The sequence below is a fragment of the Phodopus roborovskii genome, unplaced genomic scaffold (assembly GCF_943737965.1).
Source record: "Phodopus roborovskii unplaced genomic scaffold, PHOROB, whole genome shotgun sequence".
Taxonomy (NCBI): Eukaryota; Metazoa; Chordata; class Mammalia; order Rodentia; family Cricetidae; genus Phodopus; species Phodopus roborovskii.
The window spans coordinates 27,978,395-28,555,110 of record NW_026126511.1 but is presented as its reverse complement, the minus strand read 5'-3'; the positions used below and the strand labels follow the sequence as shown (position 1 = coordinate 28,555,110).

Below are 576,716 nucleotides of genomic sequence, written 5' to 3'. Positions count from 1 at the left end.
CTTCTGTGATATCCCATAAGCCTTAGAGGTGGTAGTATGAATGACGGATGATACAATGAGAAAATAGGCTTCTACATATCAACACTCCAGTTTCCAGACTCTGAAAAAAGAAATATCGTTTTTATGTAAGTACCCCTTCCCAGGTATTCTGGTATAGCGCTGCAAAACAATATCTGAATAAAATAATGTAGGGTTTAAAGGAGGTAGTGGTTGTTTTCCACTTAGAAAACCCTAGTAATACATAATAGAAGTGACATGTGTTACTTAAGGTACAAAAGATGAGTAGGCATCTTCACAGCTAGGAAAAAAGGTGATAGCCATGTATGAACACAGAATAATAAGTGGGAAAGTGCAAAGTCACAAAAAGAATAGTTCATCTTGTAACATGCAGAAATAAAGCTTTCAGTTTGAGGCCTCTGTGAGTTAAATCCCTATGACCTGAATTTGTCTCTGGAACTCACAAAGTAGAAGAGAAGTACATATTTCTACAAGTTGTCCTTGTGTGTGTGTGTGTGTGTGTGTGTGTGTGTGTGTTCACATGCACAGACATACAGACATACACAGAGTAAATAATAAATGTAAAAAAATTGACATGGACTAGGTAATTTTTTCTTTTTCTTTTCTTTTTTCATTTTCTTTTTTTTTTAAAGACAGACTTGACTAAGAAAATAAGACATTGAGAATGCATTAGGTAGGACATAAAAACACCCCTGAAAAGCTCTGTGGTGGTTATTCTCTGTAGGTCAGGAAAGAAAGAAGAAGTACTGAGCTAGAAATAAACTCTCTGAATTCAATAGGAAGTACTAGGTGTTGCTGGTGGTTCTTTCCAGGCAGCTCCTGCCCTCCCTCTGCCCCAAATAAACACACAGAAACACTATATTAATTATGAAACAGCTGGTGGCTGGGGCTTCTTATTGGCTAGCTCTGTTGTGATTATTAACTCATTTCTATAAATCTATGTATTTCCACATGGTCTTGGCTTACCAGGGAATGTCTAGATCTGCTACTCCTTTGTGGTCTAAATGGTGACTTTCTTTGGCAGGCTCTCTCTGCCTACTTTTCCCAGAATTCTCCTTGTCTCCTAGTCCCACCTATCTTTCTGCCTCATTGGCCAAACAGTATTTTATTCATCAACCAATAAGAGAAACATATATACAGAAGGACATCCCCCATCAACTAGGAATTCGGGAACCCTGATCATAACTCAATGGAGATAACAGGAGTTTAATAAGGACAATGGTCAAGTGGGCAGATAGGACAAAGTGGCCATGATAATTATTATAAACTATAGTGATAAAGTAGTGATCCAAATAGTTTAATGAACTGATATTTTTGGCTTGGCTAATTGGTCATGGCATCTTGAGAATTAAATAAATGGGAAGTCTATTGGAATTCTACATCATCTGAATGAAGGAAGAGTTCCCTGTGTTTTTAACAGTAGTCTCTTTTTAGTCTGATACAATTTTGAGTTCATCCTCCAAGAGCTTGTGTTGGGAGTCTGGTCAACAGTGAGGTGATCCCAAGAGGTGGTGGGACTTCAAGAGGTTAAACTTAGTGGGAAGTTGGAAGTCACAAGTTTGCTCCTCTTCAAGCTGTTTGGCTTCCTATCTGACGCTGAAATTAAGATGGAATCAGTTCGCAGGAATAGAAGGGAGACAGACTTTCTTTCTGCTACCAAGCCACTCTTTCCTTAAGAAATAGTTACTCACATGGGTTCCTGCCATGGGGATGGAAAGCTATCAAGCTAGTTAACTTTTTGGCTATTAACAGACATGAATTAATGATGAGTTATACTATCTCATGGTTAAAGAAATGAGTAAGTAAAAGAATTTTGTCTCAAGTCCATCTCAAAATGGCCCAAGCCCATCTAATGGCTATGTCCTCATCTGGCATTTACAGTTGCTGGAGTCATATTTAGGCAATAGAGAATTCCTCACATTGTTAAAGCAGGAAAGGCTGTCTGGAAGCCAATAGAATGACTATACATGTAAAGATCATAGTCTAAAATCTACACTGGATTCCTAGAGAGGTTTCAGGGAATTTGAATGAGTGCTATGATTGATACTACATCTTGGTTCTACTTACTTGTGCGGCCCTTGTAGTAGATCTATAGATTTCCAATTAGCCCAGTCACAACTCCTTTTCCAGGTGTGGTTCCTATACCAGAGAAAATGAATTGCTGCTGGCCACCAGTATGCGGTTTGGACAGGATATAGTTATTTACCCAAGCACAAATCTGTTTTCCTGTGAAGTGTAGAGTGTATTGAAGTCCACATCCAGAAACAGGGAATATGATATACACTTATAAGTGCAGGAACATGAGGGGCCATGGCACAGGAAGCATAAATTTAAGATCGCATTAGGCAGTATAGTAAGCTTCTGTGTCATAAAATAAACAATTCAAACTTAAGCAAAGGTGATTATTTTAGTTAATGTGGATATACCCAAATCCTGGAAATATTGGAAGAGTAGAAATGAAGCTTCCCTGGTGAAGAAGTTCTTGTTGGAGACTGCATGAACAGATGCATGGCCATGTAAGCCTGCCCTTCCCTACAGCCCACCCCATGAATTTTCTTATTCTTTAGCCAGCCCCTACAATTCTATAAGCCAATTTCTTAATTTGTATCTCCCACTGGCTCTCTTTCTCTAGTTAAATCTCAAGGGACACAGTGATTGATGTGAAGGGTTTTCTTCTGTCCTTGTTAATAAACATCATCAGAGGAAGTTTGCTTTCAATGAGAAAAACCAGCATATCTCTTGAGTGTCTTTCTCAGAGTTAAGATTACTCTCCAATTCTCTGTTACAATCTTGTCCATGGGGGCCTTGATATCTTCTTGATTCCATGCTGCTCCACTAATTAATGATATTATACTAATTTGACTAGTGTAGGAACTTGGCAAAACATGTTCAAGAGAGAAGGTTAGAAAGAGCCTTTCTCTAAAATGTGCAGGCCTTCTACTATCTAATATTTTTTGTAAAACTCCTATTGTTATGCTGTATTTCTTACAAACTAAGGATAAATTATGAATCTACCTACAACAATAAAATTGATATTGAATTTGAGAAGTAAATTATTCATTTTGACATGATACTCAGGCTCATTGGTCAACACATTTGAAGAGCTATTAGTTTTGGAGCATTTCAGAACAAAAAAAAAACACTCAAAAGATAATTGTGGATTCATACTGTAAAACTTAAAAATCCATCTGCTGATGACTGATGGTACAGTCATCCCGATGGGGCTGCTATGGGTGAATTGTACCATTAACATTTAGAATTTTGAAATAAGAGGTGCTACTTTCTGAAAATTACTAATGTCCTTTTAAGAAACAACTTCTGTGTGTTATTGAAATCTATACTAAATTATGAATCACCAAGAAAACTATTATGATTTCTTTGTTCTCTGACTTAGTGAAAACATTGGGTATGTTTTAGCAACATTCTAATACCAAGTGTAGGTGATGTATCTGAGATCAGGCTTGAAAAGACCTTGAAGTCTCAAATAAATTGTGTGAGGATGCCTGTGGTCAGCACTCTTATTATGCTGTCTTCTTCTTATCTAAACTTGTGGTCTCATGGGAATTTCTTCCATTATTTTAATGTATTGGGAAGGAAAATATTAAGGCTTTCTTTACCGATGTTTCTAAATGATATGTTGGTGTAATTTGACACTAACCAGATAGCATTAAAATCCTAATCAAATAATGATGAATAATGGTGAAGAACAATTCCTCCAGCAGATGTAACTTTTAATGTTATTTTTATGTTTTTTACAGTTTTCTTAGAGGGAGAGGTAGTCAGAAGTAGATACATCTATATTAATTCACTGTAAACAGGTAACAGTTCTGCTTGGTAGATGAAAGTCTGAGAGAAGCATGATTACAAAGTTGGTAACTATGAGATCCTGGAAGAGGTATGTGGAGAAGGCTAAATGGTACAGAATCTCATAGATGTGTGCTCCATGTGATTGACCAAGAAAAATCTCTATACAGATTTCCATGACTAGATGAATGAAATAACTCACTCTTTAGACTTTAGTCAGTCATTATTCCAGATACTCTTGCCCTTTCCATTAAAAAAAAAAAAAAAAAAGTGTCTATGGAAAGGACCAGCAAGACTATAAGTTCTGCATTGATTCAGTCACTTTCACTTATACTCATCTAGGCTGATTTGCCTATAATCACTGCTAAGTACCAAATAGTCATACAAGAGGTTGTCCCTGAGCTCTTGATGTATCACCACTTACAGGGGAATCAGTCACTTGGTGGATAACACTGTATCCACCTCTATCTTGGAAGACGTAGATCTTTGTTCTTACTAGATTAGATACTTTGTATGTGAACTTGTCTTACATTTCTTGTGAGAACTCACCACCCATATGATTTATAGAATTCTAATTTACTGTCATGGCTTCCACATAGCATTGTTTTTGTCAAGGAAACTGATGTTGTACAAAAACTGGGCTCATGTTCGTTATCTTGCTAACTTATTCCTCACTTACACTAGGTAGTCTTCTAGGAGCCTGGAAGAAATACCTTTTAAGACTCAACTACAATACCATCTTGGTGGCAATATGTTTGGGGGCAGGAACAGTGTCTCCTAGGATGGAATTAGCTTTGCTTTGAAGATGTGCATATAATACTGTTTCTGTCGTTAACCTTTTGACTTTATTTCCAGTCACCTGGCAACTTAGCATTTCTCATGCAGGTCAACCTGCATGTTAAAACAAAACAAAAACAAAACAAAACAACAACAACAACAACAACAAAAAACCAAAAAAACTGTGGTTCCTTTTCTGGAGTGACTAATCTTATCAGGAGATTAAAAGTTATATAATTTAACCAGAGAACATTTGGGGCAGGGGTTCATGTTTTGTGATGAAAGAAATAGAAAACCACTGTCAGTCATCATGACTGCCAGGAAGGAAGATTTTTGTTCCTTGGTAGGCAAAGAACAGTGATTAGCTGAAGTGTTTTAATTGTGTAAAATACGGAGTGGGAGATAGATGTTTTAAATAGCAGACTGTGGATAATTTGTAGAATCACTGGTACTGTTTTTCTTTAGTGTCAGTGTATTTGTGTATACACCACCTATTTTTTAAATTTCCATTTTCCTTCTCCTATTATTTGATAATATGAGATGGGCCATTGTAAATTTTCTATCTTATTATTGTTTGTCATAAGATAGCAAAGTCAGAATGTCTGAGTGCAAGAGGAATGAGCATCATCAAAGATGGGTTAAGTGTCTCTGTGTGTTTGGGAGACAGTGAACGGTTTCTGTTTGTGTGACTGTTTCATATTAGCTAGATGCATAATTTTACAAATATCTTTATTTGGAAGTTAAGGTTGGTTAAAAGATGCCCGTGGATGCTAAATGGAAAGGAAAGAAGTTTTGAATTGTGCTATTGTCAACTAAGAACTACATTTTCTGTAACCTCTGGCATGGTTAGGCGATAACAGAAAGAACTTGCACAAAATTTAGGAGGTAGAGTGACTCAGTGGCCAACCTCCTCTTGGAAGGAGGTATCTGGCAGGTCTCACTTATCATACTCTGTGTCTAGTTTGGCTTACAAACTGCTGGCCTTGCTGACCAATGGTGGTTCCAGGCCTATGGCAGGATGTTTGACTGTAAGCCTACACAGGTGGTAACTACATAACAGCAATAATGCCATTTAGATCTTGCCATGGCTCCCTTGTTATGGTCCAACTCTGTTGGCTAGACATTCTTGGCTTCCTGAGATTTCTGCAAGATGAAAATTAACCACCTAGACCTGCTAGGCAAGCTGATGGAAAGTCTCACTCTTATTATATCCATGTAAGTCATTTTGATGACTCCTACTTCTGCAGGGTTCATAGGTAAGTTCTAACATCTCCAATAAACTCCATATTTCCATAGTAGTCATCATGTCTCTGCTTTACTGACAGAATCTCAAACTGTAGTCTTACTTCAAGGCATTGTTATTATAATTATTTTGTTTTTCTTTTGCAAAAAAGTATAATTGGAAATCTTGGGGAGTTCCAGTGGAACCACAATGTGATATTTTGGAAATGGGCATCTCCTTTTAGAGTTCTTAGTCTCATTTAATAAAATGTTAAGATTTTAATAACAGAATAAAATGGAATGTCAGGGGTAACTTATTAGAAAAAAAACCTCATGAGTCTCACAGCTGTTCAGAGAAGGAGAGAAGGAAAGAGAGACAGGAAAAAAGAGAGATAAAACCCACATAAAACCAACCCACCAACCAAACAAACTCAAGCCCAACCCATGAGTTAATCTGGCACAGATGCTAGCCACATTGTGGTAGGCAGCCACATGAAGGGAAGGAAATCTTCAGAGGAGTATGGAAGCCCAAAGTACCAGGGAGTTTAAAAGCATCCTCAGGCTCTAGCCAGCATCTGAAAGAAAAAAGATAGAAAAGAAGAAAAATGAAGGTTATAGCATTTTGAAGATGCAGAAAGGCTAGACATTTCAGTTGAACTTAATGGTGGTTCAGAAGGACTGAGCTAGGGGAGAGATCTGGGAAGGAAAAGGACCTTCATAGGGGAGGGCCCTCCTCCCTGAGGAATGATTACTTAGCTAAGTTCTGACCTGTCCAACTAGGTTAATTCTTAGGTGAGGAGACATGCCATGTCTCTATGTGGAAGTAGATTCCATTTTTTATTATATCAATTCTACTGTGCAAACAAAATGTAATTCTCTTAAATTCAAATATACAATTTTAGTCTCATATCACTTTTGAGCTACAGCCATATATTTGTGCTTCCAGTTGTAGTAGAACTCCTTAAGGCTTCTCATTTCTCATTATTTTTAAGGGGTCTTATTTCACCCCTCCATCTTTTCTTCCTGTTACCATTCACTGCATACTTCCCAATGACTTACTTGTTATTAATTTGAACAAGAAACTCTAATTCTATATTTAAATTTTTTTTCATACAGAATGTTGTTATTAGCCTAAGCTGGCCTTAAATCATCTTTCTACCTTAGCTTGCCAAGTGCTGGGGTTAATAGAGATGTACCACCACAGCTGGCTTAGTTATCCACTTTTCACTCTACTCATTAGTTGGTCATTCCTTCTTGCAACCTTTTATTCAGTTATTCAGTCTCTACCTTCATGTTTCTGTCTATTTCTTATTGGTTCTTCTCTGTCTTTCTAATTTGTCATTGGCAGGGTGCTTCAGGCCTGAGATGTTGGTTTTATCTTATTTTATTTTCATCTCTCCTTCTAAGGTACACTCGTCTTGTTATAGCCTTATTTATTTATTTTTTTGATGTTGCTAATGATTTCCAGTTTTAATCACTCAACTTGGACCTCAATCCCAACCTCTAGAATCTTTTCTTTTTGAAGACTCCCTTGACATCTTTATCTGGATATCTATCAAAAACATAAATATGTCCAAATCCAAATTTGTAATCTTCCCCCTACTCTCAGACCTCTTTCTTCTAAATCCATTTCCTAATAAGTGAATGCATACTTGAGACTTCCAGATATGTGAACAAAATTTTGAATTTGTCCTTGTTGTCTCTCTTTGATGCCCCATCTCCAAGGTAGCAGAATGTTCTTTAATCTCTACTTTCGAAATATATACATAATTGAATTTTTCTCACCATTGATACATATTGTTTCAACTACTGTCATAGTTTTCCTGGATAATTGCCTATGATGTGACACTGTTTCTGGGGAACGTATGACCATTTGTCCATTCATTCCAGATATAGAACCAATGACAGACCCAAAGTAAGATTCCATCAAAGACCAACTTATTGAGTTTATTAGAAGTTTTAAAAACTTTTTCTTACAGGATTAGGATGTTTATTGCCAAGAAGAGACACCATAACTACAACAACTCTTGTAAAGTAAACATTTAATTGGGGTGGCTTTCATACAAGCTTGCTTACATTATTGTCCTGGTTGGAGCAAGGCAGACATGGTGATGGAGAAGGAGCTGAGGGTTCTTACATTTTGATCTTCAGGCAACAGGAAATGACCTGAGACATTGGGTATGGCTTGAGTATAAATGAGACCTTAAAGCATGCCCTGCAGTGACATATTTCCTCCAGCAAGGCTATATCTACTCCAATAAAACTATACCTCCTATGAGCTTATGAGGACCAATTTCATTCAAATTACTACATATGGGTGAGGGTTTTATTCTAGGACCATGAATGGCTCAAAGGTAGCTACACTACCAGAGCCCACCCCAGTATGGATCATGACTCATGAAGTTGGAGCTCTGGAGCTCTCTGCACAATTACAGGCCTCTTGACATATCAGGGTCTCTTCTCATCAGTTCTTACTGATTATAACACTGGGGAGAAATAGGCCTTGAGCATCTGGCAAATCCCAAGACTTCATAAGACTTATGAGTTGTTTACTTGCTGAATCTTCCCAAGCTTCCCTCTGGAAGAGTGATTCTTAACATTCCTAATGCTGCAATCCTTTAATATAGTTCCTCATGCTGTCTTGACTCCAACCATAATGACTTTCATTGCTCCTTCACACTTGTAATTTTGCTGCTCTTACAAATTGTAATGTAAATATCTGTGTTTTCTGATGGTCTCAGCTGACCCCTGTGGCAGTATTGTTTAACACCAAAGAGTTATAACTCATAGACTGAGAACCACTACTTTAGAAGTTCCTGTGTCTTAATGAGTTTCTTCCTGGAATGAATGTTTCAGTTTGTAGGAAATTGATGTACAATTTTGCCAGAAATAATTTTTCCTGCTTCTACCTGGTTTTATATCCTGCCCTATACTGGTGTCCTTTTTCTGTTATCTTAACAGACAGAGAGAAAAATAAAATCTCTTAAAACTGAAATTTGATCATGCCAGTTGACTGCTCTGAATTTTTCTGTGCTTCCTTATCTCATTCAGAATCAGAGCTCAAACACTGTAGAGTTCTATAATCACCAGAGTGGTCTGCTTATGCTGATCCTATGAGTCCAACTAGGATTTTTAGCACACACACATTGTTTCCATTTGCATAATAGTTACTTTATTGATAGTCAAGGCCAAACACTTACTTATTATAGTAAACACTTCTTTAATCTTTTGCTAGAACATTGTCAACCAGATTATTTGATTTTGTGTAGTTTGTCTTTCTCTTTTAAAATGTGACTTTATCTTCCATGAATATATGTAGCTCTTCTCCTTTCCTAGAAAACACTGTTCATAGAAGTGTCAGGTTTTTCAAAATTAAGCATAAAGCATAGAGTTCTTCTGCAGATACTGTTCTCTCCATACTCTGTCTCCCTCACTATTGGACCTAACATGAGAATGATAAGTTAGTTACAAGTAATGAGCTCATACATCATAATCACACAGTTTGTAGGGTCCCTTCTTCATGTTGTCTAACTATGGCTTTAGACAAGTGTATAATGATACATATCCAGCATCATAGTAACATGGAAGATTTGTCTCAATATCTAAAATCTTCTGTGCTCCAATTGTTGATCATTTTAACTTATACTTTAAAGTGGGGATTATATTTTAAATAGTGTTGGCTTCTTAGAACAGCTTTAGGTCCAAAATTTGAGCAAATGGTGTAAAGAATTCTCAAATACTTCCCTCCACTTATTTTGTTAGTGTCTCTTTCACAGAATTAAGTATAGTTAGAATGCTGTAGCCTTTTTATTGGCTTTTGTTGTGTGATATTCTCTACAGAAACATGAAATATCTGTTCACTCCAAAACAGGACACTCATATCAGCCATATAACTCCATTCAAGGCTAACTCAGTAAACTAGTGAATTCATTGGGGTTATAGGAACTTGGGTTTCTCAAAGGCAGATGCATCACTAAAAAGTCCACTGAAGCATTGTGACCCCCACCCCAACCCACCATGACAGCTGCAACCCTAGATGATGTGCCTGGATAGCTTGGAAGCAGCTTTGTTGTTGGGAGAGTCTCTCTCCTCGATGTTATGGTTTATATAATCCCGAAAGAAGTCTTTTGAACCTCGTAGGTTTCCGGAGCTTCCTGAGTCCTGCAGTTTTGTCTTCTGAGTCTCATAAGGTTCCTTTTGCTCCTAGGAAGGAATGTCTCAATTTATAGACTATAGTTACACAACAACCTTTCCCCTTAAAAATACATGCATTTCAATTTCTCTGTATCTTTTTTTAATCTCTTAATGGTTTGAATGCTTGTTATCTCTCTCTCTCTCTCTCTCTCTCTCATAATTCTATGTCTGGATGTAATGCAATTTGTTTATCCATTCACCTATTGAGGATGCAGTTCTATTCAATGTTGTATTAGCTTCTAAAACACCGCTTGACACATAGTAGATGTTCAGGATGTATTCCTTCTCCTTATCTGAGTAGCATTTCTCTGTAGTAAGCCATCCAGTGTGATAAACCACAATGAAATCCCATGTGTTAGAGATTTCTCATCTGCTTTCTCACTCTCATCTTCTCGAAAGTGGCTCCTGACGGTTGAATGTATCCTCTTTTTCCCCATCATCATTGTCTTTGGTCTGTCCTAGCTTCATTAACATCTTCCAGATTAAACAGTAGCATTTTGATTCATATTTCTGACTGTAAGGCATAATATCATTTCCTAAAACACATACCTTATTATGTTGAACTCTGGCTTGAAATATTCAGCTGATTAAAGTTTAAACTCATTTGCATGTGTTTGCATTTTTTAAAGACTGACTCTTACAAGGTGCATGGCTTTCTGTTCAGTCTTTCATTGTACAAACTTCTACCTCCTACTCTGTTTGCTTTAATAATTTGAATTATTTAGGGAAACCAAGCTAAGGTGTGGCTACTTGTCAAATCAAGCATATTTATGTGGATCTCAAATTGTTCTTCACTCTCTTGTCAGCTGTATTCTGGTATGTTTGAAATAATGTATTAATTTTATTATCAGTCCTATATTTAGGTGATGGATTTGACATGAATTACAGAGAAAAATACAGAGCTGGCACCTATGGCTGGTGGTGTTGCCGTCTTCATTTTTTTCCAGCTAGTACTTGGGCGCTCTTTTATTGGCTCACAGACTAGAAGATAAAATTCATGTAGACTCTCAGAAGTGATGTGGTTCTTACACACAAAAGCACTATATAGGGCTTCTAGATTCTGCTGTAGAAAGCAAAAAACACCCCAAATTGGCTTGATCATCACTTCAAGTGAAGGAGTCTACTTTAAAATGTAATATATTTCACTGTTCCCTGTAATACCCATTATTCTGCCATCACACTTTAGTTTTGTTTAAATAAAGCAAAAACAGTTTGAAAAATGTCTTGAAAAAGGACCAATGGAATAGAAGCCAAGTGCTATGAAAAGAATGGATTTTCACATTCTGTGAACTTCCATCTCACTTTGAACATTGAGTATACAAGTGAATGCTCTCTCTCTCTCTCTCTCTCTCTCTCTCTCTCTCTCTCTCTCTCACACACACACACACACACACACACAATTTAACCTTAGAAGGCTTGTGCTGTTAGGAACCAAGTGTGGGAGATAATGTAGAATGAAAGGATGTCAGCATACTTTCTAACAGATAGTGTAATCTTTTCTCATGGTTGCATACCCTAGGAGCTAAAGGATTTGGTGTAATGAGATACTGCTGTGCTTGGGAAACTTCATCAGCTGTTCCATTTCAAGTGATTTTATTCTTTCCTTAGCTCATAGCTGCACCGGGATCTAATAATGAAATATAAATATACCATCATATCATACTTTTTATTTTTAAATCTGGCTTTTGACATACTAGAGAACTTATAGTAAGTATTGCATCCCCAAGAAGCATGTAGGACCACTATCCTTACAAACTGCTTTGGTTTTCTTTTTTAGAATATGAAGAATCCTAAAATGATAAGTGACTTGAAGGCTAACATTGGGAAAATCAGAGCTAAATTCATGCTTAAAATTTTGATATATTAATTTCCAGGATTATGACCACTCAACGAGTCTATTTTATCCTTCACTTTTTCAGTGTATTACATTTTGTAATAATATTTGTCATATGGTTAAAGGTAAAGTCCAGTTAGGATGTTTTTACATCTATCTATCTATCTATCTATCTATCTATCTATCTATCTATCTATCTTATATCTTTGTTTTCCCTTTATCATGTGTGTGTGTGTGTGTGTGTGTGTGTGTGTGTGTAGGTGTGTTTAAGTGCATGTTTGAATCTGTGAAGATGTGTATGCCTATGTGTACGTGTGCACATTGAGGAATGAGGCTGATGTGGAAAATCATACTCTATTGCTTTTTCTTTTTCTTTTTTCTCATTTTGGTTTTTTGACGCAGGGTTTCTCTGTATTGCTTTGGAGCCTGTCCTGGAACTCACTCTATAGACCAGGCTGTCCTTGAACTCACAAAGATCCATCTGCCTCTGTTTCCTGAGTGCTGGGACTAAAGGTATGAGCCACCAACACCTGGCTTTTTCATCTTATTCATTTTAGAATCTCAGTCACTAGACAGCTTGCTCTGGGATTCCCTCCATCTACTCTTTGAAGCAGTAATTATAGGCAGGATGCCACACCCACCTGGGTTTTTATGGGTTCTGAATATCTATCCGAACTGTGGTCCTCATGTTTGTGGGTTCAGTGCTTTAACCACTATGCAAATTTACCAGGTCCAGTTGATATAAATCTCCAAGAATTTGGAATTTTGAGTTCTAATTTCTGTTTATGTGTATGGTTATGTATATGTTTATGCATGTATGTGTGCATGTATGTGAAAGTCAGAGGTGCTAGGTGACTTAATTCGTCTTTGAAACAGGTTTTCTCTCTGAACCTGGAGCTCTCCAGCTCAGCATGATTAGCTGGTTAGCTTAGTTCCAGGCAGCCTCTTGTCTCCACCGGCCCAGTGCTGGGATTACAGTGTGCCTGTTTTGTACATGTGTAGTGGGCATCTGAACTCAGATCTTTGTGCTTCTGTAGCAAACATTTTCCTGATCCAGCCATATTCCCAACTCTTGTTACTACTCTTAAAGTTGGTTAATGTTAACATTTTGGGGATTCAGTTAATTTACTTCTAAAATCAACCTATTAAAATTAATTACATTAAAGTTAGTAGGTAGTCCCAGTTGACTTCCTGACCATGGGTTTTAGATTCAGTTTTTCCTGTTTAGGTAAAAAGAATGTGTTCCCTCCTGGAAGACATCACCCTTCCTGTGCAGTGGGGGGTGGGGTGGGATGGGAGGGGGTCAGGGGGCATAGGAGAGAGAGAGGGAACTGGGATAGGTAAGTAAAATATGAAAAAAAATAATAAAATTAGAAAAAACGCAAAAAAAAAAAAAAAAAAAAAAAAGAGAATATGTTCCAGAAAAGGTACCTGTGCTGGATAGTTTTATGTCAATGTGGTACTAGCTAAAATCATCTGAAAGTAGGGAACCTCAATTAAGCAAATGTCTCCATAAGATCAGGCTGCAGGCAAACCTGTAGGGCATTTTCTTAATTAGTGTTAGATGGTGGAGGGCAAAGCCCATTGTGGGCGGTGCCACCCCTGGGCTGCTGGTCCAGTGTTATATAAGAAAGCAGGCTGAGCAAGCAGTACATATCAATCCTCCATGGCCCCTGCATCAGCTCCTGCCTCCAGGTTCCTGCCCTGTTTGAGTTCCTGTCCTGATTTCTTTCAGTGATGGACTATGATGTGGAAGTGCAAGCCAAATAAACTCTTCTCTCCTCAGCTGCTCTGGTTGTGGTGTTTCATCCCACTCAGAAACACACGTTCGATAGGCCGTTGATGTCTGCATCTACCACAGGCATTTTAAACAAGAAAGAAGGACTTTTTTTTTTTATTTTAATGAAAGAGGCACAGGAACAGTAAACTTTTTTTTTTGTTGTTGTTCATTTGTTTTGAATTTCTTTTCCCTCCCTCTCTCCCCCTCCCCCTTTTTTGAGAGAGAGAGAGCAAATGAGGGAGAGAACCCCAAAGCTGGCTGGGTAGGGATGTGGGGAGGATCTGAGAAGAGATGGGGGAGAAGAAAGAATATGATCAAAATGCATTGTATGAAAAAAATTTAGAATAAAGAAAAACCACTACTGACATTCTTGGACATGGGCATGCTCTATAACATAGAAATGACTGTAAATTCAGGATACAGGAGTAGGAGTTGATCAGCTTTTAATCTTTTCTTTCTCACCTAAAGCAAAGTGAAATTCTGAGACCCAGAAAGCCTGCATTTTGTGTCCTTTTTCATGAGAGCCAACCACTTAAAAAAAAATGGACAATTTTAGCTGAGTAAGAGCAAAGTGAATATTTGAAGACCATCCTTCTCTCTATGCAGCAAAGACCTGGCCTCAGCCTTACTCTTGTTCTATAGACATCATGTCCCTGAGGTGCTTTCCATGAGCGCTCACAAGAGAGAGCTCTCTCTGTGTTCCCACAGCAACTCAGACATAATTCTGTCCAGCCACCCACACATTTTGTAATTGCCTGTGAGCATGTCTATCTTCACTGTCCTGACACGCGTCCCAGGGCCTGGGCTTTGTCTTATTTGTCTGTAACTTTCTATCTAGCAGGTGCTTTGTACATAATAGGTACCTGTCAGGTGCTTATCAGAGTAGGGTAATGGCACTGGGCATAGAAGTGCAGGGCTTTAATCCAGACACACTTGGTAGATAGAGGCAGAGGGTTAAGGAGTTCAAGGCCATCTTGGAAAAGTTTGTGAAACTTTCCCACAAAGAAAAAAAAAAAAAAAAAGGGCTATGGATATGGCACAGTGGTAGAGAACTTGCCTAATGTGAATGAGACCCCAAGTCTAATCTACAGTGAAAGAGAAGAAAGGAAAATAATTTTCAAACCAGTTTGGAAATATTTAGGAAGATAATGCTTTATTTCCTCACTCCATCTGTGTCTGACTTTAATACTTCTATTTGCATAACCATTGTGTACAGTACACACTGCTATTATATAGAACAGATATAACACAAGTAGATAACTGAACTATACTAAAGCTGGCCTTTTAGATTTTTTTAAATAAATGAATACTTTTAATTATTTTTTAAATTTTAAAGCAATCTTTTCTCATTTTACATACCAATCCCAGTTCCCATTCCTCCCCTCCTCCTGCTCTCCCCATCTTCCCTGTACCCTACCCTCATCCACTCCTCAGAGAAGGTAAGGCTTCCTAAAGGGAGTCAGCCATGTCTGTCATATCGCTTTGAGGCAGGACTGAAGCCCTCCCCTCTATATCTAGGCTGAGCAAGGTATCCCCCCAAAGGAGAGCGGGCCTCACAAAGCCTATTCAAGCCCTAGGGATAAATCCTGGTTCCAATGCCAGAGGCCCCACAGACTGCAAGCCACACAACTGTCACCTACATTCAGAGGCATAGTTTGGTCTTATGCAGGTTTCCCAGCTGTCAGTCTGGAGTCAGTGAGCTCCCACTAGGTCAGGTCAGCTGTTTCTGTGGGTATCCCCAAAATGGTCTTGCCCCCTTTGCTCATATTATCACTCTTCCCTTTCTTTAAATGGACTCTGCTAGCTCAGCCCAGCACATAGCTGTGGATCGCTGCATCTGCTTCCATCAGTTGCTAGTTGAAGGTTCTATGTTGATAATTAAGGTGGTCATCAATCTGATTAGAGGGGAAAGGACAGTTCAGGCACCCTCTCCACTGATGCTTAGGGTCTTGGCTGGGGTCATTTTTGTGGATTCCTGTGAATTTCCCTAGTGCTACCTTTTAGACTCATTCTGAAGCTGGTTGCAGTTTTCAGCAGTGGAGGTGAGTCTGTGCAGTGGTGACAGACAGGCCCAGGGATAGTGTTTTGGCCAACACAGGATAACTTTTCTGACTTATGTCAAGTGCAGGGCTCATCTGTTCAATCGCCACAGCCGCTTTCCTGCAAATTCTGATTCAGACTTTCCAGCTTCCAGCAGCTTATAAGTCTGCTACGTCAAACAATAGGCTTCTCAGCTACCATTGCACAAACGTGCTTTCTAATTGCTTTAGTCTTGATGCAATACACTTCGGCTCATAGCCCTTTGGCAAGGACAGCTCTGCTAAGTTCAAGGGAAACACAGAGGATAAGAGCTCATGCCTTAGCCTTGTAGGCAGATCAAGCAAAAAAGGATCCAATGGCTGATGTTTGTGTTTAGTTTCAATATTGTATGTCTAGTTTAAAAAATAGAAGTAAGCAGGTTTTAATTAATTTTCTATTGCTTTTTAAGTACTGAGGATTTCACCCAGGTATCCAGGTAAGCAAGTACTCTATGACCAAGATATCCTTAGCCACTTAATAATGGGGGGAAAGTTAATATAAATAGTTTTTCACCTAAAGATCAGAAAATGTTTCCTACCCCTAGGGATGGTGTCCAAATGAATAAACGGAGATAGAAATTGCAGAACTAAAGTTATTAATTTTTTTTTCATCATGTATGATGTTCCTGGAATGGCCCAAGCCATTCTCAGGAGTCAGATTTCTCCCCTGCATCTTTGCTGACAATGGCAGCATCATTTCCTGGTACAGGCCAGCCTGGTTTCCTTAGCCTGCTCCTCAGGACTGTGTTGGGGAAGCAGAAGTCCTCAGTCTTCCAGCTATTTGCTCTCCTAAAATAATATAAACACACATGGCTGAGCTATGTTTTAGAGGTCTCAGTATCTCAGGGATTCACATCACTGAAATGACCAGTGATGGCTGATAAGAGAGGATGCTGTTTTGCTACCTATGTAGTATGGGTAGTGGCAAATAAGGACATTCACAGGACCTCTGGGTACCATGGAGGAACAACTGTCTCATTGATAGACACTTATGTCAATGAGAAACTCCTTTGTGTTAAGACATTGCTGCTGCAGAGTTATTGACCACAGCATAGTACCTCCTAACTTGTCCTGTACAGTCTTGGATCTGTAAGACCTTTGGCTTGGGTCCACTGTGCAGATCCATTGTCCTTACTGAAACTGTTCTATGGGGGACAACTGTTATAAGCGGCTGGAGCTTGCTTAGACTCCTGATTCTACGATTGTATTAAGCAACTAAAAGCATGATTTGCACGTTCATTTTTTTTTATCATTTTAATGCTTATTCTGCCACAGGGCTTCTCAGTTAGCAATGTTAATATCTCTGCATAGATTTAATCACATAAATTCTATTTTAGTCTCTTTTGATGTTTCATGTGTTTGTTGACTTATGTTAGTAAGTCCATTTCTTTCTGAGTTAGAAAAGATCTTTATATGTTAAAGAATTGCTTACTTATTTGTTACATCCTTGGTCAACTTTTTATTTGTGTTTTGATATAAATTATGGTAAATGTTTCTATGTATTAAATGTAAACCATAGCTTAATCTACCTTCTTTCTGAACCGTCACTGGTTTTATTTTCTTGCCTGGGTCAGATTTAGAAGAAATGAGATTATGAAAAATTGCCTCTATGTTTCTTTTTGATTTGCCTTTTACAGCTAAATCCTTTTGTTATTTTGGATTTGTTATGCTGTAAAGGATAGGATAATTCATTTGCAATTTTCCTTACTGGTACTTAAATTCCCAGACAATTTGTGACTAATTTATTTCTCTGTCCTATAAATGCCATTTTTCTTATGTACTAAATTCTATGTGAACTTACTTCTTGGTAGTTCATGGATCTGTTTGCATTGTATCATATTATACATTTTCACTTGTTACACCTTTAAATAAATGTTTGAGTAACTCATTATACACTTCACTTACCTAGAATGTTCCTCTGTTCTGAGCTTTTAAAATTTTTTTCATGAGTTCTTTATGAATTGACAAATTAGTAGTGAAAATTGATTTCTTTTTGTCACAAATAGATTACTACTTCTAATTTAATCTGTTTTCATGTTTTCTTGCTGTGGTAGTTTGAATGTAATTGCCCCCCCCCCCCATAGTCTCATAGGGAATGGCACTATTAGGAGGTATGGCTTTGCTGGAGTGGGATGGCCTTGTTAGAGGAAGTATGCCACTGTTAGAGTAGGCTTTGAGGTTTCCCATGCTCAGGATACTGACCAGTGTCTCCATCAATTTTCTGTTGTGTACAAGATGTAGGACTCTGAGTTACTTCGCCAGCACCATGTCTGCCTGCACACCTCCATACTCCCTGCCATGTTGATAATGCCCTGAACCTCTAAACTATAAGGGAGCCATCTCCAATTAAACATTTTCATCTATAAAAGTTGCCATGGTCATGGTTTCTCTTCATAGTAACAAAAACCCTAATTGAAACAGTTGCATTAAAATTGTTTAAATTTTGTGAGGCCTTTTATTTCCTTTGTTTTCCTTCTTACTTTCTTTATGACCTCCCACTACTTACTGCTAATAAATAAAAGTTTACTTATCTATATAAACATTTGCCCAAATAACATCACAACATCACAATGATTATTAATGAGAGTCTGTAACTAGGATGATTCAGATCTGATAGACTGACACACTAGACAAGCTGGCTTGAAGGCCCAGACCTGCTGCATAAATAGCTACTATTGTGAAGATTAGAAATAACCCATGGGAGATGCTTAAAATCAGACTCTATCAAGGTAACCATGACTGTTAACCATATGGTTGTGTGTAGAAGGAATTTGTCTTAGTTAGGGTTTATGCTGCTTTGATTAAGTACAATGGCCCAAAGTAAGGTGGAGTGGAAAAGGCTTGTTTTGGTTAGGGTTTCTGTTGCTACAATGAAACAATGAAACACTGTGCTCCAAAGCAACTTGGGAGGAAGGCAGTTATTTCACCTTAAAGTTTCTAAGCAGGCAAAGCCAGAATAGGAACTCACAGCAGGGACCTGGAGGGGGGAGCTGATGCACAGTCCATGGAGGATTGTTGCTTTCCAGATTTCCCTGCCATGGCTTGTTCATTCTATTCTACTCCTCTGTCTCTGTCTCTGTCTCTGTCTCTGTCTCTGTCTCTGTCTCTGTCTCTCTCTCTCTCTCTCTCTCTCTCTCTCTCTCTGTGTGTGTGTGTGTGTGTGATAGGGTTTCTCTGTGAAACAGTCATGGCTTTACTTAAACTTGCTGGCCTCAAATTCACTGATATCCACCTGCCTCTGCCTCCCAAGTGCTGGGATTAAAGGTGTACACCACCACCACCTGGACTCGCTCTACTTTCTTATAGTATTCAGGACAACTAGCCCAGCCACAGAGAGCTGGGTACTCTTATACAAATCCTTATTCAAAAGATATGAACCACAGCCTTATCCTCAGGCCTGTCATTTTTCTCAATTGAGATTCTTTTCCCAAATGACTCTAGATTGTGTCAAGCTGACATAAGACTAGTTAACACAGATGTTTCATTTCAGAAAAAGAATTTTGGTGCTTTCCTGTTTTTCTATCTTTGGAAAAGGAAAAATGGGGTCTTCTTTTTTGTTATTAGAAAGATGAATATAAGTGCCATAAATCTGGCATATGTTGTATGATCTCACATGTGACTATAAGAGGCTGGGTAGGACCTGGGGATGATGGTTAGAAGTTGGTCAGTTGGTATAAAGTTACAGCTGGATTTAAGGGTTACATTGTGATACTTTGTAGCACAGGAAGGGGACTAAGTCCATACATTTGGATTACGTGTTTTAACCTTAGTGGGACAAATACCACTGAATGCTTACTCCACAAGGAAATGACAAACACAGAGGGATGGGCATGCTATGTTCTATGATCTGATCAAGAAGCTGTATGTACATGGATCTACATGTCACACGGCACTCCATAAATACACACAGTTATATGTTAATTAAAAACAAAAATTAAAAAATAAAAATAGATGGACAGCATTTTGTTTCATGGAGGGACACATTTCTTAGGAAACAACTCATTTGACTTCCAAATCCCTTTTGACAAAAGAATAATTAGTAGGATTTCACAAATGTAGAATCTATTACGAGTAGATGTTTAAAAGATGTCTAATTCAACCTTTAAACCAAGACTCTCCTACGCTATAGCAGGCAGTAAGATATAAATGGAAAAGCTTTGCAGACTCTTTTAAAAATATATGCTATTACCAGGTGGTGGTGGTAAAAGCCTTTAATCCCAACACTTGGGAGGCAGAGGCAGGCAACTCTGTGAGTTTGAGGCCAGCCTGGTGTACAACTCCAGTTCCAGGGCAGGCTCCAAAGCTACACAGAGAAACCCTCAAACACACACACACACACACACACACACACACACACACACACACACACTTCAACAACAAAAAATAAATATGCCCTTTTAACTTCAACTTACTTTTCAGTCTTTGTTATTAACTGATAAACCAAAAGTTTATGTGCAGCTCACATATGAGATATGTTATTTACTTTTCATATTAGGAGAACATCTTAATTATAGTTTCAACAACAACAAAAAATGGGACAAAATTGTGCTGGCTGACTTTAATTCTTTCTTTTGTATTTTTTTTTTCCTTTCCTTTCTCTGACACATCCATGTTACTGCTTTCATCTTTTTACCTCTAGAATAACCAACATGGGCACTCTGGCATCCTGGAAAATGGTCTTGGGAATCTAGCCTTTCTCTTCTTAACCATCCTTTATGCTACCACCAGAACAATACACTACAAATATGACTATCTCTTCCTTTCTTCAGAAATGAGCATGCAAGGGGGCTTCTCAGGGCTCTACTTGATGAAGTCTCTGTGTTCCCCCAGCCTGAAATATTGCTTGAGTACTCAAATGCCAATGCTCCAAGCTTTTCTAAGTACACATAATGCCATTCTGTCCTTCTATAGTCTGCCCTTTGCTACCAAATACTAGTGTTTGTACGGGGGTCAAAATTCCTTTCCTTTAGCAAGCTACCTGTCTTTTTCTCAGAACCTAACTGCTCATATTATTTCTTGTGGTACTCCCATTAAAGCCTGTCTTATGGTACTTAGAAGTCTTGTCTTGGGGCTATGGATGCATTGAAGACTACACCCACACCTTACTTATATTCCTATACAGTGGCTAATCTTGGTGTTATTTTGACACTCCTGAGAAGAAAGACCCTCAACTAAAGGACTGCCTCCATCAGATTAGCCTGTGGGTATATCTAGTACATGTTTGGGGGGCATTTTATTGATTGCTAATTGCTGTAGTAAGGCTCGGTCTATCTTGGGTAGTACTACTCCCAGGCATGTTGACTGGACTATGTAAGATAGGTGAGTGTAAGCCCAGGAGTAGGTCAATGAGCAGAGTTTCTTTTTGGTTTCTGCCTTAAAGTCCTGCCTTAGCATCCTTTGATGATGGACTCTAACCTGTATCATGAAATAAATTGCTTTCTCCCCATTTTGTTTTTGATCATGATGTCTGTAATAGCAAGGGGAAAGCAAACTAGAATATCCTAGTACTTACCAGTATGCCTCCTAGGAAATAGGATACTACAAACACACCAGTCCTGTGACAATGTAAAGAAACCCCTCTCCGTTCTTCCAACAAATACTTTAAAAAAATATTTGTCTTAGAAAAATTTCAGGAAGATTAAATGGAGCTTCAGAAAGATTGGATTTAATCCTGGTTGTGTCTTCATTCTCTGTGGATTATAGGACTGTCTCTGCAGGTGTGTGGGCACATGATTCTCTGTGGAGAGTTTGGGATCTACAGCAGCTAAGAATTTTTGTAAAACTATGCTTATTAAAATCAGCCTTGCTACACCCCAGAATAGACCCCTCTTCCCCCTGTGTAGTTAGTTAGTTGCCTTCTTTTTAATGTTGTTTTCCTCAGGGATTTCTTAAGGTATGGTAATGTATTTAAAAATACACATGCCTCAGTGTGCATATCATGTACACAAAGGGCTCTAGGCATTAGTTATGTGGATACCCCACACCTCTTCCCAGATCTCAAGGCTAAATCACTAAGTTCTGATTTAATGTAACTTCAAGTTGGAGATGAATGAGCTACTCCTTTAACAAAGTAACATTGAGAGTGTGTCCGGGTGGGGTTTTCTTTTTCATCACAAAATTACTTGGTTGTTTTCTGGACATTTCCTGTAAAGGCTGGATCACCATGGGCGGGGGAAAGTTTATTTTCTGTCTATGACCCAAAGTACCATGGAAGGAAATGAATGGTTGAAAACCTCCACAGGACAGCTCATAGGGGAACAAGTAACAACAGGTGGAGTGAGTGAGGGGGAGCAGGAGGCAGGGGAAAGGGCACAGAAGTCTCTGAAGAAAGGTCTCTCACACCAAGGCAGACCTTGTGAGCTGTCTATCCTCTGTGAGCCGGGACTGAGCCCTCACAACCTAACCTAAGCAAAAGCTGAACTTCTTTATGGCAAAGCTCTTAGGTTTCCACTCAACAGATCTTTTTTCACTTCTGCCCAGAGTAAATGAATACCCAAACTTACTGAAGTTTGTATTTCTTCTTTATGACCTAGATAGGGGGCAGATTCTCTTTCCCTCCTCTTCTCCATCTAGAGTTTGAAAGGCAGGATGATGAAAAGACCTTGTAGGGTCCCATGATGCCATAGAAGACATACCATCGTGATTGTTGAAGACAGAATAGCTTCCTTCTGTAATAGGAGATTTAGTATTCAAGAAAAGCAGCAGGGGCCAGCAAAAAGGAATATATATATATATATATATATATATATATGAATATATTCATATATATACATATTCAAAGGAATATATATATATATTCCACTCAAATAATTTAGTCTCCTCCCCTTTCATCTTTTTCTGTCTTGAGTTAAGCATTTGCATTTGTATTTGCTTCAGGCTTTGAAATAGTCATTTCATCAAACCATATTTTCATATTTTGTAATAGAATACATAACACTATGCTATAATGCAAAGCCTGTTATTGTTGTATAAGTTAGGAATGCATAAAGAAAAAAGCCCAATAGAAAGAATAAAGTGTGTTGAAACATTTCAGTTCCAGCTTCTTGTTTTTGTTTTTGTTTTTTTTCAGGACATGATGGAGCATTGAGGCTAATGTTTTTCTTCATGTCAATTTAAAGTATAATTTCCCTAGGACACATTTCCTTTTCCTTGATACTGGCATCTACAGTAACCCAATCCTTCAAAATGTGCTGTGACAAAAATTGAAACCAACAGAGATCGGGCAGAGAGGTCACTCTCTGCTTGAGGCTGGCCACTGGGCTGCACCTCAGTATTAATTAGGGCTTCACTGGAGGTGGAAGGTGAGCTTTGAGCCTCAGTTGCATCCCTTCCGGTGTCAGAATCTACACACAGCACCTAATGTCTTCTGACAGCTGTGGGTCTACTGCTACTTTTATATACTTCCAGTTACAGTCTTCTGATACCCAGAGCTATAAGTGCTTTTAAAACAGAGTAGTTGTATAATTATCACCTAGGACAAGAGACAGTGATATGTCAGTCACCTCTGACATACCTCAGGGTTGCAAACATGTCTATCAAAGTAAACAGGCCTCTGAATTTTATACAAATAACACCCTTGCATTTTATGTTATAAATTTGCTGCCTAAGGATCTGTCCTTGCACATTGTGCCTTAGCCTTTTCTGTAAGAATACTGATGTGCTTAGATTCTCAGTCACATGTGGTACCTCATCCTTTTCTTTTCCTTACGGTTTTCTCAATCGAGAGCTCAGGAAATCTAAGCTTTGGTTTCCTATTGTCCGGGTTTTGTTAACTGAGTTCTCATGTATAAGTTCTTCTCATGTTCTTTGTTTTGTTTCCTGAAAAAACAGCAGCTGAATCTAGAGAGCTGATGTTTTGACAGGAGTATAGGAAATACAGAATGTCTGATTGTCTCTGCTTTTGCTAACAGATATTATCTCTCAAAATACAGATCTGCTAATTTGTTGGAGAGGAAGCAGTGGCAAATAGAAAGTAAATAAAAGAATCACTATCAGTGATATTTTAATATAGTATTCATCTGTTCATTCTTTGAGAATTTCATGTGATGTATTTTGACCATATTCACTTCTCACTACACCCAACTTCTACCACATCCATCCCCAGATCACCTCTTCCTTATCTTCATGCACTCTTTTAAATATTTAAAAATAATGTGTGTAGTTCAATATATGTTGTCCATATACTCACAAGGGTGAGATAATCCACTGGGATGTCGTCAACCTGCCAGGGGCCACACCCTTAAAAAAACTGACTCCCCTTCTCCAAGAAGCCATCTACTGTCAAGAGCTCCTTAGTAGTCCAGATTATGAGTCTCTACCCACTCCATGTTGGAATATTGACTGGCTTAATCTTGTGCAGGCAACAACAGCTGCTGGGAGTTATGCGTGTAGCAATTCTGCCATGTTTAGAAGTCAAAGTCTTGCCCTGGTCCTTCTCAGCCTCTGGCTTTTACAACCTTTCTTCTCCCTCTTCTGTGATGGTTCACGAGTCTTTTAAGTAATAGATGATTGAGAAGTCTCAATGGTGTCAGAGGATTCTAGTGTTTTTCTGAATAATAGTAAGTTGTGAGTTTCTGTGATAACACTACTACAAAAATAAACTTCTCGGATGAGGTTTATCAAGCTGTACCAATCCATAGGTACTGAGGTCTGAATTTGGAGGATAGCTTGTTGGATGTCCACTTAACAGAATAGTGACTAGTATTTAGATCCATTCTTGGGACCTGAGAGCATCCTAACCATGAGTTGTTGGCCACATTTACAGTATAAAGCATGCATTTCCTCTTGTGGAGTAGGGCCTGAAGTCTAATCAGAAAGAAGGTGGTATTTATGCCACCATTATATAGCATTTATGCCACTATTATATCCAGGGGCACTCCATACCCATTCCCCACATCTATTGTTTACTTATTCAGGGTTATGTTTACAGAGCAAAGGCAGAGTACGTACTTGATTTTTTTTTTAAATTTACAGTTTTATAAAATAGTTTAACAAATTAAATATGAGGAATTAGTAGATATAGAAATACCAGTTAGTTTTTTATGCATAGAAATTGTCTTCACTGTGTCATATTTCCTTATTTTTCATCAGTAGAACCCTCATAGGGTTGGCCAGTCTTATTAGCATTTTTATTGTTGTCTTAGAATATTACTTGACAAACTGTTAATCCCATCTTGTATACTTTTTTTCCCAAGGTGGGCCAGTCAATCCACCAAGGGGACCTATTTCTTTTAATAGGAAAAGGCAAACAAATATCTTAGTCTCAACACACCCTGCTTTAAAAAAAAAGTATTTTCTTTTTTATTTATGTATTTAGTTGTTAATTTTATTAATTTTATACATGTTTTGATCATATTTTTCCATCCTTTAATTTCTCCAAGTTCTTCCCTTCATTTCTACCTACCCAACTTCATGACTTCATAATCTTTCTCAAAATAAACCCTGACAAAACAAAAATTAAAAAAAAATACACCAAATCAAAATAAGATGTACACATTAAAAAACATGGAGTTCACTTTGTGGTGCTCAACTCCTCCTGGATGTGGGGTCAGCTTTACAGTGTGGTTTCTATTCCATCGGAGAAAATGGATTTTTACTTCCCAGCAGGTATCAATTGCAATTAACTTTTGGTTGTGGGTGGGGCTTTTTATCCACTTCCTCCTCATGGTGCTGTGATTTTTGCCTGGTTTGAACCTTTACAGGTCTTGTGCATGCTGCTATATTCTCTGTGAGTTCATAGTGTATCAGTCATGTCATGTCTGGAAGATGCTGTTTCCTTGAAATTATCCACCACTTCTGACTCTTAGAGTCCTTCCAACTCCTCTTCTAGATAGCTGAGTCTTAAGGGCATGGGTCTGATGAAGACTTCCCATTTAGAAATGAGTGCTCCAAAGTCTCTCACTATCTGGGATTCTTCAATTGTGGGTCTCTGTGTTAATTACTGTCTACTGTAAGAAGAAGCTTCTCTGATGAGAGTTGATCAAGGCATTTGTCTACAAACAGCATGCCATTAGGGATAATTTTACTGCTATATTCCTTTGTTAGAATAATAGAAGTAGGTTTCCCCTTAGGCCCAATACTTAACTACTTTTAGGTTCTTGGGAACTTTAGCAGCACCACACATGGCTTCCATTTCATGGAATGGGTCTAAAATATAATGAAAAAGTAACATGAGAATAACATTGTGCCATTATTGCATAAATATATAATGCAGGCATGTTGCATGAGGTTGTGGAGAATAACCCATAATCTTGGAAATAACATGTGAATTTTCTTTTGGGTTGTATATAAGGTCTTTTGGCTAATGACTGAACAAGATGTAATTCAACCCTGGCACTGATGGTTTTGTTTGGTAGCAGATGGTTTCTAAGAAGGATTGTTTTCCCATTATATGATAACTCCATTTAAATTTATTTCACATATAAATATATTTTAGGAAGGTTCTTCCGAACTATGTTTTCATATAGGTTTTTAAAGGACTTTTAGCATTAGTTTGTAGATGGAGTTTTTGTCCTGCTGCTGTCCCAAATAAACACACAGAGACTTATATTAATTAGAAACCGTTTGGCATCTTATTGGCTAGCTTTCTCTTAATTATTAACCCATTTCTATTACTCTAAGTATTTCCACATGGTCTTATCTTACCGGAAAATGTCCAGATGTATTACTACTTCACCTGCTAAATGGTGTCTCCCTGCCTCCTCTCTGCATGCTCTCCCTAGAATTCTTCTTGTTTGGTAGTCTCACCTCTACTTTCTGTCCTCAGTAGCACTCACATATTGGTAGTAACCAACAACTGTCTGGTTGGACTTAAGGCCACCTCAGCAGGAGGGAAATAATGATCTGCATGAGAAGCCTAGCCCAAATTCCCAGGGACTGCATAGTTATGGAACTTAGAAGAGAATCTACTACCATTACTTTGCTAGGTCAGCATAATTCCTATCTATATTCTATCTTTGTGCTGACAGGTTAATGTAGCTGTCACCAAAGAAATCTTCTTTACAGCATATGGAGGCCATTACAGAAAACCACAACGAGACATAATTCAGAGACCCATGGATAATGGGGGCCCACCCTCAACCTGTACATTTATATCACAGCTCCTGCCTATATGGCTCAGAGAACATCTCAGAAACGCAGGTGGGAAGATTGTGAGATCCACAATGCCAGAATGCTTTCTGTGAGACCATCTGTTACGGAAATGGCTGCATAAACAAGTCCTGAATAACAGCAATATTAGTAGATTTGTTGACACAGAAGGGGAGCAGTCAGCCCATTAGTCCCACTGCTGCATAAAGAATGTAGGTCATGAATGACTGCCGAGAGAGGGAGAGTTAGATTTTCCCAGGGAGGAATCTACTCCATAGCTCATTTTCACGTACAAAATAGTCAGTCCTAAAACCATGTATACATGCACTCTAAATGGAGCTTGGAGTGTGTGTGTGTGTGTGTGTGTGTGTGTGTGTGTGTGTGTGTGTGTATGACAATAACAGTCAAGAAAAAGCAACTATCAGTATGAAAGGAGAGGCATGAAAGGAGTAGAACTAGTAGATTTCAAAGGGGCCAGAGAGAGAAAAGAGGAGAAAGTGATGCAATTATATTTTAATTAATGATGTACACACATGAAGCCATGTGGTTGCCCTATTCTCAGATTTCCCTCCACACTACATAGATAAGAGTAGGAACATGAATCACTCTATTGAATTTGTTTCTTTTTATAATTTTTATTTTATATATCGATCCCAGGTCCCTCCCTCCCTCACTCCCACCCTCCCATGCCCCCTGATCACCTCCCCTCCCATTCGCCTCCCACTCCACATGTTGGATGATGCCTTACAGGAGGGGTCATCTAAATATATCAAGTCATTTGGAGTAGGGACTAGGCCTTCTCTCCTGCCTCTAGGATAAGGGAGTATCCCTCCATGGGGAATGTGCTTCCAAAGTCCTTTTGTGTACCCGATTCCACTGTCCGAAGTCCCTTAGATTACCCAGGCCTTGTTCCTTTATGCATGATAGTTTACATGATTTTATTATCTCAGTTATTCTATGACTAATATAATTCATGCATTGTTTGAGGCAGAATGGACAGGCATTAATTAAAATTAAAATTAAAGGGACACAGGAAGGTAAAAGAGCATGTCACACCAAATTTTATCTTCTGAAAACTGACAATTATGAATTTAAGCACAATTAATATAAGCTGTGAAGCTACATATAGACAAATTCATTTCATATAGAGATATGTCACATAAGAATGTTAAAATATCAATAAACCATGCTTGAGACACAAGCAATACAGTCTTTCTTCTTTCCCAACTTTAATCATGCTAGCAATCTCATAAGAAAACTCATTTATGGTAAAAAGGCATGCCTTAATCCTTTTCTATAACCATGGTAGACCATGGTTATTGTAACATGAAAAATAAGAGACCCAGATACAGATAATTAGGTTTCAAGCTTCAAGCTAAAGATCAGAGATGCAAGCAGCCAAATCAGTAGATCTTATCTCTACCAAGCTAAAATGGCAATCCTATCTCTATGAATCCCAGAGGCAAAATAAATAAATAAATAAATAAATAAATAAATAAATAAATAAAAAATAAAATAAAATAAAAACAAATTCTGAATTCCTATCTCCTCCTCCTAATATTCCCTTATATTCCTTTCTCCACTCAGCCATATCCTCCTGCTTCTACCTCCCTAGTGCTGGGATTAAAGACATGTAATTCCCATGCTCAAAGGCATGAGCTCTGTTACTCTTCACTCTTGTGTAGTACAGGTTGGCCTTGAACTCAGAGAGATTCATTTGCCTGTCTCCTGAGTCCTGGGATTAAAAGTGAGTGCCATCACTGCTTAGCATCTATAGTTAAGTAGTGGAGCTGGCTTTGCTTTCTGATACTTCAGTTAGTCTTTACTAAATCATAAATAATATGTCATCACAATTTATCTTATCATATTGCAATCCTAACTAAGGTGTCTCTGAAGATACTCCATAATCTGATGAACCAAAATAGAAGATAAAGAAAAATAGTCTCATAACAATATTTTGAGACGTAATTTGAGAGCCAGTATAAATGCCTATTGCTAAGAGATATAAGCATGACTCAAGAACATTGGCTTCATTTGAGTAGAGATCTCTGTGAAAAAAAATCCTCAAGCTGCTGCCAGTTGTATCTTGGGGCTGTCTCTAAGCCTTGTCCCAACACCACTGATATCATTGACATGCAATTGTAACACAAGTGATGAAACTGTCATTTAAACAAGTTTTTTTTTTTTTTTAAATCACAGAACCACCATCAGTCATATAGTTATTGTATGCTATCCTTTATTTTCCTGTATTTATTTTATAGCCTCTCTTTTCTAGATAGAGCCCTCCTTACATAGTGTTATATAACTTCCAATACCTTGCAGTGTCCTTGTAAACAGCTACCACTCTATTTCTTCTGCTTTTCTTCCACTTAACCCAAGCCTGTTTCTGTATAGATGGAAAAGCTATCTCATGACATAAAACAGTGACTTTATTTGATTAGCCTTGTGGAAGATAATTAAACAAAATTAGTTTGGTCTGTAAACGCAGACATCAGTTTATTCTGTTTTGCCCCCTGCCTCCAGTTTAAAATGAAAGTTTGGTTTAAACATTTGTATCTGGGTAGGATCATTAAGGCCAAAAGAAATACTTGAGAGAGGTTGATTTTTTTTTTGGCTTCAGTAAATAACCGGACAAAGAGACTTCTTGTTTCCCCCAGTGCCCAGTGTGTTTATTTGGAGTGCTTTGATGTTCACTTTTATTAGACATTTATAAAACAAATCTTGTTTTCACTCAGTATTATAATTACTGTAATTAGAGTTTATGTGTGAAGTATCATATATCTATGGTGTACAAGTTTTTCAAAGTAACAAGCATACTGAATTGCCTAATTTTGTTGATTTCAATAATTAGTTCATAAAGTACATTTAATAATGTCTCACTGCAAAATTTAAGTCCCTCTAATTAAAATAACTCTGAGATTTAGAGCAAGAATATTCTCTTGCTTGTATTCCCCATGCTGCTCAGGGCTCACTGGGCATAATGCTTGTATAGGAAATGAAAAGCAGAGAAGGGCAGGGTTAAGGGATGATGGTTTATTTCCCCAAGAGACTAACTAGAATGAGTGTCATGCCATGCTTTCCCGGGAAACAAAACTGTAAATACGGAGAAGAGAAACAGGCCCCCAGCTTTATAGTGCTGCTATCTTACGGGGATTTGCTTTTCTTGACACCATAATGTGTTATGCCAAAGGGGACAGGCAGCATTATTGAGGGGCTGGTGCAGAGTCCCAAGAGTGTACCCAGGAAATCTAGTGGCAGCAGATGCTGCCTCACATGTGAAAATAAATCCACAGCATGTGCTTGTCTGTCTGGAAACACTTGTCATTCACTGCATGGTTCATCTGAATGGTGATATATCATATCATTCTTTAACATTACAAAATACCACATGTAATTCAGGTCAGCACTGAATCTTCAGTCTTCTTTCACACAAGAGTAGGGTCTACTCATGGTACTCAGAAGTTATGGGGTTTTGTAGGGAGTCAAATTTTTCAATGGAGTTAAGGTTCATCTACAGTTGCTCTTGTTATTTTAGATGGATTTAGTTAATCTCCCAAACACTGTTATAAATCATTAGTCAAATTGGACCAAGATTTTCTAGACAAGACATTGTTATTTCTGTTAACATGCTCTTCTCCCACATCTCCAATATTTTTGCTTTTAATTGTACTCAATCAATTCAGCAATGTGTTAAGTTCATATGATGTTAGAATTAGGTATAGATTTCTTGCTGTTATGAATTTCAGAAGAGAAGTTCTTTGAAAGATCATGCGTGTAATTCAAGTGAGTGAGTAGGGGGTACATTGAGGGTAGTCAGTGATGAATGTTGCACAAAGAGGTGAGGCTTTTCCTGGGTTCCATCAATTTGTCTGAAATGGAAGAGATTGTGGGGTTATTTAAAAGAAGTCTCAACGATTGCAAATTTTACTTTGTTTCTAGAGTGAAATATTAATTTCTCACCATTTATTATTACAAAAAATTACTTCAAATTTTATCTGTGGTAACTGCTTTGTCATCTTTGTTTAGTGGTTGAATCTGAAGAGTATATGTGTCCTCTTGATGACTGACCATTTAGAAGTTCAAATCATCCCATTGAATACATTCAGCTCTCTTTGATCAAGAAAAGAGAAGGCCCAGAGACAGAGATTCATGTCACGAAAACTTAAAAACTGCCTTTGTGTAATGCATTGAATTTAATTTTAGAATTAAGTTTCTGCTATGATCTTAATTATAATTTTGGTAGGGTTTGGAGAAGTTTATTGCTAAGGTCATGTTTATGGTATATCAAAGCTTTTGCTTAATAACATTAAAGACAGTTTTGTACGTAATTCTTTATGAATGGATGATAGAATTGATATACAAATCATCTATCCTACTCCAGGAGAGAAACAATTAAATTTTATTAGGTTCCTATGTGTTAATGGGAAATTTGTGTTCTCAGTTGAATTGCAACACTTAAATAGCTCCTATATGATGTTTTAGATAATATTTACTTTCAAAATTATTTACCAAATACAAAAAGTTAATAATCTTTAGTCATCTCAAGTCTCTGTTTCCTGATCTGCATATATCTTGAAGGTAAATTTTATATAACTTAAGCTTGACAGTGTCAAGAACAGCCTATGTATGGGTCCATGTTTTCTTGGCTCCCATGTTTCTGATGAAGAAGCATATACCACAGACAATGCCAATCTTTATATCCATATCTCTACATATTATAGACCATTAAGGGTACATGTTTGTTCATCTCTAGACTAAGTTTTCAAGGTGCTTCCTGTAGTTGAATGCAGCCCTGGGTTGGATATCAGAAAAGGGGATGTGATTGGAATTGGTGTACCCTGTTCTCAGTCATAATTCACAAAAGCCTTTTCTCACTATGGTAGTTGCTTTCAATCTAACACAGTCTAAAATTATTGGGAAGAGAGTTTCTATGAGGATTGTCTAGATCCAGTTTGCTTGTAGATGTGTTTGTGAAGGATGGTCTTAATTATATGGGCTGAGATGAGAAGATCTGCTCATTGTGGGAAGTACCATTCACTGGGATTATTTCCTGAGAACATGTGAGCATCCATGCAGTTACCCTCTGTTTGCTCTTGACTGTGGGTTGTGCTGTGACTAGGCAGGTTAAGTTCCTGTCTTGATTTCCCTGCAGCGATGGGCTGTAACAGAATTGTATACTGAATAAACTCTTGTCATGATATGCTGTCTCTTGAACAAAACTGAAATTTTCATGCTCATCCCCAGTCTGCTTCTCTCTGGCTAGATGGTCTGGAGATAACCTTGTGATAAAGATAATAGGACTTATGAAACCTGGCTTTTTGTGTCTCCATCAAAGAAATATGCTATTCCTGTCCAGGGTTATTACTAAGCAAGAAAGAAATTAACTCTATTGGGTCTCAAAACCTTTGATTTTATTAATTACAATGGAGATAACTCCCCTTATTAATAAGGGATATAATTATATATTGGTTAAACCTAAAAATTGAATTAAAGGAATAGAGAAGGTTGGCAAAGACTATTTTAAGTGTTATATTGCTCACATGTGGAATGGAAAGAGAAGGGCATTGATTCATTTTTTTTTTCAAGCAAAATTGAGACCAGTAGGATTCAGGTATGCTTACTCATTCACTAACTTGTTCTTAAATTAAAAAAAATTCCTACTTCGTAAGAACACTGTAAGAAAAACAAACAAACAAAACCAATCACCCACGGATTTTAGGTGATTGAGGTAGGAATGCTCACTTAGAAACTCAGGACCCTGCTGGTTTGAGCTATGAGTTCGCTTCTCTACAATGTCATCAGGTCACTCTGACTTAGAACTCCTTGGCAACCCTCAGTAATTCCCCTTTTGTGAACAAGCACATTCCTAAGAATATCCTGATCTTAGGGATAGCACACTGATCCAGTCTTCTAGTTTTAGCTACATACACGGTAAGGCAAACTGTGTCCAAAGAAGGGATATTTAGGAGAAATCTCCTATTATTTTATATGTATCATTCATATCAATCAAAATAAGAAACTACCCATGTCTCACCTCTTAGCAACCAACACTTCCTCTTCTTGTACTGTGAGGTTACAGAAACCTCACAGTAACACAGGCTTCTTGATCCAAGTGTATGCTCAGATCAAGCTACTCTTTTGCCACATACCTAACAAGAACATTCACTTTGTTTAGAAATCAAATCCTTTGGTACTTTGCTATTTGTATGTGCTTCTTCAAGTCTTGGAACAAGACACCAAGCACTGGGAAACACCCAGTCTAGATAGAGACCACCAGTAACACTATCACTAACCCTTACTCTTCCTAATTACATTTTGGTTAATGAGAGAAATCATGATCACAGCTTTGGTTTCAATATTCAGATGAGTCATTAAGATCCCATTACACTTTGCACTTCTAATTTTAGGTCTCTGTGAAGACTAAGAGGTTTTAGATAGGAGGCATTCAGAATGCTAGGATTTTTTTGGGTCCATTTTCCTACCTCAAGCTTGCTTCTGACAACAGAATAAATGAAAATATGCATGAGTCTGTGAAATAACTTCAGTTAAAATGTGCAGGATGCAACAGTTAAAAGAAATTCCATTTCAATACATGATAAAATTTCCAAATTATCTTGAGAATTGGGGCAGTTACTTTCAGTTACAGTGAAAGAATCCCTACATGGTAAATTACCTGACAAGTTTGTGATATTTTAGGTGCTGTATTGAAACTGGAGTATTTGTTTTGCTTCAGTGAGCACTTAATTATTTGTTTCTTCTCGACAATGTGCTAGAATTAATTCATAGCATTATGAAGCTGCTTTTTAACATCCTCTGGAGAGCACAGATACTGTGCTCCCATATACTGATACACTATTGGAATGCTTTGCCCTCATTTCATGAATGACTTCTATAAAGAGAGAAATTATAGCTTTTCTCTCCTAAAGGATGTATCAGGGATGCAAGCTGAAATGAGCTAAACAGAACTGAGTGAAGTGGAGCTTGCTGTCCTGTGTGCTGTGCTCATACAGACTTGGCTCTTGAAGAGCACACTGTGCAAGTCAAGGCACACTCTCCCTCACCAGCAGTCATACAAAGCCAAGTTCTGACCACAGTCCCTGCTACAGCATAACTGTGATTTGTCCTACCTAAAACTCATGTTGGAATATAGTTCTCATTAGAAAGTGTAAGAAGGAAGGAATGGCAGGCAGCTCATGACACTGTATCCAGTTTCTTTGGGCTGAGTCTGGAGTGTTTGAATGAGGAGTTCAACAATATAGCATGTTCTTTCTGTCTTTCTTTCTTTTTCTTTTTTCTTTTTTTGAAGAAAAATGATGCATAGGGAGACCATTAATGGTCATTATGTCTTTGCTTTCAGGAGCAGTTTAATCCATTCAAGTGACTAATCCACAATGTGATTAACGGATTAATAGTTAATGATTATTTTGAGAGTAAGTCTGCTACAAACGCAAGTTTACTGGGTCTCTCTGGTGTTTTGTCCTGGGCTGCCTGAAGCCTTGAGTTTGGCTACCAAGAAGGCCACTTCCAGGTGCAACTGATTTCTTGGCCAGGACTGTGAGCCAAGAATAAGTGTTTTTGTAATTCATGAAGAATGTGGCATTGTGTTATCAGTAGTGGAAGATGGACAAAGATCATTCTTGGTGGAAAAACAAATGGTGTAGAATGAATTGGTTCAAAAGGTTTCATAAATTGGTGAGATCTCTTAAGATCATATTTATATATTATATTCATCCGGCATTTGCAAATTCTTTAGTATTTAAAACAGTCCAGAATGCTAAATGGCAATGTTCTTTATTTAATGCTAAAATTTCAGTTTTTTTTTAAAATGTGGAAAGAAAGTGAGTATATCAGAATGCTAAACTAATATCCTTTAGGGATTCAGGAGAGTACATTGTCCTTGAGAAAAGGAAATTCTAAGGCTAGTGAAAATCTATTTATACAAAAATGAAATCTTTTATCTCATAAACAATAATTTCCAATCAAAATGAAATAGATGTGTCAGATTTTGTGTTCAGCAAGCAACTAATTTGACCTAAACAAAGTCCCATTCTTTTATAAAATTGTGATAGACTTTTTAAAAGTTAATTGTGATCTTGCTAATTCATTTTTCATGAATCCTTATGGTGTATTTAAAAGTGATTAAGATACTGATGCTCTCACTCACTAGGAGTTTTAGTAGAATTTTTTTTTCAAGAAAACACCTGCATAAACAAGTCATTCTGTGGTCTTTCTAAAGTGGGCATTCAGGAGCCTCTTAGGAAGCAAAAGAAAGAATACTATTATATCCTCCTGGGCTGTAAGTGGTTTTTCCTGTTGTAATCACAGAAGAAACACACGCATGATGGGTCAAGAATAATCAGAAAATGTTACAAACTGAAACACAAGTAAGGCCCTACCTTTGTGTTCCTTAGTGCCACTAGCATTCTGTGCAGGTTAGGATGGTTACAGTCATCATAGCAACAACTTAATAAAGAACCAAACCAAGATTACACATTTATGTTTCATTTGTATTGGGTTCTTTTTGTGAGTTGGGTTTGGAGAAAATATGGACTGTATCAAAACCTAGCCCCTTATATCTTTAGAGAAAGTGGTTTGATATTGGTTCTAGGGTTTTATGAGTGGTTGAAGATGTCTGTCTTATATTTTCAGATAGTTTCTTATTGGGCCCAGGGGATCACTGAGTAGTCCAGTCTAGCTGCCCAGTGAGTCTCAGGGATCCACATGCCACTGCCTTTCAGCACTTGGATTACAATTGCACACCAGTGCAGACCTAGTTAGTTTTGATAGGTGTTGGCTGTTGAAAATGAACCAACTGACAGATATTTTCCAAGTTCAATAGTGCTTACTGTAAGGAAAAAGCAAAACAAAACCATTGCTAAACACTTAAACCTAGTGTTAGGGTTTCTTTCTGTGTCTGTGAAGAATCACCCTGGGATTTTGATGGGGATTGCATTGCATCTGTAGATTACTTTTGGTAGGATGGCCATTTTTCACAAGAATAGTTCTTCTGACCCCATGACTGGAAGCTCTTTCCATCTTTTAGCATTTTCCTTGATTTTTTTTTCCTCTTTAGGGCCTTAAAGATTTTACTTAGAGGCCTTTCTTTTCCTGTCTTAGGTTTACTCAAGAGTTTGGAAGTAGAAATGTTTGCCCTGTTTTTACTTATATATGCTTGACTATATTTGCTTGACATGGATCTAATAGGGCACAGAAATATGTGTGTTCATCCTAGAGGAGTGTGAATGAAACAAAAGTCAGATGGGTTCTCCACTCCTAATCACATTTTTCAGATCATTCAAGCCATTAGTTATAATATTTGATTTGTGGAGAACTGCAATAAAAATCTGCTACAATTTTACCTGAAAAATAATGAATGATTGCTTACTATAGATTATTTGTTAGTAATACATAACATTAAATTATGAAACTTATTTTGTTGTTCATAAGTCAACATGTCTAATATAAGAACAAAAGTTCTTTCTAATGAGCAAGGCAGTTTATTATAAGAATAGTTCTTTGTTAAAAGGAAGTAAAATCCAGTAATAGGCACATTATGGTAGAATCTTAAATTTTGATAGCTTTTCTTAACACTTAACAATGAAATTTCTCCTGTGATATAATCTGTGTTAGACAAATAATAATCTCATCATTTGCCTTTAAGTGACGTCTATATGTCTCTTCTGATCCTTTGTCCCTTTTGCTCTTCCTCACCTTGTTATTGAGATCAGTATGGTGGCAGCAAACAAACAGAAAAAGAATAATCATTTCCTGTCTGGGTAATCTTCCCAAATTCAAACCAGATCCTGTTACACTAGCATAGAGTCACTTGGAAGTTTTCTTGTCTTAAATTTTGACACCCATGGCTCAGTAGGTTTCTCTCTCTCTCTCTCTCTCTCTCTCTCTATTCCTTATTTTATATATTGATCCTAGTTCCCTCTCCCTCCCTCTCTTCCACTCAGCCACTCCACATGTAGGGTGATGCCTTCTAGGATGGGTCATCTAAATCTGTCAAGTCATTTGGAGTAGGGACTAGGCCCTCCCTCCTGCCTCCAGGTTAAGGGAGTATCCCTCCATGGGGGATGTGCTCCCAAAGTCCTTTTGTGCATCAGGGATACATCCTGGTTCCATTGTCAGAGGTCCCTTAGACAGCCCAGGCCATCTAACTGAGACCCAAGTTCAGGGGTCTAAGTCAGTCCCATGTTGGATTCCCAGCTATCAGTCTGGGGGCCCATTAGCTCCTCCTTGTTCAGGTCAGCTGTCTCTATGGGTTTCTGTAGCCTGGTCTTGTCCTCCCTCTCTGTATCTGGATTCCAGTTTGGCTCAGTGTTTATCTGTGGGTGTTTGGTTCTGTTTCCATCAGCTACTAGATGAGGGCTCTATGATGGTGGATAAGTTAGTCATCAATCTCATTATCAGGGAAGGGAATTTATGTTGCTCTCTTCAAACCTATAATGGCTCTCTCTTTTATAGTGTCTCTCTCTTTTAGCCTGTTTCTCCCCTGACTCAATCTTCCTAGTCCCACATGCTTTCCTCTCCTCCCCTTCTCTTTCTCCTAGCTCCCTCTCCACTCACTGTCTCCCGCCACCCAGCGCTCCCAATATGCTCAGGAGATCTTGTCCCCTTCTCCTTCTGTGAGGAGTTTGTATGAATCTCTTAGAATCCTCCTTGTATCCTAGTTTCTCTGGTGGTATGAATTATAGACCGGTGTTTCTTTGCTCTAAAATCCATATATGAGCGAGTACATACCATGTTCTTCTTTTTGTGACTGGGTTACCTTCTTCAGGATGGGTTTTTCAAGTTCCATCCATTTGCTTGTGAATTTCAAGAATCCATTTGTTTTGTTTTGTTTTCTATTTCCCACAGAGTAGTATTCCGTTGTGTAAATGTGTCACATCTTCTTTATCTACTCCAGTTGATGGGCCTCTAGGTTGCTTCCAGGTTCTTGCTATTACAAATGCTGCTACGAACATAGTTGGGATCACTTGAATGAAGCCAATCTGTACATATTCAAATCCATTAGATTTGCTAGGTTGCTCGTGGAGTGATTCTATTAGTTTTAATTCCAGTAACAGAATGAGATTCTATTACTCTGTTTCCTTCTCAACATTCACAAGATCAGATGGATGCAAAAGGCTAACTGGTTTTACTACAAATTTCCTGGGGCTGGGGAAATGGGTCAATTTGTAATAGTACTAGCTGCTTGGGATATGGCTCTTCAAGAATCCACATGCAACTCCAGTTCCAGGGACTTCCAAGTGCTCTTCTGTCCTTTGCAGATACCCATCTTTTATAGAGATACATTTAGATGAAACATTCATAGGAAATACAAAAAGAAAAACAAAAACTTTTATTTCTAGAGATCTTGAATATCTTCCCTTCTGTTTATTGATAATTGAGCTTTCTCTTCCATAGACTCTGTTTGATTTCTTATGAGCTAAGTGAGTTTAAGCTAAGAAAGGATTTTTGTTTTACTACTGTCACTCAAAAACTAGAGATTCCTAACTTTATTACTGTCTAAATTATTAATTTTATCCTTTTTGTTTTGTTTTTGGTCTTTTAAGAAACATCATGCTTTTATTTCTTTCCTGTAACTGTTGTAATACTTTAAAGTTTGATCCTGAAGCTATCTGGGATTTATATCAGTTCATAGGATGAGACAGGGAATCTGATATTTTCCTTCATGTGCCTAGTCAATTATCTGTGCCTACTTGTTGAAATATTTTCTTGTGTGATGCACACTTCTCTTACACATCAAGATAACCAATACACGCAGGCTGATTTCTGAGGTCTTACTCTGTAATACCATCTTAATGTCTTCAGTAATATAGTTGAAAATAAAACTTGCTGTTTTGAAGGCAGGGTCCCCTTTGCTCCCTAATAAAAGCTTGTCAAGATTCCAAATAAGACAAGCTGATTGGGGTTGCATTTGAAATTGCATTGAGTTACATTTTTCTTTTCAAGTGTTGAAAAAATTAAGTCTGATTTTATTTCATTTCCTAAGCACCCTATGAAGAAAATTTTGCACCATGTATTCTAAGAGCTGTACATTGCTCTCCTGAAGACAGCTGCCTTTGGAGAATTATGAGGAGCTATTCTTTAAGAACACTTTTGGAGAGAGGGAGGGAGGGAGGAAAGGAAAGAGAGAGAGAAAGAGAGAGAGAGAGAGAATGTCTAAATGGGTGGGGTCTATCAACTTTTCCCCCCAGAGCTCACAGAATCCCATGGGAGAGGAGCAAGAAAGAGCCAGAGGGGATGGAGGACAGTAGAAGAACAAGGCTCTCTGAATCAACTAAAGAGGGCACAAATGAGGTCACAGAGACTGAAATAGCAAGCATAGGTCCTACATGGACCTGCACCAGGTCCTCCGCTTATTTCTTATAGTTATTAGCTTACCATTTTTAAAGAACTCTTCGCTATGAGAATAAGTGGGTCTCTGACTCTTAAGCCTACTCCTGAGACTCTTTTCCTCCTGTTGAGTTGTTATGTCCAAATTTGATATGATAGTTTTTGCTTCATGTTTTATTTTGTTTTGTGGTGCTTGGTTGTTTGATCTTGGAAGCTTTTTCTTTTCTAATGAGAGAGTGGATCTTTTCTAAAAAGAGAGTGGATCCAGAGGGTATGTGGGGAAGGAACTGGAAAGAGTGGAGGGAGGGAAAACTATATATATATATATGTATATATCATGATTATATGGAGTATGACCTCCCTTGGGGAATCAGCCAAGTCTGGTATACCACATTTAGGCAGGACAAAGCCAGTTCCCCTTTATCAATGCACACCATAGGGAATGGGCTCCAAAAAGTTTGTGTACCTGGGTTAAGTCCTTGTTCCACTGCCAGCCCCTTTCTTGTCCCCCCCTCCCCCGCACAGTAGATTAAGCTACATAACTGTCATCCACATTCAGAGGGCCATGCAGATTCCATATCTGTCAGTCCAGAGTCAGTGAGCTCCCACTTGCTCAGGTCAGCTGTTTCTGTGGGTATCCCCATCATGGTCTTGACCCCTTTGCTCATATTGTTGCTTCTTCCTCTCCTCAACTGGACTCTGGGACCTTGTCATAGCGCTTAGCTCTGGATCACTACATCTGCTTCCATCAGTTGCTGGATGTAGGAAGAATCTGTTTTCAATAAAAAGAAAAAAAGAAAAAGAATACTGCTGGAGATGTCACACCTCTTCTTTAACTCAAAGATGAAAATAAAGCAAGTATATCTTCCTGGAGAAGCCTCTGTGGTAGTCAGTTTCTTGTTACTTTGAAAAAATACGCAAGAAAACAGTATGAAGGAGGAAATTGGCTCCCAAGTCAGAGATTATAATTTAGAGTCACCAGGATCTATTGTTTGAGCTTGAGTTGAGACAGAATATTGTGGAAGGGGGAGGGTTGTGGGTAGTACAAGAAGCATACCTCATGGTGGCCACAGAGGACAGAGAAAAGAAGAGAGAGGGAGGGGAAGAGGAAAGGGAGTAAGATGGGGAAGAAGGGAAACAGGAACAGGAGGAAAGGTAGAGATGGAGAAAAGCAGGGGGAGGGGGTCATGGACAAGTGATTGACTTCCTACAACTAGACTCCATCTAAGAACAGTTCCATCAACTCCTGGTATTGTTATCAAATAAGAATCCAGCACTAGATTAACCCACTTATCAGAGCAGAGCCCTCAGTGACTGAATTTACCAGCTGAGGTCTGGATCTTAAACATTTGTATCTGATTCAGACATTTCATATTCAAAATGTAACAGCTCATAGGATGTGCAAATTAAAACTTGGGAAAAAGAAAAACTGTTATAAGTCAGTATCATTAGGAGTGAGATGATATTGAAATTCCACTTATATATTTTCCAAATCTATTACCTTTCTTACTCCAGTAAGGGAGTGTTAAAAGAAATGGTAAATAACTTTAAGGTGGTAAGAGGGTAGGGAATAATGCATAAAATCCATACATAGTACATTATATTCAGATATAACTTTAAAGATTATCTAATCTACCTATTTAATTGATGGGTAAAATGATGACTCAGATAAAGAAGCTTGTCCAAGGTATTTTAATTTGCAACAATAGAATCAGGATTATCAGATTGCCTGGATTATTATTCAATAGTATACAATTAAAAATATCCAAAGAACAAAAAATAAATGTTTATATTTTCACTGCAACTTGATGTTTCCAACTTTCACCACTTCCACTTTTATCATTATTTCAAATGTCTTTGTTTCAAAATTTTGAATTTGTCACAGCATGAAAAGATGCCACAATAGCTCCCTCTCATCTACAAAACATCTAATAGACACCCATCTTTACTTCTATACTTTATTCTGATGTTGTATGAATAATTCAAGAGTAGTTAGTAGTTACTGATTTATGTAGAAATATAGTAACATTCCCTGTTTTGAGTTTGAATTTGTTGAAAGAGTTCATAATACTTTTATTAAATATAATATATAATGTATTTACAAGCATTTTAGTAGAAATTTTGACACTTCTTTTTTCACTTAAAAATGGGAAAATCGTTTTCAGTGCCAGTTTTAGTCATTCAGACATAATTAATAGTACATTGTAAAGTCATTTTATATTAGTGTTTCAAAGTAGTGTTATATTTACTTACCTATGATCTAAAATTATTTTATATTAGTGCATGTCAAAATTATAAGGAAATCATTTCATCTAGAAAGGTTAAAAAAGTAATTTTAGGGACACGCTAAATAGAAAAAAAACACAGGAAGATATTCCTCTTTTACAGAGTATATTTATGCAAAGAGTTTCATTATACCATTTTCTTACATTTGTGTCATGTAATCTAATTGCTTTTGTCTCATCTATTACCTGAATTTCCCCTCACAGTTGTGGTTCCTTCCTTATTCTCTAGTACTTCCCCTTCTAGATTCATATTCATGACTTATTTTTTTTAAGATTCTAATGGAAGCTTCTTAGGCCTTCTAGTTTTTTTTTTTTTTGGACAGTCTCTGGCTCATGTAGGAAGCATTATCAGCTCAAGTGGTATAATTTCATTTAATATATAGGTATAAATATATATGCATAAGCCTATATATGCAATTGTTTATATTTTAATCAAATAAAATAATATGATTCATTTAGGATTTATCAAACATCTGTAGAGTTATTTGTTCCTCTTCCCTCCCTGTGTCTACTCCTGTGTTTACTGCTTTCTTTTCTCTCCAATTAGTGCTACCTTCCTATGTTTTTCAGTTTTCCCACCTCATATCACCTCCGTCCTGTTTTTACCCAATGTCATGCCCTTCTCCATTGTCCCTTTCCTGGTTTCTGTAGTTATTCTAGGTTATGTATCTTCATTTTAATCTTAGGCGCTGGAAACCACAGATGAGAGAGAACATACAATTGCCTCTGGGTCTGGGTCACCTCACTTGGTATGATATTTTCTAGTTCCACCCATTTACTTGTAAATTTATTGATTTCATGTTTTTCTTTATTGCTGAATTGTAGTGGGATATTCACTTTGTCTCCTTCTGTGGCACTGACCATGCCCATTGGGGTGGAGCCAGGGGCGGAAGTGACCTGTGGAAGGAGGTCTGAGGAGGAGCCGGGGAATGCTCACTTGCTGTTGGGATGCGGAGAGGAGAGCATCCGGTGGAACTTGGTGGTGTTCATCTGTCTAGGTCGTAAGTTATTTCTCCCTGAATAAACATCTATTCAGCCTATTTGTTTATGCTGATCCTTATTTAACCGCAATACTAAATAGTATTTCATGGTATATATGTACCATATTTTCATTGTCCATTCATAAGTTGAAGGACATTTAGTTTGTTTCCATTTCTAGCTATTGTGAATTATGAGGCTTAATAAACATAGGTGAGCAAGTATCTGTGAGTAGGATGTGGACTGCTGTGGAGATATGGCAGTGAGTGATATAGCTGGGCCATATTGTAGATTTATTTTTATCTTTTTGAGAATCCTCCACACTTATTTCCAGAGTGGCTGTACCAGTTTGCATTGCCACTGGCAGAGAATGAGGGTTTTTCTTTATAGACACATCTTTAGTTGTTTTCCTAAAGTAAGTTTGCATGATGTTTCCAGTGAAGAATAACCCTCACGGCACTCTCTGTGAGAAGATATCCCAAAGCTTGTTCTTTATATTCTATGTCACTCTCCTAATTTTGGAGGAACTGTAATGGTACGTACGCTACAAGTCTTTACTACCAACTTCCTGATGTAAGCCCTGTACCATAGCAGTTAGAGTTTGTTGAAATCACGTAACCCAAACCTGATCCTTCTCTACATCATGAATTCAACCTATGTGGTAAATTTGGTCTTCCTGGCTTGTAATATTCTGGAAGTATAGGCACCCTTTACAGCATCTCCTATCTTCAATTTACTCTGGTTTCTTCTCTCATCTTTGGGCTTATCATACACTAGGCTCTGTATCTTTCAACAAGGATTTTATGTGAACCCTTGTGAAGGGTCCCCCTGGAAGCCCTTTCATTTGGCTTGAGATACAATGAAAATGAGAGAAAGTACCCAACTGCATTACCTCTATGACTTTCTATAAAGTATTCTCAACTCAGCAGGCTTAGCACATCGATCTTCTGATGGAGGTGTAGGGGGTGAGTGGTGAGGATGTATTTGCATAACTAACTGTGGATCAACTCTCACAAATCACACACAGGTGCTTTAGCATATATCCTTGGCATACTTTACAACCTTTCTCTTCAGGTTTAGGGCTTCAGCTAAATCTGTGTGACAACAGGAAATTTTGTACCTAGCACATACTCTTCTGTATGCCAAGATGCTTTCTGGGGTTGCTCAGTTCCAGGGCTGTAAGAACCAGAATTCATTCTTGATCCATGGTAGAGTCACCACAGCATATGCTGCATTTTCAAATTTCAGCTGTCTTTAGTTTTAGACAACGATGCTTCCTTCTTTCTCTTTTCCTCTCTTCTTCCCCCGCTGTGTGTGGAGGTAGACACATGGACACTTGGGAAAACAGAGGAATATTAAGGGTTATCTAGAGGAACAGAAATCTGTTCAGTAATTGGTTCATGTAATTGTGGAAGCTTCAAAATATTCAAAGCAAGCTGCAAATTCAGCTTAGAGTTGATGAGTGGTCTTGAGTCCTAGCAGTCATAAGCTGAGTCAGATGACTGTAAAGTCAGGTAGGACTTCTATAATGCAGAGTGTCAGATATGCTTCCCTTTGCAAAAATCCTATTTTTCTCATAAGTCCTTCAAGTAATAGGCTGAGACTTGTCCCTATCATGAATGATTTACTTAAATTTATTGACTGTAAATGCTGGTCACTCTTAAAAATGCCTTCATAGCTAGAATGCCAGGAGGAAAATCCACAGCTAGGTAGAACTGTGGACTTCCATTTATCCTTAATTTATTTCTCCACAATGTAAAAGGCCAAGGCCTGTTATATCATCCCAACTTCTCGTTGTTTATGGACAAAGTGACATCAGACTACTAATCATTTGGTCATGTAGTGCTCAGGTTAGCATCTGTCTCCTTGACTAAATTGTGAGCCATTGGAGGCAGGTCTCAACATCTGCCTTTCTTGTTCTTGCCTGACCATTGATAACAACTATAATTTTGGGATGACAGCTGAGGGAATGTCCCTCCCATTTAGTCAGGCTCGCAAAGAAGGCTTAGGGACAGAACTAGAAAGAAACAATCAATAGGTGTATGACACAGAATGCCTATTTTCACTCTCAAAATCAGGCAAGGTGGCTGAAGTAAGATGGGGTGACGATCAATGTAACAGGAAAGGTCATCAACAAACATCCATTCTAGGGTAACTTATTTCCTTGCCTTATCACTGTATGAAAAAAGAAGCAGGGAGAAGTTATGATGAACAAACAAGGGACTGTGTCTTGATATTTTGACAAGCCGAGGATTAAAATTCATGTGTTAAACTGAAGTGCAAAACTGTTTCAAAGGGCTTTTGAAACCAAGCTGCTTTGGGATTGTGAAACCAAGGACACTGGAAATGGAGAAAGCATTCTATTCAAGGCCAAAGGGGTTGATGGGAGGGCCTGAGGGCTGTTCCGTCTTCTGTGTTGTGACCATGAAATTCTGGGAAAGAAATGACAAGCTTTCCTGCCCCTGTGTATCCTTAAAATATTTGGAGTTTCCATCCTTTTTTTTTTCTTTCTTTCTTTCTTTCTTTAATCACTCAATTAGGATATCCAATGCTTGGAACTGGGGAAAAGTCACTGAAAAGATGGTAGGGTGTTTTCTGCAGTTTATTTTCTTGGGGCCTTGGATTTAACTCTAGGCTACTCTCATTCTTCCTGGCTTCAACAGGGGATTGTTTTCATGGAGAAGGAGCTCCGTGTGACTAGACCATGACGTGGCTACTATGAAGCTGATAGTTGAGTGCAAAGATGGAGGAGAGGTGAAAAGAGCAAATCTACCCATTGCAGGTCAAGTGGGAATATCACAGTGGGCACTCTCTATGCCACTCACTTGGTCAATGGATGTAGAGTGATGTACTATTTTGTTTTTCCTTTTATTTTTGTAAATCAGAGGAATGTAGATTTATCCAGGAAAAAGAAAAGAGTTCAAGTGACTGTCTGTCTGTCTCCATTTCTGTCTCTGTCTCTCTGTCCCCCCTCTCTTTCACTCTGTGTGTGTGTGTAGTGTGTGTGTGTGTGTGTGTGTGTGTGTGTGTATTGTTGAGGAAACTAAAGTTCAAAATGTTTAGTGATTTGTCTAGATTATCAACTAGAATTAATGAATTTGGGATTTAAAGCCATTCAATCCCAAATATTTGTTGCTCTTCTCCACTCTTTCCTGTCCTGATTGCAAGTAAATATCATGTAGAAAATGACAATACGTTCGGCAATATGGCAAGAGCGTCAGTTCTCAAAATAGCATGTTTCTCCCTTGATTTATCGATTGAATCTGAAATTATATTTATGTGCATACATAGCCACAATTACATGCACCTTAGGGCACCCTGTGAGCTATATGCATACATACATAAGTTGTATACATTGTTACCTATAGTACTACGTACAGTTCTGAAGCCTAGGTGATGTAATTTGCACCACTAACAAAGATACTGAGACTTAAGACAGATATATATTTTCCTTAAGACATGTATCAAGTAATACAGTTTAGATGGGAAACTATGCACTTGTACAGTCAAAGCTGTGTTGTTAGTCACGAGTGCTATAGTACCACACATGAAACAAATAATTATAATAGGGTTTTTTATATCTGCACTATAATTTATAACATCTATGATAATAATGACAATAAAATTTATATGTCTTCTACATAAGGGAGTTCTATCAGATGCTGGAACTCAACCCACAGAGCAGGCAGGTATATTAATGCAGGGCCACCACAAGCAGCAAGTTTAAGACTTGTTCACATCCCCATCACAGCGGTTCAGTGGACAAACTCCTACTTTTCTCCCATCACAGGGCTTGTAATTATTGAGGATTATGTTAGGGAAGTATGCTTTCGGGGAAAGAGAATAATATTCACAGCAATATTAGTGAGGAAAAGTCTTCTAGGTGGACATAGCTGAAAAGGAGAGGATACCACATAGAAAGGGAAGTGTGTGTTTAGACACACGGAGGAGACACACAGGTGTCACAAGGAGGAAAAAGACCATAGATGTTCAGTGATGCTGTGATCTGAGAGTAAGGAAAGGCATATACATGGTTTTGTCAGAGAGGGTTCTTTTTCTTTTTTAAAAGTGAAAATGTTGTTGTCTTGATCAATGGTTATGGGCCTATGAGAACTGGAAGAAATATATAAACTTTTTTTTTTTTTGTAAACAGAAATAATGTGTACTGGAACTGTGTTCAGAGCATCCCCCCCCATGCACTTATATACTTTCATATATAACTGATATGGCTCTCCTGAGTTCACAGGACATAGACTAGGGAGCAATTCTGATTTTGAGAATGCTACAGCACAATGTACTTAGAAATGGAGGAAGTTTCGATACTTGATGGTTAATTGTTTTCCTGAGTAAAAAGTTGTTCCTTTTGCTTGAGGTCCTTTGCCCATTTCTGATTTTCCTCCATCTATTTTGAAAGTTGTTCTGAAAAAATTAAGTCACATATGACATAAGAGAGAAGAAAGAATTAGGCAGACAGAAACACATCACCACTTCTACCACTTCTTGGGTATCTACTGAGTCCCAGGTGCTTGACATACTTCATCTCAGTGAGTTTTCACAAGGCATCTTCCAAATTCATTCTTATGTTAAAGAAAAGAGAATGGAAACACACCTCAGAACAAACAAAACAGAAACAAAACTCCATTCATCTTCACTCAGGTAAGGAAGACCCAGCTATGAACCTAGAAGTACTTTTGTCTTAAGCCCATGTTATGTATGTAACACTACTCAACATCTCTGGAACAAGAAAATTTCCCACCTTTCTTTCCCATCTAACAAACTCAACAAAGAAAAACCTCAGAATCTCTTTCAGTAAATATGTAGGTAATAAAACAGTTTTGCATTTTATTTGCGTGTCTTCTGAAGTTGTTTTATTTATTATGAGTTTTATGTTTGTTCATAAATGTCAATAAACTCAATATTCCAGAAATCATTTGCAATTTAACATCTAGATAATTAGGCTAACAGACGGAAGTTAATTTAATGCTGGTTTATGAAGGTGAGCAACTCAGTCCCATTTGGCTCCCCAAAGAGAAGAGCTTAGCTAGAAAAAAATGTGCATCTTCTCTATCTAAGGAGATAGATGCAAGAACAAAAGATATGCTATGAACTCTTAAAAACCACCATGCCCTTTAGCTAAGTATGGCAGCTAAATTAAAGTTATTTTAAGTAATAGTTAATTATGCTTAATTAAAGTAATTATGGAATTAGCCATGGGAATTTGAATGAACCACAATGCGGACATGTTTGGCCTCTATAGATCAAGTATACTAGTTTTCTTAGATCCCATAATACCTCTGTGTGTGTGAATAAGAGACAATATGATATAAAGCCTAGAATATAGCTTTGATTATGCAAAGCTAATACTAACAATAAGTAAATGAATGATGGATATAAATTTTTGTGTGTGTATGAATGATAGCACAGAGTATACTGTGTCTTCCCCCAAAGTACAGTGTATGAGAGTATATTAAATTTGATTTATTTTAATGTAGGATTACTTTGGGGGAAGCAAATGAAGATTAAAGGTCTAACAAGCAATGTTGTTTATGTTTTCAAGGGCTAAATTGTCCTTTTTTTTTTTGCCCATGCATTATTCATATTTGCCAGATGCTTTAGGGATTCTGGCTGACTTTAGGAAAGATCTAGCAAGTTTTTACTTGGAGATATAATTTAAACTGAAACATCTAGGTCTGCCATTTTTACCACTGTGGTCTTGATTTAATAAGAGCCATTGGATACGCAGGCAAATGGATAGTCTTCCCTGTATCTTGGTAGTGCTTGCTAATAACATCCCTTAATGGCTTCTTGGCTTTCTTGATGTTAAAAATCTGTCAGAATGTTTACTTGGAGAATCTCTAGTGAATTATAATAAGAATTATTCTTAAAGTATAGTATCCCAGTATCTTTCAAGTGGTATTCTTCAAATCTAATTTCATTTCAGATTTCTAAAGTATTTTCCACCTAACTGACACTCCCAGAAATAAAGTAGTTTCTCATGACTGACCTACCTTTCTGTCTAGGTGTTTGAACTTTTTTGGAATCTCATTAGTTTTTCTGGTTGGTAAATCTCTATTAAAATGTGTGTTGTCTGTTATATGCTTCTATTGAATATAAGGCACACTGGAATGGAGCCTCAGAGATTGAGCCATATTGGAAGACAAAATCAGGAAACTTAGGTCTTAAGCTGAGCCTTAGTAGAAGTGATGACTTTCGTGCTGGTGAGATGTGTGAGTGGGTGAAATGATTATTTTACAGGTATGAGGACCTGAATTCAGATGTGAAGAACCCACATAAAGGCCAGGTTCAGTCATATATGTCTAATCTCAGTGCTCCTATGTGAGAGAGAAAACAGAGAAGAGAATCCATGCAAAGTTGCATACTCTGACAAACAGGCAGTGTCAAACTCGAAGAGACCTTTCCTCAGATGATATGGAAAGTGACTGGCACTCAAGATTGTCATCTGACCTGCACATATGGACTGTGGAACGCCCCCCCCCCACACACACAGAGTACACAAAATAAGAAGGGTTGGTTAGTGGGGGCCACACAAGTCATTTCTGGGAGTAGAAGATCACAGAGAAAAGGACTCTTGGTAGAGTAACTTCTCGGAGTTTATCAAACAGCTCATAAATGTCCCTAACTAGGAGATAAACTTAAAGCATCGACAATAAACTTTTACAATGAGTATGTATTTCATTTTAAGTAGAAATGTAGTTGCCACTTAAAAAATTATAGTAATGCATGTTTATTATATAAAGGTCAAAAAACACCAGCGAAGGAAAGTTAACTAATAAGTATACCCCATTGGCCAGAGTTAAATGCTGCAGAGGTGCCACAGAGGTCAACTACAGCAATTTGTTGTATTTCTGGGTAGTTATCTAAAAATGGAAATTGTTGGTGTGCTAGGTTGAAAGTAGGAAGCATGTAAATCTCAAGTTGTTAGTTGTTGCCTTCCTCCCAATGTGGAGATTGATTGGTTTTTATTACTCTTGTTGAAAATAGATATATGATTTTCCCTTTCTCTATTTCTCCCGGATCCTCCCCACCTAGTCCCATCTACATCTACTTCTCTCTCTCATTAGAAAACAAACATCTGAGGGATAATGATACAATAAAATAAATGAGAGAAAACTAAAGCAAACAAATCAGAATAGGATGAAACAATGAACTAGAAGTAAAAGAGCTCAAGAAAAGGCAGAAGAAACAGATATAAATGCAGAGTGTGCACTTACTGGCATACTTAGGAATCCCCTTCCAACAAAACCGGAAGCTATCATTTATAAACAATGGGCCTGTAGTATAAAAAACTGAACAAATTAAAGGAAACTGTATATATAAAAGCCCTGATAAAATATTATAGCATAAGGATATGCAAACGATGTTGAGTTTATTTTCTATTTGCCATCTAATGCTAGATATCAAAAAAGAAACTACTTACAACACGATCCTTCTGTCCATGTCTCTTTATTATTCTCTATATCTCAACAAAATGTTCCCAGTTTTATATACCACTACAATCCAGCAATTTTCAAGCCCTAGTGGGGTTCCAGAGCTGGAATTCTTTTGCATCATAAAAGACAGGTAAGAATCTTCACATAGGGCGAGTCCTGGTTGTCAGTTCAGTGTGGCTAGTGAATGTCCTCTGAATTTCTTAAGGGAGAAAGCAATTAAGAGATTAAATCATCAGAGAATTCAAGAAAGGGAGACTAGTGTGCTACTCTACATTTTTAAGTGGTTAGATAAAAAGTTAAAAGTTTATACTTAGTAAAAATCAAGAGTAAGGCAAAGGTTGTCATATTACTCAGTGGCTGCTTTTCTCCCAGCATGCACATGGAGTATCGGGTAACCAGGCAACCTAGTAAACAACAGAGAAAAGCAGGCAAGCAGCTTTTGGTCTGCCATTTGCACTTTCCCTATGGTTTCCTGCTAAAAGAAGCTTTTAATATCAATTGCTTAGGGCTGTAAGTCAATGAAAGGATCTACATTTACAAGAAATGGAACCCGGAGCCTTCTAGTGCTCTGGCCTCAGTGGTGGCTCAGGCTTCAGGAAAGTTTACTTTTTCCAAAGGATGAGCAAATGGGCTGGTTACCTTTGTCATCATCTTCTCAGGGGAAACACAAGCAGTGTATCTCTGAACTAAGATCTTGGGTTAGTAAATTGGGATGAAGGTAAATGAAAGAAATTTGAGAATCCTTTAGTGCGGGGTTAGTTTAGGTTATTCTTCTCTATCTGCTAGTAAGGTAAAGCTAGGGCATGCTTATTATTTTACTTTTTTCTATCCGTCTGGGCAACTATGAATCAACAACTTTGGGCATGAAATGATTCTATGTCCTTGGATATCTGGGAATGTCTTAGATGGAATGCTTTTGCCTGTGCCCCAAACACTGGCCAAATGCCTGTCAATAAGGATAGTTGCAGAAGGCAGATCTCTATGATTACATAGGCAGGTGAGGGGAAAAAGACCCGATAGTGGGAAACAGGTATCACACGCAGCTAGGGAGTGTAATCAGTAAACTCAAATGCATGGGACAAATTGTGCCCAGTAAATGATCAGATAGTACTAAACTATAGGAAGTAAATTTCAAGTTTGCTACAGAAAGGAATAAGCTACTGGAACAATCTACAGCAAGAAATAGCCACTTTTATTCGTAAGACTATAATGCCAAATATGACTTTCGTATTGGCTTAAATTTGTCGTGAAGAGCCCCTGGCTCTGATGGGTCATCTCAAGAAATGAGAGCTGTATAATTACCATGTGATCTTGCAGTTTGTAGCAGCTAGACATGGAAACATGGTTTCTGTGTTAGAGATAGGGACATATGTCCACTTTTCCTTTCAGCTCTAGGACCCCTGGTGCAGACCCTTATAGACCCTGTGTTTCCTGCTTTAGTCTCTGTGAAATCCTATGTGTATCAGTCCTGTTGTGTTTAGATGGACTTGTTTCCCCGGTGTCCTCCATACCCTCTGGCTTTAAGCTTCTGCCTCGTCTTCTGCAGGATTTCCTAAGCCTTGAGTAGGAGGGATTTGATGAAGACATCCCTTTGAGGACAGAGAGTTCTCAGGTCTCCTACTTTCTGCATATTGTGTGGCTACGGGTTTCTCGCTGTATTTGTTCTCATCAGCTGCAGGAGGAAGCTTCTCTGATGATGGCCTAATACGTTACTGATGTATGAGTATAGCATAATGCCATTAAGAATCATTGTGTTGTTACATTCTTTTTATTAGAATCATAGTATTTTTAGTAGAACAGCAGTATTCTCCTAGGTCCCTAAATAGTCCCTGGGCTATCAGGCTTTTATTTTTGTTTTGTTTTTGTTTTTGTTTTGTCATTCAAGCAGTGTTGGGTATGTGTTCCATCTCAAGGAGTGGGTTTTAAGTCAAATCAAATATCAGTTGGTTACTCCCACAAGCTTTGTGTCACAATTTACTAGAATATCTTTTGGGCAGGACACCATTGTAGATGGAAAGGTTTGTAGCTGGGTTGTTATTTACTTTTCTCCTTTGGTAGTGTGCAGAGAACCTTAGCCCATTCTACTGCTGTTCTTGGCGGTAGTCCCATGGTACAAATTGCTTTAGTCTTCTGTAGCCACTGTTCTGCATTTTCACCATTAGCCTGTCATAGATTGTCTCCATGGTGCCAAGCCTTAACCTCTCTGCATGACCCCTTCAGTACTGGGCCTTCAACTGCACTAAGACTGTACCTTCACCGATGGTCTCATGGCCTCTCATAGTGCTGAGCCTCACTATGACCTCTCCATGACCTCTCCATGACCCCTCCATAACCCCTCCAGTACCACCTGCATGATTTACACTACCAAGCTTGGCTGCCAGCAGGAGATAAAACCTCAGCCAGTTCTGGAACACAGATTCGGTGTGCTGACTCTGAGGAAATACTTTCCACAAGATTTCCCCTCAGTGATGCTGGTCTCTCCTTAATCATTGCTATCTTCTTAGCTTCATCTAACCTGCATAAATTGCCCCAGTAACATAAAGGTTTTACTTCATAAGTGGTCGTCTCTTATTAGTCCTGGCTGACTCTTTAGCCCCAGCTGACCAGAATGACAGAATCTTAATTCAATAAAGCAAATGACCCTGATAGTCTTTGAACTTCCCTTTGAAACTTCAAAAGCCCAGGCCTCCATCCTCTTCATAGCTCTCAGCATTTTTACCTTCCAAGCTCCCCTAGAACATCCCACGTTGATCTCCATACTCAATAGTATTTCTAGCCCAAAGTTCCAAAATGCCTCCCCAGTCCTCTCCATTAAAAGATCAGGTTTGTCACAGCAATACCCCACTATGCTGATACCAACATGTCTTCTGTGGCTTTCTCAGTCTGCCGGCCTGGGGAAGATTATTCTCCTGCTCTCAGCATTCCTTAGTTGCCTGGAGTTCTTTGTTCAGGACTGAGTCTTCCTGAGCCTTACCCTTCCTATCAGCACGTCTATCGGTGCTGTCCTTGTTTAGGTCTTGTCTAGGCAGCCATGCTGGTGAGACTTCATGGATGTAGCTTCTCTGACATTTTTAAGAGACATAATCTCACAGTATGCTTCCTGTCCCTTCTGCTCTTACAATCTCTTGGTCCTCTCCTCTGCATTGTTTCCTGAGCCTTAGGTGAAGGGGTTGTTTTGTAGATGAATAAATTTGGATGGACCTCCTCAACCCCACATTTTGATCAACTGTGGTTTTTCCATAATGGTGTTCATCTGTTGCAAAGAGAAGTTTCCCTGGTGAGGGGTGAGAACTACACTTATTTAGTTAGATTCTAGAGAAGGATCTGCCCACAATAATTTCATTACCATATCTCTGTTTCATGAATTTGGCATCAGTTCTTTCTGCTCTGATATTTTTATTTGGCCTGAATATTTGATTTTAACAATTGCTTTTTATTTTGGTAAGTTCCAATTGCTTCTTTTTTTGTACCTGTCTGGGCATTCTTGATAGAGCCTTGTGTCATCCTTGGATGCAGCAGAAAGATGGGTCTGTTTTCTATTCCAATCTTTTAGACTGTGTCTTTTTATTGGGGAGTTGAGATCATTAATATTTAGAGCTGTTATTGAGCAGTGTTTATTAATTTTTTATTATTTGCTGTAGTGGTATGTTTTCCCTTCTCTTTATTAACTTTTCTGGGATTATTTATTCATTCTGTGCTCTTGGGTGTAGTTAACCTTCTCTTCAGCTTGAAGTTTTCCTTCTACTTCCTTCCATAGATTTATGTCTATCAAATTACTTAAGTTTGTCTTTTGCCTGAAGTGGTTTTCTTTCCTCTATCACTGTGATCAATAGTTTTGCTAGGTATAGTAGTCTTGATAGCATGTGTGATCTTTCAGCTCTTATCTGTCCAGGCCTTTCCAGATTTCAGAGTCTCCATTGAAAAGTCAGGTGCATCATGGTGTAGGCATATGTCCTTTACTTTATTAGGTGGATGTTCCATCTGTTTGCTTACTTTTGCCCACTGTGAGTACTAGAATGGTGTGGCAACTGTGGGGTCCCTGAATGCTAGCCAACTGTAGTGGCTAAAAGGTCTTTTGTTGAGAGCAGTTGTGTGAGTCAGTGGAGGACCACAGAGTAATGGGGATGGGCTAGGAGGAATGGCTGAACAGGTTGTGAGGGAGGAACTGGAGCAACTCTGAGTCTAAATGAAGGGAATGGAAGTCAGTTAGAAGGATCAGCTCAGTTTGGTAGGCAGAGGCTTGTCTAACAGTAGTTTAGAGACTAGAAGTGAGAAAAGAGGGCACAGACAGCTTCCTTGAGACCCAGCTAATTATGATGGCTTTGGATTCCTGGTAGTGCACATATCTATGGGTGAGTGAGGAGTCATAAAGGAATGGGGGTGGTCTAAGATAAGCTGAAATGGACAGCAGAGAACAACTAGTAGAAAACTAGGTCTATACCAGAAGTCCCCAGGGTTTGGAGTTTCTCTTTTGGAAATATATGTTCCTTGCCATTTAATGTTGGAAGAATGTAATTTGATTTTTTTTCAATTTCACTATTTTCTATGTAGTTTTCTTTATTTTATTTTATTTTTTTTATAACCAAGTCCATTTAAATGAAAACAAACATTTATAGACAATATTTAGGAATTTGGGCGTCGTTCTTTCCAAACTACTTCCTGCTGGTAAGGGGTGCTGTCATGGGGGACTCTAAGAAGATGCAGAAATCCTGGCTGTAGTCTGTAAGGCTGCTTTGTCCAGCTGTTTTGTATGTAGGATCACCTGGTACTCTGTTTCAGGCAGTCTGGCTTGATCAAACCACATTAGTCTGGAAGGAATCCACAGCTTTTCATTTTCTGTGGAAACAAAAATAGAAATCCTTTTTCCCCAGTAACTTGTCCTTGAACTTAAAATTTGGAGTCAATTTTTTTATTTTTTATTTTTTATTTATTTTTAAAGCAACCTAGATGCCCCTCAATTGAAGAATGGATAATGAAGATGTGGCACATCTATACAATGGAATACTACTCTGGAGAAAAAAAAATAATGGTATGTTGAAATTCACAGGCAAGTGGATGGCACTTGAAGAAACCATCCTGAATGAGGTAACCCAGTCACAAAAAGAGGAACATAGTATGTACTCACTCATATATGGATTTTAGACCTAGAGCAAAGGATCACCAACCTATAATTCACACCACCAGAGGAACGAGGATACAAGGTGTATTCTAAGAGATTCATATAAAGTCCCTCATAGAACTGGGAAGGGACAAGTCCCCCAGAGCTCAGGTATAGTGGGGGAGGACAGCTAATGGAGAGAGAAGTAGGAGAAAATGAGGGGGAGGAAAGGAAAACATGTGCGACCAGGAAGATTGAGCCCAGTTAGGAATAGAAGACAGGAGAGAGAGAGACAGAGAGAGAGACAGACAGACACACACACACACACACACACACACACACACACACACACACACAGAGCACATAAAAGAGGGAGCCAATATTGGTTTGAAGATAAAATTGAACACAAAGAAAGGTCTAGAGAACTACAATACTGCTGCCAACTAACAATTTGAGCATCCATGAAAAGGCTACCGTAAATGCCCGTCCCGGATAGTGAGATCAACAACTAACTTATCCAAGGAACCCTCATCTAATACCTGTTGGAAACAGAAGCAAACACCCATACATAAACACTGAGTCGAACTAGAACCCAGATGCAGATGGAGAGGACAAGATCAGGTTGCAGAAACATATAGAGACAGCTTACCTGAACAAGGAGGAGCTAACAGCCCCCTCCCCCAGACTGATAGCTGGGAATCCAGCATGGGACTGACTCAGGCCCCCCTGAATATGGGTCTCAGCCAGAAGGACCTCAGACAGTGGAGCCAGGATGTATTCCTGGTGCACAAAATGACCTTGCGAACACATCCCCCATGCGTTAACCTAGAGGTAGGAGAGAAGCCCTAGTCCCTACTTTGCATGACCTGTCAGATCTACATGACCCCAACTGGATGGCATTCCCCTACATATGGAATTGGGGTTGGGAGATGGGAGGGGAGGGTGGTTAGGGTGCATGTGAGAGGGCAGAGAGGGTAAAAGTGAGGGAGGGAGGGAGAGGGAACTGGGATCACCATGTAATTTGATTTTTTTTAAAGGGGTTGTCATCTGCTTTGGATCTCAGAAGAGACTTCACTTTTGAACAATGTTGAGATTGTTATAGATTATGGGAACATTTGAAATTGTACCAAAAATATTTTGTATCATGAGATGGACATGAGGTTGTGGGTGCCAAGTGAGCGAATGTGATAAAGTGAGTGAGAAATATCTACTATAGACTCATGTATTTGAAGACTTGATCCCTAGTTAGTCCTGCTGTTTGGGGAGACAAAGAAACGTTTAAGAGGTAGAGTCTCGCCAGAGGAAGTGCATGGCTGAGGTATGATGTAGGGTTTATAATCTCACCTATTTCTGGTTGATACATGAAAATGTATTCTCCCTACTTACTATTCCTGTTGCCAAGGCTTTCTCATCATTGTGGACTATATCCTTATGAATCCATAAGCTAAAAATAAATGCTTTCTTCTTTAGTCATGCTTGGTCATGGCATTTTATCACAGCAACAGAAAAGTAACTAATATGCATGCCTATGTTTGTGTGTTTCCCACTGAATGATTTTTTTCCCACTCAGTTACCAACTGATTTTTTTTGGAGGGGAGGCAGGGGGGGGGGCTTGCTGTAGTTCTTACCTGAGGATCTGTCTATTCATTGATGAGATTGTACTCGGTTCAGCCTACTTTCTATGTTCACATGTTTTTTGCTTAACTAGACGGTGTTGGGGGTGTTACCTTCTGCATATTCTTTGGCTAGTCAGTCTTAGGTGCTGGCAAGTAGCACAGCTTCAGTCATTTTGTACTGTACTTCCATGTTAGTCCACAAATATTTCTGCTTCAACATTCTATGTATCAGAAAGTGGACCCAGCCTTTGTATGTCTCTCTGCAGTTCATTCATTATTTCTCTAGCTTACTATTCCTAGGTACCTGTGCCCAAAAATCCTCCCTCTATAATTTTTTTCCTTTCTTTCTTTCATTCAGATTTCTGATGTTCTTACTATATTTCTTTCTTAGGATCAGTCTGGTTTTTTTTTATATTTGAGATTAAAATTCCATCATTCTTCCCCTTTCTTTTCTTTCTTTCAATCCCTCTCATGTATTCTTCCTTGCTCTCATTCAAGTTCATGGTATCATTTTCTTAAATTGTTCTCTCTCTCACACACATACTGGAAGGATTTTTTTCACCTAATTTGTGTGTGTGTGTGTGTGTTTGTAGGATTTAAACCTCATGAGCTTTCCCCATTTTAGGTTAGCATGCCTATTATTGACAATTAGATTTTGTTGATCACAGATAAACGTACTTCACTCCCAATAGAAGAAACTTCTCTTTGCAGCAGGGAGAGAACATTACAGAAAAATTATAACTAACCAAAATGCAGTGTTGTGGGTCCCAGTCCCAACTGATACATCTATTACACAATTGCTAGGCTTAAACCTCAGGGATAATTGCAGAAGAAAGGTGAGGGGTACTGTAAGAGACAGAAGAATAAGAAGTTTTGCTGTGAAACTGTGTCTTTTGGAAATGTCAGAGAAGCTACACACATGAAGTCCCACCAACATAGGTGCCTAAAAAAGACCTGAACAGTGAGTTTATTCTTTTATTCATCCAGCCTCCACTGCTTACACAGAGGCAGCTTCTCACCCAAGATCTTACAAGGACCTTGAGATAAACTATCCATGCATATTTTAGTATAAATTTTTGAGAGGAGAAAAACCCCAGGCATACATGCCTTTGTCATTTTCTGTATTTTTTTAGGAGTATATTAAATTCGATCTAAGATCTTTATATAGATATGTGAGCTTATTGGGAGGAAGCTGTGGGCATTGTTATTTATAGCACACAAAGTTAGATAGTGCTTAAAACAGAGTAGATGCTCAACAATGTTCATAAATGTCACCAGAATTATTTTTTGATGCCAGCTACATATTTGGAATCTTACAATGTAATTCTAAATAAGTAGTGAACTTTGTAAATTATATTTCATTGCTGAGGATGGAATATGAGCCAGACGGTATGCTAACTTGGTTATATACATTCTCTTTCTCAGTACTCACACTACCTATGAAACATATATTGTTCTTAAATTTTTGAAAAGGAGAAAAATTGGGCCTAACAAAGTTAAATAGCTTGTTTCAGCTCACAAATTATTAATAATAAAACTAATTTTGATCCTTCTGTCTGATTCTTAACCTCATAAATGCATTACAGTCTCAAGTATCTGGAAAATTTATATTCTAAAAATGGATAATTATATTGTTTTAAAGTATAAATGGGGACTACTGTATTTTGAAATTAGAGGCAATATATCAATTTATCATGCAGATGCTTTGCTATTTTTATATTTTCTTCAAAGTTACTTATATTCAACATGATATATCTAACATTGTCAAATGAAAATAAAGAGAGACAATAATTTTGTGACTGTTTTATCTTGTGTATGGTGCCAGGATTTCTACGTCTGTGGAGCCAGTCCCACTAGAGTCAAGCTGATCTCACGTACACAGCATAAAGAAGCACATGAGTATATATAAATAGAGACAAAAATGTTGTGGGATATTTGTACACTGCGAAGAGGTATTGCTGTGATTGGTGTACTAAAAATCTGACTGGCCAATAGCTAGGTAGGAGAGAGAGGCAGGACTTATAGGTTAAGAGAGGAAGAGAATATTCAAGTCATGGGAGATATCTAGAGACACAGAGGAGAAAGAGGAAGTACATGTTACAAGTAGGTTTTTCCACCAGTCTGGTTCCACTGCTGTGCCAGCCACAAATAACACACAGAGATGCTATATTAGATATAAAGCTGTTGGCCTGGTACTAGCATTTCTTATTGGCTAGCTCTGTCTTAAATATTAACCCATTTCTATTAATCTAAATGTTTCCACCAGAGAGAGCATCCAGAGTTGTTCTCCATCAAGTCTCTACATAGTGAATTTCCTCCTACATCTCCCCAAATCCTTTATGTCTCCTACTCCCACCTAACTTACTTTCCTATTGGCCAGCAGCGCTTTATTTATTAACAAATATAAGAAACATATTTACAGAATGACATCCCCCATCAGGTACAAGATGGAACAGAGGTAGTGCCATGTTATAGAAAACAGATCAATATAAATGGGTAAATTTAAGTTGTAAGAGTTAGTTAGGAACAAGCCTACACTACAGGCCAAGCTTTCATAATTAAAATTCTCCATGTCATTATTTGGAAGATGGCTAGCAGGACAGAAAAATACTTGTTCATACGGTGTGTGTCCTGTTGTTATTGGGTTTTATTTACTCTTTTGCTCTTGCTTCTTTTGAGAGGCCTGTCACCCAGCTCCAAAGTAAATCACATACAGAGTCTTATTATTACTTCCAAATGCTAGACCTTATCTTGGCTTTTTTCTTGCTGGTTTTTCTTAACTTAAATTATCCCATCTGCCTTTTGCCCCTGGGCTTTTTGTTACTTCTGTATGTCTTACTTTCACTCTTACTCTGTGTGTGGCTGGGTATCTGGCCTCTAATGTCCTCCTCTCTTTGTTCTATCTTGTTCCTTCTTCCTTTCCCAGATTTCTCCTTCTATTTAGCTCTCTCTGTCTGTCACCCACACCTATCCTGCCTAGCTATTGGCTATTCAGCTCTTTATTAGACCATAAGGTGTTTTAGGAAGGCAAAGCATCACAACTTCCCAGAGTTAAATAAATGCAACACAGCATAAACAAATACAACACATTTTTGCGTCATTAAAACAAATGTTTCATAGCATAAGCAAATATAACACCCCTTAAAATAATATTCCACAGCACTGTCCATTGTGGAGCCTTGAATATCCACATAGGGCTTGGGAAAGCAATCCCTTGGGTAGGCTCTATATATAGAGCTACAGCTTTTTAAAGAGGCCCTTCTGTACAGCAGAGCACTTGCACAGCCAGCCCTGGGCACAAACTCCTGCTTCATGCAGGCAGAAAAAATTCCCAGGGCTAGGGTAGGTAAATGCATTTCCAGGGCCTGTAATGACTGAGTGGCGTGCAGAGCCAGAGATGCCAGCATGGATATGCTAAGCAGAGCTGTGCAGCAGTAGCCTAGCAATTTAAGATGTGGTTTATGTGGTCAGAGGAGGCTGAAGATCCTCAAAAACTAAACCAAACCATTCCCAAACAAAAACCAGGTCTAGGCTGACTAAACCTCTGACCAGGTAACAGTGTGTTTTAAATTGTGGTCAGGTACCAAATAAAGACAAAGAAAATGGGTATGGACAGTCATAGAAAAATAAATATTTAAAAAGTAATGAAAAGTTTAAAGAAAGAGTGTTTGGATCCTGTATGGTGCTTTTCTGTTTTGAATTTTTTAAAAGCTAATGTCTGAAAAAATAATAGCTGCTGAGAGACATTGTATTATGAAAACTACTAAGTTAAATCAACCTATATATTTTAAGAATGTTTTCACTTCAGATTGGAAGTCAAAAAATATGTTGCTTTGGGGAAGAAGTTATGCCTTTGTTTCCATAGGAAACAAAAAGTTATGGTTCTCTTTGAAAATGAATGAAGATCAGTTTTGAATGGGGAATATATCCTGAAATTTTTGTCTACTGTCATATAAAAGAAACCAAGAAAGAAACAGGGCAGATGACATATATGCTGATCCCTCTACATTTAAACGGCTCTGAGACTAGATAAAGCATATTAAACATTTTCGGCTATAGAGTTCTTACGACTTAATATTACATGCCATATTTTCAGATGGCATGGATAAAGACTTTTTTTTTGTAGTTTGGTTATGCAGTTCAAACAAACTCATAAAGTTGACAGATGCCCTTTACCTGTTAAAACATAGAACAAAAAAAAAAAAAAAAAGTCATCTTTAGCTGATTTGTGCACACTTCACATACCATACTTGTGTTAATACCGATATACACGTTAACTTTAAAAGTTTATGTTTTCAGAAAGAAAAAAAAAACACCCCCCAAAGAAGACAAGTAGCCCAGGTGATCCAGCCACTCAGAATACCTCTTTTGCCATTTTCTTAAAAATTATGCATCCTTAATAACTTCAAAGCTGATATGGTCCAACCTCACAGATTATCCAGCCAAGGTGTCAGATAAGCTTTACACTTTTCTATCCCACAGAGACTAAACAAATAAACAAAGAAATACTGCTAGTTTTCCCAGGATTTGACCATTGCCTCAACTTTCTCAGGGTCCCCTAAAGATTCTGTCACCCCCAGACAACAAGAAGTGGTCTAAAGAATGTGACTTCCATATTTCCAAGAGGTGGGATAGATGGTTTTTGATCAGGCAATGGAGGGGGGTTGGCTACAAGTTGTTACTGGTCACTGTCATGAAAAAAGCTAGAGAAAGATTAGAATCAACTGAAGAGAAAAGGGGGGATATAGTACAGAAATGATGGGATAAAAGAATAATTGTTGAGTCTATTTTTGAACACCCACACTAGTCTCAAATATTTTACATTGATTTTAGTTTTTGTATATTGATACATATGAAGGTTAATTTTGTTTTTATATGTGTATTCATATATTATATATACATATCCATATGCTCATGTTTCTCCTTTTTTAAGGCATTGTTCCTATGCAGCTCATTTAGCAGTGTAATGTATAGTTCTAGTCCTTGAAAGCTATTATGGTTAATAAAGATTAATAGTCATTTGTAACAATCAAACTTATAGTCATGTCAGGCATGTTTTCACAGTCAAATAAAGATATATTTTAAATAGGTGATCTACATATACTTCAAAGACCTATAGAATATGTCATTTAAAATGTTTTAATAGCATAAAGCTTTTCATGATAGTGAGACATGTATCCTTCTGAAAATACCAATCTACTTCAAAAAAAAAAAAAAAAAAAAAAAAAAAAAAAAAAGAAGATGATGGGCATTAAGTAACCTCCATATGGAGTTTGCTTTAGTTGTGGCAATGTTAGCTGCTGGACACAGAAACTGCCCTTGCCTCGACTGTTGACAGTATGCTGGACACAAACAGGACACAAAAGAAAGTGACTGCTGAACAGTCCTTCAACATTCTTGCTTCATAGAAAATTCTTTCATATATTCATGGTCTGTATGACAAAGATGGATGCCTCAATGATGCAGAGGAACCTTGGATGACTGTCCAGGCAGCCAGCTCTCTGTGTCTCTTGTATATTTTGACAGTTGCCTGCTCTATACTTCCTGTTTAATCAGGTAATAAATCCTTCTCAGGTCTCTGATAGGGTTGAAGATTAGATTACTCAGTAATTCTCCTTTTTATCACATTTTTTTTCCAGATTATAAAGTCCTCATGTCATAGCTCAGATTTCATTTGGTGTGTTGATTGGATCCACTGTCAATTTTGACTAGGGGTATAACTGAAATTCCAGAAAAACCAGAGATGAATTAGAATCTCAGGTCAGGTGACAGACTGTAGAATCTCAGGTCATTTGGAAAGGGAGAGACAGTTTTGGTGATGTCATGTTGAAGCTATTAGAGCAGTTGCTGAGCCAGGGAATTGAGTGAGAACCTCAAAGAACACCATGCTAGGGGCTGAGAGATTGCTCAGTGCTTAACAGTACTTGATGTTCTTGCAGAAAACCTGGGTTTGGTTCCTGGTATCCACATGATGGAGCATGACTATCTGTTACTCCAGTTCCAGAGCATCCAACACCCTCTTCTGATTTCTCTGGGGACCAAACATGCACATTTGCACATGCATACATGAGGGGAAAAACCCTTATTGATGTAAAAAATAAATAAATATGTATTTTAAAAAGAGAAACACCACTCAAGAATGAATTGTGTGACAAAGGACATATTGGAATGGTGGTCCTCTGTATCTCACCTCATGGCTGGACTATATTGCCCAGTGTTAATCAAGTCAAAAATTACACCCATATGATGAGTGTATAAAAGAGGGAAAATGTAACAGCCTACTTATATTGTCATCTTCAATTCTGGTAACATTTTCTTTATTGAGGTAGGATATTCTCATGACCACTGACATATTTGTCCTGAGTATAGATGAGACTTACAGAAATTATTGTGGTTTGAAAATCTCCAGTAGACCAATCTAGGCCCCTAACTAACTAGTGTTATTTTGTGAGATATTATTTTGAGAGGCTGACTAGCTGAAATAATAGGTCCTGGTGGAGTATTGTCTCTGCTGGTTTTCTGGTATGCTTTCAGCCTCCTGACCACCATGAAGTGAAGGTTACTCCACATTCTCTACTAAACATGCCTAGTAGCCATGGGATGAAATCTCAGAATCAGTGAGAAGAAATAATTTCTCACCACAAGCTAGTTATTTCAGGTATTTTGGTCACAGTGCTAAAAATGTAATAATATAGGTCATGTGGTTTTGATTATACCTACTAAAGCACAGCTTGGCTGGCTTTTTTTTTTATAGCAATGAACTTCTGGAGACTGTGTATGTGTTTAAACCATCTGTCTATCTATCATCTATGTATAGAGAGATAGTATATAAAATATGTCTACTTCTTTTCATCAAACTAGAACAGCTTCTTGCATCTCCTCTTCCCTGATGCTATTCTGTCAGACCTCAGGGAGCTTATTCAGTCTGAAAACCATGGTAGTAGAAGTAGGAACAATTTCATCTTATGTAGAGAAGTAACCTTAATCCATGTTATTTGGGCCCATATCTGGCTGGGGTGGTTTCATTCACAGGCTAAAAAATATTATTTTTGATTTATGGCATATTTTGACTCAAAACGAACCCAACTATACTTTCATCCATCTCAAAGGAACAAAATAAACTTGTTAAAGAAAATTCCCATCATTAGTTTTATATTTTCCATCCCAAGAGCAAATTCAGATAGTAACAAATACAGCTTTAAGAAATATTCTAGCATTCACAAAGCCTTTCTGGATACTCTTCCACCTCAGTATGGCTCAAACCTGACACTATGTTGCAAGGCTGTAGTTCTAGTACCTACTAGGTAGAGGTAGGAGGATCAGAAACTCCAGGACATCCTTGACTGCATAGTGAATTTGAGCTTGGACTGGGCTATGAGATCATATCTCAAAAAGAAAACCAAAAGTGATAATTACAAAAAGAAAATTGTTTTTTTTTTGTTTGTTTGCTTGTTTTTACATTTTGGTATAAGACCTAATGAAGAAATGCTCTCTAAGATTGTTATGCAAACATGTGAATTAAGGTCTATGAACAAATGCTTTCAGTCTTAGCTGGGGGCATCCTTGTGGATTCCTGGGAACTTTCTTAGTGCCTAGTTTCTCACTAGCCCCATAATGACTCCTCAATCAGCATATATCTTTCCTTGATCTCCTTTGTCTGTCCCCCATCTGGACCATCCTATTCCCTCATGTTCTCCTCCCCTTCCCCTTCTCTCTTCTTCTTCCCTTCCATCTTTCCCCTTGCCCCCAACTTACTCAGGAGTTCTTGTTTATGTCCCTTTCCCAGGGGGTTCTTTTAGGGTTCTCCTTGTTACCTAGCTTTTCTGAGGTCATGAACTATATGCTAGTCATCTTTTGCTTTATATCTCATATCTACTTATGAGTGATCTACTTATTTCTGTCCAAGGTCATGTGCTCTGTGTCATAAGTCCTATTGTTGAGAAATAATGTACTTAACGATCCCATATTTTCTTCTCATGGAAATTTTACATGTTAGTAAACTGTTAGTAATGAACTTGGTCTTGGAGAGTGGTTGCCTGGTACTGGGAGGCACATGTAAGTGTTTGTGTCTTTGAGTATGCATATATGTCTACACTCTACCTATAGGTCAGAATGAGGATCTGAAAGCTTGCTATAATCCCACCAGTAATTTCTTTTCTACTTTATTGGAGGTTGAATATTAGGTTAAAATTAAGTAGGAAGGGAGTGGGTAAGAAGCAGACCATAGCATTAACCACTGCTGATGGTTTATGGGAGCTATAAGTTCAAGATGATGCTGTAATGAAGAGAAATATTGAACAAGGAGAGACAAAATAATTAAAAGAAATGAAGCTCTAACAAAGAGTTTATCAATTTTTAATGAGCAGTAAGAATTGATGAGGTGAAAAATGTTGGCCTGCTCAAAAATATGTGTCTCTGGCCTTAAAAATAATCAGAGGGATAGCAAATCCATCCCACATTTTCATTACAATTAGCATATTAGAATTTTCTTAAATTTTTTAAAAATGATGTTTCCTTATATTTTTAACCTTATGCAAGGATAGACTGAAGGGAGGTTATTTCTCCAAGGAAATACACATTATTTTTTACCTTTAAAAATTGAAATAGAATTATAGCATTTTACTCCATCTCTTTCCTCCCCTAGTCCCTCTCAATTGTCCTCCCTCAAGCTCCTATATTTTGCATTACTCTCAAGTAGATATCTTCTTTTTCATTAATTATTATTGTTACATAATATATATATGTATGTGTATGCACAAATATATAGATCTTGCTGAATTTGTCCAATTTTGATGCTTGTGTATGGACATCCCTGGAAGAGGCTAATTTTCTCTCTTCCAGTAGCTATTGGTTCTTTGCAATTCTTTGTCTAGTTTGGATTCTGTGGAATCCCCTAATCCATTATGTTAATATGTCCCTTTGATATTGCCATTGTTCCTATCTTTTTTATGCAGACATTCTGAAGAAAAACTGTTTAATGGAGAATTTCCTGGTTTTCTGGTTCTTACAATCTTTCTGCCCCCTCTTGTAAGATATGCCATGAGTCGCAGGTGCAGTTTTGATGTAGATGAATCTGTTGGGGCTGGGCTTCTCATTTTCTGTTGATTTCAGCATTGTGTACTGCTGTAGTTATCTGTGGAGGTCTCCATTTTTTTGTAAATTAAAGCTTCATTGAGGAAGGGTGGCATTGCCACTTATCTAAAAATAATACACTTTTAATTAATCGTCTCCTCTTTCTTTCTTTCTTTCTTCCTTCCTTTCTTTTCTTTTTTGTTTGGGTCTTGCTATATAACACAGGTTGGTATCTAGGTATCTAACTCATGATATCCCTGCTTCAGGATTGGGATAACAGAAATTCATCACTATGCCATGGGAAAACAAAATCAAAAACAAAAAACCAAAATAAATAAATAAATAAATAAATAAATAAATAAACCAAAACAAAAACCCAAACCCAAAACCAAACCAAACCAACCAACCAACCAACCAACCAACAAACAAACAAACAAAAAACCAAACCAAACCAACCAACCAAACAAACCAAAAAAACTGGTTCCTCACCAAGGTTTTAGTTCATGCTTTTCCAGGTAGCAAAGCTAGAACTCCAATTGGGGAGGTTATTTATACCATTCTTTAGTAAGAAGAGATGCAGTAATAGAAATCTTGGATCTTTTTCTGGATTACATGTTCTAAAGCAAACACAAGGTTCTTTTACTTTTTGATTTATGCTCATTTTGATGAACTACTTGTCTGCTAACTTACATATTGATTCCGGGAGGGAAAGCCAAGTAAGATAGGTCATTTCTTCTGTGAACTCTGTCTTCTACACAATGCTTGCTTTCCATGGGTAGGATGTTCAGGATGTTCAAACTGAGCTCTTGGATGGTTTCATCCTTGTCAACTACAGATGGTCCCTGGTGTCTTCATTTTAAACTTCACTGATAAAAGTACACTGAAAGGAGCCTTTCTCAGAGCCTCCTGAGGCCTGGGGACTGCCCATGCATGGGGGAGCCTGTCCCTGTGGACCAGCTCATCCAGAGTCTGCCAGAGTCCTGGTCTTACCTCCACCCATGTGAGGAGCCTGCCTTTTGGTGCCCTTCTGGGAGCCTCCTGGGGACTGGTGACTGAGCACAGGGTAACCCATCTCTGAGGACAAGCCCATCCAGAGTATGCCAGCATCCTAGTCCTGTCTCCACCCACTGGAAGAGGAAAGCCATTGGAGTACTAGACTATTATGAGTAGTTTTTCCCTGCCGCTAGTCTCACCATGGTGCCAGTCCCAATTAACACACAGATACGCTGTATTTGATATAATTATGTTGGCCAGTTACTTGTTTCTTATCGGCTAGCTCTGTCTTAAGTATTAACCCATTTCTATTAATCTAAGTATTTCCACATGGTCTTATCTTACCAGGGAGTGGGGCCAGTGTCTGGTCTCCTCAGTCTCTCCATCTTGACTCCTCCCTACTACTTCCTCAAATCCTCCATGTCTCCTAGCCCTGCCTATCTGCTTTCCTATTGGCCAACAGTGCTTTATTCATTAACCAGTATGAGAAACATATTTACAGAATGACATCTCCCATCATCTCCTCTTTTCTGTCTAAAACAAAATGAAGGGTTTTAACCTTAGTATAGAAAAATATATCATATAACAGTTATCAAATAAGAATCACAGTTAACCATGTTTAGTCCATTAATATTTAGTAAGACTTAAAGAAAATATTCTATCATTTGCCCTATCTTTGTGAGTCTAAAATCTTATATGTACCTTATCTTTAATCCTAACTAAGGAAAACTATAATAGTAACTATCTGCCTTCAACTCCTTCAAAGAAGGATAACATATAAACTCAAGAAATGACAGAGACAACTCATTGCTTGGTCAGTTACCCAAAGTTTTTCTGTAATCTTCCATCTTTAGCCCATAGGCCATAGTGTGTCTGGCAGACTCTTCAGCAAAGCAGGAAACTTTAAACTGTCTTCTTGTATTGGTAGTTTGTCAGTCACTTTTTTCTGTGTCCTGCAGACTGTCTGGCAGACTCTTCCATGAAGCAGCAACTCTGTAGCAATGTCCATCTTGAATCAGCAGTCACTTTTCTGTGGGTCCTGCATGTCCAGTTTATACAGCATAAAGTCACACAGTCCAGACAAGAGCAGTATCTTGTCCAAATGGCTAGTCAAGACCAGGACACAGAACCCCACAGAGACAGCTGACCTGAACAAAGGGGAGCTCATGGACCACAGTTTGACAGCTGGAAAACCAGCATAATACCAACCCAGACCCCCTGAATGTGGGTATTAGTTAGGAGGATTGGGCAGTCTATAGGACCTCTGCTAGTGGATCTGTATTTATCCCTAGTATACAAATGGACTTTGGGAGCCCATTCCTCATAGAGGGATACTATGTCATCCTAGAAACATGGGGAGGGCCTTGGTTCAGCTCCAAATGATATGACAGACTTTGAAGACTCAGCATTGAAGGCCTCAAATTTCCTGGGGAGCAAAAATGGGATGGGATGGGGGTTGTAGGGTGGGGGTGTTTGAGGAGGGGTGGGTGAGGGACCTGGGGTTTACAAGTAAAGCAAGGTCATTTCAAATTTTAATAAAAAAATATTTTCACACCCATGAAAAAGTACCCAACAAATACTCACCGGATTTCCAGGATACTTCTGAATGTCTTTATTTGTGAAGTGAGATTAATGTGCTTGTCTGGGGATTTCGTTTGCAACAGTGGTCATGATTTCATCCTTTGAGCATCCTGCTACAAAAGGTGAAATACACAAGTTTTATGATCAATTAATGTCACCTGCTCCAAAACATCTCTTTGAATTCTTCCATGTTTGAAATCAGAGAACCTGCACAAGGACCTTGGTAGATCTCTAGCATGTGTTGTTTAACTTTCAAAATGGCCAGCCACCATTTTAACGTGATCATGAATTAAAATGTTGTTTAAAAGCTATGGAGAGTATACTGCATGACCTTCTGATTTGTTTGTCAAGCTTGTCTGAGATGATGTGCAATTCTGTTTGCTGGAATTCAGATGAGCTCAAATGAAATCTTTTTTTGATTTGTTTTTCTTCCTTGTGCTTTGAAATGAACAAAGCCATTTCTTTCTAGTGTTGTCAGGATTTGAGAGCTCAAAAATGTAAGATGCAGGGGGTATTGGGGAAATGCCCATGTATTAAACTATCTATTGAGCACATCCAAGTCTTCTGTAGAACTTCTTATAGGAAATTTGACAGTCCTGAATTTCTCTCTTTCAGAATCAGGGTTTATCTTCAAAGTAAAAAATTTAATTCCAAATCCATGGCAAATTATGGGATTATACAAATCTAGGTTGCATGAAGCTAATCCCAGAGCTGTGGAAAAATAAATCAAATCAATCACATGTAAAAACACACAAAAGTTTGCAGTCTATCAATGAACACTGATTAATTTTGTATCAGTCCTAACCTCAGGAGATCATAGCATCGATATTCTATAGTGTGTGCAGCAGGACTTGGCATGACTACTGAAAACCACTTCTTCCCAACTTCCTGTGATCTGTACAATTAACCAAATGACATGTGTGATTGCCTGAGTGCTAGCCTGAAACACTGATTCTCACAGTTCGTTAGCACAAATTGTTAATGTTCCAACTCCCAGGCATGATGTTGTTTGAAACAAACAACCTCAGGAGGGTAGTAGATTAAGTAAGCAATGGAATTTTAAATGTTTTCTAATTAAAAGTATCAAGGGATATATAACATACCTTGATTTGCTTAAGAACCTTGTTAATAAAATTTGTAATATGCTTTGATGTATTGGACAGTTATTCACTAGCACTTATTCTACCTATTCTTTATCTGTGATTATAATTATTCATTTCCTAGTAATTTAAAAATCCCATGTTACAGTTAGGTATGTGAAAAAAAAATAAACCCGTATATCTTATTCGAGGAAAGAATGTGTCATAAGCACCTTCATTATGATAAAAGCCTTGACAAAAGCAACTTAAGTAAGGAAGAGACCATTTTCAGTTACCTGTCCATTCTGGCAGGAAAGTCATGTCAGGAGGTGCTCAAGGCAGCTTGTCATCTTGAACATACATTCAAGAGAATGAATGATACATGGTAGTGTTCAGCTTACTCTGTCCCCTTTATTTTTTATTCAGTCCAAGACCTTGGCCCACAGAGTGGTGCTGCCTATCATGGAAGTGGGTCTTGCCACCTCCACCTAATATAGATAATTTTTCACTGGCACACGAAGAGGCTAATCTAATTCAAAAAATTCCTCACAGGCACATGCAAAGGCTGACTAAATCTAGGAAATTCTTTGAAGATACACCATAGTGCTTGTTGACTTAGGTGATTATAGATTCTGTCAGCTTAACAATATTAATCACCAAAGAGTGAGATCAAAAGTTAGTTGTCAAGTTCTATTTAATAGGAGAATTGGGTATATTTATCATGGTGTGGAGTTTATCTTCATCCTTTGTTTTGATCACAAAGCTTTAAAATCAGCAAAATGAGGCTAAAACCAGGCATGACTAAAGAACAGCTGTAAAAAGAAAGAAATATCTTAGAGTTATATTTTGAATTGCTTGTTCATTGAAACAGTGTCTTCGTCACAATGAAGGCTGATAGCAGCTATCCTTAAATTCATATTGTCAGAGAACAACTAATTTGTATTTGTTTTGTTTCGTTGACAACAGTAACAGTGCTTTCTGTAGTGTTGACTCTGTGTCACACACTATGTAAGTACTTCATAAAATTATTCTACCATCTGGAAATCTGAAAATCTACATGTACATTGTGCTATTCATTTCAATAAGGAGAAAAAGGAGTGGTTGAATGAACAGGGTCACTACTAATAGGTCATGGGGAATTTTTGTCCCTTCTCTACCTCATTCTACAGTCTGTGCTAACAAGCTCAGGAATCACTGAAATGTGTAGGTGTGTACAGTATGATTCCATCTTGGTGCATGTATATGACATTTCTGTGAATGACAAAAATACTTCCCTATTTAAAATTCAATATCATGTATTATTTGTTTTTTTCAATACATGCTTTACTTATTTTAAAAGTAACAAAGGATGCAAATGGTGAGGCAAATGGTTGTTGCTCACGTAGTTATTCTGAGTGATTTAAAACAGTTTTTACTACCTTGGCTGTATTTATGGATATAAGAAAAAATAAGACTAAGTATGATAGGTCTGAAATATGCTGATTATTTATCCCGTGAATATGCATCTACACTATACATAGTAACAGCAAAGGAACCTTCACCATACTATCAATATGCAGTTGTCAGTCTGTGAGTTGATTACAGTTAATGCAGTTGGCATGATGGAGCTCAAATGCTTATTAACAATAGTTTGCATTCTCTTGTCATGGCATTTAAGCTATCATAGAATGTGTGAAGAGTACACATTAAAAGTAATGAATCTCTTTTCAGATAGATAATATTGGCATAATGATGACATCTTTCTCTTTCTCCTTTTCCTAAAGTGCTTGTATTCTCTTTTATTTTAAAACTAATTAAGACAAAACAAAGGAAATAGTTTTCAAGGACTAAGAAGACTACTGACTCAGTGTCCAAAATTCTGCATTGTATGGCCTTGTCAAAACATCCTGGGAAAAAAAACCTGTCCTATATTCATTAGTACAAGGATTTTGCTTTTGTCAGCAACAGGCTGAAGTTCGTAAAAGAAAACAATTTTTTGGTAGAATGTTAACAGAGACGTGATCAGAGACAATTGGCACACCTTGACAAATGCTTGGCTCAGGAGCTGGGTTTCTTTTAGTGAAGATTCATTGGATATTTATGTGCTATCCTAAATATAGTGCATTTCTGCCAACTGGCACAGAGGTGGGCAATTATTATTTCAAGTAAACACACTTAGTTGAAAACATCCTAGAAATCCCCAAATCTATCTCAGATCAGTTTACTTTGGTGATACAAACTCCTTTATCATTAAATTTGTTTCTATTCTGTACAAAAAAAAAAAAAATGACCAAGCCAGGTTCTGCAGTGTTTTAGTTCTTTATGGTGCCTCACAATAAGAAATTGCTCTATTCCTAAGAAGTCCCTTTCTGTAGCTTCCAAATATTATCTGCTTGAGAAGCTCCAGAGAACAGATATTCAAGCTACTAGTTCTCTCTACACTGTCCTCTGTGATATTGCTTGTTTCTGATTTGAACTACCAAGGAGTAATTTCTCAGAAGAAAGTTAAAGATTAAATTAATGGGTGATATGTTTACTCTCTGAGAATTGCCCATTGTATAGGTTACTTATATCCTCGTTTGCAACTGCATGCTCTCCTGATCCTGCCTTGGCAAAGAGCAGCTGATTGCCATTGACATGAAGATGTTTACATGGAAGTGTAGGGTGACTTCTCTGCCATCTTTTAGCTACTGAGTTTTGTGTCATGACAACCTGTCACTGCAATGTGTCCCCTTTGCAGTGAACTGTCACATTTTCCCCATGTTGCTTACCACCCCCAACCATGACAGAACACTCTAAGTACCTTCCAACTCTTTTCTTTGACACATGACAGAATGGATCTGACAGTAGCACTCTCTCTTGAAGAAGAAGAACACTCAATTCATGTTCTTATTTTTCTCTCACTATTACATTTTGGTAATAGGCTGAATATAAAAAAAATATACAGAAATCTAAGGCTAATGATTAAAACACTTTAAGCCTCTACTCATGGAAAGAAGGAAATTGCATGCTTGATCTGTTTTTTAGTCCTATGATTAAATCTTTTTATTTGAATTATTGTAACAATGTACTCATAAGAATCATTCCCTCTTTTCACTCTGAAGTACACTTTACAATTAAATCTATTGCATTATATCAAGATTTCCCATAAAGGGACACACTTTATTCTTCTATTCATGACATATTTAAACATCATTCTTGAAACTAAATTAATTGCATTTTTGTGTAGTCAAAAGTTTTTTTTTAAAGGATCTATGAATGGCAAAGTAGATAAGTTTGATTCCTAACAACTGTGAAAAAGATAATGGGAGAATATTTTGTTTGGTGAATAGGTTTGTGAAAGTAAGGTTGCTTTTGTGTCTGTGGAGGTTAGGGGACAGCCTTGGATAGAAATACAGGATTTCTGTGTATAGTCCTGGCTGTTCTGGAACTCTGTAGAACAAGCTGGCCTCGAAGTCAGAGATCTGTCTGCCTTTGCCTCCCAAGTGCTGTGACTAAAATAATATGCCTCCAATACCCTGCCTGGATATCATTCTTGAAGCATTCTACTTTGTTTCACTCACCAATTAGGCTAGTCTCAATTGCCAGAAATCCCAAGCTTTCTCAGATAACAATATTACTAGATACTATTTGGATTTCTCAAAAGGATACCCAGTTTTTCTTCAAATAAAAACCTTCTGGAACTTTACTCTCTTTCTTCCAATGTCCATGGAAATTATTCCCTTTGTGAGTTCTAAATTTTGTTGATTGGAAACCATAATATACTGTGACCAAGATCTTTGCAAATGACATTTGTGCTTGACTCTGAAATTCTTCCACCACAGTGGAAGGATCTGTGCTGCATAGTCTAGAATGAATTATGATTTGTATTTCTCTTCCTTCCCTCCTTCCTTTTTGTTGTTGTTGTTATTATTATTATTATTATTATTATTATTATTATTGACACAGAGTTTCTCTGTGTAGCTTTGGAGCCTATCCTGGCACTCAGTATGTAGACCAGGCTGGCCTTGAGTTCACATAGATCTGCCTGCCTCTTCCTCCTGAGTGCTGGGAATTAAAGTCATGTGCCACCACTGCCTGTTGAATTATGGTGTGTGTGTGTGTGTGTGTGTGAGTGCTTTGTTCAGGTTACATCTAATAGAACACAATATCACACAAGGCAATTTTCCATGGTTTCTGTCTTCATCTGTTTATTAACCTTTGGGATTTGTGCACATGCATAGGCAATGTTCCAATATTTGGAGCTAAATCTCCAATATGCCCCCCCTTTTTCGTGTGAGAATAAAACCAAAAGTGGTAGCTGCAGGCCTGAATATTTAATCTCACACTAAGATGTATTCAGACTGTTATATCACTAGTCTTAGAGACTTCATGAATTTCCTCTATTTCAGTCAGCAAGAGTGAGAGATCCAGTTTAGTCATAGCTAATTTGACATTTCCAAATCAGGTAGCAAAAATAAAAGCACCTGCTTCTGGGCTAATGATCTGTATATATCCTGCATTTTTTTATATGTTTTGTGGTGATATTTTATATCATAGAAAAATGATGATTTCTTATGATGATTGTCATGTTTTGAGAATGTAAAATTTTAGCTTACTGTATATTTGCATAGTAATAGATAAATTAGACAATGTAGCATAAATATGAGGGATACTGGAGCCTTTGAGAGTTTAGAGCAGCCCAGATCCACTGTGCCTTGATTTTTTTTATTTAATTTATTATTTTACATGTCGACCCCAGTTCTCCCTCCCTCCCTCACTCTTACCCTCTCTGCCCCTCACAAGCACCCTGACCACTCTTGCCTCCCATCCCCCACCCTAATTCCACATGTAGGGCAATGCCATACAGGTGGGTTCATGTAGCTCTGACAGGTCATTTGAAGTAGGGACTAGGATTTCTCTCCTCTCTCTAGGTTAAGGCAGTATCTCTCCATGGGGAATGTGTTTGCAAGGTCCATTTGTGCACCAGGAATACATCCTGGCTCCACTGTCTGAGGTCCCTTAGACTGCTCAGTTCTTCTGGCTGAGACCCATATTCAGGGGGGGCCTGAGTCAGTCCCATGCTGGATTCCCAGCTATCAGTCTGGGGGCCTGTTAGCTCCTCCTTGTTCAGGTCATCTCTCTCTATGTGTTTCTGCAACCTGGTCTTGTCCTCACCATCTGCATGTGGGTTCTAGTTCAACTCAGTGTTTATGTATGGGTGTTTGCTTCTGTTTCCAACAGGTATTAGATGAGGGCTCCATGGATAAATTAGTTGTTGATCTCACTGTCCCGGAAGGGCATTTATGGTAGCCTTTCCACGGATGTTCAAATTGTTAGTTGGCGGCAGTCTTGTTGTTCTCTAGACCTTTCTTTTGGTTCAGTTTTCTCTTCAAACTAATATTGCCTCCCTCTTTTATGTTCTCTCTCTCTCTCTCTCTCTCTCTCTCTCTCTCTCTCTCTCTCTCTCTCTGTCCCTCTCCCTCTACCCCCTCTCTCTCCTGTCTTCTATTCCTACCCTGACTCAATCTTCCTAATCACATGTGTTATCCTCTCCTCACCCTCTCTTTCTCCTACTTCTATCTCCATTCGCTGCCCCCCCACTTCCCCTGTGTTCTGGGGAACTTGTTCCTACCTGCTTCTGTGAGAGACTTTATATGAATCTCTGAATCTCTTAGACTACACCTTGTATCCTAGTTCCTCTGGTGGTCTGAATTATAGGCTGGTTATCCTTTGCTCTAGGTCTAAAATCCATATATGAGTGAGTAAATACTATGTTCCTCTTTTTTTGTGACTGGGTTACCTCATTCAGGATGGTTTCTTCAAATGCCATACATTTGCCTGCAAATTTCAGGGTTCCATTATTTTTTTTCTGCAGAGTAGTATTCCATTGTATAGATGCCTTGGTTTTTATTTAAGGCATTGTGGCAGGTGGTTCTCTATTCACTTCAATAGAGCTTTAGCAAACACTAAACCTAGGTGGGTGGTGAAGGCTGGTGGTGGGTACATGGTGACCATTTGAATAATCTTCAAGATGATCTTAGTGTGGAAAGTGATATTCCTGTTACTATTCTTTTTGTTTGCATGGACTACACTGAAGGGATAGGGATTGGATAAGAAGAAGAGAAAAGACAGAGAAAAAGAAAAAACAGACAAGTTTTCTGTGAGAGGTTTTGTTCACATAGAAGCTGAAGATGGGACAAAGGAAGAGCTAGTTGATTGATTTTAGGCATTGTATCATTTCGAATGACTGTCACTGATTTGTCCACTTCATAGCACAGGGAAGTCAGGTATCAATTAAATGGTAGTGGGCAGAAAGATTATACTGTAATCTAACATTGCATAGGCACATACAATAAAAGTTCACTGCCATTATTACTACAGTGTGAATGACGATTAGGATCTACTCAAAAATCTGCAACTCAAGACAGTTTTCACTTAGAGCTTTAGAAAACAGCCCTGGCATATAGAATATTATTTATGCTCAGGAGGAACAGTTTTATTTTGGATTTAATTATTTTATATACGTTTTTACTTAATTTTATTGTTATTTTTATTTAGAAACAATCTTATTTTACTTATCAGTCCAATTCTCTGTCCCTCCCATGCTCACCAATGACACCCCTCCCCATCCTATACCCCATCCACTCCCCAGGGAGCATGAGGCTTTCCATGGAGGATCATGTACAATAAAGGAACCTCTGGAAGCATCACCATCCCTGACTTCAAAGCTATAGTAATGAAAACAGCTGTGTATTGGCAAAAAAACAGACAGGTGGACAAATGGAATTGAATTGAAAACCCTGATAATAGCCCGCAAACCTATGAACACCTGATTTTTGACAAAGAAGATAAACTTACACAATGGAAAAAAGAAAGCATCTTCAACAAATCGTGCCGGCATAACTGGATGCTGACATGTAGAAGACTGCAGATAGATCCATATCTATCACCTTGCAGAAAACTTAAGTCCAAATGGATTAAAGACCTCAACATAAATCTAGCCACACTGAACCTCTTAGAAGAGAAAGTGGGAGGTAACCTAGAACAAATTGGTACAGGAGACTGCTTCCTGAACATACCACCAGTAGCACAGACACTAAGATTGACAATTAATAAATGGGTCTCCCAAAACTGAGAAGCTTCTGGAAGGCAAAGGATACAGTTAACAAAACAAAATGGTAGCCAAACTAATGGGAAAAAATGATATGACTGACTTTTGAACTTAATTTTATTTATTTTTTGCTTATTGCAATGCTTTTCTTCCCCCAAAATCTAGTGCAGGTTCATTCTACAAGGCTTGCCTTTGTCATTCCCTTTGTTGTCTGTTCTAAGAGAGTTAAACATGACTTTAGTCCTTAGAAAAGTGATCGTACCTATAAATTAGTGCTGTGACATTAAAAAAAGAACCACAGAAAGAAGGCCCGTGCAATTATCTTGTAGGCATATAGGAAGAGAGGCAGCCACCAAGTGAGTGTAATGTCTGACTGAGCTATAAATCAGCAGAGCATGACAGGCCAATTCCCATTATCAAGAACCTCATGGGGCATCACAGTTTCATTGTACTGGAATTTTGTTATTTTCAGAACCCTGTTAAAATGATCTAGTCTTCAGGAATACAGATGACACATGGCATCTGGTTCCTCTGGAGGGCATAAGAAAGTAGAAAAAAACCTGCCTTCTTAGAAGTAATGAAAATGTACAGCAAGAGTTTTAGATAGCAGATCAGTATAGCAAAGTCAACCACTTTCTTATGCAATGACAATAACCCAAATATAAAATGAAATAGAAAAAGAATTCCACTTCAAATTGCAACAAAATCTATGCTTAGTAATGTTCTTCACAAGCAGTGCACATGCTTGAAGAAGAATTTTCCAAATACAAAGCAAGCTGTAAATTAATGTACTGATACAATACATTTACATTCAGAATCACCTGCAAAATCATACAATTTCATTTCAATACATTTATGTAAAATCATAAAAGCAGACTAAAAGAGTATATGCCATAACCATCCTATTCCAGAAACTGGGATTGAGATTGGTATTGAAATGGCAGTTAATGAATATTTTAGTTTTATTTTTATACTGAAATAAGAATGTAGTCTTGTTTTTGATATTCATTTTCTAGAAAATATTTTTTACATATTTCATATTTATTGCAGTTTTCACCTGGAGAAAGTAACAGAATACAAGAAAGTAGGTCAGAACATCAATTTTTGTGCTGAAAGTACTGGTGGTTCTTACATTTTTTTATTAAAATAATTCCAAATATTATATCTTATTACCTCAGGAATAAAAAGAATATTGTCAGAGAAATTTAGGTATACAGTATAAGAGATTATAGCTATGATGCTAGGCAGAGATCAAAAGGGGCAGACAGGACATGAATGATAGGGTAGACAAGCATTGCAAAACAATACTGAACAGCAACCAGAGACATCAAGCCAGCATCTGGCTGGGAAATATATTTCAAAGTCGTTAGTAAGGAGTAAGATTGCTTTCTCTTTGGCTGCCTTTCTTCACTCCTACAACTTCCAGATTTAAAAATGTTGCCCAGCATGGTGGATGTGAGTATAGTTGCCTTTGCAAGTTGACTAATCAGTATTAAAAACCCTTAGTTCTGTTTATTCAAGATTATGTAATACCACACCAGGCTGTATCTTATAATAGTTCTACATTGCTGTGTGCCTGATGGAGGGCACCATTGTTATCCAGGAAATGTTGAGACCATGAAGGACCCTGTAAGCAGAAGCCGAGGGAGGGAAAGAGGTACCAAAACACTATTTTACTTGAGAAGTAGCAATAAGGGAACATAACTGTAACTGGGCAACCTTGAAAAAGACAATACCTTAAAGGAAGTTAGTAGTAATTCTTTTTGTTTTATTGGACAGCTTTATATAGGCATCAAAGCAATTGGATTCTTGGGAAGACAGAGATGAAGCTGAAATGCCCAGAGTTTTTAGACCTCCTATCTGGTTAGTCAAAATATTAATGGAATTGTTTATGGCTGTGCAGTGAAAATGGGTTTTATTACTCTAATGCTGTCCCTTAATTTGTCCTAGCACTGCAATAGCCTTCTTCCCAACTGCTCTCCCTTTTCCTCCCTCTCTTTTCTCCTCCCTCACCCACAGGTGCCCAGCATGGGTAACTCTCTAGGTGCATTTAGAATCCAGTAGACTCTTTTCAGTTCCCAGCTAGTTTGGAGTGAGAGACTGAATATATTTAAAGAGAGTTATTAGAATGCCCAGTTCATTCATACAGAATCAAAACCCTTAGATATCCTATTTTCATGTCTTCAGTTAGGAAGAAAGTGTGGTCATACTAAGTGAGTGTTACAGTAATTCCCACACCCCTTCTGTTCAGATACATTTTAAATATGAATTTTGCCTGTAGAGCATAGACATTAGAAATCAGTAATCAGTTTGCTTTTACCTGTGCTACATAAGCAAGTATAAGTAAGCCAGAAGTTTTCATTTTTCATTAAAAGAGCTTTTCTTTTCTCTAGACACAAATGGTCTGTCTGAAGATGTAGTGAAAGGGGGGCTTTGCACTCTAAAAACACCATCATTTTTCCCTATTTCCAATTTTCTAGCTAAGAGTCCTTGAAGTGGACTGTTTGTAATTGCTAATGATGAGCCAGGGGCCAGGTCCTTGGGTGTCCTGGGTAGGTTGTGAAGGCTGCAGCACTGGCCATGTATTGGTGGAGAAATTTCAGAGTAGCAGGTCAGGACTCTCCAGATCTGGAGGGCTTCATGCCCATCAATATTTATGAACTCATTTATATACTGGGTGCTAGTACTTTAAAGAAATACAGGCAAATAGTTTGTTGATAGCCATGTGTGCATAGCCTTTTCTGAATAGAAATGGAAGAGGGATGGATTCAGGGGGAGGAGAGAGATAAAAAGGGGAGGTGGGAGGGAGGGGTTGGAAGGACAGAGGGGAAACTGTTATCAGGATGTAAATTAAATAAATAAATATTTAAAGAACAAACAAATAAAGGCAAACCCCTGGAACTATATTCTACACATTCCATATAGATACAGTTTTCTTTTTTTTTTTTAAATTTAATTTATTATTTTACATGTCGATCCCAGTTCCCTCTCCCTCCTTCCCTCCCTCCCTTTGATACAGTTTTCTTAATAGCAATTAAAAGTAGAAGTCCTCTGGAGAATAAAGGTATTATTTGGAGGCAAGATTTAGCTGAATATTTAGTCATGAGTAAAATAACAAGCAGAAGATAAGGAAATAAATCATCTCAAAATTATTCAGTGATGGTTTGGTCTTTGAAAGTGCTGTGTTGAGTAGAATCTCATTTGCTCATTGGATAATCATGTATGCACAGATTTATTCTCAGTCATTATTTTGAAACACTGTCTTGGTGAGGCAAAGAGACATCCAAGAAAGAAATACTGCCTGGCAAGAAATAGATCATGCTCAAGGATCTCTGGGTCTAGTACTGGGGGCAGGAATGACTACAGGAACACATAGAATGGAAGAAGCTGTGAGTTTGGGAGAAGGTGGTTTGTCCAAGGACTAAAATGATGAGGGAGGAAGAGTAATGTGAATAAACTCCTAAGCTAGAGCTGGACTCCCCTGGCAAGGTTACGAGGAAAGGGGAAAGACAGGGGTGGGTGGAACACTCAGCAGTGGGGAAATAAGATGCTAGGCGTACACTCACTCTTCCTTCATGTCTATCTCTGGAGGCTGTTTACTAACCTATAGTTGTAACAGCAACTCACCTATTCATCTTTAAGCATTAGGTGAAGGGATAAGCACAGGATCCAGGTAGCACCCTAGCCCTGCTACCCTGCCTCCCTCTCAGTGACTTTGGGTGCAGGTTACCTGTCCACTTAGTAAAGAGACTGAGGAAAGGCAAGTGTACACTAGTAACTTTTTCTAGAAAAAAATGCTACAAAATGGGCACTTTTGATTTCCAGACACTTGTAACTTTCAAATGATTCCCATCCCAGAGAGCCCTATTTGATATCACTGTTTTATGAATGTTTTGGCACCTACATTATAGTATGCAATAACTGACCTCCTTCACCCTTTAAAGTTATTGAGTAGCACCACAGTCCATAAAGATACAAACCACAGAAAGGAAGGGATCATCCCAGAGTCCTTTTTTGTAACACACACACACACACACACACAGAGAGAGAGAGAGAGAGAGAGAGAGAGAGAGAGAGAGAGAGAGAGAGAGACAAATGAAAGGCCCAGAGACTGATATTAGGGTTCATACTTCAAGCTGAATATCAGAAATTAAAGTAGCTGTCCACTAGCTCTTACCTCTAGTTTAGGCTGAAAGGTCTGATACATGCATGAGCTCTTTACCAAGTCTCAAACTGTTGCCTCTCCTCAGTGTGGCTGGAGACCAAATGCCTTACTTCTGTTTTATATACTTCCCTAATATTGGGATTAAAGATGTGAGCTATGATTCTCTTTTAGATTGGTTAACTCTTGTATAGATCTGGGTGGTCTTAGACTCACAGAGATCTGTCTATCTCTTAATCCTGAGTCCTAAGAATAAAATTCTGACTGCAGGGATTAAAGGTGTTTCACTACTGCCTGATCTCTGTATCTTGAGGCTGATTTTGCTTTTCTGAATCCTCAGTCAAGATTTAATAAATCATAAACAATATATCACTACAATTTTTCCTTCATTTCAAAGGATCATATAGACTGGCAAGTCAACTCATAAGTAGTATTAGTTTTCTCTTATATTATCCAACTTCTGTTAAGTTATATAAGATTTGCATAACTTTTCCTCTGTGTATTTATGTTAACTTTTAAAACTCGCTTACCTCCACTTTTTTTATAATGACCTTGAAGTTTACTGTTTTTGCACCATATCCGCTCATACTAGTATATTATTTTCTCACAAGCCTAGAATAATGATGTTGAGATTAATAAAAGGCATAATTCTGAAGTTATTGAGAATGTAGATAATGTATCTATTAGCTGTCAAATGATAGAATTTTTCTCCTGTGATATACATGTGTTTGGTGAAGCAATGAGCATTGTTAAATAAATGTTACCAGGTGATATGAATATGTAACCTCACATGAGGGTATTGTGAATATTAGAACTAACAGTAATAAAATAGTAAAGATATCCAAGGACTAATTGATATTTGAATGTATGTAACTCTTCCAATCATGTGAAATAATATATGGCTTTCTATAATATTGTCACAGTCAGTCAATCAGACAGAAAATGCATTGATTAAACAAAGCCCTGTGATTCAATAATTATTAATATAAGGACTTTTGGAATTGATGATCAAAAATTGTGTTCACAAGGCTTTAGTTTTTGTAGAAGGAACTAGTAATTACTATTCTTCCTTATAATGACATTCTCTTTTTTTTATTTCATCAAACTTATCTTTGCTTCAAACACTGACCTAGGTTTATTATTGTTGTTGCTTCAATATTTATTGAGTTTTTTTTTTTTTTGTACGGACCAGGCCTGAGACTAGGCACATTGTGGATATTATGATAAAATATGGTTCCTGTTCTCTAGTATAGACTTAGAAACATAAAACTTTCCAAAAAGAAACAAGAGCATGATCTTGCCTCTTACAGTGAAACTGTTCTTCACATGTGTGAAAATATTTCTGCAAAAGAAAATAGTAAAATACTATAAGTTATTGGGCTGTCTCATAGTGATGTCTGTCCATTCTTCAACTTTGGTCCCAGTCCTATTTTGATATATACAACATTTGGGTGAAAATTATAAACTTGCATAAAAGATGCATGTACAACTCCTCTTCCTAATGTTTGTACAAAATGTTAGAAAGAGAGGATTTCAGAAAATTCGAACTTATATAAATGCAATTATTTTAATCTATTAAGAAGAAAGGGTAATGTGTGTTTTACAGTCACTTTGGGGGAACTGGTCATAAATATATAAATGAGTCTCTATATTTTCTGTGACATGTCATGCTTGCTTTCTTCAAAGTCAGCATGAAGGTTGCTTGCTTTGTTTTGTTTTAACTGGCTTAGTTGAATGAGGCCTGCTTTCCATCCTGAGAATGGACATAATCCTGCTTGTACTGGGTAATGAGAACTCTTTGTCATTGGCTGTGACAATATCAGAAAGTGGCACTTCCCTTTGTGTGTGTGTGTGTGTGTGTGTGTGTGTGAGAGAGAGAGAGAGAGAGAGAGAGAGAGAGAGAGAGAGAGAGAGAGAGAGAGAGATAAGGTATTGCTCCTTTGTAATTGAGTAATTGGTGTATATGGCCCCACAACCCATACGCTTTCCCCAAATAGTTTATGAATTCAAATTCTGTAGTTGTTCATGTGATTGTCTCAGTTTCAAGTACTGTGTGATTAATGGTTTGGTCTCTTCTCTAAGAGAGAGAGAAGAGACTTCATTTGGTAGTAAGACAGTAAAATCAGTACAACCCAAAGTTTTGCCTGGTGAAAGACATATGTATTTTAATTGCCTGCAACAATAAATGTTGCTTTCTACAGACATATAATTTCTAAAAACAATCTACACCATATGGTGATTTCTGATTCAGAACATGTAACCCAGGCTGTTCTCTACTAGGAGGAGACTATCCTGACTTTAAAAATTGTCCCTTAAAACCTGATGCTATAACTGAATCTTCTAGAAGTCAGTAGACATGATGTTCTGTGATATCATCCATTTTCTACGATGATATATGAACATAATCGGGAATATTGGAATCTGGATCTATACTTCTTTAGGTTTAGACTAAAATGTAGTCCTTCATTAGAAGCAAAGCTGGTTAGAACAGCATAGAATAAAAATAATAGCAAAGCAATAAAGGCATTTAGTAAGCATGCTCATGGTGGGGTTGACAGAGTAGCCACAGTAACGCAAAGTGCTCTTCCTTATGAAAGGTATTTAATATAGTCACCTGCAATCATTCAGCTGGGGAGTTGTACAAATATTATTGTTTCTTATGGTTGCTGGACAGGACACTCAACAGTCATGGTGACAGTGATGACTAGAAAACTACTTTGGTTAATCCCATTCATTGACTTTCCTCACATCACTTATGGTCACTCAAATATGCTTCCCTGATTCAGTACTGAAGTAGGAAAGAGACTGACATCTTTAGGGCATCTCACCTGTCCATTTGCTTGATAGTCTACTGGGTGTTTATATGATTTACACACATACAAAACCAATACCCATTTATAATATATTTATTTTCTCTTGGCGGTCCATTTGCAGGACTCTTTAATCTTAATGTCACTAAACCACTGTTACTTTCCAAGACATTTGCTACTTACCCAGCTTGTGCCATAAGTCTGTGATCCACATTTAAAAGCATCTCTTCTTTCAGAAGTGGGCAGTAGTATGCACCATTCATTTTTCTTTGTATTGTGATAGTATCTTTTACAGTGTCTGCAGATTTGGAGCTACGTTTTTTTTTTTTTTGTTTGTTTGTTTGTTTTTTTTGTTTTCACATTGCCACATTGCTACTGTTTTAGAAGTGTTTTCATTAGGTGATTATAGCAATTTGTTCTTTGGTTTAATTACTGATATGTTGGTGGCTAGAAAAGTACGTGTTTTTAAATTGTTTCCTAAAGTTTTTGAGTATATTTCTTTGAAAGGTAGCCACTCCAAGTTTGTCGATGCTCTGGTGGGTGAACACATATACATGTGTATGTGGACAGCAGTAATTGATCTCAGTGAGGTAAATAAGTAAATGAACAAATAAATAAATAGAATATAAAATAAACCTCATTTGTGACTGAGTGCTCAAAAGTCTCTCACTCTGCAAATTGTCCAGTCGTGGCTGTTTGTATTTATCCCTGTCTAGTATAAGAGGAAACTTTTCTTCTTGGAGTAAGTAATGCACTAAAGCCCTCCCCTCAAAACTCAAGTATACAGGATGAAGAGGAGGTAGTAGATTGTAAGAGCCAGAGGTGATGGATGACTCTAATGGTCTGGGACAAGGAAACTCTCCATCTCTGGAGTAGTTGACCAACACAAAACAGACGTCATGGTGTGTGTTTGTGTTTGTAGGGGTAGGCTTTTTGTTTTCTTTCGGTATTTTTGTCTTATTGTTTCCTTTTTATAATTTTTTGCTTGTTTTGTTTTTTGGAAGAAAGAGTGATAAAGTGTATTCATGCAAGCGCAAGAGAGCATATGAAGAAGTTGGATAGGTAGGAAGTAGGTAGGATCTGAGAGGAGTTGGGGGAAGGGAAAACACAATCAAATTACATTGTATGAAAAAACTTTTCATAAAAAATTAAAACAATGTGAAGTTGCAAGATGTGTTGAGCTTCTGGGGAAAACTGAAGCTGAGGGAGTGGTGCTTGGTCTAATTCAGTACATATATTTATGATTTTTTCAAGGAATAGATTATATATTTTAAAAGAATAAAATGGATTTACTTGACTTAAAAATCCATTGAACTCTGCCTTATTTTAAAAAGATTTGAGAAAACTGACTTTTCTTTTGGACATTTTACAAAATTGGATTTAACTTTAGCATATCTTAGAAAACTTTTCCATAATAAGCCCAGCAAAATGCTGTCCATTTTCTTCAAGGATATGCCATATGTCAAGTAAAATGTCTGGACATATGATATCTTGCGGAGAAATTTTGACCTGTAGTATGTATTGTGCTGTGGTCATGGGGATATGCTCTACTTGGTATGAGTTTTCTTATTTCTTAAGAACATGACAACTCCCATGTGTAAAACTTACCAGTTAGACTTGTAGTCTAAAAAAATGGAATTAGTTTGAAGGCATTGCCTCATTAACTCAAATATGAATTCCAGCAAGATAAAAATGGAGACTTTTAATCTGGTCTACATCATCTTATCCTAGCGGTGTCTGTTTTCTATTTATCAAGTTATGTAGCTGTTTGAGAATACCAGTGAACTTATAGAGAGAAGGGTTACCATTGAAAATACAGTCTCTTCATTTAATTATTTTTTTAACATCTTGATAAGCTGGGTGGGATCATTGTTGTTAGAGTATGAGTTTCTTTAATTTTACAAATAGTGGGCTCAAAAGATACATTTTCAAAAATGAAATAAAATTACACTAATGAAACCAGCTTGGCAATTTTTATTCAACTTAGATATGTAGAAAATGAGATAAATAGCATACAATTTGTTCTTCTGAAATGAATACATGTCTTTAAATGCAGATTAGTTCATAACCAATTGGTAAATGGAGGGAAGGACAGGTCACCAAAATATGGGAGGTGTTATATCTCCACAAGTTATATTATGCATCTAAACTTCATAACCAAGAAGAAAATCTCAGAGATTAGAAAGAACTTAATGATATAACTAAATATTCTCTTTCTTGTCAGAAAATACTTTTGTGCACAGTAGCTCTGAGAAATATGATGCTTTCCACAGTATGTATGATCTATACAAGGATATTTGGGAGCTAATACCATAGAATCAGCAGCCAGAGTATTGTCCTTACACAGCAAAACAGCAATAGAAGATTTCTACAGGTTGACTTTCTTATGATTGGCCTCTCTTAGAACTGAATGCAGTTATGATCTGCATCACCAAATAGACCTACTCAAACCAAAAGACATATGATTGCAAAGGAAATACTGAAGATAATTTTCAAGAACAAAGCCACTGGAGGTTTAATTTTGCTAGTGGACTTATTAGGAATGCGGTTGGATGGTTTTGTCTCCTTTTTATAAAGTTCTCTAGGTTATGGTTGGTATGTAATTATCCTGTTGACCTTTAAAGCTTGTTGATGTGGGATGCCCTTCTGTATGCTGTGAATATGCCTTGCTTTTATTGTTTGACGAATAAAGCTTTTCCAGCCAATGGCCAAAAAAAACATATAGCTAGGCAGGAAATCCAAACAAAGATGCAGAAAGAAGGAAGGTAGATTCAGGGAGACACCATGCAGCCATAAAAGGAGTAACAGGTCAGGGCATCACCAGTAAGCCACAGCCTGGTGGTAATACATAAATAAAAAAATGAGTTAATTATAAGAGGGGGCTATCAAGTGATAAGTCTGAGCCATTGCCAAACAACTAGATTTAATGTTAGCCTTTGAGTGTTATTTCATAAGCGGTTATGGGGAACCGGGCGGCAGGAGAGAAACCAGTTCAGTGGGACTGGGTGAGATTGAGAAAAACTTCCAAATGCAGCTTATGAAGTATTTCAGGAAGGTGTATGCAATAGTTAACTTTATGTAGTTCACCACTCTAAGGAATGCCTACTTAACCAATAAAGCATTGTCTTTATGGGCCTTTAGGGATGTGTATCTGAAGTGGTAAAATGAGTAAAACATGATTCTTCCTAGAAGATTGAGAACCCATATAGAACAAAAAGGCTGAGGAAGAGGAAAAGTTTCTTTCTGTTCTGGAAGAGACATCTATTTTCTGTGTCTTGTCATGAGATATTAGCACTAGCACTTATCAGTCATTTAGACTGGGTCTGAATTTCCAAAAATGGCATGTGATAGAACTTCCCAGTCTTTTTACCAACATGAGACTACATACATACACACACACACACACACACACACACATCGTACATACATACATACATATATGAGATTTGTAGCATGGAGACAAATTTGCAGAGATTTATAGTAAGGATACATTGATATTGATAGGGCTTATCTTACAGATTATTGTGTATGTGAAAACACCTTATAAAGTTCTTATTAAACTACAGGAGCAACCTTCTTTACAATCCCACTTTTTTGGTCACTTTTTAGGGCTATTTTTTTTTTTCAGTACTTAGGATTCTGTGCTTGTGGCATGGACTTTCGAAACCTCAAGTCCAACTCCCAGTGACACATCTCCTCCAACAAGGCCATATCTCTTAACCCTTCTCAAACAGTTCTGCCACTGGTGACCAAGCATTTAAATATATGTGCCCCTGGTGGCCATTGTCATTCAAACTAGCACAGATAGCATCATGACCCTGCCCTTGGGGAGCTCACAGCCCTGTGATGGAAGTAGAAGTAAGAAAATCATAATAACAGTGGTCTAAAATCTATGAAGGATATAAACAGCTAAAGCAAGAACACATAGTAAAGCTTCTTCATCTTTTTAAAGCACTGAGGGAAGTTCATCTGAGGAAGGGCCATTTGAAGAAGATTAGTGCAAAAGTATTAATTAGTGTGTGTGTGTGTGTGTGTGTGTGTGTGTGTGTGTGTGTGTGAGACAAAGAATCATGCCATTCAGGGAGAGAATATGTACTGAAATACTACAGCATAAAAGAGGACAAATAATTGAAGATTTCAAAGGTCAATATGTTTTAGGTCCCAGCACGGGAAGAGCATGTCAGGCAGGTCTATCCTATTGAGCAATCTTAAATAAAAGAGAGTGATTTCATGTGTTAGAAACCAATAACAAATACTAGTTACTATGCTTGATATTGAGTTATCGAGTTAGTTTATACAACCAACAACATCAGCAGTCTCTGAAAAGAAATTTACATGATTCATGGTAATTCTGTTGTGTTTAAACATAAGAACAATGAAACTCACTAAACAATTTTAAGTGACATTGATAAATTTGCAACTTGAAAAGCCATTTGTTGGCAGAAGAGCATATTATATAGAGGGAAGAAATATTGCAGCCCAGTCAGGAGGCACTGTGGTTGTCTCTCAGAGGACCATATTATTCCCATCATTTGGAAAAGGACTATGGCAATGAAAACATACAGATACGGGACTGTAAGATCTGGAATAAAATAGACAAGCTATCTTGAAATAAAGGTTGAATGGAAGCCAATAAGATCATATAGGTTCTTCCTTAAGAAAGAAACTGTTAATAGTGCTATTCATGGGGTTCGTTGTTACATTTTGGTGAAAGAGTAAGTTTGATCTTAGATGTGTATCTGATTTCCAGGTGAAGACAATGAGTAGCAAGTTGGACACATAGCTCGGCACTTGGGCTGATGGAGATATGCAGTTATGAAACCCAAATGTGCTTATTGAGTCCTATACACAGACAAGCATGCTAATGGAAAGAACACACAGAAATGGAAAAACTAATGCTGACTTGCAGTTAGCCTTCAAGGAAATTCTAAGAATTCAGTATAGGAAGGTCAGGGAGTCAGTGGAGAGAAGTTGGAGAAGTACTAAAATTAGAGCATCTTCAACATGGAAACAGGTGATTCAAGTAGAGGCGCATCATGAATATTGTGAGAAAGTGATATTTTTACAGCTGTATAAACACAGTATTGGCCTTATAGATCATTTGCCATTAATTCTGACACATGTAAGCATTCTCTACCTTAGTGAATCTGTAAGAATTGTGCTCAGGAGGCTGCCTTCTATTAAATAAGATTTCTCTTTCATGAGTTTTAGATAAAACAAGGCTATCTGTCACTTTAGACAATGCTTATTTTCTCAGGTTATTTATTATCCACTGGGTTATATTTTATAATTTAAATGATGAATTACAAGCTTCATTACTATTAACATACTGAATCTTATAGAAGCAGGAAATAAATAGATATATCCTGAAACACATAAGAAAATACATATAACTCCTGTCTTCGTGTGTTGAACTGATCTTATGGGATACTACATATTTATAGCTTCCTTCTCCCAGGGTCCACTACATGTTTCTCTCCCTGTGTCAGTGCCTCAACTGCTCAGAACTTTTGTTGGAGCATTACAGTCTTCATTTCTGAAGGAATCCTTTGCTGGGTCAAAGGATAACATTAGTAACAGGTTTATTGGAGTGATTTTTAACCCAGAAGAGTCTACATATATTCCTGACTCTCTCCCCTATATAATAATAGTACAATTTCCCTTTGATTATAAAGATCAATTATCTCAAAAATAAGGTAATATCCTAGCTTACATTCTTTTCTTTGTCAACTCATGCATAAAGACTCAAACTGTCCAGGAAGTGACTTTAGCCCCTAGCTATTGCTAACACGGGATTTTTTTTTATTATTAGTTTATTTTATTTTATATAACAAAGTCCAATTAAATGAAAACAAACATTTATACACAATATTTGGGAATTAGGGCGTCGTTCTTTCCAAACTACTTCCTGCTGGTAAGGGGCGCTGCCATGGGGGATTCGAAGAAGATTCAGAAATCCTGGCTGTGGTCTGTAGGGCTGCTTTGTCCAGCTGTTTTGAATGAAGGATCACTCTGTTTCAGGCGGTCTGTCATGATCAAACCACATTAGTCTGGAAGGAATCCACATCTTTTCATTTTCTGTGGATACAAAAATAGAAATCCTTTTCCCCAGTAACTTGTCCTTCAACTTAAATTTTGGAGTCAAAGCATTTTTTTTTTTTAAAAATTTAATTTATTTTACATGTCGATCCCAGTTCCCTCTCCCTCCCTCCTTTCCTTCCTCCCTCCTTCCCTCCCTCTCTCCTTCCCTCCCTTTTACCCTCTCTGCCCTCTCACATGCACTCCAACCACCCTCCCCTCCCATCCCCCCACCCCAATTCCATATGTAGGGGAATGCTATCCAGTTGGGGTCATGTAGATCTAACAGGTCATGGCTAACATGGGATTTTATTATTTTCTGGAAGAAGTATTCTTATGAAATAAGATAACTAAAGTATCAGGCTGTGGAGATGTTGGACATGGAAAGTCATTATTTTTATTATTATAAATAATAGTAAAGTGGTTAATTTCCATTTTCAGCATCTAATTTATAGAAACTATGTATTGTTTATCGGCTTAAATCCCCTATTGAAAAATATACTCACATTTGAGGCTGCTGGCAGAGCTATTAGCAAAGAACCTTTAGCTTTCAGCCCATTTCTAGGTTTGCTTCAGCTCTATGACACTTCCTTTCCTGCAGTGCCAACCTTGCTTCAGGTACTACTATGTTTAGTTACTGGATAAAGTTAGATTACAAAGCCCCAGATATCATATCATCGACATATCCCCAGGCCAGCCTTCATTCATTCCTTCTTTCCTTCCTTCCTTCCTTCCTTCCTTCCTTCCTTCCTTCCTTCCCCTTCCTCTTCCTCTTCTCTTGCAAAGTTAGCTGAGGCTGCCTTGGACTTGCATGGTAGCTGTACTTCTGTGTTTGTTCTGTCTTACTTCTGCCTCTTTTGCAGAACTTGAGTGACAGACATCCTACATGCTAATCTTATCATAAGTTTTCTGATAGCCCCTGTCTTGTAAAATAAGCCAGCTGGCCACAGAACACAGTCCTTATTCAGTCAATCTTTTCTCCCGTCAGATGAGCTTTTTGCATTGACAGAGTAAAACTGAGGAATTCAGTAGATGTGGTCTTTCTTCTTCTCCTGAATGAATGTTCCCATGTCTAAAGCAACTGTGGTAAGACAAAGGACATAAAGGATTTCCTAAGTCCATGTTTGCTATGAATGGCAAATCCTTTGTAGGCAGGAGAGGCGTGTTTGCATCCCTAGTACACAATCATGGGTATAGCAACATTTTGGTCAATGACAAGCTACTATATGATGGCACCCTCATAAAACTATAGTAGGGCTAAGTTCTGTTTCTTAGTAGCAGCAAAACCTCACACTTCATCATTTATGGGTGTTTTGTTAGTGTTTGTGTAAGCTAGCTATTCCCCAAAGTATTAGAAAATTGCCTTTGCCATTCACCTTCAGCAAACTTTGATAGCTACCAGTCATTTTTTAAACTTAATTTGGATGGATTTCCCTCTGATCATAATGATGAAAACAAACCAGGCCATGAAACTATATGCTGCCCTCACTCCTTCCCCTCAAAAAAGAAAGAAAGAAAGAAAAAGAGCAAGGAAATATGCTGATTGGTGGGTTGGTGAAGCAAACCACACTTTCCATTTTAAAATTTTTGCTGTGTGTAGGATTACTATCATTGAAAGAAGACTGACTTACAAAAGGGAAGTTGTTTTTTTTTTGTTTTTTGTTTTTTGTTTTTTTTTTTTTTTTTTTTTTTTTTTTGTTTAGTTGTCTGGATAGGGATATGCTCCAATTTAAAATACTTGAACATACACATTACAAAAAGATGCTTTCCATTCTCCTGATTCCTTTCCAAGCCAAGCCTCAGGTGGCAATTTACCATCTGTGTGCACAGGTGTAGCTGAGTGTGGCACTCAGACAGTTCCTCCCAGAATGAACTACAGAGACACTTGGCTATGTCTTTCAGTTTCTCTTAGGTTACTGGTTATTCCCATCCATTTCTAGAAGGCAAAATTGTCTTGTTATATTTATTAATTGCCTAGGCAGTGATTTAAGAATATATTCATGCCCTTTTCATTATTTTTATGAAATGATACATGATTTTTAATATTGCTTCATTGTAAGGCAATTACCTTGTTACTTTGTTAACACAATTACTGAAATTAATATTCATTTCCTTTGTATTTTAATCAGTCACGAAAATGGACTCTGCTAGATCTAGTATTATAATTTCCTTCAGGGCTATGTAATTTCAGTATGACATTCTCTTTTTTCTTTACAATGGTTTTGTGTCAATCAGTCATAAATGAATCTTCATCAAGAGTCCTTCCCAGGCAAGTGAAAAATTTGAACTTTTCATAAATTTTAGTTTTATGTGATAAAAGCACAAGCTAAAAGAGTGTGTCATCTTAGGCTTGGGATGAGAGTGTAAAAACAATCTAGTACTCATGTTTTAAAGCTGAGTTTGGGTTCCTTTGCAAATTTAATAAGAGTCCATCAATTAATCAAAACTAAAGATCTTTCCCCCCAATTTTATTTATGTTTTATTTTATATATCGATCCCAGTTCCCTTTCCCTTACTTCCTCTCTTCCTCCCATGCCCTATGACCACCCTCCCATCCCATTCACCAACCCCTCCCCCACTCCACAAGGAGGGTAATGCTTTCCTGGAGGGATCAACAAAATCTGTCAAGTCATTTGGAGTAGGGAATAGGCCCTCCCTCCTGCCTCTAGGTTAAAGGAGTATCCCTCCATGGTGAATGTGCTCCCAAAGATCTTTTTACTTGCTCTTATAGAGTGGTCTTAACAACAGGTAATTCATTAGCTATAACTTACATTCTTGCCTTGTTTTTTTAAATGCAGCATTCTGACACTAAGTATATCCAACTAAACCAGATTATAGACATTCTTCCTGCCCATCTATTGCCATGACTAGATAAGTTTTGATAGGCAGTACATCCTTGCAATGGACAAGGGTTTACCCCAAGACATAAAGGAGATGCTCTTTTTGATCCATTTTATTCATTCCTGTGTACTCGATCTCTTTAAATATGTGGAATGTGTCTCTCCCATTATATTTTAAAGACACGGTTAGCAAGTCCTTACTGGGACAATTTCATTTTCTATTTGAAGACACTGAAGCTTCTGGAACTCAACAAACTTTTGTAAATAAAAAAGTAAATGGTTCATAGAACCTGAGGTCCCTCTTATAAAAAATGGAATTTCATCAACTCTGTTGATTTCTGCCAACACAAAGGCAGCTGAATCCCATCATCCAGCTGAATGAAAAGAAAGAGAGAGAGGGAGAGGGAGAGGGAGAGAGAGAGAGAGAGAGAATGAAAGAAACAACTGAAATCAAGTTTCATCCTTGGCTGTGTAATAAGGTTAATGAACAAGTTGTTTTGTTTCTAGAAAGCACCACTTGATGACCAGAGGAACACACTATACCATTTTTTTTTTAAACCTGATCTTAAAAAGGAATGTGTCAGTTGTTAACCTAGGGTTTTTTTTTTCAAGGATTTCAATCAAAATATAGCATGTCTATTGCAGAAGTCGTAATCAGTTTGCTTTTGAATGGGTACAAAGGCTGTTAAATGTCTCATCAAGTGAGAGCTGTAATAAGATAGAGGGTATTCCTGGGTTTTAGCCAATCAGGACTCCAAGAACCATCTTTCTTGGCTTGCATCAGGCTTTAGTTGTTGGAAAAGAGAAACAAATGAGAGGCCACCAAAGAAGAGTTTGAATATACCAGGTCTTTGTAGCTCTGCTCTAGCAACCTGGGAGTCTGAAGAAATTACAAATTGAAGGAGAGAAAATGTAATTACATCTCTGTGGGACTGTGGGGCTGTTAGGTTAGTTGAGATTTTGTATTTTAAATTTAAGCCTTCTATGAGGCAAGCATTTAGACATTCTCACAATAACAAATTGCAGCAGAACTCTGTTCTTGTGAAAATTGTATCATTATTTATTTTTTCTTCTTCAAGGAAAGGTTTTCCTTCAGTTGACTAGCATCCATTAATGTCCATTTTCATGATGTCTCTAAAATTTTGAACAGTGTCTTTTATCACCAAGTTATTAATTGTGGAAAGGCACTTAAATTTAAACTGTCAGTGATGCACTGACAATGTGTTAATAAATGTTGATATCATAGAAAAGTAAGATAATGCAGAGGCTTATTTTGGGAGGTAGGCGTGAAAGGGAGCATGCTGCATAGTATGTGCTAATTATAGTGGTCAATCCAACCAGACAACCGCAGAGTCTCCAGCACTGGCTCTCAATAGGAAAGTACAGCGTCTGACTTTGGGTACTGCCTCAAATGTGTGCCACCACAGCGATGTGGGGGTGGGGCACTGGGAGCTTTCTTTGAGGAACGTTCAGAGTCATAAAGAAACTCAACAAGAGCGATTAACCTTCAAAATGACATTAACAATGGCACATAATTCAACCTTGCTTTGTACTGCTTACACAAAAAAACAACACCTTAAAACAATTTACATGTTCATGAAAGAGGGAAGGAAGATTATAAAGGGAAAGAAAAATGAGATGTGGGCAGAAAAATTTTAAAGTGAGATTTAGAAATACATGTGAAAGCTGGTAAGAAGAATGTATTATTCACAGCCAAGCCCTGAGCTGAGTCCTTACTCAGGGGCATGGAGCCACTTTGAGGGTTGAAGCCCACAGGCTAACAAATATAAAGCCACCTAGAAGGGCATGATGGCAGAGTTAATCACACCACCCTGACTCAGTCCTCATCAAGGAACTCTTAGCAGGTTTTATAAATGCAGCTAAAACTCAGTATGAACATTATGCAAGGATTTCAGAGCCTGCACTGAGGAAATGAATATAGTTGAATAGATGTAGGTGAAGATTATTTTCAAAGTCATTTACAATGTCACATATGCAAACAAAAAAGACAGCAGCAAAGAAATGCTGCCTAGCAAATCAGATAATATGTGTGTATGTATATATTTATATATATATGTACTTATTTCCTTTAATAATTCACAATGGTTTCAGTTCTAGCAGTCACTATATTGATAGAGGCTTTGAAAATAGAATTAGGCAAGCCTGGCCCAGGTGATAATGAAATAGGTAGAGACCTTTGCTTTCTTGTCTCCTTATTCTGATCACATACTGCCTGTGTGGATGTTGTTTTCAAGTGTTCAGTGTCCATATTTGCCCAAGACTTCCCTGGTTAACAGTTGTAGGGCTTGCCTTCCTGCCCTCCTTATGTTTGTGTCTGTCTGATTCATTCACTCACTCTATTCTTTCACGCATGAAAAGAAAAATACTTCTATGTATCCTTCCCGTTTTCCTTTATGCTCACATGCACCAGCTCATATGTCCTCCCTCATCTCTTTTATTTTAAAAATGCTATGCAATTGTTAAGCTGGATGCTTTGATATATTAATCCAGTAATGATATTTTTACATATTAATGGTATTCATTTTTTCTAAGGAATTCCAGAAGATTGCCTTATTCTCTAATTATGATAAATTGTGGATTCTTGATTCAGGAAAGTAGATGGTTTTGAGCAGAGAAAGATGCACACATAACTGCCAGTCACACACAGTAGTTAATCTTGTCCATAGGATTAGACCAGTGAGGATACCTATTGGAATACAGATCTTGCTCTTTGACTTTTCCCACACTTGGTGTAGTCAACATTTATCAAGTGTTCTTCAGTATTAGCGGGGTATTCCTCATTCTGAGTTCTGATAACTTTAAGCTGCATAGGTTGTTTGATCATGTTTATTAGGTTGAAAACTCAAGAGGACCTGATTTTTATATATATATATATATATAGTCATATAACTATAGTCATAACTATAGTCATACAGGATATCAGGAATAAGGCAGAATGGGTTAAACAGTTTATGATCACTGACTTCAATGACCTCTAATGTTTTTCCTAGCTTATCCAAATCCATTTATTGGGTTTGTGTATCAGCATGTGTGTCTGGGTGTGGAGGACATCCTGGGTGCCATACTCAGGCAATGTTTACCTTGCTTTTGAGGTAGGGTCTCTTGCTTGCCTGGAGTTCACCAAGTAGGCTAGGATACTGACCAGCAAGCAGGGTTTAGGAACTCACTCGCCTGTCTCAGTCCTCAACTCTGACAAATGCATGCTACCTCCACCCCCCTCCAGATTATTGTGTGTATTCTGAGCCTTATTTAGAAATAAACCTGGGATATGTGTGTGTGTGTGTGTGTATTTTCTTATTTTAAACCTGGGTTTCAATAGGTCAACTGCATTATCAATGCAAGCTACTCTAGGATCATACCGACTATATCTTCTGACATATACCCATATCCCCTCAATTCCATGGCTTGAATTTGTGCCAATATCTCTAGAATTTAAGATCCTCCAAGCTATTTAGTGGATATTTTGTATTTTTAAGGGACAAAACACCTTGTAAGAAGATGTCAACATTCCCGAGGAGAGATCCTTACACAGTAGAATGTGAATGAATATGAATCCTGGTTTTAGGAGCTTAGGGGGTTGTTTGGCAGAAGGTTTGCCTCATGTTTCCCTATGTGCTGGTGGGGCTGAGTGCTCATCCTCTTGAAGTTTCTTTAATCCTAGCTGGGGGGTGGTGTCTGATGTCTTGGATTTGTCTTAAAGTCTACTTCTTTTTTTCAGTTCTTTCCTGGACTTCCTGTGAGTCTCTTAGCCCTTAAAGCCATATCTCATTCTGTGATGAGCCCAGAGGAGGCTTTGTAGCAGAGTCTCTCTAAGACTCTAAGACAACCTGATTTTCCTCCCATTCACAGCCTGTGCTTTGAAACAATAGCTCTTGTAAGGACACTGGCAAGTCCTCAGGATTAGCTCTGGGAAACCCAATTTCTAATAGTACACCCCCCACCATCATAATCTTAACTGCCCTCTGAGCAACTTTCTCTTTTTCTTTAAGGCAGAGAAATAGTCTGTTGATTTTTCCTGTGGCACAGAGTGTATTGCCAGATACCCAAGTGACTCCAGGATGCTCCAATTCTCACTTTGTGGGGGATAATTCCTGGATCCAGGGAGCTTGGCAAACCCCTCCGGTTTATATTTACTTGCTTGAAATCAGCAGCACATAACAAATCAAGACTCGGCAACAGCTCTGGGCTTCTCAGAGTTCCCTGAGGTAATTATGCAAAGTAAACTCTAATAAAGATCATGGGTTATACACATAAGAGAAGCTTAAATCCATGCTTCATTTAAGCTCATTGTGATGAGCGGATATTTGGCTGTTTGTTTCCTTTTCTCTGTGGGCTAAGAGACTGGCGTTTATTTCAGGAGAGCATAATTTGTTCAAGGGAAGACAGTTAAATGCTGAACAAAATTGCATTCTAAGGGATGACAAGGGAATTATGCCTTGGATTCATTCCCTTTCCCATCCACCCCCAGCCTCTGCCATTTGTGTTTCTCAATGTCTAATTCTTCAGAGCTGAGAGGTGAGAAGGTTCTTACAAGGGACATGCCTGTGGTAAGAAACCATGCACCCTCTACCTGTGATGTATGACTAGTATTTCTCCGAGGATATGACATAGCATTCTTTAAAGAAGCACAATTCAAACTTATCACACTGATGAAAAGATTAGGAAATAACATAATTTGATATAATTTGGCAATTTGATGGTCAGATCAACTCTATTGTTAAAGGACTTCAAAGGCTTATCCTTGAATGGCCATTGATAGCAGGCATTGTCTTCCCTGGTTCCTTGCATTGTTAGGCAGTAATAACTATGCATAAGGTTCAGTTCTGCCTGTGCTCAGGGTTCCTGTTATGGAAGACAGGAACAGAGTATCAGTAGCCATTCTTATCTGTACCAGCAGATGGAGTTTGTGACCCCGCCACACAAACAAAGGGAGTGAAAATTAGACTCAACTTCTGACATGCCACAGAAACAGCTTCAAGCTATGACATCTGATTGGCACCCTATGTCCTAATCTCTCCCAGGTGTCAGGCAATGCCAGTTAAGCTCTAGCTTTATTTATTTTCATACTCCAGAGGCAAGCTATGAATCAGAGCTCATTATCTATCATTTCTGATAACCAAACTCAGGTGCCTATTTTTCTAAAAATAGGGAACAGTGACTGTGAAATGCCATCTTTTGGATACCATACATAATGATTTCAAAGAGCCACGGTTGCTCTCCTTGGGCCTGCATAAGACAGTCAGCCGTGGGTGGGGGAGAGCCCATGGAACTTCACCTGCTAAACTCTTGGCTAAGGACAGATTACGGGAGAAGGAGAGTCATGAGCTTTCGTTATGTATGCACAGGTGCACACATGAGCTTCCAGTAGATAGCCCCAAACCTATGGTCATGCAAACAGTCCTGTTTATATTCAGGGGTTAACAATAAATAAATATGAATGTGGGGAAGAGAATTTTAGGGAGGAAGCTGACAGAGATTGGAGGGAGATGCGAGATGATGATGTGTGGGGGATGGTAACCAGAACACATTTTATACATGTAAGAAATTGTCAAAGGACAAGAAAATTCGTATTAATGATAATTCAGAACTCTTAGCACTCTGATTTAGTGCCACATGGGACTCACTTTTAATGCATTTTTGTGGGAGAATCACCTCATTTTATTTTTTAGTCCTTCCACATATCAGCAAGCACATAGGATAGAAGACAGAGAAAGATACTTGATTTTTAATTAAGTTGCCCAGAAGGAAGTGATCATTTTTCTTGGCAAGTATTGTGTATACATTACTTAATTTATAAGTCAAGACAACTAAGACATGTTGGCTTGGCATCTGCTTCTTGGAAGCAATGTAAATGGAGCCAGGATCTTCAGTGGACAGCCAGCCTTCCCTGGCATGGTAGGTGGCATGTAGAAGTGTATGTTTACAAGAAGAGTTGGTATAAAACATGGCAAAGGGTCCAGAAATAGTTTCACAGCTGCAAACTTGGAAACAGCATATGAACCTGAGTTCTGGAAAGCTTTGTGTTCATTGGACCCAAGTTTCAGATGCATTTGGGCAGTTAATATGACTGGGCTTGATTTGATATTAAGTTTAAACTTCTAAGCATGGTCCTTCCAAAAAACCTGCTTGTCATTTGATACCTTGTATCTGGAGTGCCAGATTACAGAGTGGACTTTATACATGCTGGCTGAGATCTTCTCCAAAGATGCTAGAGCCCCTGGAACCATGACACTGAGAGGAATCATGAATACAGCCAGTTCCTTAAGACTTGATGCCAGGAATTTCTATTGATTACCAATACAAGAATGCTTTTTGATACTCCTCCATTTACTGTAAGCTCCTATATTCTGATACACCTAGCTGATTTATTTTCTGGGTGGCTCTCATACATGGTGAGAACAATCTTCTTCTTCTTATCTCCAACCAGTTACCAGACTACTGCCTGCATCACGTGTGTCAGATGGTCACCACTGAGACAGAGCTTCATTTTGTAGATTCTCTTTTTCGGGATGCTCTAAACTAGCATCAGCCTCATTAAGTGTCTAATCCTAGAAATTGCATGTGAAACTGACTCAGTCATTTCCCACTTTATATCCTCCCTTTCTTTATTATTGATGCTTTCCCAGTTCTTTGTTACCAGTTCTCAGTACCCATAGCTGACCATAAACCCACAGTCCTACTGATTCAGAGCTCAATGGTACCTTGCAAGCATTTATGTTCACAACTTTTGTGAACATTAAGTCCAGACAGATCCTTACAGTGATGGCCTAGGGACACACTTCTTAAGTCATATTACTCAGCACCGAGAAAGTGGCCCAGGCTTATCTGAGAAATGTAGCATGTCATAGGAACTCAATGTCTTAGTATTCCCAATGTGACGATCATAGAACGTAGATGAATCAAGTTCATTTAACCTTTTCACATACCTGAACTCCCAAGTTAGGTGGCATTAACAAGTGTACATGGCTGGATGAATAATTTTTATTTGTCTTATCTTGTGGAAAAGAAGGCAAAAATGAATGAAACAATATAAATGCTCACAGTCACATTGCTATTAGACAGTTAATTTGTAAACAAACAAAAATCAGAAGCTCTGATGAAAGTATAAGCAAATTAAAGCGTTATTTCTTCTTTTGATGGCTATGTAGCCAGGAAGGACTATTAGTATTCAGTCATCTGTTCTGGCCTGTCCTTGGGGTTGTGACAGGATACTCCTCAGCGGCAGCCACTAAGAGCACTCACTACCTGTGCCCATTCACTATGTTCCCTTTTAAAAGGGCCCTGCCCACCTTGCAACTCTCTACCTCCCTCCTTCTCTCTTTCTTTCTCTTTCTCTCTCTGCTTCTCTGCCCATCTCTCTGTCTCTCCTTCTCTCTCCCTCCCCCCTCTCCCTCTCTGCCTCTCTCTTCTCTGCTGCCCTTGTCCCCAGACTCTGGTCTCCCTTCTCCCCTCCCTCTTTTCCCATTCACTTTCCCACAAGAGAAAAATGCCTCCATCTAAACTCTGTCACATGGAGTCTTTCTCATGAGTGCCACTTTTAAAAATTACAACAAGGACACTACCTGAGAGCCATTCACCCTTTGCCTAGGGGCTCTATTTTGTTTTTCTCAAGAAAAACAGTATCACAGAAGAAAGTGGTTACTTACTAGGAAGCAAGACTTTGCTGTAGGCTTTAATACACTAGGCACCTGGGTAAATTCTTTGGCATCTGGCTCTGAGGTGATTCAGTACTATGTAAATAAGCAAATGCTAAAAGTAGCAATGATAACAGAAGAGTAGCACTAGATGACAAGGTTACCTCACAGCCTTTAGGAGTCTTCTGTATCAATGAGGAGGCCTTTCTGGCTAAGACACAGAGTACCCTTAAGTGATACATAACAGTTGTACACTGAAGCACAGTGCATGCTGACTTCTCATGCTTTATGTCCTGCTATTGAATATTCAGACTTTGTATGGATTGACCTAGAGTCATGCTCTCCTTTCTATCACAGTGTTTACTAGTCCACAGACTGTTTCATGCTTTTCAAGGGACTGGGGAGTAATTTTTAGTTTGTAATTTCCCTTTAAAAGTATCTTGTGGGTGTATGTGTGTATGCATACATGTGCATATGTATTTGTGTATGTGAGTATGGGCATGTGTGTATAGTATAGCGCATGTGTGCAGATGAAAGGCAGCTTCCAGTGTTATTACTTGCCTCCCACCATGATTTAGACAAGGTCTCTTCCTGTATGTCACTACTGTCTGCACCAGCTTAGCTGGCTTATGACCTTCCAGAGATTCTCCTGTCCCTACTTTGTATCTTGCCAATGAGTTATGGAATTACAGACATATGCTACAATATCCATATTTCTGTGGGTTTTGGAAAATTGAACTCAGGTCTTCCTGTGCAGCAAGGGCTTTGTTCACTAAGCCACCTTCCTCCTTGTCCCTAATTTCTGTTTGTTTTTGACTAAAGTGGATGCTTCATTGAACTCTGCTTTATATTGTCTAGTGATGTCATCAAACACGAAGGAAGTGAGAGAGCTAATTTTTATTGAGCAGCTACTTTCTACCAGGTACTATACTTGTGTATTATTTCAATTAATATTGACCACTTGAGGAAACTGGCACCTTAACTATACGCAGGAATGAACCAATAGCCTATAAATTGACATTACCTACTTGATGAAGCCATAGGTAGAAGACAATCTCTCATGTTCATTTCTGGAACTTTTCTCTTATCAGACTTGTCCCCAAAATTTTATAAGAACTCAAGGCACTATCATGCCTTAACTTGTAAAAGTAATTGAGCAATCAATACTATCAATGAAGTCACTAAAAATTTGTTTTGAAACTAGGGCACATGACTGTGTGCCTTTCTTTGTTTCCTTAAAAAACAAAACAAAAAAAAAAAAACAAAACAAACAAAAAAAAAAACACTGATTTCAAGGACACCTTTGTGCCTATAAAATTTGTTAAGTAACCTGCTAACTCCTTGATACCAAGTTACCTCCCTCTTCCCAGCAGAAATCAAGCCTTTCTACTTTTTACATTTTCTCAGTATAATAAAGATAGGTATTGATTTTGCTATTTAAGATGGCCATGTTGCAGCAGTACATAGGAATGCATGCTGGGATTTACATTTGAAAGCAACTAAAGACTAGAAACATGGATATTTTACCTGTGAGTGATATTTCTGATATTTCCATGTCACAAAAAGGTATATGCATACTTAGAATAATGCAAATTCTTTTTTTTTTATTTTGTGATGTTTTTGCTTTTATATGTGTATTTATTATTTTTTCTTATTTTACATACTGATCCCAGTTCCCTCTCCCTCCCTCCCTCCCTCCCTCCCTCCCTCCCATGCCCCCGGCCCCCTCCCATCCCATTCCCTGTAGCATCTGTGCTACAATCTGTTCCACTAATCGGGCAAAGGCTTAGAGATTGAAATAAAAGACAAGACAGCGGGTCATTCATGCAGCTGGAATGCTGAATGCCAAACGTTTATTGAAGAGATGGAGTGGGCTTATATATTGACTCACAGCACAGTGGAAATCAAAAGGGTCAAGCCTGCAAGTTCTCAGGCTCAGCTCCTCCCCAGCAGATATGTGTTAGTTAGCAAATCAAGAAGAGTACCAAGAACTACTCTGGTGCAAGATGTTCCAGCCAACAGCTTCAGGCTTGCTCAAGGTGCCCCGGGGGTCTATGCAGGGCCCTATGACATCCCCTCCCCCACTCCACAGGGAGGGTGATGCCTTCCAGGAGGGATCAACAAAATCTGTCAAGTCATTTGGAGTAGGGTCTAGGCCCTCCCTCCTGCCTCTAGGCTAAGGGAGTATCCCTTCATGGGGAATGTTCTCCCAAAGTCCTTGGGCTACATCCTGGTTTCATTGTCAGAGGTCCCTTAGACTGCTCAGGCCTTCTAACTGAATAATGTAAATTCTAAATACATAGCTCTGTAATATGTACAGATACAAAATATGTATGCCACATATAAAAATGTATGGGTATTTATAACTATACAAATTCTAAAGATTAAACACAATATAAATAAACAGTATACATGTGCTATACATTAAACTAGAGTCCCACCTTTTAAAAAATCTCATACATATTCCTTGTGTCACTTACACTTCCTCTCTATGATGACAGAGAGCCAGGGAGTAGTAGCATTACACAGCAGCACCACTGTCATCATAATATATAAAACGCAGCAGGAGATAAGTGCTCTTATTATTGACTGAAGTAAAGCAGAGTGACCCTGTGCTTCAGATTTTATTGACTTAACTACTTCATTGCATATGGACAGTGTCAGGAGGCCCTCATGGAACAATCATTTGCCTTGAGAATGTTGTTTCCTTCTAAGACATGCCTCCAACCTTATCAGAGTGTCAGAGCAGGAGTCCTGGCAGTCACATTTGTTGTCTGGCAGGAAACCCATCTGTAAGGCAGTGATAGGGGGATCTGGCATCTGTGGAATGTGATTTTATTTTATGGAGAACAAAGAAGCTGTATCCTTGGAAATGACAAGTGCTGAATTTGTCTGATAGGGAACCGGGACTGTTGTGCCTTTCCTCTTAATCAGCGTCTACCAGAACCAAGAAAGGGCCTGTAATTGAGCTCAAGAGAACTGGGGGGGGGGGGGGCATGAGCTGGGATCACAGGCACATTTGAAGCAGGGAATCTTAACCTTTTGCTTCTTTATGCTGTCTGTAAGCAGTTGGAGCTGTGGATGCTTTCTCAGCATGTTTCAAATGCATGCAAATGGAACATCCAAGTGTATAGGGAAACCACTATATTGAAATACAATTATAATATGCATAAAATAAGTTTATACCAAGTAAATCTAAGTATTCATTGAATAATTGGGCACTGGTGAGTGTGAAATAACACTTTGAGGTCTGCATGAATATTAGTACTTAAAATAAGTGATTTCTCCTAGCCAAACTCCCACATAATGAATAAGAGTTCTGCCATTTATTGCCTAAATTTATAATTGAAAGGACTTCTAATTTGTACCTGAAAGGTATGGAAAAAGTTCCTTTTTGCATTCTTAAACTCAAACTCCAAATTCCCATCTACAGATTCTTTGGGGACATTTGTTATGGCAATCTGCTTCCAAATTGCCCTCTTGACTGGGACAGTCAATCCATTTGGGAACACTTGAAGATACAGAAAAGAACACAATTGTACACACTAGCAGAATCCATAAGAAAAAGGTAGAGCCTTCACTTACTAACTTCCTTGAGAGGTTCTTTACACTCTAATATTGACTACACAAAGAAATGTCTAATTGCACTTCAGTATTCTGTTTGCTGCACTTCGGTTTCTTTATAATTTGAAGTATAAAAATTGCATCCCAATTCCAATTAAAATGTTCTTGCTGTTTCCCCACTCCTAGAGCTGCACTCTTGCTGGTAGAAGTGTCAGGATCATTTTATCAATAGTTGGCAATCATAGTCTCAGAGTGAAGATTTGAGAGACGGTATTTCTTGAGTGAGAGTTAGAGTCTGTTGTTCAGACACTTGGCACCGAAAGGGAAGAGCTGCATGACTATAGCTTTGGAATTTAAGGGGGAGATGGATGCACATTCGTGGACAGGGAGAGAAGTAATGGAGGGAGAAATACTAAAGTTCCAAGTTCAGAAATGATGAATGTTGGAACATATGCTGAGAGCAGGCAGAGCAGTCATTTGTAGTAGTCCATCTTGCCTGTGAGAGTTACACAGTACCTGGCCATATAGCTACATACAAAAGACATGCAAATGCTTACTGGAAACGAATCATAAATAAATTTCTCTTTAAACAGTTCTTTGGCATCCATGTAATTTTACAATTTATTTAAAAAAAAAAAAACTGGTAAGATTTGCTGGAGGAGGCGGAGGCAGGAGGATCATGCGTTTGAGGCCAGGCTGTTCTATACATTTTCAAAAAATGGAAGAAATAGAGGAGATAAGCCATAAAAAATGCAAGAAGAAATAGAAGAAAAGACAAAAAGAAATGAAAGAAATGGAGGGGAAAATACAGGTAATGTTGAAGACCAATGAGGTGAATGTTCATGTTTGCACGAAGGATTAAACTTTGTCTCATCATTTGGTACTGTGAGCGGCTTCCACATTCATGAGAGTTGGTGCATATTTTGTTCATGCAGTTGTTATTAGTAAGAAGAATGTTGGTTAGTCTAAATAGACAGTGCAAAGTAGGAAAAGTACCCTGAGGGCCCATTTCAGAAATTATTGGAAATTGTATCTCAACCCCAAGCCAAAGTTTACCTAATGGTTTAAAAAGAGGTCCAAGGCAATAATTCAAATTGCAATTTTAAAAATCAAACATTCAAATGTATACGAATTCAGAAGGAATCGTGGCAGGAAAATATTAAAAACCTTTGTTTGCTATCATAAAAATATTAAGAAGCTTTCTTCGATATAATTAAGCCATTGTTTTATAGGAGCAGACATTATTGCATGTACAGTAAAAGCACTGCAATTTATAGTCTGTCATAGCTTTGGTCTGAGCCAAAGCATTTTGTCTTTGTCAGCATCCAGTTCAGAATCAAGACTTTTGTGTAACTGCATGATGCAGTAAAGGGAACGCCTCCAACACCTTGGACTCATTCTGTATTTGATTTTGAATGTCATATGCTCAGTAAACATTTACTGTTACCATGTTTGTTTGTTTTTCCAAGCCATACATTCACTTATACAACCCACAGTTTAAGAAGCTGAGATCTACAGATGTATGTGTGTGTGTGTATGTGTGTGTGTGTGTGTGTGTATGGGGAGAGAGAGAGAGAGAGAGAGAGAGAGAGAGAGAGAGAGAGAGCTCTAATGTACTGTTGCTCAGTCACTAATGCCTGGGTGATTAACCTGTGCCTGAGGGTCCTGGTTTGGATTCTTTTGGGCTATACTTTTTTCTCAGGGCCATGAGATGATTGGCCAGTCTAACAGTCATCAGACCACATAGCATTTGCTCAGGACCCAGGCGAGCTCTTGGTCAAGCCCTGGGCTTGTAATGCTTCTTTTATATCACCATCTCACTGTTGTGTGTACATGTGTGAACCTGAGGTTTAGCCAAAGGAGTGTGCTTTGGAAGAGTATGGTTGTGACTCATAGGTTGGGTGTCGAGAAGTGTGAAAATAAGGGGCTCAGGCTGGAGTTGGATTGAGACACACATTGGAAAAAGGTAAGAGCTGGCCCCTTGGGTCTTTAGATAGTCTTTTTTTTTTTCCTGCTATATTATGCAACTTGGAGGATTCCAAGTTCCCTCAGTTTGAGTTATAAAGAATGTGTCATTATTAAGGTAGGAGGGTAGAGTATATTTAGTATTTTGTTAGCTGTCTTGATAACTGCAAATCATACAAAATGTGAAAATGAATCTTGATTTTTCTCTCTTGCCCTAGGGCCCCACAAATGGAGGCTTGACTTTTGCACTCTGTGAAAGATAAAACAGTTGAAGAGAGAATTTGTGCTTGATTGCTACGTTGCTCTCAGCATTTCAGGAATGACCCATTTTTTGAGAAAGGTCCAGGTTGGAGAAGGGCGAGAGAAGAGATCAGCCATGGCGGGGACTTCTGTGGGGTACTGGCATGGAAAGCAGCAGAGGGACAGGAAGAAACAGTGAAGGTATCAGACAGGCGGTAAGATAGACTGTCTTGGTGTCATCCCCAAGCAGGGACTGGTGGTACAATGCAGTTAACATGACTCATTCATTTACCCATCTATACTGAGAACCTATGCATGGTGAGACAGCTATCGTAGTGCAGGGGTAGAGCAGTGCATGCGACTGACCAAGCTTTGTTCTCGTCTTTCTCAGAATCATTAGAAGTAATACAGTTTTTCTCATGGGATACAGAACATGTCTAGAAGTCAAGACATATGAACCTTTTACTAAGTAAATACTCTTTTTCTAAATGTTACATTCTGATAAGTGTCATAATTGACTAAACCATGTTTTGCAATGTATGGGTGTACTCATTATTTATGGTCTGTTTTGAAAATCTTTCACCCCAAGTTATCTTTAAGCATCTTGTTTGGATTGCCTCAGAAGCAAATTAGAGAAAATCCTCCTACAAAGTTTCCACTATTGGCTTCATGGCTAACACTCACCTCTAATTGTAGCTAAAAGCTTGAAAGTAGCTGCACCATTGGGTGTTTGTTTTTATATAAAAAGGCATGACTATAACTGGCCTGTTTTTCTTTTGGTACAAAAGCTCACATTCTAAACACAAACATGGGTGATGCCAGAAGCCATAGCATTCCCTGGTGTTTTGGCATACCCTTCAATTATGTAATAGATGTTTTGTCCTGATGTTTAATGCTGTGGTTTCCTGATGATGGAGTTGAGACAAAACAAACTAGGTGACTCCTAGTTGGTGACTTTCATAGTATATCATCAGTACCAATGAGCCAGAGAATGACCAGAAATTAAAGGCCATTTCTTAAAACTTAATTCAAAATTGTAAGGTGATCTAGAGTGATGTTGGGCTTCAACAGTTTCTATGTGCCCTTAGTGTTTTAATTTCTTCATGTGTAACATAAGAGTAGTAATATCTGCCATAGGGATTTGTAAAATTTGCAGTGTTGAAGGGTTTATCTTCTATGCTACTATGCAGTTACTTGACTGAATGTTGTAGCACATAGCCAATATTGAGTCAATAGGTGATGGGAGATGCCATTATGTATATATGTTTCTCATACTGGTTAATAATAAAGCACTGTTGGCCAATAGGAAAGGAAGATAGGAGGGACTAGGAGACAAGGAGGAAATAGGAAGTAGTAAGGAGGAGTCAAGATGGAGAGTCTGGAGAGAGCAGTATGCGGCCGCAGGCTCCCGGTAAGAAGAACGCGTGGACATACATAGATTAACACAAATGGGTTAATAACTAAGGCAGAGCTAGCCAATAAGAAACTAGTACCTGGCCAATAGCATTGTAGCAAATACAGAGTCTCTGTGTGTTATTTGGGGCTTGCGCAGTGGCAGGACAAGACCGGGCAGCAGGCAGAAAAACCGTACTTGTTACAAATAGGTTTTTTTTTTTTTTGAGAATACAGTCTGGCGATTCTGCTTTTTATATGTATATAATGGTTTTAGGACTAAGACCTTGATATTGATTAGCCAATTAGGGGGGCTCATGCCCCACTGAGGCTAATTTTTCCTCACCTTGCAGTTATTGATTGTGTGTAGTTCCTTGTCTAGGGGAGTGAGATTTTTTCCCCTTCTGAATTAGCATGTCTCTTGATAATTGTCATTGTTCAAGTCTTGTTTATGTAGCCATTTCTGTGAGAGAATGTTTCATAGCAGACATGCTCGTATTCTGGCTCTTAAAATCTTTCCAGGCTAACGTCCATGAAGTTCCCTAAGTCAAAGATGTAGGAGCTATGGTAAAAATGTTCAAATTGGAGTCAAGCTCCCACAGTCTGCTATTCTCTGAATTGTGTATAGCTGTGATTTTTTGTGAAGGTTTCCCTTCTCTGCGACTAGAAATTTCTTTATGAGGAATAGTACCTACACTTATGTGTTGGTGTAATGATAAGATTTAGTTCAATGACCATCCTACTAAAAGAAATATATGGATTTAAAGCAACCACACTCAAAATAACCACAACATTCTTCACAGAAATATAAAAAACAAACAAGAACCCTAAAATTCTCATGGAAACAGAATATACCAAAACAATCAGAGAAATTAAACAAAAAGAATAATTGAAGTGGTTGCCATTCCAGACTTCAAGATACAAGATAGAGCTGTTGTACTAAAAACAGTATAGTGCTGGCACAAAACTGACATGTAGAACAATGAAATGAAATGGAAGACCCAAACTTGAGTAATTGAGTAAAAAATGGTAATTGAGTGTACAACCATCTGCTATTTGACAAAGAGGTCAGAAACATATACTGAGAAAAGAACATTTCCAAAAAATGGTGCTACAAAAACTGGATGCCCTCATGCAGAAGAATGAAACTAGATGGGTAGCTGTCACCCTGCACAAAAATTAGTTCAACTTCATGAAATGCTAAATGAAATGCTAAAACTATTTTGTGTAAACATGACCATACCCTATAAGATATGGGTATAGGAAGAGTCTCTAAATAGGGTTCCATCTACCCTGAAATTAAGGACAATAATCAACAACTGGGACTGCATAAAGCTAAAAAGCTCTGTACAGTATGGAAACAATTAATTGAGTGAAGAAGAAAGCCACAGAATTGCAAGAATATTTGCTAGCTACACATGTGACAAAGAACTGCCATCCAGAATATGCAAAGAACGGAGAAAAAGTAGAGTCAGGGAAACAAAGGACCCATTTAAAAAATGTCTTAGGGAAGTAAACAGAGACTTCTCAAGAGAAGAAATAAAACGGGCAAGAAATACCTCAAGTAGTGTTCATTGTTCTTATCAGTTAGGGAAATTTTCTAAAGTTGGAGATTATAAGATCAACAAAACCGACAGTAAGTGCTGGAGAGAATATGGGAGAGGGGAGACCTTGTTCATCATTGGGGAAGATGTAAAACGGTGCAGCCACTCCTGAAATCAGTGTGGAGAATCCTCAAAACCCTAGAAATAAATCTACCATTTGACACATCTATACTACTTCCTGGCATATGCCCAAAGAATGTGACATCCTGCTCCAGAGAAGTGTTCACTGATGTTCATAGCTTCCCTATGCACAATAACCATGACATGGAAACAACTTAAATGTTCTTCAACGGTAAATGGATAATAGAAATTTGGCACATTACATATACATTATGGAAAACTATTCAGCTAAAAAGAATAGTGAAATTATGAAATTTTCAGGTAAGTGGATAGCTCTAGAAAAGATTATTTTGAGTCAGAAATACAATTGCCTTCTTTTCTCAAATATCTACAGTTCTTAGCCTTTAGATCTTAACAGGTCAATGTACAGCATGGAGTAAAGGCAAAAAACTGGGAAATTATAAAGGGAGCACATAGTAGGTCTTGAGAATAGGTGATATGAATTACTAAATAGATAAAAGGAGAGGGAGATCAAACTGAAGAGGGAGGGATTTTATCACAGGAGTGACACAAGCTACCAAATGTATGTGATAAAACCTCAAGAAATCGTATTATTTTACCTTTAACTAAGATTATACACAATGTATATAAGTTTATGTGCACGAACATGCGCGCACGTGCGCGCGCGCACACACACACACACACACACACACACACACACACTAAAGTCAGTTATCTCACAAGGAAGACAATGTTTCCTTTAAGAATGACAGGCTAGCATAACTCTGATACCAAGTATAACTAATCTTCTTTCAATTGCTTGGTGAAAGTAGTCTAAGTGACTCTCAGAGAAACGTAGACCATGGCTATTGCCCTAATTGCCTCTCAGAGAGTGAAGTTAAGCCCCTGTTACTGAAAACACCACACACTTAGGACACAAGACTCTGATGATGCTGTCTGCATGCAATCTGAAAGCCTCCCTCCTGAGGTTTAGCTTCCATGGTACCAGAAAACAATATGCAAGTTGCCCAGCAAGAGAAGCAAGTAACAGTCCTAGGTACCAGTGATACCTATGAATTCCAGTAATGAGCAGCATGGTAAATACCCATAAAGGTTCAATCAGTGATATACACATGTTGGTGGCAACCAACAGCTGTGTAATTGGACTTAAGGTCCACTCAACAGAAGGCTAATCAGCAAAACCTAGCTAAATTCAAGCTGCTAGCAAGGTTGTAGAACTTAGGATAAAATCTACTACTGCCACTTAAAAGTTTAAAAAAACTGTACTTGAACATACTTCACTACTAGTTTAAAAGTTTTCAATGAGATTGCTTTGCCTAAGAATTCTTTATTGCGTCTTTACTGAATGCCAAGCACTGGGGGAAATGCTTTTCAAAGTGATAAAAGTATAATTTTTTTCCTTAAAGACTTCACTCTTTGGTTCGTCTGGGGAAGCAGAACAATAGCTGGAACAAGTACAGAAAAACTTAAGGCAGAAAACGATTAGTGACCGTTGTCTCTTAAAGAAGACTTGGGATGTGGAACACTGGGAAGAAGAGATTAGCGTATTCATTGCAGCATAGCTTGTGAAATATTGCACAAAAAAGCACATGACTTGACACAGGTCTTGAAGGTTGACTATAAAGTATATATATACATAACCTTAGTCTGCAAAAAGTATTATTTTTGGAACATTTGAGTCATCTGAGTTTAATAACCAGTATAATAGCAGTGTAGTGATGAATACATAGAATTGGAAGGCATGAACCTTCATTTTTATTAAGCATAGCTAACTGTATGAAAAAAAAAATTAGGCCTTCTGTTTCTGTAAAATCCACTGCACTGAAGAAGCCACATGGTATTTCTTTAGATTGGTAGCAAAATTCACAGGACACTCCTTTTACTGGCTACCCTTCTTGCTCAGCTTTACATGTGGATGTAGCTTAGCAAATATGGCATGTATGGCATTTGCACAGTAGAGGTTTTATATCTTCAAAATGCAACTTGTAAATGCCCCAGGACTCTTCCCCTTTGGAGTTCTGGTGAACATGGTTACAAAAAGCAAAACAAAACAAAAACAAACAAATAAACAAAAAACAAAAGGTATTTCTGGGTGAGCTCAGACTATCTCAGTTCAGAAAATTCCTGTCTTAAAATATAAATAAATAAAACAATCTTATTTTACATACCAATCCCTGTTCCCATTCACTCCACCTTCTCCTCCCCACCTCCACCCCTATCCACTCCTCAGAGAGAGTGAGGCATCCCATGGGGGATCCTCAAAGTCTGCCACATCATTTGTGGCAAGACCAAGGCCCTTCCCCCCCCCGCCCCCCCGTATCGAGGCTGAGCAAGGTAACCCTCCATAGGTGATGGGCTCCAAAAAGCCAGGTCATGCACTAGGGATAAATGCTGGTTCCACTGCTACTGGCCCCATAAACTACCCAAGGCCCCCAACTGTCACCCACATTCTGAGGACCTAGTTCAGACTTATTCAGGTTCCCCAGATATCAATTCAGAGTCAGTGAGCTCCCACTTGCTTGGGTCAACTGTTTCTGTGGGTTTCTCCATCATGGTTTTGACCCCTTTGTTCATAATTACAGCTCCTCCCTCTCTACAGCTGGCCTTCAGGAGTTTGGACCAGTGCTTAGTGTGGATCTCTGCATCTGCTTCCATCAGTTATTGGATAAAGGCTCTATGATGACATTTAAGGTAGTCACCAATCTGATTACAGGGGAAGGGCTGTTAAGGGTACCCTCTCCACTATTGCTTATACTCTTAGCTGGGGTTACCTTCAATTGATTCTTGGGAATTTCCTTAGTACCAGGTTTAATGACTCCCTGTAATATTTCTTTTCTTGTTCTCCCTCTCTGCTCGTACCCCAACCAGATCTTCTGATAGATACCTCATCATGTTCTCCTCTCCACTCCCTTCTCCCCTCCCTACTCTCCTATCACCCTCCCTCCACACTCCATATTTACTCAGGAGATCTTGTCTTTTTCCCCTTCTCAGGAGGGAGGCATTCCATGTAAGTCTCTCTTGGGTCCTCATTGTTTCCTGGATACTCTAGAGTTGTAGACTTCTGGCTGGTTATCCTTTGATTTATGTCTAATATCCACTTGTGAGTAAGTGCACATCATATTTATCTTTCTGTGTTTGAGTTATCTCATGCAGGATGGTTTCTTCTAGTTCCATCCATTTGCCTGTAAATTTCAAGGTGTTGTTTTTTGTTTGTTTGTTTGTTTTTGTTTTTACTGCTGAGTAGGACTTCATTGTATAAATATACCATTTATCCATTCTTCAGATGATGGGTATTTAGGTTGCTTCCAGGTTCTGGTTATTACAAATAATGCTGCAATGAACATAGTTGAACAAAAGTCCTTGGGGTATGAGTGCACATCATTTGGGTTTATGCCCAAGAGTGATACTGCTGGGTATTGAGAAAGATTGATTCTCAATTTTCTGAGAAACCACTTGTCTTTTAACAAGAGACAATAAAGTAAAGAGAAAGTCTTTCTATGTTCTAGGGACAAATAAAAGGGGCATAGCTCAACCTCATTTTTGCTACACACAGCATTGTGTAAATAATGGTTGGCTCAAATTTCAGCATCACCACTTCCTATAAATTTCAGCAAGTTATTATTTCTTCTGAATATCTCACCTTCTTTTAAATGGAAGAGCATACATGATGTTTTCTACCTCATGTATTTGTTATATGATCCAAGTGTCCTAAAACACCTTAGGTGGGATATGGGAAATCAGACTGCCTTCATTTAGAAATTAAAATGATTTTCCCCTTTGCCACACGGACAGAGTTATTCTTGGATGCATTTTGACACTGGATTTGATAGACCATTAAAAACTATTGTGAATTAAAAGGGAAAGAGATTTTAAGATAAGCTAAAGGGAAAGAGTGTCTTTGGGGACTATGAAGATATTGTTAGGATTATAAAGTACCAGAGTAAGAGAAGAATGAGAAACAATATTTTTTAAATATTATTTTGTATTTAAATTTGCAAGAAGATTGTTTTACATGTCAATGCCAGTTCCCTTACCCTACCCTGTCCCCCTCCCAATCCCCATTCCATCCCCTTTCTGCTCCCCAGGGAGGGTGAGGCCTTCCATGGTGGATCTTTAAAGTCTGTCATATCATTTGCAGCAGGGCCTAGGCCCTCCCCCATGTGACTAGAGAGTATCCTTCTATGTGGAATGAGCTTCCAAAGTCCCTTCGTATACTAAGGATAAATACTGATCAACTACCAAATATTTTTAGATTATTGTAGCCATTAGACTAGACTCCAAGAGCCAGAAAGCTGGTTCTAGGAAAGTGGTCTGAATAAGTAGTGTATAATGATCTGGGAGAAGTTTATTAGTCTAACACGGATTTTGATCTTGTTTATTTACATACAAGAGACTTCACATGCAGCATCCTACTAAAGGGGCCCAGATCCTTCAGAAAAATTCTGAAGACTTACAGACCAAAGAGTTCTGCTACTTAATTTTCTTTCTGGTTTTTAGAAGTTAACATAGATCTATTATCTGGACATTCTTATCGCTTTAATATTTAATATTTTTTTTTTACCACTGCATTTATCTTGGCAGATACCTCATTGATTACTTAATTGTCTAAAATGATTAAGGCTATTTCAGATGTGTCAACTTCATAATTTATTGGATTTTCTTAAGATTAAAAATGGTTTGATAAGTTATTAGAAATAAAGACTATCTTTTATTTTTATTATTCTATTAAAGCAAATACAGTAAAATCGACTACAGAAACATTTAAAATTCATATTCTAATTAAGCTGTTACATTTTAATCAACTAATTTTGGTAAAATACCTTCATTTTTAATAAGAAATGTAAGGACAGATTAGAATCTAATCTAATGTTTTCAGCTAACATTTATTGTAGTTTGATTGTAGAACCTAGATACATTTCCAGCCTTTAGATTTCTTTTTACATATTAACCCATTTCTATTAAAGCTAGTGTATGTAAGATTATAAGACTCAATGTACTGGATTATTTTCACTCTTAGGTAGACAAGCTAGGTAAATTTGAGAATCATTGCTATATGTTCTAATTAGTTGTGTGGAAATTAAATATTTTGAACTGTTATTTCAAATGTGCTTTATCAGTGTTGTTAATTTAAACTGAAACATTTTGTACATTAGTCATCTATTGCAAGAGCAGGGTAGGAAAGCAAATAACTTTAAGATAACTTGTAAACTGTAGCCAGTCTGCAACAATAGATATCTACTTGTGTGGCACATGAGTCTGTGGGCTGCCGAGTCTCCTACTGGGCTTGCCTCTAAATTATGGGTTTGTTTCCGATTTACTCTACATGTGTCTCTTGATATCACTGAGTACTAAGGGTATGGTTTTCTCATTATGATGGCAGGCTCGATAGGAGCCAACTGGAGTTATGTAAGCGTGTTTAAAAGCACATGCTTATGTTTCACCCAGTAATATTTCTCTGGCTGAAGCCAACAGCACAGTCAAGCTATGTTGGTTTATTTGAATTAAAGATTCAGCAGAGTCACATGGCAAAGGGAAGGCTAAGTATTATTCTCTAGCAGAAAGGAGAGATTTAGAACCAAATTTCCTCTCCCACTGTTTGGATAGGGAAGACAAGGGATGCAGTTACTCCCCAAGAGCTGCTTATTAAACATAATAATAGGGTTTTCACAGAATTGGACTGAACTGAAAGTTGCCTGGGTTGAACTTAGAAAGAAATGAGAAGCCTTTTGCAGTTATCCCAAAGTCTTGTTTCTAAAGCTAGTGTGTACAAATGAGACACACTCATTACACTTAAACTCTGATATAAACACCCACAGATCTGATTCTCAAGTGAAGTGACATAACTAGAAAATACCTCAGCAAAATACAAAGAACAAAGACACTCTGTTTTCCAAAATTCTTCTGCTTTCAGGCTATCTTCTGAGTTACTTTAACTTCCCTTTCCTTCCTCATTGTGATTCTGTATAATATTGCAAAAAGTAACAGCCTGCCCCAAAGCGAATCTCAGCTTGTAGCTAATTTGGTACTTATCCGACAGCTACTGCATGTTTAGCCACATTAGTAATTATGTCACCTGTAGACCAATCAAAAGTAAATAGCTTGGAGTCATTTTGAGTGCCTTCATTTCATTTCTCTGAAAACTATATAGTTGGACAAAGAAACTTTTGGAGTTGTTGAGTTCTGGTTTCATAGATGCCTTTATTATATCACTGTTACCGCACCAATTTCTGAAATTTTTTTTGGGGGGGTGGGGAAGTCTGCAGACATGGGGTAGCCATCCAGGAGAATCTCAGGACGGAATGCTGAATCCAGTAATGACTGTGAGCAAAAGGTTCACCCCCCCTCCCCCCCATTAAAACCTTGTATGACTATTTCAAGTCTAAAGCCAGCAGAAGTCAGGGCTCAGTGTTTATAATGTCCTTAGTATTCTGCTATAATAAATACTCCTTTGGATAAAGATAATAAATCTCTCCTTGCTTATATGACAGGTGTTGGGTTTATGTTAGATTCTGCTATCCCCTTAAGAGGAAACTCAAATGGTATGGGCTACAGGAGAGGAAGAAGATAAAACCCTTAGATTTGCATCTACTCCTTTGTGATCCAGGCCTAAGGCAGCCTTTGCAGCTGTGGTGCTCAACAGGAGACTGGAGAGGAGCTGGGATTTGAGTGAAAGAGGTGTGTGTTTATAAATTGTAAGCTTTAAGTACTGTGTAGCCCTTGAATTTACTGGCTTTGTTTGTAGTACCATTTCCAGCATGCTCACACTATTCTCAGGGCAACTGCTTTCCAAACACTCTCTGTTAGAGGTTGTGTCCATTTTAGAAAGACCTCAGAGAACCTGAGGCTACAGTGAGGCAGGGGTTACCACTGGTTCCTTGTCTGTTCTCTTGAGTTTGGGGCACTTAACTAACCTTTTGACTTTTATTTGTAGACAATATTAGAGAACTGGCTAATTTCAATTCCAGATGTGCTTCTAAAGTGATTATGAATTAGTTGAGTTCATTTGCCAACCCACCCTTAAACTCTGTATTTTTTTTGTTTTTTGTTTTTGTTTTTCATTTGAGACAGTGTGTCTCAGTGTCACAGTGTATTGCTGATTGACCTTGGGCTTGCATGTCTTATCCTCCCAAGTGCTGGACTTAAACACCTTCACCCTCATGCCTTGCCCAAGTTCTTTTTATTTACTGGGAAGATAGCCAAGTGTTTCCTGAAGCTTCAGATGGAAGATTTCTTCACAAGACACATGTGAGGCATCTTGGAAAGAAACTTCAGGCCACTGAGTAGAAATTGCAGACAGGAGGATTTCAGCCAAGTACAAGTCTCTCCCCCCCCCTTACCATTAGGGCAGCCTAGCAATCAAATTATTTAGAGCATTGGCTATCATGAGACTATTTCCATATTGAACCAAATGGCATTGTTCACTGAGTATGAATCTTAAACCAGTTTTTTACTGAGATTCCCTTGACAGGAGAGGTGGATAAACTACAAAATTTATGAGAGACATATCTAAAATATTTTCTCATTTCTTGCTTCTCTAAAAACAGTTTCCCAGGGCTCGAATCCTCACTCTCTAACACTTGCTATATCTCTGTCTTCACTTCAGAAGGATTCTACAAAAGAGTGAAGGGGAAGGCTGTGATTGGCAGGTCAAACTTGTGTAGACACATTTCTTGGATTCCACATGCAATCTGGGATCACTTGGGACAAGAGTTTAAATGAGGAGCTGTGTAGATCAAATTGACTTGAGGCTGCCTTGATTATATTGATTTCTGTGAGAAGGCCAGTCCATTATGGGTGGCATCATTTCTTGGTTACGTGCCCTAATCTGTCTAAGTATAGAGAAAGCAGTGAGCAGTAATATGCATGCATGTGTTCAGTTCTCTCTGCTCTTGACAGCAGATGTGGTGTGACAAGTTGTCTTAAATCTCAGTTACTTTGACTTCTCTATGATGATGGATTTTAGGCTGGAATTTTTTTGTGATAATTTTTTTAATTTAAATTTGAAGCAAGCATGTTTTACATGTCAATCCTAGTTTCTGTATCCTCTTGTCCTCCCCTGTTCCCCTAACCAACTCTCATCCTGTCCCCTTTCTGCCCTATTCCATGTTTCTAGGCTGAGGGTGTATCCTTCTATGTGGGATGGGCTCCCAAAATCCATTCATATACTAGGGATAAATACTGATCCATCCTGAGTGAGGTAACTCAGTCACAAAAAAGACAAACATGAGCCTTCATCTAGTAACTGATGGAAACAGAAGCAGACACTCATAGCTAAACACTGAGCCTAACTCCTGGAATCCAGTTGCAGAGAGGGAGGAATGATGAGCAAAGGGGTCAAGACCAGGCTGGAAAAACTCACAGAAACAGCTGACCTGAACAAGGGGGAGCTCATGGTCTGACAGCTTGGAAATCAGCAAAGGGTGGACCTAGAACCCCTGAATGTGGGTGTTAGTTAGGAGGACTAGGCAGTCTATGGGGCCTCTGATAATAGATCAGCCTGTTGGGTCTACTTCTACCTTCTCTGGGGGTTTATGTAGCTCCCAGAGGGAATGAGGAGCCTCCCTGAGCTTGATTTAGGAAGCACAACACAAGTTCATCTGGCTTCCAGCCTAACATTAAGAAAACCTCAATTGCCTTCCCTCATGAGTGACTTTATTGAAAACTGTAAATTTCTTGGCCTTTGTATCTCTCAAGGTCACTCCCCTTCTTTCTAACATCTCTTCCTCTTCTATTGAATAGGACCATGAGAGGAGTAGTTCATGAGAACGTATTTGACCCAATGATAAGTTTATCTTAATATTTTTGCTTAGGATTGTCACTGGGAATTTTGAACTTGAAACTGAGATGATGATGATATCCTGCAGACCAAGATTGAGTCCCTGTACTTATGTAGGATAAAGTAGACTTTTTATTTATTACCTTTACCATTGGAAATCAGGATTGAAGAGTAAGCTGGTGGATTTCTGAACCCTCGACTATGTTACACCTGTGCTTTCAAAGTCAATCTTAGTATCCAGTGCAATGGATTGTTTTCCATATTGTTAAGCTACCGATGTCAGTCAAAAAGCACTTTTGAGCATGCAATATGGATACTTTTTATATGTCAGAACTATACCAGTGTTATAAAACCAACTGTAATCACTATGGTTTGTGTCTGAAATGAAGTGTTCAGGCACATGTGTTTGAACACCTGTTTTTTGTCTATTGGTGCTGTTTTGGAGGGTTGTAGAACCTTATGATGTTATGATGTGGACCCTGGCCAGCAGTAGTGGGCCACTAGAGGTTTTTTTTGGGGGGGTGGGGTGGGTGGAGGGGGGCGGGGTATTGCATGCCTCTCTTCTGTCCTCTGCTTTGTGGTTTTATAGGAGGTGAAGAACCCTGGCCTCATGCTTTCACTACCTTGGATTCTACCTTGGCATCAATACCACAGTGGGCTCTATCCTTTAAACTACAATCCAAAATAAACCTCTGACCAGGCCAACATGAGAACCAGAGTTTGTTCATGCCCACTATGAGCAATGACGTGAGATCCTGTCTCAAAAAGAGAAGAAAAAGGCTGGAGATATAACTCAGTAAAATAGTGCTTGCCTAGTGTGGAGGAGCTCCTGGGTTCAACCTCCAGTACCAGAATAGATAAATGGTTAATGAAGTGGATAAGTAATCAGTACATCCACCCTTCCTGTTGCTTCTTTCAGGTATTTTATTATAGAGAAGAAAAAATGAGCACACACAATGATGCCTGAGTATACTGCCAAATCTGTACAATATTTAAAGTGGAACTATTATGCATTTTAAACATAAAAGTAGACTTTGATGAAACAATATTTCATATACAGAGAGGCCTGAGGCTAAAATGAACAAAACATCTGATCTCTGTAATCATATAATCTGATGGGTTTGGAAATGACTGCTGTTCATGAAAGATGGAATTGTGAAAACAAATGAGAAAACCAGTTACAAATCAATATGCAAAACAGTAAGTGCATCCATCAGAAGTCCTCAAAACTTGGTGCTCCAGGAAAAACCCACACACACTGGAGATAAGAAATTTGAATGAAAAATAAAGCCATGCATATTTACCTAATGTGCTGATCTAAAGACAAGAAAATTGAAGTTCAAGGTTATAGAAAGATACTCAGCCTTTAGAGCACACAGTCTACCTAAAAGAAAATTATATTTATGTGTGAATATTTACATGCATATAACTTGTGTGTGATTCTGTGTTCAAAGATCAAGTATTTTTTTTTCTATCAAAAAAAGTGTCAAACAGTAATAACTTTGTTTATGAAGCATTAAGGCCAAGTGATTTGCATTCATCCATTGTAAAATGAAAATAGAACTTGTCAACTCTTCATGACTAGGGCATAAATCTTTATGCCACCTACATGGCAATGATGTACAATGCTATGTCAAATTAGAACGTCTAGTGGTGGGCAGATATAAATAGAAAACTTGACAATACAGAAGAAAAGCCCTTATGGACTTCCAGGTATAAAGTGTGTAAATTGGAATATGTGTTATAAGATTTACAGTTATCTTGCCAATACTCTGTTTTATATAGAATGAAATAAAACTTGAAGTGATGGTTTGTCACCAGGCAGAATCAAGAATTCTAGTTTGTGTCTGAAGGGATGCAAAAGTTTTCTGAAGAAACCAGAAGAAACGGCTTTATTCAAACTCACTTTTAAGAAGCCTGAAGTAATAGTAGAGGTATCCAAGTAAGAATGTGTTTCATTTCCTAATAAATATTTGGAGATGACTAGAAGCTTATGTAACTGTTGAAATACTTGTGGGCCTGTAAAGTCAAAGTATGAATCCTCAATCTTAGATCATCCTGTGTACTTTCCTAAACCACCCCTTGTAACTATGACAAAGGAAAATAAAAATGTATATTCCCTAGCATAAAGTGCTGCTACACATCCTGTACCCAATATATGTGAGACAGAGCACACTATTGTTGAATTCCAGCTGAGGTTCACTTGCTAGTACGGAGGAAACGGACTTGAACAAATTAAATAGACCAAGAGTGTTAGGGTCAGACTTATCTCATCATGCTCACATTTATCTCCCATTCTGCATGGGAAGCAAACATGGACAAATTGTCTTAATGGTAGAAAGGGCAACCTGTGTTTTGTTCAGGTCACAGACACCTGAGAATCACACAATCACTTTGCCACCCAAGGAGCTGCCTCCTGCCACTGAGTTAGAGTCCTGCTAGGTGCTTTTGTTGCAGACACATGACTGCAGTCCTAGTTTGCAGTAGAGTCTTCAAAACCACAGGATGAGGATATGTGAATAAGGCTGGACTTGCTGTTTGTTCTTAGTCACTTAGTATAATAACATAACTAAAATTATGTCATTAGATTTTTCTGTGACTCAAGTACTCTATTAAGTGAGAAAATATTAATCACTGTGGCTGTCTTGAAAGCTTTTGAATGACCTTGATTTTCACTTAGCTCTCATTATTTCCATCTTGTGCTTCTTTGGGCTTGAACGACCTTTTTCTCAACTTGATCTTGAAAGCTGAGTTCCCTGCTATCTGAATTCAATGCAGTACTGTTAAGACACATTTTCCTTTCCTAGCTTTGGTTAAGTAGCAATGGGTTAGGATCATACAATTTTACTAAATCTGAACCCTGTGGTCTTTCTCATATTTTATGGCATTGTTAAAGATTATATTCATGGCCTCTGATAAGCTGGACTTTAAAAAACTTTTATGGACACATCAAGGCCTGACATTTATTGTGCTCTTGCCTCTTTTAGTTTTCTATGGAATAATTTAGAAACCAATTCATGAAAAACAAATCCATTATATTGTACTCTCGATTGGAAAAAGGAAATAAAAAGATATATTTAAATATATATATATATTTCCATATATATATATGGAAAAATATTGTGTGCATTCTGATGCTGTTAGGGCAGCTCAGCAGACTAAACAGGAGCTCTTTAGAATATCTTTTCCTGCAGGGTAGTTATCTATCTATGGTTTCCTTTTGTATCCCTAAGTCTCTGGCTTTTTTTCAATCTCTTTCATATAAAGTATAGTGTCAAAAGCTATAAATGGAAAAATTTGGAAATGAAAGTTACACTCTCCTTGAATGCAATCATTATGGAAACTCTATTTAGAGTAGGTCTTAAGTATGGGCTTTCTGAAGCTTAGTATTGCAACATAAAATTTAGTTAAGTGGATGTTTGTGGGAGTGTATCTATGCAGGCCTGTTGTAATGAATTCATTTATTTATTCTATTCTGAAAATTTATTGAATGTCTCTCATATGCCAAATATTCTTCTAGACACTAAAATCAGAGCAGTGAATAGGCAGAGTTCCTTCTGTGATTTGCATTCTGGCCAAGGGCATGGTTTCTGTCAGTATTGAGGGTGGTTGACTTGCTCTCACACAAGGTAAATACTGTTTATAGCTTTATGCTATCATGTCCATCTGAAGATACTTAGAAACTGGTGAAGAATACTTTATTAGAAAAAGTTCTTTGTGAAAGTTATTTTTGAAGCTTGTTATTTTAAGCTGAAAAGATATAGTTCAGAATCTAAGGCAACCTAATGCATGTTTTCATCTGTATAGTAGGTCAAATACAGGTCAAAAAGGTGGTTCAGAAGATAAAGGTGCTTGTTGCTAAGATTGGTTATCTGACTTTGATCTTTGGGACCCACATAGTGTAGGACAGAACCAACTCCTGCCCAAGTTGTCCTATGACTTCCACTTATGTGACATGATTCCCCTACAATAAGTAAATAAATGCAATCAAATATAGCAAATGAATTACAAATTCAACAATTTTGAAATTACATTTAAGCCATTCATTCTATTCTATTAGAGTTGTACAGAAGAGCAGAAGGGATCTATATACATTTTATTAATTCATTGGAAACAATTCATCTGTGTAGAGGATGACGAGTTCTTTTTTTGTTTTATAACCCAAGATTTTCTGTTAAGAAGAGTTAAAAGCTGATCTTCCTATTGGTAGGTGATGAGGCAAGAGATTTCTGAGGCTAGCATTTTGTTCTGTTCAAGTATCAGTTGACTGGGTGGCATCCAGCCATATTTAGAAAGTCAATGTACTCTGGCTAGTGACATAATTACTAGTCACATACAAAAAAGAGAAATACTAAGAATATATATATATATATATATATATATGTACATATATATATATATATATATATATATTTGTCAAATACCCGAGGACCCTGAGATCCCATCAGTTTCTCAAATAACCTTAATCTATACCATGCCTACGAACCTGTCCTTTAAGGGTATATTCAAGTTTTGTAAATATTAATCATTAGACAAACTTTGGGAACATATTTAATAAGTTTATAGAATTCAATATTAGTGAATACATGCTTATTTGTATACGTATCTATTGTGTTATTTCTCATAAAATTCTCTAAATAACTACTGTATGATAAAGATTATTATTACTGTTATTACTGTTATTATTAATGGATTTATTGTCTGGGAGGCAGTCTGGCAAAACAGTGTTTATATTAGAAGAACAAAAACTGAAACATAGGTACATTAGACAATACCACCACACCATTTTGCTATGACACAAAATTGTTAAGTAGAAATGTTATATGTAAGCTTCACGAAATTGAGGCTGTTGTTAATTTTTATATACGTTTGTCTTCCCTTACTCATGACTTCATGATTCCAGTTTCCTCAAGTATGGTCTAGAAATACTGAATGAAAAATTTCAGAAGACAATTAGGGAAGAAGTTTTTATTTTATTTTATTTTTCATTATTATTGTTTTATTTTTATTTTACATATCGATCCAAATTCCCTCTCCCTCCTCTCCCTCCCTCCCTTCCTTTCTCTCTCGCTCTTTCCCTCTCTCCCACCCTCACATGTGCCCTGACAACCCTCCCCTCCCACCCACCCCCACTCTACATGTAGGCTGGGAGGGCTCATCTAAATCTGTCAAGTCATTTGGAGTAAGGACTAGGCCCTCCCTCCTGTCTCTAGGTTAAGGCAGTATCCCCCCATGGGGGATGTGCCCGCAAAGTCCTTTTGTGCACCAGGAATACATCCTGGTTCCATGTATGAGGACCCTTAGACTGCTCAGGCCTTCTAGCTGAGACCCATGTTCAGGGGGTCTGAGTCAGTCCCATGCTGGATTCCCAGCTATCAGTCTGGGTGCCCATTAGCTCCTCCTTGTTGAGGTAAGCTGTCTTTATGTGTTTCTGCAGTCTAGTCTTGTCCTCCTTTTCTGCATCTGGATCCCATTTTGGCTCAGTGTTTAGTTGTGGATGTTTGCTTGTTTCCATCAGCTACTAGATGATGGTTCCATGATCATGATGGTGGATAAGTTAGTCATTGATCTCATTATCAGTGAAGGGCATTTATGGTAGCCTTTCCACTGTTCAAATTGTTAGTTGGGATCAGTTTTGTAGATCTCTGTACATTTCTTTAGGGTCAGTTTTCTCTTCAAACCTATAATGGCTGCCTCTTTTATGGTCTCTCTCTCTCTATCCTCTCTTCTATTCTTCCCCTAACTCAGCCTTCCTAGTTCCCACGTGCTGTCCTCTCCTTCCCTTTTCTTTCTCCTAGTACCCTCTCCACCCACTGCTCCCCCAAAAGAAATTTTTATAATGTCTTGTGAAGAAATTTCTGCCTAGGATTTAAATTTGGAATAAATTAATTTGATGGCCATCTTTGGTAATCATTTTTAAAAATATTGTTAGTATTTCTAGCACATCCAGAGTTAAAATTTTAAGGGGTTATTATAATAATTATAATATGATTGTTTTTTAAGAATATTGTAATTTTGGAATTTTCTTTCTTAAACATCTGAAGGGAGAAACTGTTTTGACTTGTTTTTTTTTAATTTCTTATTTAATTAAAATACTGCATCATTTGTTTCCTCTATCCAACTCCTTTCAAATTCATGGCTCATTTTATTTAATTACTATTGTTATATATGCATATATGCTGTGGTAGTTTGATGTAATTGCCCCATAATCTCATAGAGAGTGGCACTATCAGGAGGTGTGGCTTTGTTGGAGTGGATAGGGCCTTATTAGAGGAATTGCATCACTGTGGGGGTCACTTTGAGGTTTCCTATGCTCAGGATACTGCCAGTGTCTCAGTAAACTTCCTGCTGCCTTCTGGTCAAGATAGAACACTCTCAGTTTCAGCATCACATCTGCCTGCATGCCACCATGCTTCCTGTCATGATGTTAACAGAGCAAACCTGTGAAATTGCAAGCTAGCCAGCCCCAATTAAATGTTTTCTTTATAAAAGTTTCAGTGGTCATGATGTCTAGTCACCCTAACTAAGACATAAGCAAGTGAATGTAAAAATGCCACCCATGAGTGCTTTCGTTGTTGGTTTTATGTATATGATTTCAGGACTGACCACTTGGTATGTAACCAATTAGGAGCTCATCTCCAGGGAATACTAATTCTACCCCTCTCAGCAATCATTAAGTGTTTTTAACTTCCTCTGGGAATCTTCTAACCATGTTGGCATATCAACTGGTGTTGTCACTCTTCAGGTCTTTTTGAGGCAGTCATTGTGTAGATATTTCATGTGTGTAACGTTCCTGTCATATTTAGAAGGAACAATATTGTAGATCCTGGTCCCCTGGATCTTAAATCTTTCCATTTGCTCTTTCCTGATGTTTCTTTAGCTTTGTGTACAGGAATTGTTTATCTACGTAGGCCAGGTAGTTATCCTCTGCATTCTGGCTGGTTGTAGCTTTCAGTAATGATCTCTATCTGTTAAGAAGTTTCTCTTAAGAGAGGTGACAGCTACACTTTTCTACAGGTTTAGAATGTATTTAGAAGTTGTATTAATTTAGGAAAGTTGCAGTAGTAAGTCTTCCCATAAGATTTAAACCTTACTAGCCCAGAGTGATTGGCTAAGTTTATAGTACCAGGCATGATTTTCTTCATGTCAACTGATTGAGAATATTAGAACACTGGAAAATCATAAGTTTTCTATGGTTAGTTTATACTGTTCTCTGATGTCTATTTTTAGCCACATGAATACTGAAAAAATATAACCATTCCTTCTATTATTTTTCATAATTCATTTAATGGACTGGACAGTTTATTATAACTAAGCCAACGTATAGTAGTATTAAAAATTCTGTTGATTTTTTTGCACATTTAAATGACCAGGTTATATTTTTGTAGATACTGTTATAACCTTTGGAACCTTTTGAATTATCAGAGTTGGATCTTTATGAAAGGCAAACTCTATAGGCTATTTTGATCTTCAACTAAATTCCTGTTACCTTATTTACAAAGGATTATATTATAATTGTATTAATCGTTACCTCACAGTTGTGCTATTCAGTTCTGTATTAGTAATGCTTCATTAATGCCAGTTGGACCATGAATGATAAATGGACAAAGTAAAATTCATCACTGATATCTAAAGGTAGGTGTGCTTTCTCTTGAGTAGTAGGAACAACAATCAGTATGAGGTAGATGTGCAGGGCATTTTTCTTCTTTGCTAAGCAAAAAGGACACTCAAGTATTTAAAAGGGATCTTGTTACCAAAGTCACTTATTTCCTTGATGATAGATAGCCATGGTGATTGCAGTAAGACAGACTCTCAAAGCAGTTTTATTTGCTCTTCTCTGATGGCTATAGATATTGAGCACTTCAAATATTTATTTCTCATTTATATTTCTTCTGAAAGCTATTAGTTCATTTGCCAGTTTATTGGATGGTGTGGTGGTTTGAATGTAATTGGTCTCCATAAGATCACAGAGAATGGTATTATTAGGAGGCGTGGCTTTGTTGGAATAGGCATGATGATTTCGGAGGAAGTGTGTCAGCTTTGAGGTCTCATACATGCTAAAGCCACACCCAGTGTCTCAGATGACTTCCTGCTGCCTGAGTAGAGTCAAGATGTGAGAATTCTCAGATCCTTCTCCAGCACTATCTCCACCTGCAGGCTGCCTTGCTTTCTGCCGTGACAATAACAGACTAAACCTCTGAAGCTATAAAACACCCAATTAAGTGTTTTCCTTTAAAAGAGTTGCATTGTCATGGTGTCTCTTCATAGCAATAGAAACCCTAACTAAGACAAAATTGTGTGTGTGTGTGTGTGTGTGTGTGTGTGTGTGTGTGTGTATGCCAGTTCTTTTCATTTCATTTCTTTCTTTCTACCTATCTTTCTTCCTTCCTTCCTTTCTTTTTTTATTTGTTTTAATTTCTTTATATGTTTTATATAGTAGTCCCATGCCTGATTTATAGATAATTTTCTATTTAGCTGCCTCTTAATTTTGATGACTTTTTCTTTTGCTGTGCAGAAGCTATTTGATTTCATGAAATCCTGTCTGGATTCTTGGGATTGTTTCCAATGCTAGTAGAGTCTTATTCAGAGAATCTTTGCTTATGCCTCTATCTTGAAATGTGATGCCTCTTTCCTTTTAGCAGTTTTCAGGTTTAAGAAGAACCCTGATGCAAAAGCCATTTATACTCATGGATTGGCAGAATTAATATTGTAAAAATGCTATATTATGAAAATAAATCCTTATACTCATTGCAATCCTATTAAACTTTTAAATTCTTCAGATAACTGAAAAGAAACAATTTTGAAATTTATGTGGAAGCACATAAGACCACAAATAGCCAATGCAACCTAAAGCATAACAATCAATGCAGAAGTATATCAGTATTAGACTTCAATTCATACTATGGAGACATAATAGTAAAAACTATATGGTACTGGTAGAAAAAAAATATATGTTTAGACCAATGGAATACAATCAAACACCAATAGATAAATCCAAGCTACAGAGTCCCAATTTCTAACAAAAATTTTAAAAAACAAAACAAGCAAACAAATGACAAACCCAACCACATACCTGAAAAAAGACATTTTAAATTAGATGTACTTGAAATGCTGTATATCCATTTATAGGCAAATGAAGCTATACCCGTGTGTGCTGTACAAAAAGCAAATCAAATGTAGCCAAGACATTAATGTACCACTTATTTATATCATTATTGTTAAAAACAACTTAGACAAGATAAGATAATGAGACAAGGAATATTTTAGTCACAGCTATGGCCATAAGAGAGACTGAAGGTAGTTCTTTAAGTAAAAGGTGGGAGAGTTTGCTAGTGCTTGTAAGTTTATGCAGGAGAAAAGTCCAGGAAGAATGCATTCTGGTGGAATTCTGTCCATGAGATTGCTAATTGGTGCTTACTGAAGTTAGGTTCCTATGCTCCCAAAAGGTGAGGACAGAGATACTGTCATAATTAGTTTTCATGTATTTCAGTGGGATGACTCCCAGGTCCTTGAGAAAGACATTTCTACTTGATGACTTGATGTCATGTCAAGTGGCAGTGAAATAATTTTACACTTTTACTTTTCTTTCTTTCTTTCTTTCTTTCTTTCTTTCTTTCTTTCTTTCTTTTTTTATAAAAAGTGTTTTCAGAAAAGGGATGGAATGTAAAACATCCGAATGCTATGGGCCTTCTGCACGTTGTGGTGACCTTCCCAAACAAAATTATTTTCATTGCTACTGTTAAGAATCTTCAAGTAAATATCTGCATTTTCTGATGGCCTTAGGTGACCATTGTAAAGGGGCCACTCTTTCAGCCCCCAAAAGGTGACAACCCACAAGTTGAGAACCAGTGATCTAAATAAATCAAGGAGAAAGCTCTCTAATATTTATTCAAGGTGAAGGGAATGTTAAAGTCCCATTAGTCCCACTGGCATCACAGTCACTTTATGATGGACTTCTGTTTCTTTTTGGGGTCAACTCTTGTCTTCATGCTGTCATACTAACCCAGGAATATTCTCATTTCTGTATCTATGCTTGTGTGGTCTTCTTCTACTTAGAATAATCTTTTTTTTTCTTTTTTCTTTTTGCTCCCTTTCTTCTGGCTAGATTAGATTTGTTGTATAAAAATTAAACAGTTATTATATCTGTTAGGATTTATTAGTTATGCAGTAGCAATGAAGAGTGCAGAATCTCTCCTGTTGAAATTGATTTTCATCTTTTTATAATCTAGAATTTTCTGGGAGACAAATCTCAGTGTTTATGAGGTAGTTTACAGATTTGGATTAGTCAAAGTAGGACTACTCATCCTAAATGAATGCCAGCAGTTGGTGGTCTAGAGTCCCAGGCTGAATAAAAAGGAGAGAGCTTACTGAATTCTACTGTTCATCTATATCTGCTTCCTGACTGTGGATGCAATTTGGCCAGACACTTCCACATTCTGCCTGCTTTGCTTTCTCATGCAATAATTACCCATGGTGTCAAATTGAGAGCTAAAATAAACTTTACTTTCCTGAAGATTTTTTTGTCATGCATTCTGCCACAGTGACAAAAAAGTAATTAATATATTTCCAGCCAGACTGCATATAGAGCGAAGGGATATGTCAGAGTTCCATGTCAATCCTAGGTCTTTACAGGCTTCTACCGCTTCATCTTCTCGTATTTCACAAGCTAGAGTTAATTATTGCAGTTAGTTAAGTTCTCCTCAAAAGAAGCAGAATATGCAATCCTATCATGCTCTTGGAATATGAAAAACCATGCCATTAAACAAGCAGTATAAAAGACTATCAGAAAACCTTGAGCCATCAAGCTGCTGAGAATACGTGACTGTGCAGGGATGGATTTGGGAAGAATACAAGACCTGTAGAATAGTGTGTGTGGGGGTATCATAAAACAGTTCTGAACACAACATGAATGTTCCAAGTAGGAATTCATTGTAGTTGTGGTTATCTGTACAAAACTGGGCTTATAAATATTTCATCATGGAAGAGAGAGGGTCTTATGAGGTCTATCCCTGAGGGATGATTGACATTGGCTGTGATGTAACCACCGATAAGTTGTCCACACTCTAGTACAATCTCTCCTCTATGCTTAGGCAAGCAACCATAATTAAATTCAGTAAACATACGCACATACATACACAGGAATGAGCCTATGATGAGGGATTTCTTTAAGAATGGAAAAAAGATTACAGTAGAAAGTAGAGGGGATATGAGAGATTATTCAAAGTATAAAATGACTAATATCCATTATTCAGTTGTGTAAGAGATTTTTTTATATTTATTATTCTTTGAGAATTTTACACGTGAGTTTAGTAGTTACAATCTTCCTATACCCTGTTATCCCTTTATCCCCTCTCCTGTCTCAGATTTATTATCCCTTCTTTTTAATTATTATTGTTACATAAATACAACATATATTGAATTTAAGTATATACATATGCAAATATATGTAAATATATCCTACTTAGTCCATTCAATGTTGTTCATATATGTATGTGTTTAAGAATGATCATTTGGGGACCTGGAAAAATGGCTCAGAGGTTAAGAGTATTGGTTGCTCTTTCAGAGGACCTGGGTTCAATTCCCAGAACCTACATGGCAACATGGGATCCAATGTACTCTTATGGTGTGTAGACATAGAAGCACCCAAATCACCCATACACATAAAATAAATAAATAAAATAATAAAAAAGAATGATCATTTGGATTGGAAGTCTATGGGGGTGGGGCTTGTCCCTAGAGAAGACTGATTCTCCCTCTTTTAGCATCTATTAATTGCCTGGTATTTCTTCATGGGGGTCACTGTGAGAATTCCCCTATCCATGTTAGGTATCAAATGGTATTGCTATTGTGCAGGTCTTGCTTAGTGACCATATTGTGAAGATCTCATGGGTGTAACTGTCTATCATATAGAAGTTACTGTGTTGTAGCAGACATACTGGTCTTCTTACACTCTTCACAACCCCTATTACATGGTGCCTCCTAAACTTTATGTGTAACAGTTATATTGTAGATTGTATCAGTTGGGAGTGAGAACACCAAAGTCAGTTGCTGTCTGCATTTTGATCAGTTGTGTATTTCTATGATGTTCTCCACCTTCTATAAAAGGGAGTTTCTTTGATGAAGGGTGAGAGCTATGCTTATCTGTGGCTCTGTGGTAGGTATTTAGAATGCAATATGGGTATTTATACTGTTTTAGGGATGTGCTAGTAATAGGCTCACCCTTAGGGTTAATTTACAGAACAAAGCATCAATTCTCACCTATTGAGTGGCCCTTAAGTCCAGTTAGGTACCTGCTGGTTACCTAGTAAATATGTGCCTCTAATGAATTATTATGATTTATAGACATCACCATGCACTCACCTTCCAAGAATGGTCCTTTTTCCACAAGGCTGTTGCTTCTTCTTATGCATCATAATTGTCATGTTAGTCACAAAACAATGAAGTATTTTTATATCAAATATGAAATAGAATAATTACCATGACATTAGCCTGCCTTTCTGCTTCCAAGCCATCATTGTCATTGTTTACACTCCTTGCATTTCCTCATAATGATACCTTTGCCAGGCTCATAGAGGGTCATGCACATCCACATTTTGCTTCTACCTCAAGTATCTGTTTTTATAGACTGTTTCCTAGCTTACCAACTGAGAGTATTATCCACGTTATTATATAATGTCTCCACGTCTATTCAACTCACTAAATTTCAAATGCTTTCAAAGTTGGTGTTACAAATTTCAGTTTAGTAAGCACACTGGTGCTTGTTTCAACTCTTCAATAGAAAAGTTATTCAATAATTGATTACCTAGTAAAGTTATAATAAGCATCTATACAGTCTATCTTTCATTGTTAAACAGGTTTAATTAGAATGTGAGAGTATATGGGCGATAACTTGTTTGTCATTGGTAAACACTGTCAGAATTTGGAGTGGCAGAGGAAGATTGTCATATCACACTTTTGTAGATCTTTATAAGCAGGTGTGACCGTTATTTCCCAGGGATAGTTTTACTGTGGTTTCTGTTTGTAGTCAGGAAATTGCCTGTTATGGACTCTTGAGGTTTCTTCCAAACCTTTACATAAGTATAGGACAATTCTGTTGTATTGAAATAATTTTGACTTCTTTCAAAAGCATATTTTGTGAGGTAATTGGAAGTGTAGAAACAAAAATGGATTCATTATAATCCATTCTGAATTGCTGTTGAGGTGAAGAACAAAACCCAGAAAATAACATTAAACCATATTGGGATTGCTTACAAGGATTGAGAGCTCTAAAGCCCTTACAGGTTTATTGATGAAAGACAGTACAATCTCTCACTCAAAAGCAAAAACTTGAGAGAAACCAGAGGATTTGAGGTTTTACCTGAAGTAGTCATGGAAATAAATGTCCCCTTTCTTTTGGTCCATTTGAACTGAGAAAAAAGTGAAATACATTTTAATGCTTTTTTAGATCCTCTCAGCATTTCAGCTACTCCAACTTCTCCAGGAAGCTCCAGGAAGCAAGGATATCTCCGCATTCTATCTCTGTCATTGTGGCCTTCCTTAAGGGGAACAATTTGTTTTGATGTAGCCTGGAGGGAAACAAGCCTCTTGTTTGCTATGGGGACAACAATTCTGCCAGGAGCTTGTTGTCATTATTTGACAACAATGTAAGAAAAACACATGCTGACAATAGCCAGCTCTCCAAATCCAAGGATCTGTCTCATAAAGTGACTCTGAGAAGAGGCTGTGCTGTGGGATCAAAAGCATATAGCAATGAATGATCAAACTAGCAGCCTCAGAAGGTAACTCCAGGATGAAGTTCAATGACCAAAGTTTGGGAAGTGTTCATTGAATACACACACACACACATGCTGGGTTTTGAGGTAACTGACACAGGTCTCAATTGTGGAGTTCCTTCAAATACCACAGCTGGCAGGGTAATGATCCATGTGAGGCAACAGGCAAATCTGGTTCAATATAACTTATTTAGCTGGTATTGTTCAAACTTCTGGAGTCTGCCCTTGCATAGTTTATCTTCGACATATTTAAGCCTGGTACAACTTTGGTAAAAAAGATTCCTTGTGAAAATTATCACACAAAGCTTAAGGCATGACTGCATTGAATCTCCTTTGCAAAGTACATGTCTTTTGCATAGTAGCTGGTACTTCTTCCATAAGAAGAGGTTCCATTGACTGGGAAGCAATGTGCAGGATAAAGGTCTAGGGAAGAAAGGTCTGGAATAAGCATAATAGTAAATTATTTTGCAAAGTACATGGGACTTTTTTCTTAAGAATGAGTTCCATTGACTGAGAATCAATGCTCAGGTATCTTGGAAGAGACTGGTATGTGCATAATAGTCTGGGTGGGGGTGGTTGGGTGAGGCTTGGCTCTATAGATAGCAAGGATCACCAGGGTATTAACTATATCCAACCTCAGTTCTCCAGGTAGAAACAGGTGTAAACCCCTTCTGTTGAAGAGAAAACCCTGTGAGTGTTTAAGAGCTCTTGTTTCCCTAGTGACATCTGTATGCATGAAGACCTTGTGCCCTCTATACTCAGTGATGAGGAGGAGAGAGGTAGAATACAGCTCAAGAACTCTGGTGAATTCTACCTAAATTTCTGGAGGCTTTGTATTATGTATCCTCATGATAATGTCTTTTATTGTGGTCTCTCAAAAATATCCTCTGTATAACCACTTATAAGAATTCTTCTAGAATTTGATTTGCCTTTTAATTTTAATATATTCATATTTACTTTTGAGATTATAAGATAATTGCATCATCTTTCCCCTTCCTTCCTCCAAACCCTTGTGTATATCTCTCTTTGCTCTCTTTCAAATTCATGGCCTCTGTTTTCATTAACAGTTGCTGGTATGCTTTTGAAGCTGCCTTACTGTGTTCTGTTCTTTCCTGTTCTTCTTTTACTCTCAATGAGAAGATGGTTGGAAAACTCTGCCTTATTCCCCATCAAATACAAATATCGCTAAGACAAGAACAAATACGTGGTATGTTGAATAACAGGTAAAATAACATTTTTCTCTTTCATCTTGATCATCTCTGGTGTGTTTGACATTGGTTTGTCTCCTCCCACTTCCCTACTTCCTATCTGTCTCAGTCTATTCAGAACAAGGTCTGGTATAGTCTGGGTTCTCAAGCAACCTAAGAAGGCTGCTATATCAGGATGGGCATTATACCGGACAATAGAATAGACCTGGCACAAGGGGTACTTGAAGCAGAGATGAAAGGCAGCAGAAGCTATCCTGGACAAAATTGACTGAAAGTACAATGTTAAGGTAAGCATTATTGATAATTCTGAAAGAAGCAGACTGTTCCCACACTGATTTCATGTAAGTGACCCTGCTTTTTGTTCTGCCTGCCAGGCTCAGATTATGTGGCTCAACCGTTTCTAAAATAAAACTGCCTTGATTTTGAAAGGCTCTGCTTATCCTGAGTAGTTTAGTTTTCTATCACTGGGCCCAAGGTCATAGCACACAGCTAAGTGGAGTGCATGCTGTCCACCCAAGTGTTGCCATTTTCAGTGATGGCAATGGGACTGCCACACTTTGGGACAGCATACTTCTGCTAGGGTGTGATTTTCCTATATAGGGTCCCCTTGCTGGCTGTGCAGCCTTTTTCTGGCAAGGATTCTTACCAGCCCTTCATGCGTAAACATGGGCTTACTCTGAATAGTACCCCAAATTTACATTTTGTCTATAGACTAGCACATTATACACTTGCTTATGATTTTATTGACACCTCTGCTACTTTGCATTTCTTTGGGGAGGGGACAAGTTAGGGCAGAGGGAAGTGCTACACCATGGTGCCTAGTGGCTTATATTCTGTGCTTATCTTTTCCCAACTCTTTTCCCCTAGAGCAAGAAGGAAATCCTTCAAGACTAAGCTTTTCCTTTGAAAAGCGAAGTGGCCTGTCAGCATTGACAATAATCTTCTAGTAAGATTTAGGCAAAATATATAGAACCCCATCTAGCTTTTAATTTAAAAAGCCTGTTTGCTCTTTAGAAGTTTAAAGATACATACTATTTTTTTTCATCACAATGAACATTTATTAGATTCTTATAATTCATTACTAAGACAAAGCATCATGTGTGGTTAACATCTTAGTAGGGTTATTTTATAAATAGAAGTTTCAGGCTGATAAAAATCCAAAGGCCTCATTGTCTAGTTTTTCCATTGTAGGGTATCTGACTGTTTTTATTTTAATAATTAACACATCAACTCATCTAAATCCTGACATGAGTTAAACTCTCAAACAAAATTGAGTGGTTTGACACCAATTGCTACTGTTATTCTTAGTGTTTTTGACAAAAACACTTTCAGAATAGTTCCCTTTGTCTCTGTAGGGATGTAATCTCTAAGAATGTTTCACACTTCTGAAGCACCCCCTTAAGGCTGCAGACTGAAGGGTGGACTTAGGTGAGTTATTGACCTCATTTGCCTAGGCTCGCTCGCTGGAGCTCATTTGGCTTTCAGTGAGCAGCAATATTGTTGTGTCTGCACACATATGAGATACATAGAAGGAAACAACAAGCTTGTGACCATCACTTATTCTCACGTTCTACTATTCAGTCTTCTTGCCCTGTCTGCTGAGGTGGGCTCCTGACCCTCAGAGGCCTTTGACACTCTTGTATCTGGATGATTGCTTTAGGTCTCTGACTGAAATGGGGAAAGGGTAAGTGTTTATAACTGTCCCAAGTTCTATGCAGGTTCTTAGTTTGTTTCCCTGTGTGCTTTGAAATAGGATTGACCCCTGGCTGTAGGAACATGTACGACCTGTCAATTACTGAACTCCAGAAAAGGAGGAGAAAGGATGCTTTAAAGAGGAAAACATGGAATCAGTACATTTCAGCCTAGAAGCTTTGAAACTTCTGTTATGAGGTCTCTCACCATCTTTTTGCTTTATGGGGCAAGAATTAAGGCTGCATGTTTTGAATTCAGATACTCATGGGCTCCAGATACATCCACCCACTAACTACATAGCCATGGAAAAAGGGCTTAACTTTAAACATCTTCATGTGTGCAATTGAGAGTTATTGATTAGCAGTATGTTTAATTGCAAAAAAAATGTTATTAATGGTGATTATAGTAAAATTCCTACCCTAAGTCCCCACATTGTGGCCTTACTCATTTAGTGATGGTCTTTACCACAGAATCTGCCCCTGAGGGTAGGAGTCCCACCTAGCTGAAGTACTCTTGGTATCTTCACAGACATTTACACCAATATCTTTGACTCCCTTTCCTCAATGCCCCCCTCCCATATTGACACGTGAGTATATACACTTGTGTGGAGTCCAAAGGTTCACATCTGGTGTCCTTCTCGATAGCTTTGGTTTTTAAGACAGTTTTTCTCTTAACCAGAAGTTCATGGGTTCAGCTAGACTTGCTGGCTCCTGTCTCCACCTTCCTAGTGTTGCAGTATAGGCCCTTGCCACTGTACCCAGCTTTTACATAGCTGCTGGGGATGGAACAAGCTTGTGTGGCAAGCCTTTTACTTGCTGAGCCAATTCTCTAGCCTCTTTTTCTTTTTTCCTTTATTAAAAGCAGATATTTTTTTCATAAAATATATCTTGATTATGGTTTTCCTCCCCATCTCCCTTCCCATTCAGATCCTCACCCAGCCTGTCTCTCTTAGAAAACAAGCAGGAATCCAAGGGATACTAATAAAATAAGATTTGGAATAGGAAAAACCAAACAGAAGAAAAAGCCTCCAGCCTCCTTTTCTCATTTCTTTATATTGACAACTGTCACCCCTTCTCCTCCCCCATTTGCTAGGTGAGGCAGGGCACTCTTCAAAGGCACAAACCTCAGGAGCAAACAGGATGATCTTAGCATTCAAAGGAGACAAGTGTCAAAAATGTATGGTAAAAAATAAAAAATTAGACACAGAGGTATATGCTGATTAAAATTACCAAATTTCAAATAAAGAGTGCATCATCTCTGTTACCTCAGTCCTGTCCCTGAGAGCCAGTCCTGCCTTTCTTAAATAGGTCCATGTGTCATTTTATGCTCCCACCAATTTCTTATCAGCCTTCAAACAGCTGGACCTGTGGCCCTTCTCTGTGATAAGATGGTTGACTGCCCCTGAGATATGTAGGAATAGCTCTCAGGTCTGTATGCTGTTTATTATTGGTATCTACCTTACTGAAACTCTACCACCTCCACAAGAAGAGGCCTGTGCTGTCATCTGAACTTGTATTCTGCTGGAGTTGAATGGTGGGCAATAGATGGGATATAAATAGCAGACATTAGCTACAAAGAGATAGTCCATTTTTGGGAAGCATTTTCAGCCTGGGATGTATGCACACATTTTCTATACATCCAGCTGTTTTATTCTCCTCATATACTTCCAGATGCTTTGACCATGCTCCTAGGAAATAGTTTGCTAAATCTATGTGGATTGAGCTTGATCTGCCTTCTTTCTTTTTCAGTCTATGCTGTCGATACTCTGGATTCTGGCTGCTCAGTGCAGCCATCACACTGAGTTGATAGCTCTGTCTTGTTTAGTTTTCTCTGTATCTAACCTACTCCAAGAACTGTGACATCATGGATTTGTGTGGTTCCTGCCACCTCTTACTCTACCATTCTTTAGGACAGTAGCTGCTTTTTCATCTCTTCAGTTGTTTTTACATATTTAGAGAACTGGTTTTGGTATACATAATAGGAGACATTTTTTTAGAAGGGAAGGTTCTCTCTATATAGCAGAACTTTACGCAGACAAAAATAAAATTGCATATTTAAAGTTATTCATCTAACTGCTACTAGAAATTACTCTTTAATACCATATTAATATTTTAAATTTTCTTGATAGTTATTGTGAAATTACTCTCAACTAAGCTCTCCATAGCTGTTTATTTTATTTAAGACATATTTGTGTTGGTTACTTTCCTAACAGAGAGCAGCAACACAAAGCTGATTTGTCAGGTGAAAATTAGAATCTTTAGGGAAGCAGGTAGACCAACTTCCTTCACCCCTTTCCCCTCTCTATCCAATTCCCTAATCTCACTCCCAACTCTGTGGTTGCTGCCACTGCCTCCTTTTTTCACTCTGCTCTCACCTCCAAGGGTCAGGTATACCTTCTCCTCCAACAGCCACCCCATATCACTTTATCCAAGTTCCCAACTCCAGCAGGTACTCCCTGGGAGCTTGCCAGCCAATCTGAGCAGGGAAGCAGGTAGACTAGCTACAGATCTTCACCTGCCCTCCTTTCCCCCAGTTCATCAAATTTCCCTCCCCTATCTTAGTAGTAGACCACTTGCTGTGGCCTCCCCTTCATCTTTACCCCTATCTCCAAGGGATCTATCAGACTTTCTCCTCCAATCTTCCTTCCCCTGACTCATCTGATTATCTGAGCTCTCAATAAGAGCCCGTATTGCTAGGGAATCCCCAACCACTCTGACCAGCAAAGCAGGCAGGCTAACAAGAGATCTTTGCCTCTCCCACTGCTTCTCCAAATTCAGTTCCCTAGTCTCCTTCCCAGCTCTGTAGCATATCACCAGCTGCAGCCTATCTTCCCTCCCTTTGCCCCATCTCTAACAGATTACATATCTCCCCTCCAACCTTAGTTCGCCCTGCTGCTCCTCCCTTTATCCAGGTCCTAACTTCACCAGACAATCCCTAGAAAACCACAGGTGTGGTGGTTTGAATAAGAATGGACTGCGTAGGCTCATATATTTGAATGCTTAGTCAGCAAAGAAAGATTTACAGGATTAAGAGTGTGGCTTTCATGGAGGATGTATGCAACTAGGAGTGGGATTTAGGGTTTCAAAAGCCTGTGTAAAGCCCAAAATCTTTCTCTCTGAAGATCAGGATGTAGTTCTTAGCTACTGTTCCTGTGCCATGCTCCCTGCCATGATGATAATGGACTAAAGCCTTTGAAACTGTAAGCAACTCAAGAATTAATTGCTTTCCTTTATAAGGTTCTATATGTGTGTGTCTTCACAACAATAGAACAGTGACTAAGAAAACAGCCCCTCCAGCCAGGGAAGAAAGGAGCCTAACTTTGGGTCTTCACTTCTTTCTCGCTTCTATTCAATTACCCAGTCTCATCCCCAAGTCCACAGCAGACCACCTATTGCAGCTCCCCAGCTTCTCTTTGGCTTCAATTCCAGCAGATCAAGCAGATCTTCTCCTCCAACTTTCTTACCTACTCATCCTGTTATCCCTGCCCCCAAACTCTCACAGGCATTCCATAGGAACCTAACTACCAAACCTACCAGAGAAGCAACTAGTCCAACAAAGCAAGCAGGTGAGCTTTGTATTTTCACTCTCCTTCCTCTCTTCCACAAATCTTATCCCCAGCATTGTAGCAGACTACCTGTTGCTGCCTGTTCTCACTCTCCGTCCCCATTTCCAGAGGAATAAGCAGATCCTGGGGGAACACCCTGCTTTCCACCCTCTTCTGGACCTACTCAGCCCCACTTCTAGCCCACCCCCACTTATAAGTCTCAGATCTCAGAATCTTGAAATACATTTAACCCAGAATCCCCAGTCATCACACCTATGAAAACCCCTCAAGAATAACTCCCTTCTAGGCAACATATATCCACCACACCCTCCTAAGAACTGGAGAGGCTAACAGAAACAAGAAACCGTATGCTCACCCTACAAAGACAACATCAGGTAGCAGCACCTAGAAATACAATCATACCCAACTGAGAGGCATGGATATCAGCACAAAATCACAGTCAACAGCAATGGCACAATATGTCCATTTGCATTTAACAAATTCTAAGAAAATACCCCATTATCTATTCTATCTTGGTGAGTTCAATATTTTGTAACTAATTTATTTTCTATTCTAATTCTCATTATCAAATTAGCTTTTATGTCTCTTAATCTTATTTACTTTACATCTCTTTAGTGAGTTTCTTGTCTGAGTCTGGTAAACAAGGAAAACTAGTCTTCAGCTTCCTCAAAAATCAGAGAAGGAATTAATATTAACTGAGTCAACAAGAAGTGTGAGCAAGTGACTTTCAAAAAAAAAAATCTGAGAAATGAAAAAAACAGCTGACTGCCTGGACAGTTATCCAATGTTCCTCTACAGTGTTGAGGATTCCATCTTTGGCCTACAGGCCTGACAGGCATTTCTGTGAAACAGGATATTCTGTAGGACCATCCCACCTTGTCTTGGTAAGGTTTGCATTCACATTCTTTTGTGTCCTGTTTGTATAATTTGAACATCATACTGTTGCGACAAGAGCACTTTCTTGCCCAGCAGCTTACATTTGCCACAAAGAAAGTAAATGCCATGTGGTGTTTCTTCAATGCCCATCATCTTCTCTGTAGTCAATTGGTGCTGCTGAGAGTAGACATGTCTCATTGTCATTAAAAAAAAAAAAAAAAAACCAATGTTATTGAAACCTCTTAAATCCCATAGTCTCAATATCTCTGAAGTGTTTGATGATATCTTTCTAAAATATATCTCTATTTGACATTGAAAACATACCTAATGTGACTACAATTTCAATTGTAATAAGTGACTGATTACTATCCCGTATTTCCTTAACATCCTAAATAGTTGTTAATAATAACTTTCAAGGACTAGAAATTTGCATTAAGTTGTTAAATGGGCTGTATATATACAATACCTTGAAAAATTATAAAATGTATGTAAGTATATTTTAAAAGGCTATTCTAAGCAAAAGAACCCAATAAGCAAGCTTATGTAGCTATTTCAGTATCTGACAAAATAGAGTTCAAACCAAAACCAACCAGAAGCAATAAGGAAGGATATTACATACGCATCAAATAAAATAGTCCACCAGGAGGATACTGCCGTTTTTAACAAAAGATATGGGCACCCAAGTTTACAAAAGAAACACCACTACAGCTTAAATCAATTAATAGATATGAAAGGATGAAGGGGGATTGACTGGGATATGAAGATCAAGTGGGGTAGGAGAGGGAAGAGGGGCACAATGCAGGGAAAATAGAACAGCTAAAATTAGGGCCATTAATATATTAGAAGCTTCCTTGAATATAAACATACATGTAAGTAATCTAGGGGAAACTGCCAAATAATGAAGAGAAAGAGCTCCAGATATACTGGAGACAGTATATCTCTTGTTTCCAAATGAAGCTTCTAGTACTGGGATTGAGTTATATTTAAATGAGTTATTGGCCAAAGGGTTCCCAGGTGAACCCTCAGAAAATCCATGCAGTTCCCAAGACTGCAGATTGCTCTCCACAACCTGAAAGCAATGCCCCATTGCTTGTCAGGGTCCACAGAAAGGCCTCTACTTCATCTTGGCTTCAGGTAAGAGTTCAAAACTATTCTTACTATTCCAAGATTAAAGTCATAAGACCTAAAAGTTTAAGGCATGGCTACTGTAGGATGTTTGACCTTGGTCATGGATATCTTATCTAAATAACAAGAGACTTGCTCTGAGGTGGGATTACTCTTGACCCTCAAGGCAAGATAATGAGAAATTTAGTTTAAGGTGTGGTTGAAAAATGATTTGAGAATTAAGGGAGAAGGTCTGTTTCTTCCTTGTGTCTTGATAAAGAAGTCTTATGCCATGTTTCTCTTATAGTTGGAGTATTTAAGAATGCTGAAGAGTAAACTTGTGGTGTTCAGCATTCACTGGATTATCATCTCAACTCTATTTTGTGTCTCTGTCTTTTTCTTATTTTCTTTATGTGCCACACTTCCCCTCTCAGGTATGAACTCTGCAAGTCAGCTGGATCCACCTGAAGCCACACAAAATGGGTTACAACAATTGCTAAAGACCAACACCTATAATAACTCAATGAAGATGGAGAAGTCAAGCTACTTCCTATATTGAGCCTTCACTCTTACTTGCTACTGTCTTTGGCACAAGAAAGTGCTCTGAATGCTACCACAGGAAAAATGAAAACACCAACCTAGGCACAAATCCTTTGATCTACAATGAGGTCCTATCTGCAATATATACTAGATCAATGGTGCCATAAAACTTGAGGGAGTAATCAAGCAAAATCCAATTTGATTTTATGCCTATTCCATCAGATGGAAACCATACCTGACACTACTTAGGGATCAAAGAACTTGAGACTAGATAGTCCAGGGGCCTATGGTAAAAATAAATACTAAAATAGTACACTTTACTAAAGAATTTAGATAAAAATGTTTCCTAAAGATATTCTGCTATATTCATAGATCAGCACCTTGTTCACCCATCACATGCAGCAATTGGGAACAAACAGATCTTCAGCTAGATAGTGTACAGAGAGTAAGAGAACTTGAAACACTCAGCCCTAAACTGAGTATCTTCATTGAATCCCTCCTGTCAGGGCTCAGGGAACCCTGTGGAAGAGGAGATGGAAAGAATGTAAATGCCAGAGGGGATGGACTATACCAAACAAGGCATCTAAATCAACGTGATTGATACATGTATGAACTCACAGAAACTGAGCCACCATGCATAGAGTCTGCACAGGTCTGAACCACATTGTGTCCCAGAACTGAAAGGAGATAAAGACACATGCCTCCATCCCTAACCAAGAAGCTATCTTTATTTGATAACCACTTACAAAGAAAACTTATGTTTCTCAAGGGAGTCTCACCGGAAAAAATACTGCTCCTAAGGGTAGGCTGCATACCCAGTAGTAGATGTCCAACAGAACACAAACTCAATGGCAAATTTAGAAATTCCTTATCTCATAATGTCTTGTCAAAGATTAAAAAATTATTTTATTATGTTGATTTATATATGTTGATATCTATTATCTATCTATCTATCATCTATCTATCTATCTATCTATCTATCTATCTATCTATCTATCATCTATCTATCTATCATTTATGTATCTATTATCCCCCCCTGCACTTTACCCTATAGGTCCTTTGCATATATATATTAGGGCTTCTAGTTTAGTATTTTTATAGGATTCCTAAGTAGGTCTCTGCATCTACCTTTATTTTTTGTGCCTTTTCTTTTGAACTCTTTTTTTTTTCTGTTTGTCTTATAATGACGTGTTTATTTTTATTTTATTACATTTTATTATTAACCCATAGAAGATTGTTTTCTAAGAAGAAATAAAAAGGGATGGGAGGTAGGGAGAAATGTGGAAATATAGAGGGGTGGGAAACATATATTATGTGACCTAAAATATCTGTTTTCAATAAAAATTAGAATCTTGAGAGATTTAAATAAAGTTAGTTTTTTTTTGTATTATTTTGATTTTCCCACGTTTGTTTACTAACTTCATTTATTTTCTGACTCCTTCCCCATTTTATTATTTTGCTTTACTGCTGGGCCTTTCTTCTTTCCCTTTCCAATTTTCACAAAGCATTTTATTATATTGATATTAAATCTGCTATATATGCTGAATGTGTTTGAGTTTTTAAATTGAGTTTTGCTGAAGTGATTGCTAACATTCTATGCAACATAATTTGACACTTAAACATTTCTTCTCTTTTTTTTTATAACACCTTATAATACCTCTACTCTGGAGAAGTTTGGTGGAGATTTAACCCAGTTTCATTCCAGGTGTAAGGAGAATGCTGTTATCTAAATTATTTAATTAAATGGTGGCACACACTATTGAATAATCTTGGACTTCTTCAATGAGTATTTTACTTGTACTTTTATTTTGAAATGATAGTGTCATGTGAAATTGTAAGATAAATAATGTCAAGAGATGCTGTGCATTCCTCAGTCAGTTTCTTTCAGTGGCTACAACTAGTAAAACTGTGGTAGAACATCCAAGGCAGAATGCTGCTGTTGATCTAGGCAAGATAGAAAACATTTGGTCAACTCGAGGATCTTTCACATTTTATTTTTATAGCTCCTTTTTCCTCTGACAAACAGTATGCCTCCATTTCCATAATGTCATTATTTATGAATCGAAAATAAATAGACTCATATAATACATAAACTTTAGGTGCTAGCTCTTTATCACCGCACATTGCCCCTGAGATCCATCTGAGCTGTATTAATAAACGTTATACCTTTATATTGCTGAGTAGTATTTTTTACTTCCTTTGCTTTTGATATTGTAAGACTATTTCACCATTTTTCCTTTCCCTTTCCTCCTCCCAACCCCTTCTATTTACCACTCATTGCTGTTTTTCAAATTGATGTTCTCTTTTATTGTTGTTGTTACATATGTACATGTGTATACCTACATAAATAATTGCAGCCCTCTGTCTGTATATTATTGCTTGTATGTATGTTTTCAGGGCTGACCATTTGATATTGGCTAACTAATTGGTTTGCTTTTCTTTGAGGGAAGATTGTTCCTTCCACATTCAACATTCCTTAGTTGCTTGTAGCTCTTTGGAAACAAAGCTGTTGCACACCAAGTACAATATCAATAGACATGATAACCTGGATGGGAGAAAGCCCAGAAGGCCTCAGCCTTGCCTAAAGAACTACAGCAGTTTTATAAACACACATGGGCACACACACACACACACACACACACACACACACACACACACACACACACAGAGAGAGAGAGAGAGAGAGGCATACATCCTGAAATTGTATACATTGTTTCAATAATAAATGGTAGAGAAATCATAAATAAACTGCATAGTAATACGCTCAAATGATCTTTCTACAAAGATACAAAACAATCCAACAGAGAAACTGCAGCTTTTCCAACAAATGTGCTGAAAGAATTTAGACACCCAAAAGGGAGGGAGAAGAGTTCTTACCCAATTCCCACCCCTGCTGCAAAACATTGTCAGAAAAGGTACAATCCTAAATCTTAATTTGAAATGTAAAACTGTTATGAAAAATATCTAGATCTTGATCGAGGCAGAAATTTCTGTAGGACTATTATAGATACTCATGAACAAATCTAGAGCCCTATTGTTACTTCTCTCATAGCTTTTGTGATGTTTGTAATAAAAAATTTAATACAAAAATTGATACAATCATGACATTTTTCTTTAGTCTCCTGATGTAGGTGGTTTCATTTTCAATCAGAGGGACTTATGATTTTCTTTTTACATATTTCTAGATTCTATTTGCTAACTTGATTAAAGTCTTACTGTTTATGTTAAAGAGTACTGATGCCCTATGGTTTTCTTATTTGTACAGTATTCTTCTGATTTTCATATTAGCCTAATACTTATTTCAGGCAATGAATGAGAAAATGCTCTTCTTTTACTTTGTAAAGGAGATTGTTTAAATTTGGCATTAAATCTTCATTAAATGTTAATTTATATTCTTTAGTGGAATCATCTGACCAGAGAGAATCTTGAGAGGGAATTTAATTATATATTCAATTTAATTGTTACTAGCTATACAAATTACCTGCTTCATATAGTGTGAGTTGTAGTTTATATTCTTTAAGGAATTGATTCATTTCATTTGACATAGTAGGTTGTGTGTAGTTGTTCATGGTATCTTATTACCTTCAAATTTGTTTTAACAAGCAGTAGTTAAATATTTTTAGGGAGTCCAATATGTTGGGCAAGTCTCAGAAAAGATAGTCTACATGGTTGTACAGTGAAGTCCAAATTCATTTTATAAAACTTTTATAAAAATTTAAATGAGTTATATAAATGGAAATCTTTGAAACTTTAGTGATAATAAACTAGGACTCTTTTTCACAGCTGATACCATAAATCGAGCTCAGATATCCCAATACAACGGTATTCTTGCACCTGGACAAATTGGGATCAGTATACAAAACAATTTTTCTCAGGAAAGTCATGCTAAGTGCACCCTTCTAGGACTGGTCTTTCCCATCTCTTTAAGATATTGTCTAGTACTTTAAGGCAGTGTGAGTCTGGTGATTTGGGTTTATTGATTTTCATTAACACTATTACTGTAGAATTTCTTGCTCCAAAATAATTTAAGCTACTTTTATCTTCTAAACTACTCCTCCCAACCAACAACTTCCTTGTAAGTTAGATATTTCTGTGAAGAAACTGACAAATTCTTTTCAACTTCTCATTTTGCCTGCCTTAGCATTCAATTCGCCTTTGACTCCTTTAACATTTTTCTGGTTATTCACTTGGCAAGCCATTCAGCATTTTTCTCTTTAACTGCTCTGGCAATATTGGGTTCAAAGGTATAACTAACTACAAATGAGAATCTAACTACACCAGAGACTGCATGTCTGTTTCACTTACATGTTTTATAAAGGACTGGAGTTGAACTTGGCTTTTATGTGAAATGTTGAAATTCAGCACACCCCCTTTTGGTGAGCAATTCTGGACACAAATGCTGAATCAGAGATGTATGCTAATGCATGCTGTTGTAGTCACTGTAATTATAAAATGAAAGTATTCAGAGAGTCATGCTATTAAGTTTTTAACATAGGGATGTGTAACTGTGCTAATGTGGAATGAGTTAGTGTTAAGTCATCAGTATATAAAACCTAAATTAATGAAATACTTTCAATGATTTATTGGAAATTAGTCAATTAAGGTACATTAAAAGTTATATTGTTACTTGGCTTATTTCATGAAACCTTATATTGTATTTCAATAACTGAGCCAAAACAGATTTTACTTGAAGTTGATTAAAATCTTCAAGTCTGTAGCTTTCTTTTCCCTTTAATAAAATATGAGAATTATGAATTTTATAATATTATGAAATTAAAGCCAACAGCTGCTATTTGCTATTTTCATGTTTAGAAGAGGATCTAGATGTATAAAATGCATGGTAAATTTTGTAATACTCGATAGAAGTTATGCTTATTTACTAAAGTCTTTTATAGTTACATGGTGTGTGTATGTGTGTGTGTGTGTGTTGTGTGCACGTGTGTGTGTGTATGTGTGTGGGGGGGTATGTTGTGTGTTTAGTTATTAGTTTTTGCTTGGGAATATCCACATATATTGAACCATTTAATCTTCATTTTCATTTATATTATAATATTCTTCTCTACTAAGTATTAGGCAACTTATGTCAATTTATTGAGTACTATATTTATTCATGCAAATAAATAATCTATTAGCCCCAATTACATTTTCTTTTAATTTAAAATTGATGTTAAAATTTTTTCTTTGACAATTTGGCCACAGCTCAATGTAATTTCCTTAGGCAATAAAGGCTCCAGGAACATGATGAAAATACTGAGAATCCTTCTACTAGACTTCATATCTTTGGTAAGTATATTTTTCTGTCTTATTCTAGGTATGTGTATGGAAAGGCACAGTGTAAGTGGAATTTTGGTTGGATGAATCTTTGCTGTAAATTTTATCTAGTCATATTTAAATACTTGCCTCTTAGACTACAACCATGATATTTATTGGAGAACTTAACACTTTTCTCAAGTATTCTTTAGCTTACTCCTAAGCATTCTCTGGGATCTGATAGACATATACATACTTGTATGTTCTAGAGGTGATACATTAGGAGGAAACAGGATCTGCTCCTTCTGCTTCTATCTACTCTTTCCCCAACACTAGAAACCATTAAAAAAAAGAGTTGTGATTAGTGAGAAGAAAGTGTGGAAGCCTAGGAAACATTAAGTGAAGGCAGTATTGGTAAAGATGGAGAGGGACATGTATATTTTGGAGGAGTCACTTCTAGGTCATCACAAATTGTCTGGGAACATGAGAATAGATGGATGAAGGCCACAAACCAATTAAGTGTCTGAATAACATTTGTTTCTTCCCAGTACTACATGTTTTTTTTGGCTAGAAATTGTCCTAGTTGTATTAAGAAAATGTGATTTTATCTTGAAGGTGGTAGCTCTGGTGGTAACTTTTCTGTTATTTACAATTCACATTATTTATCTTTGCCTTTGATATTATTACTGAATATTTATATAGTGTCTTGATTGAGAGGTCTATAATTGATTTTGGGATTATTAAAATGCATTTTGGAAATTTATTTTTTTTACGTCATTCCCTTATACTTAGGACTTTACATAACTTTGATCTACAGGGTTTCAGGTTATCTATTTAATAAATGACTTTTACTTTCTTTTCTACTTCTATTCTTTCTCTCCTCCTTTAGGTTTCCCCTTTTGCCCTTTCCTTACTCGTCCCCTTTCCTTTCTCCTTCCCTTTCATTTCTTTTTTATATACTCTTTTACCTTGTGGCCATATGTGTGTCTTATAATGAGCACATACTCTATTTCTTGGGCAGTAATCCCAAACTTGGGCATTTGTCTTAAGGACTATGGATCCTCAGAGATGTTGCATCTTAGTGCTAATTTTGTATCTCGGTCCTCTGAAGAAAGAATTTTTCTTAACTCTTTATCAGATCAACAGAACCACTCAGGTTCCCAAAAATGACTAAGATGCTCTCTACTAGCATGTTTTGTGGACTTTTAGCAATGTTTATCTGTACATGTGGATAGCAATAGGCTATGCTGATTAAATACAAAAATTCATAAGCCAAAGCCCTCTGCTGACTTGGTGTGCCTAGGGACTAATTAGAGGAAGGCCTTGAAGAGATGTGGGAATACAAGTTCACACTGACATTGTTTTTTTCTCTGTACTTTTTTTTTTAATTTAAAGTGCATTTTCTTAGCTTTTATTAATGATAATTCTTGATTCATGAAATTATTTTTGCTTGACTTGAGATGTTTTATGTCAAAATATTTCTAAGACAATTATATTTTCTCATGTAGTTCATGAACTCATAATAATTAACATTTGTTTGATTCATTTTTTTTTTTTTTACCTTTTATCCTTTTAGGTGTTGCTTTGTATAATTTGTATGAGCTACTAAGTCTGAATAAATAAATCTAAGGATACATTTGATAAAATATTCTGAAAGCCACACAACTGTCACCCACATTCTGTTTGTGGGACCGCGGCAGTGGGGCCAGGATTCATCCTGGGTGTGTGAACTGGGATTTTGAGCCCATTTCCTATGTTGGGATACCTTGCTCAGTCTTGATGCAGGGAGGTGGGGCTTGGTCCTGCCTCAACTTGGTTGGTATGCCAGTCTTTGTTGCCTCCCCAAGGGAGGCCTCACCTCCTCTGAGGAGTGGAGTGGGGGGTGGGATGGGGAGCAGGTGGGGGGTGAGATGGGGAGCAGGTGGGGGGGTGAGAGAAGGAGAGGGAGTATTGTGGTTGGTATGTAAAATGAAAAAAAATTAAATAAAAAAAAAAATCTGTAAACCTTTCTCCTCTTCAGACTAAAGGGACACTTTCAAATTGCTTCATACTACTGCATCTTTAGGCCACGCATGTAAGTGTCCCTCGAGTCCACTGTTCATTTTTCATGTTTGCCATTATCGTGCTTTAGGTTTGACTTATTCAGTGGCTATCTAATTGATTTTCTTATTTCTGTTCTAGCTCCCAGGGATCCATCTATCATGTATTGAAATAATTCTTTGAAAATATACATCTGTTCTTGTAGCATTCCCACTTTTAATCCTTAAACAGAATTTCACAGTTCTCAGATAATTTGGAAGCCATTTAGCTCCATATACATGATGGAAGTCTCTCTCTCTCTCTCGTCCTCTCTCCTCTTTCTCCCTCTCTCTCTCTTCCTCTCTCCTCTCTGTTCTTTCCTTTCACTTCTTCAAACCTCCTCTTCCCTTTACTTATAGGCTATTCATAAAGCAGCTGGCATGGGTCACCTATGAGATGATTTTATGAAGACAATAATGCCACAATCATCAGTCATATTTGTCAATGTATGTTAATTACCCACCTGAACCTGGCACTGTGCTCTGCACATTAGTATGTGCTATTTGAAATAATTTAACTGCAGGTCAGTTTGGTAAAGGTGCTATTACTAGACTCAATTTACTGAGAACTAGAGGCTCAATGAAGGATGTAGCTATTAATAGAATAAACACACAAAGCAGCGAGTCCAGGTCCCTCTTAGCTCTTTGCACATACTGCTTTCCATTCATTCATACAATGTTTTCTTGTCTCCTGTATAAATACATCTTTCATTGAAGTTAGAACCAGGAATTTCCTTCCATTAACAATGTTTTCTGGTATCCCTTCCCTCTCTGATTTGACCATTTTTTATGTCTTTCGGAGGAACCTTGGCTATACTTTAATTACAACATTTTCTTAATTTTTTTTATTTATTCATTAATTTCATATTAACTTAACAATTTTGTTAATTAAAAACTCCCTGTTTGGCCAGTTACAAGCTCTGGAGACTCTATTGGTAAATTTGTTAACAGCATCCTATAATTGGGTTGCTTGGGTGCATCTGATCTCAATGTGTGGCTTGCATGCAAGAAGCATCAGCCTCAGCCTGAACATAGTAGAAATTCAAATCCACAGGCTTCACTCTCAATCCACTCAATCAGAAAGTCTGGAGATGTGGAGCCCAACAATTTGTGTTCTGGTTAGCACTCAGGTATTTCCAATTCACACCCAAACCTGAGAAGCATTGATTTAGCATTGATTGGACCGACTCAGGGGTTCTGAGTCAGTCCAATGCTGGTTTCCCAGCTATCAGTCTGGGTCCCCCTTGTTCAGGTCAGCTGTCTCTATGGGTTTCTGTAGCCTGATCTTGTCAGGGAAGAACATTTAAGGTAGCCTTTCCACTGTTGCCCAGATTGTTAGTGGGGTTATCCTCTTAAATAAGTATTTGTTAAGTCACAAAATGAGGAAATCTATTATGCTAGCAGAAATAGTTTAATCTTAAACCTCTATGGATTATTTACCCAAAGGTTCAAAAAATGCTGTCCAAAACAATTTGGAATGCAATTTCCTGACCTGGAAGCCTCCTCCCTGAGGACTAGCTCTCATGGTATCTGAAGATGCTGTGCAGGCTTCCTCGGGAAAAAAAGCAATCAGTAGTCCTGCCTAGACATAAAGAAGATGAATCACAACAATGACAGAATGGAAAGATATTCCCAGAGATGTAATAGTAGTACCTTTATCTTGGGGGTAGGCAACAGCTATCTAATTGGAATTAAAGCCCACTCAATAGGGGGGAATATTCATGACTAATCCTGTAGACAAAGCAAATTGCCAGTGTCTGGGGAAATGCAGGCCCTAAAAGAGAACCTACTTCTGTGAATTTCCTGTACCAGTATATTTTCTAACTGCTGTAAATACTTATCCTTATGCCCACAGTTGGGCACAGTACTCACCCCTCATCAATGGAGCTTCTTTTTACAACTATGGTGAGTGGTACAGAGGTCGACAATCAATCGGTTAAGCTGTTGAAAGTATGTGACCATGGGGTGCTCAGGCTCAGCTGGTAAATCCTGCAGCAAAACCTTTACATGTAAGGCTGAGGAAAACACAGGAAGGAGAGTGATAAAGGATTATAAGAGCCAGAGAACCAGGGCTAGATAGCATCTTCTAGTATGACAGGGGAACTGTTCCCTTGAAATTGTTGAGACAGTACAGCGGCTTTCAAATGGTCTGCATAATGTCACTGACAGTCAGCAGTGGGGGATGGGGTGGATTTCCCAAGACTCTACCCCTAGATGAACAGATATGGGAGAGAGGGAGGGAGAAGAAGAAAGGGAGAGAGACGAAGAGAGAAGAATGAGGGAGGGAGACAGATGCTGGGGGAGGGGGGAGAATGTAAGAATTAGTTATCTACAGACACAAAATCCCTGACATGTTATTCAGTCCCTCAATGGTAAATCCTAAGCATATCGTAGGAGCAACACTGAATGCGCCAGTGGATCTCTGTGTATATCTATAACACTAATGAAGAAGCCATGAGTTTGAGAGGGGTGATAGGTTTAGATTTAGAATTGTGGAAATCATGTAAAATAGTTCACATATGTGAAATTCTCAAAAACTAAATTAGAAAAAATATTTTATACTAATTGTGTAAGACCTTCTTGTCATTATTGCTAAGGAAATTTAACAATGACTTATATAACATTTACTTCCAAAAGAAATTGAAATTAAAGTACTCCCTGGGTGTTGATATCTGCAGGGTATCCTCAATTGCATTACCTTATATATTGAGAGGCAACAATATTAATTGCTGTCTCAATATTGCTTATAAATTAATTCATTTAAGTGATAGCATTATAATTTGTTAATGACAATCTAAGTTTAGATGGAGTAAAGGAAATGATAGGCAAATGCTTTTGGACTTTCCTGATAGTCACTAGAATAGCATGGATATTTCTGACCACTCTTATTAGCTTCACTGTAAAATCAAATGATTATGTTTGCAAAGCATTGATTTTAGCCAGTGTAGCATTAAGCTTATCAATATTTTTGCCAATACTGTAATTTTAAACTGATAGGAGATACATGTTTCCTCATTTAAAGATAGATTAGCAAGCATTCTTTTTAGGGAAAAAGAGTGAGGCATTTATATTTTCATTTTCATTAATATATGTGGGTTTATTTTCATGCTTCTTTAATGGGCTGGCAAGACACCATACGTAGAAGATAGGCCAGGCAATGCTCTAATTACATCTGTCCTGCAGCTTCCCTTGACAGTGTCACTTTTTAAGAGAAATGGTGACATGTGTAACTTAATAACTTGCTTCAATTCAATTAATCTCAACGGGGCACCTGCATTGTAGAAAGTATGAACTCACAGATGATCAAATCATGTTACTTACTCAGATCTTAATGGAGTAGAGAAACACAGGAGCAATGATTTGAGTTGCTTTGTTTGAATTAATCTATTTATTCTTTCCACTTGTTTTACTCCTCTTATGGTGTTATTTCTCTGGTTGTTATTTACTATTTTCTTTTCTATTTTGCCCCCTCTTCTTTTGTTTTGTTAGATGTCCTTTCAATTTCCTTAAATTATAGCTTTGTTTGTGTTCTTTTTTATTTAATTTCCCAGCAGCAGTTTCCCTTCCCTCCTCTCCACCCCCAGTCCCTTCCTTCCACCCTCACCCATCTGCTTCCCCCTCCCCTCCATAATCAGCTGCAAAACATGGTATATCAAGTCACCCTAAGACTAATCACCTCCCCATGTATTAAGGCTGGGCAAGGTGATTCAATCAGAGGAGTAGAATTCCAAAAGGCAGTAAAACAGAGGCAGAGACAGTCATTGCTTCCACTGCTAGGAGTCTCACAAGAGGACCAAGCTACAAAACTGTAATGCATATGTAGACTGCCTAGGTTGGTTCCATAGTTATTTATTGGTTCAGTCTCTATGAGACCCTACTAGCCCAGAGTAGTTGAGTCTGTGAGTTTTCTTGTGGTGTCCTTGACCCTTCTAGCTCCTGTAATTCTCTCCCTCTTCTTAGGGTTTCCAAGCTTTGTCTAATGTTAGACTGTGGGTCTGTGTCTGTTTCCATTGCTAGGTAGAGCCTTTCTGATGATAATTGGGATAGGCCCCCATCTATGAATATAGCAGAATATCGTTAGGCATCATTACATTGACATTTTCCCCCTTCATCAGACAAATGGGTAGAACTACAAAAAGTCTTCCTGAGTGAGGTAATCCAGACCCAGAGAGACAAACATGGTATGGACTTACTCATCAGTGGATATTAGCTGTAAAATAAAGGGTAACCATGCTACAATCTATAGACTCAAAGAAACTAGGTAACAAGGAAGGTTCATGAGGGATTCCCAGATCTCTCTGGGAAGGGGAAATAGAGGAGATTTCTGTTTGCTTAAAATTCTGACTTGGTTTCTACACTGTTCTGTCTATTGCTTTGTTTTTAGAATCCTCTATACTTAAGCCCCATGTTTATTTTTTGTATGAGAGAATGTGATATTGATCTGAAAATTATATTTCTCCTTCCCTCCCTTCCCTATCCCATGCCAATCCCTCCTGGCCATTTCCCTTCCTCTCCTGTCCTTTCCTCTCTTCATCATCCATTCATGGGAGAATAGGGAGTGGTCCCTGTCCAGCTCTGTCACTTGATGGACTGCATGTTTACTCAGTTCAGGATGATTCACAGTTTATTGCTTCCCCAACACAGCCATGAACTGACTAAGAAGTGGCTTAACCTGGCTTTGACTTTGAGTTTTTGAGAAATCATTAAAGAATCTAACAAGTTTTAAAAACAAGATTACAGAAATGTCAATGGAGAAACTCTGGATTTTTTTTTGTTTTTGTTTTTGTTTTTTAATAAACTTTACCTATTGCATTGAAGACAGCAGGCACATAGCACATTGTGTAACCAACATGGGGGATCTTATTAATGTTTTCAAAGGTGCCAAGTAGCAGGGAGAGAAAAAAGTAATTGAAGTGTGTGTATGTGTTTTAAAGAAGTATGAAATGTGTGACATAAAGGAGAAATTTTGAGTGTTGTCTTTTTTATCCTCAAACACAACCAATTAAAGAATGACAGCAATTTTCAAAATATGAAAAGAATGATTGACAAGTGACCAATGGAAGTTTACATAGTTTAACCACCACTGGAGGAAGAGAGAGGGAGAGAATGAAGGAGTGAGAGGGAGAGAAATAGAATGAGAATTTGATGTTAGAAGTGGACCAAGGAGTATTATGAAACATTGTTTTAATGAGTAACAGGACTTTGTTACTGAAGATATATCAAGAAATCTAAAGTCTAAAATTGTCACAAAATTATAGCACATCTCTTTAACCAAGGTATGCAAGCAGAGAATCTGAGGTATGGTGAGAACTCAAAAGATGGTCTAATTTATCTACTTGTCTGATGTGTGAATATATTATTCACCAAAAAAAAATTTTGAGTATGAAAGATATTTGATGGCTTTCGTTCCGTGCTTTAATCTGATGTGTGACTTCTTCAGCTCAGTGGTTCATAGGTTATCAAATCTCCTCTTTATTTTTGGTGGTTATGGCCTACAAAGTAGTCCATGAGACTAAACTGGTGAACACTGGATCATTACATTTAGGAGAAATATATGGTATGAAACTTTCAAACTCTGGATGTGCTTTGATCAACCAATGAAGACATTGTGTAAGGAGTAAGGTTTTTCCTCCTGCCGCCGGTCTTGTCCCGCCGCACGCCAGCCCCAATTAACACACAGAGACTCTGTACTTGATATAATGCTGTTGGCCCATTACTACTTTCTTATCGGCTAGCTCTGTTTTAAGTATTAAACCATTTCTATGTATTTCCACGTGGTCTTATCAGGGAGCCGGCCGGCATTCTGCTTTCTCCAGACTCTCCATCTTGACTCCTCCTTACTACTTCCTCTTTCCTCCTATCTTCCTTTCCTATTGGGCAACAGTGCTTTATCCATTAGCCAGTATGAGAAACATATATACATAACGGCATCTCCCATCATCTCCTCTTTTCTGTCTAAAATAAAAAGAGGGTTTTAACCTTAACATAGCAAAATATATAACACAACAGTTATCAAGTAAAAATCACAGTTAACAATATTCAGTCCTTTAACATTTAGCAAGATTTAAGAAAACATTCCATCATCTATTCTATCTTTGTGAGTCTAAAGACCTATATGTAACTTATTGTTAAGCCTAACTAAGGAAAACTACAACCATAACTGTCTGTCTTCAACTCCATCAAAGACCACAGAAGGATAGTAATATGTTATTTATTTTTAAATGTATTTTATTTATGGCATTTTATTGTTTTATTTCTACAAGAGTCCTGTAATCTTGCTTCAATGACATGATCTTGTTTTCCATTGTACAGTATGACATAGTCTTCTTACGCTTAGAAATAATAAACAGCACTTGAGCACTGTGGTTTATAAAGTCACCAACAAAAAAGCAAAAAGATTTAAAAAAGAAGAAAGAAAGCAGCACAGTACAGGGAGCTTAAGGTGGGACTAAGATACATATGTAGGGCATGGGAGATGGAGTCAGCACATCACTTTGTTTAGCCTCAGCTGGGAATGTGCAGAGCAGGAGGCTCATGTGTTTTCAGCTTAATGTATGTCCTGTGCTCACAGATGACACACAAGCAGCATGAAAACATTCACTGTATTGATCTGCACGTCATATAAAAAATATTACCAAGAAGGTCATTTACAAATAGAAAGCCTCACAATATGGGGAACAACTGTAGTATGCGTGGCAGAAAATGAACACCCGCCTTTGTGTGAAGCCGTTCTTAGCTTCTATGTTTCTAGGGGCTAGATGAGAAGATTTGAAATCTGACTTTCCTATGCGTTTTCAAGTATTTTCAGAGTACCATTGAATCCTGTTCCCAAGGTGTTTCTACCAGTCACTCATCTGTATCTTAAGCACAGGATTTCCTGTGATTTCCTGAGGGGTTGATGAGACACTGATGGATCTGCATCCACTCTTTGCCCGGCAACCTATGCTCTGGCTATTGTGCAACAAATTGCCAAGCAGCCACTATCCAGCAAATACAGAAAAGCCTTGTAAATGGAATGCACACTTTTGGTTATTCTTGATGGTCTTTACCAATTGTTTTGCTTCCTCAATTCTGTGATTCTCTCTAACTTATTTATAGAGTTATATTTGCTTCTAACTGCTGCTTTAAAAAATAAAAAGACATTTATTTCACATCATAACTGTTTAAAGTAATTTTCTGTCTACACAAAATACTGAAAATGTATAATTGGGTATGGTATTTGGGAACCTCTTGGCATATTTTAGGTTAAGCTTAGTGTGCTTAGTAAGGAAAACTGTAATTAAATTTATTCATCACTTATACAAAGCTGTCCTCTTGTGTTTTGCCTTCTTGGCAGCATCTGTGTTCTTTATTGTCTGTTTCTTCCCTGTAGGTGAGCATTTGGATCAGAAGACAAGCTACAACACCTACATGCTCCTCGGGTGTGTTACATGAGAAATACTCCAGTTATTTTGCATATTCAAAGGCATGTCTTCTAGCCACCAAGAGCAGCTCTCGAGGCACAGTACTTAGGTTAGTTGTGGATTTTTATTTACTGTCTTCCATGCATACTCATCATCCAATCATTGCAAACTCGTTCCAGTTGCAACAGCACAGTGACTGGAACAAAAGGATTTGATCCATAGCAACACATTCTGCCTGAAACAACATAACCCAGCCTCTGACGCATATTGGCCCCTTTCCCTTCAATACTAACAGCGATGAAGAGATATTTGACTGAACTCCATAACTGTATAAGGAACTTCAGTAATATGCATTTTCTCTTCAATAGGAATGATGCTTATGTAATTATTTTGTCATCATATATTCTGATACTTTTAACCATAGTAGTTACTTCTCTGTGACAGATATTCATTCAAGGTTTTTATTTTTTGACTTACACATGTATGGATCTTGTTTACTATAACTTCAAACTTCTGCTTTGGATGAGTTATGAGGGTTAATTTTTTGGTTGTGATTTAGGAATATGTGGTGATACACACATAGTGTATTTGTGTGTGAACCATAAATTTGTAAGACAGGTGTTGCAGGTAAATCGTATCAGGTCATAGATACAAGTTCTTTAAACAATATGTTAATTAAATGCATTACCATGTTGTCAAAAGCTCATTTTGTTTCTCTTATTTGTCATATTGAAACTTTACAATTTATGATGAAAGAACAGTAACTCTAAGATTTCACCAGATTGGAGCACAGATTATCTTTCACACTTTTGTTATGAAGTGATTTTAATTCATTTCAAGTGAATAATTGCCCTCTTTCTGGGCTCATCTAGTATCATGTGGAATTCCTTTTCTTGCAGCTGTTCCCAAGTATAAAATTCAGCATTCATCACATCTATCTTAAACTACAACCAAACATAGAATAAATTTTGCATTATTCTATGATTCAGGCTTTTTATTGAAGTAAATCAATCAAAATAGGTCTACTGCATCTGTCTCTGGGGTCATATCATCAGTAGGAGGAGTACTTGCTATTCCTGATTACACCTGCATTAGAAGATTTTGGTTGTACTATATATAGTCATAGTCAACCTCATGGTTACAGTCATAGTGTTTTCTGAACCATCAAGGCTCTATTGCTCACTCACATTATATGCCAACCATAGGTCATTGCTTATGGCTCATCTCCATGATGCTTTCATGGGGGTTACTAACCTGATATAGAGCTCCTATTTGACTTAAGTCAGGGGTAAAAAAAGACATGTTATATGATCAGTGCCCCTTAAAGCTTCTCAGGTGTTACATGTTTTTTAATTTACATTTTATTTTTAAATCTGGTCACATAACTAAGAGTGATCCTAGAAGGGCAGATACTATAGTAATTATGCCAAAAGGAATCCTATTTTTTTTTTTTGGTAATAACAATACATTCAACAGCAATATCTTGCTTGAACACAAAAATTCACTTGCTTTATGCATTCCCAATATGCTTTGTGATTTCCAAAAGAAACATCGAAGAGCATCATCCAGTCAGGCTTAAAAGCCAAGACTGCATGGCAGAACATGCAAATATCTGCCTGATGCCTCTTGAGGTAAAAGTTGCATAAGGAATGCCAAACCATTCCTATTTCCTCATATTCCTCTACATAATAGTATTTGAATAGTGATTGCACTCTAAGATTCTTGGGAAGAGGGGACAGGTGGCTGTAGAGGAACTGATATTAACAGTTCTGTGCTTCCACAGGTTATGCCTGTGAGGACTTCTGACATAAAGCTGAGGTGCTTGTTCCAGTAGCTCTCCAGCTTATGCCCTCTGTGACTCCCAAGACTTTGGACTTCACTCTCTGGGAGCTTCTTCTGCTTTCATCTTCTTTTGCCACATCTAAAGAAGAAATTGGAGGATGTACTCTAGCTAAGAACCCAAAACTCTATATATCGTACATGTTTATTTTCCACAATGGCTGCATCAAGTTTTGTGTTAAACCAAAAAATGTTCAAGAGTTCCCCTTTCCCCACATGGGGGTACAAAATGACATAATTTAAGAAAAGGTGTCAAAAAGAGTAATCAACACATTTGCCCTTCAATACTTGCTTTTTGTGGTGAGAACATTTGAAAATTAGTCTTAGAAATTTTCAAATGTACTAAATACCACGGCTAACTATATTCATCATATTGTATATTAGATCTAAATAAGAACCCTTGAATTTATTTCTTTCTCCTAACTGCACTTGAGTCACCTCAAGTTATTTTTGTAATTAGCATACAAATTGATGACTTTCATCATTACATGTGAAGAAACGGTTTGTGTTGATTCTCTTTCCTATTTCCTCTTCACCCATCGCTGCTTCCTTCCCTTGTCCTCCCTTGTACTTACAGTCACACATACTCTATTGCCCTCTTTTTACCCATTTTCTCTTTTTTAAGATGACTTCTGCCCTCTCATGGTTCCTTTTCAAGTGTCAGTACCAGAGCACATACTCCTAGGCACATATATTAAAATTAAAGTTAAAATGTTTGGTATTGACATAAGAGAGAAAATATGCAGTGTTTACCTGTGTGCTGTACTTAATGTAATAATTCAAGTTCTATCAATATGTCTGTAAACATTGTGATTTCATTTTTCTTTATAACTGGACAAAATGTCATATGTATATACCACCTTTTCCAACTCCAGCTGTTGGTGGACATCTGGGCTGATTCAGTTTCCTAGGTATGATGAATATTCAACACGGTGCTATCTCTGAGGTAGGTTATAGAGTGTTTGGAAGATATGAACAAGTATGGTGTTGTTGAATCCCATTGCAGACCTCTCATTAGCCTCTTAAAGATATCTGCACTAATTTCTATCATGGTAGCACTAGTTTATGCTCCTTCCAGCCACAAATAAAACTTCATTCCCCACATCTGCCTCAGCATTTGTTGTCATTTCTTTTCTTGATGATCTTGATGATCAACACAAACATTCTGACTGGGGTGGGCTGGAATCTCAACGTACTTTTAATTTGCATTTACCTGACAGCTGAGAACACAGAGTACTTAAAAAGATATTTATTGGCCATTTCTGCTTCTTCTTTTGAGAGCTGTCTCTTTAGTTCATTAGCCCTTTTATTGACTGGAATATTTTTGAATGTTTTATTTTATAGTTCTGTGTACATTCTAGATATTAACTCCATGTCTGAATTATAGTTGGCAATAACTTTCTCCCTTTGTGTGGGGTGCCTTTTCACTCTGCTGATTATTTCCTTTGCCCTGCGGAAGCCTCTCTCTTTCCACATAGTTCTGTTTGTCAGTTCTTGGGTTTATTTTCTGTGCCAATGGACTCCTTTTCAGAATGCTTTTGCTTTAGATTAAGTTCCTTGTAACACTTTGAATAGATGTTTGTGGAGGGTGAGCGATGCAGAGATATGAGGGCTATCTTTTTTTTTCCAGTGTATGTTTTTGAAGCAAGTGTGAAATAAAATTAGTTGATTGTAACCATGTGGTTTATTTCTGGATCCTCTATTCTGTTCCATTAGTTTCCATAGCTAATTTTGTTTTGATTCTATGCGGTCTTTCTTACTCTAGTTCTATGGTATAATGTGAAGCCAGATATTGTGACACTACCAGAAATATTTATGTTTACATTGGCTATTTGGAGACTTTTGTATTTTTTGAGAAATTTAGGAACTTTCTCAGTTCTCTGAAGAATGAAATGGAGTTATGGTGATAATTGTGTTGAATCTGCAGATTACTTGTGATAATGTACTCATTTTTACAATACTAACTCTGTTGATTTTGTCTAGTATCTGCCTTTTTATTTTATTCATTTAGCATCTTAAAGTTTATGTGCTAGAAGCCCTTCATTTTCTTAGAGCTATAGACCTGAAAACAGCTTTGTATTGGCACAAGAATAGACAGGTAGACCAATGGAATCAAATCGAAAATCCTGGTATTAACCCACACATCTACGAACACCTGATTTTTGACAAAACAGCTAAAAGTATACAATGGAAGGAGGAAAGCATCTTCAACAAATGGTGCTGGCACAACTGGATGGTGGTGTGTAGAAGACTACAGATAGACCCATGTTTATCGCCACAAACTCAAGTCCAAATGGATCAAAGACCTCAACATAAATCCAGCCACACTGAACATCTTAGAAGAGAAAGTGGGAGGTACCCTTGAAGAAAGTACAGGAGACTGCTTCCTGAACATAACTCCAGTCACACAAACATTGAGATCCACAATTAATGGGACCTCTTCAAACTGAGAAGCTTCTGTAAGGCAAAGGACACAGCTGACAAGACCAAATGGCAGCCAACAGACTGTTATATTTATTCCTAGGAATTTTGTTTTAAATTTTGAAGCTATTGTGAATACTTTGAATATGTTATAGTCTTTGATTTCTTTGGCAAATTTACTCTCTCTCTCTCTCTCTCTCTCTCTCTCTCTCTCTCTCTCTCTCTCTCTCTGGGTTTTCTATGTTGATTTTGTATCCTGCTACATTGATGGAAATATTTATCAGGTCTAAGAATTTTCTGGATTCTGTAGGTTTCTTCTGTTCCTACCTTCATCAAGACTTTTATTATGAAGTCTGTTGAATTTCATCAAAATACTTTGCTGCATTTATTAATACAGTCATGTCATTTATGTCTTTAAGTGCATATAACAGTTAAAGACATATTTGCATATTTTAAATTATCCTATAATCCCTATTAGGAAACGTAATTTTAAATGTGATCTCAATGTGTTCTTGAGCAAGTGTGCTGGCTAAGTTTCTGTCACTTTTACATAAGCTAGAGTCATCAAAGAGGAGGAAGCCTCAATTCAGAAAATGCCTCTGGAAGACTGGGCTGTAGGCAAACCTATAAGGCATTTTCTTAATTAGTGATTGATGTGAGAGGGCCCAGCCCATTGTGGGTGGGGCCACGCATAGGCCAGTGATTCTGGGTGCTATAAGAAATCAAGTTGAGCAAGCCATGGGAAACAAAAAGTAAGCAGCTTTTCTTCAGCCTCCCCATCAGCTCCTGTCTCCAGGTTCGTGCTCTCACTGGTTTTGATATGGAACTGTGAGTTGAAGTAAACCTTATTTTTCCAAGTTGTTTTTGGTTATGGTGTTTTATCATGCCATCAATAACTCTTACCGAGTGCAGGGCCCTGCAGATACCCCCAACGCATCTTGAGCACCTTGAGCTGTTGGCTGGAACTTTCTGTAGTTTTAGCTGGAACATCTTGCACCAGAGTACTTCTTGGTACTCTTCTTCTTTTTTTTAATCAATTATTTAATTTATTTAGTTTTTTTATTTTACATATCGATCCCAGTTCCCTTTCCCTCCCTCCCTTTCTCCCACCCTCTTATGCCCTCCCCAGCCACCCTCCCATTCCATCCACCCCCCCCCCCCACTCCATAGGTAGGGTGATGCCCTCCAAGAGGGGGTCATCTAAACCTGTCAAGTCATTTGGAGTAGGGACTGGGCCTTCTCTCCTGTGTCCAGGTTAAGGGAGTATCCTTCCATGGGGAATGTGCTCCCAAAGTCCTTTTGTGCACCAGGGATACATCCTTAGATGTATCCCTTAGACTGCCCAAGCCTTCCATCTGAGACCTATGTTCAGGGGGTCTGAGTTGGTTCAATGATGGATTCCCAGCTATCAGTCTGGGGGCCTTTAGCTCCTCCTTGTTCCGTTCAGCTGCTTCTGTGGGTTTCCTGTAGGTTAAGAGCACTGGCTGCTCTTCTGGAGGTCCTGAGTTCAATTCCCAGCAATCACATGGGATCTATAATGAAATCTGATGCCCTCTTCTGGCTTGGTATTCTTCTTGATTTGGTAACACACATCTGCTGGGGAGGAACTAAGCCTGAGAACTTGCAGGATAGACCCTTGATTGTTTTCCACTGGGCTGTGAGTCAGTATATAATCCCGCTCCTTCCCCTCAATAAATGGCATTCGGCATTCCAGCATTCCTGTTGCACGAATGACCCACTGTCTTGTCTTTTATTTAAATCTCTAGGCCTTTGCCTGATTAGTGGAACAGATTGTTGTGTGGGCGCTACAACTAAGACATTATGGTTTCAAGTATTTTGCCAAGAATTTTTGCATCTATTTTCATAAGAGGAATTGTCCTGTAATTTTTATTGTTTTGTCCTTACACAATTTTGGTGTCAGGTTAGTATTGGTTTTGTTGGATGAGTTTTGTAGTGTTCCTGCCTTTTCTATATTGTGTATCAGTGTAAGATATAGTGTTATTAGTTCTTCCTTAAAAGTTTGCTGGAAATAAAATGTGTATCTGTCCTATCCTTTCATTATGACAAAAGTTTTCATTACTGCCTCAACCTCCTTGCTTTTGCAGCTTTTAAACTTAATTCTATCTTCCTGATTTAATTTTGGGATGTCATGTGTTTAGGAATGTATGCTTCATTCTAGATTCCCCACTGTCTTGGAATAAGGTTTGTGTGTGTGCATGTGTAGGTATCAGGTATATGTGTGTTGGGGTGGTGATGCATATATGCATATGAACATGTGGATATTAGAGGAAAATCTCTGCTGTCATTTCTCAGTCGCTATTTACCTTGTTTTGGAGACAGAATATCTCAATATTCTGGACTTTGTCCCAGGTAAGAAAATACAAAGGATCTAACTGTTCCTGCCTCACCAGCAATGACTACAAGCATGTGGCACCATGCTTAGCTTTTTGTACATGGCTTCTAGGGGACTGAATTCAGGTTTTTTTTTTTTTGCTAGTAAGACAAACTGTTTGCTAACCCAGCTATCACTCCTGCCTGGAAGATGAAATTTTAATGTATTCCGTAATTATCTTCTATAACAATTCCCTTTTATGTCTAATTTTATTGATTTATGTATTTTTGGCTGCCTGGAAGCTTATTAATCTACTTTATATTTTAGAGAAACATATCTTGGACTAGTTTGGTAAATTGTTATTTAAGTCTTTGTCATTATTTCTGAACTAAATTATATTACTTGTCTAGCACATTTAGATTTGACTTCTTACTTTTCTAGAAAGTTAGTCTTCTTAGTTTTCTAGGAACTGTGTGTTCTTAGTTTATTTATCTGAAAAATAGCTGATTTTGAATGTGAACACTTGCAGCTGTGCACCAACTGTATCCCAGAAGTTGTCATTATCCAGCTTTTACTTTTGTTTGATTTCAGATATGTTAAAATGTCTTTCCTGATTTTTTTCAGCGTCCCACTGTTGTTGAATAGAATATTGTTTTAGTCTTTAAGTACTTTAAGTTGTTTCTGTGGTTTCTCTCCCTATTAATGTCTGTATTTTTATTATTTATTAATTTATTTTACTATGGTCTGGTAAGGTACAAAGAATCGTTTCAATATTTTTATATTTGTTACATTTACTTTTGGCCATGCTGTGATATATTTTGGAGAAGTTTCCATAAGTAGCTCAGAAGAATCAATTTTCACTGTCTGCTGTGTGTCATATTCTGTAGATATGTGCTAAATATTGTTGATAGATGAAGTCTGAAGTCTCTTTGCTGATGTGGTTATAAGGATCCCACTACTGTAGCTTTGGGACCTCTCGACTTTCATACCTTTTAGTGTTTATGAAGTCAAGATTCCCCAAGATTTGATAAGATTATTATATCTGCTTTATTATTATATCCCTTCATTTATTTATTATATTCCTTTATTAATGTAATCTATAATATATTTGTATGTAATGACTCTCTTTACCTCTTCTCATTGGTTTGAGTCTACTTCATCAGATATAAGAATTGCTACACAAGGGTATGTATGGAAGCCACTTGGTTTCCATTCTTTGACCCTAAGATTTTGTATAGTTTTTTAGTTTTTATCAGTGAGGTATTTTTTTTTTTTTTTTTGATAAAAGAAGGTTAGTCTGAGTGTGTTTTGTTTTATCAAACATTATTTCAATATTTGTTTTTTATATTAAAGACAATGTTCTTTACATATCAATCCCAGTTCCCTCTCTCTCCCCTTCTCCCCCCCCCATGACTCCCTATCTCATCCCCTTTCTGCTCCCCAGGGAGGATGAGGCCTTCCATGAGGGATCATCAAAGTCTGTCACATCATTTGAAGCAGGACCTAGGCCCTCCCCTGTGTGTTTAGTTTGATAGAGTATCTCTGTACGTGGAATGGGCTCTGAAAAACCATTTGTATACTCAGGGTAAATACTGATCCACTACCAGAGGCCCCATAAAGTGCCCAGTCCTCCTAACTAACACCCACATTCAGGGGGGTCTGGGTGGGTCCTGTGCTCATTTCCCAGCTTTCAGACTGGGATCGATGAGCTCCCCTTTGTTCATGTCAGCCGTTTCTGTGAGTTTCTCCAGCTTGGTCTTGACCCCTTTGCTTATCACTCCTCCTGCTCTGCAACAGGATTCCAAAAGTTCAGCTCAGTATTTAGCTGTGAGTGTCTGCTTCTGCTTCCTTCAGTAAAGGGATGGAGGCTCTAGGATAACATATAAGGTAGTTATCAATCTCATTATCGGGAAGGACATTTAAGGTAGCCTCTTGACTATTGCATAGATTCTTAGTTGGGGGCATCCTTGTAGGTCTCTGGATATTTCTCTAGTGCCAGATTTCTCTTTAGCCTCTAATGACTCGCTCTATTATGGTGTCTCTTTTCTCGCTCTCCTGTATTCCCCCCTGCCTCCCAACTCAATATTCTTGCTCCCTCATATTCTCCTCTCTCCTCATTCTCTCTTCTTCTCTTTCTCTTAATTCCCTTTCCACCCTAACAATACTCCCAATTTTCTCAAGAGATCTTTAACCATTCACTGAATTTATATTTTTCAGTTGGTTAGTGGAGGGTATTTCTTTTGAAATTTCTTTCTTCCTGGTTATTTAAAGTTATTATTTATTATTTGAAATCATTTTGGAAGGGATTTTCTATTTCTTACAGTTTTATTGGTTATTGTAATTGGTTGGATTACTGATATTGCTTTTCCTCTGGTTTTTTTTTTTTTTTTTTTTTTTTTTACGATTGTGGATTTGCTTGATTTCTGTATTAGAGACAGTAGATTCTTCCCTGGCTCTCTTTTGTTCATCTCTTCCTGTCATAAATGTATTCCTTCACATGTTCTTGTGTCGTTCTCTTTGTGTAGTGTTCATTTTCTGCAGTTCTAGGTTCATTGTCACTAAGTGTCTTAATTTGTGTGTTTCTTGATTGGTTCTTGTTTTCTCCACCAAATTTAAGAGATAATTTTGCTGGGTATGGTAATCTTATTTACTGTCCTGGTTTTTAAAGAGGTTGATCATTGACAGACTGGCAAATATCTGATTTTCTGGTGTTTTTTTTTTTTTTTTTTTTTTTTTTTTCCTTTTGTGCATGAGTTGAGTTGCTGCTTCTTCCCTTACATTGTCTAGTATTTTTTGCTCCAAATCTTTCATGGCCTGACTATGGTATGTCAAGGACAGGTTCTTTTCTGTTCAAGTGTATTTGGACTCCTAAATGCCTCTTATATTTTGCTCTCTATCTTTTCCTTTATGTATTCCTGCCCATGATTATATGAGACTCAATTTCTTTTAATTCTTTAGCATGTGCCTTTAGTGTGTAGGTAGCCTGATTTGGGGCACATGTATATTTTAATAGTTGTATTTCTTGATGAATCAACTCATTTGTTAATATAGCTTAATATTTGGCCTTGTTTTCCATTTTAAAACTGTTTTTCAAAAATAATTGTAAAAGACACATTTTATTTATTTATTTATTTTTAAAGCAATTTTATTTTACATACCTTTCCCAGTTTCCTTTCCCTCCTCTCCTCCTGCTTCCCCTTCTGTCCCCCCCACCCACAACTCCCATCTACTAAGATGGTGATCCCTCCCATGGGGAGTCAATAAAGAAGTTTGTCACTTTCCTGGAGGGAGGACCAAGGCCCTCTCCACTGTATCTGGGCTGAGCAAGGTATCCCCTTTCATGGGGGGACATGAGGAAGGAGGAGAACATGAGAGAAAGGACGGTAAAGCTGCTTTTGATGCAAAAGTCTATTTTGTCTGGAATGAGCAGCTATCTCTCTTCTTTGATTTTTAGTTTTTATGGAGTCTCTTTGCTATCACTTTATTTCCAGTATGTTTGTCCTTAGTAGTACAATATATCTCTTTAAAATATTTTTTATTAATTCTTTGAACATTTTATATATGTATATAGTGTATTTTGACCTAATTTAGGAATGCATTTTCCTCCCAGCTTCATGTCCTCATTTTTATTATTATTAATAGCTCCCCGAGTCCAGTTAATAGTGATCTTGTGCAAACAGGCATAGGACCATATATGGAGAAATGTGTAAACTACCAGTGTTTTTTAAGACTTCTAATTAGCAGTACCTATGAAGCAGGTGTTTGGGAATGCTGTGACTTAAATTTGTTTTTCTTAACTCTCCCTCATTTCTAAAAGACAACTTTGCTGAGTAATACTCTTTGGTTGGCATTTTTTTTTTCTTTGAGTGCTTTCTATTTCCTTTGGACTTGTAAATCCACTGCAAAGAAATCCACTGGGAGTCTTATTGGCAATACGCTATACTAATGCATTTCACATGTCTTTCTGCTTTCAGATTATGATTTTTGCTTTTTATAACTGTGTGTCTTGATGAATTTCTTGGATTGATTTTGACAGGACATTTCTGTGCCTCCTTTACCTAGATGTTGGTTCATATCTCCAGATGAATATTTTTTTCAGCCATTATTTATTTAAAGTACTTTCCTCTTTTCCTCTTTCCTTCTACTTCAATAGTTTTTGTTATTTGAAAATATTATCTCTTGAGATTCTCTCATAATTCCCATAGGGTTCCTTTTTCATTATTTCATTCTTTTGCTTTTTTTGTCACAGTGACTAGATAATATTAAGTGCTCTGTCATCCGGATCACTGAATCTTCTGCTTGGTTGAGAATGCTCCTGAATCTTTTGTTTGAGTATTGCACCCTTGTTATGAGATGGGCTTTTATCTGAGTTGAATTGAATGGCCACATAACCTTGTAGATTAAGAAAGCATAGCCCCCAAACCTTCTTGAAAAGCACAGAAGGTGATTTGTTGTTGTCTGGATTCTTCATATGGCTGTTGTGTGGGTTTCTTATTAGCATGGCTACTTCCTATATTTCTCCGAAAATGGGGAACATCAGAAGTCTCTGCTAGTGAGGAGAGGTCATTATCAGGGTTTCTGAGGATGGCCAATGGAGAGTAGCCAGGAAGTGACATCAGTTTCTTTTGAGTTTATATTGTTCTCTATAGACAATCATCTCAGCTTTGAGGAGGCATGTGTGGTTGGCCAATGTATACTATTTGTCTACAGCTGGCAGTAACTAAGAGGTAGCACCCAAATCCATGCAGTAGGCACTGTGACCTCAGCTTCCCTTCTTTATCCCTCCATGATCCTGGGTGATCCAGTTGTGTGAAGTGCAACAAGAATGGGTTTACTGAGAAGCTGGGTGGCTCCTCAGTTTTTTTGCATTATTAAACTACATTCTTAATAATAGTATGTATCAAAATAAATAAATAATGAGAATGAGAAAAAATCTTTCTCTTTTCCATCCTTCTTTTTCCTTTTTTCCTCCCTCCCTCTCCCCTCCCTTCTTCCCTCGCTCCCTCCCTCCCTTCTTAATTTCCTTTTTTCTTTCCTTGTTTTCTTTCCAGGGTGTTTAGGGTCTTGAGTTGCATGCAGTCTAGGTGAGTAAGGAACTTGATTTCCCTACCTCAGCTGTTCAAGTGCTGGCATTACAGTTATACATCATCATACCAAGCAAAGAAACAATATTCTCAAAACCACAGAGCTCTCCCAATTATTTGTTAGTTCAGTACAATTTAAGCTAAGCCAATCATATATAGAGATTATTAGGAGGAACAGATTATAATCTTAACAATACCTTAAATATGTAATGTAGAATTCTGCCCACTGCCTTGGTCTGTACTTGCAGTTCACCTTGTCTTCATGAGATGTTAAAAGCTAGGCTCACAACCAAAAATATAAGAATACTCATGTGAGGTGGGAGAGAGGATAAGAGGGAGGGAGGGGGAACTGGGATCCACATGTAAAAAAATAAATACTACTGGTAAAACCCCATATGAGACAATGTTGCAGCATGCGAGATGGAATTACTCAAAATCCCTTCACATTTACATGAAAAGACAGCATGTGCCAATTCTAAGAACATTTTTTTGACCCATCCCCACCCCCACCCCCAATCTCCAGCAAAGTCTTACCTAGCAAAACTAGGTCTAAGTCATAGCCACTCTTCTTTTAAGTCTTCGACTCCGGGAAATTTTCCAACTTCATTGGGATTCTGAATCCTTTAAATTTAGTTAGTGAAATGTTGCATAATTTATAGTAACAGTGTTGTGAGACTTAGAAGCATATAGCTCCATAAATTGAGTTGTATCCTTGATTTTACTTAGTGCATATTTTAAAACCTGGATTTTCAAAGATTTGAAAAGAGGAATTTGAATTGGCTTTAGAAAGGAAAAGAGGGCATCCATATTAAGAAAAAGCATTTTCCTCCATACAATACAAACGCATTGTATTAAAATGAGGTCTTTTGAAGGTCATTTAAAAATGGTATATCTATTTTGTGTGTGTGTGTGTGTGTGTGTGTGTGTGTGTATCAAAGTGTTTGCCTGCAGGTATGTATGTCCACCACATCCTTGAATAGATTTCTTGTGCCCAGAAGAGGGCATTCGATTCCCTAGAAATCTTACAAGTGGTAGTGCATTGCCTTTGTTTGCCAGAAACCTAAATCTAGTCCTCCACAGGAGTAGCAAGTATTCTTAACTCCTGAGTCATTTCTCCATCTATTTAAGAAGCATTATAAGAGGATAAAGATGCCAGGGAGGTGCAAGGAATGAATCTGACTCTTCTTATCTGTAATTATTTGTATCATTTTAAGTTTATATATGATATTTTGGGGCAAGAACCATATTGAGTATTACTAAATTAGACACATTATCTATACCTTAATACTTCTTTTCTGAGGATAATAAAAACCTGAGGTAATCTTATAGATATTGAGATCTGCATTCTAAGTGAGGAAACATGACATTAAGAATATGAGGATTTCATTGAATTATTTGGTTTGTTTATGTCATTTCATATATATATATATATATATATATATATATATATATATATATATATTTCAACCCTTTGTTACGTATGGGTTGGTGAAGATGTTTTTCCATTCTGTAGGCTTCCATTTTGTCCTTTTGATGGTGTCCTTTGCCTTAGAAAAGATTTTCAGTTTCATGAAGTCCCTTATTAATTGTTGATCTTAGTAGCTGCATAGTTGGTGTTCTGTTCAGGAAGTTGTCTCCTGTGCCAATGTCCTCAAGGCTATTCCCCACTTTCTTCTCTGTAAGTTTAGTTATCTTGTTTTAGGTTGAGGTCTTTGATCATTTGGACTTGAGTTTTATACAGGGTGATAGATATGGATATATTTGTATTCTGCATGTTGACATTCATTGCATTAGCACCATTTGTTGAAGATGTTTTATTTTTTTCCATTGTATTTCTGGCTTCTTTTTCAAAAATTAGGTATCCATAGGTGTGTAGATTTATGTCTAGGTCTTTGATTTGGTAGCATTGATCAACCTGTTGACCTGTTGGCTTTTATGTTAATAACATGTTTTTGTTTTTGTTTGTATTTTGTTACTAAATACTAAAGCTCTGTAGTATAATCTGAAATTAGTGATGGTGATACCTTATGAAGTTTTTTTTTTTTTTTCAGGATTGTTTTAGCTATCCTGGATTTTTTTTTTGTATGTTTGTTTGTTTGTTTGTCCATATGAAGTTGAGTAATTTTCTTTCAAGGTGTGAAGAATTGTGTTGGAATTTTGATGTGAAGTGTTGAATGTGTAGGCTGCTTTTGATAAGGTGACCATTTCTATGTTAACTCTACCAATCCTTCAGCATGAAAGGTATTTCCATCTTCTGATATCTTCTTCAATTTCTTTCTTCAAAGACTTGAAGTTTTTGCCATTCAGATCTTTAACTTGCTTGGAGTTATATTTATTTATTTACAAAAAAGTAAAATATTACTTGTGAAGGTTGTTGTGTCCCTAATTTCTTAGTCCATTTATCACTTGTATATAGGAGGGGTACTGACTTTTTTAAGTTAATTTTGTATCCAGCCCCTTCATTAAAAGTTTTTTCCTCTTAGTTGTAGGAGTTCCTTGATAAAAAGTTCGGGAATTATGTATGCTATCATAGCATCTGCAAATAGGAATACTTCAAGTTCTTCCTTTCCAATTTTTATCCCCTCTAGTTGTCTTATTAACTCTAGGTAAAACTTCAAGTACTATATTAAGTAGATATGGAGAGAGTGGACAGACTTGTCTTTTCTCTAATTTTGTTGGAATTGCATTAGGTTTCTCTCAATTTAATTTTATGTTGGCTATTGGCTTGCTTTTATTACATTTAAATATATACAAAGTATTCATTATATTATATGTTCCTTATATCTTTGATCTCTCTAGGACCTTTATCATGAAGGGGTGTAGTGAGATATTTACTTTGTCTCCTTCTGTGGCACGGACCATGCCCATTGTGGGGTGGAGCCATGGGCGGAAGTGACCTGTGGAAGGAGGTTTGAGTAAGAGCCAAGAACACTCTCTTGCTGGTGGGACTGGGACAGGAGAGCATCTGGTGGAACTTGCTGGCATTCATCTGTCTAGGTTGTAAGTTATTTCTCCCTGAATAAACATCTATTCAGCCTATTTGTTTATCCTGATCCTTATTTAACCACAATATCTGGTGTCAGAAGATTAGGATTTTCATGGGACCTGGGCTTCACCCAGGCGGCAGATGCCACTCCCGTCCCACACCATCCCCAATGGACAGGGTCCCTAACCAGGTGGACTCACCACAGCTTTGGGACATTTGCCTCTGCCCTACATCTCCTTTGCCTCCACAGTGGGCCTGAGAAGGCACTCACTGCTTCTCATTTTTTGCCCATTTCCTCACTTTGCATTTGCACAGAGCCGCTTGGCACCCGCCCTGTTTGTTCATTTCCTGTGGTTAGACCTGTGGTCCCAGCAATTCCACAAGACTCCTTTTATTCATTTGTCTAACAAAATTTAGCTTTCCATAGTTTGTTAAGAGCTATTCTATAGGGACAGGGATCAGAAGGATCGTCTGCTGCTGGACGATATTTGGAGGTACACTACCAGGCAGAACTGGGATCAGACAGGTCCTCTGGGGCTGGATACTAGTTGGTGGTACACCTCCAGGTGAAACTACCACAAGTTGAGATCTACAACTAAAAGCATCAAAGTTCCAGGACAGCAGAATTACACCCAAGGTAATTGTAACATCCTTTGCAATTTAAGCATATAATATAATATCTGAGATCAATTGTTCCGTACTTATGGCAGGTAATTTTACAATGCAGGACTTTAGAAATTATTTTACTTCATATAGAGAAGGAATTTTAGCAGAAAGAAAGTATGACTGGACCAATATGTACTTTTATTTTGTAATAGCAATGGGTTTCATCATTAACATGATATTCTTAAAAAAATGGTTTGAGATTACAGCAAACAATAAGGAACTTGTACAAACCATAGGAGACTTAGTAACAAGGATTCGAAACATTAAAAACGATAGAATTCAAAACATAGAATGCTTAGAAAAAAGTTTCAAAATATTGAAGATGATATTGGAGAGCTGACAGGTAGAATACAAACCATGGAACATAAAAATGACCAAGTAGAAAACAAAATTTGTTCCATGTCTGATACCTCAATAACCAGAACAGAAACAATGCAATACATTAACACACTAACAGAAACAGCTCATTCCTGGTTGGAGGAAGCTACTAATAAGTTTAAAAAACTGGAACATCAGATAGAAAGACTAGATGATAGAATATCTTCCATGTCTGAGGATAATAACTTGCTGGTGTTCATCTGTCTAGGTTGTAAGTTATTTCTCCCTGAATAAACATCTATTTGGCCTATTTGTTTATCCTGATCCTTATTTAACTGCAATAAAGGGGTGTTGTATTTTGTCAAAGGCTTTTTCAGCATCTATTGAGATGATCATTTTTTTTTTTAAATTTGTTTGTTTATATAGTGGATTAAATTGACAGATTTTTCATGTTGAAACATCCCTGCATTGTTTGGTAGAAACACACTTGATCATAGTGAATGAGCTTTTGATGTGTTCTTGGATTCATTTGCAAGTATTTTAATGAGTATTTTTGCATCAATGTTCAAGAAGGAAATTGGTCTGTAATTCTATTTTTTTTGTTGAGTCTTCTAAACAAAGAATTCTCATTAGAGGAATCTTAAATGGCTTAAAATATGTTTATTTTACATATTTACACTTACTTATTTACACTTAAAGATATGTTTAACATCCTTAGCCATCAGGGAAATGCAAATCAAAATGACTCTGAGATTCTACCTTATACTGGTCAGAATGGCTAAGATAAAAACACAAGTGACAGCACATGTTGACAAGGATGTAGAACAAGAGGATCACTCTTCCATTACTGATGGGAGTTTAAACTTGTACAGCCACCTAGGAAATCAATATGGTGGCATCTCAGAAAATCAGGAATTAACCTACTTGAAGACCCAGCTATACCATTCCTGGGCATAGCCCCAAAGGACACTGTACTATACCACAGGAACACTTGATCAACTGTTCATAGTAGCTTTATTTTTAATAGCCAGAAATTGGAAACAAACTAGATGTTCTTCAACCAAAGAACGGATAATCAAAATGTAGTACAATTACATAATGAAGTATTACTCATCTGTTAAAAAGAATGACATCAAGAATTTTGCCAGAAAATAGATGGAACTAGAAAAGACCATCTTGAGTGAGGTAACTCAAAGCCAGGTAGACAAACATGGCATATACTCACTTATAGATAGATATTAGCTATAAATGATAGCCATGCTACAATCCACAGACCCAAAGAAGCCAAGTTAACAAGGGCATCTCAAGGGGGATACATAAATCACATTGTGAAGGGTTTCAAAACAGAATAGACATCACAGGTAGATGTGGTAGAGGTCAGTGAAATGATTCCTAATGATATTCTGCTATACTCATAGATTGTTGTCTAGCCCAATTGTCATCACAGAGACTTCATCCAACAACTGATGGAAACAGATGAAGACTCACAGCCAAACCTTAGGCAGACCTCTGGGAATCCTGTGGAAGAGGGGGCCATTATGGAAACCAGAGGGGCCAAAGTCACCACAAAAAAAACCCAAACAAAAAACAACCCTGGGTTCATAAGGGCTCACTGGGACTGAACTGCCAACCAGAGAATATACATAGGACTGACTTAGGCCCTCCACATATGTTACAGGTATGTAGCATGTTCTTCTCATGGGACTCTCAACAGAGGGAGCAGGGGCTGTCTCTGACTTAGTTACCTGCTGGGTTGCCTTCAGTCTTAATATAAGATATACTGTGGCTGGCTGATATACAAGGAGGGTGGCACTTTGCTGAAGAATAATGATGAGTGGATAGTGGGGAAGAGAAAAGAGGCTGGGGAAAGGGACAGGAAGGAGAAGGAGGGTAGGGAAACTACTATAGGGCTTGGAACAAAAAATAATTAATAAAAAAGAGTATGAGGATTTTCTAAAGAAATGAGACCTTTCTGAGAGACTGGGAAAAGCTCCATATTTTTTCTGTGTGTAAACCAGTTCTTCTTGAAGGATACTAGTTTTTTGTACTGCTAGGGGCAAATTGGAGCTCCAGTATCTCTGAGTTCACAACACAGTGTATGCTTAGGATTTTGTTCCTCATTGAAATATCAATATGTAACTCTTTGTGACATCTTTGCTATAACTTACTATTAACTTACCTTTTTGTCCAGGTAAGTTTCAGTAAAACGTGCTTATAAAATACTAACCACATGGAAGCCTTAACATAGTCTCTTCAGATCCCCATCATATGACACAAAGTGCTGCTGGGGTTGAAATCAAGTGGAGCTGCTGGGGTTGAAATCAAGTGGAGCTGTAATTGCTATGGTAATTGAAACAAAATGCAAATTGACATGTAAGAGTAAGGTCATGATCAAGTAGAGCACTACTGTTTTCGTGTTAGTGAAAGAAGGAAGATTAGAGACGGGAGATGTTATATCACGTCTGTACAATGACAGATACATAGGAAAGCATTGCTAATTCAAGAATACAATTATGTAACATTTCATATTTTTCTTCAGCATTGTTTTGGATGTTACTTGTCTGAATTTGTGAAGATAGCCGTTTTTTTCCCCCTTAGTTGGATGGAGTGTGAGAATTGCAGCTGCATTCTGCTTTCCCTTCTGTAGCACTGAAGCTGGATCCGAGGAGCCCAGACCTCGGGTGTTAGGTACTAGTGTTTGTCTCATCACTCATGTCTGTTAAAATGTTCCCACAGAAAGGTCAGGACAATGCTAGCACTCTTCCCTTTCATCGGAAGATCTTTAACATTTATGAATAATTTTTCTATAGACATTATTACTTATGTTTCCATGACTATCTTTGGAGATAGATACTATTATTATTCAAATTTTACAAATGAGAAACTAAGAAGTTCAGAAAAGTTGAATAAGTTTTCTAAAAATGAACAAGTCATAACTAGTCGACACAAAACTGAAGTCTGCATTTACTTTCTTAATATTCCATTCTTGTCTTATTCCCCCAAAAACTGAAAATGAAGGGTTCTTATTAAAATAGTCTGAATTACATCTGAAGAACCCAAAGATCAAAAGAATTGCAAATGTCAAGGACTCAGTGACTTACACATTAATAGACAATTAAAGCAGCTGATAGAAATGGCCAGAAAAACAACAATTAAGGAGCCAAATTTGGTCAAGTTTCTATATGGCACATTATGATGATAATTACCTGATATTCTCATAATTTGACTATGAAACTATGACATTGGCAGCAGACAATATCCCAGGGCTTCACCTTGCTCTGGGTGTCTTCATTCTTCACAGTCATGGAACTAAACACATTAAATGCAGTTGTCTGAAGAAATACAGCAGTTAATACCATGGGCAACTCTGGACCTGGCAGGTGATATCTTGATTTTATGCATGGGCATCACAGAAAGATTAAGCTTAGCATCATAAAGCCAAAGGAAATGCTAATGAGAAGTTATTACCTCATCATATCTGCAAAGCCTTGCCAGGCATTGAGGGGAGCCTGGAGGTGGATATGATCCCTCTCCAGGTTATAATGGCTTTAAGAGGGCTACTAAAACACACTCTTGGGAGAAAATTGCTTCTCTGTACAAGGTTAATTGCCACATTGAGGACACTGACAGCAATGACACTGACTAGAAAAGAGAAGCAGATGGCCTTGGAAACCCTGCTCTTTACTTGAATGAGGGAAGAAATAAAAGGTAATATAGCATGCAATACTTCCATGGCTCTGTACACATTTTCTTCTGGTTCAGAATAAGTAGAGTTTTTTAAAGACAGGATCTTAATATATGTAACTGGCTTGGAACTTTCTGTATAGACCAGGCTTACCTTGATTTCAAGGAGATCCACTTGCCTCTTCTCCCTGAGTACTGGGAGTAAAGGCATATTTTTACTATGTCTGTCCTAATAAGGAGAATTCTTAACTGGGCAGAGATCAAACATACTGCATATTTTCAATGTTCATTCTGAACTTTGAAGTAATGGGATCCATAGAATTATTGTATCATACTCAAAGTGAAGTACTACTTAATCTTTTTAGATTGATATGGTTAGCATGTGGGCATTTGTTACTTTGTATCATGGCTGCTGTCTGTGAGGACCACCTTGACAAAAGTAGGTCCCCTGTTCTCTTTAAATAGAATGTCAGATAGAATTGGCAATGCTTCATTGAATATGAATTTAAAGTGTGCATAACTACTGCAAGGGCTACATTTACATTGCACATTCATTTTAAAATAGCACTAGCATATGTAATAGTATTGCAGTAATAAAAAAGTACCTGTGTTTAGCATAAAAGCACACAATTATGGACTACTACTTTGGGCCAAGAACTGCTTTTAGTCTTAATAAATATTGACTCATTTTATTCACACAACAACCCTTCTAGGTAGATTCTATTATTATTTTACTTCTTTTATAAATGATAAAATTAAGATACACAAAAGTTAAGGTTGGCCACATTACAGAGTAATAATATAATAGAGGTCAGGTTTGAACACAGAGAATCTGTTTATAAATTCTAAAATTTTGATTACTGCATCTCTGGACAGCATTATTTTTTTTAAATTACTATTATTGTACTAGGTAACCTAACAGTCAATAATTTTATTTGCAACACTGTTAAACTTTTTTTCCTGCCAGGAGAAAGAATCCCAGAGTGCATGGAGTGTACATAGAGTAAATATGGCAGAGACATACATGGAAGGAAGAAATTTTGAATTATATTTTTTTAATGCTTCTCATGAAATACACATAATTTCTGTGTAACTGGCTCTCAGAGACTTTATGTTAACAGTCTTACCACAAAGAAAAGATTATCTTTCTAATGCTCACACACTTCAAATCTGCTTTTAGTGAAATCTCATAAATGTGTGTGGGAGGATGTGTATTGGCATAGTTCTGAAGGCTTTGCTAGACAATTAGCTATGTGAGATGTTCAACAGAACAAGGAAATCTTAGATTTAGGATTCAGTTTTCTTCCCCCAGACAGCAACTACCAGTCACCTTATCTTTGGTGATTACTTATTTATGTTTTATTTGATTAAATTTTGGCTATGTGTAAAATATGGTTAAACCTGACTCCACAGGGTTTCTGAAAAATGAATTATTTAACATAATGAGTGCCTGTTACTCAGTAGCTTGCTTACTTTAAAGGCAGTAATAACAACAATAATATGAGTACATATATTTCAAGTAACAAAGTTGTTCTCATTGCTAATTTCTATTTATGGAAACCAATCAAATGATTATAAGTAACTGGAACTTTGCTTTGTAACTAAAACAAAACAAAACAAAACAAAACACAAGTGACTAAATGAACTTATGAACTTGATTTGAGTTCTAAATCCTCTTGTCTCTACTTTCTGAGTGCCAGGATTATAGGTGTTTATGGTCATATCAAACTATAAATTTTATTTTCCTATAGCCCTATATATGATGGAGACATTTTAGTAAATGTGTCACTCAGTGCTGCTTTTAATTTCTTCACATCTAGACCTAAAAGGTGACTGAAACTCAGTGATAAATGATAAAGCCCAACCATCATAGCCTAAGCAAGTATTACACTGAGTACCATGGTGTAGCTGCTTGTTAAATGACTGTATAATAAGTTGAGAAATGAATTTGAGATACTCATCATAGTCATCAGAAGAAATATAGCATTACACTGAAAAACTATGAATAGCACTTTAGTGCTAAGACGTTCAGAGACTCACACTTGGCTGAAATGAGAAATACTTGGGGTATTGATTTCCTTCAGATTTTTGCAAAGCAGTTAATTTAGTAAATTTAATGCAAATGTTTAAGCACAGAGTTATTTCCCAAGAAATAAAGATCTCCCTTCCCCTGAACCGTGTGTGCATGTGTGCATGCTCGTGTGTGTATGTGTGCGCGTGCATTGAGGCATGATCTTACAGGCTGGCCTTGAACTGGCTATGTAGCAGAGGATGACCTTGAACATCTGATTGTCCTGCTTTTTCCTCTAAAGTGCTGGGTTGCAGGTGTGTGCCATCTCATGCAGTTGTACATGGTACTGATGATCAGACTGAGTGCAAGCCCTGTATCAGCTGAGCTACATCCCCAAACTCGTCTGAATGCTTTATCTGCTTAAAAACAGAAAGAAAAGAAAGGAGAAAGAAAAAGAGTATTGAATGAGAAAATAATATCTCTATAATTCCAGTCTAGTCCAGCCATGAAGACTATGAAGTGTGTAATTGCTTATGTATATTTTGCTGTCCCAAATTAGGGGTATTGAAGGAAAAAGTCTCCAGTGTCATTATCTAGTTTGAGCACCATCTCTCAATTAGTGAGACGAGGATCTCTGATTTTCCTGATAGATTTCTCCTGTGGTCCATTACCTTTGCTCTACTTGCACCGAAGAGAACACTCAGAGATTTGTGGCCATCTACTGAAATTTTTATAACCTGAATTGACTTTTCAGGTTCAGGCAGCAACACCTAAGATATTAAACTGACACTTCTGAATCTCCCAGAGCTGCTGGTACACATCTGCTATTCATTTCTACAGTTTATAAAATGGATATTTTTTTTTAAGTCACAGGAGTCAACAAAAAGATGTCACCGACAGGATCCCTGAAAAGATGAGTAGAGGTATAACACATGCTTCAGGATTGCCCCAATCTTTGATGATGCCTGCAATCTAACTATGAAGAGACTTCTCCATCACTGCCAGGCTGCTTTTCAATCTGTCTTCAATGATGTTGTACAATTCTAATAGAAGAGACATGAATCACCAAAGAAACAACAGACAGAATTGGAGGAGGTGTGCCTTAGACATGATCTAGAAGTATTTGGAAAAAGCAGGACAAAGTGGGGCCATCAATGGTCTAAATGTTTGTTTACATTTTACATGCATTTTTCACTGGCAAAATTTAGAATACAAGGTCACTTTCTCAGACAAGACTTCAGAAGACATTTGAGGCTATCATCAAAGACTGCAGTTAAGAGGAAAAATGTAGAAAATATGACTATCATCAGACTCATGAATAAGTGAATGAATGATAGTTAAACCATTTGATATTTTTCCTCACTGGTTATATGACCTTGAGTATATTACTTATCTGTCTTGATTTCTGTCTTCTTATCTGTAACAATGAGAAGAATACAGCAGAGATTTTTTTTTCAGGATTCAATAAAAATAATTTGATAATGGATTATTCCTGGAGAACTCAAGATATTTTGATTATTATTTTATAGCTGACAATGAATTGTTGTGTCTACAATGAAGAAAGCTGCTTGCAGAAAATTTTCTAGTTATTAGAAGAGTTGGAGGGAGGAAATATACCATCAAGTTATAGATACATCTGCACAAATAATGGAAAGACATCTATGTTGGAGTCCATTAACAAAGTCCAGTTTTATTTGGACAAGTAATGAACTTTCTAACAGAATTTTCAGAGTGGAATTTTGCTTGTTGCTCAGAAATCCTATCTGTTTAGTTTGTTTTCTACTGTTTAGACACTACAATATAGCTGAATGACATTGAAGATGCTACTGATTTGAGGAAATGATTTCTGAACAGATTCACTGACAAACTGATCAGACAATGTCTGAGATCTTCCCAGAGGATTCATAAAGTCAAACTTTTTACAGGATGCTAAAATAGTATTTGTTCCCATTTCTTCTTTCATAATGGTACAAGGTCATACACCAGAGGCTATATCATATATGATGGTGAAATAAAACAAGTGCAGATTATCAAGTATCTTGTTCTTCTATATTAAGCCAGATATTAAAGACATTTCAAAAATCTTATACCCTATGAAGGGATACTATTTAAGCCCAGATACCCAGAGGAGGGCCTAGGCCCTCTCCCAAACGATAGGACAGACTTTGATGATCCCCCACGGATGGCCTCAGTATCCTTGGGGAGTGGGTGGGGGGTAGTTTGGGGGGTTTGTAGGAGGCATGGGAGGCTGAGAGGGAGAGGGAATTGGGGTATGATATGTAAAATGATTGTTTCTACATTAAAAAACAAACAAACAAAAAACCAAAATACCTTACACCATGCCATTATTCTCATTAACTTTCTGCTTTATTTTGGATTTTTAATTTTTTTAAAATATGAACTCACTATGTTTCATATGATATTATTGTTATTTTTAAAGGATCAAACATGTTTAAAGCTCTCTGTTGCAACTGTGAGAAATGTTGAGCTAAACTGTTCATCCAAGTAATACTCTGGTTCCTTAGTTATTTTAAAACATGTAATGTGAACCTAGACTGAAGTTTTTACAACTTATAATCAGATACCCACAGCTATAAAATACACTATTATGGTTGCTTCTAAACAGGGGAGAAAGCAAAACTTACCTAGAATAAAAATGCTATCCATGACAGAGTATTATCCAGAATTTATCATATTCATATTGGTGGAGCTTGGCATTCTTCTGTGTGTGAGGGGTAAACAGATAACCTCATTTGCTCCTGATATCAACCTATATTGATTGCCTTTCTGGTAATTCCATGTCTTTGTCCTTAATCTTACATTTCTTACTCCATGTTTTGAAAAATGAGGGATAGGTTCTCTGCCACTAGGTAAAAAAGGTAGGAGGGAGAGATGAGATAGAGACATCATCTGTCTGTCTGTCTGTCTGTCTGTCTGTCTGTCTATCAATCATCTATCTACCACCATCTATCTATATCATATTATGTATAATTATATATAATATAACATATGTTTATATACCTATACATAGGTTTTGCTTACATGGAGCTTAAGATCAAGGGAGGGAGAAACACTGAAGGTTCAGAGCATGAATAAGTGCATACTTGAAAATAAAGATAAATGACATGGATCATTTATGAAAGGCAAAGAAACCTTGTAAATATATATTCCCTACTATCCTCCTTTAAAGCACTTCCTATATCTCTGTAATTTTTGGGTGTTCAGTAAGTTGTACAGGTGTTGTCTTAATTAATTGGGCCTGACAGTTTGTGTTGAGCAACCAATAGTCTTGACAATAATCTGGGTTGTTTTGAGGTTCCCATGGGACCATGTTCGCCAACAAGTCTCCTAAATGTAACCCATTTCTGGTACTGGAGACTTCATTTAGTGATGAGAAATGTCTAGTTGGGTTTATCTCTCCGCCAGTATTAGATTTTTTTCATATGTATAAAATTTTAAGATGCTTCTACTACATTAGGTTTTAATACAAAACCTCAAATGGATCTTAGATTATTTTTAGCTTTCCCTTTTTGTATTCCCTCCGTTACCAACTTCTACCTTCCCTCTCCATGTTTAATCCTCTTATTCTAGTCTTCCCAGTCCAATCCATTCATAACTATTATATTTCACCTTTCTAGGGAGATCTGTTTTCCCCCACCCATAGTTCCTTATTCTATACCTAATGTCTGTGGTTATGTGAATTATAGACTGTATATTGAAAACTTAATAGCTAACATCAACATATGACTGAATACACACCATATTTGTGTGTGTAAAAGAGTCTGTGTCACCTCACTCAGGATGATTTGTCTTTGTTCTATTTATGTGAATTTAATGATTTTGTATTTTTAACAGATGAATACAACTCCATTGTTTAAATGTACCACATAATCTTTATCCCTTCTTCTGTTGTGGGGTGTCTAGGTTGTTTCTATATTCTGGCTAATATGAATAGAGCAGCAATAAACATGGTTGAACAATTGTGGTTTGTAGTTAGATGAAGTGTCCTTTAGGCATATACCCAAAAGTATTATACCTGTATGTTGAAGTAGATCTATTCCCTGCATCCCCAAGAACTACCACACCAATTTTCATGGTGGCTCTAAAAGTTTGTAGTCCCAACAGCAACATATGAATGTTCTTCTTACTCCATATCCTTACTAGCCTGAGCTGTTATTGGTTTTATTGATGTTGGCCATTATTACTGGAGTAAGATGAAATCTCAAAGTGGTTTTGATTTATAGTTCCTTGATGACTAAATATATTGAGCATTTCTTTAAGTGTCTAGCCATTTATGTTTCCACAATCCATTTGGAGTTCAGCTGTGTATGGAGTGATAAGTATGGATCTACTTGCATTCTTCTACCTGTCACATTTTGAACAGCACCATTTGTTGAAAATGCTGTCTTTTATCCAGTGTCTATTTCTGGGTTCTTTATAATAAAGAAAGTGCTGTTTTGAAATTTTCAGGGTCATTGCATTGAAACTGTAGGTGGTTTTTGGTAGGATGGCTATTTTTACTGTGTTAATCTTATGGATCCATGAGCTTGATAGAGCTCATCATCTTTTGATATCATCTTCAATAACGAAGTTTTTTTTTTTTTTTCTAACCCTAAAAGTCTTTCACTTGTTTGGTTTTATTTGGAGGGTGGTTGTTTTCCTGAGTCATTTCTCAGTCCATTTGTCATTTGTCTATAGGAGGGCTACTGATTTTGTGAGTTAGTTTTAAATTCAACTACTGTGCTGAAAGTATTTCTCAGCTGTAGGAGTTTCCTGTTGGAATTTTTAGGGTTACTTATTTTTTATACAGTCATGTCAACTGCAAATAGAGATATTTTGACTTTGTCCCTTCATATTTATAACCACATAATCTCTGATCTTTATCAATTGTCTTATTTCTCTAGCTAAGACTTCAAGTACTATACTAAACAGTTATCAAGTGGGTGGACAGCACTGTCTTGTTCCCAATTTTATTGGAATTGATTTGATTTTCTTTCCATTGAAGATTATGGTGGTTATTCTCTTGCTGCAAACTGCCTTTATTATGTTGAGGTATATCTTTTGTATCCCCAGTCTATCCATTCCCTTTTTCGTAAATGCCCAAGACATTTTCTGCATCTAATGATGTGATCATGTGGTTTTGTCTTTGAAGTTGATTTTTTAAACTTACTGTTTTTGTTTGTTTGTTTGTTTTTGTTTTTGTTTTCAAGACACAGTTTCTCTGTGTTGCCCTGGTTGTCATGAAACTTGCTCTGTTAACCAGACTGATTTCAAACTCTGCCTCCTGAGTGGTGGTATTAAAGGATTGAGACACCACTGCCTCACTGATTTCAGTCTATTTATATGGTAGATTACATTTATTGAATTATGTATGTTAAATTTTCCTGCATCTCTGAGGTCAAGCCCTTTTGACCATGATGGAAAATATATAAATATATTTGATATGTTCTCTTTTTTGATATTTTTTTATTTATATTTGCAACAAGCTTGTTTTACATGTCAATCCCAGTTCCCTTACCCTCACTTCCTCCCCTGTTGCCCTTCCAACTCTCATCCCATCCCCTCTTTGCTCCCCAGGGAGGGTAAGGCCTTCCATGGGGATCTTCAAAGTCTGTCATATCATTTGGAGCAGGGCATAGGCCTTCCCCTATTTGTCTAGGCTGAGAGAGTATCTCTGTATGTGGAATGGACTCCCAAAGTCCATTCTTACACTAGGAATAAATACTGATCCACTACCAGAGGCCCCTTAGATTGCCTAGTCCTCCTAACTAAAGCCCACAGTCAGGGGGTGTAGGTGGGTCCTGTGCTGGTTTCCCAGCTGTCAGACTAGGGTTCATGAGCTCCCCCTTGTTCATGTCAGCTGTTTCTGTGGGTTACTCCAGCCTGGTCTTGACCCCTTTGTTCATCAATCCTCTGTCTCTGCAACTGGATTCCAGGAATTTGGCTCAGTGTTTAGCTATGGGTGTCTGATTCTGCTTTCATCAGCTAGTAGATGATGGCTCTAGAATGGCATATAAGGTAGTCATCAAATTCATTATAGGAAAAGGGCATTTAATGTAGCCTCTCCACTATTCCTTAGATTGGTAGTGTGGTCATCCTTGCAGATCTCTGTAAATTTCCCTAGTGCCATATTTGTCTTTATACCTATAATGGCTCCCTCTATTATGGTATCTTTTTTCCCTCTCTCTCTCCTTTATTCTTTCCCTGACTCAATCTTCCTGGTTCCTCATGCCCTCATCTCTCCTCCTCTCCCCTCCTCTTCCCCACTTCTCTTTGTCCTAACTCCCTCTCTCCTCCTCCTATACTCCCAAATTGTCCCTTTTCCCCTTCTCTGCGGTGCCATATATGTCGCTCTTAGGGTTCTTCACGTTTCCTACCTTTTCTGGCAGTGTGGATTGTAGGCTGGAAATCCTTTGCTCTATGTTGATTATTATTCTTTCTATGTCTGTGAAGCATTGTGCTGAGATTTTGATGGGGATTGCATTGAATCTGTTGATTGTTCGTCAGTACGGCCATTTTTACTATGTTGATCCTACCTATCCAAGATCATGGTATCTTCTTTCATTTCTTTCTTTAAAGACTAAAAGTTCTTATTATATAGGTCTTTCTCCTGTTTGGTTATGATCACCCCAAGACATTTTATGTTCTTTGTGGCTACTATAAAAGGTGATGTTTTCTGATTTCTTTCTTAACCCCTTTAACACCTGTATATAGTAGGGCTACTGATTTTTTGAGTTATTCTTTTTTCCTGCCACTTTGCTGAAGGTGTTTATCAGCTGTAGGAGTTCCCTGGTAAAGTTTTTTGAGTCACTTGTGTAAACTATCATATTACCTGCAAATAGTAAAAGTTTGATCCTTTCCAATTTGTATACTCTTGATCTCCTTTTGTTTCTTATTGCTCTTGCTAGAACTTCAAGGACAATATTGAAGAGATATGGACAGAGTGGGCAGCCTTGTCTTGGTCCTGATTTTAGAGTAATCACATTGAGTTTCTCTCCATTTTGTTTGATGTTGGTTGTTGGTTTTCTGTATATTGTTTTTATATTTATAAGTATTTTATTGAGAATTTTTGAATCTAGGTTCAAAGGGGAAATTGGACTGTAATTCTCTTTCTTTGTTGATTATTTGTATGACTTAGGTGTCATGGTACCTGTAGTATCATCAAAGAATGGGCAATATTCTTTCTGTTTCTATTTGTGCAATCATTTGAAGAATATTGACATTAATTCTGAATAATCTAATAGAATTTTGTGTTTAAGTCACTTAGGCCTGGGGTTTTATTTTCATTTGTAGAGTTTTAATTACTGCTTCTATTTTACTAGGGGTTATAGGTCTATTTAAATTCCTTATCTGATCTTTATTTCACTTTGGTTGGTAGAAAATTAGCCCTTTTAATTTTTTTTTTATTTTTATGGAGTATAGGTTATAACTCTCTGGACTTTAGTTGCACTGTTATATCCCCCATTTATGTCTAATTTTATTAATTTGGATATTCTCCCTCTGCTGTTTAGTTAATTTGATCAAAGTTTGTTACTCTTGCTGATTTTCTTAAGGAACCAACTCTTTGTTTCATTGATTCTTTTTATTTTCGTTTGTTTCTATTTTATTAATATCAGCCCTTAGTTTTATTATTTCTTGCCATTTACTCTTTTGGGCTTTATTTCTTCTAAATCCTTCAGGTGTGCCTTAAGTTACAAATATGAGAGCCCTCCATTTTTAAAAAAGTAGACACAGTGATATGAATTTTCCCCACAGAATTACCTGTGTCCTGTTGTTTTGGGTATGTTTTGTTTTCATTTATATTCAATTCCAAAAATATTTTTCTCACTTAATTTCTATCTTGACCCATTTTTCTGTCAGTAGGGAGTTGTTCAGTTTCAATGAGTTTGTAAATTTTCTGTGTTTTGTTTCCCTCATTAACTACCCTTATCATATTCCTAAAACTTTTTTGAGGTCTGTGAGTTATACCTTAGCTGTGTTGCTTTCTCAAGTCCCATTGTGGTAGGGTTGCTGGATTCTAGTTGGAACTTTGTCCTGGTTGTTATTGATTGTGTTTTTACGCTAGCATCTGGGCATCTGAATTTTGGATGTTTATAATTCTGGGTTCTGATATCTGGTTTTGTTTGTTGAGTGGGATTTCTGTTCTTTGGCTTTTGTTGCTGTGGTATATTGTCGCTATGGGTTACTTGGGAGTACCTCTGAGTCCTTACCAGGTATGGCCTCTGGGTTTTCCTATTAGAACTTGTCTCTAGGTATTAGTAGCTGACATTAAGGAATAGGTCTAGACTTGAATGGCTGGGTTTGCCAGGAGGGTGTGTGGAGTTTATAGGGAATGGAGGAAGGGAGGAGAGAAAGTCTCCTATAGGTAGTCTGCTACAGTGCAAGGTATGAAGATGGGTAATTGGAATTAGAGGATGGGAAGAAAATTAATATTGCCAACTAGATTCTCTGACTGATGTGGCTGGTGGTTTTCTAGGGAGAGAATGATTCATGTTTTGGCTAGTGAGACAAAGGGATGGGGTGAGGAAGGAAGGTTGTAGAACATCAGTTGAGTCCCATTGGAAAGGGGGAAGAGAAGGAGAGACTGGGGATGGTGGTCTGATAATATGCTGTGGATAAGACTGGGAATTTAGTATTGGAGGATGGGAAGGCAAGTGTAAATCATGTACTTGATTGCCTGCTCTGCATCACCTGTGGGTTTCCAGATAAGTGAGACACAGGGATTGAGTGTAGAAGGAATGCAGTAGGAGAAAATGTTCTTAGTTCCCTGGGAGTAGGACAGCTGGGTGTTTCAACCATCTGCTAGTACATAGCCAGTCACTTGAAAAACAGTAGTCTCAAAGAACCATCTCCTTAATTGTGTATATAACCACATATTCTCAAGCCTAATGCTTTTCAATAACTGTGGTCTTGTTATTATCATTTCCTCTTTTAGAAATAGATTCTGTATATTCTGCTGTTTGGATTCCCCAATCAGTCTTCATTCTCATATCTCAGAAACATTTACTTTATTCTTTTGTCTATCTTATATTCTGATATATCTTTATTTTGAGGGTTTTATCATTTTAAATTGTTCTGATAGGTCTTTTATAGACTTCTGCTTTTATTTTTTGTCACAATGTCTGATACATTATTACATTTTCTGATAATGTTAATTGTAGCATACTGGTTATTTTTTCATTATTGTTTTATTTGATATATTTCTTAATTTTTTGCTTACTGGTCCTTAGGTTTCTATTGAAAGTTTCCTTTAAGTTTGATGTCTAGAGCCCTTATAGGTTGAATACTGACTGGATGCAGGGGGTTCTAAGTATTAGAGTTAAAGTTTTTTGAAAGGTTAGCAGAATAGGAAATACCTGGCAGCAGTCTTTCTAAAATTCCTCCAGATGTTGCTTTCCACTTATCTATGCTGATCATCTTCTCCTTGTCGTTTGGTTATCTAGGTATGTTCAGTGGCATGTGTGTTTTATAGATGTAGTAAAGGGGGCATAAACTGTCCTATCAGTCATATTTTCATGAACCCATGGTAATCTTTACTTGCTTCTTGTTTTCCTGTATTTGTAGTGCCCAAGAGTAGAGAATATCTTCAATTCACACCCTCCTTCAATTCTACACCTCCTTCTTATTACTGATGAATGGTAGATATGTTTATCACTTCTTATGCTCTTGAAAATACCTAAGAATACTACTTAATGGTGTGTGATTCAGTTTAGTTCAGGACTTCAGAACATTTCACCTATGCTAACTTGGCTGTGTTTTTTTCTGAGCTTGTACTTGGTGATACAGATAATTATAGTGGAACAAAGTCCTATCCTCATGGTATACCAGAGTCAGAGAGGAATTGTACCAGGACAGGATATAACCTTCAGTGGCCTCCCTCTGTTGTGTGACAGACTTTTTCTAGGAAGACACAACAAATATATACATATACTAACTCCAGAAATGGAATTTATAAGACACCAAAGTAATGATTCACCAAAGTCAAACTTGGTGAACCAATGAGATTTTACTGGAGTTCACTAGCAGTAGCATGGGTGAGAATATACTTTTAGGAGCAGGGATGGCTATAAAGGAACTGCACTAATGAAAAGCCAGCACCGGTATGGATGATGACGCAGAAATGCTTCATCCCTGGTTTTCCCTCACTGAAGGAATTTCAGGAAGTTTCTCAGGTCAGAGAATTCTCTCAGCAGCTCAAATGGTCACATTCCCCAGCAGTTGGTTACTGCTACTTTAATTTTTGGAGTGGAGCTTGGTGACAAGTTTTAGCTTTCTCAGAAGTTTGAAGTTGGTTCATCTCCTGCATCTCATGAGCCCTCTAATCCCTACTGGTGGGAATGTTTCACTTTGGAGGAAGTTGCTATATAATAGCTTCCCTCACTAGATCTCCAATTCCCAAGAGCCCAGTTGTTTGTGGACCCATTCATAGATTAATCAATTGATACAATTAAGGCACACATGATTCGGTCACCTCTGGATTGTTATGTTGGCTGGGAACCAAGATATAAGCCCTTTGGTGTATCACTTCATATCCAACCTCCTAGAAATTTGGTTAGGGACCAAGATACAAGCCTGTTTGTGTATCACTTCATATCCAACATCCTAGAAATTTGGAATTTCATTACTTATTTGAATGTATACTTTAACCAACTGTGTCCAACTCTGAACCTTTTCTCCTGCTTCTTGAAGAGCCTGGTTTTCTCTATTCCTTTATACCTCTAGGGTTCCAAAGTGGTTCTTGTCAATAGCTTCACCTGCTGACATATTTTACCCTCTTCTACTATACAATTGTATTCATAATTCCTATGTGAGTTCAGTCTATATTCTATAGTTAGGAACCACAAATCTTACTAATATAATTAAAGATCGAATTTTGTGGAATATTTGTATATACTGAAAAGATGTGTCTCCACCTAAAGGAAGCTTCTGATTGGTTTAATAAAGAGCCAAATGGCTAATAGCCAGGCAGAATAGTATCAGTGGTGGTGTTTCCAGGTAGACAGAGAGAGAGAACTCTGGGAAGAAGAAAGGAGACACCAGTGAGGTACGGGTGAAGTCAAACATACTGTACAGAGGGGAGATGACTGAGTAATGTGGCGGAGCATAGATGAATGGAAACAGGTTAATTTGAGTTTTGAGGTAATTGGGGGAACAGTCTAGCTGAGGCCAAGATTTCCTAATTAATAATAAGTCTCCTTGTCAATATTTGTGGGCTGGTGGTCAAAAGTGTCCAATTAGAAAGCTTACTGCATCTGAGTAGTATTTTCCTTGGTTCTTATCATTTGAGATGGCTTTTGGGAAGAAGAGCATAACAACTTAATAATATTAGAGCCAAGTTTGTTAATTATATTTTATTGACTATAAAATTAGTTCCAGAGCACAGTTATGGGCCTTTCTGATCTGATACTCTCCCACCTGCCTAGCTCATAGAGATTATGTGCTTTTATAGGCACTTTAATCACATACTTTGAGTTCCAGATTTACTCTTTGCATTTCTCTGAATGAGTTACATTCATTCCTGGCTTCTTATTCTTCTCTGCCTTTATTAGTCCATCTGGCTAAGGATACCCATAAACTAAATCTTATGTAATGTCCTTGATGACCAGGAGTACACAGTCAATTTTCTCTATACTCGCAGAATCAATTTGCCAATGAACAAGTTTGAAATATACCATTTCCCTGTATGTATCCAAGTAGATGGTAATCTTTGTGTTACAAACTAATTGTTTTTTGTTTCCTGTACTGTAACATGTTTTTAATGCTTACCAAGTAAATGGAGGCACAAGCTGAAAATACTGAAAGCTTATCCTCATTATCCTCCTGTGAAAGGTGATTTTCTTTTCTTTAGACAGGATCTCACTGTATCCACCTGGATGATCTAGAGCTAGCTATGTAAACTAGGTGACTTCAGACTTACAGAGATATGCCCACCTCTGCCTCTGGAGTTCTAGGATCAAAGGTATGCACTACCATACCCACCAGGAACACGTATTTCCCTTGTGTATGCAGATAAATGCTTATGAATCAAATTAAAAAGTATTCTCAGCATTTGGTTTTAGAATTATTAAATTTCAGAACTGGATCAACAGGAAACACCCTATTACTGGCATAGACAGCTCTGTGGTGTATGTAGGCCTCTAAGCAGTTTGTATAATCTTTTTCCTCTACTGTTTAACATAAATGTGATGGTAGCACATTCAACTATCATCTTGGCATTTTATTTTATGACTGTAATTTTATTAAGGCAGCTTAATTATGTTGCATTTTAACATGGATCTTACAATAACATTCAATTATTATCTAATAGAAGTGTAGATTCTTATTTGCTAATGATTTATAAACATTGCCTTCTTTGGCCAGTTACACTGTAAAATCTCCATTGCCTATTACAGTACTTTAGTACCTACCACAGTGCCTAGCACAGATTAGAGGTTCAGGGCATATTTTCTGTTCTGAATAAGTAACTTTCTAGCAACCCTGAATGCAAGTTTTAGTACTCTGATGTATCAGGATAAAGTGGCTGAGGAAAGTCCATGGTTGATTTTAAAACATTTTGAAGATTATACAGGGTAAAGGAAAAGGGTAGAGATTTAGCCTCTGGGCTGTGAGAGAGTATCAAATTCAAATACTGGGAGATTTATTCACCAGCATCAAATATCTCACATGTAGAAGAAGCTTTAAGTTTCCTACTCTGAACAATTCCTTCACTTAAGAAGTTGTCTTTTTAAATTCCAAATAAACTCATTGGGAGTGTGACAGATTTGCACATTTAAAGTTATTGTCTCATTAGCACATATGGTGTATTCTAACCTAAGCAGGCTGCTTTTTACTAGTTTGTAGGACTCTTGCTTGCCTTAGGGAAGATAAAAACTCCCATACAGAACCAGAGCTGGGGACGGAGGTCTGATTGGAGTTTCCTGAGATGCCTCCCTGATCTTGGATGTAGTGGGATGGCAGAGAAGGTCAAGGTCTATGAGGAGGGAGCAGGTGTGACTTTTCCTACAGAGTACTACAGTTTCTCTTAAAACTTCTTTTAAAAATATACTAGCCATGACTGCTTTCAGAAAATTGGGAATCAATTTATCTCAAGACCTAATAATACCACTCCTGGGCATATACCCAAAGATGCTCAGTCATAGCACATAGACAGTTGCTCAACTATGTTCACAGCAGCATTAATTGTAATAGCCAAAACCTGGAAACAACCTAGATGCCCCGTAACTGAAGAATGAGTAAAAAAGTGGTTCATTTACACAATGAGGTATTACTCAGCTGTAAAAAAAAAACATTACATCAAGAAATCTGCACGCAAAGGGATGGAACTAGAAAAAAATCATCCTGAATGAGGTAACTCAAACCTAGAAGGACAAACATGGTATGTACTCACTCCTAAGTGGATATTAGATGTAAAGCAAAGGATAAACAGACCACAATCCACAGCCCTAGATAAAAAACTAGCTAATGAAGTCCTTTTGTGCACCAAGGATACATTCTGGTTCCACTGTCAGAAGTCCCTTAGACTGCTCAGGCCTTCTAACTGAGACCCTGTGGATTGTGTGGGGGTGTGGTGGGATGGGAGGGGGTCAGGGGAATAGGAGGGAGAGGGAACTTGGATCATTATGTAAAAATAAGATCTATCTATCTATCTATCTATCTATCTATATGCATACATACATAAATATATAAAGAAGCTAGCTAACAATGAGGACTCTAAGAGAGACACAAGGATCTCCCTAGGAAGGGGAAATAGATAATATCTCCTAGTAAACTATGGGATGGGGAGGCAGAGTGGAGGATATGGGGGATGAGAACAGGAGGGAACAGGATGGTTGAGTTGGGAGAGGGAAAGAGAGGAAAGCAAATGAAAGAGATATCTTGATAGAGGAAGCCATTGTGGGGTTAGGAAGAAAACTGGTGCTAGAGAAATTCCCAGGAATCTGCAAAGAAGACCCCAACTAAGACTCCTAGCAATAGTGGAGAGGGTGCCTGAACTGGCCATCTCCTGTAATCAGAATGATAACTACTATAATTGTCATTATGGAACCTTCATCTGGTAACTGATGAAACCAGATGCAAAGATCCATAACTCAACACCAGGCTGAGCTCCAGGAGACCTGGTAAAGAGAGGAAGGAGATATTATAACGGAAATCATGATGGGAAACCCACAGAGACAGTTGACACAGAATTTTGAGAGCTCATTGACTCGGAATCAATAGCTGGGGATCCTGCATGGAACTGAACTAGGTAGGCCCTCTGCATTTGGGTGACGGTGCATGAACTGGCTTTTGGGGCCTATTCCTTATGGTGGGATGCCTTGTTCAGTCTTGATACAGAGGGGAGGGTCTTGGTCCTGCCTTAATTTGATGTGCCATGCTAGCCTTTGTTTATTTCCCATGGGTGGGCTTATACTTTCTGAGGAGTGGGGGAGAGGACAGGTTGTGGGGAGGGAGGGGGAGCATGATAAGGAGAAGGAAGGGAAACAGTGGTTGGTATGTAAAATGAATATAAAAATACAGTAAAAATAAAGTATAATGATTTAACAAAAATATACTATCTATTCTTTTAATGAAAGTGCAAATGATTGAAGTTTGAGGTTTATTTGGAAAAATGAGAAATTTTGAAAAGTCATTCATTTCTGATGAGAGATAGCCACTATTTTTTGAAATATATTTTCCTCAGGAAAAATATGTATTCCTAGACAATAAACCATGCCTTAAGTTAATTATTATGCGATCGTGTTAAATGTGACTTTTCCTTTGAAATGTAGCTTGTGGAACAAATGCTGTGATTAATTTATTTTTGCCCTCCCATGTGTTTGGTTCACTGCATAGTAAGTTACAAGCCCAGAAAAATATTTACAAATGAGTGAAAAAGAATGTATCCATGGTGAGTTTCCAGAATAATGAATATCTCATTTTGTGAATCTGAATAATTTATTGTGGTTGTGAAAGATAAGGCATTCTAAAGTACCTTTGAGTCTGTGCTCTTCATGCGGGAGCATACAGAAGAGCGTACAGAACCATTTGGCACAAATGAGAGCAACTAGGCACTTGAAAGCAGGAAATGTATTTAGCAGAAAATGGATTAATTCCAATAAGCAACACAAATTGTTTTCTTTTTAGGGGGTAATATTTTTATCTTTCTTTTTTAATACAACCTTATGAAATTCATCTTTAATTTTTCTTTTTCTTCTCCTCCTCCTCTTCCTTTTTCTCCTCCTTTTGGAAGCCATAATATAAAAAGCAAAAAACCAGCAAGGAAAAAATATGCCTAGACAAACATGAAGACAAAAAAAGAATCCCCTCTATAAATACCATTAAGTTTATTTTGAGTTGGCCTGCCCTTAAATGTGGGTTGTGTATTTAGTGAGACATCATTGAAGAAAATATTTTTTCTTCATGAGGGTTTGCCAATTAGAAGTACTTCTTGGTTAGGGATGGGAGCTCATATTAACTTTCCCTTCTGGTGTCCCATCTGGCTTGGACCTGTGCAGACTCTGTGCTTGCTGTCTCCATCTCTCTGAGTTAATATGGGATTTCTGATGAAGCTGGAAGGCACAGTTTCCATGGTGCCTTCCTCCCCGACTGGTTCTTTTCAATCCTTCTGCCTCCTTTTTTTTTTTTTTACAAAATTCCCAAGCCCAAAAGGAGGGTAGCATATTTTTTTTGTAAGGCTAATCTGGTGTACTTTCAGTCTAAATACTTTTTGTCTTGGTGATGTTTCTTTCCATAGTACCAGCAACTTTGTGTGGCTATGGAGGTTTGTATATTCGTGTGTGTGTGTGTGTGTGTGTGTGTGTGTGTGTGTGTGTGTGTGTGTGTTTAGACGAGAGCTCCTTGTCATTTGTCTTCTTTGTATGCACTATACCTAATGTTTTGAGACAGTATCTCTCAGCGAACCTTAAGCTTACTCAGGTTGACTGGCTAGCAAGAAGCTCCAGGTATCCCTCTGCCTCTGCTTCCCCAGCTCCACCATTACAGGCACCTGCTGCTACTGTTCTTGGCTTTTATATGGGAGTCAGGGATTTAACATTGATTCTCATGTTTGTGTGGCAGACATTTTACTGACTGTACTCATCTCTTCAGCTCTTATTAGCAACTTTTCATACATTAAATATTACCAGTACCACATTATGTGGATAACACACTGAGTACGGTCACAAAGGCTGCCACTATTAGTTCTTAAACTGTGGAGAAGTATAGTCACAGACTGCTGTTCCTGTAATAAATTACTATGCTTTGGTAATATATACCTGAATGACCATCAGCTTAGGCAGCAGTTACTGAACTTAATGTCCATCTGAGCTGTGTAAGGATGCAGGAGCTGCTGGGTGACTGTCTAGCAGCAGGCAGCCTTTTTCCTATATTATTTTTTCAGTGTGATATTTTGTATAATTTAATTTGTAGAAGGTATATTGTATCTATCCATGGAGACAGAAAGATCACATGCCCCTGCAAATCTGAGAATAAATGGGCTTGAGGAAATAAAGCAAAGAAAGGATCATTAAGAAATCAGAAAGCTGTTGAGAAAATTGAGTTCAAGATGCTGTCAAAGATTTGAAATGCTGTGACAGAAGGTTGTTCTATTTTTTTTTTTTTTAATTTTATAGCTCTTTTCATCTCGAAAGGTCATGGCAATAAGAGAGATGAAGCATTATCCTTATGGTCTCTAATATTTTAAGATACTGTAAACAAATAAATCCTGTGGATAAGGAAATGTTTATTAGGCTTGGGAGACTTAACGATAGTTTAGTTAATGCATTGATATTCTAGGTGGCAAAGTTGGATGATGAAGATCAGTGCAGAGGAAACAGTGTCTTCTTAGAACATCAATCACCCACTCTTTTGGAGCATGGAGGGTCTTTAGGAGAGATGCTGCCTTTCAAATGTAGATGACCAATGTAGAAAATAACCTAAGAGAATGAACATGCCATAATTATAGACAGGAATTTAAAGATCTGTGAAAGAGCTGACAGTTTTGGAATAAGGAACTATGATAAAGAGCTTCTTATTCCTCCCTGCATGGCATTTGATCTGCACTACACTTTCTAATTCCAAAGAGACATCTTCCTTGAAGGAGTAGAAAATTCTGTTCCTTCGATTTTTGATAAAAAAAAAATATGATGTATGTCAAATTGTCCTTTTTTGAGATTTATACTGACAATGTGCTTCTCAGCTTGGATCCTAAATGTTCTCCCAAAATGTGTATTTTGAAGGTGTGTTCTCTAAGTGCTACAGTGTCCAGAGGTGGGTCTTTTCAGGAGCAATTGGATCATAAAGGTTCTGACCTCATGACTGGGTTGGTGGGTTAAGGGGAGGCATCTGTTATAAAAGTGATCAGTTGGTTTTTCCCAGCCACAGCCACAGCCACCTGAGCAGTCTTAGCCACCTCACCTCACCATCACACTTTGCATCACCTGAGGCAAAGCCTCAACAGGCCTGAGAGACCATGAAGAGAAATCTTTGATCCTGTAAGCCTTTCTAGGCCACTTGTGTCTTTTGGTGTAGCAATAGGAGGCTGACTGACACAGTCTTAGGGAATCCTTAAGTATTGGATAAGCTCTTGGTATGGGGATGGGGGATGCTTAATACAGAAGCCTTACCTCCTCTTGCCTCTGTAAAGAGTACAAATAGTTTAAGCTTACGGGAGTACTGAGAGAGAGTGAGAGACCGAGACAGACAGACACGAGAGAGAGAGAGAGAGGAGAAAGGAGAGAGAGAGAGAGAGAGAGAGAGAGAGAGAGAGAGAGAGAGAGAGAGGAGAGATGCTTGAAAACATACTGAAACTAGGATCTAAAACAGGGTAAAGGTTTAATGTAGATCACTCAAAGATACAGACCAGTTTCAAGACCCTGTTGTACTTTCATTATGAGAACACAGCAAGCAGAAGTGTCCAAATTTTAGGACATTTTTTTTTTTAAGTAGGAGAGAACATCTCTTATTTATTCTAGTGGAAAGTTAAACCTATTTAAATAAGTTCCTAGCAGATGACATCAAGGAAATTATGGTGGATTGTAGATTTTTCTTTAAAAATATTTTATTAATTGCTTGGGAGTTTCATACAATGTATTTTGATAATATTCACCCTTACCTCCTGCTCCTTGCACACCTGTCTCTCCTTCCAGGCCTATCCAACATTGTGTCTATTCTCATTTTAAAAACATTGTGTTCAACTTGTGCTTCCCATATACTCCTCTTTACTTAAATTTGTTTTATTGAGAATTTCATACTTGAGTACTGTATGCCATTTCCATCTCCCCAACTCCTATTTCCTTCTCACACAGCCACTTTCAAATTTGTAACCTCTTACTTACACACACACACACACACACACACACACACACACACACACACAAACACACACTTCCAAAATCTACTGAGTACATTTAGTAATGCAGTAAAACTTTTTGTAATTTGAACATATGTATTTAGGAATGCCAGATGCCTACTTGGATTTGAGCAACCTATCAGTGAGCTTGTTTCTGGAGAAAATTGACCCTTCATTTGTCAGCAGCCATTGATTGCCTGCAGCTTTTCACCTAGGAGTGGAGGCCTGTGAAATTCCCCTGTTGGCATGTCCATGTTGGCATGTCAATTAGTGTTGTCATTATACAGTCTTGTTTGGGCAACCATACTGTTGAGATTTCATGGATTTCTTTTAATGTCTTGAAGACATGATTTAGTAGAAGATTTCCTGATTTTATTATTTTATAATTGTTCTAAACATGAGCACATATAGTGCACATAATACACATAAAAGAACATATTCATATAACTTCTTATAGCATATTATGATTATACCAATTTGTTATCAGAATTATTGTTGATTATTTACTGGTCTTAATTTATAAATAATCATAGCTATAGATTTGTAGGAAAGAAGTCTGATTCATAGTGGGACTGCAGAGTACTGTTTATGGTTTTAGGCTTCCATTGGGTTTCTCCTGAAGATAAGTGGGGTGTACTATAATATTTTATCTTGAAAAAGACAATATTTGCTACTTTAACAGGATCCTAAATCCCAAAGATTACTTCACAGCATTTCCATTCAGATGAACATTTCTTTTAAATGACTCGCACATAGTCAAACGTTCTAAAGTTCAACTCAAATTTATGCGTCTCTGACATATATAAACAGACACAATAGCTGTCATCAGATGACAACCTTAAACATCACTCAGAAATTTCTGCACAAAAATATTCTCTAGGCAGATAAATGGCTTTGGTAGAATTACTCTTCCAGTAAGGAAACTACAAAGTATATTTTGCCTCTCATTATGCTCAGAGTATGTAAATGTGAGGAAAATCATAAATATCATCTGCCACAATTCTCTAAGTAGATGCTGTAATATATTAACAGCATTAGCATGTCACCAGAACTTCTTAAAACAGGCATTCCTTTGCTTCCCAAAACCTATTACAGAACAAAGACAAAGCATACATCAACTATAATTTAACAAAGATTCTGGGTGATTCTTAGAGATACTAACATCAAACGCCATTGACTTCAAGGCTGGAAGCCTGGTCCCCAACATTATGGTGAAACTTTTAAATATGTAAGGTCAAATGGAAGGCAGTTATATCATGTGGAATCCACCTCCACAAATGTATTAATGCTGTCATGTGGGGAAAAGTCAGGTCTCCTATGCTGGGAATACTGATTTTGAGAGTAAGTTGCTACCGTTGTTATGCAGTGAGGCTCCCTTTTGCATACAAGTGACTCCCTTTCTAGATCTCCAAATGTTACAGTTCAGTCATCTCAAAGTTGCCAGTGTTATAATCTTTGAACACCTTGGCCATCAGAATCTTGTGATAAATATTCATTTTTTTCTTTCACTTATAAGTTTACTTCCTCTCTTAGTTGCCTGTGGTTGTCTAGGATTGAGGCTCAGTGAGATTTCCCTGTTCCATGTTGGCATGTCTATTTGTGTTACCCCCCTCCTTTGCATATATTGTTTATGCAGAAACTTCTCTGCAACAGACAGGATACCCCCCCCTCTCTCTTTCTCTCTCTCACACACACACCTAATCAAATTGCAAAGAATAAGAGATTATGTGGTACCCATGTCCAACTGATTCACTTAGAACACAACCTCTGCACCCAAAGCTTGGGGAACATTGCAAATGACAGAACATAATGAATGTAAGAGCAGTAGGAACAGTATGTCTGCTCTCATATTATATAAGAAACATGAGATCCTGAAAAAAAATGCCTTGTATACAAGTCAGTAGTTTACCATGTTCCTTCTCTATCCTCAGCGAAACACATCAGTCAAGGCTCTAGGGCCCCTGTACCAAGATGGCATCACTGGTTTCCTGATTCTGGTGCATTTTAACCTATAGTCAGTACATGCTCATGGTAAAGCCATCACTGTTATTCTCCAGTAAGGCTAGAGAGCATTTTCACTAAAAAAGGTGGTACAGATACACAATGGAACTCTAGTCAACTGTGTAGAAAAACTCAAAGTAAATCAAAGCTATAAAAAAATGAAATGAATTTTCCAGTCAAATGGATATAACTTGAAAATATATTGAGTGAGGTAACCTGGACCCAGAAACACTGAAAGTTTTCCTCTTATTTGTTGATCCTAGTTCTGAATATTTAGAGTTTAGTATATAACCTGATGTAACAACAGAAGCCGGAGGTGTATAAAGGGTTCATGGTGGGTGAATGTGACAGGTGAAAGAGGGGGGTGGGTGAAAGGAAAACCAATGAGGTTGTATTTGGAAGTAAAAATGCAAGATGAGCAGCTCAAGGTGTTAGGTAGCTTCTCTACTATTAATAGAACTTATTTTTTCAAGAATATTTTCAATTACTGTGTGAAACATTGATAGATACATTTTATAAATACACTAGATTTTACCTATGCTTTCTGTTTTGTTAACAAACATGGGTGACAGTTTTTTTTTCCTCTTGATTTTATTGATACTTAGGTTCTCTGCTCTGTATTTTAAGGTTGGATTTATAGTATGACCTGGTGGCACCTGCATGGAATTAATCATGCATGGAACTATATTGCATGTTCCGGGTCTTTTTCTAAGGTTTATTGGGTATCTTCTTTCAGAAAACATCCATTTTGTTGTAATTGGAAGGTTTATTTTTTATTTTTTGGATGATATACTTAATAAGCTCTATAGCACCACCTCTCCACTGTGACAGCTTATTTTGTAATTCAAACCTACTTCAAAATTTGAGCAAACTTACTTAATTTGGAACAATTGGTATGTATCATTCATTTCAAGGGATCTCTTTCTCTAATCCTCCCAAAGGCTTATGCTTTTCATAACAATGTATTGCTGTCAGAATGTGCCTCTACCTATATTTTCACCTATGATTTAATATATTTAAAATCTTTATTAAGCACTTAGCAGGTTTTTTTTTTTTTTTTTTTTTTGGATTTTACCCTTTCCAGTTTGTTTGGGATTTAATTTTACATTTTTACAATTTAACAGAAGGATGACTTGTTCTAATGTTAGGTACTAGCAACTTCAGCATTAGATTTTTATTTCCCTATTTTTGTATTTGTATGAAATGAAAGCACCTGATAACTGCTCTTTCCTGCATCAGAATCCCTAGTGTCACTGCCCTCACACTTCAGGCTTTCATTCAGTACAATTGGGGTTACTTGAACATGTGCACTTCAGTGTTGCAGCTATCATTCCAGTAACACAAATAGCTGCCAAGTGACTAATACCTGGGTGACAGATCCAGATTGAACAGGATGGCCAAAGGGAAGATTCCCATTGTAGGTGAGATGGGGGAAGATAGAGGGATACTTTTAAGCTTATTTAAAATAGCATGAACTTAAAATCTTTCAAAGTGTTTATTCCAAAAAAAAAAAAAAGGAATTTTTACTTAACTATTTATGGTATAGGTTTTGACCATGAGTCTTTGTAGAAAGGAAAACTATGGATTAGGAGCTCTACTACATTACAAATAATTATGGTATGCAGCAAATGCTGTTAAGAAATAATCAAAGGCCAAATAGATTCATGGAGACTTAAAAACTGGCTAAAGTGCTCCGTTAGCCAAGGGGAAAAAACAAGAAAGTTGTGTTTAGAAGAAAAAAAATACAAGATCTATACTTTCATTTATACTAAGTATAAAAATTTAAGCAATTATTCTAAAACTACATCAGTAAAGTAAACCCATCTTGTTATTATTGGCCATGAATAATACGTGCATGTTTCTAATGGAAATACTGGTGTAGATAAACCCTGTACTCAAATAAGGTCATAGTTTCTGGCCCGCTATCTCCTATGAGTCTTCCTGGTTCAGCAAACTTGCTTTTTAAAAATGTTATGTTTGGAAAATGTAGTTTTCTTGCTTTTGGAAAGTAACGTTTATGAAACCATTTTAAAAAAATATGAAATAGTTGATATTCCTTTTTTCTGACTCCTATGGGAATTTCTATTATAGCTCCATGGAAGACAGACAAACCTAGGATATTGCTATGTCTTCTATCATTACTATCTGTGGCTCTCTTTCCAAGTATTAATTTTATTACCCAAGAAATAAAATGTGTGGTCATCTACTTGATGAAAAAATTCTTTAACAATTAAACTAGGTAATGTTGATAATATCTGGTACATTAATGGGTTCTTTGGATATCAGCTTTGATAATGTTTTCCATTATCTGAAACATTTAAATAGCATTTTATTTATGAAATATGTTGTCATTTTATCCTTTTATAAATAAATCTGAAAAATCATAAACTGTCATTTATTCCTAACCATTGTATTATAGTTAGGCTCACAAGTTGGACTTCCATTTAAAAAAAAATTATCATTTGAATTAATGTTAATTGTGTATAATTTTATGAGGTATGCCAGCAAGCTAGAGTCATCTGAGAGAAGGGAACCTCAGTTGAGAAATTGCCTTCCTAAGATCAGGCCATAGTACACCTGTAAGACATTTTCTTTTTAATTATTATTACTTTTTTCATATTTTACATATTGATCCCAGTTCCCCCTCCATTCCTCCTTCTCTCTCTTACCCTCCTCCCTCCCTCCTTCTTTCTCTCTCTCCCTCCCATGCCCTCCAGCCATCCTCCTATACCATCTCCCCCCTCCACAGGGAGGGTGATGTGTAAGGCATCTTAACTAGTTGCTGATGCAGGAGGATCTAGCCCATTGTAGGTAGTGCACCCCTGGATTGGTGGGCCTGAGTTCTATAGGAAAGCAGGCTGAGAAATCTGTGTGAAGCAAACCAACAAGCAGCACCCGTCCATAGCTTCTGCTTCAGCTCCTACCTCCATGTTCTTGTCCTGCTTGAGTTCCTGCCCTCACTTCTTAGAGATGGAGCATTATCTGGAAGGATAAGCAAAATAAATCCTTTCCTCTCCAAGGTGCTTTTGGTCATGGCATTTCATCATAGTAGTAGAGAGTATAACTATGGCACAAAGTGACATTTTAAAGCATATCACATGTAACTATCAAATCAGAGGAACTAGCATTTAATTGTCACCTTTAGTATTTACTGTTTCCTCCTATTATAAATATTTTAAACCTTCCATACTAGTTGTTTGGATGTATTAAAATATCTGTCACCAATGATAGTTATGCCACCAGGCTGAAGAATATATTACTGTCCTCACTGCCACATTCCCACGGTCATTAATCTTGCTTTCAGTCATCCCTCTTTCCACCACTCACTTCTCAGGCTCTGCTGACCACTATCCATTTCTCTGTTTCAGATAAGTGAGTGTGTGCAGCATTTTACCCTTCGTGCCTGACTTCTTTCTCTTTTCAGGTGTCCTTCAAGTTCTATCTATATTGCTTAGAATGATAGAATAATAATCTTTCTATGGCCAAGTAACACTCTAAGGCACATAGTAACCATGTTTTGTTTAACCATTCATTTGCCAGTTGACACTATAGTTAATTCCACAGTGTGACTATTGTGAGTAGTGCTGTATTAAACCCAAGAATATCTCTTTAACATAACTTTCATTTCATGGTCAAGAGAATGTATAAGCAATTAAATGCTATAATGGCTGTTTACTCAGCAGTGGGATTGCTGGGTCATATAGTAGATCACTTCCTAGATATTTGAAGATGACTATCATCAATGAGGTCTCTATTAGCCTATATTCTTACTATATGGGTGTGGAAAATTTGCTAAATCCTGGTAAATACTTTGTTTTTTGTTTTTTTTTGTTTGTTTGTTTCATTTGTTTGTTTTGGTAGTGGCAATTCAACTTGGATGTTATGACATTGCATTACAGTTATGAGTTGCAGCATCCCGTGAGGGTCAGTGAAATTGAACACCTTTTCCTAAACTTCTTGGCCATTTTTTTCTTTCTTTTTTAATTTTTTTTATTTTAAAACAGTCTTTCCTCATTTTATATACCAACACTAGTTCTCACTCCCCACCAACTGCTCTGCCCACTTTTCCCCAATGCTCCCTCCACTCCTCAGAGATGGTAAGTATTCCCATGGGGAATCAATAAAGTCTGTCATATCACTTTGAGGCAAGACCAAGACCCTCCCTGCTATATCTAGGCTGAGCAAGTTAATCCATTTTTTTTTTTTAGAAATCTCAATTTAAACAAATTTTAACTTAAATATTATTTTTCAGTATTGAGTCATTTGAATAACTTATATATTCTGGTAGGTAGTCTCATATAGGATGACTCCCTTACAAATATTTTCTTATATTCTGGAAACTGTCTTTCACTCTTGATAATTTACTTTGTTGTTTGGAAGCTTTTTTTAAATGTATTCCTTTATCATATATTATATCCCTACTGATGTTTCCCCTCCTTCTTCTGCTTTGATCCCCCTCCATCTCCTGTCTCCGTCAGATCCACTCTTCCTCCTTTTCCCTCAGAAAGGAGCAGGACTCCTGGAGACATCAACCTAACATAATTTGATAATTTAAAATAAGACTTCTCATAAAACCACACGTCAAGGCTGGACAAGGCAACTGAATAGGAGGAAAAGGGTCCTAAGAGCAGGGAAAAGAGTCACAGATTCCTCTCACCTTTAGTGGTCCAACAAGAGCACCAAGATACATAATTATAACATACATGTAGAGGACCTAATGCAATTCCATTTATGCTTGGTGAATGTCCATGAGCCATGCTTAACTGATTTTGTAGGCCCTGTGACCTCAACCCCTCTGTCTACTACAGTCCTTCCTCCCCTCTTCCTCCAAAAACTCTGTTTAATTGTGTGTCTCTGCATCTGTTTCTATCAGTTTCTGGATGAATCCTCCCTGATGACAATTGAGTTGAACAAAATAATATCATTAGGAATCATTTATTTTAATTTTTTAGATGTGAGTATTTTCATTTTTAAACTGTCTAAACCGTCTTTTCTCATTTTATATACCAATCCCAGTTCCTACTCCCTCCCCTCCTCCAGCTCTCCCTACCTTTCCCCACACCACCCCATCCACCCCTCAGCTAGGGTAAGGCTTCCCATGAGGAGTCAACAAAATCTGGCACATCTCTTTGAGGCAGGGCCAATGCCCTCCCCTCTATATCTAGACTGAACAAAGTATCCCTCCAGAGAGAATGGACTCCAGAAAGTCAGTTCAAGCACTTGGGACAAATTATGATCCCACTGCCAGTGGCCTCACAGACTGCCCAAGCCATACAACTGTCACACATTCAGGGGGCAGCTCTAGCTGTCAATCTAGAGTCAGTGAGCTCCTACTAGCTCAGGTCACCTGTTCTGTGGATATCTCCAAAATGGTCTTGACTCTTTTGCTCATATTATAGCTCCTCCCTTTCTTTGACTGAACTTAGAAAGCTGGGCCCAATGCTTAGCTGTGGATCTCTGCATCTGCCTCCATCAATTGCTAGATGAAGGTTCTATGATAATTACAAGGGAAGGTCAGTAATGCTTAGGCCTTATTTGGACATATCTTTGTATATCCTTAGTGCCAGGTTTCTCTGGCCTCATAATGACTCCTTAATCACGATATGTTGTAAGGAGTAGGGTTTTCCCACCGGTCTGGACCCACTGCGGCGCCAGACCCAAATAACACACAGAGACTCTGTATTAGATATAATGCTGTTGGCCAGTTACTTGTTTCTTATCAGCTAACTGTCGTAAGTATTAACCCATTTCTATTAATCTAAGTAATTCCACGTGGCCTCATCTTACCGGGGAATGGGGCCGGCATCTGCTCTCCCCAGTCTCTCCATGTTGATTCCTCCCTACTACTTCCTCAAATCCTCCTTGTCTCCTAGTCCCACCTATCTTGCTTTTCTATTGGCCAACAGTGCTTTATTCATTAACCAGTATGAGAAACATATTTACAGAATGACATCTCCCATCAATATCTCTTTCCTTGAACTCCTTCTTTGTCCTTACCCCATCTCCACCATCCAGTTCCCTCATACTCTCCTCCCCTTCTCCTTCTACCTTTCTTCCCCCTCACTATGCTCCCAATTTTCTCAGGAGATCTTGTCTATTTCCCTTCACCAACTCCATATCTGATAGAGGACTGATATCCAAAAGAAATAAAGAATTCAAGAAACCGAATATCAAAATACCAAATAATTCAATTAAAGAGTGGGGTACCTATCTAAACAGAGAATTCTCAACAGAAGATCTCAAAGGCAGAAAGACACTTAAGGAATTGCTCAACATCCTTAGCCATCAGGAAAATGCAAAGCAAAACAACTCTGAGATATCATCTTACTCTTGTCAGAATCAAAAATCCTATGACAGCTTATGCTGGAGGGGGTGCTGAATAAGGGTAGGAGTGCAAACTTGTAAGCCACTGTGGAAATCAGTATGGGGGGTTTCACAGAAAACTGGGAATGAATGTACCTCAAGATCCTGCAATACCACTTTTGTGTATATATCTAAAAGATGCACTCTTACACCACAAGGACATTAGCTTAACTGTGCTCGTAATTATTCACAATAGCCAGATCCTGGAAACAACCTAGATCCTCCTCAGTCAAATAAATGATAAAGAAAATGTGGTGCATTTATACAATGGAGAAATAATAAGTGGCAAAAAAAAAATAATGGTGTTATGAAACTTGCAGGCAAAAGGGTGGGTGGAACTGTAAAAAACTCTCCTGAGTGAAGTAACCCATACCCAGAAAAACAAACACAGTGTGTGCTCCGTCATAAGTAGATAACTGATGTAAAGCAAATGATAACCAGCCTATAGTCTATGACCCCAGGGAAGCTAGGTAACAAAGAGAACTCTAAGAGACATAAATGGATTCCCCTAGAAATCATTTTACTGACCTTTTCCCCAATCATGTTTGGCTCTACCCTAGGGCTCTGAGCCATCCAGTTTCTCATTCCTGGCCATCCAGGTAGTGTTTAGTATGGGTTCCCTCTCCTGGCATGAGCCTTAACTTGGAGTAGTTATTGCTTGTCCACTCCCATAAGTTCCGAGCCACCCCTACCCAGTACATATTGCAGGTAGGACAAATTGTAGGTCCAAGGTTTGTAGCTGGATTGGTATCCCACTCCCACCACTGGAATTCTTACCTAGTTACTGAGGATAGCAGAGTCAGGCTCCATATTCCACATTACTAGGAATCTTCACTGGGTCACCATCGTATATTCCAAGGAGTTTCCACAGCTCTAGGTTTCCACATTGCCTCCCAAATGCCACTTACTTCTTCAGTTTTTATTTGGTTGCCTGCGCTGTGTTGGTCATGTCTAGATCAACTTTACCCAAACCAATGTCCCAATCATTCCTTGTATGTTTTCCCTAGCAATTTCTGGTCTTATTTGTAAGCATATTCTACATTTTCAGTATATGTTTGTTCATGTAAGGAGTTATAAAATCTCAGTTTTTATGAATATTTAGTTCACTTTAAATCCTTTGATTGAGGAGATTTGAATTTTTCCAGTGTACATTCTTGCTTCCTCTGATGAAAATGATCTGGCAATAAGTGTGCAGACTAATACCTGAGGCTTCATCTCTGCTTCACTGGTGGATATATCTGCTGTTTAGGTTGCTGTAGGTGTAGTTTGGGAGGGAATTGGGTATATTATTCCTCTTGCTTGCTGCACAAGTTTGACATCTTCTTAAATATAATTAGACAGTTTTAATTACAATCTAATACATTCACTCTATTTTGATTATGGCCTTCCTCCATCTGTTATATTAGTGTCTATGTTCACTTTCTGTATCCTAATGCATATGCTTTGTGGAGTTTACTTTTTGTAGGGAGATTCAAGTAGAGAAACAAATCAGTTAAGTTCTGCTTAGTTTTGAAAGTTCAGAAGAGATTCATGTATACTGTCAGAGAATGAAGAAATACCTAAGGGAAAAGGTGACATTCACACTCTGTTTTAGAAGATATTTGCCAAATGTCTGTGCAAAGAGCAAATCATCTAGTAACAAAAGCGTTCAGTGCTACTGGTCATATGAGGACGTTTGCATTGTCAGAATCTCTATGTGTATGTGGACAGGGAAATTAGAAGAGGCAGGAAGAATATGGACAAGAAATGGTGTAAAATGCTAAGGGACCAAAGAGTAAAGCCATATTTATATTATAGAGGAGTAAGACTTTGAGCATGATGGTGGGACATTGGAATTTTAAGAAAGGTGTTGGTATGATTTGATGTGTATTTTAAAATAATGTGTAAGAGAATAAATACAATTTCTATGGTTACAACTACAATAAAATGAGTGTAAAATCATTTAAAGTTTCTGAAGACCTGTGCAATAAAACATGTTTAATGTTTGAAGAATTTCCTCTTTAGCCACATGAGGGAAGAATAATTTTGAGGAATATCAAGAAATACATTTCTTACTTGAAGATATTAAAAGGGTGTTAGCCATTAAATTAGACAGTGCATGTTGTCTTTAGGAGTGTTAAATATGTTGGGCATCTGTTGAGAAAAGACTAGTTTAGAGTTTACTATTATGTCAAATGTTGTGAAGTCCATTTGTAAACAAAGCTGTTTTATAATAAGAGAAGCTATTCACTGCCTGTGCTAATTGCTCACTCGGAAGCATAATGGACATTTCTGACATTAGATTTTGTCCTTCTGGAGAGGATTATGTTGTTGTAAAGAAAATGTTATGATTTCAGAGGAAAAGGAATGGGAAACAGATCTCTCAAAATGCAAATGATATTTTTATGCAAATATCCCTATTTGTAAAAATATTCAAAGAAAAATGTATGAATTTGCCCATTAAAAATTGCAATATAAACAAAATCTCCTAACTATGAAATTTTAGATTTTTCACTGGGCATCTAAAGTCTCATAAACGTAAACTTCCTTAACTTTAAAGATGTGAAGAAAGTCTTTATAAGACTTGAAATGCCAGGTTTTGTTTATAAAAATCACTTTGGTTTATCTTAAAAAAAAAATCACACAGCTACATTTAGAGTTTCACAAAACCACTACTAAGAAATTAGCATAAAGCAGATCTTTACTGCATAGAAAACATAAATTAAGTATACATTATGATTTTTTTTTCTGTTTTCTGAAACTACAGATTCTAAAAGTTGTTTTTTAAAAATTCTTTTTCATCTCCATTTTTGTCCTTCCTGATTTTTGTTACATCCTCCCTTCACAAACCACAGAGTATCTGATGCCTATCTTAACTTGTGAATGCAATGTTACTTTTTGTTGGTATATGTGATGAAGATAATCATTTACATCCTCTTTCTTTTCTTTTTTTTCTCCCCTCCCATGCACCCTGACCACGCTCTCCTCCCATCCCCCCACCCTCATTCTTCATGTAGGGCTATGACATTCAGGTGGGGTCATGTAATCCTGTCAAGTCATTTGAAGTAGGGACTAGGACTTCTCTCCTGTTTCTAGGTTAAGGCAGTATCCCTCCATGGGGGATGTGTCTGCAAGGCCCTTTTGTGCACCAGGAATACATCCTGTTTCCACTATCTGAGATCCTTTAGACTCCTCAGGCCTTCTAGCTGAGACCCATGTTCAGGGGGTCTGAGTCAGTTCCATGCTGGATTCCCAGCTATCAGTCTCGGGGCCCATTAGCTCCTCTTCATTCAGGTCAGCTGTCTCTGTGTTTCTGTAACCTGGTCATGTCCTCTCTCTCTGCATCTGGATTCTAGATGGACTCATCCACTTTCTTTACAGGAAATTGTTTTCAATGCCTTTTGCAAGTTGATGCAAATTTGAGCCTGAGTATTTTAGAAAAAAAAAAAAAAACAGGAGCAATACATAATAAAGAAATAAAGACTGATGATAGGATTCGGCTTCATATCTTGATATCCCTCAAATTTTATATCAGAGGCAAAGCATCATGGCTCTGGTGTGACGTGCCAGTGAATGCTTGTCTAAAACTGTTTTTGTTTAATAAAATCTATTCATTTTGTTTTCATGCAGTAGAGCCATGTCACTGTCAGCCTCTAAACACAGTAAGCTAGTATAATTTCAAAGACGTTTTAAATTTGTAAGAGAATACATAATAAATATCGTCTGATAATCATTCTTCCAGATCTAAAACCACAGACTGTCACAACCTGGGACCAAAAATGAAAACCTTAAGAATGATGGTTAAGGTGGAGTCAGGAGACAAATGTTCAAGTACCATTGTGCTGATTCTTAAAAGACACATGTGGTTATGTTTACCTTTTCTGCCATAAATGTTACTCATCTTTAAAACTCAAATTATATATGATCCAAATTTACAGAGTTACTTTTCCAGAATAAAAATGTCGTTTATGTGAAATTGCTGTCAACTCTAAAACCTATATAAACATAAGCTTCAATTTTCACTCTATTATTGCTGCTACAGTCTGTTTTCTTTAAGCACTTACCTTTGAAGGTATATATTTTTGTGGCATGGAGATATTTAGCCCTGGTTATTCTGAAACTCTGAAATTATGCTCATAGAATTATGAGCTTTAAATCCATCCAGACTGAGAAACTATGTAAGTAAATATGTCATTGTCTAGAGATCTTAGCTAAGTATAATTTTATATTGCCTTTAATAAAATCTGAATCCATTGCTTCTTCCCACCTTAGAATTAATCCAAATTGTAGCAGCTAAACTTAGCAGACATTATCTTTGGCTCAGAAATATGGGGTTAACTTTAGCTAAATACATATGGCTTGAGTTCTTTTATGAGGTAACATTCAGATTGATGGCGGTAAGTTCTCTGATCTTACACTGGCTAGGAGTGATCTGTTTTCAAGTTTACTTCCATAGTTGCTGTCTCCAACCCATGATCCTTTCCACAGAAAATTTTTCTTTCCACAGGGGCAGAGATAAGTGTGGGAAGGTAAAGAAAGCTGAAGTAGAAAGTCACTATCGCTTTAGAACCCAGTCTCTACAGTAACATCTATTATGTCTACATATATTAATAATAAGAGAGCCCTCAATGTAGTTCATACACAAGAAGATATGAATATCAAATAGCAGGAATCAATAAAGATACCTTAGCACCTGCCTACCACTGGATGTCCTTTGGCTTCCAGGACATGCACAAATTTATTAACCCTCTCCAGACTTGCCTTTTCATCCTATTATATTATCATCCTAAAGTTTAGGGTTTTCTGATCTAAACCTGGAGTAAATAAAGCCCCAAGACTGAGGTCCTTACGTCATCTCCTCAAATAATGTACCTTTCTGATCTTACAGATCTTACAGATATGGGAGAGAAGCCTGAGGAGTTATCTTCTCATTTCCTTGACATGTAGTGGACCACTCATAAAATAGTTACTACAAGACATTTTTAATCCAAAATGGATGCACTGAAATTCTGAAATGCAGCTTGGAAAGTACTACAAGTCGCTCTGATAGATCATTACAGACTGAAAACTTTCAGTGGCTCTCAGCTGTACTCTCTGCACTCTTGTTTCTATGAGCCTAGCTTTAGTTTATTTTCTCATAAAAAGTGGTGGATATATGTAACTGAGACTGCTTTCAAACTGCTCCCTGATGGTGGAATTCTGGGGGTACAGTGCTCTTCACCTTTCTACATGTCACTATTTTCCTTAAGCTAAGGTAGTAGTGGTGCTGCATATATGCTCTGAAAAATAATTGTTTGTGATCATTTGAATGAGAATGGCCCCCATAAGCTCATATGTTTGATTGCCTAGTCCTGACTTGTTGGCGCTGTTTGAGAAGGATTAGTAACTATGGCCTTATTGGAGGAGGCCTATCGTCGGAGGTGAACTTTGAGGTTTTGAAAAGCCAGTTAGTGCCCTTTCTACCTCATAGCTATCTCAAACTATGAACTCTCAGCAATGTTACAGCACCATGCCTGCCTGCTTCCATACTGTCTGTCATGATGGTCATAGACGCTCATCTTGTCAAACTGTAAGCCTCCAATAAACTTTCTTCTCCAAATAGGCACCTTCTAATCAATACCTTCAAATTTTATATAAACCTTATTATATGATATCAAAGAGCTGTGTGGCAAACAATCTATTTCTATCCACTTATACAAAGTTTAAATAGAGCAAGTTTAGATATATTATTGTCAAATTTCCATGTAACTATTATTACTGCACAGACTGAAAAGGAGTCATTAACAAAAATATTAGCCTAGTACTACTCCTGGAACTAAGGAGAAGGATGTGAGGCAAGTCAAGGAAAAGGTTCCAAAATTGCTTTAATTCTTCATTATTCTAATGACAGATACCCTATTTTTATTAAGACTCAAGTCACTTTGTTTTCATGTTTCATAAAAAGTACAAGAAAATAAATATAGTTACTAAAATGTACAAGGTTGTCTCTAAAATGGTCAGAAGGGTTAGTGTATTGTTCTAAAGCTGAGGGGAGAAAGAATGTCAGAGAGTGAAGTTATGCTTGGATGTTTGCATTGTACATAGATCGATGTTAAGTGATCAAACTGAGTTCACTTACTAGGTTTTGCCTTTTGGCATTTTTTTTTCTATTTAAAATTTTCTTTCTGAAAAGAAAAATGTTCTTAGAGAACAACATTAACATTCCATTTATCATATTCAAAGTAGTATTTTCCCTCTTCTCCTCATTTTCATATTGTGCTTGTGCTTTATGAAATTAAAGGGGAAAACTTGAAGAAAGGGATTTGAAGTTTAGACTCAAATTTAATACACTGAAACATTTTGAGAAAATATCCTAACCATGGGCTGTTTTCCTGAGCTTTTCAGGAGCATGTTATGTGCTCTCTCTGCTCATCACTCTGACTCAAAGACTTGATTTTCTAAATTCTGGTTACCAGTAAGGAATGGGGAGATGAAAACAGAGAATAACTGTTCTTGTTTCCCTCAAATTTGTGCATAGGTTGGTACTGTCTGTGGTGTAATCTAAGATATACAATAATACACACAAACTTTCAATACACTGCCATTATATCCTAGAGAAAGAAATGAGAATGTCTCCATGTGTCTTCTCTTTCTTGTACCCACACTTCCTTGCTCCTCATGAGTTTTCATTGAATCTAGTTCCCTGTTAACAGTTGACATTACATTCAGGTTAACATCCTCACTATGTTGACTTGACTCTACATTCTCTGGTGGGTAGGAGCAGTGTCTTTATATTTTCATATTTTATCATTGTTTCAGTCCCTTGTTCCAAAAATGTTCTCCATGCACATTTGTTGGCTAAACAAAAGGATATATGTGTGGATCATTAGACTATGTTGAGGATATCCTAATTATAAAGAGATAGAGAACATGGACAAGTTAATGAAATAGTTGAGTTCATGGCCTCTGAATTTGGATTGTCCATGATATTTCTCCCATTTAATAACTGTAGGATCTTGGACAAGTACTGTAAGCTTTCTTGCCTCAGCTGTCTCATTCATTAAAGAGTCAAATAGTATTTTAATACCAGTTTCACTGGGCTGTTGGAATTTAAGTGGTGTTCTATGTTAAGTCTGCAGATAAGCCAGTAAACCATTAAAAAACACAGTATTTGCAGACAAATGGATGGAACTAGAAGAAACCATCCTGAGTGAAGTTAACCAGTAACAAAAAAGACAAACACGGTATGTACTCACTCATATATTGCTTTTAGACAAAAGGCAAATGATTGCCAGCCACAATCCATGCCCCCAGAAAAGCTAGGAATCCTAAGAGAGACATACATGGTCCCCTGGAGAAGGGGAAAGGGACAAGATCTCCCAAGCAAATTGGGAGCATGGGAGGAGGAGAGAGGGAGTTAGGCGATAGAGAAGGGGAGAAGAGGAGGGGAGAGGAGGGCACGAGGAAGCAGGATGATTAAGTCAGAGAAAGAATAGAGGAAAACAAGAAAAGAGACACCATGATACAGAGAGCCATTATAGGTTTTAAGTGAAATCTAAAAAACTAGTACCTGGCCAACAGCATTATATCTAATACAGGGTCTCTGTATGTTATTTGGGGCTGGCGTGGTGGTGGGACTAGGCCGGGGGTGGGGTGGGGTGAGAAACCTACTCATAACATCTGGCACTCAGGAAATGTCCACAGATCTACAAGGATGACCCCAACTAACAATCTAAGCAATAGTGGAGAGGCTACCTTAAATGCCCTTCCCCGATAATGAGATTGAGGACTCTCTTATATGCCATCCTAGAGTCTTCAACTAGTAGCTGATGGAAGCAGAAGCAGATACCCACAGCTAAACACTGAGCTGAACTCTTGGAATCCAGTTGCAGAGAGGAAAGAGTTATGAGCAAAGGGGTTAAAACCAGGCTGGAGAAACCCATAGAAAATGCTGACCTGGACAAGGGGGAGCTCATGAACCCCAGTCTGATAGCTGGGACTAGAATAGGACCCACCCAGGTTCCTTGAATGTGGTGTTAGCTGAGAGGACTGGGCAGTCCTCTGGTAGTGGATCAGTGTTTACCCCTAGTATACAAATGGACTTTGGGAGCCCATTCCACAAAGAGTGATACTCCCTCACCCTAGACACATGGGGGAGGGCCTAAGCTTTGCTCCAAATGATATGGAAGGCCCCGTCCTCCCTGGGGAGCAGAAACGGAATGGGATGTCGGTTGGTGGGGAGAACAGGGCAGGATGGGAGGGCACGGGAACTGTGTGTGATATGTAAAAAAAGCTTGTTTCAAATTTAAATAAAAAATTACATGCAAAAAATACAATATACTTAACCTGTGATTATCCTTGTCCCATATGACAGGCCATTGGGGTCAATTAACACTCATGAGGACTAACAAAAGTTAGGCCCAAGAAAAAGAAAGTACATCCCATCCTCATTTGTGTCACCTCGGGCATTCTCCATTCTGTCACTAAGGTATGAAGACGACATAGTGAAATTTTGTGTTCATTATTTTCAAGATTTGAGAGAGGAAGCCCACTCCCCTACCCCAACCAGAGGTGCAGGTGCAATGCTGCACGGAACTGCCCTCGTAGTTACCTGATGAGTGAGCAGAAGGTACAACTGGTAAAGTCCTTTGTTTCATCTGTGGCCTTGCTCTGACTTAACAAATTATTATGAAGAGTCTGGCAACAAACACATCCCTTAACAGCAACTGATGGTGCTTTAAAATTCTCTCACCTTGAAGTACATTGTAAATATGACCTTCATGTGTGTGATGAAGGGTGGCATGAGACAGAAATGCAATCTAAAGATTTGAAGTCTATGGGAATAGGGCCAAGGAACTGTGCCCGGAGGAAGGCCCCAGTATACCAGGGAGTGATGGTGATGTGAGCTGAGTGAGATTCTCCATGGACCCGAAACTGCACTTTGAAGCATTGGCTACTGCATTGTACATGTAACCCCACAGTCTCATAATTCATTACATGACTCCGTAGAAAGTGAAATATGAGCAACAAGATTAGTGGGTTTACAAAGATAAGGTAGTGAATTAACTGCTCACTGAAGAGTGCCCTATATAACCACTCAGGACACACATCTTTTGATAAATGTTATCTTTGGGGTATTTTCAGATAAAATAAAAGTTTTCCAATTAGTTTCTTTCAGATAATGTCACTTTCCCTCATGAATATATTGTGGTTTATTTCATTTTTCATGTGTAGGTTTGTGGCAGATCTAGACAAAGGTGAGCGAACCTAGGTTTACTCTCAGGATACATATTTCACAATGGTGCACTGGTTCTTAGACAGGGAGCTTCTGCTAGCCAGCCCTCAAGGTGAATAAAAAACACCTTGGTGCCTTTTTTTGGAACACTAACTCATTCAGAACATTGCGTTTCATGTGCAGTATACTAATTGGCAATTTGGAAGCCCGAGGCCCTAAGGTATCAGTAGAAGAATTGTAACCTAACACTTCAGGGCAGTTTAATTTCCTGGAGGGATCATAGATGCTAGAGTTTGAAGGAAACTTGAACATTCAAATAAATATATAGGTTATAGGAGTGCAGAAAAGACAGGTTTAATACATGCATGTCAATTCCATAATCACTCCCTGCAAAGGTTTGGGGTCAACTTAACACTCACCGCTTTTCTTTTTGTTCATTAAAGAAATCCAAGACCAATTATGGATGGATGTTAGCAGGTTATGATAAGATATTGTCTTCTCTGGTGAGTTGGCTCTGTAATATCATTGATCATATCAACAAACAGGTGGTGTGATAGTTGCCTTGTTTATTTAGGAATGATTTGTTCAGCCCACTTATAAAATGTGTCAAGTTCTTCTATTAAGTCTTCCAGGAATGGTTGTACATATACATGATGTATTGTGCTACAAGGTCAAGTATTCTTCCTAATATAATAATGCTATTCCTTAAATTTAGTATGCCTTTGTTATTCAGAAATCACGTAGTGTGACAGTTAGGAAATAGTTTCTGAAACCAAATGGCCAGAGGTTTGAAGGCAGTTCTTCATGTGACTTGGAAAGACAGCATGTTCAGGGCTCACTGTCTTATTCTGTAACATGGAATAATAATAGCTACTTACCTGGGGAGTTGGCAGTGAGGCTTAAATAAGATATGCTTTGTAAAGCTCTCATTGTGGTGCATGGCATGTAGTAAATCCTAGAAAAATGTTAGTGAATGATCATCACTGTTACTGCTGCTGCACAGAAACAGTCAAGGTTGAAGTGTGTTCTTTATGATACAAAACTTTCTTTAAAATTAGTGACATAAAATTCGCAGGGAAGAGTTCTTTATTCTTTATAAACTTGGAACACTGCATAAAATAGTATTTTTATTGTAAGTTATTCTAAGGTAATCATGAAAATATAATTTCAAAAGTTTACTTGCTTGTGCTTCTGTATATGTTCATAAAACAGAAGAAAAAAAAACTTTCTTAGAAGAGTTCTGTTGGTTTTGATTTCTCTTGGATTTAATTTCTCTTTTGACTCAATAGAACTGAGTAAGCTTTCCCTAGAATTTTCATTTATTTGTCTCTCTTTCAAGATAACAATTCTAAAACCCAGAATTTTAAAACAGAATTCTAGTAGTAGTCTGATTTCTACATGGCATAATTTAAACCCTTAGTTCTGTCAGTTCATTTGTTCCCCCTGCAAATGTTTGGCTTCTCTGGGCCATTTTCTTCTTTGTAAATAGAATAACAACTTCATAATGCTAAAATGAAAATAATTGGGTTCAATTGGCTTGGCAAAACTGTTAAGGTTATTTAATATAAAGCAAGCTCCTCATCTGAATTCAAATTACTCCTTGGAGTGAGCATAAAGCAAGACCCTGAAGCTCTGTCCAAAGTCACAGATGTCCTAGATCTGCTAAATGACAGCTAATCAAATTATGTTCTGACCAGAATTTTCTTGATGAGGTGTTGCATGAAAAAGGATTGCATGGGCAAATTAGTCCAGGAACAATTGCTCATTAATCCTCTCATACCCCTTTTGCAGATAATGATACTCAAACACCAAGAAGCATTTCAGTAGGAAACTTTTTTATTTTTGTATGATACAGTTTTTCTTTGATGTATGTTACCCTGGCACCTAACAGCCCTCTTCTGTTATATGGGCAGGATTGGCAGTAGCCTTGCTGAGGTTGTAGATGGTCACTATGGTATCAGCTCATGCCATGTCTGCACTAGACCTCACATCCCCACTTACAGATGCATAGAAAGAGCTCAGTTATATACCTGCTGTATTAAGAGACTAATTTTCCCCTCAGGCTCATATAATCTTTCCTCCCTTTCTTCAGTATAATTGCTTGAGCTCAGCCTAATTTCTGGCAGTGGGTCTCTGTATCAGTTTCTGTCACTAACTGAAGGCTCACTGATGACAATTGGAGCACTCACAAAAGTTTGTGTGTCTGAGTTGGTGTCCCAATCCATTCACTGGAAATCTTTTTTTTTTTAATTTAATTTATTATTTTACATGTTGATCCCAGTCCCTTCTCCCTCCCTCACTTTTACCCTCTCTGCCCCCTCATATGCACCCTAACCACCCTCCCCTCCCCAATTCCCCATGTAGGGCAATGCCATCCAGGTGGGGTCATGTAGATCTGACAGGTCATGTGAAGTAGGAACTAGGGCTTATCTCCCCTCTCTAGGTTAAGGCAGTTATCCCTCCATGGGGGATTTGTTCGCAAGGTCCTTTTGTGCACCAGGGATACATCCTGGCTCCACTGTCTGAGGTCCCTTAGACCGCTCAGTCCTTCTGGCTGAGACCCATATTCAGGGGGGCCTGAGTCAGTCCCATGCTGAATTCCCAGCTATCAGTTAGCTCCTCCTTGTTCAGGTCAGCTGTCTCTATGTGTTTCTGCAACCTGGTCTTGTCCTCTCTGTCTACATCTGGGTTCTAGTTCAACTCAGTGTTTAGGTATGGGTGTGTAACGAGTACTGTTTTTCCGCCTCCCGCCACCCGGTCTTGTCCCGACGCCGCGCCGCCAGCCCCAAATAATACACAGACTCTGTATTTGATACAATGCTGTTGGCCCGGTTACTTGTTTCTTATCGGCTAGCTCTGTCTTAATTATTAGCCCATTTCTGCTGATCTATGTATTTCTCTTACCGGGGAGCCGGAGGCATACTGCTTTCTCCAGACTCTCCATCTTGACTCGTCCTTACTACTTCCTATTTCCTCCTTGTCTCCTAGTCCCTCCTATCTTCCTTTACTATTGGCCAACAGTGCTTTATTATTAACCAGTATGAGAAACATACAGAATGACCTCTCCCATCATCTCCTCTTTTCTGTCTAAATAAAAAGAAGGGTTTTAACCTTAACATAGCAAAATATATTATACAACAGTTATCAAGTAAGACTCACAGTTAACAATATTTAGTCCATTAATTAGCAAGATTTGAAGAAAATATTTTATCTTCTATTCTATCTTTGTGTGTCTAAAGTCTAAGTAACAAATCTTTAATCCTAATTAATGAAAACTATAACCATAACTACCTGTCTTCAACTCCTTCAAAGACCACAGAAGGATAATATATAAGCTCTAGAAATGACAGAGACAACTCACTGCCTGGTCACCCGAAGTTCTTTTGTAATCTTCCATCTTTAGCCCATAGGCCATAGAGTCTAGTAGACTCTTCAGCAACGCAGGAAACTTTAAACTGTCTTCTTGTATTGGCAGTTTGTCAGTCACTTTTCTCCGTGTCCTGCATACTGTCTCGAAGACTCTTCCATGAAGCATGATCTCTGTAGCAATGTCCATCTTGAATCAGAAGTCACTTTTCTGTGGGTCCTGCATGTCCAGTTTATACAGCATAAAGTCAAACAGTCCAGACAAGAGCAGTATCTTGTCCAAATGGCTAGTCTTGCCATATTGAAAGCAAACTCCAAAACGAGTTTCTTCAATGTCCATCTTCTTTTCTGGTGCAGGTGGTATTGCCAAGAGCAATTATGTCTCACTGTCACGAAAACCCTAAACCACTTTAAATGCTTCTGTTTCCAACAGGTATTAGATGAGGGCTCCATAGAAAAGTTAGTTGTTGATCTCACTATCCAGGAAGGGTATTTTTGGTAGCCTTTCCACTGTTTCTCAAATTGGTAGTTGGTGGCAGTCTCTAGACCTTTCTTTAGGTTCAGTTTTCTCTTCAAACCAATATTCCAATATTGGCTCCCTCTTTTATATTCTCTCTCTCTCTCTCTCTCTCTCTCTCTCTCTCTCTCTCTCTCTCTCTCTCTCTCTCTCTCCTCTCTCTCCTAGCTTCTATCTTCTATTCCTCCCCTGATTCAATCTTCCTAGTTGCACATGTTTTCTTCTCCTCCCCCTCTCTTTCTCCTACTTCTCTCTCCATTCACTGCCCCCCCCCACTTCCCCAGTGCTCTGGGGGACTTATCCATTCCCCCTTCTGTGAGTGACTTTATATGAATCTTTTAGAATACACCTTGTATCCTAGTCCTCTGCTGGTGTGAATTATAGACTGGCGATCCTTTGCTCTAGGTCTAAAATCCATATAGGAGTGAGTACATGCTATGTTCCTCTTTTTGTGACTAGGCTACCTCATTCAGGATGGTTTCTTCAAGTGCCATCCACTTGCCTGCAAATTTCAAGATGCCATTGTTTTTTTCTGCAGAGTAATATTCCATTGTGTAGATGTGCCACATCTTCATTATCCATTCTTCAATTGAGGGACATCTAGGTTGCTTCCAGGTTCTTGCTATTACAAATAATGCTTCTATGAACATAGTTGAACAGATGTCTTTGTTGCTTGGATGTGGATCATTTGGGTATATGCCCAAGAGGGGGATTGCTGGGTCCTATGGTAAACTAATTCCCATTTTCCTGAGGAACCGCCATACTGATCTCCAAAATGGCTGTAGGAGTTTGCACTCCCACCAGCAGTGGAGTGTTCCCCTTTCTCCACATCCTCTCCAGCATGAGTTGTCATTGGTGTTTCTAATTTTAGCCATTCTGGCAGGAGTAAGACGGTATCTCAAATTTGTTTTGATTTTCATTTCCCTGGTAGCTAAGGATGTTGAGCACTTTCTCAAGTGTCTTTCAGCCTTTTTGATTTCCTCTATTGAGAATTCTTTCTTCAGTTCTGTACCTCATTTTTAAAATATGGTTGTTTGGTGTTTTGTTGACTTGTTCCTTGAGTTCTTTGTATATTTTGGAGATCAGCCCTTTGTCGGATATAGGGTTGGTGAAAATCTTTTCCCAGTCTATCGGCTGCTGTTTGGTCTTGTCCACTGTGTCCTTTGCCTTACAGAAGCTTCTAAGTTTTAAGAGGTCCCATTTATTAATTGTTGATCTCAGTGTCTGTGCTAGTGAAGTTACATTCAGGAAGCAGTCTCCTATACCAGTTTGTTCAAGGGTAACTTCTACTTTCTCTTCTAAGAGGTTCAGTGTGGCTGGATTGATGTTGAGGTCTTTGATCCACTTGGACTTGAGTTTTGTGCATGGCTACAGACATGGGTATATCTGCAGTCTTTTACACACCATCCAATTGTGTGAGCACCATTTCTTGAAGATGCTTTCCTCACCCCATTGTATCTTTTAGCTGTTTTGTCAAAAATCAGGTGTTCATAGGTGTGTGGGTTAATATCAGGATTTTTAATTCGCTTCCATTCACTGGAAATCTTTCCTTGATCATAAGAGATGGCCAGTTCAGCCTATGTATGCACCATTGCTAAGAGTATTATCTGGGGTTAATTTGCTGATACCTGGGAGGTTCCCATGTACCATGTTTCTACCTGAACTCAAAAAGCCCCCCTTTCTAATAATCTCTTTTAGTATTCTCCCCTTACATCCAAATTCCAACCCAATTCCACATGATCCCGTCCCCACTCTTACCCAGTCCACCCAGAAGATCTCATATATTTCCCCTTCCCAGGGAGATTCATGCATCCTTCCTTGGCCCCCCTTGTTAGCTAGCCTCTCTGGATCTGAAGCATGGATTTCCTTTATTTTACAGCTAATATTCACTTATAAGTGAGTACATGTCATGTTTGTCTTTCTCAGTCTGTATTACCTCACTCAGTAATTTTTAACAGCTGAGTAATACTCCATTATGTAAATATACAATATTTTACTTATCCATTCCTTGGTTGAGGGTCAACTAGGTTGGTTGTTCCCAGTTTCTGGCTATGATAAATAAAGTTTCTATGAACATAGTTGAGCACATGTCCTTGTGGTATGATTGAGCATCCTTTATGTATGTGCCCAAAAGTTGTATAGCTGGGTCTTGAGGTAGATGGAGTCCCAGTTTTCGGGACCCATATTGATTTCCAAAGTGACTGTACAAGTTTGAACTCCTACCAGCAATGGAGAAATGTTCCTCTTGTTCTACATCCTTGTCAACACATGCTATCACTTGTGGTTTTTGTCTTAGCCATTCTAACAGCTATAAAGTGGAATCTTATTTCAATTTTCATTTCTCTGAAAAAAGAAAACCCACAGAAACAATTTACCTGGGCTCATAGGAGATCATAGAGTCTGAATTGATAATCAGGGAGCCTACATGAAACCAACCTTGGCCCTCTGCATATATATATGATAGTTGTGTAGCTTGGTCTGACTATGGAACTTCTAACAGCTTACGCAGATGCTGTCTCTAACGCTTTGGCTGGCTTTTGGTAACCTGTTCTTCATACTAGGTTGCCTTTCTCAGATTACTACAAAGGAGGTGCTTAGTCCTATAGCAACTTGTTATTCAATGCTTTGTTGAGACCCATGAGAGGCCTAACCCTTTCTGAATAGAAATAGAGGAGGAATGCATGGAGTTGCTGAGGACAGGTACTGGGAGGGGATAGGAGAAGAAACTGAGGTCACTATGTAAAATAAATAAGTAAATAAAATTAGAAAAGAGAGACCCATTTTCTAGAGGGTGATGTACATAAAGACAGAGTACAGGAGAGAAGCATGAATGGAGGGAAGGTGTCTCTGTGATCTATATTTTGGTTATTGATGAGCTCACTGAGTGAGCGAGTGAGGTGTGGAGTTGGCATACACGTGTGATTCCCCAAAGCAGTGTATGAAATGCAAATAGCCTGTTTCATTAACTGATACATTTAACCAAATGAACTTCAGTATCAAATTTCAGAAGAGATGATGGAAACTGGCAACTGATGCTTTTTTGCAGGAAGAAATAGGGATGAAAAGAGAGTAGGGCTACACCAGTGACCAAAACTTAAAGCGTTGTGCAAACGGAGGGAAAAAATAGTACATGATAACTCTTTAATGGTTGGATTTACTTTACCTTTCTCATACCACTGCCAGTGATTTCTTTTACATTCTATCTTAATGATCAGCAGAAACTGGGAGAGCTTTTCATATACCTGAAACCAAGGAGCTACAGATTTGGAACTTCGACCCAGAGTTCCTGATGGAAACCTTTTAGGCCTTTTCCCAGTACACACTGTTGACCTTCTCTCAAGCATACAAGCCTATTAGGTTCTTGTTATCCAAGAACTCTACAGCCACAACACAGGCACAGTAAATAGCAGTGCTAGACCTTGGGTGTGAGCTATAAATCCAATAAGTACAGGGCAGAGGTGACCACTGGTTTTTCACTGCTGTTTTACAGCCGATGAATTCAACAGAGGTCTAATTCTCAGCTGAAAATAAAGAGCCTGCTACTCTGTCATTGTATAAGTTACAAGTGCTTTAGTATAACACATATAAACAGAGTACTGACCAATTTTTAAACTTGTCCTTATGACATATTTCCCCTAAAATATTGAATTTTAACATTGAAATTTGAAAAGAAAAAAACATATATACACATCTATATCACAACAACTAACAAAACAATATTCAAGTTAAGGACCATACCATTGCTAAATTTCAGCATTATCACTTACATATATATTTGCAAGTGCTCAGAATTTTCTTGTAAGTTTTTGTTATTGCTTCCAAAGCAGGTATTTTCTATCTGCAATGAATGGAAATGTTCATAATTCCAAAAAAAAGTTTAAAATGTGTTTGCTTAATAAAGCATGTGCATACAATGTAAGGTATCAGATCACTACTAATTGTTTTGTTGTTCTGAACTATCCTACAGAAAGTGCATGCTAGTCTAATAGTGTAAGGTAATTTTTAAAGAAGAAAGATGACTGGCTAAGTTGTTGTATAATGTTACTGACTTAGGGTTTCGATTGTTGCAATGAAACACCATGACCAAAACCAACTTGGAAAGGAAAGGGCTTATTTATCTTCCACATTGCTGTTCCTCATGGAAAGAAGTCAGGATAGGAACTAAACATGTCAGGAACTTGGATATAGGAGCTAATGCAGAAGCCAGGGAGGAGTGCCACTTATTGGCTTTCTCCTCATGGCTTGCTCAGCCTGCTTTCTTATAGACTCCAGGACCACCACCCTAGGGACAGCACTATCCAAAAAGGACTAAAATCTCCCTCATGGATCACTAATTAAGAAAATGCCTTACAGATCATCCTACATTTAATCTTATAGAGGCATTTTCATAATCGAGGTTCCCCTCTGTCAAATGACTTTAGCTTTTGTGAAGTTGACAAACAAAACAAAACAAAACCCTATACAGCAGTTATATATTGGTAATACCTAGAGAGATAATTTTGAAGAAAAGAAAATGAATTAAAACTAAATACTGGCAAAGAAATCTCACCTACCTGGAGATCCCTGTCCTTCACACTATTTTGAGTGTCTTGTAGCTGTCTCCTTTTCACTGCTACACTTCTGCAATCCCATCCCATCATCAACTGTATTATATTTTGTGAAATATCTTCTACTCTTTTGTATTTTGGAAGGGGCTGCTAACCAGCTCCCAAATAAATGGAGGCTTATTCTTAGTTATGAATGCCTGGCCTTAGCTTGGCTTGTTCCTTGCCAGATTTGCTTAAACTAACACATCTACCTTTCCCCTCTGTACTTCATCTTTATTGTCTATATATCTCATTTTCCTTCTTATTCTGCAGCTGGGGCTGGGTGGCCTCGTGGCTCAGTCCTGTTGCTGTCCTCCCTTTGTTCTCTTGCTGCTCCTCTTCTTTCTCTTTCTCCTTCTATGTATTCTCTCTGCCCGCCAGCCCCACCTCTCCTTGCTCCTGCCTAGCTGTTGGCCTTTCAGCTCTTTATTGGGACCACCAGGTGTTTTAGACAAGTACAGTCACACAGCTTCACAGAGTTAAACAAATGAAGCATAAACAGAAGCCACACACCTGAAAATAATATTTTACCACAGCATTAATTTTTTGAGATATTGCAAATAAAAGACTAAGTTTTGGGTATACTAAAACAACAGAAATTCACTGTCTCATTGGTATGGATGCTTGAAGCCTGAAATGAAGGTATTGGTAACACCATGTTCTCTTTGATTTTCTTGTGCTTTCTGGCTACAATTTGCATTGCTTGGCTTGTAGGGACATCATCCATCTACATGACCATCTTCCCTCTGTGTTGTTTCATGTTGTTTTCTTCTTATGTATATCCATCTTTTTGTGAAAATATCTTCCTTCTAAAAGGGTATTATTACCTGCAATGGGTTAGGGGCCACTCTCATTACTTCATTTTAACTTAGTCATTTCTACAGCCACTGTGTTCAAAGTAGGTCACATCATGAGGTACTCAAAGTCACAACTTGACTCTATCTTTCTGGGGAGACAAAATTCAACCTGTAAAACCTAATCCCCAGACTCTGAGATACTTCTGCATCAACCATTTCCCAGAAAGTGAGCAAAGGCCAGTTTACCCCTGCTTTTCTCATTCAGCACCTCTCTTATTTCAGCAAACACCAAACTCCCGTATTTCCATAAGAATTGTTACGTCCTTGCTTGGTTAATGAAATAATAATCAAGTACACATTTGAATCATACAGTGAGTCTGCCTACTATTTAATGTGATCTGGGCATGTGTTTAAAAAATTAACAGTTCACTGCACTGTGTGACTAAAGCTAAGACCTCTAAATTAGATATAATATTGAATTTATGATTTATAGCTTGCATACTCTTTCAAAAATTTTCTCTGGCCTAAGATTAGTATCACCTCTTTCTTTCTTCCATTCAAACATCTTATAAAATGCTGTACATTCTGTGCTTTATAAAATACTTTAAGAAACAAAAATGAGCAGCAATGGAAAAAAAGACAGTTTCACATACAAAAAGAATTGTGCTGCTTATGGGAAAATTGTTGAGCTGTGGTTATAAGGATATGAACACCATTCATTTGTATGTCTGCTGGCTTTGTAGGTGGACTTCATCAAGACAAGGAGAAAGATGTAGTGGGTTATTCACTTTGTCTCCTTCTGTGGTACTGAACACACCCCTTGGGGGGGTGGAGCCAGGGTCAGAAGTGACCTGGGGAACTAGGTCAGAGGAGGCTGGGACAGGAGAAGATCCAGAGGAATTCTTGGAAGCAGGAACCTGTTGGTGTTCACCTGTCTATGTTGTGAGTTATTTCTCCCTGAATAAACATCTGTTTGGCCTAATTGTTTATCTTGATCCTTATTAAACCACGATAGAAAGATAACTCAGGGATTCGGACTCTGAAGACTGTGTGGGATGTCAGAGACATCCCGGCTGTGCAGCAGTTCTGCAGTGAGGTGGGAAGAGTCAAGGAAACTTCCTGTCCCTTTACAGTGAACTGTGACTATGGATAGGAAGGAATCTCTTTTTGAAAATAATTATGTTGTGAGTTTATTGTGGCCCAGAAAATAAAAATATTGCACACATTTGAAGACCCAGTTAGCATGTATGAGTGATATTACTAGAATAATACTATCTATTTCTCTTGGTTTGAATATTTATTCCTCCTTTTTTATTTTTTTATTATTTTATATAACAAAGTCTAATTAAATGAAAACAAACATTTATACACAATATTTGGGAATTTGGGCGTCGTTCTTTCCAAACTACTTCCTGCTGGTAAGGGGCGCTGTCATGGGGGATTCGAAGAAGATGCAGAAATCCTGGCTGTAGTCTGTAGGGCTGCTTTGTCCAGCTGTTTTGAATGTAGGATCACCTTGTACTCTGTTTCAGGCAGTCTGTCGTGATCAAACCACATTAGTCTGGAAGGAATCCACATCTTTTCATTTTCTGTGGAAACAAAAATAGAAATCCTTTTCCCCAGTAACTTATCCTTCAACTTAAATTTTGGAGTCGAAGCATTTTTTTGTTAATTTAATTTATTATTTTACATGTCTATCCCAGTTTCCTCTCCCACCTCCCACCCTCCTTCCCTTCCTTTTACCCTCTCTGCCCTCTCACATGCACTCCAACCACCCTCCCCTCCCATCCCCCCACCCCAATTCCACATGTAGAGTGCAAACTCATACAGCCATTTTGGAGATCAGTATGGCGGTTCCTCAGGAAAATGGGAATTAGTTTACCACAGGACCCGGCAATCCCCCTCTTAGGCAAATACCCAAAGGATTCACATCCATGCAACAAAGACATCTGTTCAACTATGTTCATAGCAGCACTATTTGTAATAGCAAGAACCTGGAAGCAACCTAGATGCCCCTCAATTGAAGAATGGTTAATGAAGATGTGGCACATCTACACAATGGAATACTACTCTGCAGAAAAAAATAATGGTATCTTGAAATTCGCAGGCAAGTGGATGGCACTTGAAGAAACCATCCTGAATAAGGTAACCCAGTCACAAAAAGAGGAACACAGTATGTACTCACTCCTATATGGATTTTAGACCTAGATCAAATGATCACCAGCCTATAATTCACATCACCAGACAAACTAGGATACAAGGTGTATTCTAAGAGATTCCTATAAAGTTCCTCACAGAACTGGGAATGGGATGGACAAGTCCCCCAGAGATCAGGTGAAGTAGGGGGGGCAGCGAATGGAGAGAGAAGTAGGAGAAAATGAGGGGGAGGAAAGGAAAACATGTGCGACCAGGAAGATTGAGCCTGGTTAGGAATAGAAGATAGGAAATAGAGAGAGAGAGAGAGAGAGACAGAGACAGAGAGAGAGAACATAAAAGAGGGAGCCAATATTGGTTTGAAGATAAAACTGAACACAAAGAAAGGTCTAGAGAACTACAAGACTGCTCCCAACTAACAATTTGAGTGTCAGTGGAAAGGCTATCATAAATGCCCTTCCCGGAGAGTGAGATCAACAACTAACTTCTCCATGGAGCCCTCAACTAATGCCTGTTGAAAACAGAAGCAAACACCCATACATAAACACTGAGTCGAACTAGAACCCAGATGCAGATGGAGAGGACAAGACCATGAGGCAGAAACACATAGAGACAGCTTACCTGAACAAGGAGGAGCTAATGGCCACTAGTCTGATAGCTGGGAATCCAGCATGGGACTGACTCAGGACCCCCTGAATATGGGTCTCAGCCAGAAGGACTGAGCAGTCTAAGAGACCTCAAACAGTGGAACCAGGATGTATCCCTGGTGCACAAAAGGACTTTGTGAACATATCCCCCATGGAGGGATACTCCCTTAACCTAGAGACAGGAGAGAAGCCCTAGTCCCTACTTTTTTCCTCCTTTTTTAATTATTTTGTTGAGAATTTCATACAGTGAATTCCTTCCACTCCTTTCATATCCACCACTTCCTTTCTTACCCAATCTTGTTTCTCTCTTGTGTTTTTTTTTTCTTCACCCAATAAGACCTGTGTGTACTGCCCACATATTCATGGATGCGAGGCTTTCCACTGGAGCTTGTGGCAACACTCTTTTAAAAAACAACCTAAAACAAAAAATCCAACTCTACCTCTTCCAGAAACTATAAGTTGCCTATAGCTCTTATTCTAGATGTGGAATTTCCTATCCACTCCACTTCTCTGCTCCTCACCGGGATTTGATCTACCTTGAAGATGCATGGGGTTTCTGCATGCTGTCATAACCCCTGTCAGATCATATGTGCAGTCATTCTCTTGTGTTCAAGGATGCAGTTTCCTTATTCATTGACCCTTGTCCTACCAGTATTTTGAACTCATCTCCTGCAATGATCCCGAGCCTTGGGATATTCCATTTAGGTCTAAGTATTCTGTATTCTTCTCTGGATCTTTGCCAGTTGTAGATCTTTTTGATTACCTTCTACTGCCAAAGAAGCTTCTCTGATGAGGGTTAAGAGAAACATTAATCTATTGGCACAACAATAAGTCATTAGTTGTCTGTTTGATAGTATATTTTAACAGGGTAATGATAGTAACTTCTCCTTTATGGCCTATAACCTCCTTTGCTAAAGGTTCTTGGACAGAAGTATTTATTTTAATTTTAACCTTAAATTTTAATTATTGTTTGAGAGTTTCATACAGAAGTATTATATTTACACTGTTCTCTTCCGTCCTTGCTCCCCTCTAACTCCCCTTGTGTCCCTTCTACTTCTTAAAATTAATTTCCTTTAGTTATTGCTACAAACATAAATCTAATCTAATGGATCCATGTAGTGTTGCTACTATGCATATACATTTATGACTGACCACTTGGATTTGTGCTCTCTGTTAGGTAAGAACATATATAGGCATGTGTTTGTGACTCTGTGTGTGTGTGTGTGTGTGTTGTGTGTGTGTGTGTTTCAGTGTCCTAAAAGCATCATTGTCCTTATTACATTACTTCCTTAACTATCTTGACTTTCACCTACAGATGACATGATGTTAGGATATTGGTCCAAATGTTACTTTGAATATTTGCCAAAGGCCATGAGCAACATGTTCTTTAACAAAAAGTTAAGGTTTGGAGAAGGAAGGCTGTTTTGAAAATGCAGGGTCTAAGCAAGGACAATACTTGAAGTTGATTTTTATTTGGTCGATAAACCTCATTATTGGTTGAGATTACTTAAGCTGTGGATATACCATTTTATGTCAATTACCATCAGAGGTTTTCATACTGTTCAGTTACTTAACAGTAACATCACAGACATTCCAGTTATAGTTGTTTAAAAATCTCCTTTGGATAAAGTTTGTTTGGTTATCTGTATTATATAAATTATATGTATGTATATGTATATATTTACACACACACACACATACACACACATACACACACATATATATATACATATATATATATATATTGTATTATTGTAAAGATAATTTTACTGCAAAGGATAAAGTATTGGAAAGGGTTTTGTTGAGACTATAGAAAGAAAATAAAGGGGAAACAAAAGATTGGAAGAAACTTCCCAGAAGCAGCTTTGTTAATAAAAGGTTGAGCAACCTTTAAGGCCCCTATTCCCTAGTGAGATATCCATCCATTGGATGCATTAGCCTTTAAAGTCATCTTATTTTTAAGTTTAAATAAAGATCTATGAGAAATGCTGTTTTGAATTCTAGAATCAAATGCTACCTTTTATATTGTTAATCTTTCTTGAAGTATAAAGACAGGGGACAAAAGAGAAAATCATTTCATCTTAAATTTAGTTTCATGCACACTTTTATCCCTTTTAACTCACCTGTCTTTTATGAGTACTGCCTATGGACTAGGTCATATAGAACTAATACAAAATAAATGGCATGATCTGTAAACACGGAGATCAATAATTTGTATGAAATAAGTATATATAGATAATGATATGTTCAGGGAAACATACTGCAGTGATGGCAATATGTTCAGTCACTAAATTGTTAACAGTGGTTTAGGCACGAGAGAAGTGCTTTATGAAAGCAGTAGCCATTTTACCTAGTTTGCTTTTGAATCAGCAGCACCTAAGATACTACCTTTTGTATTCTTATCAGTTAGTAAATATATTTTAAATGAATAAATAAGAAGCAAAATTTGGATAATGAGGTTACAGGTGTTTTGAGATAGAAAATTGAACTGATATTTAAAATGGAAAATAAAATCAGCCTTGAAAAATTTTGAATGATGATAATCCTTGAAGAATAGTTAGGGTTCTTACAAAATAAAGGAAAATGGAATGTGTAGCGGAGTGTGTGTTAGCAGGTTTTGTAGACACTGACAAATGTTTCTGAGTGATCTTAAAAGTCAACAACAAATGTGGATGTTCATTCCCTTATCAGTGTCTTCTCTCATTCTTCTCTGCCTGGCTGTTTTGTCTAGTCTTCTTTGCCTGGGTCCCACTAGTGATTTCTGATCTCAGTTAATGTGTCTTTCTGCCTTTTAATGTGGGTTTGGTTCCCTTCTATGTATGCGTCTATGTATAGTGTCTTCATAATCCTTGTGCTGCCTTGTACTTATTTGTTTACACTCTTTTCCTTTGCATTGGATTCCTTGAGTAGAAGAGCTGGAAAACATCTGATTCTAAGAGCTTGACATGAGGACATCATTTCAATTGCAGGTGTGTTTCCTCGTGTGAGAGTGTGAGATGGACTTTGTTTTTGAGAAAGTGCCTGTCCTTGGTCTGGAGTTCATCAGTGAGGCCAGGTGTCTGGCCATCATGCCCAGCTTTCTCACATGTATTCTGGGGATCAAACTCAGGTTCTCATGCTTTTGCAACAAGTGCTTCACTGACTGCCATATCTCTCTAGCCCTATGTTTGCAGCAATACCTAGGCTACAACTTGAGAGCATGCACTACCTAAGAGAGCGGAATGAAAGGGCTATTGCAGTGAAAGACTTGCCTGGCCTCTTCCTTTTTTTTTTTTTTTTTTTTTTTTTTTTCTTTTTCATTTTATGAACACTGTAAGACCATTTAAGCATTCAATGAAATACTAGATTTATGTACATATAGGAATTTTATTTAAGTTTTGTTTTTATTTTACATACGAACCACAGTTCCTTCACCCCCCCTCCACTACCTGCATCTTTCCCCCACACAATGCTTCATTTACTCCTTAACAAGGGTAAGGCCTCCCATGCTAGTCCACAAAGTCTGGCATTTCATGTTGAGATAGGACTGACCCCTCCGTGTTGTATGTAGACTGAGCAAGGTATTTCTCCTTAGGGAATGGGCTTCAAAATGGGATAGTCACCAGAGTGACTTCCAGTGACCAAACAAACTACACCAGCCACATAACTGTCACCCACAATCAGAGGGTCTAGTTCAGTTCTATACAGGTTCTGCAGCTGTCAGTCCAGAGTCAGTGAGCTCCTACTAGCTCAAGTCAGATGCCTCTGTGGGCTTCCCCATCATGATCTTGACCCTTTTGCTCATATAATCCCTCCTCCCTTTCTTGGACTGGACTCAGGGAGCTCAGCCTAGTGTTCAACTGTGGATCTTTGCGTATCCTTCCATCAATACTGCATGAAGGTACTCCAATGACAACTGATTACAGGGGAAGTCCAGTTCAGACACCCTCTCCAATGTTGCTTAGAGTTTTAGCTTGGGTCATCCTTGTGGATCCTTGGGAATTTACATAGCACCAGGTTTCTCCCTAATCCCATAATGGCTCCCTCTATCAAGACATCTCTTTCCTTATTCTTCTATTTGCCCTTCCTTAATTTTTAAGGTTCTTTTTATATTGTTCTTGTAAGGGTTCTTCTGTGAAATTTCAGAATTGAGAAATGATGAAGGCAGTAGGTACTATCACATTTCTACAATTTCAAAGGCCATTTCAATAATTTATTCCTGAGCTATCTGGAAAAATTGGTAGTGGCCCCAGTGTACTGAATGCTTGTACTGGGAATATGATGAGAATTAGATACAGTGTCATTAACGTCCAAGCAAGTCAAGTGACACCACATTTAAGTATTGAATATGTAAGTTTTCATATCCCTTAACCTATGTTCTTACATATCAAGTATTTAATTTGGATGTGACTTAGCTGAAAAAGAAGACAACAGCTATTATACTCCAGTAATTAAGTTGCTGTATATTAAATCCCTATGTTAATGGTATTTGTTTTACAAAACTAATTTGGGATCTCTATTCTATAAAGTAAATTACTCAAATAAGGAGTAATACTCTTAGTAAGGAGTATCTGAGGTGCTGGAGAAATTGCTCATCCATTAAGAACAGTTCTGCTCTTCCTCAGTTCAATTCTTAGCACTCTCACAATGTCCTGTAACTTCAGCTCCAGGGTATCAGACATACAGACATGCACACATGTATACACGCAATGCTATAGTTGTCATTCTCTTGTACATAACTTCCAATAAATAGAAAAATGATTTTTTCCTTTCTTAATACGTTATACATTTTATGTCAATTTCCCATTTATTCTATTACACTAGTAAGTCCCCCCCTTTTAAATTCTGCTATGAGATTGAATGTTCTGCAGATGAGTTTTTTGTTGTTGCTGCTGCTGATGTTAACCTTCTTCATTTATGTTGTTCAAATCTTTATCAGTCCGGATAGATTATTTTCTCTTAGAAAGTACTTATTGTGGCCTATTGATAACATCTCCAGGCTCAAAAATGTCATAGATTACACAAATTTTAGTAATAAGTTCAATAATGGAGGATGCTACTGAAATTTTAGTGTGGCCACAGAACACATTATTGAAAATGTAAACAGTGGTAAGGGACACATATTCTGATACGGTAGGCAACATATTCAAAATGTAAGCCTCCATAGTAACTCTTGGTCATCAGGGAAAAGCATGCCTGCATGCTCCAGGAATAACAAGACAAATCCATCAGGGAAACCAATAAGAAACAATTTTGAAAATTGTGGGAGAGTGAATCATGTGAGAATGCTTAAGCACTGTGAAGAATCTGGCTTTAATTTGAAGAGAAATTGGAAGCTATTAGATAGTTTTGAGCAGAGTAATGACATAATCTCCCTTGTATTTTACCAAGGTTATTGTGGAGTCTTTGTTGAGAAAATCTGCAGTGATAAGGGAAGAAAGAAGGATAATGGAGAGGACAGGTGCTTGGGCAAGACTATTAACAGTATAGGGGAAAGGAAGTAGGGGGCTTCTGGATAAATTTGAAAGAGCAGGCTATTGTACTTGACCACAGTAAGTACAGCAGAAAAAAAATAAAAAAGACAAATATCACTCTCATGACTTCCCCCTCCAAACAACTAGACAATGACAGATCTAGTAATAATGTGAAGAGATTGAAAGTGGGGTAGTTTCTGAGGAAGCACCAAGATCTTATTTAAGGTATATTAGCTTTGAGATGTCTGTTAGACTAATTCAGATGGAGTGACTTAGATGACATTTGGAAAGCACAGGTTTGCAGTATGTCTAGCTTATTGGTGGCATTTGAAACAAAGGGATTGTATATGAACATTTAGTGAATGGCTGTATTAGTAAAGAAAAACAGAGACACAAAGCCCGGCATGTGAGGTCTTCCAACCCTGGGAATCGGAGAAAATGAAAGAACTCAAAAGAGAAAAATGAAGATGAGGGGCCAGGGTTATGAGGTGTCATAGAACCTAATAGGAACCCCAAGCAAAACATAGAATGGGGACTTCTTTGTGATGGCATGGTAAGAGACAGAGGACTGGGATAGATTCAAGATGAAAGGAAGAATTCTAATTGGAGACAGAACAACTAAGTAATTACTTCTAAGAAATTACTGGCTCATTTGTGAATATATATATGAATATTCATATATATTACAAACCCCAAGCATAAAATATTAATTAAAACATCTGCTACTAATATTATAACATACAGAATTACTCATCTTCAAATGAATACTTCAGTCTGAGCAGACGTCATCTTGGAAAACTTTCATCTCTTTCCAGGAATGCTTTCATGGACCAAAATTAATTTGAAAAAACAAAACAAAACAAAACAAAATTGTATTCCTACAACAACAGAATATTTGATGTAGAAGTAAGAGATCACTTAGGAAATTTTTTCTTTCAGGAAAGCATAAGTAAGTAGAGATAATCAGGTGAATTAAGTCAGTGTTGGAAGGAAAATAATGCTCATTTTCCTTCATTTGTGATTCCTAAATTTTCCATAGATATGTAAAATAATATATGTATATATGCTAGAGCCAGAAAAGTACAACTACCAATGGAACAAAGGTGCTAAGGAAGGGAAGAATGAGAAAAGGAGAATCAGAGATGTGGGCAAAAATATGCTAATATACAATATATACTTGCATGAGAATTTTAAAGCATTAAAGTAAAATAGTTTCCAAAACCAAGTTATCTCGAAGCTTCTGATTCTAATTTACATGACATTCATAATTACTGTAGAGGTATTCAGGACCTTGGCTCATTTTGAAACATTATTATCTCCATGCAGTTGGGTAAAAAGGGTTCTTGAGAATGCTAAATCAACATTATATGTTTATTCATCCCAATGTATATAAACTGTGGTTATTAGCACCCTAGAATGTGCACAGAATCTCTAATATGACACTTATATGCTAAAAGATAAATATATCATCAAGGAAATATAGTAATACAGTGGTAATCTCTCTTCAAACAATGGTCTCTATTTTCAAGAAATCTAAAGCAATGACTATAAGAAGAAATTCAAAATATGCAAAGCAATTTAATGTTATATAGGTACAATTTATGACAAAAGGTGGGTAAATGTACACAAATGCATTGATTTATTCTGTAATATGTGTAACCAAGATTTAGAAAATTTGCCATAAGATTCTCTAGTTTTCATATATAAATGTTTAATACACTTAGAGAATATCTCTACATTAAAAGCATACTCCAAATAACATTTGTATTCTTCATGTTATGGTTGTCTTTCCTATAATACTTTAGAATAGGATATATTACTTATCTTTGGTTTTAGTATTATATATTTATATTCTGGACTACAATATAATTTTAGGAACTAAATTGGGCTTTGCTAAAAATAGCATTTTAATACTTTTTGCAGTTCCTCAAACATTTGTCAGATGTCTTTTAATACACTGATTTTTGTCAGATCCATATATAACATTGCTTTTGACTGACATATAAGATTTTTGTACCTGATTTGAGATTATTTTATCACTGTATTCATGCATTTTTAAAGTCTGTGGATAATTGCATAGTTTTGTGTCTTGTTTTAACATTCTTCAGAGTATTTTTTATGAATTATCTGGAGTACAGTTTGCATATAATTTTAAAATGAAGCTAATAAACTTTGCAATTTTACTTGGTGTTTTACACTGGAGCTTAAACTTTGGAGACAAATTCCAGCAAACAACTCTTTTAGGAGGCTTTCAAAACCATGAGAAGACATAGAAATTCTTCCTATATACAGGAAACTTCAAGAGGGCAATAGGATAGGATAGGCAGCAGTCAGACTGCATTTTTGACACATTTCTAGGATTAAATGTAAGTAAAGTCTCCCATTTTGTTTACTGCAGCAACTTGTATTAGACTTACCTTTCAGTTTGTAAATAATAATGAACCTAAGGAGGATATATGAGCCAGCTGTTTACTAGACCTATAAAATAAATGGAAAATGCCACATGGAGCTATTTTCAAAGGTGTTATTGAATCACAGAGGGATATACTCAAGTTTAGGGCTGCTGAATTGTATAATTTTTGCAAGCAGGTCCTGGAAAGAAGGAATGTGAACACAGAGAATTAACAGAAGCCCATGAGAGCCCATGCTACAAGTTCTTGGCCAAAGTGTAGGTCCTAGATGTGTAGGTTAGGGGTTATTTATCTTGAAAAGTACCTCCCAATAAAACTAAAGCAGCAAATTATTATTTTGGCTCTTGGTTTTAGTACAAAGGCAGATGATTTGAGCAAGGTGGAATATCCTGAAGGTGATAATTTTTGGTCAAAAAGGAACTTATCTCCTGGAAGCCAATGAGAAGAGAATAGAGAAGAGGAGAAGGGGACAGAGGGATGCTTGGCAAAATAAACCTTTAAAATCACACCTCTATATAGAGGTACAATAATAAAAACAGCTTGGTATTGGCATAAAAACAGACAGGTGGACCAATGAAATTGAATCAAATACTCTGATATCAATCTACACACCTATAAACACTTGATTTTTAACAAAGAAGCAAAATTATAAAATCAGAAAATGACCACAGCCCCACAGAACCTAGATAACAAAGAAGATCATAAGAGAGACATACATGAATCTGTCTAGGAAGGGGGAAAAGACAAGATCTCCCTAGTAAATAGGGAGTATGGGGGGTGGCAGGGGAGAGGGTGGAGGAGGGGAAGACAAGTGGAGAGTGGGGAAAATACAATTTAAAAGAGAAAAATACAAAAATCACACCTAGATGTCCCACTTCTTTCAATTAATCATTGTAGTGAGATATTCACTTTGTCCATACCTTTCAATAGCTCATTAAGCTCTACAAGGGATTAATCCAGGAAGCTCTTGTGATACAATCACCTCTAAGTGGCCATGACAGTGAGTACTTCTCTCCTAAGAACCAAACATTTATTGTATAAGTTTCATGTGAACTAACTTTCATATGTAAGGGCTAAAGGAAGAATCCACGAGTTTTAATCCAAGAATAGATGCTGGTGGTCTCAGTTGTCTAACACAGTTGTTATGACCCATGTTGCCTATAATGGTTTTGGTTTACTTATATTATTCAACTAAAGAGGCGTGCATAGATGCTTTTAAAAAGTATAGCCTTGAATGGCTACTTATGACTTAAAGTATTAAAGTCATGTGGAAAATGAAGGAAACATATCACACTGAAATACCATTTAAAATGGGCTAGAATGGCTAAAATTGAAAAGCACTGAAAATATCATACACTGATGAAGAGCTAGAGGAAATTGTGCTCATGCACTGTTGGTCGGCATGCAAAATAGTATAACTGTATTGGAAAGCCACTAGGTAGTGTCTTAAAAGGTTATGAACACATGTATTTTTCTAAATGTAGCAATTCCACTGAGAGTTATATATTAAGGAAAATAACAATGTACCTGAATACAAATATTTCCATGAAAATAGTTTAACAATCTTTAGCCTAACAGGCAAAATCCAAGTAGCCAGCCAACATTTATCAACTGGAAAGTTGATGAACAAATTTGGTGTACAGTTTGAAATATGAGACTACTCCTTAGCAATTCAAAATATCCGCATAGAAATTTGGATGAATCTTGAGAGACAGGAGGGAAGTTTGTAGTGAGATAGTTCTTCTGTGGCACTGACCATGCCCATTGTGGGGGTAGAGCCATGGGCGGAAGTGACCTGTGGAAGGAGGTCGGAGAGAGAGCCGGGGAAAAGCTCTTTTGCTGGCGTGACTTGGACAGGAGAGCATTGGGTTGAATTTCCTGGTGTTCATCTGTCTAGGTTGTAAGTTATTTCTCCCTGAATAAACACCTATTCGGCCTATTTGCTTATCCTGATCCTTATTTAACCACAATATCTGGTGTCAGAAGCGGGATTAGGATTTTCACAGGACCTGGGTTTCACCCAGGCGGCAGACACCGCTCCCTTCCCCCACTTCCCCAATGGACAGGGTCCCTTGCCTAACCAGGTGGACTCACCACAGCTTTGGGACATTTGCCTCTTGCTTACAGCAAAGGAAATTTCCCATTTCCACACTGCACTTTGCATTCGCGCAGAGTCGCTAGGCACCTGCCCTGCTTACACCCTTAGTCTTGTGTTCCAGCAATTCTACAAGTCTTGTTTTAACAAAATTTCGCTTGCCATAGTTTGTTAAGAGCTATTCTACAGGGACCGGAATCAGAAGGATCGTCTGCTGCCGGACGATATTTGGCGGTACACTTCCGGGCAGAACCGGGATCAGACGGCCTCGGCGGCTAGGCACTATTTGGTGGCACACCTCCAGGCGTAACTACCACAAGCTGAGATCTACAACTAAAAGCATCAAAGTCCCAGGACAGCAGAATTACACCTAAGGTAATTGTAACATCCTTTGTAATTTAAGCTGATATAAAATCTGAGATCAATTGTTCCATAACTATGGCAGATAATTTTACAATGCAAAACATTAGGAATTATTTTACTTCATATATAGAAGGGATTTTAGCAGAAGAAACTTATGACTGGACCAATATGTACTTTTATTTTGTAATAGCAATGGGTTTCATCATTAACATGATATTCTTAAAGAAATGGTTTGAGACTACAGCAAACAATAAGGAACTTGTACAAACCATAGGAGACTTAGTAACATGGATTCAAAACATTGAAAATGATAGAATTCAAAGCATAGAAAGAAAGGTTCAGAATATTGAAGATGGCGTTGGAGAGCTTACAGGTAGAATTTGTTTCATGTCAGATACGTCAATAACCAGAACAGAAACAATGCAATGCATTAACACGCTAGCAGAAACAGCTCGTTCCTGGTCTGAGGAAGCTACTAATAAGTTTAAAAAACTAGAACATCAGATAGAAAGACTAGATGATAGAATCTCTTCCATGTCTGAGGATAATGGCAAGCTAGCAGATAGAACATTGTTTCTGGAAGGCAGTTTACATGCCATTCAGATAATATCTAAGGATGAGAAGATTAAAAACATGGAATCATTTGTAGTTGGAGAAAGTAAGAAACTGACTGATGCAATGAAGTCTCTAGAAAGTTATTTGATTCAAGAAGTTCAGACACTCAAAGAAACAATGGTGAATAGATTTCAGGCTTTAGAAGACCTTCAGTCTGATACATCAGAAGAAGAACTACAGGTAACAGGGCATGAAAAAGATTTAAAATTTTCCACACCATTTAGGGTCAGGGGAGCTATCCCTGTATCTATTAATGAAAAACCAGCAACGAAGAAACATCCAAAAGGTGGTGTTGCATATCAGTGGGAACCAATAAGTATGAAAGATTTAAAAGGTATAAAGGAAGCAGTAGTCTCTTATGGCATGCACTCACCTTATGTGAAGCAATTAGTAGAATCATGGGCAAGGAATAACAAGGTAACTCCTAAGGATTGGGATCAATTAATATCAGCTGTCCTTGAAAACTCCTCTCAATTAGAATGGAGGGCTTTATGGAGAGAGAAAGCAAAAGCTCTTGAACTTCAGGGCTTAAAGAAAGGTTATAAAGCTCACCAAGATAAAATTCTTGGTGAGGGTCTTTATGTTGACCCAGAAACCCAAGCTGCCCATGATGAACATATCTTGTCTCTATGCAGTACAGCAGCTTTGAATGCTTGGGATAAGGTTCATGAATTAGGAGAGAGGATAGAACCCTATATCAAGATAAGGCAAGGACCTAGAGAATGCTTTAGTGTCTTTCTAGAAAGATTATCTAGTGCAGTACAATTAGAGGTAGCAGACATAGATGCTAGAATCTTTAGCTTATGAGAATGTGAATACTCAATGCAAACAGGTGCTTTGGCCTTTAAAAATGTAATCAGCACCCTTGGAAGAATGGGTCCTATATACAGGCAACATTGAGTATAATGACAATAAGACTGAAGCATGGGTAGGAGAAGCCATCTCCAAAGTTTTGAAGAGATATCAACATGTCAGATGTTATAACTGTGGTAAGATAGGACATCTAAAAAGAAATTGTAGGCAAAGCTTCCCTAGAAATAACACTCCCAGGAATGAATCAAACAGAAGGCCTCAGCCTCCTGGGTTATGTAGAAGGTGTGGCAAAGGCAGACACTGGACAAATGAGTGTAGATCAACCAGAGACAAACAAGGAAACCCTTTACCATCAGGAAACTCCTGGGGGGGCCTCTTGAAGGCCCCCACGTCACAGGTGGTCCGAACATTCCCAGTCACAGTGGAAGACAATCTCCCACAGGACAATTAGAAAATTCTGTGCCTATTATAAAAACTCATACCGCTCTGGATGACAAACTAGTGACTGAAGTTGAATCAAACATGACAGAAGGAAATAAAAAACATATATTTTGGCAAACCGCTATAAATAGTCATAGGCCTAGATTGATAGTTAAGATGAATAATAGACTGACAGTCTCCTGGACACAGGGGCGGTTGTAACTACCATATCTAATAAATCTTGGCCTCGAAGATGGCTCCTGCATGAGGTAAATGTTCAATTCTTAGGGATTGGAACCCTGTCTAAGGTAAAACAAAGCACGAGATGGATTGAATGTATAGGACCAGAAGGACAGAGAGGAAGGTTGAGACCATATGTGGCTGATGTAGTGATAAATTTGTGGGGTCGTGATCTATTACAGCAATGGAATACACAGATTAACATTCCTCCAGTATTAGATAGGAACCATAAACGACCTCATGATTGTGGAAAAAATATTATTAAGTACTATACAAGACAGATACCAAATATCCAGGTGGTACAAAAACAGAATACAAGTGCTGAACAAACAGAGGAACCAAAAGCCCTACCTTTAAAATGGCTAACAGTGGAACCTTTCTGGGTAGGAAGTTAGAAGCTTTAGAAAGCCTGGTTCAGGAACAGCTAAATGCTGGACATATTGAGGAATCAACCAGCCCTTGGAATTCTCCTGTATTTGTGATCAAAAAGAAATCTGGTAAATGGAGAATTCTTACAGACCTGAGAGCCATCAATAAAGTTATCCAGCCAATGGGCTCTCTACAGCCTTGAATGCCCTTGCCTTCTTTGATACCCAAAGAATGGCCTATTATAGTTATTGATTTAAAGGATTGCTTCTTCACTATACCTTTACAAGAAAAAGATAAAGAGAAATTTGCCTTCACTGTACCTAATTACAATAATTCTCAACTGGTGAAGAGATATCAATGGAAGGTTTTGCCACAGGGAATGCTAAATAGCCCCACCCTGTGCCAATATTTCATACAAAAACCATTAGAAATAAACAGTTTCCACAATCCATAATCTATCATTACATGGATGATATATTGTTAGCTGACTCTAAAGGAGAAATATTAGAAAAAATGTTTGAGAAAGTAAAGGAAGTTTTACCTCGCTGGGGATTACAAATTGCACATGAAAAAATACAAAAAAAGGAGAGTCTATCAACTACTTAGGATATAAAATAGGTCTACAGAAAATTAGACCACAAAAAGTACAGATCAGAAGAGATTGCTACCAGACTCTTAATGATCTTCAAAAATTACTAGGAGAGATTTCTCAACTGCAAACCATTATTGGAGTAGAAGGGCATGATTTGAAAAACCTGAAAATGGCCCTAAAAGGAGATAAGGACTTGAATAGTCCACGAATACTATCAGCTGAAGCTGAGAAGGAATTAGAATGGGTAGAAAAGAGGATACTAGAAGCACATGTGGACTGTGTGGATCCAAACCTAGACTGTATTCTGGTTATATTACCATCTAGAGAATATCCTTCAGGGATTTTGATGCAGAGAGAAGATATCATATTAGAATGGATATTCCTACCACATAAACAGAATAAAAAACTAAAAACATATATAGAAAAAAATCTCTGACTTGATTATAAAAGGTAAATTAAGACTTCGTCAGCTAATAGGAAGGGACTCAGCAGTAATTATAGTATCTTTAACTAATGAGGAAATTTCCTCCTTATGGAAAGGTAACGAATATTGGCAGAGAGCTTGTAGTAACTTTTTGGGAACAATTAGCAACAACTATCCCAAAAGTGAGAGAATCAAATTCATAAAGAAAACGATTTGGATCCTTCCACGCATTGTAAGAAAAACACCTATTTCTGGAGTTCATACATTCTACACTGATGCAAACAAATCAGGTAAGGCAGGATATAAATCAGGAAAAATTAGCAAAGTGGTTCAAAGCCCTTACAATTCTGTACAAAAGGCAGAATTGTATGCCATTCTCATGGAACTTATGGATTTTAAAGAACCCCTCAATATAGTTACTGACTCTCAATACGCAGAGAGAGTTGTTTTACACATTGAGACTGCAGAATTTATTTCTAACAATACAGAATTAACTTCATTGTTTATACATAGACACTATCAGAAAGAGGATTCACCCTATATATATAACACACATCAGATCCCATACGGGTCTGTCAGGTCCTCTAGCACAAGGCAATGATGAAATTGATCGTTTATTGATAGGAAGTGTGCTAGAAGCCTCAGAGTTTCATAAGAAACACCATGTGAACAGCAAAGGTTTAAAAAAGGATTTTTCTATCACTTGGGAACTCCAATTTATGGTAAAAATATTTAATTCTAGTAAACTACTTTTATACAGAAATCTATTTCTCTTTACTATCTTGTATTCCTGAAGTCCCACTTCATGTAAACCAATGCTAACTTTGGAGTTGTATTTGGCTTTCCTTCTCTAAATTCAAGCATGTTGTTAAGATTATATTCATGGTTTCTGCCTTAAATCAAGAAGCCAATTGGTGTAAGGCAGAAGAAAACAAAATCTGGGGACTCATTTCTTCTTTGCAATTTTCTCTCTGAAATCCTAATTTTCTCACATACTTTTTAATGCTTATTGTTGTCTTTCCCTAATGCATACCTTAAAACTTGAAAATTTTACTTTAATATTGATGTGTAACTTTTCCACAAGGAATAATATTGATTCCTAACAGCAGATTTTGAACTCTCCGGAAAGAAGATGGGGCCCCACATCATTGTTTCCACTTGACTCAACCTGATGCATCTGAACTACAAAAATCACCCTAAAACTGGTTTGAGCCTGTTTTGCTCGAGACAACTCATGACTAGCTAGCTGTAATGGTACACCTTCTTATTACACCCTGGCCAGAGTTTCAAATAGAACTATAGTCAAGCATTTTCTGCCACACAGTGACTAGCTACATATGTCACAGCCAGTTCTGTTGAGAAATTTGGTTGCTAAAAATTTTCTTCCTACAGGATCCATTGGAGCAATCATCGTCCCATTTCAGCAGGAAGTAACCTTAAGACAATGACGCCCCCTTTCCATACCCTTGGAATTTTGGGATAATGGTGATCTTCTTTGGGTTGGTTTTAGTTATTTAGGGTTGGGTATGGAAGGTGATGCTTACACGACAGCTCCCAACTCTGGGAATCCTTTCTGATTCAATAGAGATATCAGAAAACAACACTTGTAACATTAACCATGTCTCACAGTTTTAGAAAGGAGAGTTAGGTGTGCATGCACAAGAGTATGAAAGAAGCCCCAGTAATATACATAGTATCAACTGTTGATATATAGAATCAATGTAGGATATGGAAAGCTCCAGTGGGGGAAAATACAATGTACAATCTGGTATGGAAAGATTCATTTTTTCACCATACAAAGGAGCTTATATTGGTGAAAAACTTTAAGATAGAAAGAGTGTCTTATCAAAGTCTGCCTTTTACAGAGAGATTGAGACATAGGACCCACTTATAGAAAATGGAACTGTATAAAAACATATCTTGAAGACATGAAAGAATTGTCTGGGTTTGAATATTGTTGTCCTTAAGGCATTGTGCCCATGTCCATTATTTTTTAACTTTGTAACCACAAGTAGCTTCCAGCTGACATAAGTACTAAAAGAGTACACTGTGTCTGGCTGAATATTTAGCCAAGTCTGTAAAAATGCTGAATCTTGTGTCTAGAATAAGGCTTATAGGGAGTGGGAATGTGAATTTTGGAAAGCATAAAGGGGAGCAATGGTGGCTTTCATAATGATTATGAAGCATTCCTTAAAATATGATGCATTTTTTGTAAGTCAAAATAGGAACCAACAATAGAGCCGTTCATATAACCCTGGTAAGAAGAATTATGTTTAAGTATAAATAAAGATGGCTCAAGCTATTTGAGGCCACTTGAGTGCAATTCAGTTGCTGAATGAAAGTTTTCCTTGTGCTGACATCTGTTCCCCACCTCAGGACCTGAGCCTGAGCAGAGGCTAGACCCTGGCATCTGTTTCCAGCCAGTGAGGGAGTAAAGGCATCTAGAATTTCCCTCTCACTGCAAACAATCAGAAACAGCTGCTTTCTGCTATTACAGCATGGGGCTGAAGGAAGGAATATGAAAGAGTTTTTTCTTTCCAGAGGCACGGTGGCACAGAGGTAAAAAAAAAAAAAAAGAAAAGAAAAGAAACCTAACAACAGAGTTTGGGAGTTTTGTAGAGTTGAGAAGATTTAGTAAGAACAAAATGGCTAAAATTCTGTGGGTAAAATGCCAGAGATAAAGAAGCATAGAGAATCTAGAGATCTTCTGAGTTGTGTCATTAAATATTTAACCAAATGTACTTCTACTTGGGCTAAAACCCAATAGAAAAAGAAAGACTGTTCAGGAAAAAAATATTTTTGAGGGTAGGATGAGCATAAATTGAATGGTTTCATTGAACAGGATTAAGTGTTTTTGACTGTTCAGATGAAAAATTTTGTGACAAAAACATGTCAACTTAGAGTTCTAAAAACAGAAATTACTTTTCAAAAGTATAAAACATTTTTCAGACTACAATTTTCCACAAAACATAAAACTAAGAGAGACACTGGCAGTATATTTATGAAAAAGCAAAGCAAAGCTGTGAGCAGAGAAATAGTGTCAGTTAGCTGGGGGAGTCTACAGGAAACCATGAAAAGAGGCAAGCAGCAATTATGTGGAAAAATAGAAGTGTTTTTGCATTATTTTGAAAATAACTTTAAAATATTAAGTTAATAGACTAGCTATAGCATATAATGGGTGTTCTATATATATGTATTGTTTTTAATATTTATCATTATCTGTTCTCTCAATATAGGCATTCTGGATGAATATTACACCCTGGTTGTATTTTTTCATGGCTATGACTGCTCTGTCTTAAATAGCAACTGTGCCCTTGGGATGACACAGTGAAAGACAGGTTCAAAGCTCTGTGAGACTAGATCTGTGAATGAGAGAAGAGAAATGACTATTCACTGCTTATAAGGAGAACAAAGATTAGCATATTTTAATAATGCCCTTCTACTCTTTTGCTGATTATTTTTGTGGTTCATGGGATCAAGTCCAGAGTCTTGATCATGCTACCACCAATCCACAAACCCACTCCTAATAATTTTTCCAGAAATGAAATTTTAAAATATACACATCTCTTGCACAGTAATCTTGTGTGGATATGTACATTTTAGGTCATGCATTTCATTATATGAATTTTTTTTCCAATGACAAGAAGCTGTCTCACCTGAATCTGGAAGTGTGTGGATTGATAATTGCACAAGGTCACAGATGCAATGAGGATCACCTTTACACAAAGCTTTTCCAAGTCCGGAACCAGGTGGCTTTCCTGGCCTTATTACCATGATACTTTCCCCAGACTGAATGACTGATGTTGATATACTGCAGCCTACATCCTTTAGAATAATTCTTCTCCAGCCCAAGTGACTGATAATGATGTGTTGGGGGCCACATGCTTTTTTACAGTCTGAGTGGTTGGTGGCAAAGTGCAGGGCCCCACATCATTTTGAAAGCTACTTCCCTAGCCCCAAGTCACATCTTCACAGGTATCTTCTGTTAACTTATTGGGTATGATTTATATATAAAGGGCTTCATCCTTAGTGGTTGATCAGGATGTGATGGAACTCTTCATCAGCAACCGTTGGCCCAGTTAGACCAGAGTCCATCTTGATGAAGTCTCTAGACAATTGCTTAATTATTCAGTTCATGCCAGAGGACATTATGGCTTTTCTCCTCTTAGTTCTTCTTCCATGTTGGGGGTCAGAGAAGAGGTTAGAAAGAGGAGAGGAGAAGAGAGGGAGAGAGGAGAAGAAGAGTGATTTAGGTTTAGGGTTCATATCTCAAAAGGAAAAGACTTCTTAGTATGGAGATATTCAAAGTATAATTCTGTTCTGGTCTGATTTTTGAGCACAGATCAGCACTCTCCTAGATACCGCAAGAGACAAGGAGAAAGTCACCACACTCTGATGGGAGATGTCATACTGTAAATATGTTTCTCTTATTGGCTAATGAATAAAGCACTGTTGGCCAATAGCAAAACAAGATAGGTGGGACTAGGAGACTGGGAGAAGAGAGGAAGTAGGAGGGAGGAGATCCAAGATGGTGGACTGACAGAGAGAATGCCAGCCCCTCTTTTCAGTAAAATGAGACCACATGGAAGTACTTAGATTAATAGAGATGGGTTAATATTTAAGACAGAGGTAGCCCATAAGAAACTAGTAACTGGCCAACAGAATTATAACTAATACAGAGTCTCTGTGTGCTATTTGGGGCTGGCCAGTAGTGGGGTCAGACCAGAGGGGAAAATCCTACTCATAACAACACCCCAACACCCTTACTGAATTGTTATATAGCTGTCTTTAGGAACAATGAAGTCTCAACCTTTCCAATGCCTCACTTATTTTTCTGTGTTTGTGTGTGTTGGCATATATAGGTCTCTCCCTCCCCTCCTCTCTCTCTCTCTCTCTCTCTCTCTCTCTCTCTCTCTCTCTCTGTGGTGTGTGTGTGTGTGTGTGACTTAGCCATCAACTGATCTTTAGTTGTAGTCTATTTTTTCCCCTGGGAGTCTTTCATTGGTGTTCAAACTCTTTCATTTAGTGGGGCTCACTGCCTGCCAAACATAAGAGAGATCAGCTGTCTCTGCCTTTTCAGTGCAGAGAATAGAAGTATATAGCACGTAGCCTGATTTATGGTCATCTTTATTATTTTTAATAATATTTGGGTTCTGGGGCAAAGTTTCAGGTCCTCATGCTTTCATAAGTACTACTGATCTCTCAGGGCTTTACTGTATTCTTTGGTGAAATCATGATACACTCTAAGTGTCTGTATCTTATGATCTGTCATTGATAGTCCCATTCTGTGACTGTGTCAATATGTATATTCCATATCCAAAGCAAGGCTAAAAAGTAAAAGTTTCACCCACAAAAAAAGCCACAGATGTAAAATACTTTGCTTCACTTTCAAGTAAATAATAGGAAACTTTCTTATGACTCAAAAGGAAACTTTTGTTTTGAAGATACAACCAGGAAGCATTTTTGAAGTACTTGCATATAAAAGACTATATATATATACATATATTAATTCTTATATATATATATATATATTTCATATCTTAATTCTTTCCATATATCAATCATTAATGCTAACTCCTTGAAGAATTATGATATATCTACAAATGTGGAAAATCATGAATTTTGAAATTTATCCAGACAGAACTGACCAATTATCAAGTATATTCAAAACCACAATAGTGTATCTGGTGGCACATGACTTTATTGCCAGTACTTTGGAGGCAGAGGCAGGTGGAATCTTTGAGTTTGAGGCCAGCCCACTCTACAGAGCAAGTTCCAGGACAGGATCCAATGATACACAGAGAAACCCTGTCTTGAAAATCCATACAACCAACCAACCAAACAAACAAACAAAAAGGCACCAGAATAGTCAGCATTTTAGTCACTTATGCTTTTCCACTAAAGGCACTGTGGGTCAGTGAGGAGAATGGGATTGGAAGCTGGAGTCAATTTTTGCTTTCATTATTTAGCTACAGTGTGTCAGTGAGTGGGTCATTGCTGCAGACATTTTTACCAGCAAATTTGCAGTAATACTAATTCATAAATATGCATATAAAATGTTAAGGCAGAATATATTAATATAATGCAAAATTAAGATGGGGTGACTGGAAAGCCTTACTGGAATTTTCTGGAATGTTTCAATGAATGCTGTAGATACCCAGTTTCTCAGTTGCTAGTTCCTCCCTCCCTCCCTTCCTTCTTTCTTTCTTTTCTCTCTTTAAATTGAGACTTTTATCATGCCTTACTATTTAATTAAGCAACTGCTTTGTTCTTTTTCCAATTTTGTACTCTCATGTTCTATGCCCCATTCTATGTCTAGAAAGATATTGTTTCTTAAACTTGTATTTAAAATATACAAATATACATTTGTAAATGTATCATACCATTAATAAATATTTATTTTCCATGCCCTCTCAATATCCTGTAGATAAATGCCTATGCTTTACATGGTGTAGATGAGCTTGGTTCCCTGACCTCCGTGAAAAGCTTTTCCTTCTACTGTCCAACTTATCATTGAACTGTTTCATGCCATGCTGAGTTTTCCTTCAAGTATTTTGATATGCTAATGTATGAAGAGATTTAATGCATCTCTTACATACTTGATAAATCTTTTTAAAACTCAGCACTGAGTTAATTTTTCCATTTAAGACTTACCTGACTTAATGTAAATAGTTAAATGAGCTTTCACCTATGCCTACTGTAATGTTGAGCATCCACCTCTAATGTTCAGTGACCATTTTACATGAGCATTTTGGTTACTTGTCTGTTCCTTAGCTGAGTTCTAGATACTTAAGCCTGTCTTTGTTATATGCTGTCTTTTGGCAGCACATAACATTGGTTTCATGTGTATGCTTACATATTCTCAGAAAGCAGTTGAGGAATGAACAGATAAATGGATGCATGACCAGAGAGAATGTGCACATGAGTTATTCTCATTTAAGTCACTGGCTTCTACTTAGGAAACTATTTCTTTTGAAGACATATTTTTTTCTCTTTTTAAAAAAAATAAATTTTATTTAAATTAGGAATGATCTTATTTTATATATCAATACCAGTTCCCTCTCCCTCACACCTCCCATACCCCCCATCGACCCCTCCATCCCCCATCCAGTCCTCAATCAAGGTGAGGCATTTGAGGAGGGATCATCTAAATCTGTCAAGTCATTTGGGGCAAGGTCTAGGACCTCCCCCTGTGTCTCTAGGCTAAGAGAGTATCCCTCCATGGGGAAAGGGCTCCCAAAGTCTGCTCGTGCATTTCTTTGTTTTCCCTTTAGAAGTAATTAGAAATTCATTTTGTGGCATCTCTGATGAGAGAGACTCACTGGAAACACTGCTATGAAAGCAGAATATATTTGCTGAGAGTTATGAGACTTTGTAAAGATCAGGATTTTAATTTAAAATATCTTTTTTTTTAAAGATAATTTTGACCAAAATTAACCATCTATTTGTGTCTGGATATCAGTTAAGTCAAAGTCACAGCCACACCCCCATTAGGGCAGTGTATTTTTGGAGAGTGCCGTAAAAATACCCAGTTACCTAGGAACAGTCTTTGTTGTTGGGTAAACTCAAAACGCCAATGAAATTTCATGGTCTTCAGGTATGTAAAATTACTTGTTCAGTTCAGTAACTATATCAAAGGACTTTTGTTTCTTAACAAGCTCATCCAACACTCTGGGCAGGGAAACAGATCAATGCTTGCACAACCATCATCAGAGAAGCTTCCTCTTGCAGAGGATGGGAACACATACAGAGACCCTTAGCCAGACATTATCCAGAGACATTATCCTTGAAACACTCAGCCCTAACCAGGATGTCTCCACCAAATCCCTCCCATATGGGCTCGGGTAACCCAGTAGAAAGAGGCAGAAAGAACGTAAGAATCAGAAGAGATGCAGACTCCAAGGAAAGAAGGCTCTGTATCACACACATATAAATTCACACATGCAGATGTATCATGCACAGGGCACACATGGCACTTCACCATGTGGACTTCTGGAGTTGAAAGGAGAAGTGAACACATGTCCCATCTCCAACACAGAAGCTGTTTCTAATTGTTAATTGCTTGCAAATGAAAATTTAGTTTTTCTCCAATGAAGCCTTACTCCCTCTGAGGAGTGGATGGTGTTGGGAAGAGGGGGGAGGGGTGGGAGGGAAAAGGGGAACTGGAGTTGGCATGTAAAATGAAAAATAAATTTTTTAAATAAATAAATGGGGGAGGGGTGGGAGGGAAAAGGGGAACTGGAGTTGGCATGCAAAATGAAAAATAAATTTTTTTAAATAAATAAATTTTAAAAAAGATTCCATGTCAATTACCCACTGCATACTGGGAGGTCAGAAGGGCACACTGGAATGTGGCATGACTACCATACTTGTGAAGGGGAAAAAGAAAGCAAGGCTTTTCCCAGAGAACATAAAAATTGTGTGCATTTCTAACTCACCTTAATAAAGTGGGAATAACTAAGATTTGGTGATCAATTATTATAAAGCAGATATTTGAGTATGTTTAATCCTTTTTTAGTCTCAAAATAAATATAAATATGCCTACTATAAAGATGAACATGTGAGGCTTGGGTATGTGAAATAATGATGTCGGGAACATGAAATTATTAATGAATGATGAGTTAAGTGGATGTTTTAACATTCAAAGTTTCTATCCTTTGTTAAAAATTACCCAGATACCCTCTGAAGTGATGATGAGGTATATCTAGGTTGAATGACACATCAGAAATAATAGACATGACCTATCTACGGAAACACTGGGAAAAACCAAACAGTATTAATGTTCTCTTGTCTACTTAATCCTGTCCTGTTTGGATACTTCCTCCTCTGACCTCTTTTTTTTTTTTTTTTTTTTTTTTTTTTTTTTGTAATACCTTTCTGAGAATAGGTTTCTGGAAATACGGGCCGCTTGCTGCTAAGATTTCTTGCACTAGATTTTTGCTAGCTATTGTGACAAGGCTAATGTACACCATATTTTCTGTCAAAAAGTCCTTTTATGTCTGGGTGGCTTTTGTACATGGGCAGGGACAAATACAATTATTAATGTTTGTTCTTTGTTTGAAGCTCAGTGTTCTAACTATGTAAATATAATAAAGCAGTTGAAACCATTTTAGCTTTTTAAAGTAGATTACATATTTCTAATTTTATTAAACTTAAGCTATAATTATGATTGATTTGTGTGCCTCAAGCATAAGGCAAAGGGCACAGAAACAGTTTATCATAAAACTAATTACTTCATTTGCACTCAAACCATTTCTGGGATTTAGTTAATTCTCTATAAAGTCTATTTGTTTATCATTCAAGTATAACAAATAGTTATTTTTTGATAGGTTTTCAAGGTTTTAGTAATATTACTTTGATATATTTCTAGAGTTATTATCCTCTTACATTACTTAGAAGAATAAATGATTCCTTTGAACAGTTAGGTTGAAAGGGCCCCATTTATTAGCCAGTGGGTTACTGTTTACATGTAGACATGTCTTGCTTCTTTCAAAGTGCTTCAAAGTCAACTCACTAAAAATAAATACAATGGGATGGATAATAATGGAAAGTAAATACAATGGACAATAGTAGAAAATAAATACTATTCCTGTTTAAATGAGAAGTCAATTCTGTGAAAATATGGATAAAATGGGAGACAATATGCTGAATGAAATCAGACAGAAAAATTCCATATTCTGATTCATATAGAACCCAAAAACAGAGGAACTTATATGTAGAATTTGGAGCTCACTGTTTTAGCTAGACTGTGTGAGCCTGTGAGAATGTATCTCCACCCCTTATAGAGTAACTACAGATACTGGCTACCATGCCTAGTTTGTTGATTTGGTGTCAGGGTTCCAAACTCAGGTAGGTCCTCACTTGTACAGTAAGCACTTTATCCCTGGATACAATTTCTGTCTTAGTTAGGGTTTCTATTGCTGTGGTGAAACACCATGGCCAAAACACCTTGGGGAGGAAAGGGTTTTTTGGCCTTACACTTCCATATCACTGTTTATCATTCAAGGAAGTCAGAACAGAAACTCAAACAGGGCAGGAACCTGAAGGTAGGAGCTGATGCAGAGACCATGGAAGGGTGAGGCTTATTGGCTTTCTCTTCATGACCTGCTCAGTCTGCTTTCCTATAGAACACAAGACAACCAGCCCAGGGATGGCACATGTGCTGGGCCCCTCTTCCTTTGCTACTAGTTTAGAAAAAAGCTCTGATCTTAATGGAGGCATCTTATCAATGGAGACTCCCTCTTTTCTAATGACCTTAACATGTGACAAGTTGACCTAAAACTAGCCAGTAAAATCTTATCAGTTCCTGGAGCTTCTTGTTATTGTTGATACATTTATTTGTTTTTAAAATCCACCCCATTGATAGAGCTTAATCCTTTGCTTCATCAGTATGATCTATTGATAATAGTCAGATCATATGCCTGTTTTAATGTAAATTTAGAGAATGTTTTATACTTCATCAAATCTTAAAAACAGAATCAATTGGTTTAATCCTTGTGACTGGCACGCTTGTCTTCACTGTGCAGGACCATGGATGAAGCTATACTTGACCATGGACTGATTATGTGGACTGCTTTCTCATTTTTTCACCAACATGTTCTAAATGATTGACAAAACTAAGCAGTCTTTTCAGTTCTTGGTAAATTCTTACCCTTTCAAATGCTTTTTGATTTATTCATGCTTACTTTATCTTTTCTATTTATGCAAAGAGAAGCATCACTCGACATTTTTTCAAGTAGATGATTAATGGAAGAAATGTAAATGTGTCCAACATGTACATATGTGACTTTTCTCTATTTATTACAATAATTTTCATCCAAACTTATCTTTCTACAACTGTGTGCCTGTGCATTTTATATTACCCTCTCTTGTTTGAGCATATCCATCTACTAATGCCATTTTCTTTATTCATTTTGTACCAGAATATGTTAGATTTAAAAATGCCCATGACTGAATTTGCTGGAAGAATCAGTTTTAAATTGATTCATTTCCATTTTAGATGTGACACACACTTATTTGCTAACGTTACTAGGATATTAGTAACAATCCTGAGATCAGTTACTCTTCACAGAATTCTGATTTGGTAGATAGTGTTGTCAGAGGACAGCACTGAAAAATAAGAATGCTTATATGTATAAGGGTTCGTGAGAACTAAAAATTAGAGAACTTGTATTGCTGAATCACTTTTTTCACTGACATAGCCTGGATGTGGATGTTTATCCTTTCACTTGTTAGCATATGCTATTTTCATAATATTTTCACTTCATTTTCCTACTATGTTGCTTCCTGTTCTCTTGTATATGGCACTTATATTTTATTATGCTATTGTGCTTTATAGCAGAAGAGGAAGTCTACACTTAGTTACTCCAGCATCATTGCATCGCATACTCTTCAAGAGTTACTATCATGGATATTAAACACAGATGATAATTTGTTACATAGGAGTTGTATGTTCAGGAGGGAACACATACCATTCATTTCCCCAAATTAGGCCATTTTAGTGAATTACTCCTGTGATAGTATTCTCTATTGTAAAGACAGTTATGTAGACATTGTAAACAATCAGAAAAGCTTTTGGGAATATTAGAAATCACTTCTAATCCTTCACTAGCTGCTCTTTTCCTTGTGATTATTTCCCTCTGGTGAATAGGACAGATAGAAACAGAAGGGGGGTGTGTGTCATGGAGAGAAACACCTGTGTAGAACCTGTGGGATGCCCCTAGAGTGATGAGAGAGGTGACAGAGCTTTGCCACAAATGGTTAATGATGAAGGGTTGGAAAAGTTGGGAAAGTGTTAGGAAGATAAATTCCATAATAACAGAAAAAGCACAGCATGTGTATGTGAGCTCTCAGGGCCCAATCACAAAGTTGTAATGAATACATAGCTGAGATGACTAGGAATGGCCTAAAAACTAAACTGTTTTATAGTTTTTCAGTAGTAAAGCTAAGGCCCTCCCCAATTAATTTTCATCTATTTCCTCTGAGATACAGTTCTAGTACAAGAAGTCCCCTACTTTTAGGGATTTGACTTTGATAAAACCACATGTTTACAAAGCAGACATAAAAAGCTATTCTGTATCCTCATTCTAGAAAATTGTCCTCTTTGGGGGAAGTCCTCAAAAACCATCCATTCCTGCTATTTTGTTTATTTGTTTCTTAATTGAAAATGCTTATGAATCGGATCAGCCTTGTTCAAAGTTGGCACCAGTATGTGAACATGAGATTATGTAAAATTTATAGGTTTTTAACAATGACATAAAATCGTGTAGTATTTGTTATATGCAAATTCATAGAAAGGGGTTAATTTAATGGAATTATGCAGGTATTTGTATCAAGTTAATTTTGCCTTTCTAGTTCTTTCCCCGACTTTAGTTTTTTGTTTTTGATTTGTTTTGTATATCCTCCTATGAATTATTCTATATATATGAACAAGTCATATATTAGGCAGTATTATAAGCCTAGTATTAGAAATAGATTACTTCCTGTTGATAACTAGAGGAGGAATAAATCATTTGGTACAGCAAAAAGTAGCAATAATTGAACCATTTGGTTACTACAACTCTGACAAGTTGACTAACTTTGACAACTCTCACCAAATTCCTAGGTTTATTTTATTTGCATTCTTATGATAGAAATGATTTTTAATTTTTTAGAGTAGAATTACATCGTTCCCCTCTTTCCTTTTTCTAGCCCGCCCCTTGTTCTTCTTCAAATGTATGACATTCTTTTTCATTAATTGTTTCTTTATATATGTAGATAAATATATTGTATATATGTATATATATACATACATAGATAAATATGTAATAGTAACCTACTCGGTCTTTATAATATTACTTCCACAAGGCCTCAAACATACACAAAGAAATAAATGCTGCTAAGAATTTTTGTGGGTGGTATAAATAGTCTTCCACATGGAAGAGCACACTGATTGATTATCAGTTCTCAAACATGGAAATGATTTTTAACCATGTTTTATTAGTAATTTATCTGCTTAGTCAATTTATAGACTTTCAAAACTAGGTTATTTGCTTCTAGCATCACAGTTTCCATATAACAAATAAAGGAACAGAACTAGACTCAGACAGGTAAAATGGCTTATTCAAGGACTCAGTTGAATATTACAGTTTTATATTACTTTCAGTTTGATTGCTAACAGAATATCACACCACAGAGGGCACTATCACAGTAAGTACAGAAGTGGCCAAGGAAGAATAACAATTTCTGCATTATATCTTAGATTCATAGAGAATGTCTCAAGCAAAAGTGATCAGCCATGAAGAGCAAGGGCTCTGGAGATTAAAAGAACATGGCTCAATGCTGTGTGAGCCAAATTTTCAGTCTTTGAATGCTATCATCCATTTTGCAACCTGGGGGAAAAAATCTCATCTATAAATTGTTTGTAGAACTTTGCCAGAATATCTGTGCAATTATTTAACAAGTCTATAGTAGGAATGTCCTTTGCGTATGGCATTGTGCCAACAATTGCAAGTTGATTGTTCTAACTTCAAATGACACACAATCTTTGTACCTATTGAACACAATTTTTGCACTATTTTATCCTTGATTTTAGAATCCATACTCTGTGGTTGAGTATAAAGACACCAAAAGGAAATACAGGATTTTTTTTTTTTTAGGATTGGCAAAAGTATAAGATATTAGTAGAAACTTTATGAACTTTTATTTTAGGTTTAATGTTACACAAAACATATTAATTCTGTCCTAAATGCTTTTATATGTGATCATGCAAAAATTGACATGTCTAAGCTAAAATATCATACTTTATCAGCAATCAGATTATGATGATTAGGAAGAGTCTTAGTAGGCAAGTAAAGTATCTGAAAGTGAATTCATGAAATGTTTGAGATAATGTGATGTTTTTATTAAAACCAAGATCATCTTCCTTTGAAGTATAAGGTTTCAATAGATGTAAAGATTGCAAAAATTATTTGGGGGTTTCAGTTCAGCATACCATGCTATTAGAGGATTACAAGAGAAAGTCACTTGCTTATTTTAGAACAGCTTACCGCATTATTATGTGTCATTACTAAAGTCACCCAGTACGTGTTCAAATATTAAAAACATCTGCAGCACACCTGTTAGTATATAATTGTCCCCGATTCTATTAGCAAAATTATCAGGAATGCTCTTTATGATGTTCATGTTATTATCACTATCTTCTTGTTATTTATAATGGCCTGCTCCTGCTTAAAGTATAGATATTTATAATTTGCATATTTTAATTTTGTAAAATAGGGGAAACTTAGAAGCTTGATTCAACCATTCTACCTCAAGTCTTGGATGAAGTACAGTCATTACATGCAAGCAAAGCCCTTTTCTTCTGAATGGCAATGCTAGGGCAATATGGTTTTGCTTGGATCAAAGTAAATGATTATGATGATAGTTATGATTCTCATTTTATAACCTCTCTGTAAGAAATTGTTTATTGTAGCCAAGATGGTACTTGCATGTATTTCCCACTAACTACATGTGCATGGTACCTCTTTGTTAAATGATCATAGTGTGAAGTAAAGGTGGGGAGGAACCAGATACCAGGTAGATGTAAAATAGGGACCAGTGACTACTGTTCTTTGCAGTGGTTTGAATGAAAAGACCCTCTATCAGTATCTAAGGAATGGCACTATTGGCAGGTATGACTTGTTGGAGGAGGTATGCTCTTGTTGGAGGAGGTATGCTCTTGTTGGAGGAGGTATGCTCTTGTTGGAGGAAGTATGCTCTTGTTGGAGGAAGTGTGTTACTGGGGGGTGACCTTTGAGGTTTCAGATACCAAATGAGGCCCAGTGTCTCACTCTCTTCCTGCTGCTTGCTGATCTTGATGTAGAACTCTCAGCTACCTCTCCATTACCATGTCTGCCTGTGTGCCCCCATGATTCCTCCCATGGTGATAATGGAATAAACTTTTGAACTATAAGCTAGCTCCAATTAGATGTTTTCCTTTATAAGACTTTCTTTGACCATGCTGACCCTTCACAGTAGAAATCACAAATAAGACATGTACCCAATAAGCAGGCATTGTCCAGTGTCACCACTGAGTTCATCCACAGGACCAGGAGAGCAGTATTGTTTCCTCAGGAATATGCTATGAGAAGAAAAATTTGCAACACTTTCATCTTTCAAAAACTACACCATTTAATTTGAGTAGCTTCCATGAAATTGTTGCACTGTCCTGTTCAGACTTGAGAGCCATTTTATATGCAATGAACTCTGATATTAAGAAAAGGCAACCCCTCATGGAGTTTCTACAGATGTTTCCTTAATATGTGTACTATTACCTTAACAAGTGTACACATATACTGTGCACATTCAGTTTATCAAGTTGACTTGACTTCCAATTATATACCTTGTCATTAAGTAGATTTATTAATATGAGAAATCCATTTGTCTCCCTTTCATATTTTTTTCATGACACTGTATAATCATTTAATATATATATATATATATACATATATATATATATATATATTAATTCCTACTTATTTATTTACTTGGGATACATTACATTTTTACTTTTCCTATCTTTTTATTTTTATGTTTTTAATTAGTTTAAAATAAAATTTTCAATTTATTATCAATCTCAGTGTCTGAGCTATTGGAGTTATGTTCAGAATTTTGTTCAAGGGTACCTCCTACTTTCTCTTCTAAGAGTTTCAGTGTGGCTGGATTTATGTTGAGATCTTTGATCCATTTGGACTTGAGTTTTATGCATGTTGGAAGGCCTGAACAGTCTAAGGGACCTCTGATAGTGGAACTAGGATAGATCCCGGGTGCACAAAAGGACTTGGGGAACACTTTCCCTATGGAAGGATACTCTCTTAACCTAGAGGCAGGAGGGAGGGCCTAGTCGTCCCTACTCCAAATGACTTGACAGATTTTGTTGATACCTCCTGGAAGGCATCACTCTCCCTGAGGAGTGTGTGTGGGGGAATGGGATTGGAGGGTGGTCAGGTTGGGTGGGGGGGAGAGAGAGAAAAAAGGAGGGAGAGAAAGGGAACTGGGATAGATATGTAAAATAAGAAAAGTAAATAAATAATAAAATTTTCTATTGAAAATAGATTCTTCTCCCTCTGTCCACATTTTCCCCTCTGTCCACAAATCCTAGCTCCAATTTACCTCCCCCACTCTCCCAGATCCACTCCCTCCATTTACTCTTCAGAAAAGAATAAGCCTCTAAGGGATAATAGTCAAACATTACAAAACAAGATATAGCAAAGCAAGGTAAAAAGCTCTGATATCAATGCTGGACAAAGTAACCCAACAGAAGAAAAGAGTCCCAAGATTAAGTAAAAGAGTCAGAGATATATCTGCTTCCACTTGGAGTACCACTAAAGAACCCCAAGCTAACAACCATAATATATATGCAGAGGACCTGGTGTAGGCCCATGCAGACCCTGTGGTGGATGCTTCAGTTAGCACCTATGTGAGCTCACCTATGTGAGCCCTGCATAGTTGATTCAGTGGGCCATGTTCTTTTGGTGTCTTTCATACCCTCTAACTCCTACAATTTTTCAGGCCCCTCTTGCTCTGTCTTGAGTTTCAGTCTCCAAGGGGAGGGACACGGTGGAAACATTCAATTTAGATTCTGTCTCTATATAATGTCTGGCTGTGGGTCTCTGCACCCACTGTCATCTATTGATGAAGAAGCCTCCCTGATGACAACTGGACAAGGCACCAATCTATGAGTAGAGCAGAATATGATTAGGAATCATTTCATTGACTCTCCTCCTCCTTTTTTCATCTTTTTACTGTCTGTTGTCTTTGATTCTACCCTGGGTCCCTGGGTTATCTACTCTCTGATTCCTGGCCATGCAGGCAGTACAGGCATGGGCTCCCTCTAATGTCTTGATCTTCAAGTCAACACAAACATTGGTTGGCCACTCCCATGAGTCCTTCATCACCATTGCCCAAGCACATCTTACTGGCAGAACATTTTTGTGGTTAGGAAGGTGTCCAGGTATCTCTTTATATAACCTGCACAGTACCTTTCTCTCTAGAATGCAGTGGTGAAGGCTCCAAGCTCTATAGTGAGCTGTGTAGATGTTGTTCTCCGTAGTAGAGCCCTACTGTCAGTCTTCAGAGAGGAACCTTCTGTCTTAGCATCAGCACAGTTTAGGCATCTCCATGGGACTCCCTCAGCCAACAACCCAATTGAATGAAACCCAATCCTATGACTAGAAGCCTACAAAAGATGGCCAGTTCAGACTTTGTATCCTCCATTTCTAGGAGTCCTCACTAGATCACCCTCATAGATCCATGAAATTTCCACTGTACTAGGTAGGTTTCCACACCACCATCCAGATGTCCCCCAGTTTCAGCTGTCTCTCCTCACACTCTCTTGATTCATCTTCTTTCTCACCTGATCCCTTCTGTTCTAGGTCCACTCTGGCCACTTTAGTCCTCCTGGAGATGATTTTTTTTCTAGTTGCACTCATTTGTCTCAAATCTTCATGTCATTTTTGAACAGCTGAGCAGCTGAGTAATACTCCAGTATTACAGAAGATAAAAACTAAAGTAATGCCCCAACTGAAGACTAACTTTGACTTTTATCTTCTCTAAGTTTTATATTTTAGTTCAAAGATTTTTTTTATCATGTTTTCCATTAGATGGGTACTTCCTGCAGACTGGTAAGAGTCATTTCCCATTAATTCACAGAAATTTGTGTCTTTTGCTAGGTAAATGATGGTGGAAATATAATGGGCTTCCTTTTAAAGTAAATAATCATGGAACTTCTTAAAAGCCAACATTTTATTCCAAGCAAGTAGGAAACACTTGTATTTGGGAAACAAGTGCATTTCAAAGTGGGTACCATCTCTTAATCAGATATGAGTGGTCCCAGCATCTTTTATCCCTGTCCTGTTATGGAGGAAACTCTGGAAGATTAGTTGGCATCTCTGGAACCAGTCCTCAAGCTCAAACTATTCTACTAGTAAAGTCACACTATTTCATTTTTATAAATGGAATATCTATTCCCTGTACCCCTGCATTAGCTTAAATATCAATTCAGGCTTGAAAGGGGAATCAGTTATATGACCTGAGCTTTAAGGACAGAGAAATAGAGCAATGGCTGGTAATTGAACATCTGAGGAGACTGAATGGTTCAGAGATGATTTAAAGTCAGTAAAGGGAGTGGAGACAGATGGCTTCAGCTTCACATTTTATGTTTTTAAAGAGAAAAGGTATTCTGTGTCTTCATGAGACTTTTTATTCTCTTCTCAAAATGCCGAACTACTTCTAGCAATAATGTCACATATTCCAGAGAAGCAGTGCCTGTTAATCCCTTAGAGATGAAATTAGTTACTTATCTGTGGGACAGATACATGTCTGGTAACCTCAAATCAGACCTCCCCCAAGGCTTCATTAATCTCCTTCACACAGATCTGAATCAGACAGAGAACATTCTATTTTTGTGACAGTTGAACTCAAAACTTATTCCAGGAAAGTAAGCAAAAAGCAACATGAAATGCCTCCCTGTCTTTTAGGGAGTATAATGGTAGTATCTGCACAAGATTTATAGGCATATCGCCCCCAGGGGTCATTGGCCTCTGTGATCATAAACTGGAATCTTCGGAGCTGCTCTAGAAAGTAATTGCTCTCTTACAGGTTTTCCCAAATAACAAGTCTTTCTTCTCCATGTACAATTTATGTTATCTTTTATCGTGTCACCTTATTTTCAAAGATTGAAGCCCTACGCGTTTAGCCGTGTTAAAAATGAGGGCTCTTTATTACCTTACAGTTTGTGTTTTAAGAGGATTCATTCCGCAGCATTCAGCTCTTAAACTAAATTAGTGCAATTTGTTTCAATGCTGCAATTTCATGGTTTGTGAATTTGCCGTTATTTTTAACTTTCATACCAAGTTTTCCTTGAAAATAAAGAGTAAGTAATAACTAAGAAAAACTGAGTGGAGCCTAAAGCCTCACTGAATGGGCATAGAAATATATATACTAAGACAAAATGGGCAAACAATGAATTTGTAAAGCAAAGGTTTTAATGAGAATGAAATGAAGCAGTGTAAATAAAAAGGCAATTCAAATTAGTTGGCAGCACAAATATACCAGGTCCTGGTGGTTGAAAATTAGCTAATTTCTCTATGGGAATTTCAACATGGAGACAACAAATTTTAAATTCCTTGCAGTATATTTGTAATAATGATATATCCCTAAATGAGTTATTTTAACTTAAATATTTAATGATGTAAACTTTTTAAAGATTGTTTTTTAGTATGTATGGATGTTTGCTTATATGTATGTCTGTGTACTACATGCATACCTGGCATCTTTGAAGTCAAGAAGAGAGCAATAGATCCCCTGTAACTAGCTACAGAAAGTTTTGAATTGCAGAGTGGGTGCTGGGAACCAAACACCCTGATCTCTGGAAGAGCATTTGGTGTTCTGTACTACTGAGTTGTCGATTCAAGTAGTTACCTTCAACAAAAATGGTAATATAGACTTTAATACTTTAATTACCATTACATATTATTCTGTGCTTGGTATTCATCAGTTAGAGTCTTTCTCTCTCTCTCTCTCTCTCTCTCTCTCTCTCTCTCTCTCGTGTGTGTGTGTGTGTGTGTGTGTGTGTGTGTGTGTGTGTAGAATGATGGAGAGACTTTTATCCTTTCAATACTTGGCATCTGTGATTGTGAAACAAGCTTTCTGAGTTAGATAAGTTTCTTGATCTTAAAGCATCTTATGGCAAATTAACAAAGACAAATCATATAAAAATCTTGAGCATAGGTTTTTTTTCTCAAAATGAATAATTAACTCATAAAACATTATTATTTAAGGAATAGAAATGGACAAATCTTACAGAATTCTGTTTCAAATTTAATTTTTTTCACATTTATTTATTTTTGGTTTCTCAAGGCAGGGTTTTTCCTGTGTACCTTTGGAGACTGTCCTGAACTAGCTCTGTAGACAAGGCTGATCTCGAACACAGAGATCCTCCTGTCTCTGCTTCCCAAGTGCTGGGATTACAGTCATGCAGCCCCATCACTCAGCTCAAATGTAATTTTGTAAAAATGCTATTTTTGGTAGTGCTATGGAGACCTTCATTTTAAACGGTCCCATCTATCCCTTCCTTTTGCTGCTAGAACCCAGCTCGGTCACCTGTACTTTGCCATCATTCACTCTCCTCAGCTCCTGTCTCTACTGTAGACAAGGTAACAAGTGCCTCTTTAATTGACAGTTCAGACTGATGCCTTGGGCTTCCCGCTATACTTCCTGCTGAACATGCACAGGTGCTACTCATTCTTGTCTTTTCCTTGAGCATTTTCTGCTCTTCCTTTCAATTATGATTCTTCAGTGACTGCTTTGGTCCATTTGCACAAACTATTTCAGTGTCAAGCCTTTGGAAAAATTCTCCTTTTGTATCATATCTGCTATGATTGTATCAAATATAGCCTATAAGGAGATTAACTCCCATGATGGTATAAGTGTCTTCTGGCTAGCTTTGGTTTTCCTGATTGTATACTGAAAATTTCTATATAAAAATCCAATTGTGCTTCATCTTTAGCATTCCTGGATATAAAAATTGTTTCTTTGTCCCAAATGTGTTTCTCCTTTTCCTTCTCCTTGCAAAGTGCTATCCACACCCTCTTCTTTGTCCTAATTGTTTCCACTCCACCTCTGCTGGAGCAGAAACTAAACACCATGCTTGCTCGATTTTCAAGTCAGTTCATTAGAAAGAGACACCTCAACAAGACAAAATATTTCTACTTCTCTACAGTTTTACAAATACAGCTGTGAATTTAAGAGTTTAGAATTAAGATAAATTTAGTGATAAGATGTAGAAAATAGAGGTCAAAATATTTTTGCTCCTGCTAATGGTAATTGAAAGTCTTGGCTTAAGTGTTGAGTGAAAATTAATGTCTTGAGAGTCTTGCCAAGTTTAGAACGTGGCACACAACAGCTTTATTTAGGCCTGGTCCTTGCTATCTCTGTTAAATATCTCATGCCTTACTACAGCCTCTGGTTATAGATTATGTGTGTGTGTGTGTGTGTGTGTGTGTGTGTGTGTGTGTGTGTGTATGTGTGTGATTGGGAGAGAGAGAGGGAGAGAGAGAAATAAAGAGAAAGCCTTTTCTACAAGCATAGAAAAGAATATTTCTCATATTGCATGGCATTTATAGCATCTTAAAAAATGCCTGAATCTATTCATACCTGCTGTGTACGTGTGTACCGAATGTTTCCAAATATGTGCGTGTGTGTGTGTGTGTATGTGCATATATATATATATATATATATATATATATATATATATTCCAAAAATAATACATAAAATACACACTAATACCTAAAAGCTTCTCAGGATCTATTTGATTATTTTTTGTGCTCATATTTTTATATTTCTACTAAAATATACCTTTTACAATATAAATTATAATTTCCTTTTTACATTTGCATCCTTTTATCTAAACTGTGAACTAACTCTAAGGGACAAATTCATTCTATTCCTATGGTTAAAGCAAACTAACTCTGTTCTCTGCAATCAAATACATCTTTATTTATCCTCCCCCCTTTTTTTAATCTAAAAAGCATTTGTTAAGTCTTGGTTGAGTACCTATAGGTTCTATTTGGGGGCTGGATTATGAAAATAGAAGATGACCTGTTCTTTTGTAAGATGGTGAATTACTTGAGAAATTAGTCTATAAATAAATGCATTTAATAAATTGTTTTGTTGTGAGAAAAGACTATATGTAACAAGCACAGAAGGAAATATTTTGAACTTGGGTTCTTTAAATAAAAAGTGACTAATAGTATTTGCTAACTATTTGAACTTTGAATTTCAATATCAGCTCATCTCAATAATATCCTATTATATTTAATATAATATCATATTTATTTATTTATTATTCTGTTATATTTATTTTACATATGAGATTATACTGAATAACTATATTAATCTTTAGAATTATAAATGTTGCTCAAGTTACATACTCTATTTTTTTGTTTATAGTGCTTTTCTTTTTTCTTTTTCTTTAGTATGTACACATTTATACATTTTCATATATATGTTCATGTTCATATATGTATGTGCTCATATACCTGTGGAAGCTAGAAGTTAACATCAGGTCTACTAAAATATTTGATAATCCATCACTTCTTCCAAGGACCTGTTTTTTGTTAACACACTAGGTCCAGCCTGAGCCTCTGCCTTGTTGCTTTTTATCTCAAGTAAGATAGCTACAAAATTCTCTAGTTCAGGAAATTCATTAAATCATCCAAGTTTGAATGAGGGTTACTTCTAAACCACAGGGACCATCAGTCATCTTCCTTTTTATTTTTTTTTTTAAACCGTGTCTAGCCATCATTTTATATTTGCTCCTGGTAACTGGCCTTATAAATCTTAATTAAAGGTTTTCTCAGACACTGAATTTAAGCTCCCTCCCATTATAACTTTGTTATGATGTCCGTGTCCATTAAAACATTATCAAAATACAGCATCTATTGCCTGTGCAGCTCATGTGGCATTCATCTCTGCAACTGTCATTAATGCAGGAGAGGTGGGTCTGTGCTGGCAACATGACACTCTCTGACAGTTACTGTTTAGCTGGCTTTCATTTCTTCGCAGCTTTAGTTGTGTTTTCTAAAATTTTAAGACTGTGGTTGGCTAGCTCATCCTAAAGCATGAAGCAATAAATAACCTTGCCGTTGTTTTCCTCAGACTACTGTTGATTTTAGAAAGAGCCTAAAATAATGTCAACCTGTTGGCATGACTTCAAATTCTAGAAACAATTCACAAAATTTATAACCAAAAGTTGGTGTTGATTCTAAATTGCATTTCTAGTATTTCCTTGTGGAAACATATGCAACTTAATAATAGTATATCTACCTTGATGTTGTTTAGCAGTTCTTTTAGCATTTATTTCTCCAACTTAATTGGTTAGGAAGATAACTAGAGATAGTGAGGGCTTTAGATTTAGATCTTAACATGTGAATAAAGGAGAGGTTTAAAATTAGGAATTAAACCTCATACAAAATATAACATTTCGAACCTTGCAGCATCAAATAGTAATACTGCAGCAACACCAGTAAAAACCCTTGTGGATTTCTGCAGTCACTGGGAAAGAAAAGAATCAAAGGGTACTCAGATGTAAATCAATGTCAAGCTATAGCACTCAAAAATTTAGCACATTTAAAGGTTCACAGTTGCTGCCTTCCAGGTCACAATAAGGCTTAAAACACTTGCAGGTTGTGACACACTGTCTTGATAATCCTGTTGGTTTTCAGGGCATTGGAGGAAATAGTTCACAATCTGACAACAAGTTATAAATAACGTGAATGAGTTTTATCCAATTCTAATCCCTTAATTATTCACGAGGATTTTTTTTTTCAACTAAAACCTTTTAGATCCTCTTATATACTATCCACTTCTAAAACACTGCCAGCATTCCTGCAGATTCCATGGGGTGGTGTCATCAATGCCAGTCTTTACAGTTTTTTCTCTTGTTCTAATCTGAAGCCCTTCCTGGATAGGACTTTTGGGGTTTTCTTGCTTTACCTCCATCCTTGGCTCCTGGCACAGGGATGAAGTTAGTTGGGGAATTTTGAAATGCAATTAATTATCTTGGTAGAAATATTTCTGAAGACACATTTTGAAAAGAAACTGGTAACTGAGATGACTGTTTTGCCTACATACTCTGTGAAAAGACTGTACTCCTAAGGCTAAGATATGTATGACCTACTCTAATACTCTCTTGGCAGTGTTTGTAAGAGAAAGAAAAACCAAAAAATCAGTCTGCAATTTCTGTAGCAAAGTTCTAATCTACATTATTTCTTTTAAAATTTAGAGAAATTATCACAATAGAATAGGAATTTCTTAGAGGCATCTTCATGTTGATTTTTATGGAGAATTGTATGTAGGATTTATATGGAGAAATGTAAACCTGTGGATGTTTTTATATTATTTTTATGTTATGTACCTCTCTCAGGTATTGGGGAGGTAGCTCCGCATTTAAGAACACTGTTGTTACACCCTATAAGCCAATTTTCATTCATTCATTTTTAATCCCGGAATAGAATACTAAAAACAAAACAAAAAATATATACACTGTGAATTTTGGTAATTTATTTTATAGGAAAAGTATAATGCAGCTTTCTAGGAGACAACCTAAGCAGTGTGAGAGTGTATGATAAAGCAGTTGTTTAAAAAAAGAAGTCTTGAGGCCATTGAGGTCGGAGCTCAGTGGCAGAAAGTGAGAGCAGACCAAGTTGATAAACACAGTAAGAAGAGACCTTGCATAGGACTGTGGAAGACACTTGAATAATATTTTATTTTTCTACTCCAAACAAGAGTTGGAGGGACTAAAAGAATTTGAAATGCTGAATCAATTTAAAACAACTTAAAAGGGATAAATGTTGTTGCTTATTGACCAAATTATAAAGGATATTAATGAGAGGAATGTTTACATTCATATATTGGTTCTTTGGCATTCCTTGAAGTGATGTTTATTGAAGTTTATTATAAAGTTGTTTTGGCATTACTGTCTAAAACTGATTACATAAAAATTTCATGCAGAGCTTCAATGCAATAGAGAATGAAAGACTTCTCTACAAGACATGCTTGTATGATTGCTTTGATTTTTTAATAAGCATGGTGTAGATTAAAATACAGAGGCTGCTAAGTGGTGCAATGCTAGTTATGGGTCTGAAGTAGGTGAACATTACAATTTCAGCATGAAACGTTTTCTTTCCTTGTGGTTGCACAGAATTGGCTCAGACAGTTCCCCTTAGGACCAATTTCTAATTGTTTGACAGACAAAGCTGAAAAGACTTGGCAATCAGACACCTTTTTCCTTTTGGAACACGGAAATGTAGAATAACAGGAGTCTATATTCTGGAATGTGTAACTATAAATGAATTTATTTACTTATTCTTCCTGAGGTGAAAATAATAGCTGATCTCAGGATGATTTAATAAGCCAATGTAAAATAGGAATTACTGATACCAGTAAGTATGCCATATAATTCAGATTGATTCCATCATCTTGATTATCTTTTTCCTCATCTTTTATATTTCTGTGATCCCCAGGATGTTTATAGCTCAAAGAGTCTTCTGCCCCAACATAGATCAGAATCTTAATTCCAAGCTAAAGATTACTGATGGCTTTATTAGTTTTGAGTAATCCCAGTGATTAAACTGTAAATAATGTTGCCTGTCTCACTTTTAGAAAACCAAGGTACTACACAAAAATGTTTTCATTCACCAGAGGAAAGCTCATCTTCTGTAGTCAGTTGGAAAATATTAATAGCAATTTAGCCATTACAGCCTTACCAGCTTCAAAATCTTTATGAGGCTCTACCAAACATCTACTTCTTCTTCCCAAACTAATCTCCATATAACATGGTTTTAGTTCTCTTCATGTTCTTCCTAATTCACCTTTGAAAGAGCTCCAGTTTACTTCATCCATGAAGTGTGTGGCTTAGATATGCTTTGATTCAGAGGAATCCTAGAATGTAATTGTAATTTTTTTCCTGGACCTGGACAAAATATTCTGTTAATGCAGCCAAGAATTACATTAGAATTTTTTGGCAATAATAGTTCAGTACTGATTTATATCAAGCTCCCTGTCAATTAATCCTTTGGGACATTTTTATTTATGCTCTTTCTAGGCGATGCTCCTGACATTTGTATTAGTTTAGTTGTTGCTTGAATGAAGGAAAGGACTATGTGTTTCTCCTAATGAAATTCATGTTGCAAGTCCATCTTTGCATCTTTTGGGATTTTGCTAGATGCTGATTGCATCATCTTTTAGAAATTAATAGTTCCAAAGTGGAGCTCAAGCAAACTAGTAAAGTGTTTTTGCAAAAACTATTTCTAGATTTCTATTGCTGTGATAAAGGTCCTGGCCAAAAATAACTAGGGTAGGAAAGGGTTTATTTTTATCTCACACTTCCAGGTAACTGTCCATCACTAAAGGAAGTCAGGGAATAAACTCAAGCAAGGAAAGAGGTTGAAAGGAGGAATTGAAACAGAAGTAATGTAGAAACACTATTTATTGACTTGCTCCCCATGGCTTTCTCAAGCTACTTTCTTAAACAATTTAGAGCATTCTCTTTAGATGGCTGGGTCATGATCTTTTTTGTAGCATCAGAAACCTAAGTAATATAAACAGAATTTCAAAAACATTCTAACTTGCTTGATATCCACTTTAGAGCTATCAGTTTCTGAAAGAAAGCTGAGATCCACTTCAGAGCTACTAATTTTGACAGGATAATGCAGTTGGTATCCAAGACAAATCTATCAGATGGAATGGTGGACTAGCAAGATGTATCGTTAATGAAGAAAATGCCCCACAGACATGTCTACTAACAATGTAATTATAAGTGTTTCTTAATTGATATTCCTCTTCCTTAGCTTGTGTCAAGCTGATAAAAATGAACAACAACATGGGTCTCAGCTAGAAGGCCTGGGTAGCCAAAGGGACCTCTGACAGTGAAACCAGGATGTATCCCTGGTGCACAAAAGGACATTGAGGGCACATTCCCCATGGAGGGATACTCACTTAACCTAGAAGCAGGAGGGAGGGCCTAATCCCTACTCCAAATGACTTGACAGATTTTGTTGATCCCTCTTGGAAAACATCACCCTCCTTGTGGAGTAGAGGTGGGTGGGATGGGAGGGAGGAAGAAAAGGGAGGGAGGGAAAGAGAACTGGGATGATATGTAAAATCATTAAAAAATAAATAAAATAAAGAAGAGGAATTCTCTGTTACTCTGTGGAATCTGTGATGGTTAATTCTGATTGTTAGCTTAATGACTGAGAAATGACTACGAATATAAAACAAACCTCTTGGTGTGTGAAGGTGTCTTTGAGGATTAATCTAGGGAAGATCAACCATATTCCACTGGCTAGATCTGGTTGAATGAAAGTAAAAAATAAGAGAAAGCCAGCAAATATGACCACAGGCATTTTACTTCATTGCCATTAAGTACTCTGATACATGGTTAAAACAAATTTTGTAAGAGTTTAAGGGAGACATTAGTATTCTAGAGGATAGATTGCAAAAATCATATTGCTCTCTCTCTTAAATGTTAGCCTTATCTGATCTGTTAAAGAACTTGCATAGAATCAAAAGAATTGCCATTACATAGGAATGGTAATAGCATGGCATGCTGCCACATGCCTTTATTACCAGCACTTGTGTGGCAGGCAGATCTCTGTGAGTTCAAGGCCAGTCTGGTATACATAGTAAGTTCCAGGACAGTCAGGGCTATGCAGAAAGAAACTGCCTCAAAACAAACAAACAAACAAACCAACAACAACAACAACAAAAACATGATAGTGATAGTTTTCAGGAAGTATCTTTTTCAAAATGCTTCTTCAGTATGAAGAAAGAATAGCATCCATCGTAATGCTGACATGGCATTGAGACTTGGGCACACTTGGAAGATAGAGTCGATTTGCGCTTTAGTTTTGGGAAACATCTGAATTCATGTAGTGCCTGATAGGATGACAGTGATTTCTCTGCTACAGCCTATTTCAAGGCTCTGTGAAAATTTGTTCTCTACCTCACATACAAGAGAATCAGCAGTAGACACCTTGCTGCCATCTGGATAAGCCTATCTTGATGAAATACTTATAAAGGTTCATTCAATATTTTTGGCAGTGTTTCCTCTTAAAACGTCCTGCATGATTTGGGAGGGTTTAAGAAAGACTGAAAATAGATCATAAAAAAAAAAAAAAACCCCTCTACTTTAAACTCACAGCAGGTGTCAATCGCTTTACTTATAGTGAACTTAATAATTAACTATCTTTTCAGGGTAAGACTGACTCATTATACTGTCAAATAATTCCTACCTGTTAAAATGGTATTTGTCTCCTCTACTTGTTACGGCAACTCTTGTCAACCCTGGCATCAGCTTTCAGCTGTGTTAAATGTTTAAATGGGAAAGATCTAAAATGAAATTGAAGCACGCTACTTTAGATAATAAATCAAATGTGAATTTAGTACTTGATTCAGAGGCAGCATATCAGTAAGGCTTAAAAGTAAAAATGACAGACCATATGTTTTTGACAGTGGTGAGGGGTTTGTTGGGATTCTGGTTATCTCTAAAGGTTGATATTCAATGATTTCTTGCAGAATTACATTAGAGAGAGATTTTGAAAAAAATGATATAGAATTACCCTAATGAATGATGAAAATTTTGAAATAAAATTACATTCTGTATAGGGAAAACATATTATCTCATCCTGGATTGCATATTTTATTTTCCTTTTTACAAGAAGAAAAATTTAGATATACTAAGTATAAAAATACACATCTCCAACATTTATATTAAAGTATATTAATATTGTGTAGTGTTTACCATTTATGCTTTTTGAAGTATAGTATTAAACTTATCTTGACTATTATGATCATATATTATTTAAATTACATAGAAGGAAATCTAATTTTTCTGAATCCAGTACTAGAAATGCAGAACATTTAGAGGCAGAAAATGTGTCTTTTTTCTAGAAAGAGAAAAATATTTCTATAATTTGAGCACTATAAAGAAATTGCTGAGATTGGTTCTACGCATTTTGCTTTTGTTTATTTTCTGGATGTTCTTCATGATCATTGGCCTATACATTTATATCCTTCCCAAATGGGTAAATTTTATCAGGGCTCCAAAGAGCAGATGCCGGCTGTGCTTCTGTGGTATTTTGGAAGAGAATGGCCACTATGGGCTGACATGTTTGAATACCTGGTCCTCAGCTGGTGGAACTGTTTGGAAAGGATTAGAAAGGGTGGCTTTGGAGGAGGTGTGTCACTGGTGCTTGGGTTTTGCGGTATCTCTCTCTTTGCCTTTGTTTTTGTGGATCAAGATGTGAGTTCTAAATTACTACTCCAGCAAGCCATCCCTGAGTACCTGATGCCATTGACTCCAACCCTATGGAATCATGAATGCCAAATTCAATGCATTTTTTTTTTTACAAGTAACTTTGGTAATGGTGTCTTGTTATAGGAATAAAAACCCCAGGGCAGCTTCCATTTTAGGGAAGCATTTGGCAAAGGTACTGTAGGTCATCTTTGTGCAGGAAAAGGAAGTGGAGACTGGCTCTGGAGAGACTTGATTTGATTTCTTCTTGTGGTATGTATTGCAGTGTCATTAGAGGTATATAAACAACGTAAACATTTGAGGTATGACGTTCAGTAGTAACATGTCTATGGCTCAGCTGCAATTTTCTTAAATGTCAGATGTTCCATATCTTTAATATCAGTGTGGAACAGTGACTGCATGCAGAATTGTAAGGTCTAACTCTGTGACTAAATGTGTTATACTGTAACAGAATCTGATTGTCATTCATTTTAACTGTAGTGTGGAAAGATAGTCATAGTATTTAGAGTCATTTGTAATGGTTTAAAACTGTTCTGCTCACAGCTATTCTTGATATGTCTATGCTTTATGTCTTTCTCCAAATACTGCCAAAAATATAAAGAAGACCCTTAAATTACAAAAGTACTTAGAGTGTTAGAAATTGACCAATTAAACAACATTCTTAAAGATAGATATTCAACAATGAGCAGCTTGCTACAGGCCAACTATATCATCATAAGTTGCCCTCTCAAACATTATGCAAGTGTCAGTTGTCCACCGAAACAGAAAGGAAGATAATACATATACATATATATAAAATTACTGATACATATTTATACATAGAGATTAGTTATGCTTCTATACATTATGGGGTAATAGCTAATATTGGGTCACAGGAAAGAAAGAAGCTGAGTTTACATTTAAAATTCTCAGTAGGCTAGCTAAAATTAAAGTATATAAGAAAATTTGGTAGTTAAGGCTCACTTTGTTATGTGGCAATAGCACAAAAAGTGATGGAAATGTTTATTATATTTTAGGCTAATTCTGAGGTGGTCTTGATAAAGGAACATAAAAGTTATTATGCACTCAAAAGAGTCAGACAATACCTGAAATTTTATTTATTTTTGTCTTATCGAACATTTTATAAAGACTGTTAACATGCTTTTAGGAGACATTCCATTTGGATCATAAACTGTTTTGTGGGGGTATTCTGTGTGTTAGTGTGGGCTCAGCATCAGCTCTGGCACCAAACTACTAGATGCCAACAGAATTTTCACCTCCTGACCCAGAAGAAGAAAGTAGAATTGCCTCCAGAGGATGCCAAATATTCTCAGGAAGACAGTATTGTTCCTGATAGAGAGCCGCTGTGCTAAAGGAAGGAAGGATACTGAAGGAAAGTGAAGGCTTGAGAACAATAACAATGAATGAACAGAAGGATGCTCTGTGTCCTTCATTTCTAAGGTTTTTACCAACTCAGTTTTATTTCCTATTGCTCAGCCTTTTAAGACCTTTCAGTTGTATCTTCTTGTACTCAGAGATTTCCTTTTTGTTTTTTGCTTTGACTACGCAAAATAACTTAGTACATTAAAGATTCTTAATCCTCAACTAAGGTAACCTAAATTTAAAAAAAATGACTTGATATGGGTAGTGCCTAAAAATAGCATTTTCAGATACTTGTCAGGGAGCCAGGAAAAATCCAAAAAATCATTTTGTATTTTTCTATGGAAGCAAAGCAGCAGAATGCATCGCCAAGGGTCGGAACTAATGGAAGAGCATAAAAATTATGGAAGCATAGATTTCTCATTTTTAAGGTCAGTATTTTATATGATATCATACTCAGCATCAAGTGTTTTTAAGTCACCTTGATTGCTACCACTAACATGAATATTGCATAACAGATGTTTAATAATACTGTTAGAGTTTTGAGATTCGTCATACAAATTTATCAGATATAAAAAAATCGACCTACTACTGGTTTTCTCATTTTAAAAAATCTACACTCATACCAACATCTATTAAATAACTAAGCATAAAACATTGAAATAGAAGCATAAGAAAGAAAAAAGACAAAAGATTGTTTGTATGATATTCAATAACTTTCCAAATGAGTAATAATAATGGTAGGAATGCATAGTGATTGTGATTTGTTCTCTATGTACTGCCATTTCATATGATTGAAAATACTTTTATGTTTAACACTTAAATATGAAGCTTCAATACAAAGGTAAAAGTCTCATTTTATTTTGAGGGTCTCACATGGCTCACGATTGCACTGAACTTACTTTGTGGCTAATAATTAACTTGACCTTCTGGTGCTTCTGTATCTTGCTTTCAGAATGTTTGCACTTCAGGCATTAGACATTACACCCAGTTTATTCAGTGCTTGGGATCCAGTCCAGGGTCGTGTACACCTTAGGCAAGGATTCTTACAGCTGAGCCACACCCCTAGCCCCTATGCTTTGTTTTTTTTTTTAAACCAAAGAAACCTAAATAACCACTGTCTCTCTTCCAAACTTAATTTGTATATGCTTTGACTATTTCTGAATTTAGAATACATATGTATATAATATTTTCAGTCATATTGTTTTTGGAAATTACATTAATTTTATTCATGGTTAAATATTCTTGCTATATATCTTATACATTTTCAAACTTTCAAAACAACATTTAGGCATGAAACTCCTATGTGGGGAATTCCACTGAACGATTTCTCTGTAGTTCACAGACCAACACTTCACACTTTCTACTTCCTTTATCTGACAAAGGTTTCCATTTCCTGGGCAGTCTAAGCACAAAATTAAAAACAACATCTACAACTACAAACTATTTTCCAAAATATCCTCAGAAGTAGCACCATAAACAGGATTTATAAAACTATTTGTCATCTGTATTCAGTAATTCAATATTGGTTTTCAAATTCATTAGCCTGCTCCTCTATCCCAGGTCAGAGCTCAGCACTAAGATTGTTGAGATGTCAGCAAGGAGTTGTATATTAAGCTGAGAGAGAGAGAGAGAGAGAGAGAGAGAGAGAGAGAGAGAGAGAGAGGGAAGAAGAAGAAGAGAGGAAGCGAGGGAAGGAATGAGGGAGGCAGAGAGAGAGAAGAAGGGAGGAAGGAAAGAAGAGTGAGTTTTAATGTGTGTGTGTGTGTGTGTGTGTGTGTGTGTGTGTGCGCGCGCGCGCATTCTCTGGAACAAACACTAAGGAACCCATGCTTATTCTACCTCCAGAATGAAGTCTGAGCAGGGTTAGCATGCATGATCTATGAAGCTGTGTGTTAATGAGTGGTATTTTCTTATTCATTTAGATCTAGAACAAAGGGATTCAACTCTAACCGGAAGGACAGGGTTACATATGATGAAGAGGCTGCAAAGGCTCTGAGAGGCTAGACTATACTACTGATGGAATCTGATTGCGAACAAATTACCTTAATACGACAATCAGTTGTCATTTATTTCAAATCATCACAGCCTCTTTATTCCTAATGTTACATCTGAATAAAGCATATTCATTCATGTCATATTCTTTCCATATGGAACTCTTATGTCAAAGGATTGGATTAGAATCTCTTGTGTTTACCCAAAGATGAATAACAATAAAAATTTAAATATTAATATAAGGATCTTGTGCCTAATTATCTTGGAAATTTAGAAAAGGCCTGAGGTTACCTGTCTGGGAATTGGTGAATTTATTAGTTGTATTTAAAAGAATACCTTTCCTATATGGGTCTCAATATATTTACCAGATTTACTAAATAAAAAAAAATAGTGTACCTAGGCAAATTTCTAACATATATATGATTAGTTTAGCATAAATATATTTAAAATTTCATATACATATGAATTATTATTGGACGTTAGTGGATAAATCCTTAAGCTAATAAAGATGAAGTTTTCATGGTCAGGCTTTAGACAACAGCCTAATATTATATTTATAATTTCAAAGTTGTTTCTTTAAAGAGACATCTTCCTATTTATAAAAAGCTTAGACTCCACCAAACCTGGATGTTTCCCTGCAGGGCAAGTGATTTGAGAAGATAGAGGGGATAACGTGAAGGAAGAAGTAAAATTTAACAGGCTGGAAGAGATTGTTGATGCCCTTGTCACATGTGGAAATTATTTTCCAGGAGGTAATTAAATAATCACTGGGCCTTGAGGCATTTTTTTCATAGCTGAAACTTCAGTGTCATTATAGGCAAGGAACAGAGAAATAAGTTTTCCACTGTGTTGACATAGCCCCAGAGTGATTCATACAAACAGTCAGAAAGAGTCAATAAAACATCTTTTCCTTTGGATATAATCAGCAAATTAAGAGTCAACAAGTCCTTTTCTACTCATCAAACAAGTTTAAGTTTTCAGATGCTGTATACCTTAGAGCCTAAAGGAAGGTATAAAATAAGAACAAGGCTGGCAAAGAAGAGTGCCCAGTGCAAGGCATATCTGGCTGATTTCTAAGCTTCATCTCTGGGAAGGAAAAGTAAATAAATGTCTTTCTCCTTGATAGAATTGCTGAGCCTATTGTAATAAACCACAGAAATGACTGACTTCCCATGCATTTGTCCAAGACTACCACGGTAGAGCTAATCCTCTATTCAGTGTCCCCAAGCCTTTCCTGGTTCTTGGAATCACAGTTTGGTGATTGAAGTGCTATTGATTGTGTTCTCAGTTCCAATCTGTTTTGCCTTTATTGAGCACTTTGTAGTGATGCCCCTCTCAGATGTCTGATGAGCATTAAGTGTTCCCTATAAGGATGTACTGGACTCTTCTTTCAAGAAATTAATCCCGCAGGTATCTGGTGTGTGCCTACTGAATGGGATCACTTCAGATTTCTATTAACTATGGATTAATCTCTTGAGAAAATATATGCTAATTATTCAGTTTATAAATGCACAGCACATATTCAGCAAGCTAGAACTTGCCCTGCAGTGTACAAAATTGGATAATGGTTCTCAAGTTTTAACTTCTTTTATTCTGTTGACCTGTTTTTCTCTAAGGTAATGTGAAATGTCTACTATGGTTCCATTAATTTTGGACTTGACCATGAACTTGGCACTAGAATGACACTATGACAGAGAAGTCAAGTACAGTAGTGTGTTTCAGCTAGTCTTCCAGTAATAGTGTAGTTCACCATGAAAAAGATACACCTGAAAGACATTTCTCAGAGAGGAAGGGGGGGGTAACAGAGAAGAAAGTTATGCATCCTTTATTTATAAATTCCTGGTATTTAATTTTGCATTTCTCATGTCATTATGACAATAATAAGAGGAATAAACGGCAAGACAGATGTGCAAATATAAAGAAAGCATGATAATATAATGTAACATTATTTTTAGTAGCAAAATACCATACCTTTTATATGGAGAAATAGTTAGGAGAAGCAAAATTTCAGTAAGTCCTTGAACAATTCTAAAAAGCTAAAATGTCAGAGGGATTAATGCATGTTCTGAGTACCTTGGCTTGTTACAGGAACTTTCGAACTTTCAAAAGCTTTTGTTACAGTTAGAATCTGGGTAAGGTGTGGCTTTTTTAGGGAACCTTGAATTACATTTCCTTATACACCCAATGCCCTGTCAGCTTCTCTAAACTTTTCCATTCACTAATGGGGATTGGTGAGAAGTTCTGCCATCTGTGAGGATTGCTTACATTTGGACAATTGGCAGCCAGCAAACAGGGCAGCTAAAAGCTTTGAGGACTAGTTTCTACTCCATTTGAAGAATTATTTGGGCTTCTTTTAAATTTATTCATCATAATGCTCATTAATATTACATCATATGCATATTCTTTTTCATCTTCAGAGGAGCCTGTTGACACAGTCCCTGACGGTGCTCTTTGTGTACTGGAACCTGGGAACATAGGATTCCTGGTGTATATGGTAGAATGCTGAAATCCAGAAACAGAATGAGAGGTTAAAGGACATGCACGCAGCACAAGCACATGGCTACTTTGTGAGTGGGATAAGATTTTGACTTCTATCATTAAACTGCTATGTATTAGATCTTTAATAAGAACAAAAATTTTTGTAACATGCTTATGAAACATAGAAACAACTCTAAGGTGTGTAGGATATATTTAGTATATTCATGTATACATAATAAAACTTTTAGAATTTAAGTTTATTAAATAAAATTTGATTTTGTAGGAGAAGGTACAGAAAGTTATGGAATAACTTGAGCTTTTGTAGTTTTGCTTCTAAAATACTATTCTACATAAACCTCTATTTATGAAATAATTGAAACTTGCCTAGAGTTTGATAAATTTCGATATATTTTTACCATCAAACAGGAAAAGAAATTACTCAACAGTTGATATGAAGAATCACTTTGTTCCTGTGGTTTTCAGTCTGCTTTCATTATTAGCTTGTAGGTGCAATATAGGAGTTTCATTCATTTCATTCAATAAGGTTCAAACCTTCTTTGATTCACAGATAATATCTCTCCCTATGCAGGCTACTGTGTGCATTATCTGTTAAAGGGTGCCTGGTAGGGACCTTAAAATTGGAATTTGGAGTCTGGGAGCAGGGGTCCTTTGTAGATAGTATAGGATTTTGAAATTAGCTTTTCCTTATGATTTAAAAGGCCTTGAATTGTAGAACTTGATTTAGTATATATTGATCCCTCTCAAGGAATTATGCATTCAAGAGGCAAGACAAATTCCATTTTAGGGGTTACATTTTTACTTGATTTAATTTTTCTTCTTCATATTTGCTGACATACTAGTGATCTTTCAGGTGTGTTCACAAACACATTTCACATGCAGGATGGTCAAGTAACAAAAGGAGAAAAATAAACCAGCACACTCTCATGCACAGAAACTGAATGCTTTGCAGATGCAATAGTTCTACATCAACTCCATATTTGCAATAGCTCACCCATTTCCTTGTATTGGGAAAACTATAGAGGCAAATGACGTTTGTTTCTATTTTTGTTTTAGAAGGCTGGCAACAATAACTGAGACTACATAGTCTTTCTTCTTAAACCTTGACAGTACTTCTCTTTTTGTAAACATTATTTACTTTTGTTTCAAGTGTGTGAATATATATTTTTTTTTCATGTGCGCGTGTGTGTGTGTGTGTGTGTGTGTGTGTGTGTGTATTATATTACATGAATGCCTGATGCCCGGGAAGACCAGAAGAGAGTACCAGACACCTGGAATTGGAGTTATAGGTTGTTGTAAGCTACCACATGGGTGTTGGGAACCAAAGCCTGGTTTTATGCAAGAGCATTAAGTGATCTTAACTTATGAGACATCTCTCCAGCCCTCCTGTTCTCATTACTATCATTGACTACCAGACAAGAAGCAATTTAAGAGAGAAGGGTTTATTCAAGTTTGTGGTTCCAGATTACAGACTATCATGGCAGAAAACACATGGCTGTGGCCCTTTTGGCAGGGATATGCTGCTGCTGATTACTCACAGTAGATCAGAAAGCAGACAAACGAGGAAGCGTAGGCAAAATCAGGCTCTAAACTCCTAGTTCTGCCCAGTGAGCAACTGATTTCTTTTAGATGCACTTAACATCCTAAAAATTACAATCTCTCTAAAAAGGTGCTACCAGCTGAGGGCCAAGTACTCAATCACACGATTTTTGGGAGGTATTTTACAATTAGTCAAGAATACTCTTAGCCTTCATAGACTAACAGCCATTCCTTTCTTTCTTTCTTTCTTTCTTTCTTTCTTTCTTTCTTTCTTTCTTTCTTCCTTTCTTTCTTTCTTTCTTTTTTTATTTTAATTTTTTTGCTCTTATTCCAGTTCCCTCTCTCTCCCTCCCTCCCTTCCTTTCTCCCTCCCCACCACCCTCCCATCCCATCCCCCACCCCACTCTACAGAGAAGGTGATGCCTTCCAGGAGGGGTAAACAAAATCTGTCAACTCATTTGGAGTAGGGACTAGGCCCTCTTTCCTGCCTCTAGGTTAAGGGAGTATCTCTTCATGGGGAATATGCTCCCAAAGTCCTTTTATGCACCAGGGATACATCCTGGTTCCACTGTCAGAGGTGCCTTAGACTGCCCAGGCCTTCTAACTGAGACCCATGTTCAGAGGGTTTGAGTACTTTAATAATGCAAAATATATTTTGATGTCAAAGTTCCCCTTATTTTTAAAGAGCTTTAGTGTGTTCCAAAAGTGTACTATTTTTTGAGACTCAAGATAAACTCTTAGCTATAAAACCAAAAATATACTATATACTATAGTGTCCAATGGTCGAGAGTAAATGTTTCCATTTCCGTACTATTCCATGGCATATGAGGGAAATCAAAGACCAAATCAAAACCAAATCCCAGACATGTGTGTCACCAAACCCTGGAATGCCATGTTTGGCATCAATGACTTCTGATTGATCTTCTTTGAATCAGCTTGAAGAGCCCCCCTCCTCTAGCTTGTGTAGTGTCCTGCATGAACCCCCAAGGCACCATTAGCAAGACTGAGCTGTTGGCTGGAACATTCTGCCATTTTAGCTGGAACATCTTGCACCAAAGTAGTTCTTGGTACTCTTCCTGATTTACTTACACACATCTGCTGGGGAGGAAATAAGCTCGAGAACTTGCATGCTTGACTCTTGATTGTTTTCCACTGTGCTGTGAGTTAGTATATAAGCCCACACTTTCCCCGCAGTAAACAGCATCTGGCATTCAGCATTAGGTAGTTGGCATTCTTGTTGAATGAATGACCCACTGTCTTGCCTTTTATTTAAATTCCTAGGCCTTTGCCTGATTAGTGGAACAGATTGTAGTGTGGGTGCTACAAAATTGGAGCTCATGTGAAATCTTGTGTGTATGTCTGTGTCTGTGTGTGTGTGTGTGTGTGTGTGTGTGTGTGTGTGTGTGTGTGTTCAATCCTTGGTGCCTTTAGCTTTCCTTCTGGGAATGCCCCATGTGTTTGGCATATCCAGGATTCACAACCCAAGAAGCTCCACAGAGGAGATATGAACATGTACATTTACTGACTCAGCTACTTTCTACAACCTTTATACAAGCCTCCAAGACACTTAAAATACTTGTACTACTGTTTCACTACAAAATTCCAAGTTTCTCCTTAAGTGTGCTAATCTCAAAATTACCGATACTTTGTCCATAGCTTTAAACTCATTAACACTTTCTTAACATACTATACATTTTTTTTTCACATTTCTAGTTTTTCTCACTATAAAACTAGGAGCAGTGATGACTACTCATGCCACAGCTTGGATGTTATGCTGCCTTAAAATTCCCTCTGCCTAATAACTTAGCTCATAACTTTTGAGTTTAGCCTCACTAAAATTTCCATGACATGGTACAAGATGCCAAATTTCTTCTCAGAATATAGTACAAATAGTTTCTTCCTCGTTCCTATGGAATCACTTTTACTTTTGTAACCTTTGAGCTTGATCTACACTGTTCAACTTTCCATCAGCTTTCTAGTCTTCAGAATGACTATGATAATGGCCCATTTAATCCTGTATGTTATGGTTTAGAACTTATCTTATTCATAGCTACTGATTTTTCTGCATTCCTACAACAAACCAGCTCCACAAGCCTATGGACTTTATAGTCATGTTCCCAGTGGGCCAAGAAGCAGAGATAAGACAGGAACTACGGTTACGCTATAATCTCAAAGTCTGCCCTATAGCTACCCATGTCCTTGAAATATTCCCCATGTCCTAAAGAGATTCAACAATCTCCCTAAGCAGTGCTACCAGATAGGAAACAAGTATTGAAATATATGAGCCTTTGTGGAACACTTTTAGCTATTCTATAACATACTATTTGATAAAACTGATACAAATCTATTTGGAAAATGAAGATTTTCCCTGTCCAAAACTGATAATAAATTTAATTTTTCATATTCAAAATGTATTATTTTAACGCTGAACTTAATTTATCTGTGAACAATTCATGAAGGGATTAATAGTATTGTTTTTAATATTTTTTATCTGCATAGACAATTATAACCCTTTATAAATAGGAGCTCTTCTTTGAAGGTGTTTTTTTTGGGGGGGTCTTGTCCTGTGCTTAATGTCAGAGGAAGAACACACAAGTATGTAGTTAACAGAAGAGACCATCTCCTGTTCAGGAATGTGAAACTGAAAATCATCAACAGATTGAAAAACTGCAAAATGAAGTTTCTAATGATATTTGGAATACTGGGCATTCTGCATAATAATCCATAATATGACTAGTGGTCAGTGTTCCATAGAATGTCTGCTTTTAAATTAACTGGTGGTACTTTGGTTTTAGAACTTGAACCTTTGTTCTTGGTGTTTTGGGACAGTCCAGATGTTAGTCCAATTTCCAGTTCTTCATCATTAAGCCTGTAGATGCAATTAAAGGACAATTCTTCAGCATGAAGAAAATGAACTTGTTAAAATGACTCTGGTTATGCACATTACAAAACAAAGAAAAGAAATGTTAATAAGGAAAGAGAGAATCTGGGGTTTTTCTCTTCAAGAGTAAGATTTATTTCCTTATGTCAATCATTTTGAAAATCCCTATGATGAATGCACTCCATTTAAAGGCTACTGCTTTATAGTAATCAGTTCAACTTAGTGGTTATTTTATATGACCTAGACGGTTGAATAGGATAAAGGACTTCTAAAATTATCTCACTGTTCTACAAAATATTAGAAGCCCGTTATCCACCGAGCTCCACTCCTAAAACTAGTGTCTATATTCAGTATTTCTCCACATTCTTCCTAGACTCTCTTTTAATATAATGTCTTCCATTTTCATCCATGTTGCTGATGACCAAGTTTCATTCCATTATTGCTGAAAACATTCTGCTGAACATATATAAAATATGTTGTTATTCATTCATCCATTAATAAATACTTGGGTTGATCTTATGCCTCAGAAGATCTGAACACTGTCATAATACAGTACAGCTGTCTCACTGTCTCATTAACTTTAATTTCTTTGAATGTATAACTAATGGCTGGATTGTTGGATTTTGTGGCATTTTTCTTTTTGGAGAGATTTTTAAGAAACACTCCATACCATGTTCCCCAGTGGCTTTACTAGTCTATAGTCATATCAACAGTTGATAATTCTGCCTTCTGTGTTGTCTTTCTAAAATTTGGATTATGATTGTCTTTTTTTGTCACTATTCTATCCTGAATAAGATCATATGTTATGGTGTTTGTGAGCTGCATTTCCCTTGTTACTAGTGATAGTGATTATTTTTCATATACATGTTAGTCATTTGTATATTCTCTTTCCAGAAATCTCTAGCAAGATAAAATTCTTACTTAGATTTGTTATTGTTCTTCTTTCCCTGAGTGTGACTCCTTATGTATTCTGGAAACTGTCATCAAATACTTTGCAAATGTTTACGTGCTTTGTTTGGTTACTACTAAATTTTTCCTTTGCTATAAAGAAGCCTTTCAGTTTGATGTAATCCTATTTATCAACTTTTAGGGTCATATCATGAAAAGAAAATCTTTTCCAAAACCAATGTTCTGAATAATTTTTCTTATTCTCACTTTAGCAAGTTTTGTATTTTTCTGCATCTTTATTTATTGTTGATATAGTTTAAGTTGAATTTTATATATGAAGAACTAGAGGATAAGTGATTTTCTTTTGCACATCTAAATTTCCATACTTTGAATGTTCTACTTTTTTGTATTTTGATCATATTCATCCAAATCTCAACTCTTTCCAAAGCCACCCTCTTTCTTGATCACCCAGCTTTGTGTCTTTTTTTCCTGTTAATCAATCAAATAAACTCTTTGATTTTTGACCTTCCACTAAAGCACTGCCACCACACCAGGGGTTGTACTCTTAAATAAAACCTACTCTTTATCACCTAGATGTTATCATGTGCCAATAGTTCTGTACCTGGTGATAGAATTGTATGCCCATATCTGTTGTGAATTATTTTACACTGTGTCACAATATATTGTTATGATTGGTTTAATAAGGAGCTGAATGGTCAAGAGCTAGACAGGAGGTTTGGTGGGATATTTGGGCAGAGAGAGGAGTAAGTGGGGATAATCAAGGTGCACAAGAGATGCCATAGAGATGAGGGAATGGGGCATACAAAATGAAAGAAAGGTAAAAAGCCACAAGGTAAAATATTGACTAATATAAGGAGGTTAAATTAAGCGATAATAGCTAGTGGGTGAAGCCTAAGCTAAGGCCAAGTTTTTATTATTAATAAGTCTCTAGCAGCTTTTAGGAAAGTCTAATTACACATGACACCTAATGTGAGGCTTAAATATTTAAACATAGAGCCCAAGAAAGCTGAGAAAAGTTCTGGATAAGGAGAATATATATATTTAAGCTATGTAAAGGAAATACATAGGGTGTCTGGATCCTGTATGGTACTTTGTAGACATTGAAATTTTAAATGCCAATGTACAAAAAGCAATAGCTGTTAGAGACATTGGATTATGGAAACTTCATACATATATATATATATATATATATATATATATATATATATATATTTCTTATTTTACATATCGATCCCAGTTCGCTTTCCCTCCCTTTCCCTCTCCTTCCCTGGCTCTCTTCCTCACTTCCTTTCTCCCTCCTTCCCTCCCTCCCATGCCCCCTGACCACTCTCCCATGCCACCCACCCCCACTCCACAGGGAGGGTGATGCAGTCCAGGAGGAATCAACAAAATTTGTCATGTCATTTGGAGTAGGGACTAGGCCATCCTCCTGCCTCTAGAAACTTCTAAATTAAGCCAACTTGTGTATTTTAAGAATGTCTTAACTTCAAAATGGAAGGTTATCTTTTCTTTCCACAAGAAACAAAAAGTTATCGTTCTTTTCCGAATTAATGAAGATTGATTTGATTGGGGGAGACCTCCCGAAAACACAGGCTACAGACATTAAAAAACAAACAAAAAGACTATAGAAGAGGTGACATATATGCTGATCCCTCTTACTATGGGATCAGCTCTGAGACTGAATAAGACTTGTTAAATCTTGTTGGCTATAGAGTCCTCATGACTTACTTTCACATGCCACAGTTTCATATGGCATGGGCAGAGGTTTGGTTATATAGTCCAAACAGACTTATAAAGTTAACAGATACTTTTTACCTGCTCAAACATAAAACAATATCATCTTCAACTGACTTGTGCACACTGCACATTCTATACTTGCATTAATGCAGATATAGATGTTACTTACCATGAAAAGTTTATGTGTTTTCAGAAAAAAAGGATCAGACAACAATAAAGACAGACAGTTCAGGTGATACAGCTTCTCCGAATGCCTCTGTTGCTGTTTCTTCAAAATTCTGCATCAAGAATGTTTTCAATGTTGCTAACTAGAATGGTCCAGCCTCACAGTCTATCCACAAGACTTCAGATAAGCTCTGCATTTTCTTACCACACAGAGACTAAACAAAAAATAATACAGCTAGAGCATTCCCAGCACTTGACCATTATCTTAATTTTCTCAGGGTCCCTAAAAGATGCTGTTACTCCAGACAACAGGAAACAGTCTAGAAAATATGATACATTCTCAAGATATGAGGTGAGTGGTTTTTGGTCTCTCAATTGATTGTGGATGTTTGTCATTGTTTAGGGGAATTTGTTGCAAATTATTTCTATTCATGGTAAGGAAGAAAACTGAAAAAGGGTGGTTAGATTTAAGGATCTCTTTCTGAAAAGAAAAATAGGTAATATAGCAATTATATGGTAACAGGACAAATTGTTGAATCTACTTTCAACTAAAAAATAAATATTAATCTCCTCTCCCCTCCTCTTTTTCCCCCTCTCTTTCTCCTAACACCCTCCCTCTGCCCCCCCACTCCCAATTTGCTCAGGAGGTCTTGTCCCTTTCCCCTTCTGTGAGGGCTCATGCATGTCTTTCTTAGGGTCCTTCTTGTTTCCTTTCTTCTCTAGTGGTATGGATTGTAGGCTGATGATCCTCTGCTCTATGTCTAAAATCCATTTTTGAGTGAGTCCATACCATGTACATCTTATTTTTGTGACTGGGTTACCTCACTCAGGAGGGTTTCTTCTAGTTCTATCCATTTGCCTATGAATTTCAAGATTCCATTGTTTTTTTCTGCTGAGTAGACATTTAAGGTTATTTTTATTAGAAAATACTCTCTATATATTTCCACTCTTGTTTTTTTAAGATATATTTATATATTCTTGCAAATTTAAGGTTAATTTTGTTATTTTTTAAGCTTTTGTGCTTATGCAGCCTTAGTCATTGAAATTATTACTACAAGCCATTGAGGATAATTAAGAAATATAGGTTCATCTAACAATCAAAATTATGGTCATATTTCAAGGCCAAACAGAGATATATTTTAGAGAGACAGATCTTCAAAAACTTAAGGAACCTACAGAAATTGACATTTAAGTTGTTTTAATAACCTTAGACTTTTCATTACAGTAAGACATGTCTGCTCTGGGCAGTACCAATTTGTTTCAAAAAAGTATGGTGAAATCAAGGACCCTCCATATGTAGTTTACTTTTATCATGACAAAGTTAGCCCAACCCCAAACTATAGCACTGAACCCTAACACAACTCAAAGCAGATGCTTGACCAAGATGACATTTTTTGGGAGACCAACATTTCCACTCATGTTTACTCATTAAGTGTATGGTCATCAATATACAGTGGGTTTCTGCAAAGATGCCGTGAGGCTAGTTTTAATTGACAACTTGACTTCGTCTATTGTAGCCTTGGAGAAGAGTCTCAAGAAGGAAATTTTTAAAATCAGGTTGAACTGTGGAAATGCCTGTGGGTAGTTATTTTGCTGTGATGACTCACAGACCAATGTGAGTAAAGGCATCCCTTGAGTTTGGGATCTGGCCTATATGAGTAGAGAAAGTAAACTGGATAATAGGCACTCATTCATTTCTCTGTGTTCTTGAGTGTGTATATAATTTGACTAGCTGCTTAGAATTCTGTGTGCCTTAACTTTCCTGCAATGATGAATTATAATCTGGAATTGTGAGAAACATATGTCCTTTGTCTCCTAAGCTGCTTTTGTAAGAATATATTATCATAGTTATAGAAATGAGAGAAGGGGACTGTGTTTTCCTATGGAGAAGGTGTAAATACAGCATATGTTGGGAAGAAACTGTGGTTCTTAGGGGTAAGGCAAGGGGAAGACAAGGATGGCTTAGGCTAACAAAGAGCAATGTCTCCTTCAGGACTATTCATGGCTCTAAGGAACTTATATTGGAAAGACACATCACAGGCCTCATCTGGGGTCCATCCTTTCTTTTGAGTTTCTTATCCTAGGAAATGATAGCTTTCATAAAACTAATGATGGCTGTCTACAGGCTATACTGCGCCAAGGCATGAAGCCTATAGATTGTAGTTCCTATATGCATAAGCATACCCATCTGCAGATGGTCAGGTAATATATTTTCTAATGCATAGCATCTTGAATGTCTCCAGTAGGGTCTGGATAGTAACACAGTGAGGTCAGTCAAGTATGTATGCCCATCATGATTATGCCTTTAGCTGCAACCTCAGATTGTGCAAAGGCCACACCATACCACTGAAGCCAGTGTTGATGTCCACAGAAACTTCATGTCGCTCCATGCCTCCCTTTGGTCCTCTAGCAGGTTCTTCAGTTTAATCTGGTCATTTTGGACAAGGTATCTCATTGCTGTCTCCATGACCCCTTTTAAGACTATGCAGTGCAAGTTAAGAAAGAACCCAAATACTTGTGTGGTCAGAGAAATCAATTCTACCAGATTATTCAGAGAGAATTTGCATACTTGGGGAACCAAAAGGTACTTAGCAGTTATCACAAGAGTCATTTCTCCCAATGACTTGGCCAGATGTAGAGCTTGGTGACCAAATGATGAGCAAGCAGTTCTGGAGCATCATGGGTTAGATTAGGTTGTTTGGCAACCTGGGGCTCAGAGCAGCTAAAGATCGGGGAAATTGACTAGTACCTGCTTAGCATAAAGTTTGCAGGACTTATCATATGATAAGTCCCTGTCCAATCACCTCAGACACATATACCATGCCCATAGTATACATGTGCCCTGGGCTTGGCCCTGATATTGACATTAAGATCAAGTCTGACCTCTCCTTGTATCTGTGATAGTGGTCCCACCCACTCACTTTTCATTGGACAAGGAGCCATACCCTTCGTTACTGCACATTCTCCAAAGTATGTTTGTTATTACAGTCTGAAGTCATGGGTATTTAACTTACTAAGGTGGGACTTCCTAGATGGGATTCCCTCCCATGGCCAAGGGTAATTGAATTGGGCCATCTGCAAACTTCCTTTGGTGTTCCTTAACAGTTGGTGATTGAATGGTATTGTTTAATGCTTGCTTTCCAGGGGAGCAAGAGTGTGTGTGTCTGCCTAAAATTTTCTAAAACGTCTTTATGAGTCAAAAAGTATTGACGATCAGTTAGCCAGATGTCCACTAGCTTGTGCGGAACCTACTAGCTGGTTTGACAGTTTGAGCCATTAGAACCTGGTGGCTGAAATATCAAGGTAGAACCCTTAAGCAAGATTCTAGGTCAAATAAAGGCATAATATAGCTTAGGCTTTTTCTATGAACAATGAAAAACTATAATGTGGCTGTCTTAACTAGGCTTAGGGCCTAGGAAGGTTGCAGATTCTTTGGGTGTCTTTGGTGTCTGTGGGAACTTCTGAGACCTTTTTTATCTGTCCCCGCTTTATTAAAGTCATTCTTAGTTCTGATTGATCCTCACAGATGCAATGGTATATGCTTCATCCTAGTTCTTTTCTCTGTGGAGTCATCCTGTATCCATCTATCATCTGCCTGTCTGTCTATCTTTCTATCGTGTGTGTGTGTGTGTGTGTGTGTGAGAGAGAGAGAGAGAGATCTCTATGCATCCCTACTGTATTCCACTAAGCCAATAAAGTAAGTTTTCTTTGTTTTGCTACTTTGTTACAAAAGGAATGGCATTGGGCATGTGTTAGTCAACCTTGTTGAGGTAACTCAAGATCAGAAACATTTAATACTAAGTGAAAAACATAAAAAATACCCTGGGACACAGAAAATGGTGGGGAAAGCATGCACTAGTTTATCTTTATATCATTTACTTTCAAATTTTACCATCTGAAAAATTTAAACAGGCATCATATGAAGCCAGTGGCATAACAATATGGAGAGTTTAAATTATAGGCAATTAATTATTTTCTTGTCTGAGTCATTCATCTCATGGCATAAAGTGAAAAAATACTTATGCTCTTCCATGTGTTTGGAAAGAAATCTGTTAATCTGTTAATTGTGATTTAATTGCCCTAAATAAGCTATTGTACACCACTGCTTTCAGACAGCAAAGTGGCAAATATTTCTTACAACATCAACTTTTAGTGGGTTGCAAAGCTGTTATCTGCTAGACATTTTATCAGATAATGTTCCATGGGTCACACTTGAAAAAAAATAATTTCCCTTAGGGGTCATGTTTCCAAGACAGCCCTCAGGAAGATGAAGCTTAGTAGAACTGTTCTTGGTTTTGCTCTTTAGGTTTGCTCACTTAAAAATCAGACATGTTCCACTTATTTATTTCCCCAAAATTGAACTAGTGTGTTTAATTTCAATGAGAACAGAATTAAAATATTTTCCACAGCTAAACACTGAAAATCAGGAGAAAGTGAGAAAGAGCTTTCTATCTCTTTTCAAACAGACCACAACAAGTTCTTAATGTTTTTGACCTTAAAAGGGAAGTAGAGCTTCTACATAACCTCTAGGAGTTGCAGATTTGGAAAGCAAATGCTGTAGGACTCAGAATATTCTGCAGTGTTTTGGCAAGACCCTATGCCACCTCAGATGACTCCTTTGGTCAGAGATATTAGCTCATGGGATGGGAGTAAACAACTATCAAAGACCTGCATGGGAGCTGATACAAAGCACCCTCCAAGTCTTAAGGACAAGTTAGATCAGAGCTGGTGACAAGATTTAATTAGTAAACCATGAGTTATTCACATTAATATCCATATCTTGGTGAGATTGAGGCAATCCAAATCTTTCATAGATGACCCATGCCAGAATAATAGTCTGGTTTTGAGACAGAATATCATTGTATAGTCCAGGCTGTCTAGAACTCATGAACCTCCTGGGCACTAGGATTGTGTATATGTGCTATTTTAATCAGCAAGATAGGCATTTTTGTATTTTAAAGTATTTAGAAGGTTGCCATAATTTTTAGAAGAAGAATTTTAGAAGATGAATTAACTGGAGAGTTTCTGAATTACAGGGAGATTTGGCTTTGAATTTTGGCCATGACACATCCTGGCTGTGATAGCTGATATGCTGTACTAGTTCCCTATGAGTCTATTTTCCTCACAAGAAGATTTTGTTTGTTTGGAAATCAAGAAAGATACTGTTGCTAAAATTATCAAGCACACCATAGACATTCAGTAATCATTGGCTCTCTTCCCTCCTTCAGAGGATGGTGGTAGTGATCTACAGATGACCATTTGCATAAGTAAAATGGTATATGCCTTTCTTGCTCATCGTGAAAGATGGAGGACTTTGGAAAGGTCAGCCAGTGTGCAGAATGGAATTGTACTATATTTGAGAGAGAATTGCACATGTAAGGCAGAGTTGGATGAACTGGTGAATTATACCCACACACCAAAGATCAAAGCACATTTATTACTTAGAAAATTATAATCAAATCTAGGAAATATTATTCGTTGACATGTTAGCAGAAAAATATTATACAAACCTAAACCTAGATGAGATAAAAGAGAGAGAGAGGAGAGAGAGATAAAAATAGGTTTGAAGATAAAACTGACTCTAGAGAAATGTCCAGAGACCTACAAGACTGACCCCAACTGACAATTTGAGCAACAGTGAAAAGGCCACCATAAATGCACTCCCTTGATAATGAGATTGATGACTAACTTATCCACCATCATAGAGCCCTCATCTAATAGCTGATGGAAACAGAAGCAGACACCTACCGCTAAACACTGAGCCAAACTGGAATCCAAATGTAGAGACGGAGAATAAGACCAGGCTACAGAACCCCATAGGGAAAGCTGACCTGAACAAGGAGCTAATGGGCCCCCAGACTGATAGCTGGGAAACCAGCATTGGATGGACTCAGACTCCCTGAACATGAGTCTCAGTTGGAAAGCCTGGGCAGTCTAAGGGACCTCTGACAGTGGAACCGGGATGTATCCCTGGTGCACAAAAGGACTTTGGGAGCACATTCCCTATGGAGGGATACTCCCTTAATCTAGAGGCAGGAAGGAGGGCCTATTCCCTACTCCAAATGACTTGACAGAGTTTTGTTGACCCCTCCTAGAAGGCACCATCCTTCCTGTAGAGTGGGGGGGATGGTATGGGAGGAAGGGAGGGAGAGAGAAAAATAGGAAGGGAGGGAGTGAGAGGGAACTGGGATGGATATGTAAAAGAAAAAGAAGAGGAAGAGGAAGAAGAAGAAGGAGAAGGAGAAGGAGAAGGAGAAGAAGATGAAGACAACCTAAACCTGGAATTGAGCTCTGGGTAAATGAGAATCAGAGGAAGCCAATATACCTAGAGAGAAAGGGAATAATTAGACAAAGAAGACTACCAAAATAGAGCAGCTGATATGGAGACAACCCTGAGATTCTATCTGTTGCTGAACATCATCTGTATTCTAGTCAATTCACATAAGCAAAACATATACCATCACAAAATTAATTGCAATTTTGGGAGGGGACAGGAGAGAGGAGAGGGGTATGTGTGTATGTGAGAATGGATTTATGCATATGAATATGTAGGTACATGTGGAGGGGTAGAATGACTGGGGAAGGAGCTCCAGGGATCCTTCTATCCCCGTCTTCAAGTGCTGAGGTTACAGACACATGTCAACATATCCAGTCTTAATAAGGGTTATTACTGCTGTGACAAAACACCACAACCAAAGGCAAATTGTAGAGGAAAAGGTTTACATTTCTTCATCACTGTTCATTATTGAGAGAAGTCAGGACAGGAACTCAAACTGGATAACAAACTGGTGGTTGGAGCTGTTGCAGAGGCTGTGGAGGACTGCTATTAGCTGGCTTGCTTTCATGGCTTTCCAAGCCTGATTTCTTATAGGACCCAGGACCACAAGATATACCAGTGATGGTATGATCCATATTGAACTTGGCTCTCCCACATAAGTCAGTAACTAAGGAAGTGCTCTACAGCTTATTCTACAGCTCAATATTATAGAAGCATTTTCTCAGTTGTGGTTCCCATCTCTCAAATGACTCTAGCGTGTACCAAGTTGGCATAAAACTATCCAGCACACATGGGTACAGGGGATTTTTATTTGAAATATCATGCTTACTCTGGAGACACTTCACCATTTAAACCATCTTCTCAGCCTTCCATATTTCTACATTCAGGCTTAGTATAAGTAGGTTTCTATTATTCCTAATAGAAGATGTACAGAGGGAGAATTAAGCAGTTACAGGAAGCTATAGTATGTAGAATATTGCAATTATTTACTTACTCTGAGTCTGTGTAAAAATGAGAATTTTATTTATTTATTTATTTTTCTTATTTTACATATCGATTCCAGTTCCCTCTACCTCCCTCCCTCTCTCCCACCCTCCCATTCCCCCTTGACCACCCTCCCATTCCATCCATCCCCCACTCCACATGTAGGGTGATGCCTTCCTGGAGGGGTCATCTAAATCTGTCAAGTCATTTGTAATAGGAACTAGGCCCTCCCTCTTGCCTCTAGATTAAGAGAGTATTTCTCCATGGGGAATGTGCTCCCAGAGTCCTTTTATGCACCAGGGATACATCCTGGTTCTACTGTCAGAGGTTCCTTAGACGGCCCAGGCCTTCTAACCAGAGACCCATGTTCAGGGGGTCTGTGTCGGTCCAATGCTGGATTCCCAGCTATTAGTCTGGGGGCCCATTAGCTCCTCCTTGTTTAGGAGGAGCTAATGTCTCTGTGGGTTTCTGTAGCTTGGTCTTATTCCCCGTCTCTGCATCTGGATTCCAGTTCAGCTCAGTGTTTAGTTGTGGATGTCTGCTTCTGTTTCCATCAGCTATTAGATGAGGGCTCTATGATGGTGGATAAGTTAGTCATCAATCTCATTATCAGGGAAGGATATTTATGGTAGCCTTTTCACTGTTACTCAAACTGTTAGTTGGGGTCAGTGTTGTAGGTCTCTGGATGAGAGAACAAGTGATAGAGATAGAGAGATATAGAGTGAGATAGAAACAGAGACAGAGAGATAGAGAAAGAAAGAGAGAGAAGGACGAGAGGGGGCAGGATGCTTTTAAAATGGAACACAGTGAATATGCACAGGTGGTGCTCTTAGTGACTGCAGCTGAGGGGGCATCCTGTCAGAACCCCAAGGACAGGCCAGTACAGATGCCTGAATGCTAACAATGACCATTTTCACACAAGTCTATAATGGATTTTGAAAATATCCAACACATTGCCACTCCACTTTCTTGTTCTTCACTTCAGTTAGTTCAGTTTGTTAGCTAGTTTTCCCTTCCATTTTCCATAATATTTGTACATATATGATTTATGTATCACACAGAGATGAGAGAAAAGTTTCTAAAAAAGGAAACTTACTCAAATATTTTCCAGAAGCAAAATCATTGGAACATAATATCATTATAGCTATAATTCTTCATTTCAAAATTCATGAGGTTTATAAGGTAGTTATCAATCTCATTATCAGGGAGGGACATTTAAGGAAACCCCTCCCTTATTGCTTAGGTTGTTAGCTGGGGTCATCTTTGTAGGTCTCTGGACATTACCCTACTACCAGATTTCTCTTTGAACCCAATTTGCTCTGGAGATGTCCCTTTCCCATTCTCTGGGGGACCATGTATGTCTCTTTTGTTTCCTAGCTTTCCTTGCAGTGTGAATTGTAGGGTGGTAATCCTTTGCTCCATGTCTAAAACCCATATTTCAGTGAGTACATACCATGTGTGTCTTTTTGTGGCTGGGATACTTCACTCACAATGGTTTCTGGACAGTCTATGGAGCCTCTAGTAGTGGGTCACTATTTATTCCTAGTATACAAATGAACTTTGGGAGCCCACTCCACATAGAGGGATGCTCTCTCAGCCTAGACACATGTGTATGGGGGGGGCTTTGAAGACTCCCAATTTAAGTCGACCCCTAGTCCTTGTTCATTTCTAGCATATAGGGATTTCCCAAGCTTCCCTTACAAGAAGGAACAGTAGATTCTTCTTTTCTGAAGGTGCTGGGCTTTTGGCTCCCACTGCCAGCTCTCTAGGAAGTCAGCTCCTGTAGGGTATTCCATGTCACAGCCAACTAAGAGGCTCCTCTAAGCCTTATAGCTATTCTGTGCAAGCAGATAAATAGAGTGGCAAGAATTGCCCTTGCCTTGCAGACTTGGGACAAAAGTCATGCAGTAACTATTCTACATGCTGTCTATTGTGCTACTGATGGCTATCTCCCAACGTATTTCCCCATCTCACCATGAGCATAGAAACTTAAACATTTCAAGGGATTGAGATCTGACAAGAACTGATTTATTAGAGGATGAGAGAAAAATGTCAAATCAGAGCAAAACCAAAAGGATTTTTTTTTTTAAAGAGTAAGATTCAAAAAAAAAAAAAAAAGTCCCCTAGCTAAGCTATCTTCAAATGTCCCCAGTAAGAGAGCTTAAATGGCTTTACTTTTATGCTTTATTAAAATTCAAATAAGGAGTGAGGGATAGCTTGATAATTCTGGTAAGGACAGAACCTACCCCAGAATGTTTGAAATTGCCTACAGCCACAAAGATGGTTACTACAAGATGATTTTTGTCAGAGACCAAGTTTTGATTTTCTGATTCCCCCCCCCCCTTGCCAAGTCTTCAGATCATTCTAGTATTTACATTAAAATAATACATTGTTGTTTTAATGATGAGATTATGTTTTCTGTTGGGGATTCATTTATTTCCCTCATTTCTTCACCATTGTTATGCACAGGCATTATTATCTATATATAGATGACAAAACAAGTGGACAAATGCACAATATCTGTGTTCTTCAGTGCTTACATTGAAGAAGACAAATGATGTTTAAAAAGGACAACCATTGAGTGATTTTTGCACAATTGCAGTTGATCAATACAGTACATTGGCTCTATGACTAGCTCTGGTGATATTTCTTCTCTGAATGGGTGACATAAATCAAGCACTAAGTCAAGAAAAGGAACCAGCTGTGTAAAGAGGATGGGTAATTTTCTATGCTTAGGGTAGAAAGGCATTAAAACTGAGTCTGATTGTGTTAAAAGTAAAACTTAGGAACATGGAGGGTGGATGAGGCAAGCATCACCATGAGCCACAAACATTGGCAGGGAACAAAGAGACAAATAATTCTGTGTTTTATTCTGGTGCAATTGGAATTAGTTGATGGGTTACATACACAATAATGAAGCGATCTTAGTGCTATTACTATATTTTTGAGATCACCCTCTCTCTTTTTGGTGGGTGGCTTACAGAGCAAGGAAACAGAAATCAGTTTTGAAGTCCTTTAGTATTCCAACTAGTAGATAATGAGGGCAAGAACTATTGAGTTGGGGGGAAGTAGAGTATGTGCTTGGGTTCTCGACACACCTTTGAAATGGAATTGATTTTTTAAATACAGGAGATTCTAGTATGTGCCCTTCAGATATAGTGTAAAACTATGCTGAGGCAGGTATTTTTTTAATTTAATTAATTAATTAATTTATTTTATATAACCAAGTCCATTTAAATGAAAACAAACATTTATAGACAATATTTGGGAATTTGGGCAAACTACTTCCTGCTGGTAAGGGGCACTGTCATGGGGGATCCTAAGAAGATGCAGAAATCCTGGCTGTTGTCTGTAAGGCTGCTTTATCCAGCTGTTTTGAATGTAGGATCACCTGGTACTCTGTTTCAGGAGGTCTGGCGTGATCAAACCACATTAGTCTGGAAGGAATTCACATCTTTTCATTTTCTGTGGAAACAAAAATAGAAATCCTTTTCCCCAGTAACTTGTCCTTCAACTTAAATTTTTGGAGTCAAAGCATTTTTTTTTAATTTAATTTATTATTTTACATGTCGATCCCAGTTCCCTCTCCCTCTCTCCCTCCTTCTCTCCCTCCCTCTCTCCATCCCTCCCTCCTTCTTTCCCTTCCTTTTACCCTCTCTGCCCTCTCACATGTACCCTAACCATCCTCCCCTCCCATCCCCCACCCCAATTCCATATGTAGGGGAATGCCATCCAGTTGTGGTCATGTAGATCTGACAGGTCATGTGAAGTAGGGACTATGGCTTCTCGCCTGTCTCTAGGTTAAGTGAGGCAGGTATTTTTAAGACATAAATATATTTCTTAGACTTTCAGTGTGAATAAATAGAGAGTTATGGCTGCATTTACTGAAAGTTGGGAAGATAAGAATAATAATCTTGGAAACGGAGTGAGAAATGAAACTTTTTAATCTACTTTAGAAAAAGTTATGAAAATGGGATTTTACAAAAAAAACTAGTATGGGACATAGGATAAATTGGTCAAAATCATTAAAGTATGTTATGTATAACCTTATAATTAGGGACATACTTATACACAGACACTGGAAACAAAACAATATAAAAGTAAAGTTCTTTGGAAAGAACAGTGGGCACTCTGTCACATGTGGAGGCAACAGTAAAATAGTACCAGGGAAGGACAGGGAGGGCATGGTACCCAGGGAAGGACAGACACAGCATAGTGACATAGGTAGAGACCAGAGTTGCAGTGTCTTACAGGAAGTGTATGGAGGGGTGAGATTAGCCATCTATTTCAGAACTGCAGTAATTAGGAAAATATAATGGTGTGTTAATATGAGGTCAGTGAAGAATTTAAGATGGTGGAGATAAGCAACCCTACCCGTGATTTCCTATTTACCTTGTAGCATACTGATAAAAACTATGCTTCCAATCATGTATTAGGAAAAAATATATATAAAGGCTAACATAAATTACACCAATTTAAGGAATTTACAGAAAAAAAATCCATGAAAAGCAGTTGGAAATAAATAAGTTAAATCAAAGGAAACTTTAACTATAAAGTAAAACTAAAGCAAATGTATTCGTTGAGACTATTAAAGAGATGAGAGAGGAAAATGGGTGAAAAAAATGGCCAATACTGGGAAAGAAAAAACTAAAATCACTGCAGACATTGTGGCCAGTAAGCAGATAACAAGACCTTCTAAACAGCTTTTTGTCATAAAATTTCAAATTCAGGTGAAATAAAGTAATAGATGTAAGGAAATATATGAGAGTGTTTGTAACTGTTGAAGATGCCAGATAATCCTCCATTTTCTTTATATGGGCACTTAGTGCAATGAACTTCCCTCATAACACTGCTTTCAAGGTGTCCCATAAGTTCGGGGATATTGTGTCCTCATTCTCATTGAATTCTAGGAAGTCTTTAATTTCTTTCTTTATTTCCTCTTTGGCCAAGGTATGGTGCAATTGTGCATTCTTCAGTTTCCATGAGTTCGTAGGGTTTCTGCAATTTGTGTTGTCGTTGAATTCCAACTTTAAAGCATGGTGGTCTGATAAAATATGGGGAACTATTCAATTTTTTTTTGCATTTGTTGAGGTTTGTTATGTCGCCTAGTATGTGGTCGATTTTTACAGAAGGATGGTGCTGGCACAAGTGGATGATGGTGTGTGGTGTGTAGAAGACTGCAGATAGACCCATGTCTATCACCATGCACAAAACTCAAGTACAAATGGATCAAAGATCTCAACATAAATCCAGCCACACTGAACCTCTTAGAAAAGAAAGAGGGAGGTACCCTTGAATAAATTGGTACAGGAGACTGATCCTGAACATAACTCCAGTAGCACAGACACTGAGATCAACAATTAATAAATGGGACCTCCTCAAACTGAGAAGCTTTTGTAAGGCAAAGGACACAGATAACAAGACCAAATGGCAGCCCACAGACTGGGCAAAGATCTTCACCAATCCTATATCTGATAGAGGGCTAATCTCCAAAATATACAAAGAACTCAAGAAACTAGTCATCAAAACACCAAATAACTCTATTAAAAAATGGGGTACAGAACTGAAGAGAGAATTATCAATAGAGGAAATCAAAAAGGCTGAAAGACACTTAAGAAAATGATCCACATCCTTAGCTATAAGGGAAATGAAAATCAAAACAACTCTGAGATACCATCTTACTCCTGCCAGAATGGCTAAAATTAGAAACACCAATGACAACTTATGCTGGAGAAGATGTGGAGAAAGGGGAATGCTCTTTCAATGCTGGTGGGAATGCAAACTCGTACAGCCATTTTGGAGATCAGAGATCAATGTGGCGGTTCCTCAGGAAAATGGGAATCACTCTACCACAGGACCTGGCAATCCCACTGTTAGGCATATACTCAAATGATCCATATCCATGCAACAAAGACATCTGTTCAATTATGTTCATAGCAGCATTATTTGTAATAGCAAGCAATCTAGATGCCCATCAACTGAAAAATGGATAAAGAAGATGTGGCACATTTAAATAATGGAATACTACTCTGTGGAAAAAAAAACACAATGGTATTTTGAAATTCATAGGCAAATGGATGGAACACGAAGAAACCATCCTGAATGAGGAAACCCAGTCAAAAAAAGAGGAACATGGTATGGCTCACTATTATATGGATTTTAGACATAAAGCAAAGGAACTCCAGCCAATAATTCATATTGGCAGAGAAACTAGGATACAAGGAGGAATCTAAAAGAAGGGGAAAGGAACAAACTCCTGAGAATATTGGGAGTGGGGGGGGCAGTAAGTGGAGAGGGAGCTAGGAAAAAGAGAGGAGGAGAGCAAAGCACCTGGGACTAGAAAGATTGAGTCAGGGAAGGAATAGATAAGAGAGAGAAAGAGAGAGAGAGAGCTGCCATAAAAGAGGGTGCCATTATAGGTTTGAAGAGAAAACTGACTCTAGAGAAATGTCCAAAGACCTACAAGACTGACTCTAACAATTTAAGCAACAGTAGAACGGCTACCATAAATGCCCTTCCTGGATAGTGAGATCCCCCTCATCTAGTAGCTGATGGAAACAGAAGCAGACACCCACAGCTAAACACTGAGCCAAACTGGAATCCCGATGCAGAGAGGGAGGACAAGACCAAGCTACAGAAACCCACAGAGACAGCTGAGCCGAACAAGGAGGAGCTAATGCCCCCCCCCCCTGACTGATAGCTGGGAATCCAGCATTGGAATGACTTAGACCCCCTGAATGTGGTTCTCAGTTAGAAGGTCTGGGCAGGTTAAGGGACCTTTGACAGTGGAACCAGGATTTATCCCTGGTGCATAAAAGGTCTTTGGGATCACATTCCCTATGGAGGGATACTCCCTTAACCTAGAGACAGGAGGGAGGATCTAGTACCTACTCTGAATGACTTGACAGATTTTTGTTGACCCCTCCTGGGAGGCATCACCCTCCCTGTGGAGTGGGGAGGTAGGTGGGATGGGAAGGTGGTCAGGGGACATGGGAAGGAGGGAGAGACAGAGGGAGGAAGGGAGAGGGAACTGGGATCGATGTGTAATAAGAAAAAAGTTTTAAAAAAGTAAAAAGGAACATCGACCCCTTGTGGTATACAAAGAAATATGTCTGACTTTGCTGAGTTGAAAATTGATGTGGAGGAGTTGGTTACAGATAGAAAGACGCTTTAAGAATACTTAAACAGCCCTTTCCATATAGAGTGAATTTTAACTGAATTTTGAAAAGACAGGGCCAAAAGAACTCTTTCCATGAGTCAACAACAGAATTCTAAACTTTGAAAGCAAAACAGTACATCCTCACTTCTCTCAATGCCTTCTTATTCTCTTATTAATGAATCAGTAGAAATTCTTATCCTAAAAATCACAGCATCCTAATAATCATTATGTAATTAACAAGAAAGTAGGTGAGATGGAAATTTCAGATCAGCTACTTGTGTAATTTTTAAAGTTGCAGTGACTAAACACTTGGCAGAAAACAACTTAGGGCATAGTGGTAGGGAAATTTGACTCAGAACTCAGGAGGCTTGCTCCATCTCAACAGAGAAGGCAGAAAATAGTTCAGTTCACTTTCTAGTGGGCCAGGAAGTACAAACACACAACAGGGAGAGTTACAGTAAGGTATGCCTCCTCACCTCTACCTACTTCTCCAACTAAGCTCAATCTCCTGCTGTTTCCATGGTCTGCTTATCATTACCTTTAACTAGAAAGGCAGCACTCACACACAGGAACCTGGGAAGGACATTTGCTACTCAGACCATAGCACTGACCTTTGGGAATCAAGGGATTTGTCTTCATAATTTTAATGTAACTTACAAATGATTTGGTCTTTCTTGGAGTTTACCTTTGATGTCTCCTTGTTCACGCCCCTTATGAAAATGGCTGCCCACCATCACCTGGCGCTCCAACTAACTAGAGATCAATACTCCTGCTCAGGATAAATTTTTGTGAAATTCCCTTGTTATTTTTTTAACCGATTTTTAATATACTGCATGTCAGCCTTTACTTGCTTCTGAAATGCAATTTGTTTATATTTCGATGCCAAGTTACCTTAATGTTTCTAGTAATTTGTGAATAACTCTGGACTCATTATGTATGTAGTAATTTAATCTGAAATAATGAAGGTTTTGTTTCTCCTATCCCAATTCTTTTTTTTAAAATTTTACATATCAATCCCAGTTCTCTCTCCCTCCCTCACTTCCTCCCTCCCCCCTCCCTCCCTCTCTCCTTTCCTTCCTCCCTCCCTCCCTCTTTCCCTCTCTCCCACTCTCCCATGACCCTACCAACACCCTCCCCTCCCATACCCCCCACCACTCCACAGGTAGGGTGATGCCTTCCTGGAGGGGTCTTCTAAATCTGTCAAGTCATATGGATTAGGAACTAGGCCTTCCCTCCTGTGATGGGAGATGTCATTCTGTATATGTTTCTCATACTGGTTAATAATAAAGCACTGTTGGACAATAGGAAAGGAAGATAGGAGGGACTAGGAGACAAGGAGGAAATAGGAAGTAGTAAGGAGGAGTCAAGATGGAGAGTCTGAAGAAAGCAGTATGCCGCCGGCTTCCCGGTAAGAGAAATACATAGATCAGCAGAAATGGGTTAATAATTAAAGGCAGAGCTAGCCGATAAGAAACAAGTAACCGGGCCAACAGGATAATATCAAATACAGAGTCTCTGTGCATTATTTTGGCCTGGTGGCGTGGCGGCGGGACAAGACCGGGCGGCGGGAGGAAAAAACCGAACTCCTTACAAATGGTGCCCACGTGGCTAATAAGAACTTACACTTAAAATTTAACAAAAGCTTAAGAAAGGGTTTTACAAACAAAAGAACAGAGACAAGCAAGGTTTCTTGGTAACAGCATTTTTCTCAGTTGAACTCTGCTTTGCTAGAGACAAGCAGATATTCGCTTGGCTCCTTAAGGGAAGATTCCTGACTCAGCATATGCGGCAAAAAACTGCAAGGCTTTCAAGAAACTCTGCTAACAATTTATTGGTGTGTATGAGAGATGGCAATGGCAGTGACCACATCTCCAAGCCGGCAGCATGCTTTCTGGGTGGCAGCGCAGACCAAGGTGGTGAGCACAGCTCTCAGTGCTGGCAGTAAAAGTACCCGCCACCATCTTTGGTAAACCACGGCAGAAACAAAGACTTTCATTTTAACAATGTTGTTGTTTAACAGATAAAGACTCATGGCCATAAAAAGATAAAGATTTACAGTAGAGACAGATTCACATTAAGAAAAGGTGCTAAAAGTTTACAGTGTGTTTTAAAAAAATACATAGGCTTGGGAGACAAAAATAAAACGGTTTTAAATAGACAAAGAGGAACTGGGTGTTGTAGCACACACCTTTAATCCCAGTGCTCAGGAGACAGAGGCAAGCAGATCTCTTGTGATTTCAAAGTAAACCTGGTATGCAGAGTAAATTCCAGGACAGATAAGAGTTACACAGTGAAACCCTATGTCAAAAAATAAAAAAATAAAAGTAAAATAAACAGAGTAATAAAGCCATGTAAAGATGAAAAGCTCAGAGAGAATCTGGTTACTGTATGCTATTGTGTTGTCTCTACATTGTTTGACTGCTGAGAAAATAACAACAACTGATAAAGGAAATGCTGCTGGATTAATTCAATTCATATATTTTAAAAATGCTTTGACTCCAACATTTAAGTTCAAGGACAAGTTACTGGGGAAAAGGATTTCTATTTTTGTTTCCACAGAAAATGAAAAGCTGTGGATTCCTTGCAGACTAATGTGGTTTGATCAAGCCAGGCCCCCTGAAACAGAGTTCCTGATGATCCAACATTCAAAACTGCTTGAACAAGGCAGCCATGCAGACTACTGCCATCTTCTCAGGATCCCCCCCATGACAGCGCCCCCTGTCAGCAGGAAGTAGTTTGGAAAGAACGACACCCAAATTCCCAAACATTGTTTATAAATGTTTGTTTTCATGTAAATGGACTTGGTTATAAATGGGTAATGATCACAGCCAATTATTTTTAAAGGTAAAAAGGGAATTATGGTATTGATATGATTACTTTGTTTTGGAATGGATTTTCATTTATTGATACAATTTAATGTCAATTTTGTGAAATGTATATTTCTCCTCTTGTTTAGGTATTGTGTTTGCATAGCTCATTTAGAAATATAATGTATAATTTAGTACAGATTTTAGATAGTTACCTATGATAGTTAGAACTTATAGTTAAGTTAGTTAGTATTTCTAGATATACAGACATATATATGAGATAGATAGGCATTCTTCAAAACTTTCAAAGACCTACAGAATATGGCATTTAAAATGGTTTAGGGTTTTACTTGACAGTGAGACATAAATGCTCCTGGTAACACCAAAAAGGAAGATGGACATTAAAGAAACACATTATGGAGTTTACTTCCATTATGGCAAGACTAGCCATTTGGACAAGATACTCCTCTTGTCTGGACTGTTTGACTTTGTGATGTATAAACTGGACATGCAGGACCCACAGGAAAGTGACTTCTGATACAAGATGGACATTGCTACAGAGTTCCTGCTTCATGGAAGAATCTGCCAGACAGTCTGCAGGACACAGAGAAAAGTGACTGACAAACTGCCAATACAAGAAGACAGTTTAAAGTTTCCTGCTTTGCTGAAGAGTCTGCCAGACACACAATGGCCTATGGGCTGAAGATGGAAGATTACAAAAGAACTTCGGGTGACCAGGCAGTGAGTTGTCTCTGTCATTTCTAGAGTTTATATACTATCCTTCTGTGGTCTTTGATGGAGTTGAAGACAGATAGTTATGGTTATCGTTTTCCTTAGTTAGGTTTACAGATAAGTTACAAATAGGACTTTGGACTCACAAATATAGGATAGATGATAGAATAGTTTCTTTTAATCTTGATAAATGTTAATGGACTAAATATTGTTAACTGTGATTCTTATTTGGTAACTGTTATGTAATATATTTTGCTATGCTAAGGTTAAAACCCTTCTTTTTATTTAGACAGAAAAGAGGAGATGATGGGAGATGTCATTCTGTATATGTTTCTCATACTGGTTAATAATAAAGCACTGTTGGACAATAGGAAAGGAAGATAGGAGGGACTAGGAGACAAGGAGGAAATAGGAAGTAGTAAGGAGGAGTCAAGATGGAGAGTCTGGAGAAAGCAGTATGCCGCCGGCTCCCCGGTAAGAGAAATACATAGATCAGCAGAAATGGGTTAATAATTAAGGCAGAGCTAGCCGATAAGAAACAAGTAACCGGGCCAACAGTATTGTATCAAATACAGAGTCTCTGTGTGTTATTTGGGGCTTGGTAGCAGGACAAGACCGGGCAGCAGGCGGAAAAACCGTACTCGTTACACTCCTGCTTCTAGGTTAAAGGAGTATCCCTCCATGGGGGATGTGCTCCCAAAGTCCTTTTGTGGACCAGGGATACATCCTGGTTCCACTGTCAGAGGTCCCTTAGACTACACAGGACTTCTAAGTGAAACCCATGTTCAGGGAGTCTGAGTTGGCCAATGCTGGATCCCCAGCTATCAGTCTGGGGGCATTTGCTTCTCTCATTGCTTGGTCTTACAAGACTAAATGTTGTTGGGGCTGAATGCAGTGAATAAACTTTGTTTGTTCTTAAACACATCGAGAGCATTTTCATTCTCTTACCATTGCTAAAGTTTTATTTATAAATGATTTTTTAATTATCTAACATCTTTTTTTATTGAGCATATAAAAGCTTTATTATTATTTTTTATTTTTCTTATTTTATATATCTATCCCAGTTCCCTCTCCCTCCCTTCCTCCCTCTCTCCAACTCTCCCATACCCTCCCATATCCCATCCCCCCCACTCCACAGGTGATGTTCAGGGGCCTGAGTCAGTCCAATTTTGGTTTCCCAGCTATCAGTCTGGGGGTCCATTAGCTCCCCTTGTTCAGGTCAGCTGTCTCTGTGGGTTTCTGTAGCCTGGTCTTTGCCTCCCTCTCTGCATCTGGATTCCAGTTCTGCTCAGTGTTTAGCTGTGGGTGCCTGCTTCTGTTTCTATCAGATATGTTCTTTCACATTACTAACAACTTTAGAAGCTGAATTTTTGTTAGTTTTCAGATAGAATCTCCCTGTGTAGCCTTGACAATCCTGAAAATCTAATTCCTTCTGATTGATGAAATTGCAAGTGTGCATCACCATAGATTGCCTAAGAGTACCAAGTTTTTATATGGGACTGAATTATAGTTTCCTGGAATTATGCATCAGTAGATACCAAATAATTTATTCTCAAAAGCAGGTTCTACCTCAAATGATGTGACAGACTTTGATGATTTATTAAAGCTTGACTGAGGAATCAGAAAAGCAAGGTCAACCACAAGCCTTAGAAGCCAGGCATATACCTTTAATCCCAGCAGCCAGAAGCCAGGAGGTGGTGGCACACACCTTTAATCCTAGGATTCAGGATTAAGAGATAGATGGATCTCTGTGAGTCCAAGGCCACACAGATCTACACAAGAGTGAATCAGTCTAAAAGAGAATTATAGCTCACACCTTTTAGGCCAACATTAAAAAAAAGTATATAAGACAGAAGCAAGGTCTCAAAGAGGCTTTCATTCTCCAGCCACACTGAGGAGAGGTTATAGTCTGAGGCTTGGTGAGAACTCCCGAAGACAGGATCAGCCCATTTGGCCTGAGGTAGAGGTAAGAAGCTAGTGGCCATCTGCTTAGGTTTTCTGATATTCAGCTTGAAGCTTGATCCCAATATCAGTCTCTGGGTCATTTATTTTCCTTGCTACACTGTCTATGTAAGTATGTTATATAGTGGGATGAATAGTCATAGAAACCCCTTATTTTGAATTTTCTCATGTTGATTTTGAGGAATTTTCTATTTTTCTGCCTTCAGTGGCAATGCTCTGCATACAAAATGCTGTGCAATTCATTTGGATGCACTTCATGATATCCTGTAAGCATATCTGCATATGCATGCAGAGACAATTGCAGTCTGTAACGACTTCCACCTGGCCCATAGCAATTAGAAACTTCTTTGGCTCCAGAAATGTTAATATGTCAATAAAATGCACATCTTCGGCCAAAAGGACATTTATTTGCTGTCAAAGTTCTTACTTTTCCTGTGGAATGAGAAAAATCAGAAAAGAAAAACTGTATTGATTTTTGTATTGCCCTATTTACGTACAAGAATTTTTTATACAGAAATGTGCACAGCAAAGAAGAATACACTAATTTTCTTAGCTTTCCTTATGGCTATAGTGGATGTGTGATTCTGTTCATGAAGAAACAAAATGATTTCTACCGGGTTTTCTTGAAAATGGTTTGCTTCCCACAACCTTAGTCTCATTTTCCCTCTTGAAGACTACTGTATAAAATTCCAATTTAACCCATTGTATCATTGGAAGAACTTGTGTTTGCATTCCAAAGGGATCTGTGTATCTGGAACAACTACTTCATCTACTCACATCTCTTTGAGTTTTAATACATCTGGAGCTGCAAAGTTATCTTGCCTTCCTTGGATGAAAGCTATGCAAAGGAGCTTACACATAATGATAGAGTTCAGAACTGTTTCAGCATCTTTTGATTGTTCCAACCATCTTTTGATTTTGAAAGAGGAACTCTTATTTGTTTAAGCCTACTATTCTTATCAGTCTTCTCCTTTGGGATGTTTTACTTCACCAAACAATAGTATGAGGATTCCAAAGATTTTTATCTTCAGTTGCATAATTTATGTAACTGAGTGCCACCACACTTGCCTGTCGAATTCATCCACACATCTATTGGAAGTATTGCAATTAAGAATTTCCTGAGTTGTTTTATACATCTTAATTTTTTTGAGCATTTCAGATATGAGCACGTTGCATCTGCCTTGGCCAGCAAGGAAACACGACCACGACTCTTCTTCAAGCAGTTTATTCAGGAACTTTGTACATATGCTTCACTTCTCCCCCAGCCCCAGGAAGCTCTTAAATGTGCACTCACTGCCCAATCAGCTCATGCCACCTGGCGATCCTGGATAGGCCACAGAAGGAGGAAGCACACTAGATCCATCAAGCACTTCCAAATAAGGCTTGTTTACAGCTAAGGTCAGACTACCTGGCATCCAGCCAGGCGCCAGCTTGGGGCTGTGGCTTCCCACATGAGCACACTGCATAACATATTTCTATCCCTCCTCTAAGTCTTCTCTCTATTGTACTGGGTTGGGTTAGACAACCATGTTGCTGATATTTTATGCAGCACCCATGTCATGTCTTGAAGACACTATCTTGAAGTATGACACCTGATCCTCTGGCTTTTACCATCTTTCAATTCCCTTTTCCATTATTTTCCATTAGACTTAGTAATAGCATTTGTATTGCAGATTGTCTTGATTATATTGCTGTGATGAGACCAAGGCAACTCTTATGAAAGACAGTGTTTAACTAGAACTTGCTTAAAGCTTCAAAGCTTTAGTTTGTTATCCATTGTGGGGAGCATGGCAGCAAGCAGACAGACATGATGCTAAAAGACATGCTAAGCGTCCTATATCTGGATCCTCAGAGAGCAGGCAAAGAAAGCCACTGGCCTGGCTTGGAATTTTGAAACCTCAAAGCCCATCCACTAGTGACACACTTTCTCCCATAGGGCCACATCCATTCTTAACAAGCCCACGCCTTGCAATCCTTCTTAAGTATTGCCACTCTGTGGTGACTAAATTTTCAAATACTTGAGCATATGAGGACCATCATCCATCATAGGGATATATACAAGCTGAAGGTGGATACAGAGTCTTTGCATTTCTACCAGGTGTGAATCTCCACAGTAGTTTCTGTTTGCTGAAAATCAAAAGCAACAATATCATCATTATCATCATCATCAACAGGAAAAGAATGTTTTTTCTGAGTAGGGGTGAGAGTTACAGTTATCTGTGGGTTTATACCAGGCCAGAAAACCTCCCTTTAGTTGTTGTCAGGGATGTTCAAGAGACCCTCAAATAAATATAGGCTATTGCCATTGATTCCATGCTAGAACTTGAAAGTCAGATACTGTTGCTGTTGCTGAAGACACCTTACACTTTGGATACAGGACTTGGAGGTATAAAGCTGGTACTGGTTTGGAAGCCTCTTCCCTGAGAAATCGCTCTCACAGTATGAGGAAAGTGCTATGGAAGCTGGCAAAGAAGAAAATTACTCAGTTTTCTTATCTAGTTGTAAAGCCTGTAAATCACAACAATTATTGACCTAGAAAAAGATACCACAATTGCACAATAGTGATATTAATATCCTAGGGTATAAAATAGCTGTCCAATTGCTTTATATGTTTTATGTTCATTGGATATTGTTGTTTACTTGTAAATAATGACTTTTATGTGGTGTTTATTTGAACCTAAATAATATTGGAATCTGCAAGAAATTGACTTAAACAATTTGCTTTTTCTGGTTGCCAAGATATATATGGCTTTGGAACTGACTTGAACAATGAGGAGTGAAGAAACAATAGACATGTCCAGAAGGTCTGAAAACAGGTGGTATTGCCTTCTTATGGAAAAGCACCAGCAGTCTGGGAACTGTGCCCTGATTATATATATTGCACAACTAGAAGAGTTAGCTAATCTCTATAAGGGGTCTTTGAAGGGGACCAGTGTCAGGCCACAGTCATTCAGGAGGTTGAGATTTCCTGCACACAGTGTCATCATTCATACTTTGACCAGGGAAAAGACTTGTCATTCCCCTGAGCCTCACCCAGAGAAAGTTTTGCTACTCCCAGGGGTTGAGGCACTGGGTAGTTGACAGCTATACTCATGCCATGTATGCTCATTCATACAAGTGTTCACACTCCCACATGTTGTTCCGAGGTCATCACAATGCCTGAACATAAGATTATAAAAGGGAATAAGAGTCACAAAGTTACTGCAGAGAGGTTCAAGACAATTGTCAGCACAGAACAACCAGGTGTGTGCTCTTAAATAAAGCTCTACAAAATAGAGATCAAGTTTCTGTCATAGATAAAACAGATGCCATTCCTTCAGGTCATAGCAGATCAGTACATTCACAGCAATTTTCATTGCTCTCTTGTGATGCAGAAACAAATGCTTGGTGTGTAGGTTTTCTAATTGAAGTCTGCAAAGATAAATATACAATAGTATTTGTTTCACGAATTTGGAGTTTTGGGATTTTAAAGGTTTAGATTGTTATGAAATTATTATTCTATGTTAATTCTACTTTTCTAGCGAGGTTAAGATAAATTTCTGAAAACCTCTTTGATGTTTTTCTAATATTATTTCCTGTGGATGAAATAGGAAAATTGATTTAGTTGCTAGTAATAAATTTAAATAAATAGCTATAGATCACAGAAAATATTCATAGTAAGAAGAATTTGAAATGTAAACATTTTTTTCTACACATTGTTAAAGAGTCAAAATGAAAGGAAAAACACAAGTTGATGTACTTACCAATACATAAAAAAGCTTGGGCTTTTCAAATATCTATACAATATATGGATAATTAACAAGCCAAGAATCCTGGAGTTTCTTCTGTTGCTTTGGGTATCTTATTTTATCAGGGACCTCTTGTGTGGTAAAAAGAGAACTATTCATTTTCTTGTCAGGGCTTGAGATGAAGATTAAAAGATTTGAGTCATGAGGAAGAATGATTGCTGTCCCATAGTAGAGGAGATTCTCTCAGAAGCTGTCTCAAATGAATTGAAACACATAGGCTCCGAAGTCAGCCAAATTTATAATTAACAGGATCTGACACTGAGAAGTTCCAATCAGCTCCACCTTAACCCAGATCCCATCTGTTATTTAGCAAATCCTAATTCCCAATCTATTATTTTACATAAAGTGACTGGGGAAAAAAGAGAAAGGTCAAAGCTTGCCTTAGAGCATATAAGGCTGTGTGGCAAGGATTAATTTCTGAAGTAGTTAGTGTTCCCCTTCATGGAAGGAAGAAATGAAAGAATATACCAACTAGCCAAGCCAGCAGGCTCCTTCCTAGGCAAAGGAAGAGAGCTTTTGAAGCTTGAATAGATTCACAAGACAGAGTGGGAAATCAAATGCTGTAAAAGTTGAGGAATTTCTGGCTGCTCCTCTACATTGCCTGAGGACTTATCAACAGCTTTGAATCCATAACTATAATAAGAAATCATATTAAAAACCACATTTATTGCCTTTATAACACATATATTGTCTGTTACTGTTATAATTTGGTTCATGATTAATTAACATGTTTTTCGTTTTTAAATGGCAAAACAGAGGTGTTGGAGCATGGGCTTGCCTAGATAAGAGCTGATGTTCAATCACCATCAATACATCAATGAATCAATCAGTAGTCAATCAATCTCTAGTTCAGACAACAGTCCAGGTGAGCCTGCTTTTCAGTCAATCTTTTGTTCCCTAACAGATGCTTTCACTTTTGAAACATGTCACCTGTGAAAGTACTAAATTTTGTCACAGGGTTAGAAAACAGATTTATTTTCCCCCATTAAACTTTACTGTGAGAATTGACTAAAATTGAACTAAGATTTAATTGAATTTCAAGAAATAAATGTTTTAGTTTTGAAACTTACCTATCCTTATCCTATTTGATTTTTTTTTTTATCCAACCAATTTTGGTAATGTCTATAGTGGAATTCATAACTTAATGTCAAGTAGTTAAATTCTTATCTATCTGATCATAGTGCAGTTTTATGTCTTTTATGCTAGTCCTCTCAGTAATGTGTAAAGTACATATCTTATGGTACATATAAATGTGTATGTATACATAAAGATATATACATTTCTAATTTTACAAAATTAATTTTGGCCTTTGAATCCTCTGTCTCAAATCACAACACTCAGCAAGCTTTTCGTAAGGAACATTTTAGCTTAGTTAGTAATTTAGAGGTCTTGAATAATTTCAGTATATTGCAAGGTTTGTTCACAGTAATTATAGGCTCAAAACATACTAATTATTTTTCCAGAACATTCTTTGAACTCAAAACATAATGTACTTTTAATTTTCACCACAAATGAATAATATTAAAAAGAATGATATTGGAAAGCATAGGGATACAGCAACTAAGCTGCCACCTAAAAATTATAAAGTATTTTTGTATTTTGTTCCCTGATTTATGTTCCCACTCAACATTAATTTGACAGAATTTGATCATTCATGTAACTGAGAAATGAAAACATATCATCATAGGATAAAAATTGGAGCAGGTGTCTCGTAGATCCCTAAGCGACTTCACAGTTTATACATTGTCTTTTACTCTTAGCTTTGTTTGGTTTTTTGTTTGTTTCATCTTAGCCATTTTGACTGGGGTAAGATAAAATTTCAAAGGTAATTTTAGTTTTCTAAGGATGTAGAGCATTTAGAAAGCATTTAAGGTAATTTTAATTTGTGTTTCCTAATGGTTAAGTGTATTAAACAATACTTCTCAGCCATTTTTACCCCTTCATCTGAGAATTCTGTTTAGTTCTACATCTCAGATTTTAGATTTCATTTATTTTTGAGATTATAATGTAATTACACATTTCCCTCTCCACTTTCCTTCCTCCAAACCTTTTTACATGCCATTCTTGCTTTTTTCTAATTCATGTCTTTTTTCATTAATTGTTGTTATATACATATGTACTCCTAAATATAACCTGCTCAGTCTGTTTAATGTTGCTTGTATGTAGTTTTCAGAGATGACATTTTATAGTGAGTAAACAATTGGTGTGCTGCTCTATGAGTAATCTTATTGCACCCACCGTCAGTGTAGAGTTGAGGCCTTTGTGTCCCCTACCCTATGCACTTTAGCCTGTCTGTTGTTGTCCTCATTCAGGCCAACAGTCATGTTGGTAAGAATTATTGGCATAGCTTCTGGCATTCCTATGATATATAATCTCATAGAATACTGCCTGGTTTTCAGGCTCTTTCAATCTTTCCGCCCTCTTTTCTCCATTGATATCTATTCTTTAGTTATGGTAGATGTATTTTAGAGGTAATTCTTGGGATTGGGATCCACAAATATGCATTTGGATTATGGGGGCACACATTCCTTGGTGATAATCAACTTAAGACGTACTCAACAAGAAGGAAATCATGCTTAATACTTGAAATCTAATCAACTACCCAGTACTAGTAAAGTCATAGATTTTAGAGGAGAACCTACAACTAAACTAGAATAATCCCTAAGTATACTCTAAATATTGTCCTTACACCAACAGATTAATGTAGTCCTCACCCACTTCTGTAGTGGAGAACATTACAGAAAACCATAAGCACAACTTAACTTTCAGCTGGGTTTGCTTGCTAAGTGTTTAGATTGTTGAGTTCTTTGTATAGACAGTTCTGTCAGACGTCTTGCTGGTGAAGACTTTTCCTGTTCCAAGCTGCTTATAACAGTAGCTTAAGTTTCCTTACTGACATATATCATAAATTCTCTATACATTGTTTTGATGTTACATAGTAGTTAAAATATTTTATACTTTCATTCAGGAATAATGTGTGGCTTTTTTCATGTTCCTATTTTCTGCTTTTTCACATAACATGTTAGAAATATTTTATGTTACATCTACTCTTCCTCTTCCTTCCTTGACCCATTATCCCTCCTCTGCTAATTTCTTGCATATTCATGACTATGCTTATATCTGTGTACACATATATGCTATTGAGTCCATTTAATGTTACTAATGTGTACATGTGTTTACATTGAAAACTTTCAATTTGATTGTCTATGAGGGAGCTTGTCTCTGGAGAAAACTGATTAGTCCTTCCTCAGCATTCACATTGGCCTGTCACTTGGTGTGGTCATTTCATTGGTCTTGTTGTATTGTTGAGATGTCAAACAAGCACCAGCCCTATTGTTTATAAAAGACACTATCACACAGCTAGCATTCTGGTCTTCTTGTTCTTATAATATTTATGTCCTGCCTTCTGCAATGTTCCTTAAGCCTTAGCTGTATGGGTTGTACTCTAATCTACCATTGACACTTAGTCCACAGTCACTTATTCTCTGTATTTTGACAAGTTGTGGATCTCTGTAATTCCCCCTATCTGGTGCAAAAAATGTTCTTTGGTGAAGAATCAGAAGTATGACATATCTGTGGGTGCAAATGTCAGTGTTTAGAATAAAGTTAGATGTTATATTAATTTGTGACAATAATAGCAGTAGCTTTTCCTCCAAGGTCAATGACATTAACAATAGCTTATTTATTCAATAGCATTTATTGATACTTCTCATATGTTTAAAAATCTTTTGAGCTATTAATAATGTATGATTTATAAATTGATTTTCCAATTTTAGGAACCTATGCATTGTTTTTTAATAGATATTTTGTTCTAGTACATTATCTACTTATTAAACTGCCAGATTTGATTTGCTTGATATTTTATCTGGCACTTATGTGTGTCTGAATTTTTTAATGAAATTGCTTCATAGATTTTCACCCTGTGGCATATTTGTGGTTTGATTATCAAAGCTATCTTATCTCTATAACATAATTTGAGAAGTGTCCCTTCTTTCATTGTTAAGCAATCACAGTTTTTTGTGTGTGATATTTTGCTTCTGGGTAATAAGTATACATCAAAGGCAGCCTATTGTTTGCTTTTCTCCCTTAAACTCAATATGAATTATTTATGTACTGAAATATAAATACTTGACTTTGAAAATTACCAAAGGGTTAACATCTTGCCTATATTCTTTCCTTCTTGTTTCTATTCGTTTCCATTATATAATTTGACTTTGAGAAATAACTATAATAACTATCATGCCTTTTTTAATTTCAGAATTTAAATATGTAAATGTTGAATATTCACTGCAGTATCTTCCCTCTCCCTAGCCCCTGGGCTTCTTCAGTGGACTCATCACATGGTTCAATTTGGAAATGTATTTCTCTTAAGGCCCTTTAAAATGTGGCTTCCTAAGCTAAGATCACAGCTTCAGAACCTTGTGACCTGTCTGTATTTGGACTTCTTAATTGCAAGGTCTTAATGAACTCCCACACATTATCCTTACATGTTTGATTCTTTTTTTCTCTGTGATTTAAAGTTTTGAGACACTTGAATTCCCAAACAAAAACAAGGGGAAAGGGCTCATGACTTCTTACTCCTACTGGCTGAGGAGCTGTTAAATTTTATGAATACTAGGGGAGGAAAAGTTGATTTTCTTTAGGGATGTTTTGCTTGGGATCATCTCCAGTGGATGGTCACATACCCATGTAAATATGGGTAACAGCAGTTGGATTCAGTGAATTATAAAATGAGAAAGTATTAAGTTTGGTGAGGGTTGAATGGATGGGAGTGGGATCTAGGAGTTTGGGGGACAAGTGAGTGAGACTATGAGCATACATGTAACACATTATGTTATAAATTATCATTATATTTATTATCACATAATTAATAAATTATATTTTTTAAAAATCTCAGAATATTCACGTCTATACTTAAAAAATGAAATAACTCTCAGATTTACATTTCAATAAGCTCAATATCAAGTTGTTAGCAATGAGACTAGATTATAAGATATGCTGTGAGGTATATGAAATAAATCAATAAAATTACAGTTTCAATCTGTGTGTTAAAGTAAAGGAGCATCACATGAAATGATACAAAGGAGCCCATATTCATTTACTTTGCCATATACTATATATGGAAGGAATGCTAACAGCTCACATATCAAATAACTGGTCATCACTTAGAACAACATTATTCATGACTTTAATGCTTCATAGAATATTCTTTGCAAAACAAATCATTTGTTACTACAAACAAGGCTCTGCAAATTAAATGTTAGTTAGTTCTATAGCTTCTTTTACTTTGTGCTGTTCCTAGAAAGAAGCCAGCAGGAAATCATCCAGGTCTCAGAGTTTTAGATATGAATTTTGTCACAGAGTTGTCGGCAGACCATGTTTATGGTTGGATTTGTGCTGCTCAGTGAAGAAATATTTCAGAATCAAATCAACTTTCCCAGAAGCACCCAGAGTTGTTGCCCTAGCAGTTCCCAGTCCTTATCTTTACTGTTTGCCAAGGCATAAATAGCTCCCCGAAAACTCAGCATTGGTTGCTAAGCACTTTGCTGCACAGTAACTCTATCATCACTTTACAAAAGCCTCTGACAAATGATCCATTACTGTCATATATAAGGTTTTTAAATCACTTCTTAACTACATTTATTAAGGAGTTTGAGCATAATCACCACAGCTGTAGTTTTTCTTGTGTGTTTATTCATAATCTGCAGTCTTTAAGGATGTTCCAATTATAATTTATCTACTACCTGTTGTGAAACCTGGATAACAAGATAATACAAGCAATTAGCAAGGTTTGCACGCTACTGAAAGATAATCTGTTTCTCTACTTAAGCTGCAGAATGGAGTTACCATTCCACTTCTGTTTTATCCCTGAGGATGTTAAGTATTTATTTTCCTAATTCCGTTTAGATCAGAGTGAAGTTCACAGTACTTTGTAGACAGTTAGATATACAAGCACTCCAAATGAAATGGAGTGAAGCAAGGATCAGCTCCCAAATTGTCTACAGTTCAGGTTTCCACACAGAGATGGTCCATGTGAAAACATCTCCATCTAACAAATATTGTTCTCCACACGCTCTCTTTCTATTCTGTGTGTACAATTAATAAGAGTTTTGCTTACCAATCAAAAATAAATTAATAAGGTTTTCAGTATATATTATTCAAGTTATTAGGATAAAATAAACTTGAAAAGTTGCTTTTCTTCTCCATAAACCCATAACTTATCTAGCCTCAGAGTCTAAGCCCCCAAAGGTACATTGGCTATGGGTTCCATCTCATGGAGTGAGCTTTAAGTTAATTCAGATATTGATTTGCTACTCCCACAAGCTTTGTGTCACCATTGTAGGAGCATATTTTGCAGGTAGGTCACCACTGTAGACTGAACAGTTTGTAGGTGAGTTGGTATTTACCTTTCCCCTTGTTAACATGCAGGGTACCTTCCAGTATCATGAACAGTCTGTAAGGGTATAGGGTCTAGGTAGACACCAACTTGACTTCTCTGTGTTCAATTAATTGTGTAGGTGTTGTTTTCCGCTATTAGACAACACCTTGCTGTCAGTTTGTGGAGAGATACCATTAGCCTTGGCAATGGCCTGATTTGTTTAGCAGCTAGTCCCATGGGACCTCTTTGTCCAAAAGCATGATTTGATTTAACCCATACCTGTTGCTGGAAGCTTTATTTGGTGATGAGAGATATGCAGATGGGGTTCTGTCTCCCTGTTATTTGGGGATTTCATTTATGTTGCCTACATATATGTGTGCATTTTAGAAAGATCTTACTTTATTATGTTTCCATATCTAACCCTTCAAATGGCCCTTTGTTTTAGCTGTTCCTGTCCATATTCCTTTACTTGCCTACACTTCATTCCCTGTCTTATTTCTCTAAGACCTAAAATTACATATTTACAGGGTATGGAGAGAATGGACAACCCTTTGTTCCTGATTTTATTGGAATTGCTTTGAGTTTAAGTTGAAGTTGGCTATAGGCTTGCTGTATTTGCATTTGTTCGGTTGAGGCATGTCCCGTATGTCTCTATTATATGTAGGACTTTTATCATGAAAATGTGTTGGATTTTTCAATAACCTTTTCTGAGTCTAATGAGATGATCATGTGGTTTTTGTCTTTCAGTTTGTTTATATGGTGGATTGCATTTATATATATTACATGATGCCTGCATCTCTGGAATGAAGCCTACTGGGTCACATTGGATGATTCTTTTGCTATGTTCTTGGATTTGGTTTACAAGTATTTTATCAAGAAATTTTGCATCCATGGTCATAAAAATAAATGGGTTTCTATGTGGATTAAGTATCAAGATAAACATGGTCTTGTAAAAAGAACTGGTCAGTGCTACTTCTGTTTACATTTTGTGGAATATATTTAAGGGTTAACTTCTTTGAAAATCTGATAGAATTCCGCATTAAAAATATTTGGCCCTGGACTTTTTGTCTCTGTGTTACAAACTTTTATCACTGCTTCTATTTCACTAGGGGTTACAGTTCTGTTCAAATTGTTTATCAGATATTGATTTAACTTTGGTAGGTGACATATATCGAGAAAATTATCCATTTCTTTTAGATTTTCCATTTGGTAGAGTGTAGGCTTTTAAAGTATGTCCTTACAATTCTCTGTATTTCATCAGTGTTTGGTATTATGTCCCCCTCTTTCTAATTTTTATTAACTTGGATGTCCCCTTCTACCTATTTTAGTTAGTATGTGTAATGGTTTTTCAATCATGTTTTTCTCAAATAGCAAAAATTTAGTTTCATTGGTTATTATTTGTTTATTTGTTGATTGGATACTTTTTGCAATCTAGTCATTTTGGATCTGGTATCTTCTTTTCATTCTAGAGTTTCAGATGTGCTGTTACGTTTTGAATATGTTCTATAAATATCTGGTAGGTCCATTTATTTTATGACAACAGTTAGCTCTAGAATTTCTCCATTTAGATTTTATCTGGAATCCCTGTCTATTGGTGAGAGTGGGGTATTGAGTATATGAAGGAAAGTATGTAATTTAAGCTGTGGTGTATACCCATGTGTTTTGTGCAGATATGTTAAGAATTTTAATATCATCCTCTTGATGAATTTTTTTCTTTCATGAGTATGTAGTGTCCTTCCCCATTTCTTCTGATTGGTTTTGCTCTAAAGTCTACTTTATCAGATATCAAAATGCCTACAATGCATGATTCTTATGTCTGGGTTTTTTTTTTTTTTTTTTTTTCATTCTTTTACTCTCATGATGCCTATCCTTGATATTAAGTTCGGTTTCTTTGATGCTGCATTTTCTAATTCACCCTGTTGGTCTGTGTCTTTTTATTGTGGAATTGAGACGATTGATTTTCAGAGTTATCAATGGGCAGTGTTTGTTGTGGCTACACTGCCCCTTGATTTTCAGGACTGAGATTAGTTATTCCTTGTGTTCTTCTTGTGGGGTTAGTCTCTTCAGATAGAAGTTTTCATTCTAGCACTTCTGAAAGGGCTGGATTTGTAGATCAGTACTGTTTAAATTTGGTTTTATAATGGAATCTTTATTTCTCTATCCTGTGATTGAAAGTTTCGCTGGGTAGAGAAGTCTAGGTGGCATCTGTGGTCTCTCTCTCTCTCTCTCTTTTAATTTAATTTATTTTATTTTATATAACAAAGTCCAATTAAATGAAAACAAACATTTATAGACAATATTTGGGAATTTGGGCATTGTTCTTTCCAAACTACTTCCTGCTGGTAAGGGGCACTGTCATGGGGGATTGGAAGAAGATTCAGAAATCCTGACTATAGTCTGTAAGGCTGCTTTGTCCAGCTGTTTTGAATGTAGGATCATCTGGTACTCTGTTTCAGGTGGTCTGGCTTGATCAAACCACATTAGTCTGGAAGGAATCCACCGCTTTTCATTTTCTGTGGAAACAAAAATAGAAATCCTTTTCCCCAGTAACTTGTCCTTCAACTTAAATTTTGGAGTCAGAGCATTTTTTTAAAATTTAATTTATTATTTTACATGTCGATCCCAGTTCCCTCTCTCTCCCTCTCTCCCTCCCTCTCTCTATCCCTCCCTCCCTCTTTCCCTTCCTTTTACCCTCTCTGCCCTCTCACATGCACTCTAACCACCCTCCCCTCCCATTCCCCCACCCCAATTCCATATGTAGGGGAATGCCATCCAGTTGGGGTCAGGTAGATCTGACAGGTCATGTGGTCTCTTAAAGTTTAGAGAATATTTGTCTATGCCCTTCTGTCTTTCAGAGTCTAAATTGGAAAGTCAGGTGTTATTCTGATAGTTCTGCCTTTATATGTTATTTGGTCATTTTTCCCTTACAGCTTAGTTATGTATGTTTAATGTTTTGATTATTATGTGTTGTGGGGAATTTTTTTGGGGGGGTTTATGTACTTGGTGTTTTGTTAGCTTCTTGTACCTTGATAGGTACAACCTTTAGGCTGGAGAAATTTTCCTCTATGATTTTGCAGAAAATATTTTTTGACTGTTATTTTCCCTACTTCTTCTACTCCAATTATTCATAGATTTAATATTTTCTCAGTGTCCTATATTTCCTGGATGGTTTGTGCCTGGATTTAAAGAAAACTAGCATTTTCTTTCATCAAGGATTGAATTTCTTCTGTCTTATCTTCAGTGCCTAAAATTCTCAATTCATCTACTGTATTCTGTTGGTGAGGCTTCTTTCTCTCCCTCTCCCTCTCCCCTCCCTCTCTCTCTCTCTGTGTGTGTGTATGTTGAGTTCCTATGTTTTTCATTTTCACACTTTCCTAAATTTGGAATTTCTTTATTGTTTCTCTTTCTACTTACAAGTCTGAAACAACTTTCTTTATTTCATTATACTGCTTGTTTTTGTTTTGTTAATATAAATTTCTTAATGGATTTATTTATTTCCTCAAATGTATTCTTAAAGTCTACTTTGAAGTTTTGCCTTAGGTTTCAGTTAGATTGTATTTTCTCAGAGCCTACCGTGATAATGCTGCTCATCCATTTTGGAGAAGTATTCTCTTGGCTGATACTCATTGTGCTTGAGACTAGGCATCTGGGTTTGGGATACTTTTAATTTGAGGCACTAACATACAGTCTAATCTTTGTTGGGTGAGTAATTTGTTTATTGATTTTTGTTTCCTTTCTTTGGTTATTAGGAGAGGGTGGTGTCCATGAGTTACTTGGTAGAGAATCCTTTTGTGATTCTTCAAAGTATAGTTACTGGGGTTCTGGATAGAATGTGTTTCACAGTTTTGGGAGCTGACAGTGATGATGGGCTAGAAGGGTTGGGTTTGGCTGAGAGAGTCTGCAGGAGGGAAAAAAGCAGTCAATGCCACCAAGATCTGCTTAGTCCCCTGGGAATGTGGGCACAGAAGTAGGAATGGCCACATCAGGCAGTCTGCTGTAGGTTTGGGCATGAAACAGGTGTTGGATTTGGAAGAGAGGAAGGATAGTGAAGATTTGAAGTTTGCATACCTTCTTCCCTATTCTATTTGGTTCCCTGGTCTTCGTGACAGATGGACTCCCAGAACATTCCTGTGGGCAGTGAAGTCTGTGACAAAGAAATGGGGTGATGAAGAAGATTGTGGAAGACCTGTATGATCCTGAAAATGGGGCAGAGAGGTAGCGTGGTCTATTACAGTAGTGCGGACAAGGCTAGGATTTGGAGGGAAGGAAGGAGAGGTGGACATTTTATTTTTAATTGGGAAACCAGTTTACTACACACTGTATTCTAAAACCAAAACAGATGTACCCACTTCTGGATTATTTTCTATTCCAATTCTGCAACTGTCACACTAAATTTTCTTACATTTAATTTTGAATGATTCCTATATTGTTACTTAAAAACTTATTTAATATATGTGTTCTACAAAGACTTACAATGTCAAAAATTTTTATCTTACTGGCTCCACATGTTTTCCAATATTGTGAGTCAGAGTGACTGTCTTTTACTTTCATGGCAAAGATAACTAGTGATATTTAGATTTCCTAGTAACATGCCAATTGAGTCAGTGCTTTCATTCTGTTGTAGTCAGTAAAACAGATAAAGGTTAAGTGATGATAACTGATCAAGAGTACATTAATCTTCCCTTCTAGCTGAACAACTATTTGGGAAGAAAAATAAAAAGCATTGATTGCTGATCAAAGAATGCTCCAGCAAAACATTCAACTACTTGTAATTTAATTAGGGATACTCAACTTGATAACAGAGAAAAGACATTATAGCCAGCATTTGAAGAAAACACAATTAAGTGGTAATAAAACAGTTATGAACCAGATTCTTCATTATAAAGCTCCACAGCAAATGCTAGTTGTGTTGGTATCCTTTGATCCTGATGAAGTCTTTTCTAGTTAAAACTCTTTGAAAATTTAGAGTGTAGAAATACCTAAATTGAAACCTTTGATTATAAGAAGCAAATGATAACAGGTTGCCTTTTTTTATTTCTTTAAATAGAACTACAAGACCAGGGAGTAGAATTAAATATTCCACTGTGGTGAGGATTCCAGAGCTGCAAAATAAGAGGAAGTATAAATCTGATCCCTATCACCATCCACATGAACTTTTCATGGGAAGGAAAGCACATGCTCTTTACTAATATTAAGCTGTGGACAGGGTGTAGATATCATTGCAGGAAGTTCTAAAGTAGTTTTGAAAATGGTTAAGAACATTCTGGAACTTGAGAAAGTACACATGTCAGTAAAATATAGAGTCACAATGGGAAGAACAGATTTTATAGTTGTTCAGTCACAAGGGTAAAGTAGTACTAATTTTTAAGGGAAATAAAACATAGCATCCTTAAAATTTCTGATGCTTTTTGATGTTCTCCTGTTAGATTATAGAATACAAAAAATATTCTTTATACCTCTTATGATTTTCCTCTAATTTTTACCCTTGCTTTTTCACATAGTTCTCTCTTTTTCCAAGTATCTCAGTAAAGAGAACCACAGGAAGTTTTTCCTAAACCATAGTTAAAAGCAGCTTATTGTGTTGTCATAAGGACTGAGTGCCTATGAGAGACAAAATGAAAAATCCCAGATAAACAATATGCTTTTACCTACAGCGGTGTTCAGAGATGGCTTCTGTGTTTGGGCACTATTCGTTCTCATCACTAACAGCTACTCCAAATTCGATGTAAGGGAAGAGTACACTTGTGAAACAAATACAGTTTTAAGATATATCTCAGCATCTTTTCTCTTGGAGTGGCTACTCTGAGCCATTACCAATACAAGTATCTTGGAACTTTTATCAGGATATGTTTCTAGTAATCAGTTTTCTATTACTGTTACAAACATCTGAGATAAATGAGCTCCTGAAGAGAAGGGCTTTTTCTATATTTCACGTAGATTTGGAAGTTTCAGTCCATGGTCAGGAAGACCCATTTACTGGAAGCAAGCAATGTGTCATGAGACAGAGAGCATGTAACCCAAAATCTGCTCACCTCATGATCAGAAATATAAGATCAATTTGTGTCTTCTGTTATTTAGAGGCATGTTCTCAGACAAAGTTCTCTTGTAACCTTTACATTGTAAGGGTTCATACCTTTTTCAATAATGTCAAGATGAAGCTGTACTTTTAATAAACGGGCCCTTGAAAGATGTGATGGTTTGAATATGTATGACACCCATATACTCATGTACTTGAATGCTTGGCCATAGAAAGTCACACTATTATGACTTGTGTGGTCTTGTTTGAGTAGGTGTGACCTTGGTGGAGAAAGTGTATAACTATGGAGGCTGACTTTGAGGTCTCATATATGCTTAAACAATGCCCAGTAGGACAGACTGCTTTTGCTGCCTGCAGATCAAGCTGCAGAATTTACAGCTCCTTCTCTAGCACCATGTCTGCCCCCATAACAACATGTTCTGTCATGACAATAGACTAACCCCAAGTTAAATGTTTTCCTTTACAAGAATTGCAGTGCTCATGGTGTCTTATCATAGCAATAGTAACCCTAAGTCAGTTATTCCTTGTCTTGAGAGAAGAGGTCCAGACCGTCTCTCCTGTAAGATAAGACCACATGGAAACATTTAGATGAATAGAAATGGGTTAATATTTAAGACTGACTAGCCAATAAGAAACATTAGTAACAGGCAAACAGCTTTTTTAAAATTATTTAATTTTTTATTTTATATATTGATCCCAGTTCCCTTTCCCTCCCTCCCTCCCTCTCTTCCTCCCTCCCTCCCTTCCTACTTCCCTCCCTCCTACCCTCTCTGGTCCCTCACATGCACCTTCTCCTCCCATTCCATCACCCCAAATCCACATGTAGGGCAATGCCATCCAGGTGGGGCCATGCAAATCTTTCAAGTCATTTGAAGTAGGGACTAGGACCTCTCTCCCATCTCTAGGCCAAGGGAGTATCCCTCCCCCCATGGGGGATGCGTCTGCAAGGTTCTTCTGTGCACAAGGAACACCACCCAGCTCCACTGTCTGAGGTCCCCCAGACTGCCCAGTCATTCCGGCTTAGACCCATATTCAGGGGGGCCTGAATCAGTCCTATGCTGGATTCCCAGCCATGAGTCTGGGGGCTCATTAGTTCCTTTCCGCTCAGGTCAGCTGTCTCCATGTGTTTCTGCATCCAGGTCCTGTCCTCTACCTCTGCATCTGGATTCCAGTTCAGCTCAGTGTTCTGGTATGGGTGCTTGTTTCTGTTTCCAACAGGCACTAGATGAGGGCTCCATGATGGTGAACAAGCCAGTTGTCAATCTCACTATCCGGTAAGGGCATCCATGGTAGCCTTTCCATGGTTGCTCAAATTGTTAGTTGGCGGTAGTCTTGTAGGTCTCTAGATCTTTCTTTAGGTTCAATTTTCTCTTCAAACTAATAATGGCTCCTTCTTTTATGTTCTCTCTCTCTTTCTCTCTTTGTCTCTCTCTCTCTTTTCTGTCTTCTATTCCTACCCAACTCATTCTTCCTAGTTGCATGTGCTTTCCTCTCCTCCCTTCTCTTTTCTGTAAGATAAGACCACATGGAAACATTTAGATGAATAGAAATGGGTTAATATTTAAGACTGAGCTAGCCAATAAGAAACATTAGTAACAGGCAAACAGCTTTTTATCTAAAATAAAATTCCTTGTGTTTCCACTTGATTACATTCTAAAATTCTTTTATTCATGAGATCATGAACTTGAAAGATTGATGTGAAATGTCTTTTTTGTATGCTGAGAATATGCATTGCTTCTATTGGTTGATGAATGAAGCTCTTTCAGCCAATGGCCAGGAAAATAATAGCTAGGTGGGAAATTCAAACAAAGAGGTGTAGAAAAGGAAGGTGGAGTCGAGGAGATGTCAGGGAAACAAGACGTGAGGTAACAAGCCATAAGCCTTATGGTAAAATATAGAATATTAGACATGGGTAAATGTATAGGTTGAGCTAGCCAGTAAGAAGCCCGAGTCATTGGCCAAACAATTATAGTTTGGCAATGGTGACCTGGAGGGTTGGAGAGAAACCAGTCCAGTGGAACCATAAAAAGGCAGAGGCTAACTTCCATCTACAAATGATGCCTTTAATTCCCCATATATCATCACGTAGGATACAAATATAGTGGCAAAGATGACTGAAACTTTTTTTTTTAACCAGAGGACCATATTATGTGCAAGGCTCTTCTCACATTTCCTACGAGATTGCATCATCTTACTAGTGTAAAACACTTAATTAGATGAAAGATTTATTTGGGCTTATAGGTTTGGATGTTATAAGCTGTGTTCATTTGGTCCAGTTGCTTTTTGTTCTGTGAAGAGGCCCCATATTGTAAGTGCCTTGTTAGTATTGCCTTGTTAAAGCCAGCAATTAAAAATAAAGGAAGAGGATGAGGCTGTGTTCATGTGGTTCCAGTGACACATCTCCACAGATCTAGCATCTTCCACAAAGGCCCTACTTGATAAAGTCTCTACCAACTGACAATAGCAACATGATCTGAGGGCTAAGCAAGCCATCAGTACATGGACCTATAAGTGGTATTGAAGATCTAAATTACAATGATTTCTCCAGAAAAAAAGCTTTTCAAAATGTTTTATGTTATACAGAAAATGAATGGGGAAATTTAAAAAATCATGTATAAATTAATGCTTAGTGGTTGTTTCTAGTGATACATCATATCTTACAATGGATACAATCTTAGCAACATAAGATTCAGTAAAGATAGATGCTTGTGTATTTTATTCATAATTTTTATACAAGGTTTAATGAATTAAATTTTACTAATTAAGTAAAAATGAAAATCATGGCAATACTAGCCATTTAGACAAGATACTGCTCTTGTCTGGACTGTTTGACATCATGCTGTATAAATGAGACATGCAGGACTCCAGGAACATGACTGCTGATACATGATGGACAGTGCTACAGGGTTCCTGATTCAAGGAAGAGTCTGCTAGACAGTCTGCAGGACACAGAGAAAAGTGACTGACAAACTGCCAATATAGGTGGACAGTTTAAAGTTTCATACTTTGCTGAGGAGTCTTCCAGACACACTATAGCCTATGGGCTGAAGATGGAATATTACAGAAGAACTTGGGGCAATTGACCAGGCGAATAGTCTCTGTCATTTCTAGAGTTTATATATTATACTTCTGTGGTCTTTGTAGGAGTTGAAGATAGATAGTTAGGTTATAGATTTCTTAGTTAGGATTATAGATAAGTTACATATAAGACTTTAGACTCACAAAGATAGGATAGATGATAGAGTATTTTCTTTAAATCTTGCTAAATGTTAATGGACTAAATATTGTGAACTGTGATTCTTATTTGATAACTGTTGTGTGATATATTTTGCTATGCTAAGGTTAAAAACCTTCTTTTTATTTTAGACAGAAAACAGGAGATAATGGGAGATGTCATTCTGTAAATATGTTTCTCTTATTGGTTAATGAATAAAGCATTATTGGCCAATAGGAAAGGAAGATAGGAGGGACTAGGAGACAAGGAGGAGAGAGGAAGTAGTAAGGAGGAGTCAGCATGTAGAGACTGGAGAGAGCAGTTGCTGGCCCCACTCTCCAGTAAGATGAGACCACGTGGAGATACTTAGATGACTAGAAATGTGTTAATACTTATGACAGAGCTAGCCGATAAGAAACAAGTAACTGGCCAACAGTGTTATATCAAAAAAAAATAATAAATGATACTTAATATTACAGAGAGTATCACTATTTTGCTTTAAATTGTGATATGAGTTTCTACAATATGTTATTTTTATTAGTCTTGACAACTCTATTAAATCATAAAACAAGATTCATTAAGTTAAAAAGCACTAAAATCACACAAAGTATCTTCTCTAACCACTGTGGTATGAAATTCTAAGGTAATAGATGAAATAAAGTTGTAGAATTCAGAAATTTATGGAACTTAATAATGATTTTCTTCAATTTTGACTGAAGAAGAGCTATTTCAGGTGTCATGGTGACAGAAAGCTGACTAATAGAGGGGTGACAAAAACATTCTACACTGGGATTGTGTTGGTGGCTGCAAAACTTTTTTTAATATATTAAGTCTGCTGGATTATTTAATCACTTTGAATGAGTAAATATTATCATTTGTGGGTTCCAGCACACACAAAATAATGTTTCTGTATTATAAATTGCTTAACATAAAAATTTTTACTCTTAATCTCAAGAAAATGCTATTGAAAAAAAAGTGACTTTACTACAAGAAGTTTAAAGGTAGCCACTCATATCTTGCAAAACTTAACTTATTTAGATTGTACATTTTTCTCCAAGCATCTTTATGCCTGATGAATTTTTCAGTTTTGCTGGTTCAGTAGGAGGGATTTGGCAAGGCAAATATATCATGGGTAGGAGTTATGGAAATGACTATTTTGAAATACTGCAAAAATATTTTTTCAGGATGCTATTCAGAACCAAATTCATTTTCCTGTATAAATATCTTCTTGTAGTTCTCATATATTGCTTCAATTTTGTTTTACAAGTTAGGATACTCAGAGCACACATGCCTGTGTTTTAACAGTATGAGATCAATTAAGAAAAGATTCTTTGACTTGGAATAAAGAGCTGTTTATACTCTGTGATTAATATAGTTATATTAGCATTGTGGTTACATTAAAACATGGAGATAAAAGGTATTTTAACTTTTCATAAGTGGTACTAATTTCAATATGTGAATTTATTTAAAATGTGCAGGTAGAAAAATGTAGATAGGGAGGTTTCAAGATAAAATATCAAGTAAAATGTTTAATGTCCACCTTGGAAATGACTAAAAGTGAAATTACCATGAAAAGTAATTTTTACATTTTGATAAAAGGCATAAAATTTCATGGTTAAACAGAATAGAAAATTGAGTATTGAAAAATCTGTGTGACAAGGAGGGATCAATAACAGTATCAGACTGACAAAATATATAATTGAATGATTAAATTGTGCAGATGAAAGATGGGAAGTTTGAAACAATGATTTTATTCAGTTTTGAAAAATATTGTGAATGAAGATATTTTTCAAAAATGTGTTCCTTGCACTTTTTGGCCAACCATCTTCAGTACCACTTAATCTACACTAACTCATCATCTTTTCCTCTTGTATCAACAGCAAGAACAACAGTACACTGTTAGCTACATCTTTGCTTGTAGTTACAAAGAACTTTCCATGTCCCACAAGCAGTACAAAACTGTTTAGCAGGCATGCTGGCTAATTTTATATAAACTGAATACAAGCGGTAGTCATCTGAGAGGAAGAGACTTGACTGAGAAAATGCTTCCTTTTGATTGGGGTGCAGGAAAGCATGAAGGATATATTTTTAGTTAGTGATTGATGTGGGAGCACTGAGCCCAATGTGCATGAGGCCAACTTGGGCCAGTGGTCCTGGATTACCCAGGCTGAACAAGCCATAGGAACAATCCAGTAAGCAACACCCCTCCATGGTTTCTTCCTCAAGTCAACTTGGTTCCAGATTACTGTTCTGGATGAGTTCTTGCTCTCACTGCTTTTGACAATAAACTCTTATGTGGAACTGTGAGAGAAAAAAACCTTTTCCTCCCCAAGTTGCATTTGGTCATGGTGTTTCATCACAGCAATGGCAACCCTAACTTGGACAGCTGGCAACATTTTTTGCATTCCTTATGAAAATGCTGAGGTGACCATTGCTGCTACCTTCCTTCACCAACTGAACAAGATGGAAGTGTGAGAAGGATAACTGAACTTTACCTGAGCTAGACTGGAAGTAGACACTAATGCTACGTTTAAAGCCACCTACTCTGATCCCAAAGTCCATGGCTTTGGAGACTTTCTAAATATTTAGAAGTATTTACCATTCTATGAACAAGCATTATTATTTCATACTTTGCACAAACTTTTATTCTGCTTGTTATGTTCTTCCTTGTTGCTCCCTTGGTAGACTCTAAAATGTTCATCTAGAAAGACCAACTCTCATGTGTATTCTTTCTGTTAAGCATTATCTTAATCAGCCTTGCAGAATTGATGACACTGTCCTTTTTATTCCCTTTGGTTCTGGTCAAAGCTGCTAATCTTCCCTTATCCTAATGTAATATGATTACTCATGTGTACATCTGTCAGGAATATATTGAACATACAACATATGTTGTTAAATAGATGGGAGAACAAATAAATGAACTTGCTGTGGATGCAAATATATTATCCTGACTAGAAACAAAAGCTTTCTATAGTATTCATTAAAACTAATCATTCATTTAGGATTTTAGAGCACATAATAGTAATTTCACTACAGTAATTATAGAAATGTTCTCAGAAAGGATTAATTTACATTGGTAGGGATTACTTTGTTAGCATACTTTTACTGGATTTTGTTACAAGTATTCTGTATGTCATCTTGACTTACTGCTTTCTCCTTAACCTACCACCAGATACTTAAAATTGAAGATACTGAAAGTGAGTGACAATATTCTATGCATTCTGTATAGTGAAAATGAAGTTCTTAGTTTGAGTAACCTTTGCCTATTTAGAATTACTGTGTGTGTGAGTTTGACTAGAAAAAAATATACTAATTGTTCAAAGGCAGCTTTCTTTTTGAAAAATCACTTAGAAGAAAAAGTCAACCCTGATAATAGGATGCTGGATGATGGGTCTCAGAGGGTTCTAGATAAGCTCCCCACTCCTGTGTTGTCTTATTTATAATTTTCAGGAAGAAGGAGAACAATAAATACAATCTGAAAGGGCTATTTCAGCCAAGTTCTTTTTGTCTATACTTGAATTAGGTTACAGGCATTTTCTTACAGTAAGAGAATACAGTGAGAGAAGGGAAAGGAGGGATATTGTTATGTTATTTAACAGGAAGATCACGCAGATTTTCTTTTGGTTTTGCTTCATTTTAGATACTTCAATAGCTCTTGAGGAAATCACATTGGGTAAGAGCATGGGTATGTAATCATAGGGATGTTAGCAACACCTACAACAGAGTTGGTATTAACAGATCAGTGGGTTTTAGTGATCATATACATTGCTTCCCTCATGACTGTGATTCAATTCCTGTTAGAAACAATGTAAATGAAAAATGGCTTATTTTGTCTCATGGTTTCAGAGGCAGCAGTGTATCATGTTAGGTGGGCATGGCAGAACAAACTATCTTATATTAAGTCAGCCATGAAATAGAGAAAAGGAATTAGAAAGGAGTTGGGGCAGTAACTCCAAAGATATGTTCTCAGTGACTTACTTCATTCCATTAGGTCATGCCTCCTTCCTTTCACCACTTGGTGTCATGGGAATCAATCCATTCCATGAGTAAGTGCCTCCATGGTCTTATTTCTGAAAATGCCTTTCACAGGAGTACCCCAGGCATACCTTCTAACATCCCCGGTGTTTTTTAAACAAATCAAGCTGATAATCATATTTAACCAGAACAAACAAATTTGGTGAATATCAAGACTATAATCTCATTACTGATAGAAGTTAAAAATAGTAGAATATTTGAACTTCTAGAGTTTATATGAATGACCAGTCTGATGAATCTTTGAATTCAGAGGGAATCAAAAATTAAAATTGCTGAAAAAATGTTGGAGGGGGATGATGCATTTTTCATCATCATTTCTTGTAAAACACCTCTCAAGAAAATGACTTAAAAATGGGTTTCCATGGGGAAGCTGAGCAAGTAGTTAATGAGAACAAATGAGAACCAAAGATAATCACTTGAGAGATAGTGGAGTAACGAAAAGGAAACCATAATTTGTATTATTTAGAGGTTCCTAGTAGAGTCTGTTAACTATCAGTGATGCCATTAGTTATCATAACAATAAATGAAGGGAAAACACCATTTACATTTCTTCACCAGCCTGACAATATTCATCACTTAATTTCAAACAGAGGTTATATATCTGACTATTTTAGCACAATCCACCAAATCAAAATGTCACAAGTAGATTTACTTATAAAACCAGAGTAACATACATTTTTACAACTAGTACATTTTTGCTGTTATGTCACTAGATTCACTTCTTAAAATGTTTTACTACCCCTTCCTCCTATGCCTAACTTTTCAATGTACCCTTTTTCTGAAGTAGAATGAAGTATTCAGATTATTCTGTAAGAACTCAATTGTAATAAGTTGAGGTAGACAGCCAGGGCATCCCTCCATTCCTGCACCACAGTTCACCTTTGATGGTACATTAAGCTACAGCAGAACCCTTACCCTCTCTTTATCCTTCAGGATCCAAACCTTGCTAAATTTATTGGTTATGTGAGGTAATGATAGGAATCAAGGGATAACTACTGATGAAAGGGAGAGCTATGTCAAATTATTTGCCTTCTGCCATTTAAAATTAGATAGCCAATAGTAAAACTTGGGTAGAAATGGCACATCATATTCCTAAGAGATTGTATTGATGATCATGGGCTTTGTAGTTATGAAAATATAATAACCCACTCAATAAGGTTCAGTTTGACTTGAAAACATTGGTAAGTGCTTCACACACATTATGGCCTGATTGTCTGTTCTCTATATCAGGTGGCCAACCTTCTTCTGCAGGCTCATCTACCCTGACTCTTTCAAACACAATGGATACCGGTACAAAAATTCTGAACATTATAATATTGTTTTTTAATATTATGAGCAATATTTGCACAATACTTGAAATTCCATTGACAAGAACCATTTAGAGAAGTCAAGGATAGTCACCAAGAGGCTTGCTTCTCAATACCCAAGTTATATGTGTCTTGGTAACTCTTACCTTTTGTTATCTTCCTATTTCAAATTTTCTATGATAGACTTATTTTCATGGCACATACTATGTTGTTGGATTATGTAGAAAATATTTTATTATTTCTATGCTTATTTAAAATAAGTATAAACTTACCTTTTAAAAGTGAACTCATACAAATTCCTGGAGTGTGGCATTTCAAATAATACGATATTAAGCTTAGAGAAAAGTTCATCCACTAGAAATGTGACATTATTTTCTCATAGTTAGTGGCTGATACAGTTCCCTATCAATCCTACTGAGCTAGGACATATATTGAAATGGGCATTCTCCCCAGTAGAACCAAGTTTGAAAAGACTGCTAGTACAAAATAATATTTGATACTCAGGCCCAGTTATGGCTTTTATAAGTAATAATTTTCCTAACATATTCAGATTCATATGATACATTTTGGTGTTCAGTCTTCTTTCAACTTTTCCAATCTGGAATGGTTTCTCCGTCTTTGTTTTATTTCCTTTTTTCTTCCTGAAATTACATGCTTATTAGTTTATTGTTTGTAAGACTCATGTATTACTTCTACCTTTGAAACAAACACTTCAGAAATTTTAATGTAAGTTGAATATTTTCCTCTTGTTAATATTTTCTTTAAGAACAACCATCTTTCATTCCTAATCTTATTTTGAGTTAAATTCTTCCTTTGTATCTTTTCATTTATCTTTTTGCTTTTCCTCCCTCATTTAATTTGTATATTTATATATTTTGTACTTCAATTAATTCTTACATGCTGATGAATTCAACTTTCTGAAAATATTATCCTCAAACAAAACAGCTTCCTCCAAATGTTAAAGACAAGCTAATTTCTGAAGTGGGAGCTCAGTGTCATGTAGAAGTCCTAGGTAATGTGAGAAAAAATAGAGAAAGCCCTACTACATTTCATTCTACACTAACAATCACTGTTTAGGATACTTGGGATTAACTCCAGAGAAACGAATTCCTGAGACCATTAAATTATCTTCCCTAATAGGATAGACATATTAATCAATGCATAGTGGGTCCATAACGAATACATTAAATCACAAACAGTGAGTAGTCAATGTTTAAACAGAGGACACTTTGATTCCAAATGGATGAACATGCTGCATAACATGTGGCATTTCATATTTTTAAGATTTGCTAAATTTTTCTTACTTTTATTTTCTTGAAAATAGATTGTTTTCATTCAACATGCTCTGATTATGGCTTTACCCTCCCTGGCATCCATATCTTTTGTGTCCGTAGTAAACCAGCAGTTTATAGAACAATGATAAGATAAAATAAAAACAAACCAACCAGTGTAGGACAAAAAAGATAGACATCAAAAGAGCAAAAGAAAAACCACAAGAAACACATCTAGAGGCAGAGATAGACATATACACAGAAATGCCATGAAAAGAAAATTTAAAGTCATAATAGACACCAAAAGGTTCCCTAAGGTTTAAAAAAGAAATGCACCTACAAAAAATTATGAGACAAAGAATCTCCAAAATTGCCATTGAGTTCTTTTGTATGGTCATCTATGGATGGTTTGAATCCCCAGTGATACTCCTTTGGAGAAAATGACTTTTTCATTTGTGTGAGATTATCAATTGGAGATGCTTCCTGGATTAGAGATGGGGGCTTGTGTTTCCTCACAGCTCTAGGACTCTGTCAGGCACAGACCCATGCAGGCCCTAAAAATGCCATTATAGACTCTGTGAATACATTTGGACATTGGCCCTGCTGTGATGACAATGCCTTATTTGCTTGGTGTCCTCTGTGTATTCTGACTCTGTGTATTCTTTCCACCTCCTCTTTGTGGGAGTTCTTGACCTCTGGGTGGGGGGAGGGATTCAATGGAGACATCCCATTTAGGACTGAGTGATTCAAGGGTTGTCACTCTCTGCACATTTTCCAGCTGTGGCTCTCTGTATTTGTTCTCATCTACTGCTTAGTATTAATGCTTTCAAAGGTTTTAGATCAGTTATTTAACAGTATGACCTTCATTTGGGAATTGTCTTGTGTTATGGTCAAGGTTGAGTTCAATATACATGTATTTCAGGGATACTGCATAGCTAATGTGCCCTCTATATGCTATTGAAACAGTTTATACTATGCTTAGGTACGGGCAAAGGTCGAATTTCCAGTCTTTTCTTCCCTCAGAATTTCAAAGCAGAACCTAGGTGTGATGGTTTGAAAGAAAATGGTCCTCTAAGGAGGTAGCAATATTAGGAGTTGTGGCCTTGTTGAAGTAGGTATGACCTTGTTGGAGGAAGTGTATCACTGTGGGGATAGATTTTGAAGTCTCTTTTTCTCAAGCTTCCCCCAGTGTAACAGGAAGGCCATCCCCCATTGCTTGAAAGATGTAACTCTTAGCTACTTTGTTAGCACCATGTCTGCCTGCATGCCCCCATACTCCCCTCCCAGCTGCCAAGCTCCCTGCCATGATGATAATGGACTAAACCTCTGAAAATGTAAGCTGACGCCACAATTTAATATTTTCCTTCGTAAGAGTTGCCGTGGTTGTGGACTCTTCACAGGAATAGAAACCCTAAGTAAGGCACTTGGTGAATAGTTTCTTGCTCATTCCCTATTTCTCACAGTGCATAGCAACAGATTTCTATTTTGCCAGATGAGTGGCAATCCATTACTATAATGCTTTCTTCTGATGATCAAGATTTCCCACATTTGTCTTGGTACAAACACCAGAAGATATATTCCTTATCTTTTTTGATACTTCAGTTTATAAACTGTTTGCTAAGAGTCAGTCTTTTAAGCATCTGTCAGTTGCTATGGTAGGTTACCCAGGTTTCTCTCTCATCTGCTTGCTTCCTTCCTTCCAGTCAGGATCTAGAAGCATATGCTGAGCTGTCCCCATTCTCTACCCTAGAGACTTTTTACTCTGCAGAGGCCACCCTCTCACACACATTTATGTGGTCTTGCTAAATCTATGGCTTGGACTTTGGTGTCAGAACTGAGTTTGTGTGCATATCCTTTTTGCCATTTGGAGTTGTTAGACTCTACTGAAGGCCATAATTACCACCCTTGCTTTTATTAGACCTCTTTTTTCCTTTGAGATGCTGCCACCAGGGCCACCGAAGGTTATCAGTTCCTATGTTGATTGGTTGTACCTAGAGAAGTTTAGAATTATTTGAAGAACAGTGGTAGGATTTTTAGATAGATTAAAGTTAAATTAAAAGGTCAAAAATTATAAATATTAGCTTTATAAGTTATCTATTCAAAACCAGAAGTTGTTGATTTCCCAGGAGAACATAAAAATAGAAGATTGTCTCTAATTCTTATTTGTATATAGAGGTTTTCCTAATGTACCTTATCATTCTTAGATCTTCCTCTCTGAAGGAAACTAACAATTAATGGCTAATGACTTTTTTTTCCTCAATGCCCTAAAATCTTCTTGAACATTTTGCTTCCAGTCAAACTCTGTCTGATTTTCTTCGCTGTCCCATATATTACTCTCTCTATAAGTGGGATGGTATTGGATCAGGAAATCAAACAAAGAAACATGCAGATAACCCCCTATTGCGGTTAAATAATGATCAGGATAAACAAATAGGTTGAACAGATGTTTATTCAGGAAGAAATAACATACAACCTAGACAGATGAACACCAGTAAGTTCCACCTGATGCTCTTCACTACCCACCAACAAGAGTTCCCTGGCTCCTCCTCAGACCTCCTTCCACAGGTCACTTCTGCTCCTGGCTCCACCCCCAATGGGCGTGGTCAGTGCCACAGAAGGAGACTAAGTGAATATCCCACTACAATCCCCCATCATGTTTTTCCGACATTAGTTATTCAATTGTCACTTTGTCCTGTTTTGGTAATCAGTACAATCCATTCACTACTGCCTATCTCTTCTGTTACTTCTCTGATTCAAGAGAATAATCTTTGTAGGGGAATGCCATCCAGTAGGGGTCATTTAGGTCTGACAGGTCATATGAAGTAGGGACTAGGGCTTCTCTCCTGTCTCTAGATTAAGGCAGTTATCCCTCCATGGGGGATGTGTTCACAAAGTCCTTTTGTGCTCCAGGGATACATCCTGGCTCCACTGTCTGAGGTCCCTTAGACTGCTCAGTCCTTCTGGCTGAGACCCATATTCAGGGCATCTGAGTCAGTCCCATGCTGGATTCCCAGCTATCAGTCTGGTGGCCTGTTAGCTCCTCCTTGTTCAGGTAAGCTGTCTGTATGTGTTTCTGCCACCTGGTCTTGTCCTCTCCATCTGCATCTAGGTTCTAGTTCGACTCAGTGGTTATGTATGGGTGTTTGCTTCTGTTTCCAACAGGTATTAGATGAGGGCTCCTTGGATAAGTTAGTTGTTGATCTCACTATCCGGGACGGGCATTTACTGTAGCCTTTTCACGGATGCTCAAATTGTTAGTTGGCAGCAGTCTTGTAGTTCTCTAGACCTTTCTTTGTGTTCAATTTTATCTTCAAACCAATATTGGCTCCCTCTTTTATGTTCACTCTCTCTCTGTCTCTGTCTCTCTCTCTCTCTTTCCTGTTTTTTGTTCCTAACCAGGCTAAATCTTCCTGGTCACATATGTTTTCCTTTCCTCCCCCTCATTTTCTCCTACTTCTCTCTCCATTCGCTGCCCCCCCCACTTCACCTGAGCTCTGGGGGACTTGTCCCTTACCAGTTCTGTGAGGGACTTTGTATGAATCTCTTAGAATACACCTTGTATCCTAGTTCCTCTGCTGGTGTGAATTATAGGCTGGTGATCCTTTGATCTAGGTCTAAAATCCATATATGAGTGAGTACATACTGTGTTCCTCTTTTTGTGACTGGGTTACCTCATTCAGGATGGTTTCAAGTGCCATCCACTTGCCTGCGAATTTCAAGATACCATTATTTTTTCTGCAGAGTAGTATTCCATTGTGTAGATGTGTCACATCTTCATTAACCATTCTTCAATTGAGGGGCATCTAGGTTGCTTCCAGGGGGGGATGGGAGGGTGGTTAGAGTGCATGGGAGAGGGCAGAGAGGGTACAATGGAGGGAAGGAGGGCCGGAGGAAGGAAGGGAGTGAGGGAGGTTGGGAGGGAGAGAGGGAGAGGGAACTGGGATCAACATGTAAAATAATAAATTAAATTAAAAACAAAAATGCTTTGACTCCTTCTAATCCCCCATGACAGCGCCCCTTACCAGCAGGAAGTAGTTTGGAAAGAACAATGCCCAAATTCCCAAATATTGTTTATAAATGTTTGTTTTCATTTAAGTGGACTTGGTTATATAAAATAAAAAAGAAAAAAGAAAAAAAAAAGAGACTAATTTTTGATGATGGAAGAAAACATCTCTAAGTGTTCATTTCCCCCCAGGAATCTCCTTGTACCTACCACAGCCCATTACTTATATTGGCATAGAAAATTGTCATCAAAATACAGTTGGACTTTATTAGAGATGACTGTGCTCCTTCCCTCGATCTTAGGATGAATAAGCACATTTCCAGTTCTCTTTCTAGAAATGTATTCTGAAGCTACTGGACAATGCAAAGACTGAGGGCTGGCTTCTTAGAACTCTACATATCCCTTCTCTATCCTTCTCAAGGTTCTCCTTCCCGGATTTCTTTCCTGTCACCCTGGTTCCTTGTTAACTCTGACATGAACATGTTCATGTACACCTATGTTCTGCTTGTACGTGCTCCCACTAAGCACACATAAACACCATTCATTAATATGTACTCTTTCTTCTCATCTCAGTTGTCACTATGCTATGAGGCCAGCATCACTGGCTGCTTAAGTGTCACGTATCTCATTTGGTTTTGCCCTCTTAGGATATTCCTCTGATCACATATACTCATATATGTTTGTACTTGATAGATGGCAACCTTCCTGCTACCTAGAGGCTCCTCACTATATAAAAATGACTGTTTGTTGTCATTGACTATGCTGCCTGCAATATATACATGTATATATTGTATATATCATGCATCATCTATATAGAAATGACATGATTTATTGAACAAATCACAATTTCATTCTGCATGAATGTTCAGCAGAACATTTTTTTTCTCCTTTTACTATAGGATTGCATTTTTGTTCACTATGCTGCTGGTCCATTGCTTATCAGTAGTATAAGGGCTTCTTAGTGCTGAACCTCTTTATATATATATATATATATATATATATATATATATATATATATAATAAATAATCTTATTTTACTTGTCAATCCCAGTTCCCTCTCCCTCTTATCCTTCCATGCTCCCTTCGGACCACCCCATCCCATTCTCCATCCATTCCCCAGGGAGGGTAAGACCTTGCATAAAGAATCATCAAAATATGTCAAATTATTTGAGGTAGGGACTAGGCCCTCCCCCATGTATCTAGGCTAAAAGAGTATCCATCCATAGGCAATGGGTTCCTGAAGTCTGTTCATGCACTAGGGATACATCCTGGTTCCATTGAAAGACTGCCCAGTCCTCCTTGCTCACGTCCATGTTATTGGGGTCTGGTTTTGTCCTATATTGGTTCCCCAGCTATCAGACTGGGGTATTTGAGTTCTGGCTTGCTCAGGACAGCTGTTTCTGTGGGTTTCCCAATGTGATCTTGGCCCCTTTGTCAATCTTCCCTCTCTACCACTGGGTTCTAGCAGTTTGGTTCAGTGTTTAGTTATGGGTGTCTGCCTCTGCTTCCATCAGCTACTGGATGAAAGCTCTAGGATTTAAGGTAGTCATCATTCTCATTATAGGGACAGGGCATTTAAGCTAGCCTCTCCAATATTGCTTAGATTCCTAGTTGGGGCATCCTTGTGGATCTCTGTACATTTCCCTAGTGCCAGATTTCTCTTTAAACTTTCAATAGCTCCTTCTATTGATATGTTTCTTGCACTCCCACCAGCAATGGAGGAGCATTCCCCTTTCTCCACATCCTCTCCAGCACAACTGTCGTTGGTTGAATCTCTTTCTAAATATCATTACAGCACTAGAGTATACTGCCTAAAAATCTTTTTAATTTGTAAAACTAGCCAAAGGAAATACCCAAATATAAGTACTAAATATTTTAAATTGACATTACATACCAATTGTATCAGAAGATTTTAAAAAATAGCTATAATTTACAAAAATATAGTGACATTTCATTTTTATTTGAAATTTGGCAAGGATGCTGAAAATATAAACAAATCTATGATCTGTCGCTCTTTAACAAGCAGGAAATAAATGGGATGACTGATATTTTACTAACACTGTAGGATAAAATTCATGGATGTCAGAGTCAGACTGTTATTAGCAAGATTTTTTTTTGCCTGCTTTTAAAAAATTAGTCTATTAGATGGGTGTTATGTGATATTTGTTGAGATCTTTTGTGGGAGCTCAGACTGGGCTGCAAGTTACCCTAGCTTGCATTTTGTGTGGGTGGTTGTCATGTTACTTTAGAAGGAGGCTATTATATCTGATAGGTTATCTCAATTTATTTGATCAGATATTCATTTTTCATAATCTCTAAAGGGAAAGGGTATAATTTCAACTCAGTGTGAGAAGGTCTGAGCACAAAGAGACCTCCCGCCCATAGCAAATCGAAATGCATTGCTCCAAGGTAAGAGTAATCATGTCTCAGTGTTTTAAGCTGGCTTTGTTTATCTTATATGAGAAAAAAGATACTATCACATTTTATTGTAAAAATATTAGGGGAAACATAATTGATAGAATAGAATCATTTGGCACACACACTTTCAGCCTGTGTAGCTTAGTGCAATGTAAGAAAGATATTAAATTCTTCCATAAATGTCTGCTATTAGCACTTATAAGAAACTAAACAGTTTCATTTTGTATCATTTAACCAATTTACTTTTGTATTATCGTTGGCAATTCCTTTAGAAAAAATCACTTGGTTTGCTTACATATATTAATTTATCGATATAATAGTTCTAGACATTCCTATAATTCCTATCGTATTGGAACGTATGAGAAATAATATTTTACTTGTGAGGTCTTACAAATCCTAGAATCTGATGAAACTCTACAGTTCATTTTTTTTAATCTAATTCCTTCCTATGTAAATGATTTAAATTTTCTACAGCCTAGTTTCTTCTGAAATGGAGACTCTGGGGGACTTTATTGCATTTATGCAAGTCATATCAAACACATCCAATACCCTTAAATATATTAAGAATCAATAAGTATCAGTCTCAATATTGCAGTCATTTTCAAACTTATTTACCACACACAGGCTTGAAGGTATCCTAGAAATGGGTGGGTGGCGTTATATCTATAGGCTGTCATGACTTATGCTAAAGAGTGAATTGTAAGAAGACTAGAATTGATGGTAGCAAAAGGCATGATTTGAGATAGTCTAGAAAGTCTAGGCTATCTCACAAAACTTTACCTAAAATGAAGTGGCCTTCATTGCATATCACTTGGAAATTGCATTGCATAGCACATGGAAATATGTAGATTAACAGCAATGGGTTAATACTTAAAACAGAGCTAGCCGATAAGAAGCAAGTAACTGGCCAACAGCATTATATCAAATACAGAGTCTCTGTGAATTAATTGGGGCTGGCACGGTGGCGGGACAAGACCGGAGGCAGGAGGAAAAACCCTACTCCTTACACATTATATTTAATATGACTCACTTCTTAGCTACACTGATATCCTTAGAATAAAGTGTTCAGTTATGACAAACATTTATGGAAGGGACATCTACAGATTCTCTGTGTGCTATTAGGTTTTTAGGTTACAAAGTTGCATTTTATATTGTCCTCCTATGCAAAACCAAGCTTTGATGTATATATCTGCTACTTTATTAGTGTAACAGTTTTGTCTACAAGTTTCTTTACTGGGTGAGTAGCTAAATGCTCATAATTACAACCTTCTAAAAAAAAAAGACTCATCAGTTTCATGGGGAATCTCAAACAGATAATTAGGATCATAACTCACTGTCTGCATGTTTGTACATAGGAACAAATATGTACATGTGTGTGGAGGCCAGAGGAAAACTCCGATGTTATTCTTCAGGTGTCATCCACTATTTTGTTTGTTTGTTTTATTTTGTTGTTGTTATTTTTGTTCTTGTTGAGACAGTCTTCATGTGATCTGGAACTCACAAAGAATGCCATGCTGGTTGACCAGCAAGCATTAAGGATTTACCTGTCTCTCCTCTTCTAGCACTGGGATTTCAATGTGCACAACAATACATAGTTTTTATTTTCATTAATTAAATTTATTAATTTATTTTATATCCCAAATTCAGCTTCCTTTTTTCCCTCTCTCATTCCCTCTACTCCACTGCTCCAATATGACTCCTCCCCCAATCCACTCCTCCTCTGTTTCTGTTTACAAAAGGGAGGCCTCCCATGGGTGTCAACAAAGCATGGCATATAAAATAGAGCTAAGACTCATCTTCTATGCTTATAAGGCTTGTAAGTCTTGGTAAGGCAACGTAGGATGAGAAATAGGTTCCTAAAAGGTTGCCAATGCATCAGAGACAGATACTACTTCCACTGCTAGGAGTAGCATAAGTAGACCAAGCTATATAACTGTCTCACATATGTACAGGGCCTAAGTCAGCTACATTCAGGCTCCTTAGCTACTGGTCCAGTGTATGTGAGCACCTATGAGACCAATTTAGTTGCCTTTGAGGGTTCCCTTATGATTATCTTAACTCTCTTCTGGCTTGGACAATCCTTCCTTCCTCTCATCAACAGGCATCCACGAACTTGGCCTAGTGTTTGACTGTGGGTCTTTGCATCTGCTTCTATAAGTTACTAGATGAAGGCTCTCTGATGGCAATTAGGGTAGTCATCAATCTGATTACAGAAGATGGCCCATTCAAGCTAGCTATTCACTATTGCTAGGGCTCTTAGTTGAGGTCATACTTGCAGCTTTGTGGGAGTTCCCCTTGCACCAGGTTGCTACCTGACCCTGAAATGCACCCACCAATCAAGACATCACCCAATTCAGGTGAATCAGCTTGCTCTATGGATTTCCTTTTCTGCTTTTCTGCATGGTGGGATTACAGGAAGGCTGGAACTCCCACCTGGCATTTATATACTTGAGATACAAATTTGAGTTGCCATGCTTGTGCAGAAATCTCTTTACCTGATGAGCTACTTCCTTGGCCTCCAGTATGATATTTTTATATTCATACATTCAGTCAAAGTAATATATTCATTGACTTTCATCATTACTGTTCTTATGTGGTGAGGATACCTGTAATGTAGTTTGTTAACAAATTACTAGAATACTCTACAGCTGAACTCCTGGAATACAGCTGTAGAGGGTGAGGAATGATGAGGCTGTCGAAACCCATAGAAATAGCTGTCCTGGACAAGGGGGAGCTCATGGATCTCAGATTGACAGCTGGGAAACCAGCATAGGACTGAACCAGGTCCCCGAATGTGGGTGCCAATTAGGAGGACTGGACAGTCTATGGGGCCTCTAGTAGTGGAACTAGTATTTATCCCTAGTATATTAAATGACTTTGGAAGCCCATTCCCCATAAATGGATAGTCTCTCGGCCTAGACACTTGGAGGTGGGACTAGGCCCTTCACTGAATAATGTGACAGACCTTGGAGATTCCCCCATGGAAGGCCTAACCCTCCCTGGGGAACAGAAGTGGGATGAAATGGGAAGTCATGGGCAGCATCAAAGGGTGGGAGGGAGAGTAAACTGGGCTTTATATGTAAAATAATATTTCCATGATATGCAATAGATCTCTTGATTTGACTGCTTGTGATTATAATAATTTATGTCTTTCACAAATATCTCAGTAGCTTCCCCATACATAAAAAACTCCATTTTTATTTTACCAGTGGCCATTTTACTCTCTCACTCTCTCTTTTTTTTTTAATGATTGCTAGATCATATAATGGTTGCACTTTTAATTTAGGGACAATGCTGTATTATATTTTGCAATGATTAATCAATTAAGGTTTGCTCCAGTACCAAGCATTGGTGGCACATGTCTTTATTTCTAGCACTTGGAAGGCAGAGGCAGACAAATCTCTGAGTTTCAGGCCAACGTGGTTCCAGTATAGCCAGGGTAGTTAACACTGAGAAAAAAATTGTATCAGCAAAGCAGAGGGACTCCCTCCACTCCACATTCTCACATGCACTTCACTTCTATACTTTTTGATACTATTCAGTCATTTTTTCATATCTTTATTAAATTATTTTCACATTATATATTTTATTGTGCCTTCCCTTCCCCCAACTCTTCCCAGGTCATCCCCACTCCTCAATACCTGACTTCATGTTATTTTTCTTATAAGGTGAATGATAGCTTATTCTGGTTTTCATTTATATCATCCTCATGATTAGTGTTGTTAAAAATTTTCTTCATCTGCCATGTGTCATGCACACACGTCTTAAGAAATCACCCTTTCATGATAAAGGTCTTGGAGAGATCAGGGATAATAGGAACATACCTAAACATAAGAGCAATATACAGTAAACCAACAGCCAACATCAAATTTATTGGAGAGAAGCTTAAGGAGATTCGTCTAACATCAGGAACAAGAGAAGGCTGCCCTCTCTCTCCATATCTCTTCAATATTGTCCTTGAAGTTCTAACTAATGCTATAAGACAATAAAAGGAGATCAAGGGGATCCAAATCAGAAAGGAAGAAGTCAAACTGTCTCTATTTGCAGACAATATGATAATTCATATAAGCAACCCAATAAACTCTACCAGGGAACTCCTACAGCTGATAAACCCCTTCAGCAAACTAGCAGGATACAAGATAAACTAAAAAAAAAATCAGTAGCCCTACTTCATTTATATGACAAAGAGCCTGAGAAAGAAATCAGAGAAACATCACCCTCTACAATAGCCACAAACAACATAAAGTATCTTGGGGTAACACTTACCAAATATGTGAAAGACCTATATAATAAGAACTTTATGGCTTTAAAGAAAGAAACTAAAGAAGATATCAGAAAATGGAAAGATCTCCCATGCTCTTGGCTAGGTAGGATAAATATAGTAAAAATGGCAATCTTGCCAAAAACAATCTACAGATTCAATGCAATCCCCATTAAAATCCCTGGACAATACTTCACTGACCTTGAAAGGATAATAATCAATTTTATATGGAAAAACAAAAGATCCAGGATAGCAAAAACAACCCTGTACAATAAAAGAACTTCAGAAGGCTTCACCATCCCTGACTTTGAGCTCTACTACAGAGTTATAGTTCTGAAACCAGCCTGGTATTGACACAAAAATAGACAGGTAGACCAAAGGAATTGAACCAAAAATCCTGACATTCACTCACACACCTATGAACACCTGATTTTCAACAAAACAGCTAAAATTATACAATGGGGGGAGGAAAGCATCTTCAACAAATGGCATTGGCACAATTGGATGATGGTGTGTAGAAGATTGTAGATAGACCCATATATCACCATGCACAAAACTCAAGTACAAATGGATCAAAGACCTTAACATAAATACAGCCACACTGAACCTCCTAGAAGAGAAATTATGCAGTACCCTTGAACAAATTGGTATAGGAGACTGCTTCCTGAACATAAGTCCAGTAGCACAGAAACTGAGATCAACAATTAATAAACTTAGAAGCTTCTATAAGGCAAAGGAGACAGTGGACAAGACCAAACAGCAACCCACAGACTGGGACAAGATTTTCACCAGCTCTACATCTGACAAAGGGCTGATTTCCAAAATATACAAAGAACTTAAGAAACTAGTCAACAAAACACCAAACAACCCTATTAAAAAATGGAGTACAGAACTGAAGAGAGAATTCTCAATAGAGGAAATCAAAAAGGCTGAAAGACACTTAAGAAAGTGCTCAACATCCTTAGATACAAGGGAAATGAAAATCAAAACAACTCTGAGATACCATCTTACTCCTGCCAGAATGGCTAAAATTAGAAACACCAATGACAACTTATGCTGGAGAGGATGTAGAGAAAGGGGAACACTCCTCCACTGCTTGTACAGTGGCAAACTCATACAGCCATTTTGGAGAGCAGAGATCCGTGTGGCGGTTTCTCAGAAAAATGGGAATTAGTTTACTACAGGACCTGGCAATCCCCCTCTTAGGCATACACCCAAATGATCCACATCCATGCAACAAAGACATCTGTTTAACTATGTTCATAGCAGCACTATTTGTAATAGCAAGAACCTGGAAGCAACCTAGATGCCCCTCAGCTGAAGAATGGATAAAGAAGATATGGCACATCTACACTATGGAATACTATTCTGAAGAAAAAAATAATGGAATCCTGAAATTTGCAAGCAAGTGGATATAACTTGAAGAAACCATCCTGAATGAGGTAACCCAGTCACAAAAAGAGGAACATGGTATGGCTCACTTATAAATGGATTTTAGACCAACACCAAAGGATCACCAGCCTATGATTCACATCACCAGAGGAACTAGGATACAAGGTGTATTCTAAGAGATTCATATAAGGTCCCTCACAAAGGGGGTAAGGGACAAGTCCCCCAGAGCACATGGGAAGTAGGAGGGCAGTGAATGGAGAGAGAACTAGAAGAAAGAAAAGGGGAGGAGAGGACTAGGTCAGGGAGGAGTGCAACTAGGAAGATTGAGTCAGGGTAGGGATAGAAGACAAAGGAGAGAGAGAGAGAGACAGAGAGAGAGAGAGAGAGAGAGAGAGAGAGAGAGAGAGAGAGAACAGAAAAGAGGGAGTCATTATTGGTTTGAAGAGAAAACTGAACCTAAAGAAAGGTCTAGAGACCTAAAAGACTGACTTCAACTAACAATTTGAGCAACAGTGGAAAGGCTACCCTGATAGTGAGTTCGACAACTAGCTTATCCACCATCTTGGAGCCCTTATCTAGTACCTGCTGGGAACAGACGCAAACACTGAGTTGAACTAGAATGCAGATGCAGAGAGAGAGGACAAGACCAGGTTGCAGAAACACATAGACAGCTTACCTGAACAAGGAGGAGCTAATGGGCCCCCCAGACTGATAGCTGGGAATCCAGCATGGGACTGACTCAGATTCCCTGAATATGGATCTCAGCTAGAAGGTCTGAGCAGTCTAAGGGACCTCAGACAGTGGAACCAGGATGTATTCTTGTTGCACAAAAGGACCTTGTGGACTCATCCCCCATGGAGGGATACTCTGTCAACCTAGAGATAGGAGAGAAGTCCTATCCCTCCTTCAAATGACTTGTCAGATTTACATGACCCCACCTGGATTGCATAGCCCTACATGTGGAATGGGGTTGGGTGGATGGGAGGGGAGGGTGGTCAGTGTGTATGTGAGGGGGCAGAGAGGGTGAGGGAGGGAGGGAGGGAAGGAGAGGGAACTGGGATCGATATGTAAAATAATAAAATAAAAAAGAAATCTTCAGCCAGATGTTTTTTACTCATTTTAGAATCAAATTATTCATTTATTTTCAATTTAAAAGTTTTAATTCTAATGTATTTTGGACACTAGTTTTATTAGATGTATGGTTTGTAAATATATTTGAGTATTCCTATTTGTCTGTTAAATTGACTTCTTTATAGTTTTCATTTTTTCTTTGCTGTGTTGAGGCTTTCAACTGTAAGCAATACTACTTTTCTATTTTTTTTTCTTTTGTTGCCTGTGGTTGTGGAGATCATTTTTTAAAAAGTTATTGCTGAGTACCTGTGCTTCTTTATCAGGCAGTCATTTGATACAGATGCCGAGGAGCAGGCACATGCTGTGGCAAGACAGTTTCACTCAGAAGATTTCAAAATATTTTCCCAATGGGGCCTCAAGGGAAAGCAGGTGACTACAGACACTAGCTGATGGCTAGAAAGACTAGCTTCTTAATTCTGAAGGAGCAATATTGGCAACATATCTCAACATCTACTACATAGACTTTGCTAAGCCTGACTAGTTGTTTTCCTTTCTTTTTCTGTTTCTAGTTTGACTAGACAAACACCTAGTTAAACAGATGAATTCTGACCCTGTCCTGTAGGATACTTGATAGGAAAGATGCACAATAAATAATGTTTTATGTATAAACAATATTCATGCAGAATCTATGCTTTGTTGCAAAGACTATTGAATATATATCATTTTAAGACAGTGGTGTATAATTATATGGTATAATATCAGTTGTATTCTAATGATTTCTTAAAACTCGTATACTCTCTCAGCCCAGATACAAGGAAGAGGCCTAGGCTCTCCCGCAAATGCTGTGACAGATTTTGATGATCCCCCATGGAAGTCCTACCCTCCCTGGGGTATGGATGAGGGGTGGGAGTGGGGATTGTTGGGGGGCATGGGAAGATGAGAGGGAGAGGGAACTGGGAGTGATATGTAAAGTAAGATTGTTTCTAAATTAAACAAACAAACAAACAAAAAAAGAAATAGAAGCAAGAGCATCAGGAATCAAGGTCATCCTCTGTTACAGCAAGTCCAAGGCCAGCCTGGGATAAATAAGAGAAAACAAAATTATGATTTGTGGAGTCAGAGTGCCTGATTTTGTGTTTGATCTTTTTACTTAATAGTACAAACTCCAAATTAAGTTTTTTCATAATATAATAGCCATTTCTTAAGATAGTTAAGTGTAAACTAAAATTGTCTATATTAAATGATTCTTGGTACAATTTTCTCAGTAAATATTGACTGTCATCTTTTAAATCAATTTGCTATTTCTGTAAATGGTTCAAAATAAGAACAAAGTGTGATCCCAGTGAATTAAACCCCATTACTTATTTAGTTCACATAGCTCAGTTGCCTGCAATTCACCAATCCCTTGCACTGTTCTGCCTTGAGTGCACAGTTGTGTCTAACCTCTAAACAGCTCTTCCTGCATGATTTCTCCAAATGATGCAAATGTGTTTGTGAGCTTTTTCTGCCAACTCACTTGATGGTATTTGTACAACATGTTCTTTATGGTGTTTATATCTCTTTTCAAGATAATAATCCTTCAGCTCAGTCATTCCTTTATGTCTCTGCTCATGTTTATCTCCTCTCAACAGAGCATATCAAATTCACTTTGTTCCCTGCCAACATCAGAGGTACAAATATACTCCCTCAGGTAGTCAATACTTTGACCTTACACTTTCTTGCAGCTCTCATCTACATGTCCATAATCCATTTCTCAGGTTCCTCCTTTGCCTTGTCAACAGTTTCTTTTTCTCATTCTCTAAATATGGACTGCTTACACTTTTTCTGTTTAGTATACAAATCACCTTTTTTGCATTGGTATGTGTGTTCCCACAGGTTAAATTATTATTTCTAAGTGGGGAAATGAAAATTTGTATTTGCTGCATTACCTTTTTTCCCAAGATACAATAGGGAACCTTTAACAGCAATATAAAAGACCTCTCATCATCGAACACAACTGATCTGCTCCGACTCTAACAAATTCTGTTGTCTTTATTTTCCTCTTCTTAGTATCCAGAATCTAATGTCACATATTCATCTTAGTTAAATCTATTTCAGTGTTTTCAATTCCTTCTGTTCTAGTCTACTTAAACCTTGCTATAAACTTGTGTGTGACAAGAAGATTAAGGTAGTTTAACACACATCTATTAAGTGCCCATTCAATTCCAATTTCACAAGGCCATATAATAACATTATGACTATGGGATGATTTGTCCTTTAAGAAATTCTATTGGTGCAGAAAACAAATATTTAGGCCCAATATAAAGAATCAGGGACGAGTCTATTGATACGCATAAAATGCTATGGACACTAAAAAATAAGAAATTGATTCTGGTATTGGGATCTGCCACAGTAGCTGCAAAGAAGAAGTGACATTTTAGCTATTTCTGAAGATGAGCCAGGCATATAGCATCCTTGACATTTAAAGGTTTACAGTCCACAAAATGCCTCAACTCTGCCAACATTTGTAATAGATGCTTACCTGCCCGAAGGAACATCTGACAAGCTATAAAAGATTCCTTACCCAGGGTTCCAGTGCCTCAGAAATCATGGATAATTCTACTATTTAAGTATGCATTGAACTCAGTCTTGACATCTACTCTCAAACAAATAGTTTTGGACATTTCCTTTCTACTTGTGTCTACTTTCACTAAATGAAATTCAGTTTCATTTTGCTTCCTTCTCTTAAAGTAACTGAGAAAAATTGGGTCCTAGAAATTCAGACTTTTTGAGAATTTGAGATTCATGATCTCCTTGGCTAGGCAATAAAATAATTCTGAGTAAGACTATTAGGGAAACAGTATGACAGATATTAGTGATTATTCTTTAGCATTAAGATATTTAATTGAAAATTTAGTATTTTGTTTCCCTGTTTTACCATGGTTACTCTGAAAAGCACCATTCTTATTTGTAAATTTGTTTGTTTGTTGTTGTTTTTCCATAAAATTGTCATTTTGAGTTTCAAAGATGGCTTAATAGATAAATTATTTTTTGCACAAGTGTCAGAAGTGAGTGTGGATCTCCAAACTTTACACGCTTGCTATTTGGGTATAGCAACTCCATGTAATCTAAGCACTTGGAAGGAAGAGGCAGAAAATCCATACAGCAAAGCTGGCTAGTAAGACTGGCCTAATTGCCAATACCTGAATTCAATTGAAAGACACTACCTTATTGAATAAGGTGGAGAGCAATTGAAGAAGACATTAGACATCTATCTCTGGCCTCCATATATGTGCATACATATCCATACACATCTTCTAACATTTGTGAACATGCATAAAGATGTGTCTGATGGGAGATGTCATTCTGTATATGTTTCGCATACTGGTTAATGAAAAAAGCACTGTTGGCCAATAGGAAAAGAAGATAGGAGGGACTAGGAGACAAGGAGAAAAAAGGAAGGGGTAAGGAGGAGTTAAGATGGAGAGTCTGGAGAGAGTGGAACCGCCAGCCGCCTCTTGCTGGTAAGACCATGTGAAAATACATAGATCAACAGAAATGGGTTAATACTTAAGACAGAGCTAGCTGATAAGAAACTAGTACCTGGCCAACAGTATAATATCAAATACAGAGTCTCTGTGTATTATTTGGGGCTGGCGTGGCAGCGGGACAAGACTGGCGGCGGGCAGGAAAAACATACTCCTTACATGTGTCACCATACACAAATACACATACAAATATAATCCTGCAAAAAGTATTAAATTCAACACACTTTGTGTTTGCTAAGAGAAAAACACCTGTAGCTGTATGAATGACACTGCATGTTGTCTTACACACCATTCACACTGGATTACAGAGAGGATGTTCTTGCACTTGATATGAGCTAATATAAATCTGGGCTTGCTTCTGTCCTCAAAATGGATCTAACTAGGGATAAAAAGGAAAAAGGCAATGACTACCTGAGACCCCAGAAGACTATTATGGGAATTAAAATCAAACTATAGCCTTTGATAAAATAGTACATATTAATTTAATCAGGACAGCTTAGAATGGCTTTGAGAGCAACTGAAGACTGAGTGAACAATAAATTTCCCAATAGAACAGCAATGACTATTGATTTGTATGGAAATATCAATCAAAATTTCTATGTCACTTGTTTTCCTACAAATTCTATGTGAAAATACACAATTAGATTTATTGGCTTGATTCTAAAAGAATTATCTTAATTGAATTTCTTCATGTATTTTTTTCACTGAATTTGAATAGTATATATAGAGATCAAACTGGTAAGTGCCCCAGGTAAACACTGAACCAAACTGCTGGAATCTAGTTGCAGAGATGGAACAGTGATGAGCAAAGGGTCAAGACAAGGCTGGAGAAACCCACAGGAATGGCTGACCTGAACAGGAGGGAGCTCATGGACCCCAGACTGATAGCTGGGAAACTGATAGCATAGGACTCACCCAGACCCCCTAAATGTGGGTGTCATTTAGGAGGACTGGGCAGTCTATGGGCCCTCTGGTAGTGTATCAGTGCTTATCTCCAGTATACAAATGGACTTTGGGAGCCCATTCAACATATATGGACACTTTCTCAGCCTAGACACATGGGGGAAGGCCTAGTCCCTGTTCCAAATGAAGATTCTCCATGGGAGGCCTCATCCTTCCTGGGGAGCAGAAAGGAGATGGTATGGGTGTTTGGGGATGCACCGGGGAGGAGTGGAAGAAGAGGGAACTGAGTTGACATGTAGAACAAGCTTGTTTCAAATTTAAAATTAAAAGGGGGAAAAAAAAAAAAGGTAAGTACCTAATAAAAATACACTGAAAGTTTGTGGATATTTATCATTCAAATAAAAAACTAAACACAAAAACAACAACAAAATAATATGGGGTTAAGTTTTAGAAAGACTAAAAAAAACTTAGTTTAGTTGCAGCATTATAAGAAACAAAGAGAACAAATAAGAATATCATTAAATTAATCACAAATATGAAAAACAGTACATGAAACATCAACTTTAGTTCTCCCAAATGAGGCATGTATTGCTTTTTGTTGCTGCTACAAAATTCTTGACAGAAGCCACTTAAGGGAAGTGGGTTTGGTGTGTCTCTAAGTTTGAGGACACAATCCATCATGGAGGTGAAGGCATGGTAATCAGGATAATGTCCCTGTTCACATTGGGTCCAGATTCTTAAAGGAGAGAGATTCTTGGCAGTTAAAGGGTAATTTTAGGCATTTTTATTCTATTTAGAACCTAATACCATGGAATAGTGCTGCCTACATTAATAGTGAGCCTTCCACCTTTTCTATAACAGTCATAGAAATGTTCTTGTGTACATATCCAGATTGTTTCCACTGTGATTCTTTTTTTTATTTTGTCTGTATGGGAGCTTTCATAGCATGTGTATCTGTGTACTTTGTGGTTTTAGGGGTAAGAAAGGGTATCTTATCCCCTCGGACCTGAGTTATAGATGGTTGTGAGGTACCATGTGGGTGCTGGGAATCAAACCCAGGTCATCTGGAGGAACAGTCAGTGCTCTTAACAGCTGAGCCATCTACCTAGTCTCTTTACATTGATTATTATTATTATCATCATTATTATTATTATCATCATTATGATGATGATGATGATGATTAAAGCTGAGCCTGTGTCTTAGGATTGTTCCTAATTAGCTCTTATAACTTAAATTAATTCTATCACATTGCATTATCTCTCTTCCATCTTGTACTTCCTCATTCTTCTTCATGTCTCCTGGTATCTCCTGTGCACTTAGATTCTCCTCTCCTTTTTTCTTTCCAGAAACCCTGCCTATACCCACAGTGATTCTTAACCCAGTAAAATGGATTATGAATATAACTATGACAATTTATTAGAATTGTTGAACCCAAGTCTACTAGCTTTGTAGTCCTGGCTTAATTGTCAAAGCTTTGAATATGCATTTCAATCTTGATATGTTTTGTAAAGTTAATAAAGCAGAAAGAATGCTAAACTTCAAGGATAATTTCCTTCCATTTATTTTTTTTAAATATGGTGAGCTATTTATAGGGCAAAGTATTTTTGTAATATAATTGGTAGAACAATATTATGAAGGAGGATGTGGCAAAGAATTCACATATGCCAAATATATGAAATGAAGTTCTTGATAATGAAAACAATTTGCTGAAATAATGGAGCTATTTGGAAAAAGGAATTTCCATTGCATGCATTAGTATAATTCTTCATACTTATTAGATAAATTGAAATGTTAGAGCTCCATTAAAAATAAAATAAACATTTTTTTTTACATTTCTGTTTTAAGCATATGAGAGAATATTTAAAAACTTAAAATTATGTAAATGGTTAAAGGTTTACAGAAGAAAACAGATGAGGTTATGACATATGTATTTACTTAACATAAGGCAGCTGGTGCTTTCTAGGACTATGAGTCTTAACTTTAATTTGAGGGGGGCAATACATTATACTTGAATGTGAGCAAATTTGGGGTTGAACATAGCTGATTTGTGGACCTTTGACAAATTAAAAAGTCTGTCTAGATCTACAGTTACTCACCTACATAATGGAAAGCTAATATCTATGTCTTCTTCAGTAACATGTATGAGGGGTAACTTTAGGAATACTACTCACACCATTGAGATGAAGTTATCCTATTTAATGTCCCTTATATAATTAGCATTGAGAGAGATACTTAAAAACTCTCATTAGCCATCTACTTGAAACTCATCTTGAGCTAACCCACAACATTATACCACCTTCTCTATTGCATCAGAGCAATCATCCACCATAACCAAGTAGGCTTCATCCTAGGGATAGAGGGGTGGTTCAACATACAAATATCCACCAATGTAATCCACCATATAAATAACAGAAAAAGAAAAACCACATGATCATTTCACTAGATGATGAAAAAGCTTTTGACAAAATCCAACACCCCTTCATGATTAAGGTATTGGAAAAATCAGAGATAAAAGGAACATACCTAAACATAATAAGAGTAATATACAGCAAACCAACAGCCAACATAAAACTAAATGGAGAGAAACACAATGTGATTCCTCTAAAATCAGGAACAAGACAAGGCTAGCCATTCTCTCTATATCTCTTCAATATTGTACTTGAAGTTCTAGCTAGAGCAATAAGAAAACAAAAGGAGATCAAGGAGATCCAAATTGGAAAGGAAGAAGTCAAACTTTCTGTATTTGGAGATGACATGATAGTTTACATAAGTGACCTGAAAAACTCTACCAAGGAACTCCTACAGCTGATATACACCTTCAGAAAAGTGGCAGGATACAAAGTTAACTTTGAGAACAACTTTTAAACAAATGTGTAAGTAAGAAATCCCTACTGGATAGAATTATGCTGTAGTCCCTATTCTGAAATACATAAATGTAACCGAATTTTAGAGACTTTCTCGCTTCTACTATCTCATTTGTTTTGCTCGATACTGATATCAAAATGGAAAATAAGGATTATTTTGTGAAAATTGAAAACGATAGAAAACATAGAGAATATTGTATCTGTATTGTAATCTCAAAAATAAAATTAAAAAAATGAAAATCAAATAAAACAAACCAAAAACACAGCAAGACAAAAAAAAAAAAAAAAAAGCTGAAACAAAACAGGAATTCATTTTATATTGGCCAGCTATTTTTCAGTGTGTGGTCTTCAGTAATCAAACACTTTCTTCAGGCTTTGGAGAGTAATGGTCAGCCTTGACAATAGACTGTGATATTTGGGGAAGTCTGTGGGATTGGCCAATGACTCAACAAGCTGTAACCCTTTTCTGGAGCTAAAGATTTTAGTTGGTTGTGTAAGTAGTAGGTACACTATATCAGGTTCTAGACTGGTGAAGATATTTCAGTATTCATAATATTGCTACCTGTTAGAAAGATGATTAGATAGAAAAGGTGGAAAGAAATGGATTGAAATGTTCAGTGAGTTTATTGAACTTGCTAAATCAGACACAAGTTAAGCCTTTATGCAATATATCCATATAAGCAGAACTTGGTCACTTTGTTATTCTCTTCAATCTCTTCAATCCAGTGAGGTCTGAAATTTACCTTCTTACCATGTACACTCTTGGTAAATGAACTGGTTGACACTAACCGGTGAAACAGAATGGATGGTCCTGACAATGTCACCATTAGATTTTCTTTTTATCTGCATCCTGTGCAGTTAACAATTTTGAAAAGAGGTGTCTGTATAACTATTACACTTTTGGCACCTGTCTTGCCTCTGGAATAATTTTCAACTTCGGTTTCCTTTAAGTGTGTCTTTAAATATTTCTTATGTTGATCAATTCATTTGAAAGGTACTATTTTGTAATTTGTAAAGGACTGTGAACATTCTAAAGATTTGGAAACTTTCTACTTACTGATATAATAGCATGTTTAAAATAACAAGGGGAGACTATAAACTGTTCAGGTTATTTTTTTCTAGGAAATATTGTTGGTTTTTTTAATTTTTTTTTGTTTGACCCTGTATTCCCTACATACATGTTGCTAAGCTCCATCCATTGGAGTAGATGCTCACATCCTTTAGTCAATAACTTATCTGAAGGTTTGCTTATAATTAAAAATATATTCTCTTGGTAAGGGTTATATCTAGGGAATTTTGGACCTAATGAGATTTTAAAATGTTTCCTCTACTGTTAATATGAAATATTTATTGATTATTCCTTGCTCTTTTTAAAACATGGAAAAGTCCTGCTTCATGATTGTCTCATTAAGCATAAAATTATGAATATCTCAGAATTTTTACTGTTTTCTCTTAATAATATCTGATCTGATCTCTATGACTCCAATCATTTTCCATTGTTATGTTATTCTATTTATCTATATATGTATTTATACTCATTTCATGCCTCTTCTTTTGGCTCTACTTTTTAATTTTGTTTTTGTTGAGAATTGAAATGAAGGTCATCATTACCTTATCTTATGTAACTTTGAACCAAGGCATCTATTATCATTTTAGCTAATCATCACTAATAGATTTCAACCTATTTAATGGTAACAAGATGATCTAACTTATATGGAGAAGACTTTAGATGACTATCCAGTGAGTCTCTCAGCTGACATAAAGACTTCAGTAAAAGTCATTCTCAATCCACCTAGTCAGTTTTCCCCTCAAATCATAGATATGGACTCGTAGATGCCTTGGAAGTAGTTTACTATATTTCACTTTAAAATTTCATTGTTTCTGTTAGTCAAAATTCTTTTAAGAATTATGATTAATTCACAGAGTCTCCATCATTCAAAAATTATATATTCTAGGGTGTTTTATGCAAATCATATGTCTGCATCACATGGGTACCCTACCACAAAAAAGACAGCATTGCAATTCTCACTATGTATGTGTTTGCAGAGTGAACATAGCCAGGAAATCTGCACTTTAAGCGATGTGCTCAAATGTAGAATGAAGAAATATTACCCTGAAAGCTTGTCAGAGTGCAGTCCATTTCCATAATTTACACTACTAGTATATACTTTGCATGGAATTGATGGAATATGTTTGAAAACATACATTAAACAGCAATCCCTTTTTCTTCAGAGTAACAATTTGACCTGGATTTTATTCAGTGGCATTATTGTAAAAAGTGTGTTTTGAAGAAATGGATATAATCTGAGGATTTTCTTTAGTTCTAAACTAAGCAGTCTTTTTGTGTTATCAGGAATGGTGGCAGAACAAAGGTCACTGCTCAGTCAGGACTTTGTTCCTACAGTAATGTCCATAACAGGAGATGAGTTTTTTCCTTTGCAAAATTCTGTGGAACCAAATTTCCATAAGATGTGAAGCCTATCCCTTGATAGGCACCAAGTATTCCTAGATACAACAGATATACTGTGTATTCTGTAAGATTTTTTTTACTATATAGATATCTTTGAGAAAAGTCAGGGACAAACAACAACTAGAGTTGCTGTTTTAGGAATCATAACAAGAGAATCACTGGACACTGGCATCATTATATTCAAGGCTAGAAATCCTCAACCAGAAGAGTACTTTTTGACTAAGCATGCTCGTCCAATTCCAGGAAGTTCTCAGTTGTCCTTAAAGAAAACAAAACAAACACAAACACAAACAAAAAACAAAAACAAACAAACAAAAACAAAACAAACAAACAAAAACAAAAACAAACAAACAAAAAACAAGAAGCCTTTTCCTTGAACATTAGTAGCTGATTAAAGAAATTACCCTTATTTTTGCATTTCCACTTGACTCCATAACCTATTTCTGTTTGGTTTGTATCTAACTATTCTGGGATCTTATTTAATAGAAATTCTCCTTGACAGATTTGACATATACTATCCTTTAGTTTGTTTGAAAATTTAGAAATAGTACTTATTACTCTTCCCACTCTTTTTCATTTCTCTGTCTCTCTGTTTTTCTGTCTCTCTCTGTGTGTCTTTCTGTCTGTCTGTCTCTCTCTCTCTCTCTTTGTGTGTGTGTGTGTGTGTGTGTGTGTGTGTGTGTGTGTGTGTGTGTGTGTGTGTGTTAGGGACTGACCACATTATTGCCTGGTAAGTCACTAGCCTATGCCTTAATTCATTATTGCTTTTTGTAAAAGAGACTCTACTTGGCATCTGTAAAACTATAATGGGACAAATGATACCCCTAATAGTCACAATGTAACAAACAAAATTCCAGTGCTAGGAACAGGTTACTTCTTTAGTCTTGGCCACTGAGGTTCCATAGCCTCCCACTAGATAAAAATCTATTTTAAATACACTTGGTTACCCACCAGAACTTGTTTCTTAAGATACCACTATTTAAGTCATAGAATCTGGAGAAATCAAGTGATATTGACTTGGAAACATCATCCCTACTGGTTAGATTCCATAGTTTTAAGTGATATGCATACTATTGGTGGAAAAAAGCAATCATCAATCTTAACCAACAATGAGACGTGTGTGTTATAATAAAAAACAGTTCAGCAAGACATGCCCAAAGAATCAATAATGGCATAAGTATCAAGGGATTAACCAATCACTTTCTCGTTGGGTGTGAGACCCATTCCACAAGCTGAATCCTATACTCAACACTATTACCAGGCCAAAAAACTGTGGCTGATAGGTCATAGACCTTAGGTGATAACCAGATACTATTGCTCAGCTAAACAGACAATGTATTAAAATGACTCCTAATGACTTATTCTATATGCATACATTAGCATCTTTCAACTCCTATCAAAAAGCTTCTTTTTTGTAATAGTTGACAATAAATATGAAGATCTATAATTGATCAAGGTGCAGAAAATGAGAGACTGTGAATGCTCAGTCCTAAATCAGACATCTTCTTCACAAGACCCAGGGATCACTGAAGAAAAGATTATAAGAATAAAGGTGGTCAATGATTACAAGGAAACAGTACTTTCTGAACTTATCAAGGCAGTTGTACATGAACTCATAGCATTTGTGACAGCAAGCATAACATCTGCACAAACCCAACACTGACCATGTGTCAGTAAAGATAGGGGAAGTGGGCATGAAACCGCACCCTTAGCTAAGGAATTATTAGCAACTGATTGTAGGGAAAGGGTGTAAATCTTCATAAATGTGTCAGTCTTAGAAGGTCATCTATGCTCCAATGGAAGATACCTCCCCAATCCAAGAATGTATAGGAAGTACAGACTATTTAATATGCTTTTAAGAATATAAAATTTAAGTTTAAGGCATAACTCCTGGAATCCAGTTGCAGAAAGGGAGGAGTGATGAGCAAAGGGGTCAAAACCTGGCTGGAAAAACCCACAGAAACTGCTGACCTGAACAAGAAGGGGCTCATGGACCCCAGACTAATAGCTGGGAAACCAGCATAGGACCAACCCAGACTCACTAAACTTGGTTGTCAGTTAGGAGGCTTAGGTACTCTATGGGGCCTCTGGTAATGGATCAGTATTTATTCCTAATATACAAATGGACTTTGGGAGCCCATTCCACATAGAGGGATACTCTCTCAGCCTAGACACATGAGGGAGAGCTTGGGCCCTGCTCCAAATGATATGACAGACTTTGAAGATTCTGTATAGAAGGTCTCACCCATCCTGGGTTGCAGAAAGGGGATGGGATAGGGGGTTAGGAGGGGAACCAGGGAGGAGGGGAGGGAGAGGGAACTGGGATTGACAAGTAAAACAAGTTTATTTAAAATTTAAATTTAAAAAGGCAATTTCAGTCAATCAAGGCATCAAAAATATTGATTTTATTATATATTATAAAAAAGAATATAAAATTTAAACGAAGAAGAAAGTTGTAGGTAGAGAAGAGGTATAGGTCTGGGAGGAATTGGGGGAAAGGTGGATTGTACATGTTCAAAATGCATAGTTTAAAATTCTCAAAGACATTTAGTTCACACAGGTATTTCAGACTCACCTACACTGGTGTCTATGTTGTCATAAAACCTACTCTTTCTGTGCTCTTATTCCCAAGAACAGTACCTTCTGGTTTAAATTATCATAAGTTCTATGCACGGTACCCTCATTAAAACAGAGAGTACATTTATTCTTATATATTCTTATTTTTTTTTTAGACCACGTGATCCTCTGGACTGATCTAATGCTTTTAGAAATGTTTTTGAGTGTATGGATCAATGGATGAATGAATGAAAATAATGTTTAGCTTTCTTTTCAGTGAATTGTATAATTTTCTTGGAAGTCATATGTAGGACTGCTTTTAATATAAAAGAATAATACTATCATTTATATAATAATTATGTTTTTCTAATAGAAGGATATTTTTCTCATAGAACTCCGTATTTTACATGTACATATTTTACTCAGGCCTGAACAATAGAAGTAATAGGTTTTAGATTTTGGCATAGGTAAGACTCAATAAATGTTACAATTTTTAATAAATGAATGAAAATGAGCACTAGTTCTTGTCACCATGAATTTTTCCTTTTATATAACAGGCCCAATTTTATCTACTTCTTGGCAGAATGCAGTAATGATAGCATTTCTATAACAGGAACCGCATACGTCTGACAATGGGGTTCTTTCCCCACGGTGTTTTGTATGTATATGTGTGAGGGTTTTCCTCAGGGCAGCACAAAGCAGTATTAGAATTAGGACTCATACAGGAAGTGAATTCGAGATTATCCATTGTGCACAGAGCTGAAAGCATGTGACTATGCCCTCTTTGCCAACATTCACGTACTTACTCAGTGGAGATATGATTTTTCAGGCTATGGCTCTACTGGGGTACCTGCATATCTAAACACAAGCCAGTTTCCTCTGAAAATTCCCTCAGCTTCTTGCAGAAAAGACAACAAATAGGTTAATACAGCCAGGAATATTGCTTTTTCAATGCTGCTGGCACATTTTTCTCTCTGATAAACCGGTTGCACTTGCAGCCATGTGATTGGTAGGTAAGGAGTAAGAGATGGTGAGCTTTGGTTGAAACTGTTCATCACCCCTCCCCCTCTCTCTGGCAGAAAGCGGCCACAGCAAGATGTGCAATGGAGAGGAGGTAATTGGGACAGCATGACCTGTGGGGAAGTGTTCCTCCTGAAGGCAGCCTTTTAAGCTCCAAGAAATTGCTTTATACTAAATGAAATACTGATATGACAAGTTATCATTGCATCACAGAACCATGTAACTCTTTCAGATGCTATCAATTAAGTGGGCGTTTAGCCAGACTTAGTAATTGAAATACACATGATTACTTGCTGCATTTGCTTTTCTGTTACGTGTTTGAATGTTTCATATTCCTGGCCAAGTATGACTTGCAGTTTCTGAGGATTTGTCGATCTGTTTGGTCTTGTTCCACAGTACACACTGTGCTTTCCACTTAGAGACAGTGGCAGTGCTGGTTGAGTTTTATTGTTATTGCTTTGTTGATATGTTTGGTTCAGGCTCTAAAAAATATACACTATTACTGCCTTCCAATTGTATTTTTAGCTCCTTAGCAATGTGCCAGCAGCGTCCTGCCTAGAGCTCCCTTTTAATTCATAGGCTTACATAAATGTTAAAACGGAGGGGATGCCAAAAGCTTCTTGGAATAGTCTGAGAGCAATGAACCTCTAATTTGTGTCAACTGGTTTAAAAACCAAAGTGCCCTTTGATAATGTGTATACTGGAAAGAACTGATTTCCTAGGGAAACCATCACATGTTAGATAGATGTGTTACCTTTAGGCATATTGATAGAAACTCCATAAATGAAAAGTACCTTGATCCTTAAAGTGTTTCTAGATAATTTTTTTAAAATACAATGAGCATTTTCTTAAAGATCCCCCTATTAACTGCATCTCATTTTTTGTAACTAATTTAAGTTTTTTCTTTAAGCCAGGCTCACTTTATGTATTGGTCTTATTTCCCAAAAACTGTAGGTCAGAAATTTTATGTTTTATATTTATAATTTGCACTAAAATACTGAAATACTGCTAAGAATAGATTATTTCTGTAGGTTGACATTTTTTGAGGGTGTGGTTAAATAATACTGATTCACATTTTTATTTCTTTTAAAGTACCAGGAAGTGCCAAAATTTATGAGGACTATTCTTACTAATTTTGTATTTTTCTTTGCATTTAGTAACATTTATAAGGAATATTTTTCTCTGAAAATCTGGTTTATAATTAAGGACATTGATTATGATATCCTCCAAAAGAGGAGTGATTAGGCTGCTTTCCCCTAAGAATCAGTGACAAAATGAATAATGAAATAGTAAATAAATCAGAAGAGATAATGTGGACTTTCTAGTCAATGGTCATTGTTAAGTCAGTACAGCAATTCTAGAGATTTCCAGGATAGCCTTGGACCTATATCCAATAATGTGTCTACTTAAAATTGGTTATTGTGCTAAGAACTCTTACCACACACACACACACACACACACACACACACACACACACACACACACACACACAATGAATCTAACAAAAAGCAGTGGCATTAATCATAGCAATACTTAGGTATACAACATCTTCTGGGTTACATATATAATATCAAACTTGAAAAGGTCAGTCTTATATTCACTTCATAGGTGAGGACCCTGAGGTCACATGGATTTGCATGAAATAAGCATACAGAGCTGTGAGTGTTGCGGGTAATAAAAAGAATCTAAAATATTGAACTGCTTCATGAACCAAGAAATCTTCATACATTAACAATACTCTAGTACCTTCCTTAGGAAGAGGGAATGACAGATTCATTTTATTAAAAAGGGTATTTAACAGTAAGGTTTTAAAATGATTAGAGAATACTAATGAGTGTGATTATTGCTAGAGTTGAATTTAGCAAAATATCTCTGAATTATGGAGGCACAGCTAAGGAATGGAGCAGCCTTTAACTTTTGTGTATTAGAGAAGCTTAAAGCATATTGACAACTAAAGAAAGCCTGAAGTACATTTCAGTCTACTTTAAGCATTTAATATGAGTTAAAATTTTAATGCCCACACATTTGATTTATTGACAATGTTCTTCATTCTTTCACAGCTTCTCTATCACCCTTATTCTTCTACTCATCCTTCCGCACTCCCTCCTTCTTGGTTTCATTATTAGTGCATGCATGTGTGTGCGTGTGTGCGTGCGTGTGTGTGTGTGTGTGTGTGTGTGTGCCCAGTGCATAAACAATGCCTGATATCCTGAGTCTTATCATTTATTATTCTTTCTTCTAAGCATCACAGAATAGCTTTGGTATGAAACATGCACAGAATATAAGAAAGGCAATTTAGATACCATTTCAAATAACATCACAGTGGCACTTGTCTTATGAAGTGAAAACATCTATACTAACAAAATAAAAAGAGCTATGGGAAATAAGCTTATAAAATGTGACTTTTAAAATAGCTAGAGAAAGTGGGGATTAGAAAGTGAGATTGTTGTTTCAATGGGGAAAATATATATCTAAAGTATTAGGATGACTTGGTAAGTCAACTTTGAAAGTAATTTGACTATGTAATTTCATTTAGTTGAACAAACAGATTAATTTTAAGTAGATACAATGGGATGGTTAATGTGTCTTGACAGATGTAGATTCACCAGGGAAGTAAGCCACTGGGTATGTCAGTAAGGGAGTCTCTTGGTTAGGTTAATGTTTATGGTAAGGTAAGATGCATATTATTCGTGATTGGAGGTTTTCTCTGAACTGTATACTATGGAGAATACCAAGTGAATATTAGCTTTCATTACTTTCTCTTCTTTACTGCAATATGGCCAGCTGCTTCAAGGTCCTTTCCATGACTTCTCAACCATGACAAACTATGACCTGGAACAGTGAGACAAAGTAAACACTTGCAAACTGAAGAGATACTAGAATGAATGTTCAGGAACAGTTATAGAAAGATAAAAGTAATTCACCTAACCTTGCATATTATATAATATTCTGGTCACATATACATGAATCAAAAACACTTGAAAGTATATATTATAAAATTTTAGTATATTTCAAAATTCATGTTGGATTCTCCCAATGTGTTTGTACTAAGTGACCACCTGAATCTAGGCTGAAAATCTCCAACTTCAAATCTCTTAAAATAGCATTATTGCTTTTAAAGAATCTCCTTTTTCAAAGATTTAATAATTACCCAATAAACAACAGTAAGAACACTAGGCGCAAATAGGCTTTTGTATTGCTAAAGTTGAATATCATATTAATGCTATAAAGAAAGCCTTATCAACATTTCTTAGACACTGGAACACTGTGGCTCATGGAAATTAAATGAAATTCCCAAGGCCTATAGTTATTTAAAAGGAAAAAGAACTAAAATTTTTCCACAGCTCTTCTTTAAGTGAAGCCCTTTACAGGAGAGAGAGAGAGAGAGAGAGAGAGAGAGAGAGAGAGAGAGAGAGAGAGAGAGAGAGAGAGAGAGAGAGAGACAGAGAGAGAGAGACAGAGAGAGAGACAGAGAGAGAGAATATGTAAATACTAATGACAAATTCACTTTGGCAGGTCAACAAAATCCAATTTAGTAGAATCAATCAAGTATTATTCTCACTTGCTAATTAACAGCTCCTTTGCTTTTTCGACAGCATAACCAAAGTAGTAACGAGAAAGTTATTGGTCTAGGATAGACCAGGGCATGGCTGTCAGCAACCTCCACATTGAACACAAAAGACAATTATGGTGAATTTGTCCCTGTCCAATTAATGACATTTTAGAAAATGGATCTTTTAGTATTGAACCCTTCACAATTGGTTTGTAAGGGATGGGCTGTTTCAAGTACTTGGGAAAAATCTTGAGTAAGTAAGCCATGTTTTATTTTAAGTTACTGTTCAGGGTCTTCATTAAGTATTCTATATACATTAACTCACCATTGTATTTTATAAATTGGTATCTATTGGGCATTTTCTAAATATGTACTTAGTTTTCCACTCATTTCTTCAGATAGTTTATAGTAGATAGAAATTAAATGTTAAAAAAGTACATTTGTAAGACAGGTGTGGAAAAAAAATCTCGTATAGAAAGGCCAAGAATATTTGATGAGAATTGAGAACTGTTACTTCCCTAACAGAGTTTGAGGAGCCCAACCAGGCATGAGTCCTCTCATGATTTTAATTTGTTCTCTCTGAGTTCATTCCCTATGCTAACACACACACACACATACATCTTCACAAGTGTGCATTGCATGTTTACATATCTAGTTTGGTTTTTAGATAATACTAAAATATAAAGATTTGAACAGCACTCCCACCAAGCTCACTTATTCTTTCTTAGTTGATTCTTCTGATGGTCCTGGAAGCTCAGTCATAATTCTTGAAGAAAAGAAAAGTAATATCAATCTGAATAAAGAAGAGAGATGTCTTATTTGGAATGTAAGTTCTTCATTAAAAGTCTCACTCTTTTATTGTCATGAGTAGTTTCTATGTTCCTTAAAGAAAGCATGGAAAATCATGTTCCCAGGTGAATTTATTCCCTGTGTCACTTCACAAATAAAGAATAATAATTAATGACAACCTGTTCACTGAAAGATCTATTTTTCACACACACACACACACACAAAATAAGATTAGTCATCTACATTTTGAATAATAAGATGCTTTTGGAAGCTGTTGAATAGGCAGTAGTACTTTAGTCACATGCCTTTAGGAAATAACAAATGCATTAGCTAAAATTTACAATATATGGATAGCATAACAATAATTAATTTAAACAGCTACATCAAGATTTCAGATTAATGGAAGGTTAGACTTTTTTAAATACAATTGGTACACCCTTGAAAACTGATATAAAGTTGCTAAAACTAGAGTTTTTACAAGACTGGGCATGTCAGTATTCCATCACAGATGGGCATGGGACCCATAAGACCCCATAATTCACAGAAGAGCTGCAAATAGTTAAAATTTGAAGGTGTGGAAAAGTCATATGCTTTAGTGGTGTAGCACTGATACGTTGTCTCATTCCTGCTCAAGTAAATAGTCCTCCATTGCTTAGACAGAGAACCTCGGTCAAATGAAATGGGTTACACACACCAGACTGAAGGTAGAGGTTTCTATCCCACCAGGTCCTGCCATTCTTCAGCCCCAAATAAACACAGAGACACTATATTGATTACAAAACTGTTAAGTGATGGCTAGGGCTTCTTACTGTCTACCTCTCTCTTAATTATTAACTCATAACTACTAATCTATATATTTATACATGGCCCTGTCTTACCAGAGAACACTTGGTGTGTCCTATCTTCCCAGTCTATACATGGTGTCTCCTCTTGGTAGCTTCTCTCAGCAGCATTCTCCTTGTCTCCTAGCCCTGCTTATCTCCCTGCCTCTCCTAGCCAATCAGTTTTATTTATCAACCAATAAGGGAAACATATATACAGAAGGACATCCACCATCACCAGACAAAACATAAAAATAAGAGGACCCTTGGGAAGAAGATGGAATTTGGTAGGAGGGGAGAGCAGAAAATAGAGGATGATGGGGAGGACGTTGATAAAGATCTGTGTTGCATCACCCTCCCTGTGGAGTTGGGGGGAATGGGATTGGAGGGGTATAGGGGGCATGGGAGGGAGAGAGGGAGGAAAGGAGAGGGAACTGGGATCAATATGTAAAATAAGAAAAATTAAGTTCCATACTGAAAAACAAAACAAACAAAAAAATCTGTTAGTTCAAGGCTACCCAGTGCTATAGGAGACTGAATCAGTCTAAAAGAGTAACAGCTCACACCTTTAATTTCAGCACTAGAGAGATATAAATGATAGGATCAAGGTCTTCAGTCAGTCTTAGAGTTAGTTTCCACCCATGTTGAGGAGAGCATAGCAGTTTGAGTGAATCTGAGGAGTAGTGTAGTCAGGAACAGTTTAAGGATCACCCCTTTGGTCTGAGCTGAGGTAGAGGTAAGAGCTAGTATCTGCCTGCCTTGCTTTTTTGATCTTCAGCTTGAAACTTGAACTCCACTATCAATCTCTGGTTCTTTTATTTATTATGTTACACATCTCCATCTATGTTGACCAGGCTAATGTCCAGATCGGCAATGCCCACGGGGAGTTCTATTGCCTTCAGGCTAGATGCCAACCAACAAGACCATCCAGAGAAGAGGTGACTCCTTCAACACCCTTTTCGGTGAGATGGGCACTGGTCCTAGGGCACTGTGCCTAGATCTCTAACCTACTGTTATTGACAAAATTTTGTACCAGTACCTATCACCAGATATTCTACTCTGAAAAACTCACCAGCTTCTCATAAAAATGACCATGGCCACTTCACCATTGGCAAGGAGATCACTGCCCTTGTCTTGGTCCAAATTTACAAGCTAGTTGACCAGTGAATAGACCTTGATGATGTCTTAATTTTCCACAGCTTTGGTGGAAGAATTGTCTCTGATTCAACTCCCTCTCTTCTTCTTGATGCAAAGAAGTCCAAGCTGGAGTTCTCAATTTACCCAGTCTCACCCCTGGTTTTAAATGCTGTCATATAGCCCTACAATACCACCCTGAAACACTCTGACTCTGCCTTCATTATAGACTTAGGGTTTTTGTTGTTGTGAAGATATACCACGACATTGCTACTCTTATAAAGAAAATATTTAATTGAGGTGTCAGTTTATAGTTTCAGAGGTTTCCTCCATTATCATCATGGTGGAGAGTATGGCAGTGTGCAGGTAGATATGGTACTGGCTATATTATCTTGTTTAGAAGGCAGCAGGAAGTTGACTGTCACACTGCACAAAGCTGAAACAAAATAAACCTCAAAGCCTGCTCCCAACAGTGACAAACTTCCTCCAACAAGACCACACTTACTTCATCATACCTCCTAATAGTGATATACAATGAGATAATCAGGGGAATTACATTAAAACTACCACAACATCCATCATAGAAACCCTTATATTGAGTACCTGACCTACATTAATCCTAACTGCCTTATTAGCCAGATTCTGTTATCTCACAATGCTTCTTACAGATTTGATGGAACCCTGAATGTGGATCTGACCAACCTGGTACTTTATCTTCGAATCTACTTCCTTCTGGCCACATATGCCCCTGTCATTTCTGCTGAGAAAGCTTACCATGAACAGTTTTCTGTGGCAGACACCACCAGTGTGGTGATATATTGTTTATGATTTAAGAAAGCCACTAGAAATCAAAATGCAAAGCTATCCACAGCCATAGAGCCAGGAAAAATGATATATACCTTCATTTCCCACCAGCCACACTATAATCCCAGGACTCAGGAGACAGATGCAGATGGATCTCTGTGAGTTCAAGGCCACCAAAGGTGACATTAGAGTGAATCAGTTTAAAAGAGAAATAGCTCCCACAAAGGAGATCTCAGCACTTGGGATCCCATGCATTTAATCCCAGCTCTAGAGAGGTATATAAGATAGGAACAAGACATTCAGTATTCAGTCTCAGAGATTTATTCTCTAGCCACATTGAGGACAGGATAGCCTTTCCTGCTGCTTTGTTTCTCTGATCTCTCAAGCTTAAACCCAAATTTATGTCTCTGGTTCTTATTATTTGTGTTATACCACCAGTGCCTTCTTTGAGCCAGCTAACCAAATGGTGAAATGTGATCCCAGACATGGTAAATACATGCATGACTTGTTGCTTGTTGTAATGTGGTTCCCAAAGATGTCAGTGCTGCCATTGTAACCATCAAGAACAAACATATCATCCAGTTTGTGGTCTAGTGCCCCGCTTTGAGGTTGACATTAATTACCATTCTCCCATTGTGGTACCCAGTGGAGACATGGCTAAGGTACAAAGAGCTGTGTGCATGCTGAGCAACCTTATAGCTGTTGCTAGGTCTAGCTGCACGTAGACCACAGATTTGATCCAATATATGACAAGTGTGCCTCAGTGCAATGGCGGGGGGGGGGGGCTTAGCATGTAGGAAGGGCAATTGTTTCTCTGAGGTCCATGAGAACATGGCTGTTTAGAGAAGGATTATGCAGAGGTTGTTATAGAAGCTTTTGAAAGAGAGTAAGAAAGAAAGAGATGAATATTAATCCATTCCTTTTAGTCCTATAGCATATCAAACTCTCAGAATTTAAGCTTCAAAATTGGTTGACAGGCATCAGTGTTTCTATTATATTTATATTATTTTCATTCTGCGACCATGCCTATCTTTTCCCTGTAAGCCTGTAAGGTTTTTGCATGATATCTTAAAGCAAAAACTTTAAGGGAAAAAACTATATTTCTTGTAAAAAAAAAAAAAAAGTCTATGACCAGTTTTGGCTGAAGATAGATTCTTCTCATTTTAATGTGTATTGTATGTCTAATCACAAGCTTTTATATGAGCATTTATTTTTAAGCTGTTAAGACTGAAGTAGTTCTAAATTAACATTCATTAATCCCAGTTTGTATTGGATTATGGTAATAAAACATGGCCTATTTAACTTCTATTGTTTATTTCTGTAAAGCATTCAGGAAGTGTTGTATGCCCACTCCTTTGTGGATCCAAATCAGGCATTCCCACTTCCTCCAACTGAGTTTTTTTACTTCAGAGCTTTCACTGCTTTTAGTACTATTTCCCGGCTTGTATACTATCTTGTGATGCTGCTCAATGCTCCTAGTCTATAAGGATGTCTGCTTTAGCTATCAATGCATTCACTGAGCATAACTGTTTTCCTGCTGGGAGAAATACCCGAGAGCCAACTCTAGTTAGGGCAGAGAGAATGTAAAATGGCAGAAAAACATTGATAAAGAAACACACCCAAGGGCTTCCTCTGAGGAAAAAGTTAATGTTAACATTAGCCCTGAGAGAGATACTGATGTTGCTTGTCTTCTGCTTACTTCAGGCAAGCTACAGGAAAAGGGAAGATAGGAGAAATGTCTTCATATCTGGTTCTCACTGGGTTTGTTATTTAATTTATATTATAAATTGTCCATAGTAATTGTCTGATTGATTTTTTTTTGTCTGTATGTTTTTAATCTGTCTCTGCCCCCTTCCCTTGCTCTCTATCTGTGGGTTTCTGTATTTGTTTTCCTCTGCTGCAGGAGGAAGACTATCTAATAATGGTTAAATAAGGATCCAATCCATGAGCATAGAAGATCACTAGGAGTCATTTTATGTTGCTTTTTTATTTTTTATTAGTAGTATTTAGTTTTTTCCCTAGGTCTTTTGCTCGTGTTCAGCCAAGCAATGGCAGGTATGGCTTCTCATTACACTAGTGAGAGGGCCTTAAGTCAAATCAGACAAGGTTTGTGCCATCATTGTCCTAGCATATTTTGCAGGCAGGAAAGATCATAGATCAAAGGTTTTGTGGTTTTGTGACTATTTACTTCTTTTCTTTGTAGCCTGCAGAGTACCGTTCTGTGTCATGGACAGTAGAACACGAAGGTGGAGGCTTTATGTAGGCACAGCTTGAGCTCTCCATATTCTATGAGGTGTGTGGGTGTTATCTTCAGTTATGGGGACTTGATGTCAGTTTTTGGAGAGCAACTTATTGTCTTGTCAACATCCTGGGGTGTATGGAGATTTCCATGGGACCCTTTGGATCAACAACTCAATTGTATAAAAAAAAAGTCCTGGCACTGGAAGCTTTATTTGGTGATAAGAGAAGGCTGGTAGGGTTCCATCGCCTACATTATTTGGAAACTTTATTAGAATAAACTTCATATATCATAGGAAGTTTACACTGCACTAGGTTTCCTTATAGACCCTCAAATTTCCTTCAGTTCTAGCTGTCTCTCTTTTCATTCCCCCTCAATCCAAAGGGAGAATTCAAAGTATCTTTATTTGCAGATGATATGATAGTTGCATATGATATGATATGACCCTAAAAATTCCACTGGGAAACTCTTACAACTGGTAAACACCTTCAGCATTGTAGCTGGAAACAAAATTCACTTACAAAATTCAGTAGCCCTCCTATATAGAAATGACAGACTGATGAAAAAATTTAAAAAATTCTTTTACAATAGCTTCAAATAATATAAAATAACTTGGTGTAAGTTCAACTAAGCAAGTGAAAACCTTGTATGATAATTTTTTTTTCTTTGTAAACAAGTTTATTTTCATTGCTTTTGAGACAGTGTTTTCCTTTGTGGGCAAATCTAAAATTTTTTAAGCAGTTGTGTCCAATTTTATTATTTTTCATTTGAAAAATATTTTTCATTTTGCCTACCAATTCCAGTTCGCCCTCCTCTTACTTCCCCTTCCTCTTCTCTTACTTCCCAACCACATGTACTCCTTAGACAGAGTACGACATTCCTTTTGGAGTCTACAAAGCTTGGCGTATCAAGTTGAGGCAGGACCAAGTCCCTTCCCCCATGTATCAAGGCTGAGTAAAGTATCCCACCAAAGGGAATAGGCATTTAAAAGCTAGTCCATGCCCCTGGGATAGGTCCTGCTGCCATTGCCAGTTCCCCCTAACAGATGGACACCAATGAAAGAGAAAGAAATATCTTGTTAGAGGTACCAATTCTAACTTTAAATGCATGACAGTCTTCCTAGCACAGCCACCAGGAGTACTAAGATCACAACATGGACCATCATGTCCAACTTTTGAAAGTATTTTTATATAATTTCTATAACTGTACTATAAAAATTCATTAATGCTACTGTTTAGGGTCACACTGGTCATAGCCTGGGGTAGTAAGAACAGTAAGGCCTCTCAGAAATTTAGTATAGAACTCGAACAAACTACATAACCTCCTGTCCCTCAGTCTTTTGTTCTGTAGCATGGGATGTTATGAGTCACACAGTCAGAATGAGGATTAAATGTGTTTGTGTAGAGAAAGATGTAGACCATATGGAAGGAAACCCTGCCTTTAATGTTAATGTTTTAAAATCATTATTATTGTTCATTGTCTATAATTAGTAAGTTGATAAATTGCTTTCTTCTATTGCTGTTCTCTTCATCTGAACTCTTTGTGACTCATCTGAAACAATATTCCTGACGAATGTGTTTGAAATTCTTATGTTTTATCTGCTCCACTTATACCTGTGAAATTGGCAAGAACTATGAAAGTATCAGATGGGTTTGAATATTCATTCACAAGAGCTTTGGCCTTGCCTTGAATTAAAATAGCTTCTCTGTATTTATCTGTCTGCTAACTTGGCTGTCCCTAGTAAAACTGCCTCCATTCCTGAGCAGCTACTTATCTTTTTGTGCTTTAGTTCTACAGTCCCCAAAACTCCATGCCCTGTACAAAGTCCCTATCTTCTGCTAAACACAAGATTTTTGGGGGACATATTGTTCCTAGCTCATGGATTAATGCTTTGATCAACATGGATCACCTAGAAAGGTCAAGTCCTTGATGAGAGGGTATGAGCTGAAGGACATACAAAAACTCTTTGGATCATAACAATCCTTGTTCTTTATAAAGTAACAATTCATATGCCACAAAAAACTGTACTTAACTGTTTTATGAGGAGACTTATTTTTGTCTGTTTACTGTAATTTGGGGGGTATGTGTGTGTTTGCTACATCATCTGGAAATCCTCTAAACTGTGATCAGGAAACAATTAGGCCAAGGTGTTTTTAATGACTGAAGCTGCAAGAGGATAGACTTGATGACTCACTTCCACAAATCCCATGGTACCTATAAGGAAACATTAGGTGTAAGGGAAAGAAAAGTAATAGAATAAGGGAGGCCAAGAGGATCCTTCCTGAAATTCTGTCGGTAGTGATACTAAGGGTAAGTGACTTAAAGAAGTAAAAATAATAAATTGCTTAGGTTGTGCTAAATCGTCAAGAGAGAGAGGACTGAACAGTGCCCAACATTCTGGGAAGATGGCATTAATTAGTGTCATAGGTAAGAGTACTGTTGGCAATTACTAAATACCTTAGGGTAGATTAAATACAAAATAAGAAGAAATGAAGAGAGCAGACAAATAGGGTAATCATTGGCAGATACAAGAAGACTATGGGGGGGGGGACTTTTTTGTACGCATGATATTTATGAAATAGAAAAAACTGATGGAAAAGAAAATATGTTTCTGTTTTAAAACATGCTATCCTGTGGAGTGACATGGTTGTTTTGACAAAGAAAATATCAGGTGCTACTTATTAATACTAAATCGTGTTAACTAAAAGAAAATATATAGATGTGTAGTATAGCATGCTTTTCAAATTTTTATGCAGACATAAAATGGAGAAAGTATAACTGTCGAATCCTACTATTGAGACACAGTATCCATTGACCAATTTGTGCTTTTCTTTTTCTTTTTTGAAGGCATTTTTCCTCTCCTGCCATTAGAAATATCTCATTATTACTTAAACATTTATAAAAAGAATTAAAGTAAATGACATTCAGTCTCTATCACAAGATCTCCATAGTTACTTAAATGATAAATCTTCTTATAAATTATTTCCTAAGGAATTACATCTAGCTGGTACAAATAAAACTTGTCTGAAGATCAGAGGATGAAGCTGGCCACTAGCTAACAATAGAGGTCTGGAGGTCTGTACAGAGCAGAGAGATGAAGTGGGATGACTGGGCAGAAAGAGGATATAACATGGGAGAAGTAGGAACTGCTCTTTGGTCTGCTGAGATGCTAATGAGGTAAAGATGGCTTTGTCTTTCTCCTTCTCTCTGATCTCTCAGCATTTTCCTCTATATCTGACTCCGGGTTTTTATTGCTTAGACCAATTAAGAACTCAATTTGCAATTTATTTCACACTTTTATTATTCTCGTCCAAAGGATCTCCTTAATAGATCACTCTTCTACTCTTGTATCCTTACGAACACAGGCACATTAACTATAGTGAAAGGGATCATCTCATTGGAAGAAGGCATAATAATAGGAGAATGATAACTTAAATACTCTAGGAAAGTGACAGTAACTTATCTTTTTCCTTTAGTTACTAGCAGAGTAATGAAACTATAAGTACTTCTGATGGGGATGTCCTTCTGTATATATGTTTCTCTTATTGGTTGATGAATAAAATACTGATTGCCCAGTAACCAGGCAGCAAGTGTAGGTGGGGCTATGAGGAGAATTCTAGGGAGAAGATGCAGAGAGAGGTAGCAAGAGAGCAGACGCCATGCAGCTGTTGAAGGAGTAACATGCTGGAACCTTCTCCGGTAAGATAAGGGCATGTAGAAATACATAGATCAATAGGAATGGGTGAATAATTAAGAGAGAGCCAGCCAGTAAGAATCCTGAATGATTGGCCAAACAAAGAACCATGTGTTGTAATCCATTGCTAGGTGCACATATGAGGCCCCAATAGCAACAGAAGGCCACCTCACCATTTTTATCCACCCACTTTTTTGGAATTGATGAAGATCCAACATTCATATAGACATAATATAATTAGATGGCAGGGTATGGTACATGGTTATAAAGTGGAGGGACTAACCATGGCCTGTATGGTCTCTGTGCCTTGTGTCTGCAGAGATAAGGGCATTGTTTTCCTTCCAGAACAGGGAGAGTACTTCTGTATTAAGGTCTGTATAGCTTATATCTGACAGAGTTTCAAGGTGAGGGCAGTAGTTTTCTAGGAGATTCCCAGAAGGTTAATTGAGGACCAATGCTGCAAGGTGAAAAGGATCCTGAGTTGAAAGAAGGAAAGTATCTCCACCAGTTCTAGTAGGTACAATGCCAGACACCTGGGTACCAGGAAGTGTCAAGAATGCAGGTGAGAATTTTCCCTTGCACTTACCTCATTTCAATAGAACTTTATCTTTTAGCTTTTGTTGCAAGAAATATCAAGTGTTAGAGAAAAAGAGAAAATACTGAGTAAAAAACAGTGACAAGTTAAAAAAAAACATGGAACAGATTAGACAATGCAGAACTGTTTATTTGCAAGGTCATATACCATCAAGATTGGTAAGTCAACAGACACCGAATTATATTCATTTAAAATTAAACATTCAGAATAGTGTTATGACCATCCTTTCATTGTGTGTTGTGTTTTACTATCCCCAGTATGATAGGGGACTGAAACACTGGAAATATCAGCAGCGTGTCTAAGGTAACAGTTGTTGGTGAAATACTTTATTTCACAACACAGTAATTACTGTGAAATAGCTCAGGGATATTCAAAGTAGAAAAGAGCAAAGGAAAAACATACACAGAAGATTAATGGAAAATTACAATGCTTATCCAAGTAAAGATCAAAAGGAGTTTTGTGGGGTAGTGTTCTGTTTTTAATTTCTATTCTTATTTTACCAGAGGTGAAAAATTAACTTTTCCTGTCAATCTGTGCCATGCCACTGTAGCAAGCTACTTCTCTCTGCATGACCTGATCTATTTGTTTGGTTGAATTTCCTCCTTTCATGCTCAAGTTGTGACCCCCCTTCACTACATATACAATAGGCATCACTGTTAAGTTTTAATGGTGATATTTAGGTCTGATCTAGCTGTGAACTCTAAATATATTATAAGGTTTATTAAAAAAAACACCTTCATGCTATTGTGTCACACCCCTCTTCTTTCTTCTATTTTAGTCAATATTCATTTGAAGCCAGCTCCATGTTGCTGAATAGGAATATCTCAATCTTGACTGGGACAGAAAAATTTACATCTCCATTATATTTTTATCTCCATTTGACAAGTGATCGACAACTAGAGTGTTCTGCCTTCCTTTAATAGGCTCCTTTATGTTCCCTGAGAAGATCCTCTAGAGTACCTGCGCACCAACATTGAGAACTATAATTAATCATGGTCCACAGGTTAGAAGTCAGTATGTTCATGTAGTGGATTTAACTAAATGCTTCCAGATTTTCCTGTAAGATTCCCATAATAATTTATACTCCAACTCACAGATTTAGAGCATTCCTGTTTCTCTCCTTAACTACACTTTGTAATACCAAAATTTCTAATCTTTTCAAGCTGATGATATAAAGTTTTAATTTTCAGTCCTAAATAACAATGTTCAATTTTCATTATGCTCTTATTTATTCTTCTAAAATGTCCTATTCATGTTTCCACTTGCTTATGTAATGGTTTTCTTGTTGTGAAAAAATGCTTCGTGGATTTCAATTGTAATGAGAGCAAAGAAACTTTAAAATGAGCTTTTACCTCTCTCCTCTACTTAACTATGTTGCTCTGTGATGATGCTATTGCACATTTTCATCCATTTTCCAAAGTTTAACTTTTGCTCACACTAGGTTATGATAGTTTTCTGACAATCAACTTTTCCCAGATGTGCCATGTTACTCTGGGTGCATAGGCATATGCAGGCACACATGGGTGTGTGTGTGTGTGTGTGTGTGTACTCTCTTGCACACCCACTATCTCACCCTGTACCCATTCACACATTATACACTCTTGAGTGAGATCGAACTTGTCACTGTAAATCTAGTATCTACCTCTCTTTGGTTGTGAAATAACCCTTCTTAGGGTATTATTTCAGGGAACAAATAGGAAAGATGAGCAATGTTTCACAGTCCTGATATTTTTTTTTACCATTTTTGTCTTTACATTTCTCTCTCCTTCTATCTTTTCCTCTCTCAGGTTTCTCCCTCTCTCTGCCTCAATCTGTGCCTCAGAACACTATTTTTTTTCCTCTTGTAAATGCACTTCAACCCCTCCCAAAGAGTCCATTTTCCAAATACATTAGGATACATTAATCCCCAGGCTTTGCTGGGTCTTGTGGAGGATGTGGTCTCTTGTTCCCTTTTGGTGTCTGAGGCACTACATTTCCAGCAGACTCCTCTAAGCATGACTGTGCAGCTAGGGTCCAGGTTAGGTGGCTGTTGTAGCATGGCTGTGCAGCTGGGCTCCAGGTCAGGTAGCTGATGTATTCATGGCTGTGCAGTTAGGGTCCAGGTGAGCAGGCTGTGCAGCTGGAGTCCAGGAGAGCTGAAGCCCTGATATAGGTTTTACTCTCTTCAGATGCCTTGAAAAATTAATTAATAATTTATGCTTCTTTTGCATCTGTCAAAGGAATAATCACTGGATTGTAATATTGCAATTTGATATTGAGAATCAACTTTCAATAAATTTTAATATTTTTTGCTTGAGATTTTATATAGTATTCTTAATATACTAATCCTCTATAAAATGTATATGAAGAGCCAACATCATAAAAAGCATATATTTTCAAAATTGACAAATACAAATTATACAAATTATATTTAACTAACTTTCATGTACTACGAGAACCATATGAAATTACTGTGTTCGAGGTCATGTTCAAATATATTTAATTTTATATCATATACTTCTAATAATCTGCAAAATAAAATCCATTTAATTGGAATAAATATATAGAGCAGGATTACCTTAATGAACTATTTGACTGGATCTGCTTAATAAATAACAAGCCTATTCTTGATACCAAGCTTCTAGCTGAAATACAGGCCAGCAATTCTTCCTCCTGTCTTTAATTAGAATTACCAAGTAGAATTATTGAAAAATGCTTAAATGTATTTTGTAACTATAAACATTGGCTTCTGAGGTCCTTTGCTCCTTGTAAATATTAATTTATTCCACTTTCAGGTAAATAATATATGACATGTTGAAACATAGTGAGAGATATGCTTTGTGCTATTGTTTTTGACACAGAGAAAATACAAGTTTAATTCAGAATTTGTATTTTAAATTATACTCTTCTTTGGAGGAGCTTTCCCCATAAAGATAACTTGGTTTAATTAGTGTTTATAAAATGTCCGTATCAATGCCTGGCATTCCAGATATAACACAGCACAATGGGGGGATTAATTCCAAGTTAATGAGCTCATTTTCTTCCCACAACTTGAGAAAAAAGAGCAATAAATTATAGCTCAAGCTTATAAACAGAAAAATTATATTTGTCCCTGTAAATTTAGAGTAGACAAGGAGTTTCACAGCTTGCTGAGGTCACTTCTCCCATCTCTCAGATGCTAAGAATGAGGTGTAATTAGTTGCTAAGACTGGCTCAGGATATCTTCTGTCCCCAGAGTTCCTGGTATAAATGAGGATAACTGATCCTATTACAGATTATATTCATTAAAGCTCTGTTGTTAAATGAGAAACCTGGGATCGAAGCTGCTATCTGCAGACATGTTATGCCAAGCCATCATTGTTCACCTCTTCAGTTACAAGAGCATATCAACTCATTTCTTTACTTGCAGTCTTCTCCCAACCCTTTAATTCACTTGGTCTCATTACTAAAAGAATAGCTTATGGAAACATATTTTACATGCCTCTTTTTGATAAATTTTCTTTATGTCATCTGTTGCCATACCATCTTGAATATGCCTGATTTTGTCTGATCTCAGGAGCTAAGCAGGGTTGGGATGGTTGGAACTCAGATGGGAAACAAAGCACAGACTCCTTCATGTAGCATCCAGGATTTTTTCTTTTAATTCTTTTCTGATGACTTCCTTAATCCCCTCAGGCATTTTTAAACCTTTGACACTGAAATCTTTTTTTCTACAAAGTTCACTCTTTTGAAGTGTACAATCTAGTCTCTCTCTCTCTCTCTCACACACACACACACACACACACATACACACACACACACACTCACACACCCTCTAAAAACTCACATTGTTTTAGGTAAGCTGATGATAATTGTGTTATGTCATATTCACAGCTGTTGTTGCCTGTTGAGGACTCTGGTTTGGATACTCCTGGTGAACCAAGTTCTGAGGTTTTGCAACTTCTCCATCTTCAGATTTATCCAAATGCTATAACCATTCATTATAAGTTGTTTCCATTGAATTTTTGTCACTGTCCATCTTCTTTTCTCTTTTTTCTAGGACAAGCCTTAGTGGAACTGTAACTCTCCATAAACATGTTGCCTTCCCCACAATGACTTCCTTTAGTGACATTATCTATTTGCTCCTCAAGACATTATCTACTTACCTCTTATTTGATCAATTTCAGTGGCCATTTGTATATTTATATAAATTTATATATAATTATATAAATTATATAAACACACACACACACACACACACAGAGAGAGAGAGAGAGAGAGAGAGAGAGAGAGAGAGAGAGAGAGAGAGAGGACAGAGAATGGGCATGGTGCTAAAATTCCTCTGGAAAGAATTGTGTTCAGGTTCCAATTTAAGAAATGACTAGCATTAAAATGTGGCTTCAGTGTACTTTTCTTGTAGTTCCTCTTTCTACTCCTTTGACATTATAAAGAGCATTAGAGAAGACAGCAAACAAGCTGGATGAATTCATCCATCAGCTCATTTGTTTTTATATCTCTTTTCCACATAATATTTTCTAATATTGAGAGACTGAGATATATTATATGTTCTTTAAGAATGAATTGAAATGGGAAAAGAAAAATACTCAGTTAAATGAGTAGTCTAAAATCAAGGAAGTAGATAAAGTGAAAAATAAGTAGAGATGAGATCATTTGGGCTTCTGAAGTTCATCACCCAGAGATCACTGCATTCCGCTTACAAGTAAAAAGCATTGAAAAATTTCAGTCAGGGTATGGGTTCTGACGGAAAAATATGTATAAACAATTTAACTCAGATGTTTGGAGTGATGTTTCAGTGGTTAAGAGAACTGATTGCTTTCCCAAAGGACTTTGTTCTATTCTCAGACCCCACATGATGTCTCACACCTCTAACTCCAGTTTCAGGGTATCTATTGCTCTTTCTGTCCTCTGTGGGCACTGAATGCATATGGTGCACAGGCACACATGGAGGGAAGCACACATACAAATATAATAAAAATAAATTAATTTTTAAAATTAACAAAAAGAAATAAATTTGATGGCAAAATGAAGTCTGCTTTCTCTGATGAGTCTTTCTTTCTTGATGTAGATTGGAATGAGCATAAAACATTCATTATCAGCTAATGTGACTGATGGGATCATAAGCACATGCACTGGGGGAGGAAGTGCTCATGCAGATGGAGAAGAAAAAAATAGATCTGGGCATATAAATTGTACAATATATTTTGGAGTTCAAGTGACACTTTAGTAATGGGTCAGACACAAGGGGTGACAGGAGAAAAAGAACAATGGAGACCTTAGTTTTCTTTCCTTTTTTTTGCAAGATATCTTGCATTTTGTTATTTACTTATTTGTTTGTTTGTTTGTTTTTCTCACCTTACATAGCGATCCCACATTTTAGTTTTCTGAATTGAACACTGATAGCTTGAAGAAGGAACAAGCAGGGGAAATAGTGAGAGTTTTGTATGCGTGACGTAAGCAATGGCTTCTTTCAAGACTACCAAGAACTTAGTGTCTGCTATGAAACTAGCTGAATCGATGATAGCTCCTTTGTTTTTCTTCTCAACTAAGTCTACTTCCCTTATCCCATATGGGGGCACCTAAAAGGGCAGTTTTGTATGATTCTCTCATATCTAATTCACTGTCATGATGTTTGCTGCTACAATCCCACTGCAGTGTTCAGTCATCCCTGCTTTCTTGCAGCTCGCATGCTACGAATTAAGTCCAACGTTGTGTTGTACTGATTTAAGTTGTCTATAATTTATGCACAAAGATAAGTGAAATCGAATTCCTATAACGAGCCAGGAATACTATTGATAGGGAAAGCTGCAGATGCATTCTAAAGCAATTAGCTGGATACAATGGAAAGCCATTATATAAAATGGCCAAGATAGTAATAGCTAATTTTATATCAATCATTAGCACATAGAGAATTTAAAATGCCTTGTCCTTTATTTTGATTATTGTAATCCTTATCACAAGGTATACATACATTTGCAACTTTATGACATTTAATACACTATAACATGTGACTCAGATATTGAAAAGTTAAATACTTTGTATGCTTTCCAAAACTATAGTTATTATATATTGTAAAATGGTATGATAATGACAGTGACAAAGTTACTATGATGTAACCTAGAGACATAATACTATTACTGTTTCAACATAAAGTTCCAATCCTTCTTGCTTTTCTACTAAAACTTCAGCACTCTTAAGAAACTTACTTTGCTGTCAATAACATTGATGCTGCTCCAGAGAACACAAAGAAAAAGGATGAAAGATGTGATTTACCTGAGACTTTTAGGCATGGAAGGACAGTGTGACAGATTGGCGTCTTCTGGAAGGTGTCAGGTCATTTTCTTACTTCAGGTTTCCACCTTTATTCCTCAATAAGATTCTGTTTCTCCATTGCCTTCATTTACTCATAAGGCATTTAAATATTCATGCAGCATGTTATGGGAAGCCTAGGTTAGTAGAAACTAAGGCTAAGTGAAGCATAGGTTATTTCACTATCACTCACTAGACCCAATACTTACCCTTGGCTTTGACAATAACTTAACAGAAAAGCCCCACTTTGTTCCATCCTGTCTATCAGTTTAACCTTGTTAACCTTGTTATTTCTTAGCAATCACTTAGGGCCATATTATTTTAAAAGATAAGGTAACACTAATTTTGAAAGGAAGTCTGAAAATTTTCTCTGTGAATTTATGCTTTAGCCAAACTTGAAGGAAACTACTTTCAGGAGCCTTAAATCTAATTTGATTTGATTTTAGAGCAGCAAAGTCACAGGGAATACAGTCGTCTTTAGAAATTCTGAATTATCTACCTTCGTTCCTGTTAGGAGTAAGGTTTTTTTCTTGTCCCACCACCACGCCAGCCACAAATAAGGCACAGAGACACTGTATTTGATATAATACTGTTGGCCAGGTACTAGTTTCTTATTGGTTAGCTCTGTCTTAATTATTAACCCTTTTCTATTAACATAAGTCTTTCCACGTGGTCTCATCTTACCAGAGTGAGGCTAGAGTCTGCTCTCCCCATTCTCTACATGCTGACTCCTCCCTACTTCTTCCTCAAATCCTCCTTGTCTCCTAGTCCCGCCTAACTTGCTTTCCTATTGGCCAACAGTGCATTATTCATTAACCAAATGAGAAACATATTTACAGAATGACATCTCCCATTACCTTCCTTCCTTCCTCCCTCCCTCCTTCCCCTCCTTCTTTCTTTCCTTCCTTCCTTCCTTCCTTTATTTCTTTATTTCTTGTTTTAAATCAAATGCATCACAATTGTTAGGGTAATTTTTGTGCTTGTTTTTGGAAAGCTTTATAAAATCCAACATGCTGGATTTGAGTTATACTTTCGATTTTCACCTTACTTAATGTATAGGAAACTAACTTACATATTTAAATTGTGATTTTTGGTTTCATAAATTAGCTCTCAGGTAAATAAAGGAAGAATATTTAAAAAAATACAAATGTAAAAATGCTGTCATATTTAAAGAGCACACTGTATTCAGCTTTCTTAGCCTTTCTCCCCAGCTGCCTTGTATCCATCATCTTTATTTCCCCCTATTGCATTCTGGCGGTGTATCCTGAGGTCCTGCTTTTTCTTGCTAGAAGCAAGTCAGAACTGAAGCCAAGAGACAAGGTTGCATTCTTCTTGTGTTTGTTGTTGTACAAATGTTCTATGCCTTAAACATAAGCCATCCAATGACTCATTGTTTTATGCAGATAAAACCTTAACCAATTTCTTTATCAAAAGAAACAGATACAATTTTGGTGCTGATTGCCAAACCACTTTGAAGAGAGTAAAAATAAAACATATCCTTCTCCAAAGCAAGTGGTTGCATAAGTATAGGACTATGTTCCTATTTGTGAAACTTAATTCTAAGGAATATTATTTAACTATACACTTAAATGGGAAACTTTGTCTAGTGCTATGATTATATAGCTATATGTGTTTCTATGTTTTTATTCTACTTTACATATCAAAATGGAACACACTAGTATTTCTGAAGGCTGCTTCTTTTGTGTAACATATTCTTACTACTTAACACTCAGTGCTATCTATGATGCTGATTAGTATGCTTAGAATGATGGAAGCAATTACCAGTTGTCATAACAAGGCCAACAAGTGACCTCAGAAACACCCAGATTAGCCAAATAATGTAGCAGGTTTTTTTTTTTTTTTCAGTTACAGACAAAACATTAAATTTATTTTTCTGTTTTAAAAACTTTCCAACTCCTACCTCTCATTCTTTGACATCTAATTAAGAATCAAGAAGTCACAAAACGGAGTCCTTGTTTCTTTGTGTACTTTAATTGTATTGATTTCTTATACTTTTATCTTATTAATTTTCATTCCTTATTCAGTTTTAATATTTGTCTTGCATGGGTTTTTGAGAAAGAGAAAGAAAAGACATGAATGAATGAAATTGGATGGGTAAGGAGGTAGAGAGGATCCCATAGGAGTTGGGGCATAGAGAATATTATCAAAATATATTGAATAAAAAATTTAAATAAAAATGGGAAAAAAGAAAGAAGAAATATCTTTAGAAACTAGTTGTCCCATTTGTGACTATAGTATAAAAACAACCCGTTAAGGCTAATTTATTCATTTTACAGTTCAAGATTTTATTTTTGAATGTTAAAGTATTTGTAGTTTCTTATTTTCTCACTGTCTGAAAGATTTGGTAAATTTCTACTTGGCTTTTTTTTTATTGTTGTTTGTTTGTTTTTTAAATTAGCTAAATGTGAATGGAACAACTAAATCACTTAGCTACTGCATTACCTGCCATAGCTCACTTTAAGAAGAAAAGTCAGTACCTTAGTTGCCATTCAAGAGCCTTTATCCAGTAGCTGATGGACGTAGAAGCAGAGATCCACAACTAAGCACTGAGCCATACTCCTATAGAGAGGGAGGAGGGATGAGCAAAGAAGACAAGACCAGAAGTCTACAGAAACCTACAGAATCAGTTGACAGTGAAACCAGTCTTTATTTATCCCTGGTACACAAATGGTCTTTGGGGACCCATTCCCTATGGAGGAATACTATTTCAGCCAAGATACACAGAGAAGGGCCTAGGTTTTCCTCCAAATAATGTGGCAGACTTTGATGATTCCCCATGGGTGGGATGTGGTTTGAGTGGGCTGATAGGGGCATGGGTGAATGGCAGGGTAAGGAAATGGGGGGATTGATGTATAAAATGATTGTTTCTAAACAGTAATTAAAACAAAACAAAAAAGAAAAGTCAAAATAAATTGAGATGAAAGAGGAAAATGTTATACATATTGGACAGTATGTTTTCAATATCACCAGCTATTATGGGTAGAAGAAAGACTGTGTGACTTGAGCCAAGTTGGCCATAGTATCATCATGAGCTTAATGACAGCTCCAAGTGCACAGAAAATGAGTGAATGATCTCTGTCTTTCGCTCTCTCTCTCTCTCTCTCTCTCTCTCTCTCTCTCTCTCTCTCTCTCTCTCTCTCACACACACACACACACACACACACACAGGGATTCAGGAAATGGATTAGTGTTTTCTCTGTTTCTTTAACTTTTTCTGGTACTGTTTTTCTTTATATAATTAATTTCTAGTGTTATCATGCTTGCAATTGTTCTTTCTTGTGAACTGGAGAGACATGTACATCAATGAAGCAGAGTACAGGAACAAGAAATAAACCTGCACAGGCACTTCATCTTCAACAACTTCAAATAATATTGGCTAGAATATGGCCTCTTCAGTGAATGGTTGTGGGAAAACTAGATTTTCTCCATATGTCTTACTTTGCAGAAAAATAAAATAGATCAAATTCCTTAAAGTAAGATGTGAAACTTTGAAACACCTTAAGATACATACATGGGCAAAGACATTTGTTAAGGATCTCCAATAATACATGAAATAGAAAAATAAAACCAAAACAATCAATGGATTACACTGTATTAAAAAGCTTCCGCGGAGTAATGGAAATACACATGAGAGTGAACAGTGCCCTACAGAGTGGATATATCAGACAAGAATTTGACATTTATAACATATAAGACACCAAAACCCCCCACAAATTATCCAATCAGTAAATGGTCTAAAGAACAAAATGAACACATCTCAAAAGAAGAAATGCTAATAGTCAATAAATATTTGAGAAACATATCCATAATTTTTAGCCATCAGGGAAATGAAAATTAAAATTGCTTTGAGATTCCATCTCACCCCAGTCAGATTGATTATATTCGAGAAAATTGGTGACAAAGTGCTGACAAGGCTGTGGAGGAAGAAGACCTTTATATGCTACTATTGGGAATGGATAAAAGAGCAGTACTGTGGAAATCAGTACAATGTGTCATTAGGAAACTGAAAATACACCACTATGTGACCCAGCTGTATTACTCCTGGGTATATCCTTGAGGTACTCTAAATCTGCATACCACAGAAATGCCTTGACCATGTGTGCTTCTGTACAATTTACAGTAGCTAAGAAATGGAACCAATCTATGTGTCCATCAACACGGAAATGCATGATAAAAATGTGGGGCATGTACATGACTGTTTTTTTTTTTTAGATATAAAGTAAAGTAAAACCATGATATTTGCACAAAAATGGATGGATCTGTATATTATTATATTATACAAACTAAGCAGATTTGGGAAGACAAATTTAGCATGTTTGCTTGTATGCAGAGTCTGTTATTTACTCTCTCTGTGTGTGTGTGTGTGTGTGAGATAAAATTAGAAAAGAAACCAAAGGAACCATGAAAAGAGAGGAAGAAGCCTTATGGGAGTGAGGAGGGTGTGACAAACAGAGGGTAGCTGAGTTCATCTGACATGGATGCAAATCTCTTCTCTGAGGAAAAGAATACCAGTGAGGATAGTGAGGTATGGAGTAGGGCTCTGATGCAATAATGAGCATAAGAGAAAAGAATAAGGGCATGTATGCATGAAAATAACATAACTAAATCCACCACTGCACGTGCTAATTAAATTATTAACAAACCACATTTTATTGTTTGAGACATGCGGCCTAGTCTGGGATCAGCATGTTACTCTCTGTCCAACATGTTTCCTCAGGGCAAGATGCCCATGGAAACAGACTCTCACTTAGCAAGGACTAGTATTCCACAGGACAGGGTAAGAATTTGCAAAATTTGTGCAGCTTGTGTTCTCTTTTCTCCCTCATTATCTTGGTAATTCTTTGGGTAGCTTTTAGTCTTAACTTTGTCAGTGACACATGCAATTGATATAGTTTTTCCCTGGAAATTCCGTTCTTTCTTGAATATTTTCCCATAAATTCAACAGGGAGATAATGTTTCTCAAATCTCTTATCTGGAATTACTAACTGCAACTCCTAATCCTGGGACCTTTTCTGACTTAATGGAGCCAGTTAGGTACGTGTGAGAAAAACAACACTTGGAACATCACAGTTCTGGAGAGTCAGGAATGCATATACAGAATATTTGTAAAGCCTCAGAAGTAGACATTGTGCCAACTGCTGAGATTAAGTTCCCTATCCACCAAGTGTAGAAACATGGGTAGGATCTGGTATGCCCAAGAGCAAAAAAAGGCAATGTAGAATATGGGATGGATATTTTTTACTATATACAGGGGCTTATATTGGGGAAAGAAGTTGCGGTAGGAAAAGAGTGCCTTATCAAAGTCTGCCTTTAATAGGCATGGGACTGTCTTGTAGAAAAAGGAACTGTATAAAACTTTATCTTGGGGACATGAAAGAATTGTCTAGATTTGAATATCGTTGTCCTTAAAGTGTTGTGTCCATATCTATTACCTTTGTAACTGCAGGTAGCTGCCACTGGGATATTAAGTACTGCAAGAGCAAGATGGGTCTGGCTTAATATTTAGTTAAGCCTGCAAACATGCTGAACTCTGTGTCTAGAATAAGGTTATGTAGGGGGTGCGAAGGTATATTGGGGAAGCATAAAGAAGAACAATGGTGTTTTCCTAATGACCCAAGTACTCCTTAAATTGTGATGTATTTCTTAAAGTCAAAAACAGAAGCCAATAATAAAGCTGGTCATGTAACGCTGGTAAGATAAACTCTAAGTATAAATAAAGATGGTCTGAGATATTTGGGACCACTTGAGTGCAATCCAATTGGTGGTCAGAAGTTTTCCTTGTTTTGAAACACCTTATTCACTTCAAGGAGTGAAACCAAGTCAAGGCTGAACCCTAGCATTTTATCATTTCCTAAATTATATTATGCATATGGGAAAAATTCAAATTCTCTGTTAATATGGCATTATTACTGTGATGAGGAGATAACAAGGCATTGAGAAATTATTTTTAGCTTGCTTCTAATTGGAAAGACACACAGCAGATTGGGTTTTGACTCTGGATACTGTTTAATCCTATGACTGTCAGTTCTTTTCAAAGACATCCAAAGCTGTCATCATTATTCATTGTTTGGCTTTTATTTTCTGATTTGTATCATTATTCAAATGCTGATAGAAGCTGTTTCCCACCCTCCATGCCTCTTCATGAAAGATTCTTTTCTACTTAGTGCCTGGTGGTCTGGATGAATCCTAAACTATCTTAAAGACCATGATGTATTTATCCGTTAGGCCAGGGAGACAATGGCTGATATCCTCTCCAAGTTATAGTCTTGATGTGAATGGAAGGACAGGAAATATTGACAGCAAAGGATGCTGTCAGCACAATAAAGCAAAACAAATTAGGGCTGAATTTTCTCTTCTTTCAAACCCTTTTCATTGTTATAGGAAAGAAAAGAGTTTCATCCTGTAAGTCTGTAAGCTGAAAATACTTCTTGGTAATGGCCAGTGGCTAGGCTAAACTGCAGTTCTTCTAGAAGGTTGGTCCTTGTCCCCCTGCTTTTGTTTTTCATAGAAATCACTTCTGTACTGTTTACTGGGTGAAGGGTCATGAATTGCTGTTGCACATATCCATTTTTAGTTTCTTTGCTCTCAAGATCACTAAAATGTGTCAGTTGGAGATTGTGGTGCTCAGATCACTACGGGAAGTTTTGCTTCTCCTGTTCAATTCAGTTCTTTCCTTCTGCTTGGCTACAGGTGTTCATCTTCCCAAGATTGTTGGATTTCTTTGACCCAAGAGAGAATTTTCAGGCTTCTCATAGATATGATTGGTCATACAATTCATATTCTAAAGCTGATGAGTAAACTTGTTATGTTTCAAGAAATGACCTTTTTACCTTTGTGCTTTTAGGAGTCATCCCAGTCACCAAAGTCTAACAAAATTCAACAACTTCAAAGTTTGAAATTTTGTTTATATCGTCAACTATATATACTAGATTGAGGGGAGTTTTGCTGTTCTCTTTTTAAAAATACAGATTACGCATTTGTTTTCATCTTAAACATAGCAAATATTTCATAGGTGTCTTTGGGTCAACAAGAGAACTCCTTGGGTAAACACTTCTGTCACCAAGACTGATGATCTGAGTTTGATCCCTGGGACCCACATAGTGGAAGGGGAGAATTGACTCCCAGAGGTTTTACTCTCATCTCCGCATGCATGCTGTGGAAAAAACACACACGCAAATAATTACATTTGATGCATTTAAAAATTGCTAGAGAAATTAAAAGTGTTTTCAAAGTGAGTTAAATAAGTGCTAGCCAAACTAGTCACAGGGGTAGTTATATTCAACTATATTAGTATAAGGTTATATCTATAAGGAACAGTGTTACTATTAGTGAGTAAGGTATTTTAACATGTTTTCTCAATGTGCGCATATCAGACATGTCTTGCTAAATTCTGTACCTTAATATTGAAGCTTGTGTTATCATATAGTCTATGTTCACCAAATGTTTTTTTAATGAGCAAATGTAGAAAATATTTGTCTAGAAATTACAGCTTTGAATATTAAGTGTGCATGTACTTTCTAGATTGGAAGTTTATTTTTTAACTTTTAAGTTATAACTATTTATGATCTAGAAATTTTTCTAAGTGACAAGCATAAAATGATACTATCAGAAAAAAGCTTGTATATGAATGTTCATCTTAGATTTAATAACAGTAGATGCAAAGTGACTACAACTCATGTGTTTTCCCAAAAGGGAGGGTATACTTTCTTTTACATATTGTGCATCCTTATAAGACATTTATATTTTATGTGTATTTATGCAAATACATGGATTTTTAGAAGGGAAACATTTCACTTCGTACTATTGCTAAGTAAGATTAATTTAAAAGTAAAATGGTAATTTTCTATTTTTATTTTTTTTCTATTTTTATTTATTTTATATGACCAAGTCCATTTAAATGAAAACAAACATTTATAGACAATATTTGGGAATTTGGGTGTTGTTCTTTCCAAGCTACTTCCTGCTGGTAAGGTGCTCTGTCGTGGGGGATTCTAAGAAGATGCAGAAATCCTGGCTGTAGTCTGCAAGGCTGCTTTGTCCAGGTGTTTTGAATGTAGGATCACCTGGTACTCTGTTTCAGGTGGTCTGGCTTGATCAAACCACATTAGTCTGGAAGGAATCCACATCTTTTCATTTTCTGTGGAAACAAAAATAGAAATCCTTTTCCCAAGTAACTTGTCCTTGAACTTAAATTTTGGAGTCAAAGCATTTTTTTTTAAATTTAATTTATTATCTTACATGTCAATCCCAGTTCCCTCTCCCTCCCTTCCTCCCACTCCTTCCATCCCTTTTGCCCTCTCTGCCCTCTCACATGCACCCCAACCACCCTCCCCTCCCATCCCCCTACCCCAATTCCATATGTAGGGGAATGCCATCCAGTTGGGGTCATGTAGATCTGACAGGTCATGTGAAGCAGGGACCAGGGCCTCTCTCCTGTCTCTAGATCAAGGCAGCTATCTCTCCATGGGGGATGTGCTAGCAAAGTCCTTTTGTGCACCAAGGATACATCCCGGCTCCACTGTCTGAGGTCCCCTAGACTGCTCAGTCCTTCTGGCTGAGATCCATATTAAGGGGGGGGGGGCTGAGTCAGTCCCATGCTGGATTCCCATCTATCGGTCTGGTAAGCTGTCTCTATGTGTTTCTACCGCCTGGTCTTGTCCTCTCCATCTGCATCTGGGTTCTACTTCGACTCAGTGTTTATGTATGGGTGTTTGCTCCTGTTTCCAACAGGCATTAGTTGAGGGCTCCATGGAAAAGTTAGTTGTTGATCTCACTCTCCAGGAAGGGCATTTATGGTAGCCTTTCCACGGAAGCTCAAATTGTTAGTTGGCAGCAGTCTTGTAGTTCTCTAGACCTTTCTTTGTGTTCAATTTTATCTTCAAACCGATATTGGCTCTCTCTTTTATATTCTCTCTCTCTCTCTCTCTCTCTCTCTCTCTCTCTCTCTCTCTCTCTCTCTCCCTCTCCCTCTCTCTCCCTGTCTGTCTCTCTCTCTCTTTCCTGTCTTCTATTCCTAACCAGGCTCAATCTTCCTGGTCGCACATGTTTTCCTTTCCTCCCCCTCATTTTCTCCTACTTCTCTCTCCATTCACTGTCCCCCCCCACTTCACCTGAGCTCTACGGGACTTGTCCCTTCCAAGTTCTGTGAGGGACTTTATATTAATCTCTTAGAATACACCTTGTATCCTAGTTCCTCTGGTGGTGTGAATTTGATCTAGGTCTAAAATCCATATGAGTGAGTACATACTATGTTCCTCTTTTTGTGACAGGGTAACCTCATTCAGGATGGTTTCTTAAAGTGCCATCCACTTGCCTGCGAATTTCAAGATACAACTATTTTTTTCTGCAGAGTAGTATTGCATTGTGTAGATGTGCCACATCTTCATTAACCATTCTTCAATTGAGGGGCATCTAGGTTGTTTCCAGGTTCTTGCTATTACAAATAGTGCTGCTATGAACATAGTTGAACAGATGTCTTTGTTGCATGGATGTGGATCATTTGGGTATATGCCCAAGAGGGGGATTGCCGGGTCCTGTGGTAAACTAATTCCCATTTTCCTGAGGAACCGCCATACTGATCTCCAAAATGGCTGTATGAGTTTGCACTCTCACGAGCAGTGGAGGAGTGTTCCCATTTCTCCACATCCTCTCCAACATGAGTCATCATTGGTGTTTCTAATTTTAGTCATTCTGGCAGGAGTAAGATGGTATCTCAAAGTTGTTTTGATTTTCATTTCCCCTGGTAGCTAAGGATGTTGAGGAATTTCTTAAGTGTTTTTCAGCCTTTTTGATTTCCTCTATTGAATATTAGAAAGTCCTTAATTTCTTTCTTAATTTCCTCTTTGACCCAGGAGTGGTACAATTGCACATTGTTCAGTTTCCATGAGTTTGCAGGTTTTCTGCTATTTGTGTTGTTGTTGAATTCCAATTTTAAAGCATGGTGGTCTGATAAGATACAGGGGACTATTCCTATTCTCTTGTATCTGTTGAGGTTTGTTATGCCACCTAGTATGTGGTCGATTTTAGAGAAGGTTCCATGTTGTGCAGAGGAGAAGGTATATTCTTTTGTCTTTGGATGGAATGTTCTATAGATATCTGTGAACCCTAGTTGAGACATAACTTCTGTTAGTTCTTTGTTTCTTTGTTGAGTTTCTGATTTGTGGTCCTGTCTAGTGTAGAGAGTGGTGTATTGACGTCTCCCACTATAAGTGTGTGAGGTTTTATATGAGCTTTGAGTTTTAGTAGTGTTTCTTTTATGAATGTGGGAGACTTTGTATTAGGGGCATAGATGTTCAGAACTGAGACTTTGTGTTGATGGTTTTCTCCTGCGATGAATATGAAATGACCATCTTCATCTCTTTTGACTAATTTTGGTTTGAAGTCTAACTTGTTAGATATTAGGATAGCTATGCCTGCTTGCTTCTTATTTCCATTTGATTGGAAAATCTTTTCCCAGCCCTTTACCCTGAGGTAATGTCTATCTTTGAAGCTTAGATGTGTTTCTTGTATGCAGCAGAAGGATGGATTCTGTCTTCGTATCCATTTTGTTAGCCTGTGTCTTTTTATAAGTGAGTTAAGACCATTAATGTTGAGGGTGAGTAAGGACCATTGATTGTTGATGCTTGTTTGATTTAGGTTCGTCGTTGGCAGTGGTATTGTGAATATATTAGTTCTGTTTCACCCTTGGTTTCTGGTGTAGTTGGATTATCTTTTGCCTACATTTTTGTGGGCGTAGTTACCTTCCTTTATATGTTACCTGTCCTTTTTACTTCGCTGCTCTTAATATTCTTTCTTTATTCTGTATGCTAGCTGTTTTGATTATTATATGTCGAGGGGTCTTTTTTCTTTGGTCCAGCCTATTTGGGGTTTGGTATGCTTCTTGTACTTTCATGGTCATGTCCTTCTTCAGATTTGGAAAGTTTTCCTCGATGATTTTGTTGAATGTTTTAGGCACCTTTGAGCTGGGCATCCTCACCTTCCTCTATGCCTATTATTCTTAGGTTTGGCCTTTTCATGGTATCCCACATTTCCTGGATGTTTTGTGTTAAGGATTTGTTGGATTTATGATTATCTTTGGTTGATGAATCTACTTCTTCTAGTTTATCTTCTGTGCCTGAGATTCTCTCTTCCATCTCTTGAATTCTGTTGGTTATGCTTGTGTCTGTTGTTCCTGATTTTTTTGCCCAGTTTTTCTATTTCCAGCATTCCATCGGTTTGTGTTGCCTTTATTTTCTCTATTTCAGTTTTCAAGTCTTGAACCATTTCCTTCACCTGCTTAATTGTTTTTTCTTGGCTTTCTGTACTTTCCTTAAGGAATTTGTTCATTTCTTCCACTTTTTTGTTTGTTTTTTCCTCCATTTCTTTAAGGGATTTTCTCACATCTTCTTTGAGGGCCTCTATCATGTTTTTTATGGTAATTTTTAAGTCGTTCCCTTCTGCTTCCTCTGCTTTGTTGTTGTGTTCCATTCTAGTTGGTGTAGATTCCCTAGATTCTGGTGGTGTCATGCTTGTCTTTCTGTTGTTAGGTGTTTTCTTGTATTGCCTTCTTCCCATAGCTTCTTCCAGTAGGTGTTGGTAGGGTCTCCCCTTCTCTCTATGGTACTTCCCTGGTGGGCTTATGTGGGTCAGAGATGCAATATCTGTATCTCTGTGTGGTCCAAGTTCTCTAGGAGGTCTCTCCGCAGACAGGGACCCAATGATGGTGTCAGGGCCGAGGATCCAATAGAAGATGCTACAAGCCAATGACTCTAGCCAATGGCTGGCAGAAGAAGCAAAGGCTGACCTGAAAGTTGGGAAGGTTTTGCAGGATTGTCGGATCTCACTGGAAACTGGAACTCTCCAGCTGAGGCCTCTTTCTTTAGCAGAGGCCTGGATTTGGGAGTCAAGGATCTTGCAGGCAGGAACTCAGAGTGGACCTGCAGAGATAGGCGGATATCTGGGAGGGGCCCGGGACTCCAGCAGAGTACTGGAGGTGGGGTCAGAGACCAAGCAGGTGGAAATTATGGGTGGTCCCGCGTGAATAGGCAGGTCTCCTTTGTTCAGAGTTGCTCCGAGAAGTCTCCCAGGTAGGGTGGACTATTGGCTCCACCCTCTGTCCCAGTGCTCAACCACAGTGGCAGGACTGTGGGCAGGGTAGGGCATGGGGTGGGGGGGCAGGCTCGCGGTGGGGATGGGTGGGGGTGTATCAGAGCTCCAAGGGTTCTCTCAATGGGGACAGGACATAGGAGCAGCAGGATCAGGGGCCAACCCAGGGAGTTCGTGGGGCGGGGAGAGGTTTAGGGGAGAGGCAGCCCCGATTCAGTCCAGACTCACCTCTGGCCAATAGCTGGCGGAAGAGGACAAAGGCTGAGCTGAAACTTGGGAAGGTTTTGCAGGATAGTGGGATCTCACTGGAAATTGGACCTCTCCAGCTGAGGCCTCTTTCTTTAGCAGAGCCCGGTTTTGGGGGTTCAATTTTCTATTTTTAATAAGAGAAACTTCACAGGATTTAATTGACATCTACTATATAGCCTACAAATATCTTAATTTATGATGATGATTCGTGTGATATCCTTTAACCCAAAGTAATAAAGAAAAAAACTTAAAAATACTAATTTCATAAGTTTTATTACACATAAAAGTGTACCAACTGATACATATAAATGAGATATTGGGTTAATATCTGTTTTAAAATCATCTCAGATATAAGACACTCTAGTGTGTTCTTGCTTCCGTAATGTGGATCACCTGTTCAATCCAGGCAAAAACAAAAACAAAACAAAAACAAAACCCTAAGATTCCTATTTCCCTATTTTTCTGCTTTGAAGCCTGTTGTATATGTCATGCCTTGTCCCAAAATGTTTCAGAATAAATAATACAGTACTTTCACTTGGATAATATTAATCCTTTAGAGTAAAAGCAAGGAATAAGCTAGTGATATGAAACTTTCATTTTTTCTTTTCTAAAAAGAGGGGAACTTGCCTTTACCAAGAACTCAATTCAAAATATAGTCATCGTGTATATTAAACAAAGTACACAAACTGGGAATTCACAACCTGGGTAAGAATCTATGGTCAATTTAAAGACGTGTCCTTAATTTTAAAGATTAACTGCGGTGGGAATAAGGAATTGTAGTGAGATAGTTCTGTGGCACTGACCATGCCCATTGGGGGTGGAGCCATGGGCGGAGTGACCTGTGGAAGGAGGTCGGAGGGGGCCAGGAAAGGTGCTCTCTTTCTGGCGTGACTGGGATAGGAGAGGATCGGGTTGAATTTCCTGGTGTTCATCTGTCTAGGTTGTAAGTTATTTCTCCCTGCATAAACATCTATTCGGCCTATTTGTTTATCCTGATCCTTATTTACCGCGTTAAGGAATAACTGGGCAGCATTTTGTTTGGTGTAAAAAATCGGTGAACTTTTAACTGCATTAAAGAAGTAAGGCTATACTACCCATAAGCATAACCATGATTTTAAAAATAAAATGGTTATTTTCTGTTTCTAGCATCATATTTTCTGCATAATACATAAGGAAACTTGATTGTTTATGCATTGATGCTTTATCTCAATAATGAATTAACAAAACACATCGCAATGCATGTTTAATGGGAAGAAGGAATAACTGTACAACATTTTGTTTGGTGTAAGAAGTCAATGAACTGTTTACCATGTGGATTATATTTAAAATGTAAGATGCAGTAGCAGCAGTAAGCTTTGAATTTTTCTGAATATCAGCATGTTGGCAGAGTCTGACAGTAGATTTGGGACATTATCTGTGATACATGGAGCAGATTAAGCAATTTATCTGGCTCTACTTCCTGAGTGCAAAAGGGTTTGTTGTTGAAGAAAGGGCAATTGGAATAAATAGGTCAGCAGAGTACCTTTTCAGGACTTCACGCCCCTCTACACGGAATGTCTGTGGCATGTCTAGCACTAATTGAGTCACCATATACAGCAGGGAAAAGGACCCGATTTCTACCCTCAAGGTTTCTGAAGCACTCATTATCTGATAATGGAGCAACCATCAAAATCATAGGTATGATTGTTCTAAACAGTGTCAGGGATGCATTTTATATGGATGTCATAGAGCCTTGGAAAGATGTGATACTGCTTTTTCATTTAGTGCAGTTCTTTAACTTATTCATTCAACAACAAAAGGGTAAAATCCTGCCTTGTGTCTGTGGTTTATTATTAGGTACACATCTTGCAGTGTCTCCAAGGTTTAGCATTAAAGTCAAATAAATAAAACTGAGGAAGAAATATTGCATTATGTTGACTCTGAAATATATTGAATCCATTGAGCTAAAGAATAAAATGATGGCTATCAAGGAGTAAAATGGAAAAGGGATGATATACATCAATAGATAATAAGTTGCAGAAAGTATGATAAATAAGCCTCAAGATATAATGAGCAACTGAGAATTATGGTTAATAACTACATTAAGGTCAGCATTTTTCTCAGAATAATAGATGCTAGACATTTATGTGCATGTATGCTCATGTGTGTGCTAGTGTTCATGCACAATTGTTCATATGCATATTCAGGCCAGAGGAATACAACGAGTGTCATTCATTAGTCACCATCGACTTTTTTTATTTAGTTAATGTTTGGACTCAGAGTCTGTTGTTGGCCTGGAACTCAAGTAGTCTAGACGTACTAACCAGTGAGCTTGGGATCTGCATCTCTCTACCTCACTGCCATCAGAATCAAAAGAGTGTGTACTATGCCCATCTTTTTTAAAATGGACTCTGGGGACTGAATACAGGTCTTTAAGCTTACAAGGCAAGCACTTCACCACCTGGGTCATCTCTTCAGCTCATGTAGGTTTTCACACAAAAACAAAAAGTTTAAACAGAGAGAATGAATATGTCTATCATTCAACTAGTATATTTTATTATATATAAATGTTATTTTTGATAAGAAATTTTTCTACTTCCAGGATTTATTAATAGATATAGCAGTCAAACTGTTTATAATTTCTTAGCCAAGCTTTACAAGTGACATGTTCAATATTCAAGAGATTAATATGATAAAACTGATACTTCTTTACTTAATTATTTAAATCCTGTAATGATACTTCTTGGTTTTTGGTTATGAGCCTAGCCTTTAACGGCTGAGCCATCTCTCCTAGGAAGATTGAGTCAGGGTAGGAATAGAAGACAGGAGAGAGAGAGAGAGAGAGAGAGAGAGAGAGAGAGAGAGAGAGAGAGAGAGAGAGAATATAAGAGGGAACATTTATTGGTTTGAAGAGAGGTCTAGAGACCTACAAAACTGACTCCAACTATTAATTTGAGCAACCATGGAAAGGCTACCATAAATGCCCTTCCTGGATAGTGAGATCAACAACTAACTTATCCACCATCATGGAGCCCTCATCTAGTACCTGTTGGAAACAGAACCAAATACCCATAACTAAACACTAAGTCGAACTAGAATCCAGATACAGAGGGAGAGGACAAGACCAGGTTGCATAAACACATAGAGACAGCTGACCTGAACAAAGAGGAGCTAATGAGCCCCCAGACTGATAGCTGGGAATCCAGCATGGGACTGACTCAGGCCCCCCTGAATATGGGTCTCAGCTAGAAGGACAAGGACGGAGCAGTCTAAGGAACCTCAGACAATGGAACCAAGATGTATTCCTGGTTCACAAAAGGACCTTGCGGACACATCCCCCATGGAGGGATACTGACTTAACCTAGAGACAGGAGAGAAGTCCTAGTCCCTACTTCAAATGACTTAATAGGTCTACATGAACCCACCTGGATGGCATTGCCCTACATGTGGAATTGTGGTGGGGGGGATAGGAGGGGAGGGTGATCAGGGTGCATGTGAAGGGGCAGAGAAGGTAAGAGGGAGGGGAGGAGGAGGGAGGGAGGACGAGGGAACAGGGATCACCATGTAAAATAAATAAATAAATAAATAAATAAATAAATAAATAAAATGATACTTCTCGGTAAACAAAAGAGCCAGAGGTGATCTTCCTTTCTTATTCTTGTCATAATGTGCTGAGTCTATGTAGCCATTCATGAAATTACATTTACTTGGTGACTTGAACACTCTAAAACAATCTTACGTGCATTGTAGCATCTCATCATTACAATAGTTGATATTATTGTGAGTTTTTGAATATGTAAAGACTCAGTTTATATAATTTGCCTACAGAGAGAGAAATAATCACAATTAGAAATTGCTTGGCTCGATTTCTCTGTTCTTTTGCATGTTTTCTCGAAGAGTCCAGAAATCAGAAAGAAAACAGAGAAATAACTTGTAATCTGATATTCAGTTTTCACATATGTATTTAAAGACCAATTTGTATTTTCCTTTAATTCTGGAGAAGTTTTAGGGGAATGGGTCAAATATTAGAAGATTTGTTGTTTTTCTCTCCTTTACTTTCTTTGTGAGATAATCAGCACCAGACACTTATCAAAGATTTCCTTTTAGTTCTCAGCTTATGATGACATGAACATTTGTATTCTGCAAGTAGGTTACAGGGTTCCCTTGACAAAAATCAATAATGACAGTCTTTTCCTAGCTCTTAAAATAGTTCATTTTAAGGAATTTTTTCTTATATCTAAATGATATACAGATATACTATCTTGCAAGTTTGAGTTTTTGCTTGATGTTTCCTGTAGACTTGGTAGAAAAGAGTCAAAAAAAGAGGGGGGGATTTAATATTAACAACTTAGGTGCAGTTATGGCTTCTAAAATGATTTCCTTATTTGTTAGTCAAGATTGTTTGTGGTTGTGATTTGATTTTGTATATCAATCATGGCCCAATTTCCTATTAGAAAAACTACTTACTGTTCTTACTAAAATTATTTTCACCTCCACCTGGTTTTAAAAGTACATACTGAACTCTCAAAGTAACACCATTTCAGGACTTTGAACATTTCCAATAGTTGGTGCATTGACACAGAACAATGCTATACAATTAGTAAATATCTTGGACTAGTTTATAGTCCAATAACTAGTTTGGAATTCTTTAATAAACTGTTTAATAAAATGTCACACTGAAATTTCTTAATATAATATGGTGGGCACAATTAAAAACTGTTATAAAATAAATGGCTATCTTGATGTGATGGTCATTATATTTTCCTGAAATTAGTAACACTGGTCATTGACTTTTAAAAGACTGAGACATTAATATGTGATCATTGTATTCTAAAAATATTCATGGATATTAATGATGGTTTACTACTAAGACATTTAGTTTCAACTATGTTGAAACAGATGCATCTGTCCCTATAATATGGATGTGTGCATGTGGTAGGACACAGTCCTAGCTATTTACAGAGCAAGATGCTTTAACTAAGGTCTTTCAATATTGAATTTTGTGCTGAGTAATGACCATGATTTCCTTCAAAGATCAAGAAAGACAAAGACTATCCAACAGGTTCCCTACCTATTTTGGAAGTTATATTTCAGATTGAATTAAAACAAAAATGAGTCTAGTGGCATTATTTTAAATTGTTTAGAATAGAAATTATTTGGAATTTGGCATTGATTGTGTCTATATTCTACTGATGTCTGGAAATATTCTTCACATGATTTATAATTTTGTAAATAGTTACTTAAATAAAAATATATTAGCCTCAAATCTAAGGAAATAACATTTATAAATTTCTTATGTTTTATCATGCATGAAAATTGTTGCTTAAAAAGAAATACAAATGAGGCGAGCAAAACTGAGAAGTAAATTGAAGTGAATATAGAAAAGTGAACAGAGAATTCTTATGAATATTTGACATACTTAAGGTACTCTATTCTCAGTTGCAGATTCTGTATACTAATTCACCATATGTTGTGTATGAATTATGAAAAATAAACTAGGTAGACAATTTTGAAACTAAAATAACTAACAGTAAAAAACACCTGGATGTTATAAAATGTAAAATTTAATTAAGAATTAAGTTCACTGTGCATAATGATCAGCTCCATAGCCCTCTGAACCATAAAGTGCCAACTCTAAGAGAGTCTGACAAAAATTGTCACACAAGAAACAGGAAGGAGATAGTGACATTGGGACGACAGGGCGTCTTTATGTTTAGTTGTCTGGAAATGTGCAATTGGCTTAAGGCTTTGAACAAGTAGGTGAATTTTTACAAATCATTTTAGGAATTTAGGAATTTGTGGCCTGTGACAGGGGTTTTGGCCATGACTACTCAAGAGAAGTATGTGAAACTAAATCAGCACTGAAAGGAATAGAATTAAATTGCACAAAAGGCACTGTATTGGAGAAATGTAGAGTGAAACACTGAGCATGTCTTCTACTTGCTGATGTGTACCCTTGGCTGTTCATAGAATCCCCTCTGGCTTCAGCTCTCTTAACGGTGATCGGAATGTTTTTGCAGGGCCATGGTGCATACTTCTGAGTAAGGAAAGAGAAACAATCTCATAAGACTTTGGAGAGCTAATCAAAATTTCTGGCATAGTATTCTAGTTTAAGCTTCCATTCACCATATAAAATGCTATCAATGTTTCGTATAAGCTTTCATTCACCATCTAGAACTGTATCGTTGTTGATAGCAGAAACAGCAAAGAAACTGAATTTGCATTGCATGTCAACACAAGAAATACCAGTGTGTCAGCCAATTTTCTTCTGTTATTGAAGAGTTTATAATACTGATGGTTATTAGGGGAATGCCATTTCAAAACTGAGGAAATAACTTTTTCTCCTCATATATGTATATCACCGTTATCTTAATAAAGTTGTTATTACGTTGTTTATTTGCACTGACTCATATTTCCTAAAATTTCCATTATGTAAATTTAGCCAATGTACCAAACACTTTGTTTGGCAATTGCTTTTTCAATTTAAAAGTTTGCTTCAGTTTCACCCGAGCTTCACTTTTTTCCTTATATTAACTTTACTCATTTGCAGTTTATTATTTAAATAACTGGGATGAAAATGAAGCATATGAATAACATAAGTGTTTTGTTGATCTATACATGAGACAAATTATGCCTGATTTCAAGAGATTTAGGCTTTTTATTAAAGCTTAGTTAATGAAGTTAGAATATATGACTTTGTAATGTACTTTAATAATGAGTTTAAAGTATGGAATTTTATTTTTCTCTCAGACCAATAATGAAGACAAATCTAACTGGAAGAGAGATGGCTCAGTACTGGAGAGATGGCTCAGTGGTTAAGAGCATTAATTGCTCTTCCAGAGGTCCTAGCAAACACATGTTGGCTCACAGCTATCTATAAGAAGACAAAACATGATGCCATGTTTTCTTCTCAAGAACAAAGAGATACAAGACATGACTTTCTAAGCCTGTTTTGACAAGACTCTTACTGCATTTTAGTTGCTTATTGAATAAAGATTAGTTAAGGTGATCTCTGTTTCAGAGGAAAAAATGAAGGTATTTAGCTGTGTGAATGATTTTTAGCACGTGCAGATTAATAAGAAATTTAGCCATTCTGTGGCCTTGGCTTTCTTTAGAGCTTAGCAGCCTTCTTTCTAGCTAAATCTAGTAATGAACAGACGGGAGCAGACTACTTTGAAGCTTCTTGTCCTGTAATGAAATCTTAAATTCTAATTATAATCCCATTGCATTTTGGTTTGTGTGTGGGGGTGGGGGCCTAGATCCTGAATTTCTAGACAGTAGTGGCTGTTTAAATAGAGCTGAGAAGCTAACCTTGAGAAGTGAGAATTGACTTCGTGTGTTATTATAAACTGGGTTAAGTATTGACATCACCAAAATGAAAATTACCAGTATGTGGTCCTTCCTTGCCACTGTCTGGACCTTGACATGATTAGTGTGGATGCTTTCAGGGTATCACCCCAGGATATTTCATTATGTAGCCCAGATTGAGAATAACTGCTCAGGTAAAAATTATGTGTATGTCAATAGATTGGTTTATCTTTCTTGTTATCCCCCATACTATGAAAAAAGTACATTTAGAATAAGATTATAGTTTGAATTAGGGTATGCCAATTTTTATTAACTATCATATATAAGAAACATATTTTAAAACATATTCTAAGTATAATTTTTGTTCTGGATCTTAACAATATATTGTGGTTTAACACATAGGTAGGTTCAATTAGTTTAATTATGGTAAAACAAATCTTTCAATCCTTATTTTTTTCAGTCTGACATTACACATTTAATTTGGCTATTTTAATATTAAAACAGATAAGGTGGAGGGAGTTGTCCATGATTGCTTCTTTTTATTCATTTCTGTGTTAATTTTTCTTCAAATAGTCCAATACTAACTAAAGCAGTTAATGCTGTTGGTTCTGGCAAGGAAGAGATTTTGAAACCACTGAGATATTGAAAGTTGCTTGCATAGGATATTCAGACAGAGCAAACTCATTCAGGCATCTTTTTCTTATTGTAAATTCTTCACACACTAATTACTTCTTTTCTGTCCATATCCTGGGAAAATTGTTCTATCTTACCTACTGTTACCTCCCTCTTGACAATGCATGTTCCCTTTCATAAATGATGTGTGAATTTTTCAGTTGTAAATCTTCAGAAAATTGGGGGTTATTCCATTTTAAACAATATTGTGAGGTCAGAGAGATGGATCATATTCTTTTGTGGTCTTTATAAATAATCACTATTTATAAGTTAATATATGCAGAATGTGACACCTACTCAAGCATAAGATTTTTCCCTATTCAGGAACATCTTATGCATATTCATTTATTTAAACTATATATTCTAATATTCATAAGAACCAGTGTGATTGGAATTAACTCATTGTGTTCTTAATTCTTATGTGTTCTTAATTTTATGTGGATAAACTGAATATATACATAACCAAGTTTGATATTTTCCTGTATGTGCATCTGTGTTTCTGGTATTGACATTGGTCTATAGTGACTTAGTGACATTCAGTTTGAGTTGTTCTTTTTTTCTGAATTTAGTTTAATAACCCAATACCAAATTTTACAGATTAGATAAACATCAAGGGCTCAAAAAATATCAAAGGGGCAAAAAGACTGTATTAAATAGAAAAACAGGATGCCTGCAGCATGATAGTGCCTTCTAGATGTGACAGAGAAGCTGCAGTCATGAAATTTCAACAATGCGTTTGCCTAAATGAAATTTGTATAATGACAAGTAACAGTCCACATAACAGTACAGAAGGCCATAGCCCTAGATGAAGAGTTACAGCAAGTCAATGGCTGCTGAGAAGAGGACATTTAGTCTTCTTTTTTATTATTTAATATTCTTTTCTTATTTTACATACCAATCTCAGTTCCCTTCCCTCCCAACCTCCCATGTCCCCAAACAGCCCCACATCCTATCCCCAATCCACTTACCAGGGAGGGTGAGGCCTTCTATGAGAGATCATCAAAATCTTGTTCAATCATTTGGGGAAGGGCTTAGACCCTCCCTCATGTCTCTAGGCTAAGAGACTATCCCCCCATGGGGGCTGGGCTCCTGAAGTCCATTTGTATACTAGGGTACATCCTTGTTCTACTGCCAGAGGCCCCATAGAATATCCTGTATTCCTAGCTGACATTCATGTTTAGGGTCCTGGCTTGGTCCTATGTTGGATTCCCAGCTGTCAGACTGTGGTCCAAGAGTTCTCACTTGCTCAGGTCAGCTGTTTCTGTGGGTTTTCCCATCATGGTCTTGACCCCTTTGCTTATCCCTCCTCCCTCTCTGAAACTGGATTCCAGGAGTTTGGTTCAGTGCTTAGCTGTGGATCTTTGCTTCTGTTTTCATCAGCTACTGGATGAGGGCTCTAGGATGGCATTTAGGTAGTCATCAATTTCATTATAGGGAAAGGGCATTTAAGGGGAGGAGAGAAAAGCATGTGGGACTAGGAAGATTGAGTCAGGGACAAATAGACGAGAGAAAAAGAGAGAGAGAGATACCATAAAAGAGGGAGCCATTATAGGTTTGAAGAGAAAACTGACTCTAGAAAAATGTCCAGAAACCTACAAGACTGACCCCAACTAACAATTTGAGCAATATTGCAAAAGCTACCATAAATGCCCTTCCCTGATAATGAGATTGATGACTAACTTATCCACCATCATAGAGCCCTCATCTAGTAGCTGATGGAAACAGAAGCAGACACCCACAGCTAGACACTGAGCCAAACTGGAATCAAGATACAGAGAGGGAGGACAAGACCAGGCTACAGAAACCCACAGAGACAGCTGACCTGAACAAGGAGGAGCTAATGGGCCCCCAGAATGATACTGGAAAACCAGCATTGGACCAACTCAGACCCCCTGAACATGGGTTTCAGTTGGAAGGCCTGGGCAGTCTAAGGGACCTCTGACAGTAGAACCAGGATGTATCCCTGATGCACAAAATGACTTTGGGAGCACATTGCCCATGGAGGGATACTCCCTTAACCTATAGGCAGGAGGGAGGGCCTAGTCCCTACTCCAAATGACTTGACAGATTTTGTTGACCCCTTGTGGAAGGTATCACTCTAACTGTGGAGTGGGGGTGGGTGGATTGGGAGGGTAGTGGTGGGGCACGGCAGGGTGAGAGAGAGGGAGGAAGGGAGAGGGAAGTGGGATTGATATGTAAAATAAAAAATAAATTTAAAACATAAAAAAAAATCAGATGCAGATAGACTATCAGAATGGATTAAAAACCAGAATTACATGCTTACATACTGTGATTTCTGATTCTGTTTTTATGGGTTTGTATGTGTGTCTGAAAATCTCTGCATATATATGTATTTCTTGTGTGTTTTCCTTTTTATTGTTTGTTTTATTCTGGCTTAAGTGTTTTAATTGATTGTTTTCTAAAAAGAGAAAAAGAAGCATTGAGATGGATGGTGGGGAGGTACAGGGAATCTTGGAGGATATGAGAATGGAAACCATGACTAGAATATATTATATGTAAAATTATTTTCAATAAGAAGCTATATGCTGTCTATAGGTAAAAGCAATGAAAAGGATGCAAAGATAGTCTCAAGTGATTAGGCTTACAAATTTAACATTTGAAGCCAGCATTGACTACATGCTTTAATCCTGTCTCAAAGCAAAGATAACAACCAACACAATAAAAAAAAATGTGTTCCATACAAATGTTAATTAAAATAAAGCTTTAAAAATCTGACAATGAAGTCCTTGGTGCACGAAATAAATACTATGTGGAGTAAAAGTGGTCATCCTTAACCATGCTGCTTCAGTTTTCCATGTGAACTAAAGGTCCTAACTACATATAATTTTTATAGTAGAGTTCCAAACCTATGGAGCAAAATATGAACCAAACGAGAAGAAATAGACAAATCCACGGACATAATTAGATATTTGAGAAATTTTTTCTTGATATTCAAAAGACATGAGATATTACATTAGTAGAGACATTAAAATTAAGTAGTGCTCTTAATAGACAAGCCATCATTCAAGGAGGGGAAATATGGTGGGAAAGGAGAACATGAGGAAAATGGATGGGGGACGAAAGGAGAGGGAGATCAAGAAAAGAGACATTTTGTTAGAGGAGGGTTATAGGTTATAGGTTGGTTATAGGGTTAGCAAGAAACCTGGTACTAGAGAAATTCTCAGGAATCCCCAAGGATGGTCCCAGCTAAGAATCTAAGCAACAGTGGAGAGGGTTTTTTAATTGGTCTTCCCCTGTAATCGGATTGATAGTTACCTTAATTGTCATCATAGAACCTTTTTCCAGTAACCGATGGAAACAGATACAGAGATCCACAGCTAAGCAGTAGACCAAGGTCTTGGATTCCAGGCCAAGAAAAGAAGGAACAAAAAATATGAGCAAAGGGTCAAGACTGTGATACCCCTAGCTAGTGGTAGCTTACTGACTCCAGACTGACAGCTGGGAACTAGCAGAGGATTGAACTAGGCCTTCTGAATGTGCACAACTCTCATGTGGCTTGGGTAATTTATAGGGCCACTGGCACTGGGACTAGAACTTATCACTAGTACATGAATTGGCTTTTTGGAGTCCATTTCCTATGGAGAGATACCTTGCTCAGCCTAGATACAGGGAGAGTTCCTTGGTCGGACCTTAGTGTGATCTAACAGACTTTGTTGATTACCCATGAGAGGTTTCCTCCTCTCTGAGAGATGGGATTTGAGGAGGATGCCTAAGTGGGGGATTGGGAGGAGGAACTTGAATTGGTATGTAAAATAAAAAGACTGTTTGAAAATATTAAATAGTACTTCCAACTTACCTGACTTAAAATGACACATCATTCCAAGCAAATGCAGGAACAATTATTTAATCCACATGGGTGACTCACCAAAACAAGAGAACAAAATATAAACCATTAAATTTAAATGTATTATGCAGAATATATTTCCTTTAAATGATTAGAAAATATTCATAAATAACTAATGAAAAATGTAGAGAAAATTCTAAAAAAAAATTTTAAAAAACTCTTAAATTACAAAGAAAAACTTTTAAACTACTTCTGGGTTAAATATATCTTTAGAACAAAAGTAGGAATTATTGTAATTTAATAAAAAGAAACTATAATTCATAAAATTTGTAATACACCTACATCAATACTAAAGTGATTTTTCTTCCTAATTGTAAATATATTGGAAAATCTGAAAAGCCTTGCCATTGGTTTCTGTTTTAAACACCTTCATAAAAGAGCATATTAAATGCAAAGCAAATAGAAACAAAGAAATAAGGAAGGAAAATAATCAAGAGTTCAGAACTGCTTTGCACAATTTTCATAATAGTGCTGTTTATTGAAGTCCCCTTGGGATGAATATCTACTATTATGCTAAAAAAACTTACAGAGGCAAAGATATTTATTCGGAGAACTTCTAAGCAAGAACTCTATTGTCTTCATCTTTTAGTATCTCTGAAATCATGTTGTGCACATAATGGTAAATCAATTGAGTCTGTTAGGTTGATTTGTACTGACTCACTACCTATGTCCTATTAATGCCCCCACAAAGCATCAGTTTTGTAAATATACTCTATATAATTTATTTTTAATAACTATAAAATTAAATAGGAGCTTTGGCTGTAATTAGAATCTGTTTAACAATAACCCATTGACTAGATAAACACCAAAGCTATTTTAAAATGTTTAAAGATTAAATCATCTATAAGTTCATAAAAGCTGAACATTGGTTTGTTAGTATCAGTGGGAAAAGAATATAGGAGAAAGATTGATCAATAGCTTCTAACCCATTAACTGTATTTGAAACAGATATTAAAAATGAGCTGTATTCTTTTATTTTCTTATTATAGTTACAGGAAAAATATTATTCAGGGAGGTGGTGATGGCTTTGTTGATAAAATATTTGCGGTGCAAGCATGAAGACCTTAGTTTAGATCTCCAGAACCCACTAAAAGCCAAGTGTGGTAGCCTGCATTTGTAATTGTATACTGTAGGGCCTCACTGGCCAACTGGGATTAGCAGAAACAGTAAGCTCCATGGTCACTGACATTTTTTCCTCAAAATAAATATGATGGGATCAAGGAAGTCACTTTCTTTGGACATTTGACATGCATATTCATAAACATCTTTCACACACATACGTACACATACATACAAACGCACACACACACACACACACACACACACACACACACACAAATCATTTTCGGTATTCACCAAGTCTATGTATATTGAATGGGGATCAGGGGACTGTCAGATGTGGGTAGTGAAAGAAAGAAGGGAGAGAAGGCTGAACCTTAGAATATCCTTTGGATAATCACACTAGTGAACATAATACTGTGATGCATGTTTGCAATGTTTCCTTTGAATTCTTTAGGTGATATAAATGTAACCCATGGACTGTGTGCCCATGGTCCATTGATCTGTGCATTGTGTCAAACTGTGGTTTTCTGTGTTGACCTCTATTTGTGTCAAAGAAGCTTCTTTGATAAGGGTTGATAGCACTCATCTGTGCACATTAAAATGAGATTTAAAGTGTACTCAGTAATTCTTCAGGTCTATTAAAGTAGCAGTAACAAATTATGCTTACGCCCTGAGAGGTTGGCTTGGTTTCTACATCTACATCTCAACACTTGCCTGTATGGCTCAGAGAACATCATGGAATGGGAGGTGCATGTGTAAAAGCCAGGACACTAGAAAGTCCTCTGTGAAACATCCCCTCATAGAAATGACTGCACAGAGGCTGTCTCTGACTCTTTCACTGACCACAAACCACATATTGGGTTGTCTTGCCCAGACTTAATACAAGTATAGGTGCTTAGTCTTACTACAATTTGATATGTCATATTTTGTTGATATCCATGGGAGGATTGCTCTTTTTTGAATAGCTACAGAGGTGGGATGGATTGGGGGAGGGGGAGGGAGAGGGGGAGGATTGAGAGGAGAGGAGGGAGGGGAAAGCTTTAAAGTAAGTAAATAAATAAATCTATAACTATTAAAAATAAAAGAAATGGCTGCATAATGACGTTCTGAGCAAAGGCAACTTCAATAGACACAGGAAAGGGAAAATTTCATGGGATTACTTCTCTGGACAAGAAACTAAGCGAATGATGACTACTGTGAGAGGGAATACTAGCCTTTGCTAGGGATGGACCAGTAGTTGGTTGTCCCATATGGAGAGGTTGGCCCTAAAATTATATAAACACAAACAACAAAATAGACTCATCATGTTTTATGTATTTGTGTACATATATGTACTCAGATATACACACAAGCATATGTGCATGCCTTACAACAGTACTTGGAGAAAAAGAGAGTATGAGTTTGAGAGGGAATCACAACAACTTTATATCTTATGGGGATGCTGTATACTGTACCCTGTGTTTGCTTAAAATTAGATCCTGATTCTACTTAATTGTTATAGTACATATGTCAGTGTGACTTAAAACACTGAGATAAGGTTCAGAGAAATTTGTAACTTCCCTATTTTGTTAATACTCTCAGGAAAGTAAGCTTCATCTGTGATTTTTAATACAAAATTATGATATTCTTTGTATAACATTGACGATCAGGAATTATACAAAACAGGATAACAAGTTTCTCTCTGCCTGTCTGTATCTCTCTCTGTCTCTCTCTTTCTGTGTGTGTTCTAAAGCTATTTTGAACTACTCCATTAAAGGTTCAGCAAATTTTTTAAGCAGTATCCCTTTAGGCATCAGCCATGCAGAAGGATATGGAGAGCCTAGAGAAATGGCTCTGGATCAGTGTGTATTGCTCATGAGAAGAATCTGAACTCCAGAACTTATGTTGGTTGCTCATAATGCTAGTTCCAGGGCATATGAGTCCTTCCTTTGGCCTCTGTGGGAATCAATACTAAGGAGCACATAGTCACACCCCACCCCACACATAAACACCGTAATAAACCTTACTCTTGTAAAGGTTCAGGAGTCCCTATTCTTTTTTGTTTGTTTGTTTGTTTGGTTTTTTTTTTTTGGTTTGTTTGTTTTTTTGGTTTTAATGCTTGGCCTTTTCATTATATATATATATATATATATATATATATATATGTGTGTGTGTGTGTGTGTGTGTGTGTGTGTGTGTGTGTGTGTGTATGTGTGTGTGTATTTTTTTCTTATTTTAAATATTGCTCTGGAGTCCCTATTCTTAATGCCTTTGCATTAAGTAACATACTATTATTTATGTTCATCTTGTCCAATAAAAAGAAATGAACTTGGAAAAATTTTAAAACAACACAGGTTTGTTTGCTTGCCAGTTTTCAAAATCATCTTGAAGTCATGCCACAAAGACTCAGTCTATAAGAGAGTTGCTTGGCCTTGGTTTGTAGATCACAATTATATTTCTCTGGGCATGAAGTAAGTAGAAAAAGACCACATGTATAGCATCTGGTTCATTAGAGTCAAACAGAATCTATGTGAGATCAGAATTATCTTTATTTCCAAGTACCAATAACTTCATTTTATCCTTCTAAAACATAATATGCTTCTGTGTTCTCATTTTGAGTCAACTGAAATTACAATTAGTTACTGTGAGACACATCATTTAATTTTAGTTCAGCTCATTTCTTAACAGAGATTTCTCAGCAGGTGAACTTTTCAATAACAATGTTAAGATTAAGTGTCCCATTGTGCTGTGTTGAAAGAGTTATTTAGTATTTGTTTACTCACCCTAGGTGTGTGTAATTCATTGTTATCTCTGTTTTTATGACTAAATTACATGCTTCAATCTTACCTTTACTTGGCTAAATTAAACCAACATTAAAGGATTCAAAAAACATTTCTTACATACTTAGGCAATTAAATTTTAATAGAATATAATGGTGCTTCTATAGATAACAAATTTATTAAATTTTAAAAATGAGGATGACATTGAAAATGGTGATTGCAAACTCAAGGCAAAATGAGCTACTGAATATTACACTTGGCTGTTTTTCTGACTCAATAAAGATATTGCCTTTACAGCTAAGGTTAATATTAAAAATAGAAATGAACCCAGAGAAGGTAAGAATTTTATTTTGTAACAAACCTGGTAATTCTCCATTTCCATAAAAGCATGGGTAGAATGATGACATTCTTTATTAATTGACATCCACTGTCTGTAAATTCCTCTGGTAAACTGTGGATTTGAAACTCCTAAATTAAAAAAAAATAAAATAAAGTGATATGTAGATAGCATCTAATTGAATTTGGATTATATTGAAAAGTTTCTCCTATTTGGAAATTGAGTGCAACTTGCAATTTAAAAAACAAGAAAACTTACTTAATTCCATCAATTTCTATGAAAACTCATGGCCATTTGCCCGAGGTTCACATTTGCCAAAAGACTAGACATGTATTATTGTTATTAATTTAAGACTAGTAACATAAATGTGCAACAAATATTATAGGATTAGGACCTTTTTTCTTATTTCCTATACTTTTTTAAGCTAAATAATTACTTTTTAGTAGCCCAAATTCTACATGGATCTTCATTTTAAAGTAAAGGTGAAGAAAGAATTCAGTTTTGGCAATGATCAAAGCCCCGGCTCTGAGTCAGACATTCTGATGCACTTACTGAATGCTATTTAATATATAAGTTGGATATGATCTTCAGGAATTAGCGTCTCAAAATTGCTGAAGTAGCTCTTTGGATCATGAACATCACTGCTATGACAATGAGCACCAAGTACAAACCCAGTTGTCTGTGTATGCATCTGTTGCACACGTTTATGACAGATGTGCAGAAACTTCATTACTTATCAGAAGGTCTGCCCTGAAGTTAGTTTAACTGCTATATTAACACACAGATAAATTTTACATTTTATAGTAGTTTTATTTACCACCTTATAGTAGCTTTATTTACCACCTTAGTGAAGTCCATGTGTCATGGATGGGTTTATGTCATTTGATGTCCTTGCTTGGTTATATTCTTCCATCTAATTTATTCATCCATTCCATTATTATCTTATTAAAATTCTTCACTAACAGTATTTGATAGCTAGAATATATGAATATTGAAGTAGTATAGAAATTAAAAAATAGAAGTGGTTATTGAAGTTATGATTGCTGCAATTTTAGGCAGATAGAATGACAATTGAACATAATTGATTGAAGGAGAAGAGAGTTAGATGGGTATAGGTTTTAAAGATGTGGATTTTAGGCCATCAAAACTATTCATGCTATCCTCTATCATGAATATGTATCTGGTACTGTCAAGAAACAATAAGGAGGATAGGGACACAAGACAAAAGACCAAGGAGAAGTAGAAACGCAATCAAAAGTAATGAAGTACTAGTACAAGGTCATAAGGGCCTTCAAGGCCACTGCATAGACTATGAATGTTACTGAGTGGCACAAGCTGGGCAATGCTGGGATGTTTTGTTAGATTCAAAGACAAAAAGAGTGAGAACATGACAGAGATATAGCTATTAGGAAATTCACAAAGAGAACATGTTATGTTGAATCCCTCACAATAGAAAGGACATAAGAGATGTAAGATGTGGTATACTTTTTTTAAAACACTTAAAATTTTTGTTGTATGCATGGACCTACTTTTATTGTGTTTACAATTCTGTTTCTCTTATATTTCCTCTTTCATTGATCTCATTCATTTCCACACTTTAAGTGAAGATTTCAATATTGAGAACTCCTTTATTTATCTATTAAGGCACAGGAAATAGAGCCTAGAACATCACACATGTGGCATAAGTCCACTCTCAGTGAGCTGCATCCAAGCCCTCATTTTCTGATTGATATTTGAGGTGGTGCCTCAAGGAATTTGATCAGGGTTAGTGTGAATTCACTCTATGGTATAGACTGGCCTTGAAGTTGTTATCCATTTGCTTCAGCCTCCTAAATAGCCAGACGTACATCCCAAACTACAAGGATTGACTCACTTCTAGTAACTATTCTGATCAAATCGTTTCTTTTGAGGATTAGATCCATAATAGGATATGATCAGTAAATAACTTCCATAAATCTATTCCACTAAACGAATTACTAATAATCTTTCAACTATTCATATAAATTTTATTGCTTCAGAATTTTCAAATTTTTCTCTATGATTGCCATGAATATATATAGCTTTGGTGTTAGTGTTGTCTGATTTATGTATTGATAGCTTCTGTGAAGGCATGCACCACATTAATTGCACTCAACAATATTTAAAATTTTTCTTTGTATTTTACATAATACATACCCTCTACATCCAATAAGTACTGATAAAATTGAATGTAATAATAATTAAAAACCTGGAAATCCACAGTGCAAATTTTACTGAAATGCTCATCAACCAATATAATATAGTCAAAACTGAATTCTTTCAGTTACATTATATTTGAAGTGTGTGTGAGACCAACATTGTAAAAAGGATAGTTTTGAGTGAATAAAATATGTAGTTGTATCAGGAGCATGTTTCATCTTTATTTACTCTCATTTCTCTATAAGAATATAAAGAATGATTCTGTAATATTTTAAAACATTTCAAGAAAATAGAAATGAAATCATTCTCAGTAAGGACTTTTTTTCTTATTTGACCTACAGTTCTAATGGTTGATATTTGAATAGAAAATTTGAGAAGAATTTGAATTTGGTTTTATTTTTTTTCTCTTAGTTTGTATGATATTGGAGGCTAAAAGAGCTAAATTGTTTTGTAGAGAATGTATGGAAAACCTCATGTGCACTGAGATGCAAACAGAGCCAAAAGTATCAGATGACTCTCAGGTTTCATCGAATGGAATGAAAAGCAGGAATTAATACTTAAGCAATGTAGATGCATTGGATGCATGAGACTGGGAAGAGAAATAAAGGTTGAGAGGAGTGATGGATTGGAATAGGTATGAAACATAAATTATACAAACATAGGAAGCAGAAACATTGTACTTTAATGTTACACGTAAAGGGTTGAAGTGTACAGAGAGAAACAGACACACAAAGTACAAAGCTCTCAAACTCATTATTCTTTATCCTGTTTTTTTGTTCTCCTTCTTAGATGGAGCAGATACAGAGAAATTTTAACTGTTCAGTCATCCCTTGAATTTCCTCTGTGCCTATATAATTAATAATCCAATGAGGAACCATTAAAATAATTAGCAGCAATGCTGTAGGCGAATAAAGTAAACTGAACTGCATTCAGTTATGTTGGTTTCTCTTAAATATGAGCATTGCAAAACTATGAAGTTATTTCAGAAAGCTTAATCACTACATGTCTTGTCATATAGTAGCCCATTATCCTGTGAATAGATAATAACTGTCTATGTTATGGCATGCAATTTATAACATTTCAACAAAATTGAAAACATATAAAATGGTTTGGTGTGTTGATAATTAAAATTTAGTGAGTTGGAGGTGATTAGTAATTTCATAGACAAGTCTATTCAGACACCAGACAATTTCTAGAGTGAGAAAACTTCTTCCTAGAGGCAAAATACATTTTAATGGTCTGAAATGCCATGGCTTGTAGATGAACAGTCTATAATTTCTAGCCTGGAGTTAAGCGATGTACATTTGATATAGCCTATAATTTATTAATTAATACAATAATACTTTCTCTTGCCTTTTGTCACTGTTGGAAAAACCATGTCATTATGTTCACATTACCTCCAATTCTTACATCATGTCATATTTTGTGGAGCCAACAGAAGCTTTAACTAACTTCATAGATAACATGTTAGTGCTGACCTTATTTGGAGTGTAAAACATTAAAAGCATAAAGTATATCCTGTAACATTGGGAAGTCTTGTCTGTTTGCCTTCATCTCTATTGGCAATACAATACTAATGACATGAGCTGCCTAGGATGAATTTCTCTTGCTTTGAAAACATTTTAAACATTTTTTATGCTTTTTCTTTAGAATAATATCTTTGGACCCAGGTTAGTTGATCTTGTGGGTTTTCTGGTGATATTCTTATACTCTCTGGCTTTCAGTGAGGGAGCCTGCACGTGTCTGACCTAAGCCCTCTGCATATATGTGTAACTTGACTCCAAATATTGGGGGTTTATTGCTGACTCCTTTGTCTGCTTTTGGGACCCCTTTCCTCCCACTGGGTTGCAATTTCAGCCTTAATACGAAGGGAGATGCCTAGTCTTATTGCAATTTTGTATGCCATGTTTGGTTGATATCCTTGGGAGACCTGCCATTTTTTGAAGGTAACTTGAGGAGAAATGAATGGGTGGCAATAAGAAGAGGGAGACTGGCCAGGATGTAATAGATAAGAGAAAAAAATACAAAAGAAAATATATGGACTCTAAAATCCTTTATAAAACTTTTATGAAATGTAAGTAAATCTGTCATGAAGGCATATCAGTAAAGATAGTGTCCTTTTGTCCCACTTGTAGAAATATAGGAGCCTAACTTCAGTAAACACTAATGAGCATACACACACAACCTAATAAAACTGTAGAATCTTTCTCTTTATAAACTTGTGTCCCTTATGACTGGCTCACACTAATTCCTAAGAATTTTCAGACTTTTCTCCCAATTAGTTGAGTTCAGTCTGTTTTCTCTATTAAAACGATCTCTTTACTATTGCCTTGGTCATTGATTCAATCTTCGTTTCCCTTTCAAGTGGACCCATGTAATGTTTACTTGATAATAATTATTGCTAGTAATTTTTAAGGAAGTGTTATCCATACATAAATTGTTATATATTCATCTAATTTCATGATGAGTGCTGGATGGAAATTATAGTTAGTGTCCCCATTTTACTGCAACCCAGAAAGGTGAAATAACTTTCTCAGGGAACAAGAGAAAGGAAACAAAGACAAATTCTGTCATTGCTGTTGGTGCTTGAGACTGAACCTAGGGTCTCACACATACTAGTCCTTAACTTCTCTGCTCTATGTATGCACCCACATTTAGGGTGTATTCTGGTGTGGATTTCCCTAAATTGTGCATAAAGAACAGGTAATAACAATTTGACATGGGAGGAGAATGACATATATTAGGGATTTAGATCCATAATTAAAATACAGTTTCTCACCTACTCTTCTTGCTGCCAGGGAATCCTGCATTTCTGCTGTAATTCTGTAAATATAATTGGAAGTCTTGTTATTTAATTTTCAATTATGCTTTAATAAAGTTATAAAAGACAATTAGGAATGTTATAGCCATATAAAATGTAAAGACCCCTTTGTAGTGCACATTTGAAGTATCATTTTTTTATTTTATTAGATGTTTAAATATGTTTAGAAATTGTAAGTAGATATTGCATCTCTGTCGCTTTCTCAAGTGTACACATAAATATAAAGATATGAATACATTTAAATTATATATGCTTTTAGTATTTATTGATCAGTGGTGCTCACATATATGTTCTTTTTATCTAAGATTACAATGAAGCTAAAAATACCTGGCCTCAGGGCTTTCAGTCATCATCATAGAAATAAAACACATCTTGTTATTAATGTGTGAGTGTTTATGCTGATCTCTACAAACCTATTGTACAGCTAGTTCTAGAAAAGCATAGTGCATTGTATAACACCTGATGGTAATAAATGGCTTACCACTTTATGTATTTGACATACTATACATTTTAATTGTTATTTTAAGGTCTATACTGCAATGCACAAAACAAGAAAATTTATAAAGTGGGGAAAATGAGCTGTATATCTTGACTTAATTAAAAGGCCATTAGCCAATGACTGATATATGTCATCAAAAGTAAATGCCTATATATATATAGAAATTCTTTATGTATTTCTCAACATATGCTCATAGTTCAGAGACACATAGCTGTATGGTGAAACTAACAGCAGATTATACAGGAACTAAGTCCTATAACTTAAACTTTTAAATAGAAATATATTTTCTTATTGAAATGTGATAGTTATTTTATAACCACACTGCAACATTTTGAGAAATATTTGGATTAAGATTACAAAAGTATCTTGTTAAATAATGCCTGACAAATATGTATCTAGCTATTCTCTATGAATTTTTTTGGTATGAGCAAATGCCATTTTGTAACTGAGGAAAGGAATACTACTTTTAGATTCAAACAGGTATGTACATATTTATTGGACACTTTCAGAACAAAAGCCACTAGCTATCCCATTTTTTCCATTCGTGATAAAACAGCCTCTAAAGTAAGATTGTGTGATTGTGCTACTTTGCACTGTGTGGTAGTCTCTTGTTTGCTTCTAATTTTCTTGGTATTGAATAAGTAGAGATCTTTTATCCTGTTAGTGGATAGACATGGTGACTTTTTAGACTTAGTCAAATAAATGAAATTTTGGTAATTATAATAGCAAAACCCTAAAACCCATCTTAAAAATTCTAAGTGGCTTTATTTGGCTTGAATACAGGTAGAATTGAAGTAAGGCAAACAAACAAATGGAAACAAAACCAATAAACAAAAGCAAATACAGGAAGGGCTGTACTTTTAGTACTTTTGTTTGCATTTTATTAGACTAGAGTTTGCCTAATCATTTTTATGTGAGTTTTCAATTGATGTAAATGAAAGTTGGCTGAGTTTTTTAGTGCTTAGCAGAATGGTTGGGAATAAAAGCTCCAGTGCCAAATCAACTATAATACTTTTAATCAGACTTAATTGGTGCCAGCTGTGTGGTCTGTATACTATTTTTTCTTATTCATGAACAAAGGTATGATTGTTGCTATTTTAATTTAAAAACTGTACTTGCTTCCCTAGTCATTAAAAAAATCTGTAGATCTAGAGAGACGCTTTGTGTTTGCGGAACAGAATAGAGTACCACAATGGATTAGGGATTACAGTAACATAATACAGTTTGGCTCAGTAGTGTGAGATGTTGCAGTTTTGCATAAGCATAGGGGTCAACAATAGACTGCTACCTAGGAATATGGATGACTTCAGACATATTATAGGCTTCCTTGATGGTACTATTTTATTACAATATTATATTATTTTATCTAAACTGTTATTAAAATTTCAAATCCATTCCTATTTCTCTTTTAAGCCTTTCTTTATATATTTGGTACTATAATACTGGCATTTTTTTACATTTTATATGCTAGATAGAGTGAGTAGCTTGCTTACTGCTCACATATCACATATTTATAATAATTTCTTGATTTGTGCTCTGGCAGCTAGAGTTCAACCATTCAAATAAAGTTCCTTTTCCTCAGAAAAGCCCTGCTTTTAAGAATTTCCAATTGGTTGTCTAGAGTAAAACCTAGAAATGGTAGCATCTTCATAGCTACTTGGATTAGTACTGTTGAATAAATTAGAACGGTGGTCTTGCCATGAGGACCAGCCAACAACCAAAGCACCATGATTCATTCTTTCATCCTCTATTAACTAGCTACTACAATATAATTGACATAGTGCTTAATTCTGAGTATATCCCAGAGCCAGAAAACTCCCTTTGTGGTCTTAGAAACTTATTAATAGAAAAAGAAACTTATTAAAAAAATCCTGTAGATTGTAGTGACAAAATCAATATTATACAATAAGCATTCATATTAGCATAAAATATTATAGAAGTTGCTAATTTATATTAGGACCAATCTCAGTGATTGTTTCAAGAGAGTTGGAAGGGAATAAAAAAACATTAGTAACAGAAACTGTGAAAGACAATTAAGTAGAAAAACAAGGAAGGAGTTTGTTAGATATTTTTAAGGAATAAAAAGGGCTTATGTTTTGGATTGTGAACATATATTTCATACAAGTTATATTAAAAGTAATGAATTTTCACTATCCTCACCCAAGCTCAGAGTACTAAAAATTCATTAAAAGTTTCCATTTAGAATAATGACATTAATTTATGTTTTCAATTGGTCACTTCTATTATTACAGGTGAAACAATTTGGAAAGGAAAACATCAGAGTTGGGGATAATGGTAAGGAGAATATTACAATATTTCAGAAGAAAGATGTTAGTACTTGCTTGTTTTATGGTGATGGAAAAAAAAAGGTTAATCCCAAATGGATTTTAGTACAACGTGCTTGGTTTTATGTGAATTGTAGAATGTGAATGAGCAAGAAGGTGGCAGAGACAATTTACCACTTGAGATAAAAGGTATCTGACTATTTCATTCATTCAAGCTTGAGGTGTCAACAGCTAGTCTAGCTTAACTTTCCCAAAGCCGTATGTTCAAACATGAGGTAGGAAATGCTTGGTCATGGCAAAGAGCACACATTACAATTACCTGGGGGGCTATTTTACATTATGCACTGCCAGAAAACTGTGAAATCATCATGTGTCCTAACCCAGAGACTCTGATATCAATCAGGGAACCTTGTGACTTCCCAGAAGTTGTGTGTTTGGAACATCTTATTCCTCATTCTAAACTAAAGCACTCAGCAAAAGAATGGTATTAGGTTCTGTGACTAAAGTGTCTCTGAGAGCAGAACACTTCAGAATGTAGCATATTGGAGGGTAGTATATAGTTCTATGATATAGATGAGGACATATTACACTAAATATAATAGTAAGCATGATTTTTTCCATATTAGTATATGATCACTTCCACAAAATCAACTAGGTAGTTTGAGACATTCCCTAGTCCTTCTTAATATTTGGTCTTTTCCTTAGTAAGCTTGTAAAAAAAAAAAAAAAGCGTGTAAGCAAGAAAACATCAGGACATTCACAATGATATGATACATGCAATTTATATCCTTATTATGTGTCATACTTCTAGAGTTCAATCCTCACTATGCACTCAAATCAGTGCTATGCAGGTGTTTATATGTTTTGTAAAGAACATTGATTGCTTCAGTTTATGATATAGAGAAGGACATTGCCTCTTATTAGTCACATAGTGACATGCAGACCCAACAGAACACAGTAGTTTCCCCTGACCATCACACAGTATGAACAGTTTCAATACCTTGTGGCCAAGCTTGTCTGTGGTATCCAAATCTCACCACTGTGGTACAGAGTAGACATTATAAAGTTCAGATACTCTACCCGTCTGTAGACATTATAAAGTTCAGATACTCTACCCGTCTGATCCAAGACACATATGAATGTCATCCTTTAGGATTTTTCATTAGTTATAAAAGTATTACACAGCCTGAAATCATTTACAATAAAAATACATACATATATTCATAGTTCACTGTAATACTTTCAGTAGCATTGGTCTAAGAAATTATTTTGTAGTCCTAAATCAATATTTACTTAGGAAGAGGAGGATTTGACAGAACTGTTGTTGTTTTTGTTCCTCACTCACTGTTTCTTTCTTTCTTTTCTTTCTTTTTTCTTTTTTTTTTTTTTTAAGGAGATGGATCAAAAAAAGGGGAAGGGGAAAGGGGAGTCAAGCCTCCAGGGGAAGGAGCAGCAGGAGGGAGCAAAGAGTGGCAGAAAGGGGGTGAGGGAGATAGAGAGAGACAGAGAGACAGAGAGAGACAGAGAGACAGAGAGAGAAACAGAGAAAGGGAGAGAAAGAAAGATAAGGGGGATGGAGCCCCACTGTTTCTTTTTATCGTCATCTACTGAGTGAATGTCATTGCTACCTTATTAGTTCTGGATAATCTCCCTCTTTCAACAACTAAAGACCTGGAAGCACTAGTCAAATTTTCTTGTAATTACTGTTGCACAGCAGGGCCATTTATTCTGAACCATTTGTAAAGAACACATAGCATAGCACTCCAATCAATGTGAACAGAGAGGGTCAGCCTAATACAGAACTGTATTTAAATGGCAGCATGCCAATTTAGTTCATCCTTTTTACAGTGCTGAGTTATTTTCCTTGATACAAAGAACATAATGAAGACTTTAAAATACATCTCTATCCTGTTCCACATTTCATTCTGTGTATTTTTATGCAGAATGTTCTGAAACTTAAAAATCACCAGCCCAAGTAATTTAAATACATTTTATTAAGGAAAATATCTTTAAGCCAACAGCAAAGTGATTGAAATTGACTTGCTTGGTTGCCAAGACAAGTAAATTGCTAATCAATAGATTTAGAGGACAATATTAGCTAAAGCTTCAGGCAGTTTCTTGTATAGAAACACAATAACTACAATTAATCACCTAGTCAAAATGACTATATTTGATCCACAGGAGAAATTTAATTTTGAAGATTTAATTTTGCAAATATCATAACTCGAGCATTAATTTTGGAAGGTGAAGTTATAAAACATTATATTACAAACTACATCAGTACTTTTACAAGTCAAGTGATGAAATGCTGAGCTTTGGAGCCAGTGAATGGCTCATATAGGCTGAGATGAGTATTCACTGTCTGATGGTCTGAACCTGATCACTGTTACTGGTGGAAGAGAGAACTTACTCCCTCAAGTTGTTCTCTGACCTCCAGATGTACTATGGTATGTCTATATTCTCATACATGTACATGCATGCACACTCACAAATAAGGTAGTAAAAAATAAGATTTTCTTTGGCAAACTCTAAATAGTTACTTTAAAACCACATGGATTGTGTTGCTGGACTGTATTTCTTTTCACTTGAAATAACCTTGACTCATTTTGTAAGAGGGACCCTCAAATGAGAAAATGCCCCCTTCACGGTGGTCTATGAACAAGCCTATGGTACATTTTCTTAATTGATGATTGATTTGGGAAAATAAAGCTTATTATAGGTGATGCCATCCTGGTTTTGGGTCCTGTAAAAAAGCAGGGCGAGCAAGCCATGAGTGAAATGTAGCAAACAACACTTCTCCATGGCCTCTGCATTGGTTCCTGACTCAAGGTTCGTTTGTACACTACCTAAATTTCTTCCCTGACTTACCTCAGGGATAGACTGTTACCTGAAAATGAAAGATGAAATAAACCCTTCTTCTACAAGAAGAACCCTTCTTGCAACTATGCTTATCATAGCAATAGAAACCCTGACTATGACACTGACACTATTTCCTTTCTTTTTAAAATTTTTACATATATCATTCCTCTTTTCCCTTTCCTCCTTCTAGTCCCTCCATCATACCCCTCCTTTGGCTCCTTACAATTTATGGCCTCTGTTTTCAATAATTTCTCTTGCATGCACACATTATGTGTATATACAAATATATTCATAAACACAACCTGCACAGTATATGCTATGTTATTCATTTGTATGTTTTCAGGGCTGACAGATTGGTATGATATAACCAATTAGTGTGTTTTTCCTGAAGAAGACTAATTTTAATTGGTAAAACTGGTAAGAATCATGATGGGTTTTCTTTTTTATGATATTTTTTTGTTTAAATTTGAAACAAATTTTTTTTTACATGCCAAAACCAGTTCCCTCTCTCTCCCCTCCTTCCATATCCCCCTCCCAATCCCCATCCCATGCCCTTTCTGCTCCCCAGGGAGTGTGCGGCCTCCTATGTGGGATCTTCAAATTCTGTCATATCATTTGGAGCAGAGCCTAGGCCCTCTCCAATGTGTCTAGGCTAAGAGAGTATCCCTCTATGTAGAATGAGCTCCCAAAGTCCATTTGTATACTAGGGATAAATACTGGTCCACTACCAGAGGCCCCATAGAATGCCCAGTCCTCCTAACTAACAACCGTGTTCAGGGGTTCTGTGTCAGTCTTATGCTGGTTTCCCAGCTATCAGTCTGGGATCCATATAACATATGATACATAACATAAAGGATACTATTTTACATAATGTTAATACAGCTACATATAAGAACAATAATTGAATCTACCAAGAATCTGTTTAGAGTCAGTAACGTGACATGACAAAGAAAATGACATCAACTTTATAATTTTATTCTCTCTGTGTGTGTGTGTGTGCGTATTTGTGTGTGTGAACTTGTGCTTATGTAGATCAGAAGTTAATGTTGGGTACCTTAATCAGTTAATCAGTTGTTTTTCTACCATAATTTTTGAATTGAAGTCTCTTGATGAACCTGGTGTTAGCATTTTGCCTTAGAATCCCTTTTCTCTACCATCCTGAAGTTGGGATTATAAAAGTGAGCTGCCACATTTTGTTTCTAATGGTTGCTGGGGATCTGGACAATACAGTGAAGGAGAATAGAGAACTCCAGAGCAATGTCATTTTGACTTTCTCTTGCTCTCTTGTGCTCTGTTCCTTTCTTCCTTGAAGACATCATAGATAGAAGAACCCCTTATTTTCAAGGCAAGCCACAGATAGCAGACCTTCTCTCCCCCACCAAAGCATACCACACACCCTTGAAATCTCACTTTTCTCCTCTTCTCACTCCCTTGAAAATCCTCATTCCAGATGTTTCTTGGCCCAAGACCAAGGTGAAGTAATGAATGCTCCCAGGCTCCCAGAGAGGAGTTGCTGGTTTTCCTCCCTCTGTCTATCATCAGTAGGTTTTCAGTTATACGCAATTCCATTCTTCATCAATCCTAAATAGAAAAATAAAATCTTTTTCCTGGGTGTGTAGATATTCAATTTTTAAGACATTTTTATCATATAAAATCTTTAATTCATGGTATTTTCTATTTTCTGTCACCAGTCTGACTTTGTTTTAGGAGTGTTGGGAAGTGTTCTTACAGTGTGTAAATACATTTGTCTTACAGACATATTGATCATTTATTATCCATATTTTCTCTTTAGGTTTACATCTACTAGTTTTTGTGGAAACTAATGACTGGGTCCTATGAAATGGAGTTAGTTAGATACAATACACACCTTCATATTTAGGTGTTTGGGGGAATTACTCCTGCATGCTTTTTTCTGAAAGTGTATGAAAATAATATGACAAATATTTCTAGATTTAAATAATCAGAATCAAGTACTAATGTTTAAGGAGTATCAATTGCCATAGTAGAGTTAAGGAAACAAATAATGGTATAAATATAGTTTAAAAAATTAAGTCTGAGATATACGAGTTTAATGAAGTGAAGGTATAATAAAGAAGTATAATGAAGAAATCATCTTCCCTGCTCTCTGCAGACAGGGAAACTTCTCATACTGTCTGCCCAAGGGTATTTTGTAATTTTGAAAGGCTTCAGGCTAGCACAAACTGAACAATTGACATTTTAGAAAATTGCTTTTTTCTCTTATTCATTTCTAAATATCAGTGTCTTTGAGGATTGCGGTCCAAGTATCAGAACGATCACTTTTAATGGACATTTTGTTCCTTGTATTTTTCTAAGATGTCTAAGAATGAATCTGTTCTGGTACCATATATAGTATGATACCCTTGCAGAATAAAGCAAAAACCCATTGCTTTTGAAGACTCCATTTTTTTGTGGGTAATGATTCTTAAAAATATCTTTAAGTATAGAATATTTTCTGAGCTTAAACCATAAAGAAAGAATAATGTATATTTCACTGCCAAAGTGTATATTTATTCTGAGATTTACATTATAACTTTTCAAAATAAATAGACATATAGAGCTTAAATAAATTATAGATTCTAATACTCAAAATTCAGTGTAAATTTGTTTTATGACAGTGATACCATTGAGATATTGATTCCCTTATGGCATTAAGTGATGTATTAAAAATTATTTAAAGACATTAGACTACCAGTGAAGGAATTAGAAATCTCTGAATAGAGTTCAATGATATTTTTTTTTGCATTTTTAAACAATTGTGTAATGATCATACTAAACAATTTCTGTTTCCTTTCTCCATAACAGTATAAAGGCAAACTAGGCTTTAGGTTATTTGTATTTTATATAGTTTGGAAGATACTGCTTTAAAATTCATGTAAGACTATAAGTACATTAGCAAATGTAAAGTTTGCATATGTGTAGAATGAGAAAGGGAATTATAGTGACCATTATATTTAAAACTTCTCTCTATACACTAACATTGCAAAAATCTAGAGAATTACTATGGTGCTTACTCAGTTGCATGATAACTTCTACAACATCTTCCTCCATTGTGAATGTTTTATTATGCCTTTTTCTTCAGCGTGAAAAGGAAAAAAACTAAGTCTTTTTATTGATCAACAGATATTTATTTGTATAGTTTATAATAGTTTATTTTAGTTTCTTAACTCATGGTTGAAAATGTCAGGCAGTTTTGGAAATTGTTTTCCCCAGCAGAGAAATCCTTAAAGATGCTTTTTAAATATATGTGATTTAAAAGAATATTACAAGTGAAAAGGTATATCTAGAAATCCTCCTACATTGAACCAGGCAGCAATTGTCTAGATGTGCATAAAATTGACAAACTTGTATAAATATTTTCCAGTAACCTCAACCTACATCACCAATTCCACTTCTCCTTATCAAGTTAGATCCCAATTGCTGGAAGGAATCCTATGCTACCTAACAAGGGGTAAAGTTCAATAGAAATCAAAACAGTGATCTTAATAAATTATGTTTAAATACCTTATTTATGTATATTTAAAACAAAAGGTCACATGACTGCAGGCACATCTTGGAGGGACCTTTCCTCAGTCTTGGAAGAAAACTGTGCAAGATTCTGACATTAGCTTCAAATAAGCCTGCCCCGAACGTGATGGGTTACATCCAAAGTCAGATGAAGGACTGACATGAGAGCTCAGTTGATAAAGTTCTTGGCTCGCAAACATGAAAGCATGAGTTCAGATCATTAGCATCTCTGTAAAAGGATGAAGGTAGAATCTAGATGTTTCCCTGAAGTTAAAAGTCTAGCAGTCTGAACAGTTTTATGTACTACATGTTCCCTGAGCATCCCTGTCCCAAAAAAGAAGGTAGGAAGTGATAGTAAAAGACTTCCCAATCAACCTGTGGGTGTGTTATGCAAGTGCAGAAGCACAGGTATGCTTATAGTCAGCACACACACACACACACACACACACACACACACACACACACACACACACACACACACACACACACAGGCACCAAATGAAGAAAAGTATGTGATGAAAACGATGCCCATTCCAGTGACTTTTTCTCCTTAGACATCCCATGCTATACAAGTTAATGAATGACTGTGAGGAGAGCTCTTTATGTTTGAGAGAGGAATATCTTTTTATCACATGAAATAGATAAAATTATATTTCCATAGATTAAAGTTTTCTCTTCTGAGTGAAATATAGGATTATCCTTACATCTATCTTCTCTATTCTCATTCACCTGGTAGTTTCAATCAAATTTATCACTTATATGATGTGGTTCATAATGTCTTTTTCAACTCTCTTTTAAGATCCTCATTTCAGCATCCTATTTTCATTAGTCGAAAATAGTAACAGAATATTCAAAAGACTTGGATTGGATCAGCATTGATCACTATGGCAAAGATGGTTTTCAGCTTTACCTGTCTCCTCTCTTGTCATCAGTGAATCTGTGTGTTTTATGTACATCACTGGCCTATTTCTCATTCCTCTAAAGAAAACCATTTACACCCATGCTCTGGATAATCTATTTTCAGTACTCGTAACCTTACCTTGGGTCTAATTTTCTGATGTACATTTATGTTAGAGGAGCAAATTCAATACCTTCTTATCCAATAACATGGTCTGCTGCTAGATAATCAAGTCAAGATGCTGTTTAGATAAACATGCAAATAGCTTTAAATTCATCTATGATTTCTATATTTTGGAGTAATTTTTAAGCATCCATGCTGAGCAAAGTTCTTATTTCCTTTTCTGCCTTCCTCTATCCATTTTCTACATAACTCATTCTAATTATTTTACACATTGGGGGCATATGATATAAATTCTGTGCTATTATTGGTAACATGCTTACATTATTTTCCAGATCAACAAAATTCTTTATGGAATCTAGTGTCACTCACTTCAAGAGGGGTAAACCTTATCTGAGTAAAATTTTCAGATTTCAGAGTCTAGTGACAAGTCCATTCCTTTCTATACATTCTTAGCACCTGCCCATCAGTGTTGCTTAGCAAATGACACTATCATTTTTATCCACAAACCTTAAGTGTGATCAGGAATTAAACTGTTTATTTCTGCTGTCTGAGTAAAATATATCTTATAAATAAGGATGCTCTTAAGTATTTTTCATGAATAATTAAATATCAAATTGTTTTGAGATATGGTTTAGTTAGTTAACAGGTTACTTATTAAAGACTATTTCCCCAAATTCCATAAATTCCTAATTAGTGAAACATAATCAATGAAATCCAGAATTATTCTTAATTACTATAATAAGTTGTAAATACTTTTTATTCTTATTAAATAAGAAACTTAAATATGCAAACAAGTTTTTGTTAGCCATATTATGAGAGAGATATTTCATAAAATGGTGACAACACTCATTACTTCTTTAATGTGTTACCACAATGAATATAATGTGTTACCATAATTTCATTAACTTTCATACTCAAAACCTGAGCATATTATAATTTTCCTTTTACATCTGTTGACAGATTGGTGACATACAGACTTCTACTTCTTTATTCTATTTCTTGAACCTTAGCACATCTTAAGGTTTTCAAGTTTATACAAGAAATAAATTCAATAATAATATGATATACAGAAGATAGTTGAATTAGTTAAAAGAATAATTTATATGTTAAAAGAGTAAGTTATAAATCAGAAACTCTCAAAATGTACAGAAAAGATGCAATATCATAGACATTCTAATGTGCACAAACACAGTATTTATACATTAACAGATTCTGACTCAGTGGAATTTCAGTATTGATGGTAATAATTACAGAAGAATCCTATAGTCAGTGAAAGCTTAAAATGGTCCCTAAATACAATTCTTAGAAAATATAGATTTGCAATCAATAAGGTTTATTTTCTGTCTTGTCTTTCCACTGCCATCTGTCTTTCATGCTGTTAAGATATGTTGCATACATCAATCTAAAAAAGTACAATAGGTATTTATGTGTACTTATAAATACATGGAATATTTCTATGAATTAATCTTCTGGAATAAACAGTCGATTCTCATGTCACTACAAGATTTATTTTGCTTAAATTTCTATTACATGACTCTTAGAAGATGATTAATTACCAACATTGGACACCTACATTAATTTCCTCAGTGTTCTTCCCTAATTTCGTGATACACAAATCTTGTCACATGGCTGACTGAAGGATGTTGGGATCTCTTAGCTTATTTAAGACAGCAAATGGGAATGTTTACACATTTTCATAGTAGTTGAGAATAGTGTTGTATATCACTAACTATGGCTTGCTAATTACTTTGGGGATTTGCTTATGAATATTTAGTAAGAATGAGGCATTTTTAATGTTTAAGAAAAAACACTGTCTTAAAGAAATTTATGTGGTTGATATAATTTTAGGATGATTCTAAGTGAAATATATAGCTGTGTCACTTTGCAAAGGAAAATCAATGAGCTCATTTGCAATTATTTACTTTATGTCATACTAAGTTACTTAGAATTTACCTTATTTTACTCCAAATTATTCATGATTTTGTTACAGTGTTATACATTGTAAACAATGTAAACAAGAATGATAAACATTCTTTATGAACTGTCATATATAAAAATTTTGGTCTTTTCAATTGTTTGTATATACTGATTTTTTTCTACTTGATTTGAACAGTATAATTGTCAAGAACTGTGTAGTATTGAAGGACAAATTAATATTTAGATTATTTAGTTAAAGCTCATTGCATAAAGTTATTTAATTTGTCAAAAGAAGAAATGGCTAATTTAAGTTGATTTTGTGTTTTTGTGGAGTTAATGCCTGGTAAGAATGCGTCTGTGTAGATGCCTAATATCAGTTAACTATCAGAAATGTTGAGAGGGATCAGAAAACCTAAACCAGCTGCTAAGAATGTCTATATTGTCTGATTCTTCTGCTAATACTAGTTAAAGTAGCAATGGCAGCTTAATTCTAGAACAACTACTTATGAATTCTATGATAATGACCAGATACTTAATTTTTTTAAACTCCACTTGTTCACTTGTGAAAGAGAGAAGGTTGAACATATTTTATAAGATTCTTTTTGTTGGTATTAAGTAAGATAATAAGTGACTTGTTCTTATTGTTGTGCTTGGCATGTAGTACTTAAGAATAAGCAAATTATTTTAATGCAACAAATGCAAATAATATAGAATAGCATAATAAACTGCTTAAGAAAAAAGATCTGCAGAATATCATTGAAGGGATGAGCTATAATAAATTGAATATTTTATGTAGTTAGAAATAATATTTTAAGTAGCTGAACATCTTTGCTGGTTATTTTCACAGGTCTTTCTTTGGATCACCAGCTCCTGTATAATTACCCAGGGGCTTCTTGTTAAATATGAAGTCTTGGCTTTAGTGTAGGTTTGTTCACAACTATCTCTTAAAACCCAAATTAATCAGTTTATGTTAATCTATGATCTCTCACATGGCTTGTTACCTCTCCTCCATACTATACCTCCAACTTCATGTATAGCTAGCAAAACCCCTGCCACTCAGATTCTTCCCCCAAGGTCCTCTCTCTCCTTGGAAACACCACTTATACTGTATTGTCCAGCTATTGACCATTCAGCTCTTTATTATACCAATCAGAAGGTGCTTTAGGAAGGTAAAGTAAAATAGAATCATCTCAAAGTGATCATCTCAAAGTGTGATCCAACACTCTATAATAGGTTATATCCACATTAGTAGAAGCAATGACTAAAATCATACTACATACCTTATTCATCTATTATATTCAGATAATTTTATTAATTCCTTGTATATAACATTGATTTTAGTGTCTTCAAATTCATGTTGTTCATCGTTTGCTTCATTCACTAACTTATTCTTGATGTTTCCTCTTTTACCCACTACTACCATTGAGATATTGACTCCACACCTTTGCTTGCTGCTAGCTAATAACTCACCAATTTATTTTTCATAATGCAGATATTTATATCATATTATCCCATGCTATAATGGACATCTTGATTTCATATACCAAACAAAACACAAAATTACCTATAAATTAATCTCCTCTTTGTGTTTGTTGCAGTAAGCATTGTATCATCAACCCACTTGTGTTCACTGAAAATTCTCCTTTCATTTTAAACTTACTACTCCACCTCAGCCCCCATATTGAAGAAATGACAATCTATCAAATAGATGATCAACTCAGAGACAATGCTTAATACCACCTATTTATAAGGAATGTTGAGAGAGTTAAGTAAACTTGAATCAGCTGCTAAGACTATCTATATTTGGTTGTATCCTAATTCTCTGGACTATCCTGCCTCTGGTTCTTTAGCCTCTAGTGGGCTCCCTCTCTTAGAGTGGAGTCTCAAAATGGAACAGCCATTGGCCATTTACTCCCACAAGTTCTGTGACAGAATGGTCAACACAGCTCAGAGAATCAACTAACCAGGGCTCATAAGAGCTCACAAAGACTGAATCAGCCTGCATATGTCTGACCTAGGTCCTCTACATATAAGTTATGGTTGTGTAGCTTGAGGTTCTCCTGGTACTCCTAATAGTGGGAGTGGAGGCTGTCTCTTACTCTTTCATCAGCCTTTCAGACTCCTTTCCAATATTTAATTGTTTCATCCAGCCTCAATATGAGAGGATGTGTCTAGTCTTATTTCAACTTGACATGCCATGTTTAGCTGACATCCCTGGGAGGCTTGCCCTTCCCTGAAGGGAAAAGAGGAAGAATGGATACCGAGGAGGAGTAAAGGGGAAAGTGAAGTATGAAAGTAATATATGAGATGAATAAATATAATAGAAAAAAGAGTATCTACACTGTTTTGTTAAGATAAGTAGCAGTAAGTAGCAGATTCAAGGTTCAGATCAACTACTTAGCTACACAAGTGATGAAAAGAGACTGGCAGCATTAGGACTTTGAGTTCTGGGTGATTATAGGCACAGGGAACACTCTAGAAGGACTAGCATAGGTATGAGATGGACTTGTGTTCTTGTCCCTTCTGATTCTTTGGCCAAAGAGCATAGTGCTGACAAGCAGCCATGAAGAATTTTCTGAGTATTGATGTGTGAGTATGATACATTTTTTTTCAGGATAAATTCTTAATATAAATTTCTTTAAAAGGGCATTTTCAATTATAGGTTTGGTATATTTTTTTTCAACAATGCTGTATTTCAAATCGTACACTTATACATGCGTATTGTTCAGTGATATAGAAATAATTATATTTAATTTCTGTATCTCAGAATTATAAGGGAAATGGGCAAGTTCTCTAGTTTTTCAGTAACTACTTTATTGTTGTTGCTTTTGTTCTTTTGCATTTTTTGTATCTTTTTGAGGGGTCCATCTCCCAAATAAATCACAAATCACACATCACACATGGAGTCTTATTCTTAGTTAGACTTCTGGCCTGTTTCTTGCCAGCTTTTCTTGTCTTAAATTATCCCATCTACTTTTTCTTTTGCCTCTGAGCTTTTGCTCTTCTCTTATTACTGTAAATCTTACTGTTACTTCATGTATTGCTGTGTAGCTGGATGGCTGGGTGGCTGGGTGGCTGGGTGGCTGGGCGGCTGGATGGCTGGCTTCTGATGCCCTCCTCTCCTTGTTCTCTTGCTGTTCACCTTCTTCCTCAGTTCTCCTTCTATTCTATTTATCATCTCTGCCTGCCAACCCCGCCTATCCTTGCTCCTGCCTCACTACTGACTACTGGCCATTCAGTGCTTTATTAAGCCATCGGGCATTTTAGACAGGCAAAAAACAAAACAAAAACAAACAACACACACACAGCTTCACAGAGTTAAACTACAGAACTATAGTCACATACCTTTAAATAATATCCTACCACATTACTTGTTTTGATTTAGAACTTGGAGGGCTGATCTTTTCTGAGGAGGAAACAGAGGGGGAGTAGATCATGGGAAGAGAGGAGGTGTGCGTGTGTCGGAATTCGAAGGAGTGGAAAGAAGCCAAACTGGTCTGAATGTATGGTATGAGAAAAGTATCTATTTTCAGTTAAAAAAAATATTTTTTTAAATGAAAGTACTCCCTTTCCCCCTCCACATGCCTAGTCACTTTTCATATTTCAGATATGAACTGCAGAATACTTTATTTAAGGAAACTTTCTCATACTTTCTGTGATGTACTCTTTACTTCTCCATTACCAAGGATGCATGATGCTTCCACATGTTCACATTTAGCACTCAATCTTCCCGAATGAACAAGCTATTTTAAATCCTACATTGTTCTAGAATGTTATCCTTGTTCATTGCCATAATCCTAAAGACACCAATACCTGCTATCTTTTGCCTCGTCTTCATTCTTCACATGGCCTTTTGTTTGGAACATAGTCTTCTCTCTCTCTTTTTTTTTATTTTACATATTGATCCCAGTTCCTTCTCTCTCCCTCTCTACCTCCCATCCACCCAACCACCCTCCCCTTCCACCCCATCCCCCCCTACTTCACAGGGAGGGTGATGTCTTCCAGAAGGGATCAACAAAAATCTATCAAGCCATTTGGAGTAGGGACTAAGCCCTCCCTCCTGTCTCTAAGGGAGTATCCCTCCATGGGGAACATGCTCCCAAAGTCCTTGTGTACACCAGGAATACATCCTGGCTCCACTGTCAGAGGTCCCTTAGACTGCCCAGGCCTTCTATAACTGAGACCTGCTTCACATGGCCTTTTAAACACCATGCTTTTTCACAGATTCTTAAATCTCAAGCTTATAGAATTATTTTCCAGAGAATTGTGCCATTATAAATCCAATAGTCAGACACTAAAATTTCTAATAGATAAAACTTCCTCTTTGCTTTAATTTCAATTGGTCCCCTGATCTCTTTGTTTATTTTTTTCAGTGGAAATCACAACTCAAAGATCTGCACTGTTTTATGTCCTGAATTTATTGCATTGAAAGCTCATTATTGGCTCCCACAACTTCACAAATTTATCATCTTAAACACAGTTTTGAGCCTTCAGAATTCTTATCAGTGTAGATCATAACTAAAAGCAACTTTGCTCTGTGAAGATGGAGGAAGCCCTCAGAATATGAAGTCCTGAGTGAATGTATGTTGTTGGCTTGTAGACATGAGACAATCTAGCAATGTCAAGGACTCATGGGGAAATGACAAAGCCCCCACCACATACATACTGGTGAGGTTCTACTGGTCCATGTGCATATGTTGCTAATATGCTCAGAAAATATCCACTGTACTGTAATGAGTAGTTTTCCTGCTGCAGGTCCCATAGCCGCGCCAGCCCCAATTAACACACTGAGACTCTGTATTTGATATAATGCTGTTAGCCAGTTACTTGTTTCTTATCGGCTAGCTCTGTCTTAATTATTAACCCATTTCTATTAATCTAAGTATTTCCACATGGTCTCATCTTACCGGGAAGTGGGGCCGGGTCTGCTCTCCCCAGTCTCTCCATGTTGACTCCTCCTTACTACTTCCTCGAATACTCCTTGTTTCCTAGTCTGGCCTATCTTGCTTTCCTATTGGCAACAGTGCATTATGCATTAACCAGAATGAGAAACATATTTACAGAATGACATCTCCCATCACTGTACCTTTCTCCCTGGCCTGAAGACTACCCACCCCCCACAGATACTATCCCAAAGTAGCTATACCTGCTACCTTGTTAAGCAGTATCTAGTATTGCTGCCACCTTGTTTGTTTATGTGTAAAAGCCAAGTCTCCTTGTTCAACTGTATGTCATAACACTGCTTGTTACCTGTATGTAATAAATCTGCTGAACTTCCAGGCTGCTGTTTTTCCTTCTACAAGCACATTTCACCTGATACAGTTGTGTGTCTGTATGTTTGTCATTTCTTTATTCCTTCATTATCCCAGTCAGGCCCAACTCTGGAGCTGTGCTGGATGTGCCATTGCTCCAAAAACATTTTTGTGTCAGCTACTAGAAGAAAGCCTATTACTAAATCCACTATATTTGGGTTATATTCATGTTTTGACCTGCCCATTGTCTATTGCTATAGATATATCAACATTTTGACATAGAACATTTTTTACAGTGCTTAACCTTAAATCCTCAGAGTTATGTATTCATAGCATTAAAAGTCTTCATTTTAGTAACCAAATGAAGAGCTAACCTAATAAGTTTTTGACCCATGAGAATGAATGAAAACTATGCACTAATACATAACTATGCCCCATTAGCTTCATTTGTCCATAAAACAGATGTCTGTCTGATCTCCATAGCATTGTATGTGTGAAGTTTGCCATTTCCAGAAATGAGCCTTTGATTTATTGTTGCCCCATACTAATTGAAAAAATGCTAAGTATCAGCTTTGTGATTCGTGCATATTGGCTATGTGGTCTGTGAAGGAGAAAAAGACCAGAGATTTTACGGAACAATGGCCATCTGTGTCTTAGTCTGAGATTGATTTTAAAAATATGAGGTATCTGCTGTAAACAAATAGTAGTTATAAACACTTGTCTGTAAGTACTAGAAGAAATCAAATTTAAAAGTTGACTATTGTCTAAGAATTATTTTCTAGGTGAGTTTAGATTTTCCTTTAATTTCTGCAGACATCTCTGGAAAAGGCCATAAGAATGATGACAATGTTAAAGATGAAAAGTGCCACATAATTTCTTTCTTTTTGCTTATAAAATTTCTATAATAAGGTACACTAATGTATGCACCAAATCAGGTGTTATGTGCACTACTGAGTTAGTCTTAAAGAAAATTTACTTTTGTTTATTGTAAATTAAGCATCTAAGTGTATTCATCAAAATGCTAGAGAGATGGCAAACTAGGAAGGTCTAGGGATGAATTGCTTCACCTTGACAATTGCAATGGCAGAATCCATTTGATATAACTATTTTGGATATTGAAAGTTTATTAAAACCTTACAGTTTCTTGTAGAATGTGTAATTAGTTTAAATAAACCTCAGCTCCTAATACTAAGGCAACTACCAGTCTCTTGTTGCTCTGACCTATGACAGGCAATTGTGAATTTATTTCTAGTATATCTCACATATGTTTAGCAAGAATCATAGAAGTCAGAAAAGAATGGTAACTCTCAGTATCAGGGGTGAGTGCTGATTGTTCATCAGACACAGACAAAAAAGTAACAAAAAGTGTATCTCTTTCTTTTCAGCTCTTCCTTTTTTGTTAGCTTTTTCTCCACCAGGTGTTACAAGTTTCAGGAGTTAGAGTACCAGGATCCTCAGTTTCTTTTTTTTCCCTATCTTGTCCACTTGGAATAGCAAGAACAGAAAAATCTTTATTATTGATTATTTAGAAAAAAAATGTTTATTTGAGACAAAATGGATGTAACCATACATGCCCAAGAAAAGGAAAGGTCTCAGAAAAGCCATAATAATGTCTTAAGTTTATACTCAGGGACATAAAAACATCCAAAACAACAACAACAAAACAAAACAACAAAAACAGCAACAACAAAAGTACACAAACAAAACAGAAATCAAAGCAGCAAGCCCTCAAATCCCAGGGAAGGAAGGGATTGGGATTTCCAGTGTCACTAGGTTCTAATGTCTTAAATTGTCCAACTTTCAACAAAAACTTAGCTACACAAAGGAACTAAAATTATAGCACATTTAATGAAATGGGAAACCTAAATTAACAAGATTATTCCTATAAAAGACCTCTTATAGAAACTCTAATATATTATAACAGAACACACAGACACTAAGATCAACATTTAATAAATGGTACCTCACAAAACTAAAAAGCTTATGCAAAGTAAAGGACACCATATTTTGGACAAAGCTCCAGCCTACAAAACAGGAAAAGATTTCTACCAACTCCACATCAAACAGAAGACTAATATCCAAAGTACATAAAGAATTTAAGAAAAACTTGATAATAAAAAATCCCAAATAGCACAGTTAAAAGATGGGTCCAAACTTAAGTAGATAATTATCAGTAGAGGACATTCAGATGTCTGAGAAACATTTAAAGAAATGTTCATCATCCTTAGTTATCATAGAAATGCAAATAAAAACTACTTTGAGATTCCATCTTCCACCAGTCAGGATGACTAAGATCAGTAGGGAAAGATCATGTGGAGCGGGGAATAATCCTCCATTGCCCATGGGATTGCAAACTTGTACAGCTAATATAGAAATCAATATGGTGGTTCCTCAGAAGTTGGAATTCTATCTACCTCTAGATCCAACTATCCCAGTTTTGGGCATAGACCCAAAGCCAAAAAACAAAAAAACAAAAAAACAAAACAAAAAAAATAACAACAAAAAAAATGTTATTTTAAATGCAAAAATAATTAAAACACTGCTTTTTCAAAGAAATGTCCAGTTCCTTGAGATTTTATACACTAGATTTTGATCATACTACATCCAGAAAATTAAAACTTAAGTGTTACAGAAGTCTAGAAAATTGTGCATAAGTTAAATGCATATTTTTTTGAAATTTTTTTAGGAGATGGATGAAAGAGAGAGAGATGCTAGAGCTGGAAATGTAAGTATAAGAAGTGGAAATTTTGTTAAATAGTCTGAAAGGCAAATTTTTATAGTCAGAAGCAAGAAAAAAATATCACTTGAATGTTGTGGATATTATTGAGTACAAAGAATGGAAAGATAAAAATTTGAAGGAAATCCAATAGAGCTTAAAAACTTGCAGGCCTCCATCAAGTAAATACAGACAATGTGGGTGTCTAAGAAAAACAAATAAGAATAACTAGAGAAATAATCCAAGAAAACATATGATATAATTATCCCTCTATGTTTCTCAAAATTTTAAAATATTTATATACCTATGTATTGATTTGTGTGTGTGTAGGGGTGTATAAGTGTGTATCTGTGTGTACCTGTTCATGTGTGATGCTGGTTGCATAACACTATGTAAAAGTCAAAAGGCAATCCATGTAAATCTTCATTTTATTCTCTTTATTTTGTTTTGCTTTTAGTTTTTCTCTTTTTTGTTTGTTTTCTGTCTCTTCCTCTCTCTCTCTCTCTCTCTCTCTCTCTCTCTCTCTCTCTCTCTCTCTCTCTCTCTCTCTGTCTTTCACTCTCTCTCTCTGTTAGTTTCTGTGCTGTGTATTCCAGGCTACCTAGCTAGCCTGTGGGCTTCTGGAGCTTCTCATGTTTTTCTGCCTTGTACAGAAGAAATGGGAGTATAGAGGCAGGGATGACCACAGTGTTTTTAGATGGGTTCTAGCAATATAAATTCAGGTCTTTAGGTTAGTGCTATAAGTGGTTTTATAGGCTGAGCTATCTTCCTCCTGACTTGGAACTTCTCAAATTTTATAAAAATGTCAGAAAGACATTATATATAAAAGAAAGAATTTCAACAAACTTTAGGTAAAATGGACTCAAAGAGACTCTCACTGAGAGGCACATGGTAATTTAACTCTATAAGGAAAAAAAAAAAGGACTCTTGAAAGCTGCTACTGAGTCCACAAGGGTCCTCAGATCAGCTGCTTTCCAGGTAGAGAGAGGGAGGGGATTGTAGGCAGTCATATTTAAAGGTCAAAGGAAAACCAAATAGTTCTTTATGGAGTAATATGCTCCTCTTTTTCTGAGATGAGGCAGCAGAGTCAGGGGAAGGGGAAGAGAGAGAGAGAGAGAGAGAAAGAGAGAGAGAGAGAGAAAGTTGAAGGAGTTTTCTACCAGTAAACTTAACTGAAACAAATTCTCTAGAAGGTTCTAAAGAGCAAAACAAAAGGTCACAAGCCATAAATCAAAGCTATAGAGAAAAAAGAAAATTACTATAGTGGTAATACATAAACTGTTAATAAAGCTAGTGTTACTGTAACTTTTTTGTAACTCAATAGTTTGCTTTCTATGTAATTCAAAAATCTAATACATTTAAAATTTATTGTTGGGGCTATGAAGGTACAGTTTATGTCACCAATAACTAAAGGATATAAGCATAAAGCTGTTAATTGAAGAATATCTCTATTCTGTTGAAATTACTATGGTATACATTCACATTATAATGCTATAGCTTTTTTTACTGTTAGATATAATCAGCGTAGTAATAACACAGAAAATAACTGTAGAATACATCCAAAAGCAAATGAAAAGAGGGACCATTGCTACTAAAAGAAAATAAAAGATCTAAAAGACACTGACTAATGAAGGATATGAGGAAGCCAGAAATCTGACATATCACTGATATGATAAATCTTCCATGAAATTCCTTCCAACCAAGAAAGACCTAATAGACTTATTGGTGAATCCAAACAAGATTTTAGACTTTATACCTTCTCAAATATTTGCAAAAAAATTGCAGTCATGAAATACTTTCACTTTTTTTTATTTTGAATTTTATATTAATTAAATATCTTCATGTACGTTTATATCCCGAGAGCAGTTTTCCCTCTCTCCTCTCCTCTTATCCCCTACTCTTCCTTCCCTCCCTGTCTTGGCTCCCCCAGATCTATTTCTCTTCTGTTTCAGTTCAGAAAGGAGCAGGCCTCCCATGGGTGTCAACAAAGCATAGCATATCAAATTGAGGTATGACTAAGCTCTGCCCCTTGCATTAAAATTGAACAAGGCAACACAATATGAGGAATAATAAGCCAGTGAAAGCCTGCTCACACCACTAGGAGTCCGAAAACACATCAAGCTACACAATTGGCACACATATGTAGAGGGACTTGATTGATCCCATGCAGGCTCCATAGGTGTAGGACCATAGTCTATGAGCTCCTATGAGCCAAGGTTACTTGTTTCTGTGGGTTCCCTTGTGGTAGATGACCTTGATACCTCTGGCTCTTACAATCTTTTCTCCATATCTTCAATAAAGATTTCCCTGAGCGAGGCCCAGTACTTGACTGTGGTTCTCTGCATCTGTTTTCTTAGTGACTGGATGAAGATCAGGGATACAAGGAATATACCTAAACATAATAAAAGCAATATACACCCAGCAACACCTAACATCAAATTAAATGGAGAGAAACTCAAAGCAATTCCACTAAAGACAAGGCTGTCTACTCTCTCCATATCTATTCAATATAGTCCTTGAAGTTCTAGCTAGAGTGTTAAGACAACAAAACAAGAAAGATCAAGGGGATACACATTGGAAAGAAGAAGCCAAAATATAATTATTTGCACATAACATGATAATATACATAAGCAACCCCAAAAATTCTACTAGGGAACTCCTATAGCTGATAAATGCCTTTATCAAAGTGGCTAGACACAGATTAACTAAAAAAACAAAAAACAAAACAAACAAACAAAAAAAAAAAACATCATTAGTCCTCCTGTCCTCCTGTATACAAATGATAAATGGGCTAAGAAAGAAATCAGGGAAACAACACCCTTCACAATAGCAACATGAAACACTTTCTAACCATTCAATGGAAGAAAGGAGGCCTTTCTACAAATGGTGCTGGCTGGAAAAACGTATTTGTGCAAACTGAATTAAGTTGAACTCTTACTCTAATCCATGTACGATAATTAACTGAAAAGTCTATAAATTGTTCAAATCCTTAGAAGAAAAGAGGCTAAAATGCTATGACATTGGGTCTGGTAATAATTTCAATTTGCACTAAGGAAAATTAATATCAATATATAAGAAAGTTAACAATGAACAGATTGAGTTTCATGAGAATGTTTAAAAGTATACCATTTATAAAAATCATAGAATTAAAAATGGCACACAGAATGGAATAAAATGTAAAGTATATGTAGAGAATTTTTAAAACTCAGCACTAAAACTAACATAACCTACTCAGATAGGAGCAGAAAATTTCAGTAGAGTATCCTTCAGAGACAAATGTTCAATTAAGTCAATGGAAAAATACTTTGCCACAATGAAAACTAGCGTTATCCTAATGAAAGTTATGACATGCTACATCATAGTCATTAAAGTGATGAATTGGTCCATGAGCTCTTTTTTGTTCAGGTAAGCAGTTTCCATGGGTTTCACCGGCCTGGTCTTGACTCCTTTGATCATGGGAAACCAGCATAGGACTGACCCAGATTCCCAGAATGTGGTGTTAGTTGGGAGGACTGGGCAGTGTATGGGGCCTCTGGTAGTGGATCAGTATTTATCCCTGGTATATGAATGGACCTTGGGAGCCCATTCCACACAGATGAATACTCACTCTCTCAGCCTAGACACATGGAGGTGGGCCTGGGTCCTGCTCCAAATGATACGACATTTTTTTTGGGGGGGGGGAGTTTATTTGGCTTTCTCTTCAGTATTGCTGTTTATCACTGAAGGAAGTCAGGACAGGAACTCAAACAAGACATGGACCTGGCAGGTGCTGATGCAAAAGCAATGGAAGGGTACTACTTACTGCCTTGCCTAGTCTGCTTTCTTATAGAAACTCCAGCCCAGAGATGGCACCACCCACCATGGGCTGGGCCCTCCCCCATGGAGCATTAGTTGAGAAAATAACTTACAGCTGGATCTCATAGAAGTATTTCCTCAACTGAGGCTCCTTCCTCTCTGATAACTCTTAGTTTGTGTTAAGTCCACACATGAAGCCAGCTAGTACACTAACCCATTATTGTAGTGTATTCTATTTTTGACCTGTTCAAACTCTCTCTCTCTCTCTCTCTCTCTCTCTCTCTCTCTCTCTCTCTCTCTCTCTCTCTCTCTCCTTCTATCCTTGTTTTACTTCCTCTTTTTTTAGATAGGGTTTTCCTATCCATTGCTGATTGGCCTGAGACTCATTCTGTAGCTCAGAGTGAACTTTATGTTCCAAGCTGGGTGATCCTCTTTACTTCCCCCAAAGAGGTCTGGGATTATAGGAATGCCCCCACCCTACCTGGTTTAGCATTATCTCCCTCCAAATGAACCCTCAATTTGCTTAGAAATAAAGAAAATTATCTCTGGCTCTTGGGAAAAGTCAATTGCAGCAATTGACCTAAGGAACTATCATCGGCAGGGTGTAGCCTGTGGGACACACAAAAAAAGTCTGTTGGAGAGTTGCAAGGAAATTTTTCTTCTCTTAATCAGAGGACATCACACAAAAAGAAACTCCCTAGTTCAGGCCAAGTCCTGGTTCCTGTACTCACATACTTGCTTTTTGCCAGAGAAAGTGATACAGACTGCTGCAGTGTTGCAACTATCATTTGGCTGATAGGAAAGGCAGCCTGGTTGCACATGGCAGCACCTTGCCATTGAATCTCACTCTGTCTGAATCTCAGTTTGTGAAAGCTACTGTTGGCTGCCTGTTTGTTTTTGTTTTCTTGCCTGCAGTGGAAACCATTCTAACTATTACCTCTTTTCTGTGAACAAAAGCAGCCACTACAGAGCTTCTGTCATCTTCTTGAGATCAGTACTGCCAGGGAGCAAAAGCATCGTAACTATTTTTATCTTTTTTAAAAAAATACATATTTATTATTTTTTTCTTATTTTACATATCGATCCCAGTTCCCTTTCCTTTCCTCTCTCTCTCTGTTCCTCCTTCCCCCCCATGCCCCTTACAACCCTCCCATTCCAACCCCCCCACTCCACAAGGAGGGTGATGCCTTCCAGGAGAAATCATCTATTTGGAGTAGGGACTAGGCCCGCCTTCCTGCCTCTAGGCTAAGGAGTAGCCCTCCATGGGGAATGTGCTCCCAAAGTCCTTTTGTGCACCTGGGATATACCCCTGGTTCCACCAGATATGATAAACTTAGAAGATCTCCATGGAAGGCCTCACCCTCCCTGGGGAGCAGAAAGGGGATGGGATGGAAGTTGGTGGGGTGAACAGGGGAGGATGGGAGGGAGCAGGAACTGAGATTGGTATGTAAAACAATCTTGTTGCAATTTTAAATTAAAAATTATAGACATAAAAATGGTGAATCAGGGACAGAGGAGATGCAGAGGAAAAAAGAAAAAAGAGAGAGGAAAATGGGGAGAGGGAATGGAGGAGAAGGCAGAAAAGAAGAGGGGAAAGGGCTGGTCAGGTAGAAGAGGGATTGGTGAGAATGTAGAGAAATTAGAAGTTTTTGGCAGTGATTGTAAGACTGTAAGAAGGAACAAGTACAGAGGAAATGCCTGTGGCATTCTTATCCAATACCGTGGTCAGCCCTGGAAATATCCATGCAGGCAGAAGAACACTGAATGGACTCTGCAAGTTATAGTTATGCATTTGTATTCCACAGCAATGTTTTTAAAAGAGAATTTGGGTAGTAGGGGTAGTAGTACATCAGAGAGGTCAGAGGGAGGACAGGGAGGGTAAGGTGATGTGATTCTATTTTAATTAAATAATACACCTACCAATCTAGGATAGAAAGAAAAGAGAGTTACTGCATGATTTAAACAGTTCCATCTGCGATTAAAAATCCAGAAGAATTTAAAGAATCTGCAGGAGACAATGTGAGCCCATATCCAAACCAGTATGATTCGTAAGAGCTATGAAGTAGGAGTAAATCTTACCACTCTTGTACTAACAAGTGATTATCGTGCTATACATACCTACTATGGACAATTAGAGATCATTAGAACAGAATGAAATCATGTTGCTTATGACAATATAGCTGCAGCCTGAGGATATTTTGCTAAGTGAAATAATCCAGTCTCATAAATACAAATAGTATTTGATTCTATTTAAATGAATCACTTGCAAAAAATCTTAGAAAATGAGTTCAATGAGAAAGTAAGAAGTGCCAGGGACTAAAGAGAAACAAATGGGAAGGCTTGTTTTTCCTTTTGTTTGCTTGTTTTTTTGAACATGAGGTTTAGTTTTTTGGGAGGCTGGTGGTGGTCATTTTGGTATAAACTAACAAAATCATTTAAGGCTAGGGAAATATACACCCTAAAGTGTATATATTAGTAGATTTTCCATGTATTTTGTCTCAATTTAAAACCTTTGGGGAAACATTTATTCTTAAGGCTACAAAATATTGTTATTTTTAAATTAGTGAAAATGTTGGAAAATACTACCCTCTTGGTAAGTATGACAGGTGATCTCTTATGGAATGAGTTTATTAATATAAACATTAAAATATTTTAGCTGCTAATTCATTCAGCACTTGCCATCCTTGGAGTATTCACAAGATCAAATATTGCACACACCACCCCTGTAGCATTTTAAGCATGTATTGGAGGTACAAAGGATGTGACGGTAAAATGACTAGGAAAATCCCAATAAACTAAAAACCCTAGATCTCTCATTTTGTGGACATAGACTTGAGAACCACTGCAGTACTCAAGAAAGGATATACCAAGAAATAAACACAGAACTAGACTCTTATAACTCCTCTGTTTCTAGGCAGGCCACCCTCATTCTAGCTCAACTTCTAAGCATGTCATACATTCATGTAATACATCATTCATTCATCTTGTTTTTTACAAAATGTTTCTATTATTGTCTCCAAAATGTTATACAGTAAAACTGTAGTCCAAGCAAATGAAATGATTTATCCAATATCATCCAAACATACCTTTTGCCTCTTGTATAATGTTTAAATGTATGATTGAACAGTTTAGTTGTTGTTTAGAAACTACTCCAATGCATTATGCAACTAAATTGCTTTGCATATGTAAATTCATGTTGTTTACAGAGCAAATAAACACACACACACACAGAGTCACATATATACACACTTAAGTATGTATTTTTCTTGAAATCTTTTTAGTCTCCAAATTCTCTAGGTAATGGAAAGCAATGCACTTTCTCTTGCTCAAAGAAGCACCAAGACGTAATTTTCTCCTTTCTAGGGAACTTGAAAAAGTTCTACCCTGCTACACATGAGCTGATAAGGTAAGAAGAATGTGTAAATCTTGAGAGCAGCTATTTGACTTTTGATAATTGAGCCCCACATTTTCAGCCATCCTCCATAATTCCATAATTTACATGTCTCAAAATGATAGAGTATAAACTAAGGTCCACTGACAAAAACAAAAAGCAAAAAGCAGAAAAGGTTTTGGCACAGTGAACTAAATAATTTGATTTACATCATAAAACTTGGGAGAGGTGTGATTTCAAACAGCTGAAACTCAAGAATATGAATGTATTTTTGTACAAGCTCCCAATTTGTTGTTGAATCACATTCTGTGACTGATCTTTACCTCTTTGGCCATGTTAATTCTCTTTCAGCTTAACTGAAGCTTTTCTATCTTTCTATGATTGTGCCTCTCAAAGACATACAGACTTAGATGCTTCACTATATTATTTTACAAGGACAGTTGTAAGACAAGAACAAATTCACATTGAAAGGTAGATTTGCTGGGACACCCAATAAGCACATTGTCATGTAGAAAGTGTGTTCAACCAACTTGAAGTTATTCAAATGTGCCTTGAATCAAAGGGACACACTCCTAAGCATAATGAATGCATGGTATTCTTGGGGGAATGCACACACACACACGCACGCGCGCGCACACACACACACACACACACACACACACACACACACACACACTGTGCATCCTAAATGACTACATTTTATGGAAGAAGCTTAGTAATGTACTGTTACTAAGACAGCATTGCTAGAGACAGGAGAGAAGGCCTAGTCCCTACTCCAAATGACTTGACAGATTGAGATGACCTCTCCTGCATGGCATCACCCTACATGTGGAGTAGGGGGTGGGTGGGAAGGGAGGGTGAGTGGGGGGGTATGAGATGGTGGGAGAGAGGGAAAGAGGGAGGGAGGGAGAGGGAACTGGAATCAATATCTAAAATGAAAATAATAAAAAAAGAAAAAAGACAACATTGCATTCATGTTTTATAAGATGTAAAATCTTATAAAATAACACTTTAGTAGAATTTCCTTAACTGACAGCTCAAAATGAGAGAAGGTTAACAAGCAGGGGCACACAGAGAAGATGACAGCAAGTGAAACTGTGGAAGGAAACTTCTATATCTCAAATCAAACTTAAGTCTCTTTCCTTGGATTCTTGTGAGTTGAATGTGACTGAATGTGTTGTAGGAGCACAGATACTGTCTCCAGTTATTTGTTGCCTAGTAAAAGGATAGTTAGTACAGGTACTTCATGCATTAACATGAAGAGTGACTGAGTGTGATGTACACCGAATCTACTGTTCAAAAGAGAATGCTAACTGACCTTTTGGTGGGCCAAATAAATGAATCAATAAAGTGTTATTAATTAAAAAACAAAACATTATTACAATTTGCTATCAAATATGCCTAAAAATATAGACTTTATAAAAGCTTCTTTCTAAGGCCTGGGCAGTCTAAGGGACTTCTGACAGTGGAACCAGGATGTATTCCTGGGGCACTAAAGGATTTTTGGAGCACATTCCCCATGGAGGGATACTCCCTTAACCTAGGGGCAGGAGGGGGTTCCTAGTCCCTACTCCAAATGACTTGACAGATTTTGTTGATCCCTCCAGGAAGGCATCACTCTCCCTGTGGTGTGTGGGGGAATGGAATGAGAGGGTGGTTGGGGGAGGGCATGGGAGGGAGGGAGGAAGGAGGGACAGAAGGAAGGAGGGAGAGGGAACTGAGATCTATATGTAAAATAAGAAAATAAAAAGCTTGTTTCAGCTCTGGTAATAGTCTAGGTAGATACACATAATTCTGATAGATGAATGACATTCTGTAGAAATTTTACAACTTGTGATTTGGTTCCTATGGCTCTTTCCCTTGTCTGGGATCTTTTCTGTACTTTCTGGATCCCATTGGAAGATGGAAGTGGTATTCTTATGGTTTATCTTGTTCTGGACTCCTTTTAGGTTTTGTCTACATCCTTCTCACTGTGAGTCAATGCTTTATGCTCACCATTCTGCCTAACTTCCATTCCAAAGCCATGGATTGCGCTGACCTTGGAGACCTTAGAATATCACCTCCAATACCAGGAACAAGAGTCAGTCAACCTTGCAAACTGTTTGCTTTCAGCTTTTGTTCCACTGATAAATATCTTAATATAGTATAACAGGCATGTATGTATGTATGCATGTGTACATATAGATATACAAATAGGATTTAGAAAAATGTTTTATTGAGGGATCTTTGGTTTATAATAAATTTACTTCATTGTGGATGATATATTGATATCTTAACAGCCCTTTAGGATTCTTGGTTTACTTTTTATAGATTTTGTTTCATGACTGAAATATTGTGAATTTGATCATAAAAGACTTCTTTGGGTTTTTTCAAGTATTTCCAGTAATAGTTAAAATTTGTCATCAACAGTTTAAGCATGCCTTTATCAGTCTTATTACATATTTGAGTTGTATAAATGGCTAAAGCAAAGTCTTTGGCCTAAGGATACAAATGTTTTCAATTTGTGTACTTAATATTCTTATCTTTGTTTGCTTTTGCTCTTCTCTGGAACTTGTCTAAGATCACTATAATTGCAGCTTTCTATTAACCTTTTTATTTCAGATTATATTATCAATATTGGTGTTTCTGTGATTTTAATAGTTAAGGACTTTATGACTAAATGGAGTTCACCTATCAACCTAGTATTTTCTTTTATTTTCAAGTTTCACTAGTTCTTTTGGAAGTAATTTTTGTTCTTAAACTCTATTGAATCATTGATCCTCAATTTCTTCCATTTGCTGTTTATTTAGAAAATGAAACCGCATGTTTTCTGTGTCTGACCTTTAGCAAGTCTAGAAAAAGTACAAAAATTCATAACAGTACATCAACATACTAACATTTGTATTGATGTACACTTCCTCTTACTCCAGTTTGGGTGACATTACATTTCTTTTCAGAGTTTAAATTGATAAAGTATTAATTTTTGTTTGCTCTCAATTTCTACAGGCCTCAATTAACATCTTAATGTTCTCTAATCCCTCATAGTCTCTCCCTTTAACTCATATCCTTGGCAGCTTTGTATTCCAGGATATATTAATGCTAATTTTATAAGGGAAGCATAAGCAAATAATTTTTGTGAGGAAATGCCATAAACCAATACACTTCCTTAATTCTAGCATTAATTTTATGTTTGAGAAAGTTTCAATTAATTATCATTTATTTCACTTCCCAAATAATGTTTATTAAAAAAAACTTCACCCAATTCAAGTATTGAAATTTATTATATATGTTAAAGTAGGTTCAAGGGCAGATCTTTAGAATAATGTGGACAGATACTAATGTAAATGAGCAATCCCAATGAAAAGTATCAAACTAACTTAGTTAAAAATGACTCACAAAATATGCCAACCTGGACAAGGAAAAACCTCTAAGGCTTCAATTTTACAAAAAGAACTGCATTGATCGTGTTCTTTGTCTTAGAGAAGCTTTTTCGTTTCATGAGGTCCCACTTATTGATTGTTTATTATAGTGAGTGTGTTACTGGAGTTCTATTCCAAAGCTGCTTCAAGTGCCAATGCATTCAATGATATTCCCCAATTTATTTTCTATCAGGTTCAGTGTAACTGGATTTATGTAGAGGTCTTTGATCCACTTGGACTTGAGTTTTGTACAGGGCAATAGATATGGATCTATTTGTATTCTTCTATATGCCAACGTACAGTTATGGCAGCACCATTTGTTGAATATACTTTCCTTTCTACACTGCATAATTTTGTCTAAATTCAAGTGTTCATAGGTGTGTGGATTTATGTCTAGTTCTTTGATTTGATTCCATTGATCAATATGTCTGTTTTTATGTCATTATCATTCTGTTTTTATTACTAAAGCTCCATAGTAGAGCTTGAGATCAGAGATAGTGATACCTCTGAAGTTCCTTTATTTTACAGGATTGTTTCAGCTCTCCTAGGATTTTTGTTTTTCCCTATAAAGTTGACCATTTTTTTAAGATCTGTAAGTAATTGTATTGGAATTTTGATGGGGATTGTATTGAGTCTGTAGATTGCTTTTGGTAAGATTGCCATTTTTGCTGTGTTGATCCTACCTATCTAAGAGCATGGAAGATTTTTCCATTTTCTGATATCTTTTTCATTTTTTTTTTCTTTTTTCTTTCCAGGACTAAAAGTTCTTGTCATGCAGGTTTTTAACTTGTTTGATTAGAGTTATCCCAAGATTTTTTTTTTTATTTGTGTCTATTGTAAATGGTGATGTTTTCCAGATTTCTTTCTTAGCCTTTTTGTCATTTGTTTATAAGAGGACTACTGATTGTTTTTTTTAGTTAATCTTGTATCCAGCCATTTCACTAAATGTGTTTATCAGCTACAGGAGTTCCCTGGTAGAAGTTTTGGGGTCACTTATATATATTATCATGTCATGCACAAATAGTGTTACTTCTTGTCCAGTTTGTGTCCCCTTTGAGTTTCTTTTATTGTCTTATTGCTCTCACTTGAATTTCAAGTTCTGTATTTAATAGATATGGGGAGAGTGGACAGCTTTGCCTTATTTCTGATTTTTGTGGAATTGCTTTGAATTTTTCTCCATTTACTTTGATGTTGCTTGTGGGCTTGTTGTATATTATTTTTATTTTTCCATTTCCATATGTTCCTAATATCCCTGGTCATTCCAGGATCTGGATATGGAAAAGCTAGGATGATGTTGGCCTTGTAAGCATTATGGGGGACAGAATCCAGGAAAGTCTATAGTTCCAATGGCAAGTGGCTTACTCACAAGTTCTAGCTTGTGTGGCCTGGACTGTTTCAAAAATCCTTCTGGGGTTGGGGGAAGGGTCCAGCAGTGTGGCTGGATGTAGGTGGGATGACATGGGCTTGATGAAGAGTCACTGGGTGCAGAGTTCAGGTAAGGGTGTAATTCTTCTGGCAGCCAGGTAATTCAGTTCTGGCTGGTGTGGTTTGTTCCACAGTGACTGAAGTCCCCCTGGGATTGGTATTCCGGGACACTACAAGAACAGGACCAGGGAGGGACTGGCATGGTGTTGGTCTGAGGAAGTTTCCTAGTAGATAGAACCCAGGAAGCAGTGCAGGTCTGCTGGCAGGGAGGTCATTCATTCTTTCTGGCTTGTGTGGCCTGTGCCTGCTTGGCAGATGTCTCCTGGGCATGTACACGATTTTTAATATATCTTAGCATATCCAAGGAGTCTCCTCTTAGTAATAAGGATGGTATCTTTGATGTCAATAACATTCTGAACCAACCAGTAATATACCATTTGTGAATTAAATATTTTATTATTTCTATATTTAAAGGTAAGGATTGTACAGTTTTGTCTTCTGCCACTAGAATGAGTTTAGGTTTAGCTGCAGAAGTGTACAGAGCAGAGTAAATTTGATGATATGATATAATAATTTATAAATCTAAATTTCTTCAGGGTAATTAATAACAAATATTTTTAAACACAGAGAATCCTTTCCTTGCATCTTACTAAAGAAACAAATAATGCTACAACAATTCAAGATTACTAAAGGAAACAAGGTGGGTAAATAGGAGGGACTAGAGGAGAGAAAGGGAAAAGGGGAAAATCATATATTATATTTTAATTAAAATATTAATTAAAACCACACTGATATTCTTAGTTAAATTAAGATGTATTGCAACTGATTATTTAACCTTTGTCTTGGATAGACAATTGTTCTGAATAGACAATTATTGATACAGACAATCTTTTATACATTACCAGTATGAAATTACAATTAAAAAATAAGCTGTAGAGATGTCAAAAATGTCCTTGAAATAGAAGATGACTCTGAAAATATTATAAGAGTTAGTATAAGTTTCTCATCACAGGATAAAATGAAATAATTTTGTATTCATTAAACAGACTTTGAAATAATCTTCAATTAAACAGACAATAAATTACCAAGTCTTACAAAGATAAAACCTTAATCTTTCACAGAATATTTTCAACCACTTACTTGTCAAGCTTCAAGTTTTTTTCTGCTTCTAATTGTACTCATATTAACAAATATGTCCAGGAATGAGGAAAATAATGAAATAGGCTTTTGAATTCCTGAAGAGCCTATCATAATGTTATTTTATATTAGGATTAGATATGTCAGCCATGTTAATTAAGGAGCACAAAGATATGGAGAAATCATTTCTCTGTTAGAAATTTTTCTTAAATTGAACTGAGTTACTTATTCTGGATATAATTATTTCCCATTATTTTAAAAATATGGCATATTTGTCATTTTAACTTGTGAATGCCAGTTTTATAAACATATTTTATATAATGTCCATTTCAAGTCACATAGAATATGACACAAATATTTTGGATACCATCTCTATAAGAATATTCAAGATTTATCTAATATAAATTTGGAAGACTAAGTCATAAAATAACTAATTTAAATAAAAAACAGTCTTTGATTTGGGTGCTATTTTGATTGATTTTTGCAGGTTATGAAAGTTTTTAAACATTTATGTTCTCAATATTTAAATAATACTTTCCTTATTTTATCTCTTATATGTTGTGTGGTATCATTATCCAAGGTATAGAAAAGTTACTTCTCTGGTGATATGCTTCTAGGAGGGGTACACAAGTGTTTGAATGTACACCTCTCATAAGTTTTCAAATTTAAAAACAGTCTAATATTGAAATGAGCACACTGGGAATGTGGCATTTTCATATGTCCATGAACCCTTTCTTCTATATAACTAATGGACTCCATGATGGTTTTGTTAGGAGGTGGTGCATTTATAGTATAAGTTAAGCATGATTATATCCCCTTTGGTATAATTTTATATAAAAATAGATGACTATGTTTTATATTGGGCACTCTGTAAAAGTGTGGAATTTCCATATGTCCGTGAACCTTCTCTTCCATATAACTGTATGGACACAATGATGGTTTTATTAGGACTTGGTGCATTTATAGTATAAGTTAAGTATGAGTATATCCCTTTTGGTATAATTTTGTATAAAAATAGATGAGTATGTTTTATATTTTTCTATATAGCATAAGCTTTCTATGTTAGCATATAATAGATGTAAGTTTCCCTCTCAATCATAAAGTGGATAGTACAAATAAAATATACGAAAATGAGTTTTTTGAAAGTGATTTTAGTTTAGTTATTTTTCTTAAAATACTATTCCACAAGTAAATGATTTATTTTCTTATGAAATTACTTCCAGAAATTTTTTGTAGAGTATAGCAACAAAAATTAAGCTAGAACATCTCCATCTCCCACCCATAAATGCCTGAGGCAGGTAAGAGATCTGGCCCTGAGGGCATAGGTACAGGAGAGTTGCCCCTGCCTGCCACCAGCTGCAATACTTGGGAGAACAGGCCTGCACCTTTCCTGGGCAGCACAATAGAGCCGGCCTTGTTGGCAGAGGTGTGGGTGATCCAGCCATGGAAGTTGTTAGTATAAGAGAGCTGTCCCCATTAATCATCTGTCATGCAGCAGCAAGGGAGATGGAGAGATGCCTCCCATCAACACCTGAGACAGATGGGCTAGCTGGTCCTGAGGTCATAAGGGTGGGAGAGCTGTCTCTGCCTGCCACCAGACACTTAGTGCAATGGGTCCTGTACCTCTCCTGTGTAGCTCAATGGAGCCAACTCCATTTAACAGGCATGTGGGCAAGCCAGACATTATATTGTAAACATGGAAGAGCTATTCCCATTACTCTCCTGTCATGTGGTGGCATTGGTGTGAGAGAGAGATTGAGAGAGAGAGAGAGAGAGAGAGAGAGAGAGAGAGAGAGAGAGAGAGAGGAGAGAGAGATTCCCTATCCTCACCAATCAACACTTGAAGTAGGTGGGAAAGATGGCCCTGAGGTCAGGGGAAGATCTAGCCTTGCCTACCACAAGTGTGGGCAATACAGGAGAGTTGGCCCCGAATGTGTAAATGTGGGAGATTTGACCCTGAAGACATGAAAGCAGGAAAACTTATCCACCCACCCCCTTTCTACATTGCTCATTGCTGCAAAGGGTAAACTTACCAGGGCAATGCAGGAGAACTCACCTTGGTGGTGAGGACAGGGGCAAGGTGGTGGGCTGATCAAACCTGCAACTACCCAGACCCAGAACCAGGATTATGTGTTGGTCCACCCCAACATCCACCCAACCTGTGATCTGCTGGAGCAAGTGAAGGGACCCATCTTGCCGACTAACAGCTGCTGTATCTCCACATCACAGGGCAACAGCAAGATAAGCAAAAAGAGTTCCAGGGAAGGCCTAGCATCAACAGTGTAGGAAAAGACAAAGGCCTCAAATAAGATCAATATCTTTTTGAAATGTACACTTGCAAGTAAAAATATATGGACAAAACGATTTACTGCATGGCTCATTGTGTCACACTACAGCTTCCAAAATGAGATTTCCCCTCTCTATTTTTCCTCTATTAAAACTTGTTGGGAGGTGTGCAAGGACAGAGGTCAGATACAAAGGGAGAAGTGATAGAAAATGAATGGGATTGAGATGCATGGTGTAGAAGACACAAAGATTAAAAAAAAAGTTTAAAAAAAGAAAGTAAGCTGGAAAGGGGAGGGTCAGAAGAAGCTCACTGATCTAAAGACAACTGAAGAGCTGGGATCTTGTGGATCAGTGAGCATGCAAGATGTGACTATAGAGACATCTAATCTCTGGAATCTCAAAATATATCCTCCAAAAGGACTATAATGTCATTCGTATTCATACGTCAATGTTCAGCATTTGTATGATATAAGCATCAAGAATAGAAGGGGAACCTTGGGTTTTGATTGTTCCCATTCTAGAGCATTTGATTTGAAGAAAGGAGAACCAAATACTGGATGATATTTAATGGCATTTTGGTAACACCGGGCTGCATCTTAGAATGGAACAATCTACAATCTTGGCCCAATCAGTGAAGGGTTTCCCCATCTTATACAGGAGCTTCTTTGGTAGTGGTTCTGTACTTAACATTTATGGAAAGGACAACACCCAAATTCCCAAATATTGTCTATAAATGTTTGTTTTCATTTAAATGGACTTGGTTATATAAAATAAAATTAAAAAAAAGAAAAAACCATTTAAAATCATTATGCTTTCTGGATTTTAGCTTGTTTTTCCCTCATAGTTGCAGCTTACATAGCCCCCAAATAAGTCCAAACTGAAATATGAGAAATAGGATAAGCACTGGTGATATGTAACTCATATTTTCATCTTGAATATCGATATTTATAGAATAAATTAGTAAAAGTTATGTTGGAATATGCTGAGACTTTATAGAGTAGAACAAAACATTGAGTAAACAGATGCAGATTTCTTATGAAAGACCCATATTCCCAAAGGAAACCTGGTTACACACTATATGATTGAAATAGTTACATTGATGCCAGATGAGGCAAACTGAAGATTTAAATAAAATAGAAATGAGCACTCTCCAAGTCAAACTATGAACGTATTACTTTATTTCCATGTCAAGCTGCACTTTCACAGTATGCCACTGGTTGTGACATTCCAGTTCTCAGGATAAACTATGAAAACATTAACACTTTTCTCAGTGCGGTTACAATGTTTTGTTCTTTAATCTATTATCAGACTGATAAAATTGAGTTATTAAATATGATAAAATCATATCATATCAAAGCTTTCTTTATTCAAGATTTTTAAAAAATGTTGGTCATATTTATATTTGTTAATTGTTGTCATGGAAACCATTTCTATAAAGAAAAGATGCTTTGACAATCCAAGTTTACTTATAGAGAAAAGGAAAATAAAATTTAGTTGTATTAAAAAATATTGACATTCCTATGAATAAATCTGGGTAAATTATAAATTTTGTATATTTTAAATAATACTTACAGGTAAATAGGGTTTCTTAAACATTTTATCACTCAATTACACTTCAGGAACATGTATTTATAGAACCAAAAATGCACACACAAAAAAATGAAAATCTTAAAAATGCATAGCCTACACCTTCTCTTTCTTATGAGCTGTTAGTTCCAAGTTGAAAAAAGCTTCACTTGACAAGTAATCTGAGGTTTGTAATATGAAGGAGGAAAGTATCACTACTTAGTATTGTCATTAATTAAGAGCTCATTTAATCAATAGACTTCAAAGAATTATAATTCTGGAGAGTTTCAAGATTATTTTAGTGTCTTTGTCTCCACTTAAAATACAAATGTTATGCCTTGTACTTCTGACTGTGGGTATATTGATGTCCGTGAGCCTTGCTGCTGCCATGGGCCATGTTGATGTTAGTGACCTGTGCTGATGCCTGCGACCATGTTGGCATTTGTGGAACTGTTGTGTCCACGTTGATGTCATTGGTCTTTGTTGCCACTGGAGGTCCTATTGATGTCTGTGATCTGTGCTGCTGCTAAGGGCCATGATGTGTACATGGTCCATGTGCTAGCCTAGTGCTGTGTTGATGTCCATTGCTTGTGCTGTCACTGTAGGCCGTGTTGAGGTCTGTGGTCCCTTTGTGGCTAGAGGTCCTGTGGGTGTCTGTAGACTGTGCTCCAACTATAGGCCATGTTGATGCTTGTGGTCTGTGTTTTCAACAAAGGTGGAGCTGATAACTGTGACCTGTGCTGCCTGTGAAACCCATGTTACAGTCTGTGGTCCTTGCTGCTGTTGGAGGCTGTGTGGATGTTTATGGTCTGAGTTTTCTCAGGAGACCATGTTGATGCTTGTGGTCCTTGTCACCACTGAAGGCCATGTGGATTCCCATGTGCTGCCACTGCCAGAAGTCATGTTGATGTCCTTGGCTTGTGCTGCAGCCAGAGACCATGCCAGAGGTCCATGGCAGTCTGTGCTGACATAGCAGGCCATGTGGAGGTTTGTGATACTTTCTGTGGCTGACTGTAAAGGATAAGGAAACTTATTGAAAGGGTGTGGGTGACTGCAGACTCATAGTTGAAAATGAGATACATAGAAGGCTTCTGTGACAACCTCTTTCTCTACCCCGTGCAAAACAAATACACAAGCAAGCAAACAAACAAATAAAAAACAGTCTAAACAGGAAGTTTTTGAAGATACCTTATAAAAATTGTGATAGGGATCTATCACTGAGGGATCTATCGCTGAGGAAGGACACAGTTTTCTTAACAGGATGGACACTGGGAGTATGACCATGCTTTAATGGGTATATGGGTAATACAATTTGGACTGTTTTTCCTCTTTTTTTTTTCTTTTCTTGGAGGAGGTCATAAGGATGGAGGGGTGAAACTTGGAGAACTGAGAAGTGAATGTGATCTGAACACATTGTGTGAAACTACCAAATAATCAATAAGGGGAAAATGTAATTTTATTTTTAAAAAGTAAAAATGTGATGTTATGGACTGCATTTGTAAAGAGTTTGCTTTTGTCATTAATAATGAGAAATTAAAGAGAAAAGTTATCATCAGATAGATAAGAACTCACAAGAGCATAGTGTCTTGTTTATATTTAAGTATAATATCTGTGAATCTACATTGCTTTTTTCTCCTTTGCTCCGTTTTCATCTTTCTGGTTAGTTACATCTTACATGACATTTCTTAGCTATAGAGATCTGAATTTGGAATAAAAGAAACAGTAACTTATTCAAAATTTGTTCTTGTTTAAGTCTGGGCTTTCGTCCTCCTTGGGGGAATATGTTAATGTCATTCTGACTTTTGATATGTGTGTCTTTTTTAGTGAATAAAAGGATGTCATCATTCAGTCTGGAAGTTCTATGTCTTCTGACCCACACTAAAAATTTAATTTGCTTTATTTACTGCTATGCTCCAATACCTTGACAATGCCTTGTATTCAGAAAATCTTCAAACAGTAATTGCTGAATTAGTAAATTCTGGTGGTTCAAATGCAAATATAGACTTGGTTACAAAAATAAACCAGTATGTTTAAGATACGTTATCATGGCATAGAGAATATTTGATATAAATATGATCAATTTCTTATAACTGCTGTGTGTTTTGCCCCTTATGGTAGTTCCTCCTTTCTCATCAGAAATATCCATTCTCCAAACTCAATGGCCTTTACTCTTTTGTTCTTCTTTATTGTTTTGCCATTTTTGATGTTTTCCTACCACATAGGTAGCTTCATTTCACAATATTCTTTTTTTCTCCTCTATCTAGTAACAATGTGGAAAAAATTGTCTTGCCTGTGCACATTTCCTACAAAGCACATGCATTTCTTTTTTCCTTTCTTTTAAACTTTATTTTTTTATTTATTTTGTATAACCAAATCCATTTAAATGAAAACAAACATTTATAGACAATATTTGGGAATTTGGGTGTCATTCTTTCCAAACTACTTCCTGCTGGTAAGGGGCTTTGTCATGGGGGATTCGAAGAAGATGCAGAAATCCTGGCTGTAGTCTGTAAAGCTGCTTTGTCCAGCTGTTTTGAATGTAGGATCACCTGGTACTCTGTTTCAGGTGGTCTGGCTTGATCAAACCACATTAGTCTGGAAGGAATCCACATCTTTTCATTTTCTGTGGAAACAAAAGTAGAAATCCTTTTCCCCAGTAACTTGTCCTTGAACTTAAATTTTGGAGTCAAAGCATTTTTTTTATTTAATTTATTATTTTACATGTCGATCCCAGTTCCCTCTCCCTCTCTCCCTCCCTCTCTCCCTCCCTCCCCCTTCCTCCCTCCCTCCCTTGGTCCCTCCTTCACTTCCTCCCTCCTTCCCTTCCTCCCTCCTTTTTACCCTCTCTGCCCTCTCACATGCACTTTAATCACCCTCGCCTCCCATCCCCCCACCCCAATTCCATATGTAGGGGAATGCCATCCAGTTGGGGTCATGTAGATCTGACCGGTCATGTGAAGTAGGGACTAGAGCTTCTTTCCTGTCTCTAGGTTAAGGCAGTTATCCCTCAATGGGGGATGTGTAGACTGCTCAGTCCTTCTGGCTGAGACCCATATTCAGGGGGGCCTGAGTCAGTCCCATGCTGGCTACCCAGCTATCAGTCTGGTGGCCCGTTAGCTCCTCCTTGTTCAGGTCAGCTGTCTTTATGTGTTTCTTCAACCTGGTCTTGTCCTCTCCCTCTGTATCTGGATTCTAGTTCAACTCAGTGTTTATGTATGGGTGTTTCCTCCTGTTTCCAACAGGCATTAGTTGAGGGCTCCATGGATAAGTTAGTTGTTGATCTCACTATCCTGGAAAGGCATTTATGGTAGCTTTTCCAGGTAAGCTCAATTTGTTAGTTGGAGGCAGTCTTGTAGTTCTCTAGACCTTTCTTTGTGTTCAATTCTATCTTCAAACCAATATTGACTCCCTCTTTTATGTTCTCTCTCTCTCTCTCTCTCTCTCTCTCTCTCTCTCTCTCTCTCTTTTCCCCGTCTTCTATTCCTAACCAGGCTCAATCTTCCTGGTCGTACGTGTTGTCCTTTCCTCCCCCTCCTTTTCTCCTACTTCTCTCTCCTTTCGCAAAGCACATGCATTTCAAGGTTTTGCTTTAGTGAACAAATACTGCTTTAGGTGTCAAGCATAACCAAGTTGGATAAACTACAGGCTTTACCTAAGATATGTTGTGTAACTTACAGACATAACAAAGGAAGCCCAGAATCACCAATGTTGTTCAAGAGGCTTTCTTTTGAGAAATGAATTTGATATAATGTTAATGTTTTTTTTTTCAGGGCTGGAGCTATGACTTCACTGTTAAGAGCATGTAGTATTCCTGAATTCTATTCATAGAACTCACATCTAGTAGCTCACAGACACCTTTAAGAATAGTTTTGGGGAACATAATGCTCTCCTCTGCCTCTGTGGTTGCCTGTACTTATTTGTATATACTCACAAACAGACATATATAAATGTATGTACTTTAAAACCTCATTAAAATTAACTTTTCCTATTTTATCATTTTCAGTGGAATATTAATAAAAGAAATCTGTCCTATTTTGAAAATCACATAATCAGGGCTAATATAATCAAAACCTAACAAAGATGATAGTATAGTAGGTTCAGGTCACAATCATTCTTCCCTTTGTTTATGGAATGCTTTCTGTCTGTCATTGCCTCTGTCTGAAACTGAGAACACAAAGGATGAAGTAGGATTTGGCTTCCTTTAGCTCCCAAATCTCCAGGCATCAAGAATGGTGTAATGAGATAATAGAAAGTTATGAAATTTAATCAATATTGGTATTATAGAAAACTGTTCAGTTGGAACTTAAAGTGTATATCACTTTTGCTAAAATTTAGGAACCCAAGATGAACATTTCTGAAGAGGGGTTGAATGAGCTGGTTTGTAAATGGCTCAGTTTAAAACTTACCAGAAGAAATGCATACCTATAATGCTATTTCTGAATGAAGAAACAATAGGAGAAATTTTGGAGTTTTTGTGAAGTCTTACCAGAATATGAAAAATAGAATGTGACAGGGATCCAGGGAACATGTTTAACTGAGTGATGATGGCATCAGAAAAGTGGATTGTGATTTGACTGCTAGGTAAGGTCTTTGAAAGGCATCTGTGGTACAGAAATTTGCAGCAACATGCTGGAAATGCACAAGGATATTAGAAGATTCTTACCTATTTGTCGTTGTATATTTGTTGTTGGAATAAGTTGTGTGATAACTGAATAGTTTCTAGCTGAATAACCCATATAATTTAGTATAGTACAAATTTAAGATACTTTATCTAAAATCAGTCATAATCCCACATCAGTTCCAATACTCACACATGCATACACACATGCATGTGCACACGTGCATATACATGCACACGCATACACACACACACACAGCATTCCATAAGCCCTATTTTCTTTTTTGTTTTTGCCAAATTTCTGATTTTCTGAAGCTTCTTCAAGAACTAGTATATACATATAGAAAAACGTTCAAAATTCAAAGTACAAACACTCAAAATGCATTCTCATAATTTCTCACATTGAATGCTTCCTAAGGATCTAATATGTGCTATGCCTTAGCACACACTGAACACTTCCTAAGGCATGATTTCCCTTAGCATACAGAAGTAATGAGAATTGCAGGAAATACTAGGATAGTAGAAGAACTAATACATAAAAATCTTGGAGGTAAAATGCCTGGCTGAAGTATTTACTGCATCACTGCCTGGCTAAAAGAGAGGGCATTTTCTCAACAGGTGAATTTGCTGAAGCAGTGTGAGAACACATGACTGAGGGAGCATAATGAAACTTGCCACAGGAATCAAGTGCAGTACATTTTAACAGACACAAGGCACTAAAACCCTTAGGGAATCTACTAGAGATGCTGAGCCAACTTATCTGCATCATCATTGCCAAGGGCATGCTAGCAATGTGAGATACCAGCCTTGCACAGCAAGAATACCATAAAATATCACTAGTCAGTTTGCAAAATAAGAGATTCCTAACATCACAAACAAGAGGCGAATTTTTTTACTACTAAGTATTCGCTTTGCAGCTTGTAAAAAACTAGCCATCTGCTTTAGTGCTAACATTGAAAAGAGGCAGGGAGAAGTGTTCCTAGAAGGCCTGCACTCACCATTATGCCACCAATGTGCACATTTGAGGAATTGCTGTCTAGGGAACAGGACATGTACAGACTTAATGATTTATTTATGATAATATAAAATAAAAAAATTGTGACACAATGAATATGAAAAATAAGTGCTCACTAGATTTGAACAGAGTTGATTACGATGAACAATAGTAGATAGACAAGTTTTATTACAAGTGGTTGTACTTCCTTAAAGTTTCGAAGTTGAACAGAGCTAATTCATAAAGGTAGGCATTTTACAAAGGGGTTATTCATTTTTTTCTCCATAACATTAGCCATTCATATTCCTGATGGACCCAGGAGAGATAATAACCATTTTTAAGATAATGGTGTGGTGCAGACAGACACTATATTGGAAATATGTTTAACATTCTTGATTTGTACAAAAAAAAAAAATAAGAAAGGACATCCCAAGTGTAGGACAGAGTACACAGAAGACTTGACTTGGAATCTTCATAATACAAACAGATGAGCCCAAAACACTTTGCAAATATTTTGAAATTTCATAGCCTGCATGGAAGAGCTCACCTTTCATTGTACAATCTAAGAACACTTAACATTTCCAATGTCTTTTAAATCTACAGAACACAAGCAAGTCATTTTGAGGCTACCAAGAGGAAACAGTTTCACACTGGATTAAGTTGAAGGTGAGTGAGCAGCATCAGATTCTGCACCAGCATCAGTGGTTGTAGTTGCATCTGTTGCCAGGGAAACCAGAAACATGAATAGGCCAGGATCAAGGTGGTTGGAACTGACAGGGAAAGGAACACTGTTGTGCTGAACAGAGGTAGACACAGCAGGTTTGTGCTAAACTTTCTGGATATTTACTCTTCAAACACAATTTGGGGCTATGCTCATAATGTTTTTGAGATACCCATTGCAATAAATATCATTTTTGTGTCAGTTGACTCCTGTTGCTTGCAGAACAAACCCAAGAGCATTCTGGGAGGGATACCGTTCAAATGAGATGTCTTGAATTGAGTTCTCAATCCAGGGTGATAGGAATGTGATTTTCAAAAATAAATGGAAAGTTTTAGTGCCATGAATTCTATATGCATAAAGACTGGGGAGGTTTTCAAATGTGCTGCACTAGTATATAAGTATTTCCAGACAGAGGCAGTGAGATTGGTCAATGGTATATTGACCACGCAAGAGTTATTCCAAAGCTTGAAATGTTTTCTTTTTCTTACTCTGTGACTAGGTCGAATCAAGAGAGACAGATACATTTTGGCAGAGACTAGGAGACAAGAGTGCTATTTCCCTTAAATTTTAAAGAAAACGGCTCTCAGATCATTGAGACAGATATTCCTGGATTGTAACATTTTCAAGCTGCTTTAAAACTAGTTACACATGAAGGCACAGTGAATTTGTAATTACAAGTTTTGAAAAACAAGCAAGCAAACAAACAAATCACAGGGGAGAAGGAAGCCCATCTCAAGTTTATTCCAACCAAGGAAACTTTTCTATCTTTATTTTGCCTGTTTTGTTTTTTCAAGACAGGGTTTCTTTGTGTCACCCTGGCTGTCTTAGAACTGGCTCTGTTCCAGTCTGGCCTGGAATCCACCTGCCTCTGCCACCCTAGTGCTGGGTTAAAGGGATAAACCACTATGCTTGGGCTTGTCTTTATTTTTTTTTAAATTTCTTTGAATTTGTCCTTTAATAATTTCATACATTAATCATGTTCATTTAATAACTCTTAATTTTGCTCTCACATCTGTAACCCATTCCCAATCCTTATTTTTTTCCAACATCCAGAACTTTATTACTCTTGTTGTTGGTTTTGGTTTTTATTTTTACTTATTTTTTGAAACTCATCATGTTTAACTAGTTCATATGTGTGACCATGGATTTGGAACTATCTACTTTTGCCTGGTGGGTTCCTCCTCTGTATGTAGCTGAAGACAATCCTGCTCATTCTATAGATTTCATCAGTGCTAAATAGTTTGGCAGGGAGGGATAGAGCTCCACAAGCTCTACCCTAATCCACAAATTACTATTCATGGCCCAGTCTTATGTGGGTTCACTGTATCAGCCACAGTTGTGTGATGACATAACTGCATTCGCTGTGTCAAACATAGAGGATATTTCATAGCCCTTCCTCTGTTTCTGTTTCTTTTTATTTTTAGATAAACACTTCTATTAAATCTTTGAGACTTCTCATGGAACATAGTTTGATCCTATTCACCTCAACTCTTCACCTTACTCTTTTAAGATCTATTCCTGTTACTTGCTCCATACTTTTGAATTCATGTTTTCTTTTTAAATTTTTTTCAGTTTAATCAACACCGACTCCAATTAGTGCTGTCTATATAGTCCTGAATGTAAGGCTATCGACTAGAACATGTTCAACCCACCAGGAGTCATATCCTTAAAGAAAACTGACTCTTCCTCCTTCCCCAAGATCCATCAATCCACCATAGCTTTTCAGTTGTGGAGGGGATTAAGGGACGACTTTCCCACTCCATTCTAGGATGTTGACTGGTTTGATCATTCACAGGACCTGACCAAGCAATCATGGCTTCTGGAAGTTATTAAAGTTAGTGGTCTTGCCATGTACTGAAGATACTATTGCTTAGTCCAGCATCATGTCTGGCAACTGTTGTAATATAGATTGTCTATTTGTCAATGGTACTGCACAGGTACTTATTTTCTGTACTTTAACCAGTTTGAGTTTCTAGATTAAACAATATCCTCTGCATACACACACACACACACACACACACACACACACACACACACACACACCCATACAAAACCAAAACAAAACAAAAAAGCCAAATATAAGCAATCTCTTGAAAGGGTCCAAGTATGGCACCATTGTATGATTAGAGAGACATGAATAAGTCAGTTTGATACTATGTCCACTTAGCAAAATAGTAGTAGTAGGATCAATGCTAGGGGCAATAAACTCTACTTCCAAACCATGGGTTTTGATTCTGTCATTCTTCCTATTTCCATGGTGATACTATACTCTTAAAAGGGCTTGTATATATAGTCTACACATCTTGATATAGAACAGAACACTCAACTCTCACTTATTACCTTGAGTAGCTATGAGTTTCCACACTACCTCATTCATTACAAAAAGAGGCTTTCTTGGCTAAATGTGTGAGAAGTCTTTACTATGGGTATAAACTGATATAATTAGAATTGAATTTTGTATCATGATAATTTAGGTGAAAAACAATGTTGAGTTCCTTCGAGATCCTAAGATGTAGTTACATTCATTTCCTGTTTTTCATTTTAAATTTTCTTTGAAATTAAAATATAATGAAGTCATTTTCCTTCTTCCTTTCCTCCACTGTACCTATATTCTCTTTTTCAAATTCATCGCCTCCTTTTTATAATTGTTTTACCTTCCTCTCTCTCTCTCTCTCTCTCTCTCTCTCTCTGTGTATGCATATGTGTCTGTCTGTCTGTCTGTCTGTCTATCTCTGTTTCTATGTCTGTTTATGCTTTTGACCTGGATTATATTATCAAGTTTTTCTGTTTTCCCCTTTCCTATATATGGATGTGTATGTATGTATGCATGTATGTATGTATGTATGTATGCTTTTTGATCTGGTTTATAGTACAAAGCATGACTTTCTTGCTGCTTAATAGGCATGCAATCCATTCAGAGAGCAACTCATTACATACATAAAAGTCATGACTCTACTGCACTAATGGGCATATCTTACCAGGCTTGTTGACATTGTTGGCTGGAGGGTTCACAGCTGGGAAAGGATTTAATGCCTATTTTCCCTGCACAGTGTCCCACACCATCTACCACTATGCAACATATCCAGTAAGGGGAAGCTTCCAGTACAGTTCCAACTTGATTTCTCTATATTTGCAACCCAAGTGCCTAGTGTTGTCAACACTAGGGTTCAATCAACTCATTCTGGCATGCAGTCAAGAAGAGTAGTTATAGCCTGTATCATTTTGTAACCTCAGGGGTCTCCTTATTCAATTCATAAGGAGACATCTAACATCTGACCCCAGGGCTTTGGCTTAGTAATCCTTCAGCTAAGGCAAGCTTTGTCCCAAATCCCCTAAACCATTTTCTGATGAACTGCAGGAAGAGGACAAATATACATCAGGAAATGATGAGGTTGTTTTTCTTTCCTACAAGAAGATTGTTGGAATAAATTTACAAAGTTAAATATCATCACACAAAATATAGAATGCTTGATTTCTTGCACACCTGGTCTCGTTACTCTGATTCATTAATATATTACAGATGATTAATCTATTTTTTTCTTGTTTAGATACTTCTTAGCAGTTCTTTAAAGATCTGCCATTTACAGCCTTCTTTCCCAAACTTCCTGGCCAGTGTTACAGACAACTTATCACTAATACTAAAATTTGACCATTCTTAACAAAGATTTGAACCTATCTACTTTGTCTTTGTGTAGATATAAAGAGTAAATACATGTTCAGTTATTGGAAGTGCTTATATTTTTTTTTCATTAATGTAGAAACCTATAAAAGAGCTACAGACATTGGATTGTTAGGATGAGGTTCACATCTTACAAATGCTAATACATCATGTATCAAATAAATTGAAAGATACAGGACATTAGCCTTGATGAGGTACTCCTCTAATTCACTCATCTAAAAATACTAATTTTTTCAGCAGCAAAGCATTATTATGCACCACGTTGCATATAACAAAAATGTAGATTTTGGGAAAATATGAAATCTTTCCAAAATAATAGCCTGTGCGTGGGTCTTATCTTTCAATGAAACTTTTCCTAAAATTTTAATGACTCATGTTTTTAAAGTGTAAAGTTTCAAAAATTATTCCAAATCTTTCAAATGTCAATGTTTTCTAACCAAAGATCTCCAGGAATACAACTGTGCTTGACCAATTTGAGATTATGACTCACTGTAATGAGGACTAACTCACATTATGGAGAACTGTGGGGTGCCTCAGTAAGAGGCAATTAAGCAGAGTGATAGGATTTAGGCTTATTATCCTGATTGGGTGATATGAGGGAGGATTTAATGAGGCAGGACTCCTTTTTCCTGATGGCATGTTGTCAGGAAGTAGGAGTATTTCTATGATTAGTTATGCCAATCTTATGCGGAATGGGTTCAAAACCTTAATTGGTCAAGAAACAATGTCCCTCTTGCTATGTAGTTCTTGGGGGAATATTTGGGTACTTTTTGGATTTGGTCAATGTTCAAGTTTTTGTCTGTGTTTAAGCATTGAAAAGTGGTCTTGCTTGGTCTTGGTTCATCATGGACTCATGATCACATATGTGTCTAAGTTTGGAGGTTAATATTCTTAACATCTGCATTCAGAGATAGAAAACTCATGTCTATTAATTTGTATTAGACCAGTATCTAATGGTCAGAACAATTATTAGTCCTTCCTACGTCCTTCCTTCAACTAGATTAAATCAAGACATAGAATGTTAATCCATTACATTCAAAGTTTCACATTGATGCTATTTTATTGATTACTAGTTTCTTATAAATTGTAGTCTTCAGAGACTAAAGTAGATTTCTCTTCCTGTGTGTCCAAGAAGAACTGTTGAATAATTTTGAAAGTAATGATATTCATAAGTAGTGATCATGAAAATATCGTTATTAATTTTGAAGCAAAATTTGAAATTTTGACCTTAGGTTACTATGTATAGGCGATATATTCCATTAACACAAAAGAAAGGCTCACCATATTTTTAATTATATATTGTTAATATATTATTAACTAATATATTATGAATATAAAGCATGATGTAAGAACATCCATAATAGTTAGGTTTCTATTCCCACCACCAAAATAACTTAGGGAAGAAAGGGTTTATCTCATTTTACAATTCTCATGTCACATGACATCATTTCAGGAACTCAAGGCAGGAACTGAAACAGAAGTCACAGAGAAACACTGCTTTCTAGTTTGTTCTTTATGGCCTACTCAGCCTGCTTTTTTATATAACTCAGGATTACCTGGCTGGGGACTATGACCACTGTGGGAGTGGCCTTACCCACATCAGTCATAATCAAGAAAATGCACTACACACTTGCCTATAGACAACCCAATAGAGACATAATCTTGATCAAGTTTCTTCTACTCAGATAAATCTAGCTTATTTCAAGCTGACACACCAACCAAGGATAGTACTTTAATAATATGAAAAACTGTAAATATAAGTTTACATCATATTAAATAAACAATAATGCTTTAATAAATTACATTTCATCTGCCTACCTGATATTTTGGATGGTTGTGATATATGAATAAATAAAAATTTTGGTTACTAAGCAAAAAATTAATATTTAATATATTTCTATTGAAAATTTATGGAAATAAATTTATGAAATCCTTAACTGTAGTTGTGTCTAACAGATATGCTTATATGATATTTTAAATTTATGTTGCCATTTGCTTATCAGCTGGTTTTCATTTTCCAAACTAAAATGTATTGCTTTCATGAAAAGTAAAATGAAAGTAAGGAAATGTTTCTTTACTTAGTGGAATTATATTTGATTTTTATTTTGGTGTGCATGTGCATTCCTAAAATAAACTACTATCAATATTAACAGAGACAAAAACAAAGCAGAATGTAAAGTAAATTTAAAATACTAAGAAGATTTACTAGTTATAATAATGGCTGTAGCCACAATGGCATTTATGGTCCACTTGCTTGAACTAGAGTTCTCACAGAAATATAACTGCTAGGAAAATATGTGTATCTGATATGACACAGGACAACACATCTTTATGGGAAGCCTCATTTCATACAGATGGATAATAACAAATTATGCATGTGCATTTCTTCCAAAGGAAGTTAAACTTGTTGTCTTCAACAGTAAGTCTACTCCAGCACTAAGTAGTGTTTACACTTTCCAAAACTTCTTGATGTACCTTCAGTCTTAGAGAGTGTGTCTAGATGTTAACAAATGTCCTTGAAAGAAAAGCATGAAAAAATTTGAAGGATCCAGGGATAAAAATTTACAATATTGTATAGTTAAATCATATCAGAGTTTAACTGTTCCCTGAAGTATGTTAGAAGACATATTAAATAGGAAAAAAATTGTAAGTTTTGTTAGCAAACATTTATTAAAAGCATTAACTAAACATAATATTAATTATTATTTGGGATCTTTGAGGTGTACAGAAGAAACAGTCTGGAAATGTTGTATTTAAATCTCTGAAGCCTGGAAATGTCAAAATAACTAACTTCTAGAATTTTTATAGTTTTAAATTCCCAAAGATCAACAACTAAAAGCAAAATCATGGAATAAATGATTTAAAATTATTTAGAAGACCTCTCTTCACCTTCTAAAGGGGATCACTTCTGACATACAAAAATACAACAGAGTACTTGATGCTTTATTCAATATAGGAAAAAAGTAAGCATGTGTGTTTGTAAAAATAAACAGGGTGAATAGCTATATTATTATGGTTTTTGTTGTTGCAGTAGTGACTTTCCAGATAATATGTTCACATTTGCATTTCTAAGGGGAACTGCACCTTTTGAAATTCACCAATGATTTCATATACTAACATGAACATTTCTAGCTAAATGTTCTTCAGTGGTACAGAGGACACCCACTCATTCGTTCCACCATTCTCAAGTACAAGACAGAGTCGGAGGAAAAGACATTGGACATTACCTTACGCATCAGTGTTTCATAACCAGTCCCCAAACTCAGGAGCATCTTCTGGAAAATGCAGCTTTAAGCTGCAACAATCCAAGAATTCCATTATCTGTAAGGAATTCTAAAGCAGAGAGGTAAGGAAGTTGGACAGGGAGTTTTCATTGTTGCTATTGTGTGGTCTCTGTCTCCTCAGAATTCAGCTTTTCTCCATTGTGTAGACTTCCTTTTCCACAAGAGCTGTAGGTTATCACTAGCTGAGTTTTTTTTTTCTTTCAGTTTTAAAAATCTTTTTTCTAATTTTTATTGAAAATGGATTTTTTTTCCTTATGAAGTGCATCCTTCACTTTTCTCAGCCCCCTCCCCATCTTCCTCCCAGATTCACTCCTCCTCCATTTCCTTTTCAGAAAAGAGCAGGCCTCCAACAGACAATAACCAAACAGTACAATACACGATAAAATTCAGGTGTTTAAAAATTAAGTAATAAGTTTTCTGCCCCCCTCTGCAATAACAATAGATTTATTTGAGCAAAACAACTCCTGGGTGGGTTCTCCAGTCCCAGAGATCAAGGCCAGATGTAAAAATCTATATGCATTTCTATCAAAGTTCATTCTCACTGTCAGTCTTTATCCTGCAATTGGATATATTTGAGCTCCCAAGTCTGCATTTTTTTACAGTCCTGTTAAACAGCTTACAAGATAAATTTTGTTAATGGCCAATAACGCTTGTTCCCTGTCATTGTTTGCTTTAGAATGTATTCCTTCTTAATTCTTCATCGAACAAAATAGGCCATGAATTTATGTTTATCATCTGACTTTAGTTTTCTGTTGCTAATGAACATTATATATGCACTGGAACCATCTGGGGACAGCTTGATTTTAATACTTTTTATAGAATTGGCAATGCTAGAATTTTATTTCTCCCCAAAGGACGTATTTTTACTATGGATAGCAACACAGTTAATATACAAGTCTAAGGAACAAAATTATCACTCCACATCTTGATTATCAGCTTTATACTAAATATTTTGGGCGACAGGAAGAAGCATTGCTTTAAATATTAACAAATTTACATGTTTATTATGATTGAAGATAGAAAAAGTGTTTTGTTATAAATACAAGGGGATGACTTAGAAAAAATTACCTTATTCTTGATTTCTTTCTCACCCAGTTTAATATTATTATTATTATTATTATTATTATTATTATTATTATTATTAAAGATTGGAATTATATTTCTCAGAGTTCACAATAGCAGAGCTGGCTTTCTTATACTATCAAACTAAAATTTGTGTTAAAATACAAGGTGAAGTAATAAGGATTAAGATAGGATTATTTTTCTAAGCAAGGCTGAGTTATAACTATTAAAGAAATTCCACTTATTGTGCTAATGAAAGTGACTTGTTGGTCTGAGAATACGCCAAACTTTCATAAGCATTCTTACACATGCATGCCTCTATATAGTATACTATACAAGGGCATATGCACAAGTTCATTCACAAATCCAATTAGGATAAGATCTATGATGGGATAAGTATGTACTTGTGCTTGGCATTATTGTGGTTTACTTGTTTTATCCAGTCCATATGCAATTTGTCCTTTACTTTGTGCTAATAAACATTTTCTCATTTCTCTTATCAATAAATATTACTATAACTTAGTTTTTAATTTTCATATATTTTTACATTTTAAAATATTTAAAACAACTTATATTCTTGAATTTGTAGATATTTTAGTTTTTAACTTTTAAAAATGCCATTATGTTTATTTAGACTTTTTTCTTAGTGTGAATTGTTGATTCTAAACATTTGAGTCAATCTATATGGGGTTTTTAACTTCATAAAACATCAATTGTTCCTATCATATTTCTGTAATTAAAATAAAGATTTTAATTATTGAAAGATTTAAAGTTGAAAGATTGATTTACTTAGATAATTCAAGACTTAGTTATTATAAACTTAATCTATAGTTATATCTTTATGGTCACTATATCTGATCACACAGCTATATAAATTCTTGAAATTTATGTATAGAAAAATATGAAACAAATAAAAACAGAATAGAAGAGAATAGGAGAATGCCTGATGATACAGCAACATAGAAGGGCACTTCCCTATATGTGTGGTATCAGAATTTCCTCTCTAATATTTGGTATCTGATTTCAGCCTTAAATTGAGCTAATCAACCTCCTGGTTTTTGTCTTTGCCATCATGGTATTCACAACAATAAGATTACAGAGGCAGTCAGAGTTTTTTTAAGTGTGTGAATGTTCTAAAAGTATTAAGAGAACATGGATGCCAGCCTAGGCTACAATATCCAGCAAAACTCTCAATCACTATAGATAGAGAGAACAAGATATTTAATGACAAAACCAGATTTTCCCAATACGTATCTACAAATCCAGCCCTACAGAAAGTATTGGAAGGAAAACTCCAACCCAAGGAAGGTAACTACGCCCACAAAAATGTAGGCAACAGATAATCCAACTACACCAGAAACCTAGGGTGAAGCAGAACAAATATATTCACAATACCACTGCCAACAACAAACCTAAATCAAACAAGCATCAACAATCAATGGTCCTTACTCACCCTCAACATTAATGGTCTTAACTCACCTATAAAAAGACACAGGCTAACAGAATGGATATGAAGACAGAATCCATCCTTCTGCTGCATACAAGAAACACATCTAAGCTTCAAAGATAGACATTACCTCAGGGTAAAGGGTTGGGAAAAGATTTTCCAATCAAATGGAAATAAGAAGCAAGCAGACGTAGCTATCCTAATATCTAACAAGTTAGACTTCAAACCAAAATTAGTCAAAAGAGATGAAGATGGTCATTTCATATTCATCGCAGGAGAAATACATCAACAAAGTCTCAGTTCTGAACATCTATGCCCCTAATACAAAGTCACCCACATTCGTAAAAGAAACACTACTAAAACTCAAAGCTCATATAAAACCTCACACACTTATAGTGGGAGACTTCAATATACCACTCTCAACACTAGACAGGAGCACAAATCAGAAACTCAATAAAGAAACAAAAGAATTAACATAAGTTATGTCTCAACTAGGGTTTACAGACATTTATAGAACATTCCAACCAAAGACTGAAGCAGTATTTTCAGTGTTCATTCTGCCTCTATGAGCCAATGAAACCTTTAATTAGATTCTGAATTGACAATGAGAATCACTGTGACTTCTAGTCTGGAGAACACAAAGGATCTGTGACGAAGTCACTGGGGGTGGGGAGTGGAGGATGGAACTCCTAAAGTAGTAAGGAGGAGTCCTACAGCTGGTATTTCCTGGCTGTCTTAGAATGAAAGATTGGGAAGGAAAATGTTCTAGTTAATAATAATTAAGAAAATCCCAGACATCAAATTTAGAAATGTGTGTTTTATGGAGGTTACCAGTAGAAAAGTAGCTAAAGGCCATAGTAATAATTTATACATGTCTACTCCCTGCACACATTGTGCTCATTGAAAAAGCAGTGTATCCCAAAGTCTAGTTTCTGAGATTTTATTTCAAGTTTTTCACAAATCATTCATACACACCATTTTCACTTTTAATTTAGAGAAAAATATCTAACCACATTTCACATGCTTTTGGGCACACTAGAGTAAGAAAATATAATTATAAATATTCTTTTAAAAGAATATTTAAAAGAAAATCTATTCTAGTAGTCACTTACAATATTGTTATATGGAGGAGACAAGCTTTTTAAATTTTGATCATAGTTCCTTGATGATTAGATGGAATAAACATTCACAGTAAATGTTGGATCATATGGATCACACAAATGGAAAGGGTTACTAGAATACTGATGAGTGCTTATTATTAGATTTGGAAGTTAATATTACACTTAAATCTCTTAACAATCCAAAAGTTACAAAACAAATCTAGTAAACAGTTTGGAAAAATTGTTTACTATTGGCTGAACATGACTACATTTCTAATTTAGTATATTTTGAAAGATGAAAAGTTTATTGACTATTTAATAAAGACAATGGATAAATGTTATAGAATATTATAATTAGCTAATAAAACAGCATATAGTAGGCTGAATGATAGGCACAATATATATCCTATCAATTATTTTCTTGTTTACATATCAGTTGGGTAACTATTTTAGATTAGCAATCATCTCAGTTTTATGTATCTCAGCATGAAATGAACTTTTAAAGGGATGCTTTGCAGTGTTTCTGGAAAAATAAGCAACTAGTTCAAAGTAGTATTCTGATCATAGAACTAAAATACAACAGAAGAACATGAACTTGTATAGAGTCCATATATATTTTCATGTCATAAAGCAATTTCAACAACAATTATGTGGAGGTGAGAAATTTAATTCTTCAGATTTTATTATGCATAAATGCTAATAAGCATGTCTGTTAGCCAGGTTCTTTCTTTGAAACCTATTATGAATATTAAGTAGTTCTAAAAATTGTAGTGAATAATGAGTATGTATTTTCTGCATTAGTAATAAAAGTCCTTTTCATCATTTATCTGGATATAGAGTCACCTTTTGTAGATGGTGGCAGATACTTTTTTACAGCCTCCCATTGCATTTTACCATTACCCTGAAGTAATTTAAAAATACCTTCTAAAAGTACACTAATTCTGCACTCAGTACCAATGACCTCTTCTTTAGAGTTCTTATGAAAGTAGTTGATATTATTTATAATGAATGTGTGATTAGGTATTCATATTCTCATTTAAGAAAATGTAATATATAATACAAAAAAAGTAAGACAGAAAATTTTCAGTTTAATGTTCATGATGTGAATTTATGTTGATAGGAGTAAAATAATGAACAGAAATTAGTTACTAACAGTAATACAATATTTTGACTTAAATATGTTACAAAGCTGTGTAGATTTTTGTATCTCCCCATCTAAAAGAAATTTGAAAAATGAATTATGACAGCTAAAATAATCTGGAAAATCATTGTAAAGGAACTGAATTATTTTTTCCTCAATAAATTAGTAAAATTATGAATATTTTTATGTAAATATAACACTAATCTTTATTTCTCAGAGATTTATGTTATACAAAAATCACTGAGTATAAAATTATAATTACATTATGACATTATTTGGTAGTATTAACATGAGACATAATTATATAGAATGCCATGGAAATGTGTCTGAAAATTCTTCCAATTATTCCTTTGTAAGTGTTCTGAGTTAATTAGGTAGTTTAGTTAGTAGTTAGAAAGGGTAGTTTTATCCAACTAAGAGTTATATTTGTTGCTTTTTCTGTGTTTGTAACAGGGTCTTACTATGGTTCTGAGGCTAAACTCACAATTCTTTTATATTTGTGTGTTGTTTTGAAAAGCTATTGACCCAAATCAGAATCTTGTGTACAGTAAGCAAGAACCCTTCTGTAACTGAGTCAAATCTCCAGGCTGTCTCTTACAGCTTGACTCAATTAATCCTCTTGTTTCCAGCCTCTACTGGCTACATGTGAGGAGCGTGACCATGTACTGACTTCAGAAACATTTGATAGCATAGAAGGATATTACATGGTGTGAACAGTCTTAGAAACAATGGAAATATCAATAGACATGCTAACACTGAAGGAGAGAAATTTAATGAGTTACATCCCTAGACAAGAAACTACAGGCACTTGATATCTGCTGAAGAGAGTAAGACTTTTTTGTTGTCCAATACAAAGTAGTCAATCTTGGAACCATACATACATAAAAACCCACAGCACTCTTCACAGGTTGTGTTCATATGTTGGTGAACATACACATATTTGTTACATACATACATACATACATACACACACACACACACACATATATATATACATATATATGTATATATATACATATTGCTTATGTGTATATATATACATATACACTATATATATATATATATATACATTGCTTATGTGTAATAGTTACAGATGGTGAAGAAAAGGCTATCAGTTTGAGAATGAGGGGGATAATGGAATTGGAAGAATGAAAGTCTAGGGAGGGACTAGAGTGAGGAAAGGGAAAGCACAAGATGTATAATTATATTTTAATCAAGCTCTATAAAATTGAAAATAAATTAAAACCCTAAAAGATGAAAAATGTTAAATATGATATTGATAATATAAGTGGGTGGTAAAGATAGTGCTGTCATAAATGGCTAGCTGGAAGCCCTGTTGCTTCATTCAGGTGAAAATAATAATCATTGTTAGTAGGGAAATTTATTCAGTTGGTAGCCTGTGCTCCTACCAATCAGAGTTATATATGGCAGGCTTTTAACTCTGAGTCTGCAAAGTTTAGGCACCATGAATTATAAATGTATGTTTCCATCTTTCAAGACTAGACATAACTCTTAATTTCTCAGGTTAGAGAAAACTCTGGACTTTCATTTTGTTGTCCCTACTTATCATCATTGAGTTGTGGGAACCTCAGCTTTTAATACTAGATTGTCTAAAAGCCTGTGATTTTGAAGTGTTTGAATTCTCAGCTCTTAAGATTTGGCAAATCTGTGGGACTCTTCCAGCAAACTAGGCTTGCTCTCTAAGGTTCACATAGTATCTTGCCTTCAATAAAAGAATTAGATTATCTCCCCATCCCTCTCTCTGCCTTTTTAATACCTTAGAGCTCCATTGTTATGTTGCACTATGTCTTTAAGTGTCTTCAGGCAGCTTTTTGCTGCTGAATGGTATAAAGGCTTGAGTTCAGTGACCAATAGTGTCCAGCAAACTTCTCCTCTTTTTACATGTACCAAAGTTTCCCTCTGCCCTAGTATTACCAGCTATGACCGCTATACTGATAATCACTTCCCAAAGCACACAATAAATAACAGAATCTTCAATAGTAGCCGTTATTAGGACATAGTCTTGCAACATAATTACAGGAAACCTGAATAGAAGACGACAGTATAAATCAATATATATATATATATATATGTATATATATATGTATATGTAAATATATATATATATATATATATATATTTGCAAAAAACGTGCAGTGTAATGTATGATAGTTTAAATCCCACCAGTCAGAGCTCCCATGCACACAACTTCTGTCTTTACTAATCACAAGCCTCAAATACACACTATTCACAGGACTCATGCATGCATCAATCAAAGCTTTGAAATATGTATTACATAACACTCCTATAGATACAGACTCCTTTCTGACAAATATAATATGTCTCTGCCTCTAGGGAAGGTGTTCCATCCATTCCTCCTCCTTAAAGACTTTTATTTGTGAGATGCAGAGCATCTCCCAATGGCCGTAGTAGTAATCATGAGGGCTCATTGAGGCTTGTCTTGGCTGAAGTGAGGTACTCTCAAGCTGGTACAGGTTGTCAGTAGGATCTATTCTGAGCAGCTGGGCTGGCATGAAGACAGTCCAGCTGGCCATCAAAGAAGGAGCTACTTGACTGTAAATCTCAACTTCAGGCATTCAGACAAAAGGAACGGTCAGACAGCCTTCAGTCAGCACCCAAGTGGATTGCTAACAGCTTATTTAAATAAAAAGTACATTAAAGAGTCTTAAAATGAAAAGCTGATGTGACATTAACATTCTCCACAGACTAATAGTATTTAATTCCTGGCAATTGGGTAGCTCTGACTCCTCAATGCAAAATCAAAAGTAAATGTAATGTTATTTGGTTACAGATTGATTTTATGAGGGAAGTCAGCTATTTCTCTCTTCTAATACTTAATAACACACATACAATAAAGTAAGCCTAATAGACGTTGGTGTCAAAATTAATGATTATTGTTTACTATGCTGGAGAGTATAATGTCAATGTGATATAAACCAGAGTCATCTGTCATTGGGTCCGACCTCTGTTGAGAAAGTGCCTCGATAAGTTCTGGCTTTAGGAAAATGTGCATGGCATTTTCTTAGTGACTTATGTACAAAGGCCCAGAATATTGTGTGTGATGCCACCCCTGAGCTAATGGTCCTAGGTACTATAAGAAAGTAGACTTAAGAGTCCTTATAGAGCAAGCCAGTCAGCATTCCTCTAAATCTTCTGCATCTGCTCTTGCTTCCATGTTCCTGCCTTGTTTGAGTTCCTGTCCTTCAATGATGAACAGTGCTATGGAAATGTATGCCAAATAAACCCTTTGCTACCTAACTTGCTTTGGTTGTGGTGTTTAATCACACCAATTGCAACCTTAACTAAACAGATTATACTTTGTAAATTAATGGTATCTGGTCATATTATTTCATAAATTTTGAGAATAGCAGTAAATACTTTAAATTAAAATATAATACAAAATTATAACTATGAGGAAATAATGTTAATGTTGTAATAATTTAGATTAAGAGAAAGGATTATAACAAAATGTGTGAGGATATAGTGATTTGTTAGTAGATAATCTGACCCTATGCTAATTCTAGGGGTGGGAAATTAATGGCTTATTGAAAAGAGGGCATATTTGTAAGTTTTGGAAGAGGACACTAACAATGCACATTTACAATAATAAATTATTTTTCTAAAGTGTTTAGATATTGAGAAGAGGAGCTATTAGGATTTACTGCTCTTTGGCCTTGTCAATCTGTATGGGTAGATGTTAGCATTTATTTTGCCAGAAAGTATGAAATAGATCATGTTTGGATGAAGCAATGACAGCCTGGCTAGTGGAGAGTTGGGATACAACAGAACAAGTTTCCCATGAATACGTAGTATTCCGAGGATTAGATGTTTTAAAAGAGGATTAGATGTTTTAAAAGGACTGAAAGAGAAAAGCTCCTGCCTGAGTTGGCAGCATTTTCAATAATAACTCACAAACTATAAACATTGCAGGATTAGATGATTGTGCTGTCTTCCTGTTAGCTGGGACCATATTATTTTCTAAAGGTCCAACATTTTGATTGAATGATGACAATTATGATAATTGTAGCGATTTCATAGCAATTTCACTTCTACAACTAATTTTTTTTCCTAGATTCTTGTCTTTCCTGCCTATTAACCCCATATGGTCAAGAAAGACACCTGTCAGTCATCTAATTTTCTTTAGCTGAGTGCTCAGTGGTTACCTACACGAAGAGCCGGCTATGGACCAAAGGAGGAAAGTTTTCAATCTCTGTTCCCTGTGAACATATGAATAGGGGCTACCACTGATTCATGTGAACCTGAGTTCTCCCCACAGTCCTCACTATACTGCTGTCTGTCTGTCCATCAATGACATTAATTCATTTAATACACCTGGTACCCATATAGCGATCTGCCTGTATCTATCTTCATTGAACTTGAAAACAAAATATTTCATTTCCATTTATACTTTCAAAGCTTTCTTCCCATTGAATCTTAGTGAATGGTAGTTGGCTTCTATGCTGATGGGGGACATTCAGCAGGAAATGACTAAGATTGTGACAGATGATATGGTATTTATTCCAGGCTCCCCACTTGGCTGATTACAATTAGTTGCCTAGTCCCCCAAGATTCCAGCTGTGGCCTGGCTCTCCTTGCCTTTCATTTACTCTAGGGTTTCAAAGATTGTGAAAATGCACAGCTATAGCTCCAGTATCTAAACCACCCTCCTGTCCTTAATCAATCTTCACACTTTCCAGTTTTGAATGTGGCATCTGTTTCATGCCCAGCGTTGCAACTGAAAAGATATTCAAGACAAGCAAAAATAGATTGGATAAACCAATCCACTGAGCTAAAGAACACACTGAATATGACAGAGTGTAGACTCTGAGTGAAAACAATATTAAGAAGTTAGAAAGTTTACTTGGGGATAAAGGTAGGCAGAGAATGTGGTTTTCATTGTGATTTTCCTTTCTTCACCAAAGTTCTTTCATTTATTGATAGTGCATCAATATTCAATATTTACATATACATATTTTCTGGCCTCCAAATTAGTTTTTGAATATCACATAATGTGTTTCTCTGAAACCCTCTTGTTTAACGTCAATGAAACATAATTATAATATTTAGATAAAACAACTCTACACTGAAAATAACCTCTTCCCACCACAAAATGTTTACTCATGAAGATCATTTCGACCAAATTGCCTTATATATTACATTCCTTAGAATCAAGCTGTACCTTTATTTATAGCTTTTAAGCAAATATGAATTGTGTGACAGGAAATATAAGTATTATGAAATTTTCATAAGTTCAATATAGAAGTCCCAATCAAGAAAATCTTGCCTGGAGGCACACTTATAACCCTAGACATCATGAACTACCGCCCCATGCCTGTGGTGACCTAAGCCTTACAACTAACCTGGACTTCATAAACCATTTTTTGCATGGCACTTATTTGTGTGACTATTATTTCCATGTTAGAAATTATATAACCTGGAAATTATGTGCACAATTAAGTTGCCAAGCACTATACCATCCAAACTGCACTGCTTTACTTCATATGACATGAATTACACAAATTAACTCAATAAAACAGCTACTTTTTCCCAATGGAAACCACTATAGCTATGCTTTGTAGAGTATTCTGTGACTTTGGCATCTGCATCAGGACTCCTGTCTGCATCTCTCTGGAAAAAGGATTCCCTCTTGCACTGTGCTCAATAAAAAAAAATTTTTTTTTTAAATCTTGTCTGGATGATGAACTTGGTTGTTGTTAGTCTTTCTTGCTACCTTCAGATCTAGTTCATTACATTTGTCAAGTACTGTTGAGGCAGTGGAAATACAGAAAAAAAGATAGAAAATGCCATCAAATCTGTGGATTTTCTTCTCTACTAAAAAAGATTTGAGAACAAATACAAAAAATGATGAATAAGGTAATTTTAGCAACTGTTGAATTATCTGATGATGTGATGAATTAAATTATCTCTCAAATTCATATATTAGAGCTGAGGCTTAAAAAATGAAGGGTTAGCAGGTGAATATCACATATTCTAACTAAGTGAGAAGCAAGCATGGGGCTCCATGACAAGAATACATTGGTGTGATAAAGAACCAAGAAAAAGGCTTGGGTACACAGGACACTAAGTAGTAAGAGGTAGGGCCAGAAAGATAGTATATAGTGTTCCCAAAATGTTTGGGCATTGCCTTGATATGATTTATTTTAATTTTTAAGACAAATTTTCTTGGTGTTCTGGGAAAAACAGACTGGAATTATGCCAAGCAGACACAGATACGGTTCATCAATTTGCAAATTTGCAATAGCATCATTGTTAATGATACTTGAACATTTATTACTGCACAATATGGACTAATCTAAACTGACCTTAAAATACAACATAGTGGTGGTGCACAACTTCAATCCCAGCACTTGGGAGACAAAGGCAGCAGGCAGATATCTGTGAGTTCAAGACCAGCCTGGTTTCAAGAGCTAGTTCTAGGACAGCCTCCAAAACCACAGAAAACCCTGTATCCAAAAAAAAAAAAAAAAAAAAAAAAAAAAAAAAACTACATAGTTTAGAGACTATTGGCAGTCACATTTTATAGTTAAACCTGAAGAAGTGCTGAAGAATAAAGTAGGATGCTCTAGGTGAGACAGAATGTGGCTTAAGTCAAGTTCAAGCCCAAGTATTCTATATCGAAAACTATATCCTGAATGTAATTATGCTCATAATTATGCGAGCTTGCATTTATTAGACCTGGTTATAATCCAACAAGCAAAACTGAAATCCTCAAATGTATAAAAATTTTATCTTCAAAGTAGTGTTGGTGAAAAATGCTGGAGATGGAAACTATTAAATTTTAGAAAATGAAAGATAAACTGAGAATGGATATTTGAACTTCATATTCTCTGGGCAACTTGTTCTTCTATAGAAGATTTTCCTTCTCTATATTTAGCTAATATTTATATTTTCATTTCTATTTTCCATGCAAATATTTATTTTAATTTTTTATTTTAGATTCATAATGCTAACTTTTTGTAAAAGTGTTAATATGGAAATTCTAGTGATCTAATTTTAAAAGCTTAGATAGTTCAATCTGAAAGTCTCCACATATAAGACTTAAAATATCCTTTCTTCAATGATATTTAGCCAAAATTTTCTTTTTTAAAGCATATCCAAAAATAAAAGAAAAGTTGGATGAGTCTTACAAGGCTTAGTTGATCTGGCAACATAATTAACAAGGGAGAAAGGGGTGGTAACTAAATTCATTAAAAACAACAATGTGTTATTCAGTCCCTTCTGGTCAAGAAAAACACCTTGCAATATACAAATGTTCCATAAATACCCAAAGTGCTCAGAAGCCCTAGGAAGCCTAGGAAGCCTCTATAAAACAAATCAACTGATGGGAGATGCCATTATGTATATATGTTTTTCATACTGGTTAATGAATAAAGAACTGTTGGCCAATAGGAAAGGAGATAGGAGGGACTAGGAGACAAGGAGGAAAGAGGAAATAGTGAGGAGGGGTCAAGATGGAGAGTCTGGAGAGAACAGAACCGCCATTCCTCCGCTCTCAGTAAGACCACATAGAAATACATAGAAATGGGTTAATAATTAAGATAGAGCTAGCCAATAAGAAACTAGTAACAGGCAAACAGGATTATATCAAATACAGAGTCTCTGTGTGTTAATTGAGGCTGGCGCGGCGGCGGGACAAGACTGGCAGCGGGAGGAAAAACCTTACTGCTTACAATCAACAATATTATTTGTGTTCATTTTGACCTTTAAAACCAAATAAGGTAGATTTGTGCATAGGGCCTATGGAACTAGAATGGTATGAGTCATGGAGATGAATAATTTGATCCTTATCTTCTGTCCCCCTTCTAGTCCTTTCTAAGGTACTAAAAAAAAAAAAAAAAAAAAGTGGAGATATGTCTAATGTGATTGGTGACATTCTCTGACTAGGATCTTATATTGTATAAATAGAGAAATGAAACTAAGAAGCATCATATAGTCATTGTTTTCTGCTTCTTGATCATTGATGGGGTGTGTCCGGTTACTCTGAAACAATCACTAAAGAGATAATCTGACACTTTATCTGAAACAAAAATAAAATAATAGTAAAGATAAATAGTCCAAATTTAAACATATAACTGTCCTGTGATTGGAGATAGAGATTTTTATTATAGAGGAAAAAGTAAAAGTTTAAACTTAATTACAGTGTCCTATCATGAATACATTCTCATTTGAAACATTAGTAACTCATTAAGGATTTCTGAAAATATTGATTTATAACTTTTTATAAGCAAAGCATGAAACAGCGTGTGATTTCGTGTAATGGTTGGATCTATTTTATTGACCATGTCTTAGAGCTGTATATTGGCCTTTAACAAAATAACTTGTAGCAATTCTTCATACCTTTGACAGATGGTTCCCATTTTCCTGTTATGCCTTCACTGTAGAAGCCACAAGACTATTATGAAATGTCATCCAGATTGAAGAGCAAGATACATTCTTTTATTCAGTTTGAAGGTCTGCTACTTACAGACCACAGACATTTTTCTAGCTTTCCAATTGAGATATTAGAAATTTTTATCTTGAATCTTCCTTTAAAATGCATTATTAGTAGTGAAATTTAATGATAATTAAGGATGCTATTTTATTATTTTATTAATAATAAAATTTTAAATATATTTTAAATAATGTATAAAATAATAAATGTGAGGGCATGTAAAACTTCTACTTTAAGGAGTAGGGCTTATATTGGAGCTGGGCAGATGTCTCAGATGGTAAAGAAAGTAAGCTCCATATGTATCCTCTAGCAAAATCAGAAGCTTTACTTATAGTCTCACAATAATGACTGCCTAATTAGGCATCAAACAAAGATAACACCATTAGACATGCTAAGACAGACAGAGAAAGCCCACAAGGCCTTAAGCCAACATGGACTGCAGGCAGTGGGACAAATAGCCTTTTCCATTGAAGAGTGTACCAATTGGTTATCTAATACCAAATTGCCATAAAAACATGCTTTTTAGTAACATTATACAGATGGAACAGCTTATATTTAAGAACATATATTATATACATGTACATTTGTGCATGCAAAAAACAATTATAAAAAATACATTGTGAGTTTGAGAGTGACGAAGAACATATATGGCAGGTTTTGTAAGGAGAAAGGGAAGACGAAAATGTTATTATATTATTATCTCATAACTGAAAGGAATATAATGGAGTTTGATTCTCTAACACCCATATAGATGTGGGGTAAATATAGCAGTCTGCTTATAATTTCAGTGATCAGACAATAGAGATAGGAGATCCCTCGAGAAATCTAGCTATCTATCGTGTCCAATATAGTCATGTCAATGAGCTGCTGGTTCATTTGAGAGAACAGGTGTCCATGAACAAGTTGGAGAACAATCAATGAAGACAAGAGAAAGCTGTTTGAATGACTACTTGACAGAATATAAAATGCCCTGGGAGATGGTTCTAAGTGCATTATCTTTATTCCATTAACTGAGTTGAGATGATGTGCCCACTGTGGGTGGTGTCATTCCTTGTCTAGGATCTTAGATTATAAATGCAGAATGAAAATTGAGTAGCAGCATATACTCATAATTTTCCTCTTCTTGATGGTTATGATATGTTCAGGAAGTTCAGTCTCTTTCAGCCTTGATATCTATTCCATGATGGACCCAGAGGAAACTTTTTCTGCCTTAGATTGTTCTCATGGTTTTTGTTTGTTTTATTTTTGGTTGTTGTTGTTGTTGGGCTTATTTTAATCACAGCAAAAGTAACAGTGACTAAAATACTTGTGTTTTCTAAAAATATTGTTTTATTATAAAATTTTATCAAAAATTCCAGTGAAATTCAGAGCTCCTTGGTGCTGTATTAGGCACTCAGTGGTGCTCCATGAAGGACTGTTCAGGTCAGAAGATTGTTAAAATCAGACCTATATTCTACTCCTGGATTAAAGTAAATAGCTGTCAAAGTATCATTTAAAAAAGAAATTTTAAATTAATATATTGGCAGTACTTTTGGTCAATTATGTATAATCTGATGGCTCCAGAAAACTGTTGTTATTTTCAGCAGCAATTAACATCAGTTACTTGCAAAATACTCATAATAGGTTGTGAAGTTAAAATGCTATTTGAACATAATTTTTAAAACAGAAAATTGAGAAAGAATGCATCCTCCCCATAATTTGGATCCACTAGTTCAAGACTCTTTTAAATGTGGTTGATAATTAACAGATTAAGTAGCACCTACATCTCTGTACTCATCCTCAGGACAAATGCTGTGGTGTTAAAAATGCCTCTGTGTCAGAATGAGGAAATGTAGGAATGAGTCATAAATTTTAATAGGAAAAGTTCTTTTTGTTGTTGCTGTCTTTGCCCAACTCTATGAGCATGTGTGTGTGTGTTTGTGTGTGTGTTCATGCACATGAATCATTACCTTAATGCTTTGGCTTATTTGCATATAATATTCTGATGATCAGCCAAGTGTAAGAGTTTTGACATTCAACTTGAAAGCATTTCTCCATATACAATATTAATTTAAGTTGCTCTTAGACGTTTTAGAATTGAAAAATAGTTGTCATTGGCTGGTGCTTTGGTAAATTCTAATAATTTTTTTAAAAATAGATTTCTTTCCTTCTTATTTTCTTTTTTATTACTACATCAATACATCACTTTGCCTTTCCCTTCCACCACCATATGCCTAGCCTCTAACCCTTTCCATGTTCTTTTACACCTCAATCTGATTTCCTCATTTTCTTTATGATTGCTGCACACACGTAAATATATGCATAAATATATAAATAAAGGCTTCTTAGTCTAATTAGTGTTGCTTGCATGTATATGATTTCAGGTATGACCACTTTGCATTGAATAATCAATAGAAGTATCATCCCTGAAAGAGACCAATTCCCTTTCTTTTTGCCTTCCAGAATTGGTTGTAGATTTTTGTTCAATGGTGGAGCATGAGAGTTTTTGTTTCCTGTATTAGAATTCCAGTGTTACTGTCATTGTTCAGGTTTTATTTACATATATATATATATATATATATATATATAGTTAAGTTATCATGGGTGTAATTTTTCTACCATTTCTAGGAAACACTTCCTGGTCCTCTTCTTCCACCATGTATCCTTCTCTGTACCTATGCCAATTTTTATTTAATCATTATTTTTTGATTTAATAACTGAATTGTGACTTACCTCTAAGTATACTCTATGTACCTATTTTATCATGAAATACATTTTTTGTTTGTTAATTAACAACTCCTTATATCTCACATCCACTTTCCTGTACTCCACTATTCTTCATGTGTTTTGATCGTTATCTAGATATCATAATGTTCTTTATATTTATTCATTTTAACCATTTTGAAGACTTTTCAGCTTCTTTTTAATTGTTTCTATTTTTCTTATGTCTGTTCTTACTAATTTATCTAGATCTATTCTCCCCTTACCCTATAACTTGATAGTTTATCTGTATGGTATTACTTAATTCTGTGACTTTTGCTTACATTTTCAACAATTTACATTTTGCTCTTATTGTGTACTGTTTGGATTATTTTTACAGGATGATACTTTTTGTAAGCTTCTGTATTGACTGTGTGATGCTATATTTTTGGTATTTTCACCTCTTTTGAATTTCCTCATTCCTTTCACACATCTTACTTTATTCTCCCATTGTCCAATCCCTCCTCATATGTGTTTATACTGACATCTTCCTTACCTGGAGTCATGTTGCCAGGTTCACTCATCAAGAGCTGCTGCTTCTTTTTATTTCACTGACTCTTGAAGGTGTTTGTTGGGGTAATAGACAGAACTGTGGTGAACATCATTTCAATTAAATACTCAGAGTTCTTTCAAACCTGATTTGATTGCTGATAATACAGCTCACTCCCTTCAGACCAAACATAATTCACAGTTGAGAAGGATGCTTAGTTTTCAGCACATTAATTTTTGCACATTAATTTCCACAAGCAGTGCTTAATCTTTCTCTATGACCTTCAAATTGCGAGCAGATGGAATAAGTTTCACTTGGTGTTCTTGGATGTGGAGTAGACATGCATAGCTAACCCTATTTTCTTGTTTTTTTTTTTTTTTTTTGAAAAGAAAGAACCTGTAAGCACATCATCAAGGTCACTGGTCTGCTAATTGATTTCTTTTGGCTTTTACCTTCATATGGGAGGTGTGTAAATTCCTACTCTTGGTCATTAAAGTAAGTCAATCTAACAATATGATTTAATGCAGTTAGCCAAATTTCTTTCTAGAGAATCCCTGTATCCACTCATTTGTTGTTGTGTCCATTCTCCTAAGAATAGTAAAAATAAATTTTTGCTTCTAAATGATATTTATTCTGACTAACTCTTGTAAAAATTCAGAGACTGGTAAAGGAATACAAGTTGTTACTCACTGGTACCTTTAAAACCTCCGTTCAAATTTTCTTTGATAGTAGTATTTCTAACCCTCTTTTCTCATTGAAGAACTTATAGTGATATGGAAATATTTTCCCATTCAGTCTTTCTTCATGATCTTTTATATTCATAACTACTTATATTTTCAATTCTATCTGGTGGATTGAAGAGGATCTTGTTTATGTATGTTTTAAAGATAATCCTATTTAAGTAGAGTGGAATAAATAGGTAAAACTGATTACTATACAAACCCTATAATCTTCTATTTAATTTGTGACATTCCTATTTAGTATTTTATAACACATGGTTATGCTTCTTTTATCTTTTAAATACAGCTGATTGACTTTTGCTTATAATTTTTCATTTTTATTAGTTAGTGTGTTTAGGGGATTCTAAACATTTGCTATTTATGACCAACTGTTCCCAAAAATTATAAATTATGAAGACACTTACGTGGAAAGACATTTATAAAGGTCATTTTTGTGTGTGTGTGTGTGTGTTATTTCCTAAACCTTGGGGTAGTATTCATGCAACGAGCTTCAGGTCACAGAAACATTTCTTGAATTAATATTGTGAGCAAATTTACCTTGGCTTCACTTTCCTTTACTCGACTAAACCCATGCTTGCTTACAGAAAGTGGAAAGACTAATTTCAAAAAGACCTCTTCAAACTGTGCATTAGTATTCTTAGATGCTGAAATAAGACTAGGATCAAAGACTGTGTTAAATAATTGATAAGCAATAGCTAGAGAATAAATAACTCTCTAATTAGACTCTCCTGGAAGACTTAATTGTGTGACTCACCAAGGATTCCTATTACCTCAAAGGTAACTTATTAATGTTAATTATGATTTATTTTTATGTATCAGCAGGGATTTTAATAACAACACAGCCGCACTAAACAAATAGGACACAGGAAGAGAAGACAAATAGATTACAGTTCATATTCACCTTTGTTTGACCTCCTGAATTTGGAGTGATCTATTTCAGGCTTCTATTTTGCCACTTGTCTTGCAGAATATGAAGATGTTGTCCTTAGGTGTAGAAGAGCTTTGCCTTCTAATACTTTTCCAGTGTAACTTTGAATAAGAAGAATGTGAAGACCCTTGAGGGCTCTAAAATTTTCAGCATATAGAACAGAGAATTTATCAGGAAACAAATCACCAACAATGTTACTATGCATTTCCAGATTGACACCCACAAGAATATGAATAATTTAATTACAGACAACACAAAAGCTTCTAAGGGGAAATGTTCTTATTTGTGTGTTCAACCACTGCTGTTTGAAATATGAATAAGACCAGGTGAGTGGGTAAAATGGTTTGCTCACTTGGCAGATATTCTGGGCTGTCTTTTCTGAGACAGGTACACTGGTTAACTTTGTGTCTAGACTGGCAAATGTATCTCTGTCTTAGCTGAGAGAAAGTTCTCTTTCTACTAGTTCATCTCTGGGATGTAAGCAGTGATATAAAGTGCACTGACTAATGTCTTCTTTTTCCACTTCATTCATCAAGCTTCAGCTTGATACCCTGGAATGTTTCATATGGTTTATTATTCTTGCTCTTGGCCTGAGTTGCCCAAAGCAAAATCCAGCCAAAAACTTAATGACATTTCCTGTTTCCATAGTATTTTGCTGCTTAAAATAGTAACCATGCTTACTGCTACAGCACAATATTGTAGACATGGTAGGCATTCAGAACATTATCTTTTTTGGTAAATGATAGAGGAAATTACTATAAGCAGCTCATGATCACTTTTGTAGAAAATAATGGTTGACACTAAAATATTTCTTTAGTGGTGCTATGAAAAATAACTAAAACTGGTGAGTAATGAATCTTGTTGAATTCAAGAATGGTAGTGAAGAAAAAGTCTCTAGGCTCCCTAAGAATTGTGTATGGCTTGATTCAATAATATTTTAAATTAAGACAGGATGTTAAAAATGTCTTACCTTTATCATCTCATAGTTTACTGTTTTGGTGTTACATTTTTTAAAAAGGAAACCAATGGAAGTAAATCAAGTCAAAATGGAGAAACAAATCCTAGTTCAATAATTATATATTACTCATTTTTGCAATTTAAACACTATTATTCAAATATTTATCAAAGTTCAGACAACTGTTAACAACAATATTATTGTTTTAATTTAATTCAGTATTAATTTCTTTGTCAGAACCAGCCAATTAAAAATGATCCGGTTTTTTGTTTTATGTCTGTTTTACTGGGGTATCTCTGGAGTAACAGAACCAGTTACAAAGGGCTACTCAATTGGTTCACACAATTGGTTTTGGTAGTTGGTGTTTTTATTCCCAAGAGACAGAGAACCACTAGCTGCTCAGGCAAGATGTTGAAATCTTCACTAAATGAAGTAGTAAAGACACAATAACACAAAGTCATTTTCTAGCATTTTGACAGGATATATACTTAATATAACCCTGAAACTAAGCACTAAGGAATACTCATACAATAGTTTCAAGTTATATCGACCATGCTAAATTCATGAAAGACCAAGAAATGTGGCAGGGTGGAGAAAGTGGAGAGGACACGAGTTGAAGGGAGCCTAGACAAGGGCAGTAACAACAACAACAACAAAAAAAAAAAAAAAAAAAAAAAAAAAAAAAAAAAAAAAAAAAAAAAAAAAGAAAAAGAAATCCACAGCTAAACTGGAAGCAAAAGTGTTATGTAGTTTAGTGAAAAGTGTTATATCAATTGTAATCATTTTTCATGAAATTTTTTGTAGTGTTATTAAATGTTAGCACGATAACAGATTAGGAGAAGTGGGAAGTTCTTTTGGGGGGAATTTATATGGATATTAATTTTTTCTTAATAATGTATTTTTTTCCAAGAAAGCAAGATACTAAAGGTTTTAGTTGAAGCTTAACTGATTCTCCTTTCTATGGCTATGACATGGATGTAGTTAGTGTCTCGATTTTCAAACCAAAGTACTGCTCACAGCCACGTTGTGACTTGGTTTAAGATCAATATGTTGGGAACTATTTTATTTCTCCTGTGTACTTACCCAGCCATTAAATTAACTTCTTCAGTAGCATGATTACTGTTGCCTTTCTCTTTGAACCATCAAGTTACCAAGTGATGCGCTTTGACTTTGAGAACCAATCATTACTAAAAATTTATAAATTTTAGCCTTAAAATAATATGTGTAAGTATTAGCTCCAACAGGAAGTAGACTCCAGATGAAAAAGTAAATCTCAGCATCTGTTCTTTGCAGTCCTTCACTTCATAGTCCAAGCTTGCATTTATAGGATGTTATAGTTCAAAAATCTTCCATTTACTCAGCTTGGGGATAGTCAAATAAGGGACTGTGGATCAACCTGTTGTTGAAATTTTCTGGGACACTTGCAAAAAATGGCTGTTTGTTTTTTATGTTCATGTTAGCCTGTTAGCTAATGAAATGGCTTGGTTTTCTTCATTTGGTGTTTCTAAGTGCAAAGATCAGCTGATAAACTTGCCCTCATAACATCTTTGTTCCTTTAAATAGAAAAATGGAATACTCAAGGTATTTTGAAGACACATGGCTTTATTGTGAAACTAATCCTTGGGCCTCTGAGGATTTTTATAGACTATGTTTATTCATGGAAACTTTTTCTCCTCCTCATCTAATAATCAGAGTAGCTGCTGGTTTAGTCATAGGCAAATATGATCCTGATTATAGCTATTTGAAATTATAATTTTTTTATTATACCATAACTTCTAAACCAAGATGAACTTGACAGTACTTGTATTTTTAAACAGGTTGTGAAGTTATTTCTTATAGCAATCCTGAGCATCAGTAGATTCCTGGGCCTTTCACTGGGTCCTACAAAGTGTAACTAACATTTTTTTCTTTTTAAAATTTTACATTTCATTTTATATACCAACCACAGTTCTCCCTCTCTCCCCTTCTCCTCACCCCATATCTCCCAATCTTCCCACCGCACATCTAATCCTCAGAGAGGGTAAGGCCTTCCTTGGGGGAGTCCACAAAGCCTGGAATATCAAGTTGAGGCAGGACACAACCTTTTCTCCTTGGATCATACCTGAGCATGGTTTCCTACCATAGGAAATGAGCTACAAAAAGCCAGTTCATGCCTCTGGGATAGGTCCTGGTTCTACTGCCAAGAGCCCACTCCCCTAACAGATCAAGTCACATAACTGTTATCTACATTCAGAGAGTCTAGTTCATTCCAATGCAGGTTCCCCAACTGTCAGTACATAGTCCTTGAGCTCCCACTAGCTCAGGTCTTGTCTCTGTGGTTTTCCCCATTAAGGTTTTGACCTTTCCTTGTATATAAGATCCCCCTCCTCTCTCTCCCTCTCTTCAATTGAACTCCAGGAGCTCAACCCACTTATTATTATTACTTTTTTTTTTGTCACCAATCATTTGTTTATTTTGTTTCTGCATATACAATAGAGGTCTTTGTCAACAATGAAGTTGTTGACAACTGGCTTGGACACCAGTCCTGTCCTTCACGTAACAGCAAAACAAGTTCTACTGGACAAAGAACTATTTATAAACTGCCAAATTTTAAACAAACACAAACAAACAAACAAAACAAACCTTAAAATCTGCCTATATGTTCCAAGCTATTTTACTCCATATTTGTTTATACACGTTTAATTTTTTTTTTTAGGCGGAATAGATGTTTATTCAGAAAGAAATAACTTACAACATAGACAGATGAAAACCAGCAGGATCCTGGTACCAAGGAGGCCTCCGGATGCTCTCCTGTCCCTGTGCTGTGAGCAAGAGAGCATCTGTGGAAGTTACCTGGGGAAATTAGGTCAATCCAGTTCTTAGCTGTGGGTTCCTGCATCTGCTTCCATCAGTTACTGGATGTAGGTTTTATGATGACAATTAGAATACCCACTAATCTGATTAAAAGGGGAAGGCCCATTCTGACACCCTTTCCATTATTGCTAGGAATCTTAGCAGGGGTCATCCTTGTGGATTCCTGAGAATTTCTCCATAACACCATAATGGCTCTTTCTATCAAGACAACTTTCATTGCACTCACACTGTGTCCCTTCCCCTAATTTGGTGTCCTTGATCTCTCATATTCCCATTCTCCATCCTCCCCCTTCTACGAACCTCTCAGTTTACCTGGGAGATCTTAACTCTTCCTAGAGTCTTCCATATTTATGCCTCTGATAGTCCTCATTTTTACCAAGCTTCTCTGGAATTGTGGATTGTAGCCTAGTTTTCTTTTGTCTTACATCTAATGTCTACTTATAAGTGAGTAAATACCATGTTTTTATTTCTGAGTGAGTACATACCATGTTTGTCTTTCCAAGTCTGGGTTATCTCATTCATGATGTTTTCTTCTAGTTCCATCCATTTGCCTGAAAATTTCAAGATGAAGATGACACTCCTTTTTTTTTTTTTCTTTCTTTCTTTCTGAGTAATAATCCATTGTGTAATGTACTACATTTTCTGTTTCCATTCTTCAGTTGAGAGGTATCTAGTTTGTTTTCTGGTTCTGGCTATAACAAATAATGCAGCAATGCAGCTATGAACATAGTTGAGCAAATGTGCTTGTGGTATGATTGTGCATCTTTTGGGTATATGCTCAAGAGTGGTATTGCTGGTTCTTGGAGTAGTTTGATTCCCATTTTTCTGAAAAACTGCCTTACTGATTTCCAAAGTGGCTGTTCAAGTTTGCCCTCCCACCGGCAATGGAGGACTCTTCACTTTCCCCCTTATCCACATCCTCTCTAGCATAAGCTGTTATCAGTGTTTTTTATCTCAGCCATTCAGATAAGTATAAGATGGTATCTCAGAGTTGTTTTGAATTGCATTTCCCTGATGGCCAAGGACTTCATAGTTAAGTTTCAGAGTTCTGTGAAGAACACAGAATAATAGTTTTCAGAGAATATGATGTGGTAACTTGGTCTTGCTGATCTAGTTTTGAAATTAAATAAATCCTGGTACATGCTCATGGCTCTTTAATCTCCCAACTTCCTAAAAATATTAAGGGAGTTTCGGTGGATAAGTTCAGTTATTTTTAATATCTCCTCAAGAATTAGTACAGGGCTAGGCACAGAACTCTGCAAAGAGACACAAAGAGAGTATTTAAGTAGTATGTCTAGGTAACACTTTCCTGTTAGTATCATACTACTTAATCATTTTTGGTATTGATTAATTTTGCAATGTGTTTTTTGGTGGCCTGTAGTTACTTTTCAAATATAATACCCTTTTTTTGTTTGTTTGTTTTGCAGAAAAAAATTTCCTCATTTTCTATAGAATGTATTGAATATATAACACACTGCTCTTAATATTGTTTGTCAAATACTAATTTAAAATATAGGAACAGTACTTTTATCACTGTATTTAAAATAAAAAAATATTTCAAATCCTATAAACATAGTTTTTTTTTTTAATTTGGGTTTTAGTAAATATCTGAGGAGACAACACCAGGATGAGGAGTTAGTTAGTGAAATTTTCTATGGAGAGATAGTGCTGGGCACTTGATAGGCACTTTTGTGCTAGGCAGGGGTACACAACAAAGGGAAATCTGCTTATTTAGGTAGACATTTAGAAGTATTTGAGAATCTTTTCCATTTTCACAATTTGGAAAATGGAAATGTTATTATGGGTCTAAGATTGGTACAGAAGAGGAATGTCACAAAATATTCAAAATACACAAAGAAAGATTTGGTGCAATGTATCAATAGTAACAAAATTGAGAAATAACTTATGTAGAATTAATTACTGGAATCAGTATGATACTGAACAAATTACTTTCTGTAGGTTTAGTTCCTTCTTAAAACAATGCAAAATAATATTATTACATAGGTCATCTGGAAGACACTTATTTCTCGGGTTTGATAATATAAATATTTCATTTTTTTTCTGTATCTGGTCTTATTATAGAGCCTAGAAAGACTCACTAACAGCCTCATGCCTAAAAAGGATGAATATTATAAATCTACTTTTTTTCCCTCTGTTTTTACTTTTTTGTGTATGATTTTACTCTAAGACAGCAAGGTAAGAGGAAAAATTTTGGCATAATACAAGTAAAGTTTGAAAACACAAAGTGAGAAATGAAAAGTAAGTACAGAGGTAGAAGTCAGGTAAGCGTGCATTTTTTGTAGTGTGGGCAACAGTACTTAAATTGGGGTTCCAAGTTGCAAGTGTGATGCATTTTGAATTTTTAGAACGTCTGATGCACAGGTAAAGGGATGATAGGGCAATGAGACTGCTGATTGTGTCAGACTTGTCCATCATGTGATCATGAAGACTACAGCAGGCTTGGGCTGAAGAAGCCTGAGGGGTAGAAATCTTGAGTTACTCTACTGTTTATCTTGATATTTTTCTTAATCTCTTGTTTCTAAGAAAAGAGAGGACAGCCACAAACTCTTCTGCAGATAAATAGCCAATAGTCAGATCACATATATCTCTATAAGTAGTAATTAAGAAGCTTATCGGTGCCCATTACAGCATGCTGATAACTACTTACACATTACTGTTTGTACTGACAGATAATGTTATATATTAAATACTGACATAATTAGCTGTCAATATTTAGGATATCAAATAACATTGGTTCTGCACTCTTGGGCTTTGACACTTTTTTCCCACAATTAGATGTGCTTGTTGTTACATTGCCTTCTGATGCTACACACCACAAAACTTATCAGAACATGTTCTGTGTAGTAATTATACAATTATCTGTTAATACTAGTTTCATCAGTAATTCCAACAATCTACTTATGAGCTATTTCATGAAGTATGGTGTAGGTTAATGTATTCATAATCTTATAGCTAATCCAATTAATTGTTATCAACGGAAACAACATATCTGCTTCTGGATTTACATTCTTTGTTTTTTTTTTTTTTTTTTTTTTTTTTTTCTGCAGTGGAGAAAGGTTTACAGCTCAGTATAGTTTTAGCTTTCTTTATTTTTCTATTTTTGTGAAGTAAATAAGCTCACAAAGAAACCCGGATCGAGCTTAAAACATCAAGCAAGTGACCCAGGACTTGTTATTGTCCTTGTTAATTGTCAATTTCATTGTAGCTAAAGCAATGGCTTTTTTTCTTTTTTCTTTTTTCTTTTTTTTCTTTTTTCTTTTTTTTGGCCTGTACTTGGCAATATGCAAAAAAAAAAAAAAAAAAAAAAAAAACCAAGCAGCTTTTAAAGTGAAAAAAGAAACAGAAAAGATAAGCTTTTGTTTAAGAGAGATTCCATCATGTTACCTAGAAACACATTATTAATCAGCTTCATCAGCTTCATTTGTTGACAGTACATGATCAGTTTATTGATATTTCTTGTGCCTGGTGATAAAAATAAGAGGGTGGTGGAGGAGACAGAATAATGCCAGTAGTCTTACAATAGCTCTCTGTTTCCACATTTTTACTTGGGAATTTCAGTACAGTACATGGCTGTTTCAGTAATTGCAGTACAGAAACATCTGGGGAGAATAGTTTAGCATGTTTGTTTCCATAAAGCCCTTAGCAAATAACATGTACATCATCAACTGCCTAATAACTACTATGCACTTATTATGAAAATAGTATATATTTATACCCTCATAGAGAAACAAAAACTGTGAAGGAAATTTAACATGTTGGCAGTTTCTCATTATATATCCAGAACTTAAGCAGTTGTTACTTCCTGATTTAGTCTTGAAAGTCTTTGTTTAGAATGTGTTTTTCATCTTCAAGCATTCTATTGCTTATGACATGAGAAAAACCTACACTACAAAATTTAGTTTTCTGCCTTCTCACCTGTAACATTTAAAAATATGGACTGAGATTCTCTGCAACTAAATCTTGATTGTTGTTGTTACCATAAGGCTTAATTCTGTGAATTACTTCCATGAAGATTTTATGATTGAAGTATCTGTATAGATTGCTTGTCACAGTGAGGAAGGAGACTTAAAAGAAAGAAAGAAAGATAACAAACCGAAAAAAAAAAAAAAAAAAAAAGAATAAGAAGGCTTAAATATTTGGAAGATGGAAAGACAAGATAAAGAAGGAATATGGGGAGGAATAACACTACAGGCATTTTGAACAATCAACAGAGAATTCTACGACTGTTGAAGAGCCCATTTACATATGTATGTATGTATGTATGTATATGGGAGTTTCCCTATAACGAGGGAACATACTCCAACTATGTACCATACACTAACAAATAAAAGCCCTGTCGCTAAGAATAGGTTACCTTTTTCTGAATTGTTGTACAAGGTGTCACATAGGCTGATCCTCCAAAACTTGATAGTAAGAACCTATTGGTGAATATACAATACATTTGAATCTTAGAACTTGATGAAATCAAGTTGGTAGTCACCTGAAAGCTTCACCTCAGTTGGCTAACTTGCACAGTACTAGAAGCTTCTCTCAATGCTATTGGAGGAGAAAAGTAATCAATCACCTCACACAGATGTGAACTTTGTTAGCTATAAGAATGCAGTGTCTAAAAAGAAATGCCCACTGATTCAATAGAGGCACACATGTTATGGGAGCAACTAAATACTTTCTGGTTGTATTTAGTTTTGCTCTATGATAAGGAAAACATATCTTAATTCAAGAACATGTAGCTAGATAGGTCATGGGCCCTAGCAGAAAACATACTAATTACTAATTTTATTCCACTAATAATGGATTGTCAATGAAGAACATATCAATGAAGCAACTGTGATGACTCATTACATTATTAATATATCACTGTATCACTCAACCCTCAGTAGATATTCTTCTATTTGTAGTTTAAGGTGACTGACATCAAAACCCACAAGTGGTCAATGAACATAGAATGGAAGACTTAAGAATGCTCATACCGATATAGAATGTTAAATATACTGGTCTCTTCCCCTATTTCCATAATTTTGGTGTGAAATATGTTTGTAAGCTACTCAAATTTCCTATTTTATTCCCTTTATACTTTTCTTAGAGAGTACAATTTTGTCCAAGCAAGCATATCTATCAGGATAATCTGTGTATTAAGAAACAGGTAATGAACCTTAAGAAAAGCCCATTTTATTTATTAATAAGGAAGCAGATGAAAGGAATGGTTAAAATAGCATTTTAAGCTATCAGTTGATGTAATTTATTCCATCATACTGGTTTCCTATTTTCAACTTCTCTTTATTACAGGTAATTAAGAATTAGTCACATTTGTTATTTTTAGCATGCCTTCATTTTGAACAGAAATGAAAATGAGACTATAAAAGTAGTCTAAGAGAAATTATCAAAATATTTTAAAATACTTTTCAAAAAATGAGAATTCCTGGATATTATAGCCCTTGAAAAAATAATTATATCAGTAAAATAATCAGTTAGAATTTGTTAGAGTTTATTCATTTTTTTTTTAGATAATAGTGATTAAACTGACTCACTACAAAGAGCTGATTGCCACACATCCTAAATAAAAGCCATTATTGTTCAGAATAAGCATACTTTGTCACATTTATTTTATTGCTAATACTCAACTTATTGAAGTGATTTTTGAAGCTCTGAACTATCTTCTGCCTTATCCCTAAGAATAATATAAAGTCAAATTTACAGGAAAATTCTTCTAAGGTTTATTAAGCTTTTTAAGTTCAACCTCACACACAGACACACACACACACACACAATCATTAAAGAGATAATGATTACTCTTCCTGGGTGTACTCCATCTGAAAATGTACAGTTTCCAAAGCTATTTCTTTATAAGAATTATTTATAAGATTTTGTAAGAATTCTTTATAAGAATCTATATACAGGCCGCTCATTTGAAGGACATTTGCAGTTTGGATTATAATGCATCAGTCATCCTTGAAACCACAGGCAATTAATATACAGAAATACAAAATTCCCTAAGCGATACTTTTGTCCACAGTTCATTTATAAATGCTTATAGGATTTATTCATGCTAAACTGCTATTTATCAAAACTCCGATACCAAAACAAACGACATTGTCACAAAATGTCAATGTTTAACTCTAACATGCATCACATTTGATTGCAAATACTTAGAGATGCCAGGGTTTTTGTCTCAATAATGAGAATGAAAGTCATTCCACTTCAGGAAACACTATGCCAGCTAATATATACCTACTTAAAAAAATTACTGTTTCCTCTGTTGAATTGATCTGCCAACCTCCCAAGAAATTTAACACAGCTACAAACTATTGTTTGTTCACACAATACCATGGAGACCAGACTTACTGCCTTAAATACATACTTGTATTTAAAATAACTGCAAAGCTCTGTATTACCATCGCATTTCTTTTTTTGCATTTTATACAAATCAACATAGTAACAACCATCTATCACAGGTAGCAAGAACTGCCTAATTAAGGAATAATGTCTCCTGCATGCAAGCTTTAATTGGAAATAGCAAATGAAATCCCAGTGTATTTGGGCAAAACTCAATGATGATATTTTGTTTATTCTTATTTTAAATCTTTATTTCAGGACTGAAAAAACATTCCATTGTCTTTTAATGACAAAATATGTTGTATCCTTCAGCCTGCCAGGGTAATAGTGTATGTTATGTTGTATCCTTCAGCCTGCCAGGGTAATAGTGTATGTTATGATCCCAGGATCTGGAGGGTTAAGGCAAGAGGTCTGGAAACTTGAGGCTACACAGCCCTCCTTAATTATGCAGGAAGTTTTCACTGTAAAAAGAAAAGTTATTTGCTTAGACAAGAAATTAGTGGGAAAGAATCTGATTATACTAATGACTTAAAAATTTTTGAAGTTATATGTGTCTGCCTCTGTTTTGTTGATCCCTTCTGGAAGGCATCACCCTCCCTGTGGGGTGTGTGTGGGGCAGTGGGATGGGAGGGTGGTTGGGGGACATAGGAGGGAGGGGGTAGGGAGAAAGGAAGGGAGGGAAGAGAAGGAACTGGTATCAATATGTAAAATAATAATAATAATCATAAACAAAAAAATTTAAAGTTAATGACTGATAATCCTAAGAGGTTAGCACTTATAACTAAAGGGATAAAGAAGTTACTAGGGGTCATAGTGTTTTAAGAATGAGATTTAGAGAAGCAACGGATCTACACCCAGACTTAGAAAAATGAAATGGAAAATGAGCACATTTACAATTAGAACATCCTTATATGCTTTTAGAATATCAATGGAAAGGCAATGTTTATTTTTCCATCACCTATGCTCCTGTGTGGTATCTCAGCATCATTTTTCCTTCACACAGTAGTTCTCAGTCTTCCTGATTTTGTAACCCTTTAATTTAGTTCTTCATGCTGTCGTGATCCCAAAAAGTAAAATTATTTCATTAGGACATCATAACTGTAATTTTGCTAGTGTTATAAATCATAACATAAACATCTCACATACAGGATATCTGATGCATGACGCCCAAAGAGGTTGCAAACCACAAGATGAGAACCACTCACTGATCTAGCACTTCAAGAAACTCATTCACATTCTCAACTAGGTAGCAGAGAATTTAATATGTTGGCAAGAACTTGTTTTTATTGGACTTTCAGAGATATTCCTCTCATTTGTGTATTATTAGTTTTGTGTCTATCAAGTTTTTAGGAGCCTTCTCAGTCACGGAGATGGTTAACATGGTGACCTATCATTTCACATTTGTTACTATCATCACCTCAAATTTTATTATTCATTATTAGTTTATGTATGTCTTTACTTTCTTATTCAAATGTGACACAAATCAATGACTTCATGATTGGTTCTCCTGTGTTCATTACTGCAGACAAAAATGTCAAAATGTAGGTGAAAAACAAAGTATTCTTGACAAATAAAGATATATAACTCATGATACATATAAACCATAACAAATAAAATACCTTTATATTTTAAATTGAAATTATTGAATTCAATGTACTTTATCTTGTTTCAGTGGTGATATTCATAAAATTATCAACTCTAACAATATTTTAGATATAATTATCCTGTTCTTATAATTATACAATTAATTTTAAAATCAATTGAATTTGAATTTTTGTTATACTTATGCTGCAATTGGTAATATTACAGGTGCCACTTAGTACTTTTGTGGTGCTAGAATTCTAAGGTAAATGCAATTCATAATCTGATGTATTTGGATTAAAATTTGCAGTCATGAATCTGGTCATTGTGGGGAAGTCTGATGTTTTCCTTCTTTTTCCTGCTATTGCTAGAATTTTCCATTGGCTGCATTCTTTCTCAACTGACACTTTTGTTTCTATCCAGAAATCAGAAACAACATGGGACCATTACATCATATGTAAATTTTCCATCAAAACAATCTGAAATCACTGGGCTTCATTTATTAAGTTTTATTTCCCCAAATCCTGCAGTTCTGTAGAGTCAACAGTAACTAACCCCATGATGACTGCCAAAGGATATGCAGTGCACTCTTGTTTAGACTCTATTCATGATGTATTTTAATATTCAGTAGTTGCATCTTAAACATGCAACCTCAGCTTACTAAAATATATTTCCTACAACTAACTTAATGGGTATTAGTAATTGTTTTGCTACTATAAAGAAGATTGATGATATGATTGTACATGTTTACTAGCTTCCTCATATTCTCTTATGATAATTGCCACAGACCACCTGCTTAATTATAGTACATTTTTAAAAATCATGCAGCCTTTTCTTAAGCTTTGTTATCAGTGTTTTGAATGAAGTTTGCTAATTTTTATTGAAACTACTGGCATTATTTCCTATTCTTACAAAGTAATTTCTTTGTATATTATCTGAAAAACACAAAATCCATAAATTTCTGAAATTTGAAGTTTGAAGGTGCTAGCTTCTGAGTGCCTTGGTTATTATTGGTTATAAAGTTTTGTGGTACCTATTGGAAATTGTCTTACCAAAGCCATATTTGTTAATATATAAATATATTGTGACATGAGTGAATATATCTAATGAGTAGAATTCAGAAGTATACTCATCACTTGATAATGTACAAAAACTTCACAAGGAGGAAGTATTCTGACTAAAATAAAATAATATTAATATGGAGAAACAATTTTGAAGAAAATTGAAATTTAAACATAATTTGAAGTCATGCATAGATAAATACTTGAATATTTTCAGATCTTCATAATGAGGATTTAAAAAATATTTTTGGTGGAAGGCATAAAAACGGGTTGTAAGAACTGAAATCTTTTATAATGGAAAAATAGATCGAATATAACTTTGTAGACCTGTCTTGGAAATCTGGCACCTACTTTGATAAAATAAAAAAAAAATGTGGTATAAAATGGAGGAAAATATTTGCTTTATGTCTTCTGACTGATTCCATAGGTAGAGTTCTAAAAATGATCCTTAAGGTATCTTTTCCCTGGTTATTCAATTATTCAAGAAGCTAAGTAAATCTGTATAAGTAATTTGCAAAGATAATCAAGGTCATGGGTCTTGGGAAAGTAAGATCATCACGAATTATCTCGCAGGACCATATAATCATCTGAGCCCTTAAAAACAGAGAAATGTCTCTATTATGTTTAGATAGATAAAAATTGAATATAGATAAAGAGAGATTGATAAAATGATACCTTCTACCACTTTTGGCTATAAAAGGGCAAATAAGGAGAATGTGAAAGATATCTACATATTGAGAACCATAATCAACTAAAGGAAAGTGGCACACTTGGAATCACTAACATATTCTGCTACATTTGAATGGCATTTGTGACCATGCAAAACTAATTTTTCTTAGAACCTTCAGAAAAGCAGTAAGGTCTGGGCTGGCCTCTACATTTCTTTTTTTTTTTTTTTTTTTTTTTTTTTTTTTATTTTATTTAAAGAGAGTCAACCAAGCCCCCCTGTGGTTGAACATTTAACTTTTGGAACTAGTGGATAATAAATGCTTGTGTTGAGTCACTAATTTTAGTTGAAATAATAAATGGGTAGAGTTGATTTACTTTTTTTATTTGGGGAAGTTAAGGGAATTTTGATGTTTAACCATAATTTTCAATTTTCCAGATTGATAAATCCTTAGAAATTAGTGTAAACTATGTATGGATGTATCTGTGGAGATTCACATGATGCATATATCATATCAGGGAAAGAAAGGATAGAGGAAATGAAACAGTAATAGCAGCCATGGGATACAATTACCTCTTAATTCCGTGTGTCTCTTGCTGCTAGTGACACCTGAGATATAAAACTCCTACTTCTTTATGTCCTTCAAGGTGGTCTTGGTGTACCTCCATAGACATTCCAGACTGTAGGCCTTGGACTGAGGTGTATTACTGGTTTCCCCTGTTCTGAAGCCTCCAATTCTTTGAAATGAGTATGTAAAGATTTCTCTGAAAACTACCACTGCTGGCCTACCCATGTTCCAGTCTTGTAAACCAATTGGAAGATTCTCTTGGTTCTGTTTTTTTATTGAATCTAAGTCAGAAACAGAAAGCAAAGCTGGTAGAAATAGCAATAATAGCTTTGAAAAACTATTTATTAACCCAGAAAAAGAAAAAATAGAGGTCTTACAGAAGGTAGCCATTTAGTAATTTGTGTGCACATGTTAGGGAGGTATGACCAACAGGAATGCTAATGGATTAGATAGGGGAGATGTGAAGAAAATAGAACAGAGGATAACACCAATGTTCCAGAGAAATGGCAGAATGGGTTTATCATGATCTACATGAGATAAGGTTGGTCATGCTTAAGCAAAGATTTGAGTGTTGTTTTTGAACATATTAAGTTTGTGATTTTTGTTAACCATTAAGTAAATGAGATTTTGTATACAACTACAATCTAGAATTGAAGGGACAGCTAAGGTGTTGGTCAGTAACTGTTATTATAGCTTTATGGCAATAGCTGGAAGAGAGTTCAGACAGTAAAAGGCTTCCATCACCAGCCTGGGGGATTGAGTTTGAATCCCAAATATCCACATAAAAAGATAGATTTTGTGGAATGTATTTGTAATATCCATACTTGCTCTGTTAGTGAAGAGCTAGTTATGCAAGCATGAGGGCCTACATTCATATCCTCAGCATCCACATAAAAAGCAGGACACAGCCAGAAACCTTTGATATACAATGGAGTACCACCTGCAAGATACACTAGGGCAAATGATGGCATGAAGCTTGTGGAAGTATAACCAATAAGTTATTTGACTTAAGGCCTACTCTATGACATTGAACTCGATACTACTTTAATGACAAAAAATACCTGAGACTAGGTAGTGTAGGGACCTAGGTAAAACAAAATAATACTGTTCTTAGAAAAGAAAAAAAAAGTGTAGTAGTAAAATGACTCCTAATGATATTCTGATATACTCATAGATTAGTGCCTTGTTCACCTATTACCGGAGAAGCTTCCTCTTGCCTCCTGAGACCCACTGCCAAATACTATGCAGAGAAAAACCTTGGGGCACTCAACTCTAAATGGGATATCTCCATCAAATCCCTCCACTCCAAGCTCAGAAAACACCTCAGGAGTAGTCAGAAGAATGTAAAGAGTCAGATTGGATGGAGGACACCAAGTCTCTATAAACAGTGTGAGCAAAGCTCATATGAGCTTAAAGAGACTGAGGCAGCTTGACAGGGCCTGCACAGGTCTGCCCCAGGTCTTGTGTGTATATATACACCATGTCTTCTAGTTTAGTGTTTTTAAGTTTTCAAATGAGTGGGTATCTAATTCTTGTGCCCTTTCTTGGGCTCTATTTTTTCTATTGCCTTGTCTTATCCAAACTTGATTTGACTAGTTTTTGTTTTAAATACTATATTTTATTTTGTGCTATTTATATAATTAATGAATAAATGAATGAAAACCTAACCTAACCACTCCTGTAAAGAATATAGGTATATATATATATACATATACATATACATTTACATCATATACATACATATAGATATACATATACATATACATATACATCATATACATATATATATACATGTATATATATATATATATATATATATATATATATATATATATATCTCCACTACAGTAAAGGTTAAAATTGTTACTTTTACTTGCTCAGACAGGGAAATCAGTTTTATCCACTGGATATGTCAACCACTCCAGCACAGGCCTCGTGTTCAGGAATAGGTGACCAAAATGTAACAGACTTCATGTGTTTAAGTGATTTTACTTGTTTACAGTTTTGTGGGATTTTTTGGGGGGCATGGTTTTCTTTTCTTATCTTGGTATGGGGGGTTCATGTTCTTGTATTGGCTTTTTGTTTTCTTAAGAACAAAATTAAAGTTGGGTTGGTAGGAAATAGAAAATGACCTGGAAAGAATATGATAAAAATATAAATAAATTTTAAAACTTTTAAATAGCAAAACCAAATAAATAAAAAGAGGAAAAGAAAGGGACAGGAAATATGAACCAACATTTAGTTCTGTTTCCTGGAAGTCCTTCCTAACTAATCTCTAAAACAGTCTTGTGGGTCACAACATTATAGGCTAACCTTTATCTCCAAAAACATTTACATTAAAATTCATGATAGTAACTAAATTATGGTTTTTAAGTAGCAACAAAAATGATTTGTTGGTTGGGGGTTACCACAACATGAGGAACTATATTAAAGGGAGGTAGCATTAAAAATGGTGAGAAGCTCTGCTCTAAACCAAATGTGTATAGCAATAAATAAAGGACAACTGAGTTAGTTTTGTGTAACGTTTCTGTTATTCTTGTAAGAATAAAAGACATGTATAAACTAAAAAATAGTTGAGCATAGTGGCATGCAAATGTAACCTCTGCACAGGGAAGACAGATAAGCATATGCTTGGAGTTTGTCAGTCATCAGTCTATCTGACTGATAAGTTCCAAGTTAACCAAGTTCAGTGAAAGACTCAGAAAACATTTGGAGATGAATGAGGGAGACATTGTGGGACATGCCCATGTGAAAACACTGTACAAATAAATATGTCCACATAGCCACACATGCATACACCTGCCCATACCAACTCACCCAACAAATAAATAAATAAATAAATAAATAAATACCTGTGAAATAATTAAGGAACCAATAATTATTAAAATGGTGCGGTGCAGCAGGTGGTACTACTAAATGGTAAATAAAGAAAGCGATAAAGTGGTCTTGCTTGTATAAATACAGAGAAAGAATGGTATAACTCTTTGTATTTGAAATTCTCTATAACTTAAAGACCAAGCAGATGAAGTGGGATCCAAAGGCAGGAACTATGGTGAAATGAAACAAAATACAGCTTATAAAGGCAGATTGTCATCCTTAAAAAATCTACAATTAATTCTTTTTTCTTTTATTTGCCTTTTTTTAAATTTAAATTTGAAACAAGGCTGTTTTACATGTCAATCCCAGTTCCTTCACCCTCCCATCCTCCCCTATCATCCCCACCAAACCCCAGCCATCCCCTTTCTACTCTCCAGGGAGGGTGAGGCCTTCCATGGGGAGTCTTCAAAGTCTGTCATATCATTTGTGGCAGGGCCTAGGCCATCCCCCGTGTGTCTAGGCTGAGAAAGTATCACTCACTGTGGAATGAGCTCCCAAATTCCAATATTTCTTATATAGAGTTTCAAAGCAATGTAAGTAAATATTAGCCATGAGAATCATAAATTTAGTATTTTAGAAATTGAGAAAAAAAATGTTCTTGTAATAATTTTCTCAAGTATAGTCATTTGAACTTGTGAACATTTGAAGTAATTTTAAGGTGACTAAAATAAAACAAACACAAGTGTTTCAAAGCCTAATGATCTCCAATAACAGCCATCTAATTAATTTAGTTTTTCTTTAAATAGCTCAGTATGCTAAGTCTGATATGTCTGCATTAGTGTGAATCCTACACAAGCCTGTCACATTAGAACAAAGGTGTAAGAGGTTAGCAAAAGAAACTGTCAGATTTGAGGCAAATGCCAGAATTTTCTCTTTTAAAATCTTCCTCAATCCTTATCAGTTTCTGCAAGTTATTTTTTTTTTTACCATGTCAAGGACAGCTCATTTTATTTATGTGTACATCTTTGTTGACATATGCCATGTGAATATATGCTTTGCAGATACATGGGTGCTTGACAAGCAGAAGTAGACACTTGGGTGCCTTGGAATTAGAGTTCCAGATGGTTGTGAGATGTCCAATGTGTGTTCTTGGAATACCACCCAGGTTCTCTGTATGTGTCCTCAGTATGTATTCTTATCCTCTGAGCCATCTTTCCATCCCCAACAATTGTTTCATTCATGAGGCAAGATTTCTTCTGCAAATAGTCTGGGACCAGGAAGAGGAAGCATTTAATAGTGCACAGTTGATGCCTTTGGACTGTCACAGCACTGAAGAGCCTGGAATTTTTAGCTCTGTCTTCTGTAATACGAATAATAAAAGCCTGGAGACAGATATTTGGGTTCAAGCTGAAGATAAGAGAGGCAAAACAGTCAGCCACTAGCTCTTACCTCTCCCTCAGCCTGAAATGGCCATCCTGGCCCCATGAATCCTCAGAGTGCAATGCAGACTGCATTGCTCTCCACCAAGCCTCTGGCTGCAATCCTCTCAGTTCCTGTCTCCTCCTGCCTTATATTTCATTTTCTTCCTAGCCATATCACTCCTGTCTCCACCTCCCTAGTCCTGGGATTAAAGGCATGTGATCCCAAGTGCCGAGATCAGCTTTGTGGGAACTGTTTCTCTTTTAGACTGGATCAATTTCATGCAGCTCAGTGTGGCCTTGAACTAACAACCATTTGCCTTTGTCTCCCAAGTCCTGGGCTAAAGGTGTGTATCATCACTGCCTGGCTCAATAGCTGTCACTGACTTTGCATTTTGATCCTCGGTGGCTTTATTAGATCATAAAGAATAGTCTTCCAGGCACACTATCAAATGATAGGTATCAACAACAAAGATGAAACCATTGTGCATCATAACTGCTTCATTGTCTCTCGACTCATACACCAGGGGTATAAAGACAGACATGTTCTAATTGTCCAATAATCTGGCAATAGTGTTACCACACCACATTTATCCTGAAATTTTATGTCTAACTTGTAATATATTCACTGTCATAAACAAAATTTTTCAATATAATATGCTTTACCTCAACTCACTCTTCTAGTCAGTAATATTCATTCCTAGACTAGGGAAATGCCACATCACATAAAGGCACTACTTGTAAGCCTGGCAATTTGAATTTAATTAATTAAATTAGTCCTCAGAGACCACATAAACAACAGGATGTGTTGGTATGCATTTGTAATCCATCACTCCTTTGGGGAAATGGGAGGTAGAGACAGGAAAATTATTTGGAAACTCTAGCCCCCGTAGCACAAAGATGTTGGCAGTGATGTTTTTTACCCCTCTTGGGACAATTTGTGAAGAAGATGCTGTATCACAACCATACCTTTGAGACTAGCAGTTCATAAGGCTGAGCTATTGTAGATACAAGTTCTATATTTATTGGCTGACAGTCACATTGAAAATAGAAGTAATTATATGTTTGCAAACATGTGCTTTAGGTTGTCTATGAAAACGAAACAAATGAGCAGACACAAAACTGAAAAACCAAGTGCATGTTTTATCCACAGGGTACTAGTTACAATTACAGTCCAGTGGTCATTGTTTTATCGTTCATTCTTATATTGGAAGAAACTGACAGATGAAAATGCACACACACACACACACACACACACACACACACACACACAGAGAGAGAGAGAGAGAGAGAGAGAGAGAGAGAGAGAGAGAGAGAGAGAAGAGAGAACAACTTATTCTAGCACATCCAAATGCCACCATTTTATCATTTCCATAGAAATCTTTTTTCCACATAGGACATGGCTGCTTTATTTGCCACATTTTACTGGCCAAATTTTAGAAAGGAAGAAAGAAAGTTTCCAGCAGAAGTTGCCTCTATCTACAAAGTTGAGAGTCAGAAAATTTTTAGATTCTGAACATTAGGAAACATGGAGTAGCAACCGTCATTGGTACCAAATAAATATTCATTCAAGGGATCAAGTTAACTAACCACAGATCAAGTAAACTAACCACAGAACACCTTTTGCTTAAGCTGGTATAATGTCTAACAGTCAAAGAGCCACTCAATTTCTCTCAACTGAAGATCCAAGTCGATTCAACACATTGATTGATTCCTGCTGTACATAACGGTCTTTTTAAGCTAGTTTGTTTAATTATTTCAAGATTTTTAGAAGTCTTATGAAGTAAACAAAATAGTGTCTGTCAATGAAATTTTATGAAAACAGTTTGCAATAAGTAACTCTCCTTTTGACTGTTTGATAGCTGAGCACTCCTTTATAAATCAAAAGGCAAAAGCTTATTTAATTGGGAATGCTTGGAAGTCAACCAAATTAATTTATAAATGTCACTCATCCCTTTGTATTCCATGTTTCTGACAGGCTTTAAAAGAATGTGGAGACCCTTCATCACTGGGTCACCTATGAGCCATACTCTGCTCTTAATTGGAAAGATGGCTCTCCATGAATGATGTACTGAAGCTGAGAGGTGTCTTTCATTTCAAGGTATTTTCAACTGATTTCCCTTAGCTATGACATTCCAAGAACTCAGCATTTGTCTTTCAGTTGCACTATGTTGCCATTCAGTATAGAAAGTGATAGCAATCAAAATATTTACTGCAATCAAAGTACGCAGCAACCCCTTTGGGATGGGCCTCCTTACATTTGTGGAAAGGAATGGAGATAATTACTGTGTTGAGACACAAGGTAGGAGAGAAATTACCATTCATAGAAAGGCCCAATGCAGAAGTTGTGGATGGCTTTACAATGACTGCTTACTAGATTGAAGATAATGAAAACTTTCCTTATCCAAGGACTGAATAATTTTAGTCTACACACAAACCTTTGATAAACTTTACTTGAGGATACAGATTACATTTGAGTACCGACTTTTCTAATAGTGATTTATTTTGATAGTTTATTTGACTGACAATGAAGTGTGCCAGGAAATAATCTATCCAGGTCATAGTATATTAGGAAAATATTCATTGCTTTAATCAAAATAACTATATATCCTTTGAGCATTTATAGGAATAACTATAGAAGTACTTAAAGCTTTCAACCTAGCTGGTTTGATTCACTCATTGAAAATATGTATTTATTTTACTTTGTGTGTATATGTATTTTCCTGCACATATGTATGTGTTTGCTGCCTACACATCCAGAGAAGGGAATCAAATATTACATAGATTTAGTTACAGGTTGTTGTGAACTGGGTGCTGGGACTTGTACTATTTCTCTAGTCCCTCAAAAGTATTTATCAAATGCCTATTCCATGTAGTCCTTCTAAGGACAAGGCCTATTTTAGTCACGAAGCCTTTTCCTCTTAAAGTATATCTACATTCCACCCTGTAGGGAAAGAAAATCATTTAAAGGAATAACTAAATACATAGATTGTGTGATGGATACAAATACTATAGGAAAAAGTAAAACAGTGAATGGAGATTCTTGGAGTATATATTTTTAACAAAATAGTTGGGGATCTTGTCAATGAGAACAATACTTCACTACAGAATGCAATGATCAAAGCACAGAACCTCCAAACCATCATCATAGGCTGAGCAACCTTGGGAATTTTGAGCAAAAACCATGTTAGTTTCTTTCAACAAATCTTTCAACAAATCAAAGGTTTATCTTAGTAGATAGTAAAAACATAAAGAGCCTTTTTTTTTAACATAGCATAATTAGTCCTAAGATGGTAATTGTTGTATGTGGTTTTTGTTTAAAAAACAGGTTTCATTGAATTTTTCACAATTCTTCAACTAAATTTTAGCCAGCAACGCTATTATACACTAAATGCTACTTTATGGAATCATAAAAACTGTATACCATTGAGAACAATATGTCAAATTCCAAAGACATGATAGGTTTTTTAAACAGATATTTTCCATAATTTATAATGATTATATCCTAATTGATTTTACTTTTTCTCCAAGTCACTTAGATATTTGTTTATGGAATACTAGACTTCTTAAAACCAATGAAACACACATTAAAAGTAATTTGATAGCATACTAATGATGATAAGAGGAGAATTCAACTTTAGTTGAACGAGTAAGTGGCCTTGATCACTGTGGAAGTATATGTTGTCAGCTATTTCTGGTAGTAACATTATTCAAACAAAGCACCGTTGAAAACTGATTCAACTTGTCAATGTTTTTCACTAATATTTTAAAGATATATTATGTTCACCTGAGTGAACTCTCCACATCTCTTTGCCAGTAGATAATTTTCATTCTTGTCTTTCTCAGATCAGGAAATCACAGCATCTTTACTTTATGGCTGAAAGTAGCAATGTAGATATAACTACTTCCCTTTAATTATATTTGTGAATTTTTCACAAGTGAATTTTTTAGGATAGTGTTCAAAAACTTATGCATTTTCATGTTTGTATTGTTGATCCTACAAGACTTTCATCAGTGAACTCTGTTCTCTTTTCTAGAATACATAATGAAAATGTGAGCTATCATTCTAGTTGGTTCTTATAATTCCTCTACTCATCCCTGATAGAACAGAGGAAAATAAAGCATACAAAGTCAAAACTAAATTAAAACTACCCTCAAGGAAACAAACAAACAAAAACATTACTTTTTATGAATATCAGTTCTGGAGGAAACTAAATAATTCCCAAATAATCCTAATGTATTCTTTAAATTTGCTGTATTTTCATATGAGCCATTCAATCTTTATCTTTGTAGCTTCCTCTCTGTTCTATAGATGTGTAAGTTTGAGGAGTCCTCAGTCCTAGGTACAATAAATTCTGATTACTCTTTAGAGTATCAACTTATATTTAAGGTCTCAACAAAAGAAACAATGGAAATTTTAAAATATAAATCTCTGGTAAATGTAGGTTTACATTAGAGGAAACTCAGAGACTGTGTGATAGCTATCAAGAACGCATTCCATTTTAATGTTCAGAAGTAGAACTACTTGTTTTCCTGAACAATAGTGTATTGTTTACAGCACCCTTTACAGCTGTTGCTTTGGTACAGTATTTAATTGTAAAAGCACAATATTAATATTGACTTCTTCTAGTATGTCAGTGTAGAGATGTTAATGCAAGAAACCCAGGTGAGGAAAGAGTACATAGTGAGCAAGAGTTGTACCTTCCCAGGTGCACTTTAGAGAGAGCCCTGTGCATTTGGGAGACATAAGTCACTGGGCATGGCTGAGAGAGTTGATTTTCTCAGCAGAGGGAGGAACTGAATGTTACTGAGTCATAAAGAGAGGTCTTTCTTGCCACAGTACAGGGCTGGGATTTTATATTGAAGGCAGTAGGGAGGCACTGTTGATTTTCCAAGTCTGATGGGTTCAATTTTTCTTTGGAGCTTGAAAACATAACTCTCAAAAGACACACTTGAAAATACAAATCAAATCCAGTACCCTTAACTCAGTGGAGATGAAACCTGCCTTCAACTTGCTAGAACTAAATGAGGAAGTTTGCTCTGAATAGCATCTCCTCAAATTGCTTCTCCCACACCTTCAGAGTAATCATGGAATTTCTGGCTGTGATGAATATGCAGTGAAAATGTTTATTGAGTTTTCAATCCAAAGGTTAGAAAAGAGGAACATTCTCAGAAGTAAGAGAGTGCACTGCCACTCAAAATCCTTTACCAGAAATATCCCAATTTTAATTATAGTATGATGTGAAAAATCAATGTTTTCATCAAACACCTCTAAAGACATTATGGGAACAATGACATGAAAGACTATATTTTACTTATTTTAAAAGGAGATGTTATCTTATATGTATAATAACTAAAGCCATTATTTCATTTATGAGGTTGTGTGCATATCTCAAGATCACAAAGATATAATGAAATATTCTCAAAAATTGTGCTTACTGACAAAAGTAAATGTACTGAAAATTTAGATGACATACATGAAACAAACTCTCTTCAAAATAGAACTATAATATTTTCCTTAAACTATAAGAAGAAAATTGGAAAAAATGCTTCCATCATCTGAAAAATGGTCCTATGTCATCATTTGCAAAGTGCTCCTCGAACTTTTTCCACCATGCAAACTTCATTAGAGAAAAAAGAAAAAACACCTATTAGTATTTGAATGACTATGAAACACGAGTAATTCAAGCATAGAGGGGTTTGATGATGCAAAGAGATTAAGAAATAAACCTCACCTTTGTTCAGGCAGCATGTATGCTAGCCCAGCTTTCCTCTGATCTGCTTGTGTGAGTGTGTCAATATCACATAGGAAAGAGGTTGCATAGATTAATAACCAAATGCAAGATAGAACATAACTACAAAAATGCATGCCCATGGACCTGGAGCCAACACTAAATCAGGGTGTATATACAGAGAGAGACAGAGAAAGGGCAGGAGGGAGGAAAGGAGAGAGGGAGAAGGTAACATGCCAATTAAAAGTATTTTTATTAAACTTATAAATTCACTTTAGCAAAAGAAATACTGATCTAAGTTAATCTCACTGACCCAAGTTTCTTAAAAATTGAGTACTATAAAGAAAACAATAACAATGTGTATTAAACAATAGTTTTAATTAAAATTAAAAAAAGCTTTCAATGATTCATCAGTTGGTTTTATCTTAAAGATTGTATAAAATTTTTCTGAACCTGGGAGCCTATGTCTAAACTATAGTAGTGGCTTAGATGAGAGATGTTCACCATGTATTTGGTGATATATAATATAACTTTTCTCTAATGGTTTCCTTTTAAATCTGCAGTTGGAAAAGAAAATTCTAGATTTATATATGTAATTCTATTATTAAAGTAATTTGGCTTTTAGAATTAATATCTTTCCAAATTTCTATATTAGTTAAACAAAGTAAATATTAAAATTTACATGAAATTCATATACCCAGTTAAAAGCCTTGTCTATAACAATTATACACACACATACACACAAACATCAAGTTAAATAATTAATTTTTGTAACATAATGTGTTTTAAAAGTTAATAAAAATATTACTTTCCTAGCAATAATTTTAGCATACAGGTCACTTTGCCAATTTATGCCCAATACATCCTCAAGGAAGTTGAGTGAAGTGCTCTATTCCAGAATTAGAGAATCTGAGTTCTTAAGGCTGTATAATTTCTTTAGAAAAGATTTGGTTATCACCTTATATTTCAACTGAATTATACATGTGAACAACTGGTAAGCAGGCAATCCCTACAATTACGTTTTTAAGTGTTAGGTTTTAGATTTATTTATTATTTAAATATATGATTGTATGTACTTGTATTCTGTGTGTGCCTGTTATCTGAGGAGGTGAGAAGATGGGGTCAGATTCTCTGGAACTATGCTACCAGATGGTTGTGAGCCATAATGTGGGTGCTACAATCTGAGACTGTTTCCTCTGCAAGAGCAAACAGTCTTCTTAATCACTGAGCCATATCTTCAGCCCTATCCCTACAGTATAAAGAAGTTTAAGCTAAATAATGTGAATAGTTTAAAGAATAAAAATAATTATGTGGTTAGAAAATATGGGCTACACATTTTATTTGTCAATAGCTAGAAATCTCTTGACAAGTTATTCTGCTTCCCATTTCCAGGTGTGACATTCATTATGTCTACTAGAAATGTAGAATTAACAATGAGAGGTCAGCAGATGTTCATGTGAAAGGAAATAATGTATTTAAAAGTAACTGTTATGATGTCTGAACCTTGAAAGTTAAGTCATTAAGTGATGATTTTTCTATGCAACTATATGTCAAATTACAAATATGTTTGGTATAGTTAGTTCTGATATGTCTTATAAAAGGAACCACAAAAACTATGTTAATTTTCAATTAGAGTTTTGAGAAACAAATTATTCAAAAGCTATAATTAAAAGAAAAAAAAGTACTACGTGGGAAAAACATCATTTAAAAGCAACAAACTAAAATAGCCATTTTCTCAACTGAATGAGTGAAACAATAAATGGAAATATAGATTTTATAATAATGATGGCAAATGTTATAATTTTGGAAATTATTTCAAAATTAGGGAAAATGTGTTCACATGTTCATCCATCTATACATTTATCAATTCATTCAATCATGCTTTTGATCACACCCAGGTTTTCCTCCATGATAAACAGTTGTTCATTAACTAACCCAGTATCTACTGCCTCATGTTCTTAGATCTATTTTGAAGAAGAAGTTTTATTGTCTTATTTTCCAATAAAAGTGATGTACATTCTAGTTCAGAAATTCCACTAGCAGCAGATATGTAGAGGCTCTAAAATAAGTTTCTAAATTAAGGCTCACATTGTGAAATTAAATAGATATTCTGAGAGAGTCCAATTTTATACAGATAAGTGGATGGCTAAATTAGCCTCAAGTTGCTTTATAAATTGTTTATTGAAAATTAATAAAAACCATTCAGTTCTACATAAAATGCTTTAGAAATATTGTGCTATGTTTAAAGGCTAGTTTGTAAAATGCAATATGAAGTTTCATAGTTTTTATTTTCGAAGCAATCTCATGTATTTTACATTGATCATATGGTATGAACAATTTAAACTAATCTGAGAATCATGTTGATTCTGTGAGTGGAAGGCAAAAAAATAATATGGTGTAATTTATATAATACATCCACACACACACACATGAGCTCACACACACACACACACACACACACACAGAAACAACAGACACATTTTTGCATATGCAACAAAGTACTCAACCCTCAATCTAGTGTGCAGTACTATCATCATTAGTATTTTTTCTATGATTCTTGAAGTCACTGTAATTTCTGCACAAACATTTTGACTTCATTTGTTTTGATAAACCCAATAATCCAGGCCACATCCATTGTTACTATTATTTATAAACATCACCATTATTTATTATTATTATTATAGTTCATTCAGGTACTTGTGGATAGTCTCCATTTAGGAGACACTAATTTATCATAATAAAATTCAACATATTTTTAATTATATATTTCATATATGTTTCTTAGACTATATTTACATGACTAAATTTTCAGTCAGAATTTGAGCTGTTAGGTACATGCAGTAGACATTCTTGGCCTCAGAATCCTTCATCTGTTCAATGGTACCACCCACTTTCTCTTCTAAGAGGTTCCGTGTGGGTGGATTTATATTGAGATCTTTGATCTATTTGAACTTAAATTTTGTGCATGGTGATAGACATGGATCTATGTGCAGTCTTCTACAAGTCAGCATACAGTTATGTTAGTACTATTTGTTGAAGATACTTTCTTTTTACCATTGTGTAATTTTAGCTTCTTTGTCAAAAATCAGTTTTCAAAGGAGTATGGGTTAATATCAGGGTTTTCAAAACAATTCCACTGGTCTACATTCTATTTTTGTGCCAACACCAAGCTGTTTTCAGGACTATAGCTCTATAATAGAGCTTGGAGTTAGGATGGTGATGCCTCTGGAAGTTCCTTTAATGTACAAGGTTGTTTTGGCTATCCTGGGTCTTTTGTTTTTCCATATAAAGTTGGGTATTGTTCTTTAAAGACCTGTGAAGAATTGTGATAGGATTTTGATGGGGATTACATTGAGTTTGTAGGTTGCTTTTGGCAATATTTCCATTTTTACTATGTTGATACTACCTATCCAAGAGCATGAGAGATCTTTTCATTTTCTGATATCTTCTTAAATTCTTTTCTTTAAAGACTCAAAGTTCTTAATATATAGGTGTTTCACTTGTTTGGTTAGAGTTACCCCAAGATATTTTATGTTTTTTGCAGCTATTGTAAAAGGTGATGTTTCTCTCATTTCTTTATCAGACTCTTCGTCATCTGTATATACTAATGCTGCTTGTTTTTTTTTTAGTTAATCTTCTATCCTGCCACTTTGCTGAAGTTGTTTAACAGCTGTAGGAGTACCCTGGTAGATTTTTTTTGGGTCACTTATGCAAACTATCACATCATCTTCAAATAGTGAAAGTTTGATTTCTTCCTTTTCAATTTGTATCCCCTTGATCTCCTTTTTGCCATCTTATTTTTCTAGCTAGAACTTCAAGAACAATATTGAAGAGCTATGGAGAGAGTGGGCAGCTTTGTCTTGTTCCTGATTTTAGAGGAATCAAATTGACTTTCTCTTCATTTAGTTTGATGTTGTTGTTGGTTTGCTGTATATTGCTTTTTTTATGTTCAGGTATATTCCTGTTATCTCTGATCTCTCCAATACCTTAATCATAAAGGTGTGTTGGATTTTGTCCATCAGCATTAGTGAAATGATAATGTCCTTTTCTTTTTCAGTTTGTTTATATGGTGGATTACATTGATGGACTTTTGTATGTTGAACCATCTCTGCATCCCTGGGATGAAGTCTACTTGGTCATGGTTTCTCTGATGTGTTCTTGGATTTGATTTGCCATTTTTATTGAGTATTTATTGCATCAATTTTCATGAGGGATATTGTTCTGTGGTTCTCTTTCTTAGTTGTGTCTTTGTGTGGCTTGGATACTAAGGTATTTGTAGCATCATAGAAAGAGCCTGGCAATGGCCCTTCTGCTTCTGTTATATGGAACACTTTGAACAGTATTGGTATTAGCTTGAAATTCTGGTAGAATTCTGCACTGAAACCATCTAGTCCTGAGCTTATTTTGGCTGGGAGGCTTTTGATGACTTCTTCTATTTCATTAGGGGTTATAGGTCTATTTAAATTGCTTATCTGTTCTTAATTTAATTTTGGTAAGTGTATCTATCCAGAAAATTATCTATTTCCTTTAAATATTTGAATTTTGTGGAGTACAGCTTTTCCAAGAAAGACCTGAAGATTCTCTGGATTTTTTCAGTATTCATTGTTATGTCCCCCTTTTCATTTCTGATTTTGTTAATTCCCATATTCTCTCTCTGACTTTTGGTTAGTTTGTATAAAGGCTGACTTTCTAGAAGAGCCAACTCTTTCTTACATTGTTTCTTTGTATTGTTATCGCAGTTTCTACTTGACTGATTTCAGCCCTTAGTTTATTTCCTGGCATCTACTCCTCTGGAATGAATTCGTTTTTATTTGTTCTAGAGCTTTCAGTTGAGCTGTTTGTTAATACTCTAATGTGAATTTTCTCCAGTTTTTTTCATGTGGGCACTTAGTTCTATGAGCTTTACTGCTTCCTGAACAAAACACCAGCAGCCAAGATAATGAAATCAACAATTAATAAATGGGAATTCCTGAAATTGAAAAGCTTTTGTAAGGCCAAGAACATAGTCAACAAGACAATACAGCAGCCCACACAATGGGAAGTCTTCACCAACCCCACATCTGACAGATGGCTGATTTCCAAAACATACAAAGAACTGAAGAAGCTAGTTACTACAACACCAAATAATCCAATTAAAAAGTGGAGTACAGAATAGAATAGAGAACTCTCAATAGAGGAATCACAAATGGCTAAAAGTGCCTATGAAAGTGCTCAACATTCTTACCATCAGGGAAATGCAAATCAAAGCAACTCTGAGATTTTGTTAAGAGCTGTTTTCCCCAAATAATACACTGAGACGCTATAGTAGATATAATTCAGTTGGCCTGTTACTAGCATTTCTTATTGGCTAGCTCTGTCTTAAATAGTAATCCATTTCTATTAATCTAAGTATTTCCACATGGTCTCATCATCTTTCCGGAGAGAGGGTTCAGAATTCTACTCTGTCCGTCTTCCATGTTGAATTTCCTCCCTACTTCTTCCTCTCTCCTTCTAGTCTCCTAGTCTTCGTATCTTGCTTTCCTATTGGCCAACAGTGCTTTATGCATTATCCAATAAAAGAAACATATTTACAGAATGACGTCTCCCATCACGGAAACGTCTCCTGTCAGAATGGCTAACATCAAAAACACCAAAGAAAATTTATACTGGAGAGGATGTGGAGAAAGAGGAACACTCTTCCACTGTTGATAGGAGTGCTAACTCATATAGGTACTTTGGAAATCAGTATGACAGTTCCTCAGGAAAATGGAAATCAGTCTACCACAAGATCCAGCAATTCCATTCTTAGGCATTTACCCAAAAGATAGACATTCATACAACAAGGTCATCTGTTCAACAATTTTCATAGCAGCATTTTTTTTTTGTAGTAGCCAGAACCTGGAAGCAACCTAAATGTCTCTCTACTGAAGAATAGATGGAGAAATGGAGTACATTTACATAGTGAAGTACTACTCAGCAGGAAAAAAAATACAAAACAAAAAACAATGGAATCTTGAAATTCACAGGCAAATGAATGGAACTATGAGAAACCTTTCTGAGATAATTCAGTCACACAAAGACAAACATCTTATGTACTCACTCATATATGTATGTACTTTAGACATAGAGCAAAGGATTACCAGCTTTCAATCCACACTGCGAGAAATGCTTGGAGACAAGGAGGACACCAAGAGAGACATACATGGTCCTCTGGAAAAGGGGAAAGGGATCAGATCTCCAAAGCCAATTGGGAGAATGGTTGCAGGGGAGAGGGAAGAAGAGGAAGGGAGAGAATGGCATGAGGGAGCAGGAAGATTGAGATAAGGAAAGACTACGGAGGGCAAGAAAAGAGATATCATAATAGAGGGAGCCATTATAGCTTTAAAGAGAAATCTCAGTTATAGTTCATAAGATTTGGAACATTTTCTGTCTTTCCATTATAGATTCAGCCTGACAATAATCCTAACTCCCTAAAACTTTTGTAAAACTTGAAGGCAATGAGATGTAAAGTGTAATTTTGTATTTTTTCAGCAACTTCATCAACAATCTAGCTGTTAGCATCAAGCCATAAACAATTTAGCAGTATTGACTTTCTGGTTATTGGACTATAATCCGGTAGTTGTTGACATGGCTTTAAAGTGCACATTGTTGACACTGCACTTGATGCATGTTGAGGGGCTCTCCACACCACACTGTATCTTCAGTCACCTTTCCCTTCATGGCCACTCACTGCTGAGTTTTCTCACTCTACATATTCTGTCCATTCTTTATTCTAATGCACTTTACCAAACTATACTCAGATTTCTGCTGTCTTACTGAATAGACTTAAAGCCCTACAGCATATATGAATAGTATCCCTTCAGAGAGTAGAGTGGTTAATTATTTCTGGTCTTGCATTCTTCACTGGTGTTTTTCACATTCACATCTTCACCACAAAATAAATGCTTTGGAGCTCAGTGCTTCGCCTGAGTTGGTTCACCATTCTGAGCTTTGTAGAGGTACATGAACAGATGAACAGTCATCACTTGCTACACTTTAAGTGTCATAAAAATAATCCACTACACTTTTCTAAAATGAAAATGCTTTCATCACTTATCAACTCAAGTGAAAGCTGTTACAAATCATGTCTTCAGATAAAATTTTCTTTAGTAAATTAAATTCACGTTGAATTCGGCTCACATTTTGTTCAAAGTATTTTAATGAAAACTTTAAGGATCTGACATGTCATTATGCACATATTTTACATTTTTCTTAATAATTTAATGTCAAAATTATATATGCTTAAATAAACTAATATAATAATGCTGATTTTAAGGATGTGGAAATGAGCAACAAAGAGCAAAATAGACCTATTTTTATGTGCCTTTTTGAAGTTTCCTTGATTTTTTTTTTTCTTGAGGCTTATCTACCTAAGTCTCTGAATAGAAAAAAAATAGATAACACATCCCAGACAATAACAATAGAGTCCCAAATCTAAAAGGAAAAGGTTCTTCCCATTATAGCACTGAAATTACAAGGAATTATTGTGGAACTCAGCAGCCTGCAAGGCAATCTCTCGGTAGCATTACAATTTGTTCTGGTCAAGGCTTCCAACATTTGTAGGATGATAATTTAGTTTAGAGTAAAAAATTCACAGCAGATTATAATTTATAACTCTCTTAAAATATGAATTCTGATAGCTATTTTAAGTTTAAAGCATGTTTTAATAATGACCATTATGAATTCTAGGAGGTATTGAGCTATACTAAAACTTTTGTTCTCTTTTACGTTTTATGGAATCACAGTTCAGTTATAAAAAGTTAAATATTCTCTCTATCAATGCCTGTTCATGAAATGATAATTCTAAAAATACATTTAATTTATAATAGATATATTTTAGATGTTTCTCTTCCTTTTGAAACATGCAAATATATTTAGCCTGCCTAAATGCTTCCCCAGCAATTTCTATAAAAAATTTTAGGAAGGTTATTTACAACATCCATAGTATTTTATTTCATAACCACACTGAACAACAAATTAAAGTTATAATTTGTATAGTCTCTATGTTTAAAAGAATAGCTTATAGAATAGAGGCAAATGACAAACAAACCAATTAAGATATTTGGAATATCCTGTGCCCAAAATCCATTTAATAGGAATCCATCTTTAATGAATAATAACACCAATTACAAATCTTTATTTTTAATTAATTTGAGTTCTAACTTTTAAGATTAAGATTTTAATAACAATACAACATGGAGAAGGAGAGGAAAGGACAGTGAAAGACATGATTAGATTACATTTATGACAGACATAGTGGCATAAACCTTTAATCTCAGCAGTTAGGTGGTAGATGCTGGCAGATTTCTGAATTTGAGGCCATCCAGCTGTGCAGAGAGGGTTCTAGGACAGCCATAGCTACATATAGAAACCCTGTCTTGAAAGACATATATTTGATGAAATATAAAAATCTTGGCTATTTTTATGGTGCTTTTTCCTTATCCTTGGAAGCCTATGTGGATTTAAAAGTCAACATGTGTTGCTGCTGGAAAAGATCTATTTCTTGATTGTGTTCTCTGTGATATTTTAACTGCCAATGGTCCCCACCTGCAGGACAAAGACCTTTGTCCAGCCATCACTGTGTAATGTTGTTCACTTCCTGGCCATCTGTTAGAACAGTCTGAGAGACACACTAATTCTCAGACATGCTGTCGCTAATGTGTCCCTATGATTTCTACCAGTAATCAAGATTCAGGTGACCCTCATTTTGCATAATTCTTCATTTTCATCCTTTTTTAATTTTATTGATCATGGTTTTCCTTCTGGGATAAAGTCCCTTTCCCAGTGATTTTTTTTTTCCTTTTTGTGCTGCCCAGCTATCATTATTACTTAGTTATTTGTGCTGCAAGAATATTTTGTGTGATGTTGGATATTTGAAGTACATTAATGCTGAAATGTAACATGTTATTGCTGCTACTGGAAAATAAGGCCAAATGTGAATGAATCAACATCAACTTTAAGGATGATGAGGATATTTACCTCAGCCATTGGAGGAGTAATCTTGACTCTTCCTATTAGTTTTATGTAAAAGTTTCTTAGTGTACTTAAAATCTTAGTTCTTGCATATTTGGAAATAAAATGACATAATTTGTGCACAATCCTTACGGTACAAAGGAGAGGGATGGAAAATTCAAAATTCAGAAGGTAGACTTTCTAAGTGTTTTACAAGTATAGTAAACTTTCAAGTGCAATAACCCTTTGTCTTTTGTTTCTCATAATTTGTTGTCATTTTGTTTTCCTTTTAGGTTTCATGGAATATATGATGCTTATTAGGGATACCAAAGGCAGGGCCTGAATGAAGACTGTTTTTCTGCAAAACAATTTTTACACATCTATATTCCTCTTCTCTACATAAGCTTCTGCTTGGCTTATTTTTATTCTAATATCATCTGGTGTAGATAAATTTAGTATAATAAGCACTGTACAAGCAGAAATCATTATATGTTAATAATATTCAATTACATTCACTTATACTTTTGAAAACCAAAAGCATAGATGATTTACAGCACACAAAACGTAGTTCTCTGTGCCCCGGTTCTATAACAGAAATATATTTGAAATCATTTGTTTCGGAGAAATATGCAAAGATGTAATACTGTATGGCAAAGTCATATCTATCACTTGGCCTTTTAAACTAGAAGATATGTGTGTTATCTTGTGTCAATGGAATATATACTATGTACTTCTTATGTCTTACCATTGACCATCTGTGATTTCACAAGGCACAGAGAAAACCTATGAAAGTATCTTATTTGACTTTTCCAAAAAATTTGATGAGGTATCTGCCCATACCATTAATTGGCTGTGAAATATATGGAGAAGGAAGATGACTTGGTAAAGGTCAAAGGGCATCTCTCGTCAGACTCCAAATCTGGCCTGTTGCATCCACCAGATCCAATTTCTAGTTAATCTTAGAGAATTTCCCTATGTTTCTTCTTTTTTTTTCTTTCTTTTTATTTTACATATTGTTCCCAGTTCCTTCACTCTCCCTCCTTACCTCCCTCTTCCCCTCTCACCCACCCTCCCATGCCACCGACCGCCCTCCCCTCCTAACCCCCTCATGCCACATGTAGGGTGATGCTTTCCAGAAGGGGTCATCTAAATCTGTCAAGTCATTTGGAGTAAGGACTAGGCCTTCTCTCATGTCTCTAGGTTAACAGAGTATCCCTCCATGGGGGACATGCCCCAAGTTCCTTTTGTGGACCAGGAATACACCTGGTTCCACTGTCTGAGGTCCCTTAGATAGGCCTTCTAGCTGAAACCCATGTTCAGGGGGTCTCAGTCAGTCCCATGTTGGATTCCCAGATATCAGTCTTGGGGCCTACTAGCTCCTCCTTGTTCAGGTCAGCTGTATCTATATGTTTCTGTAGGCTGGTCTAGTACATGATAGAACTAGAAGCAGACACCCACAACTAAACATTGAGCCAAATTGGAATCCAGATGCCGAGAGGGAGTACAAAAGATTTCCCTTATTTTTCAATGTTGATTCTATTTTATATGTCTAAGATGACACTCAGGAAAGAATGATGGTATTGATCGGTATTACTTCACCTTCTCTAACCTCCATATACAAACCTTTGTACTATGCGGATTTCAGTTCAGAGACTGCCAAGAACATCCCATAGCCTATAGTGAAAAAATAAGTACTATACTTAATAAATGCACCTTTTTATTAGGCCTTTCAAGCCTAGGGTAGGAGAGGCTCTAGGAGACTATATAAATTAAGTGTTCCCTCAGAAGACAGGGATAGGCAAAGCAATACTAATGTGTTTCAGGTGGACTGATGTAGAGAAACAAGAGCAAGCAATTATTTCAATTAACTTCATCACTATTTTAGTCAATAAGATCACCATGGGTGTCTAAATATTGAATTAGACAAAACTTTGAAATAGTCTCTAACTTGCTATTTATTCTAATTTAAATGATTGATTTTTTTGTTTGTTTATTTTCTTTTGATATCAGTGCTGTACCTTTTATAATTTATTTGATGAAGGGTGGACAAATAAGATGTGGTCTACTATTCTTTCTGTTTTCAAGTTTTCTGCTTTTGTTTTAAATCAATCTCATACATCAAATCTAGGAACAGCCATTTAGTCTCCACATGTATTATTAAAAATTCATGAAGAAATACACATATTTCATAGACTTCATCAACTCCACTCCTTTTTTAATTTTTTATTTACCTATTGATTCCAGTTCCCTTTCCCTCCCTCCTTTCTGCCTCTCTCCCACCTTCCCATCCCCTAACCCCTCCATGACCACCCTCCCATCCCATTCCCCCTTGTTTGTTTTCTTTGGAAAAGTTTTTATATGTCCCTTTCTGGCCTTGAAATGACTATGAAGGTGAGGACAATGTTGAATTCTTTTATCCTCGTGTTTCTCTTCATAGATTGCTGGGATTGCAGGCATTTACTGCCATGGAATCAGACAAAGGGCTTCTTTTGTGTCCAGAAAGTAGTCCACCCACTGAGCTATGTCTGTAGTCATTAGCTTTGATATCTTTTAAATCATTCTTTCCATCAATGTGCAGAGGAGACATGAATCCACTATGCTTTGGATTAGATTCTTTTCATCTTTGCCAACAACTCGGTGACTACTAAACTTTTTTCTTTTAATGATCTTCTAAAACAACAAGGGTTGAAGATAATTCAGTTAGACTAAATTAGTAAACTGATGTCATATTGGTTTTTCTTTTCAAATTAAAAAAAGCAAAGTTCTTCAAGTGGTTTTTACATACTTGGAAATGGGATCATCTATTCTAAATTGTAAGAAAACAAGCAATCAAACAAGCAAACAAACACATTATCCCTTCATATTTTTTACATTAAGTTCTGTTTGCCCATGCATTTTCTACAAATCTGAATGATTTGCAAATGAGGCAGCTACTTTGTGTTGCCTAATCTTTCTTGGAAAATAAATGAAATAATAGGTTGATTCCTCTACTTATAAATATTTTCACACAAGAATCTCTTATGTATATTCTGCAATCATTTGTGAATTTAATTGGATTGTACTAATTGTTTCATTTCTTCAGAATCACAAATTGATTTAAAATATTGAAAATTATTGGGTTTGTTTAGCACTAAACTTTTGAGTCACAGAAAAAGACTCATTTTATTAAGAAGACTACACATGAGAAAGATTTTGTGTTTATGTTGTTGATGGAAATTTCCTTACAGAATCTGCAAAAATTGGCTAAAGAAAATATGAATCCAGGTGTATTAATATTCCTGAAACAATGTTGTGTAGGTGACTGTTTGAATTTTCATTCTAAAAACAGTTAAGTTACTAAAGCATAAGTGATATGGCCCTAAGTTCCTTTCATAGGATGTTTGGCTTCATTGAAAATATAGAAAATGATGGGCCATGGAAAGGAGACTAACCTTTTTTTAGGCATAAATCTTTAGGTAAAGATTATTATTTTGGCCTGTATGTTTTAAAGTGCAGGCATCAACTGAAAATGGAAAATTTAGGTCATTTCATCACCTACATGAAGGAGAGGATTAAGTAGGAGAGATGGTGAGTAAGAAGATTGCTTGACTCTTTGATCTCAACTGAAAATGTCCTTTATTATGGCAGGCTATATTGATGTCAGCTTTGAAGAAGCAAACCTTCAGAAAGGGCAATTGTCTACTTATTCCTTTAGAGTGTATATAATCTTGCACAACATTACAATTCTGAGAGACATGCTTTTGAAACTGTGAATCAAAATAAGGAAGAATGTGAAGATTTAAAACAGAGATATATTCTTATTTATATAAAATAAAACCTCACCATGCACTTTGGCATCTTTAAAATCTTATGCAAATATAAACATATAAATTACAATTTGTGTGTTATTTTCTTCCTTGATAATTTCTTTGTACATGTGCTTATAGTGCAAATAACTTGTTTAAAATAGATATTAAGTGTTTGGTTAATCCATATATATTTGGTATATAAACTAAAATTGAGATTTCTGAAAATAAAACTCGCTATGGATGCACTAGTAACATTTCTGTGTAGCCTGAATTGTGGATTTTTTTCTACAATCCTTTTGTTTATGTATTAATTACCAAAGTGATGGTATTTGAGTTGGGGCCTTTGCAAGGTGATTAAGTAGTTTCATATAAGATTTTGAACATGTACCATCTTGATCGGTTTGGTGTCTCAATGAAGAGTGAGGGACACAAGCTCTCTGAATTCTGTGAGAAGAAACAGCAGGAAAACAGTTTGCAACCATCTGAAGGGCCCTCAAGACACCTGGCTGTGTTGTTCCCTATACCAAGGCTCACATTTTCTAGAATTGCAACACAATTCTTTCCTGTCATATAAGTAATCATGTATATGGTGTTTTCTAACAGTTGCTCCCTTTGAATAGCGTGCTCATACAGTTTGATTAGCAGGGGTGACTGAATTTTAGTGTTCTTAATGCATAGAAACAAATGTATGCTGTATTAACTACAAAAGCAATATATTTTAAATTCAAACATAATAAAAATAGTAAACTTTACTGAATGTCAGGTATATTTTTAGTGCATGGCATTTTTATCATTTTTATTACAGAATATAAAATTACCGTTTGTAATTTTGAGAGAGGGTTTTTTTCTATCAAGTGATACATTTGAGAAAAAACAGTATTTATTTTGGTAGAGCATCATAGCTTGAATAAAATGTATAAGAAATGAATGAGAAATAAGACATATAACACTATCCAAAATTATTCTGCCAAGCAACTAGGACTTCTGATACTTATTTCAATTTTATACCTCATTCTATAAGTTCAGCCAGTGTACTTGTTTGAGATGAGTTTCAGTGCATGATGCTAGATTTCCAGGTATGTTTTTCTCTGGGAGTTATTTGAAGTTGCCTAATGCAATAAAGGATTTATGTATCTTAGGACATAATTATACAATAGCAGAATGGCTGCTTTTGATCAATAATTTTCCATACACAATCTCATTTATTCATCAAAGAAATGTTGAAAGAATCCAAACAAATTGAGTTCATCTTTTTTTTCTTCTAATTCAGCCAGACACAAAGAAGTTAAAAGGTGTTGCTCTCACACAAACTTTCCTGACAAAGCTCTAGGATCTTCCCCAATGTACATCACACACATTTATTAACGGTTCTATGTTGTGAGACTCCTCAGATGGAAAAATATGTCAAGGAGAAAATGACACATCATTTCTAAATAGGACACTTCTATCGACTGTCTTTCTATTTCTGCCAAGACTCAGGGAATGTTGCAGAAGAAAAACAGAGAAAATGTGGAAATCAGAAGATGAGGAGTGTAGCAAAATGCTCTCTACTACATACTGCATGTCTGTAGCACTCATGAACATACACAAGGCCTGCCATAGATCAAGCCAGCCAAAATTCTAGCATGGCAAGGGCAGGTACTTTCCAGGCCTTATCCTTAAATTGTGAGTTATTAATAGTTCACAGATGATAGTGGAAGTCAGTACTTTGGTATTGTTCCTACTACTAGGCTACTCATCTTTCAGAGGATGTCCCCAAGGTGCATGTACAGGTAGGTAAGATGTATACAACTAAAATTGCAAAAGGAATATGCCATAAGGTTTAGAAAAACCTGAAAAATTCATATGGTATTATTATAATCTTGTCTTTACAATTATTTTTGTATATTTATATTAATAATATGGAAGAAAACTTCTGTGATGATAATTATCATTCACAACTATAACATCAATAAGCATCACTTTATTTAACTTTCAGGGCATATAAACTATGCTGGTAGCATCACCTACTATGCATTTGAGAGTGGGTTTGTCCAGAGTCAGGCAGATTGCACTCTATTGTCATCATTCATCACAAACATGTTTGTCTTTACCTTAAGAATTTGCTCATGTTGCAAATGTCATACTATTTTTCATTTCTTCTTTCATTTTGTAGTTATGCTGTCTTACCACTTTCTATTGGCTTTCAAACAAGGCAAACGTGTTCTATGCCATCTTGAAGCATTAGTAAGTGAATAAATGAATACATGACTAATTGAACATTGTTAACTAAAGACAGTTTCTGATTTATAATACTTATGTTTCACTTTATGATGGCACAAAAGCAATAAAAGCATTCGTAGAAAGTATACTTTAAGTTTGAATTTTCATGTTTTTTCTGTGTAGCAACTAAGTACAATGTGATACTTTCTCATGATGGTAGACCCTGGCAGTCATTGTGGCCACAGTCAAATACATAATCAGAAGGGTAAATAAAACATAATCCACAGGAAGTTCTATAGCCTAAGTATAATATTTGAATTTTTCTTCTCTTAAGATAAATTTAATTTATAGTGACTTTACTTTACACATTATAATTTAGCATTAAGTATAAGATCACCTATGTTAAATCTGCCATACTTTATCCAAATTCTCTCTTCACACATACTTACCCTTTAATCTACTGATTAGATTGCAATTAGTCAATTTTTATGAATCTGCAACTTTTTACTTCATAAAACAGAAAGTTGTGTCCTGCTCTTATTCTCACTTCCTTAAATATTTACCACTGAAATAAAACAACAGTGTCTTCCCTGGGAAGCATATGAATCCAGTTGCAGACAGTGAGGAGTGGTCAGCATAAGGGTCAAGACCAAGATGGAGAAATCCACAGAGATAGCTGACCTGAACAAGGGGGAGCTCATGGACTCCAGTCTGATAGTTGGAACTAGCATAGGACCCTATTCAGGGAATTCAGATTCCCTGAATGTGGTGTTAGTTGGCAGGACTGGGCAGTCTATGGGACCTCTGGTAATGGATCAGTATTTATCTCTAGTATGCAAATGGACTTTGGGAGCCCATTCTACATAGACAGATACTCTCCCAGCCTCCACATGGTGGAGGACCTGGGCCCTGATCCAAATGATATGACAGACTTTGAAGACTTCCATGGAAGACCTCACCCTCCTTGGGGAGCAGAAAGTGGATGGGACAGAAGTTGGGAGGGGTACAGGGGAAGATGGGAGGATGAGGGAACTGGGATTGGCATGTAAAACAAGCTTGTTTAAAATTTAAATAATAATAAAACCCAAAATGTTAGTTTAGTTTCAATTCCATGTTCTTATATTCTTCCAGAAACTTATTTTAAGCCACATTTGCACCTAGAGTTACTTGGTGTGTAGTTGCTGTTTCCTGAAAGTTACTGAACCTTAAAGTCCAAGCCTTTGAGCTACTTTTTGCATATCCCCACTGATTAGCTATCAACTGAATAAGAGACATAATAAAAATGTTCTTTTCATATAGTATATTCTGATTATGTTTCCTCTCCCCATCCCTTCCCCAGGCCAGGATTATAAGAAATGTTGGTTTAGTTGTAGTTGTGTTTGTACTGACGATGAATATTTTCCCATGTTTTCCTGATTACTTGTACTGTTTTTTTTAAACAAAGAACTCTATTCAGCATTCTTGGCAATATTTTGAGTCTTAATCCTCTAACTGGTGGTGATGCAGAATAGCCAAATTTTTCTCCCATTCTCTAGATTGTTTCATAGTTAGGGTTTCTATTACTGTGATATAATACCATGATCAAAAAGTAACTAAAGCAGAAAGAGGCTTATATTAGACTACAAGTTCATATCACAGTCCATCACTGATGGAAGTTAGACCAGAAAATTAAAGATGGATACCAGGAAGTATGTTCTAATTGAGAGATAATAGAAGAATACTTATTGGCTTGCTCAGCCTGTACTCTTCTATCACCAAGTAATACCAGCCCATGTGTAGCAATGCCCATGATGAGCTAGCTGGTCCTTTCTAGCCAATAATCAATGGAACACTTGTCTACATGTCCATCTGGTACAGGCATATCCTCAAGTCAGGTTCCCTCTTCCCAAATATCTCTAGCTTGTGTCAAATTGACATAAAACTATCCAGCACAGTTTGTCTCTTTACTCATGTTTTTAAATTATTTATCTTGTTTCAAGATTATAATATAATTATATCATTTCCCTCTGCTCTTTCTGCCAAACTCTCCCATAGAGCCCTCTTTTCTTTCTCATGTCATACCTTTTTTACTAGACATAATTTTTTCTATGCTTTTCATCAGCTTTAAGTTGTCTTTTTCATCTTTATAGTTATTCATGTAGAGAATTAAGTTTAATTAAATTGAGAATTTAGACTGCTGTAATTTTTTTTAAGTAGGTTCTTCTCTCAGACAATACATGCTGGCCACTTTTCTCTCCCTCAGTTTGTCTTAGCTCTCACCATATCTCCCATCTCCCCCAGGTTCACTCCACCTCTGTTTCTTATTCAGGAAAGAAGAGGCCATAAGAGACAATAGCCTAAGCCAAACAGGAAAAAAGCAAGATGTAATAAGATAAGGTAACAGGCCTCATATTGACACTGAACAAGGCAATTTAACAGGGAAAAAAGGCAAAGTAGTCAGAGATATACCCACTCACACTGGCTAGCAGCTATAACATGTACCCACAACACCTGGTAAGACTGCAAGAACATTAAAGAAAACATTACTCATAGAAAACAAAGATGCAACCTTTGACATTTCTTCCTTTAGTTGTCCCATTTACATTTCCCATGCAGTTTTTTCTATGCAGTCTTTAAGTTCAGTGAATATGAGCATGGGTAGATAATATCTTTCTTATTGGTAGTATAATCTTTTTAAAAAGTTCCCAAGAATTCTTAGTTACTAGGTATTTAATAGACTGTATTAACCATACATGCCAAACAAGCAAAAACATTGTTTCCTATGGATATCTTTGTATTTTCTGCCTTTTTTCTTTTGTTGCCTCAATAGCAACAGGTCTTAAGTGTGTGTTCCTACATTTCCTTTTCCTAGAGCATACTTGATACTTGTTGTCTTTGTATATAGTTTTGTATCAAGCCTAAATCCTTTCTTTAGACTAAAAGGGGAATTGTAGTGAGATATCCTGGGTGAAGGCTAGGTCTGGGTCCTGGACCCTAACTCACTCTCTTGGTTCCGTTGGGGTCATGGAGAGCAGCCTGGGTGTGAATCCTTGGAGCTGGAACTTGTGGGTCACTTCTCCCCAAATAAAATGTATTAACCCATATTATATATTATAACATCATCCTGTGTACCTTTTTTTTTTTTTTTGGTGGGGGGAGGGCTTGAGACAAGGTTTCTCTGTATTGCTTTGGAGCTTGTCCTGGAACTAGCTCTATAGATCAGGGTGTCTTCAAACTCACAGAGATCTGACTGCCTCTGCCACCCAAGAACTGGGATTAAAGATGTGTGCCACCAACACCAGGCCTTCACCCCATGTATCTTAGCCTGTGCATCTACATTATTTTCCTCATCATAAAACTTTACAGTCAGTATTATTTAGTGATAGAAACAGTATCATGCATGTGTTTGATATCTCTTCTTAAACAATGACATTTTATCTGTATTCTTCTCCATATCTTTCATTTTGTTTGCAATCTGAGGAACAAGTTACAGACTTTTGTAATTTTGTAGATTTATGTATTTTCTGGTATTCAAAATGACATTTAGTTCTGGTTATGTATTATTGTGAACTAACATTTTAGGGACTATTCTACCTTATACTCATTAATTATTTTAATGAGGGCTAACTAATGTTTTATTGAAGATTGATGAGTGCATAGTAATAACTTTTTTAAAATTTGATTTTGAAAGTAAATAAGATGAACTTTATTTTTTAGTAGTTGTTTTGACAGTCTAACTTGTTTCTAGCATTTCATTAGTGAATGCATTCATTTAAGTATAAGTGTATGTTCCCTTGAAACTTAATATATGTCTTATGGTACACTTGGTATGTTGTTTATAATAGCAAAATATACAGAATTTCTACTCAAGAATCTTAAAATTTCATAGGGGAATCTTAAAACAATGTTCAATGTGTAGCACTAATGTAAATTTAGTGAATACTCATTTTGGCATAAAACAAACTTTGGGTCTCAGGACTGAAGTTATCTGTGGGATATGGCTTTACTTCCTGGTAAAATGAAATAAAGTTACAGCCAGGTCATGAAAAAATAACCATATAAATTTTAAATTGACTTACTGCATTTTAGTTACAGATTTATTTCTACAGTAGTTGTCCTAAAATGGTAAATATTATTAAATTTTGTTCCATATTTAATGAAATTACAACATATCTTTGATAGAGTATTCTTAAATATAATTAGGAGTGCAACACACAGACACAAAGAGAAAGAGAGAGAGAATTCAGTTGAGTGAAGTGGAGAGCTGAGGAGGATTTGGAAGGGGTTAGGAGAGGAAGAAATTGTAATCAGAATACATTATATAAACACAGGAATTTTAAATTAAAGAAAGAAATAGCAGTTAAGTCTTTGTGAAGTGGACCTCAGCTCAGATTGGTGACAAGACTCTCTTGGATCTTCCTAGTAAAGAGAAGCAAGTGGAGAGCAAGTAAAGGCAGCTTCTAACTACATTAATCTGGCATTCATGACTAGATCAATGTGGGATGTGAAAAGAAAGAATAGAACATCAATGACGTCTTTATTTGTGAAAGTGGGTGCATGATAATTTTAACTATGAGGACAATATAGGAGAATGTCAGCTCCAAATGGAAAGATAAAAATGATTTTAGACATTCTGAGATGAAACACCTTTCAGAAATAGAAGGAATGATTCATATCCAGTGTGAAATTCATAATTTACAATCCCTTAAATAAATAAATACATCATAAATCATTTCTCCTACTTCTAGCTTTTTAATTCTTTTTTTATAGTTAGAAAGTCTTCTGTTTGTTGCAGGACATTTGATCATACTGTCTGAAGATGTGTTTCTGTCTTCCTTACCTGGCTAGGACACCTTCTTGTTGATTTACTAGAGTGTTGAATGGTCATGAACTAGATAGAAGAGAACAGGCAGGACTTGCAGGCAGAGAAAGGAACTCAGGGGAAGAACCTGAGATGGTAGATTCGCCAGAGAGATGTGGAAGAACTTGGACATACAGTACAAAGGAGAGGTAACAAGTCAGTTGGCAGAAGGTGGATTAATATAAATGGGTTAATTTAAGTTTTAAGAGCTAGTTGGAACATGCATAAGCTAAGGCCGGGCTTTCATACTTAGTAAGAAGTCTCTGTGTCACTATTTGAAGCTGGTGGTCCAAAGAAGTCTGCCTACACTAGCCAGTATCTGTTCACCATTGCCCAAAAAAAGGTGCTCTCATCATTTTCCAACATTCTTTTCCTTTAAACCATTATCAGGTATTAATTAAACAAAGTTTAGTTTAAATGGATGTGAAATGGAGACTTTAGGAATAGAAGCATTAAAATTTTAGTATGTGATTATCACAACCCTCTCTTTAGAAGAGTTAGTGGTGATTATATTTATATTTTGTAGGTCATTATTAAGAAAGAAAAAAAGTACTGATGAATTAGTATCTTCATTTATTGTAGGAACCTAAGCTTTGATGAAATAATATCAGCTTCTTTATAAGCAAACTACATAATGATCAATGGAAGATAAATTGGATAAATTGTAATTTTAAGGAATACAGAGTTTCTATGCCTATTATAAATACACAGAATGATTATTGATTATGAAAATATATAGTTTACTTCCATACTATAATACACACACACACACACACACACACACACACACACACACACACACACACACATATATATATATATATATATATATATATATATATATATATATACTGACATTTTATTGACAGTTCCTACAAGCAGAACCAGGCTTCTAAGACGTCTTATGCCCCAATTGATCATTCTTAATTGTTCCAATTTTAGCACATTAGTGTAACTTAATAAAAGTGCCATAGAAACAAAGAATTAAATTTGGATATTTGAATGATAAGAAACATGTTTTACAAGACAATGGATTATGGGGAACATGCAGAAAATATGACCTCAATTACTGAAAGAAACTGCTTCTTTCATTTAGAGCATGCTCTTTTAACTAACTGAAGCAGAGATGAAAGCAGAAATGACTAACCTGCAGTGTATCATATAAATGGACGTCTTACCACCTACAATATCATGAGCTCCAATAGAGATGAGCTCCAATAGAGATGTTATGGAATGCAGACTGAGACATTTTGCCTTGAAATAGGCTTCATGGAGGTAGCCTCTTCACTCCATTTAACTTGCTTCAGGAATGGAGCATGGCTAGGGAAATCCTATTCTTTACAGACTGCTCTCATCTCCTCTGTATGGAGCACTAAGGGACAAAAATAAAATGATTTTTTCAGGGTCTTTCTAGGACAAGCAGTAGAATTCACTGAGGTACAGGCTCAAGTTTAGAGGATGCAGCTGTATCGAAGGAAGAGGATGATGTTGTTGCATGGCTTTTCCACAGTAATAGACAAATGTGTAGGACAAAATGAAACATATCTAGAGGACTCTGGTGCAAACTTAAATTGATAAAAATGTAAGAAATTTCAAAATGGAAAAACCGGGGTTTTCTCATACACCTAATGCTGAGAGGGAAGGAGGGGGAAAAACATATATATAGACTTTCAGAAATACTTCATACCTTGTATTTTCCTTCCTCTCATTTTATCATTATAGTGAATAATTCATGGAAAAAAATAAAGGACTAAGCCAACACACTTTGCTGAGTATAAAGGAAAGATGATGTCACAGAAGTTGCATACTTTATGTTCATGTTCTGGCAAGAAATTCTTCATCCATTTCAAATATCTTTGAGTAATTATAATTTTGTTAAGCTGAGGTATTATCTGTGCTTGTGGAATTTGTCTCTGAATGTGTGGTATTATTGCCAAACTTAACATTCTTGAAATTCAGGACACTTGGCCAAAATATTTGTTTTTGGTTTTTGAGTTTTTTTTTCCTTAATGAGCAGAAATAACATTAACAAAATTACTAATACGACTTTGTGCTTTACTTTCTAAATGTATGTTGGTAATTAATTTGCTAAACCACTTGATTCAGCAATAAAAATTTTAATATTAAAAATTATGCTAAGATACTAACTTACAGTATTTTTATAACATATTCAATTGCATATGACTTTGTAAATTAATTACTTTTATTAAATAAATCATATATCTGTATCAGAAAAAATATATTTTTGGGTTGAAGGGTTTGAATATCTGTTATATTTGCTTAGGAAGATCCTGGTTTGGTGTCTTTCATTATTGAGTAGTTAAGTACAGATAATATCAGGCTCTGCTACTTTCTGCTTTGCGTGTCCATATCTATCACTCCTTAGTGCATAATAATTTCATTATTTCTGTCATATTTATATCTGCTACATTGTTGTCTATACCCTCTGTTATAGTCATAATATTTTACATATTTACATCCTTATTTCCACATTGTGAATCACTTGCACTTAGACTCTGTGTGTGTTCACATCTGCATTACATACTATATACACGTGTACTAACATGCATTAAAAGTTGTATAATTTACAATCACATAATAATTATATTGTATACTACATATAATATATAATGTATATTGTACACACAGTTTATTATGTGTGTATATCACAGAAGAGAGATTCCCAGGCACTAGTCATTTGATGAGCAGATGAAAGGACCAGGGGGAGATGGAGCTGTCTCGAATCTTCCTGAGAAAGAACTGTCTGAAATTGAACAGTGTGCCTCCAGTTTCTTAAGTCTTTTTTATAACATTGCAAGTTATTTTCATAATAATTCTATAACATTAAATAATAGCTTTTTATCTGCATTGTTCAGTTATAGAAATCTGGCTTCTTACTGACGCTAACAGCTTTGGGCATAGTTTCAGAATAAGAGAAATCCAGCATGAGAAAGGTCAGTTCCACACCACTCAATCATACTCTCTGCCTTGTGCCGACCAAGCTGTAAGATATTCTTATACCTCCATGGAATAAGGGAATCTGTTTTCTGAGCATGAAATCTGCCTTGCTTTGGGAAATATTTATGTCTTGGAAGGTTGGCCTAGACTACTGCCTTAAGTGAAGCTTCACAGCAGAATTAAATGTGCTCAGCATCTCCTTATTCTATTTGTACATGTTACCAGAGATACTAACATGCCCTCTGACTGGAAACAGGAGCTCCACAAAATTTACATTCATTGCATCAAATATAATGTCTTCATGGGTTTTATTTGATACAGGAATAGCTCATCAGTGCTTTAAAAACTCCCGGCCTCTGGGAGAATGGCCCAGTTAGCAAAGTGCCTGATAAAAGGAGAGGAGAAATCAGCTAGGATCCCCAGCACTCACATGAAAAAAAATCTGTCTAGAGTGTACCTATAACTGTAGAACTAGAAAGGCAAGACGGGAAGATTCTTGGAGTTTTCTAACCAGCCACTCTAGCCTAATCAGTGAGCTCCAGTCTCAAGAATACATCTTATCTTAAAAAAAATCAGGTTGATACCAGGAATTTGGCTCAGTGCTTAGATATGTGTCTCTGCTTCTATTTCTATCAACATATAAGGTAGCCATCAATCTCATTATTGCTTAGATTGTTAGTTAGAGTCATCCTTGTATACCTCCAGACATTTACCTAGTGCCAGATTTCTCTCTAAATCTATAATGGTTCCCTCTATTAAGCTATCTCTTTTCTTGCTCTCCTCTATTCCTCTCCCAACTCAATCTTCCTGGTCCCTCACATCTTCCTCCTTCCTTCTTTTCTGCCCTTCTGTTTCTGTGTGTGTGTGTGTGTGTGTGTGTGTGTGTGTGTGTGTGTGTGTTTGTGTGTGTGCTTATTTTGTAATGCAGAAGAAAAATTAAAGTTATCTTCACAGTCTAGTGAACCTCATGAAGTAGTCTGGTATAGTGGAAAATATGTGGGCCTCATAGTCAGGAACAGCCAAGCTCTAATTGCACACTGATTACATGTGCAATTTTGAAAAATTACTTAAGTCTACTAATCATCACTTTTTCGCAATTATTTAAGACTATTTTACAAAGGTATTGAGATGATTTTAGATATTTTAAAAATACACTGCCTCTTTATATTATACTCTAAAGCAAAACTACTTTCATTCATGTGGTCTTATTTGAATGTATTAAGAAAATATGCAAAGATGTCTTTTAAGGGCATCCTTTGCTGTAGGTCTATATCTCTTCTCAGATCTTTAGCTTAGGATAGAAGTGGTGACATAGGAATTCCTTCACAGATCATTTGTCATTCTCCATTACTTTAAAGCCTTCTGCTGTTGACACCCTTTCCTTTTCTCTAGGGTTCTCAGGTTCACTTATGAAGGGAATGGTGTTTATATCATTTGGTAAATACCTGTGCATCTGTGTGTGTGCGTGCATGCACATGTGTGCATGAACATGGGCACATACACACACACACATGCTTTCTCTTGACTAACAATATTAGACACGTTTCAATTTGACAATGACTTATGCATCTCATTTTTCTAGGTTTCTTCATATAGGCAAATGTGCACCCCAAAGGCAGTTGCACATTTGTTTTTCCAGTCTTCAGAAATTAAACTAAACAAACGATGTGTGCTTATACATGGAGATAGCTTCAAGATGAAGAAAGAATTTTAATATTCTTCTAAATAAAGTCAAGAGCTACTCCACCATTTTCTCCAGTTAGAAATTAGAGAGAAAGAAAAGATTTTTCTAGAAATACCTCTCTTGGTAGAGGTTGTGTTTCCTTGGAATAGCTTCAATATAGACTTTCCTTAGTGTATTTGAGATGAAATCTATACCTGTTTATAGCAATCATTTGATATTGCATGCTTTGGTCAGCACTGTCCTTATTGTCACTTTAATAAACAAACTTATAAGTACTTTTTAAATTTTATGTGTACATGTGTCCAAGTGTATGTATGTATATCATATATGTTCAGGAGCCTGCACACTCATAAGAGTTATTAGGTTCCCTAAAATTGAATTAGAGATGATTGTGAGCCACTGGGTGGGTGCTGGCAACTGAATCCATATTTTCTGAAAGAGCAGCCAAGTGCTCATAACTTTTAAGCTATCTCTACTGCCCTTTAATGGACTTACACCAGTTATTTGTGTCCTTTTGTTGAAATTGTCATCACCAATTCTCATTCTTCATTCTTGTAAGGGATTCTGTGTCACAAACACTGTCATTTGGTTGATAGCTGGAGTTCTCTCTTAATAAGATACTACACTAAAAGTGAAAATCTGATTTTGAACAAATATGTATACAAATTCTATATTGTGTTTTATACTATAGACATATAAGTTTTACTATAATTTATTATTCCTTAATTAGAATTACTATTATGTTAAGATCAATTGCTAGTATAGCTGTAAGTGAATTTTGCTTAAAGGGGGACATAGTCAGAGGTAAAACAAAGCCACTTAGTGAGCATTGCTTAACAATCTGGTTCAGTGTCCTGGAGTCCAGAAGGAGAAATAATGAAGGACTAGTAAGTGACTGAATATGAAAAGCACATACATGGGTTTCACTTGAATTGCAGAGGAGGTATTCCTGATATTTATAAACCATGGTTATTTATGAACCAATGTTGCAGGTTTGCTGTTCTAGATGATTTCAAGTATTAGGTGAACAAGTCATTTATTATTTTTTACTACCTATTCTAATGCTTGTTTAATTATTTTAGTAAAGTAGTTGTACTATGAGGAGGTGGTGTGCATGATTCAGCAACAGAGACTTCTTTACTGAGCTGGTTTAACCATAATGGCGAAAAGACAGCAAACTGTATAGCCAGAGGCAAATCTCTGCCTTCATTACCCCATCATGTTTTTGATGATCCAACTGCTGAGTGCATGATGGTTGTTGAGGGATGCACTTTTACAATGGAAACAGCAAGAATAAATCTCTCCAAAAAAAAAACACTGCTTTTCATTTTTATGCTTGTATTTTCTATCTACCATACTACTACTGGAATTTTTGCAATAAGTCTTAATGAATCCAATAGTTATTGAAACAGATTCCCTAAATAAGTTCCTCTCACAAATGAAATTTTCTCATAATGAAAAGCATGGAAGGCAATATCCTAACTATGTGTTTTGCCAGGCACAAGTAGCTGAAGTGACATACAAAGGCACATCCTTCTGAAACCTTCAGTATTGAGTCATTAAGGAAATGCCTGTTGTCTGACTCCATAAATGATGGATTTTATCTCATCTTTTAGTCCTTTCTCATTATTTTGAGGCAGTACTTAAAAATTCATGTTATTTTCTACATTCTTTAATGAAGTATTTTACTACCCTCAAGTTTAATTTCATCACCTGATTAATTAATTTTTTTTAATTATCCTTCCCAGGTTCAATATACTAGTAATGACTTTCTAAATTTTTGGGCTTGTGTTCATGAATGATAATTGCCTGCCATTTTCCATTTTAATTCTTCTGCAATTTTAATAATGATAGAAATAAATATAATGTGGCTGTCTTAAAGGCATTTTGTGTTCTTCCAGAGGACCTGCATAATTCTTTGCATCTTCATGGGAAGGATCACCACTGCCTATAATCCCATCTCCAAGGGATCCAACATCTGTTCCTTACCTCTTCAGGTATACACACAGTCACACACACACACAGACACACAGACACACACACACACACATACACGCACACACACACACACATAGTTTTTTTTTAATTGTAAGGAAAAAAGGAAAGATAAAGTATTCCTCAATTTTCTATGTTTTTGAAAATTTGTGAAACAAATTTTTCTTTTGAATGATTTGGAGGACATAATGTACAACATAGATTTTATACTCTTTAATTTAAAAGGTCTGTGTGTAAAATTAAATGTGAAAACCTAACACAGAAACTGACATTTGTCCCATGGTCATGTTCTGCCTTCTATGGTATTTGTATTTCTCCTTGATATGATAATAGCAAGGGAGGAAGACTTTACAGAGGCAACTGCAACTTTTCATTATGGCCTGTTGATGATAGTGTGGCAAAGCAAAGCAGCTCATGCAATGGCAGCCAAAAGAGACAGGGTAGAAAGTGGGAGAGGCAGAGGAAAGAGGAAGATGGAGAAAGACAGAAAGAATTTGAGATTTTGGGTCTCTAAGGTTTTCTGGCCCTGCTCTGTCTGGGAGCCTTCATCTGTGGGCTGCCACCACCCTTTTTCAGAAAAGGTCTTCTCCAGGTTCCTCCTCTTTGGAAGTCCCCTTGAAAGTGCTATATCCAATGAAGATAATGTTCAAGGTTAACCATCACCCCTTTGTTCATCATAGAATATACTGAGCTTGACACATGCCCTCTGTGGAAGCACTGTTTCTTAGCATAGGTTGCAGATAAAGTAGTCATCCAATAAGGTTGCACTGTTCCCAGTTCAAAAGAAGTCCCTGGTCCTTCGATTTTTACAATAATTTTCTGTTTTGTGACATAGATTAGGAAGCACATGATATATTTTTAAATTTAAATAGCTTCTTCTCTATGTAGAATGTGATCTCAAAGTCCATTAGATTACTAGGTATAAATACTGACCCACTACTGTCAGAATCCATAGCATATCCAGACCTCCTAATTGACACCCATATTGAGGGGATCTGGGTCAGTCCTATGCTGGGAGATGTCATTCTATAAATATGTTTCCCTTATTGGTTAACGAATAAAGCACTGTTGGCAAATAAGAAAGCAATTTAGGTAAGACTAGGAGACAAGGAGGATTCTGACAGATTTAGTAGAGAGGAGTCAAGATGTAGGATGTGAGAGAAGAGTCAGGATTCTCTTTCTCTCTGATAAGATAAACCACATGGAAACAGTTAGATTGATAGAAATGGGTTAATATTTAAGACAGAGTTAGTCCATAAGAAATGCTAGTAACCAGTCTACAGGGTCATAATTAATACACTGTCCTGCATGTTATTTGGTGCTCTGGGACTAGGCTGTTGGAAAGTGCTTGTTAAAAAAAAAAGATGCCTGCAACATGGGTACTAAGAACTTCCACTTAAAACTTGACAAAAAAATTAAAAGGGATTTTAAAACCAAAAGAACAGAGACAAGCAAGGCTTCTTGGTAGCAGCATTTACTCAGGTGGGCTCTGTTTTTCTAGAGACAAGCAGACACTCTCTCTCTCGTGGTTCCTATAGGGCTCTTTTAAGAGGCCCTTCTACCAAACAAGAATCTTGTGTACAAGCAGCTGGCAGTGTCAGTGACCACATCTCCAATCCAGTAGCATGCTGCTTGATGGCAGCATAGACTAGGGCGGTGAGCACAGCTCTTAGTGCTGGAAGTAAACATTCCCTCACCATCTTGAAAAGACAGCAGCTAAAACAATGCAGCTTTAACTTTAGCAATGTTGTTTAGCACATAAAAGTTTCAGGGCTAGAAAAAAGGGTAGAGATTTACAATAAAGACAGAATCAAAAAACGAAAAACCTCCAAAGATTGTGAGAAAATTAAAACAGAATGAAGTGTAGAAAGAGGAGGAGGAGAAGGAGAAGAAGAAGAAGAAGAAGAAGAAGAAGAAGAAGAAGAAGAAGAAGAAGAAGAAGAAGAAGAAGAAGAAATAGAGTATCTGGGTGTTGTAGCACATGCTTTTACTACCATCACTGTGGATTCCTTCCAGACTAACATGGTTTGATGAAGCAAGACCTCCTGAAGCAATGTCCCAGGTGATCCAACATTCAAAACAGCTGTGTCAAGGCAGCCTTGCTGCCTACAGCCAGGATAGCCAGGATTTAAGTCTTCTGAGGATTCCTATGTTATTACAGCATTCCCAAACATCAGGGAACAGTTTGGAAAGAACTACACCCAGATTCCCAACTATTGTCTATAAATGTTTGTTTTCATCTAAATGGGGCTGGTTATATAAATGGTTAATGTTCACAGCTAATCTCTTTTTATAGGTAAAAAAGGGAATTATGGTATAGAAATGAATGCTTTGTTTTGGAATTGATTTTCCTTTATTGATACTAATTTAAGGTCAATTTTGTGATATGTATATTTCTCCTCTTGTTTAAGTATTGTGTTTATATAGCTCATTTGAATATGTAGTGTATAATTAAGTATATGTACAAAGAGAGAGAGAGAGAGATTTAAAATGGATAGGCATTCTTTACACCTTTCAAAGACCTACAGAATATGGCATTTAAAATAATAGCTTAGGGTTTTTCTTGACAGTGAGGCATAACTTCTCTTTGTAACACCACCTGTGTCACAAAGGAAGATGGACATCAAAGAAACTCGTTATGGAGTTTACTTCCAATATGGCAAGACTAGCCATTTTGGCAAGACACTGCTCTTGTTTAACTATATACTTTGTAAAGTAGGCATGCAGGACACACAGGAAAGTGACTGCTGAAACACGATGGACAGCGCTACAGGGGTTCTGCTTCATGGAAGTGTCTGCCAAACATTATGCAAGACACAGAGAAAAGTGACTGACAAACTCCCAATACAGGTGGACAGTTTAAAGTTTACTGCTTTACTGCAGAGTCTGCCAGACACACAGGTCTACAGGCTAAAGATGGAATATTATAGAACTTCAGGTGACTGACCAGGCTAATTGTCTCTGTCAAATCTAGAGTTTATAAATTATTCTTCTGTGGTCTTTGATAGAGTTGAAAATAGATAGTTATGATTATAGTTTTTCTTAGTATTAAAGGTAAGTTACATATACGACTATAGACTCACAAAGATAGGATAGATGATGGAATACTTTCAATCTTACTAAATGTTAATGGACTCAATATTGTTAACTATAGTTCTCATTTGATAATAGTTTTGTTATATATTTACTATGTTAAAGTTAAAGCCCTTCTTTTTTATATTAGACAGGAAGAGGAGATGATGGGAGATGTCATTCTGTAAATAAGTTTCTCTTATTGGTTAGTGAATAAAGCCCTCATGGCCAATAGGAAAGCAAGCTATGTGGGACTAGGAAACAAGAAAGATTCTGGGAGATGTAGTGAGGAGTCAAGATTTAAGATGTGAGAGAAGACGTCCGGGCCCTGGGCCCTCTGAACCTCTCTCTGGTAAGATAAGACCACATGGAAGCACTTAGATGGACAGAAATGGTTTAATATTGAAGACAGAGCTAGCCAATAAGAAACTCTAGTAACTGGCCAACAGCTTTATATCTAATACTGAATCTCTTAGTGTTATTTTGGGACTGACACAGCTGTGGGCCCAAGCTGGTAGGGAAGTGCTTATAACACTGGTTTCCAAGCTTCTACTCTTATTCACTACATCCTGACTACTTTTCCCTCTCTACACTCCTCCCTGGTTCTCTTCCACCTCCACATCCCTCAGATCCACTCCATTTGCCTTCAGAAAAGAGGAGGCCTTCAAGAGATAGCAACCAGACTTGACAAAACTGCTCATGTAGAAATTTTAATATTTTAAAAAGGAAACTCTTGTGATAGCTGAGCCACCAAATAGCCTGAAATTAAACCTTCTGAATTAAAATTTTATTGAAAACTACATACAACAAGACACATGTGGGAAAGACTACTTCCTCCACTCTCAGCATTCCTTTAGTTGGCTGTAGTTCTTACTATAGGCTTGACATCTCATAGCATTCTACTCCTTTTCTATGTCTGCATGTCAAATGTTGTCATCCCTCTTCACCTCAGCTTAGGTAATCATGTTCAGCTCTGGGAATATGTGTGCCAATAATACTATACAGTCTAAACAGCATGCATTTATGTACTTAGGAATACACGTATATGTATTATTGTGTGTGAGTGTGTGTGTGTGTGTGTGTGTGTAAAATGTAAGAATACTAAATGATAAAAAAGAGGCCATGAATTTGAAAGATAGCAAGGAAAGTTATGTGGGAAAGTTTGAAAGGAGGGAATTGAAAGGATAAATGATATAATAATATTATAATCTCAAAACAAAGAAATAATTAAATGCTTGTAATAGTTTAATGAGTGTGGCTTAAATACTATAAAATTTTGAAACACAAAACACTCAAGGAAAACTTCAAAAACTATCCTTTATATTGTTAATATCCTATTAACAATTAAAATAATTAATACACTGAAAAGGCAAATATTGTAGAAAACTATATAATTAAAGATTGTTCTATGTATCTTGCATAATATTTTCCCTAGAAACAAAGATAACATATGTAAGGAGAGCTAGAAAGGAGCAGTAGGATTTCATTATAGAGGTTTTCTTATTGAAAATAAATCATATCTGTTTCCTCAAAGTTTATATACCTAATTGTTGTTAAGGACATTTTCTTCTTCTGCAAGTAACTCCATTTCTATACTGTTACCACTAAATATGAATCATTACCTTTTCTAAATTCATAAATATGTGAAATATTCAATTATTAGTATTTTGTGTCTTCTGGTTTGTTAATAGTTGGGGTTGATTGACCAGATGAATCAGGATAAACATCTTAATATAGAAGATTAAGAGGATTTTTCCTTAACTCAACAGTAAATCATCTTCTAGATATATTTTATTCTATGAATAACTATGGTATATGGACAAACTGATTTCTATTACTAATGTTCCTGGCAACATTAAAACATACCAATTAATAAAAAATGGTGAAAAATGTAAGAAAAACCTGAGCCTAAGCTTTCACAGAGCCAAGTGCTACTGAACTACCTAGCTTAGCAAGTCACAAGCCAATTAATTAGAAGAAAGATCAATGGTATTAAGGGACATGTAAATAATCAGGGAATGGTCTTGCTAGTATTGGAGTGGCTTTCATAGGAAATTTATTCTAATAAGCAGTAGTCTTAGAAAAAATATATATCACAATAACAATACTAGATACATGTTTACAGCAAACTGGAAAACTATTTCTTCTTTCATTCATTTCTTATTGTTTATTATTTATATTTGAATTCATAATGAGAGATAATATCTTGGCATATGAACTGGAATGAATAATACATACATTATTGGAATTATAGGGTTGTGGATGAGTTGCTTTTATATCAATAATAGAAGGCATTTTAATAGACCTAATATGGTAAATTATATGAATACCCCTGTTATAAATTACCTATTTGTATTAGAATTTATCTTAGAAAGATCTTATGTCTTATTTAGTTATTGTAGACCAATAATTTGGAAGAATTAGGTGGAATAAATACCATGACATCATTCAGGAGAAAGACCAGGAAGGCATTAGGGAGAAAGCTTTGTGGAAGAGAAGTTAAGGAGGATAAGACAGAATGCTTATTTCCCAAGTGCTCAATGTTAAAACCCAAATAATAAAAATGCAAATATCATCTGGAAAGATATGTAGAGGGTAGAATAGCAATTCGTGGTGAACAGTAGGCAATAGAATTTAAAGTTAATACAGAGCGTGGGTAACTGCTTCAATTGGATAATGTCATTTTCAGTAACAAATTTAAAAAAATTTATGATAGAAAAAAATAAGAAGTTCCACACCCACTGTCTTAAAAGGGTGTTCTATATAAAGAGAAGTTCATTGAGCTGGTTCATTATAAACTTTAGCTAATTTTGCTGTGCAATTTTCTTTTGTAATTTTTAAATAATAAAGTTTACAATAACATAGACAAATCAGTTATGTGTACATTATATTTTTGATATTATGATTAGTGGATCTAGGAGTCTCAGTAAGAAGTAAATAGATAAATAGGTGTGACCAGAAGAGATGGATTGACAAACAGAATTTTGAGACACTGGAGTCTTTGCAAGGAAAAACTCTACTGAAAAGAGCACTAGAAAAAAGAACAAAATGATGCTTTATGGTAGATTTTTTTAAAGCACAGGTTCTGTGATGTATTCGTCTCCTTTTCTCTTGCTCAGTCAGAAGAGCGGTTTACTGTTGTCATTACTTTTGTTTTATGTAAATGGCAGATTATGTTTTATAGATGTAGAATGGAATTTTGTAAAAGACCAAATTAGATAGGATGAAAATAATATTGTAATTCAGAAAAGAGACTCTGAAAAAAAGAGTATCAAAACATATCTGTGAAAGTATAGTAGGAAACAGACTAAAGTAAGGAAGAAACTAGTTAAAATGGTCAAAAAGGAGGATTGTGATGCTATAGATATAAATGTATTGGTAGAAAGGGAGGTAATTTCTAATACTGTCAGTATTTATCTCTAGTATACATATGGAATTTGGGAGTCCAATCCACATAGGGGGATACTCTTTCAACCTAGACACTTAGGGGAGGGCCTAGGCCCTGCCCAAAATGATATGATAGACTTTGAGGATCCCCCATGGAAGGCCTCACCCTCCCTGGGGAGCAGAAAGGTTATGTTGGAGGTTGGGGGATGGCAGGGTAGGAGGGGAGGGTGAGTGAACTGGGATTGACATTAAAAAGTAGCTTGATGCAAATTTAAATAAAAAAAATTGTCAAAGAAAAAATTAAAAATAAAAACAAAACAAAAATTATTTTTAGAGAAATAGGATGTAGACTAATAGAAATATCAAGAACTTTGGATTTTAACATTCTGAATAAATCTTTGAACATTTTATTGGTTTATTATAAAAACTATAAGAAGATATTATACATTTTCAGTTTTAGTAACATATCTGCCTTTTATGTAGGCAGCCAAAAGCATAAGCAGCTAATCAGCTAACCAAGCTGATCCTAGCTCTGTGTGCTGGCCAACGGGGCCTTCCAGTTAACTCTCACAACCAAAGCAGTTTATAGTTTAGAAGAAAGTTTTCCCCATGATTTGCCCCAGTCTACTATTGAAGCCTTGGGCATAAGAACAGAACAGGGATAAATAGCCCAATATAGTACTTGGACATTCATTTCAGTTCCATCTAGAATGAACTGTAAAGATGACTCAGGTGGAAGGGCTTTTAAAAAGATACTTGCAAGCTTTCACACAGGCTATCTACTTACATGAAGTTATTTCCAGCTGTCTAAGTGCTGGCATTAACTAATTAGCTCTAATGTTCACATTCTTAACTCATGTTCTAACAGTTTTGGAGAATAAGTGCATCTAAAATTTTTCATAACAAAAAATGTCTAATTTTTTAAATCACACAATGTTTGTACTCATAAAGAAAGATAATATGATGTTTTGATTTGCATATATATTGGCTGGTAGTCAATTCAGAGTGATTAGGAGAGCTGTTCTCTCAGGCTTTTACTGCTTCAATAAAGTCAATACAGTTTTTTTAGATGAATGATAAACAGAATATTTTTAGAGATAAGAACAATATGATAAATAACCGAGTGCCTTTAAATTCTAAAGACTTATTAGTATTATAAATATTATTATATGTATGATCCTGTGGCTGAACATGTGAACATGAGAGTAGGTGCCTGAAGAGCCAGAGGTGTTGAATTTTCCAGAACTTCATTAGCCAATGATTTTAAGCTACCCAACATGGGTGCTTGGAATGAATTCTTCTAAGAGTAGTACATGCTTTTATCCACTGAACCATCCTAGAAGGATACATCCTAGAAGGATAGAAAGATACATTTTCAGTTTTTTAAAAGATAACTGTACCTTTCAAAATTCTACATATTCAAACACAAATGGAGTTAAATTATATATCAGCAAAAATATTGTATAGTCAAAATTAGCCATAATTCTATTATACAGACTAGTGTAATTTTATTATTCCAAGAACTTTATGGTTTGGGAGGGATGCAATCTGTGATTATGCTGAAACAGATAAATAGAAAAAGTTATATTTTACATTCTAGATAAAAAGTATTTTTATGTCCCATAGGAAGAGAGAGAGAGAGAGAGAGAGAGAGAGAGAGAGAGAGAGAGAGAAGATTGAAAGTTGATAACAGTGCTGAAAAACATGAAAATAAGGTAGGAAGAAATAGAACAGACTTAGGTACAAGTTAATATGACCTAACAGAAGAAATATTTGGCATAAGAGAGGCTACATCTTTGCTTCTAGAAGACTGACTTTAGCCACTTCACCATCACCATTCTTGGCTGATTTTTTAATCAGTTGAATATTATTAGAAATAACATTTCTCCTAAATTTTCCCAAGGGCAGATGCTAAGATCCTGTATCAGTAAACATTAGTGAGTGGACTTTATGCATTTATGTGTTCCTGGGTCTTAGCTAGGATGCCTTTACACACCCAGTAGCTTGCTTGTTCCATCCAGTCTATGAAAATAGCAATCTCACCAACTCAAAAATCTGTTCTTCAGATGGCTCTGATTGGATCTGAAATTCATTATTCAAATGTTTTAATTTAAGTAGAAGACTATTACTTTTCCCATCTTCTTCCTCCCTCTGTCCCCTCCCAGCTCTCTTCCCTTCAAGTCTTCTCATGTGTCTCATACCTCTCAAATTGATTGTTATCAAATCTAACATTTATATCCTCTTGTGACTCCAGAGTATAAAGCTAATTTAGGTTTCAGTGACAAAAAATAAATAAATCTACAAAATAAATTTTCTTCTCAGGTTCATGGTATTTCCACATTCTCTTACCATGTAGCCAATGACTGAATTTTCATTTTTCCTTCACATGAATACTAACTTCATTTTGCTGGATTCTGTCAGAGCCATTGATAAAACAGCTATGGACAATATTACTATTGTTAAAAATCTGCCATCTGATTTTGATTGAATAGGATGATATGTCTCCATTTCTTATTATTTTGTAGAATAGCTGGTATGTTGGAACACTGATCTAGACATTTCTAGAAGACAGTATAGTATTGATGTCAAGAAACGTAACATCAATCCCTGAATAATTATTTATATAAAGTAATCAAATGCAAAACTTAGCACAGTGATTGAAGTCTCCATAAAAGTAGTTACCAGATATTTTCATTTATTTATATATTAAAGATAGGACATGGTCACAATTGATATTTTATATCATGTTCAGTCATTACACATAATGTATTTATATATTACATATTTGAACATGTATGTTCTTCAAAATTATATCTTCATGTATGATATATACCTGCATATGCATATATGCATATATATTAGTTTATTGCATATGCACACACACAAAAAACTAACTTATATCTTAAAATTATCTTTGTGTAGGGTTGAAACCTTGTGGACTTTGCACCATCTATGTTTATTTTTGCTTCCCTTGCTCAGCTTATTCTTAGGCAATCACAGTGATGATACTTTATATGAGTATCTGTTGGCTCAACTACCCTGTTGCTCTCAAGATCTTCCCATCTTTTCTGAAGTTCTACCTGATCCTTAGGTGTGAGGGTTGTGTTGTAGATGTATGCATTGGAAATGGGCTCCACAACTCTGAATTTTAATTGCTTTTTTGTTTCATGTACTGGTCTCCATCACTTGCACAGATATTTTCTTGATTAAGGGTGAAGTATGTGGACATAGAATAAAAATTTAGAATGTAGCTAGAGATTATCATGGTTTAAAAATATGTCGGTTATAGGTTCTTCTACACTAAGCCTGGAAGTTTGGCTAGGATTCAAGTATCAGGCATGGTTTTCCTCTTGGGTTGTAGATCTTAAACAACCTCAACCTTACACAAAGAGCTACAGGCAATCAAAGATTTCTGAGGATGAAAGAAACAGTTTTTCCAATACACTTGACTATTCAATATCAAATAATTGGCCTGGAAAACAAACATACATGTCATTTATTATAGCTATATTTTAGACTGAGCAGGGTATATTTATGTATGTATGTGTGTATGTATATACATATACATGTGTGTTTATTACAGCCATTAATGAAAAATTAGGCCTTGAATTTGAAAGAGAACAAGGAGCCTATATGGGAGGGTTTAGAAGGTGGAAAGAGCCATAAGAAATGATATAATTATGTTATAATCTCAAAATTAAAATAAAAATATCAAAAAAGATGCTGCAATTTTATTTCTAGATAAATGGGATATTCATTGTTGAAACATTATAATTTTGTATAGTATTTCTTAGTAAGCCCTAGATATTACACTGGTGTGGAGAAAAGCTACAAAATTCCATTTTATAAGCATGGCATGAACACAGAAATCACAAATTAATAAAAGTTGTGTATACTGACACTGTGTCCAAGGAATCTGGGTCCTACTAACATACAGTTAAAAATGGTGAAGTAATTCATGGGGCCTTTCCATGTACTGCTGACATATTGGCAACAAATAGATTCTAAGGAAATGGGTTTTATCCAACTGTGTACCTCTTTGTGCTTTCACTGGGCTCTGACGATTAGTTCCATGCTGAGGCTCACATAGATAGAACTAATGAAACTCTCTGGGACAATAAAGAGCATCAAAACTAGTGAATAGGGGAAAGTGATGAATAGGAAGGACTAGGGTAGTATGGGGTGGGAAGGAGATAGGAGAAGGTTAGTAATAAATACAAAGTATAAAATTATAAAAGAACTAAATTTACTAATAAGAAAAGAATATACTGGAACATTTTTAACAACAACAGCAGCAACAACAAAAGCATGTAATTATAATGAAAGAAACCTTTTACAGTGAAAGGTGACTGTAATCAGTTGTCACCAGTATCAGTGCTCTTGTCTGCTCCTCTACTGGTTTTAAACTTTTCTGCATGGCCAAGCAGCTAGGTGGCTCATTTGTCACAGATCATAAAGGAAACAATTCACCATTTTTGATGTGGGAAATTCAAACCTACCAACCTGTCAGTAATTATTGCTATAATCTCATCTTTGCATAATCTGGGGGATTAATTTACAGTCCTCTGCTCATGTACAAATGGACAGGAACATCTTGGAGTCAGTATTCCATGCGTTCCATAAATTTTTATGAGTGGAGTTTCTTCTGATCAGCTAAGCACACATCAAGAAATTCCTTTTACAAAATGAGCAGAAGACTTGGCTTCTTATTGAAAAACACTTGCTAACAAGAGATTCTTATTTTGAACGACAAGTTTAGAGTGAAGTATTTTGTTCCAGTCTGAAGCCATGATCTAGTGATCTGGATTTTGAAAGAGAAAGCCCTGGAAGTTAGTCTCTAATGTGCCATTAAGTCCCTTCATCTTCACAATCAACAAAAGCCAAAAGTATATGAAAGCAGGGGTTAAGCACTTGATGTTTCTTGAATGGATCTGTTATGAACAAGCTTCTCTTTGAAAACTCCAGGGCAGATAAAACAAAATTGCAATGCATATTTTAAGGCAAACCACTTTCCATGATTTTTTATTAGATCATGTATGCAAAATTATGTAAAGTCTTCAGAGAAATCTGAAGTAAATGACAGCATAATGCCATTAATTTCGTAGACATAATATACAAGCTACTATGTATTTCTTAATCTCAGCTAAATATGCCACACATAGTCTGTCACTGGTAATGTAGAACATAGAAAGTTGTCATATCAATAGAATAAAAAATAAATGTGCCACACAAAATTAAGGAGAGATATACAATGAAAACACTGAGTTTTAAATTTAAAATTTTAAGCAACCTAGATTTTACTAAGAATAGTTGTATTTTAGGCACTTATAATTGACACATTAGTTGCATATATTTGAGACTACATTGTGACAATTTCATACAATACATAATAATGATCATATCTGAGTAATGAGCATTTCTATCTCCTCAAACATTTATTTGCAAACCTGAAAACTTGACTGAAATAATTATTTTGAAATGTACAATACATACTAGCACCTGAATTTGATACTTTGGAGTAATGCTAGATTGTTCTTAATACACATTTTTTACTTCCTAGGTTAGCTGTTTCTGGGCCCAAACAAAATTCAATCATGTGATCACTGACTAATACATCACCATTCATATTGAACATTCCTCATAACTTGAAAGAGACATTCAATTCATAGGACCATAAAGGGCAATGATGTGCACAAGAACAGACTATCTAAAACTGATGTAAGAAATCATGCTCAAGTAAATCCTAAAGGATAAAAGATAACAATATGTGGTTCAGAAATTTATGTATCTCAGTCCCACAGCCTTCACACCAACATTCTAGGAGCATTTGATTAAGAAGAAGAATGAGAATTCTTTATGATCATGGCAGAAGCATATGAAAATATGTAACTGGAAAATCAGGCTCTCGGTACTTTGGAGAGGGCTCTTTCAGTAACATGTTTGTAACATATGATCCCTATAATATTAGTAAAAAGACTAACGCAGCAACCTATACTAGTAGTCCAAATGCTGGGGGCAGGCATTGAGACAGCATCCCAGGGGTTTGCTGGCCAGCCACTCTTGTCAAATGGGAGAGCTCTAGATTCAGTAGGAGATATTGTCTCAAAAATAAAGGTGGAAAAGTATTAGGTAGCAGCCAGTGTCTCTATCTCCCATGGGTGCACACAATCAGGATACATTAACCTATGGGTGAACATGGACTAGCAAGAGAAAAGGAAACAAAGAAAAAAGAAACACAGCTTCTTGAAAAACATTGGGTTAGGGACTTCTCTCAGCTTGGAGAACATTTGCCAGTTCTGAGAGTAAAAGTTCCTGGGACCTACACACATCTCCACTTGTCAAAAAAGTATTAGAATATATAAGAACTAAAGAAATTCTGGCCACATACATTGTTACTTAAATCATGTCTTTACCAATCATAGGTTGACAGATGTATTTTAAACTCTGGAGTATCATCAGTTGAGTATTTAATTCTAATAAATTGCTAGTGAAAAAATATTTTATGTTGTCAAATCTAAAATTAGTTCTGGGAAAGCAAGCACAAAAGATTTTTGCACTTCTTTATTTATTTAAATGAAACATTGTGCTAGGATGTTTACAGTCAGTATAACTCTCAAGAGTTTAGAGTTTGGCAATTGTAGATGTGAAATGAGTGTCAGCACAAATGTTAGGGTCTTTATACTGTTAAGCTATCATGATTTCCACTCAAATGCAAGCTTAGGTAGACAGAAAAACTCACAGCTCTGAAACTGGCTAGATATTTATCAAGGAAATGCTATTGGGGTGTATTTTTTTTTCTGTTGAAATAGTAAAACAGTTGCCATGCACAAAACCTAAGTCCAAATGGATCAAAGACCTCAATATAAATCCAGCCATACTGAACCTCTCTTAGAAGAGAAGTTGAAGGTACCCTTAAACAAGCTCGTACAGGAGAACACTTCCTAAACATAACACCAGTAGTACAGACACTGAGATCAACAATTAAGAAATGGGCCCTGCTGAATCTGAGAAACTTCTGTAAGGCAAAGAATACAGTCAACAAGACAAAATGGCAGCCCACAAAGTAAGAAAAGATCTTCACCAACCCCACATCTGACTATGGGCTGATTTCAAAAATACACAAAGAACCTAGTTACCAAAACACCAAATAACCCTATTAAAAATTGGGGTACAGATCTGAAGAGAGAATTCTCAATAGAGGAATCCAAAATGGCTGAAAGACACTTAAAGTTCTCAGCATCCTTAGCCATCAGGGAAATCAAAATCAAAACAACTCTGAGATACCATCTTACTCCTGTCAGAATGGCTAACATCAGAAACACCAATGACAGCTTGTGCTAGATAGGATGTGGAGAAAGGGGAAAATTCCTCCACTGCTGGTCAGAGTGCAAACTCGTACATCCATTTTGGAGATCAGTATGGCAGTACCTCAGTAAAATGGGTATCAGTCTACCACAGGATCCAACAATTCCACTCTTAGACATACACCCAAAAGATGCACATCGTGCAACAAAGACATCTATCTGTTCAACTATGTTCATTGCAGTATTATTTGTAAAAGCAAGAACCTGGAAACAACCTAGATGCCCCACAACTGAAGAATAGATAAAGAAAATGTGGTACATTCTTAAATGGTGTACTACTCAGCAGGGGAAAAACAAAACAAAACAATGCTTAAAGTAGTTATATGAATATAGGTTTATAATGTAATAGTTCTTTGATATTGAGATGCCTAAAATAATTTTAGTGAATTGTAGGATTCCAATGATCAGTTTATCATAGTTTTTCAATAATTCATCTATGCTGCCACCATGTTATTTTGTACTGTTGTCTACCAGAATCATGGCTGAAATGAATCTCTTTCCTTGACACATTATCTAGAATCAGTGATTTTGTTATAACAATGTAAAATAGACCAAGATACCATTCAAACAAATATTAAATAGTTACAATGGAGGATGCTTAAAGTAATTACATGATATATAGGCTTATAATGTAAGAATTCTTAAATATTGAGATGTCTAAAATAATTTTAGTGAATTATAGGATTTCAATGATAAGTTTATCATCATTTTTCAACAATTCCTCCATTGTAATAATGACACCTGGAGGACTGAATCTTTGGCTCATGAATCTGTGGATAACAGATGTATCAGCCAAACCATATATATGTAATCATAAGTATACACACAGTACCAGATGGACTAAGCAGAGTATACATGTAACTGGAAGACTATTAGAAACATCATTCAGTTTTAAAGTTATGGAATTGATACCAGCACATTCACTCACTAGGTCATTCTGTACAATAGCTAAAAATTTAGGAGACATTTTTAAGTCACAGGTCTCTCCCTCTCCCTCTCTCTCTCTCTCTCTCTCTCTCTCTCTCTCTCTCTCACACACACACACACACACACACACACACACACACACCATCACAACCACCACTACTACTACCATCAAACACCATCACCACTACTATCACTACAATTTTCCTACTTATTTTTCTGCAAATGTAAATATAGCATTGGGAGCTTTATTTCTTTTTCTTCAGTAATGTCTATAGAATGTTAAGTTTCAAGTCAAATGCAAGGCATTTGGGATTATTATCAACTTATAAATACTTTTATAGCTTTCTGCCATCTTTAATTACTAGGTTTCAGCTTTTAGTAACATATGTTAATCAACTAATCAAACATAGTATAAATGATGTGTTATAGTACTTTTGGACTATGTTATTGTAACTTTGGGCTTATATTAGAGTTTCATACATTGTATGATTTTTATCACTACATGTTTGTGAAACGCTTGTTCAGAATTACAGAATACCACTAATATGTAATTTTGGCAGTATGGCTGTTTCAAAATGCATTGATATATATATATATATATATATATATATATATATATATATATATATATATTCTGGTTGTCACAGTTGACAAATTAAATTATGTGCTTAATTCTATCATTCTATCATAATCTTCTGAGGCCTAGATGACCTAGATAAGTTTGGTTTCTAGAAGAAGATGATTCAATAGCCTACTAATTGTTTTAGGAAGGTTGTTGTCACCTCTGTTGAGTGTTTCTATTTTTCTGTTGTTAATGTTATCTATCCATTGCAGCTACTTTTTATTCTTTCTCATGATCTCTCATTGTGCTTTGTTAACAATTTTTGATGAGAGTTAATTTGCTTTGTTAATTATACTTTAAGGCCTGAGGCACTTATGACAGTAACCAGGCCCTGGTGTCAATAATAAGTAGCTTAGAGTAATGTGAAACCTTTAAGACAGCACATTTAAAAAGAATTTTGTTCAATTTTTTTAAATCAATACTCAGATGCTAACAGTTTTTACATTTTCTTGAATCCTGTGAAATTTGGATTCATTCAAAGCAACCCCACTGAGCCAGCACAGCAGTGGGCATCAAGAATATTTTGAAATTATTTCAGAATTTATTATTTTGTTTGTTTTTTAGAAGCCATCCTAATTCTTTTATATGACACTGGTGAGTGATAATAATCTGGGAGTTAATATAGCAAAGACTGGCATTTATTTTCTTTTGCACACTACATTGATTAAGACAGTATGTTGTAAATGTTGAAAGCTCTCCTGCATTTATTCTGTTCTAGGAAGATAAGGTGCTCTCAATGTATCATATAGAGCTGTCACTGTGAACCTGGATGATTAGTGGGGAGCTTAAAAAGTTTCCACCTATGGAATAATAAATGAACTAATATCAGAGAGCCCTAATTTACTTAGATTACATTCTCCTAGCTTTTATAGTAACTCATCCGGCAATTGTGTTGATTACTCTGATACTTTGATTCATCATTTTATTTATTCATTTACTCAGGAAACATTTGTGAATTTTTCTTGATTTATAAAGCATTGCAACAATGACATGGATCTTACGTCCTCCTTGGAAATGTTAATATTGGAAAAATACAGGTAAATAGCTTTCTGTGAGTTTTCATAATCAGAACAACTTGTCTGATTATTTTGTTGGAAGATGATGATTGAGTTAATGGAGACATAATGATTAACTTAACATGGCAGGTGAGAGCCTCCTGGTAAGAAATATAGTTTCTGCATAAATGGTCTCAGATCCAAGGCAGCATGGGGCATTTAAGACCTTTAGTGAGGTAGGAAGGTAGGAGCATGGATGGGCACAGTGTAAGTTCCTTGAAGCTGGAAAAGAGCTCAGCCTTGAACTTACAATGCATTCTTCATCTACTAATGAGTGACAAGCTATGACAGAAACTAAAATGAAGAGGACAAAATTGATTTCACAATTTGAATAAATAATTCTAGCTTTTTATGAAATAAAGCAATCAAAATCCAATCTTTCATGCAATCACTAATTTTGCACAGATTTTATTGTGTTTCACTCTTTCTATTATTCCATTTCCGAGAAATGTAAATGTATATGCTTCCTTGTAAACTCTTTGTATTTTAAAGAAACTGACTTGCCATCTGATTAAAGCTTCCTCTTTGAGAAATAAGCATCATCTATTTTCATCTTCAGACTATGAAGCTTGATTCAAGCTCAAAGAACCACATGTACTTTCCTGAGGATGCAACTGGCTTCACACAGTGCTGCTTTGACATTTGATTAGCTGCCACTCTTTTCCCTCTTGGCTGTTGCTAATACTTGAAACATCTTGCAGATTTTCTCTTTGTAATAACATCTTGTCCTTCAACTAGTTTCAGTGCTGAGATCTGCTTATGTGACTCCTACTGAAGACAGTGTCAGTTCTGGGAGGCACTCCAAAAACAGCCATAGCAGAATATGTCATGGGTTGTGGAGATAACTCCACACAGTCTCCAATTTGATAGAATTAGACTATTCTTGAAATTTACTGACTGAAAATATAAATATGCCTACAACTCTACTTAAAATAATACTATAATTTTCTATTCACCACAAATAATGTGTTAAGTAAATCAAGATCTATAAACTTAATCTCTTTCTCCATAGTATATCTTTGTCCGTGTGAAATTTTCTTATCTTATTTTATATGCATATCTTAACGTAAGTCAGTAAATATTTTACTTATCTTGTTTAAGGTTTTATTTCCTTGTTGAGGCCCAAGAACCTGTCAAAATCCATGAACATTATTCCTTCAGGCTCTGAGGATGACTGAAGAAATTCTTCATTTTCTCCATTCTCAGTGGATTTTATCAATAATCATATAAAAGCAAACACCATTTGAGTGATAAGACTGTGACTTTTGGGGATATAGTTTTTTAATTTAAAATAATTGTATTTTTCTGATTCATGTCCACAGTAATTAATATATTTTTCACTCCCAAGTATACTTTAATTCCATATGGTGTTGCTGTTGAGTGGCATTGAATCTGAGGTCAATAATTGTAAAAAATTGCAATCATGTTTGTTGAAATAAGTGCTTGCATTTAAAAGTGAAAACACTATTAATGGATATTATTTACTATTGGATAGTATAAGTAGTGAACACACAAGAATATTTTATAGGTAGTAAATATATAGTACCCATGTGTTCTGGCAGAGAAAAGCACACTACAACTAAGAAATATGTGTTTTCTACATTATTTTCAACAAACATTAGTTTTCACATCAGAATTCAGTACAGAGCATTAAAATACCATTTCCTAGTTAGTGTCATTTTCAGAAGCATGTTTTACAGTTATCTATGTTAATAAAATCAGCACTTAACCATCCTCCAAACCTGAAAACATATTAAGTCAGATATTTTAATAGGTAATTCATAAATAAGTTTGCAATAGGAAAATGAATTAAGTTTAATTTTCTTTAGTCTTACAGCTCTGTTTCATACATTTGCGTGTCATCTTACAGCTTTGCTACTTAAAGAAATATTTTTTTTCTTCTTTAGAAATTATGTGATGATAAGCTAAATATCAAAAAGTAATTTTCCTTTATACCACAGTACAAATTTATAGATAACATACTTGGCACTTTGATTTGAGTTAATTTAGTTGGAATCTAGATACTGGCAAAGGAGAATGAATTGAAATAATCCCATAGGCAAGAGGCATGTTTTTAACTTTAATAATTTTTCATAGGATTTGGCATCTAAGAACCACTTAGTGTAAAGATGGCCCCAAATTTATTGTATAATTGCTTACTAGTGTTGGGAAATCCAGAAATACTGTGCTGAGGCTAAGTAGTAAAATTGAGGGAAAAAGTAAAGAGAAACACTGTGCTCTTGCAAATTTTGGAATACATTTATGTTTTTAATAGATTTTTAACCATGTAGGCAAAGACTATTTGGGGAAAAAATCCCCTAATTTATAAAATTGTTAATAAACAGTGTAGTCTCTGTCACTACAGTTGAGGTGAATTAACCAGTCTCTTAGATTATTTTGACAGAGAGAGCAAGAAAGTAAAAAGTGTATTTCTTATCATCATCTAATTCTGATTCACACACACACACACACACACACATTCATGCCACACAAACACATATAAGCAAACACCTATAGACATAAAAAGTCACATGACATTGGGCTCACACACACGCAGGTACACAAAATTAACAAATTCAAAATGATATAGGTTCTCATGTCATGTTAAATTTCAAAACATCTTTTTTTATATATTTCATAACAAATTGCTTACAAAAGTTATGTCAAAACCAATAAAGTATTGTGTTGTACAGATAAAATTATGCAACAAGAAACAGAAAATTGTGTTGTTTATGCAATAAAATGTTCTTATTTTTTAAAAAGTAAATATTAAATTATTTTGGACTAAATGCATTTGATGGCTTGGCTCTACTTCCCAAGTAATTTAGAATACATGTTAACACACAGAGACACACATGCATCCCCATCCGTACATACAAATTTATGTATGAACATATGTGAATGTTGAGAAAAGGAAGAATATAGTAAAAATAATCCAAAAAGATTAACACTGTTGTTAATTTATTGGATTGTATCATAATCTTTCATATTATTTATTAATCTATTTCTGATACATTATATAAATTACATAAAAATCTAAAAAACTGTTAATGTACTTTTACATAGTCTATACTTCAAGGAATAAATTATATTAGAAATTTAAAATTTATCCTAAACATGTAAAAGAAACAGTGTTTATGTAATATACTTTATGAGGACATTGAAGTAACAGCTTTAAATACTGACTTATTGTTCCTATGTACTTACTTTTATTAAATTTTTGAATCTTAAGACAAAACATGTCTCATCCACCCCTCATCCTGTACATTAGAGTTCAATGCTCCAGCAAGTACTTAGTGCTTTACGGAGACCTGTGGATGTACCCCCACTGTTCTTTCCACCCAGATATTCTAGTAGTTTCTGTGCCTTTGCAATTGGACAGTGGAAACCAGGAAAAGTGGACAATAGAGTTGAATGTTTGGTGTTCTTTATATTTTATGTGTATGAGTTCTGGTCTGCATGTATGTGCGTAGAGCACACACATGTCTGCTGCCTGTGTCAGTCCTAGAGTGCCATTAGATTGGCTGGTTCTAGAAATATAGACAGCTGCAGGCATCCATATGGATGGAGGGAACTGAACCAGGATTCCCTGGAAGAGCAGTATTCATTTTGAAACACTGAGGCATTATTTTTAGCCCAGGTATCTAACTTTTGAAAGACTCAATTAAAAGAATGAATCAGAAATTGATGAGGAAAAACAAAAGTCATAGAACTAAAAAGAGATACCATAATAGAGGGAGCCGCTATAGGTTTAAAGAGAAATCTGGCACTAGCGAAATGTCCAGAGATATGCAAGGATGACCCCAACTGACAATCTGAGCAATAGTGGATAGGCTGCCTTTAATTCCCTTCCCAGATAATAAGATTGATGACTAACTTATATGTCATTCTAGAGCCTTCATCCAGTAGCTGATGGAACTAGAAGCAGTACCCACAGCTAAACACTGTGCTGAACTCCTGGGAATCCAGTTGCAGGAGGGAGGGGTGATGAGCAAAGGGGTCAATACCAGGCTGGAAAAACTCACAGAAACAGCTGACCTGAACAAGGCAGAGCTCATGGACCCCAGTCTGATAGCTAGGAAACCTGCATAGGACCAACCCAACCCCCTGAATGTAGGTGTCAGTTAGGAAGACTGGACAGTCTATGGAGCCTCTGGTAGTGAATCAGTATTTATTCCTAATATATGAATGGACTTTGGGAGCCCATCCCACATAGAAGGATAATTTCCCAGCCTAGAAACATGGGGGAGAGCCTAGGCCCTGCTTTAAATGAAATGACAGACTTTGAAGACTCCCCTTGGAAAGCCTCCTTGGGGAGCAGAAAGGGAATGGGATGGGGGCTGGGAGAGGGACAGGGGAAAAGGGGAGGGTCAGGGAACTGTGATTGACATTTAAAACATTCTTGTTTCAAATTTAAAATAATATATTATCATACAAAAAGAGAGTTAAGTCAATGGAGGGAGGAAAGGGGGGAAGGAGGGAATTAGGGAGGAAAGGAGGAATGAGGAACTAGGATCGATATATAAAATGAATATATATATATATATAATGAATATATAAATAGAAAGAAAGGAGGAAAAATAAAGAGAGAGAGAGTTAAAAGCTAGGTCCTTGAAAGTCAAATGAAATAGGAACCTTTGCCAAAATTCATTTATTAAGAAACAGAAAAAGAGAAAGGAAGTAATTTTCCATACATCCTTACCCAGGCTCTTTCTTGGGAAATAGACAGACAAATGTCAAATGTTCTCTCTCTCTCTCTCTCTCTCTCTCTCTCTCTCTCTCTCTCTCTCTCTCTGAGGCTCCTAGCTCCAAATATTCACATATAATTCATATAATTGTAGCCCTCACCCTCATCAAGGAACTTTCTCCTTACAATATGTATTAGGGTTCTCTAGAGGAACAGAATTGATATCTTGAATTGATGATATATATGTTAGACAGGCTTACAGATTGTGTAGTAGCTAGAACAGAAAAACTTGTCTCTAGAGAGAAAGACAACAAAGCTAAATATCTCAGCTGGTCTTCAGCCTACATTGGAATCTGGAAGAAATGGGTTCTCCTCCCAGTGAATGACTGTTTCAGCAGCATGATAGATGAACTTGCCAGTGAGACTGAAGGCAAGCAGGCAAAAAATGAGCTTCATTCTTCAGAGTCCTTTTCTGTAGGTGCCCACTTGAATGTGAGACCCAGAATTTGCATTACTTTCCCAACTCAAGAGATCAAGATTTAGGATAAGTGTTGTCACCTCAAACGATCAAATCAAGAAAACCCTTCTCATGTATGTGTAGATGCTTGGGTTTTACTTGATTCCAGATGTAATTAACTTGACAAACAATATTAGCTATCACACCTTTCTAACCTCCACAACAGACATCATTACTGAAAACCATGATTAATCAAAATTCGGAGTTGCGGAGCCTAGGCCTACTGTAACATGCACAATACAACTCCAGAACCTAAACCTTAGTGACTAATGTAGAAGAGGCAGAAACTGTAAAAACAAGATGGTCAGGATGTTACTATGAGATTACGCTTTCAGGAATTTAAGAATATACACTGATAATACCTCACCAATATTACTGCCTAAACCTAGAGCTGAAAAGGAGAAAACCAATAGACAGGCTAAAGAGAATGGGGAAAACTCAGCTGGCCTCAACTGTTCATAACGAAGTAAAGGCACCTAAGGAAGACTAAGAGATGGAGAAATAATCTTTCCTAGGGAAGAGCACAACAATTCGTTATATATTGCTTAACGATTATTCCTGAGAACATGTTTACAAAGTACATTGGACATACTGAACAGATTATATTTAGGAGGGTATATGTACATCCATGAATGCCCATAACAAAGGTTAATAAAAAGAAACCAGAATTTGGAAGAGAGAAAGGAAAGGTATACAGAAAGGTTAGAAAGTAAGAAAGGGAATGTGTAAAATAAAATAACTATATCAATATAAAGAGCTAAAAGTAGTATTTTAAGAATAATAGTGGAGACAGCTGTAAGCAAGTCAGAAATTCAAAGGAAAGCTCATCATAGGTTGGAGTTACATGCCAGAGAAACAGTATGAACACATGGAAAAAGTATTCAATATGTAAGGGAAAATAACAAATTTATAGAGGTTAGATAATTTGGGAAATTCATGTGTATAGAAAAGGAAATATATACAAGACATTCGTAATTGAGAAATGGAATACATGGATAAAAGTCCCAAGATAAAGAAAACTGAAGGCTAAGTAATTCTGTGAAGTTTTATAACGTTTTAAGTAAAGAAGCTGCTGGCCAGAGAAACAGGAAATTGGCTGTGAGACTGGGTCTCCTAGAAATGTCAGAATGCCACAGCAATGAATTCTTATCAACACAGATGCCTAGAGATGAACAATGATTACTGAAAGTCCACACCAAGAGATAGAACACGTTCAGAGAGAGACCACGATCCTGAAGCTATCCCAGGACCAGGGTTAAGTTTAATATTACTGTATTAGTAAATGAACATCATTACTACTAACATTCTGTTATATTCACTGATTAGTGCCTTGTTCTGCCATCATCAGAGAAGTTTCCTTTGCAGTATATGGTATCAAACACAAAGACCAATAGACAGGTGTTATGCAGAGAATGAGAGCCCTTGGAACACTCAGGCATAATATCTGGATCAAGTCCCTCCCTAGAACATGGTAGACCCTCCAGAAGAAAAGCCAGAAAGAGTATAAAAGCCATAGGGAATATATATATATATATATCTTTCTAAACACAGCAGGACTAAGGCAAATAGGAGCTCACAGAGACTGAGACAGCAGGCACAGGACCTGCCTGGGTTTTCACCAGATGGGTTACAAGAGCTGAAAGGGGAAGTGGTTACAACATTCCCCCATACCTAATTCAGAAGCTACCTCCAATTGATAACCACTTGCAAATGAAAATGTAGTTTCTTTCAAGGGAGTCTCACTGGGGAAGCATCTACTCTTAAGGGACAGCTGCAGACCCATCAGTAGACAGGGAACAGAAAACAAACTTAAAGGCATCTTTGAAGGTTCCTTGTCTCTCAGTGTTGCATCAGGGCTTGTTTTGTGTTAAACATTATGTTATTTTTTGTTTTCATTTTTAACCCTTTTGTTTTCAAATGAGAGATAAGGGATGAAAATGAGAGTTATAGGGAGTAGATTTGGATGAAAGGGGAGGTAGAGAAGAACTATGAGAAATAGAGGGAGGGGAAACCATAATCAGAAAATACATAAAGAACAAAATCAATTTTAATAAAATAAACCATATTTCTTATTCTTTCTTTTGGAACATAGATACTGTACACAAGAAAATTAAAGCTCAAGGTTACATGGTTAAAATCAAGGTTACATAGCTGAATTTCCCTCTTGCCATGATTTCAATGTTGTAGCCTTCCAAAGATGAGTCTTTATTATGCTGTTAGTACATGCATATTACTTCATATAGAATTTCAGATCATTGTCACTGATATCTTACAAATATTTGACTGTTATATCTTATGTCATTTCACAATATTTTTAAAGGAACTTTCAAAATATCTCAGAATAAACCAAAGTTGCAAAGATTAAGAGAAGCGTGGTGATGGTTGTTCTTAGAGTGAAAGACAATTAGCCTAAATTCTAAACAACAGTAACAGTATTGCAAGAGTTATTTATATTCCAGCAATTCTTATTTAAAGAGACATGGAAAGCAGTAAGTTTACTAAAGGGATGTTATTACAAAATTACAGGATTCTTTTTTTTTTTTTTAAGATGGGAATACTTTTTTTTTTTTATTTTTGTAAGCTCTATCACGAGCATTTCTGTCATCAGGCACACCTCTCTCTCTCTCTCTCTCTCTCTCTCTCTCACTCTCTGTCTCTCTTTTTTTTCACTTTTTTAAATTTAATTTATTTTATATAACAAAGTCCATTTAAGTGAAAACAATCATTTATAGACAATATTTGGGAATCTGGGCGTTGTTCTTTTCAAACTAATTCCTGCTGGTAAGGGGCGCTGTCATGGGGGATTCGAAAAAGATTCAGAAATCTTGGCTGTAGTCTGTAAGGCTGCTTTGTCTACCTGTTTTGAATGTAGGATCACCTCGTATTCTGTTTCAGGCAGTCTGGCTTGATCAAACCACATTAATCTGGAAGGAATCCACAGCTTTTCATTTTCTGTGGAAACAAAAATAGGAATCCTTTTCCCCAGTAACTTGTCCTTCAACTTAAATTTTGGAGTCAAAGCATTTTTTTTAAAATTTAGTTTATTATTTTACATGTGGATCGCAGTTCCCTCTCCCTCCCTCCCTCCTTCCCTCCCTTTTACCCTCTCTGCCCTCTCAATGTACTCTAACCACCCTCCCCTCCCATCCCCCCACCCTAATTCCATATGTAGGGGAATGCCATGCAATTGGGGTCATGTAGATCTGACAGGTCATGTGAAGTAGGGACTAGGGCTTCTCTCCTGTCTCCAGATTAAGGCAGTTATCCATCCATGGGGGATGTGTTCACAAAGTCCTTTTGTGCACCAGGGATACATCCTGGCTCCACTGTCTGAGGTCCCTTAGACTGCTCAGTCCTTCTGGCTGAGACCCATATCAGGGGGGCCTGAGTCAGTCCCATGCTGGCTTCCCAGCTATCAGTCTAGTGGCCGTTAGCTCCTCCTTGTTCAGGTAAGCTGTCTGTATGTGTTTCTGCCGCATGGTCTTGTCCTCTCCATCTGCATCTGGGTTCTACTTCGACTCAGTGTTTATGTATGGGTGTTTGATCCTGTTTCCAATAGGCATTAGTTGAGGGCTCCATGGATAAGTTAGTTGTTGATCTAGATGCCCCTCAATTGAAGAGTGGTTAATGAAGATGTGGCACATCTACACAATGGAATACTACTCTGCAGAAAAAAATAATGGTATCTTGAAATTCGCAGGCTAGTAGATGACACTTGAAGAAACCATCCTGAATGAGGTAACCCAGTCACAAAAAGAGGAACACAGTATGTACTCACTCATATATGGATTTTAGACCTAGATCAAAGGATCACCAGCCTATAATTCACACCACCAGAGGAACTAGGATACAAGGTGTATGCTAAGAGATTCATATAAAGTCCCTGACAGAACTGGGAAGGGACAATCCCCCAGAGCTCAGGTAAAGTGGGGGGCCAGCGAATGGAGAGAGAAGTAGGAGAAAACGAGGGGGAGGAAAGGAAAACATGTGCGACCAGGAAGATTGAGCCTGGTTAGGAATAGAAGACAGGAAAGAGAAAGAGAGAGAGAGAGAGAGAGAGAGAGACAGAGACAGAGACACAGAGAGAGAACATAAAGGAGGGAGCCAATATTGGTTTGAAGATAAAATTGAACACAAAGAAAGGTCTAGAGAACTACAAAACTGCTCCCAACTAAAATTTGAGCTTCCATGGAAAGGCTATCATAAATGCCCTTCCCGGAGAGTGAGATCAACAACTAACTTATCCAAGGATTCTTTAGAGTGTCACAAAATGACATTCCCATGCTTAATACTGATTAAGAATTTCAGAAAATTAATAAAGAATAATTTATATAAATGGTGTACATTATGGCTGATGGCAATATTGCTCAAGGGGAAGGAAGTAAAAGGTTAAATTGATATGTATTTGATATGTATAAATACTTCAATTAAAATGCAGGAAGGTACTGTACATATTATTCACATGCTAATGCTGTTTTGAAACTTTTTTTTTAATGAGACATGTCACACCTAGGGGCAGACACAGCTCAGAAGGTAAAGTGATTACCTTATAAATATGAAGATCTAAATTGCATCCCTGTGACCCACACACAAAAACTGGGCAGAGTGCCTTCCATTTGTCACCCCAGTGCTGGGAAGACAGAGACAGGCAATTTAGAAGGCTACATGGTCAGCCTTTTTTATGTGCTATGTGAGATCAATGAGAGAGACCCTATCTCAAAAAACAAGCTGTGTTGTCTGTTGAATAGGTCTTGAGGTTGTACCCTGATCAACACACACACACACACACACACACACACACACACACACACACACACACACAAACACACACCAGTCCATGCCATTGGGAAATTAGGGAATCAACTAAATACAGTATTTCCAGTACATATCTATCTTACTCCCATATATCAAAACAAAGCTTGAACATAAAATTGAATAGTGAAGTCATATATTTGTGATTTGTATAAAGGAGAGGTCAAGATTGACTTCACATGCCATTCATTCCTTGGGAGCTGCTTAAAACTCTGGTCACATCCCCTCTGTGTTTTTGTGAGCTCTGTGGACAATGAAACTAGCTTGTAAGCTCAGCAGTGAATGACTGAGATGTGTTATCTCACAGGTTTGTGGAGCTATTTACTGAGAAAAACATCAAGGAGGATGTGCAGTAAGTCTGGTTTTAAATCTTTTTATTTGCTTCTTTTTTCTATTGAAAAACATTAAACTAAACATTTTTTAAAAATGTTTTCATATTTCTAATTAATGGCTATTTCACTATGATTGAGAAAACATAGTATTAACTTTAGTAAGTAAATTTTAATACTGATATACTGAGAAACAGGAGAAGAAATCCATTCGGTGAGAAGTTAAATAGCTCCAAATGACATATAGCTGCTACAGCTGTATATGTAAATCAGAGTTTTTTAGTTTTGTTTTGTTTTTGTTTGTTTTTTGAGACAGGGTTTCACTGTATTGCTTTGGTGCCTGTCCTGGAACTAATTCTGTAGACCAACCTGGACTCAAACTCACAGAGATCCTCCTGCCTTTGCCTCCTGAGTGCCGCGATTAAAGGCATGTATGTGCCACCAATGCTCACCTTAAATCAGAGTGTTATTCAAACCACATTAGAGAAGGTTCACCTTGCAGTATTTGGAAATTAACAAAGAGACACAACTGAACAATGTGGAGGGAGTGAGATACTGTAGAGCACTCAGCAGAAATGGAATGTCTTCATAACATGGTTTTCAAAACTCAGGATTCCATGCAAAATAAGAGGCAGCAAGATTGTTAAGTGATGGGAGATGTCATTCTGTATATGTTTCCCATACTGGTTAATGAATAAAGGACTGTTGACCAATAGGAAAGGAAAATAGGAGGGACTAGGAGACAAGGAGGAAAGAGGAAGTAGGAAGGAGGAGTCAGCGTGGAGAGACTGGGTAGACCAGATGCCTGCTCCAATTCCCGGTAAGGAGACCACATGACAATACATAGATCAACAGAAATGGGTTAATATTTAAGACAGAGCTAGCAGATAGTCTTAAATTGGCTAGTACCTGGCCAACAGCATTATATCAAATACAGAGTCTCCGTGTATTGATTGGGGCTGGCACAGTGGCAGGACAAGATCAGCAGCAGGCAGATAAACCTTACTCCTTACAGTTAAGAGCTGGAAATGGTGGATGATGACATCCACAAACAACAAAACTGAAGCAATATGAACTCACAAGGACTGTGACAGCAAGCACAGTACCTGGGAAGCTTCAAACCAGACAGGTCCCAGCATTGAGAGAAGGAAGTAGACACAGGCTTCCCTCCCCAACACAGGAAGCGAAATGTAGTTAATACCCACTGGCAGAAGGAAAATTCGTTTTCTCTGGTAGTGTCTCACTGGGTTTATTAACCACATTCTTGGTCAGGACCCTTTCCCAGAAGTAGTTGGCCATCCTAAAATGAACTCAATTGTATTGTTGTGGACTTTTGAGCTTTTTGCTTTGTGTTGGTATTTTTATCATCTTTGTCTTGTCTTTTGCTTCTTTTTAGTTTTTTTCTGTGCTTTTGTGGATACTTTTGTAATTTTTGTGTTCCTTTTGTTTTTGTTTATGTTTTAATCATTTTTAAAGAAATAGAAAGAGAAGAGACAAACAGAGAGAGAGAGAGAGAGCATACACTTGGGTGGATGAGAGGTAGGGAGCTGGAGGGCATCTGGGTAGAAGCTGAGGATGGGAAAAAGCATTATTGAATTATTTTGTATAAAAAATATCAAAGACAAAACAAACAAAAAAAAGTTCTGGTTGCACTCTTGCTTTTTGCAAGCAAGCCAAGAGCATATTAGTGAAGTTCTATTTGCTTCTTCCTGATTCCATCTGGCCAAACTATCCAAAGCTGTGTGCCCCTTGAAACCAGAGTCCACATTTACTAAACTAAAGTAGAGTTTTTACATTACTCGGGCATTGAAATTTAGATTAATATTTCCAAATTTACTGAAAGAAGGAACTCAAACATTTTTTACAGTACATAAGGAGTAGACATATCTGCAGTGTTCATTGAGAAATGGAGTAAGTCACTCAATGCATTTTCAGCTTTCTCTTATTGCAACAAATGTTGGAGATAAATCAGTTTTTAAGAAACGTTTGTTTTGCTGGTGATTTTAGAAGTTTCGTTCCATGTTTGCTTTGTGCCTTGGCTTCTGGACCTGTAGTGAAGGCTTGTATCATGTTGGAGTTTATTATCAGGTAGGTATTCATCTAATGAGGGGAACCAAAGAAAGACAGAAAAATAGGGTCCAGGCTTCAGTTATTTTTTCAAATGTCCTTTATAAATGGCCTAACTTCTTTTCTTTCCACTTCCAAATGTTTCACATCCTCCCAGTCATGCAATGGGTAGGGATCAAAGTACGCAGCACATTTATTTATTGCTAACTTTTATTTTTGTTAATTTCATTTTGAATTCCAACCAAAGTTCTCCCTCCCACCTGCTGCCCCTTGCCTCCCCTACAAGCTCACTTCCCATTTACTCTTCCCAACAGAGGAGTCAACAGCTCCCAATGAGGAGTCAACAAATTCTGGCACATTAAGTTGGGGAGGACCAAGTCCCCCCTACACACATTAAGACTAAGCATGGCATTCCACCTTGGGGAATAGGCTCCAACAAGCTAGCTCATGTTCTAGGGATAGATCCTGGTCCTACTGTCAGGGTCCCCTCAGATAGACCAAGTTCCACACCTGTCTCCCACATACTGAGGGTCTAATTCAGTTCCATAGAGGCTCCAAAGTTGTTGTTCCAAAATTCATGAGTTTTGGTGAGCTTGGTTCAGCTGTCTCTGTAGATTTTCCCTTCATGATCTTCATCTCCCTTTCTCATGTATTTCCTACTTCCTGTCTTTGACTGGGTTCAGGAGTTTGGACTGGTACTTGATTGTGGGTCTCTGCATCTTGTTCTGAGATACCATCATAAACCTGTCAGAATGGCTAAGATCAAAAATACTAAAGACAGCTTATGTGGAGGACATGGAGTCAAGGAAACACTCCAACATTGCTAGTGATTGCAAACTTGTATAGCCATTTTGGAAATCAGTAGCTTATTAAAAAAAAAAAAAAAAGAAAAGGGAATAAATCTACCTCAAGACCCAGAGATAACACCCTTGGGCATATACTCAAAGGATGCTCAATCATACCACAAGCACACTTGCACATAGCAGTATTAGTCATTATAGCCAGAACCTTGAAACAACCTAGAATCCCCCAGCTGAAGAATATATAAAGAAAATGCTGTACATTTACACAATGGAGTACTACTCAGTTGTAAAAAGCAATAACATCATGAAATTGCAGGCAAATGAATGGAACTGGAAAAAAAGTATCTGAAATGAAGTGACCCAGACTCAGAAAGACAAATATGGTATATACTCACTCATTAGCTGATATTAGATATAAAGCAAAGGATAACCAGACTACAATCTACAACTTTTAGAGAAGCTAGGTAACAAGTAAAACATTACGAGGGGCACATGGATCACCCTGGGAAGGAGAATTAGATGAGATCTGGGTAAACTGGGGGGGTGAGATAGTCAGTAAAAGGATGGGATAGCAGATGAGAACATGAAGGAATGAATGGGATGATCAGGGATGGGAGATTGAAGAGGGAGAGCAAGAGACACCTTCATAGAGACAGCCACTATGAGATTAGGGAGAAACCCAGTGCTAGGGAAATTCCCAAGAATCACAAGGATGACCCCAGCTAAGACTCCTAGCAATAGTGCAGAGAGTGCCCAAACTGGCCTTCCTATGTAATCAGATAGGTAAATACCCCAACTATCATTAGAGAGACTTCATCCAGCAGCATGTTTATTTTTGAAGAACACTCAAGATCCAAAGACTGCATCATGCACTGGTATGATTTTTTTTCTATGGTTAACATTTCTTGAATTAATTTTGTGGCCAAGATAGCTTCCTCCCTTCTTTTCATGAGAATCATCTATTTTTACAAAACCCATTTTTACCTATACTGAGTACTTAACACTGTGGTTAACACAGTGTTCATAACTATAGAGAGTCTGAGGGTATCAGACTAAACTAAAGTTCAAAATATGGAAGTATGGATAGACATCTACAGCCAACCATACAGGGGACTGAACTAGGCCCTCATATGTGGGAGACAGATGTGAAACTTGGACTCTCAGAGGGGACCCTGGCAGTAGGACCATGATACAAGCCTGGTATATGAGGTAGCTTGTTGGAGCTCATTCCCTAAGGTGGGATGCCATGCTCAGTCTTTATGCATGGGAGATGGGCAGGGCCCTGTCCCAACCTATTGAGCCAGACTATGTTTTCCCCCGAATGGGAACCCTTACCCATTAGGAAGAATGGACTTGTGGTGGGTTAGGGGAGAGGTGAGGAGAGCAGGTAAGAGAAGGAGGTGAAGGGGGTGGGTGGGAGGACAGCTGGTAGGAAGAACTGTGGTTGGAATGTAAAATGAAATAAAAAAATTTAAAAATGTAAAAAAAGAAATGAAGATGGGCGATCTGAGTTCAGTAATGTGTAAAGCATTTATACTAAGAAAATCAGTTACTCATACTAAATAATGCTCTTCTAAGCATCAGAACTCAAGGAAATTTTGTTCTATTTTGGCTGTAAAGAAAAATTTTATAATCATAGATTATTTTTTTGTTTAATGATGCTTAGTATTAGTATGATTATGTCTTTCCATTACATTTACTAGCAAGTAATTCCAGCCATATGATCTCTATTTATAAACACATTCAGGGACAAAAAAAGTAAGGAAAATCCTCTTATTCAAGAAAAATCATGATGTTCCATCGCCAAACCTGTCTTCAAAAAGGTGGAGTGTGAGTTTACATGTAACACATCTGTGCCCATTGATGGGAAATTTCCAAATATAGACACAGCATGGGAGTACAGTGGTGACAGTAATTTTACTTACAGACCTCATTGCTTTGATCTTCTGATTGATATCAACTCAAAAGAGAAAGCATCTTTAAACCAAAACAAAAAAAATAGTGAATACGAATGTACTACTGACAGTTTTGCTTTAGACAGCTATAAACACATTATAACTTAGCACATTTGTAGATTATTTTATTATTTCTTTTTGCCTGAATGTATATATGGCACCGTGGGACTTCTTGGTGCCTTTGGAAGACAGAAAAAGGTGTCTGAACTCCTGGAACTATAGTTACAGATGCCTATGTGCCACCATATGTATTCCAGAAAAGCAAGTGCTCATAACCACTCAACAGTCTCCCAACACTAGAATACTAAAGACACAAGGAAGGTAGTAGGAAACATCAATCTACATAGTGGCATACTATGTACTTTTTCTTTTCCTTAATAATTTTGATATTAACAAAATAATCTTTCAATATGTTAATTCACTTATGATTAAGTTGTGAGTTTCCAGATGAAGGTAAAAACATCATATTATTTCTTAGGAGGAAATGCAAGTACATCAAAGAAAAATTAACAATTTGTAATTTCTGGAATATTTATCCATATCTATAAAGAATTTTATTAGTATCTGATAATAGGTATACTTTAAATCTACATTTTTCTTTTCTATTTGCATGCTCCAGGCTTAATCTCAAGTCTAATGACACATGTCAATTGTGTAAATAATTTTCTGCCCCTTTCTTCATTCTGTATAAACATACTAGATTAAAACTAACATCAATAATATTTTATGGAGTCCAGTAAATGTTGTGGTAGATAAAGGTACTTAGTACTAAGCCTAATAACCTGAGCTTGATCTCTGAAAACCATATGATGCATGAGACAATAGACTTCTACAAGTTTTCCTCTGCTCACCAATGTACAGCGTACTATGCACAATCACATACACACATACACAGATACACATATGCATACAAAATAAATAAATGATAAATAAATAAATAAAAATTTCCATTATGGAAAACACTAGGAAAATTACTTACATCCATTTTCAAATCTTTACACTGATGAAAAATTACCTAAAAGTTAATTGATGTGTTTTAAAAAATAGGCATGGAGACCTCTGATGCTACATATTCTCTGTTTCCAAGTCTCTTTCTGAGATACTATGTTCCTTTTCACTCTACCCCATCCCTCACACCATTGATGTAGTTACAGTGGAATATAAGCCATAGTGTGCTTACATCTGTTTTTTTCTCTGCAGCAGATGTTGTTTCTTGAATTCCAGAATTCCAGGGCTACTTTGTTATTATATTTCTACATTTTCAGTTGTTGGTTCTCAAACAATTTTTTTCCTCTGACTACTTTATCAAAAACAAACCATGTTTTCTCCACCTTTTATTATATTCTATTTTATTAGCTACTATCTCTTTATATTTTTGGTACTGACACAAGTAATTTTGCTCACACACATACACATGCACATACAAACAAACACAAACATGGTTCTTGTATCTGTTTCTAGAATGATATATGATGTAAATATGTTTTTTTCTAGAAGCTGGAATAAACACATGCATTTTATGAACCATAATGGTATGGGAGGGAAGGGGGGAGAGATGGATGGGAAGAAAATGACAATGCTTTTCTTCAAGCATAAACTCAACTTGGAAACAGACTTATTTAAACTCTTAGCTTAATTCAATGATATGGACTTTCCCAACATCTGAAGATATGCTTTTGTTCCATTGTATAAAGCTCTGATCTTGTTGCAGAATGTCTGCCATGTTACAGTATCTCACTTCTCAGATCTCCATCATGTGTCTTTATAGCATCTTTGTTTCTTTTTCATTAAAAATTCTGCCTCCAAAGATAGCTTAAATCACACAAGGCTGTTTTTGTTGCTTCTCCCAGACATACTGAAAGCCTCTGAGAAGCATCTGGATTGCTCCAACTCTCCATCATTACTTCGCGATCTTTCTCTTACAGTTCACACTGTGCTTTTTTTTTTTATTTTTTTCACAGCTACTGCATGTTATGCTGTCTTAATGGTTTGTTATTATCTCATGTAAGTCGAGCTTCATTCCCTCAGTACTCCCAGAAAGAGTTGGCCAGAGATGTAATCTGCTCGTTAGTTCACATAGTAAAACATATTGAAAAGATTATGTGTTTTATTATGACATTAAAGTGAATTTATCTGACACTTTTGTCAATGAATAACATTTTCAAAAACCCCTCTTTTCACTGAACATAGTGTTATGTCCTCAATTACTTCTACCCAACTTAGTTTGTGGGTCTCTTCCTCTATAATTTCCAGTTGATTTTCTTATGGTGACATTTCTCTGATTTTTATTTGATATACCCATATTCTCCACTAAGTGGCTACCTCATTTTTTAAGATAGTTTTCTACTCTTTAGCTGAGAATAGTTTAAATGATTTCACATTTAGATTTTCCACTGCTGTCTATAACACATAGGCGTGTGTTTAAATAATCTGTTCTTTTCTAAGGCTTTATGATTACCTTCCATATGGCTCTTTGCACTATCATTTATCTTTCAATGTTTATTTATTAATTACAGTATATAATACTTCATATTCATTATTCTGGTGTCACTATAGTGTGAGCAAAATGAGATTCTTCAAATCTTGAATAGAGACCAAATATAGCCAAGGCTCCCAAAGTATGCTGAGAATAATGGATTCTTACATACCATTGGGAATGTAAATTAGAATAGCTGAAATGGAAAACAGTATGGGGGCACTTCAGCATCTTTCATTTGCACTGTACAAAATGGTACTTTCTTAGGCTCAGTTTTTGAAGGGGGAGAAATCTATGCAGTGCAGTGATTTTGGAGAACATCAGCTTCACTTGAATAAATTGCTTGTATGGTTAGCAGTAGAAGATCAGTAAGGGAGATGAATACTGAATGGGGCTTTATGGATTTCTCTTCACATGGTGAGAAATTATAAGCATTCATTTGTTCAACAGAGACATCCATGATTGCTGATGGTAAAACATCTACAACAACTTCATAAGTTGTTGTTTGGGTTTTGGTTTTTCTAGACAGGGTCCTCTGTATAGCCCTAGCTGTCCTTGACCTCGGAGATCTGAATGTGCCACCATGAATATATTCAAGCTTCAGGAACAAGATTGCATCCATGCCTACAACTGTTTTCATAGGAGTCCAGTGAGTAAAATATTATTGTCATTTTAATAGTACAACATTTCATTAGGAAAGGTTTCTCATAATCTGTCATTATCTGCAGGGAAATAATGACTGGATTTAGTTGAAAAAAGAAATTAAAAGTAAAAATAGGGGTGTGCCACCACTGTCCAGCTTAACTGTATTAGTTATTACCTTTCATGTTGAGTATATCTTTTAAAAATCAGGGGTGTTTATAATTGAGTCTACTTTGTATTATCTACTTCAAAAATAAATGAAGGTAATAATAATAAAAATAATAACTTCTATTTCTTTGAAGGATTTGCCTTTGAAGTCTTATGTCCCATTTACAAAGAAATGACCTCATTTTTGTTCTGTTTCTTCTTACAGTAGGCATGATGAACAAAATTTCCTTAATCCATTCCATTGAATAGTGTAATAAAAAATATGATTGACAATTATCTTTTCGTATAAAAGTACAACTCTTAGCTAAGCCTGATTACCTTTTACATAAGCAATTGCTAAATCCAAGATGTATTATAATTCTGCTTCATTCTAAATGAACTACTCATGAATTATTAAAATAATGGAAAGTACTTAAAGATTAAAACTATCAAACAGTGCCATATACCAATAAGTATCTTATGCTGGGCCGCCTAAATGAATAACTTACATTTCACATTTTAAGATATTAATTTTATGTTTACTTTAAGGCAGTGCTTTGTAAAAGCAGATATCTAGTCCAGAAACTTGAGCACTTTCCTGAAATTGATCAATACTGAGTGGCGTTTATGCAGAGTATTCTGTCTGCAAACCCAAGGCTTTGTGTGAGCCCTAACTATTTCCATAACTCCCAACTAGCTCCAAAACAAGTTTGAGACCCATTGATTTAGAACAATGTTTCCCAACCTTTCTAATGCTACAAACCTTTAATACAATGCATCATGTTGTGAGCCTCAACTGTAAAGTTATTTTCATTGCTACTTCATAACTGCAGTTTTGCTACTGTAATGTAAATATCTGATAAGCAGAATATCTGATATGTGATACTTGTAAAAATGTCATTCAACTCCCAACGAGGTAGAGACCCACATCTCTGCTATAGAGCTTTCTTATGTTTTTGTTTTGTTTCACTTAGTTATCTGTTATGTCAAATGTCAGTGATAATTTTAAAAACATTTTTCTTTCATATTTTCATGTATTTATTCATGCCTTTCTTACTCTCATATGGATTTGATTATGCCTGGAAGGTGGGATTTTTATTACCTCCTTATTGGACATTCATCATCAGCTAGTCACTGGACTGGATCACAATGTTTGAGGTTCAAACGATGTGATGAATGGATGTTTATGATAGCTGTCTCGTAAAGAGCAATGTAAGTGAACACAGATTCAGGGGAAGATAGTTTTTTGTAGAAAGATAATTGATTTTATTTGTGAAGCATTTGATTTTTAACTTATTCCACTTTGTCACACAGAAGTTAGGGCAATAGCTTTAAGGTTTATTGTAACATTAAGATTAAGTCATTATTTCAAATATATCCTTACTCAGGAAGAGTTAATAGACATTCAGGCAAATTAACTGCTATTATTAGAAAACTAATTTCTGAAAGGGATTAGTTTATAAGCTTTAGACTCAAATCTATTCTCAGAATAAATGCGATATAATTGAAGTTCAACAAACTTTAAAGAGAGTTTGCATAAAAGCATGATCCTAAACAGAGAAGATTCTTCAATGCCTCTCACAGAATTGTAGCCAAAGCTCACTACTATTCTTGCCCTGGTGGGAAAAAGATTCTGAGTATCAGAACAGTTAAGATATGATGATGAGAACTCTTGTACTGTGAATGATTGATGAAGGATAGCATCAGAACTATAACTCCACCTCTTTATTACATATTTTGTTTCTGTATGCAAGGAACTGAAAATCCACTTCTTACTGGTTTGTTATATATGCATAAGTATCAATACATTTGACCTACAATAATAAGTGAAAGGTGAGCCACAGGAAGTCAACATTCCTATAGTGTTCCCTGTTATAATTTCATGTCCTCATACAAGAAGTGAAAAAGGACTCTGAAAGCAACACAATATAACATCATTATGCATCTAGGGAGTATTAATTTCTATTTGCTGTGGTATGTAATATAGTTGTTAGATGATGATATCACTAACAATATCTGAAAAAAGGAGGTGATTTGTAGGACTCACCAGGAAGCTCCAGGTTGAATTTAGGAATATAATTATTAGAAAGTAGAAACAATCAGCATGGATTCACAAGTATCATTGCAATATGCTTTTAGAGATCCATAGATTGTGGAATGACAGAGATAATCCACTTCTTTTAGATACTGCAATCAAAAGGCATTGCTATTTCCAAAACACAACAAAATATGTGCTTTATAATACCATGTAGAACAGTCGATTGTGCACATAAATCAGAATCTTTAGTACAGGCCATTGAGATACATCAGCAAGTAGAGATGCTTTATCCCAACCTGAGGATCTGAATTGAATTCCTGTGAACCACACTGTTGAAAGGAAGAACTGAGTACCACAGGTAGTCTTCTGACCACCACATGTATGCACTGGTATGCACACACATGCATGCACATGCACACACACACACACACACACACACACACACACACACACACATCCTATTAAATAAAATGCAACAAAAGGAGTCTATCACTAGAGCTCAACAATCCTCATTTTAGCAACTCCCATTGCTCTATACATTAATGTTGAAAGTTGTTCTACCATGTTAGGGTGCTCAATAAGACTTTAGAACAGTGACTAGGACGTCTGGGTTGTCTTAGCTAGGTCTAACTCATTCCATAAAAATGTCTTTTAAGGCAAATTCTGTCATATATGGCTTTGTTACTTTCATTCACTATCTGCAAATAGTATTTAGTGATGCTACTGATCTTACCTTAATCAAACATTTGCTAAATAGATTACTATTTAACTGGGTTTTTATGAATTAAATGATTGCCATGCATCTTTTAGTTACAATAGGTCATGGTCCTGGGTCTTTATACGTAGAAAGAGAAGATTTAAATTTGGTAATAGCATGAGAAGTCTTGGTTCTGATGTTGCTATAGCCCCTAGGCTAATTCTTACAAATTTGAGAAACATTAATTTCCTTTCAGTGTTTTCTTTGGAGATCAAGGATTTGAGTGAGGAAAGCAGCATTAAATTCACAACTGCAAATTTGAAGAATAAGGACAGATGGTTTAAAGAAGACCCGATAGATTGTGGTACTTTCCTATGCCTCCAAATTGTAGTGAAAAACAGAATGCTTTGGGATTGTTTTAATTTTAACTGACTCAAAAACCTGAAAATTCAGATGCTAGAGATATAACTATAATTCATAAGTAAAACAAACATCCTTCAAAGTCCTAACAAACCAAGAGCAACTGAATTAAATTACCTTAATTTCATGTATCAAGTACAATTTACTTGGCCCTTCCCATCTTTTTTGATATGGAAGTTCAGAGGTATGAAAAAATAAGACTTCATATTTCTCATTCTTTCAGGCACTGGTCTAAAACAAGTTCTGCCATATAAAGATTTGCTTAATGAAGTTAGAAATTTTGAGTATTATGTGGAAGTGGACTGCATTTGATTGCTTTAGGGATTAGAAATACTTGAGAAATGCTCATATATTTTAAACCACTTTAAAAGAGAAAAATGTAGCAGTATTGAGTGAACTGAATAGTGATGAACAAAAAATAATCAAGATTTTTTTCAAAAGACTACTGTTTTATAGGCTAGTTACATAACTGTTTTATAGTCTGATTTTTGCATTGTATTATAATAGCTTACAAACATATGTTGCATATTAACATATGAAGATAGTTAGGAGGCTTATGAATTACACAATATATGTGGCACTTTCCCCAGTCTTGGTAAGATTCTTCGCTCTATCTTCAGGATGAAGTGTTATTAATATATTTCAACACTAAGTCATAGAATTTATACAAAAGTTATTCATTATAATTGAACTTTCCTGGCAAAATTTTCATTAGTAAGGATATCATCAAGGTCTCTTAGATACTGAGTCTTGTTTCTTTAACAAGGAAACAACAGCTTGGTAGAATGTCATAGCTGTTCATAGGGTATTAGAAAAGGGGAACAGAACACGATGAAATTGGAGGATAATGGGTAAGTAGATGGAAAAGCCAACAGTTTGAAAAATGATAAGTAGTTAGAGGGTTTGATGAGGAAGTCTTCTTTTGTCATCTTTTTAGAGAGTATTCATAACTGCTTTCTTCTTTTCATTTCAAAATCATGTCTTCTCTAATAATATTATATAGTTTTCCCATTGTGCTAAATATTTCATTTCACCTTTTTAGATTTTTCTAGTTTCATAATGATAATAATTTTAATAATTTTTTGATACAAGTTTCCAATTCTCAATATTTTTCAGGTAAATAATGAATTCATTTCAAAGGCACAATTTTTATAGTTTTTTTTTTTTTTTAACCTCATGTACCACTCTTCTAAACAGGGTCAATGTCCCTTTTTCATTCTATAGATGAATTGCATAATCATGGGTAAACTCAAATTCTGTCCCCCCCCAGAAGTTAGTTGATAATTTAGATTATGTAAATACAAGTTTCTAAATTAAAACCTGTATGCTTAAGTTGTATGAAATGAAGATGTTTATAATTTGTAGTTTCTCTTCTTTATACCAATAATGATATTTTACTTTCAACAGCTTTAGTATAAAACTTTTATATTCATAAATCTTTGAGGTGAACACTGAAATACAGAATGTTTGGAGTTCTAATAGTGAATATAATTGCTAAGATTTAAAGCATATGCATACCTTTTAAGAGATTTGTTTTACTTATGTGCACATGCGTCGGACTACGTTCAAGCATGCCATGTTTGTGAAGGTGCTCAAGGAGGTCTGGAGAGTGCATTCGATCTCCCTGCATCTAGAGTTACATCTGGGTGCAAGCATTCAGATGTGGGGACTGGGAACTAAAATTCCTTTCTCTGTAGGCTCAGCTTATCCACTGAAATACTTCTCTAGATTGGATTTTATTTCCTTAACACTGATAGTTCCCCACTGCAGACATGGGAGCTTCCTACTGCAGTTTTATGTCATTGCCATCTTCTGCACCATGACATGATGTTCACTTGATGGTCACATTTTTTCTTGCATTTCATCATCTTCCATATGTAGGCTCTGATTCCATGGCTGAAATAATATGTTGATTTCCACATGTGATTTTTTTCTTATAGTTTAGAGAAAAGGTATGAATATACATCTTACTAAATTAATAGAAATTGTAAATACATCTTGTATAAATAACACTGTTAAAGCTTTGGGTGTTTTATTTCAGTTTTCTCAACTCTTTTTTATCATTTTATTTTGCAGAACTCTCTTTTTCCAAGGATCATATAACTGAGCTGTGAAATTAGTTGTTTACTGCATATGCATCCAATGCAATTAGAATGGGAAAGGGTAAGGGAAAGTAACTCTTCCCTGGAGTTTAGTGAGTAAAGTTCCTGGAAAAAGTACTTTGTGAAAAACAGTAAGTTAAAGTGAGTGAGAGAATCAATTCCCAATTTAGTGAGGAAACACCATATTGATTTTTATAGTGGCTGTACTACTTTGCAGTGTTCCCTTTGCTCCACATCCTTACCAGCCTTAACTGTCACTAGTGATTCCAACTTTAGCCATAAGGTATAAGACAGAATCTCAGAGAGCCATTTTGATTTGCATTTCCTTGATGGCTAAGGACATTTAATATTTCTTTAATCACTTCTTGATCATTTGAGATTTCTCTGTTGACAAATCTGTTAGATAAGTATCCCTATTTTTTTTTATTTAAATTTGAAACAAGGTGGTTTTACATGTCAATCCCTGTTCCCCCACTCTCTCATCCTCCCCTATCACCCCCACCAAACCCAAGCCCATCCCCTTTCTGCTCCCCAGGGAGGGTGAGGCCTTCCATGGGGATCTTGAAAGTCTATCATATCATTTGGGACAAGGCCTAGTCCCTCTCCCATATGTCAAGGCTGAGAAAGTATCCCTGTATGTGGGATGGGCTCTCAAAGTCCATTCACATGCTAGGGATAAATACTGATCCACTACCAGAGGTCCCATAGACTGCCCAGTCCTCCTAACTAACACCCATATTCAGGGGTCCTGGATCAGTCCTATGCTGGTTTCTCAGCTATCAGACTGGGGTGCATGGGCAGCCCCTTGTTCAGGTCAGCTGTTTCTGTTTCTCCAGGTTGGACTTGAACCCTTTGCTCAACACTCTTCCCTCTCTGTAACTGGATTGCAGGAGTTTGGCTCAGTGTTTAGGTGTGGGTGTATATTTCTGCTTCCATCAGCTACTTGATGAAGTATCCCATTGTAAGAAGTACGGTTTTTCCTCCCATCGCCCGGTCTTGTCCTGCTGCTGCGCCAGCCCCAATTAACACACTGAGACTCTGTATTTGATATTATTCTGTTGGCCAGGTACTTGTTTCTTATCGGCTAGCTCTGTCTTAATTATTAACCCATTTCTATGTATTTCCACGTGGTCTTACTGAGAGCAGAGGAATGGCGGTTCTGTTCTCTCCAGACTCTCCATCTTGACTCCTCCTTACTACTTCATATTTCCTCCTTGTCTCTCCGATCTTCCTTTCCTATTGGCCAACAGTGCTTTATTATTACCCAGTATGAGAAACATATACAGAATGACATCTTCCATCATCCCATTGTTAATTGGATTATTTGGTTTGATGATGTCTAGTTTCTTGAGGTCTTTGTTTATTTTGAATATTAGCTCTGTGTCAGATATGCAGATGGTGAAAATCTTCCCAATTCTATAGGCTTCCACTTTGTCCTATCAATAGTGTCATTTGCTACTTAGACCTGAGTTTTGTGTAGGGTGATGGATATAGGTCAATTAGCACTCTTCTACTTCCTGACATCCACTTTGTAAAGCACCATTTTTTTTAAAGATGCTTTCTTTTTTCCATTGCATATTTCTAGCTTCTTTATCAAAATTCAGGCATCCATAGGTTAGGGTATATACATCTGGGTCTTTGATTCAATTCCATTTATCATCCTGTCTGTGTTTATACCAATAGCATGTATTGTATATTGCTATAGGTACATAGTACAGCTTGGAATCAGGGATGGTGATACCCCTGGCTGTTATTGAATAAAGATTATTTTAGCTATCCTGGGTTTTTGTATTTCCATATGAAACTCAGAATTGTCCACTCAAAGTCTGTAAAGAATTGTTTTAGAATTTTGATGGGGACTGAGTCAAATCTGTAGATTGCTATGTTAAGATGACCATTTATTTCCTACTGATACAAGAGCATGAGCAATCTATCCAACTTTTGATAGCCTTTTCAATTGCATGCTTCAAAGACTTGAAGCTTTTGTCATACAAGTCTTTCACTTGCTTTGTTAGCATTACCCCAGATATTTTATATTATTTATGGGTACTGTGAAGTATTTTGCTTCCACATTTCTTTCTCAACCTGTTTGTCATTTACATTTAGGAGAGATATTACTTTTTTTCTTTTCCTTTTGAGTTAATTTTATATTCAGCCCCTTCACTAAAGGTTTTTCTTAGCTATAATAGTTCCCTGGTAGAATTTGGGGAAAGTATACTATTTTACCATCTGCAAATAAAAATACTTTGACTTGTGCCTTTCTAATTTGTATTTCCTTGATCTCCTTCTGTTGTCTTATTATTCTTGCTATTATATTATTATATTATTATATTGAATTGACATGGGGAAGATGGACAGCCTTGACTTGTTCCTGATTTTGGTGGAATTGCTTTGAGTTTCTCTCCATTTAATTTGGTGTTGGCTATAGGCTTCCTGCTAATTGCCTTTATTATGTTTATACATGACCTTTGTATCCCAAATCTCTCTAAGACTTTCATCATGAAATATTGAATACTCAGCATCTAATGAGACAATCATGAGTTTTTTATTTGAATTTGTTTATATTGTGGATTACATTGAGTGATTTTTTTTTATGTTAAAACATCCCTGTATCATCTCTGGGATGAAATCCGTTAGATCATGGTGGATGATCTTCTTGTTGTGTTCTTGGATTCAGTTTGCAAGTATTTTATTGAAATCAATCTAACTCAATAGCCAGCTATACCATGTTTGAGCATATATCCAATGGCACACCATCCTATTTCATTGACCCTTGCTTGGTCATGTTAATTGCATCTATATTCATAATAATCAGAAACTTGAAACAAATTAAATCCCCCAGCCAACTAATGGATAAAGAAAATATGGTAGATTAGCTCAATGGAGTATTAGTCAATGGTTAAAATTAATGACACCCTGACATTTGCAGGCCAATTGATAAAATTAGAAAATAAATCATGAGTGATGTAGCCAAGATCCAGAAAAACAGCCATAGTATATACTCAGATTTAAGTAAACATTAGCTGTTAAGTAAAGGACAATCATACTACAATCTCCAGACCTAGGGAAAATAATTAAGAAAGAAGGTTCAAGGGAGGATGCATTATTCTCCTTTGGGAGTAGAGATACAATAAAGTTTTTGGTGGCCTTGGGGCTTATGATAATCAGACAGGAGAGGTCAGATGGAGTTAGGAGAGACAGGGGGAGAGAGTACTGGGGAAGACTATTAATTGAGGGGCATTTAAAGAGTGATGTAGAAACCTAGTGTATTGGAAACTCCCTGGAATTTATGAAAGTGGCCCTTGTAGGGTCTACTAATAATGAGGGGCACAGAGCCTGAACTGGCAGTCTGTTACAACTAGGCAAGTCTCCTATCAATGGGACTGAGATATCAATGGAGCCACAAAAACCTTCGGGCTAAAAATCTGTCCTGCCTTCAGACTTGCCGGGACAATGGCGGCACAGAACTTGTGTGATCGGCAAATGCATGATTTGTCTAACTTGAGATGCCCCAATGAGAGGGAACACTTGCTTGACACTCTGGATGGGCAGGAACCAGGGGCAGGATAGCCTAGATAATGATGTAATGATATAGATCAAGACCTATCCCAATTGGCATCAGAGGGGTGCCATCCAGAAACGGAGGGAGAAGATGCAGAGACCCACAGATAAGTATTAGGAAGAACCAAGGGAACCCCACAGAAGAGAGGCGGGAAGGATTGTAGGAGCCCAAGGGAGTCACGGACACCACTAAAACATGGCCGACTGAATCAACTAATCAGGGATAATAGGGGCTCACAGAAACTGAAGGGACAAATACGGACTTTATAAGGGTCTGAGCTAGTCCTCTAGAATACTTTGTGGTTGTATAGTTTGTGTTCTTGTAGGACTCTCAACAATGGGATTATGTGTGCATGTGGGGGAGGGCGTGTACCTGACTCTTTTGCCTATGCTTGCAACTCTTTTCCTCCTACTGGGTTGCTAAACCTTATGTGATATGATAGTTTATGCTGCTGTCTTATGGTATATTGTTAGGCCATATTTAAAGCATATCCCTGGAAGGCCTGCTTTTCTTTCTGTTTTTTTTTTTTTTTTTTCCCTTGGAGGGGTAGTGGAAGAGTTGATCTAAGGAGATAGGAGGTGGAAGGGGACTGGGAGAAGTAGAGCTAGGGGAAAGTGCAATTAGGATGTACTTTGTGTGTGTGTGTGTGTGTGTGTGTGTGTGTGTGTGTGTGTGTGTGTCAGACAGAGTGACAGGGGGAGACAGAGAGAGAGAGAAAGAGAGAGTTTTAAAATTAGTGTTAGGAAATGTCTTTTCTGAAACTCGTTATCAATCCTTGGAATCCTGCCATAATATTTTGTGAGGGAAAATAACTTACCAAGACCCAACAAGAAATTAGATTCTCTATCTGAGTAAGAATGTCATTTGCAGTTAATCTGCCTCTATTGAAAATTATAGAGGTTATCAATGATCATGATCATACTATAAATGTTCCCAAGGGAATGCCTGAGAGATTATGAATGTTCTTTGGGAAAACAGCCTCAGAAGCTGAGTCAAGTGTTCTGATGGCTGGGATTGTTATATCTCTGTCTAGTTTTAGTCCTTGCCTGTTTTTTTCTAATTTAAGGATATATATATATATATATATATATATATATATATATATATATATATATTTCTCCTCAGTATAACAATCCCAAGAAAAAACTATCTGAGCAGCAGTTCTACAGACAGATTTGCTATGACTTTTAAAGGCTTGAAGTTTAACTGAATAGACAGTGTATAAATTACATATCTTTTAATGATTATTTATGATTTATCTTCTAATGTATTTTTAATTATGAAAACGAAGAGAAAAATCAAAGAAAGGAAGATCGTGTTCAAATCAGGAACTTTTAGCTGATGTAACATTACTAAAGTAGATTTCATTTAGAAGGACTTCCATTTATATTATGTCATCCTTTTTGAGTATTTTAAAAGTCATTATATTTTGTTATTATTAAGATTGTTTTCCAAAGCCCATGCTGGAGAAACCCACAGAAACAGCTGACCTGACCAAGTGGGAGTACACAGACCCCAATCCTAAATCTGGGGAACCATCATTGGCCAAACCAAGCTTTCTGAATGTGTCAATCAGGAGGCCTGGGCAGTCTATGGGACCTCTGACAGAGGAACCAGCTTTTATCCCTAGCACACAAGTGGATTTTGGGAGCCCATTTCCCTTGGAGGGATACTATCTCTGCCCAGATACACTGGGGGAGGCCTAGGTCCTCCCCTAAATAATATGACAGATATTGTTGATCCCCCTTGGAAGGCCTTACCCTCACTAGGAGGTGGATGGGGCATGGGGATGGAGTGGGGATTGGTGGGAGGCATAGGAGGATGGAAGGGAAAGGGAAGTGGGATGGATATGTAAAATAAGATTATTTCTAAATTAAATTTTAAAGAAGTCTGGAAAAATTAATTCTAAAAAAAAATTGCTTTCTAAATTCTACTTGAAGAAAATATGAAGTTGAAATACTTTGTAGTTATTAATTATAAATTCATGTGTGGATAAAACATTCAATGTTTTTAAAAATAATATGTATATAAATAGTTACATGTCAAGATAAATAACATCTTTTTATGTTTGTCAGGAAACCTCTTATATTATAGCACAACACTGCAGAAATTAAACTGATAGAAAATGAAACTTTATTTAATTAAGGTAGATGAGTGCGGAAATAAATACTTTTCCTATAGTTTTTAAAATATTTTTATGCAGGATACAAGAACACATTTTTCACATGTTGTTTTTCTCAAGCATAGCAGAGTAGCCTGTGTATAAGAAGATAAGCTTAGTCATATATTAAATTTGCAAAGGTATTAATTTAAATATTTTAGGTTTATTGTTTGCATTAATATTTATTTCTATTCTCACCTCAAGTGACCACAGCTATACCAAATTTCAACTCTGGCTTCATTTAGGACCCTGAAGCTCCAAATTTCTTTCAGGACTGTGCTGATTTATCAATAATGTTAATGCTGATGTAGACTAAGCATAGTGATAAGAATACTGTGAACACCCACATTCTACATGTCATTTTTATTTACAAATAACCTCCTGTTGTGTTTTGCTTCATTGCCAAGCAGTAGGTTAAATTATCAACTATTTGACCACATATATTTTAACATGCAATAACTATTATGGTTTCAAATTTTCATGTATGTTGATGAAATTTACTATTGGAAACTTTGAATTTATTTATCCATATTTTGTAATTTTGGAAGTAGGTATTTTAATTAAAGAAGAAATTAGCAGGACAGCATACCTCCTCATATTACTTATGTTCAAGTTTGTAAAAACTGCTCATCAAGTGATGGGACACTGACACTGAGGACTTGAGACTTTGCTTGCTATCCTAAATTCTCAAGTACTTGAACAGGTATACACATACACTCTGTTGGAATGTATCTATAAAGTGCAGACGGTAAGGTGCAGCTTAAATTTTAGGAAATTTGTTTTGTTTTGTTTTGTTTTTGCTTAGTGGGATGCATGGATACTTTTCTATTTTCGTACTTCCTGAGTTCAGCATCTTCATGATGTTGTACAATTTTTTTTCAATTATTTCTCCTTTCATTTACTCTTTTTCAATGGACTCCATTATAATATGTAGTTTTCCTGATTTCTAGTCAAGTACAATACAATCCTTGATACGCAGTTCAGCAGTTCATAGTAGAAGAGTCTTACAAAGGTGTGTGTCAAGTTTTCTAGTAAATTACTTACTTTGTGTAATGACAAGTTACATTCTTTATCCAGACCTCTCTTTGCATGTGTGTATGTGTATATGTTAGAGAATGTGTGTATTAAATAAAAAGTTTTGCTTCTCTTGTTTAATGCTAATTGTTCATGAGCTACTCCTCTTCCTCTGCTCCATATGCCATTTCATTTCTGAGTCCAGGTTACAGAAGGAGAAGCTCCCATCTGGGATTACTATTTGCATGGCATGAAAAAGACGAAAAGACTTGGCAGAACCACACAATGGCTCTTCTTGGATGAAGATCATTCATTTCCACTTGTCAGAGCAAGTCACACATCTAGACACTACATTAATTAGGCATGGATTTTCACTTGTCCAGTAGGAGTTGCAGCACTCCACATCACAAAGAACCAGCAATGTATTATTGCTTCACAGGATGGTACATATTGGGTGAAAATTTATCTTCTAGAATGAATATTTGTTAATCTTATGCAATTTAGACACTAGAGCTTTAATTTATTTTACATTAAAGGTCTATATATCCCAGGTGAAAATTTTTCAGTATATCTAGTAATGGATAGATTGAAAATGTAAACAATTCTTTAAGAAAATATGCAGATGACATTTAGACTCTCCAAGAGAATCAGTGGGGAAATGAAGTTTAGATATTATAATAGAAGTCCCTTGCTAAAACCGAACATTAGACCTAAGCATTAGCAGATTTCAGACAAAGGGAATAAGCTTAAATCAAGGAAAATAAGAGGGCATGCCTAGAGGAAGAATCAGATGCTCATGTTATTAATTCCAGGTTAATGAATATTAGGCTATAAAAATAGAGATATTATATTAGATTCATCTGCTTTTACTCACCCTGTAGCTTCATAGTTGATGGCAGGTTTTCTTCACCCATTAGATTCTCATCCACTGTTTCAGGTACAAAGAACTTCATTCATTTTTTCCCAAATTATATATTATATGGTTCCTATTCTAACTCCTATAAATTTTTCTTTACTTTTCAAAAAGAGTCTGTCTTTCCATCTTCTGTATTTCCTTCTTTTTCATACATAGTTTGTCTTAGCAGTTAATACTCATGGTTTTGTATTCTATATTTTGATATCATCAACCACTAGTCCATATACAAATATTTAGGATTTAGGTCCAGTAAAACAGTTTAGTGGATTAAAAATGATCTCCTTGCAAGCCACAAAACGGACTATGTAGGTGACTATACAGCAACACTCAGTGAATGCCTGGGAGATTCGGGATTTGGAATTGAATGTCCGCGGACAACATGCCAATATGTTATTGCTCTAGAGAGAGGCACTAAACATGTAAGTTCTTAACTAATCCTGCTAAGGTGATTTACTATACAGGAAAGAGGTTCCAGAAAAACAGAAAGAAGAAAGGAAGGAAGGAAGAGAAAGAAAGGTTGGTACCTTGGTTACATAACTTATGGAAACAATTTCCACCAAAAACCTATCATTTCTTAATTCTAGCACATCCAAATCATTCCCTGAAACAAAAATAAGTACTTGTCCTAAGAAATTGTACTTAGAATGGGATAAAATGAAAATATCTAGAATGTTTTATGTCATATTTTCTGCTACTCTCACTATGATAATAATTATTATCTCAGAGAAGAAACAAATTCCCATCTAGTTTACAGATCCATTGTCTCGATGCAAAAGTGTAAGCCAGTCAGTATAACTATGAAATGTTATACAAAAAAAAAAAAAATTATCACACAATGTATAGTTACATTAAAGTGGCTGAGGCTGAAAGTGATGAAAGTGAAGGAAAACCAACTTCATCTTTAAACCCATTTGATCCTGTCTGAACTGGCTCGAACAAGATTGAACCGGTTTGATCCGGTTTGGTTCAGTTTGCACCAGTATGATGGGGGTCTTAAACAGTTTGATCTGCTCTTAATGAGTTTAAACTGGTTTGATCTGGTCCATCCAGTCAGATCCCGTTTGATCTGGTCTGAATCAGTTTGAACAGGTCTAAAGTGGTCTGAACTTATCTTAACCAGTTTGATCCAGTCTGAACCAGTTTGAACATGTCTTAACTGGCTTCATCCGGTCTGAACATGTCTGAACCAGTTTGATCTGGTTTGATCCGGTCTGAACTGGTTTGATCTGAGCCGGTCTTAACCGATGTGAGCCGGTATTAACCGGTTATAACTGATCTGATCCGGTCTAAACCAGATCGAACCAGTTTGATCCAGACTGAACCAGTTTGATCTGGTTTGAACCAATCTAAACCAGTTTGAACCTGTTTGATCCGGTCTGAACCTGTCTGAACTGGTTTGAACTGGTCTTAACCAGTTTGATCCAGTCTGAACTGGTTCAATCCAGTTTGAACCTGTTTGTGAGGTTATATTTTGTGGTTCAATATAAGTTTTCCATTCTGAATTCCTTTGTTTTAATCGGGAAAGTTTGCCATATTAATAGCTGGGCTTACAAACAGCTGTACTTGCTGAAGATTGATTTCTCTCAATCAGCACTAGACACTGTGTTAAATGAACACATAGAATTTTTTCAATTTATTTTTTTTTTTTTGTTTTTGTAAGGATGCTGAGTGTGTGAAATTATACATTAGGTGCTATTTTTTGTTTCCTCCCTTTTCATGAGTGATATTGACAGAGGCTTTAGTACTAGCTCACAAGCGAGTCTGCAAATACAAAATCTGACCTTCATCCTAATGTGATCAGCATGTGCTGTCATCATTCATGATATGACATAACAGCTGTTTGATAACTGGCTGCAATCAATCTTTTGCACTTGCCTGATTCAGCAAGCTGATTGCTTTGGAGTCTTTCTATCAGAAAGAACTGATTGCCTTCTGGGACTTGGTAGGTAATGTTTGTCTTTTGCTATATCACATATTTTTTAGGATTCTGACAATTATTAATGAACCAAAATAATGTATATTCAGGCCTTATTTAAATAAATGCACCTTTAAAACTATATTCTAAAACAAAATTAGAAGTGAGTAATTTCCCATAAGCTAGTCAGAGTGTAGTGAGTTGACACTTATTTGCATGTACTAATACTACTGAGGCAGAAGGATGAGGAATTAGAGGCCAACTTGAGTTACATAATGTGTTCTGTTCTTGAACAACATAGTTAGACCCCTTGGAGGAAAAGGGAAAAGAAGAAGAAAAGTTCAAAGAAGAATAAAATAATGTCCTAGTACACATATACTTAGTTTCAAATATTAGCCCATTTAGGCTCATAATAAAACCAAGGAACAGTAGAACGTTTTCTAACACACAAAATTACAGCAAAGATTCATAAGGTATTGTTTGAATCCATGTCATTTTTTTTACCTTTGATACTAGAGAGAATAATGTTATAGAGTAGTATGGTACTGTCACATTTCATTATGCGTATGGTACTGTCACATTTCATTATGCCTTATCAAATGTTTTGTGCACTTGGAGATGAGAAATACAGATATCTGGTGTTTTGGTTATTAAGTTCTTAATCCTTTGTATATTTTGGAAATCAACCCTCTGTGAGATGTGGGGCTGGTGACGATCTTTTCCCATTGTGTGGGCTGCTATTATGTCTTGTTGACTGTGTCCTTTGCCTTACAGAAGCTTCTGGGTTCCAGGAGGTTCCATTTATTAATTGTCAATTTCAGTGTCTGTGATCCTAGAATTATTCATTCATTTAGAATGACTTTCATTTACATCCTGTCTTCCTTTTTGACTATTTTTAAAAGTCATTATATTTTGTTATTATTAAGATTGTTTTCTGAAGCCCATGCTGGAGAAACCCATGGAAACAGCTGACCTGACTAAATGGGAGTACATGAACCTCAGTCCTAAATCTGGGGAACCAGCATTGGCCAAATCAAGCCTTCAGAATGTGGGTGTCAATCAGGAGGCTTGGGCAGTGTATGGTATCTCTGTCAGTGGAACCAATATTTATCCCTAGTGTACAAATGGACTTTGGGAACCAATTCACCATAGGAGGATACTCTCTCAGCCAAGATACATGGAGGAGGGCCTAAACATTCCCCCAAATGATGTGACAGCCTTTAATGATCCCCCTTGGAAAGCCTCACCCACCCTAGGGAGTGGATGGAGAATGGGATAGGGGGAGGGTCGGTGAGGATCATGGGAGGATGGGAGGGAGAGGGAACTGGAATTAATATGTAAAATATGATTGATTCTAAATTAAATTTTAAAAATAAATATAGATATCAAAATGACACTTTTCCATTATTGAAAGTACCAACTTAGAGTTTTGGGTCATTAGCCACCCATAAAATTGGGTTGTGGACCAGACAGGTGCTTACTCATAGTTAGGACAGACAGATGTCTAAAAGCCTCATTAGAGCCAGTGCTACCTATGTCCAAACATATAAATATCTGGACTGTCCACTAGGTGGTGCTCCAAATGGCTTGCATGTCTGAACATAGACACACCTGAGATTGTTATAAATGCTCTTATTACTACTAAATTTTATTCTTTGACAATTTCACACATATATAATTACCTCCCTCTACGCTGCCTTGTCTTCCACTCCTGCTAGGCCTCTCTCTGTGACTGAGCAACTACTAGATTTTTGGACTTTCTGTTCAGATCCAGTCATTGTTGGATTATCTGGAAAGAGCTAAATCCTGTGTGTGTAGGTGTGTGTGTTTAACACATATGTATACATATATATATATATGTATACATATATACATACACACACAAACACATAGACACAGACTCTCACACATATGTGCGTGTGGCATTGTGCAGGTAATTACACATTCATAGAAGGTTTGGTTATTGGCACTTGTTCTACAGAAACTCTCCATGCCTACAGTAGCTGTGTGTGTTTTTATGTATACATATGTGTTATACACACAGGCTTTATTATATATATTATATTTTTATTTTATAAATCTAGAGAACCCTAACTAGTGCACCCTTGTGCCTGTTCCCCACAATCCCCTTCATGACTCTTGTCTTCACTTAGTTTTGCAAGGCCTTTCCACGTGAGCAAGAATTGACACTAATCTTGGGAGTCTGGCAGGATCACTTGTGAGCACTGCATACTATTCCTCCCTGTTTTTCAAAACCTGTTAGTTGCTAATACACCCTTTTTCCACCCATAGTTACTGTAGGCATGTGTACTGTAGACCAAGTGCCAATTATCAAAACTTCTATGAATGTGTAGTTGCCTATGCCATGCCATACTTAGAAGATAAACTT

At 36.6% G+C, this 576,716-nt stretch overlaps 1 pseudogene; it reads left to right on the top strand.

Moving 5' to 3' along the window:
* Positions 1-358,496: 358,496 nt before the first annotated feature.
* On the top strand, positions 358,497-361,824 carry LOC127230451 (tubulin alpha chain-like; annotated as a pseudogene).
* Positions 361,825-576,716: the final 214,892 nt, after the last annotated feature.